At 42.0% G+C, this 576,716-nt stretch overlaps 3 protein-coding genes and 1 pseudogene across 17 annotated transcripts; 2 read left to right on the top strand and 2 right to left on the bottom strand.

The window, feature by feature from the left end:
• The first annotated feature begins 8,401 nt into the window (after positions 1–8,401).
• On the top strand, positions 8,402–139,284 carry DCX (doublecortin). Its single transcript, XM_068532672.1, has 9 exons — positions 8,402–8,586; positions 8,920–9,305; positions 17,690–18,030; positions 89,120–89,222; positions 91,211–91,348; positions 108,935–109,029; positions 133,802–134,026; positions 135,978–136,119; positions 139,046–139,284. The coding sequence occupies exons 1-9, from the start codon at positions 8,402–8,404 to the stop codon at positions 139,282–139,284; spliced, it is 1,854 nt and encodes a 617-aa protein (XP_068388773.1).
• A 20,195-nt stretch (positions 139,285–159,479) lies between these two features.
• On the top strand, positions 159,480–176,611 carry CAPN6 (calpain 6). The gene is made up of 12 exons (XM_068533610.1): positions 159,480–159,644; positions 168,558–168,689; positions 169,733–169,941; positions 170,455–170,647; positions 171,205–171,398; positions 171,655–171,732; positions 171,832–172,018; positions 173,982–174,104; positions 174,233–174,435; positions 175,011–175,132; positions 175,692–175,828; positions 176,429–176,611. Exons 1-12 carry the CDS (start codon positions 159,480–159,482, stop codon positions 176,609–176,611), a joined length of 1,926 nt encoding a protein of 641 aa, XP_068389711.1.
• A 15,945-nt stretch (positions 176,612–192,556) lies between these two features.
• On the bottom strand, positions 192,557–468,094 carry PAK3 (p21 (RAC1) activated kinase 3). Of its 15 annotated transcripts, none has more exons than XM_068532416.1 (20): positions 310,969–311,072; positions 309,930–309,995; positions 309,702–309,811; positions 308,543–308,893; positions 308,062–308,277; positions 304,623–304,770; positions 285,409–285,610; positions 266,354–266,454; positions 260,588–260,741; positions 259,045–259,082; positions 249,528–249,659; positions 247,801–247,966; positions 239,340–239,403; positions 222,436–222,484; positions 222,010–222,122; positions 219,969–220,086; positions 218,448–218,547; positions 217,746–217,942; positions 202,489–202,626; positions 192,557–199,166 (listed from the first exon to the last, which is right to left on the bottom strand). In XM_068532416.1, the coding sequence occupies exons 7-20, from the start codon at positions 285,581–285,583 to the stop codon at positions 199,077–199,079; spliced, it is 1,635 nt and encodes a 544-aa protein (XP_068388517.1). In that variant the 5' UTR covers positions 285,584–285,610; positions 304,623–304,770; positions 308,062–308,277; positions 308,543–308,893; positions 309,702–309,811; positions 309,930–309,995; positions 310,969–311,072; the 3' UTR covers positions 192,557–199,076. The 15 variants fall into 15 exon arrangements, with proteins under 15 accessions (XP_068388517.1, XP_068388520.1, XP_068388519.1 ...); XM_068532419.1 differs by having other exon boundaries at positions 308,062–308,226; XM_068532418.1 differs by having other exon boundaries at positions 308,062–308,670; positions 308,774–308,893.
• An 18,368-nt stretch (positions 468,095–486,462) lies between these two features.
• On the bottom strand, positions 486,463–488,802 carry LOC137756812 (TAF5-like RNA polymerase II p300/CBP-associated factor-associated factor 65 kDa subunit 5L pseudogene; annotated as a pseudogene).
• Positions 488,803–576,716: the final 87,914 nt, after the last annotated feature.

Genomic DNA, 576,716 nt, shown 5'->3' with positions numbered 1-576,716 from the left:
GAGATAGGTTACATCTTATAATGAGTTTGTTCATTGTAGGTGGTCTTTATTTTCTCTTTGAAAGATTTTAGTATTTTCACGTTATCCTTGATGCTCTAAAATTTCACTGTGGTGTGTCCAGGTTTAGAGTTTTTTTTTTTAATTACTATTCTTTTTTTAAAATAGGTTATCCTCCCTGGCATTTATAAGGCCCTTTCAATCTGGGGATTCATGACTTCAATTCTAGGGAGTTTTTTCTTTGTTTGTTTGTTTTGCCATTTATTCCTCAAATATTGATTCCTTCCATTCTCTCCATTTTTATTCAATGGAACTCCCTTTAGACAAATGTGGACATTTCTTGATTTGTTTATATTTCATGCCTCTCACATTTTCTTTACTACTTTCCATCCCCTTATCCTTTATACTCTGGGTGAACGCCTCAGCCCAATTTTCCAGCTCTATGATTTCATCTCTGTTTCTATCCAGCACAAATCTTAGTTCAGTCCATTTATTAACTTCACCTATGTTATGAAAAATAAGAGATTTTTAAAAATAAATATTTACCTATTATTGTTCTATAATTACTTGCTCTTTCATAGGTGTAATATCCTTCCTTATCATTCTGAGGTTATTATTTTATATTCATGTTCTGAGGACTCTACTTATCTAATGAAAGTCCTTTCATCTGTTGAATGTATTGTCTCTATTTCATGGCATTGCTTTGTTTAAGTGTTTGGTGATTCTCTTATTATATGCTTCTCTCTGTAGTTGAGATTTTTTTAGACTGTCTGCTCCTTCTGTTTATGCAACTTGTTTCAGAGAATAGAGGGAAAATATGTATCTGCTGTTTTCAATCAGAGTGGGTAAGGTGGAGAACATGCCATAATAAGGGTACCTTGATGAATCTGTGTACCTCTCTATTTCTCATTAATACTCCCATTTATTTTGCCATTGCCCATCACCCGTGTTACTAGACTGTCTCACTGTCTTAAGCTCCATTATTCATTGCTTTCACTTGAAGACAAATCCCTCTGTTACTGCTTGCTGGTCCATGCAGTGGGAAAAAGGATAGAGAGGAGTTGACTTTTCTGGCTTTTCTTCCTGTTAGACTGAGTAGTTGCCTTTAAGACCACTCCTTTGTCATAGTTTTTACCTTTTGGCATGGAGAACTCCTGGGGTACTTTTATTACCTATAAGAATACTCTCCAATGCTCTCCCATGCATGTCCTGAGCTGTGGTTTCCTTCTTTAATCAAAACAGATCTACTTCTCATCTTCTAAGGAGTCCTCTCAGTTTTTGGCCCACCAAGAGTGATTTCAAGCATGACTATGTATTGAATCATTTTCCTGTTGTGTCAGGTAGAATACAGCAAGTGAAGAAACTGTAAATAGCAGTGGCTCAAGGAGGATATGAGCTTATTTCTCTATCCCCATTTTATAAATAGACTCCACTAACTTGCTCAGTGTCATGTAACTAATAAGCTGTGGAACTGGGATTTGAAATCAGATCTGACTCCAAAGTCTACCTTATTAGGTTCTTTCCACTATGCCAGTGGTTCTCAACCTTGGCTGTACATTAGAATCACCAGGGTAGCTTTAAAAAATACTAATGCTTCGAAACCATACCAGATCAATTAAATCATAGTCAAGAGTATTTTTTAAAAGCTTCCCATTTGATTCAATTATAAAGCCAGAGTTGAGTACTACTGCACTTTCTAACTTGTTCCCTTTTTGCCTATATATGCTATATGCTCCTCTGCCAAATATTTTCCAGATTACCTGATTGCTAACACTCTGCTTAAGTTACTTGTCTGAGTAATTTTAAAAATTATTTTGAAGAAATATGGAAAACTACCTTAGTTCATGTTTGATTCCAAATTTTTCAAATCATTAAGAAATATGCCAACACATGCAAAATTGTACACATTCTGAAAATCAATCTATGTAATCAATTGTATTAACAGACTACAGAAGAAAATCACACAATCAAATCACTGGCGTAGAAAAATGATTTGATAAAATTCAACACCCATTCATGATTTAAAAAAAAAAACCTCGGAAAACTCTAGGAATAGAGGAACTTGCTCAACTTGATACAGTGCATATACCAGAAAACAAACAAAAAACCCTCATAGTTAATGTCACACTTAACGATGAAAGGCTAAATGCTTTCCAGCTAAGAACCGGAACAAGTCAAGAATGTCTATTCTCACCACTGCTATTCAATATAGAACAGAAATAGATTTACAAAGATATAGCCAATTGACTTTTGACAAAGGTGAAAAAGCAATTCAAAGGAGGATCTTCTCAACAAATGGTGCTGGAGCAATTATATATCCATAGACAAAAAATATGAACTATAATCTGTATCGCACACCTGATACAAAAATTAACTCAATGTGCATCATAGATTTAAATATAAAATATACATCTGTAAAACTTTTAGAATATAACATAGGAGAGAACTTCAGGATCTAGGCTTCATGAAGAGACATGACACCAAAAGCACAAACCATAAAAAAATGAATATATTAAAAACTTTTGCTCTATGAAAGACCATGTTAAGGGAATGAAAAGACAAGCTATAGACTGAGAGAACGTATTTGCAAGCCCACATATCTGACAAAAGACTCAGATCTAGAATATATAATGAACTCTCAAAACTCAACGTTAAAAAAGCAAACAATCCAATTAGAAAATGGGCAAAAGGCACAAAGAGTCTTATCACTGAAGAAGCTCTACAGTTATAGTAAATGAGAACATGAAAAGATGTTCAACACCATTACACATTAGGGAAATGCAAATTTAAACCACAAAGGGATATCATTACACATCTATTAGAATGGTTAAAATAAAAATACCAAATGCTGATGAGAATGCAGTGAAACTGGATCTCTCATACATTGCTGGTGGGTATATAAAATATTAAGCCACTCTAGAAAACAGTTTGGCAGTTTCTTTTAAAATGAAACACACAATTATCACATGACTCAGCAATTACACTTCCAGACATTTAGTTTTCAGAGAAATGAAAACTTATGGCTGCAGAGAAACCTGTGCACCACCACTTACACTTAGCACTCATCTATTCTATTTCACTGTATATAACATCCCTTGTATGAATAACCACTAATCAAATTAGTATGCTGATGATAGGCATTTGGGTTGTTTTCACTTTTCAGCATTTCAGTAATGCTTTTATGAATATCCTTGTAGCTGTCTCCTTGAACACAAGTGTGAGAATTTCCGTGGGATGTATATCTAGAAATGGAATTTCTGGATCATAGGTTGATATACATTTTCAACTATACTAGCTACTACCAAAAACTGCTCTCCAAAATTGTACTAATTTATGTTTCCTCCAACAGCGTATGAAAGTTCCAGGTGCTTTTTGTCTTTGCCTATACTTGGTATGCCATACTTTAAAAATTTCCACCAATCTAACGCTTGTAAAATATGCAATTTCTGTTTTAACTTGGATTTTCCTAGTTATGTGTGAGGTTGAGCATATTTTTACCTGTTTATTGGCCATTAGGGTTTCCTCTTTTATGAACAGCCTGGGCATATCCTTTGTTCATTTTTTTTCTATTGGAGTTTTGCCTTTTTCTTATTGATATTATATGTATAGGTTATATATATATAATTAATATTAATTAATTAATCCTATGTCCGTTATATAAGATTCAAATATCTTTTTCTCAGTCTGTTACTTATCTTTTCATGTTTTAATGCTATCTTTTGCCTTCAGAAGCTTTAAATTTTCATGTAATCAAGTTTACCAGTATTTTCCTATAAGATTTCTGCTTTTTGCATATTGGTTAAGAAAGTCTTTTTGTCACAAGGAATTAAAGAGAATCTCCTACCATTTATTCTAATAATTTTCAAGTCCTGTTCTTTATATGCAGGTCTTTAAAACATCTGGAGTTTATTTTTATGTATGGTGTGAACTGGGGATCTAATTTAATTTTTTCCATACGAAAGTTAATTGTCCCAATATCATCTACTGAAGAGTCCATGTTTTCTTTACTTTATCCAATTAAACAAATACCCAAACCTACTTTGTGCTAGACATTGTTCTAAACACTTTGCGTATAGTATTAAAAGCAAATGAAATATTACCATTGGCATTATGAATTATATTTCATTAAAGCTGTTAGAATTTTCCTGCCCTTGTGGAGTTTATATTCTACTTTGGGTAGGTTTATAATAAACATAATAAATAGGCATATTATATAATATGCTGGAAGATGATAAGTGTTACAGAAAAAATAGAGCAGGGTAAAGGAAATTGGAGGGCTGGGTTGGGAGGAAGGTTGTGACTTTAAATAGAATAGTCTGGCTTGGTCTTGTTGAGAAGCTGATACGTGGGCAAAGACGAAAGAAGTGAGGGAGGTGGCATGTGACTATTTGGGGCATAGTAAAAGGTAATACTTACCTGATATTTGTGAATTTCACAAAAACTCCTGTTGGAGTTTTTAACTGGAGTTTTTTCATATCTATATAGATTACTTTGGGGCGGACTGATACCCTTACAACGTTGCATCTTGCCATTCATGAACATGGTCTAGCTCTACATTTATTCACCGCTTCTGTTATGTTCTTTAATAGTTTTATGCTTTTCTCAATAAAGGTCTTACATATATTTGTTGGCTTTATTACTATGTACTTTATAGTTTTCTGGTCTCCATAAACCGTTTGTATATATTTCCAACCTCACTTCCTGTTCGCTTATCCCACTCCACTCTAGATTCTACTTACTGTGTTTCTGATAGGTAAACTAATGATTGTGTGTGTTTGTGTGTGTGTGTGTGTGTGTGTGTGTGTGTATGATGGATGATGGTCTTGTTTCCTGACCCTGATTCTAAAGCTGAGTTTGATTAACCCAGACCACAGCCCTTCTTCATGATTTTTGCAAGATACACATTCTTGTCCTGTCTCCTTAGTGACTCTTCAAGTCCCTCAGGGGCAGTGACTGATGTTATCTACTCTGCATCTTTCCTGTGGTACTGAGCACATTGTAATTACTCAAAAGATCTTACTGGTACATTTCCCACAATGGGGTCGCTGCCCTTTTCCTTCAATCTCTTCACGCCATTGAACCCTCAATCGTGACTCTCCCTTGATCTTCAAAGTTGACTTCCATACAGAAAGATGTACTTTCCCCTGGACTTGTGCCTGAGCCCTTCACTTCTGCCAGGGATCCTTCTCCTCTGAGGAAGTGAGAGAAGAAGTTTTGGTGAGTAGCTGACAATTCTTTGAGAAGAATTACGTTGGTGAGATAACCTAGTCCAGTTTTTGAAAAAGGTTTTCCCACAGAACATAAGTCTATGAGATGCTCTGGGGGAAAAAAAGATCCTGAGTTAAAAAAAAAAAAAAAAGCAGGAAGCCCTTTATACTAAATTGCCTTCTCGGAGACTTGTACCATGTTTTAAGTATATTAAAGGCCCTGAGAAGTTTATGATAAAGAAAACAAATTTTGTTTAGCCCATCACTTTTCAAACATATTTGACCATAGAACTTTTTTCTCTTTTTAAAGAATACCTATTAACATCCACATACCTCACGCTGGGAAACATTGATCTTGTTCACCCTCTGCACTCTGGTATATAGAAAGCAAACAAAGCCATCTATCCTAGACTGTCTTCTAAAGACATTTTGCTTCCACAGTAGTGTTAAAAAGCCTAGATCATGAGGACATTTTCTCTAAGATCTATTCCAAATCCTTCATGTTTAAGTTTTATCGTCCCATCCATTCTTCTATCTTCACCAGAAATAAAATGATTTTGAGTTCTGATGCAAAATCAATTGCTGTGTATTTACAGAATGCTTACTATGTGAAAGAAAAAAAAAATTAAGACATTGGCTTTGCTGGACAAGGAAGTTGCAGCCATTGGTTGGAATTTCCATATTTCTCTGCCTCTATTCCTTGATATTTTTCTGCCCTTGACTTGAATAACCCTGAGTTTTCAAGAGGTGGCCACAGTGTAAGGCAGAAACAAATGGAAGAAAACAGGGCAGACACGTGCTGTCCCCTGAGGTACTTATTTAGAAAAGAGGAGAGCAGCAGAAAAGTGTTGGGAGGACTTGACTGGGCAGGTTGCACACTTGACGCTGAACACCCCACTAACATAGATAGCTCAGGCTTTGCTGAGCTATCACCTTCCAGAGAAGAAAAATCATATATTTAATCCCATTTTAAGGCAGCTTACAGTAAAATACGTGCATAGCAAGAGCTTAACTATAAATCATCTAGCATTATCTCTAAAAAGTAGGGTTAATTATATTAGGAATCAGACATAAGATAATTCCTCAGCATGCTATTAGCTCTGAGCTTCCTGGAAGCAAAGCATGGTTCCTTGCCCTTTATAACATATTTGATAAAAAGAAGCCAGTTAGTAACAAATAGGCAGTTTGAGGAAAGAGCTATTAATATTTATCTTGTAGCCATCAGACTCACTTCACACAGAAAAGTCTCTGGGTTAGATTTGAAGTCTCAAGTTCTCAAAGGTGAACGCTGCAGATCCCATTAACAAAATTATTACACCAAGCTAAAAGGTCTTTGGGATCCGTCTTCAACTCCATCCTCCATGAAATTCTGGAATGACTTGCCCTTGTCTTGTCCCTTTCCTACTGCTTCTTAGTCTACTCCACTAACCTCCTTTCCAAACAACCAGTTGTTGGATGCATGAACTAACATGCCATAAAGAATTTGCATATTTGATTGTTTTCTCTCAAGGTTAAATGAAGAGAGCTACAATTTCTAAGAAGCCTGGTTTGACTGTGAGTCTGGCCCCCAGGCAGATTAGGCCAAGGTTTTGGCCAAGTGAAATTGCCAGTTCCCTAAAAGAAAAGACTAGCACATTGCTCATTAGAGCATTCTGAGCTTGCCTGTGCAATCTTTTTGCTACCCTGCAATTTCCTGTTGGTTATAAATGAAACCTTTCTAGCTGTTAATGCAGCCGGTGAGTTGAAAAAAACAAAGCATGTAATTAATCAAAGGAGGTTGGGGGAGATTCACTAAGCCTGAGTTATAGGGGAGAAGCTGGACAAGGCACTAGGACCTAGAAGGCATCTATCCACCCTGGCAGGAATTTCTTGCTTGGAGCTCAGACAACAAAGGCATAGAGAGATTGGTTTTCTTTCTCTCAGCATCTCCACCCAACCAGCAGAAAACCGGTGAGTGGGGCTTTCCAGTGATTTTCAGGGAGAATGTAACAGATGTCAAACGGGAAAAGCACAAGGCAAAGCTCTCTCTCTCTCTCCCTCTCTCGGTGTGTCCTCTCTCTCTCTTTCCCTCTTATCTCCCCCCTCTTTTTTTTTTTTTTTTTGGCCTTATTCTATCAGATTTTTTCCTAAGCCTCTACCTGGGATTTTCCTTTAGAAAAGTGAGTTTGATGTTCCTTTGTTTTCACTGTGATGTTGATTTTAGAATAATAGCACCCCAGATTCTAAAGCAAAGCCAAGCGTTGCTGTCACGCCTGGGGAAATGCTTGCTACTTGTCTTGAGGAGGTGGGGTCTCTTACACTGCAGGCTGTCTGACAGAGACAATGCTGAGCTCAGCACAGGTCATGGTGACATTGGGAGAATAGAGGGAGCGAGCCTGGCAAACCTGCTAGGCACCAGTCTTCCTTTATCTCCTGTCTTCCTGGTCCCTTGCAAATATCTCCATGTGGCAGTGTGTAGCAGCTGAGCCCTGCTTGCTTTGTGAGTCTTTTTATCCCCATCTGTGCGATGCATGTTAATAGTTTGGTTCCTAGGCTGTCACTACCTTTGCTAGCGTTTGGGGCTTCTGTTGTATTTGGTTTCATATTGTGATTTTCTTCCTTCCTTCCTTCCTTCCTTCCTTCCTTCCTTCCTTCCTTCCTTTCTTTCAGCAGAAAGGGGGAAAGCAAATCTGACAGATGACCATCTTTTGCCTCAGCTAACACACCTGGGCAATAGACAAATTTGGGGTGAATTGCCTGCTGTGAGGGCAAAATGCCCCTTCATTCAGGGTAGAAGCCCAGAACAATGAAAGGTGTGCTTGCTTCTAAAGGTCCCATATGCTGTTAAAGGGAATCTTTCAACAATTAAATGATTCCATTAAGAGGTGGGGCTGCATAATTGTTGGGGGTGGGTAGAGCACATAGAGAAGGGGGGGGCGGATACCAGGAGTAAAGTAGAACTAATAACTCATTAAATAACTGATTTTTCTAATCCTTTTTTTTTTTTGCAGCTTATTTCTTGTGAATCTCGGATAGCTGCACCAGCTTGGTGGGGAAGGGGTTTGATGAATAGCACAAAGACTCTGGCTATTCCCTAGAGGTCGTCCCTTTAAAGGAGAATCCTAGTTTATTCTGGGGGGAGGGGATGCACACATTAGAGTAGGAAAGAGGGTTTGGGATAAAATTAAAACACTCCCCTTCATAGTCATTTTACTAAGATGCAAAGATTGCTTCCTGAGCTAGAGATGCTAACCTTGGCTAGGTCCTTCTGTTCCCTTCAAGGGGGATTTTGTCAGGCTATGGATTCATTTACAAGCGTTAGTCATGTGGGCATGTGTGAGGAAACAGATGCCAGTTTTAATGTATTTAGCCCGAAGTTACAATTTGATAGGAGCCAGTGTCAGGAAGTCCCAGGATTTTAAGCTATTTCAAAATCCCTCCCTCTCCTGTGTTTGGAACAGTGCCAGAAGTGCCTCCCTCCCCATCTCTCACCCCAATGCCCACAGCCAGCAGCACCCCTCCAGCCCCTCCTTCTTTTCTATTAAAATCAATATTCCTGCAGGTCAGGGGCAAGCAGCAGATGGGTCACGGGCTTTTTTCAACCAGTTCTTTTCACAAGCAGCAGATTGCAGATCTGGATCTGGCTAATATTTGAATTCCTTTCTTTTTTTTTTTTTTCCTCCTCACCCCTTTTTCTTTGCTTCTTTTCATCCCCACCCTTTTCTCCAACACTCAGGTCTCTGAGGTTCCACCAAAATATGGAACTTGATTTTGGACATTTTGATGAAAGAGATAAGACATCCAGGAACATGAGAGGCTCACGGATGAATGGGCTGCCTAGCCCCACTCACAGCGCCCATTGTAGCTTCTACCGAACCCGAACCTTGCAGGCACTGAGCAACGAGAAAAAAGCCAAGAAGGTACGTTTCTACCGCAATGGGGACCGCTACTTCAAGGGGATTGTGTACGCTGTGTCCTCTGACCGTTTTCGCAGCTTCGACGCCTTGCTGGCTGACCTGACACGATCTCTGTCTGACAACATCAACCTGCCTCAGGGAGTGCGTTACATTTACACCATTGATGGATCCAGGAAAATCGGAAGCATGGATGAACTGGAAGAAGGTAATTCAAGGAGTGGGTGGTGGCCCTTAGTGGGAGGTGGCATCATTAGTTACAGGTACATTTCTTGGATTTTTATTAAAAGGAATTGGGAAATGTGTTTGTAAAAACACAAGGTTGCTGCTTAGACTTCTAATTCTATAGGCATTGACAGCATCATTAGCCATTACCCTTCATGGTCTTCAGTTTCGGCTGGCGTGGAAGTGGGGCTGGTGATGATAATGCATTGTGTTTATCTCCCAGGGTATACAAAGAAAAATCTGAATTGTGTCATTTACTCTAGAATGTGTTCATAGTTAACTCTAAATAGCACTATTGAGGCAGACCATAAAACCATGAGGGGTATAAAATGAGGAAGGAAGATTGGTTGGGTTAACAGAGAGAAAATATTACATGCTAATATCCTTTGAACTGCTGAGAGACTCTTTGTGAATTGCAACTCATGGAAATACGCACCCTAAAAGCTGGACTTCCTGGACCTATTCACAAAGGATTATACTTTTAGGTAAGTGGTCACTGCTCAGCTGTTGCTTCTAAAAAGCCCACTTCAGGGTGTGTCCCTAAGGCTGAGGTCATTGAGAGAAATACCAAAAAAAGCTGTAGGTATGCCTGGTATTTTAATAAAGACTATTCCTATTAGAATAGGAACTGACTCACTGTACCTAAATCTGTTTAAATCCTTTTCAGATTTTGGTTTTGCAATCGAATTTTATGACAAGATTGCTGAGAATCTTGACAACCTGTGTACCCAGCTCAAAAATAGGGAAAATCCCAGCTCTTACCAAAACTTGCCCAGCCATGAAGTCTTTTTTGTGATCATTTAGAAAAATAGATCCTGGGACATGGTCTTAATATTTTACTTTATCAAATCAAGTATTTTGAGGATGCCTCCCTACCCCACCTTTTAATGGGTGTAATATTTGTGATCAGTTTAACCTGACAATACTTTAAAGGACAGCACTCAGGAGTGGTGATAATGAAAATGTTCCCCCCAAAACCTCTTCCCACTCTCCAGCCCTCCCTCCTCATTCTTTCCATTCCCCCAAGCAAAGATGGGTTTAGAACAGGCAGATCTCTCTGAAACAGGCGGCAAGGAAGGAGAAACAGCACATTAAAGGACTTGGTATGGATGGGAGTGCCCCGCCTCTGCTTCACTGCTTCTAGGTTTCTTGTGTTCCTAGACAAAGGAGCATGAGGGCTTCCCGTGTGCAAGACCACATTCTCGCAAGTAGCTGCTGTTTCTCAAGTCAGGTTGAGTGATTTGGGGCTAGTTACTTATAAGACAGTGTCCATATGGCTACTGGATCTGGGTCTCGGGGTTCAAGTCTGTGGTTTTTCTCCAAGCTGACCTTGAGAAACAATGCTGAGGAGGCTTAGATTATCAGGTGCTGGATGGCCAGGTAGAGGTTAATCCTAGGCTTCTTCTGAACACTGAAGGATTGGCCATCCTAGCAAATATCTTAAAATAAAGGAGAGTCAGGGCAAACTTGAAGGACTTGAAGCTAGGCTGAGGGAGCTGTCCAACAGCGTAATCGATAGGGTGTGTGTCTTTTGTCACTGTAAAATCCACATCTCAGTCAAACTGGAGGGGTTTCTCTGTAATGATTTTCATAAACAAAGCACCCTGAATCACCCAGTATGTCCTCATTTCCACTAGCTGCGATCTTTTCAAGACCACGATATATGCTCGGGCAGAATTCTGAATCAAGTGACATCGTATTTGGAGCAAGGATTAGAATGTTCTTGTGTCTGATATAAGAGTGGTATCATACACAGATTGCCCACTCCCCCAAATCCATTTTTTAACATGTCTTGCTCAAGGACTAGCCCTTGATATTGATTTTCCTCCCTGGATTTCTGTGTGTGTGTGTATTGGGGTGTGTGTTGTGATAATCTTAGCTCAATATAGGTAATAAATACAATTTTGAAGACTGCAGCTTTCTTTTCTCTTGATCCTTTTGAGTCCTGCTAGATTGGACTCCTCTCATCTACCACTCCCGGGTGCAGTAGTAGTACTTCCTGGTGAATTTCTGGACTATGCAGAATGTAACTAAGGCTCAGTTGCATTTATCCACAAGTCACATACAACCACAAACTGCAGTGGCCCTCAGTGCCCTTTCAGTCCTGAGTATGGCCCATTCAGTCAAGGAAATTCTGGGGTATCTCTGGGACAGCATTGAGAAATGTGACCAATATCCCACTACCACAGAGCCAGATGGGAAAAGGTACAGACATGAAGAGGATAAAGAAAAAGGGTCTTTTTCTCTCCTATTTTTTGTCCTTTGCAACTGTAGGAATGGAGGACAGAAGTCCTTTACTTTCTTCACCTTTGGAAGAGGTTAAAAGAAAGATTTTAAAATAGTAATTCATACATGTTGCTCCCCAAGAGACTTCAAATTGAAAATGTTTGGAAAGATCCCTGGGTGAAGAGTCAGAGGCATTGGGTTCTCATCTTAGAGGCAGAAGATTATAATAGGAAAAGAAATCTCTGGAATCCGATTTGGTTCAAATTCCAGTTCTGCCACCTGCTAGCTTGTGTGAACTCGGGGGAAACCATTTAGACTCCATGAGCCTCAGTTGTTCATCTGTAAAGTGGGAATAACTGAGGATTAAATAAAACAATGGATACGAAGTGTTTGGTGTTCTGCCTGGCACATGATAGCATTCAATAAAGGGTGGCTGGTACTATTTGAGTCATCCTAGTTTATAGCTGGTTAAGCTACATGACTATAAGTTTGTCCTTATCATCACTGTGACTAATGTTCTCTCTTTTTAAAACAACGTAAAAAAAAACAACTTTATTAAGGTATAACTTGCATACTGTAAAATTCACCAACTTAAGTGTACAGTTCAATGACTTTTAGAAAATTTACAAGTGGTGAGACCATCACCATAATCTAATTTTATACCATTTCCATCACCCCAAAGAAACCCTGTACCAATTAGCTGTCACTGCCCATTTCCCGTATTCTCTCCAGCTCTAGGTGACAGCTTATCTACCTTATGTCTCTACAGATTTGCCTATTCTGGACATTTTATGTAAATTGAATCATACACTATGTGGTCTTTTGTGACTGGCTTCTTTCGCTTAGAAAATGTTTCCAAGGTTTGTCCGTGCTATACCATGTATCAACACTTCATTCCTTTTGTTTTTGAGGAATAATATTTCATTGTATGTATAGACCACATTTTGTGTATCTGTTGTAATATTCTTATCTGTAAAATGAGACTAGTAATACCTGCCTTCTTTATCTATTAGAGTGATTGTGAGGATAAAATTAGATGATAAATATGGAAACACATTGACAAGGTAAAACTACAGCTACAAGGGACTATTATTGTTCATGATGTAAAAAAAATAATAGTAATAAGAAAAATGGTACAGATGAACCTATTTGCAGGGCAGGAATAGAGACATAGACGTAGAGAACGGACCTGTGGACACGGGGGGTGGGGAAGGGGAGGGGGGGACGCATTGGGAGATTAGGAATGACATATATACACTACCATGCGTAAAATAGATAGCTAGTGGGAACATGCTATAAAGCACAGGAAGCTCAGCTTGGTGCTCTGTGATGACCTAGATGGGTGGGATGGGGGGGGTTGGGAAGGAGGTCCAAGAGGGAGGGGATATAGGTATACGTATAGCTGATTCACTTCATTGTACAGCAGAAACTAACAACCTGGCTGCCTTTCAGAATCTTTCAGAGCTTTAGCAAAATATCAATTCCTGGGCCACACCCCGGATTTGTTGACTCAGAATTTTCAGGGCTAGTGCTCCAGAGTCTGTTTTCACAGATTTCCCCAGGTGAGTCTTATGAGCACTTAAAGTTGGGAAGTACTAGATTAAGTGATCTTGATGGTCCCCTTCGGCTACGTACAATGGTGGGAATTCCTAGGAATACATAAATCTTTGTTTTTGTTTTTTGATTTGTAGATCTTAAAGGAATAATGGAGCATAGAACATACTATGTTTCCAAATGGCCACGTTATTAAGTATTTAGCCTAAAATAAAATGAAATAGAAAGCAATTGGTTAATAATCACTCTGGCCTTGCGGCACTCCTTTGTCTAATGCCTCTAGTCTACTGTCTGCTGCTAGATACTGAAAGTATTAAGGGGACCATTTTGGACCAAAGTCAGGTTATTGATGTCAGCTTTCCCACAGCTCCTTGGGTACACAAACAGTCTTCGTGAAGCCAGACAGAATGTGGCCATATACGTATTAGCTATATTCCCAGTGGGTCAGTGAATGAAATCCACCAGTGACTTTTCATTTGATCTTGTTTAGTCTTTCACTGGAGAATTATTCTTCCTTCATGCACTGTCTAATTCCTTCCCCACTTCCTTGTATGTAAGTACCCAGATCAATCTTAGGGGTGTCCTTTTGAGCATTATTATGCAGACCATGGGACAGAATATTTACAATTGTGACAGTCTTGTTGGAAGATCTGTGTGGTGACACCAGCTATGATCCACTTTCTTTGCCATAGCTCATTTGTTCCAATGAGATGAAACCACTTTCTCACTAATTTATCCTCTAACTACTAAAGCAAGCACACTGCCAAAGACGAGGATTTTAAGATACCTGGGAGAGTGGATACATCACTAATAGATCTGATAATACAATAAACTGCCATTTAATATTTTCCTTCTTGAGGGAGAAAGCCCAGGAAAAGAAGAGAAAGCCCAGGCAGAAGTGCTTTTGCACTGAGCAGCTATAAACATGTTCAATGTTTTTGAAAATGGAGCTCTCCTGAAAGTGAAGGGAGGTAGACATTAGGTCATCTTGAGCCCATAGCTTGTTCCCTTCCTGCCCTTTCAGCTGTGCTTCCATGACTTCATTTCCTTACCCCCTCGCCCTGAAGCAGATTGTCGATTCCAGCAAATTGTCACCTTGCTTGGCTCTGAAGCCAGCTCTCCTTCTAGGCTTCTAATGAGTGGGAAATGGCCCCTGGAAGCTGTGGCAGGATGGGAACCCAGCTGTATAAAGGTGCAACACACCTCACCCAGCTCCAAGTGCCAGGCAGCTGGACGTGCAGGAAATCACCGAGCTCTGGCAGCACACTTTGCAGACAATTGCAAAATCAGAACCAGGAAGCTTTGGTTGAGAGAAGCAGCACATTTGATGTCTTTCCAGTAGTACAAGGGGAGAGTCCTCAGTGGTGGGCACCTATTTCTTTTCTTTAACATGTAATTACCATAACAACTTTATCTCCTAGAGCCTGTTTGAGATGGAAAAGAGAAGAAAATTCCTTCTTATAGACCTTAAGAGCTGGAAGGGACTTAGATGTCACCTAGCACAATAGCTTCAATTAGTAGACAGAAAAGCTGAGACTCAGAGATTAAATGATTTGCCTGATGTCGTACAGCTTGTAAATGCCTGGCTGGGATTTAAATCCAGGTCTATCTGACTCCCCCTCAACCACCACAGACATCCTGCCCTCTGGTAGGGGATGCAGATAACGGGGGAGGCATGTGTGGGAGCAGGGGGCGTATGGAAAATCTCTGTACCTTCCCCTTAATTTTGCTGTGAACCTTAGAGCTGCTCTAAAAAAAGACAGTCTTAAAAGATATTCTGCCCTCAGTGTGCACCAGCAGAGGCAGCAAGTGGCTTTGCTAGGTGTTATCCATGAAGCTACCACATTTGGCCTTTGACGCAACCGGAGGCCTCCTTTGAACCAGCAGGAAATACGATCTTTGAAGCCTGGGTCCCGGGCAGTGCTCATGTAATATAATGATTCTAGCTCAGTTCCAAGATGGTTGCCCTTGCTGCTGCTGCTTTTCTTCCCTTCAGCTTCTACTCTTCCTCTTTTCATCTCCTTTCTCTCCACCCTTCCTTCCTTCCTCCTTTCCCTCTTGGCTCTTTTTTCTTGTTCTCTCTCTATTCCTTCAGACTAGGGCCTTAATAATAACGATAGCTGGCATTTATCAAGTGCTTACTATGTAGCAGACTCTGGGCTCAGCCCTGCAGATCATGCATCACCTGCTCTGAGCCTCAGAACAACCTTAAGAGGTAGGTCTTGTTACCATCATCCCCACTTTGCAGACAAATAACTGAAGCCAAGGGAGGTTAGTTTGCCCAAGGGCACACAACTAGGAAATATTGGGGAACCCCATTGTGACTGACATCACATCAGCTGCCCTTTTTCCATTACTTCATATTGGGGCCGAAAGGAAAGAGAGTGGAAGAGACTAAAATGCACTGTTGGAAAGTGTTCAACATAGATTTGGCTGAGAGCTGGGCCCTCTGAAAAGTTCTTGGGCGCCATATGATACTATAGCTGTCTGCCATCATGTTCATTTTCATGTGGAGTGGTTAATCATACTCATAGTTCAGAGGCTTAAGAGGTTTAAGAGATGGGAGCAAAAAAAGTCCAGAGTCCTAATAGGGCTGCACAGCTGACTCTCCAGAGGAGACTGTGGATGAGTGAAATCATAAATATATAGCCTCATACATTTGCACACCACCAGTTGTCTGACAGAGTTTTAAAGTACATGACAAATTACGGAAAACATCTGACTCAAAGGCAGTGACCTCTTGGAAGGTGCCCGTGCATCTGGTAGAGTGCCATTTCTAGGGTATGGGGAATACTGGCTGTGAATATATGGGGGAATTGAAAGGGTCCCTTCATCCTTTAAGTCAAAAATTAAAGACCACATCCTCTAATCACTTGCGTAGGATTGGATTAGCCGGTGGCAGCCAGAGAAATTAGGGTTTCTTTTGGCTGCGGTCTTTGACCGCCCCATCCTGGCTGTGCGTGCCTGCACCAGGTGCAGGAGTGAGGGCCCGTGCTCATCTACAAACCATGCCTTGGTCCCCTTGTCAAGACAGAACACCAGCAGCATCTGGGACTCAGAGCAGTGTTGGAAGCCACTTTGCATACGTTACAAGCCACTTACCTTCCCGCTCCACACACGCATATAAATGTCCTCCAAGGTGCCCTCCAGACTCTCACCGAATCTTCTCTGAGCACTAACTGAGAAATTTATCAATTAACACGACTTAAAGGCTTTGGTGCTACAGCAAAGCAATCAGTATTTGCGCAGGGACTGAATCATCAGCCCGGCGTTTGTGACTGTCTCTGCTCGGTTCTCCTGCTGAGACCAAAGGAAGAAAAGCCATCAGATTATAATTGTGTTTAATGCTTCCTTTGCAAGGGCTCGGGTTGATTGATTGATTGATTGATCGATTTAGCGTTATTACTGATGAGTTAAGCCTGATTAAATCACACTGGTTTTCTGCATCTCAGCCTCTGGATGAACTTTTGTATACCTTGAGGCTAATGTGTTTTACTCAAAAAATTCAATCTTTTCCGATAGTCTCTCCCCCAGGCTGAGCCTACCTCTCTTCCTCTTTTCTCCAGCTTCTAGTCCCAGGTGTCTAATCCCCTCCTCTTGCCTCTGGCCCCTGCATTGCTTCCGCTGTACTAGTCATTTCCTCTAGCCCATGGTAAATGTGAAAATTACACTAGATCCCTCCAATCCATAAATCAGGCTGTACGGTGTATTCTCACATCTCCACCTCATTACTTGTGGCAGCCAAGGGTGAGCACTGGTGAAGACGGCCCTGAACACACCGAGCTAGTGTGTGGCATTCAGGAAGATGGAAAGATGAGGGGTGGGTGGTGGAAACAGGGGAGAGCATTTCTCAAGCAAGAGCTAGACTTGCAAACACAAGGAATAGTGTGTGTGTGTGTGTGTGTCTACAGGTTGTTATTTAGATAGTTTCTCCACCTGGGTATGGGGGTAAAAGACACAATTATACACACATACATACATTCACCACACACACACATTTCACATTTTAGTATTCTACTGCTTAGCCATATACTCTGTACAAAGTACAATCGGGCTTCTTGGCGAGTTTGCCCTGTGTGCCCAATACACAAGGTTACTTTGGTCACTTTGACTGGGAATAAAAATGTATTGATTTTGAAAGTTCTCTTCAGTTCATAATATAACACATAGGGCTGTGAGTCCAGAAATAGGACAGGAACATTAAGAAAGAGACATGTTAAAAACGCTCTAGTAATGCCCCTAGACATTAACACACATCCTAGGAGTTAACGTAAACATTTCAATTCAAATGAAATCATATCAAGCTTGAGAACCCCACTTTTTGGATTATACTTAGGTATGTTCATTATCCTTGGGACCCTTAGCTTTACAGGATTTTTTCATTATGATGAAGAATAGTTTGCTGATTACTTGCTCTTGAATTTGAATGAGCCAAGTTGTTAGAGGGCCTAATTAGGAATTGCACATGAAGTTTGTTATTATCACCATTTTTCCAGAAGTCCTACTTCAAGGTCAGTGTATATTAATTTGGTTAGAATAGTCCGTATACCTGCTGTTAAACTAATCACCACTTATTTCTTCCCTTAGGGGAAAGCTATGTGTGCTCCTCAGACAACTTCTTTAAAAAGGTGGAGTACACCAAGAATGTCAATCCCAACTGGTCTGTCAATGTGAAGACATCTGCTAATATGAAAGCCCCTCAGTCCCTGGCTAGCAGCAACAGTGCCCAGGCCAGAGAGAACAAGGACTTTGTGCGCCCCAAGCTGGTGACCATCATCCGCAGTGGGGTGAAGCCTCGGAAGGCTGTGCGTGTGCTTCTGAACAAGAAGACAGCCCACTCTTTTGAGCAAGTCCTCACTGATATCACTGAAGCCATCAAACTAGAGACCGGGGTTGTCAAAAAACTCTACACTCTGGATGGAAAACAGGTAGGTGCTTTATCCCCCGATTACACCTCTTCTCATTTGTTCTAAATCCTTGGCTGACCATCTTATACCTCGGACATCATTTCTGGTTGGGAGACCCTTCCTCCACCTCTCATCAGCCCTACCTGATATATTATGTCTCATTTGGGAGAAAGGTCTTTTCAGCAGACAAAGCAATGGACCAGGAATGTGAGGCTTTGAAATTCGATCTGTCTCTGACTCACCAGGTAGAATGGTCACTTATTAGCTTCCTTATCTGCTAAGAAAAGATGTGTTGGAGCCTAGGTCCTACAAACTCCTTGGAATATGAATTTAGCTAGTGCGTGATGCAACCTGGATTGTTCAATGTATGTGACTAGAAATGAGATTTGCCCACTCATTTCTTCTTAGATAACTCTTACATTGGTATTCAGCATCCATTCTGATGAAAAGAGGTGGAAGTGACCCTCATATTCTATGAAAGGAGAATATGAAGGGAAGCACTGAGGTTTCTGGTTCGTTGTCTTTGCCTCACACTAGACCACATTTTTTCTCTCTCCCTTTTCCATGTGACATAGCTGTCTTAATCTGGTTCCACTGATGGTTTGTGTGGAAAGGGACTATTTCAGGATCCTAAAATTAGCCCAAGAAAGATGGTGCCATCTGTTTCTCTCCAAATCAGGTTCTTCATGTCATTGGTTATGCTACTAAAGTGCCACCTATATTAATATCTGGGAAAGAATGCAGCCAGGCGTCTCCATCAGACAGATGCACCATTCTCTTGAGCACAGGGAGCTGTAAATGTATCACAAAAAATGTTCCAAGGGAATTGGAACAGTGGCTGGTTTCTTTGGCTCTAAAGAGAATCCTGGTCCCTCATCAGACAAGACAAGTGTGGATTATTATCAGTCCATACTTTCTACCTCTTAAAATACCTTTGGTGTTTGAGCAACTATATAGATTCTTAAAAAAAAAATAGATTCACCGTATGAGGATGATGAGTGTTCAAGTGCAGAACTGTGCCTCCTCCCATAATTTCTGATATATACTGTGTGCTGCAAGATTTTAAGTTTCTGGGAAAAACGCGAACTCATATACATGGTAATTTGGATAAATGTGTGGCTTCTATCTGTTCACCACCATTTTGTGATCTGAGAGAAACCTGGAGGTATTGGTTGTATGTGATCTGTGTTTGTTGTACCACAGCAATGGGTTTATCTGCGATGGGAAAAGTTCTAACTCTTAAGCATCTAAGAATATCTCTTTTTTGAGGACCAAGTGTATGATGAACAGGAGCTGTCCAGGAACAGGATTAATCATCATAAACCTCACCTCGGAGAAGTAGGGTCTAGGAATTTTATGATCAGTGGATCTTAGAGTTGAGGGTGACCTTAACTCTAGAAGCCATGACTTTTAATCTCCCTCCTATGGCAAGGATGTACTCTACAGTCATTTCAATTTCATAAAACAGCCCATTTCACTGTTGAACAGCTGTGATTTTTAGAAAGATTTTTCTAACATTAGGCATAACTCTGCTTCCCTGTACCTTCAGCCTCTTGAAGAAGTACAGGACAAATACAAATCAAGGATGTAAGACTGGGATCTAGAAGACTTAGTTTCTAATCTGGATATTGCCACTTACTCTGTGACATTGGGCTAACCACGTAACTGTCCTGAGGCTCACACTTCTCCTCTGTACAAAGGGGCTAATCACACCTGCCCTACCCATGCTCACAGGATTCTCATGAAGATCAAATGAAATCATTGATATGAAAGCACTCTGTAAATCACAACACGCAATGTAAATATGTATGCATACAGTTCATCATTGAGATAAAATATGTAAATTGCCAGATAATTTACATATATATTAATAAATGTTAGCACTCTTCCCCCTACTTTACCTTCATCATTCTTACCACAAATTTCCAGCGTTCTGTGGGATGTACCATACCTCAGCATTCTGTGATTGTTCCTAATAATAAATAAAGGGACACCTCCGCCTCTTAGGTAAACAAGCTGCAGTCCAGTGATGGGTGGATTTTCATCCTACAGCAAGCTTTCCAACTCCTTTCAAGCGTTGGTTCCCATTTCTTTGGGGAACACATTAGGCAATGCCAGAGTATTGATATGGTGTGTGTACAGACACGTCAGGGAGGGGTGTGCAAGGGAGCAGGCATCAGTGCCTCTGCACATACTGTTTCTTCTCTTTAAAATGTCTCCCTCTGCCTACCCTGACCCCTGGGGGTCATCTTTTAAGCCCTACTTCAAATATCATGTTATTTCTGAAAACTTCTCTGTCTCCACCATGCAAAGTTAAAGTAATCTTAACCATTTTTTTTTTAAATGCTTAGCTCCTGGTTCATGGTGGATGCTCTATAAATGTTTGTTGACATAAGGAGATTCTCACATGGCCCAGGTAGCTGTTCTGAGATGTTCTGAGAAGCCCTCTGTTTTCAATGTCCCAGACGCTATCCTTAGGTCTATCAGAAGACACAGGGGGGCTTCCAAAGGAGTGCATATTCCACCTGGGCAGCTCCGATCTATTACTCACTCGGAAGTCACTGAGAGGAGACTTTTTTTTTTTTTAATTGTTATTTATTTATTTTTGGCTGTGTTGGGTCTTCGTTTCTGTGCGAGGGCTTTCTCCAGTTGCGGCAAGCGGGGGCCACTCTTCATCGCTGTGTGCGGGCCTCTCACTATCGCGGCCTCTCGTTGCGGAGCACAGGCTCCAGACACGCAGGCTCAGTAATTGTGGCTCACGGGCCCAGCCGCTTCGTGGCATGTGGGATCTTCCCAGACCAGGGCTCGAACCCGTGTCCCCTGCATTGGCAGGCAGACTCCCAACCACTGCGCCACCAGGGAAGCCCGAGAGCAGACTTTTAAAGCAGTTTTTCCCAAAGTGTATTCTGAGAACTGCCCCCATCTCCCCACCCCCAGGAGCTCTTCATAAAAGGGTTTTGTGGTCAAATAAAGTTGTGAAATGCTGCAAATTATATGCCTTTCTTAGAGATTCACATTGCTCATTGGCACATTAAATGTTCTGAGAAGTCCTGCAGAAAGGAAACCCATTTAATTTAGACCCGGGATTTCCCAATCTTATTTAACCGCAAACATAGGGAATACACAGATACACGCACACACGCACACATACACATGCTCTCTAGGAGCACACTAGGAAATGCTGTTTACAGAATATGCTGAATGATTAGGAGCTAACTCCTCTAACCTCACTGGTATGCATGGGGTAACCCACAAATCAAACATTGCTGTGCGGTTACAGCAAGGACATTAAATAACAAAATTTGGGGGTGCAAGTACAAAACCTACTAATTACAAAATAGGTGCTGAGTATACTGAAATTTGGTGCCAAATTCAAAATTTTGGAGCCCAGCCCATCTCCCAGTTCTAGTGATGACAGCCCTAATGTTAACACCTGTCAGTCACTTTGATTACTGGTGGGTATTCTTACTACTTGGGAATATGATCTTCCTCTGTGCAGGCTGAAGGCACATGTGTTGCAATGGCTTGGACTTGCTTGGATGAGATTCCATGCCTGTCTTTGGCTAAATGTGGCACCAGGCAGAAAGGACAAAGTATGGCCAAGGCTATTTGTTATGGAACGTTTTTATCATGAAGTCAAGGCCATCACTTGGTTTCAGTCTTGCTCTAACTGGATCCCAAACAGACCAAATCAAGTAGTTTTCTCCCCCATTGTTTAAATAATGATCAGTTAAAACAGCCCAGTTGATTATACCAGCTTTATTGTTGCTTCTGTTCTCATGTGTGCCATTTGACTGATTGGCTTATGCTGATTGATAAGAAATCTGCGGACATGGCTCTCATCTCTTTCTGTTTTTATTTTGTGTGGATGTGCTTTTGGAGCCTTTGATCTTTTCAGGGCTTATGTTTTGCCGGTATAGAAGACCAGTTTCCTCAGAGATATTTGTGGTCTGTGTAGGCAGGGAAGCTAGCCATCGCTAGTAGGACGAGGTCCCAGTTTATTCCTCACCTCGATAAGAAATTGCTAATGGAATAAGGAGTAGTTAGTAGGGCTCTGGCTACTCCCACGGGCTGTAATGGATTTCTAGGAGGTCAGGGAAGACACGATGAAGAGTTGGATGACGATGTATATTAGTTCACTCTCAGGTGAAGTTGTTCTTTTGATTCCTTGGCAGCTGGAGTGATTGAAGTGTGTTGACAAAATTATCCAACTATTAATTTCTATAATCAAGTCACATATGGACCTTTATGCTTAAACGTCATGGGTGCATAAAAACTGGAACCCAAATTTCTGGTTCACTTGGTAGTAGTGGCTCAGTAGATACATGGTCTAGCCTTAAATTCATTTCTGTAAAGCACAGGGCATGGTGCTTCTGTTTGTTAGAGATGCAGAGCTTTAATAACAGCCATTTAGCTTTTTGGCATCTTACACAGGGCTACAGCTGGTCCTCACACCATCCATTTTTATTCTATACTTATTGGCATCTCTGTTCTCAGTTTTGTCCATATTCAGGTTCTGTGCAAAGATTCACTGTTGCCTCGAGATCCCTGCCTAAGGGATAAGTATGGCCTTTAGGATTTGTGTTAGCTTTGTTGGGCCAGTTTTCAATTGGATGAATTTATTTTGCGTTTCTGTCTATATCTTTCTAGTACTAACTACTTGAACCAGGAATTTTAGGTCTCAGAATAACAGAAAAGAGGTTTAAGCTGATTCCAAGATTACCCATAGCCTTGGAAGCTAGAACAGGAGTTTTAAGAAATGGTTTGAACCATAAGATGGTAGAATAGGAAAATGAGAGCATGAAGGATGTTTGAACTGCTGCTAAGTATTCCGGGAAAGACTTGCCCCTTCCATCTTGCTATACTAAATAACTGGGTGCTGGAAGCACAAAGGTAATTGCAGGAAACACAGGAAGACAAGTTGGATTTAGCCTTGGAAATGTTGAGTGCATTTCCCAAGGTGGACGTGACTTTATTTTGCTTGTGTAGCCGGTTTTTCTCCATGCCCCCCACCTCTGCCCCCTTCAGCCACATCTGGTCTTACTTATACTCCCTGGCCTCCAGGTCTCCCCGAACCAACCTCTCTCTCCTCCTAGTGCTGTGTCCTGTTAGTCAACCTTGGGTTCAATAGAAAAGGCCACGTGGACATAAATTATGCCCCAAAAGGGAGGTCATTTATCATTGACCTTCGCTTGAGAAGACCAAGTCTGGAAAGGTAATGTTTGCATTACCAAAAGTTCCCCCTCCTCAACCTTCCACAGATTTGATTCCTGGAGACAGGATTTGAGAGGATTGGCTTGAACATGAAGTAGAAAAGAGCAAAGAAGGGAAGCCAGGCTGGGCTCTTTGAAAGGAGGTAGTTTGCAAACTACCTTGCTATATGTAATATAGACTTCAAGATGTCTCACACTGAGGTAGATTTTATGCTTTAAAAGAAGGCTTAAGGGAATTTGCTGGTGGTTAGGACTCGACGCTTTCACTGCGGTGGCCTGGGTTTGATCCCTGGCCGGGCAATTAAGATCCTGCAAGCCATGCAGCATGGCCAAAAAAAAAAAAAAAAGATGGAAGTGGCCAAACATCGAATATGCTGTTGTTCTTCTGGAAAGAAAGGACCAAGTGTAGTCTGGTGATTGGTTATTTCTTCAGTAATTTATCGTCTTAGAGTTTTATTCTTGATGAGCTGCTCTTGGCTCTGAGCAGTGATTGAGCTGGGGCTTGGTCCTTTCAATCGAAAGCTTTGGCACAGTATTCCAGTCTCCCACACTGACTAGTCTATCAATATCCAACATTAGCATATGGAAAGAGCCCTAACCTGGGATTCAAAGACCTGAGTTCTCGTCTTCACTGTGTTCTCCACTAGCTATGTGTTAATGGGGGCCAATCACATCTCTTCTCTGGACCTCAGTTTTTGAGATAAGTACATGACCTATAAGAGTACTTCTGGCTCCATGTTAACAGAGTATTCATCTTACAGTGTTGCTTCTGTTTAGATATTTTTCACTAAGCTGCTACTCTTCTCAATGCCCTCCACCTCTCTATGCTCCTAGGATCTCCAACCTGATATAGTAATCACCATGGTGGATATGTTGTTTTCTAGGATGGTCCCTAAAGGTATTTGCACAGTTCTTATATTCAGATCTTTCCTGACACCTGTGATGACATGACCAAAGAGTATTTTCAAACTTGTAATTTTGATTTGACCTCCTTTTCTTTCCAATGTGGATGATATGAGAAGCAGAGGGTGGAGAAATCACAAAACAAAGCAAGATGAAAGCCAGCCTGCTAACTGTCAAGCATTTGACAGTGCCATTATTAAGGTGTCTTCAACATAGTGGTGCTATTTTCAGTGCTGAAAAGAATTATTGACAGTGGGAGAGGTTAGCATCAGAGCTATTTCTTGAGTAAACTGAGGAGGATCATTAAGTGGGGACTGATCCAGGGATGCTGGCTGTTCCATTAGCAGCCATTGAAGTAACTGGCCTCTTGTTCTTCGTTCTTTACTTTCATCTTTCTCATTATTGCCATTCCCTCAAAGTGGAAGAAAATGCGTTTTCTCCAAATACGGTTTTAAAAATAGCTTCATTGAGATATAACCTCCATACCATACAATTCACCCATTTTGTGTACAATCCAGTGGCTTTTAGTATGTTCACAGAGTTGTGCATCCATCACCAGGATCAATTTTAGAAAATTTTCATCACCACGAAAAGAAACTCTACACCCTTTAGACATCATGCTCCAATCCCCCAGTCCCCCCATTGCTAGGCAATCACTTATCTACTTTCTGTCTCTACAGATTTGCTCATTCTGGAATTTTAATGAATGAAATCATGCCATACGTGATCTATTGTGGCTGACTTCTTTACTTAGCATGTTTTCAAGGTTCATCATGTTGTAGCATAGCACTACTTCATTCCTCTTTATGGCTGAATAATATTACATTGTATGGATATACCATACATAAATAAATATAGATTTATATAAATATAAAAATAAAATATATACATATTTATATAAAATATATTAAATATATTTAAAAACAAATATAAAAATAAATATTTTATTTATTTATTCATCATTTGATGGACATTTGGGTTGTTTCAACCTTTTGGCTATTATGAATAAAGCTGCTATGAACATTCATGTTCAGATTTTTATGTGGACGTATGTCTTCATTTATCTTGGGTAAATACCTAAGAATAGTATTGCTGGGTTACATAGTATGTATATGTTTAAAATTTTAAGAAACTGCCAGACTATTTTCTAAAATGGCTGCACCATTTTACATCCCTACTAGCAATGTATGAGGATTCCAGTTTCTTCACATCTTGCCAACACTTGTTATTGTCTATCTTTTTTATCAGAGTCATTCTGGTGGGTATAAAATGGTATCTCATTGTGTTTTTTTTTTTATTTGCATGTCCCTAATAACTAATGATATCAAATGTATTTTCACATGCTTATTGGATATTTGTGTATCTTCTTTGTTAAACTGTCTATTTAGATCCTTGCTGTTTAAAAAATTGAATTGTCTTCTTATTACTGAGTTATGAGTTCTTTATATATTCTGGATACAAGTCTTTTATCACATATATGTAATTTGCAAATATTTTCTCCCAGTCTGTAGTATGTGTTTCCATCTTTTTAACGGCTGTCTTAATTTTTCAAGAGCAAATTTTTTTCATTTTGGTGAAATCCAATTTATTAATTTTTGTGTATGGTATGAGGTAAGGGTCAAGGTTTTGCTTTTCTTCCTTCCTTCCTTTCTCTTTCTTCCTTCCTTCCTTCCTTCCCTTTCTCCCCTCCTTCCTTCCTTCCCTTTCTCCCCCCTCCCTTCCTCCCTCCCTCCCTCCCTCCTTCCTTCCTTCCTTTTTTGGCAAATGTATATCTGATTTTTCCAGCACCATTTGTTGAAAAGGTAAGATAGGTTTTTAAAATTTTGAATTTTTTTTTGTTTTTTTTAAAATTAATTTATCTATTTACTTTTGGCTGCATTGGGTCTTCGTTGGGTTGCGCGGGCTTCTCATTGCAGTGGCTTCTCTTGTTGTGGAGCATAGGCTCTAGGCTCGGGGGCTTTAGTAGTTGTGGCTCTCGGGCTCCAGAGCACAGGCTCAGTTGTAGCACACGAGCTTAGTTGCTCCCCGGCACGTAGGATCTTCCCGGACCAGGGCTCAAACCTGTGTCCCCCGCATTGGCAGGCGGATTCTTAACCACTGCGCCACCTGGGAAGCCCTTGAATTTTTTTTTTAAACATCTTTATTGGAGTATAATTGCTTTACAATGGTGTGTTAGTTTCTGCTTTATAACAAAGTGAATCAGTTATACACATACATATGTTCCCATATCTCTTCCCTCTTGCATCTCCCTTCCTCCCACCCCCCCTATCCCACCCCTCTAGGTGGTCACAGACCACCGAGCTGATCTCCCTGTGCTATGCGGCTGCTTCCCACTAGCTATCTATTTTACGTTTGGTAGTGTATATTTGAATTTAATCTGAGAGTTAGAAATAGCAGTGGCCCATATATCCAGCGAGTACCTTGAAATCAAAAGTTAGCAGCCAAATTCTCTGAAGTTTTCTAGAACTTCCAAGAACTGTGGATGTGAACTAATGGCACAGAAGTTTCTCCTATATAGGTGCTCTGGAACAGTGACTCAATCCAAAGCTACAAGAGTGAGGTTGGCTAAGCCTCACTAAGTAGGGAAAAACTAGAGGGCTCAAGAGAAGTTAAAAGTTCCTTGGCGGTGCCCCCTTGCTCTAGACTCCTGATGTTCTCACCCCAGACCCATCCAAACCTGCTTGTTTCCATGTCCTATCCCTTCAGGGTAGTGTTAAGCAGGATTGGGGCAGAGGAGTAAGGAGATGCCAAGAATTGCTTGGATTACTTTTTTTTGGTAAAAGCTTAATTGAGATATAATTCACATACCATATACTTCACCCATTCAAAGTGTACAATTCAATGATTTTTCAGTGTATTCATAGATATGTGCAGCCATTGCCATAGTAAATTTTTAAACATTTCATCATCTCAAAAAGAAATCCTATACCTTTTAGCTACCACTCTCCTACCCCCTATTTCCCCTAGCCCTAAGCAACCACTAACCTACTTTCTGTATCAATACATTTGCCTTTTCTGGGCATTTTATGCAGATGAATCGCACAATATATAGTCTTTTGTGACTGGTTTCTTTCACTTAGCGTAACGTTTCAAGGCTCATCCATGTTGTGGCGTGTATTTGGATTTCATTCCTTTTTATGGATGAATAACATTCCATTATGTGAATATACCGCGTTTTATTTATCCACTCATTGGCTGATGGACATTTGAGTTGTTTCCATCTTTTGACTATTATTACTAATGCTGCTAAGAACATATGTGTAAGTTCTTGTGTGGACATATTTTAACATCTTTGTTGTAGTATAATTGCTTTACAATGGTGTGTTAGTTTCTGCTTTATAACAAAGTGAATCAGCTATACATATACATATATCCCCATATCTAGACATATATTTTTATTCTCTTGAGTATATACCTAGTAATAGAATTCTTGGGTGCTGGGGTTTCTCCTGTTGCCTAACCACCAAATTCATGTTTCGAAAGCACATACCTAAAAGGATGCTCCAAACAAACAACTTCACACTCTTTTATATGTGTAGAGATTTGGCCCAGAGTTCTTGCCTAAACAATATACTGGAAGGAAACATGAAGGTCCCTTTAACACTTTTTCTTAAAGCTAGAGCAAATACAAAGAAGCCATTTCCCTCTTCTTTTTATCTTAGTCCCACCCTGGCCTTTCGAACTCTCCAGAGTCAAACATTCTTTCTAAACAGAAGGAACTTCTAATACAAAGAGTCACAGGCTCCTCCCAAACTACCAAACTTCTATTTTTTTTTTTAACATCTTTATTGGAGTATAATTGCTTTACAGTGGTGTGTTAGTTTCTGCTTTATAACAAATTGAATCAGTTATACATAAACATATGTCCCCATATCTCTTCCCTCTTGCATCTCCCTCCCTCCCACCCTCCCTATCCCACCCATCTAGGTGGTCAAAAAGCACCAGGCTGATCTCCCTGTGCTACGCGGCTGCTTCCCACTAGCTAGCTATTTTACATTTGGTAGTGCATATATGCCCATGCAACTCTCTCACTTCATCCCAGCTTACCCTTACCCTTACCCTGTCCTCATGTCCATTCTGTACGTCTACATCTTTCTTCCTGTCCTGCCCCTAGGTTCTTCAGAACCAGTTTTTTTTTTCTTTTAGATTCCATATATATGTGTTAGCATACGGTATTTGTTTTTCTCTTTCTGACTTACTTCACTCTGTATGACAGTCTCTAGGTCCATCCACCTCACTACAAATAACTCAATTTCATTTCTTTTTATGGCTGAGTACTAGTCCATTGTATATATGTGCCACATCTTCTTTATCCATTCATCTGTCGATGGACACTTAGGTTGCTTCCACGTCCTGGCTATTGTAAATAGAGCTGCAGTGAACACTGGGGTACATGACTCTTTTTGAATTATGGTTTTCTCAGGGTATATGCCCAGTATTGGGATTGCTGGGTCATAAGGTAGTTCTATTTTTAGTTTTTTAAGGAGCCTCCATACTGTTCTCCATAGTGACTGTATCAATTTACATTCCCACCAACAGTGCAGGAGGGTTCCCTTTTCTCCACACCCTCTCCAGCATTTGTTGTTTGTAGATTTTTTTGATGATGGCCATTCTGACTGGTGTGAGGTGATACCTCATTGTAGTTTTTTTTTTTAAAGACACCAATTGTACTTGAACATTTGTTACTTTTTAAAAAAAATTTATTTATTTATTTTTGGCTGTGTTGGGTCTTCGTTTCTGTGCGAGGGCTTCCTCTAGTTGTGGCAAGCGGGGACCACTCTTCATCACGGTGCGCGGGCCTCTCACTGTCGCGGCCTCTCTTGTTGCGGAGCACAGGCTCCAGACGCGCAGGCTCAGTAGTTGTGGCTCACGGGCCTAGTTGCTCCGCGGCATGTGGGATCCTCCCAGACCAGGGCTCGAACCCGTGTCCCCTGCATTGGCAGGCAGATTCTCAACCACTGTGCCACCAGGGAAGCCCCCCTCATTGTACTTTTGATTTGCATTTCTCTGATGATTAGTGATGTTGAGCATCCTTTCCTGTGTTTGTTGGCAGTCTGTATATCTTCTTTGGAGAAATGTCTATTTAGGTCGTCTGCCCATTTTTGGATTGGGTTGTTTGTTTTTTTGATACTGAGCTGCATGAGCTGCTTGTATATTTTGGAGATTAATCCTTTGTCAGTTGCTTTATTTGCAAATATTTTCTTCCATTCTGAGGGTTGTCTTTTCGTCTTGTTTATGGTTTCTTTTGCTGTGCAAAAGCTTTTAAGTTTCATTAGGTCCCATTAGTTTATTTTTGTTTTTATTGCCATTTCTCTAGGAGGTGGATCAAAAAGGATCTTGCTGTGATTTATGTCATAGTGTTCTGCCTATGTTTTCCTCTGAGAGTTTTATAGTGTCTGGCCTTACATTTAGGTCTTTAATCCATTTTGAGTTTATTTTTGTGTATGGTGTTAGGGAGTGTTCTAATTTCATTCTTTTACATGTAGCTGCCCAGTTTTCCCAGCACCACTTATTGAAGAGGCTGTCTTTTCTCCATTGTATATCCTTGCCTCCTTTGTCATAGATTAGTTGACCATAGGTGCGTGGGTTTATCTCTGGGCTTTCTATCCTGTTCCACTGATCTATGTTTCTGTTTTTGTGCCAGTACCATATTGTCTTGATTACTGTACGCTTGTAGTATAGTCTGAAGCCAGGGAGCCTGATTCCTCCAGCTCCATTTTTCTTTCTCAAGACTACTTTGGCTATTCGGGGTCTTTTGTGTTTCCATACAAATTGTGAATTTTTTTGTTCTAGTTCTGTGAAAAATGCCAGTGGTAGTTTGATAGGGATTGCATTGAATCTGTAGATTGCTTTGGGTGGTATAGTCATTTTCACAATGTTGATTCTTCCAATCCAAGAACATGGTATTATCTGCCCATCTGTTTGTATCATCTTTAATTTCTTGCATCAGTGTCTTATAGTTTTCTGCATACAAGTCTTTTGTCTCCTTAGGTAGGTTTATTCCTAGGTATTTTATTCTTTTTGTTGCAATAGTAAATGGGAGTGTTTACTTAATTTCTCTTTCAGATTTTTCATCATTAGTGTATAGGAATGCAAGAGACTTCTGTGCATTAATTTTGTATCCTGCAACTTTACCAAATTCATTGATAAGCTCTAGTAGTTTTCTGGTGGCATCTTTAGGATTCTCTATGTATAGTATCATGTCATCTGCAAACAGTGACAGTTTTGCTTCTTCTTTTCCACTTTGTATTCCTTTTATTTCTTTTTCTTCTCTGATTGCCGTGGCTAGCACTTCCAAAACTATGTTGAATAATAGTGGTGAGAGTGGACAACCTTATATTGTTCCTGATCTTAGAGGAAATGCTTTCAGTTTTTCACCATTGAGAATGATGTTTGCTGTGGGTTTGTCGTATATGGCCTTTATTATGTTGAGGTAGGTTCCCTCTATGCCCACTTTCTGTAGAGTTTTTATCATAAATGGGTGTTGAATTTTGTCAAAAGCTTTTCCTGCATCTATTGAGATGATCATATGGTTTTTCTCCTTCAGTTTGTTAACATGGTGTATCACATTGATTGATTTGCATATACTGAAGAATCCTTGCATTCCTGGGATAAACCCCACTTGATCATGGTGTATGATCCTTTTAATGTGCTGTTGGATTCTGTTTGCTAGTATTTTGTTGAGGATATTGGCATCTATGTTCATCAGTGATATTTGCCTGTAGTTTTCTTTTTGTGTGACATCGTTGTCTGGTTTTGGTATTAGGGTGATGGTGGCCTCGTAGAATGAGTTTGCGAGTGTTCCTCCCTCTGCTATATTTTGGAAGAGTTTGAGAAGGATAGGTGTTAGCTCTTCTCTAAATGTTTGATAGAATTCGCCTGTGAAACCATCTGGTCCTGGGCTTTTGTTTGTTGGAAGATTTTTAATCACAGTTTCAATTTCAGTGCTTATGATTGGTCTGTTTATGTTTTCTATTTCTTCCTGATTCAGTCTCAGGAGGTTGTGCTTTTCTAAGAATTTGTCCATTTCTTCCAGGTTGTCCATTTTATTGGCATATAGTTCCTTATAGTAATCTCTCATGATCCTTTGTGTTTCTGCATTGTCAGTTGTTACTTCTTTTTCATTTCTATTTTCATTTCTATTTCAATTCTATTGATTTGAGTCTTCTCTCTTTTTTTCTTGATGAGTCTGGCCAGTGGTTTATCAATTTTGTTTATCTTCTCAAAGAACCAGCTTTTAGTTTTATTGATCTTAGCTATTGTTTCCTTAATTTCTTTTTCATTTATTTCTGATCTGAGCTTTATGATTTCTTTCCTTCTGCTAACTGTGGGGATTTTTTTGTTCTTCTTTTTCTAATTGCTTTAGGTGTAAGGTTAGGTTGTTTATTTGAGATGTTTCTTGTTTCTTGAGGTAGGATTGTATTGCCATAAACTTCCCTTTTAGAACTGCTTTTGCTGCATCCCATAGGTTTTGGGTTGTCATGTTTTCATTGTCATTTGTTTCTAGGTATTTTTTGCTTTCCTCTTTGATTTCTTCAGTGATCTCTTGGTTATTTAGTAACGTATTGTTTAGCCTCCATGTGTTTGTGGTTTTTACCTTTTTTCCCCTGTAATTGATTTCTAATCTCATAGCATTAAGGTCAGAAAAGACGCTTGATAATGATTTCAATTTTCTTAAATTTACCGAGGCTTGATTTGTGACACAAGATGTGATCTATCCTGGAGAACGTTCCATGCGCACTTGAGAAGAAAGTGTAATCTGCTGTTTTTGGATGGAATGTCCTATAAATATCAATTCAATCTATCTGGTCTATTGTGTCACTTAAAGCTTCCGTTTCCTTATTTATTTTCATTTTGGATGATCTGTCCTTTGGTGTAAGTGAGGTGTTAAAGTCCCCCACTATTATTGTGTTACTGTCGATTTCCCCTTTTATAGCTGTTAGCAGTTCCCTTATGTGTTGAGGTGCTCCTATGTTGGGTGCATATATATTTAGAATTGTTATATCTTCTTCTTGGATTGATCCCTTCATCATTATGTAGTGTCCTTCTTTGTCTCTTGTAATAGTCTTTATTTTAAAGTCTATTTTTTCTGATATGAGAATTGCTAAGCCAGCTTTCTTTTGATTTCCATTTGCATAAAATATCTTTTTCCATGCCCTCATTTTCAGTCTGTATGTGTCCCTAGGTCTGAAGTGGGTCTCTTGTAGACAGCATATATACAGGTCTTGTTTTTGTATCCATTCAGCCAGTCTGAGTCTTTTGGTTGGGGCATTTAATCCATTTACATTTAAGGTAGTTGTCGATATGCGTGTTCCTATTACCATTTTCTTAATTGTTTTTGGTTTGTTATTGTAGGTGTTTTCCTTCTCTTGTGTTTCCTGCCTAGAGAAGTTCCTTTAGCATTTGTTGTAAAGCTGGTTTGGTGGTGCTGAATTCTCTTAGCTTTTGCTTGTCTGTAAAGGTTTTAATTTCTCCATCGAATCTGAATGAGATCCTTGCTGGGTAGAGTAATCTTGGTTGTAGGTTTTTCTCTTTCATCACTTTAAATGTGTCCTGCCACTCCCTTCTGGCTTGCAGAGTTTCTGCTGAGAGATCAGCTGATAACCTTATGGGTGTTCCGTTGTATGTTATTTGTTACTTTTCCCTTGCTTCTTTTAATATTTTTTCTTTGTATTTAATTTTTGATAGTTTGATTAATATGTGTCTTGGCGTGTTTCTCCTTGGATTTATCCTGTATGGGACTCTCTGTGCTTCCTGGACTTGATTGACTATTTCCTTTCCCATGTTAGGGAAGTTTTCAACTATAATCTCCTCAAATATTTTCTCAGTCCCTTTTTTTTGCTCTTCTTCTGGGACTCCTATAATTCGAATGTTGGTGCGTTTATTGTTGTCCCAGAGGTCTCGGAGACTGTCCTCAATTCTTTTCCCTTTTTTTTCTTTATTCTGCCCTGCGGTAGTTATTTCCACTATTTTATCTTCCAGGTCACTTATCCATTCTTCTGTCTGAGTTATTCTGTTATTGATTCCTTCTAGAGAATTTTTAATTTCATTTATTGTGTTGTTCATTATTGTTTGTTTGCTCTTTAGTTCTTCTAGGTGCTTGTTAAACGTTTATTGTATTTTCTCCATTCTGTTTCCAAGATTTTGGATCATCTTTACTATCATTACTCTGAATTCTTTTTCAGGTAGACCACCTATTTCCTCTTCATTTGTTTGGTCTGGTGGGTTTTTACCTTGCTCCGTCATCTGCTGTGTATTTCTCTGTCTTCTCATTTTGCTTAACTTAACTGTGTTTGGGGTCTCCTTTCCGCAGCCTGCAGGTTTGTACTTCCCATTGTTTTTGGTGTCTGCCCCAAGTGGGTGAGGTTGGTTCAGTGGGTTGTGTAGGCTTCCCGGTGGAAGGGACTGGTGCCCGTGTTCTGGTGGATGAGGCTGGATCTTGTCTTTCTGGTGGGCAGGACCACATCTGGTGGTGTGTTTTGGGCTGTCTGTGACCTTATTAGGATTTTAGGCAGCCTCTCTGCTAATGGATGGGGCTGTGTTCCTGTCTTGCTAGTTGTTTGGCATAGGGTGTCCAGCACTGTAGCTTGCTGGTCGTTGAGTGGAGCTGGGTCTTAGTGTTGAGACTGAGATCTCTGAGATAGCTTTCACCGTTTGATATTACGAGGGGCTGGGAGGTCTCTGGTGGTCCAGTGTCCTGAACTCTGCTCTCCCACCTCAGAGGCTCAGGCCTGACACCTGGCTGGAACACCAAGACCCTGTCAGCCACACAGCTCAGAAGAAAAGGGAGAAAAAGAAATAAAGAAAGAGAGAGAGAGAGAGAGAGAAAGGAAGGAAGGAAGGGAGAAAGAAAGAAAGTTATTAAAATAAAAAATATATTATTAAAAATAAAAAAAATTAAAAAATAATTAAAAGAAACAAAGAAAGGAAGAAGAGAGCAACCAAACCAAAAAACAAATCCACAAGTGATAACAAGTGCTAAAAACTATACTTCAAAAAAGAAACAAACAAACAAAAAAAAACAGACATACAGAACCCTAGGACAAATGGTAAAAACAAAGCTATACTGACAAAACCACACAAAGAAGCATACACATACACACTCACAAAAGGAGCAAAAGGAAAATATATATATATATATATAAAAAGAAAAAAAAGGAAGTGAGCAATCAAATCAATAAACATATCTACCAATGATAATAAACTCTAAATACTAAACTAAGATAAACATAAAACCAGAAACAAATTAGATGTAGAAAGCAAACCCCAAGTCTACATTTGCTCCCAAAATCCAACGCCTCAATTTTGGGATGATTCGTTGTCTATTCAGGTATTCCACAGATGCGCGGTACATCAAGTTGATTGTGGAGATTTAATCCGGTGCTCCTGAGGCTGCTGGGAGAGATTTCCCTTTCTCTTCTTTGTTCTCACAGCACCTGGGGTTCAGCTTTGGATTCGGTCCCCGCCTCTGCGTGTACGTCGCCTGAGGGCGTCTGTTTCCTGCCCAGACAGGACGGGGTTAAAGTAGCAGCTGATTCGGGGGCTCTGGCTCACTCAGGCCGGGGGAGGGAGGGGTATGGAATGTGGGGCGAGCCTGCGGCGGCAGAGGCCGGCGTGACATTGCAGCAGCCTGAGGCGCGCCGTGTGTTCTCCCGGGGAAGTTGTCCCTGGATCACGGGACCCTGGCAGTGGCGGGCTGCACAGGCTCCCCTGAGGGGAGGTGTGGATAGTGACCTGTGCTTGCACACAGGCTTCTTGGTGGCTGTAGCAGCAGCCTTAGCATCTCATGCCCGTCTCTGGGGTCTGCGCTGATAGCCGCGGCTCACGCCCGTCTCTGGAGCTCGTTTGGGCGGTGCTCTGAATCCCCTCTCCTCGCGCACCCGGAAACAATGGTCTCTTGCCTCTTCGGCAGCTCCAGATTTTTTCCCAGACTGCCTCCCGGCCAGCTGTGGCACACTAGCCCCCTTCAGGCTGTGTTCACGCAGCCAACCCCAGTCCTCTCCTTGGGATCTGACCTCTGAAGCCCAAGCCTCAGCTCTCAGCCCCCGCCCGCCCTGGCGGGTGAGCAGACAAGCCTCTCAGGCTGGTGAGTGCTGGTCGGCACCGATCCTCTGTGCGGGAATCTCTCTGCTTTGCCCTCCGCACCCCTGTTGCTGCACTCTCCTCCGTGGCTCCAAAGCTCTCCCCTCTGCCACCTGCAGTCTCCGCCAGTGAAGGGCCTTCCTAGTGTGTGGAAACTTTTCCTCCTTCATAGCTCCCTCCCCGAGGTGCAGGTCCCGTCCCTATTCTTTTGTCTCTGGTTTTTCTTCTTTCTTTTGCCCTACCCAGGTACGTGGGGAGTTTCCTGCCTTTTGGGAAGTCTGAGGTCTTCTGCCAGCGTTCAGTGGGTGTTCTGTAGGAGCAGTTCCACGTGTAGATGTATTTCTGATGTATTTGTGGGGAGGAAGGTGATCTCCATGTCTTTCTCCTCCACCATGTTGAAGCTATCTCCCCAAAGCTTCTTAACTTTAAAACCAGAACCCCAGTCCATCTATTAGAGAGCATCTGTTTTTTCTAGATTTACAATATTTTTATTCTTGATACCACAGACTCTACGCTTTCCAGGTCTTGTGATATTAGCTCCTGAGGGGGGGAAAAAAAAAACAAAACAGCTTGGGTATAGGGAGACACCGTAGTTCTGTATTATTAGCTCAGTGGTCTTTATCCAGGGCAGTTTTGCACCCCCAGGAGGCATTTGGCAATATCTAGAGACATTGTTGGTTGTCGTAAATGAGGGTGGGGTGCTACTGACGTCTGGTTGGTAGAGGCCGGGAATGCTACTAAACATCCTACAATGCACAGAACAGTTCCCTACAATAAAGAGTTATCTGACCCAAAATGTCAGTAGGGCTATGGTTGAGAAACTGTGTTACAGAATAAAGTGCAAGGCAGACATGGCAGAAGATGAATCTGAGAGGAAGTCAAAGGCAAGATTCAGGAATAACCTTGTAAACTATGTTAAGGAGCTTGGATGTTATCCTCTAGGGATAGAAACCACTGAAGAATTTTAAGCAGAGGAATAACATGATCAGATTTGCAGTTTGGGTTAGTCACTCTGTTGTTCTGGATTTGAGGAAGACAAAACCTGTAGGCAGACCAGGTAGGAGGTTGTGTGGTAGTATAGGAAAGAAAATAGAAGGATCTAAACCCAGGCAGTGGTAGTAGACATAGAATTTGAGGGTGTGTTATTTTTCTACTGCTGTGTAATAAATTACTACAAATGTAGTGGTTTAGAGAACCAGCCATTTATTATCTCACAGTTCTGTAGGTCAGAGTTAAAGCAGACTTGACTGGGTTCTCTGTTTAGGGTCTCACAAGGCTAACGTCACAGTGTCAGATGGGCTAAGCTTTTATTGGGAGGCTCTGAGGATGAATCTAGGTCCAAGCTCTTCCAGGTTTTTCGGCAGAATTCAGTTCCTTGACCTGTAGGTCTGAGGTCCCCACTTTCTTGCTGATTGTTAGCTGGGAGCCATTTTCAGCTTCTAGAGGCTACCAACATTCTTGGCTCTCTCTATCTTCAAGCCAGCAAAGGTACGTCAAATCCTTCTCATGCTCAGAATCTCTGTAATTTCCCCTTCTGCCACCAGTCAGAGCAAACTCTCTGCTTTTAAAGGGCTCATGTGATCAGATTGTTCCTACCTGGATAATCTCCCCCTTGACTAACCTGAAGTCAACTGATTTTTAACCCTAATTACATCTGAAAAGTCCCCTTTTGCCTTGTAACATAATGTAATCGTAGAAATAACATATCATGGGCTTACCTGGTGGCGCAGTGGTTGGGAATCCGCCTGCCAATGCAGGGGACACGGGTTCGTGCCCCGGTCTGGGAGGATCCCACATGCCGCGGAGCGGCTGGGCCCGTGAGCCACAACTACTGAGCCTGCGCGTCTGGAGCCTGTGCTCCGCAACGGGAGAGGCCGCGGCGGTGAGAGGCCCGCGCACCGCGATGAAGAGTGGCCCCCGCTTGCCACAACTAGAGAAAGCCCTCGCACAGAAACGAAGACCCAACACAGCCAAAAATAAAAATAAATAAAGTAAATAAATTAAAAAAAAAGTAGGACATGTGGCAAAAATAAAATTGTAAAGAAAATGTCTTTAAAAAAAAAAAAGAAATAACATATCATATTCACAGGTTCCTACCATACTCAAGGGGAGGAGATTATACAAGGGCAAGGATCATTCTTAGAATTCTGCCTGCCATAGGTGAGGGAGGAGGAGGATTCAGGTGACTCTGAGGTTTATGGCTGAGATGTACGGGTGGATGGTAGAACCATTCAGTAGAGTAGGGAAATCCAGGGCAAGAAGCAGAGCTTAGATGTATTGAACTTGGGATGCCTTGCTACATCTAAGTGGAGTCTCCAAGATGTAGTGGTATATATGGGTCTGGAATCAGGAGAGAGTTCTAGGTTGGAGATACAGATTTTGGAATAATCTGCAAACAGTTGTGGTTAAATTCAGGCAAGTAGATGAGCTCACCAAGGGTTCATGTGAGAAGTTGTTCCAGGAAAAGACCATGGGGGATATTTGCATTAAGGGCATGGGTAGGAGGAGGAGCCCAGGAATTGTTAAAGAGAACTGTGGATAACTAGATGATGTGTCCAGAGAGGCTAAGAGAATAGTTTTGAGACAGGAGTGGGCAGCTGCGTCAAATGTGACAGAAAATATCTGTTTCAAATGATGATTTAGGTTATTAAACCAGTCCAATCCAGGTAATTTGAACAGTCACTATTGCTGGAAACAGGAGGCAAAATTTTCCAATCAATCAGAGGGCAGGGGCTGACTCAGGAAGGCCCTCAGAGATACCTAGGCAGATGGAGTCATGAGTGGGTCAGGCTATGGGATTTGATGTTTTCTGGCAGTTCCCCATGCTCCAGATCTATCATAACTTGCCTGTTCAGTGTTTCATTTTCCTAAGGCTTTACTCTCTGCCAGCTCCTGTGTTATACGTGGTTACCAAAATGCCCTTCTGATATAACTTATGTCATGTATGCATTTTAATATGCAGAGCTAGCCCTTTGTCCAATGTGCTCTGTCCTACCTTATAACTTAAAGCCTTATCCCCAGATAAGTCAGACCCTTTTTGATCTGATTTTTTCAGAACCTTCATCTTAGATCACAGATTCAGTTGGCAAGGCTCTAACAAATCAATCTTCTCTATAATGTTAGCTCCTATCAGTTTAGAGCACATTTCCCAAATTGTATTATATGTAATACTAGTCTGATCAAATGTTCTTTGATCAAATAAGTTTAGTAACATTGCATAGTATATTCCCTTCTTGGAAAAAGACTCCTATAAGCCCTCTGTAGAGAAACCTGCTTGATTTTGTTTAGTCCAGTGTTCCCCAAACTTGTTTGAACACCAAATCTATTTTTTTAAAAAAAACAAACCATGACCATATGGTAGAAAGCACTTTGGGAATCATTGGCCTCTGCCTAGGTTATTTATTTGCATTTTAATTAGAGAAGCTTGAAAAGAAAAAAGCCTTCAAGGCCCAAAGGAATAACTAAATGGAAAGAAAACAGGCACCATTACATTTTGACAGGGGTGATAAACTGGGGCATGAGGGCCTTTGTAGATAGAGTATCCACAGTCACCACAAAGGTAACACCTTTTTACCCATGTTCAGGGTAGGGCTTGAGAGCACTTATCTCTGATATAGATTCTAGAGGGAAAAGAAGAAATTGACCAAAAGGGGAGATTTGTCTAGATGTTTCAAGAGTCCCCCAAAGTTGTAAGAGATTAGGAGAATCCTTTTGGTCACAGGCATTCAAGTTCGGCTTCTCTAACCATAGTGACAAAGAGGCAGCAACATCAATTCCATTGCCAGGTTTAGAACCTTCACAGTAGATTTAGTCCTATATAAACCAGCACTCCTTCCACTACTCCATGCTGCAGAGTCTCAGTGGAGGAATCAGAGACAGGTTTACTAATTAGACTTAACTGCGGTAAGTAGTGCTTGCCATTTATGTAGGCACTTTCTATTGCACCAAGTCCGTGCTTCTCCAGCTGGCAACAATTTGGCGGACCCTAGGGGTTTGAATGGCTCACCCAGCACGATAATATCCTTTAAAAGAGGTTTTGGGCCAGAGACCAGTACCTCCTGAAGTCTCTTTATGTCTGCATATGCATGTCTGTGCCCCTGTTTCTTTTAAGTACTGGCTGTCTCATCTGATGAAGTCGTATATAAATATTTATATGTCAGGACATTTCTGGTCTTACTCACCAGAGACATTACAGCCTTGATAAAAAGCTTCCCTCTGGCAGTCTTTGCCTCCACAGTTTATTTAATATGGCAGTTGATAGGTGAACTTCCTCTCGCTGTTTGCAAAGAGGATGGGGCCTTGCCTTCCTTGGAGTTTCAAGTGTTTGGCTTGTCGCCGGCTGGGAATTGATGCTGTGCTTTTCCAGGGACTCCTCTGATTAAAAGAAGTGTGGGTTCTCCAGTAGGCTATCCTACCCTTTAGATTTCAGATCTTCAGTGATAGTTGATATACTTACAGAAGCATTATGACTTTTGTGGGCCCTAGGCAACTTTTGCCTCTGTGGACCCCTTCCTCCACTTAAAAAATAATTGCCACGTATTGGTATGAATATATTAATATTACACATTTAAACATTTTCTATAATCTAAAAGTTCTTTTTTTTCTGGTTTTAAAAGAAATTAAATAATGTTCAGGGATCCATAAAAATATGATGGGCCCTAGGCACTGTGCCTGCTGTACCTAATGGATAATCAGCCCTAGATATAATGGGCTCTTTCCTGGGCTGGCATTGTGAGCTCACCTGAGCTAAGCAGTGAATGAGAATGCTATGACTGAGAATTCAGTCCAAGAGAGCAGTAGCTTCTTAGACCTCCCGGCTAATAATTGAGAGGTACCAAGTAGGACCCTTCTCCTAGTTCAGTTCTAACATATTTTACCCACTGTACAAAGCATGATAAAATGCTGTCCGTAGTTAGCATTTTCTCAGGCTTGGTAAACTGATTGTTGGGAATAAGAATCTGCCTCCTCAGCATCTTCAAGGAGAGACTTCTGGGACTGATGAATGGCATCATTCATTTCCAGGCTGGAACTGCTTCTGTCATTTAGCCTGCAGCACTGCAGAAGGCAGCTGAGTGAAAGGGGGTGTGGAAATTGATTAACAGTGAGATAGATTACTGCAGCTCATCCAGAGAAAACAGGGTTGGGGCTGGCTTTAATCCATGTTAATTTTTTTTTTAATTTTAATTTTTTGGCCGGCCCACGGGATGTGGGATCTTAGTTCCCCGACCAGGGATGGACCCCACGCCCCTGGCAGTGGAAGTGCGGAGTCTTAACCCCTGGACCGCCAGGGAATCCCCCATGTCTATTTTTAGTGGTAGTCAATATAGACACCTCTATCTCAACCCCAACCAGAATCTTCCTTAGCAACAGCCACCCCACCCTGGAATGAGGTTCTGCATGCTACCACTGCCGTTACGTTGGGTGCTGAAGAGTTTGTTGGCTAAAGGTTTACCAGTAAGCCCCATCTGGAAATTGATGGTGGCTGGAATTGGGTAGAACTGATGTAGAAGATGAGAGCTTAGAAGGGTCCCCCCCTCCATAGGGTTTACTTTACATAGCCACCCTTGCTTTCAGATTTTCCTCCAACTGGGACTAGGGCTAGGACTCAGACTCTAGAGGAAACAGCTGTTACTGAGCAGGCTAAAAACCTCCTAGCCCCCCACTTAGCTTAACAGTCCTGGCTCTGGTTCAGTTCACTGAGTGGTATGGAGTTTGGCTACTCCACAGGGACCTTGCTGAGACCTTGAGTTCAGATTGAGCGATCTCTCTCCCTCCCTTCTCGTAAAGCAGAAATTCTGTTTAAATCAATATGTTTCCATCCCCCCGGCTGAATGTGGCTTTCAAGGATGACAGCATCTGTTCCATACTGCCCTTGCCCTTGTCAGGTCCTGGACTGAGGTAGAACAGAATGGCGTGGGGTAGCTGGGTTTGTGTATGTAACACGTACAGCATAAATGCAGAGATACAGACCCTGGAAATCTTCGCACAAAAGGCAGAGCTAGTGGGGATACAAAGCAAGAGTAATCAGAGTGAAATATAATTAGAAAGAATTAAGGTTGATCAGAGTTTGCAGTCTCTAGGAAACTTTCCTTTGGAATACAAAAGAGAACTTGATTTTCCATTACTCACAATACAATAGCTCAAGGGTCTGCAAACTATAGGTTTAAAAGTAAAAAGGAAGAAAAATATGCAACAGAGACCGGTTGGGATCAAAAAGCCCAGTATATTTATTATATGGCCTATGTTAGCCAGGGTTCTTCAGAGAAACAGAACCAATATGATATATATATATATATATATATATATATATATATATATATATATATATATATATATATATATATATATATATGCATATATATACATATGCATATATATGTATATATATACATATGCATATATATATATATGTGCATGTATATATAAAGAGATTTGTTTTAAGGAATTGGCCCAGGTGATTGTGGGACCTGGAAAATCTGAAATGTGCAGGGCAGGCTAGCAGGCAGGACACCCAGTGAAGAGTTGATGTTTCAATCTGGAATCTGAAGGTATGGCCTTTTACAGAAAATGTTTGCTAACCCATGAAATAGAGGAAGGAATAATGGAAAAGAGCCTTGGGCAAGGGACCCCGAGACTTTTGCTCTGCAATGAAAAAGCTGGGTAATCTAGAATAAACCACTGCTCCTCACTGGATCTCAGTTTCTATTTTGTAGAATAGATTGCCCCAAAAGTTCCCTCCACAAAGCAAACATTCTATGCACTTTAGTCTTTTCTATACTTAAAATTCTATGATTACATAACTCAAATCTGGAAGATCCCAGATAGGCAAGCTTAAGCTGCTTCCTGTTGATGTCTAGAAAGTATTCCACACTGGCAAGAATCTCAGATATCAGTAAATTTTAATTACCTATAACATACAGAATAAACAAAATGCCCAAACTTTCCAATTTTATTGGTGGTTTTCTTAATAGTAGATTCTGTTAAGGATAACTGACTGTGACAGTCCTCTATAATCATTAAATAAGAGACACATCTATTATTTGTAGTGTACAAGGCACTTTGGGTTACTCTATGCAAGCACTAGAAAACAGAGTATCTAGTCTTGAGGTGCTTATAATCTAGTTAGGAAGACATGCTCCATACCCAGAATAAAGTCTTAAGTCTTGTAGAATAAAACACAAACAACTGTTGGGGGGACGGAGACGCAAGAGGGAGGGGATATGGGGATATATGTATACGTATAGCTGATTCAATTTGTGATACAGCAGAAACTAACACGCCATTGTAAAGCAACTATACTCCAATAAAGATGTTAAAAAAAAACCAAACTGTTGGGGCCATGGGCATTGTCTTGTTCACAGACATATTCTCAGGACCTAGAAGAGTGGTATATGCTCAGTATATATGTTGAATGAACGAAAGAGTGGAGGATGACTTAGTGAGTAGCAAGTACTGAAGGAAAGCGTGCACGCTTAGATGAGGGCCTGGTGGAAGCAAATTTGGGAAGGCCTTCTAATGGAGGAGAGGGTATAGTGAACTCAAAAGAGGAAGCCAATAGCCCAAGGGTAATATTTCTGAAATGCTGGATTTCTATACATAAAGATACACAGTGTTAATTTAAGTACCATACATGTTTGGACATTAGGTAAACTAAAGGCAGTCTGAAACAGAGGTCTAAGATTTGAAGTAGAAAGACGTAGGCTCCATCTCCCACCTTAGAATTGCCTTAATTTTTAACTGTTGGCAGTCATTTAACTTCTCTGTGCCTCAATACCCTCATCCATATAATGCAAATGACATCCAGACTCAGAATGTCAGAGATGGGAGAAACCTTAGACCTCATCTGGTCCAGGGGGTTTCAGTCCTGGCTGCCCATTAGAAACACTTGGAGAAATTTTAGAAGGCCCCCGTGCTCAGGCCTGGCACCACACCAATGATATCAGAATCTTTGGAAGTGGGCTCAGGTATCAGTATCAGTATTTTTAAAATATCCCTGGGCAAGGCAATGTTCAGCCAAGATTGAAAACCATTGCTCTAGTCCAACCCTCTCATTTTATAGATAAATAAACTGAGGCCCAGAGCAGGTTAAGGAACCTTGTTCATCCTACCTCACAGGGCCATTAGAAGGATAATATTAGATCATGAAACTTCAGAGGTAAAAAGGACCTTAGATATCAAAATAGCTGTGAAAGTGCTCCTAATAACATAACACATTATTTTGATTTTCCAGGTCTCCCTGAGTTAGCAAATGAGTAAATGTTCCATTCCAAAAACTAGAATATGGATTATTAGATTGAATTATTGGTAAATAAAGATGGCATACATTGCCCTGAAAATTCACAGTTTTTCAAGAAGAAACATAAGCATAGTGTAAATGTAGGAGTTCATGGATCCATAGCAGGGGGAACTGTTGAGCCTAGTTCTAGCATATTTCCAGCCGATAGCATCTGTTTGGGGCATGGTCATGCCTGGAGGTAGAGGAATGAAGTTTGGAATGAGGTTTTAGCATGGTATCAGGCCCTTTTTCTTAGAAGGGCCTTCGCTTGCTCCTGGCTTGAGAGACTCCGGCTTGCACTGAGCTTGAAGATGCTTCACTTTGCAGGGGATGAAAAGTCAGGGTAATTTCCTTTCAAAATACATTTCCCCATTCCTACTCTTTCCTTATTTAATCAGATCCACTCTTTGTAATTCATCCTTCTATACAAGAGTGTGAGGTCGGGTGTTAAGTGCATTTTCTATTTCCCCTGTTTAGCTCCTGTTGTTGAGTTATATTTATCCTTTGTCTGAGAGGCTATTTGTTGAATGATTTCCTAGGGGAAAAAAGCAATTAAAATGTAAGATAAATTTTCATGCAGTTCCATCGTCCACATCTTTTGTGAAGCTTTCTTGACTATTCCAAGTCACGTATCTTGTTTCCATATAAATCATACTGAGAATGCCAGGGAGTTTATCATTCATTGTTTTGTAAATATTCTAATGTGTGATAGGTCTGTCTCCCCAACAGATCCTGTCTTGCACTCGCTTTATCCCTCAGCATACCCCAGTATTTAGAATATTGTTTTTACAAAAATCAAAGCTTAGGCCATTTATATGGGCAACTACCAGTTGCTAAAGGCCTTCCAGGACCTCAGTAAAATGCATCTCTGCTAGGCTCATTTACCACCCAGGGAAACTGCTGGGAGGATAAGATGTGGGGAAGGGGAAAGTAGGGGAGTTGTGATAAAAATATATTGGTATATCACTAGTCTAGAGCAATGTTTCCCCAAAGTGGCTGGGCATCAGAATCACTTGGGATCCAGAGTCTCCAGGGAGGGGCCTGAGAATCTATATATTTCAAAGCTCCCCCAAATGATTCTGATGTGCAGCCAGAACTGACCTCGTGGTTCTCTCGTGCTTCTCAAACTTTACTTTATATGCAAGCTTTTGCATTTCTGACAAGTTCCCAGGTGGTGCTGATTCTGCTGGTCAGAAGACCAAACAAGGCTGTAAGGTCGTGGTTCTCAGCGTGCGGTCCCTGGACCAGCCACATGAGAATCATCTGGGAACTTACTAGAAGACAAATTGTCAGTTCCCACTCTGGATCTACTGAATCCAAAACTCTGGGGTGAGGCCCAGCAATCTGGGTTCCGACAATCCTAATGGGTGCTTTTGATCCTCACCAAAGTCTGAGAACCGCTACTGTAAATAACACTAGTAGTAAGGTACAGTGGTGTGGTGCAGTGGATTTGAAAAACTTGAGTTCAAATCTCAGCTCTGTCCCTACTCTCCCTGGAACTTAGTTTTCTCATCTATAAAATGGGGATAGAAATAATACACATTAATTCAACAAACACTTATTTTGCCAGACATTCCATCAGGTGATGGGAATATATTAAGATGAGTAATTCTCTGCCCTTGAAGAATTCACTGTTGCCTTGCCTAATGAATAAGGTTATTGTGGATCTTTTAAATGAGATAGTGAATGTGAAAGTGCTCTGCGAACTGTAAAGTGTGTTGCAAATTTATGGTTCTGAGCAAATCCTGCCCCTTTTTCTTACATTTTGCATTTTGGAGTAGTTCTCTAAAGTCCTTAAGCTTTAGCAGACATTCCCCTGGTAAAAGATGAAAGATGTGAATTACACGTGTCTTGTGCTTCATGCTTTTAGAAGTGCTTTCACTTCCGTCATCTGTTTTAATCGTCACAACAACTCTGTGAGATAGCCTCCGTGGATATGATTATCCCCATTTGATAGACGCAGGATCTGACATTCAGTGAAGTGAAGGGACTCACCTAAGGTCACAGAACTGATTAATGGCGGAGCCATAACTAGAATCCAGATCTCTTGACTCCTAGGTCAGTGTTCTTTGCCCCATACCATGCTGACTGATCAAGTAAAAGTCATTTCAGATATTCACTACATGCTAATTAGGTTACTACAAGCACAGATGTGAAACAAGCTGAAGCCTTCTTTAAAAATCTTAAACCTGTCCAGCTTTTATTCATCTGCTTGAATTAAAGCATACAGCAACTGTCAGAGAGACATAGCTAAACTCCTCTGTTTTGAATTTCTGTATATCAGAAGCCTTATCAACTGCTGGCAGGCAGTTGGATTACATGTACATTTCAAGAATCAAAGGCTTGCATAAGATAGCTACATGAGGAAAACAGAATAATATTCTTGCATCATCGAAAGCCCTGTGGAATGGATTATAAATAAGAACTTTATATCTTTTAATACAAACTGCAAGTGGAGGCCTCTTCTTTTCTGTTGAATTTTGTTTTTTTGACACATAGCCTAATTTTCAGAGTAGGCGGGTATTGAGGAGTTTCAACTTTGGACAACCACAGTTCCTGGGACCTACATCTCAACACAGACATTCCTATTTGCAAGTAAATGCTAGAGAATGAAATATTTTGCTTGAACAGACAAAACTGAAGGATAAGATAAGCTTGTTTTCTAAAGAAGATGATTTTGACATAGGTTCTGGAAAGGGCTGTCTTCTTCATGTAATAGGCAGAACAAATGGCTGCCTGCTTGAGTCTTGAGGGCAGTTCTGCATTTTTCCGTGCCAGCTTCCCCGCTCCCTACCACAAGCACCTCACACCGTAACACTACACACAGATAATTTTCTATCACCCAAATTCTGTTTAAAGTTCCCCCATTTGGTATATTCCTTTGGGGTTCCCTGTGTCATGAACTATGCTTCACTGGTAACTTTCATTCAACACTGTCTTCTGTCCAATACTTTGCACCAGATTTTGGATTCTCCAAATATCTTTTGATCCAGGAAACAAATGCTACACAAATATTTCAAACCTGATAAATTCATCTATAATAAATATATAGCTGAAAACATAAGGACATCAAATTGGCACAGTAAAAATTTCTTATTGTTAATAGAGAGTTTGGAGAAGGGGAAAGAGGGGAAAAAGGAATTGTGTTCCAAGCAGAAACCTAACAGAATTACTTCAACAACATCATTTATGCCATTTAAATTTTTTTTTTTAATTAAGAAACAAAGGAAGAACATGTGGTCTGATGAAAACGTCTTTGACTGGGAGTCAGAAAACCTGGGTTTCAGTAGCAGCTCTATCATTAGGTTGCAATTCAAGCCATAAGCCAGACGCTTAACCTCTCAGGATGTCAGTTTCCGCATCTATGAAAGGGGGGAAATATGCTTACTCTAACTAAACTACTATATTGAAAGATATTTTTCAAAAAATGGTAAAGTCTGGACTCTTGCACAGATAAAGAAATGAACATGTGTTAAATATTTATTTAACTCACAATCAGTGAGGGAACCAGATATTATAAACCAGTTCAAAAGAGAAAGAGAATACATAATATTGTTAAGATGACAATAATCCTTAAATTGATCTACAGATTCAATAAAATCCCTATAAAAATCCTAGCTGGCTTCTTTGCAGAAATTAGTAAGCTAATACTAAAATTCATTTGGAAACTCAAGGGATCCAGAGTAGCCAAACAATCTTGAAAAAGAAGAACAAAATGGAAGGACTCACACTTCCTAATTTCAAAATTTACCACAATGCTACATTAATCAAAACAGTGTGGTATTGGCATAAAGACACACATACAGATCAATGGAATAGAGAGTCCAGAAGTAAACCCTCACACTTATAGTCAATTGCTTTCAAAAAGAGCACCAAGACAATTCAATGAGGAAAGAATACTCTTTTCAACAAATGATGCTTGGACAACTGGATATCCATATGCAAAAATTAAAAATATAAAAAGTTAGACCCCTATCTAAAACCATATCCAAAAAATTAACTCAAAATGAATCAAAGGTCTAAATGTAAGGGCAAATATATATATATATATATATATATATATATATATATATATATATATATATAAAACTTTTAGAAGAAAACATACATATATATATATAAATTTTGAATTTAGATTAGGCAATGGTTTCTTATATATGACACCAAGAGTACAAGCAACCAAAGAAAAATTGGACTTCATCACAATTAAAAACTTGTGTTAGGGAGTTCCCTGGCGGCCTAGTGGTTAGGATTCTGGGTTTTCACTGCCATGGCCGGGTTCAATCCCTGGTCAGGGAAAGATACCACAAGCCACGCAGCACGGCCCAAAAAAAAAAAAAAACCCAAAAAACCTGAGGCGGTGGAGGGGGGAACTTGTGCGATAAACAATACCATCAAGAAAGTGGAAAGATAACTCATAAAATGGGAAAAAAATATTTGGAAATCATGTTTGATTAGGGACTTGCATCTAGAATATATATAAAGAAATCTTACAGATCAATGGTAAAAAATAATAATTACTCTGATTAAAAATGTGCTAAGGGTTTGACTAGACATTTCTCCAAAAAAGATATACAAATGACCAATAAGCCTATGCAAAGATGCTCAGCATCATTAGCCATCAGGGAAATGCAAATTAAAACCACAATTAGATACCACTTCATACCCATTAGGATGGCAATAATTAAAATGACAGATAATAGAAAGTGTTGGCAAGGATACGGAGAAATTAGAACCCTCACAAACTGCTTGTGGAAATGTAAAATGATGCATCCACTTTGGAAACAGTCTGGAAACATAGAAACATAGAGTTACCATATGACCCAGCAATTCTACTCTTAAGTGAATACCCCAGAGAAATGAAAGTATATGTCTACAGAAAAACTTGCACACAAATGTTCATAGCAGCATTATTCATAATAGCCAAAAGGTGGAAACAACCCAAATGCCCATCAATGGACGAATGGATAAACGAAACGTGCTACAGTCATAAAATGGAACATTATTCAGTCAAAAAAAGAAACGAAGTACCAATACATACTACAACAATGAATGAACTGTGGAAATATTATGGTAAGTTCAGGAAGCTAGGCACAAAACCGTATGATTTTATTTATATAAAATGTCCAGAATAGGCAAATTCAGAGTGACAGAAAATAGATTAGTGGTTGCCTAGGGTTGGAGTTTTGGGGAGAAATGGGGAGTGACTGCTAATAGGTATGGAGTTTCTTTTGGGGGTAACAAGAATATTCTAAATTTGATGTTGTGGTAGTTTCTATTTTTAAAATATTCAAGTTCAGTAATATAGTTCATGTATGAATTACAATGTATACTTATCGACTAAAAATATTATACATCACAGTTTGCAATGCTTCAGTGTTTTAAATTTTAAACACAAAATCTCCTAGTGGTCACACAGAACAACAGAGTTGAAGTAAAATTATTGGAGGGCCTGGAGGTCAGAGATAGAAGTCAGACAAGCTTTTCTTTTGCTTGTGAAGAAGAAGTAAATTATCATCATGGGACAGTGCCTGTTGAGCGGGTGGCTTTTAGGAGCTGAGAGTGGCCCCTGGCTGACTGTCCACAAGAAAATGAGGACCTCAGTCTTATAACCACAAGCAACTGAATTCTGATGACAACCTGGATGAGCTTGGAAGAGAACCCAGAGCCCAGGTGAGAATTGCAATACAGCTGATACCTTGATTGCAGCCTTGTGAAACTCTTGAGCAGAGGTCCCAGTTAAGCTGTGCAAGGACTCCCGATCCCTGGAAAATGTGAGATAATGAATAGGTGTTGTTTAAAGCTGCTAAATTTGTTATTCAGCAATAGAAAACTACTACACAAGCATCTGTGAGAATGGGATGGAGCAGCCGAGATGGAGTTAGCATGTGGGGTCTATGTTTTGCATCCGAATTTATACATTTGCTGTTGCTAAAGGACTGCGAGCTGAATAACGCAATAACAATGTAACCGACATGAAGTCTTTGAATGCGCAGTGCAGTCAACAGAGACAAAATGGATGCTTAGACACAGACAGCTGTGGGTATACTAGCAGGGCAAGCTAGTAACGCCCCCTAAAGAGGCTCTCCATGCCCAGAGACAGAAACTGGGCCACTACCTAATTGGACATATGAAGTTGGAAGATGGTTATCTGTTAAGGGAGATTGTTGGGTGGTGTGAAGAATATTATTTGAACACATAAAATTAAAAAGAAAAACTTTTATGTCAAAAGACACCATAAACCAGTATTCTGTTGTGCAAAATCTCCATCCATGTGGGGAGCTTGTTAAAGATGCAGATTTCCTGGACCCCACCCCAAACCTACTAAATCAGATTTGCTAGTGGGTGGGATTCAGAACTCTGCATTTTAAGATGCTGGCCAGGTGACTCATCTAAGTGCTAATATTTGAAATCCACTGAGCTAATCCTTCACCTTCTGCCGTTAAAAAATACAGATAGAGGGCCCCTCTATTTGTAATTTAAAAAGGGAGAGAAAGAGGGAGGGAGGGAGAGAGGGGGAGAGAAAGGGAGAGGGAGAGAGAGGGGGAGAAAGAGAGAGAAAAGAAGAAGGAGGAGGAAGAGGAAGGAGAAGAAGAAGAAAGGAGGAGGAGGAGAAGAGGAAAGAAATGCCCAATTATTGAAGATGTGCTCCATTGCCAAAGAATAAGAGCCATGTGTACCACACAGAATATTTGACATCTCTAGGAAGCATCTTCCGTCCCACTCCTCCCTCAGCCCTCCCAGGGTTAACTGCTAGAGCAGGTAGAGGTGACAGGAAGCTGGCTCAAGCAGCCTGATTGGCAAATGAATCACAACAGGAAGGGGCTTCGATTCCTGCTTGTCTTCTCTCACTGGAATATAGTATAAGACCCTAGGATAAAGCTCAGATTGAAGCAGTCCCCACCCCACCCTGCTTCTCCTGGCTTCTTTTCTGTAAGTCATGCTTTCAGTGTTTAGAGTCTGGCAGCTGCAAGGCCTGGTTGCTAGGTAACAATTTCCCAGCACAAAGAACCCTCAGCTGGGAAGGTCAGGTCTGTCAGTGTGAAACAGCTGTACAGAATTTTTATTTGTCTTCCTCTTGTTTTGGTTAATCACAGGGCATGAAACCAGAATCAAACTTTTCATAAAAATGAAAAATGCTGGAGGATACCAGTTCAGCTGCTGCTGCTTTTTTTTTTTTTGCTGCTCTTCAAATCACAGCCTTTCTACTCTGGCTCAATAGAGCCCCAACAAGCTTGGCAGGCGGCAGGTGGAGGCGGGAGGTGGAGGGGTCACTTGTTTCTTAGCCTCTTAGCGTCTGGGTTGGGGAGGGCATAGTTGAACCATGAGCTGAGAAGGTAACTCCCTTTTTTCAAATTGACCAGCAGTTTCCTAGGATTAGGGTTGCCAGATTAAATACAGGACACCCAGTTACAATTTGAGTTGCAGATAAACAATGAGAAATTCAAATGTAACTGGATTTTTATTTGCTAAATCTGGCAACCCTACCTAGTATGCAATCAATTTGGTGTGAATTTTGTGTGGGATTGATACCAAAAGAGTAATAGAAGTAGAGACAGACCCATTCTGGTACTGTTATGGATTACACGACACCTTCTGAATCAGAAACTCTAGGGGTGGAGCCCTCAATCTGGTTTAACAGGTCCTCCAGTTGATTCTGATGCAAGCTCACATTTGAGAACCACTGAGCTAGAGAATTTGTAAGGACCCTTTCAGCTCTTGCTTTCGTTGGTTCTGTTTACTGTTTGGCAAGACCCAGTGGCCAGCTGGTTATTTGAAATGGCACATTCTCCTCATTCCCACCCTCCTTAGGGATTTATTCCAAATTAGTTTGTTTCGGCTCTGTTTCATAGTACAGAAGTCTCTGTTATATGTTCACCTTTATTTGTCCTTGTAGCCTCTCTTATTTTCATACATTCCCTCTCCTCCTTAGGCAGCTTTTTTTTTTAAGTAGGCTTTTTTAAAAAAAATTAATTAATTTATTTATGGCTGTGTTGGGTCTTCGTTTCTGTGCGAGGGCTTTCTCTAGTTGCGGCAAGTGGGGGCCACTCTTAATCACGGTGCGCGGGCCTCTCACTATCGCGGCCTCTCTTGTTGCGGAGCACAGGCTCCAGACGCGCAGGCTCAGTAGTTGTGGCTCACGGGGCTTAGTTGCTCCGTGGCATGTGGGATCTTCCCAGACCAGGGCTCGAACCCATGTCCCCTGCATTGGCAAGCAGATTCTCAACCACTGCGCCACCAGGGAAGCCCCTTAGACAGCTTTGACAAGGACTTCTAAGGACCGTTTTGCCAAGAGGCCGGTGTCAAGGTGAAGGTTTCTGGAAGGGTCAGCAAGGCTTTACTGCTGCTTGCATGCTCCACCTCATCACTAGGCTAAAGGCTCTGTCTGTGGGAGTGTTGGTATGCCGGAATAACTGGCTAAGGACACATCTCAATCCACTTAAGTTGTTTTGAAGCACGGCTGCCTTCAATTGTGATTTTTCCTTAAAACCCTGTTTCCTAAAGCCCCTCCCCTGCTTCATTCCTGGTTCTTCCTATAGAACAGTATAGAACACCACTCCACTGTCTTCATAAATACCTGGTTACTAAGGGAGGCAAGCAGCATCAAGAAGAGAAACTCAGCGAGCTAAGATGCGCCCCATAGCCTGGTTCTCACAGTAACTAGCATCCAGTGGTGTTATCCATGGTGCTGAATGTTGTTGTCAGTCCTAACTTTGGAAATCTTTGTGGGAAGTGCAGGCAAAGAAGGGGAAGTTGGATTGTTGTAGTAGTCTATCCTTTGTTTGTTTCACTTCCCACTGGAGACAACCTAACGAATTTGGTAATCACATCATGCCACTTAGTCAAGATGACCAAGGCAATCATATTGTTGTATGGGCCAGTGCCTTTCCCTTGTGCTTTTCTAGTGGAGTAGAAGAGAAAGGTGCTTCTAGCCTGGGTAACTATTTTATTCTGACAGAGGGGACTCTAAGTAATGTAAAGTGTGTATTCACTTAAGAGCAACAGATCATTCTCCAAGTGCTGCACTGTAAATATAAATGAGTGGAGAGAACACTAAAATATGAAGTTAGCAATCAAGAGTAGGACTCACAAGTCATCTTAACCATCAATCAACCTGAAGGGTAAGGAAACTCAAGAATGCTGCCTTAGTGCTGCATAGGCTATTCACAGAAAGCTTCTTAAATCTACTCTGGGCTATGCTTGAGTGGGTGGACGGTGGGATCCTGATAAATAGAGGAGATTAGCCTAACCCTAACACTCCTTCCAGCCCTGCCCAATGGGCCTTGGTTTTCTTCACCTCCTTTGGGGTTCTCATTATGGCATGGGCTCTACTTTAATAACTTTGGGAGCAAACTCCTTTGTGTCCATAGTGGTGGTGTATCCTGCATAGGCACCTACTTTCAAATTTCTGTGTAATTTTATGGACTCTACAAACAGGGGATCAAAGTAAGAAAAGGACAGATGCAGGGAGCCCATGGCTGTTAATCTAAGGAGCCTGGATTTGTCTAGGAGAGAACAAGGCAGGATGTATTCAATGCCAAAGCTCTTTAAAGTGTCACATTCAATTATAGATTGTCACCCTAAGTAAGTTACTAAGCCTCTTTGAGCCTCAGTTTTATCATCTGTAAAATGGGTACAATGATACTTACTAGGTAGTATTTACTGAGTAGCTACAGTATGCCAGACAGTATCCCAAGGCTCCTGTGATAATTAGATATAGCTGTTATAGAGTGCCTGGTGCATACTGGGCACTCAAAAATTGCATCCATTAATATTATTATTGATTTTTAAAATTTACTTTACTTCTGAGGGGACCTGGATTCAGTTGGGCCATGCATGATGGATCGGACTTTTTTTGGCCAGGAGTTGATGCTGCCTAATATTAGCTCTTAGCAGGTCCAACAAATGTGTCCCAGGAACCACAATTTTTCCTAGAAACAAGAGTAAATACAACCAATTCTTCCCATTTCTTGGCTCAGCAAACACCATTTTTGTGTACTAATAACCCTGAATGAGGACCAGAGCAATTCCTAAGATATATGACTCCTTAGGTTGAGAGTCAAAGTATCCACACAGGCAAAATCTGCTAAAGGACTGAGTCAGTTATTGTTGGTCAAAATTCAAACAAATATTTTTTCTCTCTTCTGTGGAATCAGGAAAACCAGGGAAGGTATTTCTGGCGGCTTGAACTTGGTCCCTGTGTTCCTACAGCTTTATACCCAAATGGAATGCTCAGCTGCTTTGGGAGTAGAAGGATAATAGAAGGATAATGGCTAGAAGAGCCAGCCTTGCTGTGTTTTGGCCACAAATCCAGTAGCTGATAGTATCAAATTATAGTAATGATTACTCTGGGGACGTTAGCTCCATGGGTGTTGTGATAATGGAACATTGACCTTCCTAACAGAGAACCTCATTTCGTTGTGTTATCAGCTTTCGTACTGGAAAGAATCTCTTGATTGCTGACTTCATCATAACCCCAGGCACTTGTTTAGTTAGCAATAAATTGCCAGCTCTTTCCCTTCCCTGGCGGAAGGGTCCCTAATAGCCTTCACATGGTTAAAAGAAGCCTGGCAATCTGAGATTCCAAAGGAGCCACTGAGCTTGAAGTCTTAGCACCCCTCCTCGTCTTCTTCCCACTCTCTTTGCTGCCTGCCTGCTGAACAGAGCTTCCAAAGCTTTGAAATTGATTTACCAGCCATTCATAGGTTTTCTGATGGTGACAAAAGAAGTACTGTTCTGTTTTCAGCTGTCACCGTGCTTCCTCTTAAGCCTCAGCTACAGAGTTTACTACTAGACACTGATCTGCTGCCCTGCCCAGAGCATGCCACTCTCTTCCCCTTGCCAACAAACTAGTATTATCTAGCCTGATAGAAATGAGTGGCCCAATAAGAGAGACTGAAGGGTAAGATGGCTCTGTGTGATGCTGCCTTACTTAGGAGGAAAATGGGCTCTGATGAGCATAAAAAGCCACCTTGAATAGGGTATCGATAATTGTCCAATTTAATGGGATTTTCATTAGAAGGAAGAGTAGCACATTGTAGCTTGAGTGAGCCCTGCCCGTTCTCTGGTTCTGTGGAGATGTTAATCATGCAGCTCCTGGCAAGTCTGTCAGAGCTGAAGCGGATGATGTAACTGATTTTCCAGCAAGCCCTTTGTCTGAGTGACTGCAGCACTCAGACAGCTGCAGAACAGAGCACCAGGGAGCTGAATGTGTTAATGGGAAAAAAAGCGCTTCCCCTCGTTCTTTCTTCCAGAGGGATGTTGTCACTGGGAGCTTTGTGTGTTGTTCAGGACAGTGGCTGGTCTTATTGCTGGTGTTTCTCAAAGTCACCATGGAACGGGTGTTATTCGGAACACAACAGATACAGATGCTCACGCCAAGGTGTGGACCAGCAGTGTTGGGCTGCTGAGATATTTAAGCTTTTTGTGTCTTTGGGTCAGAGGTCCCATGTCTTGATTTGGACTCTGTAGCTGAACAAATTATAAATAATAGGTAAATATATATAATATATAATACAATGTGCATGTAATAAATATGTAGCATTTTTGAGCTCTTACTGTGTGTGTCAGGCATAGAGAAGGAAGTGTGGTGGTTAACAGGGTGGGAGTGTGGTCTTTAAAATCAAAGCACTTTGGGATTATATTCTGGCTCTCCCAATTATTGGCTGTGTGATTCTAGGCGAGGTACTTACCCTTTCTAAGCCTCTTTTCCTATCTGTCATGGGGATCCTAACTGTAGGGGAGGATTAGATGAGATAATCCATGCAATTAGCTTAGTGTCTAGCCAATTGTAAGCATGGTAACTTAATAAACGTTAACTTTATTACTAATTTATTTATATTATCTCATTTAGGTCTTCCAATCAACCTGGTGTGATAGCTACTATTATGATCCCTCTTTTATAGGTGAGGAAACAGGGGTTCATAGAGGTTAACTTGCCTAACATCTCACAAATAGCAATTGGTTGAGCTGGACTTGGCCTCAAGCTAGCTGACTCCGGAGCTGTCAACCGACAAGCTCTGCTGCCTCAATTACAAAGGGCTGAGGAGCTGGAATTTGTGTGTCTCTCCTTAAGGGGTTCTCCTCCTCACCTACAAATTGAAATTGTCTGGAAAAAATCAGAACAGAACACTGATTGCCCCTCAGGGGTGGGGGTGAGTGTTTACTGGGAAGATGCATGAGGAGGTTTTTCTATATCTTGATAAGGGTTTGTACTATACAAGTGTCTGCATTTGTCAAAATTCATCAAATGGTACATTTACAATTTATACATTTCACTGTATGTAAATGTTATCTAATAAAAAGGAACCTGAAACAAATATTGAACTCTAATTAATTATATGCTTGCAGAAGTGTTTAAGGGTGACATGTACTGATGTCTACAACCTATTGAAATGTATCAAAAAATAAGATGGGTTGATAGAGGGACAGGTATATGATAAAGCAATATAGCAAATGCTAATTGTAGACGCTAGGTAATACAGACTGTATTGTGTGTTTGAATATGTTCATGATAAACTGTTGGAAAAATAAATAAGAATCACTTGGGGAGCTTTTTAAAAAATACTGATGCATAGGATGCATAGGATCCCCTCGGAGCTTCAGAAGTAAATTAGTCTGGAGTAGGGGGCCCAGGTGTGGGTTTTTTTTAAAACTCCTAAGGTGAATCTAAAGGGCCTTTAAAACAAACACAGTATACTCGGGACTCTCAAAGCCAATTCACAATGTGTGTCCCTGGGTCCGAAACTGAAAAGTGTCCTGATGACACATCAGTCAGTGATAGCCCAACCCTCCTTCTCACTTGTATATCTCCACTCCCTACCCTCTACCCCTAGCTTCAGACATTTCCTCTAACTGAAAGCAGCACTGAGAAGAATTGTAATGAAGTGTCAGCTAAATTATATGTGGAAGCCACCTCCCTCTCCCACCCACTCCCATCCACTAGATCATTGCCCCAGGTTCTGCCCCATCTAGGCCTCCACTTAACAGCTGCTGGAGAGGCAGACAGTCATCTTTTGGCTGAGTGGTAGACCAGACAGGGCTGAGCGCAGGGTGTGGGATCATGGAAAGGAGAGCTCAATGTTGCCTGGATTTAAGCTTTTGTCTTGTTGCCTCTTGTTTGTAAGGAGCTGTCTGGGATTGTTATCAACAAGCATTATTTAGGTTTCTTCTAGAGGACCGGAAGCCCCAGGATCCCAGAGTTTCAGCCTGTGGGCTCTCCTAAGTGCACTTAGCATATATTTTCTGCCAACCCTACTCAGGATTTCTTTCTCCCCCTCTCTCTCCCCCTGCGCCCTCTCTCCTCCCTCTCTCTCCCCCATCCCTCCCTCTCCCTGTCTGTCTCCCTCTCCCTCTCTTCCCCCCTATTCAAGTTTCATGGATCTATAATGGCATATACGTGGGAAGAAACTCATGTTGTAAATGACCCATAAGTTAAAGTGCCATAAAAATAGTTCCTTCTGCAGTCAGTGTGCCAGGGGTCACAGGCTGCTGATTCAGCTGAGAAGCAGTGAACCAGGTCTTTTTATCGTTGATGTAACTCATGGATGGAATTGTTTCTCCCCTGCATATGGAAGGCATTTCTGCCAGGAGAAGCAGAGACTCTTTAATTAGGCTGACATATGGCCAAATAAGGGTTATGTGAAATTTGTGTCAGACTACAGTGGAATCATTTTGGGAACCAGTGTAGTCACCAGTAGTTCAGAGGGAAATGAAATTCGAGCCATATGTTAGATCAAGTCAAAATAGCTGCTCCTGGAGTCTCCAAAATGTAGGTAGGTGTAGTGTTCTAATATCTAAACCTACTAACTTGGCCTGGCCAGAAGCAAAGTTGAGTAGAAAAAATAAATTTGCTTTTAATGGCTCCTTTCTACTTCCAAGCACCACGTATCCTTTTAGCATTCCTGGCAACCTAGGTTCTCCCAATGCCTTGGGCCTGCCCTACTGCAGAAATACACTCTGGGCCAGGGTTTTCTAAAAGATGGTAGACATTCCACCTGTGGTGCATGGTATTTTTATGGCTTTCCTAGATAAGCATTTCAAATTCTAATAGTTATACTTGGTTTTAGATGTATTAGAAAAAATGGCACACCAGTCCTAGTACTTCATCAGTATTACCGCTAGGGATGAGGCTAATTTCTATAGACAAAAAAATAGTCATTTTTAAAAAAAGTATATGTGGAGATGGCAAAAATTATAAAGGTGGTACTCAAATGACTGAAGATTAGTAAAGCCTGCTATAGACCAGTGGTTTTCAATCCGAGGTGACCACCCTCACCCCCAGCAATGGGATATTTGGCAATGTCTGGAGATGGTTTTGGTTGTCACAACTTGGGGGGAGGGGTGCTACTGGCATCCAGTAGGTATAGACTAGGGATAGTAATAAGCTTACTAAAGTACACAGGGCAGTTCCCCCACCCCTGCTAAGAAGGAATCATCTGGTCCCAAATGTCAGTAGTGCTAAGGTTGAGAAACTGCTGCAGACCAGTCTTCTCAGAAGTGCATATGAGTCACACAGGAATCTTGTTAAAGTGCAGCTTCTGATTCAGGAAGTCCGAGGTGAGGTCTAAGATTCCGACTTCTGACAAGCCCTTAGGTGATGCCCGTACTGCTGTTCCATGGACCACACATTGAGTAACAAGGACCTATAACTTCCCTCTTTATCCCTCTACCACATGCTGCCTATTTAGAGTTCCATTCTCTCAAGCGTCTACTCAGGGTTTGGTTATTCTGAGAAACTGCTAAAGAGTAATGGCTGAAAATAGATTAATGTGCTTCTTGCAATTAGCAGGGCCATCAAAGTCTTAAACCAAAGATTAATTGGGGTGATAATTTCAGGAACTAAGCATAGCTAAAAAGAGAGATGCATTTTGCTCTGGGGTACTTTTTTGGAGAATAGACAGAATTTTCAGTAGAAGCCAGGTGCACCAGGGCTGGGTTTGTAGAAGCTGTTTTATTCATTTCCATATGCCTGGAACTCAGCACAGTGCCAAGCTCAAAGTATCAATAGATGCCCAAAATGGGTTTGTTGAACCAATTGACAAGTTATCCATAGCTCTGTAGATAGCTGTTAGAGCAGCAAAGGAAGGTATCTACTGGGGCGGACCACTGTTGTGAACCTCTTCAAGGCCAGAAAAGAATGCCCTTCAGCATCTTTGCATTTGAATGGGTAGCATTAAATTGGATGCATCCTCCTAGGATATACTTCTTATCCCCTGGATGGCAGCAGGATCATTTAGAAAGTTTCTTGTTCTCAGTCTCCTTTGTGGTAAGTTAGAAATCTATATAGCACACGGTGAGTGTGGTATGTGGTGGGAGGGTACTTTACCTGTTCCTTTGTCAGAAAGGAAGCTTTGCAGTAAGGACTGAAGACCCAGGACCTAGGAGAAGGAACTGGGCCAAAGAGGGGAATTATCCAGCTGTGCTGGCTTAATCTGTCAGTGTACCTCTTCGCATTACCTTTGGCTCTTGGAAATGTGTGCTAATAGATTATGTGATTTGAGGTGTACCAGCCATAGGGCCACCACTGCGCCACACGTTCCCTTTCATGGACCTGTCACATACTTGAAAAGCACCCCTTTGGGGACCATCCCCTTGCATAATGCAGGTTTTCTAAAAGTTCTTGTTAAAATATATGGAACTATATATAGATATAGTAGATTGGTTGGTTGCCTAGGGCTGGGGAGATTGGAGGGAATGGGGAGTGACTGCTGATAGTTACAAGGTTTCCTTTTGGAGTGATGAAAGTGTCCTAAAATTGATTGTGGTCATGGTTGCACAAGTCTGTGAATATGTTAAACCCATTGAATTGTATACTTTAAATGGGTAATTGTATAGCATGTGAATTATATCTCAGTAAAGCTGTTATAAAGATATACAAATACATGGATTAAATTAGGAGATACAGATTAAGAGATAACTGGGGGAACCCTGGAGAACCGCATGGTAGGGGAGAAGGGATGGTTCCATCAACAGGGAAGGAGACATTGGAACAAGAGATACAGGGTAGGAACTGGGATTCTTCAGTTTTCAACTCTCCATAAACCTATTTCTACTCTCTTGAATCCAACTGCCAGTTATCCCAGTTGTTATCAAGTTGTCCAATACTAGATTCATAGCAGCCAGGAAATATTTGAATGCGGTGAACAAAGAGAGCCACATCCCCTAAGATAAAATAATCATGGCAGAATTAATAAAGCATAGGGTTTGGCACTGTCCCCGTGGTTCTGGAAGCTCTTTAAATTAGATCAAGCCACTTGGACCATTGTTGCTTCCTACAGAGAGCTGCAGGACCTGAGGCCTGAGAAAAATGAATTTTTTTTTACATTGAAATGGAGACTATGGTTTTGGAAGAGGCGATGTTAAAACCACAATTATCTCATATAGCCTTGTGGCCAGAGGCTCCAAAACCACAGAGGGAGAACCCCTGTCTCTCCACAGGGGCTTTCCATGAACCCACTGTAATTTTAATAGTTTGGCATGTCACGATTGAAGCATAAATAGCAGGGCCACTTCAATAAATCTGTTTAAGAAAATAGAAATGGCAGGGCCTGGGACCTAGAACCCCTATTCCTAGGGCTGAGCTCATGCTAGTAGAACACACAAGTAGTACGGTTTTAAACGTAGTAAAGAGCTCTCTCCCATCCTCCAACTTGTGGCTTGAAATGCCTTGAAAGGAAAAATAGCGTATTTAGCTATTATCAGTGTTTACATCTTGCTATGAATAAAGGGTCTTGGGAGTAGGGCATGATCCTTTGTCCATCTCAGGAAAAGAACGGCCCAGCACTGGGGGAAGGGAATGACAATTAGGAGTTTGGGGGCTAACAAAACAAACTGGTCTTTTTCTCAGTTTTGCTCCAGGCTTCCCCAATCTGTGACTGTGACCAGTAATTCTTGGACTTGGAAATACAAATTAAGAAGGGGTATTACTGGGACCCAGTATTGTGAATCTGCCTCCAGGGGCCACTGAGTGACTTACTACACAGCACACTGTTTTTTATTTGTCACTCCCTTAGGCCCCATTAGTGCCAGAGAAACCCAGGACAAAGGAAAGACTACTAGAAGACAAAGAAAATAGGCATTCGGTAGAGGTTTTAAATATGTATTTCGCAGCAAAGAATTATCTCTATTGGACGCCAGCTGGCCTGTGACTGACCCTGGGTACCATAAAACCCCCAATTTCAAGAAAGCATTGTGAAAACTCCTCTGATTGAACTCATCTTGCTCTTTAGAGGACAGTGGGTTATTTACAAGGCACAATGATATCCTGCCATGTTCCCTTTCCTGCTAAGAAGAGATTTTATCATCTCTCCAGATTTCACACCAGGGTCAGTCTCACTTGGCTCTGTTTTCTTTGTGTCTGCAGATCTCAAGTTGTCAGGGAACATCTTGTCAGGAAAAGGCCAGATGGGCAGGCAGGGAAGTGACCCAGCCCCTGAGGAAATAAGGCTGAGCTGCAGAAACCTGGGCTGCACAGAGCATTTTTGGAGTGTAGGGAGCAGGAAATTCCAATTTCCATATTGCAAGCTAACGGGATGAAATCTGACACCACCCTCCCTATGCTCTGGAAACGAACTCAGTCCTCTCTTTGAATTGGGGTCTCGGAGCCACAGAGCCTCACAACGCAATTTTCACTCCCAATACCCTGTAGAAGGCAAAGTGAGATACTGAGGGCAGAAGCATGGCTAGTGCTACATGGGCTAATGAAGGGCTCAAACTGAAAGGAGCTCTCACTCTCTTTACATTTTGATTCCTGAGGGATGTTTTTCTCTGGCGATTATGTGGCAAATAGATTTTAGACTAAATCATCCCAGAGTCATTTTGGCATCCTCAACACCCGGCAGTGTTTGATATGTGGTGCTCAGAAAACGTGTCTTTAAAGAGTAAGCCTGGCCACTGGCATTAACCTCTCCGTATCGACTTGGCATATAAGCATAGGGGACTCTGTCTCTTGACCTCATCAGGCAGATGCCATCCCCTCCATGGCCTCTGAATTGATTATGCCCTGGGAGCCTGGAAAACGTCTACATAAAACAGACAGGAAGAGGGAAGCATTGTTAGCCAAGCAACCGTGCTTCTGATTGTTCTGAGAGCTGATTCTGGGGTGAGATCAAGTTGGCTTCCTCTTCTCAGCCTTGGCCCTTAGCCCGGTGGTTTTGACCCACAGCTGTGTCTCTGGACTGATTACTTTCTACAGTCTTATTGGGTTTCCTGATTACTATCCCTGTTCCATGACCCATGATCTGAACATTAGTCCACAGATGTCAGGGGAAGAGGCTTGGCTTTTACTGTCTAATTGCTTTAGTGGTGATAAGTCAGAGTACAGTTCCGGGTTAAGGAATCCCAAGTCAACTTACCTAGAAAAGGAGCAGTCAGAAAGCAAGGTCAGGTTGTCAAGGCCAGGGTTGAGATCCACAGGCCAGGATCTGAGAGTGGAATAGAGACAACACACAGGCATTAAGTTTGGAAACATGGGATAGGTTATGAAGATTCATATCATAACGTTATGCTAATGATGTATTCAATCGGTGGTTCTCAACCAGGGGTGATTTTGCCAGGGGCCATTTCATAATGTCTGGACATACTTTTTTGATTGTTGCTACTGCCATTTAGTGAATAGTGGTCGAGGATACTGCTAAACATCCTACAATACGCAGGACAGCCCCCCATAACAAAGAATTATCCAATTCAAATGTCTGTGTTAAAGACACAAGATACAAATTATAGATCACAACTGTATGAAGTATTAAAAAAAGACTGGAAGGGTACACATCATAGTTTTAACAGGGGAGTGTCTGGGTGGCAGAATAATGCATCTGTTTTCTTTTCTCTGCTTTATGAATTTTCTAATACAACTATGTGGCCTTTAAATTTTTAAATTAATTTTTAATTACATAAATAATATGTGAACACATTCTGCTCGTAAAATATTACAGTATTACAGATAAGACTGAAGACATCCTTGGCCAACCTAGCTTCTTCCACCTCAGTCCCCTTCCTAGAGGTAACAAGTTTTGTGGATATGACTTCTCAGAGTTTTACTACACATTTATACATATTATGTGCAACTATGGAAATGTATCTACTATATCATTGTTTTTTACAGTTTCACAGTATAGTATTCTGTAGTTTATCTGTTTCCCTACTGATGAACATTTAGTTTGCTTCCAGTCTGGTGCCATTATGACAGATGCTGCATTGTACATGTCTCCTTGAACATGCTTGCCAGCGTTTCCAAAAGTGGGTAAGGCTATGAAAATTGCTGGGTTATGAAAAACACACATTTAAAATTTTATCAGCTACTACCAATTGCCTTCCAAAGAGTCCACAAATTTAATTTCCTGAAAACCTCACCAACACTTGATATTTACTTTGTTTTTCACATTTGCCAATCAGATGGTTGATAAATAGTATCTTTTGTTTTAATTTGCATTTCCCTTGTTACTGCTGAAATTGAGCACCTCTTCATGTATTTGTTGAACCTGTCCTATCTTCTCCTCAGTGGTGTTCACATCCCTTGCTCACTTTTGTATCATAAGACCTTTCCAATAGTTTTTTAAAACAGAAGAGAGCAGAATCAGGTTGTATAAAAACACAGAAGTCAGTCTACCCAGTGTCTTGTCTGCCCATCCTACCTAAGACAGATCCTGAGTCCCACCCAGACCAAAATGACCCTTTCTTGCCATCATTGAGAACCCAAGAAAGCAGCTATATTAGGAAACAAATTAGCCAGGCCCATTCTCACCACTGTTCTGTATTTCCCTGGGCTGCGAGTCTGCTGTGCCAGCATCTTGACACTGAATAGCCAGCAGGTACTGCCAGTCAGATTCGCTCCAGTCAAATACAAATCTGATATGTGATGAAGCAGCGTGTGAACTGAATGTTATCTGCTGCCCGTGCAAATGGCAATTAGGACCATTAAATTTCAGTTAATCTTCATTAAGAACATCTGTTGTCTAGCCCGCATGCGAAAACCAAAGATGGGTTTGGGTGATTGTGACCACTCCAAATAAGTAGTTGTATCAACTAGTTTCTTGCCCCCCCCCCCAAAGTAGATGTAAGGCTTCTTCAAGACTCTTGGGCATTATTTGAAACCGGAGTGCTTGTAAGCTATGGCCCTTTGTGGTGAAGAAGATGATTGATTAGTCCTAGTGAATTTCAGGATCACAGGGGGGTTCCAGAGACTCAACCAAAACTGGCCCTGGGCCTTTCTGGTCCCCTCCAGCTCTTTTGGTTGCCCCATCCCATACACCCTCCTACTGTGTCCCCTGGGGCCCTGATCTTTGCCAGAGGACTGTGAATATAAAACATTTCAAATCACTGCTACCAACATGTTGCTTGACTGCCATCCTTCTGCCTCACACATGCAGGACATCTTCTGCCTTGTCACTCTCCCAGTTGGCTTGTATCTGTGATGGAGCAGACCATTCTCACCAGTTCCAAAGAGGTATTAGGAGAAGGGCAAGGCCTTCTGCACCTTTATCTGAGTTTAGGCAGGTTAAGTTCTTCCTGACCATCAACTACTATGGTGATGGTCTTCTTTTCTAAGTCAGTGGGGGTGGGGGGGTGAGGTAGGGAGGTAGATAGGTAGACAAGTAATCTAAATTATGTTCCTTTGTGTATGCATCATGTATCTCACCTTGGTACCCTTACCACAGTTGTAATTTTCCATTTGTTTGGGTGACTATTTGATCAATACCAGTCTGCCCTACCAGCCTGTAAGCAACATGGGTGCCCAAACCGTGTCTGTTTTTGTTTACCAGTATATCTCCAGCACATAGCATGCCACATAGGTGCTAAATAGAATTTGTTGACTGAAAAACCAGACAGTTGTGGCTCTGATATTCTTAAAATGAAGAAAAGCCAGGTATTCAGGCAGGAGTACGGGAAGAGGCATTTGTGAGGGGTAGGGCATCTCACCATCTCTCTACGCTTACCGCAGGGAGACATCTCACCATGTGAGCCCACCTTGGTATAAGGCTGTCCCTAGCCACAGCTATCCCCTGAACCTGCCAAGAGTGCTTTCATCTAGGATGGAGAATGAATCCTACCTTTGATAGTTTACTATTTTCCTGTGATCTCAAAGCCACTGTTCTCCCCAGGACAGATGCTCATTAGCAGACACAAGCCCATCTTGCTCCTTGGGACCTTGGGGTAAAATTGTGCCAGTAAGTTGTGGAGCTGAGATGGCGGGGGAACTGAGTAGCTTGGAGACTGTATTTCCATTAAAATTGCAACAAGGACGTACCAGTACATTTCTCGTATCATAACTGCTCCTGGAATCTGCCAATATATCACTCAATGCCTCTCAAAGAGAATTGACATGGAAGGAGAAAAGGATGAAGGGTGATGCAAAGATGCTGGAAATGGAACAAAGTTGGCATTTTGAACAAACTTTGACTCAAACTTTGATTCTAGACAATCATTATGAACTGAAGTAGTGATGCTTTCTCCACCTTTTCTCAACTATCCCATTTTATCTCTTCAAACCCTGCTCTTTTCCCGCAATCCTTCTCTTGACCTCTTATCTATTACCCTGAATTCTTGCAAGGCCTTCCTTATATTTCTGCCCATCGACAGCAAAAATAAGATTCTAAGTGAATCCCCAGCCTCTCCCATATGACTCAGGATCCTGATGCAGAAATGAGAAGCAAGCTGAAATCATGAATGCTTTTACCACATCAGCTCCACAGTTGCTACTAACTGGAATAACTCTTATTTATAAAACCCAGAGATTTCCAGGGAGACCATTGCTAATCCTATAAACTCAAGACGTAGATAAAGCAGTTGGCTTGGGTATCACTAATTTCATTTTCGTGCTTATGTTTGCCATCATTCATTGAGGGACAAAAACAAGTCAGCTATGATATGGGTAAACCCTGGATTAGCATTGTGTATTGTAGCTGTAAATTTTACTGTAAATGAAATGTACAGATGATTTGAAGTCAGTTATAGAGGAAACAAGAAGCTACGAGTGAACCTTTGATGGAAAATAACTTGTTTATTTCCTTAGTTGGGTATTTGGGATTGGTTTATTTTTCACATTTTATAAGGAGATAGCTCCCAATAGGCCTGAAGATTGGATTTATAATGACAGTTTAGGAACTTAGGTGAAATTAATAAAACCAAACTTCAAAATGTATAAAAATGAAAGCAAGAGTTTGAAGCCTAGCTATTTTAAAGATACTGACAATTTCCCCTTTTAGAAGCATGAAACTTTTTAGGGCCAAAGAGTAAACCTTATGGAGTCACCCAGTCTCATCTACCATGCAAGGTAAGAACTCTCTTACCAGTGATCTTTGAAACTCTGAACACCTCTGGATCAAGAAACTCATTGCTTTTTATTGTCTTTAAGAAAAAACACACATAATATGTTAGTCCATTATCATTTTTAGGTGATTCAAGCAATCCAAAAGCATACAGAGAATATGTGAAAGTCCTGTTCTCCCCTCTTCCACTCCTCCCTTCTCCCTTCAGAGGTGACCATTGTTAACTGTTCCTTCTAGCCCCTTTTTTATACATTTATATCCGTGGTTCTCAGTCAGAGCGACGTTGCCCCCCAGGGGACATTTGGCAGTGTCTGGAGACATTTTTGGTTGTCGTAGCTGGAGGTAAGATGCTTCTGGCACCTAGTTGGTTGAAGCCAGGGATGCCGCTCAACATCCCACAATGTGCAGGACAACTCCTCACAAAACAAGAATGATCTGGCCCCAAATGTCAATAGTGTCAAGGTTGAGAAACTCTGATATATACATAAAGATGGAGGTGGAGATTATAAATATAACTTTTCATCATAAAGAAATAGGATCACAATCTCCATTTTTCTGTGTTCTGCTTTTGCGCCATTTCGAACTCTTCCATGTGAGTACATATATTTCCACCGCATTCCTTTTAACAGTTGCATAGTATTCTCTAGTACAGATATATTGTAGTTTATTAAACAGTCCCCTGTTGGTGGATATTTAGGTTGGTTCCAATTTTTGCAATTACATACAATATTGCAATAAGCATCTTTGTACATATATCATCTATTAGGTAGATTCTTAGAAGGAGAATTACCTAATCAAAGATTATGTGTATTTTCTGTTTTGATAATTCTGACAAATTTCTCTCCCAAAAGGGCTTATAAATGTATATTTCTATCCAGTGTTTAAGAATGCTCTTTTCTCATACCTTCAGCAACACTTTTATTAATCTTTTAGATTTTTACCAGTCTTATGGGTAAAAAATTATATGTAATTACTGCTGTAATGTGCATTGCTCTGGTACTATCAAGATTGAGTGAACATGACTTTTGGTCATTTAAAATTAATTAGTTAGTTAATGGAATAATTACCTGTTTATTTACTTTGCCTATTTTTCTATTGGATTGTTTGTTCTTTTTAAAAATTTTATATGATGTATTTTGGAAGGTAATCCTTTGCTGACTACGTTGCCAATATTTTCTGTCTTACAGCTTCTATTTTAGATTTATTTACTGTCTTTTTTGTAGAATATTAAAATATTTTAATTTTGGCATAATCAAATTTATTATTCTTTTATCTTATGACTGCTGTGCTTTGGGTCTTGCTGAAGAAGGCCTTCCTTACCCAAAGATGATAAAAAAATTTTTTTCTATATTTTCTTCAAACATTATTGTTGTTTTTTTCTTCTATGTTCATCTCTTTTTTGTGTGTTTTTGGTGTGAGCTGGGGGGAGGGGTCTACCTTTTTTCCAAATAGATAGGCAAGGTCTCAGTCAAATTTATGAAATAATTGCTTCTTTCTTTATTGATAAGAAATTTCATCTTAACTATCAATTCATCTATAATCTCTGTTATATGGACTTATTTCTCTCGGTTCCTGGCCTAATATTACCCTGTTTAAAATACTATAGTCTATTTTGATGTCTGATGTTCTAAGTCCCCACTTCTCAGGATTTTTCCTTCCAAATATCATTCGTTATTCTTGTACATTAGAATCAGATTGTCAGTTTTCATAAATGTTCAACTGAGACTTTTATTGGGATTGCTTTGAATTTTATATCTATGTTTAGTGAGATTTGACATTTTTAAAGTATTTTTTAAATGAATATATCTTTATTTCCTTCAATAAAGACTTGTATAGTTTTCACCAAGTAGGTCCAATGCATTTCTTACAGATTTATTCCTAGATATCTTATAATTTTGCTTGCTTTTGTAAATGGAATGCTTTTACTATAACTTTTTTTGTAATTGACTATTTCTGGAGTACAGGAAAACTATTATTTTTGTATGTTGATCTTGTATGTGGCCACCCTGCTGAACTATCTTTCTGGAGCAAATGTTTTTTTTAGTTAATTTTCTGGAATTTTCTGAGTGGACAATCATACAGTATGAAAATAGTGATAATTTTTTCTTTTATTTTGCAAAATTTATACCTCACTTTCTACTCTTATTGTATTCTCATTACTTTGTAAGCCTACATGTTTAAAAGTTGCTTCTTATAAGTCAAAATCTCTTCTGAGTTTTTTTGTCCAGTAGTTTCAGTTCAGTTTTTTAGAGCTAAACAGAGTAAGATAAACCCTTCTTCTACAGGATAACCCTTCAAATATTTGAATATGTTTATCATGCGCCCCACATCTTCAGGTTTCCAAGATAAGCAACTCTTGTCATCTTCAATATATATACCTTTCCCACCCAGAGTCATCTTTTTTTAAATGCACTCCATTTTGTAAATGTCGCTCTCAAAACGTGATGTCCAGAGTGGAAGAGAGTTCAGATGTTGTCTGACCATTGCAGAACATACAGAAACTATAGATTACAATGTTAGAGCTAAATGGTTTAAAAATATTTTGTTTGCAGTGGAATCCTTTTATTAATGAACTCTTAGAACCCTAATCCTTAAAACAGTTAAGAGTGAAGTTTCTCTTGTTGAAATGAAAGGAGGGTGAGAGGTTATAGAACCTTTATCATTTCAACTTCTTTTTCATTCCCCAAGGTAGCCAGCCCAAGGAGAATCCTGAGGATCTGAAGAACATAGTTTGAAAACCATGCATTGAGTCCAACTCCTTCAAATACGATGTGGCCCAGAGATGAGAAATGACTTACTGAGATCACACAGTTACTTAGCAAAACTGACAGAACTAAACTTGGGTCTCAATTTCCATTCCAGAGATCTTTTCACTATGTCATACTATTCCTTACTATTACCCCACCCCACCTTAATGACTCATATTCATCTTAGGATCAACTAAAATCCTAGGGCCACTGTTAATATCCATTTTGTATCCATCTTATACAGTTGAATTTTGGAAATCTGTATTTATTAAATGTATTAAATATACTCTCTCCTAGAACTCAAAGGAGCATTAGAAATCTTTTGTTTTGGCCCATTAGTCCTGCCTTTAAAAAACTTTCTAAATCTTGATTCTGTCATCCAACATCAATCAGTTTCTTTTGGCAGGGCCATTCAAGTAAGACTCTAACTCGTACTGACATTCAACCCCTAGTTCTTCAATTTGCCAACAAATGTATAACCAAGACCTAATTTCAAAAACTTCAGACTTACATTTTTTTTATGGCTCTTCTCCTCCCTTACCTGGAGAATTCCTACTCATCTATTGAGACCCATTTCAATTGTCACCTCCTCTGTGATGTGTTACTGGGTCCACATTCGTCATCCTTGAAGCAGTGTTGACAGGTCCCATTTCTATATACTAGGATTGTAATAACTAACATACTTCCTCTGTTATTTTATGAATTCCTTTAGGGTCTTATGTGTTCTTTGCATCCCCAGGACCTGAGCCTAGGATGGCAGGTGGACCATGGTGACTACCTACTGAGGAAGACTGTGAAGTCGGGTAGGAACTCAGTGGCAAGAGCGTTGTGAGGAGTTAATGATTTCTGCCATGAGCTCAGGAGACAAGTATTTTGCCAACCCTGGCCCAGGGCATAGTCAGTACTCAAAATACGTTTTTAAATGTATTTTTGCACCCGTACCCTGAGATGTCTAGTAACTTTATCAAAAGAAAAATAAGCTGGGCATGGCTTGTGTCAACCCTTGTTTGTGTCTACTGATCATAATTTCTCTTGAGTGTTCACAAACAATATTCTAATAACCCTTTTTAGATATTTTTTCCTGGGTATCAGCATCGAGTTAATTATTGGTTTATATTTTCTGAGATATACTTCTTCCCCTTTTCAAAAAAGTAGGACAACATTTCCTTGTCTTTAGCCTTTTGGCGCCTCTTCCATTTTCCAAGAACTTTCCAGGTGGTGGTGACTCATTTGGAGAAAATGGCCCCTTTCACTCGGACCTTTCAACAGCATTGTTTGTAATGGTCAGGGGCCATGACTAGGAGAGCTGTTTCTTGGAAAAAGTCTATTTGAATTGGGCAAATCAGAGGCTGAAGTCAGGATGGCCAATAAATGTGTTATTGACAGAGGCCTGGCCTAGAAAGACAGCCAAGTCTAGGGAGGCAGTTTTCTCTGAACCATGGCCCAGCAAGCATTTTAGATGGCTCTTCCTGTCTCTCTTCCCTTCCCCTTCTCTTGGCTCCATGTTCTTCTCTTGCTCTAGTTTGTCTCCTCTGAGCTGAATTTGGATGGCTAAAGTGTAACCTCAGCACAAAAATGACCAGAAGAATGCACATCTGCCCTTGAGTTCCGGATGAGGACCTATGTCAGTGACTGTTAGTGACAGAGATAATAAACAAAACAATTTCAAGAAATTGCAGATATTAGATTAATAATAGATACACTTCAGCTGTACATATGTGACAAAGAGAGGATATCAGCTGCGTAGACACACAAAAAATACAGTAAAATGATGATTCATTAGAATACTAAAAGCAACCGAATTTTCTGTGAATCTACCATGTGCCCAGTCCTGTGCTAGACACTGGGAGGATGGAAAGACATGATCCTAAAGATGTTGCAATAATTTTTAAAAATCTTCTACCTTAATAAGAGAATGACATATAGCCAAAATCTGGTGTTCGGTCTTATTATTTTTTTTAAAGCCTTTTCTTTAACAAGATTGGAACCAAAATATGAGTGAATTTTTTAAAAGGCTAACCTTCAATAACCGAAAAATGCAATTCATCTAAACTCTCTGTTCCAGCTATGTGTTAATTAAATGACCCTTGATCTACTGTACATGCCAAGAAAATGACATTGCTATGACTGCAGCTTGTCTCCCCACCCAGTGCTGTGGGTTGCTTTGTAGAAGCTGCAGCAAGCCTGGTGTTTATTGGGACTGGGAAATCTCATCATGCAGGTTCAGTCTAGCTCAGGTTCTTGTGCCTTCAGTGTGGATCTTACCACTTATTTGGTAAGAGGTACAGTGAGAAGTGGGCCTTCAGCCCTCCAAGGGGTTGTGTCCTGTTGCTATAAACCATCAAAAGCCTGACTGCTGGTCCCAGCAGCTCATGCAAGGGACAAATGTAAACAGGAGCTGCTTTGCTCTCAGTGGAAAGGTTTGATTTGAGCTCCTTCCAGGCGATCACACTGGCTGCCATTTTATACAGTCTATTTCTGTCTTCCTGTACACATCCCTCAATTTGCATTCCTGCTTAAACTTGCCACTAGTCCTGGCTCTCTGTGTGGCGGAATGGATTTGAAGAGGAGGAAAGAAAGGCTTTTTGTGAGGAGGAGGAGAATACAGGACTTTCACTAGCTCTTCCTCCTGGATGTCTTCAGAGAAGCATTTTGTCTCCTGGACTCCTTCAGGGTTGTCATAGAAGCTCTCATTTAGTACAGACATCAGCCTTACTTCTTTGTGTATTTGACTTTTAGCTGAGTTTGAACCAATTTGGCTCATTAAAAAATGATGATTGGCGTAATGGGAAGATGAATGGCAAGAAGAAGGTGGAAACAGAACTTTAAAGACGGTTTACATGAAGAGAGTGATTCGAAGGGGCCATCAAAAGCCCTCAAATATCTTTCACCAGATCTTAAGGAACGTGAGACGTCCGCTATTAGAGCTTTATTCCTTAGGGTTCAGTTATGGCAATACCTCCAACCCTGGGCGGGATGCAGATTAAGCTATGAACACTCTAGCATGATTTAGCTTATCAGAAATTTGCAGTCAACTGATCGTTTCCCAGCAACCAGTTGGCCTTCCTTGCCAGTACATTTGACTTGGATGATTTCCCCCGTTCTTAAGGGAAACTAATTTAATTGTGTAAGTTCACAATCTTAACAGGCTCAAAAAGCAATTGGTATGAGTCAAAACTTGGAATGGCTAAGCAGTTTAGATGATTGTATAAACAAGGTCCAAAAGTCAATTTTTCAGGCCATTAAATGTAGGTCAGATGCAAGAAGAGAATTAAATTGTTACAGAAGGGACTCAACCAAGAAATGTCCACCAGACTAGCAGCTCCTTGAGGATGGGAGCTGTGTCTTATTCTTTCTGTATCCCTGACAGTTACCATGGTGGCTGAATTCTCATGAGCATTCAGTGAATGCTATTCAATTAGTAAACAAATTCAGAACAATTTCTTGACTGAAAGATCGATTCTGGAGTGCATTACCAAATAATGTTGGGGAGTCCTTTATTGTAGGGATTTTATGAAAGAAGATAGGTACTACTATGCCCAGGATGTGGAAGTAAAGTCTTCTGTAGCGGCAGAGAAAGACGGTGGATTTTCCTTCTAGGCCTTGGGTGCTATGAAATGGTGAAGAGAGTTTGTATTGGGTTCTCTCTCTCTCTTTCTCTCTCTCTCCCTCTGTGTGTGTGTCTGTGTGTGTCTGTCTCTCTTTCTTTGCCAAAACCTGATTTACTTTACCAGCTTTTCTTTTTTTTTTTAATTGAAGTATATTTGAAAAGACGCAGACCTACTAGAGAATGGGCTTGAGGACACGGGGAGGGGGAAGGGTAAGCTGGGACAAAGTGAGAGAGTGGCATGGACATATATACACTACCAAACGTAAAATAGATAGCTAGTGGGAAGCAGCCGCATAGCACAGGGAGATCAGCTCAGTGCTTTGTGACCACCTAGAGGGGTGGGATAGGGAGGGTGGGAGGGAGGGAGACACAAGAGGGAAGAGATATGGGGATATATGTATATGTATAACTGATTCACTTTGTTATAAAGCAGAAACTAACACACCATTGTAAAGCAATTATACTCCAATAAAGATGTTAAAAAAAGAAAAAGGGAAAAAAAATTAAATAAACTTTACCAGCGTTTCTTGGCCCACCTCATTTCCCCTTAGGTCATACAGCTTTTGCAAAGTAATTATAATAATTTGCATTCATACAGCACTAGTACTTTTCAACGCATTTTCATACGCACTATCTCTTTTTGTTCTAAATTGGAAAAAACCCCTACTATGAAGCAGTCAGAGTAGTATTAGTTCCATTTTTCAGATGAGGAACCTGAGGTGTAGAGTATTTGAGTGACTCGCTCATGATCATATAGCAATGTGTGACTGAACCAGAACTAGAAGTCAATCCCAAGTCTCAAAATTCAGGAATGGACGTTTGTTAGGAAAACAGCAGATAGTCCTACTGCCTTCATGGTTATAATCCTCATACTTTTTATATTGTTTCCAATTCCTTCTTTATACTCCATTCTAGGCCTATGAGGCTGACACTTGAGAAATGGCCAAATCAGACATTATCTCAACTGTGGAGTATCAATTTATCCTCAGCTTTTTTTCCCTTCAAATGTGAAGTGCGCACTTAACTAGATTTATAACAACATTGGGCAGGACATCTTTCTGTCTCTGCTTAAGCCAGCTGACACAGAAGTCTTCTGAAATGTATTGCCCCAGAATGCATCTTCTCTTCCTCTTACAGCTTTCTTTGACAATCACAGCAGGAGGACCTGTTGTATTGGCTGATAGTTTATTGAGTCCTTTCCTTCCTGGGGCTGGCAACCTTCTCACGCAGATTCAAGAGGCAGCAGATCTAGTGTAATTACCAGTCCAAACCCTATTTGGTGTCCCAGAATGGAATGAGTAAGGCAGTGTTGTACTGAAACCATGGATGAAGCTGGACCTCAGAGCCTTAGATGGATGCCAGGACTGGAAGAGCCAAGGACTTTGCAAAAACCAGAGGTCTAGGCAAGCTGTGAGTCATTAACTAAAAAAGCGGTTAGGAATTAGGAAATAAGCTTCTTACTGGGGTGAAAGCAAGGCCAAGGGTCAAAAACGAAATAGCAGTGGACAATAGTAAAACAATAGTAAAAACCATAGTAAAACCATAGTAAAACAATAGTAAAAACAATACTGCCTTAGGAAATGAGATCAAAGTCTGCTTTCGCCCAGAAGCCTGCTAAAATGGAGCTGATTCTAGGAAGTGGCCAGCCTGAGATCCATAGGTGGGAGTAAGAAAGCCATCTTTACGGGTCGGGAGCGGAGAGTGGTGGTCACAGCAAAGGTGCTATCTTGACAGTCGAGAAATGTCCTAGAGCACGGTTTCTCAACCCTGGTACTATTCACATTTTGGTCCAGAGTTAGCTCTTTGTCGTGTGGCGCTGTTCTGCGCATTGTAGGACATTCAGCAGCATCTCTGGCCTCTACCCACTAGATGTCAGTAGCATCCATCCAAGTTGTCACAACCAAAAATGCTTCCAGATAACGTTCAGTGTCCCTTGGGGAGTTAGGGAGAGGTAAGATGGCCCCGGGGTTGAGAACCACTGCTCTAGAAGCTATGGATTGTGAAAGCTTATTGGTCTCAAGCCTTCTAGGGTCCACAGACTTCTGAATTATTTTCGGAGCAGGAGATCTAAGGTAGCAGGTATAAGCATCTGTTGGGAAGGTAATCCCATCCTTCCCAAATGTTCTTTCACATCTAGTGCCTGGCTCACCTCTCCCATTCGGCACTATTGCAGTTCCTAAGAAGAGTGAACCCTTGGAATTTTCTGGAAATCCTACTTAATTGCAAACGGAAGGGTAGATCTCCTCATGGTTTTCATTCTTGGGACAAATGTGAAAATACTTTTTACTTTTTGCAATTGAGTTCTAAAAGACATGTTAAGTTTCTGTTTTCTTTTTATCTTGAACTTTAATTTCTTCATTTCCATTCCTTTCCTACTTTCATTCAACCATATCCTTCACAATGCAAGTGTATAGCTGATGAGGTGGGATACCCAGAGGCCAGGAACTGGCAGGAACTGGGCCTAAGAACCTCCGCTCTGGGAAATACTTGCAAAGGATATTGTACCCGCTTATCTGTCTTCCACCTCAGCCTCTTTTCTTACCACCTTCCTTAAAAACATGAGGAAGAAGTCTGTGCACTCTTTTTCCTCATTGTTGCTCTTGTGGTGGCTTTTCATGTCTGTCAGAAGTAGGAGTCCTCTGAAGGCCTGTCAGAACAGTTTTGTGGACTGAAACATGATATAGAAAAAGCAACAGGATATAGTGGAAATGGCCTTGGACCAGGAGTCCAAACCCAAGTTCTAGTCTCTTTCCCTCTTTATAGACATTTGATCTTGCAAATCACCTTCCCTTGGCTGAACCTCAGTTTCCTCATGTGTAAAATAGAACTACCTGTTTGCCTCCATGGTAACTATATGGTTCAAAAGATACAGTGGGGTGAAAGCAGCATGAAACATGTAAAAGCTTTTACAAATGCAAAATGATATTAATATTATTGCTTAATTGTAGTCACGCCTCTTCAATTATTCTTACCCAAGTGTCACAATATCCACTGGATAGATGTCATAGTCAAGGCTGTAACAACAGTTCCTTTCTCTTGCCTGCAGTGACAGGCCTACTCTCTAGGCCTTCCTCTCCAGATCTACTATCTACTTTCTACCCTATTCCACCCTGCTCTGTGCCCTTGGAGGCTGACCCATATCAACATGCTACCTTGTCTTCAGGATTCCAGTTGTGTTTGGAAAGGGAAGCACTGGCAGGGAGGAGAGTAGTGAGGTTAGGCTATTTATTCCCTGGTACCCTGCCTGCAAGGATGCTGGACATCCCTTCACTGAAGGTCACAGCTCCTATCAGGAAGCTCTCTTCGTATAATTTTCATGTTCTCTCCTCCCTCTGGTTTCTGGTATCTGCTACCTCTCCTCTCTCTTTCAGGCGTAAGGGTGGTAATGGACCCCATTATTACTAGTCCTGGGATACTTCAGCATTTCCTATGGTTTCTTTATACACTGCCCATACTTTTGTAATCAGTTGCCTTTGTTAAACTTTACTCAATTTATCTACTCTGAGTATGTCATGTGTTTTTTACTAGCACCCTGACTGATATACCCGCCAAATCTCTTCCTTTTCTTCTCCCCTGATGTTTCTATTGTAGTAAAATATATACTTGTAAAGGAGGGGACATTATGTAAGGAAATGCAGTAGGTTTATGGCCATTAGTATTCTGTCCAATCATGTTGAGAATTAGCTCCTGAGTCACCACCTCTGAACATCTATAATCAAGCTGTATGTTTCTTATCAATTGGACAGTCCATTCTCTTTGTCCTATCCGCAACCAACCATTGAGGGACATTTAGAGGCCGTGGCTCTCGTGCCTGCTGTCTCTCACGAAGTTCGTATCCTTGCTAAATTCCAGCAACCTGGGAGGCAACTGTCTGATGCACACTCCAGTCTCTGGTTTGCTGTAAATCAGTTTGCACCCCTTTGCTTCCTTTGGACTGAGTTTGCAGAGAATGAGCTTACATCCTTTTGCTTCCCTTGGACTGGAGTCTCAGGAAGCCTGGGAAGGGGGGTACAGTTAAGCCTCTGGGATTCCATGACAGCTGCCAGCATTCTGGCCCTGGTGTCTCTGCTTATTAACCGTGTCCAACCTGGAATGTTTTGTAGACTGTCAGAACTAGAAGATACCTCAGAAATCAACTAGTTCAGAGGTTCTAAACTTAAGATCTATCGATGGGCTTTAGGGAAATCCTTAAACTCCCTATACTATATGCAAAATTAGCTATCTGTGTGCACATATGCATTTTTCTGGGAAGCAAATCCATAGCTTTCATCAAATTCTCAAAAGGGCTCGTAACAGAAAAGAGACCTAGACCTCAAATGGCTCTAGAACAGCATCCACACCTTACAGCAGAGGAAACTGAGGCCCAGAGAGAAAGCAACTTACTTATCCAAGATTTCACAGTAAGTCAATGGCAGGGTTTAACCTAGAACCAAGGTAGGGGTGAACTCCCCCCGTTTTTTAAAATAAACCTTTCCTTCCTCTACTGAATTCCAAAGCCATACTCCCACTATACTTTGTGCACAGTAGATACCAGATAACTGTTAAATGCAATTGATAACGGTATTGGGCCCTAGAAGCACACTTGCTTCTTTTAACTGACCCTACCAAACAGAATCTGGAGCTGCGTGGGGCTCAGGGCCAACCATAGAGCTTAGTGGTGCCAAGGGAGCAGGCAGGGTTTTTCCACCCCAGTTCTCTCTGATGAATGGAGTTCTGTCTCGTCCCTGTTTCTCTGAGCCAACGTGTCCCCAGGGCCCTGTGGAGGGGCAGGTGTCGGTCCCGGGCATGGACTCAGCAGCCCAACTCCAGCGCCTCTGCAGCTGTTCTCATCCCTGTGAGGCCCCCAGTGGGAGCTAACACAGAGACTCTTGGAAAATGGCAAAGAAAAGCTAAGGAAAAAACACCCTGGAGCACTGAGGGGTTGCCAGGCTTCCAGGGGAGCTGGCACAGCCTTGCTCAGGTTATTAAATCACACTAGCTCCTGGTAAAATAGGGTAAAAAGTCTTATTCCTTCCCATCTTCCCTTCTATGGCCCTCTTTCCCAGGTCACAGGTATTTTCATACTACCCAGAGTCCCCTACTGTATTTCCTTACCTCGGTCTCCCCATGTAGGAAATGAGTACCTTTGCTGTATAGCTTAGGTACCCAGTGTGGCAGAATAAAAGCAGTCTGGAATTCCAGTATCAGCTCTGTAACTAGCAATGTGATCTTGTACAAGTCACTTAATCTTGATGAGCTTTCATGCTTCATTAATAAAACATGGGGCTAATGAACCAAATGACGTAATGGAGGTGAGATCACTTGACAAAGGCAACACAACAAAAGCTATGTGGGGTTGTTATGTCCTTTCACCACTCAAAGAAAAATTATTTTAAAAGTTGAAAAGAATAACCTTGAGGGACAATGGCTCAGCTGAGATCTGGCTGCCTAGATTTCAGTCTAACTGGGTTTTCTGGGGAAAATTTTAGAATGATGTGGGAAGAAAAGTCACCACTGGCTTTGAGTCTAAGACCAGTGGAAGGAATCAGTTGACAGAAATGTGATTTATTCCTGGAGTTTCACATGATACTTTATTTCCTAGAAACCTATGAGAAGAGCTTCTAAGGACTAGTCACTCTTCACCAGAAAAAGAGGAAGAGAGATCCAATCAGATCTAGTGCTGGAGATCAGAGGGAATCAGCCTCAACATGACTTGCCATAGGAATAAACTAGCTTGCAGAGGGGCAGAGAATTTCCAGAGGGTGGCGCAAGATAGTGGGAAGAGAATATCAGTCCCTCCCTGCACAATCAGCCAGTCAACACTGTTTCCTAAGGTACCATGAGGCAAATCATGGTCAGTGCCTTCAAGAAATGCATGCCTTGATGGATGAAAGAGAGAGAAAGGGCAAAACCCATAGGGTAACTTACGTGCTTAAAGAAATGGTCTTTAGTTGGGGAGGGGGTGGACGTGTTTTTCAATGCATATAATTAGAAAACAAATAGATCTAGAATTTAGTAAACAAGTCAATCTTTATCTCTTAGGACTTTCTCTAATATGTGGTGCAGTAGACAATGATCACTAGTGGTCTAGAATAATCTTATTATACTGTAATATCCTTAATTATGAAACAGTTTTAATTATTATGGTTCTTAGACTCTTCCTACTCTTGTTATTACTGGTGATAATAATATTTTTTAAATATTTGACTTTTTAGACTTAGACTTAGTGGAGATACAATGGTGAACAAAACAGATGAGGGTTCTACTCTCTTGGATCTTATATGGTGGTGGTGGTGGTTCTAGCTTAGACTGGGAGATAAGGAAGACCTCACTGAATAGGTGAAATTTGACTTCTGCTTCTGCAATATGGCAGACTAAGTCTTCTAAAAAGTCTTCCCGCTACAATACAACTATATCCTGGATAAATTATAGCAAAATTTTTCTTTACATTTCCCTTTTTTAAACAGCTTTATTGATATATTGATATAATCCACATAATATAAGTTCATCCATTTAGAGTATAATTCAGTGGTTTTGGGTATATTACATTATTAATATTTTTAATTATGGTAAAATATACATTACAAAAAATTTGTCATTTTAACCATTTCATGTGTGCAATTCAGTGGCATTAATTACCTTCGCAATGTTGTTCAACCATCACTACTACCCAGTTCAAGAATTTTTTCATCGCCCTACATAGAAACTCTGTAATCTTTAAGCAGTAACTCCCCAATCCCCTTTCTCCTAGACTCTGGTAACCTCTAGTCTACTTTGTGTCTCAATGATGTTGTCTATTCTAGATATCTCACATAAGTAGAATCCTACAATATTTGTCCTTTTGTGTCTAGTTGATTTCATTTAGCATAATGTTTTCAAGGTCCAATTTGCATGTATCAACTGCATTCTTTTTGTGGTTGAATTGTATGAATACATTAATACAATGTGACTCGTATGTATATACCCCATTTTGTTTATACATTCATCTGTTGGTGGATACTTGGATTGTTTCTACCTTTTGGCTATTGCAAATAATGCCGTAATGGACATTGCATACAGGTATCTATTTGAGTCACTACTTTCAATTTTTTGGTATATATACCTAGAAGTAGAATTGCTGGGTCTTTAGGTGTGATATTGTGATTTATAATAAGAAATATATATTTGGTCTTTGTCCCTATTTCTGGCAAAAGAACTCCAAAAACCCTTGGAATTTTCTAAGTGATGAGAGCTATAAAGGTGTTTCTATTATGTCAATGAAGTAACTTTTGGAAAGCACCTGAGGATGGGGGCTGGTTGCCAGGAGAATCAACCATGTGATTAAAGGGTTAGAATTTTCAGTCCCACACCCAGACCTCTTGGGAGGGGAGAGGGGCTGGAGATTGAATGGATCGCCAATGGCCAATGATTTAATTAATCATGCCTATATAATCAAACTTCCATGAAAACCCAAAGGAGAGCGTTTGGAGAGCTTCCAGGTTGGTGAACACGTGGAGAGCAAGGGAGATTGACACAGAGAAAGCATGGACACTCCGTGCCCTTTCCCCATACCTTGCCCTAAGCATCTCTTCCATCTAGCTGTTCCTGAGTTATATCCTTTTATAATAAACCAGTAATCTAGTGAGTAAATGGTTTTCTTGAGTTCTGTGAGCCACTCTAGCAAATTAATCAAACTTAAGGAAGAGGTCTTGGGAGCCTCTGATTTATAACCCAACAGTCAGAAGTACAGGTGAGAACGTGGACTTGTGATTGGCATCTGAAATGGAGGAGCTGGGGGCAGTCTTGTGGGACTGAGCCCTTAACCTGTGGGATCTGACACTATGTCTGGGTAGATAGTGTCAGACTTGAGTTGTAGGACATCCAGCTGGTGTCCAAGAATTGTTTGTTGGTGTGGGGAACCTCCCCGTGAACACACACACACACACACACACACACACACACACACACTGGAATTGACTACTGGTGTCAATGAAGTGGGATTTGCTAGAACACCCCTGGCTCACAGAAACTTGTGGTTTGGAAGAGAAAGGATGAAAGGACAGGAGAATGATGAACCTTTGATTCCTGTGTGGCCACATGGTCATCCACAGTACGAAGCAGCAGCTATGCTGCAATCACTTCCTAAAGGTAAAAGTTACCAGTGGAATTTAGTGATGGCTCCAACTCCTGGGGAGTTAATTCACTGGATGCATAAGGAAATGTAAACTGATAAGAGTGAGGCAAAATATTCACTCCCTTGGGTATTGTGATCTATAATAGATAAACTAAAAGAGAATAGTGTGTCCGATTTTGATGCTAGACCAAAAGCAGATTTCAGTGACTCAGAACTTCAGCTGCCTCCCCCCACCCCCTGCCAAGGTAAAAATTGTGCAGGGACAACACAAAGTACCTCTAAGACCTCTGGTTACCAAGAAGTTAGCATGGGGAGAGGGCAAAAGCAAGAAACTACTGAAACCAGGGAGTGTGGTATGAAGGAGTTGTTTCATTTTGTGAATCAGTATCATCAGCTTCCTGGAGAACCTTTACCAAAATGGATTGTGAGAGTCACTACTTTAGAAGCTGTGTCTTTGTCTTTGGTTTTGGTGGAAGAACATGTTTGGGTTGATGCAGGCCCCACAGGTCACTATGAAACAATTACAGATGGCTATATGTGATCCAGACACAAAGCAGCTTATTCCCGAGGGAGCAGCCAGCATGGTGGGCTGGATAAACGCCGCTGTGAGGTCTGTTTACCCTGAAAAGAGGGGCTGTCTGTCTCCCCTTATGAATGTCAAGTAGAACACCCCAAATGAAGCAGCAAGCCATGTAGTACTGGCTTTGTGATGACCGGAATATTCACCCGGCTGAATATACCTGTTATCCAGGGCACTTGCACATGGGCACCCCTTATAATCTTAATGTTGGAAAACATAAAAAACAGTTCTGGAAGCGTTATGGAATTTGCTGCCTCAGCTTCCCCTCAGGGGTCTTACAGATGCTAATAAAAACATTAGGTTAATTAACAAGGGAATTAGGAGGGGCTGAGGGGAGAGTCACGGGACTCTTCCCAACAAGGTGGAAATGTTGAAATGGTTATGAGAAATAAGGTGAATAAAGCAAATATCGACAGGAGCGAAACAAAGAGTAAACGGAGATGGAAGAGTTGTCCCAGCAAGGTGGAAATCTTTAGATGGTTATTAAGAAATGGGGTTAGACATTGATGGGGTCAAAGCGGCCTCCTGCTGGTTCCCCAGCATTAGAGGATCCCAAACAAGTCTGCTCTGTTTACTCCAATTGCAAGAAATTTAACCTCTGATCTATAGCCAGTTGGTCAGAAGTCCAGGTAACAACAACCTAGGCTTGTGACTGATCTCTAAAGGGTGGGGGGCAGTCTTGTAGGACTGAACCCATAACCCATGGAATCTGATGCTATCTCCAGATAGATAGATGGTGTCAGAATTCAGTGGAATTGTAGGACACCCTGCTGGTATCCAAGCTTTGCTTATTAGAGGTGCGGAGAAACCACTTCACACACACACACACCCTCACATGTTAAAATTGGGTCCAGGGACCCAGTTATACGTAATTCTGTGTTTAGTGTTTTGAGGAACCTGCAACAAACATTTTTAAATGTTTTTCTAAGCTTCCGGAAAAGAAAGGCAGGAGAAAGAGGGACCAGAAGTTGAAACTAGAGCAGCAGGCAGTAGGTAAAGGCCTGAGCTTCCCTGAGGGCAAAACCCATAATCGGAGCCCGGTGCTTTGGATGTTATCAGAAGTGCAGGACATGCAAGTGCCAACTAAAGAATGTCACTCATCATCTGGCTCTACAAGGATTGAGTCATTAGCTACTTCAGTCGCTGACCTTCAACCCACCCTGAAAGGAGTTCATGATGGAGATCAAGAATGAGGTACTCAGTGCTCTGGGAAAACTGGCGGAACAGGCCTTCAGATAGATATTTTCCGGAGAAGTTTTTTTTTATGAAACTGGATTCTTGCATCTTTCTATACTTAGAAAAGCACTAAAACCATTAACTAAGGTATCTGTTCCTCGTGACTATCAGCAACCTTCTACCGAGATGTGTGCTTAGTTGCACGTACCTCCTTCACCAAAATCACATATATACTAACCCCCCCCCCCACCCCTTACCTCTTGAAAACAATTTCTCAGAGCTGTCTGAGAGGCTGTCTCCTGGGCTATAGTCCTCAGTAAGATACTGAATAAACTTGACTCAAGCTTTTTATGTTGTGCAGGGTTTTGGGGTTTTTTTTTTTTCAGTTGACACAAGGTCCTTGAAAAGTGAGGGACCTGAAGCTGCAACCTCCGCATTAAGCCAGGACCCTTAAAAGGGGATATACCAAAAACCTACCTGTAAACTTGTTTGTCTCTGTCATGACTCCAGGTAGGAAACAAAATAAACAAGAGTACTACTGTTACTGCTGCTGTGGCTGGTGCTAGCCAAGTATCCTCTTGAGAATTTGCAGCCCAAAGCTTGCTCTGACACAGGTCTGGAATTCAGATTCATACTACTCACGTCGCAAGGGAAACCATAGCTAAAAAAAGGTGCTGCCCCCGTATTGTTAGTGAACCCTGGCACCTGGCAGAAACAAATTCATGTCCTTTTCAGAGAAAAGCATCCCCAACCTAGACCCCTGAGGATTCCCAAAGATTTAATTTAATCAAATATGAGCTCATAATTTTAAAAATTATCAAACACAAAAGGAAACCAGTCACCATGAGGGAGAGTTAGCAGGAACAACAGATTTGGATTCTCAAGGACATAAGATATTACAACGATCAGATAAGGACCTAAAATAACTTAATATGGATTATTTAAATAAACAAAACATGTAACCAAAATGGGATAAGAAAAAGAGACTTATCAGCTATGACCAGGCAAATTTGAGTAAAACAATGAAATAGAATTTCTAAAAGTCAAAATTATTATCATTGAAATTCGAAGCTCTTTGAGTGGGTTAAACAGCAAATTAAATACATCTGAAGAAAGAAAGAGCAAAGTGGCAGATTTGAAGATATTTTCCAGAATGTAGCCCTAAGAGATAAGAAGATGGAAAATATGAAGGTGAGACTGAGATATGGAAGATAGAGTGGGAAGGTCAAACATGTTCCTAATTTTCAAATGACCCCAGAGAAATGGTGTAACGAGAAATGGTGATCAAATAGACTGGTAAATATATGTGTAGATAAACTTAAATAATATTAACTATATAAAATAATTAAAATAATAATGACTAATTTGTGGGGTTAAAGAAAAGATCTGAAATTCTAAGCAACAATGGCATGTAAATTGAGGGTTGCTCAGACTTAAATACGGTATGTGGTACTTTATTTTATTTTTGTTGCTGTTGTTTTGGGGTTTTTGTTTTTGGCCACGCCGTGCAGCTTACGGGGTCTTGGTTTCCTGACCAGGAATTGAACCTGGGCCCCCAGCAGTGGAGGCACGGAGTTCTAACCACTGGACCACCAGGGACGTCCCCCAGTATGTGGTGAAGATTTGATGGGGAAGACGCAGCTCTAGGCCTGTGGCTCTGGGAAGAGTACTTTCTATGTAGAGGGAGCTGCAAGAGTGAGGCTGTGAAGCACGAAAGATCTTGATGTGTTTGAGAAGCAGGAAGAAGGCCAGTGTGACTGGAGCTAGGTAGCATATGTGGCATAAGAGATTGGGTAATATACAGCCAAGACAGAAAGTGGATTTTATTCTGCCTCTGGTGACAATGGGCAAGATAAAATGTGACTTCTAGTGAAAAAATGACTCCCAGATTTCTGGTTTGGGCAGCTGGCAGAATTGTGGTACCAGTGACTGAGATGAGGAAAGTTGGAGGGAAGTGGGATTTGGAGAAGAAGCGGTAAGAATTTGGTTTGGGGCATATTAAATCTGGGATGCCTGTCAGATAACCAAACGGAGCTGCCAAGCAGGTAGTTGAATATAGGAGTCTAGAGATAAACATTGTCTCCGCTCACCACGCCAACCCTGCGCCAGCCTGTGACTGGAGCCCATCCAGGGCAGGCAGGCAGGAAATGTTCCAGAATGAGAGTGGCAGTAACTTTTAGAAAAAGCCTCATCCGTAATGTTTACTGAATCTTTCATTAACTCATTTTGCAAAGCTTGCCAGCCACACTATGGGCAGGGCACACTGTTGGCAAGACAGGGAAATCAGTGTGGTTTGTCTTCCTTGCCACAGAGTTCCCTCTTCTGCGCCCCTGGGGCCACTCCTCTCCCCATAGACACTCTCTGCCCTTTCCTTCACCCTGAATTCCACCAGTAGACAACTGTATGTTTTGTCTGTGCAGCAGGCTGGCAGATGGGTCCAGGCAGTTGTGCTATAGAGAGTTAGAATCTCTGTGACTATAGTCAGCAAGATGCAGTTCTTCTTCCAGGGCTATTAAGAAAAAGGCACGTTCCCTGCTTCCTTTCCTTTATTTATGCAGTTACCTGGAATCCCTTTTACTCCTGTCTCCTCCATCAACCTATATCCCACACGCCCTTCAAGAGTCAGACTTTGTGTCATCTTCTCTGTGCAGCCTTCCCCACTTCTCATGATTAGAATTCTTCTCTTTGTCGCCTGTGCTCCTCTTGCTTTTTGTGCCTCTGTAATGGTGCTAAAAACAGCATGCCTTGTATTCCAATTATTTGTGAGGTTCTGACTCCTTATTATGCTGTCAACTCGGAAGACAGGGGCCTTTTTCTGTACATTTCTGTATCTCTCACATAGTTCCTTTGCCATAGCAAGTGTTTTATGAGTGAATATTAGTGGAATTGAACTTTCAATGAAAATATTTTGCACGTTGGAAGTGAGTCTCATAGATATACGAGCAAGACCTTACTTACATTTCTTTCTGAACAGTTAGATAGTGAAATGTAGAATCTACCAGCAGCAGACACGTATGAGAACTCACTGCCAGCGTCTGTAATATGTGGATGGAGAATCTAATCAAGCTTAAATCAAATCACAGAGTGAATTTGCCATTTGCAGCTAATGGACTGCCACACACAGTGATCTGTTGTCTCTGTTTCCCCATTTGTACTTCGGCATTTAAGCCACTGGATGGTCCATATAATCTATTGTTCGCGCTAATGCATAACCAAGCTAGCTTCCCTTCCCCCAACTCATGCTGTTTTTTTTTATTAAAGGAAGAACATTGAGTAAATGGTTCAGTGTTCACGTGAGTTGATTGACTTTATTGATTTTGTGCTGGCAGTTGATTAATTACAAAGACGGGTGTCATGCTTTTGTGTTCTCTCCTCTGACTTAAATACCCAAGTGTGTTTCAAACAAAAGCTGATGTCAGCAAGACCCTTGATCTCTGAGGATGCTGTAAGTGGTATCATAATGATTATTATTTTTACCACTTTCGTTGCCACCTCATGACAGAAATTTTACCACAAAAATAATGGTTTGCAAAATTATATATTTGCAACGTAACCTAAGGTGGATTTTGTATCGTGGTAAGTGAGTGGAATTTTAAAAAGCAGATGTGAGTGTGAGTTTCATTTGGAAATTATTTCTTACCCTCCATTCTTCTCTTTCTTTTCCTTCTTCCTCTTTCTTCCTTTCCTCCTCCTTCCCCTCTTCCTTGTCCTCCTTCTCTACTGCATACTCAGTTACCAGTTACGGTAATGAATAGGAGTTTTCTCATCCGTAGATTTAAAATGTGATCCATAAAGATGTTATCTTTTTTGAGTCCAATAAAATGTTCTAATGCGTATCAGGCATTGATGAGGACAAAAGGTGACTCTCCTGCCTAAGCTGTGTACAAGCCTTTGAAATCAGGGATTAGGAAGGCACGTTCTCTCAGGCAATTGAGTTGTTTTGTCCCGAATTGAATCAGGACACCTGAGTGCTAGTCTCAACTGTGCCATGATCCATCTGTGTATCCTTCAGCCACTTTGACATTCTGTGTTTTGGGTTCCTCATATTTAAGATGGAGGGCTTTCTATTTTCCCAGCTCTGTAACAAAGCAGGGGAGGGCTGCTGTGTCTCAGTATCCAAGGCATTTGGGAAAGCTGGGTATCCACATGCACAATATGAATTTGTCTACATTTGGGAACCAGTAAAATGTGGGGTGGGATCACACAAGAAACCTGATGCTGAACAGCTGGATTGCAAAATGAATGTGTTTGAAGCCAGCCACACCACTGTGAATTTGTCAGAAGCATAGGGGCTTTGCCTTTCTTAGAAGCTCCCCAGAGAAGGGGTTATCCAAAGGCTTTTCCCAAAGCCTGGGCGGGGGCAGAGAGGCTTGGAGTTGGAGGAGGGTGGGTCACTGTAACAGCAACCCCCAGAGCAGTCTGTGAAGGCTTTGTTGTCCTACAATAGGATAGCATGTCACTGCAATGGCTGCTTTTGAGCTCTCGGTTTTTCTTCTTGGGAAGTGATTTCCACAAATACCTCCAAAATGAATGGTCTGGTACCTCTGGGGGAAGAGTTGCTGTTTGAAGTATTTACTAAATTCCTTTTATGACCAGTAGTTGGTTGAGGTTTTCTATTTCTTTTTGAGCTAATTTCTTTATTTATGTTTTCCTTTAAAAATGATCCATTTCATCTGTTTTCAAACTAATTGTCATAGTTATGCAAATAATAACTTCTGAATTCACAGTCATTGCTCCTTTCTTGTTCCTAAATTTATATATTTGTGTTACCTTTCAAAACCTTTGAATGCTAGGTCCTATTGTCTGCCACTATTGATTTCTTCCTTTTTGTTTCTACTTTTCTGCCTTTGTATAGCCTTACAAAGCCTCCTTCTTATTTTCTTTACATTCAGTTGAGGCAAAAACAGCCCTGGCTAAATTCTCACTATGCGATTAAGTGCTCTACCAGGAACCACGGGAAGATATATAGGGAGCGATAAACTTGGTCTTTACATTCAGGAGAGCTGTGATTTAATGGGAAGGACTAGGTGAATATTCATGAAAATACAGGCAGGTTTTGAAACAGTGCTAAATGCTAGAGACCACTAGGGAAGGGATGCCCAAGGGAGGGGCTTCCCTCACTCATGACCAAAACTAAATGAAGCCAGTCAGAGTCAGGGGCAACCTCAAACACAGAGCATGGCAGAGATCTTCAGGGTCAAGAGGTGGCAAGGGATAAACAACTCAGAGGCACACAATGTATCATAGTTAGGGGCTCCAAATTGTATTGGTCCAAGATGTCAGTGGGCATCTGCAGAAGGATTCAAAGCCATGTATGTAGCCTCTATCGTTGGATCCACTACCAGGGCAATATGCAGGCTGCTTATTGAACTAACATGCCAGTTAGTGACTGGGTCACTTGGAGGTGGTACTAAATAGCTCCCAAGGCACCTGCAGATACTCCTAGCACTCATGACATGATATTGAAATGTTCTGTTTCAGTGTATCTCATTCCATCAGATTATGAGCTCCATGAAGTCATGGCCTGAGTCTTACTCATCTTTGTCTCCCCAGTGCCTGAACCATATGTAAGTGCTTTGTATTACTGAGTGGCTAAAAGCACAGGCTTTGGCGTCACATCGATCTGCACTTATTTGGCTTCATCGCTTTCCACCTGAGTAATTTACTTATTGTCTCTGGACCTCAGTTTTCTCATCTGTAAAATAGTGATGACAATAATGCCAACTTCTAGGAATTGTTGTGAGAGTAAAATGGGATGACAGATTTGGAAGTACTTAGCAGAGTGCCTGTTCAGAGTAAGCATTCAATTAGTGGTAGCTCTGTTTGTTATTACATGATTGTGGAATGAATGGGTGAGGACGAGTGGGCTGAAGAAGGATGGTGGCCTATTTGATGAGGTCAGGGCCCAGGGCTGGGAAGAGGCTTAATAGGGGTGAACCCAGCAGCCCTCCAAGTCTCCCTCTCTTCCCTTGGCATCCTTTGGGTGATTGGGAGGCTGAGACAATGCGGATAATGTTTAAGCATCTCTTGCTTTGTGTAAGGCTTGCAATCATCTTGGCTGGGGGAACTGGGATTGAATAGACCCTGGGTGGGTGATGATGTTATTAATACAAACATTTTTCAAATGTAACATTATTGATCTCTGCACCCAACAAGCAGTTGTTAGTTTGTGAGCACGGTGCCTTTGGAAAGTCATTACTAGCAGCTTGAATGGGTAGCTTAGAACAATTAGAAGCTTTGAACACTTTCAAGCTAAGGATTGGGATAAGAATGTTTTGACTCTATGGTTTCTCCTGGGCTTTCCCTGGTGTGCTGGACTAATTATCAAATGTAATTAGGAAAGCTGAGAAGTGGGGAGACTGCAGGGAGCAGCATACTTTCCCAGGGACCCTCATTTCTTTGTGCAGAAAAGGAGTTGGGGAGGACTGTCTCTCTGTTGTGGAGAAGCCGCAACGCATAGGGCGCTAGAGGGCGGGAAGGGTCCTGGGAACATGACTTTTCCAGCAGACCCTCAAGCCTACAGGGACCCATTGCTCTTGATTAAATTTTAAGTGGTTAGGATGGTTTTCCCCTCCTTTTTCTTCAGAGAGGAATGGTATTCTGGGCTGCTACCAGGTGCTCAGTTCACTTTTAGCAAAAAGTCCAATTTTTGTGGGTCCAAAGCGGTTAAAAACCGGTGTCCTTCTTTCAAGACTCATGAAGATAGAGAGAGGGACTTCCACGTCTCGGTCAGCCAGAGTCTGTCCATCTCAGGTTACAGAAGGTCTTTCTCATCTTCCTTGGCCTACACCCCTGCCCCCAGACTTGGGCTAACAGCACTCTTGTCTTTGAGGCTCTGAGGAAAGGTGACATTTGTAGGGTCATCTGCTAGCTGACTTTTATTCAGAGGGGAACATTCCATTTGGACATGGTCTTGAAGTTACTCTTGGTGAAATGGAAACAAGATACCACACATGCAACATGGAAAGAAAATGGCACTCAGTATATCTTTACTCACGAGGGGCTGTGGTGCAGACTCTGAGCCTGGTATTTTGAGAAAAAGGAGATCCCTGGGGGCTAAAATGATGGCCCAGATGTGAAACTTTTTTCCCGTGCCAACATGGCATGAAGTTCATTGTCACAAGACCATCAAATATCAATTCAATGTTTCCGCTTTCTCTGTAGGTAACCTGTCTCCATGATTTCTTTGGTGATGACGATGTGTTTATTGCCTGCGGTCCTGAAAAATTTCGTTATGCTCAGGATGACTTTTCTCTGGATGAAAATGGTAAGGACAACCACTGAATTTTATTGTTCCACTGTTCTCGCTCCTTCTATCCCTTAGGATTTCCATGGGCTTATATGGCCTGGAAAACATCCATGCATGGTCCCTTTCTCTTGTGTAGTTGGATACATGAGTCTCTAAGTGAAAGTTGATTGCATATCTCAGATGTTTGGCCTCCAGACTCAATAAAACTCACTACCTGCCCCAATAGTGACCATATTTCTTGAACCATATATTATGTCACATGGGCTGACAGGCTCAATCAGACCACGGGGAGGAACATTTGGATTCAGAACTTGAATATTGTATGCATATGTTTTTTTTTTTTCTGGTCAACATCCTCCAGCTCTTTGGCCCATGTTGATGGTTCCATTTTAGAAATATTTTCCACTGTGTTGTTAGTGTCAAACATTTTCCCTCTTCCCACCTTCTGGCTTGTTGCCCCATTCCCCCTGATTTGTGGCTCAAGATTCCAGAAGATTGTTAAGTTCAGGAAGGAGGTGAGCATCTGCCCATCTCCCTTTGCTTGAGTCCAAGCTCCACGTGTAAGTTCACGGTGAATTAGCTCACACAGCCACAGGACTAGGGTATGATCCCGATGGAAAGACACAGTCAAAACATATTTCCCAATAACAAGGAATAAAGTGTGGGAAAAAACAAATCAAGTTGTACTAATATAGAGTCTACAAACAACTCAAGTGACAAGGACCCTGAAAGAGGTGGCATTTCTACTGTGTTCACTTTATGAGAAGAGGCAAATGACCATAAAATAGCGAAACAAATCTCAGGCTGTGTCCAGTTTCTTGTATCTTCTACATCTTCAGCTCTGGACAGTGATCACTAAAGTTTATCAATCAAAACAAGAAGTAAAACAAACAAAAATGAGCTTTCTGCTTAACTCAGTTTCCTGAAAAACTTAATTTACCGGAAAAGATCTAATCTTTCTGAGTGACTGATATTTTCAGTGTATCTTTAAGTAGAAGGTGACAAGGAGGTGTCCAATGAAGAGACAACCCTGTGCCTAGCTGTTTGGTTCCACTTTGAGCATGATCACATGAGGTTGGGGAAAGTATCGTGGAAAGAGCTCTAGACTGGGACTCAGGAGACCTGACTGCTCATCCTTATTCTGCTGTTTTCTTCCTTTGTGACCCTAAGCAAGAGGCTGAAGCTCTTTGTATCCTCATCCACAAAATGAGTATAATAATCCTCCTGATATATTAGTACAATCAGTGCCCCCAAATTACCATTGTAGGGATGCTGAGTGACCTGCATAGAAAGGGTGCTCTGAACGTGTCAGATTGGGGTTGGGGAAGTAGCAGGAACATTTGGCAGACTCTCCTACACACCCAGGGGCTTTCTGTAAGTTCTGAGTGGCATAGTCACTGCTGGTCCATTTATTCATTAGACCAGCATAGCAGATGATGAAAACATGCATTGAAAATCGAAAAGAACTCTATAAATGCAAGATGGTGGTGGTGGTAGTAGTGCTTCTTTATAAGATGGCATGACATCCTTAATACGCCTATTACAATACATGGCATGCGATGAATAATAAATAATAGCTCCCTCCCCCTCCTTTAAATTACCCATGAATGTTTCATCTGCGTGGCTGCAACCTCTGAGCTGTCAATCTCTTCTCCAAGGAAGTTCATTAATTATGTCAACAGGTGCTATTCTGAGACATGACTGGGTTATCCAAAAATGATTGACTTGACTATTGAATGACCTGCCCGAACTGCTTTTCTACGCCTTCCCTTGTTTCCATGATTCAGGAATTTAAACACCTGGCTTAGCCCAGGTGACTTTTGAAAGTTTCTCCCATGCCTCCCTCTCCAGAGCCATCGTTCCTTCAAACAATGAGAACCACCTTGTAGTCCTGAGTCCGAAGGTGCTTTGGTATGTGGTGCTTATTGCAGTTCCCAGAGGTTGGTAAGATGCTGAGTCTTGGTTCTCCCCGGCTCTCCTAAGCTGGCTGTGTCCTTTTCCACCAGAATGCCGAGTCATGAAGGGAAACCCATCAGCCACAGCTGGCCCAAAGGCATCCCCAACACCTCAGAAGAGTTCAGCCAAGAGCCCTGGCCCCATGCGCCGGAGCAAGTCTCCAGCTGACTCAGGTAACGACCAAGACGGTGAGTGCTCTTCTCCTAACTGTGCACGCTGACTTCATTTACAGAGGCCAGTACCCTCTGCATGCAGAGGAATGAGTTCCTCATGAACACCATTTGTGTCTCCATGAGACCAATTCTATCAATTCAGAGACTAACCAGTTCAACTTGTTTGGGGTCATGGAGACACAGCTACGACACCGATTCTACTCAAATGGATGCAGACCAGAAATCTGGCCCACTTGCCGTGCCTGCTGTCATGCTATTTGTCATGGTCGTGTTCATTGCCATCTTTCTCAACGTCATCCAGCCAATGCATAGTCAATGAAATAATCAAGTCAAACATAAATTTGAGATAGAAAATCTGAATCAAAAACAAAAGCTAAGAAAATAAGCCGCCTCCCTCAAAGTGTCAACATGGTGGATGCCCTTGAGCTTCAAACTTGACTTTGAATTTTTTAGAAGTCAAAACCAAAAGAGAAACAAAATAAACTGCATCATTCTCACAGGAGAAAAGGGACATATAGGCCAGGCTCTGAAAGGAAGTAAAGACATTTGTCATATAGGATTTTATTTAGTGGATAGTGAACAATCTAAAAAATGTGGTCTAGGGATCACTGCTGACCCATGAACTATTTATCAGTGTGTGATGAGATTAGGAGCTTGTGGCAAATGTAAGTCATGCCACTGAGCAAACCATTTACTTCATAGCATGACTTCACTGATAAAGGCAGCAGTGTGCTGGTTTACGTTCTGGTACGAGGTCTCGCACCCATAGCTTGAGTGGCACTGATCTAAAAGGCAAAAGGGCACAGAAGGCCAAGTTTAGAAGCTTAGTAGACTCATGCACAGACAATTTGAGTCCTTCATGGTAAAGAAATTATATGCTCCAGAAGATTTACACATTTGTCCTCCCAAAGCTCAGGGTTCACCATGAGAATTCTTCTAGCCTGAGAGCCTTGGGGCAGAGAGCAAAAGCACTCTTTATCGCTTCTTCAATTTGAGGCAGCTTGAGCAGCCTATTGGCTTTGAAATGCCCGTGGCCTGGAAAAAAAGCCAGTCCTGCTGGCCTCACACTACCATGCCTATCACCGGCCATCTCTTTATTCTCAAGCAGAAGGAACTCAACTGTGAAGAGGCAGCTCAGGCTTTTCATACTTCCATGTCTTTGCATACCCTGTTCTCCCGCACCTGGAATGCCATCCCTCAAACCTGCCACTCTTCTTTGCTTGAAAACTCCTATTCATCCTTCAACACCTCAAATAGAAATAGTTGTTCCATTCTCTGCAACATCATAGCACGTTATTCATATCTCTGGGGTAATATTCACCACAGCTGTGTTGTAAAGTATGTATTTACTTGTATGTATTTACTTCCTCAACTAAATGCTGGTTCCCTCAAGGGCAAGGTGTCATGTTCATTTCTGTATCCTCAGTGCTGAGCACAGTACCTGGGTCCTAGTAGATGCTCAGATAATGCTTGTGAATGAATAGATGCATAAGAGCACCTATTTCACCCAGCATGGTACTAGAGATCTAATAAGCATGTAGGTAATATTTGCGGAAGGAATAAAAAATGCATGTGTTTGGTGATATTTTGATTAAACGTACAGAACAGCACATGAATCTATCTAAGCAAATTCATATTGCTCGAACTACAAAGACCTAGATTTTAACACCTGGATTGAGAATGAAATTGTTTGTACAGGTTCTAAGCAGGGCCTTGCCAAAAAAATGGACTTTAAACAGTTAATCAAGGTTCCTAAAGTCTGGCAATAACCACTTAGCTGATCATTTTTTCAGAAGTGTCACTGGCTATTTCTGGGATTTCTAACCTGTATTACTTATCTCTTGCTATAAAACAAATTACTCTGAAACATAGTAGCTTAAAACAACAAACATTTTTTATCTCACAGTTTCTGTGGGCCAGGAATTCTGGGGTGGCTTAGCTAGGTGGTTGTGTCCAGCTCAGGATCTCTCATGTAGTTGAGGTCAAGGTATTAGTAGGGGCTGCAGTCATCTGAAGGCTCAACTGGGACTGTAGGATCCACTTCCAAGATGGCCATTGGCAGGATCTTCCCCCCAGACAGCAATTCAAGAGGGTGAATAAGGAAGAAGATGTGGTGCCTTTTATGATCTACTCTCCAAAGCTACACACTGTCACTTCTGTTTTAGTCTATTCATTAGAAGCAGTCACTAAGGCCAGCCCACATTCAAGGGGAGGGGAAGCAGGCTCCATTTCTGGAAGGGAGGAATATCAAAGAATTTGTGGACCTATTTTTAAACCATCACATAACCCATTAGTTAGAAATGCTGGAGTGGCAGCAGTTTGAAGTAAATCAATTCTCTTTGCATTCTGTATCCAATTGGATTACCCAGCACACATGAACCCAACCACCTGTAATTAAACACAGTTTAAACATGTGTCAAATAATTGATCTCCAGCATACTACATGCAGAATTTCCCTTCTAAAATGTATGCACTTCACTGATTCTAAGATGTTGGAGACAGAGAAGGAATGCATTAGGACTCAATGAATATGTGTCAAATTGAAAGGAGTTATAATAGATCCCAACGTAGGCTTAGGCAGGCAAGATCTACTCTTATTCCTTCAGAACTCCCTTGCTAAAAGAAGGAATGAGGATGTATTCACACACACAAGATAAACAAAGTAACCAATTTGAGGCAGGAAAATGGGACCTTACTTGGCAGATATCAGACTTACAAGCAGCCCCAGTTTCCTACCAGTAAAAAATCTAAAGTGGTATCCTCAGTAGAGAGAATTTAAATCTTCATTTCAGATAGTTCATGAACATAAATGAAGTCAAACTCTAGTCTAGCCAACCTTCATGGCAATTTCCAGAACATTTGAGCTTCTCTTAGATGATGTATTTAGAGCCTCCACATGATTTCAGCCCCAAAGGGTAAAAGGATTCACATAACACAACCTTGCCCATGCCATGGGAGTTTAGGGCCAAGTCTAGGACATCCACTCAGTGAACATTGCACAGGGGCAAAGCTGATCTCAGGCAAACAGGACTTTAGGTAAGGTTTAGATTTGACATACCCGTTTTCCCTTTTCCACCCCCTCCTCACTCAGGACCATCTCAAGCTGGGAGGTGTAGGGGGATAGGATATGGAAGAGGAGGGAGAGACATCTCTCTAGGAAAACCCAATTATACCACTTCCCAGCTTTGTGACTTGGGACAAGTTTCTTACCTCATCTAAGACTTGGTTTCCATTTTGGATAAGACAGAATTTGCATGTCTAGACAAAAATCATTTTCCATTGTTATCAGTGATTTCCAGGGTTGTAAAATAGCTTCCACAGAATCAGAATCAGGTAACAAGAACAGTGAGCTATAGACAATGCATAGTTTTGCATTAGCATAAATTTCTCCTTACAGACATAAAGAAAGAATTGTTTCATAAAGTATCAAGGTTTTCTGAGCTGTTAGCAAGGGACATATACAGATTAATATACATTTAACCAAAGAATAATGGCATTGTGTGGGGCTGAAATTCTTTGTTCTTTTGTAGTACATGGTAGTACCACCCTGTTTCCATTCTGTGTCAGTCTGTCTTAGATCTGAGACTTGTGGATGGATCCACATTTCTTCATTCAACCTGAGTGACTAAAGGTTGTGGAAGATAGGCCATTTCCAGGGAATTTTAACTACCTTCCTTTGATGGCAAACGAAAGCCAAAAATGTTCCTCTTTAGCCGGGATTCAAACCAAATGAAACATTGGCTCAGTTCAGGTTCAGTTAAAGGAATGTTTTGATGTTCTAGTTCATTAGAAAATACATAGGTTTGATTCTGGTTTGAACAAGTTTGCTAGCTTTTCAAATATATATATATATATATATATATATAATATATATATATATATTATATATATATAATATATGTATATATAAAAATATATATATTTGGTCCAATTCATGGTTCAGTTAATATCTGGGTTCAGTTTGACTTGAGGTTTAGGAAATTGATGCTATTTGGTCTGTAATTTGCGTCATAATTTGATTGTTTGTTCCTTAGTCCTTAAGTTGTCTCTTTCCCATTCTGCCCATGAATAAATCAAAGTCCTTCTACTTTATTCCCTTCAAGTTCAGTCCCTACTCCTGCCAGTATTGAGTTTGCCCCCAAAGGGAATGTCTGTTGCTAAGCCCTAAACTTGAGTTAAGGAAGGATTTGATTGTCTATACAATATTGCTATAAGGAGCTCTCATTCTCACTGGGCAGAGCTGACGGACTCTGAGAATCCAAGTCCCATTAGCCAAGTTTGTCTTTAAAGTAGGGCAAGGGATTGTGTGGTAAGCAGATGAAACCTGAGCCCAGAAGGCTCCTATGGAATGTTTGAAGGAAGTTTGTGCAGTGCTCCCTTTTGATTAACCTAGGACTTGCCATTTGATGGGCAAAGGTAAGCCTGGCTTCAGAACTAAAGGAAGACATTTCTGTGTCTCTCTCTATTTCCATTTTAGCCATTAATGTGTTAATTTTTCTCTTTATGCAGCTACCCCCCAATTGAATTGAATTGAGTTAAAAGGACAAAGTCAGCTAGTTGCTGGGAAGGAATCTTTTCTTTTTCTTTCTTTTTTTTTTTTTAAAGGAGCCTCCAAGGAAGCTAGTTCCCACCTGAGAAGATTGTAATGTGATAATTAGTTTGCTATTCTTCAATAGTATGTCATTGTTGTAGCAACCCGATGTTCTCCACCCTCCTTCCCCCAACCTATGTGCACCTATTCCTGAAAGTCAAATCTTCCCTGTTCCCAAGAATGAATGTCTTCTCTACCAAAATACACAGCTTTTGAAAGGGGAGGTCAAGGGCCACGAAACAGCCAGGTGAGGGTGCCCATGAGAGGATAGTATCCGGGAGTCCTCTTCTGAACCAAAGACGCTGCTTTGGGTTGCCTAAGATGGAGGGACCTGCATATTCTGACCTTCCTGAATGTGACTGTCCGGATGTACCAGCTCGGTCTAATAAAAACAGAGTGCAAGCCACAAATGCAAGCCTTGTATGTAATTTTAAAGCTTCTAGCAGCCACAGTTAAGCTCAAAGAAACAGGTGAAATTAGTTTTGATAATGTATTTTATTTTACTGAATATATCTGAAATCTTATCATTTCATCATGTAACCCATGTAAGAAATTGTTGAGATATTTTACATTTGTTGAAATGGGATTGTATTTTACACTTACAGCACACCTCAATTCTGACTAGCCACGCTTCAAATGCTCACTAGCCATATGTGACTACTAGACAGCATAATACCCTTCTTCTGCAACTGAGAGAAGTTCCAGATAATGATCTTTTACATGAAGTAAATGCTCTACACTTTGCAAAATATTTCCAAACCTGTCATCTCAGTTGTCACTCATAATAGCACCATGGCTTAAATTGGGAAAGGAAAATTATCCAGTTTTTTTTAGATTGGAGAACTAAGATCTAAAGAGGTTCAGTAAATCTTTCAGTCTTCCTGATATCTATTTAGTACTCAAGAACGAGAGCCCAGCTCTCCTGACTCCCAGGTAGGCGGTCCTTGCATTGTCCTTAAATCAGGGTGTAGAAGCTCCAGAGTGGTGAAGAAACGGTCTCTGTTGCATGGTCCTTGCTTCTCTGCTTCCTTCCACCTTCCGCCACCTCCAGGCAAGGGATGTGGAGAGTCTGGGAGAGGGGGGTGGTATCTGTGTCTTTCTCTTTGTGCAGCATAGAGCAAGCCATGAGTAATTAAGCGCCTTTGTTTCCAGTGCCCAGTCCTAGACACTCCGTCAGCTCCCCTACTGTCAGTCCAAGGGGAAGTGGTGCCCTTGGCGAAGCTATGGGAAGAGAAAAACTCCCCTTGCCTCCTCCCCCATTCTGATTCTTTCTAAAACCACAGCTTACGTCTAGTTTAAGTGGAAGAACTGTCCTATATATAAGGCAACTTTTCCATTGCCATTGGAGAGCCGTTTAGTAAATGGTTGGAGCAAGCAGTCAAATGCCACCCCCCCCCCGTCCCCGTCCCCGTCCCCGTCCCCGAGCACTCCACACAGCATGGGATGCGGCCGTGCTAACCCATCTCCCTGCAGTAGCAGTCCTAGCAACCTGCTGCAGCTGGGGACTTGTGTGTTTTTTGGCTGCGTTGGGTCTTCATTGCTGCGCGTGGGCTTTTCTCTAGTTGTGGGGAGCAGGGGCTACTCTTCGTTGTAGAGTGCGGGCTTCTCATTGTGGTGGCTTCTCTAGGGCACGCGGGCTTCAGTAGTTGTGGCTCGCGGGCTCAGTAGTTGTGGCTCACAGGCTCTAGAGCACAGGCTCAGTGGTTGTGGCGCACGGGCTTAGTTGCTCCGTGGCATGTGGGATCTTCCCAGACCAGGGCTCGAACCCGTGCCGCCTGCATTGGCAGGCAGATTCTCAACCACTGTGCCACCAGGGAAGTCCCGGGACTTGTGTTTAAATACAACTGATTCCCCAAATTTTTGGTGGAGTAACTAGTAATGCTAGGTGCTATGAGGAAAAGAAATGATAAGATGAATTACCTGTCACTAAGAAGCTTATGATGTATTTGGGGAACCAGTATGCATATAAATTTAACAAAAATTTTTCTTTACAAATACTTACATAGTTCATATGTGCCAAGCAACCATTCTAATCACTTTACGTGTATTAACTAGTTTAATCCTTACAACAACTTTACGAGGTAGGTGCTATTATCCCCATTTGCAAATGAAGAAACTAGGGCATATGAACGATGTGACCTGTCCAAGATCACACAGCTAGTAAGTGGTAGAGCTGGGATTTGAATCCAGGCAATCTGGCTCCACAGTCCACAATGTAACCATTGCAGTGAGATGCTAAATAAGACTTAATGATAATGGTTTGTTTAAATGCCAAGTGCATGAGAGATACAGGCAGTAAGTGCTATTGGAAGTACTGGAGTTTGTGGGAAAGAGAGTTCATTGGGGGCTAGGGTGCTAAGGGAAGGCTTCCTGGAAGAACTGGGGCTTGAAGGAGAATTAGATTTCAATTGATAAGGAAATGGATATTTCTGGCAGCAGAGAAAGCATGAACAAAAGAGCAGAGGTGGTGATGAATATAGCATATTGGGGTACAGAGAGGCGACCATTAAATCTACATCTCCAGCCCCAACCTTCCTTCTGCATGTCAGTGCCATGAATGCTTACCAGACAATTCTGCTTATATGTGCCAAATGCAAAGTGTCTAAAAGTCAAAAACATTTCCTCTCCCCAGCTCCCTGACAGCAGAATCAATTCTATTCTATTCCCCAGGCCCAACACCTTGGCGTTATCTTTGACTCTTCCCACTCTTTAATCCTTCATGCCCACCATATGCTGTTCCTGTTGTTGAACCTTTGAAACATCCTCACCTTTCCCACACAGAAGTCCCTTCCTTTCCCTCATCACCTGATGCCTGGATTACTCAGCACACGCCTACGTAGTATCTCCGCTTCAAATCTCCGTCCACTTACACATCTGCTGTGGTGCCACCACATTTCTCATCCTAAAACATGGCCATTGTGTAACTTTCCTGCTCCAATACCTTCAGTGCTTCCACATTGAGTTCACTGATCACCCCCGCCCCCATGGTAAGGCTGAGCGAGTAAAAAGAGAGAAGAGCCGACAGCTGAAGACTGTTCTGGGGAGCACAGCAATAACATGCAAAAACCAGAATTATGGGCTTCGCTCGGGAAAACTTCAGTCCTCTAATGCCTGACCTGCTAGCTAAAGAATTAGTGTTCAGCTGGCATAGGTTGATAAATCACCCCCTGTGGAAGGGGATTTCCTAACTTGGTGCTTCAATTCCTTCCATTTCTAATAATGGCAGTAGTAATAGCAATAGAAGATGTCATTACTGAGCCCTCCCTATCTGCTAAGGCACCTGGCTAAGCATTTTATATGTAGTCTCTCATGTACTCCTCAGAGCAACAACAATTGACATATGCACTCTTTTTATTCAAATGTTACAGTTGAGGAAACAGACTCACAGAGGGTAGGTTACACCCAAGGTCACACATCTAGGAAATGGCTAAGCCAGGGTTTAAAACCCTGACTGATTCCAAAGCATATGTTCTTTCCACAAATAAGAGCAGTGTAGTTTCTTCTAGTTCCTGCCCCATAAAATTGGGAGTGAGTGTTGGCAACAGGCGTGCTCCACCAGAAACATGTCCCCAGCAGAACCCCCTTCGACTGGAAATAAACGTTGTCAGCATTGTCAAGCCTGAGAAAATAATCTTGGCACATCCAGCAGCCGTCTTACAGACGCCCTCTTCTTGAGGGAAACTGATCTGTGCCAAAATATTATACAACTGGGTACACATATTTGTTCTTTTGTTTGTTTGTTTTGTTTTTTTTAACATCTTTATTGGAGTATAATTGCTTTACAATGGTGTGTTAGTTGCTGCTGTATAACAAAGTGAATCAGCTATGCATATACATATATCCCCATATCCCGTCCCTCTTGAGCCTCCCTCCCACCCTCCCTATCCCACCCCTCTAGGTGGTCACAAACCACTGAGCTGATCTCCTTGTGCTATGCAGCTGCTTCCCACTAGCTATCTATTTTACGTTTGGTAGTGTATATATGTCCATGCCACTCTCTCACTTCGTCCCAGCTTACCCTTCCCCCTCCCCGTGTCCTCAAGTCCATTCTCTACGTCTGCATCTGTATTCCTGTCCTGCCCCTAGGTTCTTTTTTTTTTTAAATAAATTTATTGATTGATTTATTTCTATTTTTGGCTGTGTTGGGTCTTCGTTGCTGCATGTGGGCTTCTCTCTAGTTGCGGCGAGCAGGGGTCACTCCTCGCTGCGGTGCGCGGGCCTCCCATTGCGGTGGCTTCTCCCGCTGCAGAGCATGGGCTCCAGGCACGCGGGCCTCAGCAGTTGTGCCTCGATGGCTCCAGAGCGCAGGCTCAGTAGTTGTGGCTCACGGGCTTAGTTGCTCTGCGGCATGTGGGATCTTCCTGGACCAGGGCTCGAACCCGTGTCCCCTGCATTGGCAGGCGGATTCTCAACCACTGCACCACCAGGGAAGCCCTGCCCCTAGGTTCTTCAGAACCATTTTTTTTCCTTTAGATTCCATATATATGTGTTAGCATACAGTATTTGTTTTTCTCTTTCTGACTTACTTCACTCTGTATGACAGACTCTAGGTCCATCCACCTCACTACAAATAACTCAATTTTGTTTCTTTTTATGGCTGAGTAATATTCCATTGTATATATGTGCCACATCTTCTTTATCCATTCATCTGTTGATGGACACTTAGGTTGCTTCCATGTCCTGGCTATTGTAAATAGAGCTGCAGTGAACACTGTGGTACATGACTCTTTTTGAATTATGGTTTTCTCAGGGTATAGGCCCAGTAGTGGGATTGCTGGGTCGTATGGTAGTCCTATTTCTAGTTTTTAAAGGAACCTCCATACTGTTCTCCATAGTGGCTGTATCAATTTACATTCCCACCAACAGTGCAAGAGGGTTCCCTTTTCTCCACACCCTCTCCAGCATTTATTGTTTGTAGATTTTTTGATGATGGCCATTCTGACTGGTATGAGGTGATATACCTCATTGTAGTTTTGATTTGCATTTCTCTAATGATTAGTGATGTTGAGCATCCTTTCATGTGTTTGTTGGCAATCTGTATATCTTCTTTGGAGAAATGTCTATTTAGGTCTTCTGCCCATTTGTGGATTGGGTTGTTTGTTTTCTTGATATTGAGCTGCATGAGCTGCTTTTATATTTTGGAGATTAAACCTTTGTCAGTGGCTTTGTTTGCAAATATTTTCTCCCATTTTGAAGGTTGTCTTTTCGTCTTGTTCATGGTTTCCTTTGCTGTGCAAAAGGTTTTAAGTGTTCTGCCTATGATTTCCTCTAAGAGTTTTATAGTGTCTGGCCTTACATTTAGTTCTTTAATCCATTTTGAGTTTATTTTTGTGTATGGTGTTAGGAAGTGTTCTAATTTCATTCTTTTACATGTAGCTGCCCAGTTTTCCAGCACCACTTATTGAAGAGGCTGTCTTTTCTCCATTGTATATTCTTTCCTCCTTTACCAAAGATAAGGTGACCGTATGTGCGTGGGTTTATCTCTGGGCTTTCTGTCCTCTTCCATTGATCTATATTTCTGTTTTTGTGCCAGTACCATACTGTCTTGATTACCGTAGCTTTGTAGTAGTCTGAAGTGCAGGAGCCTGATTCCTCCAGCTCTGTTTTTCTTTCTCAAGATTGCTTTGGCTCTTTGGGGTCTCTTGTGTTTCCATACAAATTGTGAAATTTTTTGTTCTAGTTCTGTGAAAAATGCCATTGGTAGTTTGATAGGGATTGCATTGAATCTGTAGATTGCTTTGGGCAGTATAGTCATTTTCACAATGTTGATTCTTCTAATCCAAGAACATGGTATATCTCTGAATCTGTTTGTATCATCTTTAATTTCTTTCATCAGTGTCTTATAGTTTTCTGCATACAGGTCTTTTGTCTCCTTAGGTAGGATAATTCCTAGGTATTTTATTCTTTTTGTTGCAATGGTAAATGGGAGTGTTTCCTTAATTTGTCTTTCAGACTTTTCATCATTAGTGTATAGGAATGCAAGAGATTTCTGTGCATTAATTTTGTATTCTGCTACTTTACCAAATTCATTGATTAGCTCTAGTAGTTTTCTGGTAGCATCTTTAGGATTCTCTGTGTATAGTATCATGTCATCTACAAACAGTGCCAGTTTTACTTCTTCTTTTCTAATTTGGATTCCTTTTATTTCTTTTTCGTCTCTAATTGCTGTGGCTAAAACTTCCAAAACTATGTTGAATAATAGTGGTAAGAGTGGGCGACCTTGTCTTCTTCCTGATCTTAGTGGAAATGGTTTCAGTTTTTCACCATTGAGGACGATGTTGGCTGTGGGATTGTCATATATGGCTTTTATTAAGTTGAGGTAAGTTCCCTCTATGCCCACTTTCTGGAGGGTTTTTATCATAAACGGGTGTTGAATTTTGTCGAAAGCTTTTCTGCATCTATTGAGATGATCATATGGTTTTTCTCCTTCAGTTTGTTAATATGGTGTATCACATTGATTGATTTGCGTATATTGCAGAATCCTTGCATTCCTGGGATAAACCCCACTTGATCATGGTGTATGATGCTTTTAATGTGCTGTTGGATTCTGTTTGCTAGTATTTTGTTGAGGATTTTTGCATCTATGTTCATCAGTGATATTTTTAGTTTTTTAAGGAACCTCCATGCTGTTCTCCATAGTGGCTGTACCAATTTACATTCCCACCAACAGTGTAGGAGGGTTCCCTTTTCTCCACACCCTCTCCAGCATCACATATTTGTTTTGCAACAGGGAAATCTCTTCTCTCCCTTATTTAAAAGATTCACCACTGCATGCTGTTCAAGACTCTGAAGGGAATAGATTTAAAGTTCAAATTCCAACTTCTGAACTTACGGTATCTCACAACTTATGATTGAATTTGGTCTGAGAACTGGCCCTATGATCAAATCAGTGAAGAACTGTTTTTGGGCCCCTTAGTTCTTGCTTCCCTACTGGATGGTTCTGGGGAGAGAGACAAAGGATTTCCACTGAGCAGAAGCAATTAGCCAAACCAATCCATACACCCCGCCCAAGGGCTCTTTGGAATGAATGTGTGAAAACCACAGGCCCTGTCTCTTGGCCTTGTTCTGAAGTAAGTTGAAACCACTTTGGTTCTACTTGGATGGCCTTCCAGAAAACCTCCCTGTATAAGTAGGGAGAAACCAGGGTGTCTTTGGACTGGAATGAAGGAACACTTAGAGCATCTCAATATGAGAAAAAAATGAGGAAGTGGCTGAATCGTATATTGAGATCTCCCTCTGCAAGGCATTAGGGAATTAGAAAAGACAAGACAGAGAACCAGTCACTAAAAGGTCATGGTGGTATGTGATATGCTAACTTTGAGGGAATTTTGAAATGAATCTGTGAGCAAATCCTCAAGTCCACCATCCATTGAGAAGAAGCAGTTTATACCCTTTAAGCAAGTCCTACACTCTCTGAGCCTCTATATCCTTGTGATTAAAAGGAGACCATTAATTCCTGGCTACCATCTCTTGGGGTTATCAGGAGAATCATGTGAATTCATATATTGCAAAATGCTTTGAAAACAATTGTAGAAATACATCTGCAATTATTAAGGTGGCTCTGAAATTATTGTCATGGCTTTTTTTTTTTTGTAGACTGAGTTATTTATTTTCAGTGAGCAATATTTCAAAATAGACATCAAACCAAAACCAGTAGACTTGATTTTGAGTTGAGCTCAAGTGTTGGGATTAGAATGGGAGGGAAAAGCCAGAGCTAAGTGAATAAGTATTAAATCAGTTTGCTCTCCAGTCAAAGGTTGGGTGAAAACATATGTCAAACTGGCCCTTTTCTTCCTCTGCCATGCAAACTTGAACCCAGAAAGTATAATGACTTATCTAACTCATTGCCCAGACAATTCTTTAATCACTGTACCTGGGGCTACTTACATCCATCTTACACACAGTTGCATCCTGATTTCCAGGGATCAGTCCAGCCTCCAGACAAGGGAATCCATAGTCTAAGAGCTCAGCATCAACTCGTCAGGCTGGTGACCATACTCTGCCCTTGGCCGCCCATGCAAGGAACTGAACTTTCTCCTTGTTCTTTGGGAACTGACTCCGTCCACCTTGTTCTTCACTCCTAGGAACCCGTATTCCCCTACACATTTAAATCCCTGCAAATCTAGTTAATTCAGCCTAGTTACCTTACCCGCCATCTCTTGTTTGGGCTTGTCCTGTTCCATTCTGATGGAGCCAAGGATTTAAAAACAAGCGCTGGGGAATGGGCAGGTATAATCATTCAGAGAAGCTAGTTAGCCAAGACTGTGCCAGGCCAAGCTTGGCAATTGTGCTGCATACCTGAGGGGAGCGACAGGGCACAGATACCATCTTCCCAGAGGCATGTGGCATGAGGGTAGTTACACGTCTGTCTGGCTGCTCTGTCTGCTATTGTTTCGTGACAACCCAGTTGGTAAGGTGAAACCCAGTTGGTAGGGTGAATGGAAGATAGCTCTTGCTAATCACTTTCTAATCTAAACTAGATCAAGTAGGATAAAAGTCTAGAAGACGAGCATAAGCTCTGGTGTCTGCTTCTACCTGCTCCTATTTCTTTCTTTTTTTTCTCTGCCACAACTCTTCTCCTTCCTTCCTACCCGCCATCAGAAAGTTGTCATAAGTAGGAGTCCCAGAAGCAAATCACGTAAAAAAGGAAGAGCAATGTAGCAAAAACTGAAAACAAACCAAAACACACATAGGCTTTGGAATCAGAGAGACCTGTGTTCAAATCCTGACTTGGCTACCCCTAACTGGAGCGAGCCTCTATTTCCCCAACAGAAATTAGAATACGACTAGATGAGGCTCTGTGTGTGTGTGTGTGTGTGTGTGTGTGTGTGTGTGTGTGTGTGTGTGTGAGAGAGAGAGAGAGAGAGAGAGAGAGAGAGAGAGAATGGAAAGAGAGAAAAGAGTGCCTGGCTTATCACAGACACACAATAAGCATTATTATCCTGGTTTTTATTGATAAGACAGCCTAGGAGATTGAAAAGTTCCTGATGTACCTTGCTGTGGAGGGGAAAAAATGAACTGCACGATGAGAAGAAAGAAAGAAAAGGATTTGGACTATGAATAAATAAAAGGTGACGACAGTGAGGCAGTGCTGTGGTTCTGAGGAGGGAAATGAGAGAGACAAGTAAAAGAGGGCAAACACTCCCCCCATACATTCTCAAATTGCAGCTGAGAACTGGAACATCGGAGACAGGAGCTAAAGATGTTTAGTAAAGCAGAATAAAGGAAAATGAGGGCTATCAAACCGGTGTTATTTCCAGTCACTCTTAAAATGAACTGTGACAGCTTTCCATGTGGATTTGCCAATCCAAGACTATGCACAGTTCGTCAGACCCTATTTTCATCTTTCCCTGCTACTTCTTTTACGTGACATTTATACGAATTGGCTTCAGAATTCAAATCAAATGGCACCCTCCCAGATTTTTTTTTCCCACAGAACCCCTAGAAGAAATGCGTATGAGAATATATTTTTATGTAGTCTGCTCCTTCAGCTTCTAAGGAATTGACATTTGCCTGTACGTGTCTATATTTTCTCATTTCTCTATGTCCATCTTTGCGTTTGATTCCATCAGGGAAATCTGGGAAAGTGTCTGCGTTTTTTTCAACAATTAAATTAATTGTAGTTAAATGGTTAAAAACTGATTTTCCAAATGCTTATTGAATGTTGATGACAAAATTAAATCCTTTATTTATAAGCAGCTTAAGATTGATCTGGGGATTGATTGATTGGGGGAGTGGCAGTGGAACATATATAAACATATACAGACATACAGAGAATAGAGAGAGAGGTATACATGGAATATGTATTTATGTATTACCCGTAAAGTTTGCAGATGAGAGAGTTACAGAGGATGTTGAGAAAAGAACTAGAAATTGCAAAAGAAACCTGTATGTGCAGATCTATGGCCAATAAGTGGAGACTGACTCCCATACAGATAAGCTTTGGTTAATAATTTTCCACATTTTGCCAAGACCAGTGGGCTCATTCTCAGATAAGAAGCTAGATAAGGGGGTAGGTGAAAAAGACAGTTTTCACACTGGAAGTATAGTAGCCATCCTTTTGTAGCATGGCTGACAAATGCTGGGAAACTAGAATCTGTTGTTGCCGAAAGATACAGTGACCATGTGGAACAAGATGCCAGAACTTACCTGGGGATGCCTACATCTGTTAGACTTCCTGGCTGGGGTCAGCGGTCTTTTGGAAGACGTTCATTATGTCAGCTCACACTGATCACCAAGATTGCTCTCCATCTTGAATACTAGGGGCCAGGTCCTGTTTGGAGACCCCCAGGCACTATAGATGGTCCAGTAACTCCTTCCTTTTCCTGCAGAGTAAATGACTCCTTTGCCTCACTGTGGCTTCACAGACTCTTGCCTTTTCCAAAGTGCCTCTTTTATTCACCAGAAAGCCTAGTGCCCTGGCAAAGCCTAGCTCCCCCAGTCTGTGTGCTGTTTGGCACAGGTCATGTTCCTCCTTGCGTGGCTTGCATGGTACGTGCACATCACGCTGCCTCCAAGCTTGCCTGGCCTCTAGGCCTCTATCTTCTCCCGATCCCTTCTCTCCCTCCCGAGTGCTTTAATTTAAGCCATCACCACCTCTCACCTGGACTAATGCATTGTCTTCTAACCAATCTCTTTGCTTCTACCTTTAACCATCCCACACCCACCCCACCTCACCCCAGTCTTCCCACTGCATCTGGGGTCATAGTTTTTAAATGCAAATTTGATGGTATCACTCCCAGATTTCTTTCACACATCAAACCCAGACTTCACAAAAGGCCCCCAGGGTCTGGTGTTCATCCTCAACTCCAGTCTCATCTCTCAGAATTCACTGCTGGCATCCTATGCTTGAGCCATTTGGAGCTATTTGCACTTCTGTAAACATACTGTATTCTTTCACACCGCCATGTCTTTGCCCCTACTGGTGTAATTCTGAAGTCTGGAATACCCTTTCTACCCTCTCTGCCTAACTAGCTCCAATTCATCGTCTCAATGGCTTTATTGAGATGTAATTGACATAACAAACAATTCACTCATTTAAAATGTACAATTCACTGGATTTTAGTTTAGCCATAGAGTTGTGCAACAATCACCACTATTTAATGCCAGAGCATCTTTATTCCCTCAAAGAAACTCTGTACCTATTAGCAGACCTCTCCATCCTGCCCTGCCTAATTCCTCCTTGCCCCCTGCTGGCCAGCCCCTGGCAACCATTGATCTACTTTCTGTCTCTATGGATTTGTCTATTCCAGAGTCACCTTTCAAGACTTTTTTCAGGTGTTGCCTCCTAGTCCCCTGATTTCAAAGCCTCTCCACTGGGCTCCAATAATACCCCTCGTATGGCTCTGTCATAGCACTTATTCCCACTGTATTCTTACCTGCCACCCCACTGGAAGTGACTTACTCATCTCTGAAACCTCAATGTCTAATACTTGGCTTCGCTTAGAGAAAGTACTCTGTAGCTACTGGCCAACTGAATGAATGACTTCCAGGAAGCCCTGACAGGGAGAAAGGCCTCTCAGTGAGTGGGTTAGAGATGAGTGAATACACAGGCAAGGCCAGACGGTGGATTCCTAAGTGCCCATTTTTCAGCTCACTTGCACTTGGACAAACTCATCAACCACCACACTGCTGTCTCTTTCATCTCTACAGTTGATATGCAGGTTCCAGAACCTAGGGAAACATTACCATAAGTGATGCAGAGGAAGTATATCCTCAGGAAATACTCATGATACACCAGTTTAAGCTTTACCTGTGGGACTAATAACAACACTCTCAGGCCATCTTCCTGCTTAACTTTTTCAGTTTCCTTCCCCGCCCCCTCCTGTCTTCCCTTCCTCCTTCTTTCTCTTCTCCTTCCCCCACTCCACCAACACCCTTGGGATATTTGCCCTTATTTTTAAAGCACGTTTCAGAATATCTGATGAACAATGTAGGTCCTTAGATTTTAAAAGAGATTAACTTTAGATGAGATGTCTGAACATGAATCCCCTTTGAAAGCTGTTTAATTGTTCTGTTTCAGTGCACCACATTTCTTTACATGATTGGATCTTTAAAAAATCTAGTCAGCAAGGAAATATAAGACAATTTTGCAAACACAGTGGAATATGGAGATGTTAAATACTAAACCATCTCATTTTCAGCATTTTACTGACTAGAGACAAATGCGGGTGCACCCTGACTCTGGCTACCGTTATCCTTTTTCTGTCTCTAAGCCTTTCTCCCGATTTCAAACTTCCCCCTTCTTCTCTTTCCCAAGAATCTCTTGTCTCCCGTCTCGTCTCCTCCATTCCTGATCTCCTTCTCTCCCTCTTTCTCGATTCTCTCCTCTGCCCATTTTGCTGTAGGCACCTCTCTTTATGTTTCGCACTCTGTTTCTCCTCTACTTTCTTTTTCATTCTTCTTCCTGATTAGCTCCCTCTCTCTTTTTTTTTTTTCTGTTCTTTGCACCCGGAATGAGGTAAGGAAGAGAGAGTGGGAGGAAAGATGAGCAGGAAAAGAGAGAGGGGGGAGAGATAGACAACGGGGCTGTCCTGCAGCTGCCGCATCATCTGTCACCAAAGGGGATGTGCCCTGGTCCAATTCACCCATATTTCTTCCCCTTTAAGGTAAGGCAGCATAATCTCTTTGTGCCTCAATTTTGTCTCACTTATAAAATTGAAACAAAGTAATATGTTCCCAGACTACCTCCCGGAGATGTTGCTAGGGTCAAACTTGGGAATGAATATGAAAAAGGTTTGAAAAGAACCAGACCCCTGTAATTGGAAGCACACGGGGGAATGGGTGGGTGGATTACCGCCTTGCACCGTATGGGGATCTAATTAACTGAGCATTGCAGTTCTTGCCTTTCTGAGGAATGTATTTCTTTTCACCTTTGTTCCACTCGTCACATCACTTGGTTGTCTGTATAGCTCGTTTGAATGTTCTCAGTGTCTTCGGAGGGGAAGGATAACGTGTTCCTTTGTATGCTGTTGATTTTTATCCCTTCCTTTTCTCTTGCCTTGGGCTAGCAAACGGAACCTCCAGCAGCCAGCTCTCTACCCCCAAGTCTAAGCAGTCTCCCATCTCTACGCCCACCAGTCCTGGCAGCCTCCGGAAGCACAAGGTATTATGTCTCTTATACCTTACTAAACCCCTTTGCACTTGGACTTTTTGGAATGGCTGGTGAGGGTTTTCTCTTCCATCCGCCTCAGCAGCACATCCAGGCCAGAATTTCCCTTCGTTTGGTCCATTAGCTTGAAGCGCTGGGAATCCCAGCAGGGGCTAAGCTTCCAGTCACTTTTATTTATTCTTCTGACCCCCAGTTTATTTAATTCTGGTTATATTTAACCAAAAGGAAGAGGTATGAAGGGCCCAAATAGCCATTCTGAGCTAATAGTGTCACCAAATGACGGCTCAGGGGCACAGCAAAGAGGGCATCGAGGGCAACTTATGGCCCCAGGCTCCAATAAATGACATAAAGAAAGTTAGCCCTAAGTTACTCTCTTTAGATTCACAGGACATCAAAGTACGAACAGGCCCTAGTTTCACTGTATATTCTTCATTACCAGGCAGATTCTGGTACAGTGTAGGAAGAGAGGGCATATATACATTGCATTGGCCCTGGGCACCCTTTACACCTCTAAGTCATCCCCAATAAATATACCATTAAAATAATAGACGTGTAGCAATTCTCTACCCCCGCTCTCCAAACTGATTCCCACCCAGAAGTCTCTTCTGTATCAAAAATCTGGAGTGGCCACTGCCTTCAGCCTCATCTCTGAGGCCATGTGAACGTGGTTTCTGCTCTGATTACCACACCCTAGAGCAGCTTGCTCTAGGATTCTCTTGTCTTCTCCCAGCTCACAAGACTTGGCGAGAGATGGAGAAAGGCAAAAAGCCACCAATGTGGCCAACTCCATCACAGAACCGTAGAGGGTAAGAGCTACAAGAGATCTGAGATGGAGATAAATTCGTTTCATTTGATTCTCTCAATAATCTTGTGAGATTGATGTTTTCCAGACGAGAAAATTGGGACCCAGAATGAAGTTACTTACTGGGGTGACATAGCTAGGTAGCAGCAGACGTAAGACTGGCACCCAGGTTGCTACCAGTGGTTTCCTGCAGGCAGTTCGCAGTAGCTCCTGAGAGCTGACTGTGTACATCGCTTCCCAACTCTGTGTTCAGTGACATCGTGTTGGTACCTAGAGCTCAGCCATGATGGGAATATTTGCACCCTAGAATTCAGCAAATACTACAAATCAAGGTTGTTGTTTTCTCCCACAGGAAGTCGGTTGTTACACATTTAACAGCACACCGCTGCCTGACACCTATTTTCATTTCCTTTTCTCTACATCAGGATTTTTAATTTCCTGGTTAACTTGACCATTACCTGCTCCATCATTCCTAATGCCCATTCCATTCCTTTATTGACTTATTTAGCTTCTGGTACTGACCCTGACCAGAACCTTCGAATTGTTCTGTTGAGCTATTTGGTTTCCCCAAAGGAAGATCTGCTGAACTGTCTGTGTAACCAACGGTACCCAGAGATTGTGAGATGGATGAAAATTGCTTTTGCAGTCAGCTTTCAGTGATTCTTCTGAGCAGCAAAGCTTGTCAGTGTGGACATTCCAAGACGAGGGGTAGCCTACTTCAGTTGTTCTACTGTCCACACAGAACCTCCTGGGGATGCTCTACTGTTTCTTACTGTGTCTTTGCTCTATGCATTTCTGCCCACACTTTCCTTCCGGGAAGTGTGACCTACCCCAGCACCTTCCACCAGTACCTTCTCCAAAGGGCTGAGGGCAGCCTGGGCATTTATTTGGTCTGCACACTTGAGTCCTTCCGCTTTGTAATTGACATGTTCAGTTCATTTAGGCTGAGGCCCCACCATCCATAAGCCCATTGAGGTGAGTGCATTGTTAAACCGTTTCATCTGGTTGGGTTTGCAGGCTTTTTGTGTGTGTGTCTGCGTGTGCGTGTGCGTGTGTGTGTGTGTGGTTGTTTGTTTTGTTTTGTTTTTGTTTTGGACTCAATTCTAAAAACGAATTTCACCATTGAAGGACCAGAACAAGCTACAGGTGGCAGCCTTGTCAGAGCCTATTTTCTTTGTATCATTGAGTTTTCAGTGTATCATTTAATTTTGTAAATTACCCTTTTTTAATGGCAGTTAAGCAAACAAACATTAAATAATAAACTATATAATTTTCTAGAGCAAACTTTAAAAAACATTTGGATTTTGGTATAATTTTCACTAATTTTTTACTTTTTACTTTGATATTTCAAACTTACAGAGTTGTAAGATTAATACAAAGAACTTCTGTATACTCTTTATAAAGATTCACCAGTTGTTTATTTTTTTCCCTTTTACTTTATTTTTTGTGTTCTCTCTGTCTCCACACACACACACATACACACACACTTCACTAAATTTTTTAACCATTTGAAATTGTTTAAGACATCATGCCCTTTTACCTCTAAATACTTCAGTATGTATTTCCTAAGAATAAGGACATGTTCTTTCATAACCATAGTACAATTATAAAATCAGAAAGTTTGCACTGATTCAATACTGTTATATACTCTGCCGTCCATATTCAAATTTTATCAATTGCCCCAAGAGCGTTCTTTTTTTCCGGTCCAGGATCCAATCTAGGATCACACATTGCCTTCAGTGGTCATGTCTCTTTAGTCTTCTTTGATCTAGAAAAGTTCTTGAGTCTTCTAAAAAATCTTCAAGACAGTATATTGTAGAAATGAAGAGCACAGGCTAGTTATTTGGTAAAATGTCCTTCGATTTAGGTTTGTCTGATGTTTCCTTGTGGTTAACAGATTGTGCATTTGGGACAAGAAATGTCATAGAAGTGATGTTGCATCTCGCTCAGTGCATCCTATCAGGAGGCAGTAGCCTCATGCTTATACCACCAATGATGGAGGATGAGCTGGGCTTTCTGAATAAGCTAAAAAGTGTGTTGTGACCTTGGCTCAGTCCCCCTGGGGCTCAGGCTCAGCTTCTTGCTCCTCCTTTCACAAAGTTACTTGAGCCTTAGCACCATCGAGGTCCTTGGGCAGTGGGCCTAAGCAGATCTCACCTGAACTTCCATCCAAGTGGACCTGAAAGGTGTGAGTCATGGTGGAGACAGGAAGCAGGTGGCTGAGGCCATGACTTTCCTCCTGCACAATTGGAAACAAACTTGAAGTCCCAGCATCCCTTTGGTAACTTTTGACAGTTGTGGCAGGGCCCTAAGCTGTAATCAGCCTCTTGGCTTCTCCTCTTAAGCAACTCATGGAGAATCCTTCTTAATGCAGCTGCGATGAGGTTAGCCAAAGTCCGCATACTCAAGTGCTGCAATATGGACACGAAGTAAATCCTGGTATAGTTAATGAGAACAACATTTTGCATTTTCATACTGCTTTATCTTTCTGCATAGCCATTTTCTCATTTACCCTAGTGATAACCCTGTGAAAGAGATAGGGCAGGTTAGCATTTCCATTTTACAGATGAGAAAAAGGAGATGCCGAGGTTAAAGACAACCCCAGTATGATTCAACAATTCAGAGAAGGTACCATATTAAAGATGTTCAAAATGCCTAGCAACACAGGGACGCTTTTTCATTTATTTAAATTTTTTTTTCCAGATTAGTGATTGCCCTCATGGCTTTAAATTTGGAGACGTTTCGCTTGCCAAGTTGCCTGGAGATTGAAGGAAAATATATTTGACATATTATTTGGAAACATAACTAACATTATTTAAATATACATTTCCCTCTGTGTTTCCAGACTTTTTTTTTTTTCTGTCATCCTGTAAGTGCTTAGAGAGATAGTTTGATGAATAAAGCAGGGTCCTGAATCTTACATCACAGACACCACTCTAAGTGGATTTTGGTAGTGTAATCAAGAGCGAAAAAACTGCAGGAGCACACAAAGGAGGGTAGGAAAGACGTCGGACTGTGGGAGGGTGGGAGACACGAAAGCTTTATAGACTAGGTGACATTTAAGTGGGACCTTGAAGCCTGGGTAGGCTTTTGATGGCTGGTGAAGAGAACGGGCATTCCAGCTTTTAAAAAAATCTGCAAGAACAAAGCCACACCATCAGAAAAGCACAGGGCACATTTGGGAAAAAGTAAACCCAAACTAGAAGCCAGGTTTCTCAAAACTTCTCTCTGACTTCCTTTGGACTATAAGTTTCTTGGACCAGAGACCAAGTTTTTGTTTTCTCTAACGCAATAGTATCGCCAGCACAGCTGTATTTGTTACAAACATTCTGTTCTGTAGGGCTCCAGGGGACTAAGCAAATGAATTTCAGGTGCAAATTATTTGTATTGTTAAGCAATATGTGTGTTTCTGTATTTCTACATATCAATCAACAAAAACAGAATGTTGAGATAATTCCTTTTCCTGAACATTGTTCTACCCATACAAGAAAATATATTTTGAATACTAAATAAATTGATGTAGGACAGAAGTACAGAAGGTCATACCTAGGCCTAGTCCTCTGGATTTTCTCCATAGCCTGCGCCTCACCCCACCCATTCCAAGTCACAGCAGCTGCAAGTGGAGTCGCCTCCCAATTCTACCCCCAGGCCTGTCCCCTCTTCCTCTGAGATAACAGTCTGGAACAATCTTTCTCGGATAATTATTTCCACTAACCAGCCAGCTACACTGAAGGATCTGTTACGTGAATGATGCAGAACAGGGGTGAATGCTGAAGCCCAATGATTCAGTGCGGTGGGACCCAAAGTGGCTTCCATAATGAAAAGGCCCTTGTGTGCTGCCTGAAAAATGCCCAGGGAGTTCACTAACTTGGTAGTGCCTGCCTCCTTTCCCTTGCTTTGGTATAACTAGAGGAAAACAAAATGTAATGATCCAAGTTATATTTTATAGAATTTTAGAGCTAGAAGGAAACTTAAAGATGTTATAGTCTACATCTTCCTCAATTTTAAGATACAGAAGCAAAGACCCTGAAAGGGGAAGTTAGGCTTAGGACCTAGGTCTCCTGGCTCTTAATCCTGTGCTGTTTCTATTACAGTGGACTTGCATTATGTGTAAGTTTAACTTATGGAATTCATCAGTGGTCACGATATAGTCATAGAACAAAACTGCTGCAAAACCGCCTCTTACATTTCTACACATCATTACTTACTGAATATTACTGTATACACTATGCACCGATACATGCATATTGCTATATAGGGTTACCTGCTCAGGAATCATATAAACAGTATTCAGAACCTATCTATGAAACAGAAACAGAATCAGGGACATAGAGAACAGACTGGTGGTTGCCAAGGGGGAGGGGGGTGGAAGAGGGTAGGAGCAGGAGTTTGGGATTAGCAGATGCAAACTGGTGTATAGAGAATGGATAAACAACAAGGTCCTACTGTATGGCACAGGGAACTATATTCAATATGCTGTGATAAACCATAATGCAAAAGAATATGAAAAAGAATATATGTGTATAACTGAGTCACTTTGCTGTATAGCAGAAATTAATACAACATTGTAAATCAACTATACTTCAATAAAAAAAATTTAAAAAGTATTCAATTGTCAATGTAAAGGATTTTTAAAAGTACTATTTTTTAAAATAACATTGAGATAAAATTCACCTTTTTTAAGGTACGCAGTTTAGTGGTTTTTAGAATAATCATAAAGCTGTGCAAGAATGTATTCATCACCTTCAAAAGAAATCCTATGCCCAACGGTAGTCACAGCCTCTTCCCCCTCCACCCACCCCCTTGGCAACCACTAATCTACTCTCTGTTTCTGTGAGTTAGCATATGCTGAACATTTCATATAAATTTTCCTCTGAACACTGCTTTAGCTGCATCCCATAACTTTTGGTATCTTGTTATTTCATTTTCCTTTATCTCAAAGTATTTTCTGATTTCCTTTGTGATTTCTTCTTTGACCCACTGATTATTTAGCAGTGTGCTGTTTAATTTCCACATATTTGTGAATTTCCCAAATATCTTTCTGTTATTACTTCCTAATTTAAGTCCACTGTAGTTGAAGGACATACTTTGTATGATTTAAATCCTTTCACATTTATTGAGATTTGTTTTATGGATTTGTTGATGTTTGTTATATGATCTGTCATGTAGAACATTACATGGGACCTTGAGAAGAATGTGTATTCTGCTGTTGCTGGATGGAGTAGATTAGATGTGTAATTATTTGTAGTGTCTGTCATTCAAGTCTTCTCTTTCCTTGTTGGTCTTCTGCCTAGTTACTCTATCCATTACTGAAGGTGGGGTATTGAAGTTTTTGACCATTATAGTTGAATTGTTTATTCCTCACTTCAATTCAATCATTTCGTGCTTCATGTATTTTGGTGCTCTGTTGTTAAGGCACAGATGTGTTTTAATTGTTATATTTTATCATTATGAAATGTTCTTCTTTGTCTCTAGTAACAAGTTTTGTCTTAAAATCTATTTTTTCTGATATTAGTATAGCCACTCCAGTTCCCTTTTGGTTACTAACTGCATGGCAAATCTTTTTCATCATTTTACTTTCAACCTATTTATGTTTTTGAATGTAAGTTATGTCTCTTTCAAACAGCATAGCGCTGAATGTTTTTAAATCCATTCTGCCAATCTCTGCCTTTTCATTTGAGTGCTTAATCTACTTACGTTTAATGTAATTATTGGTAAATTAGGAATTACATCTGCCATTTGCTATTTTCTATATGTCTTATGTCTTTTTTTTGTCCCTTCACTCCTGGATTTCTGCCCTTTTTGTCTTAGATATTTTTCCAGTATACCATTTTAATTCCCTTGTTGTATTTTTACTAATTTTATTTCGAGTTATTTTCTTAGTGGTTGCCCTGGGGATTACAATTAACATTTTAACATAATCTACTTAATTTCAATTTTATATAAAATTTTTGCTATTGTATTGATATATCTCTGTTCCTCCCCCCCCCCTTTGTGCTCCTATTCACATACAAATTACATCTTCATGCATAGTAAGTCCATCAACACATCTTGATAATTACTAGTCCATGCAGTTGTCTTTTGAATTGGATAATAGAAGAAAAGAGTTAGAAAAATTAATTTATAATGTCTTTTGTATTGACCTATGTATTTACCTTTACCAGTGTCCTTTATTTCTTATGTGGATTGCTGTCTACTGTCCTTTCATTTCTCCCTGAAGGGTTCTCTTTAGTATTTCTTATAGGACATGTCTGCTAGCTCTGTCTTTGTTTATCTGGGAATGTGTTGATTTCTCCTTCATTCCTGAAGGATAATTTTCCTAGATTTCCTTAAATGCTTTGATCCAATAAGTCTCCCAGCCTTTGCTGAAGGGCTCTGTGTGTGTGTGTGTGTGTGTGTGTGTGTGTGTGTGTGTGTGTGTGTGTTGGAGCCTGATTTCAATGCTCTGTCAGGCAGTTTGCCTCAGCCTTCACTTGCTGTTTGCACAGGGCCTCAAGGCCAACCAGAGGTGAGAGATTAGGAACTTCTCAGGTCTTTTCTGAGAATGTACCCAGTCCTGAACATGTGCCTGGCCTTAGAGATTCCTGGGAATATTTTCAGAACTTTTCAAATATACCCAGTCCTGAACACGTGCCTGGCCTTAGAGATTCCTGGGAATATTTTCAGAAGTTTTCAAAGTCCCCTATGGACATGAATTCTCCAGCTTTTCCTTTTAAGGTTTTGAGCAGCTTCATTTGCCCCAACGGTTTCCCCCGTGTTAGGCAGCTGTGATTTTAAACAATTGCAACTGATTAATGCTCCCTGAAAAGGCTGTTCACAGTGAGTGTGCTCTGAGTCAGGTCAAATAAAGAAGAGCCCCACAAGTGGGAGCTACCAGACAGGTCAAATAGTGACAGTTCTCTGGGAATAGGGCATTTGGGGGAGCTCCAAGCCCATTCTGCATCCTCCAGTGGCTGCTAGGTTTTTTTCAGATACTGTAGTTGGGAGGCTGTTGGTTTTCAGAGATACCCTGGAGCTGGGGAGAGGGAGAATAGAAATAGGGCAAGTTAAAGCACCCCAAATTTCGGTATTCTTACTGAGATTAGGCCATTTTTCTTGAATAAACATTTTTTGGATTGTTGCAAGCCTTTGGTTAATTTCCAGAGTTCTGAAAAAGTTGATTTTGACAATTTTTTCCAGTGTTACTGCATTTATGTAGGAGTAGATTTTCAGAGAGTCTTTCTCCACTATTCTTGAAGTCTAGCGCTCAAAGATACTTTGACTATGTTCAATTTTCACTTTACTCAATTTGTGGAGAACTAAATGCCTTCAGAGATGCAACTCCACTGTATGCCACTTTGCCTCAATTCAATTTTACGTGTTTTTTTTAATTGCCCTCCTATTGTTTCCTCAGTGTTGTACTTCCTACCTGTTTTATCAGTTTTCTAAGAAATGTTATTTGGTAGTTTAGAGCAAGAGTACCAAATCATGTGTATGGCCTGGTCGTTTTGGATGGCCCCCCCGATGTAAAAAAAACGTTTCTTACATCTTTAAAGCGTTGTAAAAGAAACAAAACCCAAACAAACAAACTGTGTGACAGAGACCATATGTGACCAGCAAAGAGAGCCTAAAATATTTACTATCTGTCCCTTTACAGAGCAAGTTTTCCAACCCCTGATTTACAGTGTAGGGATTATGGGTTGGTGAGAAGTGAATCTATTTGCTATAGTTGCCTTTGTTGTGTTTTTTAATGAATCAGTCTTTCTTTGAGAGTCCTCAGAGCTGGTAGAGACCTTACAGATTGTACATTCTGTATTTTCTTGATGAAGAAACCAAGACTCAAAGACTTATTCAGTGTCACAGTACTACTTAACCAGGACTAAGACCTCAAGTTTCTGAATACACTTTACTTCTCTTTCCATTCTAAGCGGCCTAACAGACTTCCTGCCCCTTCTTTCTCAGCAAAAAGCATTCTCAGTGTTAGATAAGTAAGTCCCTCTCCTCCCCATTCTTGTCCCCCTTCCTCATCTTCACCTTTTCCTTTACCTCAAGGAGAAGCTGCATTCTCTAATTTTCTTGGACAATCCGCTACTGAAGTTCTCTGTTTCCATTACCAAAGAGAGTCTCTTCAATATCCAGAGACTTGACCCTAAAATTTCCAGTTTCCTTTAGTATTTTGCTGATAATGTAAGTGAAAACGGTGGTTTTCAAACTGTGTTTCATTTGGGGATGGGTGAGATTCTGCCTCCCCCATGTCTGGTTCAACCAAAACAACTACACTTTTATTTATTTCATATATTTGGCTTCCAAGAAAAATTTCATTTGAATAGAGAATTTAAAAGAGAAGCGAGAGAGAGATGGAGAGAGAGATTTGAAAAGCTCTGATTTAGACAATGGGTGAAGTAAGTCCAGGAGTAATCACAAGGATCTCCAAATAGAGCTCTGGGAACGGTGGGAAAAAACCAATGCCATATCATCCCATCTCCCCAAGACATAGACAAGGCTTGGGGCAGTATTGGAGCCATGAATCCTAATTCCTGGTGGGAAATGGAAGCATTAAGAAATAAATTGGACTTAGGTGATGGGGTACATTTTCTGGGTTAGCCATTTGTTCAGGGCCTGGCAGCTCTCTGGGAGCCTGAAATGAACCCACAACCGATACACATCCACAACTGATTTTTGACAAAGGTACAAAAGTCAATCAGTGGAAGAAAGATAGCTTTTTCAATAAATGGTGCTGGAGCAATTAGATATCCCTAGGCAAAAAAATGACCCCTAACCCAAACCTCATATCTTATGTAGAAATTAACTCAAAAATGGATTATAGATGTAAATGTAAAGCATTTAGAAAGGAAACATAGGAAATCTTCTGATCTTTGGCTAGGCCAAGAGTTCTTAGATTTGACAACAAAAGTGCAACCCATAAAAGAAAAAAATGATAAATTGGATAAATTGGACCTCATCAAAATTAAAAACTTTTGCTCTGTCAAAGACCATGCAAAAGTTATGAAAAGACAAGCTACAGACTGCAAGCCACATATCTAACCAGAGCCATATATGGAATATGAAAATAACTGTTAAAACTCAACAATAAGAAAAATCCAATTAGAAAATGAATAAAAGACATGAAGAAACACTTCTGAGGAATTGTTTCTTCAGTTGAACTCAGGAGGAATTATAGATGTCAACTATGCACATGAAAAAATGTTTAACGTCATAGTCATCAGAGAAATGCAAATTAAAACCACAATGAGGTATCACTACAAACCCACAAGACTGGCTAAAATAAAAAGTAGTGAAAACACCAAATACTGGTGAGGATGTGAATAAACTGGATCACTAATGCTTTTCTGGTGAGAATATAAATGTGGTACAGTCACTCTGGAAAACATATGGCAGTCCTTACAAAACTAAACATGCAATAATACACAACTTAGAAGTTGTACTCTTGAGCATTTATCCCAGAGAAGTGAAAACTATGTTAACCCAAAAACCTGTACATGGATGTTTATAGCTGTGTTATTTGTAATAGCCTAAAACTGGAATCATCCCACATGCCCTTCAACCGATGAATGGTTAAACAAACTGTGGTACATCCACACTATGGAATATTGCTCGGCAATATGAAGGAGTGAACTACTGTTAAAGGCAGCAACTTGATGAATCTCTAGGGAATTATGCTGGTGGGAAAGGCCAATCCCAAAAAGTTACATACTGTGTGATTCCATTTGTATAACATCTGAAATGACAAAATGGTAGAGGTGGAAAACAGAATATTGGTTGCCAAGGCTTAGGGATGGGGTAGGGGTGGATATAGTTATTAAGGGGTAGCACGAGGGAGCCCTTTAGTGAGGCTACAGTTCTGTATCTCGACTGTGATGATGGTCACACAAATATACACATATGGTAAAGTCCCATAGGACTACACTACACGCACACACGAGTGCATGGAAAACTGCAGATGTTACCACTGGGGGAAATTGAATGAAGGGTACATTGTACAAGGCTACCTCCCTGTACTTCAACTTCCTGTGAATCTATAATTATTTCAAAATAAAAATTAGAGAAAATATTAGTTTTTAAAAAAGCATCCATATAATCTTGCCCATTGCAGAGCCCAAGATGTTAAGAAAAGGGGAGTTAACTTTATCTCTTATCTTCTTACAGGACCTGTACCTGCCTCTGTCCTTGGATGACTCAGACTCACTTGGCGATTCCATGTGAAGGAGGAGAGTATTCAGAGTCCAGAGTACAAATCCAAGCTTACCGTTACAATAGGGTACTTCTGGTCAAGCGGCCAACAGGGCTACTGGTGCTTTCAAGTTTTTATTTTGTTGTTGTTACTTTTAAAAACACACTGTAATATGTTGGGTTTATTTTCCTGTGATTTCTCCTCTGGGCCACTGATCCACAGTTACCAATTATAAGAGACAGATTGATAAGCATCCTTTGGGGTAACTTTCCAAGGATGCAAAATGTGCTAGTCCATGACCTTTCTATTGAATACTTAGGCGCCTGCGTTATTTTTCCCTGTCTCACTTTGCTCATACATGACAGTCTTCCTTCTGTAGAGAGTTGTTTACATACATGGCACTTAAGATGTGTGTGTGGGGGAAGAAAACTCACTGGCAAATCCAAGAGTGACAAATACAAGTGCCCCTTGTCTCCCCATCTCAAGAATGCTGGAGGATCCTGGGGAGACGGCAAGGCAGCTCCCCAGCCTGGCTCTTCACTCCTGATTGAACCCCCAGTTTGTTGTTTAGCGCCAATTCTGGCTGTCGAGGGGGAGAAACACCAGCAACTTGTCATTCTGACACCAGATGCTTAGGACCCCGGTGCAGGGCTACCTTAAAGAAACCAGGCAAAATTGGAAAACACTGTAGACATTTCAGTAGTGTTTATACAGCACAGTGAATTCCTTGTCAACATCTCCACTGGGGCAATTTAGAATCAATAAGCAATTAATAAGAGTTGGGGGTGAGCGGCTTCCATATAGCTGATTCCTCTAGGAGGCTGTCTAACACAAACCGTACGGTATCCATCTATCTCTGTTCTATTGAATGCCTTGTCAACAGCTAACACTGAAAACACTGTGAGAATTTGTTTTCAGGTCTGACACCTTTCGGTCGCTTTTTATAGCAAGAAACCAATATCCTTTTTATAAAACCTCGTGTCTATATTTCAGGAGCAAACTCTTCAGGCTCCTTTTTTATAAACTGGTGATTTTTCTTTTGTCTAAAAAACACATGCAGAAAATTTACCAAAAAAAAAAAAATGCAGAAGAATAACGTAGTTTAGAAATCATGCTGTCACTGCCAAACAGAAACCTCCAGGAAAAAACAAAATGAATAGCAGAGGCCAATTCAATAGAATCAGTCTTTTGATAACTTTTTAACAGTTATGCTTACATTAATAATTTCAATGTGGACCAGACATTCTGATTATATTTTAAATGAAATGTTATGGCATATTTTAAGCAGCTCTTTTTTATCTATAATCCTGATATTTCATACTGAAGACAGAGAGTCCTTTCACTTGTCTTTAACACTAGAAAGGATTTCTCTTTGCTAAGGACTGGTCATTTGAAATAGTTCTCAGTCTTTGAGGTACAGGTTCATAACACTGCTTTTTGTCTGTAATCATAGCCCATAATGGCAAAGACAACTAAATCAAGTGAAAGCCATGCATGCCAATTCTGTGTTTGCTTTTAGCAGATATGAAGATGTCCTTATTTCTTTGTAATTGTTCAGATAGTTGGAAAGGCGCAGCATTTGAAGCCAAGCTGCTGTTTGGCTATTGAATGACTTGCATTTGTTCCTCCACTTAAACTAGAATGAGCTTGCTGTGTGTGTGTGTGTGTGTGTGTGTGTGTGCGCGCAGCCGCTTCATAATTAGGAGATATTACAGGACACCCTGACGTGGATCAGTGACAACTTGGTGGCATTGCTGATGTGCACTGGGTAGGAGGAAACTCGTGATGGAAGGGGTAGATCAGATGCCCCTAGACAAGCTTCAGGTGTCCTTAGCTACATAAAACAGTTTTGGTTCAAGGAAAGTCCAGATGTTGGTAGTATTGATTCCTGGTAAAACTGGTCATTGAAGAACCCAAAATGATGAGAACCTCTTTTTGCCCCTCTCCTTTATTCGTAGGCTGTTAGAAACCATTAAGAAGCCCATTGTACTTACCCCCTACTTCTTTCTAGAAGTTCAAGGTTTGCTTAGTGCCTGCCAGAGCAATTTGTAGTTAATTGGGAAAAATTGGTACTTGGGTTGGAGGATGTAGAGAGTGGTAGGAGGTCTGTTTCTAAACTGCAGGCCCGATTCCCCAAAGATTTCACCCACAATCTTCCCCAGATCTCATTTAGTCCAATTCCTTCGATTTAAGTTGAAATGCAGGCTGAGGCAGCGAAACGACCTACTGGTAAAGAGCCGGACCAGAGGAGAAACTCAGATTTCCTCATGTCCACGCCCTGTGCTACGCCTCTGAGCGTTCCCTTGCTTGTGGCATTATGTACCATTAGAAAGTATTCAGTGGCCATATTTTCTTTAGAATGATCTTTCAACCTTCTATAATAATCAAAGAATTCCTATTATTATCTTTTATAATAATAATCTTCTATAATAATAATAGAATTTCTATCTTTTAAAAAAATCAATTATAAGGAAATGTTTCTGTACTGCCACTTTAGGGGAGTTTGGCGTAGTTCAAAATTCAAGCCTTTAACAATTGCATTTTAAATTGGCCCATTTTCAAGGCAAAAAGAAATCTGGTTGTTACTGAGCACCTTCACCCCTGTCATTGGTTCTCAATTTTATCCAATCCGGTTTTACTACGAAAGTCCCATTGTGTTACCTTCTGCACAGTCAGCAAGTAGCACGTCGCTCAGCAAGGATTTGCTGCCACTCCCCCCCGCCCCAATCTCCCTCCCTGTTGGACACACACACAGACACACACACAATCCATCTGTTGCTTGTTCCTACCTCCTGATTTTTCTTCCTTACAGAAATAGAAATAGGGACAAAGAAAGGGAAAATGTATATATGGGGCTGGGCTGAACAACTTCATAGGTAGTGTTAACTAGGGGTAAATTGAGAGAAAAGTTCCTTTTCTCTTCACTGTTTTGGAAAGGATAGCCATTAGCATGACTGCTTTGTGTCCTTAAGGACTTTAGTGTTAGCCTAGATTGAATCATAGAGTTTTCTAGCTGGAAGGAACCTTAAGATCATATCGTCTACTCCAAATTCCTCATTTTCAGGCCAGGAACGGAGATGCAGAGGTAAAGTAATTTCCCCAAGGTCACACAGCTGGCTAGGGGCAGAGCTAGGATTAGAACCCACATCTCCTGGCTCTTATTCCAAGGCCTTTTCCCACTGAACTGTATTGCCTTCCACTAGGCTCCTGAGAATTCTTTCCCAGGGTCATGTTGCATCTTGGAGCCATATGCTGCTGCCCTGATCTCAGTGGGAAATCCACCCAGCAACCTAATACGGCTCTTTCTCCCTATATTCACATGGTTCCCATCCACATGGACTGCAGATGTCCCCAAAGAGAAGGAGGTATTGGGGACCAACAGGAACAGTGGGGTTGCTGACCTTGTCTATCCAACACAGGGGATCACTGCCCTGCCTTGAGGAGCCCTCAGAACAGTCCCCGGAGCTCCTGCCCTGTTCAGATGGGATGGGGGAAGACTGGTGTCCCCTGTCAGCTCACTTCATCTCATCTCATACTGGTTGGTCTTTGTAGGCTGAGAAAAATGTTTCTTGTTCCTAGAGCAGGGGAAAGAAGGAAGGGAGGGAGGAAGGGAGGGAGGGAGGGAGGGAAGAATAATAGCTTTGTTCATCCTGACTTTCTGAGATGACTTTTGAGTATTTTTTTTTTAAATGAGTGTGGCTACCATTCACTGGCAATGATTTCTTTTAAAATATGGGAGTGAGACTAGCTAGAGAAGATAACCTGACCTTGCCATGGTTGCCCTCATCCACAATGTCCCCATAGCCATCCTGCCCTGATGCGGACAATTTCCAGGTATAAGCAAGGGGCTTTGTGACTAAAGTGTACCCTGGCTGATGTTAAACATTGACTCCTTGTGTTTGCACTAAAATAGCAAGCTATGTGCTGTACACACCATACTTATCTTCTTGTGTACACTGCTCCTGTGGCCTTCCGTGGCAGAAACCAGGGCAACGAGGTCTGAAGACGTAGTTTTCCTCACAGCAAGGTTCTTCCTGGGAACTAGGTATTCATTAGTTCAGTTCCAAAAGACCTCCTTCTGGGCTTACCCCACTCCTCAGGAAATTCTCTCTCCTTCCTGCTTTTCCTCCTCTATCAGAAGTAACCAAGGAACCTTAAAGGAGATGTGTTGTTATCAGAAGAAGGCAAGAAGAAGGGGTCTGAGCCTCTAGATCCTTCTTTGAATCACCCAACCCAAGTCTTAGACCAGCAATCCAGTGCTTGCCTTGGACAAAATTGTGTCTACTTCTTAGTCCCTTCAGTACTCTGGCTGGACGTGTCCCCAATCCCCCTCAGATTTTTTTCTAAATAGCTTATCTTTTTTAAAAAAATGCATCTCCCTTGGACAAGGGCACAAGCATGCCCAGTTCTCCAAGATGAGCTCCAGCACACTGATGAGAATATTCCCGAAGCTCAGCACACCTCAAAAACATCTATGCCTAGAGACTTCCCCAGACTGATGCACTGGGGCAGTGGGGTTTGAATGACCTCCTTCACTGTCCAGTTTGCCATGGGAATAAAAAGCATGGATATTTCTTTTAAAAAACACATTGGAGCTTGTCCTTGGCCACATGGGGCCACTTGGATTTCTAAGACCGGGCCTCACTCATGTACTGTCTTCATTGCGTTAAGAGATTTGGCTTTGAGGCCTAGGCTGGCTTCCTAAGTAAACCATCAGTGTTTTGAAGCTCATCTGGGACTGGGGAGGGGTTAGAGTCCTATGTTTTAGTACCAGGAAACTAGATAGAATGAAGGCCTAGCCGTTGATAGGCCAGAAGTGACCTGAGACCTCCTGTGTAGCCGTGGAGCCTTGCAATTGCTGGGCTTCCTAGGTCTCTCTCCTGGTATGAAACTTTGAGGCTGTCACACTTCTGCCTCTGCCCAAGAAGGAGACCCCATGTGTAGCCTCATCTACTGTGCTATGATTCCATGCAGGGTTTCCTCTTCTTTATAGTTGTGACCACCTGGAACAAGGATACTGCCTGGATTCCTCTCGCCTACCTTTTGGCTGGAGATACATCTCCAACATTTTCCACTTTTCCTTTTCAGAGACCAGGAGGCTCCTTCTCCATCAGCCGGTCTTTCAGTATGTCTGGCTAAAGAATTTTGCTCCTCCTGTCTCTTCAGGAGAGGGTGACTTCCTCTTCTGTGTCTCCCACCCTGGTCCCCAAGCTTATCTCCATCCTCAAAGATCTAGTGTGGTCTTGGTGTTTCTTCCTGCTTGTTTTCTGTTAAGGATCCAAGCAGGCCTCCCACTGTGGCCTAGGCAGTGCGACACTGGTTATCATATGACAAGACTCTTGAGCCCCCATCCCTTCTAACTGCCTAACTTTTTATCCCTTAGTTTATGGGCTTCAACATCTTCTGGAATCAGAAGCAATCTTGTCTTACATTGGATGCCCGGGGCTAGGGGAGTATGGAATTCTCATTGGGAATTAAGGCATCTTCCTGCTCCTGATGAGAAGGACAGACTAGTTGGGAGAGGACAGATGGCACAGCAGAAGTCAGAGCAAACATCTTGTAAACTAAGACAAAGACTTAGAGGCACTGGAACTTTTCATTTATGGGTTAATAACCTGAGGAAATCAATGGCTTTTTGCCGCTCTCTACCTTACCTCCCCTGTGTATCTCTTAGTCTTTTCTTTCTCTCTCTGTTTCACCATATTTGCTCTCAGTTTTATACTCTGTTTTAGCACGCTCTCTTTCCACACTACAAACATCTCTCCTTCGTCCTCTGCAATTCTTCTCTCTTTTATTCTCTCCCTTTTTTATTTTTTCCTTCCTCCTTATCTAGGTGTTGGGCATATGCCTCTTCTTAGCCCTGTGATTTTGCCTTGGTGATGAGAGGTTATCTCCAGACTCAACGAGCCCTGATCCTACCTGAGTCCCGTTAGAAGTTTGTTGGTGGCAATCAATCCGATCCTGGCCCTTTCTTCAACATTTTCAGTTGTGATTCCCCGAAGCAGATCCTCACAAGCAGTTTCCCTATAGCTCACGTACCTTTGGGTCTTTGCCTTCCAAGCATTGTACAGAACACTTTGTGGTTCCTTTTGGTCCACCGCTTTGTGGAGCAGTGAAGTGTGCTCAGAGAAATAATCAGCTGAACAGAAGAATCCACCCATGGATTCATATCAGCTAAATACTATGAATTGATTTTGTTTAATTTGCTCACAACTTTAAAAGCTGCAATACAATATAGTGAGAAACCACAGGTAATTTCTCCTGTCATTTGGCGTTGGGTGGGGGAACAATTTGTTTAAAGTTTTACTGTTACACAATAAGCTCTCTGTAATAACCTTATAAACATAAGGCTTGCCAAATATTGAATTTTTTAAAGTTAAACCGATAGGCAATTGGGGTTGGTTTAAATGTTAAGGGTATTTAGCAATTCCATAATATAAAAAGAAATAGTCACATAATTGAATTGTATTTTTCCTTCTGTTACTAAATCCACCTAAACATTTACTATTGACACGAACTGTTCATAATCCTGGCAGGCAGTCCATATAAGAGTAATTAATGGAACTAAAGAAGCCATCTTGTAGGTGCTAATTTATTCAACAGGGTGCACAGCCCTTGGGAATGTCACTGCTTAGCGATGCCATATGGAATGCCCTTTCCAATGCCGTTTCTTTATAAGTTCTCTTAAAGGGATTTGAGCAAGTAAGAGGTTATACCAAAATGTCTCCAACGTACGGTCCTGTAATACATTGCAGCTTGAAGCCAATGATCCCTTAAGACTTGTACACAACTAATGCATGTTTTGATTGAATTTCGCATTTCTCATGTGTGGTAAGTTCTTGAAAACGTTTTCGGTCACCTTTTTGTGCCATTAAACTTGTACAGAAAACGCTTTTATGGCCATTTTCAAAGGGAGAAAGTTTAAAATGGAAACAGCCCACCCTTTCTGCCCTATAGCTGTAGTTAGAACTCAGTTACTGTAGCAAAACAGCTGTAATTGGTGGTTGTAGTGTTAGAGGCGTTAGCTTGCTAGTGACTAGCTTTGGAGAGTAAATGCATGGTATTGTACATCACATTTCTTAAATAACTCATTTTAACCTCTGAAAAGAATATATTCTTCCTTGTGGTCCCTCTTCCCTCCCTTGCCTTCTCCCTCCCCCTGCTCCCAGGTGTCTTATGGTTGTAAATAACTGATTTAGGGGCCAATAATTTTTGCCAAGTCAAGTCAGCAAAGAACAAACAAACCGAAAAGGGGGGGAAGATATTTCTCAACATTCTCTCGGTAGTTATTGACCATTTCCCAAAGATTGGCATTGTGATCAAAGACTCAGCTCCCCTTTGCATAAAAATCAGTGGCAACTTGGGAGCCTCTTTGGCCGTCTGATGACACTGCAGCATTGAATAGTTCTCAGAATCACATATAATCTAAAGACAGTGGACAAAGATGTCCCTTATCCTTGCAGAAGTTTTGAAATATTCAGAGGCCCTGAGAAGGCTCTGCTTGACCAGTGACCAATAATTATTTTTAAAACAGAAAAGGAAAACAGAGAAAGACGATAGATATTTAGGGATTTTTAGCTGCCCCTTTAGAATAGTTATAGCCAGAAAAGACAAGGACATGGGTTTATATGCATTGCTGTTGGTTTCCCACGCAATGCCTAGCCCGCTCTTAGGCTGTGATTCAAAAGCAGTGTTCCAAGAAGGCATCTTCCTTTATGGTTTGCTGTTCCCACTTGAACTGATAGGTTTGGCGAGGCCCATGTAAACCAGCTGGAGCAGACCCTTTTCATCTCCTGTGCCTGTTAATATCCCTCTTCCTCCCTCCACAATTTGATGAGGGCTTTCTTTGGTCAGAGGACTTCAAAGTCTAGAGAAGTTCCCCATGTGTGTAACGTGTTGTGAACTGTGAACGCCGCGGATTCACAGCGTTCAGTACCGGGCAGCCACAGAGCTGCTCTTGCAATCATTTTGGCTCTCAAGCTCTGTTCTTCATTTCATTCTCATTTCTGTGTACATTTGCAAGATGTGTGTAATGTCATTTTCCAAAAATAAAATTTGATTTCAATATTTCTGGCTGACATTCTCTCTCTCTCTCTCTCTTTTTTTTTTTTTTTAAAGCATTGAACCGATGATCATATAACCACAAAATGTCCAAGCTGGCAGAAAAACTTCGACATTATTTTATATTTTATCCGACCCCTTAATTCTATAGATGAGGAAGCTGAGAATCAATGTATGATGGAAACACCATAACTAACAGCACAGCACATTTGCAACATATAAGATCTCAGATCTCCCTTCCAGAGCTGAGCAGGAATCACATGGACTCTTTATGCTCACCATGCTTTGGCCAAGGTCAGTCTGTGCCAACGGCATAGGTGGTCACTTCTAGTGCTGTGATTTCAGAGGCCCAAGGAAGACTCCGTGTGGGTTCCTTGAAAATACCTCTACCTGCTGCCTGCAATTCCTTGGACAGTGTAGCTCTTCTCCCTCCGTAGGTTGATGTGCAGCTACTGTCTGGGAGAGGGAACACCTACGTATCTTATTCACCCTCAGGCGTAAGTGACAAATTGAATATTTTTCTCAGATAGGGTTTTATTAACAGAACACAAGGTACTGGGCTTGTGAAGAGGTTGATGGAGAGGGAGGGAGGAAAGGGCACAGAAAGAGGAGGCGGAGATCCTGGAAAACAGTTTGGCCAACTTCACTGTGCAGGCCAACCCTACAGCTCCCATCTGACCCGTGTCTGGAGAAGCAAAGATGCCAGCAGCCTAGGTATTCGCAAGGACTAAGATGATTGAGGATGATTCCTCCATACAGTATTTTATCAACTAGCCCCGTGACCATCACTCTGGTGGAGACAATGAAAGTATATGGGGAGGACTTCTTAGTGTTCCTAATCCAAAGAAAAGTTAGATACAACAATAAGACTGGCCAGGCCAGTCTTCATCCCCAATATCATCAGGCCCTTCTCATCACTGATTTCTCATGATGTCACTTTCTCCCACCTTGGTCTATCCTGGTCGCCACTGCAAGTAAAAATCTTTCTAAAGAATCATTTTGATTGTGTCATTCCTCTGACCAGGGACTTAATGATCGTTGTCTATTGCCCATCAGATCAAGTCCAGCTCCTTTTCATGGTTTTTATCAAAACATCTCTGGAGCAATAACTATGTTCCAGGTTCCCTGCCAAGGTATCTGCAAGATCGAGGTCTTGGTCTTAGGACTCCAGGAGTTCTAGCCTAGACCTGTTAATAAATGAGCCCAGTGAAAACGAGCGAGTGCTATGGAAACACCAAGCGCGGGACAGCTAATGTCCCAGGATGATGAAGGTCAGGAAAACATCACGGAACTGGCAGGATTTGAGAACAGATTAAGGGCTTTCTAGGTGGGCAGCAAGCATTCCAAGCAGATGGAATAGCATGAGAAATGGCCCTCCCTGAGAACCAAAAATTACCTGAGGTAATAGGCCCCGTACACAGGGTTCTGGGAGGAATTATAGTTTGGGTGGGTTTAGACCAGTGGTTCCCAAATGCTGGTAACAGCACCCAGTGGTAATCTGCAATAAAACGTTCACCAGATTGTGGTGGAAAGAGAAAACTAAGGAAATATCGTGTGGTTTTTCATAGAAAGAAATGTACTCCATTTAAAGGACTATCTTTTGTTTTGCGATCATAGCCTTTTAACATTTTTGTTATTAAAATGGTCTTTCTTTTATGAAATGTTGGTCATGGTAGAAGACACGTGTGTGTTTGTCTTTTAACGTCCTAACAAGGCAAACTAAAAAGTGAGTAAACCTAGAAGAGGCTCAAATCAAATCGATATTTCTTTTCTTCTTAGAATTGGATGATCTGTGAGCTCTAGAAGTTTGGCAACCACTGGTTTAGACTAAAAGAATGGAGAAATGGAGAAACCAGTATGAGCTAAGTTGAAAGAAAAAAGGTGTTTGGTATCTGAAGGAAGTTCTTCCTAGGAGTACTACACTCTCTCTCTCTTCTATGGTTTCCTTCTTTCAACAGTGGCTACTGAAAGCCTCCCACACTCCAGACCCTATGCAAAGGCCATGGGGATATAGAGATAAAGCAGGGTTTCTACCTTCAAGGTGCTCACAGAGCATTAGCACCACCCAGGCACTTGCCAGAAATGCAAATCCTCAGGTCCTACACCACCTACACCGGATCAGAAACTGGGGGAGTAGGGCCCAGCGATTCCTGTTTTTATAAGCTATCTGGAGAATTCTGAGAACCTCTCTAGCTTGAGAACCCCTGTTCTTGTGAATTCCACTTCCTTTTCACCAGGACTCAGTGAGGATCTAAGTAGCCTATAGGAGCTCATGGGCCGTCTGAATTAGAGCAGTTTGCATCTTGCCCAGTAGAACTAAGACTCAAGAGGCTGTTGACTTTGATAAGATCTCTTTATATTCAGTTTTCTGAAGGAAGACGGCCTTTTCAAGCTTGAGAAAAAAATTGCATATGTAAAGACATATTGAGAATGGATCTTTGCAACTGTTGCAAGAGTCCAGATGGGGACATGAAAAGAGCCTGAGTTAAGGCCAGAGCAGTGGAGGTAGAGAGGAGGGAGCTATTGATATAGAAGCGTCTGGATCTGGTGGCCGGACTGGGTATATGGGATAATGTGAAAAAGGGAAAGCCCCGACTTGAGCAATTCTGTCCTAGTTTCCGCTGTGCCCAGACTTGGTCCTCTGCTCTGGACAGTTCAGCAGTCTCCTTCTCATCCAGCTCCTCCCCTGACTCGGGCCCTGGCTGTGCCATGCTCATTCACACTTCACTCTTGCTGACAGAGTCTACCCTTCTTTCTCTGCCCAGAAAAATACCCTCTGAATGCCCTTCCACATTCTCTCCACCTGTCTAAATCTCAGATGTAGCCAAAACCTACCAGCGACGGAACTTAAGGCATATTTATAAGAAAAACAAATCCAAACATGGAGAAAAACTGGCGACTTCCTCTCCTGGACTTTCCAGGGCCGTCCTGATCTTAGGTAATTTTTTTCTTTTTCCAAATAAAGGTGATTTGTTAAACACATAACTAAATGTGATTTCGTTTTTAGACCTTTCTTAAAGTTTTTATATAAATACACTCAACAAATGGGAAAACATCCCTTGTCAGGACACACATCCGCAATGAGGGTTTGGAAAATGTGACTCTTTTCCGGGAGAGGCTTTTCCCCAGGTTTCCTTGTCAACTTGTCTGGCCCCGTCTCCTCGATCCCATCGCCAGTGTGAGAGAGACGCTGCCCCCTCTATCTCTAATCCTCCCTTTTCAATGCTCCAAGAGGGTCTTTCAGGTAGCCTGATTGTATCAAGCCTGACTGCTTCAAGGAGACAGTCTTGAGTAAGCAGGTAATTTCTCTTTGAACCCCGGAGGCTACTGATTTTCTCCAATCAAGAAGACTTGGCTTAAGTTGTTGTAATCCCTCTTCCTTCCCTCCACCCCCCACCTGCACAACCCTAGATGCTTCTAAAAATACTTTACCCAATTTAAAGAAGGGTAAGTCCTAGGGGTCTGCATTATGTATCACTATTTACTATCCCCAGTAGTGAACCAGTTGCATACAGAATTGCAGAATGTCAAAGGTGCAAGGGCCCTTATAAACCATTTGTCCAATGTTGCCCAAACTTCTTCAGGGATGTGAGTCACATGGGGTACTTGTCACAAATACAAGTTCTGGGACCCCATCCCCGTCCCACTTGATTAGGGCTCCAGGACAGTGGCCGGGGAAACTGTATGTTTAACAAGAGCCTCAGTGATTCTCTCATCTGCGAAGTTCCCAGCGCTTCCCAAACTTTACTGTGGATTGAATCACCTGAGGATCTTGTTAAAAAGAAGATTCTGATATACAAGGTTTGGGGTGGGGCACAGATTCTGCATTTCTAACAAGTTACCCACGGCTGCTCCATGCTCCTGGCGCACGGATCATACTTTAAGCAGCAAAACATTACATTCAAACTCCTCATCGTTCAGAAGAGGAGGAAACTGAGGCCCAGGGAAGGAAAGGAAGTTACCCACATCCAGACGCTTGGGTAGAGGCAGAGATGGGCTAGCACTGGGGACTCCTGGGCCAGTGGTCTTTCCATATGGCCAGGCTGCCTATCACCAGCAGTCACTAAAAGCAGCCCAGCTGTAATGGTACTGTTTCCAATCAAAGGCTAATTGGAAAAATGATGCCTCCTGAAAGGGAAGCAGCCCTGGTTTGTCTCAGTAATGAGTGGACACACTAGCAGGGAGGGGACAAAGGATGGGGGAGGGGACAGAATTTATGTCTCATTTTAATTGAAGAAATGAGCCAAGGTCCCCTTACAAGGAGCCAGGAGGGTTAAGGTCACACAATGTCCTCCTACCTCCTCCAGGGGAAAAAAAAAACAAACAAAAAACTAAGCTAAACTAAATTAAACCAACCAACTAACCAAACAAACAAAAAACCATCACCCAAAACCTTGGGAAAGTGCCATAATGGAGGTGCTGCAAGGAGATGGGAGAGCCCAGAGGAGGGGCATTCTGGCTGCTGGGGTGGGCTAATGAAGGCTGCTAGATATTGGAGTTAGAATAATAAAGCATTAATGATGAAGAATGAGCTAAGAATTACCCTGCCTAGAGTAAATCTTTATTTTAATGGTCCCCTTCAGGCACGGGCTTCACTGAGATGAAACTTGAGCCGAGGCTTCAACAAGTTGGAGTTTGTTTGGTGAAGGCGGGGTGGGGGGGGGGAGGGCAGGGGCCTTCCAGCCAGAAAGACCTGTATGCACAAAGGCAAAGGGTCTGATCCACGTCCAATGTATCTGGGGATCAGAAAGTCCTTCAGTGAGGTGGAGGGGTGTAGAGGGCAGGGGAGTGAGTGGATGAAGACCACGTTGCAAAGGGAAATCAGGATTCATTCATCTGACAAACATACAACATGCTTCATGCTGGGCACTGTAGTGGGCCCTGGGGGGTAAACAGACACGGCCCCTGACCTCACAGAGCTCCAAGTCTAGCTAAGGGAGACAGTAATGATAACACAGTGTGACACGAGAAAATGCAAAACGGCAGGGGAATCATATAGGGCACCTAATTCAGCCTGAGGACGAGTTAGGAGAGCCTTCCCAGAGAAAGTGACATCTGAACGGAAACTTACAGATGAATAAAAGCCAGAGGGAGGAAGAATGTTCCAGGTTAGGGGAAAGAATATGTGAAAGCCCTGAGAAAAGTTAGTTGGAGCAACCGAAAGAAATCCAGTATGGTTGCACTGTGGAGTGTGATGGAGGAGAGGCCGTGAGCAATGAAGCCAGAGGCGGGCAGAGGCCAGAACACACGGGGCCTGTAGGCTACGTGAAGGAGTTTGAACTTCCCCTTTGAAGAGCAGCCAGGGAGGTATTTAAAAGCTTTAAGCAGGAGAGTGAGATGAGCAGATAAAAGTTGTAGATAGATCCTTTCTGCTGCTGCCCTGTGGAGACTGGACTGAAGGGACCCAGGAACAGGAGATAAGGAGAGCATCTGCCCGGGGCATTGATGTCCTTGATCCAGGAGAGAACTGATAACAGCTTGGACAAGGGTAATGGCAGTGCAGGGGAGCAGGATGGGGAATCTACAGGGCTTGGTAAGGGATGAAATCTGTGGGAAGGTGAGGGAGAAAAGGTTTTATTTCTGGTTAGAGGGAAGTGAGTCAGAGGATAGGAAGAACTCCAGGCCAGGGAGAGCTGAGGGCCACTGAAAGGTGTCACCGAGGGAGGGATATCTGGGGGCCTCCTGCTGGGCAGTGGCAGCCTCTCACGCAGCCTGGGCTCTTTGGGGCACAGGGCTACCAGAGGCCAGAGGCGGCTGAGGGACTTCTGTTCCCGCCCCTCAGCGCTGTGCAGCCTCTGTGTGGACCCGGCCCTGGCTGGGTGAGCTGCCTTCTGTCTGAAGGGTCTGGGCCCAGAAGGAGAAACTACCGACGGCCCAGCTCTCCCGAGATGCGCCAGGAACTGAGCTCGGCACCGCACATGCTTTATCCCGAACAAGGCTCATCAAATCCCAGCAGGGTCGGGGTGCTATCCTCATGCTTCCAGATAGGAAATGGGGGCTCAGAGAGGTGAAGTGACCTGTCAACAGTCACACAGCCAGGAAGTGATGGTTTGATGGTCTTTCCATTAGACCTTGTTTCTCAGAGAAATTTTGATACCTACAGCAAATGGCCTCTACACTCAGTCCCACCACTATGGCTGCCACAAAAGCAGAGTTTAAACTCGTCTCTGCCTGGGATGGCAGAGAGGTTGCAAGTGTATTTGAGGATGCTGTATTACAACACCCAAGGCTGAAGATGCTGCAGGATGAAAAGGCACATCTCACAGGCATGGAGGAAGCAGCAAGAAAGTTATGGGGTGTTAAAGGCACATGGTACTTAGAATGGGGCACATTTTCTCTAGAAGCAGTCTGGAGCTAATGGGGTAAAGACAAAGCAGTGTACAAAGAGCTTGGGAGGAACATCACCAGGAGAGCTGGAATTCAAGAACACAGAGTTCAAAGGACTTGCAGAAATCACCTAATGAGGCCCGCAGGCATCATTCCTGCTGGGTTCTTTCTTCATTTTATCATATTTTCCTTGTTTTTAAAAATGTGGGCTGGAGTATCAAAGGGCACAGTCAGCAAAGTGAAAAGGCAACATACGGCATGGGAGAAAATATTTGCAAATCATATATCTGATATGGGGTTAATATGCGGGATACATAAAGAGCTCTTACACTTCAACAACAACCGAATAACCCAATTAAAATATAGGCAAAGGACTTGAATAGACATTTCTCCAAAGAAGATATACAAATGGCCAGGAAGCACATGAAAAGATGCTCAACGTCACTAATTATTAATCAAAACCACAATGAGATACCCCTTCACACCCATTAGGATGGCTGCTATTAAAAAAAACACCCAGGAAATAACAAACGTTGGCAATGATGTGGAGAAATTGGAACCCTGTGCATTGCTGCTGGGAATGCTGCAGCCACTATGGAAAAGAGTATGGCAGTTCCTCAAAAAGTTAAAAATAGGATTACCATATGATTCATTAATCCCATTTATGAGTATATATCCACAAGAATTGAAAGCAGGGTCTCAGTGAGATATTTGCATGCCTATGTTCATAGCAGCATTATTCAGAAGAGCCAAAAGGTGGAAGCAACCCAAGTGTCCACAGACAGACAAATGGATAAACAAAATGTGGCATAAACATAGAATGGAATATTATTCAGCCTTGAAAAAGAAGAAAATTCTAACATATGCTACAATATGGATGAACCTGGAGGGCATTATGCTAAGTGAAAGAAGTCAGTCAGTCATGAAAAGGCAAATGCTGTATGCTTTATCTCTATGAAATATCTAAAATAGTCATATTCATAGAAACAGAAGGTAGAATGGTGCTTACCAGGGGCTAGGGGCAGGAGAAAAGGGGAGTTGTTTAATGGGTCTAGAATTGCAGTCATGCAAAGATAAAAATTTCTGGATATCTGTTTCAGAACAATGTAAATATACTTAATACTACTGAACCCTATACAATTAACCCTTGAACAACATGGGTTTGAACTGTCAGGTCTACCTAATACATGGATTTTTTTTCAATAGATACATATTATAGTATTATGATTCTCAGTTGGTTGAATCTGTGAGTGCAGAACTGTGGATATGGAGGGTGGATTTTCAACTGCCCGGAGGGTCAGCACCCCTTAACCCCTGTGTTGTTCAAGGGCCAACTGTACTTAAAAATGATTAAGATGGTAAATATTATGTTAAGTATATTTTATCACAATTACAGTCTTTAAAAAATATTAAATGTGGGCTGGAATCGATATTTCGGGGAGTTCCTTCTCTCTGTAGAAACCTCAGCTCCACTTTCCCCTGTTTTTCTGAGCCTCTTCCAGAAAACTTTTTCAGACAATGGGAAGAGTGGGAATGATTCTCTGACCAGGCCAGTTCCAAATCTCCTCCCTCCCTCCCCAGCCTGCAGAGTCCCTCCTCTTTCGCTTACACCCGATGGATGTTCTTAGCCTGTTTCCAGCGTGTTCATGGAATGTGCGTTCTCAGAGGTACTGGATGAAGGCTGTTGATGAGGAGAAAGGTGTGGACAGCTTGTTCCAGCCCTGTAAGTTACAAGGAGCTCTGCGCTTGTCCAGCAATAGCATAGCTTTGTAGATTTCAGGCAAGCCTAGGCTTCCTCTGAAATGTTCTTTCACGGCAGGTACAAAAACACAGTAAACCACCATCCAAAAAAACCCTGTCCACCCGTGAATGGTGCTTTGTAAGCTGGTTAATGTATAACACTTTAGGAAGCTGGGCAGGGAGCATGTTTGCTTTTCCAACAGGAACCACATCAGGGGTGTCAGATGCCAATAATCCCAGGATTCTGTGGTCATAGGCTTTGAATCTGCAGCCCAACTTTGGCATCCAGACGTAGAGGCCAGGGACTTCCAACCTTTTCACCACCAAGGATCCCTTTTATTACTTTTTCCCCTGCGGGCCTCACATTTGGAAAAATTTTTATCTAGCAAAGCTACATTTATTATGGAATAATTCATTTGCCCAATTTTTTACTCACTCAGTGCTTCTGAGCCGCGTGAGATAACCACACCAAGCTATTATGATTTCAGTCAAAAGCAAAGAAACATGATATTGTACTTAGCTCTCTGTGGCTTTGTCTTGGCTGAATGTGCCATTTCTATTAGGCTTTTTAAAAAATATTTTTAAAAATAGCTTAAGAACACCACGTACTCCCTTTAGAGACCTCCAGATTGAGAACTGCCAGTACAAGGTAGTGGAAGCTCTGACAGGCTGACTATCAGCTGAAGAAGCTCCAAATCCCATGAACCACGAGGAGAACAGAATCTGTTCATCAGGGGGCCTCCCTGCTTTATTTCACTAGCTGAAGTGTTCCGTTTTTTTTTTTTTCCCCCATGCAAAGGGAGTGATGAAAGAGATTGTTTCCCAAACAAAAATAACAAATGTTTACCGAGCCCCTACCTAGATGTCTGGTGCTGTGACAGGACAAGTCTCAGGCAAAGTCTGCCTCCCCCAGATCCCCTGCTCCCCAGTTCTAAGTCATGCTGCCTCTGGATTGAGGATCTTTGGTCAGAGCGCGTCATCTAAGCCAAACGTCCCTTCCCACATGCGATACAAATGGACACGTCTATGTGTCTGTCTACGCTACTAAACTGGAATCCTCTTGAGGTCAACAACTTGGTCCTATTTTTCTCTGTAACTCTACATCTCCACCAAGCAGCGCGGTGCAGTGCCAGGCACCGGCAAGTGCCAGTGGAATGAACGGCAGTGAATTCTAGGCTGAGTAAATAGTTGAACTCTTGGGAACTAGACTGTGAGCTCCTTAAGGGCAGACACTATCTTATTCATGTCTGTGTTCCCAGTGCCTGGCACACCATATGGCATAGAGCAGTCACTCAATAAATGCCTTGGGTGGATGCATGCATGAATGGACTCCATAATGCAGGAGCTGGTACCCTGAGGCTGGACACCCGGTTATTACAGGCACACAGGTCACGGGCCACAGGTAGAACCGCTCCCCACCATTTATTTTTGTAAGTCATCACCCGGGGCTGCCATGCCTCTGGCTAATCCTTGGCTAAACACTCGCTTCTGCAACACTCAGTATAGCTCTGTCCTCTCCCTCCTACCTCATCACCCTCCCACCTTGGCATGATTGAATATATACACCAACATGCACCGGGCCGATAAAAGAGCATGGTTCAGAGCCCTGGCACCCCATTTTGGAAAGGGCACTGACCCCTGCTATAAAAGAAGCTCAGAAAGGACAGAGAATGAATGCGGCCGAGACATGTCTCTCCCTGTGGTGTCACTGGGTGTAATTTAAGCAGAGGCATTCCTGCAGTTGTTACACCCAGGCAAGTGTGGGGAATGAAACAGTTGTCTGTGACTGATTTAAACTGTGGTTTTTGACAACTGTGGCCTGGATTGAAGTGTCCCATCTGTTAAATTTAGTGTCCAAGGGAGCTGTGAACATGAGCTCTCATAGCAGCAGCTCCAGTTCTGTGGGGTCCTTGACAACTCAGGAAGAGTTCCTATCCCCAAACCAAACTGGACATTTTCTCTGCATCTAAGGGTTGTTTTAATTAATACAGTTATTCCTGGAAGGATACTGGAATGCAGGAACAAGGTGGGCAGAACGTGGAGGGGGCAGGGAGGGGAATGGGGAGAGCCCCTTTTCAAATATTTAAGAAATAATCAGGACTATCTTTATGCAAAGGTCACCCAAATACCCTCTTCTCAAATTCCCACCTCTACCCCCATCCTCACCCCATCCCTATCGCCCTTTTCTCTCAGCCCGAAGTCCCCTGATAACCCCTGCTTCTAGCAAAAGCATTGTAAGCTCCCATTCAAATTAAAATGTTATTAAGACATTATCAACCGTTAACATCTACTGTGCATTTTTCTATCAGATTTACACTTGTAACATGATAGAGGCCAGAGGAAAAAAACGATATGGTTTGGATGGAGGAAAGTAAGAGAAAAAGATGCTGCGTAGAGAAGGCGGTCCTGGGTGAGACTTTGCCAGTGATAGAAGGTGAGAGTTCTGCATGGAGAAGGCAGGATGGCTCTATTGCCATCCAAAGAGAAAGGATGGTGATGGGAATTCCCTGGTGGTCCAGCAGTTAAGACTTCGGCTTTCATTGCTCTGGACCCGAGTTCAATCCCTGGTCTGGGAACTAAGATCCCACAAGCCTACACGGTGTTGCCAAAAAAAAAAAAAAAAAAAAAAAAAGAGAGAGAGAGAGAGAGAGAGAAGGGAGGAGGGTGAAACATGCAGGTGAGGAGACCCGTGGCACATCATTTTGCCCTAGGTGGGCCCTTGCTCACTGTCTCCATTCCAGAGGAGCTTGGTACGAAAGAAGTTTCTATTATACCCATTCTCAGTGGCAGCCTTCCCAGCTGCCCCAGTCAACTAATCCATGACCGTCTACAACTATATTTGGCTAGGCAGCCTCCCGTGTCTACAAATACCAGCTTGGGGAACTCACGTAAACTCCTCACTCCTCCAGGTTTAGGCTATCCCCAGTCTGATCTCCCATTATTTGCCAACATGAACTCTGAAACCCGGCCCCGCCAATCCACCTCGCTGTTCTTTCCTGAAGCTCATCCCCAACACACACCACATTTCCATCTGGCTGACTCAGGGCCTGAAACACTGCAGATCTCTCTACCCCGTTCCCCAAATGCCTACTTTCTCTCAAAGCACTGTGATCCTTTCAGGCCCAGCTCAAGTCTCATCTACCGCTGAAGAAGTTCCAGACAATTCTAAATTCTGCAAAATGAAAACAAAAATTAAAAACGCACAATCTACTGGAGGATATAGGAAGTAAAATAGACAATTATAGTAAAAGTGTGATGAATGAAGCACGTAGGTTCAAATCCTGGTCCTGCTACTTACTAGCTGCAAAATTATGGTTGAATCATTCAACTTCTTTGAACCTCAGTCTCCACATCTCTAAAATGGGGAAATGAACAGTACTTACCTCATTGGGCTAATGGAGAAATTGAATGAAATAATGCATGTAAGGCACCTGGCACAGGGTTGCTCCCTTCTGTTCCAGGGCCTTAGACATGATCCAAGAGGCAGTAAGGGCTGATGGAGGGTTTGTCCCTGTTTCTTTAGGTTGAAGATTCTATAGGGAAAAGCTCTGACAGAGAAACAGAAATACGCAGCTTGAGCAAAGTGCCCCTGGGGTGGAGGAGAAGAGTGAATGTCTGTAGGAGTGTTGGGAAAGGAAGAGGTCTGACTTCCTGGTGGGGGCCAGACTGCAGGGGCTGTTTGGAAATGAAGAGTGGAAGCACTATCTTGGTTGAAGGCCAAGCTGGACAAAGTACCACTTGGTAGACAGCAATCACTCCTTAGCTTCTGGAAAGGGGAGAGAGAAGGAGAAATGCACCCACATTCTGTAAGTCACAAACTACAGAAGCCTTAGGGTCTTCCCTACTGAGGGACAGGCACTACCCCTCACCTCAGGGGAAGCAAGAAGCTCATTGCTGGGGGCCCGCATGACAAGAGAGTCCCCAGATCACATTTTCTCTTGGCCGCTTAGGAAGCCCCTGGTGCCCCCTTTCATTCCCACCACGCTTGCCTCCTCCCAAGAGCTGATGGGTTCAGTTGTATGCAAAGTCAGCCTTCAGAAGAGTAATTCTAAGTTCAGGACCACAGGAACCTTCACCAAGACTTGGAGTAAGCACCTTAGATGCCTTCAAAAACTGATATCCTCACTCTAAGTGTTTGGCTTTTTAGAGTGCTCTTGTGTCTTGGCTACTGACCTTCTTCCCATGGTTCTCTAGCTTTAGGAAGTTTCACTCTCCAAGTAGGATTCTGTTAAATAGGAAAACCTATGCTGAGTATCTTTCTGTCAGAGGAAGCAGCAACATCACCCACTGTTGACATCTCCAACTTGACGTCTCCCATGGTCCCCGTGCTGGGGCATAGCCGCCAAGTGGCACCAAGGCCTGAAGAAAGCTACCAGGCATAGGCCTTTGTCTGACAGCTCACAGTTGAGCTTCACTTAGGGCAAGGGGCTCCAAAGGGATGAGGCACCAGCCTGGGAATCTTCCAGAGGAATCCTTGTATCTGGGTGTAATTCCCTCACCAGTCTTGGAAGTGTTTGTGCATGCCCTGTTCCTGAGGGTATGTATGCTCTTCTGAAGAGGGTGTCTTACTTAGGATTAGAGCTCTATAGAGGGTGGAAGGGAAGGAAGGAAGGAAGAAGTTCACTAAGATTGCCTCCAGACCCCAAACTTGGGCCCAGCTAACCATGGCAGTATGGCACAGTGGAAGTGGCCAGGCCTTCCACCCAAAAGCCGGGATTTGAATCTCAGCTCTGCCACAGAAAGACCCATCTTACTGTTGTGAAAACTAAACATGATGATATACAGGAAGCACACTGTGCATGACACATGTTCCATCAAGATCAGCTGAAGCAGAGGAGCTAAGGAAGAATTTGCTTCTTGTGCTTGGAATATCAGCTCATTTGGGGGGCAGTGTGCTTGTGTTCATTCTCTGAACCCGTTACTCCCAATGTTTTCCACTAGTCCCAAACTCCCACCACTCTTGTAACCCTCTCCCTTTGCTGCCTGCTTAAAGGAGCCAAGATTTAGCCAGACCTCAAGGTGGGAGAAGACCTCTTGCGTACCACGAGGCAGGTCTCAGGCCTGTACTCTCTGGGCTTTGGTTTTTGTTGAGTGTGCTGTGCTCCACTATCTTTTCCCACCCCCATCCCTTAGCTATTCCTTCCTCCCCTTCATCTTATCAAAGCCAGACTTATCCTTCAAGGCCCCATTCAAATTCCTCATCACATGAATCCTCCTCCCATGCTCTATCATTGTTAATACACCCCACACATATTCACCCTTAACAAGCCTGGTTATATGAATGTGACTGTTTCATTTCCAGGAAGCATGGAGGCAATCTGAGAACTGGGGCCAGTCAAATCTTCTCTCTTTTCCATATCTTTGCATTCCTTCAAGGAGCAAGCATTATGCCAGGCTCTGGGGCTAGAGATGAACTTGACACCATCCCTGTCCTCAAAGTGGGGTAAACACCTCGAAGAAAGATTTAAGAGGAGTGCTATGCCATTTGAGGTCGCTGGCCAGGGTCAGGTATTCAAGGTAGAGAAAAGGGCACTTGGAAAGACCTGGGGAAAGGGAAAGTCATGCCATGTTCTGAAGATGATTAGAGCACTGTATAGTGCAAGCTTTGGCCACACAACAGGAAATATGGCTGGAGATGGAGAGTGAGGCCACCTCTGAAGGGCCTGGTTTTTGAAGCTGAAGGATCTCAATCGTATCATGTAAGCAATGGGAGCCGAGGGAGCTTTCTCTGTGCTAGCAGTGAACATATTTTCTATCAACTATCTGTCCACTTGTCAGTTTTTCCTCCAGCACTGGTTCTCACCCAGTGGTTTTGCCCTCTATGAGAACCTTGGCCAGGTCTGTGGACATTTTTAGTTGTCATAACTTGGAAGATGCTACCGGCATCCAGTCAGTAGGGGGCCAGGAATATTGCTGAACATGGTACAACATACTGAACAGCCCCCACAACAAAGAACTGCCCAGTCCCTCATGTCAATAGTACCAAAGATGAGAAATCCTGTCCTACAAGAATGACTATGGTCTCTCTCTCCAAGGTCCAGCAGGTTCTCAGATACTGTGAGTGCTTGAGTGCTTAACAAACATTGAATGAATTATCTGAATGTCCAAGAACCTTTTCTGGGAAAAGTGTGTATCTAAATAGCTACTGCTCTATTTAATTACTCTCTTTCCCAACACATTCTCTGTGTGTCTGTCTCCATCTATTAGATTGTAGTTCCATGAGGGCAGGGACTCCGGCTGGTTCGCTGTTGTCTCCCCAGCAGTTAGGTGAATGACTGGTAAATATTAGGTGCTCATAAATGTTTGTTGAATCACTGAATGGTAGATTTGATGAGTGGGGCTGGGGATAGAGCCCAGAGGAAGCTAGGGTTTGAAGTAATTGAGATTTCTCCTTTCCTGGCAAGAGGCAGAAAGGGGAGACTGACAGCCCTGAAGATCTTCTGTACTGAATTTCCCCAAACCTACTCTCGCCTTGGGACCATGACTTCCAGTTTTCAGAAGTTTAATTATCATGTGTCTTGGATTTCTTTAGGCTTATTCTGTTTGGGGTTCACTCAGCTTCTTTAATTTGTAGGTTCATATCTTTTGACAAATTTGGAAAATTCTTAGCCAGTATTTCTTCAAATATTTTTTTCAGCCCCACACTCTTCATTCTCTCCTTCTGAGATTCCAATGATACAAACATTAATTCTCCTGCTATTGTCCCACAGATCCCTGAGGCCCCGTTCACTTGTTTTTCAGTCTATTTTCTCTCTGCTTTTCAGATTGGGTAAGTTCTATTCCTCTGTCTTCACATTCACTGATTCTATCCTGTTATCTCCACTCTACTATTGAGCCCATCCAGTAAGTATTTTTGTTGTTGCTGTTGTTGTGTTTTTCAGTTCTATAATTTACCTTTAGTTCTTCTTTACATTTCCTATTTCTGTCCTGGGATTTCCCATGTTTTTCATTTGTTTCAGAAGAATTTGTAATTGCTCATTGAGGCCAACTAACCCTGCCTCACGTTGCCTTGTTCAGTCTTCTCCCTGCAGGATGGGCGTGGAGACTCAGCACAGCTAGACTACTTTGGTAGCAGGGCATAGAAGATCAGCTCCCCACTCAGCTCCGCTGAAACCCCAGGGGAGTGGTGTGCCATTGTTCCATTGATGCTTAGTTGGAGTAGGGTGGGAAGTGCCCCCCAAAAGGTGTTCTATTATTAGATGACCATTTTCCTAGGCCTTTGACTAGGAGGAACGGGCTTTCCTTAGAACTTTTTTTGGTTGGTGCCTGTTGGAAGTTTTGGGTAGGGGTTTCTGCAGAGTCCTATCTGGAATACATGGGAGGAAATAAGAAAACCCAGGGGACTCAAGGCTGTGTTGTTCCTCAAGTCCTGAGGTCCTTAGGTTGCCTGCTTTCTTCTCACCTTTCAGTCTTCCTATGTTTGTTTGTTGTGGTAGGTCCAGTGTTTTTTTGTTGTAGATGGGAGGACCTGGGAGGGAAGGAGGGGAGAACGGTATTCCTCTGTTTTGGCCAAAGCCAGAAGTCTGGGCCATGAATTTTAACCTTATGTCTCATCTTAGGCATTAGAGCAAGTCAGTCACCACCTGCTAGGAGAGGTTTCGGGATGTGTGTGTAATAAACATGTCTTACATTTCTATACATCGTGGGTTTTCCCAGTGCTTTTGTATCCAGGATTTCATCTGATCTTCATGACAATCCAATGAGGTAAGTACTATTGTTAGTATCTCCATTTTATCGATGAGGAAACGGACACACTCAGAGATCAGTTAATTTGCCCAGGGGCGGCAGAGCTGACATTTGAGCCCAGGCCTCCAGGCCCTAGTTTAGGGCTCCCTTCATCGTACACGTCAGGAATGGTCAACCAGCCTGATCTACTTCTCACCCACCAGCTTCCCTTCGCCAATGGGCACCCAGGGTTTTCCAGCCCGCCTTCCCGCCCTGGACTCCACCCTCCTCCCTCTTTTGCTCTAGATCAGTCAGCAGGGAGTTTACAAGTGCCCAGCACTGTGACTTCACAGTAATAGGTTCCAAAGGGCCACTTAGACCTCAGTCATCCCAGTCAATCCAGACCAGCAGGGAGGGGCTGGGGAGTGGGAGCTGGTCCGTATTCTCTAGACATTGCAGCTGTGGGGATCTAGCGGAAATGTTAACTGGGGCCAGGACTTGTGCAGTCACACAGGGCCCTGTGCTTCAAGAGGTCCCGGGCCTGGCTTAATGCTCTGCCATCACCGTCGTGAAATGACTTATAAATTTGAACAAGCGGCCCTGCGTTTTCATTTTGCACTGGGCCTCACAAATGATGTAGCCGTTTTGGGCTGAGGCCCATCCTAGTCACCTGTCTGGGAGCAGGGTTCAGTCTCCCAGAAAAGGGCAGAGGAACCTGCAAAGTTATGGCCTTGAATGAAAGGCCCCCAAGCATGAAACCTGTTCCTGTGAATTTCACACCACACTCCCATTCTTTTGTAGTCAGTCAGGCTCAGTGACCTTTGTGAACTTTCTCCCTGAGCCCAGAGCCCTGCCACCTCCAAGTCTTGGCTACATTGCTCAGCTCTACCAGACCACTGGCACTCCATCTCTCAAAAGTGGTTTCTGTCTGACTAGACAGAATATATCTGATGCATATATAAACCTCCCTACTACATATATTCTCCTTTTAAAAAAATCGAGGTAATATTGGTTTATAACGTTATATAAGTTTCATGTGTACAACACTGTATTTCTACTTCTGTATACACTACAGTGTGCTCGCCACTCAAAGTTTAGTTTCCATCCGTCACCATGCAGTTGACCCCCTTCACTCCTTTAGCCCTCCCCACACCCCTTTCCCCTGTGGGAACCACTATTCTGTTCTCTGTATCTATATGTTTGTTTTTGCTTGGTTTGGTTTGTTCATTTATTTTACTTTTTAAAATTCCTCTTAAGAGTGAAATCATACGGTAATTGTCTTTCTCTGACTTATTTGGCTAAGCATAATATATGCTTATTTCACTTAGCGTAACATATGCAGATGGCCAACAGGCACATGAAAAGACGTTCAACATCTCTAATTATCAGGAAAATGCAAATCAAAACCACCATGAGATATCACCTCACACCTGTCAGAATGGCTATAATCAAAGAGGAAAGAAATTTTAGAATGCTGGAGAGGATGTGGAGAAGAGGGGACCCTCATACACTGTTGGTGGGAATAAATTGGTACAGCTAGTATGGAAAATAGTATGGAGATTCCTGAAAAATTAAAACTAGAACTAGCATATCTGATCCAGTTATTCCACTTCTGGGTATATATCCAAAGAATATGAAGACACAAATTTGAAAAGATATATGCACCCCCTTGTTTATTGCAGCATTATTTACAGTAGCCAAGATATGGAAACAACCAAAGTGCTCATCAACGGGTGAATGGATAAAGAAGATGTGGGACTACTGGGCATATACCCTGAGAAAACCATAATTCAAAAAGTGTCATGTACCACAATGTTCATTGCAGCTCTATTTACAATAGCCAGGACATGGAAGCAACCTAAGTGTCCATCGACAGATGAATGGATAAAGGAGATGTGGCACGTATATACAATGCAATATTACTCAGCCATAAAGAGAAATGAAATTGAGTTATTTGTAGTGAGGTGGATGGACCTAGAGTCTGTCATACAGAGTGAAGTAAGTCAGAAAGAGAAAAACAAATACCGTATGTTAACACATATGTATGGAATCTTAAAAAAAAAAAAACGGTCATGAAGAACCTAGGGGCAGGACGGGAATAAAGACGCAGACCTACTAGAGAATGGACTTGAGGACATGGAGAGGGGGAAGGTAAGCTAGGATGAAGTGAGAGAGTGGCATGGACATATATACACTACCAAACGTCAAATAGATAGCTAGTGGGAAGCAGCCACATAGCACAGGGAGATCAGCTCGGTGCTTTGTGACCACCTAGAAGGGTAGGATAGGGAGGGTGGGAGGGAGACGCAAGAGGGAGGAGATATGGGGATATACGTATACGTATAGCTGATTCACTTTGTTATAAACCAGAAACTAACACACCATTGTAAAGCAATTATACTACAATAAAGATGTTAAAAAAAAAGATGTGGAATACTACTCAGCCATAAAAAAGATGAATTCTTATCATTTGCAACAACATGGATGGACTTTTACGGTACTATGCTAAGTGAAATAAGTCAGACGGAGAAAAGCAAATACCGTATGATTTCACTCCTTTTGTTTTTAAAATTGAAATGTTTGAGATAGTTGTAGAGTCTCCTGCAGTTTTAACAACTAGTACAGAGAGATTCTGTTTACCCTTTCCCCAGCTTTTTTTAATAACATTTTGCAAAACTCTACTATATCACAACTAGGATATTGATGTTGATACAATTCACAGATCTTATTCAGAGTTCCTGTTTCACTTATACCCACCTGTGTGTGCATTTAGTTCTCTACAATTTTATCACACGTGGGTTTGTGTATTCTCCACCACAGTCAAAATACTGAACAGTACCATCACCTCAAGGATCTTTCATGGTATTACCCTTCATGACTGCACCCACATCCCTCCTGCAACCCTCTTCCCCACCAGTGGCAAACACTAATCTGTTCTCCAGTTCTAAAATTAGGACATCTGTGCTGGTTGCAGGTTTCGGCTATTATGAATATCAGCTCTGTTTTTGACCGTGTGTTCTTATGAATTCATGGCCACTTTAAATGAGTTACTAAAGCAAGATTTGTCAGGAAAAGTCTTTGAATCTCCTATCAGTCAATGTTTTTTTTTTTTTCAATTTAGAGGCAACACGGGCCAGGAGAAAGCTATAGGGCTTTCGAGTTGGGAGAATTGTTTTTTTTTTTAATAATAACAGGGCTCCATTATTTCCTTCCTGCGTGGCCTGGGGCTGGCTACTTAACACTCCACAGCCATCACCTCCACCACCATCACCCCCCCTCCACTCAGCATCTCCCCTATCTTTGTTTACCAGGAAAAGCAACACCTCTGTGCAGAGTTGTTTTCGTGAAGATTAAATGAGATAGCATATGAAAGCTCCCAGTACTTTGGGGCTTTCCAGAGTCCCTTCTTTCTTGACACCAGCTGAGGAGGGGGAATGAATCGAAAATAGTGAAAAGTTGAAACTGTAAATTTTAACAATGCAGTTTGAATACTCCTAAGTATTTACAACAAGGGGAAAATAGGACAAGAATGAGTGTACAACTGGGACTTATAATTAGCTTAATGAGACTTCTGAAGAGCTCTAGGAGGGAACTGGGAAGACTTCTTTTAACTAAGTCAAACAGGACCTTGTCCCGTCCCTCACGCCCTCTCCCAACATTGGGGAGGCTTAATTAGTTTAGCAGCTCTTTTCTTTCAAGATCTGCCTATAACAAGCTACAGTCTCCCTTAGTCCAATTTTGCAAAAATCCTAGATTAGTAGAGCCCAGATGAATGACGTTTTATTGGGATTGAAATAGAGTCCTTTCCCCCACGTTGGAAAACTTTCATAATTCTGTTTGTTTTTAACCCCCTCCCAATCTTTCCTTCACTCTCCCGCTCAGTGACAGCTCAAGGCTGCCTCCACCCTTTTTGTTCTAATTCTATGAGCTTTCCCCGGCACTCAAAGGGCTATTGATGGATATGTAGCTTTGCCAAAGAGCTATTGGGTTGGCCAAAAAGTTCGTTCGTGTTTTTCTGGAACATCTCATGGAAAACCCTGAACAAACTTTTTGGCCAGCCCAATACTATCATTCCCCTCAGACTGCCCCTGTTTCTCAAGTTTTGAAATTCCAGAAGACAGTTCTGCTTGATTTTCTAAGCACTTTCTGTGAGTGTGTGATGGGTCCATCTCAGGGAGTCTTGCTAAGTTGCTACTGACTTCCATTCCGAATGTCTCTGGAATCCATTGCCAAGTATTTACTGCACATCTACCTGGGGCCTTGCCCTGTGCTTCACACTGTGGGGAGTGCAAAAGCCAGAGCTGTTGTCCTCAAGGGGTTTGCAGTTTGAGGAAACCCAAGTACACACATGAAACAGTTGGAGAATGATTACGAAGAACCCTGTGGGATATGACACTGACTCAGAGTGAGATGATTGGTCAGAGAGGTTGGAGATCAGTGAGGGAGGAAGAAGGCTTCATGGAGAAAGTAAGGTTGGAGAATCAAAGGATAAGCCAGACCTGGATAGATGGAGGAGTGAGAAAGGACAGTCCCAGTAGGGGGACATCTTGAGTAAAAACATGGGGGCAGGGGGAGGATTGAATCATGCTTCCTGACCTGAGCTCTGGGTCGCCTCAGTTCCTGACTTCTTGTCTTGGCTTCTGCTTATGGCCTCACCCACCCTCACCTGGTACCCAGTGCTCAGTTCTCTGGGGCTGACACTCAGCTACAATGTATGCTTAAGTTTTGAATGCCAGCTGTATCCAAAGAATCATCCCCACCCAACCTTCCCAGCCCTGAGTTCCCTACCCCAGCACCCATCAGTGGTGGTGATGTTTCCGAAAACGTCCAGCCTTGAGATTTGGAACACAAAGGCCAGCTAGACCAGCACCAAGGAGTAGTGGGGAAATCAATCACAGGAAATGGCTAAAATGACATCCCATGGTGGAGGAAGGGCCTTGGTAACCAAACAGAGGGGTACAGATGTAATATAGTCAGAGATTAGGAACCACCGTAACCATTTATTTCTATTACTAGGGACAGAGGTTTCCTTTGACTAATATTAAGAAACTAGAGCCCTTTAGTTGACAAGGAAAATGAGTTGCTTCCCCTAATTAAAGGAAATTCTGCCGACAGCCCAGTGAAGACTATTTTTGTGTTAACCAGGCCAACAGGGAAGACATCCAATTTACCCCCTCCCAAAGTCTTGGTTGAACTCCACCCCACACCGGCCCAAGGCTATTTGGTTTGGAAGCTGACAGTCCAACCTCTTCCGTGGCTTCTGTTCGCACTCTCACTGGCCTTGGGGGGATTGTAAAGTCCAAAGAAGCAGGGACTGCAGTCAGCTAGCCAAAACCAAATGCTGCCCCACACCACGGCCGTACCACACTCCACACCGGGTGCAGCTGGATTTTCCCCATAGGGGAAGCCGATTTTACAACCTAGGGGTGGAAAATGCCCGAGATGGGAGAAGAGATCGGGCGAGGAATGCCGCTGGAGGATGCAAAAGGGCAGACTCCAAGACCTGGGTGTGTGTTGAGATGGAATTAACCGGAATCTTACAGCATCTTGGACAGAGTAGCCACCAACGTGCTCTACCAATCCTGGGTTACCGAATCAAAAAGATTCTTACAACTATCCCCGCAAACTTTTGAAGGAGGTCAAAGCTTGTTCAAGAATAAGTCAAATGTACCACTTTACCCGGAATGTGAAACAAACAAAAAAATAGCACAGACTGAAAACTTCCACAAAATAAATGAATGGCTGATCTTTAACTCATTGAGGGCTGAGATCATGTTTCTTATTGCTCTCCATTATATCCCCGGGACCTAACATAGTATCTGGCACATAGTAGAAGCTCAGTAAATGCTTGTTGAATGAATGAATGAATCACAGTAATAATAGCAATGACAGTAATAAATATGTATTGAGCCCCAATTGTACCCCAGGCAGTGCTCTAAGTAATTTACATGTGTTAACTAGCTGATTGGATCCTCACAGCAGCCCTCTAAAGTAGGCTCATTATTATTCCCATTTTATAGAGCAGGAAAGCAAGGCTCAAGAGGATGGTTCCTTGCCCAAGGGTATACGACAACTAGTAAGCAACAGAGCTTGAATCGTTATTTACTGAGAGAAGGCAGGGACACCCTGGCTATCTCTTGACCACTTGTGGTCACTCAGTGTTCATAATGATCAACCAAATGTACTATGAGGCAGACCCAAAGTGGCGATTATTTATTATTTCCCCTGCCTGGGATGCTATCCTCAATCTCCTGTATCACCCTACCACAAATGCACACATCACTCCTTTCTTCCTATCAGAATCCCACTCACGCTTAAAGATGCAGTTCAAATTTCACCTCTTTTACCAAGCCTGTGCTGACTACTCTTGCTGGAAGAGCTCTCTCCCACTTTGGAACTCATATGGCACTCGTGGGCCATACCACTCATTTGATACTTGGAAGCTAGATAGCATGCCGGTTAAGAGCCAGACTTTAAAGTCAGACACGGCTGGATTTAAATTCCAGCTCTGCCAATTTACTAGGTGTGTGACTGTGGGCAAGTTACTTAACCTCTCCATCAAGGAGCATGATCTTTGAACTGGAAAGAGAATTAAAGCCCAAGATAGATGAGGAGATAATAAGGGAGTACTTAGTTGCCTTCAATGAGTTCAAGTTTCCAGGCCCGGACAAATTACATCCGAGGCTACTGAGAGAATGTGCAGATGTGATCACAGAGCCTGTCTTAGTAACCTTTGAGAAATCATGGCAAAGGGAATAGGTGAGAGACGCAAAGAGGCAGGCAAACGTTGTTCCAAGTTTTATTGAAGGGGAGGGGGCTGGTGTTGCAGAGTGCAAAATGTATATCCTGGAAACTGCAGACCAGTGAGCATGGCATTGGTCTTTGGCAAAAGCATAGAATGCACTATTAAGCAGATCATTTTTGAGGCTTTAGAAAGGGAGCGGAAATCACTAGGGGTAAGCATGAGCTCACTAAAAGCAAGTCATGCTTAACTAAGCCCATTTCCTTTTTTGAATGGATATCTAAAAGGGTAGATGAAGGGGATACCGTAGTGTAATGTATCTGGATTTCAGTGAGGCATTTGAAAAAGTCTTACGCTATCCTCGTGGAGAAGGTGGAAAAATTGGAGCTGGTTGGTAGCAGAAGTTATATGGATTGCTTCAAGTTTGAACAACCTTATTAAAAATGATTTTTAATAAAGGGAGAACTCTAAGGTCATGCTGCAGTCTTCCGTCCTGGACTCTCTCTCATTCAATATTTTTATTAGTCGAGTTGATCAAATATGCAGATAAAAGAAACCTGGTGATACAGAGCATGCACTTTCAATGGAGGCGATATCGCCCCCAAGAGGGCAAAACTGCTTCTTGAGGAGGGAAAAAAACCTTTTACATATAGAGCACAGACCTGTAGAGAGTAAATAAACGTATACACAGCATATCAGTGTTATTAAAATTTCACGGGCAGAGATTAGAGAAAAACGTCTTAGAAGGCTCCTTAGAGGTGTAAAAATGGAAATAAAAAAGGTTGAGAAACATTGGTATAAAGAATATGATATTTTAGATGAGAGACTCAACATCTAGAAAAATCATAAGGGAGGTAAATTGAAATAAAAAAATAAACAAAGTGGGACTTCCCTGGTGGTCCAGTGGTTAAGACTCTGTGGTTACACTGCAGGGGGCGCAGTTTCAATCCCTGGTCGGGGAACTAAGATCCCTGGCGTGTGGCCAAAAAAATAAAATAAAATTTTATTTAATTTAAAAATAAATACGAAAAATAAACAAGGTGATGGTTATCGAGGATGCACGTAAAGCCCGGCATCTAGGCTAAAATAAAAGTCAATTTTATAAGCATAGAATCAGGCAAGTAATAGTAGTTCGTGCAAGAAACAAAAGAGGGTTTTAATTGAGCTACAAGCTCCACATTGAGCAGACAACCCGAATGGAAAAAGATCTGGAAACCATGTCCCATGAGGCATGATTTAAAGGAACTGAGGATATTTGGCCTGAAGGACAGAAGACGTGGGCTGACATGACAGATATCTGCCATGTGAAAGAGGAATTAGAAATAGTTTATGCAAAGCTAACTTTTTGCTCAACCTAAGGAATACGTTCTTTTAACAATTAGGGGATGTCCAAACGTGGAACAAGCTGCTTTACAGAGGGATGAGCTTTCCCGATTATCGGGATGATATTCCTGCACTGAGCGGGAGGGTAGATACAACCCCTAAAGTTTCTTCTAATTCTCAGATTCGATGATGCCCGACTCATTGGAAAGTTATGGAGGTGGAAAAGATGGCTGATGAACCCAGACAAAACACCCTCCCTTGGTTTCAAAGCCAAAATCCCACAATATGGGGCATACTTGCTGGAGAAATCTGTCACTCAGGAACCAAATCAGGTGCCAATATTGAGAGCCCTCATTCTCCCGGGTTCTGGTGTTTTGCATTGCCCCCTACCTGTTGCTCAGTTTCCATCTTGGCATAGAGGGCGAGAAGGCACAGAGGGAGTTGTGGTGAAGTGCCAAGGAGGAGGTCGTAGAGACCAGAGTTAGAGAACTGCTCAGATCTGTTTCACGAAAATATTGGGGCCAGTGAGTAGGGCAAGCACACTTCTTTTCCTTCTAAGTCTCTCTCTCTCTCTCCTTCTCACTCTCTCTCCCTCTGTCTCTCTCCTCAACTAGCCAGCAGCAGATGTGGTGCAGGGATGGGGCAGAGGGTGGTAATTTCAGGTCAAAGGTTACCACATCGCCAGGCAGACTCTTCACAGCCCCATTGCTGGAAATTAGGTTTCTTACAGCTGCCGTGCAATCAAACTCCATTCACTTTCCTCTTAACGGCTCCCTTCTCTCTGCCCTTGGCCAGATGTAACGTGTTGCTTCACGAAGCAACCTTTTCTTGCCTGTGCCCCACCGGCTCCTCTTTCACTCCCACCCACTCGCTGAAGTCCTCATCACCAGCGCAGATCCGTGTACAGGGCCGAGCCCACAAGAACTCTGCCAGCGCTTCAAGAGTTTTCTCTCCAAGTCCTCTCTCGAGTCATGCTCAGGTCTGCACTATTAACCCTGGGACAGAAAAGTCAGAAATCTCTCAGACCCCTCCCTGAAAATTCCTATTTCTCCTTGGAACAGAAAGAGCTTTCGAACGTGTTTTCCTGGGTTTTTCAGTTTGCTGGTGGGTGGATCTGGAGTGGGCATCCCGTCTGCACATCTGGTAGGGGTGCTTTCCAGATTTTCCTCATGACTCTGGATCGGTTTCTGACTGCTAGGCGGGGCAAAGGCTCCTGAATTTTCTGCAAGGCACCTCCCCCTGTGAGCAGAGCTTGGTACAGCCCAAATAGTTTTCAGGTTAAGAAAGCCAGAATCTTTGTTCAGCCGCACTGACTGAACAGACTTTGTAGGGGTTACCTGGCTAAGGGCAGTGGCAGCGGCGGCGGCGGCGGCGGCGGCAGCAGCAGCAGCAACAAGGCTCCCGGGATAACTCAGGTGAGGAGGGAGGACATTCGCAAACTCATCCTGCAATTTTCTTTGCTGGATAACTTAGAATCTCAATGAAATGAAGAAACTTGGTTTGTCTGGATCGAATGTGTGTGTGTGACAGCAGTTTGGAAACTTCAAAACTAATGGAATTTTGGATTGCTTATTTTTTTGGGGGGGTCTCTAAGGGGGTAATTGTGGTTGTCTGGCCATGAGACTTTTCTGGTGATATCTGCTAAGGTTTTTTAATTTTTTTTTTTTTTTGGTCTTCTGTTACTTAAAATACCTGGTAAGGATGGACAAACCTGGGAGGCGAGTGTGAGGGGGGAGAATCCCCATTTTCAGGGCTTTATTCTAGCTTCTGCTGACCCCCAACTGTGGGCAAATTATTGAAATGCAGGCAGAATCTTGGAGCCACACTGTGTGCAAAAGGTCTTTAAGCCCTGGGAGCGGGGTCCATGGGTGGTACACTGTTGCACAGGAGGGAATGAATGGCAGCAGAGTCTGTCCTGTCTGCAGAGCCGGGGTCTTCCTGTCCTGGTGACAGGTTGATCTTGGCTATTTCATGATCAGCCCCTGGCCGGCCTGGTTTTGTTTTTCTCTGATTCTTGCATTGGTGTAAACTTAGATTTGCAGCTGGGGGCTCTATCCGTCCCCACCGCAACTACATTGTTCTGGGGGCTTAGCTGGACTACTTGACCAGAGCAGGCTGGGGTGAGAACGGGGTGGCAAAAGGATTGGAGCATTGCAATTAAAAATTGGTTCTGAGGATTTGGAGCTTGAAACATGGTGACAAGCACGTAGGAAAATTAAACAAATTCTGCCATCCTGACAGTCACTTCAGGCTTCAGGATAAAGCATCCTGGTTTGTAATTAATGGTTTTATTGAAATTCGACTAATGTCTCATTTGCTAATATTTGTTGTGAAATTAAGGACATTTTATAGTCTGAAGGAATTTAGGAAAAGATTCTACGGGGGACGCCTAATTAACTTGCATTCCTCTTGCAGTTTGTGTGTATGTGAGTGTGTGTGCACAAACGCGCATGTGCGTTTATGAATACTTGGGATTTGAACAGCATTCTTTATTTATCCTTAGAGTCCTTAGCAGGCGAGGCAGAAGTCTAAACACTTGTGTAGTCAGGAATAGGTTAAAAAGCAGGCTTTCCGTATCCTTGGGACTTTTCAGTCCCTAAATTAAAAGCAGAAAAAGCCCCTTTGTGACCCCAAAACAGTGTTTCTTTGATTAGCCTTGATTTGAAATCATCTCACCTTCTGACAGCAATTCAAAAACAAAACTCCTAAGTGCATTCTTGTAAGAAGAGGACAATAAGAATTTTCAAAAGCAATGTCTTGAGGTTTTGTGTTGGCATGCTCCAGCCCCCCTTTTTTTTTTTAATTGTGGTAAAACGAGTCAGGAGGTCCAGGTTTTAGTGCTAGCTCTGTCACCAACTGTGCAACCTTGGACAAGTCCCTTCACCTTCCTGTAAAAGCAAGGAATCGGACTAAGTGATCTATCTCTAAGAGTCCATCCAATGTAACATCCTAGAAAAACTGGAATTAGATTTTCACAAGGTTATAAAATTAGACTTATAGGATGGGCTTATTCCAGCCAAGAGGGAAAAATAAAAGGGGTAGTGGGGCAAGTCAGCCAAAATGGAGAGGTGGAAGAGAGAGGAGGTACTGAATGGCAGAGGGGCCATTTTATATTGGTCTTTCAAATGTTTGTGTGTGTCTTACTTAAAGTATGTGATCAAATCTCCTCATTTTCCACTAAGGACAGAAAAGGGATTTAACTTGCTTAGAACGAGCGCTTCCTAATACTACTGCCCTATATTGGTCTTATCCTTAATAGTTAAAAAGCACGTTCACATTCCTAATTTTGTTAGATCTCCCCAATAACACCCTGAGGTGTATATGGGGCAGCCATTTTATTCCCATTGCTCTTATGGGGAAACTGAGGGACAGAGATGTTATCTACACTAAATGATCGTATTTGGGACTGGATCTCCTGACTATGTGTGCTCTTTTCATGACTTTGAATTGCTTTTCATTTTTTGATAGAGTTCTGCAACAATGGAATTAAAGGAAATTGTGCACTCTTTTTTCTTGGAATTTCTTTGAACAGGGTCTTCTCTCTGGGCAGAGTAGATGTGTCCTATATAAGGCTGGATCAGAGGACTTTCGTGGTCCCTTTCAGACCTCAGAATATCTGGCCAACAATTTGAATCTGAAGAACCATACGTTCCTTGGTAGATGCATTCTCTAAGGTGTGGCTGTGCTTCTGCCTGTGTAGACATGGAAAGCACTCTTCTCTGGGTAAAATGTGGATGCTGAATTTGTATTACTTCGCCTTCTCCAAGCCCCATTTTTCTCATCACACCACCCCCAGGGGTGAGGATAGGGACCCCCGATTGCGGTGAAAGTGGCTGCTACTTCATGCCGGGGCAGAGTTAAGTCTTCTGTATTCACTTTGCTCTGCAAACTCCTAATTGCTTTGACCTCCGATTTTGCCCCAAGTAGAACACAAGGGGGAAACTGGGGAAAAGGAGAAACCAGCCAGGAACAACACCCTCGGGGGCCCTGTTCTCTCCCTCTCTCCCCCTTAAATGCCCTCCCCTGCCCTCCCACTCACCGCAATGGAAAGCAGGTTGTAAACCGCAGACTGGATTTCTTCTTATCAGATCATAATTCTCTTGAGTAAACTGAGGCAGATTTCATTTTTAAGAGCAAAATCTGGTTTCTACTCTAAGGCTGACCCACAGGTAAAGAACAAGTGCTTTTCCTCTTAAGACTTTGTCCAGCTTCGCAAGCTTTCTAGTCCACACCCTGGAGCCACCCCTCCCACTAGCCTTGGTCCACACGGCCTTCTTCATTCTCTCTGGATGCAGGATCCCCACTCAAACAGTACTTCTTAAGACCATTATCTCAATACAAAACTCCACACTCTTTTTCACCCAACCACCCATAATACTAGCCCTCGGGACACAAGGTCCCCCTTCTTAAATGTGCATGTTCCCTTTGTTAGCTGGAGGCCTTCTTTGGTTGATACTCCAAACCCCAGCTTTGCTTCTGTTTACCGACTTTCCTATATGTAGTCTTTAACCTAAAGGCTCTCTTGTCTTCACAGCTGGGCACAGTAAGCTAGCAAAGAAGGAACATTCCCTTCTCCACTCTCCTATGCCCTGACAGGGCAAGTTGTTGATGACAAACCCAAGACAAATTTCTGAGTTTCCAAAAATTTTCTGAGACTTAACTGATGAACCCTGAGATGTGAAGTGTTCGGATTCTCCCATGCTCATCAAACCATGGAAATAAAGAACCTTTTCAATATCCACCACGGCCATGAATTCTAGGCAGAATGCCTCAAAGTTAGGTATCATGTTTGCTTTGGAGGGTTTTCCTCATTTGAGCTAAAAAAAAAAAAAAAAATCCCTTCTTTAAGAAGGCAGTGTGGTGTGATAGAAAGCTGTACACTAAACCGGGTGTTACACAGACGAGGCTGTGAGTCAGCTCTGCCATTTTCTAGCTGCCCCTTGTCTGAGCTGCCATTCCTGGAGATACAAAATGAAAGGCACAGATAACATCTACGAAACATGGCTGCCATGAAGAGAACATGAGCTGAAATGCACCCTTCAAACAATAAATTGCCGCACAAACATTAATTTTCTACATAAGACATTCATCCATTCCACAAATATTTCCTGAACAGTGGCTGGGTACCTAGCTCTGTGCCAGGCTAGGTGAGAGGACTTACGGTGTGTATCTTGCACTTACGGAGCCCTTTCTACTTATTCGAAACACCTGTACACTAATCGTCTCATTAGGGAGATCCGCAGTGTAAGGAGGGCAAGATAAATAACCCCGCTCCCCTGTTGAGAAAATTGAGGCACAAAGAAACCAAGGCCCCAGCAAATGGAATATAGTTTTCTGCTACCTAGTCAGAAATAGGGGGCAATTCTACTCTGCAGGTCCGACGGGGCGTGGGACTGCAATTGTACTCTAACGAATGCCTGTCAAAGTTGAGGCTATTGCTGGCTATTCCTTATTTCCTGTGTGCCCCCAAAACGCATGTGCCCTCACCCAAAAAGCTTGAATTCTCTGCACCAGCTGTACATTCTGTCTCTGATAAAGTCGACTGGAATCATACCGGTTTTGAAAATCCAACTTGATTTTCTTCTCAGTTGATGCCGTTTCTATCTGTAGACAGGCCTCTTTATATAATAGCGATTCCCTTTGCAGGCGCCTTGCCTGCCTCGCCATTTGACTAGGTAACAAGGTAGACTGGCAGTAGCAACGGGCCTTCCCAAGAACAGGAAATACTCACTTATCCAAAATGTTGAGAGACTAGGAGGCTCTGGGAAACTAAATATCCTAATTGTCCCAGACGATCCCCCATTTGCAGCCCCCAGCCTCTGGCAATCCACCCAACCTTGCAGGGAAAGCAAGAGGCAAGGTAGGGTTTGTTGTAAGTTTGAGCACATGTAAAAATTGGGGTCCATTTGTAAAAGGCCCCAGAAAGGAGCCCTGGGCATACATTCAGGTTGGCTCTGATGCTGCTTAATGGAAAACTCTTACTGATACCGTCCACGACTTCAAACACAGTGAAATGCACGTTAATATTTAAAACCCGTGGACAGACTTAAATCTGATGACTGAAAGCATTTCAGTACTTGCAGTTTCCTGTAGCCTTCCATTTGAAAAACAATTGCCAATAAACAAGGCTATGGAAAAACTGGTTATTTTCAGCTTCTTATTCCTTGGATTCAGAGAAAGGGTAAGTTTGTTTACACATATTGTAGGTTGCAAATAACATCGAATTAAATTTTTTTATGGTTTTCAAATGGGGAGGCTTCTTTACCAGGGAGACATTTCGTTGTAATACTAAAGGAACGGGAAGTAAGATAGTAGAGAGGTCTGATTAATATTACACTTTTTATAAAATAGCAACTGCCTCATTATTAACTGAGTTTTGAGCTGTGTTACCTACACAGATATTCTTTAAAGTGCTAATTAATTAGCCTTTTTTTTTTTTTTTTCAAATTTCGTCCATTTTTTAGCAGACACTCTGACCTTAGCCAGATTTTTTGTTTCAACCCTCATGTAATCATAGAATATAGACACAGTTATCCTTAAAATATATTTTTGAAATACTTGGTGCATATAGATTTTACAACCCCCTTCTATTTACCATTGACTGTCATCAGAGGATCATTAAAATCATTACAAATCTATCTTTGTGAATCAGGCAAAGTCATTGAAAACCCTATTATCACCCCAAAGCTGTTTAAAATCAAATTTGCCTTTCAAATTATCCTCATAAAAACCAGTGGTCAGGGGCATTTGAGTGTGGGGCACTCTGATAGACATTGCCTGAAGAGCCACTATATTAATTCTCTGTATAGCCATGTGAGAGTTGTTTTGTTGTTTTTTTTAAGAAAAGAAAGCAACAGTGTATTGACACGGGATAAGAATCCACCAAATTAGTGTAACTGAATTTCGGAGTCTGCCTTTTATGGTGCGCAAATGATTGCACACCAGACTTTGAAGAAGAAAGACACATACAATCTTTCTATCTTTCCTTGTCTTTGGAGGCCATCTGCTGAGCTCTGTTTCTTGCGTTAGTCTTCCTGGCCAGTAATAAAAACGCAGAGCTCTTTAATGATAAAAGGGAAGGAATTGTGTAAAAGGGCTTGTTAGAAGTGAAAGGGGCTGCTTCTCCCCTCAAGCACAAAGTGTGTGGCCCTTCAGGGCACCAAATTATTCTGAATATAGTAAAGCGATTTTCCCCCTTTCTCTTCAAATTTACAATTGTTCTGTGCTTGAACTCCTCCCTGCCAGTGGAAGATGGAAGATTGCCCTTTAAATTATAATGACTCACGTTTAACTAGCAATCTTAACGTTTATTATCTATTTTTCCAATAAGATTGTTAAGGCCCATATTACCCCATTTGGCAGATGAGGAAACTGAGACCCAGAAATGGTTTAGATGCCTTATCCCAAACCCCAAACTAATTTGCTGCAGACCCTGGGCCCTTCTTTCCCTGAAAATGGTGACTTTTCCTTTAAAGCTAAAACTGAGGTGCCTAGCTCTGGGAATAAATCAATGGATGACAACTGTTTGTCTAATCTCAGGGAATCTTTAAAAGACTTGAGAACGTCTTCCTTCAGTAACAACAATTTTCTCATTCTAGACGTAGTTTGACATTATGGGTCCTCCTCTGAAGCTCTTCAAAAACCAGAAGTACCAGGAACTGAAGCAGGAATGCATCAGGGATGGTAGACTTTTCTGTGATCCAACCTTTTTGCCTGAGAATGATTCACTTTTCTACAACCGACTGCTTCCTGGGAAGGTGGTGTGGAAACGTCCCCAGGTAACTTTGTTGTTTCAATTTCTGTTTCCCTCTTGATCTCTTTCATCATAAATCTACTTGGTCCGCTATTTCACTCACACAGCCCACTGCGTATAGACCAGTTTAGCAGACAACTTTATTTATTTTTTTATAGCATAATATCCTTTTTATATTTTTAGAGCACAGCAAAATTAAGAGGAAGGTATAGAGATTTCCCATGTATTCCCTGCCCCCAGACATACGGAGCCTCTCCCATTATCAAATGCCCCCTCTCAGCGTGGTACCTCTGTTACAACTGGTGAATTTACACTGACACATCATAATCACACAAAGTTCATAATTTACATTAGAGTTCACTCCTAGTGTTGTACATTCTATGGGTCTGGACAAATGTATAATGACATATAACCATAATTATAGTATCCGAATATTTTCACTGCCCTAAAAATTCCCAGCAGACAGCTTTAAAATGGGAAGTTTTATGGATTTGTGCTTCTGGCTCTAACTTGAGGAATGTTGAATTTTAGTCACATTTTATCAGATTTTGTAATTTAGAAAGAACAAAAAAGAGATATACCATGCTTGTTTTCTTTTGGAAGTTCATTTGAGTAAATCTGGTAACTCAGAAAGCAGCTATACTCTTGTTTCTTTACTGAGTTACCTATGACAGCAACTTCAAGATAATCTCAGACCATTGAAGAGAAAAACTTATATGGTGAGCATAAATGAAATAAACTCAACAGGGACAAGATGGAGTTTGAATTGGGGGAGGGAGACTTCTTTGCTGCTCTTTGGATACCATCATCTGTATTCTCCCACAATTAGCAAAGTGGGATCCAAGTAGGACTGTAGCTCTTTCACCACCTGTTCATAGTTACTATGGTTCTCTGTGGAACATCTGTATATTGTGTCTCTAAAGCAAGTCTCAGAACCCCTTTACAAGTCCTACATGAGTGGGAGGTCAATGTACAAAATGATAGGATGTTGGAATCTGGAGAATAAACAGTAACCTGGTTATATCTAAAGGGTATGACTAGATAGAAGGATATTCAACCTGGGCTCCATCCCAAAGTAGGTGACCAGGTATATAAGCCACCAAGGGCTGTTACGAAATGCAAATTCTTGGACTTTCACAATATCCTGAAGACCTTCTGATCCTATTTCATGATGTACCCTTTTTTATGCACTATTATGGAACCATCTCAGTCAGCAACTCAAGGTTCGCCTTCTTCAATGAACAATTTCCACAGCTTGAACTCCTAAAGGGAGTTCTTACAAGAGCTACTTCGGTTTATGTAGGTTGCCACCAGGGGGTGCCAAGATACATGGGTCACGTCAAGGCTCTTGTTTTCTATGTGACTCAGAGGACATGTCTCCATTTTTGCCCATAAAGTATGATAGCCACTGAGAATATAAGAGTTGGAGAAGTTCTCTCCATCAGAAGGAAGATTACACTGCTGCTGAGTTTCTGTGCCTCCAGTTGTTGACGTCCCTGTAGATCACTGACCTGCAATACAAATCTGGAAAACATGAGCAGAATTCACTAGCCACTAATTCAGTATGGAGAGAGGTAAGATTTTTTCCCCCCCAAATGCATGGAGAAAATAGAAATATGCTGTTTGGGACCCACTCTTATGAATGGATGGTGATAATGAGGGCCACCACTCTTTTTTGATGGTTGGCTATGAAAGAAAGGAGATCAATAGGGCAGAAGTAGCTGAAAAGAAGGCAGGAAATTGAGGGAGGTTTTCTGGGGGAGGGTGTCTTTTACAAATAGGACAGACTTGAACATATTTATAGGCTAAGGAGGAAATAGTAAAGAAGGAGAGGTTAAAGACACAGAGGAAAGAAGGAATAATGGATGGGGGTGAGGTCCTGGACGAGGTGGCAGGAGATCTGATGGGCAGTAAAATCGCAAGCCAACCTGAAGCCATTCTCCTGATGTGAGCCAGGCCAACAGTGCTTCCTGTATTGGCCCGTCTTTAGACACATCCTCCCTCCCGCATCTTGGCTCAGTCCTTCGTCCTTTGCCTTCATCTTCCAAATTCTGTGGATTGAGTCCTAGATGAATTAGCAGGGAAGGAAAAAAACTTAATAACCACTGCAATAATCCATCTTGCCTCTGAGGCAAGCGATACCCCTTCCAAGGTGACTGGAGTGTCAGAAAGAGAGAGTGAATGGGGTAGAACAAGGCATAAGCATTTAGGGCATGCCTACTATGGGCCCAGATACTGTGTTGGGAGTTTTCTATACATTTTTCCATTTCATCCTAATTTGCTATAGCTTAGTGAGGTAGGTATCTTAAAAACCACTTTGATGTAATTCTTTTTTTCCTGGTGTAAAAAATAAAGGTAGATACTATGTTCATTTTATTGATGAGGAAACTGTGTCTCAGAGGGAAGGTAAGAATTTTCCCAGGGTCAGACTACTAACAAGCTGGGATTTGAATCCAGGCTTGACTCCAAAGCCTGTATTAGTTTTTACGCTACCATGCTGCCATGTCAGGGAGATAGATTTGCTCGTGTCTCTTTTGATAAAATAGGTAGCTTCCCTCCAGTAAGTTCTCACATTCCTCCTCACTGTGTTGATGCTGTACACCCATTAATTGATCCATACTCTCCCTTTTGAGAGCATACTCTGAGCTTAGTCTTAATTAGGCCCAAAGAGAGAGTCAGTTGAGAAACATTTATCGAGCGCTTACTCTATGCCAGCCTCTGTGCAAGATGCAGACGAGGCCTGGGGCGAGGGACTCCCATTCCAGCTGATGAGATGGATATTGAGCTATCGAAGAGTTCAATAAGAAATTACTGCTGCAGAGAGGAGATGCTATTTTCAGGCATATAGCCAGTAAATCATATAGGGTTTTGAAGAAAAGGAGATCATGGTGGATTGGAGTGGTTGGGGAGGGGGGCTCTTGTGGGGAGTAGGGGGAGAAACAATGTTCCAGACCACCATCTGAGCCTCTTCAAAAAGCTGGAGATTCCTCTCTAGCCAGAGTGGAGGCCAAGCCTACGGGCAAGAACCACGTCAAAGTTCTCTGGCCTCCCATCAGGAAAGCCAAGGGACAGCCCTAGGCCTCTCTAAATTGGCTCAGGAAGACCAGATGGGTCGTTGGACTCACCTGCCTCATTGGCAAGGTTGAGATCCTCATTTGCAGGGAAGCTTACAGACATCTTGTCCCTTGGCATGCCACCCAGCCTCATACTCAAACAGGGTTAGTTTCTGAGGTCTCTAAAATGGAAGAAGCACGATTAACCAGATATTTTCTGTCTCTTTCCCTCCTGGGTTGCAAAGCCTCCATGTCTGTAAACACCACTGCTAATCAAACCAACCAACTGCAGTCAAGTGCCACCATCCTAGGGCAGGATTGAGCTCCCCTTCTTCCCACTTGCCACTTCCCTGCTGCGTCCTAAGGAGCCACTTTAGATAGGCAGGGATTATGAGAGTGTTTTGCAGTTGTTCGGTGCCAGTTCATCTGCCCATACCTTTCAGGGGAAGATCCTTCTCCTTAACACCTCCATTGGTCCAATGACCCCAGCTACTAGCTTCCTGGGCACACAGATATATTGCCTGAGACCTGTCCTCCTGGGCTTCCCTGTCCTCCTGGACCTTCAACATATAAAGTCTTAGCAGATTCTAAGAGCTGAGTTCCCCTGAATTACAGTGTGATCCTAAGACAGCAGGTAGGATATTTAGGCTGAAATCTAGCCACCAAATTCCCACAGAAAATCTCTTCTCCAGCTCCCTGCAGCGACTCTCCCCTCCTACCCGCCTCTGGCTTTTTTCCTGACTGACTCATACCCAGCTACAATCGTGTCTTCGGGTCAGACACAGCTATTCTCCTGCTAAAATGGAGCAAGGCCTTTTGGGGATTGCACAGCCAGCTGTGGAGGAAGCCAGGGCACCTGCACAAGATCTGGCAGCTCTCCTGGTCAAGTTTTGAGTTCAGCCTCCACTACCATGGCCCTTGCCCAGGTCTTTTCACTACCTTGGGTGAGAAGAGGCCGATCAGGTTCCGGATTAAAGCAAAGGTGGGAGGAATGGGAGGGAACGGTTGAGACGGGACATTAGAAGCAGAGGGAGATTGCATATGAGGGACCCCGATAAAGGAGGAAATATTTCTCTCTTTGTGCTAATAGAAATTTCCAACACCCAGCTGAATGGGACACCCCTGTAGAGCAGTTTTGGCCTAGACTGTTCATGAATTTCTTTTTCTTCCCAGAGATCATGTCCCTCCACGTGAATAGTCCTAAGTGGTTTTTTTTTCTGTTGACACAATCGAAAAGAGTTGAATAGGCCAATACTCTTGCCATCTGTCCTATTTATTTTAGATTCTGAATTTAAAAAACGCGAACAGCTTTATCAAAGTACAATTTATACACCATAAAATTCAGTTGCTTTAAGTATACAAAGCAATGATTTTTTAAAATAAATTTACAGAGTTGTGCAAACATCACCACAATCCAGTTTTAGACCAGTTGCATCATCCCAATACAATCCCTTGTGCACATTTGCAGGGAGTAAACCCCTCCTCCCCCCAGTCGCAGGCAACCAGTAATGTATTTTCGGTTTCTGTCTAGATTTGCCTATTCTGGACATTTCACTTAAAATGGAATCATAAAAGTCACTGGCTTCTTTAGATTAGCATGATTTTCAAGGATCATCCATGTTGTAGCATGTATCTGTTTCTTTTTATCGCCGAACTGTATTCCATTGCACGGATATATAAATTTTTCCCAATAAAGCAGTTTGGGATTTACACCCGGAGTCTCCTTGCAGAAGTCTGAAGGTTTAAAGAAGAAGATAATTCTGTAGTGACTTGCTTGTCCAGTTTGGAAGTGGAAGTTGGGCTTAAGATATTATTCTATGGTTCCATGTTGAGTTTTCCTTGGAGGGGTTAGGAAGGAAGAGAATGTTTTACCAATGACAAGACTGTCATGCAGAAGCAAAACTCCCCAGCAAGTAAAGTTGACTCCTTGTGCAGGTGGTTCAACATTGGTCCCTGAGCCGAGGTCCACCTATAAATGCCGTGTCTGGAGATGGTAGAATTTTCTAAGGATAAGATAATGATTGCTTGGACTAGCTGATAAAGCCCTCAGGCCCTGAATGGCAGCCCTGGGCCTTCTGGAACGACTTAGAGCCTTGGACTCAGTCCTAATGTACCTACTGCAGGGCCGGCCTCACTTGTGAGTGTCCACACTGTCTCCATCCCCATGGGACTGCTAGACTGCCCATAGCACTTTTGAAATGCCTCCACTCTTCTGGCTGCTGGTTTTCTAGGCAGCCTTTCATTTTACTGTGGTTCTTGAGGTTTACCCTGGACCTCAATGTTTATTGTCAGCAAATTTCACCTGTGTAAAAAAAAAAAAAATTGCTAAATATGTGGATGTGGTAGGTGCGAAGAGAGCCACACAGAGTGACATGCGTGGGGCTCCAAGGCTTATAACTGTATGCCTCCCTCCCCCACCACCCAGAGATCTCTGGGAAAGGAGATGAGGTAAGGACAATGGGAGGATCTCTCAATGCTCAGCTAAGAGAACGTACTTCCTAGAGACGCTGCTTTGCTTGTATCAGTAGAAGGCTTTGGCTCAGGGATAGGGGTCTGCAGAGACCATTCCTGGATTTACTCTTGGTGCTTGACTTCCTAGTTGTGTGTTTTCCCCCTAAGAAATTACTTTGCCTTGACAAACAGCCCAGTTCAAGGATCACGTCGACTAGGCCAACACAGCTGGGAACCATTAGCGGTTCAGCAATCTTCCCTACCTCTCAAGCCACCCAAATATGTGACTATGTGAGCTGTGACCTCTCCTCCAACTCCACTCCCTACCATTTCAGCAGAGCTTGGGCTGCAATGTCCCATCTGCACTCTGCATCCCAGCTTTGACTTACAGGAAAATGCCTCCAGCCTTGCTTCCTTACCCCTGCAGGAATTATAGCCAGTTGTCTAAATCTAGGGGAAAATTCAATAAATATCCATTTCATTGTTTTCAAATTTGTCACCAAAAAGTCCATTTGGCTGTTAGATTTGCATTGGCTCATTACCCTTTACCCTTTCTACCTCCTTAGCTATTTCTAGTCTTTCACTTCCTTAAAGAGGTAAAAAAAAAATGTGGCTTAATAAAAATGTTCTCCCATGCTTCACGTCATGGTGCTGACATACATAAGAGTTTGATTCATATTTCGTGGATGAAATTGAGGAGATTAAAGCACATTGGTGATATCTAGCCTAGAACCAAAAGCTAAGACATGAGTTAAGCCAGCCTTCCAGAATGATGGAGAGCTTTTAGGTGAGCGTTAAGCAAAGAGACATAAAACACTGGGATGGATGACTGAGAGAATTAGTTGCATCTCCACCCCTGAAGAGCTTCACAGTATTATCCTTTGCATGGTGACCATTGATCAACTTAAAGGCAAAAGGATGAACCAGCTGATGTCTAGAGGTTCCTTCTCTAACTGTATGTGAAGAACCTAAAACTTTAATCCTAGGTCTACTAACTAGCTAAATGACAGGAGAGGCAAGTTACTGCCCTTCTCTGAGCTTGTTTCCTCATTTGTAAAATAAACAGGTTGACTAAATAGTCTCTAAATTCCTTCCAGGTTTGACAGTCTACGGACTGTTAACTCATTTTTAAAAACCCATTGTTAAATAGCCATCCATCAAGTATGAAGAGTGGTGAAGTAAAACTGGGGCATGGGCCAGTTTATGAGAGGAAATGGAAAATAAGGTGTTTTATTTGCCCAAATGTATATTCTCCCATGATTACACACACACACACACACACACTATATATATATATATATATATATATATATATATATATATATATATATATATATATATATATACATAAATGTAAAATCACAGTCACATTAGTCGACAGGAGAATAATTATCCAGTTCCTCAATTTGAGTTCTGTTTCCATGTCTTTTTGCTTATTTACATGATCCTTTAGGTCTTAAATAGAAGTTGACATGCCAAAAGTGTTTGCTGAGCCTAGATCCCTGCTGTGAATTAAAGCCTTGTGGAAAATCAAGACACTGTAATATAACCCCAACCACTAATAACTCTACATAAAACCAGCAAATAATTTGCCTTAATAATCTAAAAACACACTTTTCCACATATCGATGTTCACTTTATTGTTTTTTCATGCTTGGAAACTATTACATGCATCATCTAAGTCCAAGAAATCACTGTATAACTTTACATCTTGCTACAAATCAAATGGTAATGCCTGACTCAGAAAGGAAAAACTGTGTTTCGTCTCATCTTAGAAAGGGCAAAGAAACAATCAGAAGAGAAGGAATATCAGGATTGAATCCACCCAACACACCTGCTTTATGTTCAATAAGTGAAAAAACAGGCAGCTCCCAATGCATGAAAAAAATTTAGTAAGATAGAAGTCTTCTCCTAAGACAAAAAAGTAATGAGACACCAGACATGCATCTAAAAAAAAAAAAAAAAGACCAGAAAACCAAAGCTGACGACAACCCACCTAACTCTCTCCTTTTGGCAAAGGGATGACCAATTAATCTTCAGTTTGGACTTGTCCTTGCCCAGAATGCCTATTCCTTTCCAGAGTTATTTTGGCTTTTAAAGAATATTTGGAATGCTTCATTCTGTAGACCAGACCCTTCATCAAGGAGAATTATGTCCATTAAAAAAAAGAGGTTTGAGAACCAGAAAAATATAGCTGTCTCTATTTAATAATTTTTTAAAGGATATATGTCTAGATTTTCTTTCCATTTGAGACTAGGATTTATTTCTGCTGGGTAAGCAAAATGTCAAGGTACTGGCCAACGGCCTCCTCCACGAAGCTGTCTCCATCTACCCAAGACTTCATTGGTATTTCCTGCCTTTGAACTCTGCAAGGGCTGATACTCTGAGTCACGCAAACGTGTCTTCAATTATATGGTGTCATGTATGTGACTATACCTCTGTCCATGACTGTCTCTCTACTCCTTATGCCTCCATACCTCTCCCTTGTCCAACTGCTAACTCTAGTCATCTGTAAGGCTTCAGCGTGAACATTACCACCACTATTCAAATTATTTTGTCTACCACCAGGGAAATTTTGGGGATCCTTCCTTTAGGCATTGATTATACTTTGAAAATTCCTCCATTACATTGTGCTGGAATTGTATTATTTGGGCCTCATTTTCCTACTTGCAGTGGGAATGGCACAGCTAATAATGATCTGTTGGGGAAAGACACACACATACGCCTCAAACAAATACTTCCCCCACTCTGTCCAGGTTCTGAACATCCGCTGTGGGAAAAGAGTATCTGTTGAAGTGCTCCTAGAAGCGGTCTATTACCACCTGCTATCAGTGCTGCTGCCATCTGTATTCATCCAAAGATGTGGGGAAATTTTGTTGCATGGACACCGCTGTTGCCTTTGCTTTATGTTAGGGAAGGGCTTCATGTATAATGTCTCCTAACTCATTTTTCTGGAGAGAGAGAAGCATTAATGTCCACCTCTATCAGGCCTTGTCTTTTAAGTGCAATCACCCATCACCCATCTGAGCACAGGCGCTTCAGAAAATCTCATCCTGACAAATAGGATCAGCATGTAATGTGCTAATCCCTCGTTCTCCTCTTTACAAGCTCACTGCTGCAGTGAAAGCTCTCTAAACCTCAATGATAGCGATGTCTGAGGGCTCCCACCAGCACGTCTCATCCTGTCTCAGTCGCATCCTCTCCTTCCATTTCTCCTGCCACCTTCCCACATGACCCTTTTTCCTGTGTCTTGATGAGCTACTTGCTTTGTGTTTGTTTCCACAACCCCCCAACCCTTCCTTTCTCCTACCTGTGGAAGTCCTGGTAATCTTTCCACCTTACCTCATCTGTGAAGTCTGTCCTGCCTAGCTGAGCTCACACTGACCCGTGGGGAACACTTCCCAGACTCTTAGAACCAACTGTTGTATCCACAGGACATCTGCGATGACCCCCGTCTGATTGTGGGCCATATCAGCAATCACCAGCTGACCCAAGGGAGACTGGGGCACAAGCCAATGGTCTCTGCGTTTTCCTGTTTGGCTGTTCAGGAGTCTCACTGGACAAAGGTACCGACCTCACTCGGTTTCCACCTCCTTGTCTTCTTTAGTAACTTTCGGAAAAGTCAGCTCGTAACTGTCTCAGATTGTGTAATTCCTGAAGTCAGAAGTATTAACGATTGAAGGTGATTTCCCTCAATTTTATTATGAGAATTTTCACAAATACAGAAAGTTGAAAGAATTTTACAGTCAACACCCATTTACTCACCTAGATTCTACCATTAACATTTTACTCTATTTGCTTTGTCACACATATTAGGTGATCTTTTGTCACTTGCAGTACTTTGACTCAGTAGCTCTGCATACTTGCATTCTCAGTACCTACTGGGGTAAAAAGCCACTGGGGACCAGGAAGTCACTGACAGATGTGAACAAAAGAAAAGGTGAGAAAGGTGGGACTAGATCCTTGAAAAGGTTCTAATAAATTATAAGAGTACAAAAATTCCTTTGGCATTTAGGCAGAGTTCAAGGCAATGAAGTGTTGACCTGGGAAAAATTAGAGCATTTTCTTCAGAAAATAACAATTTTAGAAGATGAATGTGTAATTGTATTTAAAAAGGAGACTTTCCCAAATGTAATTTTATTCAAGGTGTGAATAAAATCTATAGTCTATAGAATCTGCACGAACTCTCTAGGATGGACCTTTAAAAACTGAAACCACAGGGGGCCTTGTGTTTTGATTGATTTTGCTTTTTAAAATGCCTTGTTTATGTGGTTAAATACGCAACCATGAATATGTTTGTGTAGACAGTCTCTCATGATCGAGTTTGTAGATTAACTGTGGTAAATAGTTTAACCCATAGCTTGCTGCCCCCAGTCACCCTGTGTGTATTCAGGGCAAGCATGGTAATACTATCCTCAGCAAAACTGAACTGGGGGAGCAAAGATTGCAGAAAAAAATGCCCTACCAGGGACTTCCTGCCTAGACCCAAACCAAACGTATTTGGTGTGCTTCCTGTTGCCACACGGGATTTGCCAGAAGTCAACTGTAATCTCAATATTTGGATATGGTCTGGTGAATAACAGTTGATTGAATGTTCTTATATTTCCAGACAATTCCCAACCATAAGGAACAAGAATGGGACCCTCGAAAACTAGATAAATATGCTGGGATATTTCGCTTCCGTTTCTGGCATTTTGGGGAATGGACCGAGGTGGTGATTGATGACTTGCTGCCCACCATCAATGGAGATCTCGTTTTCTCCTTCTCCACCTCCATGAATGAGTTTTGGAATGCTCTGTTGGAGAAAGCTTATGCCAAGTAAGGAGGGGGGTTGGCCAGTCAGTGGTCAGGCTACACAAGGAAAGGAAGGTCACATTCATCCTTGGGAACTCATGCTCTCCCAGCTTAGCCTTGGGCTTTAAATTGGGTAGGATATCAGTCAGATCCAAGGCATTGCTTTGGACCTGGGAATGGCCCTCCATAATTCCAGATGAGAAAGAAATCAGCTGTTCCAGTTTCCATTAAACCCTTACTGCTCCCAGGTGCCCTCTTCCTGCTGCTGATCTACAGATCACATGGCATTATGGCCGCAGATTTTCTCCTTGTCTAATATTTACCTGTAGAAAGAAGTTTCTGCATGGACCGTCCTAGACCAACATAGCCTAAACCTAGAAATCTGACTATATTCTCAAACTATCTCTCATTTTGTACCTAGAGAAAAGCTAGCCGGTAAAGGCTGGCTGGGCAAGGACTGTTTTAACTTGGGGGAACAAGATGTCCTTGACCTGGGAAAATACTTTTACAAAGATAACTTTGCATATTTGCCCCCAGGCTGCTTGGCTGTTATGAAGCCCTCGATGGTCTGACCACTACTGATATCATCGTGGACTTCACTGGCACATTGGCTGAAACTGTTGACATGCAGAAGGGAAGATACACTGAGCTCGTTGAGGAGAAGTACAAGCTGTTTGGAGAACTGTACAAAACATTTACCAAAGGAGGTCTGATCTGTTGCTCCATTGAGGTTTGTACTCACCAAAACCACTCTCCGCTCACTTCTGGCAGAGGAGACCACGACATTTAGTGGAGAACATCACCCTTACCCTGGAGATCCAGAACAAGTCATTATGAAACTCAGAAAGCTAACAGTAGGCACTGAGCCCTGGCGCAGAGGCTAAGGAGCTTTAACCTTTTATCCTTTTGTACCAGTCATCCCGCTGGAGGCCGATGTAGCATCCGAGCTGATGTAAATAGTCTCTGCTAAATTATCCCTCCTGCCTCTGCTCCTGGGTGTGGCGGTTATAGCTGTTTGCTCAAAGAGTTAACCAACCCCAACAAATTTCAATGCTCTTCATATCAATGTACTACCGTGGGTCATTTGAATTGTTTGAGTTGTTATATTAAATTCTTTATTTCCTTTCCTTGGCTTGCTTTGTGTCAAGTTAGGTGGCAGGATCAAATTTCTATCTGCATAAGAGAACTAGTTTCAACCATACTCGGGTAAACCAATCAAGGAAGAGGAAGAGCCAAGCCTTGGATCTCCCAATTCTTGTGCCCTTATGTATCTTTCTCTGCTCTCAGTTTCCCAATCAGGAGGAACAAGAAGTTGAAACTGATTGGGGTCTACTGAAGGGCCATACGTACACCATGACTGATATTCGCAAGATCCGTCTTGGAGAAAGACTCGTGGAGGTCTTCAGTACTGAGAAGCTGTACATGATTCGTCTGAGGAACCCCTTGGGAAGACAAGAATGGAGTGGGCCCTGGAGTGAGATGTGAGTGGCTTTCCACTTTGATTGCTGCATCCCCAAAGCCCTATACGTTCTCCCAATCCCATCCCTCCAGACTGCTAGCGGGCTGTCAATGCTTAGTGACATCTGTGGGTCCTTCTCGGACATGGGGCCTGTGACTTAGCTGGTGGTGAGACAAAGCTGTCCCAGTCCTCATGTATTCTGTTCCTTTGGCATCCTGCTTACTGTAGGAAGTCAATGGCAAACATAACGGCTTATCCCTTTGTTCATTTGCCTTTAGTTCTGAAGAGTGGCAGCAACTGACTGCAGCAGATCGCAAGAACCTGGGGCTTGTTATGTCTGATGATGGGGAGTTTTGGTGAGCAGAGGTTTTCTGTGCTAAAGGGAATTGGGGCTTCCACATGGAACTGCAGGGGTAGGTATTAAGTATCATCTTCATTTCTTTCCTTCCATTCAGGATGAGCCTGGAGGACTTTTGCCGCAACTTCCATGAACTGAATGTCTGCCGCAATGTGAACAACCCTATTTTTGGCCGCAAGGAGCTGGAATCGGTGGTGGGATGCTGGACTGTGGATGATGATCCCCTGATGAACCGTTCAGGAGGCTGCTATAACAACCGTGATACCTTCCTGCAGAATCCCCAGGTTTAAATCAAATGCTTTTTCTTTGCCTTCAAGTTATCAAGGCAATAGGAAGCCAGGTCTCACCTTGGAGTATTTCTTTGACATCACTTCTCCCACTTGCAGCTACTGTGTAATATTCATCAACCAAGATGCATAGGGATTGGCTCAGATGCCTGTAAAGCAGACTGTGTCTCTTTGCAGAGACGTGACTTGGTGACATTATCAAATCCAAGCCACCTCCTCTGGCTGCCTCTCTCCTGACCATATTGCTGGGTATGCTTTGACACTCCCTGCTTCCTTGTGATGGTCCCACATTAGAGAGAAAGGATCTGCTCCCTGACGTTTTCTCAATTCTTTTTCATTTCTTTACTGCCTAATTGCTCTCTTGGGTACGCATTTACTATATGTGTCCTCTTTCTCATGCAGGTGATTCTTCTGAACCCCATCATTAGGCCTCCCTTTTCTCATCTAGAATACCAGGTCATTCTTCTCAGGATTTGAATCGCTACCCTGTCAATGACCCCGTTCCATCCATCTCCCATTACAGTGCTATTCCAGATGACACATTAGAGGTCAAGCCCAGGCACACCCCAAAGCAAAAAATCCAAACATCCAAAGCCTGAACCTATAATAACCTTGATGGTTTTATCTGCAAATGTGCTGATGAGCTAACCCACAGGATACAAGACTTCTGACTATATTGCAGCCTTACACATGAGTGTGTCTTTTCTTTCCATGAGCTTCATTGGCCAGCCATTTTGAAGGATGCTAAAGCTGGTGGGATGATTTACTTAACTCATAGTTTTCTCCATTCCTTCCACCTTAACTGCCCCTAAAGAAAAGAAAGCTCCTATTGCCGCCCCCCTTCATTTACAGCCCTGGAAATGCTTTAACTATCAGGAACATATACCAAACTGGGGAAATGGGCTTTTTGGCTTCACTGTTTAAGTGTCTGTGCAGGATGGACCGACGGGGGCCTCGTGAGTGCATGTTTCTGCATCTGTTTCCTGTTTCTTGGTGGGAGGGTTGGGGGAGAGAGAGAGAAATCTGATGCCTTTTAGTCTTACTTCCCAATGGCACCATGATTCCCCAGATGATGTTTGGGAAGTCTCTAGAACAGGCCTGCAGCATCCTTAAAATGGTGATAGCAAAGCATCAATTCACCAAGGAAATGGATCCGGCCCCTTCCACAAGTCACACATCTGGGCTGGCAATAGGAGGCTAGCCTAGGGGAATGCTGCAGTGTCAGGTTAAGTCAAGCAAGGACGCTTTCTGTCTTTGTTGATTCTCAAATTTTCCTGTGTACAGCTTTTAAAAACAAGGGGACAGTTTATAAGATTTTTTTAAGATTTATTTATTTAATTTATTTATTTTCGGCTGCATTGGGTCTTCGTTGCTGTGTGCGGGCTTTCTCTAGTTGCGGCGAGCGGGGGCTACTCTTCGTTGCGGTGCGAGGGCTTCTCATTGTGGTGGCCTCTGTTGTTGTGGAGCACAGGCTCTAGGCGCGCGGGCTTCAGTAGTTGTGGCACACGGGCTCAGTAGTTGTGGCTCGCGGGCTCCAGAGCGCAGGCTCAGTAGTTGTGGTACACGGGCCCAGTTGCTCCATGGCATGTGGGATCTTCCCAGACCAGGGCTCGAACCCGTGTCCCCTGCATTGGCAGGCGGATTCTTAACCACTGTGCCACCAGGGAAGCCCACAAGGCGACAATTTAAAAAAAACCCAAGAGCCTACCAAGAACTTATTAAAACAAAGCATACCCTCTTTGGAATCAAAGGCCTGGGTATGAAGTTGGCTCTCTCAACACGTGCTGAATACCATAGGGAGAAGCAAACATTAGGATCTGCATTTAGCAAGTCAATGGCAAAGCCCAGAACATAACCCAAGTCTCTGCTTCGCAAGGTAGAGTTTTCTTCCCTGAAATTTGAGCTGGCTCGTCTGAGACAGAAGTGCTAACTAAGCTCCTTGCTGGCCTCTTTCCCTTAGTACATCTTCACTGTGCCCGAGGACGGGCACAAGGTCATCATGTCTCTGCAGCAAAAGGACCTGCGCACTTACCGCCGCATGGGAAGACCCGACAATTACATCATCGGCTTTGAGCTCTTCAAGGTAAGAATGGGCCTTTGGAGCAGAGAGGATGATGGCAAACAGTGTCAAAATTAGGACGGCTTGGGGTTAGGGGAATTAAGAAAGGTCGAGGGATAAGGAAGGAGCATCTCCTTCTCTTGCATTTCCAGGTGGAGATGAACCGCAAATTCCGCCTCCACCACCTGTACATCCAGGAGCGCGCGGGGACCTCCACTTATATTGACACGCGCACCGTGTTTCTGAGCAAGTACCTGAAGAAGGGCAACTACGTGCTTGTCCCAACTATGTTCCAGCACGGCCGCACCAGCGAGTTTCTCTTGAGAATCTTCTCTGAAGTGCCTGTCCAGCTCAGGTGCCGTTTCCTTGGCCAGCCCTGCCAACTCCCATTCTGTGCTTTGCCTCCAGTCCTAACCCTCTTGGCCCTCTTCCCCTAGGTGGACACTCAAAGGGACAACTTGTTCAAGTCAGATTTAACTGCAGTGATGGCAGGAGAAAGATTTCTCAAAGTGGTGTGGGTTGTGAGAAGTTCCCTGTGGAGGTCAGAGCTTCAGTGCTTTGAGCTGCCATTTAAGGAGAACAGGCCTATAGCCTAAGCTTTTCCACTTATATTTTATCTTCTGTTCTCTGGCTGACTCTCTCTTCTCTTAAACAGCTGGCACTCCTCACTGCTCCTCTATTATGTTCTGAGTGCTGGGTCACCAAAGCTACCTTTTCACCCCAGCCCTGCCTACTCTGATCTTTATCTGCTGGGCCTTAAAGCAAGGGGAAAGGAAAACATCCTCATAAAATATAAGCCATGTCTGAGGAGGAATGGGCTAGGTCACTTGGCATTTCATGTTTTTCAACAACAAGGTCTGCTTTGGCGAGCCTATCTCCTCATCAAAGGGCATTCGTCATGGATGACGTGTCTTCTTTTTGATGTTCCAGGGAGCTGACTCTGGACATGCCCAAGATGTCCTGCTGGAATCTGGCTCGTGGCTACCCCAAGGTTGTCACCCAGATCACAGTGCACAGTGCTGAGGGCCTGGAGAAGAAGTATGCCAATGAAAGTAAGAACTGCAGGGGTGTCTGGGAAAGCAAAATGCAGTTTCATTTATTGCATATATGGTTAGAAAAGATGGTCACAAATGATTCTCTCCAGTGGTGTTTTCCGTGTAGAAGAGTCAGAATGGCTGTCAACCGTGGTAGGAAAATGGGATATGTATAAACAACAAGGTCCTACTGTATAGCACAGGGAACTATATTCAATATCCTGTGATAAACCACAATGGAAAAGAATATTTTAAAAAGAATGTATATGTGTATAACTGAATCACTGTGCTGTACAGCAGAAATTAACACCATGTTGTAAATCAGCTATACTTCAATTTAAAAAAAGAGAAAATGGGATATAAAAGTCTTTGGGCAAGGACCTATCTAATATTCATTTCTATATCCCTATATAAAGTATAGAAAAGAAAAGGGAAATAGGAACCAAAGTTCTAGGTCATTCTAGTACCCAGGTGTTATGCTAAAAGCCCCAGAATAGACTTAGTGAGATAGTTTCTTGACTATCTAGAAAGAGGACTTTTAATCACTGTGTTAAAAATAAATGTTACTTTGTTCCAGCTGTAAACCCATATTTGGTCATCAAGTGTGGAAAGGAGGAAGTCCGTTCTCCCGTCCAAAAGAATACTGTTCATGCCATTTTTGACACCCAGGCCATTTTCTACAGAAGGACCACTGACATTCCTATTATAGTGCAGGTAAGGATGTGAACAGGGACCCTCAGGTGGCTCATATTCAGTACCAGATACTGGATGATCCCAAGTGCCTCACACATGTCTAGGATACAGAGCAAGGCTTATCCTGGTTTTTTGTTTGTTTGTTTTGTACTCGAAGACACCTCCCACCAGGCACAATCACTCGCTTCCTTGTGAATCTCCATCCTAAATCTCCTCTCTTCTGTTTCTTTCATTGTGGGCAGAAGCCCGCATGCTGGCAGATACACATGTTAACACAGGTACTGTAACTTCGCATGTGGGGAAGCATATGCCAGTTCACATGACCCTCGCCCTGCTGCTCAGAATGGAGCACTGTGGTTTGGCTGTTTTTCTGACTTAATGCTTCTGACCAGCTGCCTTTCGGCGGCCATCTCATTGGTCAAGGTTGATTCTGAACTCTGGTGGCTTTTCGTCTCTGCTCTTTGAGGTGCCTTCCCCTTAGCCAGAGCGATATCAGGAAATATAGTCTCTTGGTTTTTAAACAGACCTTTCAAAGCCCGGCATTAGGTTCTAGATGCCACTCGGCAAAGTCCGATATTACAGAGGGTTGCTCATCTTCACTTTCTTGACTTGTCTCTCCAGGTCTGGAACAGACGGAAGTTCTGTGATCAGTTCTTGGGGCAGGTTACTCTGGATGCTGACCCCAGTGATTGCCGTGATCTGAAGTCCCTGTACCTGCGTAAGAAGGGTGGCCCAACTGCCAAAGTTAAACAAGGCCACATCAGCTTCAAGGTTATTTCCAGTGATGATCTCACTGAGCTCTAAATCTCCAGCTCCAGGGAATCCTGACAGAGCTTTCCCATCCTTTTATTTTCTGTCAGATGCTAGATCTTATCTAGGATTCATAATCTTTTGAAAGAAAGAAATTCACAGTAATTAATTTTTCCTTTCTTCTGATAAGTTCCCCATACCTCCCGATCCGAGTAGCGTTAAGTAGCTACATAACCTATATACCTCCAGCAGCTGGACAGGGGGAGGTGACAGTCCTGTCTGGAGATCAGACAGATGTTGGCCAAGGAAAGATCTCTGGGGCTTCCGGGGGTGAGATTCATGCAGGACAACGAAAACAGCCTGGATACCCTACCGATGTCTTAGCTGTTTTCAGGTGCCCAAAATGTCTCCGCTGTAGGGCATGTTGAGGAAGGGGGAGGGGTGATCAAGGCCAAGCAGGTCTAGCCTGACATCCCAGCTCCTGACTGAACACTACAGGTGTCCCAGCAGCCTTTTACCCAGCAGCCGGAGCCTGTTTATACATCCCCAGCCCTTACCGCCGGCACCGCCATCACCACCACCACCACCAACCACCACCTCCGGAAAGTGTAGTCCTGCCCTGACCCAAGTCACCCCCCACGGTAGGTTTTACCTTCATGTTGAGGAAGCTTCCTAGGTGCTTAATCAAGAGCTGGAGTTCCGTGAGGCTCAGACAGTGGGAAGGGCCCGAGCTCCAGCTCCATGGAAGCCAGCTGTGTGCCACAAGAGGGAAAAGTGGAAGAAGCTGCAGTGGGAGACAAAGCCTCGGTCCCCCACGCATCCACACACACCTACACTCACACACGCGCACGTGGGCGCGCACGAACTACCGTTCAGGCAGTCAGCGGGCAAGAGGAAGGACGAATAAGGACCACGCAGGATAAAAGGACGAGAGACTCCATCCCGGCATAGTCCAGCCAGTTTGGGGCCCCTGACTGCAAATGTGAAACCTCCTGCTGCTGCTAGGTTTACAAACAAGCCCGTTGTCCTGTGCCTCCTAATATCATTGGTACTGAAGACCCCATCTGGGGGGCTTGAGACCCCTCAGGCTTTTCTCCCAGTTGGGAACGTTCACTCCCTGGGGGTGTTTGTTTGCCCTCTTGTTTTTTCAGTCCTTCTATAGACTTTTCTCTAGAGTCAGTCATTCTGAAATGTTCTTCCCTCCATCTCCTCTGTCAACATTCTACCCCTCCTTCAAGGCCCAGCATAAATGCCACCTCCTCCATGAAGCCTTCCCCCATCCCCCAAGCTCCACCTCCTAGAATATTTCAACGCTTCTGCAATGATGAGTAAAATGACCTAGTTGTAGTATACTTAGTCTAGTCCAGCACGCGATCATTTAAAAAATTATTTTGTAGTTTTCTTAGCTCGCTCCTTTTCCTACCATGTTTTTCAGTCTAACTTCCGCAGTGCCTTCACCACACTGCCTTACATAATCCAAACCACAATAAAGTTCACGTTTAATAAATTGACCAGTCTTGACTTGATTTGGTGGCACAGGAGAGATGGTAAGAGTGGCCGTCTGCTGAGACTTGTTTGCAAGCGGTTAGAGGTCGGGGTGGGAGGAGGGGTACTTCCTGCAACCGGAGCCCAGGCTTAAGTCTGATGGATGCAGAGGCCTTGGCTGTATTCATCCAGGTGGGGAAGGGGCTGGTAGAATGGAGAGGGGGTCCTTTTCTAGTCCATGTTTAGGGGTATTTGTGTGATATCAGGGGTTACATGGTTTTGAAACCCCTCTGAGATTGGACTCAAGGCCAAAGCTGCAGTGGCCAGATCGTTCAAGGGCAGGCCTTCCAACAGGAGACAATACCAACTCCTCCCTCCCACCATATCCCTGAGAGCAGAACGGATGTGAAGACTTCATTCCCTTGCTTCCACACTTAATTTGTCATCTGCCCATTTTAGGGTTAGGCTAGGAGGGAAACTCCTCTCCTTTTTCCTTGAGCTCTTCCTCCTGACCGGACAGGATGCCCAGACAGGGGAGGCATATCCAAGCTCAGCAGGACTGACCTCAAGCACAGTCCTCATTCCCTGTCCCGGCAATACTAAGCCAGAACACACTAGAGATGACATCTTAAAGACAGGCATTTAGATGTGGTAGAGCTTTTTCAGAAATGAAGTCTCTGATACAGATAATGTAATTGTTCTATATGGTCACCAGATGGCACTATGATATTATGATTAAGCTCAGACGCAATACCACTTTTTAAGGATGAGAAATTCTTTCCCCAAATAAGAATAAAGACACAGATGTAGAGAATGGACTTGAGGACACGGGAAGGGGGAAGGATAAGCTGGGACGAAGTGAGAGAGTGGCATGGACATATATACACTACCGAATGTAAAACCGATAGCTAGTGGGAAGCAGCCGCATAGCACAGGGAGATCAGCTCGGTGCTTTGTGACCACCTAGAGGGGTGGGATAGGGAGGGTGGGAGGGAGACGCAAGAGGGAGGGGATATGGGGATATATGTATACATATGGCTGAGTCACTTTGTTGTACAGCAGAAACTGACACAACATTGTAAAACAATTCTACTCCAATAAAGATGTAAAAAAAAAAAGCTAGAAAAGAAAAAGAACTAACACGTTTTTGATTGTCTGCTATGTGTCAGACTCCATGCTCAATGCTTTATATATGTAATCTCATTTTAATTCACATAACAACCATATGAAGTGTTGTTATTATCTCTGTTTTCCAAAAATAAGGAAATGAAGGAACAGAGAGGATAAATAACATTTATCACACTTATAACAGGGAGGATAAATAACATTTAGCACACATATCAGAGAGGATAAATAACACATAAATAAGTAACAACTCAAGGTTGTTAGTAATCATATAATGATTATTAATCAGATAACAATGTCTATTCGACTCCTAAACCTTGAACTTTTCCATAAAAATATGCTGTCCCCCAGAAAGCGGTAACATCTTCCCTCCATCTGAACCAGCTGTGTATCCATAATACTGTACCAAGAACTGTGCAAATACCAAATGTTTCTCCCAGAATCTTTACCTCTCTAACTTTCATACTCATGCGTATATGTACGTATGCACACATATAATGTGTCAGTAGACTTGGTCTTCCCAAAAGGAATCCAGTGCACTAATACGTATCAATATGTATTATTTGATAACAACATAAATGACTCTCAAAATAATTATGCTGGCTGAAAGAAGGCAGAAAAAAAGGGTGCATCCTGCCTAGTTCCATTCACATAAAACCTCGAAAGTGCGAACTACTCTGTAGTGACATAAAACTTCTCATTGGTTGCCTGGGGAGGTGGGGAGGGGAGAGAGGAAAGAAATACAAAGTGACCAGAGGAACGTTTGGGGAGTAATGATTAGGTTCATAATTTTGGAACTATTGTGTATCTTAGTTGTCTTGTTGGTTACACGACTGTATGCATTTCTCAAAACTCAACTGAATTTTACTGTAAATAAATTTTTAAGACGTGAAGCCTTATAACCACTTTACCATCCCCTTCTAATCTTTTAAAGTTTCATAGTTATTATATCTGAATAGATTAAAAATTCCTCCAGACAATGTTATAATTTTTTCTTTCAGCAGTCCTACATATTTTAAAGAACTGAAGGGGAGGAAAATGGTATTTTATATTTACTATTTCTGTTTTGCGTCTTTATTCCTGAAGTTCCAAGATTCTCTTTGGTATCATTTATATTCACCCTGAAGAACTCCCTTTAGCATTTCTTTTAGAGCTGTTGATGAATTAATTCTCTTAGTTTTTCTCCATCTGAGAATATCTTATTTTGCTTTCATTCCTGAAGAATATTTTTGCTGGATATAGAATTCAGGTTTGGCAGTTCTTCCCTTTAAGCGATTTAAAGACATTATTCCTTTCTCTTCTGCCCTCTGTGGTTTCTGATGAGAAATCCACAGTATTCAAATTCTTGTTTTATATATATTATGTTTCATTTTGCTCTATCTTCCTGCAAAATTTTTCTTTATCTTTAGTGTTCAGCAGTACTATTATCTGTCGAGGAGTGATTTTCTTTATGTTTATACAGTTTGGAGTTCACTGAGTTCTTGAATGTGTAAATATATGTCTTTAATCAAATTTTGGGAAGTTTTCAGTAATTATTTATTCAAAAATTACTTACTGCACCAATTCCTTTTTCTGTTCCCTCTGGACCTTTAGTGACATGACTATTAGACATTTTTATATTGCCCCAGAGATCTTGGAAGCTTTGTTCATAATTTAATTTTAATTAAAAAAAATCTACATGGAGTGAATGATTTGATAGAAATAAGCACAGAGAACTGTTAGACACCAAGGAGGTACACCCAATCCCTGGGGTCAGGGAAAGCTTTCTGAAAGAGGTGATGTCTAAGCCGAAACCTGATGGATGAATACAAATGGCCAAATGAAGGAGGGAGGGACCAACAGTGACAAGCAATGAGAATGACGTGTGCAAGTGCAGGGACTTGCAAGGGAGCATGGACTGTTTGGAGAAAAACAATTTGTTACGGTTGAAACATATGGTGCCAATGTGGGAATGATGAAAGATGACGCTCAAGCAGTAAACGGAACGAATCATGAGAGGTCTTATATTTCAGGATAGGCATTTTTGACTTAACCAATCCTGAGGACAGTTGGAGAAAAACAAAAAAAAGTTTTTAATGTGAATGGAGTTTCTTTTTCTTCTTTTCTGCTTTTCTGAATTCTCTCATGTTTCTATAATGGACATGTATCATTTTTTATTATCACAGCTTTAGTAAAAATATAATTCACATATCATACAACTCACCAATTTAAAGTGTACAATTCAATGGTTTTTGGTTTATTTACAGAGTTGAGCAACCGTTACCACAATCAATTTTAGAACAATTACATCACTTCCAAAAAGAAACCCTGTACTCCCCACTTCCTCCTAATCTCCTTCTCCTCCACTTTAGGAAACCACTAATCTACTTTCTGTGTCTATGGATTTGCCTATTCTGGACATTTCATGTAAATAGGGTTATACAAAGTGTGGCTTTCTGTGTTTGGCTTCTTTTATTTAGCACAATATTTTCAAGGTTCATCTATACTGTAGCATGGATCAGTACTTCATTTCTTTTTATCTCCAGATAATATTCCATCGTATGGACATACCACATTTTATTTATTCATTCACCAGTTGATGGAAATTTGGGTTGCTTCCCCTGTTTGGCTATTGTGAATAATGCTGCTGTGAACATTTGTGTACACGTTTTTGTGGGGACATATATTTTCAGTTCTCTTGGGTATGTAGCTACGAGTGGAATTGCTGGATCACACAGTAACTGTATGCTTAACTGTTTGAGTAACTGACAGATTGTGTTCTAAAGCAGCTGCACCATTTTGCATTCCCACCAGCAGTGTATAAAGTTTCCAATTTCTCCACATCCTTGCCAATACTTGCTATTATCTGTCTTCTTAATTATTTCCATCCTAGTGGGTGTGAAGTTGATATCTCATTGTGGTTTTGATTTGCATTTCTCTAATGGTTAAGAATGTTGAGCATCTTTTTATGTGCTTATTGGCCATTTGTACATCTTTTTTTGAAAAATGTCTATTCAAATCCTTTGTCCATTTTTAATTGGGTTGTCTTTTTATTATTGAGTTATAGTTTCTCTTTATATATTCTGGATCTAATTCATTTAATAGATATGTGATTTGCAAATATTTCCTCCCATTCTGTGGGTTGTCTTTTCTATTTCTTGATGGTGTTCTTTGAAGCAAAAAAGTTTTTAATTTTGGTGATGTCCAATGTATCTATTTTTGTATCTTTTGTTGTTTATGGTTTTGATGTGATATCTAAGGAACCACTGTCTGATCGAATGTCACAAGATTTATGCCTATGTCCTCGTCTAAGAGTTTTGTAGTGTCAGCTCTTTCATGTAGATTTTTGACCCATTTTGAGTTAATTTTTGTATGTTGATGTATGGCAAGGGTCCAAATTCATCCTTTTGCGTGTGGATATCCAGTTGTCCTAGCACCATTTCTTGAAAAGACTATTCTTTCCACCATTGTATAGTTTTGGCACTCTTACTGAAAGCCAGTTGACCACAAATGTATGGGTTTATTTCTGAGCTCTCAATTCTGTTCCATTGATCTATGTCTGTCTTTATGCCAATACTAGACTGTCTTGACTACTGTAGTTCTGTAGTAAGTTTTGAAATCAGGAATGGGAGACCTCCAATTTTGTACTTTCATTTCAAAATTGTTTTGGCTATTCTGGCTCTTTTGCGCTTCCATATAAATTTTAGGGTAAGCTTGTAATTTCTGCAAAGAGCCAGCTGGTATTTTGTCAAGGATTGCTTTGAATGTGCAGATCAAATTGGGTAATATTGCCATCTAACAGTGTTAAATAACATTTAATTTAACAACATCAAAATGAACATGGAGCATGCATTACTTTTTAGATAAAAGTAAAACTAGTATTATTTGTTTATAAAATGGTGCACTAACCCCATTTAAGGCCCCCTCTCAGCAAGTGCCCCATCTCCCTCTTGTGTTGTTTCTAACTGGTCCTTTAGAAACAGAAACAAAGACCTTGCTATTAGAACTGGGGCATATCAAAAAGAGGCAGTTCTGACCCTGAGAATTCTTGGTTTTGTAGACTCACTGTTGTATAGTCCCATGCTGTGCAAGGGTAGAGGAAAACTATCATTTATCAAGAGCATATTGGGGGCTTCCCTGGTGGCGCAGTGGTTGAGAATCTGCCTGCTAATGCAGGGGACACGGGTTCGAGCCCTGGTCTGGGAAGATCCCACATGCCGCAGAGTGGCTAGGCCCGTGAGCCACAATTACTGAGCCTGTGCGTCTGGAGCCTGTGCTCCGAAACAAGAGAGGCCGCGATAGTGAGAGGCCCACGCACCGTGATGAAGAGTGGCCCCCGCTTGCCACAGCTGGAGAGAGCCCTCGCGCAGAAATGAAGACCCAACACAGCCATAAATAAATAAATAAATAAATAAATTTTTAATAAAAAAGAGCATGTTGTTTGCCAAGTCCAGTGCCCTGCATTTTCCCACAACATGGTCTCATTCGATCTTTACAGTGACATTTTACATGGGTATAACAATTCCAGTTTTACAGATGATGAAGTGAAAGCCTGGGGAGGTTAAGAAATTGGATCAAACTCATAGGGCTATTAGGTGGCAGAGGTGGGATTTGAAACAAAGTTGTTCTAACTCCAGAGCCTCTGATAGTCCCACTGCTCCCATGCCCTGAGACCACTGAGAGTATGAAAACATCTGTCCAAACCCCTTTTAACCCTGCTTCCCAGACCTAGCAGAGGGGTCTCACCTCCTTTCTCTGGACCTTCTTAGGCTGTTGAGTTGCTCTCACATTCTCCTTACAGATGTCGAGGGTCACAAGGGAAGTCTGTAGTCTGTGCCAGGGTTCTTATCCCAGCTAACCTGGACTCTGGCACAGTACATCTCTCCAGAGGAGCTCTGCCCAGAGATGGGCATTGCCTTTTGTCCCAGGGCTGGACTTATAGACAAACCAACAACACTCATACTTTTGGATTTTAGTGTAGACCTCTCACCTGGTAAAACCTTTGGGATAAAGGTCTCAGTGACAATTGTGTAAAGAACCCATTTTACTCCGTAATGGAAAATTTCTGTGTGTCTAGCTCTAGACCACTATAAGGCCATTTCCAAGGATTCTGAATATATTGAACCCATCCAGGTTATTGGCCAAGGACCATACCTTCTTTCTTAAAAATTTTTTTATTTGTTTATTTTTTAATTGAAGTATAGCTGATTTACAATGTTGTGTTAATTTCTGCTGTATAGCAAAGTGATTCAATTAAACATATACACATTCTATGTTTAATATTCTTTTCCGTTATGGTTTATTACAGGATATTGACTATAGTTCCCTGTGCTATACAGTAGGACCTTGTTGTTTATCCCTTCTATATATAATAGCTTACATCTGATAACCCTAATCTCCTACTCTATCTCTCCCCCCACCCCCACCCCCTTGGCAACCACAAGTCTGTTCTCCATGAAGGACTATACCTTCTTGAGCATCAAGGAGAGAGGAGAATTAGCTTACCTTCCTGGATGGAGGCTGGCTTGCAGCAATTGGAAGGGCAAATCCAAACACTACGAAATAGAGAACACGGTGTGATTTCTTCTGAATGTTGCCCAGTACAAAGATGCCCTCCCCTCTTTATCAGTCTGTGCGTTCTCAGCCTCAGAACTAATTATATCATTGGCCTTATATGCTTTTCCTATGGGATCATCATACAGGGAGAGTTTGCAATCACGAACTACAGTCAATGTTCTTAGCATCTTTTTTCCACTCCCTACTGGCATAGGGATCATTAATTTTGATTTATTGATGTGACTTTGTTATGTGGTTCCCATATCTCTCCATGGATCTATAAGCAGGGGTCATGGTTTCTGTTTAGAAAGTATTAGACAAGCTTTTGAACTTGATATGAGGATCCACATGAAGGGCATATAGTGGAGAGTAAGGGGTCCATCCTGATGGTGCCAGAGAGTCCATGGAAAGGATTTAAGAAGGGTCATGACATGGTCAGGTTTTCTTTTCTGAACAAACACTAGCAGCAGTGTGAATCAGAAGAGTGCCAAGAATGGAAACTAAGAGACTGGTTCCTTCAGGCCTTCCTTATTTATTTTGTTGCAATATTCCCCAAATATTGGGGGTAAAGAGTAAGGGATAGTTTAAAAGATATTTAAGGGGCTTCCCTGGTGGCACAGTGGTTGAGAATCTGCCTGCCAATGCAGGGGACACGGATTCGAGCCCTGGTCTGGGAAGATCCCACATGCCGCGGAGCAACTAGGCCTGTGAGCCACAACTACTGAGCCTGCGCGTCTGGAGCCTGTGCTCTGCAACAAGAGAGGCCGTGATAGTGAGAGGCCCGTGCACCGCGATGAAGAGTGGCCCCCGCTCGCCGCAACTAGAGAAAGCCCTTGCACAGAAACGAAGACCCAACACAGCCAAAAATAAATAAATTAATGAATAAAAAAAGATATTTAATAGGAGGAATCATAAGAACTTGGTAACTGAGGAGACAGTAGGGGTAAATAAAAATGAAGAGAAGCTCAAGGATTATGCCTAGATTTCTGACTTGGGTAATCATGGGCGACAGAACACAGGGAGAGGCTCTGATATGGTGAATATGAGCTAATGCATCCAGTTTGAGTATCGAGTGACTTTGGGACACATTAATGGAGATTTCAAGTAGGTAGATGTATTTACAATTAGGATCTGAAGCTTAGAGGAGACATATGGGCTGGAGATATTAGTTTGGGAGTTATGATATAGGTGGGGATAGGAGACTTGGGTGTGAATAAAATAAACCATGAAAGAATCCTGAGAAAACACCTACATGTGAAGGATGGTTGGAAGTAGGACTCTGAAAAGGGAACTGGAGAAGTGGAAAACAGAGGAGTAAGAGAATGATCGGGAAAGAGTGGTCACAGAACCAAGACAAGACAGGGTTTCAAGAAGAAAGGAACAGCCAACATTCACTGAGTCAACTAAGGTTTATAGAATGACTGCTGTGTGCCTGGGGATGCCTCAGGGAATTTAAAAAAAGGATATTCGCCCTGGTGGAGCTTACATTCAATTGGGAAGAGTCAGACAACAGATAGAAGAAATAGATGAAATGGTAGAGCATGAAAGAAGTTGATAGATATTATGAGGAAAAGGACCAGGGAAAGCATATTAGGAATTCTGGTGGGGGAAAAGCAGTTGAATGGGGTAATCAGGTAGACCTCGTTGAAAAAGAAATATTTGAGCAAACACCTAAGGAAGTGAGACATGAGATGTGTGGCTATCTGAGGGAAGTGTTTTCCAATAAGAAGGAACAGTCATCACAGAGGCTCTGAGGCAAACACATGGCTGAAATGTTTGGGAACTAGCAAGGAACCAGTGTTCCTGGAGCAGAACATGTGAAGGGGAGAATAGAAGGGGATGAAAAGGGGGGGTACACACAGTGGAGGGCCTTGTAAGTCATTATAAGGACTTTGTCTTTACTTTGAGAGGAATATGGAACCATTGGAGGGTTCTGATTTATGTTGAATGTCCCGTTGAGACTATAGTTAGGCAAGCATAGAAGCAAGGAGACCAGTTAAGAGGCTATTGTAACAATCCAAGCAAGAGATGAAGATGCCTTGGATCAGACTGGTTGCGGTAAAGGTGATCAGATTTTATATACATATATTCACAAATACACACACACACACACACACACACACACACACTCTCACACTCAAAATCATATACAGATGGTACCTGACTTATGATGTTTCCACTTACAATTTTTCGACTTCACAATGGTGCAAAAGCAATATGCATTCAGTAGAAATCATACTTTGAATTTTGAATTTTGATCTCTTCCCAGGCTAGTGATGTGTGGTACCATAGTCTCCTGTGATGCTGGGTAGTGGCAGTAAGCCACAGCTCCCAGTCATCCATGCGATCACGAAGGTAAACAACTGATACACTGACAACCATTCTTTACCCGGACAACCATTCTGTTTTTCACTTTTAGTGCAGTATTCAATCAATTACATGAGATCTGCAACACTTTATTATCAAATAGGCTTTGTGTTAGGTGGTTTTGCCCAACTGTAGGCACATGTAAATGTTCTGAGCACGTTTAAGGTAGGCTAGGCTAAGCTATGATATTTGGTAGGCTAGGTGTATTAAATGCTCTTTCAGCTTAAAATGCTTTCAACTTACAATGGTTTATTGGGATGTAAGCCCGTCATAAGTCGAGGAAGATCTGTTGTTTCTTTTTAGTCAGTTTCATTGAAGTATAACTTAAATACAATAAGATTGCCCAATTTTAATTGCATGGTTCAGTTATGGGTCAGCTATGTCTTATATGGATGCTGTAATGCCTCCTGCTAAAAATAAATTGAAATAGCTGGATTTTCCCCAGGAGTATTGTCTTATGGCTTTAAGAGTATTACGGAATGGATTTGGTGATATAGGAAGGGAGAAGCTTTGGTAACTATTGAAGAACTGGTTATTTCAGTTAAAGATGGATAAGGACTTGAAACACAAATGTGAGGCACATAAGTGGATACAATCCCCAGATGCGAGCCACCGGTGTTAGCAAAGATTTCTTGCTTTTGGATGGAGATGGGGAAAAAATGGGGTGCATACTCACACTGTCTACACACTTCACCAACCAGGGCCCTCCCAGTCTGGTCCTACATAGGACTAGAAGGTCTCTAACAAATGGCTACTGCGCTATGGAAGAAGTACTTCTCCGCATTTGGACTGCCAGCTGAAATTCACTCAGGGCAGTGGCTACTTTTTTTTTTTTTTAAACTAATACGGGAAAGTTTGATGGGGAAACAGGTATTTACATAATCTCAAATTGTGTCCCCACAAAATATTTATTAATTACTTTTTTTAAACATCTTTATCAGAGTATAATTGCTTTAAAATGGTGTGTTTTAGTTTCTACTTTATAACAAAGTGAATCAACTATACATATACACATATCCCCATATCTCCTCCCTCTTGCGTCTCCCTCCCACCCTCCCTATCCCACCCCTCTAGGTGGTCACAAAGCACCGAGCTGATCTCCCTGTGCTATGTGGCTGCTTCCCACTAGCTATCTATTTTACATTTGGTAGTATACATATGTCCATGCCACTCTCTCACTTCGTCCCAGCTTACCCTTCCCCCTCCCCGTGTCCTCAAGTCCATTCTCTACGTCTGCGTCTTTATTCCTGTCCTGCCCCTAGGTTCAGAGAAAGAAGATAGGGCAGTGGTTACTCTTGAAGGTGTTCCAATTGGCCAGGATATTTTAAAAGGGTAATAATAATAATAACTACCATTTATTGAGTACCTACTTTGTGACCAAATGAGCATTGTGATATGTCAACTTTTTCATTCTTCACAGCCCCATCATGTATTTTTATCCTATTTTTATAATTGAAACTAACACTTAGATAAGAAAAGTGAAATGCAGTTCTAGCCCTGAAACCTAAACTCATAATCTCATGTCAGCCTAAGGGAGATCCATAATTTACGAGATTCGAGTGAATTGACAGCACGTGGTCCAGTCTAGTTTAGGCAAGAGCAAAAGACATGGTGGGGGCCAGGATGGAGCATTCTTGGTACTGAGTTGCTACCCTACTTGGAATGATGATTTTACTCTCATTATTTTATTTTTGGTGGGAAAACCCACTACCCAGAGACTTCTATGGGGGAGGAAGTGGAAGGTATGGAAATTTAGGAAGCTGATATAATATATATCTAGACTAAAGTAGAAACTACTAGAAACATGCAGATTACCACCCTCCAAGGCATTTTGCAGCAACCTTGAATGGAAGAAGCACCAGAGCAATGTTGAAGTATGATGACAGGAGCTGCAGGAAGGGATGCTGAGTGATGTTGAAGAATCGGGGGCCTCCCTGGTGAGCCCCAAATGGTTGCCCTATCCATAGACAGGGAGAAAAATGGGGTGAACCTATCACAGTGGGTCACAGTGTGTACTCCAGCCAATAGGTAATTAAGGGAAAGCCACTGGGCCACCGTCCACATGCCGGCCGGCAAAGTAAGTGCCCCTCCAGGCAGGGTTCATTCCTTTACTTCTTAAACACTTAGAGTCTGAGGAGCCAAACTTGTACTTGGTCTGGCTCCTGGAGCTGCAGGGGTCCCCTCAGGTGTAGCCAGGTACCCATGACAATGACGAAGAACAACATGATCGGAAATTATTCATTATAGTGTGTGTGTGTGTGTGTGTGTGTGTGTGTGTGTGTGTGTGTGTGGTGGGGAGCCTCTGATTGTGATGCCAAGATGGTGAAAGAAAAGATGGTGGAAAACCTGAAGACCTGAGAAGGTGAGGCAAACTAAAGGGTGTTAATAACCCTCAAAATGATACAGATAATGAGTTAGAAAAGATCATAGGAGTGTACCGTGGAGCTAAACAAAAAGAGTTTCACTGGTTCTGGAATTGATGTTTTTGATCCTCTTATGAAAGGGAAATGTTTTAGATTACAGATATTTATCCCGGTACCATAGGCTACTCTGATATTAATACACACGCCTGTGTCATCGATAAACACATCACTCTAAGTAACATCCATGTAACTCTGTCACGGGAGAGGTATCGTCAATGGAATTTTAAAAATTCATGAATGTAGCTTCTTACATGAACCTCTTGAGATAGACTGTCTCCCAGTGTGGCGGATAAAACCTTCATTGTTCGGGATTTGGTAACGTGGGTCTGCACACTGTGTGGTAGCCGCATCGTTTTGATGCTAGACGTGTTGGTGAGATTGATGATAACATACGGAATCTAGACAGTATTTATCCAAAGGATTTAGAAGGCTATATTGCAAACTGGGACAATATTGTCTTTTCCACAGTCAAGTCTTATGCTAGGAATACCCCGAGAGCAGATTAGGACATACGCACTTGTGCTTCAGGTGAAAAACACCTTCCCAAACACAATACACCCAAAATTAGAAGAACAATCATTGCTGAAGGTAGCAATGGACCAATATGACCAGAGATTGAGATCGTCCTGAAGGGGACTAGCTTGGTAATCCCTTCTCTCTACTTGAATAGCTAGAGGAATAACTATCTCATTCAAGTGAGATTCAAATTTTTTTTGGAATTATGTCACACAGCCATTTAAATAGGAAGGAGATTTTAACCACCTAATGTCTGTTCAAAAGGGCTTAGAAAGAAAATGTGGGAAACATAGCAGGGCTTCTCATTTGTGCCTACAGCAGGGTTTCAGGACACATCAAGAGGTTTATTCTGCCATATAACACTGTTGGAACATAACATTCCCATCCTGTATTTTAAAGTACAGCAATTCAGTTTTACTTGTAGAATTAAAAGTCTCTCATTATGAATTTTGTTCTCGTGGGACACTGTAGGCTGAGGAGACGGTCAATCCATGCTCCCAGGGAGGAACTCATGGGCAATTAGATCTGAGTTCCCTGCTTCCCCAGGGAGGCCTCAGAAGCGCCTGAAGAGAAAGTGGGAATTCTCACTACCTCAGATGGGCAGGACTAGGGACAGGGGGAATTAAGTTAGGGAGGAACTTCTTGATACCAAGGTAATTAGCAGCTGGTGGTGGAAATGGATTGGGACATGATACAGACAGGTATAGAAAAGAAAACAAGTTATAAAATAGATAACCAATAAGGACCTACTGTATAGCACAGGGAACTATACTCAGTATCTTGTAATGACCTATATTGAAAGAGAATGTAAAAAAAAGAATATATATATTATATATATATATATATATATATATAATATATATATCTGAATCACTTTGCTGTACACCTGAAACTAACACAACATTGTAAATCAACTATATTTCAATAAAAATTTTAAAAAAAGAAACCCAGTAAAAAGCAACCTGCTATGAAACTGCAAGTAAGTGGATGAGTCACCCCAGTGCCCTCCCCAGAGGCTCCTAGCCCCAGGGACCGGTGTGGCTATTGAAGATATAGATCAGCAGGGTGGCAAGCACAGTAGCAATGGGAAAGTGGCATTGGTACAGGATTAGCAGAAGGCAGTGACAGCAGTGGTGCTTGACGCAGGTATGTGGAAAGCCACCAGATACCACCCCGGTGTCTGAAGGCCAGGGCCCCGTGGGATGTAGAGAACACCCACAATGTGGGAGGCACTTCAGGTATTACCTCTCCCCCTTCACTAGGAGGTCAGGGACTTAGATGAGGCTAGAGTGCCAGCAACTGAGCTAGTAGGGCTGAGCTGCAGAGTAAGACATTTATCATTGTTTGGGACCCTGTTCCTCTCAGTTGTTGTGACAGTGGGAAATGCCTTTGAAATTTTCTTTTCCGATGGAAGATACTGCTAATTTGCTAACACGTAAAAAGTATTTCTACTTTAATAGGGATAGAAAAATGGAGGACATCTGTCAATCCAAGTTGGAAGGCTATGAGGCTAATAGTGGGAGAGGCAAGATAGGAATTCATGCGCATGGGCAGTAGAGAGCTTGGCTAAAGGCCAACTACTGGGATTCTCGTTTAATTGCCCATTCACATGTACAGAAATGTCTCTTTTGCTTTCAACACGGAGAGAGTCAGTGAGAGAAATAAAGCTTGCGTGTAAATCCAGTGAACTGAAAACAACCAAATAGCATTTGGTAAGATATATAAAACGTTCGAAGGGAATATAGTACCACTGGGTATCCACTTACACAAAGGTATCAAATTATACACACAAGCTCCAGAAGGAACACTATCCACACCGTACAAGTACTACCAGGGTAACAAACCTCCAGGTTGCTAAATCTCTGGTGTTTTTAGCTTGTCGTGAGGACTCAGTTTCTGACAAACCTGACTCCAGTATGTTCATTTAGCTGCTTTCAATGAACTTTACTGTCATTTAGTCACACTTGGAGGTTGTTTTTAAAAGAAAGGTTATCTTTCTCAGAAAAGTCCGCAGTGCCTGACATACAGCAGGAGCTCAATAAATCCTTTTTGAATGAAAGAGTGAATGAATGAATCAATGTTCTCAGTAACATGGTTTTGGAATTTCTCCTGTGAACTGTGGCCCTTGATTCTAGATATAAGATAAAAGCTAAACATTATGGAGAGGGCTTTACTTGTTCAGAATTTTCCAAGCAGAAAGATGAGCAAAAACAAATTATTTATTACATATGGTTTCCTTCGGCAGTTTCCCTTCACCTACCTTTTGCCCTGCATTGAGTTTACACATTTGTCTCTCTGAGCTATTCTATGTAAAAACCAGATGGAGACTCTGGGCCTGAGTTATTTAGTGGTAGGATCTGCAGGACATTTCCCACATTGCTTACAAGGCTGGACGTTTCCCTGCCTTGATACCTGCGGGAGAATGCTACCCTCCAACCCGTGAATCGGGTAAATGCCAATGCCAAGGGGGTGGGTGGAAAGGTGACAGAAGAGACATGCACCAGCTCAGTGATGTTTGTCATTTTTATTTGCAATACTTTAGGTCCAAGTTTCAAACTGCAATATTTTTACACTCAAGACACAGTCATGCACAATCCGTATTTCAATTTTCTATTGCTTCAACCACAATTTAAAATAACAATATTGGAAACAAAAGTCCTTAAAAAGATCGGATGCTGAGGTCAGAAGGATGGAACCATACCATCAGCAGGTTTACAAAAGAAATAACTTACTTAAAAATCAAACAGAAAGACCATAAATACCTTTAATCCAAAGTTACATAAGAAGTTCACTACACATGGGTTTACAGATAACACATTTTAACAAAAGTAAAGCACAGCCAAATGAGGTACAATTCTGATAAACAATGAAAATGTAGATCCTCCTTAACTTGTTTTGTCTGGATATCGTGAGTATAATCCCAGTAGCCATCACTACCCTGTGATCTGTCTCTTCCTTGCTGATGTACTGAGATTTAAAACTCAACCCACTAATGGTTACAGAATTCTGTGAAAGGTCTTATCATCACTAATGAATATAGTATATGCGGGTCCATAAAGCACACCACACAGAAGCACACACACCGAACTTGAATTTCACACTCAGGGCTGGTTGGCACTGCTGTGGGCAGGGCACTGGGACTGTCCACTACCAGTTTATCCTCTTTCCAGTAGCATACTCATTCAACTGGCCAATCCCTGTGGGAGCTGTCACCAGAAATGCTATCTTTGGTTCCCAACAAGTGGATTTGTCAACACTCCTTAATGCTACTAACATGTAATCACTTTTGTCTTTTTCTCTCTGCAACCTGCAAATGCTTAGGCCCACTCAGTAGTCCCAGCCATTAAGATGCATGGGTTCTGACATCTTGTGCCATTTATGAAGTAAACTCTATAAAGCCCAACACCACTTCGTAGGAAAGAAGAGGCCCAAGTATAGTTCTATTCTAGCAAGTGTGACGGTGTATTTCTGTTCTAGTAGCAAATACTGGCCACAGCTTAATGAAAACCAGACTTTACATACAGAGTGTATGGAAAATGAAAACTGGGAACATGCAACAGAAAAGGAACATCAGAACAAAAACAAAACAACTGTGAAGGAATTGGAAGGCTGCCACAAGTTTTATCAACATTCCCTAGTATTATTCGCTTCATTTATTCGAGGGTTTTTTTTTTTTTTTGGCATCATCTTACATAGTTCTATCGTTTAACTGCAACATAAGAGACCCAGGCTGAAGTATGTGGTATTTGCCATCACTTTAGCAGGATGAATTAGCAAGGCAATCTACAGTACCACAGAATGTTGGAGCTTTTGGAAAGCCTTGGAGGTCTAGTCCAATACCCTTATTTTATAGATAAGGAAACAGCCATAACATGGTTAAGTGACTTGCCCAAGGTCACATAGTAAGTTAGGAATAGAGCCTTTATTAGAATCCAGGTATCCTTACTTCTAGGCTAGTACTTCTTCCGCTACATCTGACTGATTCTCTCTAATTGCCGTTGATTTCCTCATAGGTCCTAAATCAGGTGAACTCGGTACCTGCCTTCTACTGGTATTATGGGATAGCATTCGCCTGATGGCAGCTTCCAAAGGAGACTCTGAGGGCACTAACTGTATTATGTGGCAGTAAATGCTCCTCGTTGTTATTATTGTCTACTTGAACACAGAAGTGTGCACGTGGAAGTGATTATCTCAGTTCCCGCATTTGCAGTCAGTTAGATACTGTTTAATATTAAACAGACATCCCCGATGAATGAGGAGTCGGGTTATATTCATTTGGTTACTAAAGGAGTGTGGGATCAGAAAAGGAGTGGAAAAAAATGAAAGCTGACCAACAGAAAGATTCTATCAGAAACATATTTTTGATGAAAAATTCTTTCTTAGGAAAAAATAGTCCCATTATTTCCAAGATGCCATTTATTTCCTTCCCAATCCACATGCAAATACATGTTCCGAATCGTGTGTTAAGTTCACTCAAAATCCAGGGTCTGTTAGACTGTCAATTTACAAATGCTCAATTTCAGTCCCCTTCCTCACAGACTGGGAGTAGCTTGCTTGCATCACTGGCCATGCCTTTGTTTAACCGAATATTAACTGCAAGTAGCTAAGAAAAGGACCACGAGATTAAATGCGGCAGGGCAGGGCAGGGTTAAGACTCTCATAAGTAGATTATATGTTGAGAATGGCCAAAGAAAAGCCTGTGGGTTCTCTAGGTATAAGGTCTGCACTTGGTGAAACTAACACCTGAGGCCACTACCGCCTTATAAAAGTCCTCACCTACAATTTCTTTGGTGAGTTAGAAGGAAATTCCTCTCTTTGGGTAGATAGTCTCCCCTTTTCTGTTTAAAAATGACAGTAGTTACTGCATACAACCTATAATCAGGCCGGACAGAAAGTACATAGAGGCCGCCATCTCAGGCCAAAGCTAAAAGGAGAGCGACTGAATGCCAACAGGCAAGGGCAGTTCTAAAGATTTGTCTTAATGTTTTCAGTCAGCTTTTAGGAGCAAGTCATAAGTTCTACTGAAATCAATGGGACTTGCCTACTGTTCATTAAAAGAAAATCCTACCTGAATGATAGTGTATCCTGTTGGAAAAGGAAATGGTGGGAGCTGGGGATTTTATCCTTCTGTTCTTCCAAGATTCAACCTGAAAATCTGCTAAAGTGATCCAGAAAGGTGATAGTTGAAACAGATGTTATCCAGGGGGCTGAACAAAGGTCACCCCTCCAATCTAAAGTAACCAAAACAGAAACCTCAAGGCCATACTAAAGTGGAGGGGGGCAGCCAGTCTGAAAGCAGAAGGATGCGTTTGGAGTACTAATAGTGACATCTCCCTAGCTTTAACTTGTAGATAATAGTCCCCTAAGAAAGCACGTGCCATACTCGAGCGTGTGCCAACCTCAGCACCCAGGCAAATATAAAGCCTATGGAATAATTGTAACTAGCAAATATCTGTGCCCTGCATGCTCTGGGCTCTGGCCAGAAGGCATCTGCTTCTGGCGTCTTTTCTATGTTTCTATAGTTCCCTTTCTGATGTTTATTATAAAGCAATATTAGAACAATATCAAAGGAAATTTTAAAAAGAAAAAAAATTCCACATAATCCCGCCACCTTAACACAACTGATTTCAGTTGTCTGTGTTCCCAGTCTTTGCCCATATGCACGCTTATTTTTACATGGTTGTCCTCCCTGTTTATGTTATTTAAAGGTGATTTTATCGATTCTCTCTGAGAACTGGCAGCCTCATTAGAAATAAACAACCCACTGAGCAAAGGAATATAATTATTTACACGATCTTTGAGCTGAGAAATATCCTTTACAGACAAACATCTCAAACTATCAAAACAGTTATACAGACGACAGGAAGCAATTTCATATTTCTTTTTCTTTTAGCAATGGAATGTGCTTCACAGGGGAGGGAAAGATGTGGGGATCAGGTAGTTAAACTCAAACATTGGGGTGCAATTCACAAGCCTGAAAGAAATCTGAATAACACAATTAAAGAATAAATACTTGAGTTAAATCTTCTTACATGACTTGGCCATCCAGTAGCCAAAATGGAACACAGACACACAAATATTTACAGTGACACATAGACGAGATCGGCAAGAACGAAGTCATTACCCAACATGGTGACTGATTTGAGGGGATTATGACAACGTGCCGGCTCCTTGCTACAACATTAATGTTCTTTTCTTTCTTAAATAAATAATCTCTACTGTGCTTCTCACCCTTCCCTGACTTTCCCACTGCCCTATCCCTATCTCAGGACATTTTGGAATCAACATTCGACGATGTGCCCTTATTATCTCAGGGCACACGAGCGACTTCAAAGATCTGGATAGACTCACCTGTGTCAAGATGAGCTAAAAAAAAAAAAAAAAAATCCAGGGAGAGGGAATAAACTATTAACCATCTGGAGTCCAACTTGGTCAAGGATACCAAATGTGAATCCTTCAGCATCATTTTGGCAGGAGAAGCAGCTTCTTTCTAATACTTATTAGAAATATACATAACTCTCCAACACGGGGAAGGGTTTTTAGAAGCTGTTCTCATTTTAAAATTTACATAGATATAAGTTTGTAAGAGTAAAGCCTACTGGGATATATTATCATAAAATCTTGGTACAACGGGCTGTGGTGAAGTAGTACCAGGCTCCTTGTTGTTAATACGCTGAATTGAAAGCATAAAAGAGCAGCCATTTCTCTGCCTACAGCAACCTGAAGGATCACTGCTCCAGGTCTCCCCCCACCAACAAAAGGCCTTCCTGACATATAAGGGATGCTAACAGATAACTAGGGCTTCCCAGCTAGGTTTGGGGCTCTCTCCCCTGGCAGGGTATAGTTATCAATGTACTGAATTCTATTTGCACCCCAGGTATTATTTCATTGAATTCCCTGGCACTATGAATGAAAAATTAAAAAAATACTTAATTTTAAATGAAATCAAAATTAAGGCTTCTCTCTCTCTCTCTCTCTCTCTCTCTCATTAAAACAGTGTGGCATTAAAATTTTCAGGCCCAGCCACGTTTTTGTGAAGTATAACATAGTATGCTTCAAATTAATATTACCATTTGATCTTTTCATGTTTGTTGTTTTATCCCACTGTGGACATTTTTGGGGCGGGGGGGGGGGTCAAGCCCCTCCCAAATTTCATAGTCAAAGAAGACAATAGGAAATCCACCAGTGGCGTCATCTCCTAAACATAAACACGTGCACTATATGGTCAGCAGAAACTCTCTAAAGAAAGTGCTTTCATTTTAAGGAATGGATAGATGATTATATCGACGGATGTGCCTAGGCAGAGAAGGAGAGGGGCCCACGGCATTGATCTCTTTCCCTCTCTTGCTGGATGTAGATAGGTTCTATTCAGATTCTTGACATACTACAAATCAAGAAGCCTTCTACTGCACAAACTGCTAGCTTTTCAAAGGCTTAGAGAAACAACTATGCAGAATTTATAAAACTGACAATACACTCGAAAGAGAAGCATATCCTTTTCTACGCAGACACCCTCCAGATATTTTTCTACTCTCAGAAGATTCAGGAAGTGGCAACTGTTGAATTTCTAATAAATTGATACACGGTGAAATACTAGTCAAATTTTCATATTTTCCCCAAGCCACAAAAGGACTGATATTTCTTGGGGTATATGATTGCAAACCCAAATGCTTTTCACTGGAGAACTTCAAGATCTTTACAAACATGTTTTTAAAATTCAAAAGCCCAAAGGGCTAAGTATGAACACACCATATCCAGAAACAGAAATTGGTGATACATCGGGAAAATGGCCACAAGTACTTAGAGCCTAATGTTGACTGGGATGTAGTTTTCACTGACCTCCCATTTCTTACAGAGTTGAGTGCTTACAATATTGCTGTTCTCCAGATCTTTAAGAAAATTTTTAATGTTATAAGTTGTCAAGATAAATAATTTTTATCAGCAGCAAGTGTTGGTTAATGGGTCTGTTTCCTCCTGTTGTGCCTATTTTACAGTTACCTACATTCCACAAGGACAAGACAGGATTAAATTAGGTATTGTTATCTTTGTTTACTGTCCAACAAGGATTTCAGTATTGCATGCTTATATTATCTTCCTTTTGGCTCTTGGAGAAAGTCCCGTCTTTGTTTAAGTATGGTTTCTCCTATCAGGATTTCCTAGGTTTAAGACCTGGGCTCACCCAACTGGAGTGCCATAGTTTTGGTGTGTCTTTTTTCAGGTATCATGAAGATGAACGAGCTGGTTTATACAAATGATAAATCAACTACCTCTTAAGCATCATCATGAAAATGTGATAAGATTTCACCCTTTGAACTTTATTTAGACATAAGAGTTTTTAAAAGCCCTTCCTGAACACACATATTCCTCTCTGCTTTTGGAAAATGTCGTAAAAGAAACCTTTTCCAATACAAATGCAGAAAAACAGGTACACAAACCGAGCCACCACTATAGAAGAAGAATAAAAAATTTCAACTCTATTAGGGCATGGACTTCCACATGTTCACACAGTACTTGCTCTGGGGTTTTTTTTTTTTTTTTGTTTTGTTTTTGTGTTTTTTTTGTTTTGTTTTTGTTTTTTACTTTTCTTTTTTTTAAAAAAAACCGTTTTGACATCTTTTTTTTTTTCTGGACATCTAATGACAATGCAAGTGAAAAACATCACATTGGGTAAGGAGTTTTGAAGGAGGTTCGAATGCAAGAGGGACTACTCTCTAACTTAAAAACAAACACAACACTATGAAGAGGGAGTGTGCATCTTTGAGAAATCTTTTTTCTTCAAAGTGAATGCACAAAATGAGGGGATTCACTACTGGCTCTTTCGCTTCACGGTAGAAGTGACCACTTTATGGCCACTTCGACATTGCTGCCCTGTTTGGGCTGCGATTCAGGCTTACAAATAAATTACATAATCTGAGGGAGTAGGAAAAAGGCTTATAAGAAGTTTCTATTCATTTGAAAGTTAAAGAATCCCCACCCCATTCGACTGTCTTTTCTTCCATCTTTCCTGCAGTGGAGTTTTGTTTCAGTCTTACTCATGAGGGAGATGGTGTGGGGTAAGGCTTGCAGTCCTAGCGGCTGCTGTTCTTAATCGCTTCCTTTGCAGCGATAATCAGAGGAGTCAGGCTGGAGAGAGGCTTGGCTAATTTTAAAAATGGATGCTGCAAAAGGAAAAAAAAAAAAGAGGAATTACTAGAATTCTTTCCTCCAACAAGTATATTACTTTACACTTTCAAGGAGCCTTATTTTCATTAAAATGTATTTTGTGGATCCAATTAAACACCATTTAAAAAATAGTGCCAGCTTTCGTCCTTCAGATGTTTTTGGTCTTCAGTGTCATGAAATCTTCTGGAAGCTGACTGGCAGAGCTAGAAATTCAGAGTAGGGGTCTTGTAAAATCTCGCTGTGTTTGCAAGTCTAACTTTCTGATTTTCTTAAATCGATGAATTTATCTGGAGCAGCCCTCATGCTTAAAAAAGTGTATTCTGTTGACCACGCAAGACCTTGACCCTGAAATCAATGGCCTCCTAACTGCTCAACCCAATAGTGTGTCTCCACCATTTCTTTTTTGGCCCCTCTGCAGTGCTTCAAACAAGTGAATATCCCTTTCTTCTTTGAGATGTTGTTCTCTTTGGGGGCCTGTGACATTCTACTGTCTCGATTCTCTTCCACATACATGCTCACTGACTACTCCCTCCCTCTCTATCTTCCTCCCTGGTTTCACTTCCTCTTCCCACCTCCCAGAACTTGACTCTCATCATCTTCTTTTTCTAATTTAATTCCTTGGAGAGCTCATTCCTTTTCATGGTTCCAACGTCTCATCAAGCTTTATGGAGATGACTCCCAAATGTCCACTGTGTCACCTGATGATGTCTTTCCTGAATTCTGCTCCTATTTCTCCAATTGCCTGCTGGATATTTCCTTTTGAATGTCCTTCTGCCACCTTGAACTCAACATTTAAAAATGTACGTTCAAATCTACCAAATAGGGTACTCTTGTGTGATGTAAGCTACAGGGGCTTTGGAGTCAGAGCACCTAGGTTCAATCCTCTCCTTTGCTTATCGCAATGGTTAAATGAGGTAAGTGACAGTTCATTGTAAGCTACATTGAAGCCAATCAGCGTTAGCCACTGTAGTATTATCCTCTATCACTTCTGCTTTTGCTGAACTCTACCACTGGTTTGATATTCTGAGGTCACTTCTGTGTTCCTCCCCCTTATGTTCCACATGCAATCAGTTACCAAGTGCTTCCTTTTCAATGCCTTTTACAATTATCTCTTGCTTTCCCTAGGCCTAATCAACTTAATCCTAAATTATAACAATAACCCCCCCATCTTCCAGCCTCCAATTTTTTTCTATTGCTGATTCTTATTGCATACCACCAGATTCATCTTCCTGAACAAAGCTTTCAGCAGGTGTGTCCCTCAGATATCTTCAGTGTTTCCCCACTGCCTACAGCCCCTACCCTTTAGCCTGGTGTTCAAGGCTCTCTACGTCCTGTCTCCTGCGGCTTTCCTTACTGGAACTCTTTACTTCAGCTACACCGTCTAGTTTCTGTTCCCTTGAACCGTGCCTACATGCCTTTGGTCATGCGATAATCCTTCCTCCTGAAATTCCTTCCCCCTTTCCCCTCAAACTATCTAAAACTGATCTGTCTTTCAAGGCCCAGCCGAACTCTTCCCTTTTCGCAGACATTTTCTGAATGCCATAGCCCATAGATGTACGTCTCTAATCAACCGTGACATTTACTGTTTGAACGGCCTTGGGTTGACTGAGTCTCTAAACAATCTTGCATTTTTTTCATGTTCCTAAGGAGACTGTGAACTTCTGAAGAGTAGGAATCATGCCTTTAACAGAAATTGCTCCATAAAAATCCACTTATTTCTGTCTTTTCTCAAGCCTTCCAGTGGTGTGAATGCCATGTATCTCTCTCCTTTCTAACCTCTAAAATGGGCTAGAGTCAGAGAATGGAGTTATATGGACTTAAGGTGATATACAGATTATAGCCTATATGTGTAAAAGGCGAAGATGCAACAAAGTCTTCAATTTTCTCAAAATATCATTTTGCATCAGAAATCTGACTGGTTCAGATAAGAGTATTGTTGGGGAAGGAATTAACTAGATAATCGATTCAATTACCTGCATAACTGTATAGCTACCTTCAGAGAACCTGTATCTTCACTCATCCTTGGAAGAGGACATGATAAGAGTGTGTACCAGGATGTGTATGTGGGGTGGTGGGAGGGGTGAAAAGATGTGGAAATGAAGCACTCAAAAGTTCCAGGTTTTCATCTATAATTTGAGGCTGTATTAATGGGAGGATTAATAAAGGGCTATTTCAGATCTGACATTTTCGGGCCCCATGACAGCCTGTGAAATGCTCACAGGTAGCAGAGAAGACAAGGTGTAGCCTCCCCAATTCCTCCAAATTGGTTTATCCCAGATATGATTTGGGTTGGGATGGGATATTTTCGCATGGGTGTGGCTGTCTCTGGAGGGAGTTCAGAAGCAACAGGAACTTTTTGTTGTTTGGCCTGAAACAGACTGAATCTATGGTTAATAACACTCTGCATGACCAAGTGTTATGCCTTTTGTTTGACTGGATTATGTGTTCAAAGTCAGGGAGAACGAGCAATCACTTTTCTTGGCTATTACAGATCTTTATCTTGTTCCCCAAGGAACAGTCAGTCCCCAGCAGTAAGCTATATGTGCAATCCTGGGCATGCATTGCTTTACCAATATAAATGCATTTTCTTTCCCTCTAAATTGGTTTGTGTGGAAGAAAGTCAGACAATCCAGGGCTCAAATCCACGTTCTGCCACTCAATAGCTGTGTGAGTTTTAATTTGTACATCTGCAACGGGGATAATAACACCTATCCTAGAGAGTTGTAAGAATTAAGTGAGATAACGTTTGTAAAGAATTTGGTATAAAGTAGGTACTAATTACCATCATATATACTAATCCCTGAGAGCCATGAAAAGGACAAATGGTTACAGAGGCACTCACCACTGGATGGTACTCACCCAGGCAAGCAGGTGCCTGCCATTTGGCATCACAAGCAAAGGGGCTTTGACCAGTAAAGCATTAGAGTAGCAGATGCCATGGAAATAATTGCATAGTTATGTAGACAATTACCTCCGACCAAGAGCACCTGCGTACAACATCCAGGGGCACAAGTAAAGTTTAGAACAAAACAGCAACACCAGAGGTTCACATTGTTATTTCCCTTGCAAAATAAGACTCCAGGAAGAATAAAAGAGAGTTACAGATTGAACTCCCAAGTTCTCAGAAGAAAGGCAACATGCCAATCAATCACGTATCAGATGCATGCCTATACTTATGTGCCTGTGGTCTCAGATCAAATGGTTACAGCCTAACTCAAACTAGACCTCTTTTGACAGCGCTCTCTTACTGTCACACGTTGACATGGAAAAGCTCAATATAATGACTCTCTCTTTGTAACTGTCCTGTTTCATTGTCACCTGTAAAAGCTCCTTGGCAGATCCTCGCCTATCCACATCCATCTCAAGACAGCGATTTAAAAAGTCACGGAATACAGCAGACAGTCTCTCAGGATTCTGGAGCTCTGGGGTTCCATTAGTGGCTATCAGATATAATGCCTACAGAAAAAAAAAACATTAGAAAAATCTCTTCAGCATATACATATTAGGATCACGAGTTGGCATACAAGACACAAATCCAGTTTCTTCTGGTTTATATCCTGGGTCTTAAAAATTCCATTTTAGAGAATGACACTGACATATACTGCAAAGTTTCTGTAACATTTAGAAATGGTTACTCTTGGCAGTAACTCAGGTGACCGTGAGGTGCCCCACCCCCAAAAGCTTGGAAATAAGGTTATAAGGCTGTCCTATGAGAGTTAGTTAAGCCAGTAAAAATCCATATATAATTAAGGTGTGATTAACCACCTAGGAAATGAAACCAAGGAATCTGTGACTAAAGAGTTGAGGAAACACACACACATCCAATCATGTCGACCTAAGTATAACCTCTGGAAGGCACAGTTGCCAAGATGATTGTAATTTACTGACTGTTTATCTTGATTGGAGAATATTTGTGAGCGGACCAGGGATGAACAGACTACATTATGCAATCAGAGAAGTACAGAGAATCAGAAGATGGCAGTGCCTGGATGAGAAGTAACCCTTGGGGCCCAAGGACTCAAGTACTTTTATCCTGTGGCAGATGTATCCCTATAGATTTTAATTAGGTTCCCCATGAAAGTCTACCTATAATAAGAGAAAATATAAGAAAAGTTGACATTAATAATCTTGTATCCTACTGTAAAATAATAAGTTGCTAATGTATCTCTGAGATCTTTGCTGTGGAAGGCCACCACTGAGAGATATCAACTCATGGTGTGCTGACAAAATCAAGGGCCCTGGCCTTCCAGGCCGAGAGTTGGACCCAGAACCATGGTTAATTCACGAAAGTAAACCCATATTTCAAAGGCTCTGCAGCCATAAAAAGCTGGCCATTCCTCATGCCTCCTCTAAGCAAACTATTCTAGAGCACTGAGTATGTATCAGGTACCATATTAAACACTGGAGATCCAAAGATGAATAGCAGAATGCCCTACTTTCAAAGATGACACAATTTAGTGAAACTTATAGATAGCTACCATACAGTGAGACAAGAGCTAATAGAGAAACACAGAAAGTGCTAAGTCAATGTAAGGATGAAACAATTTACACCAGAGCTCAGAGAAAGCTTCACAGAGGAGCTTGGCATTTGAACAGGGTCTTGAAGGCTAAATAGGAGTTTTCCTGCAGGTATTACCACCAGGGTTATGCCTGCCTATGCGACCAGACTCCTAACTATCATGAACACACGCTCCCTCTTGAACTTGCTTGAACTTCGCAGCAAATTATCAGCCCCCCTTTCCACCGTGTCTCCTAATATTTTTAACAAAAATATTTCTATCAAACTCCTTTCCCAGGCTAGTTTTCATCAGCTGGTGAGTACATCTCTCCTCCTTTCCAGAAACCTCCAGAGATGTACTTTAGAAAGGGTTAGAAAGGACCGTTTAATCCAGTGGCTGTCAACTTATACAGCAGGCACCAGAATCACCTAGAGGGCTTGTTAAAACACAGATTTCCTGGGTCACCCCCCAGGGCTTCTGATTCAGTAAATCTGCAGAGGGGCCTGAGAATTCGCATTCTAACAAGTTCCCAGGTGATACTGAAGCTGCTGGTTTCAGGACCACACTTTGAGAACTGGTTTACTCCACCCGATTAAGCAATGGGCTTAATGATTGATGCTTGAGGCACCTGTCCTCACAAACCATCTTTGTTCCTGCATTAAAAGAAAATTGGTTACTGCAAATTACATCTGCTAACTCCTCCTAAAACTCTCTTATTTCAGCTGGCCACAATTCCGCCAAACTCTGCGTCCTTTGCTGGCTTTTTTCTGCCCTGTAGCCAAACCCAGTCCTAAACAAACACATCTCTTTTTTCCCTTTCCACTCTCCCTAAGTCTGTGTGCATGCCATACTGTTTCATTTCCTCTCTTTTTCTTTTCACCATTCTTAGCTCAATACATTCTACTCCATATAACCTTGCTCCCCACAAGCTCATATACGTCTCTACTCAAGTCCTTCTCACCTCTCTTCAATCCACGTACTAAGAAAAAGGTTGACAGGAAACACCCCAACATGTTAACAGTGGTTCTCTCTGGGTGGTAGGATTATTAGCGACTTAATTTTTTAAAACATATTTTTCAATTTTCCAAATGTTCTACAATGAACGCGACTGCTTTTATTATTTTTTAAAACCCTCCAAAATTCTTTAAAAAATAAAATCTAAAAAGCTGTGCCATCCAATTTACACAAAAATCTTCATCTCTTTCTCTTTGTCCTCCTAGGATTAAACCTGCTTTTCATCAAGTACTACCCCTTAAGGGAAACAAAAACCCAGACAATTTCTTTTCCAACTATTGTGTTCGTTTTAATTGCAACAGTATTATTTCCAACTAATTTCTATTGCAAAGATCCACACTTTCAGTTATATTATGGCTAAACTGGCCTTTGTGGACTGGCCTGGGAACGTACTCACTATGCATAATGCCGTTTCTATGGGAAAATGCACTCTGAGTTCCAAATAATTAACTTAAAAATGAACTTGTGTGTAAGCTGGGTCCTATCTTTGCAAAAAAGAAAATTGCTACCCACTGCCCTGCTAATGAGAGACAAAAACAGTTGTAGGCAACACAACAATCACAGCAAAAAGCGTTTTCCTAGCAAAGTCAAGTCTTAGCTGAAGAAAGATCAAGGAAAATCAGTCTAGGCACGAGTTGATCACATTCTGGTTTTATCTGAGTCAGTGAAAACTCAAAGAAAATGGGCTGGCTGAGAAATTAGACTAGACTTATTTCACTTAGCATAATACCCAGCAAATCAGAAAAAGACAGATACCATACGATATCACTTACATGTGGAATCTCAAAAATAAAACAAATGAATGTATATAACAAAACAGAAACAGACTCACAGACACAGAGAACATACTAGTGGCTACCAGTAGGGAGAGGGAAGGGGGAAGGGGCAAGATAGGGGTAGGGAGTTAAGAGGTACAGACTACTATGTATAAAATAAAAAAGCAACAAGGCTATATTGTACAGCACAGGGACTATAGCCAACCCTTTATAATAACTATAAATGGAGTATAAGCGTTAAAAACTGTGAATCACTATGTTGTACAACTGAAACTTATATAATATCGTACATCAACTATACCTCAATAAAAAAAGAAATTAGACTAGAGATTTCCTTTACAGTTGGTTGCTCCTTGAGTAAGAAACCCAGATTCATACCTGACTTCTCCTTCCTCAACTGGAAACCTTCCCCTCCCTGAACCTTCACTCTAATCAGTCTAGGAGCTTCTGTTCATGCAACCTTTAGAAATGTCATTCATACCCATGCACTTTCCTCTATTCCCACTGTCTCTGCTAAAGGTTGGGCTTCCCTCAGACTGTTATGATAGCCTCCCAATAGGTTTTTTCTTACTCAGGCCTTTTTATTCTTCAGTCCATCTTCCTTAACAATCTGTCTCATCTTTAATCTCATCATGGCATCCATTTTTCTGCTTTAACAATTTCTGCTGGCTCCCTATGGTCCACAGATGTGGTTTTCAAACTGGACTCTCCAAAATTCCCCTCAAGAGCAGCTAAGTGGGAAAAGAGGTGGGAGAGGGAGATGGATGTAGGGATTCTAGGACCCTGCACCCACCCATATGTGTTTCAATCAGAGAAATACTTCTTTTTTCTTTATTTATGCATGCTTCCAAGCAAGGTTTAATTTGAACCAAGGGATCACTATAGTTGTTTGAAAACACAGGATGTAGTAAAGATTCCTTTGCATGGCATACGTAGTAAAGACTCCTTTGCATGGCATACGTAGTAAAGACTCCTTTGCATGGCATACGTAGTAAAGATTCCTTTGCATGGCATACGTAGTAAAGATTCCTTTGCATGGCATACGTAGTAAAGATTCCTTTGCATGGCATAGAAGGTCCTCCATGATTTGGTCCCGCCTCCCTTTCTAGTCCTCATCTGTTCTCTTCTCACCCTAGAGCCCTGCTTTCCCCAACTCCACATACGTACACACATTGGCCAAAGCTCACATACTATTCATGCCAATTAGTTCATCATTCCCATAGTAAGAAATGCTCTTTTATATCTGCCTGAAATGCTGCTCCCTTAACTGCCTAGTAAACTTCTACTTGCCTTATAATTTCTATTTCAAATGGCACCTCCTTTTTAAAGTCTTCTCCATCGCTCCCAGATGGATACGGTGAATAACCACCTCAATTTTCTGGGGACTGTCCTGGGTTTTACTACTGAAGGTCCTATGTCCCTCAGTGCCAAGCAAACTGGGATGGTGGTCACCGTGCAGATACAGTTAGTCCTTCCCTCCTTTGAGCTACCACAGCCCTTTGTTTATACGTCTGTTTTCACATTGTAGGGTGAATACTTGTTACTTGTTCACTGGTCTGTCTTCCTAGACTGTGAAGGTAGGAACTGTGTCACAATCATCTCTGGATTTTATGGCAACTGGCTCAAAATAGGTGCTCAATAAATGTTTTTGTTGCTAAATGAAATGAGAGCCAAAATGTATAAATAAATCTAATTGAGCTGGGAATATGACAGACTTTACAAAGTATTAAAGCTCAGAACCTAAAGTGAACTAGTAAACATATAAGAAGATATACAGAGAATGACAAAAACACCCTTTCTGAGTTGAACAGGCTTGGCATGTGGGAACTTCTGACTACCCAACTCCTCAGTGTGGGAGAAGGAAGAAAGCTCCATGAGCAATGTAGGTAAGGGGATGACATCAAAGAGAGGGAAAGCTGGAGAAAGAGGTCCACAACATGGTAATCTGCTGCGGGCAAACCCAGAGAGGAAGCGGAGACAATAAGTTCTCTCTGGAACTTGAAACACAGCAACTTAGTCTTCTCTGACTGATTGCGAACAGAGAAGGCGCTCTTGATTTTTCTTCAGCTACATCATTAAACAAGGTCTGTTTAATTCTTAAGGTGAGGCAAGATAGGCCCCGTGACCTTATTTATAATGTTAGACAGACAACCTTTGGCCAGAAAATGGTGCCTTTCTTCTTTGTGATACACACATTACCTAGAAGTTTCTGGTGTTCCGGAATTTTTAATAACTCTATATCACTTGGCAATGACACACAAACTTTGCAGTTTTCTGCGGACCCTGATGTGCAACTAAATTTACCTTAGTACTCAGAGAAAACGACTTTACCCAGTTGGAGGAATAATTCAATTTACCTTACTGGCAATTTCCTCAGTTAAAAAAGATCAAAGTGGTCATCTTAGAAGTTACCACATTTCTCCAAAGAAGTCCCAAAACAATCCATATGTACCCAATACATTTTCATTAAGGCAGTTTTGCAACTGGACTAACCATTTAATTAAAAAGCTTCAGTCTGTGACTTCAGTTCATTTTAACAGTTTATAAAGTTTAGGTTAAGACGTTAGAAGACAAACCAGGAGACTTAAACGGAAATGTGTTAGTAACCCTGAGAGGTCCCGGCACTGTTATAAAGACTCCCTTTACAAAGAGGAGAAGGTATGGTGTGAGCATTTCTTTCTAAGTTGAATATTTGGGACTCAAAACACATTTTCCCATGGAAATCGTGTTATACATGGTGAACAGGCTCTCAGCCTGGCCCATAAAAGTCTATTTAACAAACAATGTTGGGGCTTCCCTTGTGGTGCAGTGGTTAAGCATCTGCCTGCCAATGCAGGGGACACGGGTTCGAGCCCTGGTCTGGGAAGATCCCACATGCTGCAGATAAGGCTGTGTGCCACGGCTACTGAGTCTGCGTTCTAGAGCCCGCAAGCCACAACTACTGAGCCCGTGAGCCACAACTACTGAAGCCCACGTGCCTAGAGCCCGTGCTCCACAACAAGAGAAGCCACGGCAGTGAGAAGCCCGTGCACCACAACGAAGAGTAGCCCCCGCTCACTGCAACTAGAGAAAGCCTGCGTGCAGCCAAAAATAAAAATAAATAAATTAAAAAACAAACAATGTAACTATAAGACAAAGGGCTATTCATCTATATCTTAATATCTGTTTAAATACTGTTTTCATGGGAAATATTATTAGCTAGCAGTTATTGAATGATTACTATTAGCTCACTTGATTCATACAATAACCCCCCCGAGTTATACTTGATTATGATCCCCAACTGACAAATGAAGAAACTGAGGGAGGTAGGGTTAATGTAATAATTTGCCCAACATCACACAACTAGCAATGAGGGAGTCAATATCTGAATCCAATGACTGTGAGCCCAGAGTCCACGCTCCTGACCACTGCACGGCATCACCTCCCAGTGTTCCCAGCCTCTGAGCTAGTAATTCTCGTAAGCAGAGGCAGACAAGGTCTCTTCAAGAGATGAGGCACACTGAGCACGCGCAACTCTACCTCTACCTCTACCTCTACCAGAGGAAATGGACCCCCTGGAGGTCAATCGTTTTCCCACTTACTTTGAAATGGGGAACAAAAGGCAGGTGCCCAGTTAGGCTTCATATTGTATTCACCAGTGTCTGTATATATGTTGGGAGTTTATAAGCAGTGTGTCCTCTGGTTGTTGCCTGTAACCTACTGCTGTCCTGGTTCCTTTCTCATTTTGGAATTTTCAACTACCTTTGAGTGTTTTACGGGAGAGATTTGGCAATGAGTGACTTGACACCTTAGGACTTAGTTTACTCATGACCTGGGATTTCAGAGGTTAAAGGCCAGAGTGTGTTACTGCCTCTGATGTGTTTATGGATTTCATGAAAAGCCCTGACATTTCTTTCTAAGAAGAGAGTAAATGGGGCCAAATCTACAAAAAATGAAATTGCTATATTATAACTACCATTGTATTCCCTATTTTGACTTATTCAACACAACGGTTCAGTGTGATAACTGAATAAGCACTGTGGCCTAACTTAGTTCCCTGCTTGTCTTGCATAGTAGCTCTCATCTGTCACCAAATTCTGCACGGGGGTAGGGGGCTCTGCTGCTGTTGTTGAGCCTATTACAGATCTATTCCCTTATAGCTTGATGGTAAAGGTAATTAGGTACCACTGACTGATTAGGTCTTGGCTTAGCTTTAGACTGCTCCTTTCAAGCATGAAAAACTGGCCACTATGCTTCCCTGGTGGTGTAGTGGTTAAGAATCTGCTTGCCAATGCAGGGGACATGGGTTCGAGCCCTGGCCCGGGAAGATCCCACATGCTGCGGAGCAACTAAGCCTGTGCGCCACAACTACTGAGCCCACGTGCTACAACAACTGAAGCCCATGCGCCTAGAGCCTGTGTTCTGCAGCAAGAGAAGCCATGACAATGAGAAGCCCGCGCATCGCAACGAAGAGCAGCCCCCGCTGGCTGCAGCTAGAGAAAGCCCGCGCACAGCAACGCAGACCCAACACAGCCAAAAAACCAAAAAAACAAATAAATAAATAAATAAATTTATTTTTAAAAAACCAAAAAAAAACCTGGCCACTGCCAGAAAATAAAGACCAGATGAGTCTGATAATGTACATGCTCATTCTAATCTCTCAGGATTAATAGTGCTTGTCAGGAAACGTGGAGCAGGCTACGTGTGCTCAGGAAGCCACCCTGGGCAGCCCAAGCAACACCCAAGGTTGAGAACCACAGGGGGTTTGGAAGTGGGGGAGGGGTGGGCATAGAGATGGAAAAGCAGGAAAGCAAAATGGAGCAGGAGGTAGAGGGGAAAAAAAGCTGGAAGAAGCAGAGGGAGCAGGGAAATACAGGACGAGGACTGGGGCCAAAGTACCATGGGGAGAGAAGGTGGTCAGTGGAGTGAAGAGGAAGAGAAATGAAGATAAAGGCTCAACAAATCAGGAAGGTCAAGGGGACCCGATACTAGGATCCATTCTGCTACTGCCCCATTTCTCCGGTCCTTCTCACATAAAACTTCTCAAAACATCACCTATATTTGGTATGTTGACTTCCTCACCTCCCATTTTCTCTTCAACCCACACCTAGGTTCTAGTTCCAAGATACCGTTTACCGTAATACGTTTGTTCCTATCTCACTTCAGAATATTGGAGCAGGAAGGGACTAAGTCCCTGATTCTCTGGAGCTTTTCCAAATTACCATATTAGGATCAAAATCCAGCTGGAGTGTGATATGATCTGTGAAACATACATTACTGCTCACATAAATTGGTTTCAACTTCTGTTTTATATGCAGTTCATCAGCTGAACAGTGCTGTATACCGTAACATGCTATTCTTCCCGATACACCCCAGAGTGTAGATCATGGGTCCCTGCAACAGCTTTATCACTCTTTTGCTCTTCCCTGGCTTCTCCCCAAGATTCCTGTCAGAGCGGGCTTGCCCAGTCCCACATGCAGCATGCTTTGCATCATGATCAAGTGTCTTTCCTGGTAGGGAAAGGCGGATTTTTCCACTCTATGGAATACAGACTTAGTCACGAGATGATGACAGAGATGTATCCAAGCAGCTTTCTGAAGGTCACAACTCTGGAAGCACTCCTACAGACAACGCATACTCAAACCCTGGCCCTTCTGGCACTCAGGGAAGGCTGTAGCCTATCTACAGCCTAAGAATACAGAATCAGAGTAAGAGACCCAGGAATTTCCCCTTTTATTTAACTAAATTTCATGTGGAAGCCCGATACAGAAAACAAGTTAAAGAGGAACTATTTTGGTGGACTCAAGAGCCACATGACCTCCCCCCTGGGCCCCAAGGACCTCCATGGAATTCTAGGAGTCCATTGGTAACCAATAATCTTGTCGAATTCCATTTGTTTGAAACGATAAGGAAATAGAGGCCCAGCAAGAAGTAATCTATACAAGGTCAGGGGACTCCTGACTGGCAGACCTGGGAACAGAATTCACTCTTTGACTCACATGATGCATACCGTTGGTTGAGACACTAGATAGTTCCTTGTCTGGTCCCATCACATTCACTGGCCACACAGAGATGAAAAGTGCTGATGGATTTTGCCATCTAAGCAGTGGGGCAACGCTTTAAAAAAGAAGGAAGGGGCCTTCCCTGGTGGCGCAGTGGTTAAGAATCCGCCTGCCAATGCAGGGGACACGGGTTCAAGTCCTGGTCCGGGAAGATCCTACATGCCATGGAGCAACTAAGCCCGTGTGCCACAACTACTGAGCCTGCGCTCTAGAGCCCGTGAGCCACAACTACTGAGCCCGTGTGCTACAACTACTGAAGCCCACACGCCTAGAGCCCGTGCTCGGCAACAAGAGAAGCCACCGCAGTGAGAAGCCCACACACCGCAATGAAGAGTAGCCTGTGGAACATGTCATTTTAAATATATTGTAAAGACTCAGTTTTAATAAAAAGTTTAATATGAAGAAGAGTAGCCTCCGTTCGCTGCAACTAGAGAAGGCTTGAGCTCAGCAACGAAGACTCAACGCAGCCAAAAAATAAATAATGAAAGAAATTTATAAAAAAAGAAAAAAACAAAAAAGAAGGAAGGAGGAAGGAGGAAAGGAAAGAAAAGAAAAAGAAAGGAAGGAAGGAAGAAAGAGTGAGGAAGGGAGGTTGAGAGGGACGAAGGAAGGAAGGGAGGAAGGGAGGGGGGGAAGGAGGGAGGGAGGAAGAAAGCTACAGCAAAAAGGTCAGCCTGTTTTTGGTGATACTGTTAGAACGTTGGCTCTTGCAGCTACAGAGCTAAGATTGCCTTAATTAAGTTAACTTTCTCTGCTGAGAGGCTTATACAAGACACCTCAGAGTATCCTTTTATCAGAATGCAAAGGGTCTTCTCAAGTGATGTTGCAATCAGGTTGGAAAAGGTATATTTCAAAATGACGACAAAGGTCAGAAATTATCTTAATTATCAAGCTAACCCTAATTTTCTTGGTGAAGTCATTTTTCATTGGCAAAAACACAGATTTAAAAAGCCATAGGATAAACATGTGAGTGGGCATTTCAGGGGCCAAATGTCCATCATCACACTCTGTGATTTGTCCATTTAGAATGAACTTTGATTTCAACGGACTTAACTACTTAGTTATAGGTCTGGTACCTATTAGGGCAATGGGCATATGCATCCTTGGCTTATTCCCAAGCCTTGCTTTAAGGACACTGAGGAATGATAAGATAATAAACAGTAGGATAAGGGAATATCAGTCATGGCCAACAGCAGGTCCCTGGTCACCACATTTGTCATCTTTCTTTGCCTCCTCTTCGCCTGGTCAGAGTCTCAGATTTTCGTTTGCTGTGGAAGCAATTTCTCCTTTGGCTGTCTTCTGGGTCATAACTCACCAGTGTGAACTGTCTGCTTCTGAAGTACAATCTAAATGAGACTTGCAGCTTTCCTATGGCTAGGTCCCATTTTCCTATGCTAAATTCCTGACAACCAATGATTCTTAAGAGCTGTCTATCTTTTGACAGGCAATATTTTTTCTGATTAAAAAGAAACCCTGTCACTGTTCTACAATTATTTTAGTTGCAGTTATCCCAACTCACCCCTCCTTTTAGGCATAGGTTTGCCCTCAAAGTAGGAGAAGTGTCAACAAACCATCAATAAACCTTGCTGTTCCATAGTGGCTTACGGAAAAAGAAGGGAATGCTCCCAGCTCTTCCTGAAATACATTCAAAACAATATTGACTGAGTGCTAGCAAAGTATGCTTGCTTCTCTGGCGCTCAGGAAGTTTATGTCTGACTTTAATTCCAAATGAGCACGCGCCATCAAACCCAGACATTCCAATCCACAGCACAGGTTCCAGCACTTTGGCCCTTAGCTGCTGCTTTTTAGTTGCTAGAGATTCTCTTCTTCTGCTTAACTCTCTTCTCTAGACATACAAGCTAACCAGAATTTCCCCGGTTCTATAATAAAAAAGAAGAAGAAACTAACATGTGTGTAGTGCTTCAAGTGTGGGGGTAGGGGGAGGAGGGAGCCTCTTAATGTAGACAACAGGTCTGAATTTACACTTCTGCTCTCCCTTCTCTCTGGCCATACAGTTTATGCACTCCTAATCATGAGTAGCCAGACTGATGGCTTTATGATCACCCATATGTGTTATGTACACAACAGCTAGCACATTGTAATGATGGACTCCATCTGCAGGAGAAGCAAAATTGAAAAAGAAAATGGGCATATTATAGAGGTATATACTGAACTAATGTCATTTCTTTTTTGACAGCGTTGCTGGAATGGTAAATCAAAGAATGCCAGGGTGTGTCAGGATTTCAACAAAGTGACTCATGATATTTTTTTTAGATGAAAAGGAGAAATGTGGGCAGAATGATAGCATGCTCTTTTCTGGTTGAACAACCATGCTCAAAGAGGGCTGATGAAGAACTGGTTTCAATATAGACGGGGTTCTACAAAGGGCTTGCCACAGAGCTTTGTATTTGCTCTAGGCCTTGGTGTGGGAACTTGACGTCATTTGTTCTTGAGGCTCCACAGATGATTCCAGTGTCCAACCAAGGAGGAGAACCACTAGTACAGGATAGGTGGTTCACATACTATCCTAAATACTACTTTTAGCCTTCAGATAATCTCTTCCTGATACCGATAACTGTCTTCCAAAGATCCGGTGTTTGATACGGTTTCACAGATGCTTAAAGCAAGGGTAGAAAGAGAACACTGAAAGTTCATCTCAGCTAGGATAAAGGTCTGGAAAATTACACAGCAAAAGGGCTTCATCCACAGGGTCCAGGAGGGACCTCAACTGGATGTCACTGAGACGTTTCACAAACACCAAAATCCCTCAAAACCCATTGACAAGAACAGCCCCATTATGTGGAATGCCAAGTTAAGAAAGAGGCACTCTCTTAGTGCTGAGCAATAAAAACAACACCAACAAACCAAAGATTCGTTTTATGGAAATGACTGTGCCTCCTTATTTAGAATCAGGTCATTATAATCACAGGTTTATAAAAAGATAACTTCAAATTAACACAAAAGTTGGGGAGATGAGCAGTGTACCAACGTTTGATTTGCATATCCACAGGGGAAGTTCGATTTTAACTCCAGTCACTTTGGCAAACAAAAAGAACAAGGCACTTGATTATTGGAGGCTTCACTAAAAATGCCCGTGGGTCACAGAACAAGGCATCCAAGGCCAATTATGTTGAGTGCAAAGACTTCAGTGAGGAACTTGTCTCCTCTCTGTCTCTGGAAGGGTACCAACCTCATAACATCGGCACAGTTAATAACTCTCTGACCTTTAAAAGGCATTTTATGAGCAAATTAGGTCAATTAGTACAGAGCAATTTACATTAAAAAAAATCCCAACCGCTTTATAACTGGGGGGAGGGGGGGAGTCGCTAATTCCTTGCATCAGTGGTATGTTAACAAGCAATATTTCAAGAGGGTTTGCTCAGTTCCAACGGACGCCGACAAAGACACAAAAAAAGCCACAGTGAAATGCAAACAGCCTTCGAATGTACAGCCCCAGATTTTACCTTTAACCTCTGCTGCTCAGTGTTACCTGTTCATGGTCATTTATACCAAACTGTGGAGGACCCTCCACTCCTCAAAGGGATGTGAGCATAGTCAGTGTGGAAGGGAAGTTCTTGTGGGAAGTGGGGAATCCAGTCTCCCTTCATGAATGGGTAAAAAGTATTCTAAGGATCCTTTCTCACTTTTCTATTGATATATAAATCCCCTCCCCCATTCTCCTTACAATGAGCTACACACTGTGCTAGGTGTTTACATGCATTATTTCATTTAGTTTTCACACTAACTCTGTAGGAGAGATATTGTCCCCATTTTACACACAGGAAACAGGCTTATAAAGGTTTTGAATGACTTGCTGAAGGTCACAGAGCTGGCAGGTGGTGGAGCCGAGACCCACCCAGTTTTGCTTGACTCCGTGGGCCAAATGCTTTTCATATCAACATGCTAGCCTTCACTCTACCACTCTGTCTCCCTTCCACTTCCTTCCTTTTTTCCTCCTCAAAGCCTAAAGAGGTGGATGAGTGGTGGTCTTGGAAGGATTTTAAAGAAAGAAGGGCTAAGCCAGTTCTCTTTTATACCTCTCCCAAAGTTCTGCGATTTTCTATTTCCCCACACATGGCCTGGTCACCAGGATCCAAGAAAACACAGGCTTCCAACAGGGTCATGGTATATCTTTTTCTGTCCAATCTCTCCAGGGTTTCAGTGACTACATTTTTCAAATTCCAAATAAGGGCATATAGCCGGGAACATTGGCTTTTATTTAAGAGAACATGAGGACAACATATCTAAAATCAAAACTTAAAAGGTCCTTGTGGCGCCTGGCAGACAGATAGAGGGCCGGCACCATACGGACTTGGTGACTGAGTCATTGGAGGTTGATCACACATGGAGAGTAAATCCTTGTCAGTGGAATTCAACCGGGTGGTCTTTCTGACGAATCTTTGTGTTATAGCCTTAATGTAGGCTTCCTGAACCTGGTGTCTTGTTAATCTACAAGTACTTATTTAGATACAAGGCTGTGGATCCTAAGAGACAAGCTGTTAATTATTAGCTCTAATCCTAGGCTAGAAGATGCCCATAAAGATTAAAACTTGTTTCCTTTTTTCTAACGATTAACAGCCTAGCTGAAGAGCGATCAACTGTAATTGGGGAATGAAGAAGGTAATAAATGCATTACTGAGACCAGTTGCTTTACAGAGCCATTGATTTAATCCTTAAATTTTGCAGGTTGTAAATTACTCATTAGAAGGCAGAAAGCAAAATAGCCATAATCCGTTTAGTGCCTCCAAACTCCAAAGACTTAGAGGAGGAAATCCATGGAAACAAGGGACCTGATGTGTACTTTCACTGCTACTTCTTAATGGGCAAAGGTGGTTAAACAATAAGGACAAGCCCATGTAATTATCCTGATGCGCTGGTCCATAGGTCAGGGGTGGGCTTGATTCAATTCATGGAGGGCTGACCCACAAACGGTGGGAAAATGCCCCTTCTTTTTCCACTCAGTCACATCGCACCTCCAGATTGTTTCATGAGACCAGAGCAATAGCCCATAGCATTCATTAGGGCATTCACTCCTATCTGTTATTTTCTAATCAGTGCCGGGATTAGGACAAGAGGCCAAGTACCAGAGAGAAATTAGGAGGGGGTGAGGAGGAGGCCGTCCCCCTCTCCATACACGGGGAATGCAGCTCCCAATTACAAAATGTTCAACTGCAAAATAACTAGATAATTAGCTTGTAGGTTTCTTTACATGTACAGAAAGCCACATATATTTGGCTTGAATATGGATCTTATAAGCTTAACGTGTAAACACTTAACCATTTACTAATGGTTTTTGTATACTAAGGGTAAAATTCAATTTCAGACTCTTAGTGGTAATGAAGCAAACAGTATGCAAGATGCCTTTGGCACTGGCACTTTGCATGGGTTTTGAGATCAGAATTTGAATCAGTGCGTATTTCCTTTTCTCAATAGTGTGATGCCCTTTATATATTGGGTATATAACACAGCTTCTGGCTCACCTTTAGGCTTTATTCAACAAAACAGCTACTGGCTCACTTCTGTACTGAGCAAGCATTTCTTTCATGCTCCTTTGCCATTCTCTGAATAAAGATGGTGGTGGTAGACTCCAAAACGGAGCTTTTCTCTTCGTAGAAGTAACCAGACCACGTAAGAATCAAACCTCTGATTCTGCAGTAGCAAACTGAGTTACCCAACACAAACGATTTCCATTCATTTTCTACTTGACAGTCTAATAAAGTTTGTGATTTCACCAGGCTGGTGCTGTGTCTATCTTGTGTTCCATTCACTACCCACCATGCTGCTGTTGTTTAATAAATCATTACTGATAATGAAACAAAATCTAATTAAAAAAATTATAGCTGTTCTGGAAATGTGTTTATTTACTTTGTTAAAGTAATTATAAAGTAAGTGTTTCCTAGATAGATCATTTAACCATGGCACGTGATAAAAATACTGTTTTCTTCCCACATCTTGCTTTAACAAAAAAAGCTACATTTTTTTTTAACAGCAGAAAGCTATACTAAAGAATTTTAAAGACCTCTGGCATTAGAAATAGTGATATCGAAGCATTTGAAAAAACTGTTGAGACATCTTAAGAGAAACAGGAAATAACTCATAGTAATTTTGAAAATTGTAACTTGAAGCTTCTAGGTCACTTGTCCCATGAAAGACCCCATTCTGGCCACTTTTAGTGGAGACAAGAAATGACATTTGGCTTTTTCCCTTTCCTGCGGATGAAGTACTTGAGTTTTCTTTCGACTTACCCTGAGTGGATTTTCATTAAGGTAAGGGGGTTCACCTTCTACCATTTCAATCGCCATAATCCCCAGAGACCAGATATCAACTTTTGGACCATAAGCTTTTCGAGTCACCACCTCAGGTGCCATCCAGTAGGGAGTTCCCACCATAGTGCTTCGTTTACTTTGCTCAGGGGTGATCTGGGCACAGAACCCAAAATCAGCTGCAGAGAAGAAAAGTCAGTTAAAATCAGCTCAAATTCTTTTTCTTTTACAAGAGGTCACTTTCAGATACGGCCATACTTTCCTTTAGTTAGACTCTGAGCTTCTACAACTGCCTGGCTCATATCCTTTTGTTACCTGACCTCTCAGCTGGTCCAGATTTTAAACAGGTCTGAAATAACCGACTGATGTGATGTCATTTTTACTAGACCTCAATCTGGTTCCCTCCCCACACTGTTCCCTCTAACTTACAAAATCTTTTAGTTTTCTAATTAGGTATTTGTCATCCAGCAGATGGAAGCCATTAGAAATTCTGAACTATCGAACCCCCTAAATCTGGTCACGATCTACAGGAACACAACATTAGAAAAACTCTTTACCTCAAACTGGGCTCTAAATGCCTTCAAACCCATCAATTTCAATAGCCCTTTTCTTCTCAAGATAGACAGTAAAAGAGTAGAAATCCCTTGACACTCTCTCATATGCCATCTGAACCATAATACCTACTCAATTTAACAGAGCCATCCATCCCAAGGAGAATATTGTCACTCTTTATGTCTCTGTGGATCACTTGGTTTGAGTGCAAGAAATCCAAAGCTTGGAGGCACTATTGAATCAGGAAAAAAAAGTTCTAATTATATCACAAAAATTTGTTTAGATGTGCTTCATTTCTAGATAAATTTTGGGCAAGGGTATAATTTTATGTTGTTGGGTGAAATAAATTACTAAAGGTTTTCAATGCCATTTTGAAATCATGTTACCATTTACATCAGTGATGCAACTTAGCGTTATACATGTGAAAGCTCCCGAATCAGACTTGGACATGAAGAGTGATGGAGTGATAAGTAGCACTAAATCGTTAATACAGCCAAATGAACGAATTACTATAATCATACTTTGACTTACTTATCTGGAGGATATGGATTCAGCTTGGTCTTTTACAGATACAGTAAGCATCTGCATCTGTGGTATGATTTCATGTAGTAGGTCTGGAGTGGAACTCTGGAATCTGCATTTAAAACAAGTGCCCCAAGCTATTTCTGATGGACCAACCGCCAGGTTTGGGAACCACTATCTAGGCTCTGAAGTAACTATAGGTACTTGTTTGGAAATGGCTTTGCATTGTAATACTAAAAGACGGAAACCACAGGCTAAAGGTTGAAGAATCCCCTGAATATTTTAAGTTTGATTAATTGCATGAATAGAAAATATATGTTTTTGGTGGATATGTGTGCATACTGGGAAGGAGGAAATTTAAGTGAACAATTTAAAATACAAAAACAACGAAAGACTAGTTGGAAGTATTTGGTTTTGTTTTGCTATCATTGATTTTCAAGTTTCAGTGGGTCAGAGTTCCTCCTTGTGTCTATAGAAAACCTCAACGAATGGGGTAGAGGGTAACACCCAAGATGAGACTCCAGTGAGGAGTATTTGTGGGTTTTTTTTATATTGAAAAAATTAATATAATAAAATATCCTTCGTTTAGCTTGAAACTAGGGACATGCCACTGTTGTTGGAAAAGAGGCAGACACAGACTCACTGGAGGGCTCCAAGGGAGGTGAAGGTTGTACTATGGAAGCAACTACTTTCTGGACTGAGGGAGGATCTTATTTAAACTGCCTTCTAGAAAATGATTGGATTATAATGTGGTCTATATTATACATGTATTACATTGCATATGCAAGGCAAAATAACTGTCATGTAAAAATTCCCCCCAGTCAGAAAGAAGTTCCATGCCAACATTACTGTTTTCCATAGTCACCAAGACTCCAGCATGCAGGCTTAGATATGGCACCTCGTGAATGGCATAATAGAACTCAAAAAGATCCACAGCAAAGCAACTAAAATAAACAAAGGGGCTGGGGAGGGAGGGTTAGCATTTAAATTGGAGTTAGGATCTTCAACTGTTTTTTAGTACAAAAGATGTACTATTGCTCCTTTGATGTTACAAACATTCTGAATAATCAAAGATAAAAAACTGTCAATCTTGGTGTTCTCATCAGCCAGAGAAATGCTCTATTTTCTTACCTCTCTGCAGACGGCTGCTATCTGCCCTTCATCCATACAGGTCTCTGTGACCACATCAGTCAAAGAGCCACCAGCCAAGTATTCCATGACTACCCATAGTTCATCACCCACTAAGTAGCTACAAGGAGAGAAGAAAAAGACGTTGACTCAGGCCTAAGGAAGTAGAGACCCTTCTATATTTCCATTAAGAAGGCAATGTGCAGTTAGTCTCTGCATTCGGTCATATTACATAACAAGAGGAAAATATCAATAATGCGTATGAGACACTTCCTTAACATTAGAAGAGAATATGCATGGAAATCAAAGGATCATCAGATAAAAGTGCACCATGGAAGGAAGGAAAAGAGCAAGGAGGCCTCTGGTGACTGACTACTGCCAATCCTTCCATTGTGAAAAGCTAGTTTCAATGAACAGGATCAGTGAATAGCCCTTTTGGATAACTCAAGCCACAGTGTTGACTTCTTGGACTGAACTGCCCCATGGCATGCAGTTTTTTGTTTGTTTTTTTTTTAACATCTTTATTGGAGTATAATTGCTTTACAATGGTGTGTTAGTTTCTGCTTTATAACAAAGTGGATCAATTATACATATACATATGTTCCCATATCTCTTCCCTCTTGCATCTCCCTCCCTCCCACCCTCCCTATCCCACCCCTCTAGGTGGTCACAAAGCACCGAGCTGATCTCCCTGTGCTATGCGGCATACAGTTTTACAGGATAGTTTATTCAGATCTCAGCATTATTTTTGATTCTACTCAATTAATTACTGAAATCTTTTCAGGTAGTGGCTGAATCAAAGAGAATCAAAGAGACTCATGTTGGCAATGGATTTACTGGGCTGAGGTCTCAGTTCTGATAGAAGTCAGTTATGACATGCCCATTATCTTTAAGTAGTTATTGAGGGACACAGCCCAAGTGATCAAATATGGAGAGGCAGGTCACCAGAGCAATGTAGGCAAATTCAAACCCCTGGGATCATCTGAAGGCACTTTAGCAGTATGATCAGGTCTCTCTCTTCCCCTGCTCAGCAAGAGAGAGAAATTACAGTGAATGGAATGACCCCAACAATTCTACCCTGCCCCCAGCTTGACATCAGTATGAAGCAAGCCTTTCTATCCAGTGGTGCTCAAACTGCAGTGCCCGTAAGACTCACCTGGGAAGTTTGTTCAAAAGGAAATTTCCCATTAAAATTCTCATTTCATAAAAATGAAATACCTCATTAGTTATGGAGAGCAGCCTAGAAATCTGCATTTTTTAGAAATGCAGTTTTTACAAAATTACAAAAGTAGAGTGAAGTCACTCTGCTGCAGATGGTCCCTAAATGGCACTTTATGAAAGCCTGATTTCGACTATAAAACCTGACCCTCCTTCGTTTTGCCCCCCTTTTGCCTCCTTCTGTACCACTGGTCTACTTGGCACAAAACACAGAAAGCAAGATCTTAAACTCACTGAGGTTGTAGACCTGGTCTTGTTTCCTTTGTATCCCCCCAGAGTACACAGCACAGTGGTGCTAAACAAACACTTATTGAAACTGAATGAGACAGATGTTAAACCACAACTGAAGAGTTAGTGCTGCCTTTAAATGCCTAGTAATAACCCACTGCTAATACCACTGATGAAAGAGACATTAATTACCCGGTCTAGGAAAAAGGTTTGAGATTAAAGTCTCAATTCCCTAGACCTCACTGTCAGTTCATCACAAAACACCCATTAAAGCAGGGCCATTGTAGTCTGCCTCCTTTACTTAGATAGCCAGAGACTGCACTGGCTCCAAACAAACACTTGATGAAATGTTTAAAACACCACAGCTCTCTCCTATATGCAATAGTCTATTTCCTGGCAATAGGGGGTCACGATCCTCAAAAGGAAATTACACAAACTGCTCATGTTTAGAAGCAAGACCGTAAAATGTGTCTTCAAATGTTTAATGGGTGGACAAAGATAACTGGATGCTAAATGAATAGATCCTAAATAAAAATAATTGGCCAAGAAAATGATATCCCATAAAGAAAACAAGTACATGATGAGAGAAAACACTTACCTATCTAAATAATTAACAATATTGGGGTTCTTATTTTCCCTCATGACCAGAATTTCATTAATAATTAATTCCTTTTTGGGTTGCTGTTGAAGGTTCATCTGCTTTATGGCCACCTGAATAATGATTAAAATGCAAGAATGAATTGCCATCATCTGACTAAACACAAACATCCATATTTTTTGGCAACAGAGTCAGGCATACAAATTCTTTATTTTACTAAGCTCTTTCTCGATGCCACAAACCCATGCTCCTTTTCTTTGGTCAATCATGAATTTGTCATTCACTTCAGATACTTTGGACACCAGCGAAGTAAACATATGTCAACCCAGTGCTACCCAGTTTTTCAGGCACAGATGCCATCAAAGAGGAATTCTGATCAATATGAATAAAGGAAAGTAGAAGTCAGAATTGAATGTTAACACTTACCTCTTGTCCTGTGGCAATGTCTAGCGCTGTATAAACAGTACCTGATGCCCTGTGAAGGTGAAAATGATCAAATGAATAAGCAATCAAAGTGTTATCAATATATTTTCTTTGGAATTATATGTGATCATTTTCAGGAGAGGGAAATCAGAAAACTCAAGATTAAGGATGAAGTACAAAAGGAACAACCATTTTGTACAGTAATTGCTCCCCAAACTATCATGATGTATCTCTTTTGGTGGGCCAGGAGCTCCAATCAGATTTTCTGTGTGCCACGGAACTAGGCAGTCATAAATTGAGCAAAATGGCCTTGTTCCTTTCAGGAAACTCCTGGAATATTTTGAACACTCCTTGAATGTTGCACAACCAACACTGCAGTCCTTGATTAAATACTTTAGGAAAGATTATATCATCTTTTGCTTAGGCAACCGTAAATTAATCTTTGTTTTTAACATATGGACAGAGTGGCTTTTTTCATATATTTCTAATTCTTAAGAGTATCTTCATCTAACAAATTAATCACTCCCAGTACAGGTACTTACTGCACTTACCTGTACTGGAGCTATACAAAGCAATACCAATGTGGCTTTATTGTTGAGCCATTTTTTTCTTTTTGTTAAATTTCGCAACAGCTTCTACGCTTAGGTTTCACTCCAGCCCACTATTGTCTTAAAATCTATCATTCCTTAAGTCTTAGTAGTACTCATGCTTCTATTCTAACTTCAGTTATGGGGTTCCCTTGCTTTGAAAATAGAAATTGTCTAGTAAAGCTGAATTCCCAGTAACTTTCTGTGAAACACACATGCATTCTGAACCACCTCCCATGAAAAAGGAAAAGCCTAGTCAATTGCATTGAAACATTTGTGGTGAATAAAGGAATTAGGATAGAGATCAGTTCTATGATTCAGCAGGCATTGTAATGCTGCTACGTTAAGATCTAAACTTTCTGGTAATTGCTGTTTCTCCTTTGCTTTCTATTTATCTCCCTTGCTGTTTTGTTTTCTGAGTCCAGGAAGTCTTTCCTTATGTCACCCATTTCCTTGTTATTCTTCTTCCTTCTCCCTGGATCAGCCAAACTACTTCTCACAGGCCTAGGAAGTTTACATTACCTGCTCCTAGGGAATAAAATGGGTGGCGTAGTAGAAGGAATATTTGACTGCTAACAGAGATCGGAGTTCTAATGTTTGCCCTAATATCAACAAGCTATATGATCTTGAGGTAGTCACTTCCCCTTTCTGGGTTTCCGTCCCCTCACTTGGAATATAGTGATCACAGTAACAGTGAACATGTATTGAGCATGTTGTGCGTGTCAGATACTACGCTAAGAACTTAATCTTACGCAATCCTTACCATGTTTCTGTAAGGCAAGTGCTTTTACCCCCATGTTACACACGAGGAGCCTGAGGCTCCAAGAGGTTAAGTAATCTGCCCAAGGTTGTATAGCTTAAAATCTAAGTCCATCTGACTCTCTGACCTATAAAATACAGGAAAGGGGCTACTTCATTTGTAAGGTTCTTTTATTCCACGGTCTAGAATCTAAGAACTCTACTGCCCTCCTCACACCCTCGGTGTGGGTATTTAAATATCTATTGGAATGAGAGTGAAAAATCACACTTAATTAACAGATGTTACCTAAATTTGGTAATTTCAGACACTCCTTAGGATTGAGGCTTATATTAAACAAATCAGTCTCAATTTTATGTTTGAGATTCTGGGTTCAGAGCACATAGTTGGTGCTCAAGAAATATTTGTTCAACGAACAAACTAATACAAGTCTTTTCAAGCAAACATGTAATTGCAATAAAACCGTTCCTTTCTGTGAAGGAAACAGTTCTTCTACTTAAATCTACGGATAAGCTATCAGACATTCCTGATTTCAGGGGCCAGTTTGTGATGTGTCCTTCTGAATTCAGAATTGCCTGGGTTCAAAGGAATAGATCACCTCAACCTGGTGTGTATTTCAGCGGCATAAGCCCTGAGCAACTACTTAAATCTACTTGCAGAATGATTCAAAAATGCCTTTACTTGGTTTATTCCTGTATCCACAGCCAACTTGCGCAATTCCTTCAGAGGCAAAAAAAGTGATGGCATCTGAAAAATGAGCACCTATCTCATTGGGCTACAGAGAATCGAATGGCACAATCTATATAAGCATTTAGCCTTGTGCCCAGATGAGAGCTGATACTTAATAGGGTAACTGCTATTTAAAAAAAATTTTTAATTTTATGTTGAAGTACAGTTGATTTACAATGTTCTGTGAGTTTCAGGCGTACAGCAAAGTGATTCAGTTATGCATATACATGTATCTATTCTTCTTCAGATTCTTTCCCATATAGATTATTACAGAATATTGAGTAGAGTTCCCTGTGCTCTACAGTAGGTCCTTGTTGATTATCTATTTTATATACAGTAGTGTGTATATGTCAATCCCAGACTCCTAAAGGTGGGAGGAGATGGCAACTGCTATTATTATCATTTGTTGCTGCCACTGCTGTTATTGGTTTCACAGTAAAGGAAGACTGATTTACTGAGTCATTAGTTGGCACTTCCCAATCTCCCAGCCAAAACATCCTTGCTAGTGTCTGCCCCTATTTTCAAAAAGGACAAAGGCCAAAGCTGACCTATTTGAACACTTTTTGGAGCTCCTCCGTCCTTCCCCCCCCCCCCCCTTAGGAAAGTGGTTTTGCCTTTTTCTTCAAGTATGGAATGTCTTTATCAAATGAAGCCACACGCAGCAACCCTCAATATAAAATGGGAGCTGCTCAAGTTAAAGCTAGGGAGGGAGGCTCCAAATTCCTGCCCAAGTGGCCTTCCCCTTATTCAACCCCTCTGCACCCCCCACCCCCAAGTCCATTTCCACTGGCCTAGGAGCTAAAATTGCGATCGACTTAGAGTACAAGGGGGATTAGTCTTTAGCATCGCCAGAGCTTTACCTTTCAAATCCTTGGTTTTTTTTACTTCCCACCTCCCTCAGCATTTCATTGTCTTAAAATTGTTAGAGTACTAACCCTGGAATCCCAATAGCCAGGGTTTTATGGCATTCTGTGGTATAGAATTGCTACAAATCCCTACTCCACAGGAGTTTGAAGACCCTGAAACTCTAGAACATAGGTTATTAACTCAAAAACGAGCTTTTCTCCTCACTTCCCCTTCCTCCACCTTATTGCATATATGCCCTTGTTGGGTGGGAACCATTTCCCCCTTCCCCACAACTCTTGTTCCCAGTCTTATAATGGTGATATCCTCCCCTAGCCCGCTTCGCACCGCCTATCCCCACACCAAACATGTTGTTAGGCATTTGGAATTCACTGCCCTGACCAATAAGTTATTGATTGGCCCGACTTCCAGCCTATGTAGAATCCTCAACACAAATGCACAAACTCAGGTACGAATCCGCAGAGTAGAACTTAGTGTCAGCACTCCTAGCACTTCTCTGCACCCCAGTTCCGATGCCTGTCCGTATTTCAGCAATTTAAGATTCAACTGATATAAATATGAATCTCTCTCATTCTCTTATTCACCTACTAAAGCACTCTTTTCGGCCACTGAGGGGTTAAGGAAGTAGGCTTACATCCCCATCTACTCAAACCTCCCGGGGTTCAAATCCTGCACCCAATTCCTAGTTGTGTGATCCTGGATAAATAATTTCACCTCTCTGTGGCTCAGGATTAAAGGAGGATTAAATGTGTACAGTGTTTAAAACCAGTTCTGGCATATAGTAATTGCCTAACAAATAATAACAATAATAATACTTATCATTATTATTAGGTTAATTGCTACCTACTATATTCATTAAGTTCCCAAATTGCAATCTGTGGATCACTAGAAATCTTTTTAAGTATCTGGGAGTTTCCAAGATATCTTGGTGTTTCAAATTCATAACAGAAATTTGATACTTACCTAAGATGAAGCTAATTAAAATATCACATAGATTTCCTTTTAGCTAGAATTATATCAACTTGTGATTACAATACATATCTCATGTTGGTCAAATTCTCTAAGTAGCAGTTATACGTTTTTTGTTTTTTGTTTTTTTGCTTAATAAAGTATGGGAAATAAACTATAATAAAATATAGTTTAATAGTTATTATTATTCACAATGTGGAGTTCACAGAGACAAATGATTGAAGGAGTCCTTGGTGGTGAAGTTGGGAAGTACTCTCCTTATAATAGGTGATGCACGGTAGTGGGTACTCCCAAAGAAACAGTCTTTGAGCCAACACGATGCCACAGTAATTCCCAAAAGACAAGTTTTGCTACAGCTGGGGTATGTTGAAGTATCTCAGTGGGTATCTTTATAAAATCTGTCAGTCACTTTAATAGAAAAAAGTCAGTATCATGTAGCACTTTAGGCGGTAAGGATGGCAGAAATCAAACTCACAAAGATGGCAGTTAGAACTAATTCTCTGGTGTGTTGGGGCTGGTGTGCTAAAATGGTCAAGATTGTCAACTTGATTTTTATGCCATTTAATTACATTGATCCCTTTTATCCTTCACCGCGGGCTTCTCATTGCGGTGGCTTCTCTCATTGCGGAGCACGGGCTCTAGGCGCTCGGGCTTCAGTAGTTGTGGCACACGGGCTCAGTAGTTGTGGCTCGCGGACTCTAGAGCACAGGCTCAGTAGCTGTGGCACACGGGCTTAGTTGCTCCATGGCATGTGGGATCTTCCTGGACCAGGGCTCGAACCCGTGTCCCCTGCATTGGCAGGTGGATTCTTAACCACTGTGCCACCAGGGAAGCCCTCCACCAGTCCTTCATTGTAGTTATACTGAAGCCAGATTACTATAGGGAGACCATTTGTTTATGATGGGCATTTTGTTTATTCCAAACCTCAGTCCTTCAGATGGTATAAAGAAATCATGCCTTATCAGGACTCAAGGGAATATAGAGATCATCCAGTTTAACCTCCTCACTACAGATGAGAAATCTGAAGCACAGCGAGTTGGGGGGTATGCCCAAGAGGACACAGCTAGTAAGTAACCAAAATCTCCTAACTTTGAGCAAGAGATCTTTTGGTGAACCTATGAATTCAAGTATTCAATTCAATTCAATCATAGTTCAGTGAACTATGATTCAAGAATATTAAACCAACAGATTGCTCAACCGTTGGGCCTCAGCAGCAATTACAGTGTGATATATACTGCTGGGTTCTTGGCATCACATTAGATGCTTTATCAACAGTTTCTCCCTGACCTGGCCAAGCACTTAATATTCAAATGGAAACACTGGCATCTAGCCTAAAGGGTCCAGAAAGAAACAAACAATTCACTATTTCTCCCTTTTCCTCCCAAGACAAGTCAGTTTAATTATCAGTAATCTTCATCAGGTTTTGATGTTTCCTGCTCAGAGCCAATGTCAAGCCATGATCATGAGTAGTTGCCAAAGCAGCAACATGGTAGGACTTACAATTTAGATAAGTCACTCTGATTTCAGCATAGAAATATTGATAGATTAGAGGAGGGAAAGAAGGGCAGGCCAGTGGGGCTAGGAAGAAGCTCATGGTCTGGGAGAAAAAGGAAAGGGCAAGAGGACTAGAGGGGCTCAACGGGGTCCGAGGAGAGCCTCATGGGAATAAGAGTGAGAGAGCCAGGAGGATAGGGCATTATTCAAGTTTAAGGTTTCATAATTATAAATCTGGTGCTAATGAGATCACAGTCAGGGAATTAATCCACATTTAGGTTGGTTATTTTTTACATCTACTTTGACTTCTACTGCTGCTGCTGCTAGAAAGGGTTGTATCACTTATTGAGCCTTACTTTCTGCCTTCTGTCTGTAAATGCCATGAGCTCACTTAATGCTCATCCTATACAACCCTATGAGGTCAATTATATTATCTTCCTTCTACAGATGAGGAAATTGGAACTGGGAAATGGTAAGTAGCTTGCCCAAGGTTACACAGTTAGAGCCAGCAGCTGAGCTCAAAAATCCATTGGTTTAATGTAAAATAGATAGCTAGTGGGAAGCAGCCGCATAGCACAGGGAGATCAGCTCAGTGCTTTGTGACCACCTAGAGGGGTGGGATAGGGAGGGTGGGAGGGAGACGCAAGAGGGAGGAGATATGGGGATATATGTATACATATAGCTGACTCACTTTGTTATACAGCAGAAACTAACACACCAGTGTAAAGCAATTATACTCCAAATAAAGATGTTAAAAAAATATACTAGTACAAACAATTAGAAAATTCAAGAGAACTTTTAAGTAATAAAATTAATAAATTAAAAAAACCCCAATATACTGTAAAAAGAAAAAAAAAAAGCATTGGTTTGACTCCACAGCCCATGCTCTTAACAACCATTTCATGTTCTGTTATAGATCTTTAGCATTTTTACAGCAATGCTAAGTGCTAAGTGCAAGTATGGTACTTCCCAAAGCCCACGTTTGTATCTACTATGCTAAGCCACCTCCCTAAAATATTTCTCTTGCCTCTAATTTTCTATTCGCTTAGCCCATGTGCCCCCTTGGGAACCATTTAGTTTGTCCCTGGGCACGATAAGTCTGATTCCTTTGGCATAACCATACAAACGGTTCTTCCGTTTTCTGAATCAATTAAGATTGGTCATGTGGCCAAGAGTGAAGTGGACCCAGAATTAGTGCTTAGGACTGGACTTTATCTTCTGCCGAGTACTGAAGATACAATTACTCCTTGTAGGCCCCTATGTAGAAACTGTCTCACTATATTAATTCGCTTGATATAAAAATATACAGATATATTTTTCAATGCTACCATACATTTACTTGTTTTGTTGAGATATATTTCCTTTAGGGCTCCAGAATGGTGAGGAACAGCGTTACTACTACTTGCAATAACTCTGCCAGAAAGGGAAAGATTCAGAGTGTTTTCTATAATTTGCCACTCAATTAAAAACTATCACTAAATTAAAAACAATAAAATTGCACAAAAAATCACGTTATCTAAGTCCCTTTCTAAGTACGCAGAATGTAGCGAGGGCCAGGCGGTATAGTCTTTAATTACTAGGATTATAAATAGGAACAGGGAATTTTTTGTTCTTTAGCTAGGGCATGACTTTTCCCAGAGTATTCATGATCATCTAATTTTAAATAGAGCTGTAACACATTATGGGTGTGGTGCCAGGGAGCTCAGTGGATTATAGTCCAGTGATAATGAGGCCACATTTACAGGCCTTAATCCCTGGAAAGGCCAGCTAACCCTCAACTACTCACTCCAACATTAAGTCTAAGCAGCTGTTTCCCAGTGTGTGCCACTGGTTTCAAGAGGGCCTAGACAGGAAAGGGGGGGCGGGTGGCTTAATACAAGCTCATTACTATGGCTGGAAAAAACAACTTGAAGTGCAAACTCTGCTAATGGTGGTTGATTGAGTGGCACCATCTTTCTTTACAAGGGACTGCACACAACACAGGGCATTTAAGAGCATTAAGTAGAACAAAGAGCATCTTCCATTGCTCCATAAACATTGTTCTTCACAAATGCTAATGTATTTCCAATCCCCTTCATCACAAAGCCTATTATGAAGCTCAGACTACATCTATTTAGTGCCTCATAGCTGTGTTCTACCTTGTACGGCCCAAAATAGATCCGATGAGGAAGCAAATACTTTTGGGGTGGGTGGTCTCACCCAAAGAATCGCTTCTGTAAGCACTCTAGACACCACTTCGGCTCTTGCCCATAGTTTCTTGAGCAAAGAAAAACAAGTCAGAGCACTTTATTCTCAGCACTTATCCCTGAGTTCTATGCTGTACACTACTTTGTCAGATTTGCAAAACAAGCTGTTATTCATCAAGTCCTTTAAGAAACAAGTTTCAAAAATATTCATCTTCCATATGGGAACTTCACATTAGAGTTAAGAAAAAGAGGGCTCCTCACTGAGTAGCAGAGATAAGTCTGAAAAGTATCTAACATGATATATTTACTTTCTCAAGCATTAAAACTAAAATTAATTTAGAGGGATGGGGATTGGGGGCTTCCAAAAAATGTTTGTTTGCCATTACTGATGAATTGGTTGTATCATCATTCTACATAATGATACGATTGGCAAAGACCCAGATGTTAGACAAAAATTCCTTTGGTCGGATACATATCTTTACGCATAGGAGGAAAATGATTTCAAGAAATGCTCCCACTGTCAGTTGCTGACAAATTTAGCTGCTTGGCTGATCTAATCTATACGAAGAGATACTACATGCAACAAAGATACTTTGGCATAATACAAACATGGGCTATATTGACGAATGGATTCTTCAGGATAGCCTTTTGTTTTGACACATAATTTCTTGTTAGAATTCCTTTCTTAAACACTTTCCCCTTTGAAGATCAGTGTGGGGACAGCTTTTATTATAGTACTAAAATCCCACATATTTGAACACGGTTGTGTTGAGAGTGTGGACAAACAGGCACCCTCAAACATTGCTGGTGGGAGTGTTAAATGGAACAACCTCTATGGAGGGCAACTTGGAAATGAAAAATGCACATATCCTTTAATGTAACAATTCCACTTTTAGGAATTCATCCTAATGATAAATTCGCATATGTATGAAATGGCGTGTCAGGATCTTCACTGAAGCCTTGTTTATAGCAGCAAAATATTGGAAACAAACTAAATGTCTATTGATGGGGCCTAATTAAATAAAGTATGGTACATCCAAACAACAAAACACTGTGCCTCTGTTAAAACGAATGAGGTATGAACATGGAACCATCTCTAAGACATAGGCACATAATAGAAAAGGAGATATATAATGTTTTAACATTTGTGTTAAAAATACATGCATGGCGTGCACGTGCACACACACACGCACAAAGAGAAATGTACCATGTATACCCAAATACAAGGTAAGGGGCTCTCCCCCAATTTTTTCCTCAGGAGAAAAAGAGAATTGCCTTGTATTCAAATCCTTATAAAATCGCTCATGTAATGTACTAATTCTCCATATCCATTTATTTTTATCCATAAAGTACAGTTCAGGAGAGATACATTAGGTTGAAATAGTCTCAATCAATGCTAGTTTTGGACTCTCATAAAGAGTATCTGTCAGAATTGGAAAGAAATGATGTAAATAAATTATTTCTAAAGGTATGACCTCGTAACTGCAGGTGTTAGATATCATAAACAAGCTTTTTAAAGGTCACTTTCAAATTAATGCACTGAAAAGGGCTCCCAGTAGCCAAAGATGGGACAGTTTGACCATCAAAAACAATAATAAATGAGATTAATTGAAACAAACAGAAAACATAAAAAACCCATGAGTTTATAAAGATACTTTTTTAAATAAAAGAGAATGCCTTCTTCTCCCACTTAAAAAAAATCAAAACACCTTTCATTGGACACTTTTGGAAGTAGCTTGGGTACCAACATCTTACACTGAAAACTGGCAATTTAAAAATTAAGCATTTATCTTGATTTCCCTGTATGAACTATATTTCAGGGTAACCAAAGACTCCCTAGCTGAAGAGACAAAGTTCTTTTCAACAAAAGTATTTTAACTGATAAGTGTAGAAGGAATGACAGAATTAGAAAATTGCCATTCTGTTAACCCCTCATGAAATAATTGATTTGGGCAATAATCATCAATAGATGAAACCATCAGATGAAAGGCTGATGACAACTTTGCAGTGGAGGGGACAATCACCCACTGAATCTTCTGATCAATCTACTCATCACTAAAATATGGGACAATTAGACACTGTACCTCCTGATACAATATAATATGAAACATATAGCACCACCACCTATGAAGAAACCTTGCCAAAAATTGAACCCCAGCCTAATTAAGCTTCTAGATCTAACTGTCGTTTATAGGAGATACAGGAAATATGGGAGCAAGATAAATGGCATCAAATGAAACTAATAGACAAATCTAGAAAGTGTATATTCTACAAGATGCTGATGAGTTTCTTCAGTAAGTCAGTGGTAGTGGTAAAAGAAGGCAGATGCTTTAGAGTACAGAGACTTAAGAGACACAACCAAATGCGATATGTGAATCTTTTTTGGATGCTGATTTGAACAAATCAACTATACAAACTGCAGTTTTGAGACAACTGGACAACTCTGATTATCGACTGGGTGTTAGAGGTTAAATTTTTATATATATGCGTTATAATGGCATCGGGATTATATTAAAAACATTGATAAATGTTGAATTTGGGTGATAAGAATATGGGAGGTCCTATACTATTTTCTCTACTCTTGCATAAGTCTGAACATTTGTAACAGAAACTTTAAAAAGTGATATAGTAGAAAGTTACGTTGTGAAGATTTAAATATACACCTACAGGACAGATTCGGAAAACAATCATCTTAATGTTGTATAAATGGGTAATTGTAACTAGAAATAACATATCCAGGCACAGAATCATTCAAAAATAGATTCAAAAATATTCAAAATGTAGATTCAAAAATATTTTATCTCAAAGATCTTAGAGGGAAGTCAGATGATGTACTTAGCTAACTGCTGGGAGACTCAAAAAGGGGCTCTGGGATTACAAAAACAATACAGATGCAGAGGCAGATTTTGAATTATACCGCTCATGAAATGTGAGAGTAGAAAAATCTCTCCTAATTTATACATGATTTTATACAATGTGTGGTTTTAAATATGTAAATAAGGGTGAATTAACAAGTTAAACATCACAAGTAGACATTCACCATTTATTCATATATCTGATAGTTTGTGTATTTAGGTGAGTTAAAAAACAGTGCGCCACCTAATATTTGAGCATACATGGTATGTGTGAGCGCACATGCACACGTGTGTATGTGTGTGTGTTTGTATGTGCGTGTATGTGCGCAGAGATTCTATGAAAATATGACATACGAAACCAGAAACAACATCTTTCTGGAAGTTTCCTTTGTGCAGGGTAACTGGGAGGCTGAGGGAAAAGGGTTGGAGGGACATTTACTTTTCACTGTCTACTCCTCTGTACCTTCTGAATGTTATACCATGTCCAATTATTATCTACTTAAAAGAATTAAACTCAAACAAACAAACAAATAAAAAACCCCACAGTATTGCTTGTATCTCTCAATTTGTTTCATAACACAGCCCCAACTGATCTTTCTAGCATTGTATCCTGTTAATTCCCCTGCCAAACTGTACCTTTGACTGTCTATAGAATTGGAATTCTTGATTTAATTCTTCTGGTCTTTTTGATACTCATTCATCCAATACTTGCTGAGTATTTACTCTATGCCAGACATCGTTGCAGGCCCTAGGGATATCAAAACGAATGAAACCTACAGTCTGAAGTGAGTGTTCATTTGGTTTTCTTCAACGGAAACTTCCCATAATCCCAACTTGTTAAATCCCACACCTTCTCAAGTCACTATTCAAACGCACCCTCCTTGAAGAGTTCTTCATCATATCTCCTCCCTGGCTATAAGTGATCTGTCCCTCCTCTCTGTCCCCATAGCTCTTTATAATTACATTACATTACTTACTGTATTTTGCTCTATATAATAATAGTAACTGTGGGTGTGAATTTACCCCTAAAAATAACTTATCGTTTATGGAGTCCTTCACTATGTGCCATGTACTGTGCAAAGCACTTTAAATACCTTCTCTCATTCATTTCTCACAACCTTATGAGGTATGTGAATTCTGCTTACAATGACAGAAAACTGGTGCTTAAAGAAACTAAGTAACTTGCCCACAGCCTTCTGATTTCGGAATCTGGACTCTGTCTTTCTCTTCAAATTTTCCAAAAATTCTCCCTTTATTCCATCATGGTTTTCAAAGTTTCAAGCAATTTTACATGTCTAGACAAGCTAAGATATAAGTGGTGTAGACATGCCCGTGCGGATCAAAGCTGTAGGACTCAGGACATACACAGAAAAGATGAGTTAGGGCTGGGGTAGCCAGAGAGAGAGATTCATGGGGGAGATGACAGTGAAAAGAGTGTGTGGATAAAGTATGGGGGGAAAGGTACACGCATTTGGGGGTAGGGCGGACCTGCTTATTTCTCGATACAACTTTCCGCTTCTCCCCATCAAATGTTCAGAACCTGGTTCTTAACTACTACTCTGTACTACACATAGTAGGCCCTCAACAAAAGTTCGCTGAAGGAAACACGTTATTTGTTAAACTGGATCCAAACCATTTCCTCTGAGCTGCTTCCTCAAAAATATTTGTTTTATTATAATGTTGAAGAGAAAACAAATAGAAACCTCAAAGAGAAAAAGAGTCTGTTGTTCAGTGCATTCTCATTTAAGGAAAGACCTTAAAATGAATTCAAATCTATTAATGAGAAATATGTTCGGACAGCTGCCAATGTTCGTGAATTCAGCCCTCTGTTACACAGCTACTGCTTATTCAGGGATTACACAGGTTTGCCAATGATAGCTGTTGACTGAAAATAAATATTTAATTTTGCTGTCTCACCCTACCTCATTTATTAAACAAGTTCTTTTATATAACTATCCTAAAGAGTGAAGATTCTTTAAGTCTCCACCAGATGTATTTCTGACAAACTCATATTGTCAAGTTAATGATAATTTGGGGGGTACCGGTCCCTTTTTCTTTCTTTCTGTTTTTTTAAAACTTTACATACATCTGCTCAAAATATTTAGATTTGGTGGCCACGTACAGAACACTTTTCACAGCAAACCTGATGAAATAATGTCATTTTTAGCTTTCCACTCACAGCTATGGCCTCAAATGATTAGACATGCAATTCTGAATTTGATTTATGGAAGATGGAGCCCAATTCTCTGGCTCCAGGCCTGAATGCTGGGATGGCAGAAACCCACACTGGAAAAATTTTGTTTTCCAAGTAGATGAGGGTGATTAATGGAGAGGTTCCTCTCAAATCCGGCTCCCAAGAGTAAGCTGCTGTGCTCCAGGGAGCTAAAAATGGAAATACTGGGGCTGATTATTCCCAGCTCCAAATGATTACGGACATAGGTTTGAATGTCACCATCAATGAAAAGAAAAAAAAAACTCTATAAATTGAGAGTAGAGACTAGTTTATCTAACTTGGTCAATACTTCATGGGAAAATCCATTGAGAGCAATTTAAGTAAAAGAAAAATTAATTTAAGTGGGTTCTTTTCTGGTCTAGAGAGAAATAAATCAATATTTTGCTCATTCCCTTTAAAAATTAAGAACAGAGAACAAAAATCTACTAAAAATGAAAAAAAATCATAATTCGTTAATTAAATAAATGATAGAGTTACAGTAAATAAATAGATTTAAGTTACTAGCTTATATCTTAAAAAGCTACATAATTACATCTTGATTTTATATTATGACCATTTTGGTTGGGTGCGTGTGTGAAAATGGCAGAAGGTGAAGCCAACATGGATGAAAAAGACAGACACAAATACCTAAAGGAGAACAAAATCAGATGTGGTGAGGCTGATCTAGTGATTATGAGAAACAGTTAAAGACACACTGCAAAACACAGAGACAGAGACAGAAAGAGCAAGATACACATGTATATACTCATGAAAAGACAGAGGACAGAGGAAAGGGAGAGCTAGAAAGACAAACATTTTCATTAGTTCAACAAATATTTATTGAGGCCAAAACAGATCCAGAGAGATGGGGGAAGCAGACAGGGGAAGCTCTGTAAATCCCTGAGCTTGGCCAAATGAACTCTGATTGTTGATCGAAACTGTACAAAATTGTTTTGGGGGGATCCACCAAGTACAACAGCACTGTGCTAGACAGTAAAGGCGACAAAAGGATAAATCAAAAAGACTCCCCACCCTCTAAGGGCTTATTTAAAAGTTGAATGGGGTCTATGAGTGAACTCTCTGCTGGTTTCATCATTCTTGAAAATGATGAACTCGCTGGGAATATAAAAGAGACCTTTCCGCAGCGGCAAGCAGGATTTCTCCTTTGATTTTTCATTTTAGATTATAAAGGCTTTACAAAGGTATGCAGAAATAGAGAACTTTCCTTTTGCACCTTCAGAGGTCAGAAGCATAAATAACAACCAGGAGGGGAAATCTCTTTGGTATGCCAAGTTGTTTGGCAGCCTAATCTTTGCTCTTGGAGAAATCAGTCTTGCTTCATTACCTAGTATCTCCCAGAAACCATCTCTTACTTTTTTTCTTTTCTAAATTCAATGATATTTTTGGCTCAGTTGGGTCTAAGTGAGAATGAGCAATCAAAACAAAATTATAACATTTTCCGCTCCTCAAAAGACAACTCCGAATATGAAAACACTTTATGAATAAATAAATAGCTCCCATTTAAACCTACAACTAGGGCAGTGTTGTCCATTAGACATATAATGTGAGCCATATTTTAAATTTGGGGGAAACTATATTTTAAAAAGCTCAAAAGGTGAAATTAATTTTAATAATACATTTTATTTAACACAATATATGTAAAATATTTCAGCATGTAACCAATATAACATCTATTAATATGATATTTTGCATTGTTTATTTCATAGTAACTTTTTGAAATCAGGTGCATATTTTATACTTGTAGCATATCTCAGTTTGGACTAGCCACATTTCAAGTGCTCAATAGCCACATGGCTACCATATTGGACAGCAAAGGTCTGGAATGCTACTTCTCTATGGATTGTGTATCACTTCCTATTGTTAGCTCCATCAAAGATCCAACTAGATTAAACTAAAATCTAAAACGTAACTTTTGGGACTTCCCTGGTGGCACAGTGGTTAAGAGTCCGCCTGCCAATGCAGGGGACACGGGTTTGAGCCCTGGTCCGGGAGGATCCCACATGCCGCGGAGCAACTAAACCCATGTGCCACAACTACTGAGCCTGTGCTCTGGAGCCCGTGAGCCACAACTACTGAGCCCGCGTGCCACAACTACTGAAGCCCACGCGCCTAGAGCCCGTGCTCCGGAACAAGAGGAGCCACCGCAATGAGAAGCCCGCCCCCGCTCGCTGCAACTAGAGAAAGCCCGCGCGCAGCAATGAAGACCCGATGCAGCCAAAAATAAACTAAAATAAATTTAAAAGGTAACTTTTGCCTTCCAAGTCACTTTAGTGCAAAATACTGTGTTTTTTTAACCTGCCTTGTGGTGTTAACCTTTTGGACAAAAAGAAAGTGAGCTGAGGTTTGTACATGGACTTGAGAAGGCACGGCTTCCTGACTTAAGTAAAACAACCAGTTCACTAGAACTTCTAGTTCATTAGGAGTTAAGGAGGAAAACTCCAGGTGAAACAATGGCTACAGAAGCCAGCCCTGCCCTGCACTTAGGTGAATTGAGTAGGCATGTCACCCAAGGTACCCTATTTAGCCTCTTCAAGCGTTCATCAGTATAGATTGTAAGTTCCTTGAGGGCCCACACTATCATTAGTGAGCTCTGTTTCTCTCTCATTTAACACAGTGCCTGGCATATAGTTGGTGTTCAATAAGTGTGTGCTGAACAAATAAATTAATTCAAATAAATACAGTCTCTCATTTGCACTAGACACATTTCAAGTGCTCCACAGCCACATGTTAGTGGCTATCATATAGGACAGTGCAGATGTAGAACATCTCTATCAGCACAGAAAGTTCTAGGGGACAGCACTGTCCTAGAGCAATGGGAAGAAATACTATTTGACTTGTTAAGTTTTAGGGGCCCTCTAGAGACCACAAAACCTTTTTTTATGAGCACGTGAGAATACCAGTGATAGCAAATGACAAAGAAAGAAGCAAGAGCACAAACAGGTATATATTTTGCCCTCCTAGAAAGTTTAAATGCAACAAAATTACGGTTTCCACTGCACGAAGACACTTGGCCCTATATTTCTCCCTTAGTTTCTACCTCCTTCTTAGGGTCTTCTCACCTTGATTCCCACCAGGCACAGTGCCCAAGAAGTGTCCCTCTTACCCTCTAGCCCAAATGTCTAATGAATGTTTTCCCTTATTTCCCGAGATAAGTTGGCAATTTCAAAAGAAACTTTAGTAAAAAAGCTAGGGGGAAAACGAAATAAAATATAAAAAAATCACAAAAACAGTCAAGCTTATATACAGTATATGATTTTTCCATTGGCTGAGGGGCTAGCACAATTTTGCAGGCACATTAGCTGTATCCCTTTCTTCCCAGCCCCTTGTTTCAGTCAGGAGACCTCTGGGGTGCCTGGCATACAGTTGTTGGTACACCTAAATATCTTGTCTCATTTCCCATTTAAGGACACCCCTTTAGAATGCTTCATTTCTCTTTAAACAAAACATTTCCCTGTTTCAAACCCTATTGCCTACTCAGGCACTCCTGTTTAGTTTCACATTAAGGCTTGAGAAACATGTCTAATTACAGCTGGCTTGTAGAACTGGTGACTCCCACAGTTAGCTCTGGTGAATGATCTAGCCCCCTGGTTTCCAGGTCTAGCTGATGGTCAGAATTATCTGAGAAACTGTTCCAAAGTTCAGATTACTGGGCCCACTCCAGGCTTCTGAATCAAATCTCTGGCAGTGGAGCCTGGGAATCTTTATTCTTACTAGCATACTAAGTGAAAATGATGCACTCCATCCCATTTAGGGATTATTGATCTATTTCTTCCTTACTCAGATAGCCAACTCTGCCCACCTCTGGATTATTCAATAAGGACCTTCCCTACCATCACTCTGTCACTTTACAGTTTGAGAACGAAACAGGATCTTAAGCATAACATCCATACAGATGTAGAGGGGGACAGGGATAAAGGGGGTTTTCATACAAGCTTAGAGGTTTCTATAACTCTACTGCTTTTCTAGAGGAATCGGTTTGAATCGTCTAACTCTATGGGATGAAAGCATCCGTAAATAATTCACTGTTAACCTGACAATAGTGAAGATTCCAGCAGGATATGTTCCTAGGTTAATTAACAGTCTGCCAGCCAGAAAGGCCAATATTAAGAATGCAAAACATGAATATAACCTAGAAAATGAGAAGCATAATTTACCAGAAATTCAAGCTGTTATTGCATTTTAATATATGTCTCTGGTGCTCATCTTTTGATAGTTCACATAATAATCACTTACCCTTGACCTATTTTTTCAAATCTTGTGTATTTTTTCTTTGGGTCGCCAACACTCACAATGCTTCCTGAGGGGAGGGAGGGAAGAGAGAGAGAGAGAGAGAGAGAGAGAGATTTAAATTGATTGATTTTCCTCTATTTAATATTAAAATTTAAGATGCCAGAGTCAATGACAAATAAAATGTTAGAGCAATATTCTTATGTGATTTCTATAATTTATATGGATAATGATATATTTTATTAAAGTAGCAAACAGTAATATATTAATTAAACTAGTAGTAATAACCTAGATGCTTACACTCAAAATTGATGATGTTTGGGAAACAAGAAGGACTGAACATAACCCAACATTTATAAAAAGTTCCCATAAAAGGATACTGTAGATTAGGAGATAAAAACATCTAAGGACTTGTACATAGTATTTAATAAAATCACTATCTTCTCTGAATTGGAGTAAAATTGAGTGCTGCAGTACATTCAGTTTTGCTGGACAAATATCTCTTGAGCAATTAATATGCACCCAGTACTGCACTAAGGGCGATGGGGGATGGGGAATGGCTCTAACAAAGAATAAAGGTTAATCATAAAGTAATGAGGCTTACTGTTTTAAAAAACTTACATCCCTGTACACCTGAAACTAATATAATATTGTAAAACAACTATATCTTAATAAAAATTTGTATGATTATAAAATAAAATCCTAAAGAAACCTCCATACATCCCTGAACCTAGGACCCTACTAGCACTCCAAACATTTTTAACAGCTTTACTGAGATATGATTTCCACACCGTAAAGTTCACTCACTTGAAGTGTACAATTCAATGGCTTTTAGTAAATTTTTAGAGTTGTGCAAAGTTACTAAATTTTACCATGATCTCATTTTAGAGCATCTTTAGCATCCTAAAAAGAAATCTTGTACCTGTTAGCAGTCACTCGTGATCCCCTCTTTGCTTACCAACCCATCCCTAGGCAACCACTCATCTACTTTCTGTTTCTATAGGTTGTTGCAAACACTGTGGAGTAAGTTTACAAGCCACACAAGAAAACCATTAATTTATCATGTTTGGCTCTGGGAAAAAAATATTGGTTTTTTGCAATTTCAAAATTTCAAGGCCACTACTCAGAGGAGCAATACTTGCCACCACTCAGAATAAATCTAAAGGAAGTGACATTGCCTCTCCAATGCAATGCTCAAATAGGTACAGAAAAATTCCGTGCCATGGCAGCATCGTGGGAATAAGGTCTCAAGTGGACTACTTTGAAGGGAATCATTTATTTGGATACTTCTGGCCCTCCCTTCTTTCCTTATGGAAGCAAACATCAGTATCGTTACCTTTAAGTTACATCTTACTAACATGGCCCCTATTCAAAGAAGTGTAGAGTCAGTTAGTATAACAAGATTTATACACATGAACTAATCCAGAGAAGGTCTGTGGAGTCTATCTCCTAATTGTCACTCTTATCCATTCCCTCCTCTTCATACCCATGGCCACTGCCATTGTTCAGGTCTTCAACATCTCTTGTTCAAACAATTGTGCTAGTCGTTACCTACCTCTAAACTCTGCCTTCTCTAATTCCTTTTCCACAATGCCTTTGGAATAGGGTAACCACGTAACTCATAAACGAAGACTATCTTGGATAAACTGAGATGTGAGGTCAGCCTACTTCAGAGTGATTTCACTCCATTATCTGCAAATCGTCAAAAGTTCCCCCTTACTACAGGATCAATTTCAAATTTCTTAGTCTGGCATAGAAGGCCCTTTACCATCCAGCAGCATCTAGCTCCTACCTAACCAGTCTAACCTCATATTATTCCTCTCCTCTCCATCCCTCCGACTTTATATCCTAGCAACACCATCACTATCCAAGGCTTTGGTCTTCAGACATGCTCCCTCTTTCCCTTTCCTATCAAACCCATGAATTCCTATTTATTATTTAAGTATAATATCAAGTCATCCTTTGTGAATTCTTCTCTGATCATTCTAATGAGACTTACATGCTTCTTTTTGAGGGCAGGAAGCTTGTCTTTTCATCCCTGTTACTTCAGTGCCCAGAACAGTGGCTGCCACTGAATTTGTTGACTAAATGAATGTGAACAAGAAAATATGTATTCAAGAGCTAAACTGTGTGCTACAGACAATACTTCGTGCTAATTTAGACATGATCTATTTTCTGGGCTAGTGAACAACTTAATTCAGACCTACCAGTAGATAGTATACCTGGAAAAAAATAATAAATTAAATGTTTCATTCACGGATTGTTCATCCATGGTTGTTAGGTTTGTTGTTGTTTGTTTTTTGTAAGAGAAGTCCATGTTTCAGTTAGGTTAAATAAGACTCACAACATGTGAGTCGTTATAATTATTTTCCTCTTGTATTCCCAATCTCAGTCAATGGTACTACCATCTGTCTACTCAGTAGCCCGAGTCAGAGATCTGGGAGTCACCCTGACTTATCCCTTACCTTCACTCCCCACGTGTAGCTGCCCACTGAGTCCTGGGCCTATATCTGTTTACCTCCTAGATACTTTTTGAATCTGTCGTTTCCTCATTACTACTGTTCTAGTTAGGCCCTCACCATTTTTTGTTTGGGCTATTCCGACAGCCTCCTAACTGGATTCAGAATTTCCAGCCTCTGCCCACTCGAGTCCAGGCTCCACACCTCTGTCAGGATGCTCTAAGTGCAGACGTGATCACGTGATTCTCTGGTTCAGGGGTCCTGGATGCTTCCTCAACACCTACAGGGTAAAGCTCAAACTCCTTGGCATGGAATGCAAAGTTCTTTGTATCTGGCTCTTGCTTCATTCTCCATCTCATCTTCCCCACTTCCCCACTAGAACCTTATGCTCTCACCATATCAAACGAATTGTAGCTCATGATCAGATCCTGTTTAGCGATTTTGCTCCCTCTCTTAAAACTCCAGTCCCCATATCCACCACCAGTTCTACTGATATATTCAAGTGGCACTGAATAAGTTAACGTTCCCAACCATATACTTTTATACTTTCTTTACATGCTATTCTCTGCCTGCAATGTCCTTCTTAAGTTTTCTTCCTGGCAAGTCCTTGTTCATGCTTTAACTCAGCTTCAGTTATGCCTCCTCTAGGAAGCCTTCCCTGATTTTTTTTGGAATAAAGTTAATAATTTCCCTTCTCTGTACTGCTATTGTACCTTCTCTCTCTCTCTCTCTTTCTGCCTCCTCTTTTGCTTTTTTTCTTGTTTTTGCTCTTGCTCTCCTTCTCTGTACTTAATACACCATCTATCTATATCTATGTATTTGACATCCCCTTATAGACTGTGTCGTAAGGACAGGGGCCATGTCTTTTCATCTCTGCATCCTCAGTGCTTCCTCATATAATGCCGTAGGTGAAATACATTGGTTACTCAATAAATGTCTATTGAATTAAACTCAAATAAAATTAGGACTTTCATTTAGTAAATGCCCCGTATTTTAAGGCAGGGGTTAGAGAATGTATTTTACTTGAGCTATCTCTATAGAATACCACCAATTTAATGATTTCTGAGTTGCTATTTCATTTTTCAAATTGTCTCACAGATTTCTACATCACTGAGAACTACCCTCCTTCAAGCCAGCTATGAATGGGTAAGGACCTAGAACTTAAAAATTTTTTTAATGAAATGACGATTTTAAAGTCACTTGAAACCACAGTTTTATTAAGCAAAGTCTTCTAAGAAAGTTATACCATTAAGTTGCTGAGCAAACTCTTTTCCATAGACTGAACAAAAGCAAATAAGCTTCAGCCCAAGCCACTTTCTGAATTATGACCAATTCCAACTGGCAGGCTTTAGTTAATGAGGTTTTTATTTTATTATTTTATTTTATTTTATTTTTATACAGCAGGTTCTTATTAGTTATCTATTTTATACATATTAGTGTATATATGTCAATCCCAATCTCCCAATTCATCCAACCTCCCACCTCCCACCCCTTGCTTTCCCCCTTTGGTGTCCATACATCTGTTCTCTACATCTGTGTCTCTATTAATGAGGTTTTATGGCAGTAAATGATTCAACTTTTATTTCCATGGTATGCAGGATAAAAACAAAAACAAAAACAACAACAACTGGGAATAAATCCTTTCATGAGGATTACCAAAAGACAACCATTTTGATGCGCTTCTGCTTCTGAATTTAACGGCTATTCAAAGAAAATGGCGTCCTCATGCCCATTACCGGTCACAGGAGAGCGTGTGCTGCCATCTACCGCTGCTAAACAAGTGAACAGGAGGCCTTGTGTACCATTCCGAATTACAAAACAAGCTTTTACAGTGACCTCCTTCATCAGAGCCATTATAATTTGTGTTCATAAATTATACTAAAGAAAGGAAAAAAGTGGTACACAATAGGCATAAAGAGACAAAAATCAGCAACTCAGAATCCAGAGGAGAAAATGATGGCAATAGCAGAACAACTTCCAACCAGAGCAATTTCCTAAATGAGAAACAAACCATTCACTTTAAAGTACAAGGATTTAAGAAATCACTAAATACTAGTGTTTGAAAATAGGGTTGATGATGTGGTTTCAGGGACAGAAAAGTCCAGCAATGTGTTGTCCTACATATCAAATAAACTAAGTTGAACTCCAAGCATTAAAAGACTGTCTGTTTGGCATAATGAAGGTTTTGGTTTCTGAGAAAAAGCAAAAGAACTCTCTAAACTAATGTTAGTTCTATCTGAGGGGGGATTCGGAGAAAGAGTTTTGAGTGGGGAATGCTGGGGGAGGGGAGGGACTGGGGGGGTGATTGTACAATTTTGCTGACAGTCAGCACCTTTTGAAAAATGTCACTAGAATGTAGGGGTTTCTTTATTTTCCAGCAGATTCAGACCAGACCACAGTGAACAAGGCAGACCCAGGCTATCTGTCTGTGTAAAACTGAAAGATGATCTGTTCATTTCAGCCATTAATGATCCCATGGTCTGGCTCCCACAATCAGTATCTGTGTGGCAGAAGAATAGCCTGACAGCTATGTGGTCTGGGCTGCCCACGTCATAGTAATCAGATCCCTGAGACTGAAGGTGAGGCCGCCCTCCCCTCCTCCCCACGCTTATGGTGGGGTCCACCCTGGTATGGGCCGTAGGCCATTCTCCTACCTCCCTGTCTCTCTTTTCCCTCTCCTTTGCCTCTTAGTCCAGGCTCCTTTACGCCTTCCCCAAGCTCCTCCTCCTCAGTGATTTCTGTACAGGGCCCATACATCTGGGATTATTGCTGGTTTCAAACATTCTGTCCCCCTGAAGAGCCTAGGCCCCAATTTTGTATATTGAAAAATACGGTTGCTCTCATGGTGGAAAAAACAGCATAATAATTCTAAGCAACTATTCATTGTGCTGGGTGTCTTACATACTTTGCCTCATTTGGTCCTCACAAAGTCCCCATTATACCAGTACAATCATCTCCATTTTTCAGATGAAGACACTAAATCTTAGAGGAGCTGAGTGACTTGTCTAAGGACACACAGCTGGTCTGGGTCTATGACTCAGACTCAGTTATGATTCACTTCAAAGTCTGTCCTATTGTATTATCTTATTAAGGCTTTATATTCATGTAATAAAATAGTAACTACCATTTATTGAGCACCTATTGTGTACCAAGTACTGTTGCTGGAGGTTTTTACATACATTATTCTCATTGAATTATCATAATGCTATAAGGTTGGTACCATTATTATCCCCATTTTTCTTAATGAGGAAAAAGAGGTCCAGAAAAGTTAAAATAACTTGCCTAAAGTGACACAGTTGGGAGCAATGGGCTTGTGATTTGAATCTGGGCCTTTCTGACGCCAGTACCTGTCCTCTCAGCCATAGGTTGGGCTACATAAAATCCATCCTATAGACAGAGTCCTAAAATGTAGTTACCATTCTCATCCCCATTTGGCCAATAAGAAATGAAGGTTCAGAGGGGTTAAATAACTAGCTTAAGGTTATATAAGCGAGTAAGTGGCAGAGACAGGGCCCAGAGAGGGTGATGGAGAAGCAGAAGCAGGAAAGACTGACTTTGCAGACTTTGCAGTAAAGCTCAGCCTGGATTTGCTTCGTGAAAAACACTCCTCCATTTCTTGGCAGGTGTGCCCTGCCGACATCTGTGAGCACAGGTAGGGTTGAGAGTTGCAGGTGGCCCACAGGCTGGAGGGAAAAAGATTCTCTCTAGGCCTAAGCATTCTCCAATAGAGAAAAAAACTGACTTAATTCTTAATTAAAAATGTAATCAAACATGGCTTTTCCCTCTTCATCATGTTGCTCAGTGTAGGGCAGAATAAACAACAAATTATAAAAACCACAGCTCCAGAACCATTACAGTTTGCAAGCAAAACAAGATCTTGCCCCCGCCTCAAAATAATGCCTGTTTCTCTGTCAGTGAACTTAAGAAAGCTCTAAATGTATTTTCATTATAATAAATCTACTGAGACTTGAAACAGTTATCAAATAATCAATTTTACTAAAGCGATGCTGCTAGATTTATAAAATCTGATGTAATCTCACAGGTCATGTAAAATAAAGGAAAAAAACTGAGGCAATTGTCTGAATACTTGAACTGAAATTATCCAGGTAATTCTTTCCTTTATTCCTTCCCTTTTACACAAATAGACAGTTGGCAAATGCAGAAGCAAAGTGGGTAATGGAAAGAGTATAAGCTTTGAAGGCAAACAGATTTGAATTCCAACTCTGGCTCTGCCACTCATTAGTTTGGTGATCTGGTCACTTTAGCTTTTTGAGGCTTACTTTCACTGATCTATAAAATGAGGCTATGAAAATCTACCACAAGGGATTACTGTGAAAATTAAACTTGATAATGTATGTAAAGTGGTCAGCAGAGAAGGCACTTAATAAATGGGAATTATTGCTGTTGTTATTAAGGAAATAGTTGGTATTAGCACTAGAGGCATGTTTAATCATGTACAGTAAAGTCGGTTGGCTAAAGTCCCTCAATTCCAGTTCTGAGCGCTGACAACTGCAACCCAAACCTTTGCCTTTCCAAATACCTCTGTGTCAGACTGTCTCAACATCAGCACTGTTGACATTTGGGGCTGAATAATTCTTTGTTGCGGAGGGGAAAGGAAGGAGGCTACCCTTTGCATTATAGAGTGTTTATAGGCATCCTTAGCCTCCATCCACTAGATGCCAGTGGCATTCCCTGTTCTGTGACAATAAACATGTCTCCAGATACTGCCAAATGTCCCCTGGAGGGCAAAATGGCCCTACGACCACCTCTGCAGAGTCTTCCTGTGGCCTATAGCCTGCACTGCTTTCTTCCTTTCCTGAGTTCTTTTAGACAGACAGTTGCATGAAACAAGATGGCCTCCTACTCTCTAATTGTATCACACTATTAAATCTTATCTTTCAAATAAAATTGTAAGTTTCTTAATATCAGGAAATTGTTTTTCTATAGTTTCCTCCAAAGACTCTGGCATAGAACAGGTAAGTAGGAACCCAGTCAAGATGCATTTGTCTGCTAATTTTTTCACCCATTCAATCAACAAGCATCTGTTAAGTGCCTTTCTGTACCAGGCACTTTATTAGAGCTGGATGTAAGGGAAAAGAAGACACAATCTCTGTCTTTAAAGAGCTCCCAGTCTAGTGAAGGAGACAGACAAGTACAGTGTGATATTTGCTGCAATAAAGGCAGTGAAAAGAAGGTCCATTGACTCAGACTGCGAGAGACAAGGAGGGCTTTCCTGAGGAGGTGTCTTTTGAGCTGAGGTTTGAAGGATGAGTAGGAGTTAGTCAGATTGGAGGCACGAACTGTAGATAACTAGTGGTTTGTTAGGTGCTTTTGTAGTATGAGTTTAACGAATGTGCTTCACAGCACTTTGACTCTTTTCAACAGAGGATTTTTTTTTAAATCTCTTTGACCCAGAAAGCTAAGTGGAAGAGGAGTGTTTCGTTAAATGGAGCGAGTGTGTATGCACAAGCCTGGGTACGCTAATGACACTGGGTACACTGGGTACACTAATGACACTGCAGGAAGGAGGCTGTGAGCATTTGCTGGCCCTGCCTCCCTGTCCACATAGCAATGTTCCTAAATTAAGAGAAAAGGCAATTTTATCGTGGCCACCCACTTTGATTGACTGTGTTGGGTTTTGAGGTTGAATTACCCATCATGATTGATCAGGTGGGGGCCCCTGGGGTATGATCATAAGATATTTTTCATCAGACTGATCCCCTTTGGGGGTATAATCTTACAATAAAACTTACTACATAATTCATTTAGTGAAGTTTTCACCTTAATTGATGTTTTTCAAGTGAAAATGCTTGGTTTCTGTGCAATTAGGAGTATGAGGGAGGGGGTGATCTGGAATACACAGTGAGTCTCAAACTTTTTATCTTGTGAGGTCAGGGAGCCTGGAGTTCATGCAAGCAGGTTCAAATTTTTAAAGGTTCAATTCCCACTCTAGGTGGAGAAACCCCCTCATGAAGAAACTAATGATGGCAAAACAAAAAACAACTCACTTAGCTTCTCTAGGATCTCCTCATCTGTCATCTTGGATTTTTTCCTTTGCCGATCTGTGTTTCTATACAAAGTACTGGAATTGGCGTTCTCAGCAGAAGGTGGTGTGACCTCTTTATTTGGTGCTGCTGGTGAAGCAATGGATTCAACCACGGAACGAGTGTAGATCTTAAAGACAAAAAATTTGGTTACAGATTAAAGACCAAAATAATGCTACAATTGATGAACCTACATTGACACATCAGAATCACTCAAAGTCCATAGTTTACATATGGTTCACTCTTTTTTTTTACACATACACACAATGATTTATTATCATGTACTTTCATAATTATTAGATGTATCCTTTACAGTAATGACTTCAGAAGTATCCATTTTTGTAGATCATTAATAAATTCAATGTTCCTTGAATCCAAAATCACTAATTGGGCACGGGTGATACAGATACTAGTGAAAACTCTATAACGAAAGAGTTGTAAGACCTTAGACAATTAAATCACTTTCCTAAAGTTTTAGGGTCTGATTATGCCTGATATGTCTCTTCTAATTCTCAAAATTTATGTTTGGCCTTCCCCTCTGAGTCTTTCTTTTCAGAAATGCCTTTTCTGTCTCCCATTATCTTTTATATGGGATGGCAGCCTCCAGGGCCATCAATTTCTGTAGAGATACTTACCAAACTGTATTTACCTACAGAAGTCAAGTAGGAGGAACTAGATGAGCAAACTATAATGAAGGTAGAGTTGGGCTGTTGTATTTTTGGCCACACAGAGAGTGGACCAATAGGATTATGATATTCAAGTACCCTATTTTTCACCACTTTCAATCCATCAATCATATGGTTCACTCTTAATGTTGTACATTCTATGGGTTTGGATGAATGTATAATGACATGCATCCATCATTATGGTATCACACAGAGTATTTTCTCTGCCCTAAAGATCTTCTGTGCTCCACCTATTCATTCCTCCCTCCACCCTGCCCCTCAACCTTTAATGAGTTTTTAAAGACAAGTGATTTCTATCAAAAAAAGATCTTTAGGGCTTCCCTGGTGGCGCAGTGGTTGAGAATCTGCCTGCCAATGCCGGGGACACGGGTTCGAGCCCTGGTCTGGGAAGATCCCACATGCCGCGGAGCAACTAAGCCCGTGCGCCACAACTACTGAGCCTGCGCGTCTGGAGCCTGTGCTCCGCAACAAGAGAGGCCGCGATAGTGAGAGGCCCGCGCACCGCGATGAAGAGTGGCCCCCGTTTGCCACAACTAGAGGAAGCCCTCGCACAGAAACGAAGACCCAACACAGCCAATAAATAAATAAATAAATAATTAAAAAAAAAAAAAAAAAGATCTTTAAGTTGCTTCAAGTATACTGCCCTTGAAAGCTCTCAGGAGCTAGTCTTTTGAGGCCCCCAAACATGCTGTGCTAATTGTGGTCTTGATGCCTCTGCTTATGCAATTCTTCCTACCAGATTCCCATGGCTTTTGTTCTCTTTCTTAACTTCTGCAGCAGTTTTAAAATTTAGCACTTATTTGTATATTGCTTGGTAGTATTCTCTAATTGTCATGTGCTAATCTGTATCCTCAAAACAGCAACCCCAACCAAATTTTTATCTTATACTCTAGTTCCGGGAACATAGATGCTCAACAGATACTAGGTGATTAACTAGATTCTGACTCTAGGACTATGCCAAAGGACATCTGTTGAATCATTTGGAAACGGTCACTTGGGACTTACTGATTTCGTATGCTCTGGTCTCGGTGCAATGACTGGTGGCGGCTCATTGTCATCTTCTTCTTCTTCCTCTTCTTCATCTTCTTCTTCAGACACAGGAGGAGCCAACGGAGGCTCTGATGCTGTTTTTGTACTCTTACGGGAAAAACAAAGTTTAAAGACCAGGTATTAACTCCTCATTGTTTTTCTTCAGAAGTGAGAAAAGGGGGATAAAATATCTAAGCATGTAGGGATAGGAAGGAACTTCATCTTTTACAAATGCACACAACCATCTACAATTTGGTGGCCAGAACCTGCCCACATTCAGAGATAAATTCAGGTCAGGATTTAAGCACCATGAAATTTGAAAAATTCCTTTTATTTTCCACTGAGCTCAAAAAAACAGTGAGCTATTCATTTAACATTTTCAAGTTCAATGTTTTTGAAATCAATGAGTATATTTTAAACATCAAATGAATTGCTATTAACGCCTTGAATTGGTACCGGGCAGATTGTCAATGTGTTGATTGACAGTTTGTCAACCAGCAAAGGGCTATTTTGTGCCTAAAGATCAGAGCATGCACGTGGATATGGCATAAATACAGCTCTGCAAATACTCACTAAGTACAAGCAAGCCCATAAATGTTTCTTTCCTGTTCAGCCTCCTGGAAAGAAGCACTCAGAGAATAACAGACATGAAGATTTAAGGAGTACTCATCTACATAAATAATTATTCAATCTCAACCAACAGGTAAATGGTGATTTGCAATGTGAAAAATTTCAACAACACCAAAAATAAGGACAGCAACCACAGTATCTAGGGTTGGTTCTTGATCATTCACATTAATGCAGGGGTAAAATGGTACCAAAGGTGGATTTTGAAATAACTATGGCCATGGTACTCAAAGTGTGGTCCCCAGATCAGCATCATTAGCATTATCAAGGAACTTGCTAGAAATGCAAATTCTTGGACTCTATCCAGACCTATGAATCAAATTCTGGGGGTGGGACCCAGCAATCTGTGCTATAACAAGCCTTCTGGGTGATCCTGATGCTTGCTTAAGTTTAAAAATCACTGAACTATGATATAGGTCTTTGTTGTTCAGTATGATGGCTATTCAACACTTAAAATGTGGCTAGTCTGAATTGAGATGTAAGGTGTAAGTGAAAAGTACACACCAGATACTGAATACATAATAAGAAAAAAAAAATATTTCCTTAACGCTTTTTATATTGAGTGTATGTTGAAATAAAAATATTTTAATATGTTGGGTTAAATAAAATATATTATTAAAATTAATTTCACCTATTTCTTTTTACTTTAAAAATGAAAATCAGAAAATTTAAAGTTACATATATGGCTTTTATTACATTTCTGTTGGACAGCACTATTATAGATGGTTTTTGAGTTTTTGCTGTGTGTGTGTGTGCATGTGTGTGTGTACTTGTTTATTTTTTGTTTATGCCTTTGAGTACACTGGCTCAGGCTAAGCCTAAAAAGAATTTTCTTTCTTTCTTTCCCTTTCTTTCTTTCTTTCTTTCTTTCTTTCTTTCTTTCTTTCTTTCTTTCTTTCTTTCTTTCTTTCTTTCTTTCTTTCTTTCACATCTTTATTGGAGTATAATTGCTTTACAATGGTGTGTTAGTTTCTGCTTTATAACAAAGTGAATCAGCTATGCATATACATATATCCCCATATCTCTTCCCTCTTGCGCCTCCCTCCCTCCCACCCTCCCTATCCCACCCCTCTAGGTGGTCACAAAGCACTGAGCTGATCTCCCTGTGCTATGCGGCTGCTTCCCACTAGCTATCTATTTTACATTTGTTAGTGTATATATGTCCATGCCACTCTCTCACTTCGTCCCAGCTTACCCTTCTCCGTCCCCGTGTCCTCAAGTCCATTCCCTACATCTGCATCTTTATTCCTGTCCTGCCCCTAGGTTTTTCAGAATCATTTTTTTCCTTAGATTCCTTATATGTGTGTTAGCATACGGTCTTTGTTTTTCTCTTTCTGACTTACTTCACTCTGTATGACAGACTCTAGGTCCATCCACCTCACTACAAATAACTCAATTTCGTTTCTTTTTATGGCTGAGTAATATTCCATTGTATATATGTGCCACATCTTCTTTATCCATTCATCTGTCGATGGACACTTAGGTTGCTTCCATGTCCTGGCTATTGTAAATAGAGCTGCAATGAACATTGTGGTACATGACTCTTTTGAATTATGGTTTTCTCAGGGTATATGCCCAGTAGTGGGATTGCTGGGTCATACGGTAGTTCTATTTTTAGTTTTTTAAGGAACCTCCATACTGTTCTCCATAGTGGCTGTATCAATTTACATTCCCACCAACAGTGCAAGAGGGTTCCCTTTTCTCCACACCCTCTCCAGCATTTATTGTTTGTAGATTTTTTGATGATGGCCACTCTGACTGGTGTGAGGTGATATCTCATTTCAGTTTTGATTTGCGCTTCTCTAATGATTAGTGATATTGAGCATTCTTTTATGTGTTTGTTGGCAATCTGTATATCTTCTTTGGAGACTAAAAAGAATTTTCATTCCTCGAGGACAAAGTTCCTGAGGCAGAAACAGACAGCCTACTAATAGACTGTTACATCGAAGGACCTCAGTCTGATTTAAATTCACTGTGGATTTTCTATAATCATGTATAAACCTACGGTGGTGTAATAGGTATAACCACATATCTTATTGGAGCCAGCAAGATTTATATACTGTGACAAGACAACTTAGAATTTATAAATTTGAAAGAATATTTGAATGCCTGATATATACGCTGAGTGGTTTATAGATTGAAGTTTATATGCTTACTTGATATTGTTTTTCTATTCTTTTTTTAATTTTTATTTTATATTGGAGTATAGTTGACTAAAAATGTTGTGTTAGTTTCAGGTGTACAGCATATTTATTCTTAGTTTAGCCAAAACAGCTGGGCTATTACATTGGGTTGTGGCTGCGTGGATAGCAACATATATTAATGATGTTATATTTCTAGATAAAAAATCAGTTTCTTTTTGTGAAAGACTAATTCTTCAGGGCACCTCAGGGCACAGGGAGAAGTTGCCTTTGGATTAATGATATTTGCTTTGATATTATTTTGTTCCAGAAACTTCTACTCTATCTTATGCCAGCTGGGATCCAGAATGCAACTAATCACTGTTCCTTGGTAGATGGGCAGGACCTGCATATAAGTTGACTAGTTTCTATATGGCAAACAATGCTATTTTAGTCATTAGGCAATATGAACCATGCCTAGGAATAATATGCTTTACGTGGGCCTATGAAAATATTTGAACTCAGAAATAAATCATCAGCTCCAAAATGCCACAAGAAAATGATAAAATTTAAGTCAGTTAATGTCTAATTAAATGTCTGTTAAGTATAATATATGTCAACTTAATTAATTAGTCATTTAAATTTAGTATTTATAGAAATTTCATTATATTAAAAAACAAATTATAGGTTAGGCTGCTCTATTTAGCAACAATTTTTGAGTATTCACAATGATTTCTAAGAAATTACACCTAACCATAAATTAAGTGCTACTTATGATCAAATAATCTCAAAATTAACATTTTAAAAATTACTTTTAAAAGTTTATAGCAGAAATAAAAAGTAGGGTATAGAGGCCCTTTAATATACTTGATATATTTGATACAATGCATCACATGTCCTCCATAAGTGAGAGTGTATATACAGCCTATGAGGATCTAAAAATGGCCCAACCCTTAAACTGGTACAAAGACCAACCAGTGCCTACTGGCCAAGTTGCACATTTCAGTTCTCGCTAATTTACTAGAGAAGATCCACCTACAAAATTTCACGGACTGATCCTTAACATTCATTACTATCCTCACTACTCTAATTTCATATGGGGACATTCCGGTCTCTAAGGATGGACTAAAGGACTATTCGAAAACCTAAAGATTTTCATCCTTTGAGGGTTTACAGGGCAGGAAGAAGATACATGTCTGTTTATCTGGGACCAAACACTATGCTGCCATGTTGGTTGGCTGGAAAGAATGTGTGACCTTCAGTGGACATTATGTTTTGGATGTTGGTTGGGCCAGGGAGCATTAACTACCCAGCATTACACATAGTTACCAGGCCTTGGTACTAAGAATTGAAATTAACATAATTTCTTGCTCCTGTGTATTTTTTCCACAGATTTTCCATCCCTGTGTAAATAACACTGGGGCTGGGCATACTTTCTTTTCCCTGCGTTAAACAATATCAAGATAGAGCATATTTTCCCATTCTTATGTTACACAATACTGAGAACAAGCAAAAATAACTTAGCTTCTCACTTTAAGAAATACTTGTTCTTGGAAGATAAGACTGAACCAACTGAAGTAATTTACTTATTAAGAATAACAACAGCTTGCTCACTAAAACTCTGTTCAAGACCCTCACTTTGCTGTATTCCCCAATCCAAAGTTACTTTATCAGAAACACTGCACAATCCTAACTCGTTTCTGGTCTCGCGAGACCTGCTTCAAAATCACACAGCCGTGCTCCAAAACCCTATAGATATTCTCCCTTGACATCCCCTTTCTAAGACACTGGCAGTGCTCTTTCTTGCTCCTGTAAGTATAATAAACTTAGCTTTGCTTCATTAACAGCTTTTTTTGATGGTCTTTGGGGGAGTCAAAGTTATAATGTTGCTACACTCTTCCTTCCAGGCTGAGGATTACTATGTCTAGCATGTCTAAACTTGTAAAAATAGAGACAGATGGATATCAAGTAAGGAATTTTTTGTCTTTTTGAAATTAAGTATTTTTGACAGTCATCATGCCACACAGTCAGTCGAGCAAGGCAGGTTATTCTTAACCTGATTGGGTCTTGGACTCATTTCCAACTCTAAAGGGTTTGGCCTATCTCCCCAGAAAAATACAGGTACACACATATTTTTACATATAATTTCAAGAGTTCATAGGTCTTCTGAAGCCCATTCATGGACTCCAAGTTGCAAACCCTGCTCTAGAGAATACACCAGCTAGAGGAACCACCTTAGGAAACTCTCCTTTCTTTGAGCTTAATTGTTAAAGGTCGAAGAAAGAAGAAGTAAGGACTTTGGAGACTTTAGATAATGCTAAGTGTGGTCTGAGATCCCCTCTTGGTTGCTTGTTTACAATACAGATTTCAGGGCTCCATTCTACTCTGGGAATGGAGCCCTAGAATCTGCATTTTAACAGGCTATCCAGGCAATTCTAATGCATACTGAAATTTTTAAAAAGCACTAATGTAGATGAACAAAATAAGCCAGTACTGTAAATCAAAAAAGTGTCATCTGTCACACATATACCCAGTTTCTCTAGGCACTAATCACGGCATATTCATATTATTGCTGTTACCTTCCACTCAAAATACTAGCTCAGGATTCTCAATGCATTACTTCACTCTCAATAGTACAAGAAATATACACGAATTTCAAAGTAGCCTCAAATTGAAGAGTAGATCCCTGAACAGTATTTAGCATTTAATAACACTAATACCAAAGAAGCTATCACGAGTGGGCAGTAAAGCAGATTCATATGACTATGAGAGGCATCGCCGAATTCATTATTAATTATATTGCCATTAGTTTAACACATTTAGTGAATATAACATTGTTTCTATTTTGATTCCCACCCAGGCTACTAGAAGATGCCAAAACTTGTGAGCAATTCAGGCTACGTCGAGAAGGGGTAGTCAATCCCACTAAATCACATCCTGTAGAATAGCTAGGTCTACTGGGAGTGTTTCTAATGCAACAAAAGCACAAGCAGTGTTAAGTGCAATCTCCCCCTACAGCCATAAGGAGAACACAAGGTGCAATTCCCCAGTCCCAAGTTACTGAGCCCCAAAGAAGTGATCCAACCTGACCTTAAGGGTCTAAATTCAGTTCATTCAATCAATAGAAACCCAGCCTTACTCAAGTAGCCTAATCAATCACCTCCATCTGGAAGTCTTGCCAAACCTTCGAACTCAAACTGTCCAGTAGGAAACTCAGCATCTTCTCCCAGAAATATGCATCTCCTGAAAGATAATACCCTCATCTTTTTGGCCACCCACATAGCATCCAAAGCCTGCAATCATCTCTGACCTCAACCTTTCCTTCAACATCTAATCAATAACCTAAACATCTTTGGAATTTAAATCTAATCTCCATTCCCACTGCCACTATCTCACGTAGGCCCTCATCACCTCTGGCCTTGGATGCTTGCGATGTTTCCCCAGTCAGTCTCCCTGAATCCAGTCTTACCTTCTGTCCTTAATTCATTCTGGACATTTGCGATCAGATCACTCTTCTAAAGCATAAGCTTTAATCACCTAACTCTCCTGCTCCACAAAACTTCAAGGGCTTCCCACTGTACACTTACGTAGGCCAGATTCCTTAGAATACCATTTGAGGGCTTCTATGATTTGGCTCCAACTTAACTTTCAAGGCTTAACTCCTATGATTCCTTTTCTTGCATCTCAGTCTTCATTCAAAGCCATACCCCCTTGTCCCCTTGCTCTTTTCACTACCCTGCCCTTTATCATGCTTTCCCTTTGCTTAGAATGCCCTTCCTTATCTTCACAGATCCAAATCGCATCTGACCTTCAAGATCTAGTTCAAATTCCACCTTTTCTATGAAGCATTTTCTAATTCAATATTCAACAAATACGTACCAAGTGTCTATTTTGTACTAGGCACTGAGCTTAAGCCCCTGAAGATGAGGGCCTGCTTCCTTTTCCCTCCCCAGCTAAAAGTAAGCTCCTTTCTTTGAATTCTCATAGCGCATGGACATATTTTATGGTATGTAACATGATCCATATGGTACTGTGCTTCTTTATTTCATACTTCTCTTCCCTTACCAGACTGAGCTCTAAATTTCCTAGTGCTTATAAGGAGGCACTTGATAAATACATGTTAAATAAGTGAATATCCAGTTGTTTTTATCTCCAAACAGTGAGTTCATGAGTTTTCTTTTTCTGATCTGACGGAATATTTTGAACATTATGTAGATTTAGTTTTAATTCTGCAAGTAAAACCAATAGAAGCAAGCTAAAAAAAAGGGCCAATATCCTAGGAGCTATAAGCTGTTTACAAAAATGAAAACCAACACACAGACTATCCTAGCAGGTTGGTGTTTAAAATAACTGACGACCTGAAAAGATAACAACTATTTCTTTCTCAAGATACTTATCTAGTATCGCACAATAATGACAGTAATTAAATCAAGGGAGGTAAGTTATGTGTTGCTCATGGAAGGTTGGTATTTTTGTCTTTCCCAGTTTGCTATTATCTCCCTTCACGTGCTGTTTTCAGTGAGGCCCAGGAAGCTGTCATGGCAAAGAAGCAAAAGGAGGGCAATGACCAGTGAGAAAAGAAGGGCTACATTCTGCTCTGTTCTGAGAATTCTGAACAAGGCACCAGTACCATGGCCTCAGACAAGTCTCATGCATGGAGAGAATGAGTTTTCGTCTTTGTTGCCATCTACAAATAGTAGCAATAGTAGCTTACATTTAATAAACACATAATATGTGCTAGGTAATGTACTAAGTATATTATATGCATTAGCATATTCAATATTCATACAAGTTTTAGGAGGTAGGTACTGTTATTATTCCCAGTTAAAGGCTGAGGAAAGAGAGGGTCACAGAAGCTGAGCCACTTTCTCAAAGTGGCTCAGCTTGTAAGTGCAGGAATAAGACTAAACACCTATGCCCAGAGCCTTTACTCTTTTAGGTTTTCTTTTTAGTTGTGGTAAAATAGACATAACATAAAATTTACCATCTTAACCGTTTGTAAGTGTATAGTCCAGGGGTGTTACATATATTCATACTGTTGTGCATCCATCCCTGCTATCCATCTCCAGAATTCTTTTCATCTTGCAAAACTAAAACTTTGTACCCATTAAACAACACCACCCCATTTCCACCTCACCCAGCAATCACTTTCTGTATCTATGATATTGACTACTCTAGATACCTCATATAGGTAGAATCATACGGTATTTGTCTTTTTGTGACTGGATTATTTCACTTAGCATAATGTCTTAAAGGTTCATCCATGTTGTAGCCTATGTAAGGATTTCTTTCCTTTTTAAGGCTGAATAATATTCCATTGTATGGATAGACCACTTTTGTTTATTCGTTCCTCTGTTGATGGACACGGGTTGCTTCCACCTTCTGGTTGCTATGAGTAATGCTGCTGTGAATATGGGTGTTCAAATATCTGTTCAAGACCCTGCTTTCAGTTCTTCTGGGTATATATGCAGAAGTGCAACTGCTGGATCATGTGGTAATTCTCTTCTAAATTTTTGAGGCACTGCCATATTATCTCAGAGCCTTTAGTTTTTACCAGAAATGATTTACTGCTGTCACACTGGCTGCCCAGGGTGACATCAAGCAGGCCAGCATTTGTCCTCTATAAAAGGAAGAATCAGCTTGATTATCCATGACTCTGAATAAGCGGTGAGGAAACTTTCACTAATGCTAATTATTTCACTCCAAAGGAAGCAAGTGAGGCAGGAAATAATTTCTATCAGGATATCAAAATGAAAATCATGTAAAGGGAAGCCTTGTCTAAGACTGTTTTCTGTGTATGGGTATTCTTTCAGATACTATAGCACTTCCAAGGCCCTTGAGCTAGGTTGCTTATTTTCTAGTCACTTCTCTGATAAAACTATCTATGTGACTTTGGGCAAAGTCTCACTTTGTTGGAACAGGTGACACCAAAAGATGTAGTGGTATGACCTTAGACAAGTTATTTCACCTCTCTGAGCCTCATCTGTAAAATGGAGACAATTATAAGACTTACCTAATTGGGTTGTAGGAATGGTTAAGTGAATACAAAGTATTATTAGCCTAGTGCCTGGCACATTTGTCCAGTAAAGAGAAGTTTCTATCATTATGATGATTATTTTCAAGATTCTATATGTAAAAGAAATAGAAACATTTGTCTATGTAAAGACTTATGCGTGAATTTTCATAGTAGCTTTATTTATAAACGCCCAAAACTGTAAACAGTCTAGAAATCCTTCAATGGGTAAATTGTTAAATAGCAGTAGAGCCATACCATGGAATACTACTTAGCAATAAAAAGGAACAAACTATTGATACAATACAACAACTTGGATGAATCCTAAGAGCATTATGCTGAGAGAAAAGCCAATCCCAAAAGGACATATACTGTATTCTTTCATTTACACTTGAAATGTCCAGGAAGACAAATCTATAAAACCAGATTAGTGATGGCCTAGGGCTAGGGTGGGGTGGATGGGGGTTAACTCTAGGCAGACCTCGGAGATCTTATTGGGGTGATGAAAGTGTTCGAAAACTAGATTGTGGTGATGGTAGCACAGGTGTATAAATTTACTAAAACTCATCAAACTGTACACTTAAAAATGGGTGAATTTTATGTATCTAAATTATACCTTTAAAATATTTTTAAAGGATTCTATGTGCATCTAAAAACAGGATCTGCACAACTGTGTTCTGTTGGACCACTGGAAACACCGATCATACAAAACTGCTTTCAATTTTTCACTTACCGAAGGATGGGCTGCTATGTATCCGTGTGCGCTTTTATCTGAAAAGTGAAGATAAAGATATTACCTTTGTTCCATAAAGACTGCCTCATTTAGAGACCATGCTTTAAAAAACTGCATGTGTTTGACCAGAAGGAAATTTTCTGATTCAGTATTAAATAGATACTATGACAAATGACTAGTTTTTCTTAAAATAGCTCACACCCTTACATCATCACATATTCTCGCCACCCCATTTTATAGATCTTAATGAAGGCCTCCAGTGAATCTCATCTATACTGAGGAATGTTGAGATAACCTACTCCTGACTGGCATGATTTCACAGGTCTATATCCAGAATTTCTCCCCGACTTCCTCCTTCCCTCTCCTCCTCCCTCCCTCATTTCCCTTCCTCCCTTCCACCCTTCCTTCCTTTCCCCTTCCCTTCCTCCCCTTCCCCTCCTATGCTATTAGTTAGCCTCAACACGAGAGCGTCAAGAAAACATATGGTGAGTTTCAGAATAGAGCAATAACTCAGATACTGTCGAGTTCTAACATAGTTTTTTCAGGATTTCATCTTTATAAACGGAGAGAATTCGACACATAAAAACAAAAGGGTTAAAAAGCAGTGGCAACGTGGAATAAAGAACAAATTCTGAAAATGTGCCCTGTACTAAAACCAATGCCAAGAGGTAGGGGCTCTTTATAGCTGGAGCACTAATGATAGTATCCTCTTCTTTCTTTAGATGTAAAATAATAAATTGTTTTAGAGACGCAACCCAGATCATCTTTTTCACAACGCAAAATAATTGCTTGGTATATTTTTTCAGTTGCTTACAATGCAAATTTGGACATAAAACCTTCAAAGGCTGGGTCTACAGGCTAGCAAATGAAGTCGAGATATGGCAGGAACGTGGCCATGTCAATCTCTTATAAATACCAAGACATGATTTCTTTTTTAAAGTCTGATTTTGCGGTCAGATCAAAATAACCCAGCAACCACAAAATTTGTGCTGTGCCATCACGGTGCATGCAATTCAGTGAATCTAAGGGATAAAATAAATTTCAAGAGACCAGGGTTTGATCCAGACACCTCTTACTTCCTAAACGCATGACAAGGCCTGATCCTAAGTGACTCAGTGTCTTCATGCCAGTGAAGAGACAAAACAACAATTGTGATTGCTGATTCAAACTGACAACTACTGCTTCACTGAACAATTTCCTTATTTGAGTTCTAAAATCACCCAAGTACTGTAAATCTCCTAACATCAACTTCAACTTCCAACTCATCTTTTGGTTGACTTATGTTGAAGTCATTCAGAAAAGGAACTTGAACTGGCTTCGAATACCCTCCAGGCATTCTGTTCTAATCCTGAGGTTCTGAGATTGGAATTACTTCTTCACTTTTTTTTTTTTTTTTTTGGCTGCACCGCGCAGCTTTTGGGATCTTGGTTCCAGACCAGGGATCAAACCCGGGCCCCCTGCCATGGAAGCGCAGAGTCCTAACCACTGGACCGCCAGGGAAGTCCCACTTCTTCACTTTTTGATATCCTAGATTTACTCTTACCTCCTGACGTAAAGCTCATGTACTTCTGGTTGTTGACTGTTTCTTTGGAATCATAGAATTTGAGAACATCTAGAACGGCTTGGGGGTTCTTCTTCTGTTCCAGCTTTGTTATGTTGGAGGTTTGGAGTAATCGTGCCCATTGCTCAGGAATTCCCTGTGGACAACCAAAGGGAAAGAATGGCAGCTCAGAACATTCAGCAGCTGCATTTTCATGTGCCAGTAAAGTTCTTCACCAAGAAGCCCATGCTACCTGTAGGATTACACTTGGGAAACTGAAGTTACACTCTAGATTTAAAGTTAGTAACTTAATAATGCAATCATTCTCTTCTCTAATTAAAACACATAGGTAAAACTAGGATCCAACTTAAAAAGGGTGGGTGGGAGTATGACTGTGATAGAAAAAAAAAAGCGCATGAAAATCACCTCCATATTAACTCTGCTCATCCATGAAATGATGTTTACGGCTTAGCTTATTTTTTCTGGCGACTCAGGGCAGACATAGCAAGACTTCTCTAAATTTGTGCACAGCATAGTATAGTGCAGATCAATAGATTTTATATGACTGGAATAACATAAGCTGTTTCTGGGCATGCTGTAATCCGAATATCTTTTAGAATAAAAGTAAAGCCTCACCTTTGGTCAGTTCATACTCTGTGGTTATCAAATGTAATTTTTGAGGGGGGGGTCCTAGAGCTTTAATATAAAGGGGGATTGAGAGGAGACAAAAATAGAATCATGGACGAGCAATAACCACAGGGGTGCTAAATAGTAACGTTTTCCCTGCAGCTTTCTCCTCTCCTCCCCCCATCCCCTCCTCCCCACTTCGGTCACTGGCCACATAGAACCTGGGGACAGTGGCAACCGTGCCAATGCCTTCTGAAAATTTGCAATAATCTGAAGCATTTGGAGCAGAGAGGAGGGAGTGTTTGGCAATCTAACCAAGGAGAATTGCAAAAATTACACAGAGAGGTTAGCTTTGTATTGAGCGTTCAGCATTCTTTCCTACATGTTCGGCCTACAGATGTCCCCATTTCATAATTATCCAACCTCCAAGAGAACTTGGAGCGAGAAACAGACACACTCTTCCTGAAGTGCATCTAGACACAATTTACGTGGCTTTGTCCTATGAAGTCTCGGCAAAACAATGTGTGACGTGGGCCTCCAGAGTTTGGGAATGACAACGGAAAAGTGAGATAAGCCAAGCAACAACTGTATTGCACACACATGAACCTGCTGCTGCAGTGCTATGACATCTCAAAGAAGCACTTTGATGCAAGCTTCTTTTGGGCCTGTGACGCACCTCTGGGAGCTTCCCTGGGCACATCTGTGAGCCATAGAGATCTGGCTGTAATGGACGTAAATAAAGAAAGAAAAGAAAGTTAAAACAGAATGTGGGACAACTTAGAAGGTGGGAGGAGATGAAACCAATGGGTCTGAATGGGGAGGGGTTAATCCCTTCTAAAGTGGGGCGGTTATGAAAATAGGGAGGTATTAACTAAATCAGGGGCAGGACAGGCTACAGGACAACAGATTTAAGAAAACAGAGAAAACAACAATGTTCCAAAGTTTGGATGCGTAGTTCCACTTTTGGCCAGATGCTTCCTCCATAAATATGCAATAATAAGGATTACCATTAAATGACTGGAGAAATTACTAAAAGGCAGAAACATGAATTTGGAGGGAAGAAGGATGGCATCATGAAAAGCTTCAACAATAATTTGTAAGTTGTTTCTACGACTGGGTGATCACAGGTAGCCAATGGCTATGTGATGAACTTACAAATTTCAGTTCCCAATTCTGGTGAACCATTTTCAATTTCACATTGGAAGTGTCTGTATGGCTAAAATTCAAAGAAGAGGTATATGGTGATGCTGAATTTAACCTGTTCTCATTAAGGTGATTCTTCTGTATTTTGGAGCTAAAGTCGTGGCTGGCTTAGAGAAAACTAGATTAAGGATTTCCCACACAGCCAGACTCTATGTTTGAATTTCTTAGACATTTAGACCAGGGAAAGGGAAACCATTTCGTTTCAAAGCATATTATGAATAATCTCCATTTTAATGCCGCAGTTCTAAAGTCCCACTTCCCACAAAATAAGATCAGATATAAGGTAACAGCTTTGTCTAAATAAAGATGATATTTCCAATGCTACAGAAACATGCTTTGACCCAACTGATTTGATTTGGGATACAGGTCTTTGATTCCTGGCATTTGGGGTTACTCCAAGCACAGTGAAAGGACACTTTTACATGCATTCATCACGCAATTTGATGCTAAAGCCTTAAGCCAAAAATTTGAACTCAGGAGCCCATGCATGATCCCAGTTCTGATTCTAAGTGCAATTAATAGCATTTGGTTAATACTGTAATGGCCAAAGGGGTTATTAAGTGTTACAAAACCAGGTATGCATTGCACATAACCACCAGAGCAGACATCACTGGCATGATCATTACCATAATCATTAGAATATTTGCAGTTATTATACATACTCATGGCACTTCTAAACTTTTGTGATAATAGTCTTGTGATCACTAGACAGCAGGAAAAACTGCTGTCAATTGCAAAAGATCCTCCAGACAACTATACTTACCACGTGACTACACTGCTGACATAATTTCTTTTTTTCCTTTTTTAAGTTGAGATAAACCAGTTCATCAATGAAACCTGACACTTCAATTTGAAGGTATGCCATAAAGGCACGTAATCAGAAAGCCATAAGTCATTACTCCAAATTGAGGTACAAACCCCAAAAGTCAGATAGCTAATGGAGACCTGGGAGTGTGAGCTTCAGAAGCAGGAGCACATGTCAACGCCTGACCACGTATGTAATAACAACTAGATGTACATCAAGCTGGGGATTGTCCAGTGTAGCCCAGGAGAATGGCAGCATGATACAACAGGCCAAGCATTTATCTTATCATAAGAAATGATAATTTATATCACTCATACCATTTTTCCCTCTGATTGACTTGAAGCGACCGTCACAGGTCTAGAGGTCTGGAAGGGGGAGTTCTGAAGTATTTGGGACAAAAATGGCAATATAAAGGGTAAGGACTTATAATAGTTTCATACTCCAAATCTCACCTCCCAACCTAATTTTAACCTCAGGGTCCAAGTGTGTGACCAAGTGTACAAGGTTTTATGGGCCAATTAGCCAAAGGGTAAGCACCAAGCAATACACCAAACCAGTGTCCAAATATCCCAAATAACAGGCGCTTGTGAGACAACTGGACTCGACAGTTCAACAAATTGCTCAAAATTCAACCTCAACAACCGTAATGATCAAATTTAGTAATATGTCCCTCCCCTTCCACGTGAACACACACACACACACACACACACACACACACACACACACACACAGCCAATTAGTGGTACTGGGGCGATTAAGACCCCATTCTAAATCCTACCAATAAAATGACTTTTAAAAGCTTATTATCATTTGGTATTTTTAAGGTTAGTAAATATAAATCACAGGTTAAAATAGTAAAAAGAAAAAAAGGGCAGAATTTGGTATCTTTAAAAAACAATGTGGGGACAAATAGTTATGAAAGATTATCGCAGCGACAATAAAGTACATCAGATTTCCAAATTTAGCCTGTGTCTTATCTATATATTCAGTGGATTTCTAACAATTGCATCCAAACACTTTACTTTATATTAGGTTTTTGGGAGGAGGGGAAAGGTTCTTGTTTGGTTTGGTTCAGTTGCATCAAACTGTTTTTCACAATTGGAAAGATTGCCCATCACACATCCCACCCCACCCCTCTCTGGTTGATTCTTGGGGTTCTAACTGACAGCAAAGTGAAAATGGCTGGTCTCCAGTCAGCAAGATGATGGTGATTCACTTTCCTTCATTTCCATTCAGAACCCATAAAGAACAAAGGAAAAGCTAAAGATAGAGAAATTGTATCAGAAGATGTCAAGCAAGTAGGAAAGAGTGGAAAAAATTTAAAAATTGGAAAGCAACCAGAATATCACATGAGAATAGTGGAGGGGAAAATTTTCACATCAGAAAACAAAAAGGAAGAATAAAAGAACAGAGAAATATGGAATGACAACAATAAAACAGAAGAAAAGCACATGGAAAACAAAAAGGTCAAAACTGGAAAGACAGTTCTAAAAATAAAAAAGGGAAGATTTTTAAGATAAAACTTATAATGATTCAGTGCTTTCACTGTTTCAAACATCAGAAAAAATAGTCATCTCTTTGTTTATGATTTTTTAAAAATCTAAACTTGTTCAGATTATAAAAATATATATAAATATATTTTGTTTTGGGTGGTGATGATGGTGGTGGTAGTGGTGACAGTGAGGTTATATTTTCTAAGTGTAGCTAACAGAATATTCTCAAATACAGCAAAGAACAGAGGCTGGGCTCAAACTCAAGGCCATTTGAATAATGTCTCTGACTCCAATGATGAAATTGGTTAAACCAATATCTCAACTTTATCAATGTCAGCACTTCTTAACGTTCTCTTCTGCTTGCTACTGAGAACATACAATCAGCTCACATCACTTTACAAGGCTAAGATATTTAGTCGGTTTCCATTTCATTCTCACACTGCTTACTTCCGGAATTGAAAAAAGAAGGTAATTTGTCAGTTCAGAAACATGGTTTGATTCTCCAAATCAAATTAATTTGTTCCTTCTTTTTAAAAATTTAATCTTATGACACAGTCTGCTCACTAACCATCATGTTATGAAATAGGAAATTTAATTATTTAATACCTAAATTTCTCTCTGGTTTAAGAATCCAAGAATTAATGGTGATGGTTCTATCAAAGATTTTTTTTCCAGAATGCATTCAAAATTACTCATTATCTCAGAATGCACATTTTGATTGAGGTCCTTACTAGTATGAAAAAGTAGCTAATCTTCCTGAGGACATGTTTCTAGCCACATCTTTTCCTTCATCCATCTAAAAGAAAGATGCCAGATCTTTAAAAAAAAAAAAAGGTATAAAATATCATAGATCTGAGATCATGTGCTATTTGAGCACTAAAAGTATCCAAAGAAAGACTGGATCTATAGCTATAGTCTTTCTGGAGAATTCTTATTGGTATTTATTGTGCATTATGTATATATATTATATTTGTATATATGTGTGTGTGTGTATATATATATATATATATATATATATATATATACACACACACACATATATACAAATATAAGGTAAGCATATAACCACTAAAGCATACGATACAGCCATCAATATTTCTTCCTGAAACATGGGGTCTGTTGTTTTGAATGTCTACAAAATATACCTGTAAATAAGCCTAAAAATAAGCTATGTTCTTGAAATCAAAGGGAAGAAAAGGTCAGTTTTACAGAGATTTTTGGTTAGTGTGGTTAACTTATCTGGGTAATCCAGGTTCCATTGTAAAGCCTGAATTATTCAGATAGACTGTCTTCACTGGCCAAGTTGAGTCAGTGGTTCTCTGATTCACTTCAAGTGATAAAGAACAGGCTCAAGCTGAGTCTCTCTGGACTACATCTCCTGTGCCATGGTAAATTAGCATTTTCAATCAAGTTGAAGGCTAACCGCGATCAGACGTTTTTGTTAAGATGGACAAAATAATTTTGCCAATACTCTTGCCACTCTCTAGTTCCATCTGTGATTGTCTAGGGAAAGTCCATCTTCCCTGAAATCACCAAAGACATCAAGTCTGACATTTTGGGACGTGGCAATTCTTCCTTCAAACCTATTTTCACAAAGGAATCTTTTCATGCCTTACAAAACAAAATAAGGAGCTTACTTACAGTGAATTCCCCGGTGACTGCATCAAACCCCACATGAATCGTATGTTCAAAGTCTGAAGGAAGAGAGATCTCTGGGCGTTCTTTCTCTTTCTTCTTATTGGCTAAAGGCAAAATGTTAACATGTATTTATTTGGGATACAGTTTTGGCATCCATAAGTTGTACAATTAGGTTCATCAAAATAATTACAAAGTTGAAAGACAATTGAGTCCAACACAATTATAACAACATTTAACTCCAGAATTTATAATTTTATTTAAATAAATGGCTGAGAGTTTGACAAAATGCTATGTCCAAATAATTTACAAATTTCCAAATCCAATTCAAACAAAACTTGCAGTCGAACTGATTTATGTCCTTTACCAGTCTAATGATGTAATCAGCAGGTATCTAGGTATATTGTGTTTAACTGGTCTTGTTGGATCAAATACCACTTACTATAGAAGAAATTCATTAGACTCAAGTCAAGCTAAGCCTTACTATTAGAAAGAAAGAATAGAAAAGTGCTTAAGCTATCTATAAAAGTGTTATGAATTGTTTCTATTTTAAACCATAGCTAAATATCAAGTAACTAGAACTTTAATTTACACGTTTACATTATGAAGCATAGTTTAATAGGCTCTTGGTCTTCTTTCAGTGAGAATACTATTGCAAAGCAATAACTTTGCTAGTAAAAAACAAAACACAAATTGTTGCTTTTTACTGAATTAATTTTATTGAGTTCTTAGAAACCTCAAACCAATTCCTTGGTTTAGTCATTTTAGTTTGTAGCTATTTTTCCATGTCCCTATAAATTTTGTCATAGTAGCCATTCAAAATCATTGTCCTCAAGTAGCAGATTATTCATAGTGACACAATTATGAAGAAATACATCAACAGTTAATAAATCAAAAGCCTTTAAAGGTATAATCACTGAAGAAATTAAGTTGGGAACTGTAATGAAATTAGTCTATCTCAAAAGAGATCCCAGGAGGAAGTTATTATGGAAACATTGTAAAATGGCATTTACTAGCTTCCGTAACAGACAGAGCAGCAAATTTGAGCATGTATCTCTGATATGGCTGCATTTCACAGTCAAAAAAATAATACTCACCCTAATACTGGGTAAGTCAGCATGAACCAGTTTTGCCCAATTGAAACCAATCAACTTTAGAGTTGCCAGGGTGGCAAATTTAGAACATTCTGGTTCAAACAGATGTTTCCTTGGTCTCAATTTCAGACAACATTTAATTAACCATAATGGATTACTGGTTTTGTGGGTTACCCAGGACAAATTTTAAATTCAAAACATTTCATGTTCAAATGTCATTCGTATGGCTTCTTTTCACTTTCTACTCTCTCTCACTGTTCCATATCGCCAGCCAGAGGACAGATATGGGACAGAAATATGGAAATTCAAGTAGTAAGAGGATTAAGATACAGGATTAAGAAAGAAAGGTTGGGGTTGGGGGGGGACAAGGGTCACTCAAAGTCTTTGCCTGGCCGTGGACACATTTAGGACTCATTTTGAAAAGTACATATGTGCCATCTAACTTCAATTCAGCATGGATTCCACATTTACAGTGAGCCTACTTTATTGACTATCATTTTAACTGAACATTAGAGTTTTGGGTAGGTACTTCTACTTCCCTGCATGTTTATGGACTGTAGCTACCATTTATACTTGTTCACCTACCATTTTTACTTGTCCAGAAAGGCAAACAGAACAATCAGCTTTCTGTTCTTGCCACTCCACTGAAGATGTCCCAGCTACTCCTGTAATCGTTTTCTTATTTTCCTCTTTCCTGATCTCCCATCCATGTTGGACATGGCTAACCGTCTCTCTTTATACTTCCTTGACAATGTGGTCTGATTCTCCTCCTCCCTCAGTGACCATTCTTCATTTGATGGGCATCTTTTCTTCTGCCTTTCCTGGTGCAGTCTTTGGCATGCATTTCTCTTGGATGGCATTCACTCCCAGATACTAACTCATGTTGGGTAATTCCCTAATCTGTGGTTGGCAGGGGTAGATACAGATTTTGTGGGACCAAAGACTTTATGTAATTTGAGAGGAAAGCTCCCTTTAGGTAAAAACAATACAAAATTGCTAGGGCTTCTTCTAGAGCCTTGGAAGAGTCCCAGGCAAGTGAGAAACTCTGAATAAGCAGCTTTATTCACTTCATAGTAAATCTACTCTGGTGGTTGGTGGCCTTTTTGGTGTCAAAGATCACTCTGAAAAATCTGAAGAAAGCTGTGGTACTTCTGTCTATAAAATTGCACTACACACACATATACACAATTTTGCATATAACTTCAGAGGTTCAAAATTCCCCTGGGCTCTAGGTTAAGAACCCCTAGCTTAGTCTCCATCTCTAATCATTGTATCAACTTGCATCCATGACCTCTCTTGCCAGCAAACAGGCTCTCCCTACTTCTGCATTAGCAATGGCTGCACAATTGAAGCCTGTTGACTTAGACGTAAACACTCCACTTCAGCTGAGCTATGTGAATCAGCCTAATGGGGTCTCCCTAAGGCCAGCTGGTTGCCAGTCCCTTACCAGCCTAATTATGCCATTCTCTTCACGCAGGACAAAGCGTAACAGAGGCAGGAAGCCCAAACTCGCTCCTCCTTCAGTGTCCATGTTCTCGGTGAAATGATAAGCACTCACCACCCAGATCAGAGAAGGATTAAGGCCTTGGACTCCTCCTCTTTGGGAGGCTCTAAGCAATGAAAAGATTATGATCTTCTCTCTCAAATAAAAGCAATACTAAAGCATAAAAAGGGAAGGAAGCCCCAAAAGTTCTGATGTTCCTATGATGATTAATTTAAGTCTTTTAAAAAACTATTCTGTATCCCAAATCAAAATGTTTTCACATTTTGGGTGCCCCGATGTGCTGGGCCTTAGGCACATGCTTACTCTGGCTTTTGGTTATTTCAGCCCTGGCCCAACTGCCCAAATCATAAACTTGGGAGCTTCTTTGACTCCTACTTTAATTCTACCATAATCAGTCATCACGTTCTATTTCCCAAACTCATTTTGGATCCATCTCCTTCCTTTCATCTCCGCAAACCATCATCTTAGTCCAAGGCACTGGCATTTTTCACCTGGTCTTACTACCTCCAATTTTGCCCCCTGCAATTCATTACTCTGTGGCCGGAGTAATCTTTTGAAATATATATATCTGCCCGCATTCCTGCCTGTAAGATCCTTCAATGGCTCCCCATTAACCAGAAGTTCAGAGTTCATTCTCCTTAGCACGCTAGCCAAGGGCCTGCTTAATCTGCCCCCAGCGTACCTCTCTACTGTCTATTCTTGCTATGGCCCCCGCTGTTCCATACCCATTTCATGCTCCCTCAACTGCCAAGCTTTTCTCTTACTGCCAAGCTTTTACACATGCTACACGGAGGCCTGGGAAGTCTTACTTCTTAACGCCCCACATCTGCGCCCATTAGTCCTTTATCTTGAAGACTCACTCTTGTGTTTCCTCTCCTTTGGCAAGTCTTTTCCTGTCTTCCCTCTGCAGACAAAGTTGATTGCCCTTCTCTTCATGCTCCCAGAGAGCTACCCAGTGTGTACTCTGAGTTTGGCCCTTATTAACACTGAATTGTCATTTCTTCTTTACATACCTATCTCTCTAGCTAAAATCTGAGATATTTGACGGCAGAGACTATATCTTATTCATTCTCACATTCCCTAGCACCTGGCTTATATCTGCACACGTAATCACTCTCATCTACGGAATATTCACCATGTGCAAAGTGCTTCTAGGGTTATCTCATTTAATCTCCACCACAATCTTATAAGGCAGGCATTATTATTGTTTTATAGATGAGGAAAGTAAGACTCAGTGAAGTTAAACCACATATCCAAGATTACACAGCTGGCAGGTGTCAGAGTCAGGATCTGAACCTAGGTCTCAATTGTGTCTACAGAACCTAAGCTCTTAATAGCTACACTATTTATTGCTCAGTCGCATTAAAAGAAAACCTCAATAGGTTTGAGCCGTTAGTCTTCAGTAAATGGTTAGTGGCTGAATGGAGACTCGCTGAGAACTTTCTTTTTTTTCTTTTAAGGAATACTAAAATGTCTGTATCTCCCCCAGAAAATTCTGTAAGCAGTGGTTGTTTATATCAAGACTCATCCTAACCTGAATCTTGGGCTCATAAGACACGGTCTGATCACCTCTGGGTCGATATTTGCAGAGAGCAGAAGAACAAATGAGTACCACTTTCCAAGTGTGTCAACCATATTCTATTGGAACCTAGAGCGAAGGCCACAAATTGCTGACTAGACCCCAGATTACAAATGGTGTTTGGCACTGGGACCCTCTGCCTGCTCATGGTTCTGGCTGTAACTCCAGGGGCCAGCTAATCTCTCCAGAATCTCTCAATCTGACATCTTTCCCCATCCCACTACATTTTAAAGAAAGAGAAGTCATCTGTCATCTCCTATACACCCCGACCCCAATGTTCTGCATTTCTCTAGTGACTAGGGCTTTACTCCATTAAAATCTCCCCCTACACCTTCACTTCAACCTCTTCATTAAATGCACTGTTGACGTCTTGCCTTAGGTTCTCAAACTTCACTGTGCATCACTCTCATGTGGGAAACTTCAAAAAAGTAAGAGAGAGAGAGAGAGAGAGAGAGAGATTTCAGAGCCCTGCCCGCCCCCAGAGATTCAGATTTAGACTGGGGTAGACCTCAGCACCTTTAATTTTTAAACGCCCTCCGGTATTTCCATTAAGCAGCTGGGGTTGAGAAAAATAATTTTAAACCCTACTATCCAACGAAGGTATCACTTCCTCAGATAATCCTGATGGACGCTGATGGTTCTTCCCCATTCCAAGTCTTTAGGTCCGGGGGAATGCAGAAGGGCAGAGTTTCCTCATTTTTATTCCATATTGTTTATTTGAGATCAGTACTTCTGCACTTTCCTACAAAGTCCCCTCCTTTGAGGGTACTGCCATTTAGTTCTCCTGGCCAAGTCCTCTTATCCACTGAGGACTTTGGCTCCCAGTATTCCTTCCAACACTCAGTGCTGCCATCTCTGTGAAACGTAATATACAAATGGACACCTCTTTCATACACACCCTCTCCTTTTAACTCCTTGACCTCCCTCAGCTCTAATGAACTTCATCTCCTTTCCACTTCTTCAATCCACTCCCATGGCCACCATTAAACCAGTGGTCCTCAACCAGGGCTGCTCATCAGAATAACCCGTAGAGTTTCATAAAAATCCCAACAGCTTGGGCCCACTCAGAACTTACTGTTATCAGGATTTCTGAGGATGAGACCTGGGCAAATGATCTTTTTAAGCGCCATAGATGATGTGCAGACAGAGTGGAGAACCACAGCTACCCCAGGCCTCTTCATTATCCAGAATGACCCTTTCCCTGAAATAACCCTGTTATCTCATTCCCTGGGCCCAGCCTCCCATTCTGCTAGCCTTCTCACTCTTTCATGACCTTATTCCTATTTTACTTGTTCTTTGATGTCAACAACACCTCCAATCCCTGGATCCTTCCATTTTCAGCCAATTTCTCAGCTTCCTCCTCGCCTAGACTCTATGGTCCATCATTTAAACTGCTCTTAAGCCAGTGCCCTGGAAACTGTGCTCCTGTGACCCCCTCTTGCAATTCTCCCACAAAACCTTACCCTGACAGACTCCAACTGTGAAATCTCCATTTCCATACAGAGGCTGGTAAAAGTTGTTGGGGGAAAAAGAATCACACAGCCATGCAGATTGGTGCTTACTATAAAGGTCACGGACAGAGTTGGGTCATCAGTGGCACTGAGCAGTACCCTTCTTGACCCTGGCCAACTTCCTTTCCCACTGCTCTTAGCGAATATTCTAGAATTTCACAACTTCGCTCAAACTTCCGCTTCATCCTCTCCTCCCTTACTTTCAGAGTAAGAAATTCCTTCTACTTCACTGAGAAAAACGGAGGCCATCAGTGTGGAACTCCTTTGACTTCACTTCCTGCCCCGCTCCTATGAATTTATCTCCATCAGTAACATCTCCCTTCACATCTTACTGAAACAATGTCCTCTCCTTCTACCTGAGGTTTATGCCCTCACTGGTGCTCTAGATCCCTGAGCCTCTCACTTCTCCAGGGGTCTCACTCCATCAATTACCTCCTATTTCTTCTTGTATCTTCAATCTCTCCCTCTCTACTAACACTTTCTATTTGGCTTGAAAAAAACATGCTGAGATTTCTTTAGTCCTTAAAAATTGAAACCTCCTGCCACCACACAGCTTTCTTTAGTTGCTATAGCCTCTCGACCTTTCCTTCTCTAGCTTAAACTTCTTGAAAAGGCAATCTAGACTTCCTTAACCCTCACTCTTCAAGCCACGGCAATGAGTCTCTGAGGTCCCAAATTGATCTCCTCCCTGAAGACGGCCATTTTCCAGTCCTTACAACCATTGACCTCTCAGTCAAAACTGACATTGCTGACCATGAACTTCATGAAACTAACTTCTCCCCACCGTCTTTCACACAATTCTTTCCTGGAGTCTATTCCTACATTTCTGGGTCTTCTGTAGACAATTTAAATAGTATTCCCCAGGAGCTGTCCTAGGTCCTCATCTCTTCTCATCAACACACCTCTCCCTTTGGTCACCTCATCTAATTGTACGGTTTCAATCACTATCTACTTCCGTGACTCCCCAGATGGATCCCCAGCCCTGACCTCTCTGCTGTCCCCTGACTGAACACCTCTATTTGGATGCCTCCCAGGCCCCTCACTCGAAATATTTTCAAAAGAAAGTGAATTCTCTACTGCCTTTCCCCATGTAAAATAAGAAACTACAATTCCTCTTGTTCCCTACCTCACCCTCCTCTAGTTTCTCTTGTCACCATCTGATCAGTTGCCTAGTTCTATTAATTCTTCCTCGTAAATGTTCCCTCTGCATTGCCCTCTTTTATTCTTACAACACTGGCCCTTAGGCCAGGCCACTGTCACTTCTCACCTACCTGACTCCCACAGCCTGACTTGTCTTCTTTCATCGCCCACCCCCCCCCCCCGCCCACATTCATTCTTCTCCTGTGGCTAGAGTGATACTGTGAAACACAAATCTGATATTATTCCCCTGCTTCAATGTTTCCGCATCGCCTTCAGAATCATATTCAAAGCGTTTACCATGGCACATATAAGCCCTCCAGAACCCGATCCCCAATTACTTCCACAGCTCTGTCTTCCATGCCTCTCCCGCCAGCGCTCTATGCACTAGCTATGCTGAACTACCTGTAGTTACAGCCATAGAACCTCAACTGATAGTGTGTCATGACTACTGCCTTCATAATGCTGCTCCTTGTTTCTGGGATGCCACCCAACTCTTATTAGCTGGCTCTATTCCTTCTTTAAGACTCACCTCAGTTGAGTGGTCACCTCCTCCAGGAAGCCTTCCCTAACTGCTCCCTTCCCTCAGTCTTCAATAGACGCCCCTCCTCAGTGCTCACTTCTCTATTGCACTTACCACGCTAATCTCTACTCATTGACTGACTTGTCTGCGTCCCTCACTAGGCCATCAGCTCCTTAAAGGCAGGAACGGGGACTTATTCACCTCTGTACCCCAACATCAATCTAGCATAGTACTTGATTCAATAGCTATTTAATGAATAAGCAAATGAACAAATGAATGGATGAATGAATGACCTTCATTATATGAAATGAGACCCAATATATGGAAACAGGTCATGCCTATTTGCCATTATGTGTTCATGGATGAGGAGACATTGATCCAGGTTCCCCAAGAAGGCTGGGGGGTGGGAGGGTATGTTTCAGAGTAGTTGTTATAGTTGCAGTTGGTGGTGATGGCGTTGTTGCTGTTTTCCCCGCACTAGGGATGCCTCTGTACTCATTCAGGTACACCTCTTGCCTGGTGCCACTTTGGGGCCAAAAGCATACATTGGCAACACAGTTGCGCAGGGTTCGAGGTACAGCAAGGCAACCGATTCTCCCCTGGATGAAATCCCAGGCTGGTGCTATGCTTGCCTTCTGAAAGCATTTTAGAAATCTGTCACCTGAGTCTTCCTTGTTGTAGGAGTTCCACTCGTCATCTTCCCCTAAAATTCCTGGAAGTTTTGTTGGGCCTTCTCATTGGATGTCACGTCCAGAATTATTTTTTAGAACACTTTCTAGCTCCTTCAAAACAGAGCATGCAGGAAAAGAAAAAGAATAACAGGGGACAGACATAGAGAAATGCTTTCCTACATAAATTTAGCCTAAAAGAATAGAACAATACTTATTTTTTAAAAAGCAATGGAAAGCACGCAAAGTTATGGTGTATGGCATAATAAAAAAAAGTGACATTGAAAGCCATATAAATACAGAAAGAGAAAAACAAAATATTATATAAAACATATTTTTTAAATGCGGAAACAATTTTTCCAAAGGAAAAAGCACTTAGGCTGGTTAGTTCTAAACAGCAAGCATTTCACAGCCCTGCCTCTGAGGAACAACTCTCTCTTGCTACTGCCCCAGCTTCCTTTTCCTTTGAACCAGTCAGTGGGTCAGTTAACCAGTATACATGGACCTGTGGATCAGTGTAGTGACAGATTGTGCTGCGTGACTCATTAGGAACTAAAGTAATATTCTAAATTTGTGATCTCATTGGGGAAATAAGCTTAGCAAACAAGAAGCAACAACTGATACTACCAGACCATCGAAAATTCGGTGCTAAGTTGGGAAAAATAGAGTATAAATGCTGTAGCGTGTCAAAATAAAACAAGATCAGAAAACTCTGGTGGAGAGTGAGGGCTTACTGGAGAGGAGGTAGGATTTGGGAGATGGGTCTTAAAGAATGGGGAGGCAGGAAAGGTAAGGCATCGCGAGTAGGAAAATCGGGAGAGGCAAAGCTTGGACGTTGAAATGTATACAGCACGTTGATGAGGAAGTGAGAAGACAGAAGGGTAAATGGGTAGGGTGTAGTCTTGGAAATCAGGAAGGAAGATGAAATTGGAGACAGTGATAACGAATATGCTGGGAAAGGCTTTGAGCAGGTGGATATGATAGAAAAGGCGTCTTCTGGAAGACAAGCCAGATAGCTTTGTGCTGCTAGGGACACGTGGGATGGTGGAGGCAGGCTTCAAAATGGTCGCTGTTTCACACAGACTGAGGAAGAAAATGAATGACGGGAATGGAATGGGAGGACCTATCTGCCACTGCATCTGTTGCCTCGTAGATCACCTACTGGGCATCTCCTGCATAAACTGTGTGTCTGATTTCTGCACCTAGATTGAAAACTACCTGAGGACAGGGACTCTTGTATTATATGTAGTATTCCCCGTCGCACGGCACACAGTGCAGAGCTAGGCACATAAAAAGCAGGCACAAATCTTTTCTGAGTAAAGTATATAAGTGAACTACAAAAGATTCTCCAGGTAAGCCGACATTAACATCCAATTCTGTTCTATCTCACTTTTAAACTGAGATAGCTAATAAACTAGATCTGGGCTCAAAGTCCGCATGCAACTCAGAGTTAGGCATTGGCTGGTTGCACATGTCTCTATCCTGTGATCTTCCAGAAAGTTCCTTTGAGACAAAGGAGGTCTAAAAACACATTTTGCTAGGAGGCTCATACTGGAGTTGCTGGAGTTGGAGCTCTCCTAGGAGGGTCACTTGTCCTACAACCCCTAGCTTGACACTAGAAGCCCTCCCTCCTCTCCCCCCTTTGTCCCGCTCCCCCTAGCCAGGTGCAACCTGTACTCAGTGTTATGTGTTCCTGAGGCCACACAACTTGTGCCGACACGGGGTCATTTCTGGCAGGGGCAGTGAGGGTGTCAGGGTTAGAGATCCATCATACTAAAATACTTGTTTTTCACCTCAATATTCCTGGGCTTTGCTCTGGGAACGCCATGTTGGAAGGATACGGAAGTATTTTAAAGGGCCATTCATCTCCTATGGGTGACAACATTTACTTTTCCCAGTAGACGATCCTTAGTGACTTGGTCACTCTTTAGCTGGGTGAGAGGCGCATTCAGTGGTTCGATAATTTCTCCAATTCACTGAGAGGCAATGCCTCACAAAGATCGTTTACAAAATGTTACCCTTGTGGTCTTTCAAGAATTAAAATGCCTTAGTGTCTACTTAACTACCAGGAAAGAAAATTAAGTACTGGAGTTGGTGTTTTTTAAGTTAAAAAATGCCATTTTGCTCCATCCTCTGCTTTGTGGGTCACTGAGCACACCGTGCCGTAATCGCCCGCCTCCCCAGCCCCCAGCTGGGAAAATGTCTGAGGTCTTATAATTCGGATAAGGGTAAGTATCCCAAAACAGTTCTTTCTATGGCAACAGCAGCACTGCAGGTGCTGTCAAAAGGCGAGTGCTCATTGCGAGGGCAACAGTTCCAGGGGGACTGACTTCTGCAAAGACAGTTCTAGTTTCTGGCACTTCTGCTCTATAAACAAATATCCTGTTTGAGGACATATTATGAGAGGGGACCCACAGGAATTCCTCACCTCCTGAATTCAGGAAGTGCATATTTTCCCTTACAGGGGGAGAGATTATTTATCTAGTTTTCCTCTATTTTTTTTTTTTTTTGGTAGAAAGAATGACATTTTGTGGGCCTTCAAAATTTATTTTTCCCATTGGAAATACTTGCAAGTACTATGTGGTAACTACAATGGAAAGTTAGGCATAAAAATAGATTTTATTCTTGGCTCTAAGAATTTAAAGAAATCGATAGTGCAAGGTCGGTAAAAGATTTAAAAGAGGTTCTAGGTAACAGATATATTTCTGCTTAAACCTAGCATCTCGGGCAAAATACATACCGATTCTGAGCAGAAAAGGAAACCGATGTTGAGTAAATGAGGAAAAGGGCCCAAATTCTTAAATACTGGATTATGAATGAATCTAAAGGGAGGGATGAGAGGTGACTCTTGTGTTCTATTTTAATATAGTTCTTTATTTTAATTATAACAATATCAGATATTACTTTTGCAATAGAAAAAGATTTTAAAGGCGATAACAAATAACACAGGAATCAGGGAAAAATATTTAACAATTTTCTTTTTTTACAAAGGCTGTTACTTTCTGCTAGCAAGTTAGGCCCTCAGGAGGAATAACTTATAAAAAGGCATGACTACTGTTGTTAACTGCTGATTGAGAAAATGGGTTAGATTCACCTAAGTTTCACCTGCTTCCATAAAAATTCCATTTCTGCATATTCCATTGGCCAAAACCTATTTTCAAAACAAGTTAGGTGACTCTCATTTTATGGCAAGCGGTATAATAGTCAACCGCCGCTGGACCAGGAGTCGGAGATCTAAATTCTAGGCCAGCCTTGCTTTGTAACTAGTAGTGGGGCAAGTTTGTGGAGGTCAGTTAACCTCTCTAAACTTCTGCCTTCCTCTGCAAAATGGATAAACCTTGCCCCCATCACAGGAGGTTTGAAGAAGGTGATTGATATGAAAGTACACTGAACGCTGTAATATCCCTACAACTACCATCCAAAATACATCATCTCACTAGGAATATACGTATTAGCAGGGTGACTGTGTTTGCTGGAGAATTAAGTAATCTGTCACTTCTTAAACCCAGCACTTCCATGCTATGAATGATGTCCTTGCAAACATAACTACCAAGAAAGGAGATTAAACTGGGCTATCTTAAACATTCACTGCTCTTATGTCTTTCATTATATTAGCAAATGCCAGAAGTATACAGTTGGGAAGGCCCATGGTGGAAAGTTCCTTCACCTGCCTTCAGGTAGAACCTGCTAAAGTCATGAGACACCCCCCCGTAAAGAACCTAGAAAAGTTCACCCTAGGTAATTCATAATATTTAATCGGCATATCTGGAATTTCTTTATGGCTAGTTCCATTCCCTCTGGTGGAACAGTAAGCCCATTTCCTCCTGTCAGGTCTTCAGTGGCTATGAAAAACAATATATGCTCTCCATAAACCAGCAGCCTTTAATGTATAGATAAAAACTCAAAGTGGTACCCAATTCTGCAAGAGTAGCTACAAGCCCAATTCAGAGGTTGGGTGTTCCATGAGGATGATAGGGAAAAGGAAATGATGGTCCTATGTGAGCCCTTTTAGTGACTCCCACTCACATACACGCAGACAGCCATCACCTTCAGTGGTATCATCTTCAAAAACTTTCAGCCAAAGTGATCATTCTGGCAAATCATTATGAACTTGACTCTTACCTATCTTCTTCCAGGCAACACACACCGGTTCCAACTCTCATTTACACCCAATTCACACATGCAACAATTTCAATGGAAAATGTTGGAAAACAAAAGGCAAATATGAGGCCATGTCCTCAACTGGACACTACTGATCGTGTGGATAATGATATAGGGCAAAAATAAGTTTGAAAGGGGTGGAGGAAGGCCTCATTTGTTTTGAGGAAAGCAGCTTCATATCCCTTAGCTGGTGTCAAATTCACTCTCTTTGCAACCCTTCATCTTAATGTTTGATACATCTCTCTTCTGTCTTCCTCTCTTCTCATCCATTTCCTGTACCTTCTCCATCTCCTAATCTCCCTCTCATACACGACTTCCTCTCTCAATTTATTTCTCCCCGTTGCTTCTCTCCTTTCATCTATTTATCTCCCAATCCCACATTCCGTACTTTTCTTGAATTTGTCTGCTGGTTCTACTGGGCCACCATATTTGTGCCCAGTTTCCCTGTTTACGGGCCTTGAAGTAGAAGCTCAGGTCCTAGTAGATAGAGTGTATCCTTTCCCCACCTTCTTCCCATTTCAAACACAGAGGACTTCTAGGAGTAAAGGAGTAGTACAGGAGGCTCTTCTCCGGGGCAGAGCACTGACCATGGAGGACAAGCAAGATGCCGTGCCCTTTGGCTCCCCAAAGGGCAGGGCAGTGACCTCCAAAGAGCACTCTTTGCTGAGCTGTATGGTCTACATTTGAAGAACCAAGAGGAATGTAAACACCATTCAGGATGTAGTGGTCTCCGACATCTGACTTTCTGCTAACAGAACCCTCAATTAATTGAGACTCCCACCCACAGCTAGTGCAATGAAAATAACCTTGAGCTACTGCAAGATCCCAAAGGGTCTTCAGCATCACCGAAGAAAGACTGCGTACTGTTCAGTCTAGTTATCACACTAAGTATTTTTTATTGTGCATTAATTAGATGAAAGTTAATAACGTGTATTGACCAAAACATTTGAGTAACAAGACCATAAAGGATAACTGAGTCTTCTTTAATATAATTGTTGCACAGTAATGCTTCCTGCTGTGTAGTGTATATAGAAGACAACATACTCTAGGAATTATCACAATAATGTGTATGCAATACAATAACAAAACTATACGGCACTTTAAGAACTTTTTCTCCAATAAAATTTTTTAAAAAAAGAACTTTTTCACATATATGAACACACTCAATTTAGAACCTCAACCTTCTAAAGTAAGCAATATGTAAGCCAGTAAAGTACACATACCGAATTAGAATCTAACCCATCAAACACCCAAATCAAATGTCAGCACATCTCTCTTGTCAAGAATATTTTCGTGCCATCGTTTCTTTCCAAAAAGACATGAAAAAACGTTTTCTTTCTTCCTGAGTGGCAATAAAAAGTCCCCTCCTCTGAAATTCAGTTAAGTTTCAAAGTGCACTGCCATCTTCTTAAGGAAAAATGAAAGCCACTGCTGGCTTTTGGATGCTAGGAACATAGTTTACCACCTATCCCTTTGTCCTGTTGCAAGGCAGTGTGATAGAGTAGCACAAGCATAGGGTTTGGAGTCAGAGACACCTGGGAGATTTCTGGCGTCTATCATTTGCTATGTGACCCTATAGGCTGTCTACTTAAACGCTTTGAGCTTAAATGGCCTCATCTGTAAAAAGGGGTTAATACAGAGTAGTTGTAAGGATGGAAAGACTCAATACACATAAAGTGCCTGTCACACAGCTTGGCACGTAGGAACTAATCGGTAAATGACAGATCACTTCCTATTCGCCTTGATTTGATTTATCCAACTATCCCCTCATACGCCTCCAGGAAGGGGGGCCTTCACCTCCATTTGCAGGCTCACCAGCTCCCAAATCTCTCGATCTCCCACAAACAAAATGCACATGAACTGTGCTCACTGAAGACACAGCCCTTCATACAGCATTGCATGCCCCCTGAAGCACACCTAATGCTCTAGTACAGCACAAGACACAAGACGCATAAGCACGCTTCAGAAGACACAGACGTCACATAGTACACGTCACCTCCAAAGGCAGCCTCACCTGCTTCTTTCCCACATGTTCTTCCAAGTTTCCAGTCCTTAACATTGATTATTTTTAGAGATACTACGCCATTTTCAGAGTCCTGGCTGATTCATTTGCCTCATTGCCTTTGCCTTATTGTTTTATTTATTCATGTATTTCTTCATGTATTTATTTACCCATCCATGTATTTATTCCCCACCTTGTTCCAAAACAGATATAAGACGGCTTACAAGAATACACAAAATACAGCATGATAGCAGCAGAAATTCAAAGTCGATATAGTGAAAGGAAAAAACAAAAAAGAACAAAGACAGGCACATAAAACGGAGCCTGGAAGAAAGCTATACAAAGTGCATACATACCATAGAGGCCCATTACAAGTGCTAGGCAGGGGCCATACATCTGGCTCCACGCTTTCTAGCAGCCAACAAAAGAGAAACCTGATCAGTCTCACACTTCACAGGGTCCATAAAGGAACATCAAACCACTTGTTCAGGATGTCCTTTTCCTGGTCTAAATTCTGAAAACTTTTGTAAGGTGAAGCATCATAATAATTTCATGGCAAACTGTCCCTCTTACTTTGCTCTAACACCAAGATTCAGCTCCTGGAAAGGCCTCCAACAAAGACAGGTCCTCAATCTGGAAATTACTTTTACTATTTGTTTTTCTTCTACCTGTCTCTCGAAGTTCCATTTGGTCAATGAAATGTAGCTATTAAAGAGACCCCTTAAAACAAACAAAAACCTCTGCTGTCACCAAAGCAAGTATTTTCATTTAACTGAGGAAATAGACAGTGTGACATTATTTATGACAAAAATTTGGATAGGATCCCAAATAATGAACAAAATAAATAGTTAAGTAAACCATGATGCTACTATATGATGAAATGTTATATACCATCAAAAATTATATTTATGAAAGCTTTTTTAAAATATAGGCAAGTGTTCATGATAAAATGTTGAGTGAAAAAGCAGGATATAAAACTGTATACGTTATGATTTTAACTATATAAAAAAGTATATGTATATATAGCCATTAAAAAAAGTCTGGAAATCAAGCCACTAAAATATTAACATTGTTTCTGAGATTTGTGAATATGGGTGATTTTTACTGTTTCTATATTCTTGTCTTTATTTTCCAAGTTTTTATCATTGATGAACAATTTCTCTATGATGAGAAGAACTGGGAGGAAAAACACCAACCCAGTTAGTTATCTTTGGCTTGTGAAATTATGGGTAATTTTAACTTTCTTTTTAAAATTTCCTATAACTGACATATAAATTCTAGTTAGGGACAAAGTTACTTAAAAAAAGAAAAAAGAATTCTAAAACCTAGTTTTTCAGTTGTTTGTTTGTAAGTTCCAGAATGATACAGATGTAATAACACCTCACAATTATTTAGCACTTTTTAATGTCACTTTTAATAGCACTCTGACATTTAGAATTACATTTGATTATCAAAAATACTTTGCTAGGGAGGCCAGGTCTTATTATTTTCATTTAACAGGTGATAAAACTGAGGATCAAAAAAAACTAAGTGATTAGCACAAAGTCACAATAATCAGTGGCAGAGCTGGACTTGAAACCGGGTCTCCAGAACCCAAGTCCAGGGCTCTTTCCATTCATTCAAGACTGACTGTGGTATAATCCAAGTAATCACCAAGAGATAGAAGCACAGAAATAGTAACCCCTCCTTACCTATGAAGATCAAGTTCCTGAATGACCCTCCCCCACCTAGGTAGGAGAGTTCAGCTGAGGAAATTATAATTTTAGGAGGTGAAATAAAGGGCAGGGGAACCGAGGTCACGTAAACTTTTGAACGCCCTCATAAATATTTTTTTGCACAGTAAAACAATAACAGTACATTACATAAAAAGAATAACGAGAGTTTACATAGCTTAAATTAGTAGAAGTGATAGGCTCTGTATAGCTTCCATTTAGATCTTGAGATGGTTTCCAGAGGCGGTGAGGATGTACCGCTCATTATGGCAGTGGAAAATGGGGGTGACAGTGAAGCAATGAACAGAGGTGGGCTGTTAGTCCAAATCATGGATCTCCGTGCTCTCAGAGTCTTCATCAAAGTCCAGTCCTGAGGTTGTAACAACCTGCTTGGGGCTTCAGCCCTACCAAGCAAGTGAAGTGAAGTGGCATGACTTAATGACTTTGGCTCTTCTGAAGAGGCTTTCTGTCTTCTCAAGTCTTTTCTGAAGACAGCTTAGCACTTCTGCATAGAGCTCAAATTAAACCATTAAAGTTTGTCTGAAGGCAGCTTATCTGCTGTCTGACACGGATACTTAAATGGCACGACTCGATGATTTTGGCTCCTCTGAGGTTGCTTTCTTCCGAACATGGTGTTGTAAAAAGACTCCACCTCTTTATAGAGTTCAATTAAATCATTCAAGCTTTGTACGAAGGCAGTTTATCAGCTGTCCAGCAATGGCATTAAATGGCACCACCTGATGATTTAAGTTCTGTCGAAGATGGTTTCTGGCCAATGTGATTTCTTTTGGAAGGCGTAATAGCGCCTCTTTACTGAATTCTGCCAAATCACTCAAGCTTTGAACAGGTCAGATTTGACATGTAAAGGTACCCATTTTTTCATTACTTTCTTGGGGGAGGATTTAATCTTGTTCTTAAAATTTTTCTCCTGTTGCTTATAACTGTATTTGTCTGCAGTGCCATCGCTTCCTAATTATCTTTATCATCACTTATGATAATCACCTCTGCGGCCCCAGGACCTTCCTGAGAGTCGTCCTGCAGCCCAGCACATCACTTCAATCAGCATCAACCAGTTCAGATTCAACTTCAGCCAATGACCGTTCCTGTGCCAAATGTTCACCCTCACCTACACGTTCTGTTTCATCCAAAGATTTTTTTGTCTTCAGGAGAAAACACTGAAAGATATTTCACCATCTCTAGCCAAATCTTCTCCCAGATCACATTAATGACAGGCTCTGTTAAACTATCTACTGCCTATTTTATGAAGAATACAGCATTGGTGATGGTGTAGGAATCCCATGCACTAGGATCTTCAGACAGAGGAACCTTTGTGAGATTCTGAACAACAAAGTTATACATTAGTTTGGCCCAAGTCCTCCTGAATGGCTGGATCAAACACCGATCTAAGGGCTCCAGGACCTGAAACAAGCAACTGGTTCTAAAGACAACCTTGACATCCAGATGCACATTGGCAAATACGTCGGAGGCACCAAAAGGACAGTGAAGAATCAGTAGGGCTTTGAAGTCAAGACTTTTTTTCTTGTAAGTAGTCTTGAGCTTCCACAAGAAAGCACTGTTCAAACAATTCCTAAGGAGAGAGGGAGTCATCCAGGCTTCTCTCTTTGCACGCCAGTATACTGGCAACTTAGCTCGGACTTTCCTCTGAGAAGACATGGGCCTCGTTTTCTGTAGAGTGGCAATGGTTTCACTATGAGGTCACCTGCAGTATTAGCACAAAACAGAAACAGCAGCCTCTCTGTTTTGGCTGACCTCATGTCAGCATCAGTTGGCTCGTGTTCTTCAAAAGGGCAAATGGGATTGTTCAAGGGCTTCCAAAGCATGGCGGTCTCGCCAGCACCAAAGACTCGTGCAGGCCCATAATCCCCCTCTTCAGTCGCTCTCTACAGTTGTGGCAGATACAACACAGGAGCTGCAGGATCAGGTGACTTGGTCTCCGGGTCATGGCGCACCATACATTTCTCAAACCATCCCTTGCTCCTGGCAATACTTTTTCGGGACCCACTTCGGTGTCTGAAAACATGACTTCGAAAATTCTTCTTGCATGATGGCAGGTCCCTTGCATGGAAAGTGTTTTCTTATTCCTTTGCCTGTCTTCAATCCAGAGGTTTAACATCATTTCCATCTCTTCCATCCTTGGGTCACGAGGGATAAAGCATCTCTTAAGTGACACAGGTCTACAAGAGGTGATACTGGCCCTAATAAGAGTTTCAGCTTTCCTTATGGTACGAATTCTTTAATACCATATAAACGACCTACAAAGCTATCTGTTTTACCTTTGAGAAGATCAAGAGTGTCCCTTTTCTCTTCAAGAGACATCACCCCTCTTACCCTTTAGCAACTTTCTCTGGTGCTGGAGTCCTTGTACTTGGCTTTACTCTCTTCCGCCGCAATAGTCACATTTATAGAAGCCATGTTTAAGCTTTATGCTAATTAATGCAACCTGACAATTACTTACTAGAGATTTTATATCCCCTGATGTTACAAAGTTTAACATTTAAGGACCAAATGGTATTATGGACCAAATGGTATTTAAGGACCAAATGGTATTATGAACAACACAAGGATAAATGATAGTATATTGTTGGGATACCCAGTGCAAAAAGGGCTGATTGTGTAGGGGATGACAGGCAGAAGAATGGGAGAGGAAACAAATAGCTCAGAGGTTTCTTCCCACCTTGTGATATAGTCAGAGAGACAATAATGGGGCACTTGGACTGACTTCCGTATACTCAATTCAAAATTTTCATGGTTGTCAAAAAGGTATACAGAAGTAAATCCACCTATACTCAAATTCCCAATAAGGGCAACTTGCAGTTAGGAAGGGATTACTATAAATTCTCCTTTAAGTTATCAGAAAGAAAGTCACTATTCATATATTTAAGACAGTACTGTTGCTATGATTTCCCTTGGCTTCCCACTATGAATTCAATGCTATGTGAAAGGCAAACACAGCATAAGTGTATTTTCTGTAAACCCACAGTAAGTCAATCAAACATTATCCTCTGACAAAATGCAACCTCTGAAGGTGTAGATGTAAAGGTCAGGCAGGCCCTGAACAGCCCATGCTCAAGAAATGACTACTCGAGAAAGAAAGTGACAATGAAAGAATAAACTAGCCCCTTTTCAATACCCGGCCACTGATACTTTACTTTTATCCCCTCCTCCTGGGAAGATAGAGCGAAGCCTGGCTTTCTTATTCTTCTCTTCAGGGGCCATGGGAAGTGGTTTGGAGCTGTGGTTGAGTGCCGAAGAATCCCGGTTGTTACTATTCATCCTCAGTGGGGGAGCTGGGGGTTTCTCTTCATTATCCAGACCGTCAGACATTTTCAGTTACAACGGATTGCACAGCTCCTAAAGAAGAGGAGGAGAAAACAGGAGTTAAGGGAGGTCTAAAAGACAACCTGGTAAGTACGGGGAGTCTAACATCTTAGAAACAAAAGCATTCATCTCATGTCATCTCAGTTTTGCACTGGCGATTTTGAGGGGTTTCTTTTCTGGAGGGAAGGGAGCTGCCTACCTAAAGCCCAACGATACAATTTCCCAAACAGGAAAGCGAAGGCAATAACGAATGGCTTTTCAATATGTAGACACAAACACCTAAGGTCCCTTCCTTTTCCCCCAGGGACACTCTATTTTCTGCTGTCCACTCAGTCTTTTAATGGACAATTTCCAATCTTTCTTCTTTAAAAATTCTATCCTCATGATCATCGTGGTCAGGTAGCACAACCTCCATGGAGTCTGGAATTGACACAGGCCTGGCTGCTGACACTTAATGGCCCACAACAATCATCTGTTAGTTGCTTTGACATTGGGATGCCTTTGGCGTCTGGTTCTTACCTGTGTGCACCTGATTAACAAAACACACCCTACTGTTTTATGAGAAAGAACTGAGAAACAATCTAGTAAACCTGGTAGTTTCAGCAGAGTTGGGATGGACTGCTAGGGGAAGAAATGCCCCATCTTCAAGGAGCAGGAAGAAGATAAAGCAGAGCCAAATGCCACCATGAGCAAAGAGGAGTTCCAGGGAGAGGACTGCTTCATGAGGAGACACCATAACCTTCCTCCTTGTCATATTTTATGTCCTGGAACAGGGAACAAGGGAGTTGACAGGGGTAACAGTGTGGTAAGAACCAGTCTCGTTTTAACAACTTATCTGCTCTTAATTTCATTCTTCTTTAGTATCTTGTGCTGAGGGTTCAGTACATTCAGGTTTCATCCCACTGGAGGGTAAAGTGAACTAGAAAAGCACAAACTCCACAAGGAAATGTTTCTGCTTCCAGCTGTCTTCCCATTCTCATTCAAGTCCTTCCATTAGGGCCCTGACACTTGCCATCGCAAGTCAGGCATGAAGAGTACCTTTCAGGGGAGACAGGGCGGGGGAGGGATGGAGTGGGAGTTTGGGGTTAGCAGATGCAAGCTATTATACATAGAGTGGATAGACAACAAGGTCCTACTGTATGTAGAGCACAGGGAACTATATTCAATAGCCTGTGATAACCCGTAATGGAAAAGAGTATGAAAGAGAATATATATATATATATGTATCACTGAATCACTCTGCTGTACAGCAGAGATTAACACGACATTGTGTAAATCAACTATACTTCAATATAAAAAAAAAAAAAGAGTACCTTCCAAGTGAATCTCCAGTTCGAATACAAGGAAAATCAAATCCCACTGCAACAAAATCTCTGTAATTTCATCAAGTATTAACCGGCACTAATTTAGGAGTGTATGAGCTCTCCATACACAACTTGGCATACCACTTTATTCCAATAACATTTACTATTAACCAACCTAAGTACAACAACAACAAAAACCTGCTATAATGAGAAATAATCTACCGTAACTCTTTTCAGCCCTTCAGTGGTTACAATGTGTTTATTACTTTCAGTAATGAATTCTAAGTTACATTATGTTATGTGGAAATTTTCACTGTTTTAAAATTTCTCAAATATACAGAGCCTGTAAGTATTCAAAAATAGCTGAGTATCAATTAATAGTTTCTCCATCTGCACAGGTGACTGCCAACTAACAATGATTGCTTTGACCTTGGTTTGGACAAGAGATCTCTCTTCTTTTCCTTTGCCTAAGTGTCATGCCTTGCATTATCTTAATGAATTAAGACCAAATCTGTATTTTTTTTCAGGAATCATGACAGTGAAAATATCAGTAGTAAATGTTTTGTCGCCACCAGCTTGATTAAGTCTCATATTTTCCTATATGGGTGAAACTATAGCACAAGGTAAAATGAAAAACTGTGGTGTCAAGCATCAATTATATTCATAGATACTGCTGGTAAATATATGAAATCAGTGCTAATGGGTCTACATTCCCTTTCACGTTTTGATTTTGGTCCTTCTAAATTCATTCTTTCTCCAGAAGAAAAGTGAGTTTAAGACTGACTTCACCAGTGGTATTCTGTATCAGACGGGTTCATGGTTTTAATTTAGTCACTAAAAAGAACTTGCCACCAGAGTAAAAGCACTAATTTTTTCTCTGTGTGTGCTTTGTCTGTTTTACTTTTCTGGGTTCAAAAATAATGCCTGAATATGTGGTGAATATTAACTAAAGCTCAATATACAGAATCTAGGTTGGTAAAAATAATGAAGTTTGAAGGTTATTGCAAAAGAACTGAGGATTCTAGGTAATACCTAGAAAATAGTGAAAAATGTGTCTCACACGGAGAGAAAGCCACTGCATTCTGGATGATACCTATTTTCTGAGGACATGTTAGTTAACTTGAGATGACAGAAGTCAGAGAAACATACATACCCTCTTTAACATGATATACAAAGTTGATCTTACACAATAAGGCAAGTAGGAGTCTGAGCCAGTCAGGGTTCTACTGCACCTACGTAATCCAAAATACTAGGCTCCTTTGTTCTGGATAATTAGGTGTGGGTAACAGTGGCCTTTTTTGTTCCTAAATATTCTCTCTGGGTAGAGACTCAAAAGGTAGATGCCCTGTTTCTTTTCAGGTCGGGAAAAAAAGGGCTACTTGGGATATAAAATTCACACTATACTCTCCTATAGTAGACTAGAAATCCCTGCCCAAAATTTGAATACCACACACTTGCTGTGGTCTATATCACAGGCATTCTGCAAGGGACCCAGCTTAGATGGTACACCTTTCTACTGCCCAGCAAACTGGAATTGGTTTAATTCCATTCAGCTTATCAGGGGATTATAAGAGGGGCTGGAATAAACCTCTTTTACAGAGATGGAAATGAAACTGAAGAATCTTTATCTACTTCCACAATAGGAACATGAAGCAAATAATCACTCCGTTTACCTTGACATTTCAGATTTGGTTTTGCTCAAATTATCCTGATATTACATCAGTTCTTCATGACTCTTTACAAGGCACAACCAATCTTCATCTTCTTCTCACGATTCCAGATAATTCTGAGTTGGTGACAAAGGAACAGGGCTGGAGACTCTTGTTATCTCTAACTCACCTTCAAAGCAAGTGCTTCAAAGCACACTTTTAGGTGACCGATGGAGAAAGGGTAGGGCCCTGTAAGGAAGCCTTGCTGTTAATGTGTTTGCTTCCCAAGTGGGAGGTGTCTCCGACTATTCCACAAACGTAGGAAAAAAAGTGGGATTCTATTCTGTTATGTTTGTAAACAATGCCGATTTACTAAGCCACGTCCCTCCCCTGAGACAGCTTTCTACAAAGGATACTATTAATGGACTGCTGGTTCAATCTGCCTATGAGGTCATTATTTCCAAGATCTTGAAAGAGACTACTTTGTTTGGGGCGGCTGTGGGCTCTATTTCAAGAATTGTACAAAAGTGCCATTATTCTCCAGGAACCCAATCGAAAAACTGTTGATCTTTAAAGTTTAACTGTTGTCGTTCGCTTCTGCAACACAGCAGAAACTTGCAAGTGCAGGTCACGCTGGATCCAGCCACAGGCCATTTCATTTCACTTTTAGAACGTGGCTCTTAGCATCGTGGAGGAATCTGAATGGACAACCAGCAACAGTTTGTATCTGTTCACAAATTGCTTTCAGACTTGGCTACTAGGTTTTTCAGAGAGAATTCAAATGGCTTTTGTGGACGGTGTATTTTTCGTCCAGCCCTTGGGACTGAATGTGGCTTACCAATGCTCTGTAATTACAATTGAAATTCATCAGCAGTAGGAAATGAGCCTCTTGTCTCGTGACAACCAAGAAGCCAGAACACCCCTCTTTCAGAGTACTAAGAAAGATTAACTCTCTATTTCCTTCCCTCCTTATCTCCCTTTTCTCTCGCTCTCTTCCCTACTCCCCACTCCCACCCCCCAAGTGCAAGGGCAGGCATGCACACACAGGTGCATACACACACACACACCCCTTCACTGAGTTGCCTTTTGACACAGAGATTTGCTGCAAAGTACTTCAGAGGAAAACTTTTATCAAGATGCATGGCAACTTTAGATGAAATGATTAGGTATTATAAATAATTGTCATTATTCTCTCATTCTTCCAAAATGCATTCTCTTAATGTGGTGACAAACTAAACCCTCAGAGAATGTTCAGTAGGTTACAAAAGAAAGCCGCCAGCCTGCATGTTCCAGGAGTCAAGGGGAAAGACAGGTGCTCAAGTACACTCTAGCTAACGTGGCCAAAATTCATACCACGGCCTATGTGTTGAATTGGATACAATCAAAAATGCCAATTGTGCCCATTTGCCACAGATGCTCTACCCAGGTGTGTGAAGGGTGAGACTCCAGAAATACTGGCCCTATGACTTGCAAAGATCATCTATTAAGCCATTAGCAACTGCACTAAATATTTTCATCAGATCTGGTGTCATCAGAGACAACCCATATGTCTGCTTTCAAAAATCTAAATAACTGCTTATTTGCATATTTTCCCAATGAGAGACAAACTAATAATGGCCTCCTTTCAAAAACAAAAGCCCAGGCCGGCAGATGCACAGCCATGACCTAATAAACCCAGAGGTAAAGCTCCCAAACCACCAACCACACAAGGCCATTACTATAAATTGGTAAGCGCATCAATATTGCTTATATCCCTGTCATATCAACCTAGAGGATCTAACACAGGAATGAGACGTAGCCCAGGGGAAATTTCCAGGGTGAACTTCCTAATGTTTCTGAGACACCTACATAAAGAAGAGGGTTGGCTGCAAGACACCTAGAGCTGATGAGATGACAGCTAAACTGACAAGAGCACACATGAAATAAGACTGATTTTAGGATCTCAAAAATGTAGTAAACAAGTCAAAGAACTCTCACTATGTTTAGACATTAACAGAACATGAGAGCGTTTCAAATTTCTAGAATTGGGTAAATCTTTATAACAAAAATTAGCTGTATAGATCAAGAAAAAGTGAACTTTAAATGACAGCTTCCAGACTTGGAGGTATTAAGTAAACAGAGATTTAAAGTCAGCCAATGTCTCCTTAGACAATGATATCAACACCGGACTGTTCTCCGTATTTCAGGCTGAGGTTACTGCTTTGACTATAAGAATGATGTATACACTGAATTATACTTTGATGGTGGGAAAAAGGATCCAAGAGTTACTTGCTGGCTCTTTCTTGGGCTCCCCTGTAAACAGAAGCACACATTTTCAAGATGGCTAGCTGAGCTTCCCGGGATAAACTGTGATGGGGGAACAAATGATGCTTTGCTAACTATCCTATGCTGATACTAAACCCACTTTATCTTGGACACATTCTTAGCAACTGAATCAGCCAGCCAGACACTTATGACTGACAGTGTAAGAAGATGTAGTGAACTGTTTTCAATTGCCAAAAAAAAGAAAAAAAGAAAAAAGGAAAAAATCATCTAGCCTTCTACAAAGGGGACAATGTATTATCATTTGAAAGAATGTTTATACCTTGCTTTACATTTTTACAGCAACTTGTATCTGAAGATTTCTAGCAACTTTTCAGACATTATTTCCCATAATATGCTAAGATGCCAAAGAAGAGAGAAAGGGCTCATTTCATAGGGAGGAGAATGAGCCAGGTCTGGGTCCCTCAGCAGCCCTAAACCCACACTCCCATTCCCAGACAAGGTGGACGAGAGCCCGACCCCTAACAATAGTCAGCCAGATGGGCCCAACTTAGCATTGCCACCATCTTGTCTCAAATCGCACATAGTCATGAGACATGTCATTCCCCTCACTAGATCAGAAGCTCCTTGAGGGTAAGAACCCCTCAGTCATAACTGTAATGCTTTCAAACTGCCTAGTACAGTGCCTTGTTCCCAGGAGGCATTAAATACACATGTGAGGGAATGAAACGGAACTCGGTAAGTTCTATGCCTTTGTTGAAGCTCTGAGTAAGTTTTTCATGGTGTTGAATAAGCCTATATGCCTACTCCAAGCAGGTCTGAGCTAAGAAGGCGTTTGGCAATTTTGGCACTAGTCTAACTGCCAAGCAATTGGGCATCATGTAGACGCCAGCTACCTTCGGAGTATGGACACCTCATTTTTTACTATATGACTTTGTAATGTCCAGGAGCTTATTTGAGCTCTTGCTCTTATTTGAGCCGGACACCAACATGTGAAGAAGGGAGTGCCATCCCCATTTTCCACGTGAGGAATTAACAAGGCATAGAGGTTAAGTGACTTCCCCAGGGTCACAAAATAACTGAAAGAACTGAGACCAGAATCTCAAACTCTCCTCAATTCCCTTCCCATGACACCATTACAATATGGATCCAAGTAAACCCACAAACACACACACATTCTCTCTCTTCATATATGTACTTTCATCCTCCCCAAATATTCATATGACGGTTCTAGCTTTTTCATTTCAACCCACTTCGGGCTGGTACTTACCGATTTCAATTGCTTGTCTCATCCAAAGACCCAAGGCTAGGAGATTTACTGACAGAACTCCAAGAGGATTCGTTGGCCGGTAGGACCAATTCTTAGATGGCCTTGTTTTGGGACTTGTCTGTTCTGGGGCACTCACCAAGGGAACTCTGCTATCAGAGACAGGGGTGTGCTGTTTCAGAAAGCCTGGCCTGGGAGATACCATTACAGCGTGTAATGGAGGGAAGCCATTTCGAAGATCATTTGATCAGGAGTTGCTGAGCTACTTGTTAGGCAGATTTGCAAAAGCAGCCGGACAAGTAAGGGAGGCACTAGCTCTTTTTACAGCCGCCTCATTTCAATCTTAGATCCTGCAAAAGATAGCTCACTACTGACACACATACAAAGCATGGTCACACAGAATACATTCATGCGCTCTCTCACACACGCGAGCAAATGAGGTCGGTTCCACTGTAGTCCCGTTCTCTGTTATGAGTGACTTCCACTGTTTGTAGCAGGAACTTCACATTAATGAAATCCAATTAGCCAGCATATTATAGTTGCAAATTTCAGTAATAGGTTGCAAATAAGGAAATCGATAGGTATACCCCAGCATCCAGACCTCATATACTGCATATATTATATGGGGCAAATAGTTCCTATTCGAATGACTTCTTCAGCTTCTAAATGTATTGTGTATGCTGCATGAGCTAATGCCAAGAAAATGCTAATAATCACCCGACCTGTGTTTATATTTGCAAACTGACGCATTATTACAGGTTTCAGCTTTTCATTTCCAACACCGATGCTTCTAAGAAGAGAAAATAAGATGCATAAAGAACAGAGGTAGAAATTTTTGTAAGCGTTAAAGAAAATAAAAGATGCCTCAAATAAATGTGTGGAAAAAAGAAAAGGGAAGCAAAACCTAGTAATAAAACATTTCCTAGTTCTCAAAACAGAATGTAGTATCCTTGGAAGCAGTCAGATGGAAAAAATTAGATGCAGACTAGCAGCCCAAGTGAACAGGATATGGTAAACCAACATCTCGAGTCTCTGGCGTTCTAGCTGCTCGCTGTTACTATGCATGGGTGATAATTATACCCTTCCCTGATCCACTCCGGCAAAAGAGCCACAAATTCCCTCAAATTCAAGCCTAAAAATTCAATTCCCAAAGTTGCTAGGGCTTTCTGTATACCAGAGAGATGTCTGGACATTGTTTTCGAACATGCGCCTTACGCCTTATCGTCCTAGGAACTTGCTCTATTCTCAATGTTCTACACCCAAATCGGCCTTCTATAGGGAAGGTGCCCATTGAATGTTTGAAGAGAAGAGTTACATGGGGTCAACTGAGACCTTAGCATTACATATTTCTAAACTAGGAATTTAGATCATTTTAGCAAAGCTCATATGCTACCCCCTCCCTGCAAAAAAAAAAGACATCCTGCCAGAACTGGAGGTCAAAGAATTTGAGCCGGTGTAAAATGCAGCAACTCTTCTTCAAGCTTTTGCCCCTTAACCTAAGTTTACCCTGAGCATGTGTCTCAGCATCTTATTTGGGGGCTATGGTTAAGGAAGAGGAAATACTATCTATTAAAAACAAAGGGCTTCCCTCAAATGTTGAAGGAAGAACGGGACGTGACCAGGCCCAATGGCCATCTATCCCAGTTCACAAATGGTAGGGGATAAACATCCACCTGGCCATAGCCTTAGTTGCAGGAATTCCCCATCTCCTACCCCCACCTCTTACTGCCACCAAAGAGGATTATTTTTGTCTTAAAAAAAAACTGTCCATGGGTCTAAGAAAAGATCGTAATCTACCCAGTGAAATTCCTCTAGAATCCAAAAGCCCGAAGGATGACCTCACAATTAAGCACGCTGGCTTCCCTGTGGCTTTTCCTGTACCAGGTAAGTTCTTCACTTACGAGCTGTCAGATCCACCGAGGGATTCATTCTCCTTGCTGCCCGTTACTCTACTTGCAGCTGCCACTGCCCACTTCACGACGGGTTCATGCTGCAGCAGATCCCTCCTCCAGCACTCGATCAGCTATGCTGCCCCAGCGCTCACCCGCGCACACAAAGAGAAGGCTGCCAGGTACCTAAGTCTTTCTGGAGCCCGGGGAAGCCCCCAGGCTGAGATCACAGGGCCCAGCCCTCACTTCAAAGGAAGGACACGATAGCCCGGTAGGAAAATTGCAGATAAAGCAGAAGCAGGGTTTGTTGCAAGGAGCGCGAGTCAGCAGGCCTGAGGGGGAATCAGTCAGTAGTTCCCAATGACTCCTGTGGAGGCGGGACTGTGGCCTAGAACACATCCTGACAAACATTTGGGGAAGAAAAAGGGAAGGAAAGTTGGGTGTTTATAATAAATATATATAACTCTATTATAATTCTGTATCAAGCAATGGTCATCTCACAGTGTTCGTTCTCCTTTAAGATTGAGCCTAGGGTAATTCCCTGGCGGTCCAGTGGTTAAGACTCTGTGCTCTCACTGCAGAGGGCCCGGGTTCAATCCCTGGTCGGGGAACTAAGATCCTACAAGCCGTGCAGTGCGGCCAAAAAAAAAACAACAAACGATTGAGCCTAATACATTCCCTGCACTCACGATCATGGCAGTCAACCCCCAGCAGGTTTGGTGGCCTGCAGGTCGCTTAGACATGCCCTATACTCTTCTGGCCAGCTTAATTATGAGGGTCTATAGGTTACACAGCTGTATAAAGAGAGGAAAAGAGAAGATCTTAGGTCAGCCTAACACTGCTTTTTATAGGAAAAGAAACCAGTTACATGCCTTCTTCTTGTGGATTGTTGGCTGACTTTCATTTCAAAGAATCCTAAGACCAAAGCAGAGACCTACTCCCCTTTAACGGTAAGGTGCTGGGAGTAAAGAGATAAATAAATGCCCAGCTCTGAGGGACATTATAGGCTTCAGCAGTGGGTTTCATCTCTGGCTGCATACTGTATATAAAATGTATATTAAGTACACAGATTAAAATATAACTACAGAACAAGGGCATGTGTATTACAAATTGAAGCATGCTACAAAAAGCGGGACTGCAGCGGTTCAGAAGAAGGGAAGACTCTCTTTCACTGACTGCTATCCTACTGGATGAGAAATCAGTGCCAATAATCATACCTCCCCATATAAGGAAAGTGTTTGATGTGGATGTTCCAAAGAACATCATTGCCCTGCCTTTCATCTCCATGCCACCAACATTCGTATGCACCAGGTACTGTGTCAGGTACAGGGGGTACACAAAGAGAGGTGAATGAAGACCAGTCCCTGTCTTCAAAGAGCTCACAGTTAAACGAGCATGGTAGACAGGCATACATACAATAGGGAATACAATGGATGCACCCAGGTGGGCACAGAATGCTTTGGAAGGACACAGCAGAGAGGTAACTGAGGTTCTCAAAGAGATCAGAGATATAGTACTTCAGCAGGGTATTGAGGGATGAGTAGGAGCTCACTGGGATTTGAAAAATGGAAAGCACTAGGTTGGTATAATACATTATTCAGCAGTATATCCCAGCAAACAAATACTCCAAGCATGCTCGATTACGTTTCTTAGCCTTAGGCCCCTGTTTCTGCTGAACTAAGTGATGCTGGTGCTATGTAAGAAAAAGAACAGATCTTAAACCTCTGGAAGAAAGTAACATGTATGAGACTTACAAAAGCCAGAACACTGGCTTCTGGTGAACTACGGAAGGGATCAGTATGGGTGACACAAAGCATTTTCCAGAACTGAAGTCATATATGGGCAGAACAGACTTCTTTTGGGGAAATGTATTAAGAACATGACACTTGGAAAAAGAAACTACTTCCTTTCATGTCACATTTAAGAACTAAGTTGCATCTTGCTCCGCAATTTTAGTTTTTGGAGTTGATTTCTGGTTAGGTCTTTTTATAAACCCAAAAGAATTGTCTCCAACCAAAGAAGAATGGCTAATTCTAGCTCCACTCCTGGATTGTTCTGTGATCTTCAGATAATCACTGAATCTTCATAAATAAATTCAATCTTTCATTCAGCATTTACACAGTGTCTAGTATGTGCCCAGGAGGGCAGGGGATGCTTTGGAAGGCCAGTGTAGGAAGGGTAGCTAATACTCCCCAGAGGCAGCAGAGGGCATTACACTTGAGCAAGGTATTGAAGGATGAGTAGGAGCTCACCAGGGTCTAGGGTGAGAGATGAACAAGTTACAGTTCCCACCCTCAAGGAGACAAAGTATAATGGGTGTTGGCCATGACAACTCAGGCCGAAGATGACAACAGGTTGCTACTGAAGGACAAGAGAGGGGCTCCCAGCAGCCTGAAGAAGGAAGCTTCACAGAGGAAGTACACTTGAGCTGAATTAGGAAGAACAAGTAACCAAACCATGGGGGGGAGGTCACGTTTCAGGCACAAGGAACAACACGTGCTAAGGCCGAGAGGAGAGCAGAGACAATGTAGTGTATTAGAGAAACTACAGGTAACCTGGTGTGACCGTAGCAAAGAAGAGGGATGCGAAAAATAAGACCAGTGGAGATCAAATTAAGAAGGATCTCGTATGCCTTTCTCTGGGGTTTGGACTCTTCCTGTCTAGATAAAGAGATTTCAAACAGTGGAATGGCATGATGAGCTGTGCGTTTCAGAGCTATTATTCGGGTGACAGTGTAGCAGATACAGCAGGTTGAAGAAGACATTGGCCAAAGATGGCAGGGATGCTAGGCCTGGTGGGATTAACTGGTCTCAGCACCCCACATGGAAATCTGGGTAGAAATATATATATTTCTATCCCAAGAGGCCCAGAGGAATGTGGGAGGGTTGATTTTTTTAGCCTTTAGGGGTTTTTCCAGGTTACGGAAGGATAACTGACAAATATAAAAAGTATATATATAAGGTATACAATGTGATTAATGGTCTGGTCTATGTGTACAATGTGAAATAGTATACATATACCAATTAACATACAACTGTGTAACATGAAATACAATCACGTTAATTAATACATCCATCACTTTTTTGCTTTGTTTTGCTTTTTGATACGTTGAAAACACTTAAGATCCACTCTCTTAGCAAATTTCAAGTATACAACACAGTATTATTAACTATAGTCACCATGCTGTACATTACATCCCTAGTGTAGTCTTTAGTTTTTGTTCAGGATTCCAGACAGAACTGTGCCTCAGTTTCTGGTTATTTTGGAAATGAGAGTAAACAACTAGCTTAGAATGGTGATTAATAAAAAAAGCTAATGAAGTTGGTATGCTGATAACAAATATGATTATGTGGGAGGCCACTTAAATGAGCAGCCACTGGACCACCAGTAATAATCATATTCCCAAGAGAATAATAACACGTTATTCGGGTTTTGGCCAATAGGACAGCCCTTATCAGTTTTATAGAAAATTTGTCTAAATTTTTATAAAGACTCTACCAACAAACATAAACATTCTACAAAGACTAAATATCTGCAAATGGTCCTCGAATATGTAACTTTTGTATAAGTCCATATACAAAGAAAGGAGAACAAACACAGTGACACGATGGATATCTCGGTAAAAATTAAACTAGGAATATCTAGTAGGAAGCAAAATAAATATCTAAGCACCCTGTCTTTATTACATAGCAAATAATAAAAAGCTGAAGGAAACATCAATTCACATGTGGTGGGAAAACAATCTCTCCCTAGCTATATCTATTCCTCTCAATAGAGAAAGCAAAATTAAGACAAGTATAAACGTAGCAGCAGTTCTAACATGTTTATTTGGCATTATGGAAGGGTTCAGTGGAGAGCAGGACACGTGGGCTGAAAGTATTAATTTGGAGACCATCAGCATGGGAGTAGGTGCGATTGCCCAGGAAGAGCATAGAATAAGAGAGGAGGAAAGACCTCGGGGGAACACCAACATTTCGGGGCTGGAAGAGGAACCAGGGATCCTTGAGAAATATGCTTAAAGAAGTAGAGGAACTGGCTCTATGACATCATGGAAACCAAGAGAAATGTATTTCAAGATGAATATGGCTATGAGGCAAATGTCACAGAGAGGTCAAAAATGCTCTTATCTTTTTGTCCTCCCGTCCTTTCCCTAGAGTTCACTAAAGTTGACGCCTTGTCATTTTCAGGTCAGAAGAGAAATGGCCAAGTGGCACCAGAGGTCTGCTGATGTGTTTCAGAATGTTTCAAGAATTTCCAGGCTCTGGACATTTGGTACTCCTTGAGCAGCATGAACAAAACCACACAGCATGCCTCAAGAAAGATTTTCCTTTTGGTGGTAAATGGTACCACCGTGGCCATATATCACTCAGCCTTGTTGCAAAGGGTACTCTTACGATGTCACATTTATTGCACTTTTGCAACATGCTGGGCATCACACAAGACACAGAGAGAAACACCGTGTGGTTTGGCGAGCAGCTAAACTGTAGCTAGTAGCATTTAGACATTTTTTCACAGGAAGGATTATGCTCAATTCAAACAGCTCATATTTGCCAACTGTCGCCCCAAAGACTTTGTCCAGCAAAGATGCAAGTATTCAGCCTAGACTAGTACCTTCTCAGCCCAGCACTGCTAATGTGCTTCATGACCTTGAGCACGTCCCTTGGTCGCTCTGAATCTATTTCCTCACATGTAAAAGGTGACCACCTCACCAAGAGGTTGTGAGGATCAAATGATCCACACGTGGGAAATGCTTTGAAGTAATTTAAGATTTTTTACCCACAGAAGATGTTTACAATTACTGCCACAGACTTCACAGGCCATAAAAAAAAAAATCACCACCATTCACTGAGATTTGATTATGTTCCAGGCACTCTGCTAAAAGTTACTCATGTACAAGTTCACATAACTTGCAAAACCACTTGTATTATTATTTCCATTTTACAGGTGAAACTGACATTCAGAGACATCAGTTCACTCGCCAAGGTCACAGAGTAAGACTAGACAATCTCAAAGACAAATACCATATGATGCCTCTTATATGTAGAATCTATTAATAAAATATGACCGAAATGAACCTATCCACCAAACAGAAACAGACCCACAGACCTAGAGAACAGACTTGTAGTTGCCGGGGGAGGGGAGGGGGAGTGAGGACTGGGAGTTTGGGATTAGCAGATGCAAACTATTATATACAGAATGGATAAACAACAAGGTCCTATTGTATAGCACAGGGGACTATATTCAATATCCTGTAATAAACCATAATGGAAAAGAAAAACAAAACTATGCAATCCCATGTCTGTGTGACTTCAAAGCCCATGCTCTTATTTATGCTTCCTCAATCACATTACAGTTTTATGTGATATGATGAGTTCTCAGTTACTCACAGCTTTTGCATGGACACAAATGCTCTTAGGGCTTTGAAGTGAGTGAACCGTGCCTCCACTCTGGTGTCTGGGACCAAAGCCTGGAAATGAGCAGACCCCCTGCCCACGACACAGACATTTCAGCATGAGAATCAAGGGCAGAGGAGGGCCTGTGGTTAGAGACCAGACCTCTGGCTCCACCAGCATCAGGAGTCTTTTCCATTCCTCCTCTCCCAGGTTTCTGTACCAGCATATGAAGGTGACATTACTGAGGGCTTCACGATTTCAAGGGAAAAGCTGTAGGACTAGAGGGGACATTGAAATGAACATGAAACATTGCTACAGTGGCCAAATAAGCATGTCTGAAAATGACACAGGAAATGAGGAAACTCGCATGGGTTAATTTTATTTTTCACTCATCTTCTTAAGTGGAAATGAGCATTGACCCCCTAGCCTGTGGTTAAGCAGAAATAAAGACTTAAAGGAAAGCAGGCAACAAGTCCTGTGAAAATCGGGTCTTTGGCAGCAAGGAACCATACTGTTTCTCTGTTACCTCAGGGTTCTGCCCCTTTGAGAGCACCTCCTTCCAAGGGCTGTGGTAAGGATAATAATAAGATCTACCAGTTGTTGAGCACTGACTATAGGCCAAACATTGTGCTAAACGCTTTCATACAGTATCTCAATTCATCCCCATAACAACTCAATGAGGTATTAGTGTCGTGCCCATTTTACAGATGAGGAAACTGAGACTTGAGGATAAGTAATTGACTCAAAAAAGGTTACATGGCTAGGAAGCGGCCAAATTGGGATTCAAATGCCGGTCTAGCTGATTCCAGAGTTGGTGCTCCTAATGCTTCTATCATAACAGATGAAGGGGTTATTAAATATTTTGGGAAGTATAAAATACCATATACATGCTCGGGGTGGGTCTCCTTACTTAGCGCTCCTCGCTGTATTCAAGTGAATTCAGGCAGGCAGGTGCATTTTGTCCCTCCTAAAATTCAGCCAGTACTGTCAGTGTTATAAATTGCTTTCGGTGAGTCTCAGCATATCGGCAGAAACGATCAAATGTAAATTTGCCGAGCTATTTCCCTAAAGCTGTCTCCTGGTGGAAGTGGTGGCTAAATCTTAATTAAGTACAATATTTCCATTAAGGTCTAAAAGCTCACTTTTATTCCTCTGCCTTATGCCCAGTGACAAAGCACTTTGTTACACAATCTTCTATGTGTCTATGAGGCAGTTTGCTTTGGGAAGTGTCTTCCCTAAATCCTGACTGCTGTTTCCAACCACTCATGGGCCCTCAAGGCCTTTTGGAGCCTGAAGACCACTGAATTACATGATAAAGACTCCGCTAACCCCAAACTTCAAGACTGCTGCCTTGTACTACGGTTTCATGGTGACTTCATCTTTCCCATTCAAATGAAATTCAAACTCAGGGGCAGAGTCTGTGCCTCTCACCCATTTGAATTTCCCTCTGGGCCTTGTACTATGTGTGGCCCACAGAAGGTCCTCAATCTGAGCTGGTAATGCCATTGGAATCCTGGAATTGAGGGAGAGAGGCACTGGATCTGTCCTGACCACATGTTGCCGCCCACCCACCCCGTTTAGTTTCTTAATCGAGTTTCTCAAGTAGCTGCCCTGGGCCCGGCATTGTGTTAGGCACTGATAATCCAAGATAAGTAAGGTGGTGTGGTCTCAGCTATCAAAGAAGTTCTCGATCTAATGATGGGTGTACATGGGGTGAGGTGGAGAGGTGGTATCCCAGAGTATAGGCTCTTCCCCATGGTGTGCTGGAACCCATATCCAATGGCAGCTTGGTCATATTTTGAAGTGTTTTTACTCCAGGGAGACTCCAGCAGGGGCAGCCATGGACTAGGGAGACTCCTACAAGGTGCTCTTGTGGACTAGGGTGGCACATGGCCCTGGCACCAGGCTCCTGATCTATTGGTTCACTCCTGGGTTTTTTTTTTCACCCTCTGCAGGGAAATCTACAGTCTGTCTGGAGTGCAAGGAAGTTTCTTCAGCTTGTCTTTACCCACGCCTACTGAGAAATCTCCTCTGTTAACTTGTTAGTAACAGCTGTTGAAATTCCAGTGGGGTCTACATGTGCTCGTGCACACTCACAATAGGAATGTGTTTTATCATCCAGCTAGCTCATTAACCTTTTCTTTCTCTTTCTTGAATACCATGGTCCAGGGTTAATAGGGGAAGGGTAGACCTGGCTGGATGAGAGGTACCTGCTGGAAGCAGGACTGCCCTTTCCACGTGTCTAATCAGCAGGCAATTCCAGATCATAAACAAAAAATCAAAGACACACACTTTCACATAGGAAACCATTAGGAGTGCATAAAGAAACGCAGGCTTCACCTCCCCCTGCCCTTGGGAGAGAAATGAGGTGGCAAGTTAAGCCATAAACTTCCAAAAGATAAACAAACCATTGAAACCCTAACCTCTCTGGAAAGGAGTGGCTAAGGTTCTGCCTATTAGAGGTGATTTCTGCAAAAGGAAACTATGGTGAAAGGATGTAAAACTTGACCTGAGGGTTTGAGCAGCTTCTTTTTAATCCTAGACATAAATCTCACTCCTTTCTGCTAGAAAGATCCAGTCCCATTGGCACCTGGCTGAGAGCAACACTCTTCCTTTTAGCCAGAGGTGAGAAGAGAACTAGTGGCAAATAGGGGGGAAAAAAGTGACAGCTGTGACTACGAACTACTGCCTGTAATTGGGTGTGTTACAGTGTGTGTGTGCGTGTGTGTGTGAAGTGAGAAAGTGTGCGAATGTGATAATATCAGTGCGGGGGTATGTATAAGAGTTTGGGAAAGTATTACATGGGTGTGTACGTGAGAGCATGGGTCATTATTAGTATTATTGTGAATCTGTGTCAAAATGAGCGTTGCCATGTGTAAGTGTGATTACGTGTGAATGTGACATGGTTAGAGTGATTGTGCCAGTGCTGAATATATGAGTGGAACGGTGTAATTCAGAGTGTACAAAGATAGAAGAGTTTAAATGGGTGAGATTGTGTTTATGGTGTGGGCATGTATAAATGTGAACATATGAACACGTATGCACACGTGTGTGTCCATGACTTATGAGCTGTGTAAACATGTAACTGTGAGGAGGAAATAGTGGTATCAGTGCAAATGTGTTGGAGTGTATGAAATTGAGTGTGTGTATGACCATATGAGAAACAGGCAGGGGAAAGTCAACCTATGTCTGCGTACGGAGTGTGTGTAATTGTGTAGGAATTTGAGGGAGGGTTAAGGGTGACTGCATCATCTGAATGGATGTGAGTGTGTAGGTATGACTGGGAGAGTGTGAGAACATAAGAAGGAACGTAAAGAGTGTGTGAGAACGTGAGGGTGGGTGTATGATAAGTGTGGGTGTGTGTCAGTACGGAACTGTGAATATAGAGACGTGAATATGTATCAGTGTGCGGCAGTATGAATGTACCTGTATATAGTGTGTTCAGAAATACGACGGTGTGTGAGGGCGAGGGGGTAAGAGTGATCATCACTATGAATGTGTCCAGTGTGAACAGTGAGTGTGAGTCAAGGAGGTAAATCTGATCGTGTGAACGTACAAGGGTATGAGTATGTGCTTGTGAGAGTGAGAGTGTACGTGTGTGAGCACCGGAGGGTACCAAAATTATCTGGGATGCTGAGAAACCCTCCAGAAGTGTCTTTCCTCCCAAAGTCACAACATGTGTCCAGTTACACGCAAGCACCTTAGCCCCTCTCAACCTCTATCTCCTCATGGGTAAAAACAGTGATGATAAAAATACCTACCTCGAACTAGTATCACTTTTATAATCAGAAGCAAAAACAGCAACTATCAGAAAAAAATTCCTACCTTGCAGAGTCACTGTAGGATCAAATGGTCTCATGCAAGTAAAATGCCTAGCACAGTGCTGGCAACAGTAGACAATAAATACAAGTTATTATTGTGGCTGTCATGGAACACCCAGGAGAGACCCAGGGGCTTGCTTCTTATTTTAGCCAGTTCTAGTTACCTTCTGTTGCTCAAGCTCTATAGAGGATCCCCTGCCAGAGCATCTCTGGAAAGCTGAATGCATCAGTATCGGCAAGGCTGTAATTTCATACCTTCAATTTCACGGCCACAACTCTGGAGCTTCCCCTCCATGAGATGGCATCACAGAAGCACCTGCCACTGAGCTGCAGTTTTCCTTCGTCCTGTAGGCCCAGGACAGGCTCAGTGTGAAAGGAAACTGCATTGCATATTCCTTGTTTGTTTTTTGTTTAGGTCTCTTTGTTTTTCTTGTTGAGTCTTTTTTTTTAATTTTGGTTGTTTGGTTTTCACTTGGGCAATATGAGAGATGTCTCAGCAACTGACAAAAAGACGGAAGACCAGACAGGGAGACAGAGGGACGGTAAGATACAGATAGCTGGACCGCAGCATATAGCAACAGAAGGCCAGACAGAGACGACAACAGAGGAAGCTATCATGGCTGCCTGAGAGGAAAAGAGACAGGTAGACGATCAGAGAGGCAGGCCAAGAAACCTGAAAGGAGTGGACAGGAAGAGAGAGAGGCCCAAATGGAAAAGCTGTTAGGGAACTGTCAGACACTTGAGAGAGACTAGAGACCTGTGAAATCTGGCCCCTACTCCTGAAGACCTTACACAGTCCAGTTTACCAGCCAAGATGAACACTCCAGAAACCATGCAAGAATTAGTTAAGGCAGCAGAGAAACAAGGGCTACACTACATGCTACAGACTCAGGCGTCGTTGGAGAGCTGGGGGAGGAAATGCTCCCTGGTTGGGTGGTAAGACAGAGGGAATGTTCTGGAAGGTTTAAGTTAAGCCTGCCAGGCCCAGAAGCTGGGATGGATGGGATAGGGGTACACTTCGAATAGGAAGGTAAAATGAAGGTTATGGGGCAGTAGAAATTACAGGAACCAACTGGTGAATTTGGGGCATGTGGCTGAAATGCCACTTCAATGTCAGGAAAGCAAGAGGAAAGGAAATGACAGCTTGATGGGAAGCATGTCTGTGTTACACTAAAGCTCTTAGATGGAGCTTGACATTTGCAAAGGACTTGGCAATGACTGTTAGCTTGTTTCTCCTGCTCACTCCAGGATGTAGGTCAAGGCTGTCAATCCCATGTTAGAGATGGGGGAACCAAGAGACCAAGCGCAGCTGCACAATCCCCCAGAAAGTATGGGCTGTGCCCTGAGGCCTGGCTGGTGAGGCCCAGGCAGGGTCTTTCCACCAGGGAGCTCTGGTGGAAAGGTGGCATTTACCTGGATTTGGAGATCCCTAACTCCCTGCCCTGGAATCCATTACTCACCTCACACAGCCACCGCTGCAGGACCTCAGCACAGGTGGGTGCTGCCCGTGAGAAGGGGCCGGGCTGCCTTCAGCTCCGACGGGCTCAGTGCTGGGCACACCAGCTGCCACAAGATGCAAGGACTCAGCTGCTCTTTCTTGGGGGAAACCTGCCGAGAGAAGCATTGTGGGGGGGCGGGAACCTCCTTCCCCACCTGCTACTACTCCATGCAACCCCCCAAATATCACACACACACACACACACACACACACACACACACACACACACACACACACTATACAGAAAATCCCTTAAGAAGGTAGATAATCAGAGTCAAGAAGTGTAAAAAAAAAAAAGCCTCGGTACATGGGAGTCCGGAAAGGGCACTGAGCTGCGAGTTCCAAGTTGAGAACTGCTAGCACTTCACCACTCTGGATCTGCTTGCCGGTGAGTGGAAAAGACCTGCCCTAGTCACCCTGGACAAGTGCTGAGAGCACTCTATCAAATGACAGACGTGAAATATTTGCATATTTACAGGAGGTGGTAGAGTCCAGTGAACAGGAGGAAACTGCGAGATGGTGGCAGATGCAGGTTTGGCTCTGAGGCTACCTGAGCTGCCTGAAGACCCGGCTGTTCAGCCTGTTTCATCCCTCACCCCCAAGTCTCCACCGCCATTTCCATCTCCCTCCTCAACAACCTCCTTCACTGGGTTGGTGGGCAGGGTTGGGGGAGCACTCTGAGGTCCCCTGATTTGCTATCATCTCACAGCTGCTGAGGGCCTCGGCCTCTGATCCTAATTGGAACTTTCCTCTACCTTCCTCCAATCTCTGCCACAGGTATGCCTTCTGTAGTCTTCCCCAGATTTTGGGGGGCGAATACATACTGGGGTTTTTAGGGGGTTACAATTTCCCCTGTCTTCCCCAGAGAGGTTTCCATGTCCAACCACAAAGGAGACAGGGTCCCTTTAACCCTTCCCTTTCCTGCCCTTCCCCACAATCACTTGAACCTCTCAAGGAGGAGACTGATATTCCCTTGATAGGACCCCAAGCTCTGCAATCCTTCCTTCCCAAAGACATGGATGGATGGATGGATGGGTATCTAAAGGTGGAGAGAGTAAAACGGAAGCCTCAGGGAGCCAGGAAAAGCCCCGTTCTTCCCAATTCCCCTTTCTAGAATAAAAAGACCAAGCCATCCCCCAGGTCTGCCAGTTGCTGCTGGCAAGCCTCCAGAGCACGTCTGGCCCCCCAGGGCCCTGGCATCCCCTGCAAGAGTCCCACACGCACACTCCAAGCAGCCTTTCCAAATGCTACCCATTGCACTGCTGAGTGGTGTGCCACCCCCGCCCCCAATGCATGAGCTCATCCTGCAAGGGCGTTGGGGGGGGTGAGGGAGGGAGGGCTGCCGTAGCTCCAGAGAGGGGCGGGACTTGGAGAGGGCCCAAGAAGAAGGGCCGCAGGAAGGCCCCTGCGCATCCCCAGGTGGGGGGCAGCGCCAGAGGACCTGGGGGAGCGGGGCGCTAGTGCACCAGCCGGTACTAACCAAGCAGCTCCAGGTTTCTGTGCAAGATCAAGAGCTTTCCTTGACCTACCTCCACTTCCCCTCAGCTGCTTATTGCTTCCACGGCAGCCCGCTTTGAACCCACCAGCTGCACAGCCGGAGCCAATGCAGAAGCAACGGGCAGGACACAGGGCGCCACCTGGTGGCCGCACTCCTGTCACCCGTCTGGGGGTATGCTGTGGTGGAAGCGCGGGCACGTCTGTGTGAGCACGTACGGGGTCGGGTGTGTCTGAGCCGCAGCCTGCGCCACTTTGCATTTGCATGCCTGCACCGTGTCGTGCGTGTGCAGCCGTGTCTACATGGTGTTGTGCATGTGTATCATGTCAGTACCGTACTGTGTATGTGCGCCGTGGGTCTGCAGTGTGTTGCATGCGTATTCCATCTATCCCGTGCTTGGGGAGCCTGTGTCTAATCTATATTGTGTGTCATATGTCTACGCCACGTTGTGTGTCTGTATCTTCTGTGTGTTTATACTGCCCGTGTATGCACCTGTGGCTTAGCCTCCTACTGGAGGCTGGGGTAGAGATCAGTGCACCCCTCATGCGCCTACCAGCACCCCAGCCTTGCTACATTCCGGCTTCCTGCCAGCATCTGTCTGGGGACTAGGGCTGCCACCTCTTTGGTAGGGGAGGGAATCTGTGGACCACTCTCTCCGCCACAGAGCCCTCCCATGGCAGGTACCTGTCCCAGCACTGAAGATAGCTGTAAATGTTCCAGAACCTTTTTCAGACCCAAAGAAGGAAACTGGGCACGGGGGGTGAAGTGGCTCCCTCTCTCAACTCCCAGCCCCAGATGGGCCTACAGGAAGTTGCAGCCGCCTGAGTTCCTCAGTTGGAAGGACTGAAGCCCTTCTCCACAGGAAGGAGCAGCTGCAAAGGGGGTTAAGCTCTGACATCGGAGCTGGGCCAGGGGATGTATCCGGAGCTCTGCCAAAGGTGTCCCCGTTGAGGTCACTAGAGGGCGCGATTGTGCTGACTGTTAGGGGTAGTGTCTCTAGAAAGTACAGAATTCTAAAAAGCCCACCTGACTCAGAGAGAGGGGGGTGGTGAGGAAGACAGAAGGAAAAGGATACAGACCCTAAGCCGGGCCTTTCCTTCACCCTCACCCCAAGCCCTTCTGTTTTGAGGCTGAGTTAGGGAGTCAGGGCCACTAACGCATGTCCGCCCCCCTCCAGGGTGTAAGATCTGTGTTAAGAGCCCCACGGCTCTTTTCAGGGCCTTGGTTACAGGGGCAGATTCTCCACTTGTGCATCTCTTTTCCTCCCTGTTCCCATTCACATGAAATAAACGTAAGGCCACCCTGCTGAAAGAGATGAAATGTGTGTAGTGGTTGTGGGTTTGTTTTGTACTGTTTTCCTCCAAATTAGAGGCACGCCAAAAAGTATGATTTAAAAGGGGTAAATTGGGGGGGGGGCTCTCCTTTAGTGAACCTGTTTTTCATTACCAAGAATAAACGGACCCACTTCCTAAAATGTCACCATCATCTTAGAAACCACCTCGTTCAAACCCATCATTTGAAAGACAAGGAAATTGAGGCCCGGAGAGGGGCAGAAACACTCAGACCAGAACACTGGCTTCTGGACTCCCAGGGTTGGTTCCACCCCGGCTCCTGGTTCTCTAGTCCCTAAAAAATCTTCCTTCTCCAAATCCAGGACCCTCCCACCTCAGGGCAAAACCCTGGCCTCCATCTCCACTGTGTGGGCTCCAACACCGTCCTAGTCCATTTCAGTGATCAGGTGCCCAGGCCTTTCTGTGATTTCCATTCCCCACCAGGAAACTGTTCATCTCTTTCCAGTCTTCAAGCTCCGCTTCCCTCATTTTGCTTCGCGCCCGCAGACCCAGCTGTGGCCATGCCATCTTGCCCCTCCTCGCATCCCCCTGGACGCAGCGCCGATTGCCCCAACCTGCAGATAATTGACCGACTGTGCAAATCAGACACGGATCCATCGCATTGATTAACGTTTCCAATTAAACTCCGGGTTAGGCTGTATTAGTGACTCCAGTAATCACGGCGGATGTAAATGCAAACGCCTTCCAAAGTCGCGGAGCGTGGGAGGAAGCGACACATTCTGGGAGGAAATGGAAACAGACTGCCAGACCCGAGGGTTCATCTGGTACCCCTAAATCAGATTTGAAATGTATGGCTGTCACTTGATCCGAGGCCCAGGCTTCACACCTGAAAGGGAGGACTCTGGCCCTGGGCGCGCCCCGGCCTGCCCTTTCCCGCCCCCTGCCGGAGAAGCCGCGTAGTGCTGAGCTGGCAGCCGAGTTCACCCCAGGCCCTGCAGAGGGAACCGCCTAGCCTCTGGCCGGTGGCGAGGTTGGGGGACAACAGGGCAGCTGAAGCTTAAGCTGCACCCTAGATGCCTCAGCAGCTTCACTTACCTTCTAGGGCAGTGGTTTTCGCCGTCCCTGGTCTGCACAGGGTCCCAGGGCCCCTGGGAAGGAGGGCTTTCTTTCTGAGCACAGGCAGAGATGCCCCCATGCCTGGAGCAGGGGACCCAGACCTGGCCCTGGCCCACCCCAGGTAAAAGCAGTCAACCTACCTGTCTCGGCCAGATTCGAAGCTCCCCCAGTCCGTTCTGGGGCCCTGGTCCCCCACTCCCTTCTCCTTACCCAGGAGGAAGAGCCATTTGTAGAGGCTGCTGCTCATCAAGTTTCTTCTCCTTCCCTCGACCAAAGCTACTGGCTCCTGAAGGTTGGGTTTCACCGGTGGGAACGCTATTGATTCCCCAACTACGGAGCAATCGTCCCCCTAAGTCTGGGCTGAGCCACAGGTGCCTCAGCCACCAAAACTGCCCCCAGTTCACCAGGGAAATCAGGGCCTTTGGGCTCCTGGTAAGATGATGGCTTTTTTCTTCTCTCTCTCTTTGGCTTTGTTCCTACCTACTCCCCTGACCTTACCTACCTACTCTATCTGATTTCTAGATCTAACTTTTTTTTTTTGGGCCTTGGCTACCCACTTTGACTTCATAGTAGCTTAGTCTCTGACCTCACAATAACAGAGTCTCTGATGAGGGCAGCACCTCCCAATCCCCGAAGTTATTCCTCATTTCCGTCTCTTGTCACGTCTGTCTGCTCCCTTCCCCCCAAAAGACCTCAGAGCAACCCGTGGGAATGGTCAGCTACTTGGAACGTCCTTAGGGTGTTGTGGCCCCATGCCTGTACCTCTATCACAGGCAAACCCCCTTTTTCTGTTAGGTCTCTCCTACAAGGCCCACTTGCCTGCCTGGAGGCTTGGAGGGCCTGCTCCTTGACATCTCAAGGGCCCCCCTGGCCTCGAGATTCGCAGCTGTTGGCTTTTACCCGTCCCCCCTCCCCCAGTCTCTGGCTATTTTGCCTCTTTCCTGGGGGGAGGAGGATATGATATTTGTATCCAGAAACAGAGCCTTACGTGGCTCTCTCCAAGCCCTGGACTGTTAATCGCCCATTACCACATTAAGCCCCTTTGCCCAAAGGTCTCCCTGATTAAAGGCCTCAAGAACCAAATCACAGACCTGCCCAATTATAATTTTGCAGATGGCCCAGTGAAAACCGCACTGACCTTTACACCTCGGTCATTCCAGAACAGGGCCACAGTGTTGTCACCGACAGGAATGGACTTCCTTCTGTTCCAACACCTCAGACAGCCATACAGTTGGCCTGGATTTGAGTCTGCAAAACCATGAGGGGAGCGAGACTAACATGGCTAAAGGCTTCCCTGCTGAAAACCATTTTTTAAAAATAGCACTGCAACCGCCCCCTTCATGCTTCCCAAAGCCAAGCCACTCACCCTTCTCTCCTTCGCTTCTACAGACCACAGCCCAGAACCCTCAAGTCCAGAGTCTGGCACTGGATTCTGGAAGGTGGGACCAAAAGAACAAGTGGAGCCTCTGGCTCCCTCCCTGCGGGCACCGCCCTCCCACCGCTCCCGCACTCCACCCCTCCACCACCACCGAGGGAAGGAGAACCTGCCAGAGCAAGAAATCGAAAAGGTCCAATCCCTCCGAAAGTGTGGCAGGAATCCTGCCAGAGCAAGAATCGAAAAGGTCCAATCCCTCCGAAAGTGTGGCAGGAACCTCGCCAGAGCCAGTTCGCAAACTGAGGGCAAGGCCCCCTGCAAGCTGAGGGGGACAGGGAAGGGGGGCAGTGGACCTGATGACCCTGCTCCCCAGACAAAGACAAAGGCCAACTGAGGGACCCCGGGCATTCTAGGGACATTATTGCATCATTCTAGTCCTCGCAGGAGAAGAAAAGAGTCCTCCTCTGATTGCCCCCCCCCACCAAAAAGGGGGAGGGGGAATATAGAAAAATAAAAGAAAGGGGGGAAAGGCGCCCGTGTAAGAAAATCGTCACTTTTTCTGTTTGCTCGGGTTGGGCTGTTCCCCCTCCCCCGGACTTGCCGGGGCCGCGGCCACACCCCCTCGCCTTGGGGGGGTAGGGGGCTGCCGTCGCTGCTACAGTGGCTGGGGGAGGGAGGCGGGAAGATGGTATAAGACTTACAGCCTGACGTAGCTCCGGGGGCGGATTTAGCCTCAAGCGGCCCAGGCCCCAGTAAGCGAGTCTAGGGCTTGACCCAGCGAAGGGGCCCTGGTCCTCCGGGAATGGCCCCGACACACCCACTTGTCCGGGTTCGCGAGCCGGGATCGTGTACACGGTGCGCCGGGTGTCAGGGCTCTGGGGGAGCCACGTAGGGGACTCGAGGCCGGGGCGCCGCGACAGCGGGAGCAGGGTCCGGGCAGGCAGAAAATCTGCCCGGCCGGCTAAAAGCAGAGCCCAGCCGCCACCCCCTTCCCCAGAGCGAGCCGGGTGCCACCCATCGCGGGATTTACCTGCCACTGGTCCAGCCACCCCGTCCAGACCTTGCCTCTCCCTCCGAGCGCTCGGGCTGGCTGGCGGGGCTGGGGCGCCGCAGCCCCGCGGCCGCAGCCGCAGCCCCGGGCTCGGCCCGCTCCCCACCCCCCCGGCTCTCCTCCCGGCCCTGCACACTCGCTCCGGGCCGGGGAAAGCTGCAGCCCCCCGCGCGAGACCCCAGACGGTCCGCCGCCCACAGCTGCACGCCCGCGGTCGAGCCCTGCTCGGCAACAGCTCCCTCGCCCTGATCCTCTATGACGTCACCCGGGCTCTGCACCGCGCGGAGGCCAATCAGAGCCGGAGCAGAAAACTAAAATCACCCTGAGTGGGCTACTGGGGACCAATCTTTTGTTTCCAGGCAGGAAGCGCCGGGAAGGAAAAAAAAAAAATGAAGGGGAGGGAACAGGGAGAGGGAAAGGAAAAGGAGATGGAAACTTCTACACTGTCAGGGTTGTCTAGACAGAGGTGTGGCCCTCGAGAAAGAGGCGCACCTGACAGTGGGAGGGGAGGGCGGTTATTGAGTGTATCTTCCTCAACTGCCCCCGCAGGAAGACTGGGATTTCAGATACATTTTCAGGGGAGGAAATCTGTCCAGCTACACAAGCACTTTTTACTGGGGGCAAATGGTTTGGATTTGGGACACCACCTGTCAGGCAACCAGTTTACACCGATGGAGTCTCCAGAATCCACAGTAAACTGAGAGGCAGGTATGGCAATGGGGTTCAAAGAGATGGCAATCTAGATAGGAAAACTACCTTTCTGCCCATGAAACACACATTTTAAAAACAGCATTATAGGGGCTTCCCTGGTGGCGCAGTGATTAAGAATCCGCCTGCCAATGCAGGGAACACTGGTTCGAGCCCTGGTCCGGGACGATCCCACATGCTGCAGAGCAACTAAGCCCGTGTGCCACAACTACTGAGCCCACGTGCCACAACTACAGAAGCCCGCGTGCCTAGAGCCCGTGCTCCGCAACAAGAGAAGCCACCGCAATGAGAAGCCCGCGCACCGCTACAAAGAGTAGCCTCTGCTCGCCGCAACCAGAGCAAGCCCGCGCGCAGCAACGAAGACCCAATGCAGCCAAAAAATAAATAAATAAAAACAGCATTATACAAAAAGAGAATGATTAATCTACTTCAAATATAATATATATGTGTGTATACACACACATATATAGTTATATTAACAATTGTTAAGATGCAGCTGTTTCTGTCCATCCTTTCCCTAAAACGTCCCATGGCATCTTTTGTCTTTAAGAAAAAGTTCACATTTTTGCCCATGTTGAAAGCCTTCTAAAATCTAACCTCAAATGTCATCTCTTGCTACTCCAAAGTCCATCCGCCCTAGGATTTGGCTAGATTATGTAAATTAGCGTAGACCCCAGCAAGGAGACAGTAAGCTGTCATCAAAAATGACCAAAAGTGCAAAATAATAAGTACATTCGAATTATAATGATGTAAAATATGCCTACACACAAAAAAAAATCAGAGGTGAACATAAAATTGTAATAGTTGGGTTAAAGAAGTAGAATTATTGGTGATTTTTCCTCTTCACTTTAGAACTTCTTTTTATAAAGATAAATGTGTCCTCACATAGTTAAATGGTCAAGATGGGTCATGACCCTCCCCAGTGCACTTCTATCCAATTTTCTCAACACTGCATAACATCCAGCAATCATTTCGCTGTAATGTCAACAAAATAAGTTTCAAGACCAAGAGTGAACTAATACATCTGCCAGGGTCCTCTTAGGAAAAGCCACACAACAGGCCTCTAGATTCACGAGAGACAACATCTGGGGAAGTTGGAGATTGGGATTCCTCTTTGGACTAATTCATTTTAAATTCTGATGATATTGGGAATTGGGAAATGAATAATAATGACCCTTCAAGTCTACGACAAAGCAGGAAAGAGGGAGGCAAAGACTAAGTAAACCACATACTTTTAAGACTTTTTTAAGAATCACTTTGCATTTTACTTTCTATTTTCCTTAATTAAAAAATATATTTATGTATACATGAGTATTACATGAATTTTGCAGAGATGGGATTTGTGTCTAGATCTGAGTACAAAACCCATGCTCTTTCTAATATGATGTGTGGTATTACTGATTTTGTTAAAATACATATTTGCTTTAAAAAAAAATCTGAGTATACCAGCTTGGTTTTTTTTTTTTTAATCAGGCATTTTTAAAAGGCTTTTTTTTTTTTTGGTGTGGTTACTGTCTTCTAATGCAAAAACTCCCATCACCCTCCTCCTCAAATCCTTGATTAACAGGTTTAAATCAGGATGGTTCTGCTTCCAATAATTTTACAGATATCTTTTAAATTAACTTCGGGGTTAAAAAAAGAGCAACTCATCACAATGATTTTTATTTTTACATCGTGGTAAACGTAATCTAAAAATCACTGATATAAATGAATGTCATTTACTTAGTGCTACATCTCTGATTTGTAAAATGCACTTCTTTGGGTTATTTTAAACAAGAAGAACACTTAAAAAAAAAAGAAATAGAAAGATATAACTGGATTTTCCTAATGACTTAACTTGAGTCTTCTAGGCTATTGATTTCAATTGTAATTAAAAGGTATTTGATTTCACTCTAATCCTTCCATATACCTCAGCTATAACTCAGAGCTATTTATGCAATCACCCCACATGGTTATTGAAACATTTCATGCGTGTATTTCTTCTCTCCCTGGTGATTATAGAAACTAGCACGGGGCCAAAATCCTATTAGGTGCTTGACAAGTCAAAGCATAGTGGTGTCATAGAAAGGAGACTGGACTTAGGAGCGGGGATCAACACAAAGACTTCAGTCTTCCTGTGAAAGGGTGATAACCTATTTCATTCTTGATACCATACAGCAGTCTTTACTGCTGCTGGGGTTTGTTCTCCAGGAATATAATAGCATAACTGCACGGGACCCTGCAGGGAAACTGAAATGTCTTAAAGATTTCGTCTGTGTTCATCAACTCCCTTCCCCAAGCTCATTGATTTAAGGATACGACAACACTACCATAACCTCTTGGCACGTGTATCCTGCTTCTTAGGTTACACACCACTTTTGTTTCTCCCCGTTTGATCCTCACAATAACCACGACAGTGTACTGTGGCAATTATTATGACTTGCATTCCATAGATGAGTGAATGGAGGTCTGGGGTTGAAAGTAGCCTGTTCAATGCCTCAGAGAGATGGTCCTAGAAATCAGGTCTCCCACTGTCAGTTCTGTTCTTTCTACCACCCTACATGGCAACTTCAGTTGTATTTCTCCTTTGGCTCCCACCAACCCAGTCAGCCCTTTCAGTCGCGTGAGAAGTGAGATGGGGCTTGTAGCAACAGATGTAAACTAAAACGAATATCTTCAAACTGTTCCAGCCGAATCCCTGCTAAAGGGAACCCACCAGGCAAAAGCAGCCTGGATATTCTGGCTCCCTTTCCACCCCTGCCTCAAGTCCCAAAGCCAGAAATTATTCCCAGTAGTCGACTCTGGGTCTCTGTGGCTCTCAGTCTTCACAGCTTTTGCTGCAACAGCTGAACTTAAAAAAAAATCCTCCCTCCTGCTCGGAATGCAAAAGAACCTGCCTTGGCAGCTAGCGCACAGGGCATTGGCTGGGCGCGCGGTGCCCACTCCTCTTTCATCCGGGCCTGCTCACTCTAACCTATTGTCATCATTGTAGTCAGGCCCTACTGGGCTCCTTCCCATCCCTCCCACCTTCTACTCCAATCATTAGGGGCTCCAGCTGTCCTGAAGGAGGCAACGTGGTGGGTATCCTGCAGGGCAAAGGTCTCATCCCACATCCCTTAACACCAGAGGCTAGGGAAAGAGGGAAGCCCATGGCTAGGAAAACACCATCCTTGTGGGTCTTCAGAGTTCTGGCCAGGGAATCAGGAGACCCAGACAGTGGTCTAGCCTCTGGCTAGGAGACCTTGGGCAAGATTTGAATTTCCCTCAGCTTTAAATTTCTCCTTTGTGAAACCTGTCCTGCCTGTCTCCCTGGACTCCTGTATGGATGCAAATGGCTAATGGAATATGAGTGGTTTTAACAGATTTCAGAGCTACACACCTCCTTAATAGACTGGACGAACCCCCATTTACATATACTCCCTGTATGGTGGAACTTTGGGACTGGGTTGGGGGGGGCGCTCCTCACCTTCCCTCACTATAATTAGCGCCCGTTAGAGACCTGCCCTGTAGAACCTACCAGCTTTCAGAAGCCCACAGCCTCTGCCCTCCTCCCCTCCACCAGGGAGTTAGCGAAGGAAAAGCGGAAGACAATTAAATGCAGGTGGCTGTGGATGAATTAATATGAGAATTAGGAAGTTCCTCTCCTCTGACTCGGTTTTAATTAGCCCCACTTCCATGGTCCTACATATCAAACCACATTATTTAATTGAGCTGATGCTCTGTTTTGCTCCTAAGTGGATCACATTATACATTCCTTCCCCACACACTCCGATCCAGGCACTGCCCGAACCTAAGTCAAACTGCAGAGTGAATTTGGAAAGTTGGTTTCATTGCTCTCTCCATTTTACTAGGGGAAAAGAGAGAGAATGAGAAAGTAGAGGACACAATCTAGGGGACAAAGAGCCAAGGAGAGAAATAGAAAACCAAATCTTAATTTTTTTTTTTTTGGGGACCGGCTGGACTATGACGTCATGCTTTCTCAGCTCACCTGTGATTGGCTGCTCAGTTCAGCATCTGCTGAGAGCTAAAGGCTGATTATTTGCCAGAGATACAGACCTTTCAGGGAAGCTTTGAATCATTGCTGGTTGTCGTGACAACCTGGGCAGTGTCTGCTCCTGATAACCACATAATGAGGTTGTCAGGAACAGAAGTGCCCCCATCCCCACATCCAACCATCTGAAGTGGTGAGCAATAGAACATTTCTCTTAGGAGGCAGAGGGAAAAAAATCACCAACAGGCGTGGTGGAGATCCTCTCAGGTAAGGTACGTCAGCCAAATCCTGGAGAAAATCTCCTTCTTGAGGAGATCCTCACCTAGCATCTGCAGGTTCCCATCTAAACCCCATTGTATTCACTATAATTCAGAGACCCGAGGAACAGGTGGTGGAGGGGTGAGGCATCTCTGCAAGCGTCCAGCAAAGCTGAGCAGAGGGAAGTGAGAGTGGAATGCTAAATAGATTAGGGCAAGGCACATTACATCTCTTCAAAGGACACCATCATGGCATGGTCGAGGGCCAATAGAGGGCATATGTCAAAGATGGCAGGGCATGGCCATACCCAGTCACCAAAACCAGATACAAAGGGAGCTTGAGGAGGATGGGTTGTGTGCTTTTCTTCCTGATGCTTTCATTTCCCTGGAGGTCAACACCTCCCTCTACATTATCTTGGGGCTCTGAATGTTCTTGAGAGGGAATATCAACTGCACCTTTGTGACACGTTATACATTCCTAGGACAATTTTATTAGCACCTACTAAGGACAAAGCACACAGCTAGGTGCTACAGATGCTACACAGATGAACCAAACCTGGACCATCTCCTCAAGGAACTTGGGATCTAGCTGGGGAGAAAAAATACAGACCCAAGTAACTGTGATACAAGACAGGTGTTTGTAAGTACAATACTACAAGGAAAATCCAAAGTCCTCGATTTCAGAGGGAAGAGAATCACATCCAGACTGTTACATTCCAGCTCCAAACCATCTTTCCAGGTTCTTCTCCCATCAGTCCTCCTTTATACCCCAAGCGTCAGCTCCATCAAACCAATATCTGTTTCCCTGATATGCCTTGACTTTCATACTCCTGTGCCTTTCCTCCTGCTCTTCCCTTTGCCTAGCATAGCTTTCTCTCTCCTTTCCCTACCTGGTGATATTTAACACGTATTTCCAGACCCTACTCAAATGGCATCTCTGTTGATGCACAAACGGTTCTGATATTTATAACCTCACAGGGATCTGTAACTGGTAGACATGGATGTTGACCGACATCACTATTGGGTACCATATTCAAATTCAGCGACATACAAGAGAACGTTGATATAACCAATTTTGGATTATTTGGGGGGAAGAGAATAGATAAAGTCACACTACTTTTAAAAAAGTCTTATTAAGATGATCAACACAAACCTGTTCTGCTACACATCTTCTATAACAGTTTTAAATTTTGAAATAGTTTAAGGCTCACAAGAAGTTGCAGAAATAGTACAGAGAGTTCCCAGGTATCCTTCAATGAGTTTTCCCCAATATTTTGATACATTGTATTATTTTATTTTACACGGCCACAGTACATTGTCAAAACCCTGGAAATTGACATGGATATAGTACTACTAACTGAAATAAAAGCCTTTTTCAATATTCACCAGTTTTACATGCACTCTCCCATTAGATAATTTACCAACTCAGCTGAAAAGTAGCAAAACTATTAATTGTAGATCTGAGTGTCAACTTTTTTTTCCCCCTCAGGCCCATCCCCTCTGAAAAAGGCCAAAATCTGAGAGTCAAAACTTGCTCGGGACTGAAAGAGAGAAAATCAGCTTGGACTAAGAAAAAACAGCCCTGCCGTTAATCAGGCTGGGAGGACAGACAAATAAAGTCAGCTGCAAAGTTAACAGAAAACACTGTTTCTCCCAAGGTTACACAGCAGTTGTAGAATGCCATAATGACCTTTGTCTTCTTTGAGCGACTACTACTATAGATACTTTCTTGCCAGCGATGGCCCAGACCTGCTTTGCTATTGGGAATACCAATTACTAAGCCACCCTTGACTCATGACAGTACCCAATTCCTACTCAGCCTTCCTTCTCCTGATCCTGCCTCCAAAGCTGCAACCAATCCAGAAGTCATCCCTGCTTCCTTAGACCCTCCTCAGCATCCTTCAGTGGGAACCCAAACACTACAAAAGATGTTCCCTCCTCCCTCTTTTCAAGAGTGGTACCCTACGGTTCCTCTGGAATGCACTTCCTCAATGCATCAGGTCAATACATTTGACTTTGTCCAACTACAGTCTTGTCTCTGGTAGCCTTTGGTTGATTAAGCTTTAACACGAATAACGCGATAACCAACCTATGGCTATCTGGAAGGCCCCGTGAATTATCAGGAGTTAGCCATATTTCCTTGAATCTACCTAGAGTCACACACTATACCTAAAACTGAGATTGACGCAGTAGATGCCTAATAAATTCTCACTGAGTGGACGTGGGATTGTCATATATCAGAGTCGTTGGAATGGTACTGGATCCAGCGGACAAAAGGCCAGAGAAACAGTATTGCATAGAAGTTCAACATGCAGACTCTGAAATTAATCTGCTGATATTCAAATTCCAGATTCACTATTTAACAGCTTTGAGACCCTGGCAACTTATTGAGCCTTTCTGAACCTCAATTTTCTCATCTGTGAAATGGGGATCTAATAGCACCTCCTTCTTAGGGTAATTGGGAAGATTAAATATAGATTAAATGCATGTAAGGTGGGAAAGCTTTAGGGTAGTGGGTCCCAATTTGCTGCACTTGGAATCACCTGGTCATCTTCACAAAATGCTGGTGCCTACCCCCGCCCAGAGATTCTGATTCAATTGTTTGGCATGAATCTGGGCATTAGGGTTTTTAAAAATCTTACACTCTAATCTCCTCTGATTCTAATGTGCAGTAAAGTTTGGGGAAGCACTACATTCAGGATTTCATTACTTAAGGATTATCTTTCCTCCTTAGGTTAGTGGGTAACCTCTCGCCATCTCTCTCAGGGCCAGGAAGTAGAATTGGGGAATTTTCCCAAAGGGCAGGCAGGCATTTAAGTTTGATTCTCCCTCAGGCTTTACCCAGCTTTTTCCTGCAATCCCCACCCCAACTGCCAGATGGTTTGTTCGACTTGGAAAAAAAAAAACAAAAACACAGCCCTTTTCTTCCACGTGCAGAACAAAGTGATGAAGACTCTGAATATTCGGGTAAAACTGCAGCTGTGTTCATCTTTGTCTCCTCTTTCCCCCTTCCCAAATACAGTTCAGTCACACTTCAAATCAAGTGGTCTCAAGTGTGAATTTAAAAACAAAGTTCAGGGAATTCCCTGGTGGTCCAGTGGTTAGGACTCCATGCTTCCACTGCAGGGGGCACGGGTTCGATCCCTGGTTGGGGAACTAAGATCCCACATGCCATGACATGGCCAAAATAAATAAATAAATAAAAATAAAGTTAGAATTGAAAAAAAAAGTTAATACGTGCACGCAGGATCGGCTGGCCGTCACAGACGTGGTTGATAGATACAGATCTCACTGTGCCGTTGTTCCGTATAGGTATGCACCTGTTGAGCCTCGTAATCAACCCTTATTTTGTTATAATCCAGCAACTGGTTACGTTCAAGGTTCTCCGGTGTTCACTTGACCAGGTCACTTGTTGGGGAAGGGACATCCGAAACAGCTTGCCCCTCCGCCCCTTTGAATCAACCAAGCTAATACATTCCCTACCCAGTAAATACTAAATATGAATTAACTGATGAGCTTTATAGGTCAGTTAAAAAGTGAAGTTTAAAATATGTTCATGTTGATCTTTTACAAGTGGTTCACCCCCTCCCCTCCTTATTCATTCCGGCGGCTAATATGGAAAATGTAACGAATTCTGACATGCCAGGCTCAAGTTTACTGCCAAAAAGGAAAGGGGGCAGGTTGCTAGGCAAATTAATACTATAAGCATAGGAAAGCAACAGCCTGCTATGGGAGTATGCGAACACGCAGGTTTTAAGCACCACTCTGACCGCACTTTGCATTCAAATGACCAGTATGCTAATTACAGGCCTTATCTGTTTGTTCAAGGCCTTAAGAGTCTTGGAAGCTCAGAGCACAGACCCCAGCCAGCAGTTTGACTGCACGTTTGTGGAAACAATAACATGGCATTTCTTTAAACATATTTTCAAATTCAAGCTTCTTACAAATCGAGATTGGCCTTTCCCCCATTCAGGGAATTAGTGAGGCTTAACTGTGTTCACTATGGTGCCGGCCCGCACAAACCCCTGCTAACAAAGGCTCTGACTCTTCCTGGAGCACTGCCGGTGGGGGGCAGATTTCCATGGTAATTTGCTGGTTCTCTTTTGAAAGACGTGGGGCGTCTTTGGAAACGGGAGGAGGGTGCACTTTCTCACTTATCTTGGGATCGTCTTTGACCCTTTTTAATTTTCACCACCCATGTAAGGCGAGAAAGAAATCTTAACCCGGCTTTTTGTAATTTAAAAAGCAAACTGCCCCCTCATTCTGTTCTTGAGAGGGAGGTAGACAGACAGAGAATCATTCTCCCTCTACTCTAGTTGAAATTATCAATCATTTATCAAAGCTACATTGGGGGTGGGGAGCTGAGGATTTATCACCCTTCCCCCCAGGCTCTATTTGGATTTGCCTGCTGGAGGGGGGTGATGGTGAAAGTTACCGTGTTCTAGTTATACCACACTGCCCTCAAATTCCTTAGATTTTTAGTAAACTCTAAATGATCTAGACTCTCCATAACAGCAGCCTCAAGTAATAAATTTATTATTTTTTTTTACTATATTCCACTTTTTTTAAAAGCCTGTCCCACACACACAACACACACACACATGTTGACATCTGAGTCATCTCTCTAGAGTTTCACACAACGATCCACGGACATGACAGGCCTAAACAAAATTATAAACTAGTCTTAATATGTTTTTTCCCTTCCTGTGTTCCATTCTTCCTTTCAGGGGCTTCTCCCAGCCCCCCAGAGGCCCAGTGAACTAAGGTTGCTGCCCATTTCCTTCCTGGGTCTGTGAAAAAGGAAATCTGAATGACTTCTTCTCAGTTCAGTCTTAGCCATTCCATGTATTGCTTCTTTTAGGTATCTGCTTTTAGGAATGAAGTGCACAGGTGAAAATGCAGAAGCCAGTGTAGGTTTGCGGGGAGTGGATGAGAAAGGCACGTTTTTGGTGAAGAAAAAGAGCCTGCTAAAGAGACCGTCCCATAGCCAAGTTTGGTTCCGATGTGGGCCAGGGTTCTCAGACATCAGAACTCCATGATTTCAAAGACAGACTTCTGCATTCATACACGGAAGCAAGACTTTTCATCAACTCCGAGAAACTTCAGACAAAAACAGGGCTTTTGGTCAGAGAGAAATTTAAAATGCCTCTCAGTGCCGATGACCCTCAGCTTTCTGCTTAATTTCAACCTGACCATATTAGGAGTCTAGGCCAGTCCCTGCCTCAAGAACATCTGTCTTCACTGCCGTGCATCTTTATGCATCCCGATATAGAAGGCTGGGGGTGATAGTGCGGTTGGGGAGCAATCTCATGGCTATTTTAGCAGAGGCTTGAGATAACCTGGATGAAAACAGACTGGTTAAATTGGAAAGCCATTTTCTGGTCTGGGGATTTTGATTGGCTACAATACACCGCTTTATTTTTAAATAACATCTTCATTTTTAAACACTCAAGTTCTCTTGTTTAAAAAATGACATTTAAAAATAATCCAGCACTTGAAGATAAGTTGGATGTTTTCTGCAACTTTTGGAAAATCTGCTTGTACTGAAAAACAAAAATAATAATCAAATACATTTTCCTCTAAGCAAATTCTCTCCCTGGTCCATTTTCAATGAACTCTGAGCCCAAAGCTGTTTCTACACTGGCCCGGGGAAATGAACTAGGCCATTTACCTAAGAGGTCATTTGCAAGGCTCCTAGGGAAAGGGGTAATAGTTTTTCAAATAATCTACTGTGCCAAAACACACAAAAAAGGAAGGCACAGAAACAAAACAAAGGAATGCCCTGGCAGTCCAGTGGTTAGGACTCTGTGCTTTCACTGCCGAGGGCCTGGGTTCAATCCCTGGTTGGGGAACTAAGATCCCGCAAGGCACACAGCACAGCCAAAACAAAAACAAACAAACAAAAAAATACAAAACAAAATAAAACCTCACACACTCCCCTGGAATAGTGGCAGGATAGTTTCAAAGTGTCTGAATCAGAAAGGCAAATAAACTACAGAAAGGTTTAGAGGCTCAAGGACTCGGCTACCGGGCTAGGTGTTCTGAAACTCCCCTGGGTGCGAACCATTCACAAGCTCCATTCCATAAGCTAGAGCTTATCAGTTACTCTGCTCAACTAGAAAATGATTGGGTGCCATCCATCCACATCACAGAAAGGGAGACAGGTCCCAAGGAAGCATCCTAGAGGAGATGACGATATCTGATACCTAGCTTGAGCTGAGAATGAAGTATGAAAATCCCTAAGGACAGAAGACACAGAGGATAAGCAGCCCGTGTTTAAAAGCTGCCTCACAGTCGGAGCTATACTATTTACAACCTGTGATTAGTTTTATTTCAATTCATTTCATTTCATTTAACAGTCACGACTTTTCTTCAATAGCACAGAGGAAGAGAAAATGAATTGAATCCAGTGAATCAGTAACCTCTTGAACACATTATTTTATATGCAATGGAGTGATGGGGCTCTGAGCTAGTTTCCCCAGAAGTCAAGTCAAACAGGCCCAGTCCCTGCCCTCTGGATGCTCACAAAGACAGATAATCCAGGAAGGAACAGAAATGTGTGTGCAAGAAATATTGGACAAACATTGTGCAGTATCAGCGGCCACCTGTGAATATCTCATGGACACTTCTGAATGGACCAGCCGGTCCTCTCCAGCACACTGTGGGGTTGGTGAATGTTATATCTCAAGATATGCAAATTAACTTTAAACACGAGATTAATCAGGATGGGTACATCTGCAATCAAAAAGATAAAAATGATTTCGAAATTGCCTTTTATTCATGTCATGGGCAAAAGAGATGACTGTCCAGAAATGAAACAAATAAGATCAATGCTTGATGGCAAGGCCGTGTTCACTGCTATCTATCCAGTGCTTAGCACTCTGCCAGGTATCTAGAGGTGTGCAGTATTGATGAACCAAGCGAAAGACATGCTGTATAAAGAAAAGAGTTGGTGCGTGCAGTGGGGAAAACATGGGGCAATGGTGGGTACCACTTGGGTGGAGAAGCCCTCCCTTGCTCACTGTCAAGAGCATGGTATTGCACCTTCCAGAATGAAACAATCGGAGGTGAAGTTTTATGTGCAACAGTTGATCAAAGAGGCCAAGAATTGGCTGTGACAAAAATACAGGAAGAAGGAAGGACATAAACAACAATATAACTCATCAGTTCAGATGTTAGAGGGTATTGAGAGTGGCAAAGGAAGGGAAGGCACCATTAAAACAGAGGTTAAAGAGAACAGAAAGGGCTCGTGCTAATAAATCAGGGGAAAGAGAAGAGACCAAAAACTAGCCCTGTAACGAGTGAGAGAGGTTATGGAATGAATAATGATTCAAGCTTACAAGAGTGGCGCCTTTTTAAAAGTCAGCTTTCAGACAAATGAATAAACTAATTTAAGCAAGCAGCAAGTCATGAAGGCCTCATAAAAATAGCCATCAACCAGAATGAGGTAAGGGACTACTTAGGAAATGTGAGCCAACTCACACAGCCAGCAGCTATGATATACGAAATCATAAGAAGGAAAAGACCGGTTATACTTTCTGTGCTGTATTCGGATTTATGGGAGAGAAATGTCAAAAGCCACGACAAGAAAAACAAACAGGAAGACCTCATTCATTTGAGCCCATCCAATTTAGTTTTGTGATAATTCCAGACCTAGGGTGGAATAACGTTATCTTTTGCATTTCCTACCAAAGAACTGTTTGCTAAGTAAATCACTAGTGTCCATGTCAGACAGGATTTAACCAGTTTGGGAAAAGATCATTTCTTTTAATTATTTCTGTGGCATTAATTTCTATATCCATGTCCTAATCATCAACGTGTCTCATTCATTCAATGAGCAATCTTTTTTTTTTATTACCACCTATTATGTGTCAGGAAGCACTAGATATAGATAGAACTATATCTGTATTCCTGCCCTCAAGAACCTCATACTCAGGGATCAGAGATGGAGGAGGGGAATTAGAGGGAAAAACATCCATTTAAAAATCATTATTCAAATTCTTTTCCCATTTAGGTTGTTACAGAATACTGAGCAGCGTTCCCTGTGCTATACAGTAGGTCCTTGTTGGTTATCCATTTTAAATATAGCAGTGTGTACAAGGATTTGAAAAAGAATAGTTACATGTATATGTATAACTGAATCACTTTGCTGTACACCTGAGACTATCACAACACTGTTAACCAACTATACTCCAATATAAAATAAAAAGTTAAAAAAATCATTATTGAATGTCTACTGTATGTCATGAGAAATGCTGTATATTTGACCTATGTAACCTGCATTTCCCCATGTACACGGGTACAAATGAATTTACCGTAATAGTAATAACTCAAGTAAAACTTGCTTCCTCTTGGTACAGTGGGGAACAACAGAGAATCTTTTCTTTTTTTCCCCAACCAATTACTATTGGCTTTCCCTTCCTCCAAACTAACATCCCGCAGGCAAATGGAGCAGCTAAATCTCAGGAAGAACCTGCCAGAATCAGCCCCTGCACCTCCATCCTCATCCCACCCCGAAGATCTTCTTAATAATTAGAAACTTTCCAAGAGCCTCTTGGTGTCTAGATGAAGCTTAGCTGTCTAACACCCAGAACACTCCAGAAAACATTTTGAACCTTTATTAACTGTTAGGTCTCAAGTTTCCCGAAACCATACCTGACCTTGATCACACATGAGGTCACATACACTTTAATAACTCGCATGGCACTGACTCGTGTCCCGCACTTGCTCAGTCCCCCTTACTGCTTCCCCAGTTATTTCTGAGAATCCTCAAGAACAGTTCTTTTCTGTTATTCTTCTACTCCCTCTCTCCTCACAAATGTCAACTGCCAGCAAATTAATTGAACAAATGTTTCTTAGGTACATACTATGTGCCAGGCACTGGCCCAGTTGCTGGGAATCCAGCGGGGACCACTGACAGACAAGCGTCCCTTTTCTTACGGAGCTCACATTTTTAATGAGAGACAGTCAGGGGCGGCCCCTCCACCCCTTGCCAGCAGCCGGAGGGAGCCTCTGGCTGTGGGGACACAGAGGCCCCTGCTGGGGTGGGGTGTGGGTTCCTGGGCGCTCACAGCTGCAGATGCGCAAAAGCCCATGAATGAGGCCACCCTCCCTTCCGGAAGCTTTGGCTGAAGCCATCTATGGGTCTACCCAGAAAGGTAGAAACGCCCCCTTTCTTTTCCCTGCCACACTTTGTCACCTGGACACTGAAGCCACGTTGCTTCTACCCTGTATCTCAGTGAGGCCCATGGGAGAAGAGGGGTTTCAGCTTCTTCCTGCAGCAACACCCCCTTCTCCAGAGCTCCCACCACCCCAGCTCAGACTTCCCAGCTCTGTTCCTGAGCTCCTCCACCTCCACAGCCTTAGGTTTCCCAGAGTCCTCCTCACAGAGCCTTGTCCTTTCCACAAATCGTCTCAAGTAAATAGACATCTGGTGGTCTTCACACACCCAGATGTGTCTGAATCTCAATTTAGGGTCAGCAGCAGGACCCCTGATACACATAATGTATTTCACGTAACTCTTAGAATAACCTCATGAGGTCAGGTACAATTCTTCAGTCCATGATCAATAATTCCAAATTCCAGGAAGCTTTGAAAGCCAGTTTTTTATAAGTTGCCCGACAAAACTTATACGGTAACAAAACCTGTGAGGCTCTCTCTGTAAATATTCATATGTTTCATTGCAGAAATATTAATGTGATTGATTCCTGGGTTCTGTTCCAAATCCCACTAAGGGTGTTATACACCATGCAGTAGTTTTAAAATAAAGAGAAAATACTGAATTATGAAACTTATCTGGCCCGAAGGCTTTTGGACAAGAGGTTGGAAAACTACTTCTACACCAGTTTTATAGATAAGGAAACTGACATTCAGAGACTTGGCCAAGGTCACAGAGCTAGCAAATGGTGGAGCCTGGAGGAGAATCAAGGTCTTTCTGACTCCTAACCCTTTGCAATGTCCAATACATACGTTTGGCTGGGTGTTTATGTAAGAGGTAGGGTGTATGGGTGGATGTTACAATCAAAGGAAGGTTGAGACCAAGTAATCAGAGCACATCTCAAAATTCTGCCTTGCAAAATTGTGTATCTGTTAGTTAGCCGCGTTGGTAGTATTGTTTGTCACAATTCTATCCTCAAAAGAAATTATTTTCTGAGAGTACATTTTAGTACTGCTTTTAGAAAACTGACAAAGGGTTAATGAGAAAACTCAGAAACAGGATCCATTTCTAAAGGATTCCATGCTGTTTATCACTCTACTCTCTGGTGGGGACATGTGGATTTGCAGTAGAAAATCTGAACAGTACTATTTGCTCAAGATAAACCCCCTATGTGGCCAAATAAGCCATGCTCCAGAAATGTGACAGCTTCATGGTGTATTCCCAGCACTCTAATAACCATAACCATAAGAGGTGCTATTTTTGAGAAACTACTAGGGACAAGAAACTCTGCTATATGGTTTATATCATTTTATTTAATAATCTCACAACAACCCTGAAATGCAGTTAGAGATGGTGATGATGATGATGAAGATGATGGTAACAATGTATTAAATCTTTCCAATGTGGTAGGCATTGTGTGGGCTAAATTCTTTATGTGAATTAATCCTTTCAACAAACCTGTGAGACGTACTATTATTATCCCATTAGATAAGGAAATCAAGGCACAGAAAGCTTATGGTAAGTGCCCAATGCCACACACCTGGTTAAGTAGTCACTATTTCATAGCGGAGCGAGGCTTAGAATCCAGTTCTATCCGTTTCCAAAGACCAATATGGCCTCAGTCAACTGGTTTCCTCCATGACATATGTGAGAATGCCCCCAAACACTTCTTAACATCCAGCTACATAGTATATGCGTGCAACAGGCTGTCCGATTAGGTTGGGTTACTTACATGGATTCTAGAGTCTGATATGCAATCACTCATTAATTATGAGAGCCACCTGATGACTACATGTGCCCTATGAAGTATCATCAGAAAGAATATTTTAATACAGACATCAAAGGGTTGGGAAAATGGCAGGTCGCGTGTGAAAGAATCACATGCAGCTCCGGAGGCTCGGGGAAAGTATCACTGCATTAAAGAATACACCAATTCTCTACAGGCAAACAGAAGTGGGTAAGATCTGCCCTCAATTATGGGAGCTAAGAGTGAAGATTCCCCCCACTAGGTGCCCAGCATGTAGCAGCATGTTCAGACTCTCTGGAGAGCAACATTAGATCAAAGTAGTGACCGAGACAGGATATCACAAAGTAGACGAAGTGCAAACAGTGGCCGGGTCAAGTATGATGTCTGGGACTACAGGATGGCATTTTCCATGGGCCTCAGCTGCCTCACCTGTAAAATGGGGATCACAGTAGCACCCCTAGCTGAAGGAAGGGAGTTACAGCAGATAGCCTCAAGGTCCTTGCCAGCTCCAAGATCTATGACTCGTTTGAAAGAGCCATCCAAGAGGTAGAGTAATGACTACAAGTACACAAAAGCCTTAACATGAGATTAAAACATTCTTGTGCTCAAAAATTTAAAAAGCCTTCCCTCCTCACCCCTGCCCCCAGTTCAACCTGAATTGCAAAGATTTCCCTGCAGGGAAAGAATTGCAAAGATTTTTCTGCAGCAAACATAGCCCAGTCTCAGAAAGGCAAGATGTCTCCATTTGAGGCACGTCCCAACCTGGACACATGGCCACAGCCATTCTGAAGTCACAGAGTACTTATGGGAACCTCACTGGAAGCACACGCAGTCCATACAGATGATCAAATTCAGCAGTGTAAAGATAGGAGCTTCAAGACAGCTCTGGGTTGGTGCAACTGCCCTGGAATCCCAGCCAGGCTGTTCTTTTGTTTCAGGGTTACCTTGTGCCCATCTAATGCAAAATCATTTTGTAATGGCTTGAATGGGTAGAAAATTGACCATAAAAAAAGAAAGAGCTAATCTAGTGCACTGCATATCTGGCAAACGGGTTAGCAGAATGCAATGTCAGGTCCCGCTTTATCCTGCACTGTCATTAATGATACAGAGGAGAGAAAGAAAAAGGCAGTCATATTCGGTCTACAGAAGAGTCCAATTAAGGGTCGTCTGGAAGCAAGGACATTAAAAACAATGGATGTGGGTGTGAAAACAGAACACTGTGCTGGAGGGTGCAGATGGGAAGAAACGGCCCTATTCATCTGGAAAACGAATTAGAACTCACCATTCTCAGGATGTACACATCAGGCGGCAGTGGGGGATTGGCAGTGGGAAGAGGAAGAGACCATAACAGCAGTCTGAAGGAGGCCCCGGTCCTGACATATGAGATACAGACTGTGTCACAAGGCAACGAGACTGTGGTCTTACAGAGAAGGTACAAAGGGAGATGAAACACCCATCAGGTTGTTAAGCAGAAGGAAGATGTATTCTGTTTTGGTTTTGCTTTATTTTGCTAAGAATATCTGGTCATTACCCATTCATCCCATTTATTCTTTCAGCATGAATTTACTGATGCATTTGTTTTGCTTAGCTCTTTACAAAGTACTTGAGGAACTACTTATGGAGCTAGGTAAGATGCAGCCCCTGCTCTTAAGAAGCTGAAAATATAAGTTGGGAGATAAGACATCTATGCAAGAGTTATAAATATAGCAAAGAAACATCATAGGTTACAAGGTAATGTACAAATCACCTCTTTTGCTATGGATACAGTGGGTTTGAAGAGCAAGAAAATAGTGGTGCTGAGTAGAATAAAAATTAACCAGAAGCCCTAGCCTCCAAGGACAGATAGATAGATTGTTTTTTTTTTTTTCTCCCAGACAGGACTTGGAAGATTCTACTTCCTCAATCCCCCATGAGCTATGGGATGTGCCCATAACCAACTAACCAAGACCCTTCAGGGTAGCTACAAACCACTAGAATTAGATGAGGCAACATGATAGGTGTGTACTGCCTGGCAAAGAGGGCTTATAACGTAAATATCTTCTCTCTACCCTGTAGAGGAGGCTCTTTAGGAAAGGAGCTGCCCCTCTCTCAGTGGATCAACTAAATTTTCAGAACTGACATTCAGTCTCATTTCTCATATCCTCAAATGCTCACTCCTAGGTGGTGCTGAATATATAAAAGTCAACATCACACCGCCTCCAGATTGGGAGACAGGCAGAGACACACACTGGGATGGACAATTACGGTTTGTATTGATTGAGAATACAGGTTCAAAATCCAGCCATGCAGGATTCAAAAACAATTAGAAATCAGCAATAAAAAGATAACCAACTCCCCCACTCCCAACACACAGACCCAACACAACATACGTCTACAAATTAAAAACACAAACACACTTCTAAACAACTTTTAAATAAAAGAGGAATTTAAAATGATATTACAAATGCTTTAGAACTGAATGATGATGAGAGCAGTACCTATCAAAGTCCGTTGGATGCAGTCAAGGCAATATTCAGAGAAAAATATATGGCCTTAAATTCACTTACTAGAAAATAAAAACAAATGGAAAATAATTAATTAAGCTCTCAAATCCAGAAGTTATAAAAAGCACAGTAAAATAAATTCATGGAGAGTAGAAGGAAGGGATTGATACAGATAAAATCAGAAAATGGTGAAATAGAAGACAAAATATTTTAATATTAAAATAATATGTAACCAAGGTAATATTAAAAATAAGAGAATACTATGTAAAATCTTATTAAAAAGTTTTTTTTAGTGAGGTACCATTGGTTTATAACTTTATATGTTTCATGTTACAGCACTATATTTTAACTTTGTATACCCTACAGTGTGCTCACCACCAAAAATTCAGTTTCCATCTGTCACCATACAGTTGATCCCCTTTACCCATTTCACCCTCCCCCCAAACCTCCCCCTCTGGTAACAGCTGCTCTGCTCTTTGTATCTATTTGTTTGTTCTAAACTAATATATTTCAATGGGAAATTTTCTAGGAAAAAACAAATTACTAACGTTTATCCAAGAAGTAGAAAAAAAATCATAGGCAAAAATCATAGAACAAGTTGAAAAGATAAGCAGTTTTATCCTTCCAAACCTTTAAATCAGACAATTCCCATTTTATATAAATGGTTCCATAGTATCGAAAAGATGAGCTGCTCTCACAACTTGAACAGACAGGACAAGAAGGAAAAAGAAAGTTATAAACTAATCTCACTTATAAATAAAAATATAAAAATCCTAAAGCAAATGGAATGTAGCAGCTTATTAAAATGATACATCATGTCCAAGCAGGGTTTATCTCAGGAATCTAAGGATAGTTCAACATTAGCACATTTATTAACATAATCCACTACAATGACAGATCAAGACAAACCATACAGTCATCTCAACAGATGCAGAAAAAAATTTTGACAAAATTTAATACCCATCCATGATAAAAACCCATAGCAAGAAAGGAATACAATAGAACTTCCTCAACAAACCTTTAGAAAATTGCCAGGCGGTAATTCTGGCTACAAGCACAAGCTTTGGTGTCAGACTGCTTAGGTTTGGGTCTTAGTTCCATCACATACAAGCTGTGTGATCTTGGGCAAATTATTTAATCTCTCTGAGCTTCACTTTACTCATTCATAAAAATGAGGAAAATAATAGTACCTTCTCCTCATAGTATTGGTATGAGGTTTAAATGAGGTAAATTATATAAAGACACTTACAAGAGTGTCAGACGATATTAAGTACTCAATAAGCCGTTATTATTAGTACTGCATATTGACAAAACATTAAGATGAGAAACAAGACAACGATGGTCATTATCACCACTTCCTATTCAACATTCTGATGTCCTAACCAATGCAACAAGGTAAGAAAAATAAATAAGAGAATAAGAATTGGAAAGCAAAAGAAAAAATTGCTATTGTTTACAAATAATATGGCTGTATAGAAATCTGAGACAGTCAGCCGATAAAATATTAGAATCAATATGAAAGTCCAGCAGAGTGGTTACATAAGATACCAGTCTACAAAAACCAATAACTTTCCTGTATATCAGCAATAACTTATTAGGATATCTGATAGAAAAAAAAAAAGTGTCATTTACCATAGCAACAAAAACTACAAAATACTAGTTATAAGACCCTGAGCTTGTTGTTTAACCTCTTTGGGCCTCAGTTTTCTTAAATGTCAAATAGATAAGTTAATAGTAGCTACCTCATAGTGTTCTTATGAGGACCGAATGAGAGAAAGCATGCACAGTACTTAGCAGTGTTCTCCTTCACAGAGGCTATGTACTCATTAAATGGTAACATTACTACTACTATTGTTATTATTGCTGTTGTTGTTTTTAAATTGGGTGATTTTCTTCCTCACAAAGCCCTGGTGAAAGAGGTATGACTCACAGTGTCATTCTCTTTCTGCAAATAAGAAATTGTTCAACAGAGTAGGGAAATGGTTTAGCCAAAGTAGGAGCATGTCAGAGCCCAAATTAGGCACACCATCTGGTTTCCCCTTTAAACAACCAAGGCACTCTGATGTACAGAGCAGTAAACAGATTAGCATAGCTCAGGGTGCGTGGGAGGGGTCTGTGGTCTAGAGCAATCCTGGAATTGTGCTCTTCCCCTTGCCAACAAAATCCCTGAAAGACAAGGAACATCCTGGAGTTATTCAGGGGTTAAGTCAAGTCAGTCTCTGAGTCCAGCTAATCTTGAGCAGTGTTGAGGAGTCTAGAGCTTCTTTTCATGTGTAAGAAGCCACTGCTTTTGCAATAAATGCCCAGTTCCATGTGCCCACTCTTTCCTATAAGAAGAGATGACTGCTTTAGCAGCAGGGTGCTACTGAAGGCCTCTCTGGAGAATCTTGTTTCTCTTTAGTTAGGTTCAAATAATTTAGTGTCTGCTTGCAAGTCACTGGAGAGAAACAGATATAGAATAAAAGACGGTGTCTCTTCCCTTTCACTCTGAGGCTTTTCACAACAATTCCATTCAGTAATTCTTTCTAACAGAAAATTATCGTGAACCTTGAATATTGTTAGATTCTTCGCTAAGCATTTTATACATATCATCTCTTTTAATCATCACAATGACTTTTGCGGTAGATACTATTTTCATCCTCACTTGGCAGATAGGAAACTGAGGCACAGAGAAATTAAGTGATTGTCCTAGCTCACATAATAAATGAGGAAAAGAGCTAATATTAAAGTCCAGGTCTGTGGACACCTAGCTCCTTCCACTTGACCATGACCTGACTGAAGAATACTTCATTCCATTATGCTTTCCGGGTATTTCCCAAAAGTGTGAGGCAGAGAAGTTCTTTTGAGGAAGGCACATGTTAGGCATTTGGCTTCAGCCACCAGTTTTTCCAAGCTAGTGTAAGAAGAAAGAGGTCTTTTTCTTCAGATAACAGGAGCTGAAGCTGTCATATGGCAGTATAAACAGTATGTCATGGAAAGGGCAAAGCCAGTCAGCCCTAAGCGGTGGTTGCCACTATGACAGGATGATAATCTTCAAAGCAGTGGCCTTTCTCTCCTGAGGCAGTGAAAAAAAATGAGGTAATTTCCTGACTCAAGGGTTCTACAGTTTGATGGAGGTGTAACAAACCACAGTTCTCTCTCTTCTGTTCCCATTTGGCTTGATAACCTAAGGCAGGCAAGCAACAGGGTCTTCAGCAGAAATCTGATCTGCTGGGACTGGACCTCCAGGCCAGCCTCTTGTGCCACTCTTACCCCAAGCAAGATCCTGTTACCTGATGAGACTGAGCTTTTATGGTATATACGGAACCCTCCGTCTGGGAATTTTTTCACTTCTAGGAGGTTCCACAGATGTCTGGCTTCGATTTGCAGGGTACATCTGCCCAAAGTTCAATTCAACCCAAGCCAATGCTCTGCAGGTCATGAGTCCATGATGCTTATGCATTCTTTTCTAATGAAGATGGTACCTGGTCTCAAGTGTGGCACTACACTCAGTACACCATACAGCCATGATTTAACAAATCTTTAAAATTAGAAACTCCTTACCTTGATGAAACTTATCTACTAGAAACCTACAGCAAGCATGCTTTAATGTGAATAAAGCATGTGAAAATTTAGAAGCATTTTCATTAAAATGAAAAAGAAGAAAAGGATGATCATTAACAACTACGATTCCATATGGTATTAGGTATCCTAGCCAATGCAATAAGACATAAAAAGAAGTTAGGTTTAAAAATGAAGTGACAATCTATTTAGACCTCATAGCACTTTTAAAAGCAATTGGGTATATGACTCACAGGCCAAAATTGATAGCTTTCTATACACTAGCACTAACCAGCTGGGAAGTGTAATAGAAAAAAAAAAAAAAACCAACCTCTGAAATACATAGGAATAAATCTGACCCCCAAAATGGTCAAAATTTTTATGAAGAAAACTATAAAAATTTATTGAACATCATAAATATAACAACATAAATATAGATAAATATAACTATAAATATAGATGAAAGGCAGGATGTTGAGGATATAAATTCTCACAAAAGGAATCTTATAAGATCAACATAATGACAATCTAAATCCTAAAAGATACTTCATAAAATTTGACAAGCTGATTATAAAATTCAAAAATAAAATGAATATGTAAGAATAGCCAAGATAATTTTAAAAAGAAATAGGCAAGGTATTTGTAGATATCAAAGCATGTGATACCTCTGAGTAATTAAAATGTATTTGCATAAGACTAGACAAAAATAAATCAGTAGAGCATAATGAAAAGTCTAGAAACTGATTCATGTATCTATGGGAATTCAGTAAAAGTGGCATCTCAAATCACTGAAAACCCTGACTATTCAAAACACTGCATCTGTACAATAGGTTATCAGTTTAAATAAATAACATACTTACCTAATATACATCATTCGGAAAACTAAATTTCACGTGAATGAAAGACCTAAATGAAAAATATGGACGTAGTCTTCATCTAGAATATATAATAAATGCCGACAGATCAACAAGACAAAGATGATCAACACAGTAGCAAAATGCGCAAAGAATGAAAACCAAAAGTTCACAGAATGGTAAACCCAAATGGCCAATCAATCTGAAAATATGTCCACTCTTCCTAGTAATTAACAGTGAGATACCATTTTCATCCATCAGATTTTCAAAATGTAATTATTTTTGAAACATCAAATGTTGACAAGAAAAATGTTTAACCTGACACTACCCAAGCCACTAGATGTAACTTCCAGGTTATAAGAAATACAAGGGAAACAAGAACATGTAAAATAATACTGTTATCACAACACCATTTGAAACAATCAGACAAATACAGAACAGTCTACAAGACAATTAACTTGGTATCTTTCAAAATCAATGTTATGGGGGGAAAAGGTAGGAGTATTGTTCTAGAATAAAAGAGTCTAAAGAGACATAACAAAATGCAGAGTTTCACAAATGACCAAACTGACTCAAAAAGAAATGTAAAAATCTGAATAGACCTATATAAAGACATTGAGTTAATAATCAATTGATTTCTACAAGGAAAAGCCCAGGACAAGAAAGCTTCACTGGTGAATTCTACAAAATGTTTAAAGAAGAATTAACACTGATACTTCACAAACTCTTCTAAACTTAGAAGAGGAGGGAACACTTCCTAACTCCTTCTGTGAGGCCAGTATCACCCTGATACCAAAACCTGATAAAGACATCGACAAAAAGAAAACTACAGACCAATACCCTTTACAAATAATAGATGCAAAATCCTCAATAAAATAGTAACAAATCAAAGCCAGCAGCATATAAAAAGGATGATACATCGTGACCAAGTGGGATTTATCCCAAAAATGCAAGATTGGTTCAACATATGAAAATCAATCGACGTAACACACCACGTTAGTAGAATAAAGGGGAAAACCCCACACGATCATCTCCATAAAAAAAGAAAAAGCATTTGACAAAACCAAACATTCCTTCACGATGAAAACACTCGACGTGGTAAAGATAAAAGAAAACCTCCTCAACCTGATAAAGGGTATCTATGAAAAACCCATAGCTAACATTATACTTAATAATGAAGGACTGAAAGTTTCCCCATAAGATCATAAGACATAAATGTCAACTCTCACCATTCCTATTCAACATTGCTTGGAGGTTTTAGCCAGGACAATTAGGTCAGGAAAAGAAATAAATGGTATCTAGACTGGAAAGGAAGAAGTAAGACTATCTCTGTTCATTAATGATATGATCTTATATAGAGAAAATCCTAAGGAATCCACCAAAAAACTTTTAGAGCAAATTAATGAGTTCAAAACAACTCAGTATCAAAAAATAAACACCCTGATTTAAAAAATGGGCAGAAGATCTGAATAGACATTTTTCCAAAGATGATATACAGATGGCCAACAGTCACATGAAAAAATGCTCTAAATCACTAATCAACAGACAAATACAAATTGAAACCACAATAAGACATCACCTCACATCTGTCAAAATGGTTATCATCAAAAAGTCTATGAATAACAAATGTTGGCGAGGATGCAGAGAAAAGGGAATGCTAGTAAATTGTAAATTGGTGCAGCCACTGTGGAAAACAGTATGGAGGTTCCTCAAAAAACTAAAAATAGAGCTACCATATAATCCAGCAATTCCACTGCTGGGTATATATCTGAAGAAAACAAAAACACTGATTCAAAAAGATACATGTACCCCAATGTTCATAGCAGCATTATTTACAGTAGCCAAGATATAGAAGCAACCTAAGTGTCCATCAACTGGTGAATGGATAAACAAGATGTGGTATACACACACACACACACACACACACACACACACACACACAGTGGAATATTACTCAGCCATAAAAAAGAATGAAATTCTGCAATTTGCAACAACGTGGCTGGACCTAGAGGATATTATACTCAGTGAAATGAGTCAGACAGAGAAAGACAAATACTCTTTGTTATCACTTATATGTGGAATCTAAAAAATAAACAAATGTATATAATAAAATCGAAACAGATTCACAGATACAGAGAACAAACTAGTGGTAAGCAGTGGGGAAAGGGAAGGAGGGGCAAGATAGGGAAGGGGAATTAAGAGATACAAACTACTATGTATAAAATAAATAAGCAACAAGAATATACTGTACAGCATAGGGAAATATAGCTATTATTTTATAATAATTTTAAGTGGAATATAATCTATAAAAATATCAAAACACAGTGTTGTACACCTAAAACCAATATAATATTGTAAATCAACTACACTTCAATAAAATAAATAAATGAGTTCAGGAAGGTTGCAGGATACGAGATCAATATAAAAATTGTATTTCTATACATTAGCAATGAGCAATCTAAAAATGACATTAAGAAATCATTTCCATTTACAATAGTATCAAAAAGAATAAAATACTTAGCAATAACTCTAACCAAAAGAGTGCAAAAATTGTACACTGAAAACAAAATATTATTGATAGAAATTAAGACTTAAATAAATGAAAAGACAACCCATGTTCATGGATTGGAAGACTTATTAAGATGGCAGCACTCCCCAAATTGATCTATAGATTCAATGCAATCCCTATCAAAACTCCAACGGCCTATTTTTGCAGAGATGGACAAGCTGATCCCAAAATTCATATGGAAATTCAAGGGTTCCAGGATAGCCAAAATAATCTTGAAAAAGAGGAACTAACTTGGCAGACTCATACTTCCAGTTTCAAAACTTACTACAAAACTACAGTAAGCAAGACAGTGTGGTAGTGGCATAAGGATAGACATATAGAACAATGTAACAGAATTGAAAGTCCAAGACCATTTAAAGAAAAAAGAACAGTCTCTTCAACAAATGGTGCCAGGACAACTGGATATCCACATACAAAAGAATGAATTTTGACCCCAACCTTATGTCATATACAAGATTTAACTCAAAATGGTTCAAAGACTTAAATATAAGTACTAAAAACTATAAAACTTTTAGAAGGAAACACAGAAGTTAATCTTCATGTGTTTGGACTAGGCAACATTCTCATAGATATGACACCAAAAGTATGAGCAGCCAAGGGGGAAAAATAGATAAATTGGACTTTATAAAAATTTAAAACTTTTGTGTGTCAAAGGAAGCTATCAAGAAAGTGAAAAGACAACCCACAGAATAGGAGAAAATATTTGTAAATCACAGATCTGATGAGACGCTTGTATCTAGAATATATAAGGAACTTGTATAACTCAATAAAAAAAGACCACCCATTTTAAAATGGTAAAGGATTTAAACAGACATTTCTCCACAAAGGTACACAAATGACCAAAAAACACACAAAGATGCTCAGCATCATTAGGGAAATTCAAATCAAAACAGTTACCACGTCATGCCCACTAGAATAGCTATAGCATTTCTTAAAAAGTAAAATAACAAATGTTGGCAAGTATTTGGAGAAATTGGAACCCTCATACACTGCTGGTGGTAATGTAAGATGTTTTAGTCACTGTGGAAAACAGTTTGACTGTTCCTTGAAATGTAAGCATAGAGTTATTATATGACCCAGCAATTCCACTCCTAGATACGTACCCAAGAGAAATGAAAACATATGTCCACACAAAAATTTGTATGGGAACGTTCATAACAGCATTGTTTATAAAAGCCCCAAACTGGAAGCAACCCAAATGTCCATCAACTGAGAAATATTATTCAGCCATAAGAGGAATAAAGTACTCATACATGCTACAACAGGGATGAATCTTGTGAATATTATGGCTAAGCGAAAGAAGTCAGGCACAAAGGGTCACATATTGTATGATTCCATTTATATGAAATGTCCAGAATAGGCAAATCTATAGAGACAGAAATCAGATTACCAGTTGCCAGGGGTTGGGAGGAAGGAGAATGAGAAGTGACTGCCAACAGGGGTGAGGTTTCCTTTTGGGGTGATGAATGTTCTGGAATAAGGCAGTGGTGATGTCTGTACAATCTAATGACTGTACCTAAAACCACTGAATTGTTCAATTTAAAATGCTGAGTACTTTTTGGTATTTGAATTATTATTTCAATAAAAAATGCACTTAGTTAGCCTTGGCTGGATCCTGGTTGCCAAAATAAAACATTATAAAAGACATTTTGAGAGACTGAGGGAAACTTAAATGTGAACTGGATATTAAATGATATAAAGTTTAGGAAATTATTGTTAATTTTCGTAGGGGTGATAAGATATTGTGTGAATATAATTGGCATGTATGTAGGATAATGTCCTATTTTAAGAGATTCTTGCTGAAGCATTTAAGGGTCAAGAGTCATGATACTTAAAACTTACAGGGAAGCGGTTCACCAAAAAACAGATAATAGATAGATAGATAGATAAATGACAGATAAAACAAACATGACAAATATTAACAATTAATTAATTTAGGTGTGATTATATGGACAGTCATTATACTATCACATTTTTTATGTTTGAAATTTTTCACAATAAAAGCTTGAAAAAACATTTGCAAAGGATTGGGGAAGCACATACGTTCATACACTTTAGTGGAATTTCAATTTTGAAAAGGCATTAAGAGTGTGACTTTGCAGTACTTATTACAATGAAAAAGGGGGGAATTCACGATGACCCGGTGATTCCCATTCGCAATATCTACCCTACAGAAATCCCTGCTCAATTACACAAGGAGGCATAAGCTAAGACTTTCACTGAAGCACTGTTTGCAATAGAAAAACACTGTAAACAACTTAAATGTCCACTGATAAGGGAGTAATTACATAAATTGAGATATATTCATAATATGCCACGCTATGCAGTAATTTATTGTAAATGAACTAGGTACATGACAAGATCTTCAAGACAATGTAGGGTAAAAAAGCAAGTTGCAGAATGATATGTACTACCCAGCATTTGTACAAAAAGTCCAGGCATAAAATAATCCTCTATATTTGCATAGGTCCCTATATATGCATGTAAACATAGAGATAAAGGTCTTAAAATACACTCACCAGATGGATGACACTGCCAATTTAGGGAGGGAGCGGGGAGTGAGATTGAGTGTGATAATACCACATACGAGACCAAAACCCAACCCAATGTAAGGAAAGGAGAGAAATGGGCAGAAAGGAGTTCAAGGGACATGAAGGACAATGAATTATGGTTTGTTTAAGTCTCTAAAGATTGACAACAAACCTACACATGAAAGATTTATTTAAACAAGTATTTTCCCTCATGTGGTATAGCAAGAAGTGGGATAGCAGGAGGCACAGAAGATTTTATCTACTTGACTTTCTTGTTCAAGATCTCCTCTAGTCCCTCCCAATTTGGCTGACACATTGCCCTTCATCTGGGGACTGGTCTTAGCTCACCAGCAGCTGGCGTGCGGGCCGGCCCTGCTTGCTAGAGAAAGGGGATTTTGTTCCCCACCCATTCTGTTCCAGGAGCATAGATTCTCATTCAGGAGGCCCAGTCTCCTGCAGCAGCCCTGCCTGAGGAGGTAGGACTGCCTTAGATGCTTCCCGAGTTTTCCTCTGACCTAAATGGGACTGGGAATACATCAAAAGTATTTTGACAAACCGTACAGCAGTGACTTGACTGAAGGAGAAAGAGAACAAGGGAAACAGAGAATGGAAGCAAAGGGGAGAAAGGACAAGAAAGGGTGCGGGGGGAGAGCAGAGAAAGGGAAGGGCGGGGAAGGAAGAGATGAATGTGAAGAGTGGGGTCATATGCCAGGTCCGTTCACGGATAGTCTCATGAAGTGGAGGACACTTCTGTGGGCTCCGGTCATCTTAGCAGCTTCTGTAAGATTCCTTGGTCTGCTCAGAACATTCAAGTTTTGCAGGCTGCTGTTCGTTCCCTAGCCTGGTGAGGGTTCGATTCAGGATGTGAGGCGTGGCTGTGCAGGTGGTCGTCTGGTCAGCATTGATGAGGATCCTGGTCCTGACAGGGATGACCTAGTGCTGTGCGGAGAGTAGGCGCGGCCCTGCTCTCGTCAGTGTCCTGAGTGGTTTCACGGGCCTGTTTGGGGTAGAGAGTCATTGTTGGGGGAGAGGGGTTTGACAACTGACTCTGTTTAGCAGATCCCTCGAATTGCTGGAGACGGTGTTATGGATCTTAGTTTCATCAAATTCAGCCTAATGCTCTGTGAAGAGGTGGTATGGGAGCCATGGTAGGGGCTGACACCTATGTCCCAGGTAGACTCTGGTCTAATCATAGGTTGCCTCAGGTTTTGAGGACTGGTACCGGCTATGTGGACCTGGTCTTCTCCGTCATTTCCTCATGCCGGAGTTGTGCACTGGCCAGATCATGGGGTGTCCAGAGAACAGGGGCAGTAGTGAGCGGCAGGTCAAGCCAATAAGCGAAGAGGAGGCGTGGTTATAACCTGCCACATGGTGTGGGGAGATTGACAGGTATCTGGAGGGCTGCTTCATGAAGAGCTTGGTTGGGGTGAGGTCTGCTCAAGGGTGGTCTCAAGGAAAAGGGTACGTATAAGTATGGGGAGTGATGGTGTGGGTCAGTAGCTGGCGTGCACTGCAAACCTACGTTGGAGTCCTCGCTGGTTTGGAAGAGATCTGCCTAATGGCATGTGCACCTAGGTAGTGAGCCTTAGAGAGCTATATAATGTTGGGTGCAGTGGTTGTAGGAGAGGATAATATTCAAAATATTTAACAACAGATCCTGCGTGGGCACTGGCCAATCAGTACACACACTGGAACAGGATGCTGAAGCAAGCATTATGCCTCGGTTGCGAGATTCTGAGGAGGTCCAGGACTCCTTAAGGAGGGTCTAGGGAAGCTGGGATGATGGTGGGATGCACAAGGGGAAGGGGGGATGGTTTAGGGAAGTAGGTATTTATCAAGAAGTAGGGAAAAATTTCAATATTTTAAAACCTATTATGGCCATACTCATGCATTCTGGATGAATATTGGTCCTAGTTTTAGGGTTACCGTTCTAAGCAAGAGTTGTCTGATGGTGTGAGGCATTTTTTTTTTTTTAATTTTTATTTTATTTATTTTATTTTTGGCTGTGTTGGGTCTTCACTGCTGCGCGTGGGCTTTTCTCTAGTTGCGGCGAGCGGGGGCTAGTCCTCATTGTGGTGCACAGGCTTCTCATTGCGGTGGCTTCTCTTGTTGCAGAGCATGGGCTCTAGGCACGTGGGCTTCAGTAGTTGTGGCACGTGGGCTCAGTAGTTGTGGCTCACGGGCTCTAGAGCTCAGGCTCAGTAGTTGTGGTGCACGGGCTTGGTTGCTCCACGGCATGTGGGATCTTCCCGGACCAGGGCCCGAACCTGTGTCCCCTGCATTGGCAGGCAGATTCTTAACCACCGCGCCACCAGGGAAGCCCGGTGTGAGGCATTTTGAGTAGTGGCAGGCGGCTGCCTCATAGTTTGTGGGGAAACAGAGAGGGCAGGCCAAATCGGGGCCTTTTTGGAAGCCCTAATTACTGAAAAGACTTTAGATGACCATCCTTGGCTTTATCATTCAAATGGAAATCATTCTAAACCATATAAAGGTGTAAAAAAAAATCCAACAAAGTTCTGATTTTTCTTATCACGACTACTTCATCTTTTAATGTCGAATTACCGACTCCTGAACAAGTTATTTGGCTGGTGCCCCTGCACTGCTGTGCCCTAAGCACATATTAGCTGGCCTTCCGGATAATGCAGCACTAATTAGGGACAGTAGAAAGTTGTTTCACCAGGCATATGGTGAGATGTGAACCCTGGTCTGGGAGGGGGCTGCCTTACTGGGAGCAAAATGGCAGCATAAGCCCTGGTGAAGGTGAGGGCTGGTGAGGTCAGCTTCACAGTAGACCCAGCAATGGGAGCCTCTGGTCTGGCTGTCCTGTGTGAAGTGGCGGCTGGGTGCTCAAGATTGACCTCATGATGTTCAGAGTGGTGGCATGGCGAGGGATCGCGCAAGGCTGCCGTCACTGCATTGGAAAGTTCAGTGAGAGCTCCGATCCGAGCGAGGCTTGCCTCACAGAGTTAAGATGGGTTAAAGTAGGCCACGGAGGTCATTGTCAAGGCTGCATCACTGTAGGATACACTCTGGCGGAGAGCAGACTCGTCTCAGCGTGTATCACAGCCAAGACGTGACCTCAAAAAGAAAGCTCTTACTCCGTGCAGTTAGGGTATGGCTCCTCATGAAAGCGAGAGTTGCCTGATGGTGTTTGGAGTGTGGGTGAGTGCCAGGAGGGCTGCTTTGGGCTATGCACCGTGGTGGTGTCGACCTTGGTCTGAGAAGGTACTGTGTGGGGCTATCCCGATCAGTGGATGAGGCCCCTTGAAGGAGTGCATCAAGGAAAAAAGAAAGGGCTCTGGGATGGACGGGGCCTGCCCAGCATGGTATGGCACAGTTGTGAGGGTCTTAGGTGGGGCGAGAGTTACCCCACTGTACGTAGCTTGGTCTGAGGGTCTCCTTGTTGATAAGATCCTGCCTAATAGTATGTAGTGTGTCAAAAGTGCCTGAACCTTGAATGGACATTTGAGGATATTTTATCCAGACAATTACAACACACGGGGAACCAGTATTCTAAAAGGGTTGCCAATTGGTGACTGCGCAATGGCTTATATGCCATCATTTAATATCTGTGCAGATAAAGAAATAGAGACAACCTGACCGTTCTTCTGAACCTGTTCCTGCAATCCTAGCCTTATAATCTGGAAGACATTGGGCCTCCAATTCCCCATTTGCACTGGGAGACACTGGTAGCTACCAGCCAAAGAGCACTGAGAACCTCAAGCTTTAGAACCTGTTGGGGTGCCGACTCTCTCATCCAATCCTGAGCCAGTGGTGGAAGCTCGTTCCTCAATCAGGCACAGCTCTTCCCATCAAGTATTCTGGAAGCCTACACCTCTCTATATTCTAATCTCAGATCCCTCCTGGAAGCAGACATATAGGAAAGCCCTGCCTCCGATACCCTTCACCTCACTTACACATGGGGCACATTCCCTGAATATGTTTTATATCTCAGAAGAACATATGTGAACCTAATTCAATTGTGCCTATGAGATACATGAGCTGCACATCTATCACAAGTTTCCACAGTAAAAGCCACCACTGTCTATTCACAGCTTAATAACATTTATAACATGGCCTATTGTTTAATAAAACTGTAAAATAGATCACAATAAGGCCTATTGTTTAATAAAAGTATAAAACAGATCACAATATCCTTATCTTTTGAGCTCTTCTGACATAGGTAAAGGGGTGTGGCCATGTTAAATCCCTTCTTCCATGAAAGAAGCCAAACGTTTACAAAATCATCCACTTCCATTGCCACTGCCTCAGCTTAAGACTTTATAAGACTGGTACTCACGTAAAAGAGTCAAAGGAAGGAAACACACCTATTGTAGTACTGCGTTGGTTAACAGAAGTTAGAGAGCTTGGCTTCAAATCCCGTCTCTATCACTCAGTAGCTATGTGACCCAGGAACATTTATTCACCGCTCTAAGTCTCAGCTTCATCATCTAAAAACTAGTGACAATATTAATTGTACCTGCCCCGTGGGAATCATTGTGAGGATTAAATGAAGTTGTGGAATAATGTGCTTAAGAGGATTAAGGTATCTGGCACATAGTTTACAATACATGTTAGCTGCCATTATTATTAACGCCACAAGATAGAGGGTCTAAAAAAAAAAAGAAATTATTGACCATTAATCTGTATTCTCTGTAAGACAAGACAAACAAAACGTTCAAGCTACACGGCTACATAAAACATTTTCTGGAGACCCTCTGGCTCACATTCCAGTGTTTTGTTGTCTTAAATAACTCATTCTCCTGTGTTGATGACCTATAGATTGCTCAAAACCTCTGACTCTTGCCTGCTCCTAAAATTCTTGCCCGTTCACCAATAAGGGATCTAACTTAATGCTAATTTCTCTTCCTCAGCAATTTCTGGAGATAGATAGTGGGAGAATCTGGGAGGAGGGTTGAGGGGGTGTGACTCTGGTTTCTGAACTAGGCAGCACAAGGAGCTAGGCTCAGCCTGGACCAGGGGAGCGGGATAGATGGTACCTCCTGCCCCCAGCACCCTCCTCCCAGGCAAATGGAAGTACTGTTTATAGACACGGGCTTGCTTGTCTTCCAAGCTTCCCAGTGTCTTATTTTACAGTGACCTTGGAGCTGCTGAGAGTAGATTCACCATCTGTGTGTTTTGGGAAGGCCAACCATTGCCTTGAACTGAGAGCTCCACCTTAGGGCCAATTTGAGACTTGGTCTCTAGTGAGATGTCTTCCTGTCTAGTACTTATCATGGCTCTAGTGACAGGCTGAGAAGTGCCTAATCGTTTCACTTACATGTGAATCTTCACCCTCCATGGCCTTCTTTAGTTCTTTTCCTTCTTCCAGGCAGTTAAAACTGCTTACACATGTACACACATGCACACCCATGAACACACACATTGCCCATAAGGACTGCACCCACTGATGTCACACTAAGCAGAGATCAGCACGAAACTGGAAACCCAAGTTATTAGAAGCTCAGACTGCGGCAGCAACCTAGTGACAGGGAGGAAAACGGGGAGCTTATGACGATTATCAGCTCAGGAGGAAAAAGAAAATCTCAAAACGTTCAATATGGAATACTAGGTTTAGAGAAAAACAAAAAAAGGGAGGAAATGGGCCCAAGACCATCTTTTAAAAGCGATCTCTGTGGGTTTTTGGCTTATTGCCTGGAATGTTACAGAAATTAAATTCTTCCAGTAATAGCTAGGGAAAGGTTTCTGCTAGACAAACTGAGTTTATCAATACTAGTCTAAGATTTGGGATTGATATTCAAATCTATTTTCATTCATCCACATATTCAATACATATTTATTGTGCATCTGCTATGTGCCAGGCACTCTTCTAGGCCCTGAGGAGACAGAGGTGAACAAGCCACACAGAGTCACGGCTCCAATGGAGCATGCCTCTTGTTTTCAGTGGGGGTGGAATCCTTTTCCAGAATCCAAATTCAGACTGTCTTGTCTTATTCAGAAGGTGATAGCCCACTGTGACCACCCAAACCCACCCCTCTCTTTCTGCTCAGATCCAAGGCCCAAAGCCCAGGACAAAGTTGTAAGTTTCATTTCCTGCAGCAACTGAGAGCCTTGGGCCACTTGTCATTCCGTCCTCTGAGTCCCTACTTTACAGCGTTCTCCTCTACCCACCCCCCCGCCCCTGCCACCAGGTCTGCCTTGTGGGGTTTAGACACTGACATAGGGCAAATAAGCCCTTCAGGTGAAACAACACCGTCCTTGTCAAGTCCGCATTAGGGACCCTTATTATATACTCTCCGCACAAGCCCTGACACTGGCCGGTGCCAATCTGCCAAGGGAAGCAGAACAATCAGTCTCTGATAGGCTCTTGGCTCCTAGCAGGGCTTCAGGATGAGGCCTTGCTTACTGGCAAAGGGAGAGGGTAGGATTAACAGTCTGAGATCGTTGCCAACAGCTCCTTCTGAGCTGAGGGGCTGGGCCTAGAGCTCTGAGGACCTCATCCCCGCTCCGCTAGTAACTCAGATGAGTGAGCTCCTTCATCGCGCCAAGCCACATGCTGGCAGTGAATACAAATTATAACACTAGCCAGACTTACAAAAAGCTTTGCGTGTCTGGATGAGATTGTTGATGCCGCATTGTCTCTGGTGCTTAAGGGATCAGAGTGCGCACTTGTGAGATTGTTGATGCCGCATTGTCTCTGGTGCTTAAGGGATCAGAGTGCGCACTTGTAGTAGGAAAGCAAAATAGTGGTGATGACTTTATAGGCAGGCTTTTTCCCCAACAGACCTCAGTCATTCCAAGGCATTCTCCATTGCTTATCTTGATAGCCGCCCCTGTGAGTAGTAAGGAGCCCATGTTATGAGGCTGAATGTCAGGAAGGACGACAAGGACTCCTCACCGCCCACGCTTAGGGCCCCCCTGCCTGGGAAAGAATCCACAGGATTGTTCAAGGGAGGGGGCGAACTGTGGGGAAGAGGCTGGGGGAATTGGAGATTATTCTAATCTACACTTTCGAGTTGTATTTCCTGGGAGCTACTAGATGTGATAAACAGATCCCCTGGAATGAGGATTTCCTATATCCTTCAGTGGCTTTGTACTCCTGAAGGATCCCACAGCCATTACTTTAAACTCTCATCTCTCTGCTGGTGAGACCCTCACCTCTATCTCCTCCTCCCTGCAGGATTCTAGGCCCACATTGAAAGGCTCTGCCAGAAACCTCAGGGGGTGAGTAAAACTCAGCATGTTCTAAACCAGACCTGTCACCCTCCCTTCCCACCCACCAGCAATTCTTCCCCCAAACTTTCTGCTTTATGTTCATGGCAAGAAACTATAGAATTATCATTTCTCTTTCTTCCACTCCCGTAACTTCCAGATAGCAAGTTCTACCGATCTATTCCTCCACTTCTATTTTTGATTAATGGACAATTATTTATTGCTTAATTGACCTGTGGTCCCAGTTTTGATACTCTGTAATAGAAATAAGTGACCTAAGAAGTCTTCCAGTGTTTACAGTATTAAATACACTGAAATGAAATCTGGGTGGGTTTGGTCTAATACTGATTTTTTTTTTCCATTTTGCTTCCTACTGCCACCAATTTAATTAAAGGCTTTACTGCCTATTGTCTGTATTACTGCAGTAACCACTCTGCTGCCAATTAATTTATTCAACATGAATTCAATATATATTTATTATATGTCTACTACATGCCAGGTACTGTTCCAGGCATGGAGGATACCAGGGAAAGTAGGACAGAAAAGGTTCCTGCTCTCATGGAGCTTACATTCTAGTTCTGTGCATGGGAGGTGGGGAGTAAACACTTCAAGAACAAGATAATTTGATAGAGATAAATACTATGAAGAAAAGAAAACAGGTTGATGTATTAGAAGGTGATAGCAAGGAAGGAAGGCTACTTTAGGTGGTCAAGAAAGGCCTTTCTGAGAAGGTGACATTTATGTTGAGTCCTCAATGACAAGAAGGTATCTATCCCATGTAAATAATTAGGAGAACAGCATTCCAAGAAGAAAGAAGAATTGGTGCAGAGGTCCTAATGGACTTGTTCACAAAACAGAAAAGACAGTGAGACTGAAATACAGTGAGCAAGAGGGAATATGGCACAAGCTGGGGTTGAAGAATCATGCAGGTGCCAAATCCTGTAGGGCTCTTGTACACCACAGGAAAAAGTTTGAATTTTGTTCTAAGTGCAATGAGAAACTACTAGACGGTTTCAAGCAGATGAGTGATGATCTGACTTATATTTTTAAAAGCTCACTCTGGAGGCTCTGTGGAGAATTAATGATAGGCCCTATAATAATAATAATTATATAATAATAATAATATAGAGGAGAAAAGGTAGAAGTGGGAAGACCAGGTAGGAGATATTACAGTGGTCTAGGCAAGAGATGATGATGGCTCGGACCAAGATGAGAGCGATGGAGGTAGAACAGATGGATTTTTAATATTTTTTGGAGGTAGAGTCAATAGAATTTATTTATTTTTTTTAATAAATTTATTTTTTATTTTTGGCTGCATTGGCTCTTCGTTGCTGCGCGTGGGCTTTCTCTAGTTGCGGCGAGCGGGGGCTACTCTTCGTTGTGGTGTGCGGGCTTCTCATTGCGGTGGCTTCTCTTGTTGCGGAGCACGGGCTCTAGGTGCGCGGGCTTCAGTAGTTGTGGCACTCAGGCTCAGTAGTTGTGGCTTGCAGGCTCTAGAGCACAGGCTTAGTAGTTGTGGTACACGGGCTTAGTTGCTCCGTGGCATGTGGGATCTTCCCGGACCAGGGCTCGAACCCATGTCCCCTGCTTTGGCAGGCGGATTCTCAACCACTGTGCCACCAGGGAAGCCCCAATGGAATTTACTGATGAACAGATGAATAGGATGTGTTGGGTGAGAGAAAGTAGGGTCAAGAATGAGGCTAAAGGGAATTCCCTGGTGGTCCAGTGGTTAGGACTCTGGGCTTTCACTGCTGAGGGTGCGGGTTCAATCCCTGGTCGGGGAACTAAGATCCCACAAGCTGCGTGGTGCAGCCAAAAAAAAAAAAAAAAAAAGAATGAGGGTTAAGCTTTAGTCGTGGACAAATGGTACCATTTACTTAGGGAAGCCTGAAGTAGGAACAATTTGGTGGTCGGGGTGAGGGGTACATGGATCCAGGGGGTTTTGGGAGCCATGATAAGTTTGAGATGCTGTTAGACCTCTAAGTAGAGATTTAAGTAGATAGCAGGATATATGAATCTAAAGCTCAATGGAGAGCTGAGAGCTGAAGATATAAATGTGAGCAACATTAGTATGTAGACTTTTAAAACTATGAAACTGGACAAAATCATTGTAAGAGAAAGCACTGACATTGTAAGAGAGGAATAGAAGACTTAGAGCTAAGCTGCGGGGTGTTCCAACATTTTGAGGTTAGGTAGAGAAGAAATAGTCAGCAAAGGAGACTGAGAAGAAATGGCTAGAGAGATATGAGGAAAACCGGAAAGTATGGAGTTGGAGAAATCAAGAGAAGAGGCTGTTGCAGAAAGAGGATGGAAAAATGACCACTGGATGTGACTCTGAGGAGGTCACTGGTGACCCTAACAAGAGTATTGACCATAACATCCTGGGGGTAGAAGCCTGTCTAGAGCAAGCTGAGAAGAGAATGATAAGTGAGGAAGTGGAAACAAGAATATAGATAGCTTTTTCTTTTTTTTTCTTGGAAGTTTTGCTGTTAGGGTGGTAGAGCAATGGGTAGGAAGCTGGAAGGGAGTGTGAAGTTAAAGAAGGTTTTCATTCGTTTTTTTTTTTTTTTTAAAGCAGTAGGCTAACACTGCATATCTGTGGAGAGAGAAAGATTGAGGATGCAGAAGAGAAAGATACCATTGCAAGAGAGAAGTCCTTGAGGTGACCAGAGATGGCACTTCCTGGACCCTGCTGTCAGAGTGTCTTCCAAAAGGGCAGTTTCGATGATGCAATTCCTCCTTTGCAACTCCTTTGCAATTGCTCCAAAATTGCCCATGGCTCCCCACTGCCTACTAAATAAACCTAACTTTTTAGCCTGGCAATTAAGCCCAGCCACCATCAAAACTTCCAGCCTTGTTATCCTTCAGCAAGTCCCCATGTGTATCCCATGTGAAAGCCAACATAAGCTACTCACTGGTACCTTCATACTCTGTGTGTGTTCTCATCTCCACGGCTTTGCTGGTGCCCTTTGCCCTCAGTTCTGCCTGTTGAAAGCCTCATGCTTCAGTGCCTTCCCTGATGCCCCAACAAGAAACGATCCCTCCTTCTCCTGGCGCCTATAGCACTCTGCAATTCTTAAGGCCTGTAGAAAAAACTACAACCATTAGCATTTATATAGTTTCAGCTTATATGGTTATGTGTATGTTCTTAATTAAGACTCATAGTTAACACCGTCTTGTCCTATAACATGTTGAGTTTGAGTATGTGTCTCTCCCCTTAACGATCAACTATCTCTCTGAGATTAGGGACTACCTTATGCCACAGATGACAAAAAGTAGGCATTTACTAACTGTAGAGTGTGAAATGACATCACGTCTACCTCTACACACAGGTGTATCTCACTTAATGCAGTCAACCTGTTTCTGAAAGTTAAGCATCTTGAATTTCTGTAAGTGAATCCCTTATGGCATTGATTGAAACGTATAGAAATATCACATCACTATGTTGTGTAACAGGCACTGACATAGTGTTGTAGGTCAATTAAACAAACTCATAGAAAAAGAGATGAGATTTGTGGTTAACCAGAGGCATGGGTCGGGGGAGGGGAAATTGGACGAAGGCAGTCAAAAGGTACAAGCTTTCAGTTATAAGATAAATAAGTAGTAGGGATGTAATGTACAACATGATAATGAACACTGCTGTGTGTTATATGTGAAAGTTGTTAAGAGAGTAAATCCTAAGGGTTCCCATCACAAGGAAAAACACCTCTTTTTCTTTGAGTTTAATTTTGTATCTGTATGAGATGATAGATGCTCATGAAACTTACTGTGGTCATTATTTCATGATGTATAAAGTCAAATCGTGGTGTTGTACACCTTAAACTTATACAGTGCTTTACGGCAATCATATCTCAATAAACCTGGAAGATAGATAAATAAATAAACAAATTAAAAAAAAAGAGGCCTGTCTCTCATCCACTGGGGAATACTGAGCTTCCATCCCTTTATATGGCCAGGTGCTGTGTCATATGTGCGTTCTAGGGCAGCATTATGTATTATGCCCTAGCATGTCGAGAGCTGCACGCGTTGCATATGGAATTGTGGCATTAACCAAGTTCTGCTGCATTAAGTGTTATAAACACTGAGAGAATGCATATGGGAAAGACAGGGGAATGAAATACTCATTAGTATCTACTATTTGTAATAACAGCAGCTTTTTTTTACATGCCAGTACTATTCTGAATGTTTTTAATCTATTATCTCATTTTTTTTTTTTTTTTTTTACAAAGCCCCTACGAACAGGTACTAGCCATATCTTTAGTTACAGATGTAGAAGCTAAGGTACATCCAGGTTGAGTGACTTGCCCAAGTCACACAGGTGACAAGTTGCTGGGCTGAGATTTGGGAACCCCTAGCCCATCTGTACTCTGGCTCTCTATTGCCTCACATGATATTATAAAATATTTTATACCTTTCTAAGCCCTCTAATCTGTATCACTTGTGTCCTCACAACCAAGATGTGTGATAAGCTGAGCAAAGACAACGTGGCCATTTTACAGAGGAGTAAACTGAAGCCCAGTGAAGGGAGTGGCTTGTTTAAAGGCGAATGCTTGTTGGACCACAGGCTCCTCCCTCCTCATGGAGTAATCCCTCCCCGACACAGGAGCACCTCATTTACCGCAGGGAAAGCAAGTGGACTGCTCACCCTTTAGGGCTGAGCCATTTTGACCTTTTCTTTTGTTGACAGCAAATGAGTACGGTCAATGCATGTAAAGCACTCAGGGCAGTACCCGGCAAATAGTAAACGTGCAGTAAATGATAATGGCCTTCTTGCCCTTCTCTGTCTCAGCTCCCACGTAGCTCGCTCTGCCCACCATCAGTTAAGGATCTCTTCTGGCCCCCGGTTGAGCAGGTCAGCCAGGGTGGCCCTTGTTAACAATTAGAGATGAGGTCAGAGTGAAACTTAGATCAGTAAATGAGAAGGCTGGACTACCTCGGCTTAGTGGCATGGCAATGGCAGAAACAAAAGCTCAGAAGCAGGGTCAAATAGAGGTGACTAGTGTTGAAAAGTTTCTGTCCACTGGAGCCCCAGACCAGCATCACCAGTGCAACTGGTGAGTCACCCACTACCCCTACAGCCTAGCCCAGCTCTGGCCCATGGAAACAGCAGGTGGGATGGAGTGAAATCAGCCATGGAGGCAGTTGCCTAGAATCTTGACACCATAACTTCCTAGAGGAAAATAAATTCTGCTCACACACTAGTGCCTCTATAGCTAGAGGTGTGTGACTAAGTGTGACTGCTGGTGAGACATGTGGCCCTTATTTAATAGAATAGATGCAACTTCTGTTTAGCGAATCCAACCAATTATCCTCCTTTCTCAACTTTCCAATTATCTTCCTTCTCATTATCCTGGGAAACATCAGATTGAGTGCAATCACATCACACTTAGAGGGATAGCAAGTTTAGTGAAATCTCTTATTTAAATGAAAAAGAAACACATAACCGTATGCTAAATTTGCCACAATTCTTCTCAAATATCAATAGAAATATTGTGCTCAAAATGTCAGAAAATATAACTGTTGAAAATAAAAATAAAACATAATCCCGTCAACCTGGCAGTATCTGCCAATAACACACTGGAAAGCGTTAGCAGTGTGGTTCTGCTTTTAACTCGTGTCAAACCACCTTATCACTTCCAAATTGACATTCAAGGTAATTTCCTATACATTTTGGACACTTTGCCCATTGCTTCCCCTTGTCGGCCTCTTTCCAGACACCTGTGCCTGATTATACCTATAGCATCTGATGAGGATCCTTGGGAAGAAGAGCTAACAGCACCTAAGATCTAAAACGGAAGTCAATTTCATTGTGGAGGGGAGGAAAGGAGAAAAGAGCTGAAGAAGTCTGCGGCTGGGGTGTCTGTCCACTAGGCTTCCCTTGCAGAGGCCGTGTCTTTCACTGCAGGCTTTCACGTCATATGTCATAGCTTGAATTTCCATCTTCTAGACATTTCTGAGTCTCCTATGCCAGCCCCCACCCTCCTCCCAAAAGGCTCATGTTCACAATCTCCATGATCCAGCTTAGGTGGGCAATGCCAAAATGGCAGGTTTTCTTGGAGTTTCTGTTCCACTAACCTGCAAAACACATTCTTGTAGTCACAGATGACAGCACAGATGGAAAAATTAACACTTATGTGTAAAAGCACTGCAGAACTCTGGTGTGTACATTCTCCAAAGCTGCACCTGAGGGACTGCTACTACAGGGTGGGAGATGATGATAGATGGGAGTAGCCAATAGGCAACCATGTATTTGCCAGTGATCACCTATCTCCCTATTTCTAAGGCAACATCCAGGGAGTGACCAGGGTACCTGGGCAGAAAAGAAAAGAAAGGACCATGAACCTGGATACCACTGCTTTCGAAAAGTTGCCAAATCTCTTTCTAGGGGTTCCTGCACAAAGCAGGGTGGTTAAAGGCCAAATGAAGAAAGCAGGTCTTGTCCTTGGGGGATATGCTATTAGCAGCCATTGAGAGAAAGAAGAAGGAAAATCAGGAGCAACCAAAGCCATCCTCCCAGGATTTGTCAAGAGTAGGGGGTAGCAAAAAAAAAAAAAAAAGGAAAAAAAAAAGAAAAGGAAAGAAAAGAAAAGAAATAGAAAGTACCTATTGTATTATGTTGGATTATGTGTCCATTCTAAAATATTCTAACAGGAGAATACATTATTATATAATAAATCTTTAAATGTTAAAAAAAGAGCAGAGGGTAACACATTGGGGAATAATACTCCTCCATTGTTTCGTAATGTGATGGTGACACAGTAGTAGAGTGTAAGAGATACATGGTGGACGCCTGGATTCTCTTTCAAACTCAGTCACTATTTTACTGTGTGGCTCCAGGCAAGCAAGTAGAAAGCTCCTCATCCAAAAAACAGACATAATTTAGCCTCCCAGACTACCTGTCTACTTCAAAGCATCATGAAGGAATTGCATGCAACATACTTTGGTTTCTTATAATGGTTAAAGCCACCAAAAATCTCTGGATAAATATGTTTTTTTTAAATTGTCATAAAATCAATAAAAAACCACATTAATTATGAACTATCAGAAAGAGAAATTAAGAAAACAATCCCATTTAAAATTTCATCAAAAAAGAATAAAACACCTAAGAATAAATTTAACCAAGGAGATGAAAGACGTGTACACTGAAAATGATAAATCGTTGAGGAAAGAAATTGAAGAAGAAACAAATCAATGGAAATAGATTCTACGCTCATGGGCTGGAAGAATTAATATTGTTAAAATGTCTATACAACCCAAAGCGATCTACAGATTCAATGCAATTGCTATCACAATTCCAATGGCATTTTCCACAGAAATAGAACAAATATTCCTAAAATTTGTATGGAACCACAAAAGACTCAGATAGCCCAAGCAATCTTGAGAAAGAAGAACAAAGTTGGAAATATCATGCTCTCTGATTTCAAAATATATTACAAAGTTATAGTAATGAAAACTGTATGGTATTATCATAAGGACAGACACGCAGATCAAAGGAACAGAAGAAAGAGCCCAGAAATAAACTCATGCATATATGGTCAATAAATTTCTGACAGAAGAGCCAAATATATACAGTGGGGAAAGGACAGTCTCTTCAATAAATAGTGTTGAGAAAATTGGACAGCCACATGCAAAAGAATGAAACTGGACCACTATCTTACATAATACACAAAATTTAGCTCAAAATGGATTAAAGACTTGAATGTAACATCTGAAACCATAAAACTCCTAGAAGAATACACAGGCAGTAAGCTCCTTGACATAGGTCTTGGTGATGATTTTTTTCAATCTGACACGAAAAGCAATAATAAACAAATGGGACTACACCAAACAAAAAATTTCCGCACAGCAAAGAAAACCATCAGCAAAATGAATAGGCAACCTACCAAATGGGAGAAAATATTTGTAAATCATATATCTGATAAGGGGTTAATAATCAAAATATATAAAGAACTCACACAACTCAACAGCAAACAAAACAAAAAACCCCCAAAACAATCCAACTAAAAGTGGGCAGAAGATCTGAATATACATTTTTCCAAAGAAGACATACAGATGGCCAACAGGTATATTAAAAGATGCTCAACACCAGTAATCATCAGGGAAATACAAATCAAAACCACAATGAGATATCACCTCTCACCTGTTAGGATGGCTATTATGTAAAAGACAATAAATAACAAGTGTTGGCCAGGATATGAAGTAAAAGGAAGTGCACTGTTGGTGGGAATGTAAATTGGTGCAGCCACTGTGGAAAACAGTATGGGGGTTCCTCAAAAAATTAAAAATAGAACTACCATATGATCCAGCAATTCCACCTCTGGGTATTTATCTGAAGAAAATGAAAACAGTAAGTCAAAAAGATATATGCAGCCCCATGTTCACTGCAGCATTATTTACAATAGCCAAAATACAGAAGGAGATGTGGAAGAGACACACACACACACACACACACACACACACACACAGAGGAATATTATTCAGTCATAAAAAAGAACAAAATTTTGCCATTTGCAGCAACATGGATAGACTTGAGGGTATTATGCTGAATGGAATAAGTCAGACAGAGAAAGACAAATACTGGCTGATTTCACTTCTATATGGAATCTAAAACAAAAAACAAAAAAAACCAACCCAAGCTTATAGATACAGAGAACAGACTGGTGGTTGCCAGGGGCAGGGGCTGGGGGTGGGTAAATGGTTAAGGCAGTCCAAAAGTACAAACTTCCAGTTATAAAATAAATAAGTTATGGAGATGTAATGTACAGCATGGTGACTATAGTTAATAATACTCTATTGCATATTTGCTCTCTTAGGAAAGTTGCAAAGAGTAAAAGTTCTCAGAAAAAAAAGAATCTGTGACTATGTATGATGACGACTTACTGTGGTGATTGTTTTTCAATATACACAAACATCAAATCATTATGTTGAACACCTGAAACTAACATAATGTTACATGTCAATTACACCCCAATGAAAATAATAAATAAAACTAATGATATTGGTTAAAAGAAAGAAATTATGGTTAATGGGATGAGAGGAAAGGAATGAATAGTAATGGTCAATAAAATATTATACATGTAGAAAAAAAAGAACTAACAAGGTAGTGAGTATTATAGGACAAGACTGACGTGATAATGGGAACCTAGAAAGTTGAATAAGCATGGAGGTAGCTCCTTTTGCCCTAAGGGCATTTTCCAATGCTAGCAAATGTGAACTTCCATGTTGAAAGGCTTGTGGGTCAAGGGGGACAAAAATCAAAGCCCAGAGCAATAGAAGGTGAGAAATACAGTAGGAAACTCTCGCCACAGAGAGCCAGGGCTCCAAATAATAATACTGATAGGATAAGGATGAATCACACATGAACCCTGTAGGCTTGCAGCCAGTGTTTATATTGTCCATAAAAAACTCAAGTCTTGAAATAAAATTGCACCAGACTAGCAGTGCCCCAAGATCCTGGTCAAAGCAAACACAAACTATTTCTCTGAAGAAAGATAACTTTCTCCTGGGTCTCAAATTATTCCTACAAATAAGTTTTCAAGTACAATGACTAGCATACAAAGATAACCAGACACATGAGGAAATAAGGTACCATGTCCAGGAACCCGTAGAAAAAGCAAACAACAGAAATCGACCCACAAAGACTTCAGATTTTGGACTTATTAGAGATAGACTATAAAATGTTACTAGGTTTAAAGAAATGGAGTTAATCTGTTCTAAGGTCCATATATTATCCATGAGCAGGATAAAAAAAAGTATGATCCGAAAACTATGACAAGTTAAATGGGCATGCTCTAATTTTTAGGTAACAGCTGAAATCTTCCAAACTAGTAGAGGGGAAAGAGAAAAATGATAAAACAACAAAATCAATGCCAAAGAAGGCAAGAAAGGAGAGGAAAAGAAACAGAAGGACAAGTAGAAAGCACAAAACAAGTTGGTGGCTATTCATATTGGATAATGTACACAGAAGTGCCAGGGAAGAGTTGACAGTGTATTACGAATGCAAGAGATTCTTGTGATTTGGAAACTTTAATTGTAGTAAGCACAGAACTATCCTCTACTTTCAGCTCTCAGTTCTTGAATGGTCATCGGACTCTACTGCCTGGTGGCCCCACAAGTAGGGTGTGGGGTGGTGGAGTAGCTGTTCACCCGAGCCTCAAAAGAAACCATGACCGATTCCAAAGAAATCAGAACATAGGGACAAAAAGGACATAAAATAGATGCAGCCTTTCTTTTATGGTCCAATTTGCTGAGAGCTGGGGAGTGAGAGCTGAGAGCCTGGACCTAGGCACAGTCAGGGGCCCAGGCAGGGCTAGGGCCAGGGCAAAGGCAGGACAAAATAAAAACTACTACAAATATGACAAACTGGTCGTTTGGACACTTGACCATTCATTCAGTGATTTGACATTCAGTGAATTCACTTTTGGAGAACTGGCTTTTAGGTCACTAGAACCATTTGACATGTATTTGCTACATGTGGATTTCCTGTGCCTCTTGTCCCAGGGCCTTGGGAAGCAGCACAAGGGAATGGGGATGGCTAGCAGTGATGGCCCCAGACTCAGAAGAGCCCTGCGTGTGGTTTAAAGCTCTGCTCTCACTGTCTTGAAGTTCTTAGTTTTTAAACCAGAGGCCTGACCTTTCTATTTTTCATTGGGCCCTGCAAATTATGTAGCTGGTCCTGACAGCCAGAGTGGTAAGTGGGCAGCAGCAGATGAGGTTAAGGTCAAGGCCACTCAGTGAGTTTTGCCAACCTCATGGCTTATGAGTGCCCCAAGCCTAAGACTAAATGAATGCTTCATTGGGCGCCATATGCAGCCCGAGATGTGTTGAATGGAAGTGGTGACTGAGGTACCAGAGCATCCATCCAGAACTATTTGAGGGTTATTTTATAATATCACACATCTAGATACCAGGCATTTACTATACACCAGGCACTGGGCTAAGCCCTTTGCATATGTGGTCTAACTAATTCCTTATTATGAGCAGGGTACTGTACTAGGTGCTGTGGGAAACACATAAATTCTTTTCTAAATCCCCTTTCAGGGAGGAGCTTACTGTGTAGTTGGACAGAGACATATAAGCAATAGTAAAACAACTGAAAAGGCAGGATATGTTTAAGGGCCAAATGCATGACGTGTCTGGGCAATGATGCAATACACGTTCAGAGGAGGGGAGTTCATTGAGTTGCAGTGTCAAGGAAAGTTTCTTGAAGAAACTGAGGTTTGAGATGGGTCTTGAAGGAAAGGTCAGTCCTGGATACATGGATAAGGGTTTCAGGAACTCCAAGCAAGGAGAATGGTATGGGAGAGAGAGGGGAAGGAGAAATCCCCCCAGTATGACAGAGAGTGGAGGCAGGATGAGGTTGAACGATCTTGTTGAAGTAGAAGGTACGTAGGGTAGGGTGAGGGAAGCAGCCAGAACTTTTGGAAAGAGGAAGGTGTGGAAGGCCTCGAATGCCATGGTTTAGACTTGATCTAGAACTTGTCGGGAACGGCAGCAAAGGTTTGGGGCAGCAGAGGAGTGGCATGTAAAGGAGTGTTTGAGGAAGCTGAGCCTAGAGGAAAAGACAGGGGGTACTGGGTGCAGTGAGTGGTTCTGGAGCTTCCGGAGGAGAGTTCAAACATTCTCTCAGGGCATCTGGCCAAACTGCGTCCCAAACAATCCCCCAGGACCGTCCCTGAGGGCTCCCACCCAAGAGGGCAAAGTGAGAGCAATTCAGCCCTCTCTTCTCCTCATCTCTGCCCAGAAAGGGCCTGTCTGGACCCCAGCTCTTGCCTCAGTGCCTAGGCAAACACTAATAAGTGCCAAGGCATTGCCATGGAAACCACTGCTTCGGCTTTCTCATGGAATTCTCCGCAGCCGCGAGGCTTCCTGCTCTGGGAAGCTTTTCACAAATATTTGAAGAAAGTGGCAAATGCGTCAGCCAGGAGTGTACACGTACAACTGGCTAGTGGGGTTGGGGGGTGGAAGGAAGGGGCTACCTCATGGTACAGGGTCCACTGGGGAACCGACTCAGCTGTGGGGTCACTGGAACACAATGACCTTTGAAAGCCACAGTGCTTTTAGTTAATAGGGTGGGCTCCTAACAATGTTTTACCTCTTTCCACTAGCACTGGGTCATACCCTAGGGCCTGAGAGTCTCAATTGCACCCCCCCCCTCCAGGAGCCCATCAGTGACACTCTGAACTTCCCTATGGTACAGCTCAGCATGATGTAGTAAAGGCTGGTAGAATTACATGGAATACAACAGGGCTGAGAATTGCACAGGGTAAACATCCATAATGATAATAACCAGGAATAAATCTTAGTTAATTCTGTGCAGGGCACTACGCTAAGCGCTTTATGGGGGTTTCCTCATTTAATTCTCACAATATCCTGTGAGGTTGGTCCTATGAGCCTGAAGTGGCTGCATGATTTACCCAGATACTCACAGGTCATAGAGCTGGGGGTGTGAACCATGATCTGTCATACATTGGTAACCATTCCGCCTTCCTTTTTTCGCTTTCTAATGACGGTTTTATTGTGAAATACAGTATGCATTAAAAAGTGTGTGAAAATGTATATGTATTTTCTTAAATAGTTATATTTATCTGCTTTCAGTAATTGATCCATAATGGTGATGATAATTAACATTTACTAGGCACTTAGTTTTTGCCAAGGAGAGTGCTAAGTGCTTCACCTACATTCTAGCTTATGTAATTCTCACAACAACCCAGTGAACCAGGGACTTTTATTATCACCTCTATTTTAGAGAAGAGGAAATTGAGACTTGGAGAGGTTAAGTAACTCATCCAATGGAATTTGGCAAAGCAGGGACAAGAAACCAGTTCTCTCTGATTCCAAGGCCTTACTGCCATTTGCAGTCGCTAAGCGGCATTCTCTCTGGACCTAGGTTGAGTTTTTTAGTGCAGGCAAACCTCCCCCCTCCACTACTCTGACGGCATCCTGGAGACAGCGTTTTGCTATATCTACATTTCCTGGGATGGTTAAGAACTCCGAGGGGCCCAGCCCTTCTCTAACAGGCAGAATGTCCCCCTTGGATTCTCAGGGTTGGCAGGTGTGCCTCAGCCATGACCCTAGGAAGTGTGTGTCTCACAGGACCCCTTCCTAGCCACAGGGTACCCCACAGGCCTAGCTACTTGAGGGAAATTCATTCACCTATGTGCTCATACCTAGCTTGCCTTCCTGGTTTGGATTTCAGCCCAGTTTAGGGCTGACGATACCGACACTCCATCTCCAATCATTCAGGAAGCTGCATCTATGTGGGCTACAGTCTAGCCTGATTCTCCAAGTGAGAAATCATCTCCGCCCCAGTTCTCCCACTGCCCTTTGTCTGCATGGTCTATTAAAGCATCAGCCCGGTCCGCTGAGCTTAGAGTAACTCTATCACTGAACAACCTCACCTGGAGGCATACTTCTGGTCTTTAGTGAGTGGGGGTGGTGGTGGAGGGTAGATGAATGGATGCTATTTTCTGCTTAAATAAGAGGCTAAAGTCAAATGGCAGATGCAGGTACATCTAGGTCAGATATAAAACTGACAAGCTGATGGCATCAGTTTTATGACATGATAATTCCTCTCATTTAAGAGCAACAGGAACCTTACAAATGGGAAGATTGTAAATCAGCAAGCAACACCCAGCACATTAATGAAAGTTGCACCCAAAGCCTCTTGTCAATCAAAGTTGTCCAGGATCTGACAAGGAGGCAGCAAGGAAAACTGGATTTCTGAGTAATAGCTGCTTTGTGAGCATGAGAAGGGTGAGTGGTTGAACTTGCCCTTTATGCCACTGAATTTCATGGATCGATCTTCAAATGTCATCCAAGGAAACACAAGCTTAAATGACAGTGAGAGTGGCATAGAAGAAAGAAAACTCTACTAACTTCTGAGTTAACCTGGGTTTATCCTAGGTATTACTTGCTACTGACTAGCTGGGTGACCTTGAAGGGCAAGTCATAGAACTTCTGATCAGGAAGTGATGGTAAAGTTTATCTTGTCTAATCCTGTCCTGATGCTTGAATATATTTCATACTACCAGCCTCTACTGGCATCCTGGGAGCGACAGGGAACTTGCTACCCATCAAAGCACTTCCTCCAATTCTTAATGAGCTCTCAATTTTATCTGTTTTGTTATTTAACAAGCACTTACACTGTGCTTCACGTTTGTCAGATACTGAACTAAGCAAATCACAAATTTTAAACTATTTAATCTTGAAAACATCTTTATGATATAGGTACTATTATTATCCTGATGTTACAGGTGAGAAAGCTGAGTGTCAGAGAGGCTAAAATACTCCAAGTCACACAGCTCGTAAGTGTCAAGAGTCAGGATTCTAACCCAGGCAATGTGGCTTCTTACTGTGTATGTTTACCCACTGCACTGTGAAAAGCTCTGTTATTGGGCTGAAACCTGTCTACCTTTGTAACTTTGTAACCCCATTGGTCCTAGTACTTACTCTTCCTGGAGTCCCAAAGACTACATTAGATTTAACCTCAGAAAGGCCTTTTCTATGCTTGAGTGCAAGGCAGATTAGGATGCTGGAGCCACTGCTGCAAGAATGATGGGGTGAGTGCTCCAGCTCAGGTGGGCAGAGGATGGCAGGGCACTTTACTGTCAGTGTACCAGGCCCACAGATGGAAAGAAAGTCACAGAATGACTTGATGATAAAGTCTGAACTTGAATCTATGTGTTTGAACTTCACGTTAATGTCCTTTATGATACACTCCCTGAGGCTACCTCCATCCTTGCCCACTGCCCCAAACACGTACATTATTATTGTTGATAATAATTGTAGCTATCATTCAGTGAATGCTTACCTAATCTGTGCCTGATGCTCTGCATACATCATCTCACTTAACCCTGAGAAATACCTCTACCCTGTGAGATATGTACTACTATCATCTTCATTTTACAGAAATGGAAATCAAACCATCGGGAGGTCAAGTAATTTGCCAACAGTCAAACAGCTAGTAAGTTGCAGAAATTGGATTTGAAATCAGATCTTTCTGTCACCAGAGTCTGAGCTTTTAATCAGTATGTTGCAGACCTCTCCACAATATTCACAAGAAACTGGGGCACCTTGTGAACCCCTTGTTGAAATGGAGATTATTAGTGTTAAAAACCTATGAACACCTATAGATATCCTGTTCCTGTTATAATCAGATTTTTCAAATATTGGAAAAGAAGAGTTTGAGAGAAAAAGAGAAAGAAGGGAGTCTGCCTCATAACTGAGATAAGACATGAGGCTATAACTGATAAAACATGATTCTTGGGGAGCGGGGAGATTCATGCTTGCTTTTACAACAAAGTTTTTCTCAGCACCTACTATGTACCAGGCACTGTGTACTAGGAAGACGGTAGACCTATGCTGTCTACTACTTGACAGGCTCAATTTTGTTTCTTGGCAGGGTTATGCCGCCTCTCTATGACTAAGGGGAAGACAATATTCACTCTACTTCCTCTAAGGACTGAAATACTTGGTTATCCTTGAGTGGTATAAACCACAGTACCAAGGAAAGACCAGTTTTGAACAAAGAAGGGATGTGGGAAGATTTAAAAAGTCATCCACACCAATCCAAACCCCAAATGGAAATCCTCTCAATTTTAAAACAGTGGCAGGGAATCAGCAAGCCTAAAAAAACAATCAGCACAAACATGACAGAAGGTTGATAGCCTTCGTATATAAAGAGCTTGCAATTTGTCAAGAAAAATACTGAGACTCTAATGATTAAGTGGGCAAAAGATACAACTATTTTCTAAAGGAGGAACTATAAATGGCTAATAAATATGTGAAAAACATTCAACCTCACCTAGTCATAAAATATATAAAAATGAAGCAAGAGTCGGAAGCAAATTTTGCCTATCAAATAAACAAACAAACAAACAAAAAAAAAGGTTTTTTTTAAAAAATGAGAGGACTCAAAGTTGGCAAAAAGTGTCCTGTGGGCTCTCTTATGCACGGCTAGTTTAAACTGGGCAAGCTGTCTGTAAAGAAATTTGGTACTAAGTATAAAAAGCCTACAACACATTTAGACCCATGGCATATAATGACTTGCTTGAGGTCTCTGTGAGGGGCAACTACAGTCCACAGACACTCAGCACACGGCCTTGGTTAGTTAAGCTCAGCCTTGTTAACTCTCGGTGTCTCAACCAGACTGTGGTCCGTGTCCAGTGCCACCTCCTTCAGCAAGCCCCCTGCACTGAGTACGTGTTCAAGGACTCACCGCCTAGAGATGGATGAACTGATGGAAATGGTGATACATGGGGAGCCCAAGTTCCACATTTCACATCGTACAGCTAATAAGCTTGGGCTTTGGCATCGGCTCTTCCACTGACTGGCCATTTGGCTTTGGGGAGTTTACTTCCCTCTCTGTTTCAGTCTCCTGACCCATAAACTGGGGCTAGTTTTATTCACCTCTCAAGATGACTGTGGAGTGAGGCTCCGCCAGTCCCAAGCTGTCTGACCTTGAGAGAGCTACTACACCCCTCTCAGGACTTTAATTTTCTCATCTATTTAGTACTTCCCTCATAGGGTTGAAGTGCAGATGGAATGAGATACTTCATGGAAAGAACCCAGCACTGTGCCCAAACAGAGTAAGAGTAATAAAAAATGAGGGGGCTGAAGCGTCATATCTTCTACTTGCACAGCATTTAAAATTCTATTTTTAAAGCATTTGCTTTCTATTTTTTTTCCCCTCTCTCTCTCTAGGAAAGCCTGAAAACATCTAGCTGATAATGTCTCAGGGCCGTGACCACCACCTCTGCCTGCTGGCATGCCACCCCGCTTCTCCCCCACCCCCCTGCTCTCATGCCAGGCACCATCAGTCCCCAGCATGGCATCGGCTACCCACGGTAAAGAACAACAGGTGCTTTGGGAAAATTCAGCCACCGGCTTACAAGTCCCTCTGGGCATCACAGTGACTATTTAATGGGGACTAAGCTGAGGCTTAGAGATTTGGGAGAGTCCCTGCAGACTGCAGCAGTTGAAACAAGAGGCAGAATCCTTGACCCTTGTTAACCACAACTACATCCATTAGCACAGCACTGTTTGTGTTCAGGATGCTTTCCTGACATTTCCATTGAGCCGCCCAACAAGGCTATGAGGCCAGCAGGGCAGATGTTACCATTGCCATTGAAAAGATGAGGAAGTGTGGCTCAGAGAAGGACAGCCTTGCCTAAAGTTATACGGTTAGCTAGCAGAAGAGGTGACATTAGAACCTAGGTCGAAAATATCCTATGATATTCCTTATATGTGGAATCTAAAAATAGGGTACAAATGAACTTACCTACAAAACAGAAATAGAGTTACAGATGTAGAAAACAAACTTGTTACCAGGGGGTAAGGTAGGGGAGAGGGATAAACTGGGAGACTGGGACTGATATATACACGCTACTATATATAAAATAGATAACTAATAAGGACCTACTGTATAGCACAGGGAACTCTACTCAATACTCTGTAATGGCCTATATGGGAAAAGAATCTAGAAAAGACTGGATATATGTATATGTGTAACTGATTCACTTTGCTATACACCTGAAACTAACACAACATTGTAAATCAACTCTACTCCAATAAACTTTTTTTCAAAAAAGAATGTAAAAAAAAAAAAAATACAAAGAACCTAGGTCTAGTCTAGAGTTCTTTCCACTACATCGCAAGGCCTGGCAGGCACAGCTATCAAGGTCAGTTTCAAGGGAGTGCGGCACCTCAGACAGGATACAGAGGTTGTCTTGGGAAAAAGAGTAGATGACTGGCAAGCCCACTCTTTGGCCCCCAAGTAAGCTACTTGCCCTGACCTGGGAAATTACCAAAGGACTGAAATAGCAGCATCCATGGAGCACTACAGAGGTTGTCTAAAAGGTCAAAGAAGCTTATGTAAAAATTGGATTTTACACATTGTTGGAAAGGGAGGAGTGGACAAGCAATGACAATGCGATGATTGAAGCATTCGGGCAGTCTCTTATTTATGGAAGATGACCTCCATTTGCTCTCAGGATCATTTTTTTAAAATCTCCTCGGGCATTTATCTCTCTCTCTCTCTCTCTCTCTCTCTCATCAGATGAGAGAGAGAGAGACAGATATAGATATAGACATATATATCTATATAGATACATAGATAGATAGACATACAGATATCTTCTCTCTTTTGGGCCATATTTTAGCCCTCTGAGTAGGTTACTGTGACCATCTCCCAGGAAATAAGCTATCCTTCAATTTTACTCTCTAGCTGCCATCCTCATGGAGAGACTAAAGTACAGAAAGAATTAAGTACAGAAGGGAAATTTAGAGTAGAATTGTGTGTATGCATTTGTATGTCTGTGTGTGTGTGTGTGCAGGGGCAGGAGAAATGAGAGCTTGAAATTAAGAGAAAAAGTTCCCAGCTCTGTTAGTGTGCTGACGCTGAAATGATGTAAGGCACGAGATTGTGGAATTCTTTTTTAAGAGTATAAGAGATTATGCCCCCTCACATGATTGCAAAATAATAACAGTAATAAGAACAAAATTAATGTCATTTTTACTGAGATCTTATTGTGTGCCAACTACCCTGCTAAATGTTTTATAAACATCATTTTACTTATTCCTCACAACTTGGTGAGGTAGGTATCATCATCCCATTTTACAGACAGGCAAACGATACTTAAGGTGATTAGACTAGACCAAGGTCACACTGTTAATGTCACAGCTCAGACTAAGCCCAAGCATCCATCTCCAGAGCCTATGACTTAAACATTACACTCTAGTCTCCTGCAGGGAGATGGACCTCCCCCCGCTCCAAAATAAGACATAATACTTATGAAAAGTTCCTCAGAGTGCTATTATACTTTTCGTTTTGTTTCATCCTCATAGCAGGCATTATTAGTCCCCATCTTATAGTAAAGTTAGGAAAGAGAAAGTAAGGAAAGCTGCTCAAGTTTCCATGGCTGGCTAATGGCAGAGCCAGAATTAGAAGACAAGAGTCCTGACTCCCAGTCCAGTGCTCCAATGCTCTTTCCACTACGCTGTATCTGCTTCAGAGCTCCTGACATGGACCCCGATGCTCCCTCTGGTATCGACAGCCATGGAGCATAGGCTAGACCTAGTGACTTGATCCTAAGGGACAAAATATAGCAAAAGTGATGGGAAGTCACTTCATTGATTAGGTTCCAAAAGACTGTTAATCCATCTTGCTGACACTCTCTCTCCATTGCCTTTGCGGCTTAGACACATTGATGAGGTAAACTGCCCCACGGGAAGAGGCCATGTGGCAAGGAACGGAGGGTGGTCTCTGGACAGCAGCAAGATCCAGTCCAATAACCCACAAGGAGCTGAATCCTCCCAACAACCACACGAGTGAGCTTAAAAGTGGACACTTCCTCAGCTGAGCCTTGAGATGACTGTAGTCCTGGCCAGCAGCTTGACTGCAGCCTTGTGAGAAAACCTGCTTAGCTGTGCCTGGACTCCTGACCCACAGAGACTCAGAGATAATACATTTGTGTTGTGTGAAGTCGCTAAGTTTTGGAGTGATTTGTTATGTAGCAATAGATAGTTAACACAATATGATTCCAGCCAGCAGCTTCATTGATCTTCTGCTCATTCATAGCAAAACAAATCCATGGCACAGCCCTGGAGAGGGGTGAGAAAAAAGGTCTAGGTGAGCCTTTTAACTCCAGGGGAAAGCTGTGAATCCAAGGATCACCTCTTGGCCTACACTGATGTTTCCTTTGCCCTGAGGCTCTGATAGCCATGTCCTAAGGTGATGCAAGTAGATCTAGGGTCTCTCATCCTCTACTGGACAGAGTCCAGCATTTCTCAGAGCTCGGCTTCCAAGCGGCTGACAACATCAGATCAGCTTCTCCTCACTGTCGGCTTGAGAAGCCCCTCAAGTGCCCCCCCTAGGAGTTCCCGTAGGGCCCAAGCCACCACCCTAGGCTGTCTCCATTCTAGCATTTGGAGCTGCTCCCAGCCACTGTCCCAACCACAGAGCTATTCTGGAATTTCTGAGTGTGGGCTGGAGTAAGTGAGGGGTTCTGACAGACTCCCTAAAAGCAATTAGCCAAATGGGAATCACTTAACACTCAATTTTCAAATGGCTAATTTGGTGTCGGGGAATCTTCTTTAAAAGGCGTGGGTGGCAGACATCCCAGCGTATCCTGTAACTATTTCGCTAAGACAGCTTAGCCAAGGGAGTCACATTCCCACACGCTGAGAAAAGTCTCATCAAGGGGGTCCACCTGAGTGCTTTCTTTGCCCGCTCTCTCAGGTGTCTCTAAAAAAACTAGAGACAAGCCAGGGAGAGTTACTTTCCACCATATCAGCAGAAACTGGAAGGTGAGTGCAGGCCAATGTGGGGCTTTAGCAGATCAGTGCAGTGCCTGTGAGGTAAGGGTCCTCTGCCCCTTCCACATCCTTAGTCCCGCGTGTCATGAATGCCTGTGTGTGTGCCTGGGTCGGTAGTTACGGGGGAGGAAGGAGGGAGAGGAGGGGCGTGGCAGATTGGAGAATGTGCACCCCCCACAGACATGTAGGCTTGAACAAGTATCACCTGTCACAGATGTAGGCGATGGGTGTGAAGATTTGCCTCTTGACAGCTACAGGTGACATGCATCTAGAGGGGGCTGTGACCACAAAGACCCTGTGTGTGCGGAGGGAAGCTGTGAGTGGGAGAGTTCCACCGAACTCTCACTATATAGAGTCGGAATGTTTCAGGGTCAGCATACCTAAATCTGGTGATAATAAATCGAGTCACAATGGGACTATGTATGTATGTGTAGCACGTCTCAAATTCGCAGTGTGAGTCATTCACTGACGTGTGTGTATGAGTATACCTTCCTGCGTGTTAGTAACATGGGAAAAGAAGACAAGTATGTGAGCATGGAAGACAGAAACTGACAAGGAGCCCGTGAAGAGCCCTTTAAGAAAAGGACAAGGAAGAAGATCTGGGTCATTAAGTACCTACCTCATTAGGGCCTGAGTTGCCAGGGAGCTGAACCAAACTACTTCAATTCCTTGACAATTAAGCCAGTCCCTCTCCCCTTCTCCCTCCACTGCAGTAATCAAGAGAAAGGGAAATGGTGCAAAATTGCCCCTCCGTCAGATGAAATGTACCTGTCCTCCATGCCTCTCTCTTTCCTAACAAGTGTCTGTTAAGTACCTGCCTAGCTTGGGCTCAGCAATGGGCAGTCTTCCGTTTGTTTTTCATTATCTTCATTTGATCTACTCAAGTCCACAGTTCACAGGAGCATCCAAGGAAGAAGAATGGTTAAACGCAGTACCGTGAGCCACGCTATCTCAGTTTCTGACTGTTCCCGCAAATAACAGGAGAATTGGCTACAAGTAGAGCAATAAATGGATTATCTTACACCCAGAGGTCTTGTACCCTAAAGAATTAGGCTTGGCTGAAAACCAGAGTGGCTCACATAACGTTCCTTTTTTGCCTGTAGTTACACAAAATGCAACCAGGGTTTAATGGTCTTCAAGAACATCGACCTAAATGTTTACAAGCTTGGGCAAGTTTCTGGATGAAAGATGCTAGCACGGTGGCCAAAAGGAAATACTACTCCTTACTTTCTAGAACAAGCAATTGTAGCAAATGCAGTACGGAGCCTCTCAACCATTTTTGTGCTATGGACCCCCATGGCAGTCCAATGAAACCTATGGATCTCTTTCTGAACAATGTTTTTATTTTTATTTTTTAAATTTTATTTATTTTTTGGCTGCATTTGGCTGTGCACAGGTTTCCTCTAGTTGCAGTGAGCAGGGGCTACTCTTCATTGTGGTGCGTGGGCTTCTCATTGCGGAGCACGGGCTCTAGGCACGCAGGCTTCAGTAGTTGTGGCGTACGGGCTTAGTTGCTCCACAGCATGTGGGATATTCCCAGACCAGGGATCAAACCTGTGCCCCCTGCATTGGCAGGCAGATTCTTAACCACTGCACCACCAGGGAAGTCCCTGAACAATGTTTTTAAATGTATAAAATTAAATATATAGGATTACCAAGGAGATATTGAAATAAGCACATTATTAAAAAATTTGTGATATAGTCACATATGTGCTTTTTTATTAACATGTTAAACAAGTTTTAGCAGAAGGTCTCATAACTAATATAATTTCAAAAAAGTGATCAGCACAAATGATATTTTAAGACATTGGCAATGGCTGTAATGTTATAGGAAAACATCTGTGATTTCTACTGGTGATAAAATCACAACTACTGCTAATACTACTGCAGTTTATTGCCAAATTCATAACAGAAGAAAAAGCTAAATCTCAGCTAGAGATTTGTAAAATTACAAAAGCCCTTTTTTTCCTATCCAAGTTCACAGACCCTCCCTGCATTCTATCCACAGATCCCTAAATCGTTAAATTCTCTTGAGAGACAGAGACAGAGGCACAGAGAGACAGAGAGAGAGAGAGACAGAGAGAGCACCAAACCTGAAAATAAGATTGAAATAGTAACCCCTAAATAAGAGAATGTTCTGACCACCGCTGAAAAGTCAAAGGAGGCCGAGAACAATGAAGACAGTGATTGTATTAGAGGTGCAAAGAAACAACAATGACAAGTACACAAACAAACAACAACAATAACAGTGGAGAGAAGAACGTGTGCTCACTCCCTCTTGCGAGAGCACTGGAATCACAACTAACTGCTGACAATCATCAACAGGAAGACACTGGAAATCACCAGAAAAGATACCCCACATCCAAAGACAAAGGAGAAGCCGCAATGAGACAGTAGGAGGGGCACAATCACAATAAATCAAATCCCATAACCGCTGGGTGGGTGACTCACAAACTGGAGAACACTTACACCACAGAAGTCCACCCACTGGAGTGAAGGTTCTGAGCTCCACATCAGGCTTCCCAACCTGGGGGTCCGGCAACGGGAGGAGGAATTCCCAGAGAATCAGATTTTGAAGGCTAGCAGGATTTGATTGCAGGACTTTGAAAGGACTGGGGGAAACAGAGACTCCACTCTTGGAGGGCACACGCAAAGTAATGTGCACATCAGGACCCAGGGGGAAGGAGCAGTGACCCCATAGGAGACTGAACCAGACCTACCTGCTAGTGTTGGAGGGTCTCCTGTAGAGGCGGGGGGTGGCTGTGGCTCACGGCGGGGACAAGGACACTGGTAGCAGAAGTTCTAGGAAGTACTCCTGGACAGGAGCCCTCCCGAAGTCCGCCATTAGCCCCATCAAAGAGCCTGTAGCCTCCAGTGCTGGGTCACCTCAGGCCAAAAAACCAACAGGGAGGGAACTGAGCCTCACCCATCAGCAGACAAGCAGATTAAAGTTTTACTGAGCTCTGCCCACCAGAGCAACACCCAGCTCTACCCACCACCAGTCCCTCCCATCAGGAAGCTTCCACAAGCCTCTTAGATAGCCTCATCCACCAGAGGGCAGACAGCAGAAGCAAGAAGAACTACAGTCCTGCAGCCTGTGGAATGAAAACCACATTCACAGAAAGATAGACAAAATGAAAAGCCAGAGGACTATGTACCTGATGAAGAAACAAGATAAAAACCCAGAAAAACAACTAAATGAAGTAGAGATAGGCAACCTTCCAGAAAAAGAATTCAGAATAATAATAGTGAAGATGATCCAGGACCTCAGAAAACGAATGGAGACAAAGATCGAGAAGATGCAAGAAATGTTTAACAAAGACCAAGAAGAATTAAAGAACAAACATCTAGAAGAATGAAGGACAAACAAACAGAGATAACACAATACAATAAGTGAAATGAAATACACACTAGAAGGAATCAATAGCAGAATTACTGAGGCAGAAGAATGGATACGTGAGCTGGAAGACAGAATGGTGGAATTCACTGCCATGGAACAGAATAAAGATAAAAGAATGAAAAGAAATGAAGACAACCTAAGAGACGTCTGGGACAACATTAAAAGCAACAACGTTCGCATTATAGGGGTCCCAGAAGGAGAAGAGAGAGAGAAACGACCCAAAAAATGTTTGAAGAGATTATAGTCAAAAACTTCCCTAACATGGGAAAGGAAATAGCCACCCAAGTCCAGGAAGAGTAGAGAGTCCCAGGCAGGATAAACCCGAGGAGAAACATGTCGAGACACATAGTAATCAAATTGACAAAAATTAAAGACAAAGAAAAATTATTAAAAGCAACAACAGAAAACCGAAAAATAATATGCAAGGGAACTCCCATAAGGTTAACAGCTGATTTCTCAGCAGAAACTCTGAAAGCCAGAAGGGAGTGGCACAATATATTTAAAGTGATGAAAGGGAAGAACCTACAACCAAGATTACTTTACCCAGCAAGGATCTCATTCAAATTCGACGGAGAAATTAAAAGCCTTACAGACAAGCAAAAGTTAAGAGAATTCAGCACCACCAAACCTCCTGCAAAAAATGCTAAAGGAACTTCTCTAAGTTGGAAGCAAAAGAGAAGAAAAGGACCTATGAAAACAAACCAAAACAGTTAAGAAAATGGTAATAGGAACATATATATCAATAATTACCTTAAATTTGAATGGATTAAATGGTCCAACCAAAAGACACAGGCTCGCTGAATGGATACAAAAACAAGACCCATATATATGCTGTCTACAAGAGACCCACTTCAGACCTAGGGACACATACAGACTGAAAGTGAGGGGATGGAAAAAGATATTCCATGCAAATGGAAATCAAAAGAAAGCTGGAGTAGCAATACTCATATCAGATAAAATAGACTTTAAAATAAAGAATGTTACAAGAGACAAGGAAGGACACTACATAATGATCAAGGGATCAATCCAAGAAGATGATATAACAATTATAAATACATATGCACCCAACAAAGGATCACCTCAATACATAAGACAAATGCTAACAGCTATAAAAGAGGAAATCGACAATAACACAATAATAGTAGGGGACTTTAACACCTCACTGACACCAATAGACAGATCATCCAGACAGAAAATTAATAAGGAAACAAAAGCTTTAAATGAAACAATAGACTAGATAGATTTCTTTTTTTTTTTTAAACATCTTTAATGGACTATAATTGCTTTACAATGGTGTGTTAGTTTCTGCTGTATAAAAAAGTGAATCAGCTATACATATACATATATCCCCATATCTCCTCCTTCTTACATCTCCCTCCCACCCTCCCTATCCCACCCCTCTAGGTGGACACAAAGCACTGAGCTGATCTCCCTGTCCTATGTGGCTGCTTCCCACTAGCTATCTATTTTACATTTGGTAGTGTATATATGTCCATGCCACTCTCTCACTTCGTCCCAGCTTACCCTTCCCCCTCCCCATGTCCTCAAGTCCATTCTCTATGTCTGCATCTTTATTCCTGTCCTGCCCGTAGGTTCATCAGAAACATTTTTTTTTTAGATTCCATGTATATGTGTTAGCATATGGTATTTGTTTTTCTCTTTCTGACTTACTTCACTCTGTATGACAGTCTCTAGGTCCATCCACCTCACTACAAATAACTCAATTTCATTTCCTTCTATGGCTGAGTAATATTCCATTGTATATATGGGCCACACCTTCTTTATCCATTCATCTGTCGATGGACACCTAGGTTGCTTCCATGTCCTGGCTATTGTAAATAGAGCTGCAATGAACATTGTGGTACATGACTCATTTTGAATTTGGTTTTCTCAGGGTATATGCCCAGTAGTGGGATTGCTGGGTGGTATGGTAGTTCTATTTTTCGTTTTTTAAGGAACCTCCATACTGTCCTCCATAGTGGCTGTATCAATTTACATTCCCACCAACAGTGCAAGAGGGTTCCCTTTTCTCCACACCCTCTCCAGCATTTATTGTTTGTAGATTTTTTGATGGTGGCCGTTCTGACTGCTATGAGGTGATACCTCATTGTAGTTTTGATTTGCATTTCTCTGATGATTAGTGATGTTGAGCATCCTTTCATGTGTTTGTTGGCAATCTATATATCTTCTTTGGAGAAACGTCTATTTAGTTCTGCCCATTTGTGGATTTCATTGTTTGTTTTTTTGATATTGAGATGCATGAGCTGCTTGTAAATTTCGGAGATTAATCCGTTATCAGTTGCTTCGATGGCAAATATTTTCTCCCAATCTAAGGGTTGTCTATTCATCTTGTTTATGGTTTCCTTTGCTTTGCAAAAGCTTTTAAGTTTCATTAGGTCCCATTTGTTTATTTTTGTTTTTATTTCCCTTTCTCTAGGAGGTGGGTCAAAAAGGATCTTGCTGTGATTTATGTCATAGAGTGTTCTGCCTATGTTTTCCTCTAAGAGTTTGATAGTGTCTGGCCTTACATTTAGGTCTTTAATCCATTTTGAGTTTATTTTTGTATATGGTGTTAGGGAGTGTTCTAATTTCATTCTTTTACATGTAGCTCTCCAGTTTTCCCAGCGCCACTTATTGAAGAGGCTGTCTGTTCTCCACTGTATATTCTTGCCTCCTTTATCAAAGATAAGGTGACCATACGTGCGTGGGTTTATCTCTGGGCTTTCTATCCTGTTCCATTGATCTATATTTCTGTTTTTGTGCCACTACCATACTGTCTTGATTACTGTAGCTCTGTAGTATAGTCTGAAGTCCGGGAACCTGATTCCTCTGGCTCCATTTTTCTTTCTCAAGATTGCTTTGGCTATTCGGGGTCTTTTGTGTTTCCATACAGATTTTGAAACTTTTTGTTCTAGTTCTGTGAAAAATGCCACTAGTAGTTTGATAGGGATTGCATTGAATCTGTAGATTGCTTTGGGTAGTATAGTCATTTTCACAATGTTGATTCTTCCAATCCAAGAACATGGTATATCTCTCCATCTGTTTGTATCATCTTTAATTTCTTTCATCAGTGTCTTATAGTTTTCTGCATACAGGTATTTTGTCTCCTTAGGTAGGTTTATTCCTAGGTATTTTATTCTTTTTGTTGCAATGGTAAATGGGAGTGTTTCCTTAATTTCTCTTTCAGATTTTTCATCATTAGTGTATAGGAATGCAAGGGAGTTCTGTGCATTAACTTTGAATCATGCTACTTTACCAAATTCGTTGATTAGCTCTAGCAGTTTTTTGGTAACATTTTTAGGATTCTCTATGGATAGTATCATGTCATCCGTAAACAGTGACAGCTTTACATCTTCTTTTCTGATTTGGATTCCTTTTATTTCTTTTTCTTCTCTGATTGCTGTGGCTTACATTTCCAAAAGTATGTTGAATAACAGTGGTGAGAGTGGACATCCTTGTCTTGTTCTTGATCTTAGAGGAAATGGTTTTAGTTATTCACCATTGAGAATGATGTTGGCTGTGGATCTGTCATATATGGCCTTTATTATGTTGAGGTAAGTTCCCTCTATGCCTACTTTCTGGAGGGTTTTATCATACATGGGTGTTGAATTTTGTGGAAAGCTTTTTCTGCATCTATTGAGATGATCATATGGTTTTTCTCCTTCAATTTGTTAATATGGTGTATCACATTGATTGATTTGCGTATATTGAAGAATCCTTGCATTCCTGGGATAAACCCCATTTTATCACGGAGTATGATCCTTTTAATGTGCTGTTGGATTCTGCTTGCTAGTATTTTGTTGAGTATTTTTGCATCAGTGTTCATCAGTGATATTGGCCTGTAATTTTCTTTCTTTGTGACATCTTTGTCTGCTTTTGGTAGCAGGGTGATGGTGGCCTCATAGAATGAGTTTGGGAGTGTTTCTCCCTGTGCTATATTCTGGAAGAGTTTGAGAAAGATGGGTGTTAGCTCTTCTCTAAATGTTTGATAGAATTCGCCTGTGAAGCCATCTGGTCCTGGGCTTTGGTTTGTTGGAAGATTTTTAATCACAGTTTCAATTTCAGTACTTGTGATTGGTCTTTTTACATTTTCAATTTCTTCCTGGCTCAGTCTTGGAAGGTTGTGCTTTCTAAGAATTTGTCCATTTCTTCCAGGTTGTCCATTTTATTGGCATATAGTTGCTTGTAGTAATCTCTCATGATCCTTTGTATTTCTGCAGTGTCAGTTGTTACTTCTCCTTTTTCATTTCTAATTTTATTTATTTCAGTCTTCTCCCTTTTTTTGTTGATGATTCTGGCTAATGGTTTATCTTCTCAAAGAACCAGCTTTTAGTTTCATTGATCTTTGCTATCGTTTCCTTCATTTCTTTTTCATTTATTTCTGATCTGATCTTTATCATTTCTTTCCTTCTGCTAACTTTGGGTTTTTTTTATTCTTCTTTCTCCAATTGCTTTAGGTGTAAGGTTAGGTTGTTTATTTGAGATGTTTCTTGTTTCTTAAGGTAGGATTGTATTGCTATAAACTTCCCTCTTAGAACTGCTTTTGCTACATCCCATAGGTTTTGTGTCATCGTGTTTTCATCGTCATTTGTTTCTAGGTATTTTTTGATTTCCTCTTTGATTTCTTCAGTGATCTCTTGCTTATTTAGTAGTGTATTGTTTAGCCTCCTTGTATTTATATTTTTTACAGACTTTTTCCTGTAATTGATATCTAGTCTCATAGCGTTGTGGTCAGAAAAGATACTTGATATGATTTCAATTTTCTTAGATTTAGCAAGGCTTGATTTGTGACCCAAGATAGGATCTATCCTGGAGAATGTTCCATGAGCACTTGAGAAGAAAGTGTATTCTTTTGTTTTTGGATGGAATGTCCTATAATTATCAATTAAGTCCATTTTGTTTAATGTACCATTTAAAGCTTGTGTTTCCTTATTTTTTTTCATTTTGGATGATCTGTCCATTGGTGAAAGTCAGTTGTTAAAGTCCCCTATTACTATTGTGTTACTGTCGATTTCCCCTTCTATGGCTGTTAGCTTTTGGCTTATGTATTGAGGTTCTCCTATGTTGGGTGCATAAATATTTACAACTGTTATATCTTCTTCTTGGATCGGTCCCTTGATCATTATGTAGTGTCCTTCTGTGTCTCTTTTAATAGTCTTTATTTTAAAGTCTATTTTGTCTGATATGAGAAGTGTTACTCTAGCTTTCTTTTGATTTCCATTTGTGGAATATCATTGTCCATCCCCTCACTTTCAGTCTGTATGTGTCTTTAGGTCTGAAGTCGGTCTCTTGTAGACAGCATATACATGGGTCTTGTTTTTATATCCAATCAGCAAGTCTACGTCTTTTGGTTGGAATATTTATTCCATTTATATTTAAGGTAGTTATCAATATGTATGTTCCTATTACCATTTTCTGAATTGTTTTGGGTTTGTTTTTGTCGGTCTTTTCCTTCTCTTGTATTTCCTGCCTAGAGAAGTTCCTTTAGCATTTGTTGTAGAGCTGGTTTGGTGGTGCTGAATTCTCTTAGCTTTTGCTTGTCTGTAAAGGTTTCAATTTCTCTGTCGAACCTGAATGAGATCCTTGCTGGGTGGAGTAATCTTCACTGTAGGTTTTTCCCTTTCATCACTTTAAATATGCCTTGCCACTCCCTTCTGGCTTGCAGAGTTTCTGCTGAAAGATCAGCTGTTAACCTTACGGGGATTGACTTCTTTGTTATTTGTTGATTTTTCCTTGCTGCCTTTCATATTTTTTCTTTGTAATTAATTTTTGGTAGTTTGATTAATATGTGTCTTGGTGTGTTTCTCCTTGGATTTATCCTGTATGGGACTCTCTGCACTTCCTAGACTTGATTGACTATTTCTTTTCCATATGAGGGAAGTTTTCAACTATAATCTCTTCAAATATTTTCTCAGTCACGTTTTTTTTCTCTTTTTCTTCTTGGACCCCTATAATTCGAATTTTGGTGTGTTTAATGTTGTCCCAGAGGTCTCTGAGCCTGTCCTCAATTCTCTTCCCTTTTTTTTCTTTATTCTGCCCTGCGGTAGTTATTTCCACTCTTTTATCTTCCAGGTCACTTATCCATTCTTCTGCCTGAGTTATTCTGTTATTGATTCCTTCTAGAGAATTTTTAATTTCATTTATTGTGTTGTTCATTATTGTTTGTTTGCTCTTTAGTTCTTCTAGGCGCTTGTTAAACGTTTATTGTATTTTCTCCATTCTGTTTCCAAGATTTTGGATCATCTTTACTATCATTACTCTGAATTCTTTTTCAGGTAGACCACCTATTTCCTCTTCATTTCTTTGGTCTGGTGGGTTTTTACCTTGCTCCGTCATCTGCTGTGTATTTCTCTGTCTTCTCATTTTGCTTAACTTACTGTGTTTGGGGTCTCCTTTCCGCAGGCTGCAGGTTTGTACTTCCCATTGTTTTTGGTGTCTGCCCCAAGTGGGTGAGGTTGGTTCAGTGGGTTGTGTAGGCTTCCTGGTGGAAGGGACTGGTGCCCGTGTTCTGGTGGATGAGGATGGATCTTGTCTTTCTGGTGGGCAGGGCTGCATCCGGTGGTGTGTTTTGGGGTGCCTGTGACCTTATTATGATTTTGGGCAGCCTCTCTGCTAATGGGTGGGGTTGTGTTCCTGTCTTGCTAGTTGTCTGGCACAGGGTGTGCAGCACTGGAGCTTGCTGGTCATTGAGTGGAGCTGGGTCTTAGCGTTGAGATGGAGATCTCTGGGAGAGCTTTTGCCATTTGATATTAGGTGGACCAGGAGATCTCTGGTGGACCAATGTCCTGAACTCGGCTCTCCCACCTCAGAGGGTCAGGCCTGACACCCAGCTGGAGCACCGACACCCCGTTAGCCAAATGACTCAGAAGAAAAGGGAGAAAAAAAAGAAAGAGAGAGAGAGAAAGAAAGAAACAAACAAACAAACAAACAAAGAAACAAAGAAAGAAGGAAAAAAGAAAGAAAGGAGGGAGGAAGGAAGGAAAGAAAGAAAGAAAGAATAAAATAAAATAAAGTTATTTTAAAATATATTATTGAAAATAAAAAATAAAAAAAAAATAGAAAGAAGGAAGAGAGGAACAAAACCAAAAAAACAGATTCACCAATGATAACAAGCACCAAAACTATACTAAAAAAAACCCCAAAAAACCAGACAGCCAGAACCCTGGGACAAACGGTAAAAGCAAAGCTATACAGAGAAAATCACACAAAGAAGCATACACACACACGCTCACGAAAAGAGAAAAAGGAAAAAAAAAATATATATATATATATAAAAAAGGAAGAGAGCAGCTAAATCTATAAACAAATCTACCAGTGGAGAGAGACCTTCAAGATGGTGGAGGAGTAAGACGTGGAGATCACCTTCCTTCCCACAAATACATCAGGCATACATCTACATGTGGAACAACTCCTGCAGAACACCTACTGAACGCTGGCAGAAGACCGCAGACTTCCCAAAATGCAGGAAACTCCCCACGTACCTGGGTAGGGAAAAGAAAAGCAAAGACAAAAGAATAGGGACAGGACCTCACCTCTGGGAGGGAGCTGTGAAGGCAGAAAAGTTTCCACACACTAGGAAGCCCCTTCACTAGCAGAGACTGCAGGTGGAGGAGGGGGGAAGCTTCGGAGCCACGGAGGACAGCCCAGCAACAGGGGGGCAGAGGGCTAAGCAGAGGGATTCCCACACAGAGGATCGGTGCCAACCAGCACTCACCAGCCTGAGAGGCTTGTCTGCTCACCCTTCGGGGTGGGTGGGTTGGGGCTGTGAGCCGAGGCTCCGGCTTTGGAGGTCAGATCCCAGGGAGAGGACTGGGGTTGGCTGCGTGAACACAGCCTGAAGGGGGCTACTGCGCCACAGCTAGCCGGGAGGGAGTCCGGGAAAAAGTCTGGACCTGCCTAACAGGCAAGAGAGCATTGGTTCGGGCTGCGTGAGGAGAGGGGATTCAGAGCACAGCCTAAACGAGCTCCAGAGACGGGCGCGAGCAGCGGCTATCAGCACGGACACCAGAGACAGGCATGAAACGCTAAGGCTGCTGCTGCCACCACCAAGAAGCCTGTGTGCAAGCACAGGTCACTATCCACACCTCCCCTCCTGGGAGCCTGTGCAGCCCACCACTGCCAGGGTCCCGTGATCCAGGGACAACTTCCCTGGGAGAACACGTGGCCCGCCTGAGGCTGTTACAACGTCACGTTGGCCTCTGCCCCCACAGGCTTGCTCCACATTCCGTACCCTCCCTCCCCGCAGCCTGAGTGAGCCAGCGCCCCCTAATCAGCAGCTACTTTAACCCCGTCCTGTCTGATTGAAGAAGAGACGCCCTCAGGTGACCTACACGTAGAGGCGGGGCCAAATCCAAAGCTGAACCCCAGGAGCTGTGCGAACAAAGAAGAGAAAGGGAACTCACTCCCAGCATCCTCAGGAGCAGTGGATTAAATCTCCACAATCAACTTGATGTACCCTGCATCTGTGGAATACCTGAATAGACAACGAATCATCCCAAATTGAGGACGTGGACTTTGGGAGCAAATGTAGACTTGGGGTTTGCTTACTGCATCTAATTTGTTTCTGGCCTTATGTTTAACTTAGTTTAGTATTTAGAGTTTATTATCCTGGGAATATTTGTTTATTGATTTCATTGCTCTCTTCCTTTTTTTAAAATATATAGATATATATATATTTTTCCTTTTTATCTTTTTCTGAGTATGTATGTATATTCTTCTTTGTGTGATTTTGTCTGTATAGCTTTGCTTTTACCATTTGTCCTAGGGTTCTGTCTGTCCTTTGTTTTTGTTTTTTTTTTTAGTATAGTTTTTGCACTTGTTATCTTTGGTGAATTTGTTTTTTGGTTTGGTTGATCTCTTCTTTCTTTGTTTTTTCTTTCTTATTTTTTCTTTTTCAATTACTTTTTAATTTTTAAATTTTTAATAATTTTTAAATTTTTTATTTTAATTACTTTAATTTACTTTATTTTATGTTTTTCTTTCTTTCTTTTTTTCTCCCTTTTCTTCTGAGCCGTGTGGCTGACAGGGTCTTGGTGCTCCAGCTGGGTGTCAGGCCTGAGCCTCTGAGGTGGGAGAGCCGAGTTCAGGACATTGGTCCACCAGAGACCTCCCGGCACCACGTAATATCAAACGGCGAAAGCTCACCCAGAGATCTCCATCTCAACGCTAGACCCAGCTCCACTCAATGACCAGCAAGATACAGTGCTGGACACCCTATGCCAAACAACTAGGAAGACAGGAACACAACCCGACCCAGTAGCAGAGAGGCTGCCTAAAATCATAATAAGGTCACAGACAGCCCAAAACACACCACCGGATGCGGTCCTGCCCACCAGAAAGACAAAATCAAGCCTCATCCACCAGAACACAGGCACCAGTCCCCGCCACCAGGAAGCCTACACAACGCACTGAACCAACCTCACCCACTGGAGCCAGACACCAAAAACAATGGGAACTACGAACCTGCAGCCTGCAAAAAGGAGATCTCAAACACAGTAAGTTAAGCAAAATGACAAGACAGAGAAACACACAGCAGATGAAGTAGCAAGGTAAAAATGCACCAGACCAAAGAAATGAAGAGGAAATAGGTGGTCTACCTGAAAAAGAATTCAGAGTAATGATAGTAAAGATGATCCAAAATCTTGGAAACAGAATGGAGAAAATACAAGAAACGTTTAACAAGGACCTAGAAGAACTAAGGAGCAAACAAACAATGAGGAACAAAACAATAAATGAAATTAAAATTTCTCTAGAAGAAATCAATAGCAAAATAACTGAGGCAGAAAAATGGATAAGTGACCTGGAAGATAAAATAGTGGAAATAACAACCGCAGTGCAGAATAAAGAAAAAAGAATGAAAAGAATTGAGGACAGTCTCAGAGACCTCTGGGACAACATTCAACGCACCAACATTCAAATTATAGGGGTCCCAGAAGAAGAAGACAAAAGAAAAGGAATTGAGAAAATATTTGAAGAGATTATAGACAAAAACTTCCCTAATATGGGAAAGGAAGTAGTCAATCCAGTCCAGGAAGCGCAGAGAGTCCCATACAGGATAAATCCAAGGAGAAACATGCCAAGACACGTATTAATAAAACTATCAAAAATTAAATACAAAGAAAAAATATTAAAAGCAGCAAGGGAAAAACAACAAATAACATACAAGGGAATCCCCATAAGGTTACTAGCTGACCTTTCAGCAGAAACTCTGCAAGCCAGAAGGGAGTGGCAGGACATATTTAAAGTGATGAAAGGGAAGAAACTACAACCAAGATTACTTTACCCGGCAAGGATCTCATTCAAATTCGACAGAGAAATTAAAACCTTTACAGACAAGCAAAAGCTAAGAGAATTCAGCACCACCAAACCAGCTTTACAACAAATGCTAAAGGAACTTCTCTAGGCAGGAAATACAAGAGAAGGAAAAGACCGACAAAAACAAACCCAAAACAATTAAGAAAATGGTAATAGGAACACACATAACGATAACTACCTTAAATGTAAATGGATTAAATGCTCCAACCAAAACACATAGACAGGCTGAATGGTTACAAAAAGAAGACCCCTATATATGTGATCTACAAGAGACTCACTTCAGACGCAGGGACACCTACAGCCTGAAACTAAGGGGATGGAAAATGATATTCCACAAATGGAAATCAAAAGAAAGCTGGTGTAGCAATTCTCATTTCAGACAAAATAGACTTTAAAATAAAGACTATTACAAGAGACAAAGAAGGACACTACATAATGATCAAGGGATCAATCCAAGAAGAGATATAACAACTGTAAATATTTATGCACCCAACACAGGACCACATCAATACATAAGCCAAATACTAACAGCCATAAAAGGGGAAGTCGACAGTAACACAATATTAGAGAAGAGCATTTAGAGAAGAGCTAACACCTATCCTTCTAAACTCTTCCAAAATGTAACAGAGGGAGAAACACTACCAAATTCATTCTACGAGGCCACCATCACCTTGATACCAAAGCCAGACAACAATGTCACAAAGAAAACTACAGGCCAATATCACTGATGAACATAGATGCAAAAATCTTCAACAAAATACTAGCAAACAAAATCCAACAGCACATTAAAAGGATCATACACCATGATCAAGTGGGGTTTATCCCAGGAGTGCAAGGATTCTTCAGTATATGCAAATCAATCAATGTGATACACCATATTACCAAGTTGAAGGAGAAAGACCATATGATCATCTCAATGGATGCAGAAAAAGCTTTCCACAAAATTCAACACCCATTTCCCATAAAAACCCTCCAGAATGTAGACATAGAGGGAAGTTACCACAACATAAGAAAGGCCATATAGGACAAACCCACAGCCAACGTCCTTCTCAATGGTGAAAAACTAAAACCATTTCCTCTAAGATCAAGAACAAGACAAGGATGTCCACTCTCACCACTGTTATTCAACATACTTTTGGAAATGTAAGCCACAGCAATCAGAGAAGAAAAAGAAATAAAAGGAATCCAAATCAGAAAAGAAGATGTAAAGCTGTCACTGTTTACGGATGACATGATACTATCCATAGAGAATCCTAAAAATGTTACCAAAAAACTGCTAGAGCTAATCAACGAATTTGGTAAAGTAGCATGATTCAAAGTTAATGCACAGAACTCCCTTGCATTCCTATACACTAATGATGAAAAATCTGAAAGAGAAATTAAGGAAACACTCCCATTTACCATTGCAACAAAAAGAATAAAATACCTAGGAATAAACCTACCTAAGGAGACAAAATACCTGTATGCAGAAAACTATAAGACACTGATGAAAGAAATTAAAGATGATACAAACAGATGGAGAGATATACCATGTTCTTGGATTGGAAGAATCAACATTGTGAAAATGACTATACTACCCAAAGCAATCTACAGATTCAATGCAATCCCTATCAAACTACTAGTGGCATTTTTCACAAAACTAGAACAAAAAGTTTCAAAATTTGTATGGAAACACAAACGACCCCGAATGGCCAAAGCAATCTTGAGAAAGAAAAATGGAGCCAGAGGAATCAGGTTCCCAGACTTCAGACTATACTACAGAGCTACAGTAATCAAGACAGTATGGTCGTGGCACAAAAACAGAAATATAGATCAATGGAACAGGACAGAAAGTCCAGAGATAAACCCACGCACATATGGTCACCTTATATTTGATAAAGGAGGCAAGAATACACAGTGGAGAAAAGACAGCCTCTTCAATAAGTGGTGCTGGAAAAACTGGACAGCTACATGTAAAAGAATGAAATTAGAACACTTCCTAACACCATACCGAAAAATAAATTCAAAATGGGTTAAAGACCTAAATGTAAGGCCAGACACTATCAAACTCTTAGAGGAAAACATAGGCAGAACACTCTATGACATAAATCACAGCAAGATCCTTTTTGACCCACCTCCTAGAGAAAGGGAAATAAAAACAAAAATAAACAAATGGGACCTAATGAAAACTTAAAAGCTTTTGCACAGCAATGGAAACCATAAACAAGATGAAAAGACAACCCTCAGAATGGGAGAAAATATTTCCAAAAGAAGCAACTGACAAAGGATTAATCTCCAAAATTTATAAGCAGCTCATGCAGCTCAGCATCAACAAAACAAACAACCCAATCCAAAAATGGCCAGAAGACCTAAATAGACATTTCTCCAATGAAGATATACAGATTACCAACAAACATATGAAAGGACGCTCAACATCACTAATCATTAGAGAAATGCAAATCAAAACTACAATGAGGTATCACCTCATACCAGTCAGAATGGCCATCATCAAAAAATCTACAAACAATAAATGTTGGAGAGGGTGTGGAGAAAAGGGAACCCCCTTGCACTGTTGGTGGGAATGTAAATTGATACAGCCACTATGGAGGACAGTATGGAGGTTCCTTAAAAAACTAAAAATAGAACTACCATACCACCCAGCAATCCCACTACTGGGCATATACCCTGAGAAGACCATAATTCAAAAAGAGTCATGTACCACAATGTTCATTGCAGCTCTATTTACAATAGCCAGGACATGGAAGCAACCTAAGTGTCCATCGACAGATGAATGGATAATGAAGATGTGGCACATATATACAATGGAATATTACTCAGCCACAAAAAGGAACAAAACTGAGTTATTTGTAGTGAGGTGGATGGATGTAGAGTGTGTCATACAGAGTGAAGTGAGCCAGAAAGAGAAAAACAAGTACCATATACTAACACTTATATATGGAATCAAAAAAAAAAATGGTTGTGAAGAATCCAGGGGCAGTACAAGAATAAAAATGCAGACGTAGAGAATGGACCTGAGGACACAGGGAGGGCAAACGGTAAGCTGAGACGAAGTGAGCTAGTGGCATGGACATATATACAGTACTAAATGTAAAATAGATAGCTAGTGGGAAGCAGCCACATAGAACAGGGAGATCATCTCGGTGACTTGTGACCACCTAGAGGGGTGGGATAGGGAGGGTTGGAGGGAGACGCAAGAGGGAGGAGATATGGGGATATATGTATATGTATAGATGACTCACTCTGTTATACAGCAGAAACTAACACACCATCGTAAAGCAATTATACTCCAATAAAGATGTTAAAAAATATCTACCAATGATAATAAGCTCTAAATACTAAACTAAGATAAACATAAAACCAGAAACAAATCAGATGCAGTAAGCAAACCCCAAGTCTACAGCTGCTCTCAAAGTCCACCGCCTCAATTTTTGGATGATTCGTTGTCTATTCAGATATTCCACAGATGCAGTGTACATCATGTTGATTGTGGAGATTTAATCCGCTGCTCCTGAGGCTGCTGGGTGAAATTTCCATTTCTCTTCTTTGTTTGCACAGCTCCTGGGGTTCAGCTTTGGATTTGACCCCGCCTCTGCGTGTAGATCGCCTGAGGGCATCTTTTGGGAAGTCTGATGTCTTCTGCCAGCGTTCAGTAGGTGCTCTGTCGCAGATGTACCACACGTTGATGTATTTCTGATGTATTTGTGGGGAGGAAGGTGATCTTCACGTCTTACTCCTCTGCCACCTTGAAGGTCCCGCCCCCCAGATAGATTTAATTGATATTTATAGGACATGCCATCTGAAAAGAGCAGATTACACTTTCTTCTCAAGTGCACGTGGAACATTCTCTAGGGTAGATCACATCTTGGGTCACAAATCCAGCCTCAGTAAATTTAAGAAAATGGAAATCATATCGAGCATCTTTTCCAACCACAACGCTATGAGATTAGAAATCAATTACAGGGAAATAAAGGTAAAAAACACAAACACCTGGAGCCTAAAAAATACGTTACTAAGTAACCTAGAGATCACTGAAGAAATCAAAGAGGAAATCAAAAACTACCTAGAGACAACTGACAATGAAAACACAACGATCCAAAACCTATGGGATGCAGCGAAAGCAGTTCTAGGAGGGAAGATTACAGCAATACAATCCTACCTCAAGAAACAAGAAAAATCTCAAATAAGCAATCTAACCTTACATCTAAAGGAACTAGAAAAAGAAGAACAAAACCCAAAGTTAGTAGAAGGAAAAAAATCATAAAGATCAGAGCACAAATAAATGAAATAGAAACAAAGAAAACAATAGCAACGATCAATAAAACTAAAAGCTGGTTCTTTGAGAAGATAAAACTGATAAACCTTTAGCCAGACTCATCAAGAAAAAGAGGGAGAGGACTCAAATCAATAAAATTAGAAATGAAAAAGGAGAAGTTACAACAGACACTGCAGAAATACAAAAACATCATAAGAGACTACTACAAGCAACTCTATGCCAATAAAATAGACAACCTGGAAGAAATGGATGAATTCTTAGAAAGGTATAACCTTCCAAGAGTGAACCAGGAAGAAACAGAAAATATGAACAGACCAATCACAAGTAATGAAATTGAAACAGTGATTAAACATCTTCCAACAAACAAAAGTCCAGGACCAGACGGCTTCGGAGGTGAATTTTATCAAACATTTAGAGAAGAAGCTAACACCCATCCTGCTCAAACTCTTCCAAAAAATTGCAGAGGAAGGAACACTCCCAAACTCATTCTACGAGGCCACCATCACCCTGGTACCAAAACCAAACAAAGTTACTACCAAAAAAGAAAATTACAGGCCAACATTACTGATGAATATACATGCAAAAATCCTCAACAAAATACTAGCAAACAGAATCCGACAACACATTAAAAGGATCACACACCATGATCAAGTTGGATTTATCCCAGGGATGCAAGGATTCTTCAATATATGCAAATCAATCAATGTGATACACCATATTAACAAACTGAAGAATAAAAACCATATGATCATCTCAATAGATGCAGAAAAATCTTTTGACAAAATTCAACACCCATTTATGATAAAAACTCTACAGAAAATGGGCATAGAGCGAACCTACCTCAACATAATAAAGGCCATATAAGACAAACCCACAGCAAACATCATTCTCAATGGTGAAAAACTGAAAGCATTTCCTCTAAGTTCAGGAACAAGACAAGGATGTCCACTCTCACCACTATTATTCAACATAGTTTTGGAAGTCCTAGCCATGGCAATCAGAGAAGACAAGGAAATAAAAGGAATACAAATTGGAAAAGAAGAAGTAAAACTGACACTGTTTGCTGATGACATGATACTATACATAGGTAATCCTAAAGTTGCCTTTAGAAAACGACTATAGCTAATCAATGAATTTGGTAAAGTTGCAGGATACAAAATTAATGCCCAGAAATCACTTGCAGTCCCATACACTAACAATGAAAGATCAGAACGAGAAATTAAGGAAACAATCCCATTCACCATTGCAACAAAAAGAATAAAATACCTAGGAATAAACCTACCTAAGGAGGTAAAAGACTTCTACTCAGAAAACAATAAGACACTGATGAAAGAAATCAAAGATGCCAAAGACAGATGGAGAGATACACCATGTTCTTGGATTGGAAGAATCAACATTGTGAAAATGACTATACTACCCAAAGCAATCTAGAGATTTAATGCAATCCCTAACAAACTACCAATGGCATTTTTTACAGAACTAGAACAAAAAAATCTTAAAATTTGTATGGAGACACAAAAGACCCTGAATAGCCAAAGCAATCTTGAGGAAAAAAAGAAAACAGAGCTGGAGGAATCAGACTCCCTGACTTCAGACTATACTACAAAGCTACAGCAATCAATACAATATGGTACTGGCACAAAAACAGAAATATAGATCAACGGAATAGGATAGAAAGCCCAGAGATAAATCCATGCACCTATGGTCAACTAATCTATGACAAAGGAGACAAGGATATACAGTGGAGAAAAGACAGTCTCTTCAATAAGTGGTGCTGCGAAAACTGGACTGCTTCATATAAAAGAATGAAATTAGAACACTCCCTAACACCATACACAAAAATAAACTGAAAATGGATTAAAGACCTAAATGTAAGACAGGACATTATAAAAGTCTTAGAGGAAAACATAGGCAGAACACTCTTTGACATAGGTCACAGCAAGATCTTTTTTGACCCGCCTCCTAGAGTAATGGAAATAAAAACAAAAATAATGATTCACTTTGTTATACAGCAGAAACTAACACACCATTGTAAAGCCATTATACTCCAATAAAGATGTTAAAAATAAATAAATAAATAAATAAACAAATGGGACCTAATGAAACTTAAAAGCTTTCGCACAGCAAAGGAAACTATAAACAAGACGAAAAGACAACCCTCAGAATGGGAGAAAATATTTGCAAACGAATCAGTGGACAAAGGATTAATCTCCAAAATATATAAACAGCACATGCAGCTCAGTATTAAAGAAACAAACAACCCAATCCAAAAATGGGCAGAAGATCTAAATAGACATCTCTCCAAAGAAGACATAAAGATGGCCAAGAGGCACATGAAAAGATGCTCAACATCACTAATTATTAGAGAAATGCAAATCAAAACTACAATGAGGTATCACTTCACACCGGTTAGAATGGGCATCATCAGAAAATCTACAAACAACAAATGCTGGAGAGGGTGTAGAGAAAAGGGAACCCTCTTGCACTGTTGGTGGGAATGTAAATTGATACAGCCCCTATGGAGAACAGTATGGAGGTTCCTTAAAAAACTAAAAATAGAATTACAATATGACCCAGCAACCCCACTACTGGGCATATACTCAGAGTAAACCATAATTCAAAAAGACACATGCGCCCCAATGTTCATTGCAGTACTATTTACAATAGCCAGGTCATGGAAGCAACCTAGTTGTCCATCAACAGACGAACGGATAAAGAAGATGTGGTACATATATACAGTGGAATATCAGTCAGCCATAAAAAGGAACGAAATTGGGTCATTTGTAGAGACATGGATGGACCTAGAGACTGTCATACAGAGTGAAGTAAGTCAGAAAGAGAAAAACAAGTATCATATATTAATGTATATATGTGGAATCTAGAATAATGGTACAGATGAACCAGTTTGCAAGGCAGAAATAGAGACACAGATGTAGAGAATAAATGTATGGACACCAAGGGGGGTAACTGGGGGGGGGGGTGATGGTGGTGGGATTAATTGGGAGATTGGGATTGACATATATTCACTAATATGTATAAAATAGATAACTAGTAAGAACCTGCTGTATAAAAAAAAATAAAATTAAAAAAAAAGTAAAGTAAATGACTAATTAGAACCTACTGTATAGCACACGGAACTCTACTCAATACTCTGTAATGACTTACATGGGAAAAGAATCTAAAAAATAGTGGATATATGTATATGTATAACTGATACACTTTGCTGTACACCTGAAAGTAACACAACATTGTAAATCAACTATACTCTAATAAAAATTAAAAAAAAACAATAACAGTGGAAATGTTTGGAAATCAGAACTGATTCAGCCATAGAGATTTACAGTCATTAGAGTAACTGAGGATGATGACGAGCCAGCATCAACCAGAAAAGGTTAAAATATGTTTTGCTACTTTGTTCTCTGCTCAAAGAAGCCCTCTGTTGATTTCCTTCTCTCTATGGGAGGAAGCCTAATCTTCTTGGGTTGGCCTCCAGGGATTCCCAGTACCTCCCTCCTGTATGAAGCCTTCTCTGACCCTTTCAAATAGTGAATCACCTCTTGCTCTAGTCTCCCCCAGTCATCTAGTACTGACTTGCTGTACTCTAGTTCCCTGTTTCACATATCTATTTCTTCCATTAGACTGTGAGCTCCCCAAAGATAGGAGCTGTGCTTCATTCGTCTCACAGTTGGTACTCACTTTGTATGTGTTGCATGTATATGTTAATGAGTAAAGTTATTTCCAATGGATGAGCCATTTCAAATAACTGGCTTTGACCACATCACTAGCTCAATTTGCAATTTGCTTGGGACAAGGGTGAGGGTGGGTTCCATAAAGTTAGCTGTTTACCAGTTGCCAAATTATAGGACAGTGGAGAGTTCAGCTGATGATGAAATCACTTGTAATGTAGCTTAAACTTTCACAGTGAGAATTAATGTCCTTCAAATGTACTGAAACTAAGCTAAGATGCAGCATCTATACCACTGTTGGGCACACTTAAAACCTAATGAAAGGAGTGGGAAATGACCAGGAAGTATTTCATGATGTCTTGAGGCAGGCCTACCTGAACTTCAAAAACGATCAAGAAACAAACAAGCAGATCAACTTGAGGTTTTTTCCTTTGTCTCAGTCCAGCTCTCCATCCTTCCACCCATCCATCCATCCATCCTTCCATCAATCCATCCAACAGCCCTTCAACTGTATATCCAACATCTAGCCATCCATTCATCCCTGATCTATCCATATATCCAACATCCCTTCATCCATGCATCCACCCACCTATTTAACTAATGTAACTATGGAAGTTTAATGTTCTTGGAATCTTAAAGGCAAATGAACTCTACAGTTAATCTAGCTCTCAAATTGAGTGTCACGTGAAAATTCTGGTGGGGAATATGGAAATCTGATATTTAACAATTGTTGAGTTGCACTAAGCATTCCTTCTCTTAAAAACCTTCCTAGATCTTTTCAGTTCTGCCTTCCCTCTCACTGCAGACTCCAAATAATTCTCAAACATCAGTCCTGTCACCCTCCTACACAAGTTTCTTCTCAGTGAACATTGGTAAGGATTTGCAGGGAGGGAGTCCTCCTCCTCAACATGAAGGTGGGAATTCCGCTGCAGTCTTTTGGTAGATATGGAGAAATGACAAGGAGGTTTTAGGCAGGATGTGACAAAGGGAACCACACCTTAAAACTCACCTCCTCCCCTGAAAACTCCCTGAGGCTTCACTAGCTCCCAATTCCTTAAGGAAGGTACCAAGGGACAACCAACAGATCAAGAATAAAAAATATCTGAAAGCTTTACGGGAGGTTGTTGCCCCATGAAGCCAAGCTTCATATGCAACTTTGCTGAATTTCCAAGCAAGGAGAACAGTGTAGCATGAAATGGCACTGTAACTCAGTCCCACGTTGGCATGCGTCTGCGATTCCTGGGAGAAGTGAATTAATGCAGTTGAGTGCCCAAGTGGGATACATTGCCCAGAGAGGGCTAGCAGCCTTCCTCCCATCCCCAGGCCCGTCACTGTCTCCTCCGTACACCCTTTGATTCCCTTGTCATTTCCTTTTGTGTACGTATGTTCCATAGATATTTTATCTGTGGTTACCACGGGGGTTACATGTAACATCCTAAAGTTATGACAATCTGTCTTTAATTGATACTAACTTAAATTCAATCACATAAAAAATTCTACTCCTTTACAGCTCCACCCACTCACTACTTTATGTTATTGATGTCACAAATTACATCTTTATGTATTGTATACCCATTAACATAGATTTATATTTTAATGCATTTGTCTCTTAAATCCATTAGAAAATACAAAGTGGAGTTGTAAGCCAAAATTAAAATTAAAATTTTTTTTATATTTGTCCATATATTTACCTTTATTGGAGAACTTTATATTTTCATTTGGCTTCAAATTTCCAGCTAGCATTCTTTCATTTCAACTTGAAGGACTTACTTCCTTTAGCATTTCTTTCAGGGTACATCTAGTGGGAATGAATTCCCTCAGCTTTTGTTTGAGCATGACTTAATATCTCCCTTATTTTTGAAGGACAATTTTTCTGGATACAGAATTCTCAGTTGACAGTTTGCTTTTCATTCAGTGTTTTAAATATACAACCCCCCTATCTTCTGGCCTACAAGGTTTCTGCTGAGAAATCTGATGATAGTCTTATGGGGAATCCTTTATATATCCAAGGCATTTTTCCCTTGCTGCTTTCAAGATTCTTCTTTGTCATTCTCTTTTGACTGTTTAATTATAATGTGCCTTCATTTGGGTCTTTTTGGGTTTATACTACTTGGAATTTATTGAGTTTCTTGCATTTGTATATCTATGTCTTTCCTCAAATTTCAGAAGATTTTAGCCATTATTTCTTCAAATAATCTCTGCCCCTTTCTCTCTTCTCCTTCTGGAACTCCCATAATGTGTACAATGGTCTGTTTAATAGTACCACATAAGTCCCTTAGGCTCTGGTCACTTTTATTCATTCTTTTCTCTTTTTGCTTCTCAGACTTGATAACTTCAAATAATCTGTCTTCAACTTTGCTGATGTTATGCCTGTTTGAATCTGCCTTTGAAATCCTCTAGTGAATTTTGGAATTCATTTTTCTTTTTCAGCATCATAATTTTTTGTTTCTTTTTCATAATTTCTATATTTTATTGATATTCTCATTTTGTTCATATATTGTTTTCCTGATGTTTTAGTCTGCTCATGCTGCCATAATAAAATACCATAGACTCAGTGGCTTAAACAACAGAAATTTATTTTCTCATACTTCTGGAGGGTGGAAGTCTGAGATCATGGCACTAGCATGATGGAGTTCTGCACCTTCTTGCTGTGTCCATACATGGCAGAGAGAGGAAGAAAGTATGAGAAAACTCTCTGGTGTTTCTTCTTATAAAAGCACTAATCCCATCATGAGAGCCCCACCCACATGACCTCATCTAAACCTAATTACCTCACAAAGGCCCCATCTCCAAATATCATCACACTGGGGATTAGGACTTCACAATATATGAATGGGGGTTGAGGGGGCACATTTCAGTACATAGCACTTTATTTCCTTTAGTTCTTTGTATTATATTTTACTTTAGCTCTTTAAGCATATTGAAGACAGCTGTTTTAAAGTTTTTGTCTAGTAAGCCCAGTGTGTGTGTCTCTTCAGGGACAGTTTCTGGAGATGTATTTTGTTCCTTTTATCAGGCCAGTTTTTCCTGTATTTTTTTTTATAACTTTTGATGTGATCTTTTTTTGAAAATTGGGCATTTGAAAAGGCAACTACCTCTTCCAGTCTCTGCACACTAGCGTGAAGACCTTCACTAGTTAGCAGGTACCTGAGCCTTGGGGTCAGTCCAGGGTTAAGGCTTTTAAGTTCTTCTCAGGTATTTTATGGAAATGCATCCTGTCTGGGCTTGCTTATGTATGATTTTATTATTTTATATCCTCCAACTGCTTTTATTTATTTATTTGTTTATTTATTTATTTGAAATATAGTTGATTTACAATACTATGTTAGTTTCCAGTGTACAGCAAAGTGATTCAATTATATATTTTTTCAGATTCTTTTCCATTATAGGCTATTACAAGATATTGAACATAGTTCCCTGTTCTATACAGTAAATCCTTGTTGTTTATCTATTTTATATATGTAGTATGTATCTGTTAATCCCATACTCCTAATTTATCCCTCTGTCTCCCCTTTCACCTTTGGTAACCATAAGTTTGTTTTCTATGTCTGTGAGTCTATTTCTATTTTGTAAATAAATTATTTGTATTATTTTTTAGATTCCACATATAAGTGATATATAATATTTGTCTTTCTCTTTCTGACTTACTTCACTTAGTATGATATTCTCTAGGTCCATCCATGTTGCTGCAAATGGCAATATTTCATTCTTTTTATGGCTGAGTAATATTCCATTGTATATATGTACCACATCTTCTTTATCCATTCATCTGTTGCTGCACACTTAGGTTGCTTCCATGTCTTGGCTATTGTAAATAGTTCCCCCACCTGCTTTTAAATGTCTTAATTTCCCAAAAATCTCACCCCTGCTTCTTCTTGGGCCCTTGGATATTCTATTGTACTCATTTGCCCATCATCTCTTGCTCCCAGGCATCCACAGGTCAGCAGTTCTCTTGCAATTTTCAGGTGCTGCAGCACCTGCCATTGCCTCCATGGCTTCCAGCCTGAAATGCAAACTATTTCACTATTTCTCATCTGTGCTCTGAGTCAGGTGATACAGAAACCAGTTCCTCAGGTAGCCCACAGAGAGGCCAGAATATTGCAAACAAGTTCCACTCTGCTCCTTCTGTCCCAAGGGAGGGAAACAGGAATTGGGTTGATTCCCCCCTGACCATACTGCACCACACTGGGGAGGGGGTGAGGCAAGGGTGAGTAAAATATCATGAAATTTCTGGCCATTTTGAACGTAGCTTTTACTTGATTGGGAATTTGCTTGGTTGGTACTGATCTTTAACTGGTTTCTGGAACTCCTATAAAGTTATTGTAGTCAGTCCTTAGTTGTTTATTTGATGTTTCTGTGAGGACCTGGAGCATCCTAGTCCACCATTTTGCTGACATCACCTGTTTTCACTTATTATTAATCATTGAATAAACAATGCATGGTACATAGGAAGTGCTTAACAAACGTTTTCTGAATTGAATTTTAATCTAACTTGCATTATTCATTATTGCTTCAGGTATATTAGACTTGAGTCCTCACCTCGATTGTAAGCTCCCTAGGGTAGGGAATCATTCATAAGTTCTGCTGTGTTTACAGAGAATAGGTGCTTAACATCTGCCTATTTTTCTCAAAGTAAGTATTTAATAAATACTTATTGATTTTATATGACTGAATTGGCTTTTACCTCTTATCCTTGCCTTGCCTTTGCCCAGAGTGAACAGCAGACTTGGATCTCATTAGATGATACATAAAAATAAATGGATTGGAGATATATATATATATGCAATGGAATATTACTCAGCCATAAATAGGAATGAAATTGGGTCATTTGTAGAGACGTGGATGGACCTAGAGACTGTCATACAGAGTGAAGTAAGTCAGAAAGAGAAAAACAAATATTGTATATTACCACATATATGTGGACTCTGAAAAAATTGGTATAGCTGATCTTATTTACAAAGCAGAAATAGAGACACAGACGTAGAGAACAAACGTATGGATACCAAAAGAAGAGAAGGAGGGGTGGGATGAATTGGGAGATTGGGATTGACGTATATACACTATTGATACTATGTATAAATAGATAACTAATGAGAACCTACTGTATAGCACAGGGAACTCTACTCAATGCTCTGTGGTGACCTAAATGGGAAGGAAATCCAAAAAACAGGTTATATATATATATATATATATATATATATATATATATATATATATATATAGCTGATTCACTTTGCTGTACAGTAGAAACTAACACAACATTGTAAAACAACTATACTCCAATAAAAATTTTTTAAAAAATGGATTGGAGCCATATATTGCCCCCATCTCATTCCCAGTAGGTAAAAATAAATCTAGGCCTCTACTCTGCCCCATGCCAAACTCACATTCATTTCCAGCCAAAAGCAGGGACTACTATCCTTGTTGAATTTTTACTATTTAGCATTGTGAGTACCAAAGGAAACACCAATTTTAGAGTAAAAGTAATAGGTCAGAAGCTCCTATTTATCTCCAAGAGTCCCTGGGGCAAATGCTTTAATCATCATCTCATAATTATCCCTTCTTTTCTTCCTTCCTTCCTTCCTTCCATCCTTCCCTTCTTCCTTCCTTCTTTCTTTCCTCCCTTCCTTCTGCAACTGTATATGTAACAAGCAGTACTGAACAAGAACTGATGATGTGCACATGAGACAAGTAAGGCATGGACCTTGCCCCAAAAGAGTTCACTGAAGAGTAATCATATCTATAGTGTCCTCCACTCTATCTGGAATAATGGTTACTCTTTGAAAGAATTCAAATAACTAATTATCTCCCTAGTAACAAAACCAATTTGGGGGGATAAGTGTGTCCAAGATGGAGCAGTAGGAAGACGCTGGGCTCACCTCCTCCCATGGGCACATCAAAATTACAACTATTTACAGAGCAACTACCTATGAGAACAACCTGGAGACTAGCAAAAAAGATTTTCCACAACTAAAGCTGTAAAGGAACCACAATGGGATGGGTGAGAAGAGCAGAGACACAATATATGAGGCCAGTGTAACCCTGATACCAAAACCAGACAGACACCACAAAAAAAGAAAATCATATGTGAATATCACTGATGAACACAGAGGAAAATATCTTCAACAAAATATTTGCAAAACAAATTCAACAATAAAAGGATCATATACCATGATCATGTGGGATTTACACCAGGGACATAAGGATGGTTCAATATCTTCAAATCAATCAATTAGATACAGCACATTAACAAACTGAAGAATAAAAACCATATAATCATCTCAATAGATGCAGAAAACGCTTTTGACAAAATTAAACATCCATTTATGATAAAAACTCTTACAAACTAGGTATAGAGGGAACGTACCTCAACATAATAAAGGCCATATATAACAAACTTACAGCCAACATCATACTCAATGGTGAAAAGCTGAAAGCATTTCCTCTAAGATCAGGAACAAGCAACAATGCCCATTCTCACCACTTTTATTCAACGTAGTATTGGAAGTCCTAGCCATGGCAATCAAACAAGAGAAAGAAATAAAAGGAATCCAAGTGGAAAGGAAAAAGAAAAACTGTCACTATTTGCAGGTGGCATGATACTATATACAGAAGATCTTAAATATGCCCACCAAAAAAAAATCTATTAGAGTTAATAAATGAATTAAATAAAGTTGTAGGATATAAAATTAATATACAGAAATCTGTTGCATTTCTATAAATATTAACAAAGTATCAGAAAGAGAAATTAAGAAAACAATCCCATATACAATTGCTCAAAAAGATTAAAATACCTAGGAATAAACCTAACCAAAGAGGTAAAAGACCTGTACTCAGAAAACTATAAGATATTGATGAGAGAAACTGAAGATGACACAAAGAAATGGAAAGACATACCATACTCATGGAGTAGCAGAATCAATACTTTTAAAATGATCATACTACCCAAGGCCATCTACAGATTCAGTGCAATCCCTATCAAAATACCAATGGCAGTTTTCACAGAATTAGAACAAATAATCCTAAAATTTGTATGGAAACACTAAAGACCCTGGACAGCTAAAACAATCTTGAGAAAGAAGAACAAATCTGGAGGTATGACACTCCCTGATTTCAACCTATACTACAAGGCTATAGTAATCAAAACAGTATGGTACTTGCACAAAAACAGACACATAGATCAATGAAACAGAATAGAGAGCTCAGAAATGAATTCACACTTATATTGTCAATTAATCTCTGACAAAGGAGGCAAGAATATATAATGGGGAAAAGATGGCCTTTTTAAATAAATAGTGTTGGGGAAACTGGACAGCTACCTGCAAAAGAATCAAACTGGACTACTTTCTCATGCTCTTTACAAAAATAAACTCAAAATGGATTAAAGACTTAAATGTAAGACCTGAAACCATAAAACTCCTAGAAGAAAGTGAACATACACAGTATGCTCTTTGGCATCATTCTTGGTAATATTTTTTTATGTTTCTCCTCAGGCAGGAAAAACAAAAGCAAAAGTAAACAAATGGGACTACTTAAAGCTAATAAGCTTTTGCACAGTGAAGGAAACGATCACCAAAGCAAAAAGGCAGCCTACTGAATGGGAGATGATATTTTCAAATGATATATCTGCTAAGGGGTTAATATCCAAAATATACAAGCAGCTCATACAGCTCAACATCAAAAAAACAAACAACCTGATTAAAAATGGGCAGAGGGTCTGAATAGACATTTTTCCAAAGAAGACATACAGATGACCAACAGGCACATTAAAACAAGATCAACATCACTAATTATTATGTAGATGCAAATCAAAACCACAGTGAGATATCACCTCTCACCTGTCAGAATGGCTATTAACAAAAAAGACAAGAAAGATCAATAGTTGGAGAGGATGTAGAGAAAAGGGAACACTTGTGCACTGTTGGTGGGAATATAAATTGGTGCAGCCACTATGGAAAACAGTATGGAGGTTCCTGAAAAAACTACAAATAGAACTACCATACAATCCAGCAATTCCACCTCTGGGTATTTTTCCAAAGAAAATAAAAACACTAATTCGAAGAGATACATGCACCCCTATGTTCATTGCAGCATCATTCACAATAGCCAAGATATGGAAGCAACTTGTGTCCAATGATGGATGAATGGATAAATATGTACATGTGTATAATGGAATTTTACTCAGCCATAAAATAGAATGAAATCTTGCCATCTGCAACAACATGGATGGACCTACAGGGTATTATGCTAAGTGAAATAAGTCAGACAGAGAAAGACAAATACTGTTTGATTTCATTTATGTGTGGAATCTAATAAACAAATGAACAAAAATAAAAACAGGGAATTCCCTGGTGGTCCAGTGGTTAGGACTCTGCGCTTTCACTGCCAAGGGCCTGGTTTCAATCCTGGTCGGGAACTAAGATCCCACAAGCTGCGCGGTGCAGCCAAAAAAAATTTAAAAAGAAACAAATTAAAACACCTTTGGACTTCCCTGGCAGTCCAGTGGTAAAGAATCCGCCTTCCAATGCAGGGGGCATGGGTTGGATCCCTGGTCGGGGAACTAAGATCTCACATGCCACGGGGCAACTAAGCCCGCGCGCCACAACTACTGAGCTCGCACGCCACAACGACAGAGCCCATGTGCTGCAAACTACAGAGCCCATGCACCCTGGAGCCAGCGCACCACAACTAGAGAGAAGCCTGCATGCTGCAACTAGACAGAGAAGCCCGCGCTCCACAATGAAGACCCGATGCAGCCCAAAAAAATAAAGAAAAATAAAATAAATAAAAAATAATTTTAATAAAAACCTTGTTTTTAAAAAAATTTTTTCAATTAAAAAACAAAACCAAAAACAGAAACAGTCTCAGAGATACAGAGAACACACTGGTGGTTGCCAGAGAAGAAGGGAGTGGGGGTGGGGGGATGTGTGAAATTGGTGAAGGAGATTAAGAGGTACAAACTTTCAGTTCTAAAGTAAATTAAGTCACAAGGATGTAATGTACGGCATAAGGAACATAATCAATAATACTGTAATAACTTTGTACGGTGACAGATGTAACTAGACTTACTGTGGTGATCATTTTGCAATATATAAAAATACCCAATCACTATGATGTACACTTGAAACTAATATAATATTGTTAAGTCAATTACACTTGAATAAAACAATTTGGATCTTGTGATCTCTCCCTTTGCACTCTAGGACACACACATGCACTTTTAAGTAGGCAAGCTATCAAAATTTCTCTTCTGGATTTTTCCATGTCTCCATTCCGGCACTATCTCTTCCTGCCCCAGGCAGCTAGTACACTCTTAATTCCACCAGGTAACATTTTAGAGAGTTTATGCTGTCTGGCACAATGCCCCCACCTGCTCCCATGGAGGCTCCTCTTCCTGACAGCGCCCTATGCTCTATTTTCACCTCTCCAGCACATTCTGTCTTATGGCCCAATTCCAAATGGCTATTCTCTTAGTTCCCAGTTAACTGAAGAAAGAATTTTGCTAAGATACTTACTGGTTTCATTCTTGAGCACAGGCTCAGTGAGAATATAGCCTTTCTGATAGCAGCCCAGGGGGAACCATCTCTCAGGGCACCTCCTTCTGATGATGGAGCAACCTGTTTCACCCTCCACTGGTTGTGTACTAGTCTCTTTATCTTACTCTGTCCACAGTTCCCTACCTTTAGATCTCGCAACAATTCTGCTCTTGGTAGACAGCCCACTGCCTCTACTTTAGCTCAGACCTTCATCACCTCATGTCTGAGCTATCCTAATAAGAGCTGATTTTTATCAACTGCTTACTAAGTGCCAAACACTGCTAGAGGAGCTTGACACAATTTAATCCTCACATAACCCTTTGAGATGAATACTATTCTTGCCCCCATTTTACTGACGAGGGACCTGAAGCACGGTAACTAGGGTCACACGGCTAACAAGTAGCAGGGCTGGGACACAAACTCGGGGAGCCTTGGCCTCACATTTAACAGTCACGCCATAAGACTTCTTTAACTAGAAGGAGAACATAAAAACAGCTTCTGTCTCCATTTTTTTTTGCTGTTGTTTGGAAGATAAAGTCATCACAGCTCCAGGAAGTGAGTCCCTGTGAAACAACGTAGCCAGAGAAGGTTTCTTGAAGTAGCTGGTCCTTGAAGGGTGAATGCAATTCAGACAGGAAGAGAGAGCAGAAGTGGGTATTTCAGGCTCGGGGGCATGACATGTGCAAAGGTAAAAACTGAGGATACTCCAGTTGTGTGCAGACCAAACTGCAGGAACAAAGGGTTCCCATGGGAGAAAGTTGGAAGCCCAACGGGAGAGGCATGTTAGGGCCAGGCTAGTGCAGTCTTGAATGCCAAGTTAAGGCATTTGAATCTCATGAGTAAGCCAGTGGTCTCCACACTGTGTTCCCTGAGGCCCAGGAAAGAAGGGAGGCTACATTTTTTGGAGCATGTTTACTTTTATTTGCTTTGTATTTTGGGGTCTCAGCTACCTAATATTTTGCTTGAAAAAAGCATCCCCGTAGTAACTGGAAACCAAAGAACAAACAAATGAACAAACAGACTTTGAGAAGTACTACTCCAGGCAATGGAAAGCCAGCTATGGTTTTTGACCGTTGGTATGACGTGACCGGAATGGTGTTTTAGAAATAGATTCTGCCGATATGATGTAGGGTAGACTAAAGGAGATAATGAGTAGGGGAACCTGCTAGGACCTTGTGGTAATTGTTTAAGTTGACAAGGCCATTGGCAGTGGGAATGGTTAGAAAAAGGATAGATGTTCGGAACATTCCAAAGGATATACATAGAGCATGGTTAATACGGCATGATAACTGACGGGATGTGAGAGTCAGAAAGGAGTTACATCTCTAAAAAGGATATTTCAGCTGATAAGGAAAATATCTGGGGTCAGAGAGACCATTCCAACGTGCCTCAAACCATAACATGTTGGGTGAGCTGCACTTCTGACTCCTCAGAAGAGAAAACTGGCCTCTGTTTGGTTTTCTGGAAAGAAAAACAAACTGACACATTCATCTTTAAGAGTGAGTTGGGCAAAATAAGGGACAATTTTTCAGGACTACTCAGACACCAGTTACCAGATATTCCTGTCTGACAAGAAGAGATTCCCTTGGGGGTCCTTAATGGTGAGAAACAAGCTTAGAGAGGAGAAATGTTCTTATAAGCCTGTACCGTCCATGAAGAGCAGTAACTATTTTAGATTGGGCTCCAACAAATTGAGCTTGGGAGCTACAGGGCAGCAACCGGATTTAATTCTACAGTCTCTAGAGCACCTAGCACATTACTGGTGCTCCATCAGTGTTAAATCAGCCATGGAAAGAAGCATAGCTCCGTATGCCTAGAGTAAGAGAGAAACTGGGTTAGGCCAAATGAGACTCAAGCAGAGGCCTAATGAGAAATGGAATTAAGATCTCATGTTATACCCCTTTTCTACAAGTGGAATGAACACTGGATGGGGGATCCCAAATTCAAGGCTGTTGCCAATTATGTATGTGACTTTGGACGAGTCATTTACTTCTCCAGGCTTCATTCTCTCTGTTGTCAAATGAGGAGAGTGATACCTGTCATACAAGGCTGCTGGAAGGGTGGAATTCGATTTTTTAAGTGCTTTAAAAAGCATCAAGTATATACAGAGCCCAATGTTTTGATATGGATTTTATATGCCCAGATAGTGGTATATGACCAGAATTTTTATAAATCAAACCACATATTAACATCATAACATTCTGTTATACGACAATGAAAGAACTTTACAGTGAACACCTATATGCCCACCATGTCCTTGATTTTTAAAGGCACTGTTCAGCAATAGTTTTCCAAAAGACATTAGCAAAGCAGACTGACATTCATCATTTTCTGTAATTTGTGCTCATCTTCGTATTCTAGCCTCTCTAGTTCCTTTGTATTTTCTTGCAGAGGAATCTTTATCTGAGAGAGAACCCAGAACATGTTTGCTGCCAACAAAATGGAGTTTCTCTTTGCTTCTCAAGCTTGGGCCTAGGGTACTCATGGCTAGAAAAGGCGGGAGGATAACTGGGCTAGGTCAGTGAAGGAAGGCATCAGGAAGATTTGGTCCAGTTGGATAAACTGCAATCCACCGCTTGCTGGGATCCCACAGAAGAGAAGATTCTATCTTTGGATGCCCATTCCTTACAAAAGTCCTTTTCAATTCATACCCTTTACTATGGCGCAATACGTTGATTACTGAGAAGGCAAATGAGATCCGCTTAACAGATGAACAATAAACTTTTTGACAATAAAAGGAGAGAATCAGAATGCTATTTATGAAAACCAGCCAAGCAATCTTGCCATAGGTAAATTAAAACCCTCTGACCCAGCAATCTCCCCACCAACCCTGGTAAATACGCTGAGATGAATGGGGATGGTGCCCTCTTTCACAGGAATGACCACAAAGTTCTACACAACTTGAGCGCTCATCGATAGATGAATGACTGAACAAATCCTGGTAGAATCATATTATGGACTATCATGTAGCTATTTGACAAAATGAGCAAGATCCATGACTACTGGTGTGCTGGGAGATCTGTGATGTACTTTTAAGTGCATAAGCCAGGCTGCAGAGAAACATCTATCTCGGGATCCCGTTCTAGTACAAACGGCAAAATCTCCAATCGATGTACTCCATGCCTGCATGTCTTTGCATGTGCACAGGAAAGTTGTGGGAGGATTCAGACTCAGGCTGTTACTATTGCTTATTCTGTAGAGAGGAAAAGGAGAGAGGAGTGCATTGCTTATTTTGCTTCATATGCCTGTGCATTATCTCACTGATGGCACTGAAAATGTGGAACATTTGTAATTTCTGAAAAAGTTTAATAATTCTTTAAAAAGAAAACTTCACATGGGACTTAGAAGACTGCTCCCCTCCACTGCTTCCCTGGTCTCTCTGCTCCCCTGTCCTTCGTGTCTACATTGAGGGACAAGGAAAGTTATTTCTTGCTCAGAGACTCTTGCCTCCTTTGCTGCTAAATTGTTTGCATGCTAGGAGAGGTGAAGGGTGAAGGGTGATGGAACGGGTAGGGCTTTAACAAGGCTTCATCCGCTTGCCCCTTGCCAACACTCCTGGGAAACAGAAATAACCTACATGCAAAGTCAGACACAGCCCTGTGCATAAACAGCTCCTGTTTGAATAAGAAAAAAATCACGCCTTCGTTTCAAGGAATGGGGGAAACTGGCAAGCCCTGTGGTCGAGGAGGCCCAACTATCCAAACCGCCTGCCCCCTGCTGAGGCCTCCCTCCCCCTTTTGCATTTTGCCCTCCCCCCAAGAATAACAAGTCACAAAAATTCACCATCTTTTGCGCATGCACTCACTACGAGGCCAGCGCTGGCACTATTCAAGGCATTTTCAGCCATATCATGTCAAGTTAATGTGCGCCACAACCTCTGTGATAGATAGGCTATGATTTTGCAAAAATGGGATAGGCTGGAGCCATCTTTAGAAGGCTTTCACTGGGTTTATTTAATCCCTTTATGTACCAAAGGCTGAGGATTCCCCTAGTGCTCTCCCAACTACACTTGATGAAAGACACAGATATGCAGTTCAGAGAAGTTGGCTAGTGCTTAAAAGATCACACAGCCTTGAAGAGCAGAAATGGGAATGGCTTGTCCAGGATTTGATTTAGCCAGAGAAACTTGCAGCTTCCCAGGGTTACTACAGAGCACCTGAGGAGCTCTCGTTCCCAACCTGCAACTCTGTGGCTCTTACACAATCCCAGGAAACCGTTTATTCATGTTAGCAATTCCTGACATTGACATAGCACTTTACATTTTGCAGAAACGTTCCCTGTATCATTGTATATCTTACCCTCACAAATCTGATGGAGATAAGACAAGAAAATTACCCCAATTATATAGATGATGAAACATTTTCAGAGGGGTTAGGTGACTCATCCAAAGTCATAAAGCCAGGAAATTCATGAGCCAGAACTAATATCTAGGTAGTGAATGAAGGAAGCTACTGTATGTGGTTGCTACACATTTTTTTTTTCTGTTCAACCAACTAATTAACATCCATGCTGGGATTATGAGGGCACAGTATTACTTAGCGGTGTAAAACATGGATTTTGTTACTTACCAGGTGGCCTTGGACGAGTCACTGGCCAGCTCTGCTGCCTCAGTTTCTTCATCTATAGAAAGTAGATACTTAATAAAACTGCCTACCTCCTAGAGTCATTGTAGAAACTTAGGTAACTCATATAGAGCGGTTATGAGAGTTTAGGGCATTTAGCGCAGCGCGTGGTACCCTATAAAGTATTCTTATATTTTAAAATACTTGAGATGTGGCTCTTGCTCACAAGTACAAATACAAAGCAGATATTTGTGAAGCTGCGGAGGCTGCCAAGGTTATTTCGTAAGAGATGCTTTGAGACAGAGCAAATTTCTTCATAAGGACGAGGAGCCCAAAGATGGAAGACACGCTAACAAAGAGGACAGCAATTCTCAGAGGCCATAGTTGGTAATAATCCCTTTTGTGTTGTCTGCTGCCTCTGGGGCCGCTGGAAAGTGAAGCGACAATGGGTTTGCTTGCTTTCATCCGTGCCAAGAAGTGGCTTCGCCAGCTCCAACCCGCAGTCTGCTGGTGCCACCCTTTGGGGCCGGCATCTTTCCAGTGGGTCAACACCCTCCCTCCCTCTTCCTAAACGTAGATGTCAGCCAGAGACACCTACCCCCGTCGCCCCAAAAGGCAGAAGGGTGGAGAGACATGGAACAATTGGAAAAACAGGGAGGGAGGAACAAATTGGGAATGGGGGCAGGTATGGTACAGTGACAGGAAGAGTGACAAAAACAGATGAACACCGCCTTCCTCTGGATACAGCCAGCTGAAAGCGGTAACCAGTTCTAAAGAACTCAGGGAGCAGGGGCAGCCCAAACCTGTGAATGCACTAAATGCCACTGAACTGTTCACTTTAAAATGGTTAATTGCGTATTATATGAATTTTACCTCAATATAAGAAAGAACGCAGGGGCTCACAGTGCCACTGTCCCAGAGAGAATATTTTGCAGACACTGGCCCTGGCCTGGGGTTCAAAGAGCCCCTCTTGGGCAACGAACGCCTATTTGTGTCTCTCTTGTAACCTGTCCTCTCTGGGCTGCCCACTCGTGTGGTGGTAGTGTATGAGTGTGTGTGTGTGTGTGTGTGTGTGTGATCTCTCAGAGCAGCTCCTGTGATTCTTGACTGCGGGAATTTTCTCAAATGATAGCAATAATAACACTTAATCCTTATTAAACTCCCACTCTGAGCCCAGCTTTATTCCCCACAGTAATCCCCAGAGGTAGGGATTATGATCACACCCATTTTACAGATGAGAGAATGGAGCCCCAGGAAGGTCCAGGAGTTGCTACAAAGCCACTCAGTAAGTGAAGCGGACAGGCTAAAACCCAAAGCCAGGCACTGAAGCTCTCTGCTTCCTGCACCGAACACCTACTCTCTGCCAGGTACCATGGAGACACCAGAAAAGTATAAAGGATGTGGCCTCCGCCCTCGAGGAGATGACAGTGCAGATCAGGGAGGGTCTACTGGAGGAGGCTGCAAAGGACTATTTTAAAGAGTGCTTGGCTAAGTGAATCTACTCATAATAAGAAAGAGCTCAGAGAAGAGCTGATAATAATAGTAACCACAACAATTATGATCATTCACATTGACTGGGCACTTTTCTATGTACCTGACCTGATTTATTCCTTACGGCAATCCTGGGAGTTCCACACTAGTACCAGCCTCATTTGAGAGGAAGGGAACTGGGGCTGAGAGAGGTAAAAGAAAGTAACTGGTCCAAGGTTGCAAAACCGGCAAGTTAAGGGTGGACTGGATTTGAACTACTCTTTGTTTATACGTAGAAGAAACTCAATAAATCCCCATCAAATGAATGACTCTCTTCCATCTATTGAGCACCTGCTTGGCCCTCTATCTCACTGGATACTCACAACCCTATGAATTTAGTACTGTTATTGGCCCCACTTTACAGATGAGGAACCTAAAGCTCAGAGATGTTAAGCAACTTGCTCAAGTTCACACAGCTATAAGATGGCAACGCTCTGATCCAAACTCAGGGCTGCCAACTCCAGGCTTTTCTCAACTATCTTCCAGAGCCTTCTCTGGGGCTGCCTGCTCAGTAAAGCCCAGGTGCCTCCTTCTGTACATCATGTCAGTCGGCCTTGATTTGGATGCAAAGAAGGGAGATACAAATAACAGGCTGGCCTCTATTGCAATGCGTGGAAAACATGATCACCGCACGCAGGCAGAGGGGAAGGGCACTACCATGGGGGAAGTAGGGAGGCGAGGCCTGGAAAATTCTGCTCCCACCAGGGGAGAGACATCTTGGCTCCTCTTACAGCAAAAGCAACAAACTCGAGGCATGCCACAGCCAACAGGAAACGGGAATGCTCCTTGGAAATCTGTTTCTAATAAATGAATCCCCACGCTGGAGGGGGAAGCTTGTACCCCGACACCTCATCAGAATTATGCTGCTCTCTGCAGGAGCCTCGGCTCGGCTCCAGCTGCCACCTACCGGGAGCGGCTGAACTCCTCCCGCGACCTGTATCATGGGCTCGCTTTGGAAGAGACTGTTTCATGCCCCCTTCCATTTGCTGCCAGCCTTCATTTCAGCTTGTTCTGTTGGGCGCTCCATTCTGTTCTGGGGATCAGAGTGACTCTCGCAGGGCCAGACCACGTGGCTCACAGGGTGATGCCGTAGTCAAGGCCCACCCTACTTCACCTAGGGAATTTCTCCTGCAGTGCTGAGCCCAGTGGAGACGGTTCCAAAACGCTTGACCGATTGACAGACTGACGGTGGGGTAATTCCGTCCTAGAGCTTAGCTACTCCAGCTGTGGCCCATGGGCCAGAGGCACTGGCATCACCAGAGAGTCTATTAAAAACGCAGAATCTCAGGCCCCAGCGCAGACTTTCTGAATCAGAAACTAAGTTTTAACCAGACCTCCAGGAGATTTACATGAGCATTAAAGGGAGAGAAGCTCTGGTGTAGGACAGTGGCTCAGAGAGCCACAGCTGTATAATAGGTCCTCGTTCACTCTGTTTTTCTGAATCCAGTGGTTTCCAAATCTGGCTGTTCAGTAGTTCATCTGGGGAACTGGGGTACTTTTTAGAATTTTTTTTTTATTTGGAAATCATTTTAAACTAACAGAAGCGTTCTAAGAATAGTACAAAGAACCCTTGTCAGCAGGGTAAGCCCTCACCCACATTCGCCAAATGTTAGCATTTTGCCATATTTGCTGTATTCATCCCTCTCTACACTTCTACATGGTATTTTCCCCTTTAATCCATTTGCCTAAATTGCAGACTTCATGCTCTTCACCCCTAAATACTTTAGCATGTATTTCCTAAGAACAAGAATAGCCTCTTACGTAATCACAATCCGGTTATCAAGTTCAGAAATGTTAACACTGATAACAGTAATATGATCTAATATTCAGTGCATATTCAAATGTGGTCAATCATCTCGATAATGTCCTTTATGGAAATTCTGGTTTTCATCTGGAGAGCTTTTAAAAAGTGCCAATGCTGTGGCCCTAACCCCACACCAGTGAAGACAGATTCTCCAAGGGAGGGGCCTGTGCCTATACATTTTGAGGCTTTCCAGGAGATTCTAATGTGCAGCCAGGGCTAAGAACCTGTGTACTATATAGGCTTTTCCTATGACCCCTGTATACTGTATGGGTAAGAGCCCTTGTCGGCAGAGTGAGCCCTGGGTATAATTTGCCTAGGCCCCATGTCTCCTTTAATCTGAGTTCTGCCATCAGTCACTGCCTGTAAGGTTCCTTGGGCCTTTCCTCACTGTCTTCTGATGCCACCTCTCAAAAGGCAACAAAACATTCATTTTTCCACCGCTATTTGCCCTACAGCCACTCAGCACAGTCCTTCTTTCTTTATAAAAAATGAAGCCTTGAACGGCATATGCTCTGGGCTGTGTTCTCCACAAGCTATGTCGAACAAGTTGGCTACATCACCTGGAATTGCAGAAGAGCAAGGGCAGATGGTGGGAAAAGAACGCCAGGGATACAGCAAATCAATTAAGGAGAGGGCCAAATTTCTCTTTGGGCTGGCCACAGAGTTTCTCTAGAGTTCGAAGGCTGCTGGATTACCACTAGACGGTTCTCAAATTACCTTGGCTTGAAAGCAAGCTGCTGAGGTGAGCAGATGTAGCAATCCGGGGCTATGCTGGACACGAAGGTGATGTACAGATGGGGAGCAATTGAAAAACTCAAGCTAATCCCACGAACCAGTAGGCTTTTGCGTTTCCTGAAAGAATCTGGGTCAATCTAACTGGTCGGTTTAATTGCTTCAATGGATCTGTTCTGTTCCCAGCTGTTAGCAGATGAAGGGGAAGCCTGGCACGTCTGCGAGGGAGCTGACCAAGAGTTCATGATATTTAGTCTGCTGGGTGCAGAGCCGTTTCCCCAGCCCTGAAGCAGCCCTGGCACCCTTACCCCTGCACCTCCTCCCACCCAAACATCTGTTTCACTGCAGCCAAAGAAAGTCAGCTTTCTTTGAAAAGGCTCTAACAGAAGAGGCTGAGTCCAGATTTGTATGTGTTTGTGAATATATTCTGCAAGAAAGGTGAAGGCACAAAAGGGATCATTTGGCTTTGAAGCCGCTTTGTCAATGCCTGACAAATCGACTTGCTTTTAGGATGTATTGATATTCTTTAATATTCGAGAGAGCTAGCCTACTCAGATGGATTGATTTAACAGATGCATCTTTGCAGTTAGTCAATGACAAAATATTTGTGAGTGGTTAGTGTCTTTCTTCTTCGCAGGAACTCAATAATGTGCCAAGTGAGATCATTTCCTCTGGCCCAGGACTTGAGAACATTTTGAATTGGGTTCATCCTGATTGGGAACTAAAGAATACTCAGTTATTGCCAGAGTCCAAATGGAGGGCACTTGTATTACTAGACAACCATTAGAAAACTCCTTAATTAGGAACCCATGTACGCTGCCGTTGCCATTTCTAATCATCTCTTTCATCAGAGGACTCCGTGTCGTATTACAGATTTTGGTCCCTGCCAGTAAGACAGAATGTGCTTAAATTGACTGAGTATGTGTGAATTGCAGATATCTCAAATTTTCGTACAAGAAGGCCCACTTCGGGAAATGTTTTCATAGAGTATATTTCACATAGCTTAACTCAAACTAACAAAGGGATTGTCTTTCACATGAGGACTATTAAAAATTGGCTAATACTCTCTCCAACCATGAATGTTCATTTTCTGCTTATTCAATATGTATATTAAATATAATACATACATCGTATGTATTTATGCATTTTAAATATATACATTTAATATTATATATAAATATGGTATGTATAATTATATAATATATATAATATATAAACATAATATTATATATCATACATAAATATAATATTGTGTATACACGTACACATCTACACATTTCAGGATCTCGTAACCTGACCTAAACTCGGGTTTATATGTAATAGTGGAGTTCAGACATACACTAACTCAAATACCCCTGCTCTGAACCTGACTCTTGCTCAATCCCTTTCAGTTCTTTTGCCACTGCCATAGTTAAGATCCAGTAACCTCTTAACTTTCCTCTGTCTTATCACCCTGCTCCCGTCCATCCTCCAAATACACATATTCCCTGCCTTCAGGATAAAAGCCCCAAATCGTTTGTTTGGCATTCAAAGCCCTCTCCACAACCTAGTACCAACGATTACCTCCACTGCTCCCAGTCCTATACCCCCTGCTCTAGGCAAACCATCTCACTGGCTATTGTATAATAGCCAATGGCTATTATACAATAGCCATTGCAATTGGCAAGGGTAGCCAAAAGTGTTTTGGAGTGCTTGCTGTGTGCCAGACACCGTGTAGACTACTTCATACATTATGTCATCCACTCTTTCCCACAACCCAATGAGTTACGTTACATTACTCTCATTTTCCAGGTGGAGAAATAGAGGTCAAGAGACGTTAAGTAAGTTGCCCAAGGTCAGGCAGCTGGTGAGGCAGGGAGTCAAGGTTTGAAGCCAAGCAGTCTCGCTCCAGAGCCTGTCCTCTTTAGCTGGGCTGCCTGAACATATTTTGTGGAGTCCTGCATTTTTGTGCCTCCACACTTTTGTTCATGGAAATATGGCAACAACCCTCCTTCCTACTCCACCATCTCTGCCTGCTGCAACCTTGCCCAGCTCAGATAGCACCTCCTCCCTGAAGCCTCCCCTGACTTCCCAGTGCTAAAATTCTTTCCTCCTGGCTCAGTGTTCTCTTAGCATTGGCTCTAGCTCTTCTACTATTTCTTATTGTTGTAGTTACCTGTACATGTGTTTCCTCCCCTTATCCACCTCCACCCTGTCGTACAGGAAACCGAGCTCACGATCACTGTGGCCCTGTGATGCTGAAGCCAAGAGAGTGCCAGTCAGGGGCATCACCGAGGATGTGGTAGAGGTGGGCAATGGGGTGGGCACTCTCTAATCTCCCTCCCAACTCAGGTTCTATGATCCTGCATGGCGGTTTCCCTAAAGGCAGGAATGTAGCTTCCCCGGCAGCAAGCAGAGGAACTGGCACGTCTCCGGGAAACCGCTGAGCTGGCAAAACTACATCATCTCCGATGCACGTGTGGATGAGCAAGTACTGGCTACACTCTCCCTCCTGGTCTGTGTCTGTCTATCCATCACCGCCATGTGTGTTTCAAGGTGACCTTGCTCTGCAGGTGTGGCTCGAGAGCTGCGGTCCCTTTCCCAGTCCTTCCCTAGGAAGACGATCCCTCTCTGTGCTGTGCGAGTTGATGATCCGAACGCATACTGATGTCTGCAGCACTCGGCGCTTTGCCTTTCGGCCTAGGCCAGTGTTTTTCAAACTTGAGTGCGTATCGGAGTCACCTAGATAGCTTGTGAAGGCCCATATGGCTGGGTCCCAGCCCCAGTCAGTCTAGGGTAAGAGCCCGAGAGCTGGCACTTCCTACGGGCTTCCAGGTGATGTGGGTGCTGCAGGTCCCTAGGAAATGCTGAGCACCACCCTCCAGACAATGGCTTCACTCACAAGGGTGTGGCTTCACTCACAGGGATGTGGCTTCCCTCTGACGGCTGCACACTGAAGCTGAGGGGCCAGTGCGGGCGGAGCGGGAGGAAGAGCACCGAGCCGGGAGCCTGAAGACCAGGCTTCTACTGCAGCTGTGCTCTAGCGAGCTGTGTGACCTTGGGCAAGTCTCAGCACTGCTCTGTGCCTCTAGCTGCCTCACAGGCACAAGGACACGATGAAGTTGGTGACTGCTACTCTGGGTGTTTCTACAATTCAAAGTTGGTCTCTTTCTCCTGTCCCCAGCCCAGTCTTCGCAGTTGGGAAGCCAGATACCCCCGCAGCACCTCCTCAAGCGTCCAAATGCCCACTGCTGTGCACCATCGCTCCAAGCTGGAGTGGTACGCTTGCTTGGGGGTCTCCTTCTACAGCCATCCCTTGTGTGGAGCCCGAAGAGCGAAGTTGGCACCTCGCTCTTGGAGATCCACGTCTGCCATTTGGGGGCGTGTGTATCTTGCACGTGCTTTTGAGAAAGCCTTTAGCACAGAGATAAGGACACAGAATCCTAGAGCCAGTCTCCTGCATGTAAATCCTGTTTCTAACCACTTACTCTGTAACCTTGGGTAAGTTAGTTAACGTCTCTGAGCCTCACTTACCCGACTTTAAAATGGAGAGAGGGACTTCCCTGGTGGCGCAGGGGTTAAGAATCCGCCTGCCAATGCAGGACACACGGGTTTGAGCCCTGGTCCGTGAAGATCCCACATGCCGCAGGAACAACAAAGCCCGTGTGCCACAACTACTGAGCCTGCACTCTAGAGCCCGTGAGCCACAACTACTGAGGCCCACGTGCCTAGAGCCCACGCTCCGCAACAAGAGAAGCCACTGCAATGAGAAGCCTGTGCACCGCAATGAGGAGTAGCCCCCGCTCACCACAACTAGAGAAAGCCTGCACGCAGCAACGAAGACCCAATGCAGCCAAAAATAAATATAAATTAATTAATTAATAAATTTATATTAAAAAAAGAGGGACTACTATGAACAGATGCCAACAAATTGGATGACCTAGGAAAAAATGGATAAATTCCTAAAAATAAAATAAAGTAAAATGGAGAGAGAAACAGTACCAACTTCATGGGATCATTGTGAGGACTAAAGGAGATAATGTATGCAAAGCATTTACCATAGTGCCTTGCACATGGTAAGTGCTCAAAATGGTAGCCGTTGTTTCTAAAAAGAGGGTCATGGCCCCCCTCTATAACATTAGACGTGCAGAGAACCAGAAAACACTATGGCTGTAGGTCTTCTACTTTCTTTACACCTCCTGTGGTACATACTAATAACAGTAATGCATATATTAATACCTTACACAAGTGTAGTATTTTACATTTTTGAGAATACTATCTACTAAGTCCTCTCATCCAATTTTTATAACACTATAAGGACAAGGCCGCATGCTTGTGTGGACCTCTGGATGAGTTGAGATGTTCTGAAAACACCATTGCTGTCTACAAACTTCCCGGTAGGCTGGCTTTCCCCGTGTGGATTTCTGCTTCTGCACAGCTGGAAGAGGAAGCATCCTGGGTCATGGCTGCCAGACGAGGAGGCTCCAGGGACCACCCCCCTGACCCGGTACTTGGCCCATCTTTCTTAGGTACACATCAGGCCAGGGGGCTGCTTCCCGTGTGGCATCATTGCCTGCATTCTGTTTAGCGCGTGCATTACTGGACCCCAAATATCCAAATGATGCCAACTGGATGACTCAAGGGCTTCTGATAATACACATAAACCAAACCAGAAAGATGCTCTGCATTTGCCATCAATTCCACTTATTAGGCCAAGAAAAATCAGCCCGTTTTTCTGTGTTACCAATTACACTTCTCATTAAGGCGAAATCATGAAGATGTCTCAGGCGGTGATATTACTGCCACACTCAGCATTAATTAGAGTTCACTGATTGGAGAGAAATCAAGCACAGGAGACTCAGAAACTTGTTATGGTGCTTAATAATGATTTGTTTCCTCACCAGAAATTGGACAAGGACTCTAGACTTCAGCGATTTCACTTCCCTGCTCTTTTCTTTGCCTTCATGCTTCTGTCATTGGTGACTCTGCTGGAAACAGAGGACAATGGCAGGTCCTCTATTTGGTGTCTATTGTTTGATTTCCCTGAGCCTTCCCCTGTGGCCAGTTTCTTTCTGTTATCTTTAAGATCACAGGATGAGGCGAACTGACCTTGCTAAGCTCTGTTCTAGTCACTCCAGGCTTCCTGCTGTTCCTTAAAGTGGTCAAACCTCAGGGCCTTTGCACTCACTGTCCCCTCTGACTGATACACTCCTTCTTGGGGCTCTTGCTCTCTCCCTCCTTTAAAGTCTTTATTCAAATGCCACCTTCTCAGTGAGGCCTGCCATAACCATCCTATTTTAAAACTGCCCCTCTTCTGCTGCCTGTCTGCCTTTCTTGCTTTATTTCTCTCCATAGCATCTATTTCCTTCTAAAATACTAATTTCCTGATTGCTTTATTTATTCCCTCCTCCACCTTCTCTCTACCGAAAGGTGAGCCCCAGGAAGGCAGGGATGTGTTTAACTTTTTATTTTGAAATAATTTTATTAAAAAAAATTTTCCTAGAGGATGGAGTGATGGTATTTTTATTTCTTCTGTAGCTTCTGTCACAAAACTGAATATTTATAGCTTGCATTTTTATAATACTTCAAAAGCAGGTTCCCATATAAATTCTTTGAGATACATTATTATTGGGTCTAATTTACAGATGAAGACACTGCGGCTCAGGAAGCATAGCAGATACTGTCAATGCCCTTCCCATATCCTCTGGCATTTATCATTTCTGTGCCTGCCAGCCTGCTTTCAAACTGCCTGGAATAATGTTAGACTTTACAAGAAAATTGTAAACATAGCACAGAGAGTTGCTGTATACCATTCACCCAGCTTCCCCTAACATTAAACACCTTAGATAATAATGGTAATAGTATTGAAACCAAGAAATTAATATTGATACCACACTGTTAACTAATCTACAGACCTTATTCAAATTTCCCCAGTTTTTCCACTAATGTCCTTTTTCTATCCCAAGATCCAATTCAGGATCTCCTATTGTATTTGTTGTCATGTCTCCTTAGCGTCCTCTAAACTGTGACAGTTCCTCAGTCTTTGTCTTTCATGACCTTGACAATTTGACAAGTCCAGGTCAGTTACTTTGTAGAGTTTCCTTCAATGGAGGTTTGTCTGACGTTATCTCAAGGTTAGATTAAGGTTGTGTATTGGGGGCAATAATACCGTCGAAGTGAAGTTGTGCAGGGTGGGATTTTTTGATTGTTTGTTCCCTGAGGTATCCCCAGTTGACTAGAACAGGCCCTGACACGTGGGAGGTGCTCAGTACTCATGAAGACACAAAGGGATCAGACCCCCAGGCACCCACACTCATCTCTGGACATGGGAAGATTATGTTCTCTGGAATATCACATTTGTTGGGAACCTCTTGTGGCTTTGAGGAAGGGGAAGGTAAGAGAATTGGGGTGGAGTGAGGGTCTGCTACCATAATGCTAAACAATAACAGGTGAAGGAACCCAAGTAGCATGTGGCCCAGTGAGAGGAAAAATGGTACAACAGTTGGACAAAATGATAGCAAAAATTAGTTTTTACTGTAAAAAATAATAATAACCTCCCGCCTGCTACAGACTGAAGGTTTGTATCCCCTCAAAATTCGTATGTTGAAATCTAATCCCCAATGTGGTGGTATTTGGAGGTGGAGCCGTTGGGAGGTGATTAGGTAATAAGGGTGGAGCCCTTATGAATAGGATTAGTGCCCTTATTTAGAAAAAGTGTCCACAGAGCTCCTTTCTCCCCCTCTGCTATGTGAGATGATAGGGAGAAGATGGCCATCTGCAACCAGGCAGAGGGCCTCACCAGACCCCAAAACTGCTGGTACCTTGATCTTGGATTTGCCAGCCTCCAGAACTGCAAAAAATAAATTTCTGTTGTTTATAAGCCACCCAGTCTATGGTATTCTGTTATAGTCGCCAGAATTGACTAAGACACGCCCCTAATAAAACCCATTACTTTACATGTGGAAGTGAGTGGCTCAGTCTACAGGTTCTGAAGCCAGATTGCCTGGATTCACAATCTGGCTCTGACACTTAATAGCTAGGTAATGATGAACAAACCTTTTAACCTCTCTGTGTCTCATTTTTCTCATCTGTAAAGTGGAGATGCTGTTAATACTAGTATAGTACATTTTTTCTGAGGATTGATTGAGGTAAAACATGTGAGAAGCCTAGAGCAGTATCTGAAATATAGTAAGCACTCAATAGGCATTTTTATGTAAATTTCTCTACTTTACAGACCACTATCCAGCAAGTCATCTTATTAGATATTCAAAGCGATCCCTCAGGGGCAGAGACTATTACTTTCATTGACCGATGAAGAAACTGAGGCTTAGAAAAGTGAAAGGACTCATCTAAGGTCTCCTAAGCTAATGAGTGAAAGAACCAGAGTAAGATATAGGTCATATGTTTCCTAGTCCAGTGCTGTTTCTGTGCCCCACACCCCAGACATCCAGGAGAGTCTCACCAAATACCAACAGTGACCGAATGAGAATTGGGGCTTAGATTTACCTCTGAGCATCACGTTCTTCTTGGTGCTGGAGAGGATCTGGGATACTCTCAACCTTCTAGGATCTTACAACACAAGTGAGGGAGAGAGAAAGTAATAAGATAGCCCAGCAACTATCCGGGGGGAACAATGGCTGTACTGACAATCACAGGCAGCTTCCACCTTATACCAATAGGGATGGTTGTTTGAACCATGGAAGGTATTTTCCAAGGGAAGTATCACAGTAAGCAGGGTTACGCAGCCAAGCCAGACTACCAAATGTACCCAAAGCCGAGCACTGCTACTGCCACGGAGCCCGGTGCACAGGTGTTATAGGGGCGGGGGAAGAGGAAAATGAGACAAGGCTGGGGAGGCAGGCAAAGGCTGGGTTCTGCCAGGCCTCGATGGCCCAGGAAGAAAGTTGGATTTTATTCTAAGTGTGATGGGAAGCCACTGGAGGCTGTCAAGCCAAGGAATGATATTATCTGATCTACATTTTTTAAAAGAGCACATCGATACTATAATAGAGAACCGTGTAGAGCGTGAGTCTGTCATGAGACAGATCTGGGCTTGAATCTCAACTCTCTCCCTTCATAGCTTGAATCTCTTCTGTTCAAGAGAAACAATAATAGTATTAGGAGGATGGGATTAACAGATACACACTACTATATATAAAGTAGGTAACCAACAAGGACCTACTGTACAGCACAGGGAACTATACTTAATATCTTATAGTAACATATAAGTGAAAAGAATCTGAAAAACAATGTATATATATAACTGAATCACTGTGCTGTACACCTGAAACTAACATGACATTGTAAATCAACTACACTTCAATTAAAAAAAAATAGTAGTCACTTCACAGGGCTGCAGTGAGGAGTACAACAGACAATGTATGTAAAGTACTTAGCCCAGTGTCTGGCCCATAGTAGGTGCTCAGTATGTGTCAGCTGCAGTAATTATTACTAATATTAGAAGTAATAGTAGTGGTCATTGTTGTTGTATTTATTATTATAGTAACAACTTTGAGAAAACACACAGGATGTGGTCCAGATCAGGTATTAAGTCAATGTGGATTGAAATAAACGTTTTGGACTCCTAAGACCTGACATGACGGTGGAGTCTTTGGGGGCCAGTTTAGGAGATGGAAAAGGTCTGTCTGGGGGTGCTGGCAATTAACTATGTAGGCTTCCCTGTCCTTTCTTCCCAGCCCAGGACATGCTCTGCCCCTGGCTGTGTCCCAGCACAGGACTGTGTCTGGGCATAGAGTGAGATGACAGGGAAGGCATGGAAAAAGAAGCATTCTTTCCTCACTATTTGTGTCAATTCCCAGAGTCCCAAAGGGTTCATTCATTCAAAAGTGCCCCTTATGCACTAGCCCGGCGCTGGGCCATGCCATCTTTCCAGCAACAGCTGAGTCACAGGCACCATGGGGAAGCCCCACTGGGCCAACCCATCACCTTACACTGTGGGGATTGTGCAATGCAGCTGCTGGGAGGAGCCGGGTCCAAGGCTTCCAGTGGCTGCATGGCCATGGGCTTCTCCTTGGACTCTGGTTTAGCTGTTCCTTGGCCTGAGCTACAGGAGGTTATTAATCACCCTCCAGCCAGCGGGGGCACACTGGGTCAGCAGCGTGGCCCACGTCTCACATGTGCCCTGTGGCGCAGACAGACCACGCCCGGAGAATGGCGATGACACAGAGGGGTTTCTCCTGAGCTTTGCGGTCTTGTCTGGCCGTGCTGAGTTCTTACAGTCCCAAAACCTGTCTACTCCCTGGAACGGATGACCACAGAGACACAGCGTGCCCTCTTGGCAAAGAGAGTTGTGTCATGCCAACGCATGCCTAGGCTGTCTGGCCCTGGGGTAAGCTTGGTGTGCCAGGAGTGTGGCAGGAATGACTGCAACTCAAGCCAGGGTGCTACTCAATTCACCTGCCACTTTATCCTGCTGTTAGTTCTTACTCAACTCTTTGACCTTTACTTCCATTGATTTCTTCAATCATTTGATCATTCACCTATTCAACAACATTTTTTAAAATGTATCTTATTGAAGTATAGCTGATTTACAATATTGCATTAGTTTCTGGTGTATAGCAAAGTGACTCAGTTATACATATATACATATATATATATATATTCTTTTTCATATTCTGTTCTATGATGGTTTATTACAGGATATTGAATATAGTTCCCTGTGCTATACAGTAGGACCTTGTTGTTTATCCATCCTATATATAATAGTTTGCATCTGCTAAGCCCAGACTCCCACTCCATCCCTCCCCCACCCCCCACCCCCTTGGCAACCACAAGTCTGTTCTCTATGTCTCAACAACATTTATGGAACGCCGACTCTGTGCTAGGCACTGTGGGAGGTGATGGGGATGAAAGAAACAAAATCCCTGCCCTCAAGGAGCTTACATTCTAATGTGGGAGACTGGATCATTCGCATTAGAATATTATTTCTCCCATCCTAAACATTAATAAAATCCTCTCTCAACTCTAATCCTCCCTCCAGATACCGCTACTACCCTATTGCTGCCCTTCTCTACATGTTACAAAATCCCATGGTCATTTCTCCGTCCTCCTCTTCCTTGAACTCTCTGCAGTGTTTGACATAGTGACCACTCTCTCTTCCTTGAATGACTTTCTTCACCTGGCTTCCAGGAAACCACATTCTATTGGTTTTCTTCCTTTTACTCTGGCTGCTTCTTCTCAGGTCCAATTTCTTTTGCTCTTCAACTCAACCTCTAGACTTTGGAATGCTTTAGGTCTCAGTCCTTGGACCTCTTCTCTTTTCTACCTGAATTTACTCTTTAGGTGATTTCATCCAATCTCATAGGTCCCGAAGTCCTATCTCTAGGACCGACCTCTCCTACGAACTCCAGATTTATATTTCCACCTCTCTACTTAACATCCCCAGTTGAATATCTAACAATAGGTGCTTCAAAATTATCAACTTCAAAACTAAGCCCTTGATATTTTCCCCTCAAAGCTACTCTTCCCGTAGTCTTTCCCATCTCAGTAAAATGGCAACTCCATTCTTCTAGACGTTCAGGCCAAAAACCATGGTGTTGTCCTTGACTATGGACTGGCTCGGGCCCAACACAGTCAGCAAATCCTGTGTACTCTAACTCTCAAGGTACATAGAGATTTTGACCATTGTCTCTCATATCACTACCATTGCTACCACCCTTCTCCAAGCCACCATCATCTCTCACCTGGGTTATTGCAGCAGCTTCCTAGCTGGTCCTGCTGTGCTCCCACCTTTTTGCCCCTTCAGTTTATTCTCAACATGGCAGATAGAGTGAGCCTATTAAAATCTAAGTCCGATTATGTTACCTCTCTGCTAGAAATTCTTCAATGATTACGTACCACTTTTTACTCAGAGTAAAAGCCAAAGTTCTTACAATAACCTTTAAGTTTCCACATTATCTGTCCCCCATTACTTCTCTGAATTTATCTCCTACCACTCTGTCCCTTGCTCTCAACTCTCCAGCCACACTGGCCCCCTTGTGTTTCTCAAACACACCAGGTCTGGTCCAGCCTCAGGGCCTTTGCACTTACTTTTTCTCTGCCTTGAATGCTCTATCTCTAAATAGCTGCAGATCTAGATCTCTCATTTCCTTCATATCTTTACTCAAGATTCTCCTTTCTAGGCCACTCTATCTAAAACTTCTCTCTCTCCCCTCTAAAAAAAAAATCTCCATTTTATGCTTTATTTTTCTCCTTAGCACTTATCCTTATCTAACATACCATATGTCTTAGTCTGCTCAGGCTGCCCTAACAAAATACCATACACTGGGTGGCTTAAACAACAGAAATGTACTTCTCACAGTTCTGGAGGCTGAGAAGTCCAAGATCAAGGTGACAGCAAGGTAGGTTTCATTCTAAGGCCTCTTCTCTTGCCTGGTAGGTGGCTGCTATGTGCTCACAGGACCTCTCCTCATGTGTGTGTGGGAGAGAGGAATGGGATGGGGGACAGAGTAAGTTCTCCAGTGTCTCTTTTTACAAGGAAACTAATCGCATGAGACCAGGGCCCTACCCTCATGACCTCATCTAACCCTAATTACCTCCCAAAGCCCCATCTCTAAATATCTTCCAATTGGAGGTTAGAGCTTCAGTATATGAAATTTGGGGGTCACAAACACAAACATTCAGTCCACAGCTATATATATATATATATATATATATATATATATATATGTGTGTGTGTGTGTGTGTGTGTGCGTGTGTATACACATATATATCTTATTGTCCATCTTCCATATTAGAATGGAAGTTACATAAAGGTTAGGATTTGTGTTTATAGTGTTCATTGTTTAAATCCCTGTATTTTGAGTCGTGTTGGGCACATGGTAGGGGCTCAATAAATACTTATTGAATAAATGAATGGAATAAGCATAATAATTACAGCTTGTGATAAGTACTAAGGAGAAAATAGACAAGCTGATAGATTAGAACAGCAGCTGCCAACCTTGGCTTCACATTAAAATCACCAGAGGAACATTTAAAATATAGATAACCTGGGACTCATCCACAGAGATTCTGATTTCCTTGGTCTAGAAGGTGCCTGGCCATTTTTTTAATGTTCTCTGAGTGACTTCTAATGGGAAATGAGGGCTGAGAACCAATGAGTTTGAGATTAACATGGGGGACATGAACCAACGGGAACCTACTTGAGATAGGATACACAGGAAAGACCTCAATGAATGATACCATTCTGAGATGGTATCATTAAGTGGAAACCTGAAGGACAGAAGGAAGCATGGGAACGTTGGGGCATGGGTGGGATTCAATTCCTGGTGGCAAGCAGAATGAGAATGAAGGCACTGAACCAGGAATGAGCTGGGTGTGTTCTCACAATAGAAGGCCAGCGTGGGTGGTGCAGAGTGGGCAAGGGGAAGAGTGAAACAAGATGAGTTTGGAGAGATATGCAGGGGCCAGATTATGCAGGGCCTTGTAGACCATGGGAAGCAAACTGGATTTTGTAGTACGTGAGATAAGAACCAATGAAGGGTTTTGAGGAGGGGAATGATGTGATCTGATTTACTATTGTCTAAATATTGCTCTTGCTGCAGTGTGGAGGGCACGAGTGAAAGTAGGGAAGCAACTTAGGAAGCCGCTGTGGTAGTCTAAGAGAGACTTCATGGTGGCCTAAACTAAGTTGGTGCTTGATGTCCCTTTCCATTTAGACAGCAGAAGCCTGAGAGTGACATGTAAATGTATTCTGCTCAGATAAACACACACTCAAGGCCATTGTTTTCTGGAAACCTTCCCAAACCTATGATTCCGTAGATTGCTAATTCTGTGACCAGTGGCTCAGTGGTTGGAATATGTATGCCATGCTCTGCCCAACGGACAAGGCCCCGTTGATTAGTTAATGGGAAAGATGCTTTCTAACAAGAACACAATACAGTGATAAAGAGATTTAAAATATGATGGCAACATTCATCCATCTAAATTTTAAAGAGCTCCACTAATCCCCAGCAATGGGTCTTTTATGCTTTCTAGTTGGTGGCGGCGGCAGGGGGGTGGGGAGAAAAAAAGAGAGAGAGAATGAGAGAGAGAGAGAGAACTCTTCTCTCAAGGGAGCTTATAAATTAGAGGAGGCGATCAAGACACGAACACAAATAGAAGTCACACAAGTTATAATGAGGTAGGTATCCAAAGGGGGATATAAATACAATCAATTATTGCTGTCATTTATTTAACACTCAGTTTATGCGGAGCACTGTGTTGGGTGTTTTACATATGTTCTCATTTAATCTTCATAACTCTATGGAATAGGTAATATGATTCATGCTCTTAAAGTGTTCTGGAAGTTCCGAGTAGGTGGATCCTACCTTGGTCTGGGAGGTGCACGTGTGCAGGGAGGAGGAAAGGTGCAAAGATGAGAAAGAAGGGAACTATACAGCGCCCAGCAAGTGGCCTCACTTGGCAGAGCTGAGGGTGTGTGATGGGGAAGAGTGGCTCAACAGCAAGGAAGTTCTCCTTCCTTTTCTTGCTCCTAATCACCTCACCTGTGCCAGCCAGGCATGGAGCCTGTCTGTCACTCAGGACTTGATCTTGGGGTGCCTTGGTTCTTGGTTCTCCTAAGGCCCCCAGGAGTTCAAGCAGCTTTAATTCCACTTCGAGGGAGGACAACGTTTAGATTTTCAAACTCAAAACATGAGCAGGGAGTTGGCAGAGCCCTCTTCAGTTCTTCTTTCTTTGGTAGAGGTGGCCCTTGGCATTTGGAACATTGAAAACAAGATCCCAAAGGACGGGGAATCCAGAGGAGCCAAAACCCAGCACCCAACACAACATCTCAAGCCAGCAAAGAAAGTTCACCATGCAACACTGCTTACAAAAGCAAAAATGTGCCGATGATCTAAATGTCCATCCATACGGGATTGATGAGTTAAGTTAGGAAACATCCACAGAAAAGAACACTATGGTGTTAAAAAGGATGAAGTAAAACTATATATTCTGACAAGGAAAGATGTTTCCAAAAGACTGAAAGTGAAAAAAGCAGGTCACACAACATTCTCTCTAGCATGATTTGATTTGAATCATAGATCTGTGTTTATGAATGCACAAAACTATTAACCACAGTCATCTGGTAGGTTGTCAGCACAAAGAATTACAGAGGGACTTTCACTTTCTAATTTATATACTTTTGTATGCTGTTGACCTTTACAATTATATTACTTTTATAATTGGAAAAAAAAGTACAGTAGTTTCCATTTTACAAAACAAAACGAGCCATCTTAGATCATCCTTCATCCATCTTGTCTTTTGTAACTACAACATATCTTGGGTTCAGCAGTGCATCTGAAATTGTCTCCTATAACTTTCTCATGAATGAGATGAGATAAAGCAGCAACATATTAACCAGATTATAGCACAAGTGAAATGGATTGGCAATTGATCAAAGAATTTTACACAAAGCGTAGGCGGCAACCAGCAGAAAATCACCAGGGAAAGGCCACAGGCTTTTGCAGTTTTACTAATAACTTAGATGACACAGAAAATGTACTTACAAGTCTGAAGATGACCCAAAGCTGGCAGGGATATCAAATATGTTGAAGAACAAAACTGAGATTCAAAATGAGCTCAGATGGGCTGGAGTACTGGGCTAAAATTAAAAAAAAAATAAAAATAAAGTGAAATTTATAAGATAAAGAAAAAAATCCTCAAAAACTTAAAAGTCTATTTTGTAAGGCCAAAATAAGGGAAGCATAGCTCAGCATCAGGTCACATAAAAACAAACAATTCAAAAAAGATCTAGGGGTTCGAGTTGACCCATAGCATAATTTGAGCCAACAGCTTAACGTAGCTAAATTATTTAGCTGCTAAAAACAGAGCACAATTTTAGGTTGAATTAATGAAAGTAAGGTTTCTAATAATTCAAAAAGAGTCATGTACCATAATGTTCATTGCAGCTCTATTTACAACAGCCAGGACATGGAAGCAACCTAAGTGTCCATCAACAGATGAATGGATAAAGAAGATGTGGCACATATATACAATGCAATATTACTCAACCATAAAAAGAAACGAAATTGAGTTATTTGTAGTGAGGTGGATGGTCATACAGAGTGAAGTAAGTCAGAAAGAGAAAAACAAATACAGTATGCTAACACATATATATGGAATCTAAAAAAAAAAACAACAAATGGTTCTGAAGAACCTAGGGGCAGGACAGGAATAAAGACGCAGACAGAGAGAATCGACTCGAGGACACAGGGAAGGGGAAGGGGAAGCTGGGACGAAGTGAGAGAGTGGCATAGACATATATACACTACCAAATGTAAAATAGATAGCTAGTGGGAAGCAGCCGCATAGCACAGGGAGATCAGCTCGGTGGTTTGTGACCACCTAGAGGGGTGGGATAGGGAGGGTGGGAGGGAGGGAGATGCAAGGGGGAAGAGATATGGGGACATATGTATATGTATAACTGATTCACTTTGTGATAAAGCAGAAACTAACACACCATTGTAAAGCAATTATACTCCAATAAAGATGTTCAAAAAAAAAAGTAAGGTTTTTAGATTCCAGAATATAATTGTCACACTGCAATCTCTGCTGTTTTCTCCTGGAGTCTCCTGTTCCAGCCTATGCAGCACACTTTAAGAGGACCACTGAGAAAGTGGAACACCTCCAGAGGAGGGTCTCGAAATTGACAAAGGGGCTGGAAACCATCCCATAACAGGAGTGGCTCTCGAAGGGACCAGAGACATGGGGCCTAAAAAAGAGAGGCATCCAGGGATAGAGAGGCTTCCCACCTGCTTTCAAATCTCAAAAATGTTTTCCTATGGAAGGTATGCACTTATTCTGGGTTGCTCGGGTGACAGAATTAGGACTACTGCCACCCAGTGGTAGCAAGGAGGCAGATTTTCAGTAAACCTGTCAAAAAGGCTTTCTGATCTTCAGAGGGTCCTGCAGGAGGCTGAGCAGGCTGGTGAGACAGTGTTATTTTAAGCCAAGACTGGATGAACAGATGCCCAGTGGCAGAATCACATTAACCTGGTCCCTTTCAGCTCTAAGAGATTACATCTTTCTCCTATTCTCCATGTCCTCCTCTGGACCAATGAGCCCTCTCCCTGCGGTCTACAGAGTGGTAAGGACAGCTGGGCAGGAACTACCGGGGCTGCCCCCTCTTGCTTATTGTTGACCAAGGCCTATGTGGGCAAAACCCACTGCTTATTTTATACTTTTATTTTGTTTTCCTATCCCCCTCTATTGGGCTATAAGTACCCTAAAAGCAGGGATCATGCATGTCCTGTTTCTGGCTGCATCTCAGCCCCTGGAATATCAGTAGCATATAGTAGGTGCTCACTAAATATTTAATGAAATGACCACTGCATCCCAAAATCCGTGCCATTTTCTGCAGTCTTGATTTTCTCAACAAAAGACATTTCAGATTTAAGAACCAGATCTCAAAATAATAGCAAGCAGTTGTATCTTAGTAGTAAGATTTAGGGTGATTTTGTTTCTGTTTCTCAATTTCCCCAATTTTTTGTTATGCAGTCATATTACATTAATGATTACCTGGCCATAGTCATTGTAATAGCTAACATCTATTGAGTGCTTTCCATGTACCAGGCATTGTGATAAGCACCTTACTTGGATTAATTCATTTAATCCTCATAATAGCCCTTTTCAGTTGGCACTATTATTATTATTATTGTTGTTTCAGTTGGCACTAGTATTATTCCCATTTTAAAGACCAGGAAACTGAGAAACAGGGAGGTGATATGCCTTGCCCAAGGTAACACAACTAATATCAGGCAGACTTCAAAGCCCATGTTATTAACCCCTGACATCAATGTAAGATGGAAAATGATGATGATAATGACAACTAACATTTCTTTAGAACTAATCATATATCAGGCCCTGCGCTAAATGTTTCAAACACATCACCTCCTTCAATGCTCAGAACAGCGCCATGAGGTGGGAACTATTATTATGACCTACTGTACAGTACTAGGCCCTCCTGTAATGTAATCAAACATGCCCACTGCCCCATTTGGACTCTGGTTTGATTCCATAAGAAGCACGCTTTGTTGGATTTTCTCTTCTGCGTTCCAGCCAAGTGGAGAAGCGATCATCTGCTAGTCACTACTTGAACCCTCCACTCCGTGGAGATTAGGCCTCCAACACACATGATTTCAGCCCTTACCCGTGCTGTTGTCCCTTCCTAGAATGTCTTTCTTCTTCCCTCTGCCAACGCAATCCTACCGATTTTTTTTTCCAAACGCAGCTCAAATGCAACGCCCTCCAGGAATCCTTCAGTGATCAGCCCTTTCCATCACAATCTCTCTTATTATACAGTCTGTACATTTCATTCAGCCTGGTCATCTCTTTGCAGTGCTGACTCTCTTTCCACTCGCATATGTCCCTTTTTCTGAGTTAGACTAGAGCTCATGGAGGCAGCTAGGCCTTGAGTTCCTTGGTCTATTAGCTGGCCCATAGTAGATGCTCAATAAATATTTTGCTGATTTCAAAATGATACTATACCCTCACAGTTGTAAAATGTTCTCTTTTCAAATAGCTGTCATACATATTATCTCACTTTAGCCTCATAGCAGCCCAGAGAGGCAAGATCTTATTTTTCTCATTTTTACAGTTAAGTAAATTGAAGGCCAGGGAGGTTAAGTAAGTTGTCTCAGGTCACACATCTGAGAATTCAGCCCAGCCCTCTGGACTTGAAGCCCCAGATTCTTTACCCTAGACCACACCGATTCTACTGGAAGGTACCGCTGGCTGGGAGCAATGCTAATAACATTCCTATAAAGGCCTTGTGTTCATTCTATCACTGGAGCAAAAGCAATAAAGAGCGCCAAGAGGCAACATCCACTGTTGAGATTGGGAAGGCAGGGAAATTCACACACTGTGGAGTGAGAAGTGCCTGGTGCTTATCAGATGGGTGGTGATGGCTGTGTTACATCCCCTGTGAGGAGGGCACTCGGGACTGAACGGAATGTTGTCCTCTACACAGGCCAGCGTGGTGCAACCCTCAGCAGAAGAGGGGCAGCCCAGCAGGCACAGGGGGAATGTGAGAGAGCCCTGGGAAGCAAGAAAGCTGGTTCAAGATCCAGTTCCGCTACAATCTAGCTTAGTGATCCACAGCCCAAATCTGGGCCATGAACATATTTTCTTCAGCCCAAATAGTGTTTAAAAAATTTTTCATCTGGTAAGCAACACAAAAATCAGAAGATTTTACATAAATATTCAGATTTCCAAGCTCTCTAGAAAAATCAGACGATCTAGCAACATTTAAAAAGTGGAAGACCTCACATAAAATTCAATTTCCAATCTTTCGAGAAAAAGAGATCTGGACACATGGGGTTATTTCTGTCATCTGTTTATTACTTACAATATAGTATGTTATGTTTTGATAAGTACCATAGAGAAAATATAAAGGAGACAGGGAGTTCTGAAGTAGTAGGGGTAGGGGGATCCTGCAAGGCCTACAGCTTACAGAAGGTGATCTGAGAAAGCCTCACTGCTGAGGTAAGCTATTCCCAGGGCCATAATGGGCTGGAGTCCGGGAGTAGCTGCTCCCTTTAGGTGGGGCACATGGGAGAAAGGTTTAGGGGTACCAATACCCTCAACATACCAAGTGGGGAGTAAAAAGACACTGATTTTGGTCCCTGTGAACTGAAACAGAGTTTTAAGTCTATTACTTGATTTCACAAAAGTAACAAAAGAGTTTCAAATGGTCAAATAAGTATCAAAGTCTGAAAGAAGGAGCGGAACAAACTGTGTTTGTTTACAAAGCGCTCACTAACCAATAGCAACTAAACACCCCAATTTACTCAGATGCATTTTCTGTCTAATGGGGGTCAATGCAATTAGCCTGATACCCATAGCAATACCCCTACCTTGCCCTTACGTCTCAGGCCAGGGCCATTACACAGTATTAGAACTCATTCTAATTAGAGAACAACCAACTCTGTCAACCCAAGCATAGCATGGGAGAAATGGGGAGAGGAGAAATGGATCCTTCGCCATTCTCTTGTTGGCCATTTCTTGTCTGGGCTGGGACTTGACAGATAATTTCTCTGGATACTATTGTCTCCAGATGGAAGATAGTATCCTCTAGTGTCTTTCCAACATTTTGGACCATGATCTAAAGTAAGAAGTACATTTGTCATTCATATAGCACACATCACGGAAATATATATTATATATGTGTGTGTGTATATATATGTATACGACAAACATGTCCTGAAGCAATCCTTACCCTTACTGTGTGCAGTGCACACTGTTATTTCCTAGTCCATTCCTTTTTTTTTTTTTTTAATCCTGGTCACTACCCACTAAATTGATTTTCTGAGCAGTGGGTAATAATTGGCAGCTTGAAAAACACTACTCTAGACCAATGGAGTTTTTGTTAAATACACACTCTTGTGCTCCATTCCAAACCTACAGAAGCAGAACTTCTTCAGGGTGAGGCCCAGGAATCTATATTTTTTTTACCAAGGACTAGCCATGCACTGGCATTAAGGGATCACATTTCTCCTCAGGACACAGAAGCAAATAACATTAGTAACAGTCATTATTATCAAACACCTACTTCATGCCAGTGCTGCTGGCATAAGAGCTTTCCATTCATTGACTCACTTAAATCCTCACAACAACCCCACTTTATAGATGAGAATACTGAGGCTCAGAGAGCCTTTGAAAGACACAGATAGAGAGGTTAAGAAAGTGGTGGGGCTCTGATTCATGTGGGCTCTGTTCCCACTCTTACTGACCCCTCCCACCCTCTCCCTTCTGTAGTTCCAGAGACCTTGGATCTGTCCTAGATGTTCTATACCAAGATGGTCCAACCACCAGAGGCAAGGAGCAGACATAAAACAACAACAATAATAGGTTGCACTTATATTGAGTTTTTACAGTTTCCAAAGCATATGTGTGTCTATTTTCTCCTCAGTTATGCCTTTCAGATATCCTGTGAGGCAGAAGAGGCAGAAAAAAAAAACCCAGAGAGGGCTTCCCTGGTGGCGCAGTGGTTGAGAATCTGCCTGCCAATGGAGGGGACACGGGTTCGAGCCCTCGTCTGGGAAGATCCCACATGCCGCGGAGCAACTGGGCCCGTGAGCCACAACTACTGAGCCTGCGCTCCGTAACAAGAGAGGCCGCGATAGTGAGAGGCCCGCGCACCGCGATGAAGAGTGGCCCCCGCTTGCCGCAACTAGAGAAAGCCCTCGCACAGAAACGAAGACCCAACACAGCCAAAAATTAAAAAACAAACAAACAAACCAGAGACCCAAAGACGGGAAGTGACTTACCCAAGGTCTCACAGCAAGTTCAGAGCTAAGCTGTCCACTCTGACTTCCCCAGGTAGGGTCTACGACTGCACTTGGGCTGGCTTTCTCCAGAGTTCCCAGCTCCACCTCTTTCAAGTCTGTCTCCCTTTAAGGCAGAAGAGGAAGAAGAGCTGGTACTTTCTGCCTCCCTCCCTACAGGATTTACCATCAGCTTCTGAAATGAGCACACTCTGTATACACACTGCCTGAGGGATGGTTGCCCTGAACCTCCTCCACAGGGCTGTACTTAGGGCTGGCTACATTTCTATTTTTGCTGTGCAATTTGAAAAAACAAAAAAAAAGGCTCTGCACTGTGCTTCAAAGAAAAAAGAAAAATAATGGATTCCATGATGAAAGGCAAAGGCACCATCCCTCCCACAGAGGTTAAATGCCACCAGCCACTTGCAAAGCAGTGTTTGGAAGTCTCTGCCGAGCAAAATGCTGTGAGCCCACAGAACACCTAGGTGGTGGATTGGACCAATCTGTGCGATGGCAGAAAGAGGTTGGAGGGATGAATGACTCCCATTTAGCTTCCTTGGCTGAGGTCCTCCCTCTGTATAGAACATCCCCTCTGTTTCTGCCACAGAGAGGGGTGTTGTTTGCAATGCGTATATATTGATGTGACAAATGACTAGCTATTTATGAAACACTAACATTTTTCTTCACCCCTTCCCCTTCACAATGCAGTTTGTTCTGTCTCTCCCCTTAATAGCTTCCAAGGATCATCTACCACCCCCCCCGCCCCGCCCACACACGCTTAGTGAAAATAAAAGCAAGCCATCCTTCTCTCGGCCTCAGTCTCCCCATCTATAAAGTCAATGAGTTGAACCAAATGGCTTGTTAGGTCCTTTCTCTAGTTCTAGTATTCTGGTAAAATATGTGGGGAACCCCCCCCCCCGTATAGCCCACAAATTTGCGATACAGGCTATGAGCAGGGAGGGGCAAACTGATGTCAAATTGTGTTTTAAACAGCTGTCTTTTGTTAAAGAGGGTCCAAAAAAGTGGGATAAAGAAAAAAGAAACATTCTGTTATGCCCATGAGCAGGCTAACGTCCTTAATGATGAGGATCACTCTGCTTTTTCTGTCCTTGCTTTATTTTTTTTATTCTTTTTATTCGTGGTCAGGCTGCAAAGCCTACCAGGTCAGTTGCCTCTTTCCCACGTGTCAATTTCTCATCCCATGTGAAGGTGCTGGGTGCAGTCTAGCCCTGTAATAGCTGAGGTTTCAGCCGTGGAGAGCTTCAAACTAATGCCATTATCACCTCAGTGGAAGCGCTCCACTTGATGTCAGAAAAATTGGAAGAGGTGTTAAATTTGCTTTGTGACTGCAACTCCCTTTTAGTTGGGTGAGGCTGGCTTAGGATTTGATGGTTTTATAGATTTCAATATCAAGAAAGGAGAAAAGATCTCAGCTTTTTAATTTATATTGTCAATCACCGAAGTGGCTCCTTGCCCATGGGGACGCTAACTAGATCTGCATTCGCTGCTGCTTGCCAACACGGCACGTGACCCTCTCCCACCTGCTTCCCGGGGCTGGGTTCAAGACGATGAGACTGCACCGGGGAAACACTCCCAGGGCATTTCAAGAAAGAAACCAGAGGAAATTAGAGGATTCTCACCCTTCCACAGTACAGCAGAGAAACTCCATTCAAACTGTCTGCGTTTGAATCAAGTGACTGAATCTCCTGGGTCTGCTCATCGCCAAATGGGAATAATACTAACAATACCTCAGAAGGTTATTGCGGAGAGTAAATGAGTAAAGTGCCTAAAGCAATGCCCCACCACATGCTAATACCTCAATAACTGCCGGTTATGCTGACTATTATTATTCCTTCTGGCCAGACCGGTCTTTCAGCTTTCTGATGTTTAAACAGCCTGCATTTTCCAGCCATGTCATTTCACCAGAGGATCTGAAAGCACACTAGCGATGGGGCTGAGTTGAGGTTCATCTTAGAGCCATTCGGGTGGGTCGAAGTTGGCCCATTTTCCTGTTCCTGTCCTGTTATTTATTCACTCAGCAAATATTTATCGATCACCTATTACATGGCAAGCTCTGTACTAGGTGATGACATAATACTGAATAAGATAAAGTCCTTGCTTCATAGGGTTAGCACTCTAGAAGGGGGCGGGGGGGGGCATGGTACAGGGATGAGCTTGCATGATCCGGGGTCCTAAAGCCAGTACGCCTGGGGTTGGGGGTAGGGCATGGGAGAGGGTGGTATGAGATGAGGCTGCAGAGGAAGGCAGGGGCCAGATCATTAGAGCCTTACAGGCCAGGTAAGGAGTTTTGTCTTCATCCTAAGAACATTGGGAAATAAATGGAAGGGTATTTTTAAATTTATTTATTTTATTTTATTTATTTTTGGCTGCGTTGGGTCTTCCTTGCTATGCGTGGGCTTTCTCTAGTTGCGGCTTTCTCTAGTTGCGGCGAGCGGGGGCTACTCTTCGTTGCGGTGTGCGGGCTTCTCATTGCGGTGGCTTCTCTTGTTGCGGAGCACGAGCTCTAGGTGCGTGGGCTTCAGTAGTTGTGGCACACGGGCTTAGTTGCTCCGCGGCACATGGGATCTTCCCAGACCAGGGCTCGAACCCGTGTCCCCTGCATTGGCAGGCGGATTCTTAACCACTGCCCCACCAGGGAAGCCCTAAATGGAAGGTTTTAAGCAAAGGATCAATGTACTCAAATGTTTGCTTCAGTTCTTGCTGATGGTTGTACGGCTTCAAGATCATTGGGGGGCAGGGCTGCCACTCTCTGATACAGTGTCTTTGTGTGGATTACAAAAAAGACACCCCTTCTTCAAGTTAAAAGCACAAAAATTAGGCTACGACCTAAACCACTATAAGTTCTGCCCAAGGGAGTTTACCAGAGTCCCGGCAGGCAGCAGCCTTGGCTGTGTGCACCCACATTCTTCTTACTTATGCACTTCTTGTCCCTAGAAAAATGTACCATCAACAGCACTTCGCACCCCACTGTTCCACCGCCTCCCCCCCCCCGAAGATGAGGCAACTGTGGGTGGGAGGGATGGGGCTTTAGAATGTGAGAGCAATGGGTGGTGAGTGAGAGAAGTGAACTCAAGGGACACCCAGGGCTTGGGCGGGACAGAGCCCACTTGTGCTACCAAATGTGTGTGTGTGTGTGTGTGTGTGTGTGCACGCATGTGTGCTCTCTGGAGTCTGTACAAGACCATGTGTACTGGTATAGGTTTATGTAGGAGCAGGCTCTCTTCCTCTGCTCTCAGACTTAAAGCCAAGAAGCCCAGAATGTCTGCACCCATGTGTACCCTCTTATGTAAGTTAGTAAGCATCTATGATAAAAATGGCACACCCAGAGCTATGGTGCCCTTGTGCAGTACACAACCTGAACATCCATGCACGAAAGCACTTTGCATCGAGTTGCAGCAAGTAGACCAGTTGGGCGGCTGCAGGAGTGGACCAGGAGAGAGATGATGGTGGCCCACATTAGGTAAGAGCTGAGGAGGTAGTGAGAGGTGGGCAAATTCAGGATATATTTTGAAGGCAGGTCAGCAGATTTGCTGACGGCTAGTACTTGATGCAAGAGGGAACAAGAGGAATTCAGGATAATGACTAGGAGTCTGACTTAAGCAACTGGGTAACTGTAGTGCCATTTACTACATGGGACTGACAAGAAGAGGAACATTGTAGGAGAAAAATCACAAGCCCTGCTTTGGGCAGTTTGCACTGACTCCGGCTGCCCACCTAAGAAGCTGATCTATCAATTTCTGTATCTTAAGCTCCTTCCCACTGAAATTGGTAATCCCTGCTCCTTATCTTTGGCTCAGCATGTTTCTTTTTGTGCCCCCTTTGGCCCGAGATGAAATAATGATTTCAGTTTGTTCCTACCAGTTTCTCAAGATTCCTCATTTATTGACAGGCTCCTGGTACCTCTCAATCAATATCTCTCTCTCTCTCTCTCCCTCTCTCGTGCATGCACGCACGTGCGTGCACGCACACACACACACTCACACTTACCATTTCCCAATGTCCCTTTTTCTGAGATTGCTCTTTGTCAAAACCCAAAAAACTTCCGCTTTGGGGAGTACAGCTTCATTCAAGGACAGGGATTCTCCATCTGCCGCTGCCAAGAAGCCGCCCAGAGCTCCACCACTTCACCCAAACCCTCTCCCCAGGACAGGAAAAAGGTACTTGGAAGATGGAGCAGAGCCAAGTGAGCTGAAAAATGAGCCAAGCACTGAGAAATTCAAGAAAGTAATGCTGACTGGGGGCGTGGGGGGGGCATTAATCAGGAAATCTTAAGGTCATTGCAATCTCTTTGATTGCATTAACATCTAGTAGAAGAAGTCTACAGATCAATTAGTGCTACAGCAGAGGGGAGGGGGAATTAAGCTGGAAGTGTACTGCCCAGAGCTGCATCTTCCATAGAGAGAATTAATGCCAGCAGATGAAGCCAGATCTCCTCATTCCTGGGCCACGCACATTCCCTTAGAACCCACTTCCTCCCTAGACACGTATCAGGCCATCTAGGCACCAAATACCTTTCATTAAATTGCCCCCTTGTACACGGTGCCCATCCTTCACCCTAGATCATGCTACCCCTTTCCTCCAAATATCCCTTTCCCGGGATGGCCTAGGGAAGGCTTCTGAAGAATGAATCACACATGGTGATCCAAGTAAGTCTTTGGGGCCTGCCTTGCTCCATCCGCTCTGACTCTTACTTCCTAGAGCCCCTTGCACCTTGCTCTTAATTTGCCAGAAGAGGAAAGGAGTCCACCTTTTTCAGTGACAGGTTGTGGACCTGTCTCGCATAAGCAGAAGACGCCATGCTGTGGTAGCTTTGCTTCATTTCAGCCAGCAAACCGTAGCGACCTGAACTGCATGGGCCTTTGAGGAGAAGGCTACTTAATGTGGACAAGCACGAGAAAGGAAATATCAATCGATAACAATTGTTGCTTTTCTTTTCTTTTTTGTTTTGGCCGCGCTGCGCAGCATGTGGGATCTTAGTTCCCCGACCAGGGATTGGACCCGTGCCTCCTGCAGTGGAAGCGCGGAGTCTTAACCACTGGACTGCTGGGGAATTCCCTGCAGCTCCTATTTCTCCAGCTCCAACCATGTGCCAAGCACTAGGCTAAGAGCTCTATATAGGTTAGCTCATGTAACCCTCAAAGGAAGGCATGTATGGTGAGTATCACCATTTCATAGCTGGAAAAAAAAAATGAGGCTCAGAGACAAGAAGGAACTTGTTTGAGGGCTCACAGCTAGAAGTGAGCAAAGCCAGGATTTTAAACCCACACCTGCCTGATGTCAGAGCAAGTACTCATAGCCGGTTGAGTGTGCTGTGCTGGACCCAGAAACATCCCTCTATTTTCAGCCTGTCTTCCCTTCACAACAGATGTATCCAAAACCATTGTGATGACTCCCACATCTCTGGCTCTAGCCTTGACCTCTCTATTCACCGTCAGTCTTTTTGTTTCTTTCTTTGTTTTTGTTTTTGTTTTGTTTTGATTTTTGGCCACACCGTACGGCATGTGGGATCTTAGTTCCCTGACCAGGGATCGAACTCGCACCCCATGCAGTGAAAGCATGGAATCTCAACTACTGGACCGCCAGGGAATTCCCTCAGCGTCAACCTTAACCAACTCCTTTCTACTGGATGGTTTCTTTCCACACATGTCCCCTAGTCACTCAAACTTAAGACGCCTAAAACTTATTTTTTCTCCCAACCAGCTCTTCATCTAGATTTGCCTCTTTCTGTCAGTTTATCCCAATTCCCAGGCTCCTAACTTCAGGACCATCCCCACCTTTTCTCTCTCTGACCACATCTGGTCAGGTACCAAATTTTGGTGATTTCCTCTCCATAATGTCTCTTGAGTCTACACTTTCTTCCATTTCAAATGCTTCTTATACACCTTTTGACTCAACTAAACACACACACACACACACACACACACACACACACACACAAATTTATAATCTCACAGTTCCCATGCATGGGTCAGAAGTCCAGACACGGTATGCCTGAATCTTCTGCTCAGGGTATCTCTGGGCTGAAAAGGTGTCAGCCAGGGTTGTGATTCTCATCTGAAGTTCCATTAATATAAAGTGTAAAAGTGTAGTATAAAGAATTTCCATATACTCTTCACTCAGATTCCTCAAATGTTAACATTTTCCTACATTTGCTTCATCCTTTTCTCTCTTTTTTGTACATATTTATGTTCACATACACTATTATTTTTTTCTGAACCATTTGAGAGTAAGTTGCAGACATCATGCCCCTTTATTTGTAAATAATTCAGTGTATATTTCCTTAAAAAAACAAGGTTATTCTCTTATATAACCACAGTATAATGATTAAAATAAGGAAATTAATATTGATATAATACTATCATCTAATTAGAAAACTTTTTTCAAATTTCATCAATTATCCCACTAACATCCTTTAGACCAAAACAAAATTTTTTTTATCTGATATAGGACTCAAACATGGATCAATCCTTGAATTTAGTTATCATGTCTCTCTAGTATCCGTTAACCGGAAACAGTTCCTTGGTCTTTCATGACCATGACATATGTGAAGAATACACTGGACTCTGATATTTTATACATTTTACCTCACAGCAGACAGAAAAGCAGAATTCCATAACTTCCCAACTATGGAATCATAGAATATGGAAGGAAACTTAAAATGAACTACTTATTCATCTAGGTCCCAAGCTGTTTCCATGCACTCCTCACATGGCCATATCATTTACCCAACATTTTTCTTTAAATTAGTTCACTTTTTAAACTTAATTTCTGTGGTAGACAAAGTTCTAAATATGATCCCCAATGACCCTTGCTCTTGTAAAATCTCCTCCCCTGAATGTGGGCGGAGCTATCAATTTGACGAGAAATAATTCCAATGATTATATTACATTATACGGTAGAATGGAGATTATCTGAATGGGCCTAATCTAATCACATAAACCCTTTAATAGCAGAGAGTTTTCTCTGGTGAGTAAGCAGAAGAGGAAGCCAGAGAGATTTGAAGCATGAGAAGGATTTGACATGACAGGTTGCCAGGTCACTGGCTTTGAAGATGGAGGGGGCCATGTAAGAAGGAATGTGGGTAGCCTCTAGGAGCACAAAGGACACCTGGCTGACAACCAGCAAGGAAATGGAGACTTCAAACATATACCCCCAAGGAACTGAATCCTGCCAAAAACCTGAATGAGCTTGGAAGGAGATTCATCCACAGAACCTCTAGATAAGAGCCCAGTCAAGCTTACATCTTGAACGGCAAACCCTGTCAAGTCTACCGGGACTTCTAACCTACAGAACAGAACAAAAATGAAAATACAACAGGCTACATTGAAAATCCAAAGTGTCAACAGGCTACACAAGAAAAATGATATGACCATGTCAATTGATGCAGGAGAGCATTTGACGAAATCCAACACCCATTCATGATTTTTAAAAAAAACTCTCAGAAAACCGGAATAGAGGGGAGCTTCCTGGACTTGATAAAGAACATCTACAAAAGCAAAAAATAAACAAGGGAGACCCCCACAGCCAGCAAATTGAACCAAGCAATATCTAAAAGGATTACACACCGTGACAAACTGGGAGTTTTTCCAGGAGTGCAGAGTAGGCTAACCATCCAAAAACCAATTAATGTAACTCAATTGAATTACACTTCAATAGAATAAAGGACAAGAACCACATGTTTATCTTAATAGATACAGAAAAATGCACTTGACAAAATTTAACACCCCTTCATCATAAAGCACTCAACAAACTAGGAATAGAAAGGAACTTCCTCAACCTAGTAAAGAGCATCTGTGAAAAACCCACAGCTAATATCATACTTCATGGTGAAAGAGTAAACGCTTTCCCCCTAAGATTATGAACAAATCAAGGATGTCTGCCCATGCCATTTCCATTCAACATTGTACTGGAGGCTCTAGTCAGGACAATTAGGCAAGAAAATGAAATAAAAGCCCTTCTGAATGGAAAGGAAGAAATAAAACAATAATCACAGATGACATGATCTATATCTAGAAAATCCTAAAGAATCCACTAAAAACCAATTAAAACTAGTAAGTTCAGCAAGGTTGCAAGATACAGAATCAATATACAAAATATAAATTTCATTTCCACACAGGAGCAATAGGCAAACCAAAAATAAAATTAATAAATCAGTTCCATTTACAATAGCACCAAAAATAATAAAATATTTAGGAATGAATTTAACAAAATAAGTACAAAACTTATAATCTGTACCATACAAAACATGGTTGAAAGAAATTAAAGAAGACCTAAATAAATGGGATCTAACCCTAAATAAATGGAAAGACATCCCAAGTTCATGGATGGGAAGATACACACACACACACACACACACACACACACACACACACACACATATATATATACATACACATATACTTATAGAACAATGGAATAGAGTTGAGAGTCCAAAAATAAACCCTCACATTTATGACCAATTGATTTTCGACATGCATGCCATGAAATTTCAATGGGGAAAGAAGTCTTCTCAACAAATGGTACTGGGACAACTGTATATCCACATGCAAAAGAATGAAGTTGAACTCCTACTTCGTGCCATATAAAAAATTAACTCAAATGGATCAAAGATGTAAATGTAAGAGCTAAAACTATAAAACTCTTAGGAAAAAACATAGATAGATAGATAGATAGATCTTAGCAACCTTGGATCAGGCAATGGTTTCTTAGATATAACACTAAAAGCCCAGGCAACAAAAGAAAAAATATATAAAATGGACATCATTAAAATTAAAAAATTTGTACTTTAAAGGACACCATCAAGATAGTGAAAAGGCAATCCACAGAATGGGAGAAAATATTTGCAAATCATATATCTCATAAGAGACTTCTATCTAGACTATTTAAAGAACTGTTAGTAATAAAAAGACAACCGTGACAGTCAAGAAGTGGGAACAACACAAATGTCCATCAACTGATGAATGAATAAACAAAATGTGCTATGTGCATACAACGGCGTATTATTTAGCAATAAAAATAAATGAAGTACTGATACATGCTACGACATGGATGAACCTTGAAGAAATTATGCTAAGTGACAGAAGCCAGTCTCAAAGACCACATATTGTACGATTCCATTTATATGAAATGTGCAAAATAGGCAAATCTATAGAGATAGAATGTAGACTGGTGGTTGCCTTGGGCTGGAAGAGATGAGGGATTGGTTGGTGATAGCTAGGGGGTATATGATTTCTTTTGGGGATAATGAAAATGTTCTGAAATTGATTGTGGCAATAGATGCAAAGTTCCGTGAATGTATAAAAAGCCATTGAATTGTAAACTTTAAATGGGTGAATTGTATGGCATGTGGATTATATCTCAGTAAAGCTGATAAAAATACACAGCCACAGCTAACATCATACATCATGATGAAAGACTGAATGCTTTTGCCTTAAGATTGGGAACAAGGCAAGGATTTCTATTCTCATCACTGGGATTCAACATAGTACTTCCCAGTGCAGTAAGGCAAGAAAGGAAATAAAATGCTCACAGATCACAAAGGAAGAAAGAAAACTGTCTCCATTTGCAAATGCCATGATTATCTACATGGAAAACATAAAAGAATCTATAAAAAATGCTCCATCTAATAATGGAGTTTAGTAAGGTCGCAGGAAACAATATCATCATACAAAAATCAACTGTTTTGGGCTTCCCTGGTGGCGCAGTGGTTGAGAATCTGCCTGCCAGTGCAGGGGACACGGGTTCGAGCCCTGGTCTGGGAAGACCCCACATGCCACGGAGCAACTAGGCCCGTGAGCCGCAATTACTGAGCCTGCGCGTCTGGAGCCTGTGCTCCGCAACAAGAGAAGCCGCGATAATGAGAGGCCCGCGCATCGCGATGAAGAGTGGCCCCCACTTGCCGCAACTAGAGAAAGCCCTCGCACAGAAACGAAGACCCAATACAGCCATAAATAAATAAATAAATAAATAAATAAACCCAAAGTTAAAAAAAAATCAACTGTTTCTATATGCTAATAATGAACATGTGAAAACTGAAATTAAAAATACAATACCATTTACAATCACTCAAAAAAAAATTAAGTACTTAGATTTAAATCTAACAAAACCTGTACTTGTATGGACTCGTAAGCTGAAAACTAAAAAAAACAATGATGAAAGAAATCCAAGATCTAAATAAATGGATACACGTACCGTGTTCATAGATTGGGAAACTCCATACAATGAAAGTGTCAATTCTCTCAAAATTGATATACACGTTTAATGCAATTCCTATCAAAATCCCATCAAGATTTTGGTGGACTTAGGCAATATTATTCTACAATATATTTGAAAAGACAAATGACTTAGAATAGGTAAACAATTTTGAAAAAGAAGAATAAAGTGAGAGTAATTGCTTTACTCAATATTAAGGCTTACTATGTAACTTCAGTAATCAAAGAGAGCATCGTTATTGGCAGAAGGATAGACACAGAGATCAATGGAACAGAATAGAAAACCCAGAAATGGACCCACACAAATATGCCCAGCTGATTTTTGACAAAGATGCCAAAACAATTCAATGGAAGAAAGATAGCCTTGTCAACAAATGATAATGGAGTAATTTGACATCCTTAGGCCAAAAAAAGAAATGAACCTTGACCTAAATCTCACATCTTATACAAAAATTGACTCAAAATAGGTCATAGACTGTGTAGTTTTACAACTATACACAGTTTATAGAAGGCTTTTGAAAGAAAACATAGGAGAAAATCTTAGGGACCCAGGGCTTGGTGAGGAGTTCTTAGGCATAACACCAGAAGCACAATCCATAAAAGAAAATCAATAAATTGGACCTCATAAAAATTAAAACACTGCTCCGTGAGAGACTTTGTTAAAAGAGTGAAAAGACAAGTCAAATACTGAGAGAAAATATTTTCAAACCATGTATCTGACAAAAGCCCAGTATCGAGAATATATAAAGAACTCTCAATACTCAACAGTAAAAAACACAAAATTCAATTAGAAAATGGGCACAAGACATGAATAGACATTTCACTGAGGAGGATATTTTGATAGCAAATAAGCTCATGAAAAGTTGTTCAACATCATTAGCCACTAGGAAAATGCAAATTTAAAAGATACCACTACACACCTGTGAGATTGGCAAAACTAAAAAATTAGTGGCAACATCAAATGTTGGCAAGGATACAGAGAAACTGGATTGCTTATATATTATTCATGAGAATGTAAAATGGTACAGCCACTCTGGAAAACAGTTTGGCAGATTCTTATAAAACTAAACCTGCACTTACCTTATGACCTAGCAACCACACTCCTAGGTATTTATCCTAGAGATGAAAACTTCTGTCTACACAAAAACCTGAAATATTCATACCAGCTTTACTTATAATAGCCAAAAACTGGAAACAGCAGAAATGTCCTTCAAAAGGTGAATGATTAAACAAACTCTGATGTATCCATTTCATGAAATACTACTCTGCATTAAAAAGGAATGAATTATTAATATATGCAACAACTTGGATGGGTCTCTGGGGCATTATGCTGAGTAAAAAAGTCAATCTCAAAAGGTTATATATTGTATTATTCCATTTATATAACATATCTGAAATGACAAAACTACAGAGATGGAGAATAGATTAGTAGTTGCTAGGGGTTAGCCGATGGCTGGGGGAGGAAAGTGGGTATAACTAATTAGAGGTAGCAGGAGGGAGATCTTCCGCTGTAATGGAGTGACTTTGTATCTTAATTGTGGTGCTGGATACATAAAACCACACAGGAGATAAACTGACATAGAACTATACACACACATTGTGTCATAGTCTATTTCCTGGCTTGATATTGCAAGGTGGTTATGTAAGATGTTACCCTTGTGGGAAACTGGGTGAAAGGTACACAGGACCCCTCTGTAACATCTCTATAACTTCCTGTGAATCTATAATTATTTAAAAATTAAAAGTCTAAAAAACTATGGCCTGTATATGCATTTTGTCTGGCATTTTTTTTCAATATAGTGATTTTTTTCTTTTTCTTTTTCTCTTTCTTTCTTTTTTTTTTTTTAACTTGGCCGTGCCACATGGCTTGTGGGCTCTTAGTTCCCCAACCAGGGATCGAATCTGGGGCCATGGCACTGAAAGCACCAAATTCTAACCACTGGACCGCCAGGGAATTCCCTAGGCATTTTTTTTTTTTAAGTTGCAGGGGGCGGGGACTCGCCTGGTGGTCCAGTGGTTGACTCTGCACTTCCAGTGCAGGGTGCGTGGGTTCGATCCCTGGTCAGGGAACTAAGATCCCACATGCTGTGCAGCACGACCAAAAAAAAAAAAAAAAAAAAAAAAAGTGGAGAGATATTTGTATAAATATCTAGATTTCTATTTTCTCTTGAAAAGCCCTAAGACATAGAAACCCTGGCCCACATTGCCATGCTTTCCACTGCTCTTTTATGTGGGAATTACTCTCTCCAGCCATCACAGTCCTCACCCAGGTCCTGGTAGTTGTTTATGCTACGGCCTGGCCCCCAAAGGCATTTGAGCTTGTGGCCTCTGGTTATGTCCCCAACCCTCTGCCTGCCTCAACTTTCACCCATTTCTAACACAGCCGTGCCCCAAACAGGAAACCTGCATGAGAAGCCTCCAGTTTAGGAAAGATATCTCTGGGCCTCACCTTTGTTATCAGCTCTGACACCCCCCCTCCCTCACTCATTAATCCCCAGTCTGTTTGCTTTGGCACCTGCCCTGTTCCAGTTCTTGCCCCTTAACGGCAAGCCTTTAGGATGTTAACTGTACCGCTGGTTTCCTGAACCACAGTCAGGGACACAGGGTGTCCTAAGCAGGCACATGACAGGTCAGGACTCTCCTTCCCTACCTACCTGTCTGGGCAGGAAGATTAGATACTCTTGCAAGTGAGAGCCGAGCATATGCCTGGAAGCTCTCTGAGTCCCTGTTGCGTGGTCTAGCATTCCCTTGCACACAAGGAGCACTCTTTAGCAGCACATACAGGGCACAGTCATTGCTCTCGAGGACAGGGCATTCTTGGGGGCAGAATCCATCCCTGACACAGACTATACAGACATATCCTGTCCCACTTTTTTCTCTTCCTTAGAAGTTGTTTTAATCACAAAAGTCATTCGTACTCATTTGGAATTCTGGTGACATTATAGAAAAATAATTAAAAGAGAAAAATAATCTGCAACCTCACTACCTACAGATAATTACTAGTAACATTTTGATGAATATCCTTCCAGTCTTTTTCCTATATTTGTTTACTGACACACACACCCCAAAAGGGTGTCACACTCAATATATTTTGTAGCCTGCTCTTCTCACTTAATCATGTATTATGAGCATGTTTCCTAGTCAATAAAAATTCTTATAAAACATTTAGATTTGAATGTTACTGTTGGTCCTATATTTTCCTTCTCATTTTTCTAAAGAGGGAGTCTCTCTCTCTCTCCTGTCCCCCTCTCTCCCTCTCCCCTTCCCCCTCTTTCTCTCCCTTCCTTCTCCCTTCCTTCCCTCCTTCCTACTCTCTTTCTCTTTCTTTGACATACTAAATGAATCAAATTTATAGGGATAAAGGTTTGGGGTAGGGGGGAGCAGTGGGCCTAAGGAAGGTGTAGATTGAAGAGGAGGAGGTTTGGTGGGCAGAGATGAAAAGCTGCTCTGGGCATCAAAACTGGTCTGCTAAGCCAAGTGGCAAGATGAATTGTCCTACCCCCCTTTCTGAGTCAGTGAATGGAGCTGGAGCCCTGGGGCCAACAAAGACCACCATTCTTTCCACTATGGAGACTCCAGCCGTGGAAACACATTTTTCATATTAGAAAAATACATTCCTTTTCTAGGTGATACGTATTTAGCCATTCATTGAAACACTGAGACTACATCATTGAATGAACGAATTATAATCACCCTATTTACCGAAGATTTACATGTACCGGGCACTGCGCTCACCACTCTACATGAGTTTGTGCGGTAAAGGAAAGCATAGTGCTTAAGAGGTGGCCTCTGGAGCAGGCTGCCTGAGTTCGATTCTCAGCTCTGCCGCCTACTAGTTGTGTGACCTTGGGCAAGTTAAGCTTTTTGATCCTCGGGTTCCACATCTATAAAACGGGGATAATAAGAGTACCTATCTCACAGGGTTATGGTGGTGATTTACTCAGTTACAGCGTGAGAAGTGCTTGAAGAGTGCCTGGTCCATAGCAGGTGCTTCTCAGTGTTAGCTAACATTGTTATTGGTAATAAATCTTCAAGTAGCTCCATGACGGGGGTACTGTTGTTACCCTTTTATGAGAGGTGATGAAACTTGGGGCTTGGAGAAGCCAAATGATTGCCTAAGCTCGTGCAGCTAGTAAGGAGTCAAGAGCCAGATCCAAGCTGCCTCACTCTGGAACTGGGCTTCTTAACCACAGTGCCATAGGTCTCCTGTCTTTCTGTGAATGGCAGCTGATTTTCTTGTTCCCAAAGCCTGTTGCTGAGGCTGCAGAGGAGGAAGGAGACAATGATAGCCAGCTGGCCTCCCCACGCCCTTGGCCACTTCAGCAGATCTCAGGCCGGGGGGCTCAAAGCAGCAACCCCCAATCAGAGAAGGGGTGCTTGGGGGTAGCTCAATAGGTTTGGATCTCCTGCTTGGGGACTGTGGGCTTAAGCTCCCAGCCCTCTGATTCTCTGACGCTTTGACCCATCCCAGAAAAAATGCTACCTGGATTTTCTATTTTCCTCTGTCCCGTTTCCACTTCAATCTCACCTCCTGGAGGCCCACATGGCCCTCCGGGCAGTCAGCCTCACACTGGCCAGAAGAGACAGCTGTCTCGACGCTGGCCCCTTTGTTCGAGAGAAGCTGGTAAATCAGCAGTAATCCCCGATTCACAGCGATAATCAGCTCCCTGTCTGGACGGTCAGGGCTGCACAAAATAACAAGTGGGGCCGCACCTGTTCTGGGGGTCTGGCACTCGGAAAGCAAGCGTCTATGAATGGCCCAAACCCCCAGCCATGTAGCAGCTGCAGCCTGGAATCAAAGCTTTGTTAGCATAAGAATGGAGCCGGCCACGCCAGCCAGCCTGCTAACCAGCCAGCCAGCCTGCTAACCAGCCAGCCAGCCAGCCTGCTAACCAGCCAGCCAGCCAGCCTGCTAACCAGCCAGCCAGCCAGCCTGCTAACCAGCCAGCCAGCCAGCCAGCCAGCCAGCCTGCTAACCAGCCAGCCAGCCAGCCTGCTAACCAGCCAGCCAGCCAGCCAGCCAGCCAGCCTGCTAACCAGCCAGCCAGCCAGCCTGCTAACCAGCCAGCCAGCCAGCCAGCTCCCTTTTCTCCCTCCTCCCCAGCTCGCCTCGAACACCAAATGGGTCACCCTCACAGTGAGCAGACCGGCTTTGTGATTCTTTTCTCAAGTGTGCTGATCAAGTTTTCATCTGTGGGAGAAAGAGCACTTTTCCTTGCTTCAGACCTGGCCCGGGTGGATGAAGAGTCTGTTGATCTGCTCACTATTCACTGGGGTCTCGCTCCAGGGCGGGGGTTACTCCAGTACACACGCCAGGAGGAACACTGCACAGAGTATAATGCAAATGGTGCCCCCTGGAGTTGTGCAGGGCCCAGCCTGTGTGGCCCTGCTCCAGGGGCAAATGGAGACCAGGGGATTCCTCTAGAAAGGCCTCTAGCCCCTCGCTACTCAATGTGGTCCATGGACCCGCTACATCAACGGCATCTGGGAGCCTGTTGGAAATGCGGCAGCTCAGGCTCTACCCTGAATCAGCAATCTGGTTTTAGTGAGATCTGGTGATTCAGCTGCATGTTAACGTTTGAGAAGTACGGAGCTAGAAAACAAGTTTCCACTTTTCACATACTTGAAAGTGTTTGAGTTTCAAATCAGAAAAATCATGGTTCCAATCTTAGCTCCATCAATTACTAGGTGTGTGACCTCAACCAAGTCACTTAACTTCCCTGAGCCTCAGTTTCCTCATCTGTAAAAGGGCAACAATGATAATAATGATAGGGTTACTGTGAGGATGAATAACAAAAATGTTTATGAAAGTCACTAGCATACTGCTGGCATATGATCAGGTCTCAATAAATAACAGCTCTTATTATTATTTTGCTCCCCAATAAACAACACTATTCTGCCAACTGCAGATGATTCAGATGCTGACTTGCTCAGCTGCCTGTTAATCAGGAACGCCCCTTTATTTCTTCTGCTGTTAATGGGAACTTAAAGCACTCGGTTTAATTACGAACACCCCACATCTATACAGCACTTTGATCTTTTCAAAGCATCTTTCACACTCATTGTCTCCTAGCATCGAAGACTCAGGGTATCAGAGCTGAAGGGGAGCCTAGAGATCATCTCGTCCAACATCCTCCTTGTTCAGACGATAACTGTTCAGTGACTTGCCCAAGGTCATACAGCACACTGGGTGGCACAATCAGCATTAAAACCTGATTGCCGGTTCCCTGCTTTCAATATCAAGCAGTTTTAACAAGAAGGTTGGCTTAGGGAGAAATGACACTAGAGGCTCAGGTCAAGCCAGGGTGTGGCCACAAATGACTCACCAATGAACATTTTCTGAACTAGACAAATTAAAACTATTTACAGTATGGGACTGGGAACCACCAGATTTGTCAATGCCAAGATTCCCTTTTTGTAAGTTAGAATGTGCATGTTGCCCTTTCCCAAAGGCAGATGAAAAGCCTCCAGCCTGAACTCAATCCCAGTTTGGAAGAGTGAATCAGGGCCACTGTCCATGAGCTGCTCTGAGAACTAAGCTCATGGGGAATCAGTTCCCACTGAGGTCACAGCGTGGGGCTGGACAGGGTGTCTTAAGGTTCTCCCAGTTCTGAGAAAGGGAACAGAATTTTATTTCACAAAGTAAACATGTAACAATCTTTGATTCAGTGGACTCTTCTGCAGCTTTTAAAAAGACTCTTTAAAAGGGACTGAGAAAATATTTGAAGAGATTATAGTTGAAAACTTCCCTAATATGGGAAAGGAAATAATCAAGTCCAGGAAATACAGAGATTCCCATACAACATAAATCCAAGGAGAAACACACCAAGACACATATTAATCAAACTATCAAAAATTAAATACAAAGGAAAACTATTAAAAGCAGCAAGGGAAAAACAACAAAAAACATACAAGGGAATCCCCATAAGGTTGACAGCTGATCTTTCAGCAGAAACCCTGCAAGCCAGAAGGGAGTGGCAGGACATATTTAAAGTGATGAAGGGGAAAAACCTACAACCAAGATTACTCTACCCAGCAAGGATCTCATTCAGTGAGATGATGGAGAAATTAAATTTGAAATTTAATTTCAAATCTCCGTCAGATTTGACAGAGAAATTAAAACCTTTACAGACAAGCAAAAGCTAAGAGAATCCAGCACCACCAAACCAGCTTTACAACAAATGCTAAAGGAACTTCTCTAGGCAGGAAACACAAGAGAGGGAAAAGACCTACAATACCAAACCCAAAACAATTAAGAAAATGGTAACAGGAACAAACATATTGATAATTACCTTAAATGTAAATGGATTAAATGCTCCAACCAAAAGACATAGACTGGCTGAATGGATAAAAAAACAAGACCCGTATATATGCTGTCTACAAGAGACCCACTTCAGACCTAGGGACACATACAGACTGAAAGTGAGGGGATGGAAAAAGATATTCCATGCAAATGGAAATCAAAAGAAAGCTGGAGTAGCAATTCTCATATCAGACAAAATAGACTTTAAAACAAAGACTCTTACAAGAGACAAAGAAGGACACTACATAATGACCAAGGGATCAATCCAAGAAGAAGATATAACAATTGTAAATATTTATGCACCCAACATAGGAGCACCTCAATACATAAGGCAAATACTAACAGCCATAAAGGGGGAAATCGACAGTAACACAATCATAGTAGGGGACTTTAACACCCCACTTTCACCAATGGACAGATCATCCAAAATGAAAATAAATAAGGAAACACAAGCTTTAAATGGTACATTAAACAAGATGGCTTAATTGATATTTATAGGACATTCCATCTGAAAACAACAGAATACACTTTCTTCTCAAGTGCTCATGGAACATTCTCCAGGATAGATCATATCTTGGGTCACAAATCAAGCCTTGCTAAATTTAAGAAAACTGAAATAGTATCAAGTATCTTTTCCGACCACAACGCTATGAGACTATGTAGCAATTACAGGAAAAAATCTGTAAAAAATACAAACACATGGAGGCTAGACAATACACTATTTAATAAACAAGAGATCACTGAAGAAATCAAAGAGGAAATCAAAAAATACCTAGAAACAAATGACAATGAAAACACAACAACCCACAACCTATGGGATGCAGCAAAAGCAGTTCTAAGAGGGAAGTTTATTGCAATACAATCCTACCTTAAGAAACAAGAAACATCTCAAATAAACAACCTAACCTTACACCTAAAGCAATTCCAGAAAGAAGAACAAAAAAACCCCAAAGTTAGCAGAAGGAAAGAAATCATAAAAATCAGATCAGAAATAAATGAAAAAGAAATGAAGGAAACGATAGCAAAGATCAATAAAACTACAAGCTGGTTCTTTGAGAAGATAAACAAAATTGATAAACCTTTAGCCAGACTCATCAAGAAAAAGAGGGAGAGGACTCAAATCAAGAGAATTAGAAATGAAAAAGAAGAAGTAACCACTGACACTGCAGAAATACAAACGATCATGAGAGATTACTACAAGCAACTCTATGCCAATAAAATGGACAACCTGGAAGAAATGGACAAATTCTTAGAAATGCACAACCTGCTGAGACTGAACCAGGAAGAAGTAGAAAATATGAACAGATCAATCACAAGCACTGAAATGGAAACTGTGATTTAAAATCTTCCAACAAACAAAAACCCAGGACCAGATGGCTTCACAGGCGAATTCTATCAAACATTTAGAGAAGAGCTAACACCCATCCTTCTCAAACTCTTCCAAAATATAGCAGAGGGAGGAACACTCCCAAACTCATTCTACGAGGCCACCATCACCCTGATACCAAAACCAGACAAAGATGTCACAAAAAATGAAAACTACAGGCCAATATCACTGATGAACATAGATGCAAAAATCCTCAACAAACTACTGGCAAAAAGAATCCAACAGCACATTAAAAGGATCATACACCATGATCAAGTGGGGTTTATCCCAGGAATGCAAGGATTCTTCAATACACGCAAATCAATCAATGTGATACACCATATTAACAAATTGAAGGAGAAAAACCATATGATCATCTCAATAGATGCAGAGAAAGCTTTCGACAAAATTCAACACCCATTTACGATAAAAACTCTCCAGAAAGTAGGCATAGAGGGAACTTACCTCAACATAATAAAGGCCATATATCACAAACCCACAGCCAACATCGTCCTCAATGGTGAAAAACTGAAACCATTTCCACTAAGATCAGGAACAAGACAAGGTTGCCCACTCTCACCACTATTATTCAACATAGTTTTGGAAGTTTTAGCCACAGCAATCAGAGAAGGAAAAGAAATAAAAGGAATCCAAATTGGAAAAGAAGAAGTAAAGCTGTCACTGTTTGCAGATGACATGATACTATACATACAGAATCCTAAAGATGCTACCAGAAAACTACTAGAGCTAATCAATGAGTTTCGTAAAGTAGCAGGATACAAAATTAATGCACAGAAATCTCTTGCATTCCTATACACGAATGATGAAAAATCTGAAAGTGAAATTCAGGAAACACTCCCATTTACCACTGCAACAAAAAGAATAAAATATCTAGGAATAAACCTACCTAAGGAGACAAAATACCTGTATGCAGAAAATTATAAGACACTGATGAAAGAAATTAAAGATGATACAAATAGACGGAGACATATACCATGTTCTTGGATTGGAAGAATCAACATTGTGAAAATGACTATACTACCCAAAACAATCTACAGATTCAATGCAATCCCTATCAAACTACCAATGGCATTTTTCACAGAACTAGAACAAAAAAATCTCACAATTTGTATGGAAACACAAAAGGCCCCGAATAGCCAAAGCAATCTTGAGAATGAAAAACGGAGCTGGAGGAATCAGGCTCCCTGACTTCACACTATACTACAAAGCTACAGTAATCAAGACAGTATGGTACTGGCACAAAAACAGAAATATAGATCAATGGAACAGGATAGAAAGCCCAGAGATAAACCCACGCACGTATGGTCACCTTATCTTTGATAAAGGAGGCAAGAATATACAGTGGAGAAAAGACAGCCTCTTCAATAAGTGGTGCTGGGAAAACTGGACAGCTACATGTAAAAGAATGAAATTAGAACACTCCCTAACACCATACACAAAAATAAACTCAAAATGGATTAAAAACCTAAATGTAAGGCCAGACACTATTAAACTCTTAGAAGAAAACATAGGCAGAACACTCCATGACATAAATCACAGCAAGATCCTTTTTGACCCACCTCCTAGAGAAATGGAAATAAAAACAAAAATAAACAAATGGGCCCTAATAAAACTTAAAAGCTTTTGCACAGCAAAGAAAACCATAAACAAGACCAAAAGACAGCCCTCAGAATGGGAGAAAATATTTGCAAATGAAGCAACTGACAAAGGATTAATCTCCACAATTTACAAGCAGCACATGCAGCTCAATATAAGAAAAACAAACAACCCAATCCAAAAATGGGCAGAAGACCTAAATAGACATTTCTCCGAAGAAGATATACAGATTGCCAACAAACACATGAAAGGATGCTCAACATCATTAATCACTAGAGAAATGCAAATCAAAACTACAATGAGATATCATCTCACACCGGTCAGAATGGCCATCATCAAAAAATCTACAAACAATAAAGGCTGGAGAGGGTGTGGAGAAAAGGGAACCCTCTTGCACTGTTGGTGAGAATGTAAATTGATACAGCCACTATGGAGAACAGTATGGAGGTTCCTTAAAAAACGAAAAATAGAACTACCATACGACCCAGCAATCCCACTACTGGGCATATACCCTGAGAAAACCATAATTCAAAAAGAGTCATGTACCACAATGTTCACTGCAGCTCTATTTACAATAGCCAGGACATGGAAGTAACCTAAGTGTCCATCGACAGATGAATGGATAAAGAAGATGTGGCACATATATACAATGGAATATTCCTCAGCCATAAAAAGAAACGAAATTGAGTTATTTGTAGTGAGGTGGATGGACCTAGAGTCTGTCATACAGAGTGAAGTAAGTCAGAAAGAGAAAAACAAATACCGTATGTTAACACATATATATGGAATCTAAGGAAAAAAATGGTCATGAAGAACCTAGGGGCAAGACGGGAATAAAGACGCAGACCCACTAGAGAATGGACTTGAGGATATGGGGAGGGGGAAGGGTAAGCTGGGACAAAGTGAGAGAGTGGCTTGGACATATATACACTACCAAATGTAAAATATAGAGCTAGTGGGAAGCAGCCGTATAGGACAGGGAGATCAGCTCGGTGCTTTGTGACCACTTTAGAGGAGTGGGATAGGGAAGGTGGGAGGGAGATGCAAGAGGGAGGAGATATGGGGATATAAGTATATGTATAGCTGATTCACTTTGTTATAAAGCAGAAACTAACACACCATTGTAAAGCAATTATACTCCAATAAAGATGTTAAAAAAAAAAAACAGTGTGTAATTTAATATCTCAGGCTGACCAGGGATGGTGCCTGCATCAAGGCCATCAGTGTTCTTCAGGCAGAGTTCTTCAATTTTCATGTCTATGACAGGCACTAGCAAACCCGAAGGGAAGACGAAGGGCCTTTGACCACTCACAAAAAGTCACATCAAGCTGTGAGAGCCCTCAGTCTGGGCCTTGGCAACCAAATATACACATCTGGAAGGGTCAGGGTTCCTAGACCCAAGCTCTATGAAGCTTGTATACTCTTGATATAAGAGATACTCTTCTATTCCTGATAAACAGTGAAGTTTGTTAAAGTTTGTTGTGAAGATCAAGGTCAATGGCATTCAAATTTTGTCTTCTAGCTACAGAATTTTCACTCTAATGGAAAATGTCTTCAGTTGCCCTAATTAAATGAAAGAGTTTGGCCCTGGTGTGTAGTCCACTTAGCCCACTGGCCCTCACCTTCACTCCAGAACACGCACAGGCATCCCTGAAGTATTAACTTGAAAACCACTGCTATAAGTCCCTGGGAGTCATTGATGGCATATAAGCAGGGCAGTAACTCGAGAAGTTTTGCATGGTAGAAAGATTATTCAGGTTCGGAAGACAGCTTTAAGGAGGTTGCTATAGAGCCAGGCGCTCCAGTTAGGAAGATATGATGGTCCAGGTGAGAGATGATGGGAATCTAGAGAAGGGGCAGTCAAGATGCAAAGGAGCAAATAGATAAGAGATGTTTGGGAGATAGACTCGGGAGCAACTGGTAATTGTAGAACGTGAGGAAGATGAAAGAAGAATCTTGGATGACTCAGGTTTCTGATTTAGTGGAGCCAGAGTATATAAAAGGTCACATTCAGTTTGGGACATGTTGAGTGGAATTTCTAGGCAGAGACAGCCCACAGGCAGTTTTATAAACAGATCTAGGGCTCAGGAGAGAGATCTGTGGTAGGGGTATCCATCTGGGAGTCAGAAACATGTAGGTGATAGCTGAAGTCGCAGGCATGGATAAAACTGCCAAGAAAAAATGTGAAGTAGTAGGAAAAGAAAGAGAAAAAGTTTCCTGGGAACACTTATATTTTGGGTTTGGGAAAAGAAAGCAAAGCTCAAGAAGCAGCCAAAGAAGTAGGAGGTGAATCAAGAAAGAATAGTGTCATGGAATCCACTGGAGAGCAAATTTTCAGGAAGGCAGGCAGTAAAAATTAATGACTCAGAAACACCAAGTAAGTCAAAAGACAGAGAAGTGTTCATTAGATTTGTCCGTTGGGAAATCACTGGTGTCCATGGTAAAAAATGTTTCAGGAGAGCAATGAGGACAGAAATCAGATTCCAGTGGCCTGCGGAAGTAAATGGAAGGAGAGGGAACGGAGATGGGCTAAGGAGACTCCTTGTTCAAGAAGCTTGGCTATGAAGGGAAGAAGAGACATAGGGCAGTAGCTACAGAGGGAGGGGGGATATGGGGTTGAAAAGAAAGTCTTGAAAGATAAAAGAGACTGTAGAAATTCTGAAGGGAGCCAAAGGTAAGTAACATGTTGAAGGTCCACGAAACAGAGGAAAGTTTGGGTAGAGGTGGAGGAGACAATGGAATAAAAATGGATACAGATGCATCCACATTTGAGGCAGCAAGACAGGAGTTTGAGGCCGTGGAAGCCTCTTATTTTTTCTATGAAATGTAAAATGAAGCCATCTTCTAAGAGGGACAAGGACAAAAGTGGGGCTGGAGGCTGGGGGACGGTACTTTACACACCAAGAGGAATGTGAGATGTAGCTTACTAGGGTCACTTTGTAAGAGTTCCAAGTAGTTTTAAGGGAACAATTGTGATTGGTTTCCTGCCCAGGTGTGGAAGTATAGGAAGGGAAGAGGCAGTCACTCGATTAATCCAGTTGTTCATTAGACTCACTGGCTGAGCTTAAAAAGACCAACATATAGGGACTTCCCTGGTGGTCCAGTGGTTAAGACTCTGCGCTTCCACTGCAGGGGGCATGGGTTTGATCCCTGGTCGGGGGATTAAGATCCCACATTCCACACGCTGTGGCCAAAAAAAAAAAAAAAAAGACCAACATATGGGCCCCATTGTAGACCAATGTAATCAAGCACCAGCATATTTTAAAGCATCTCAGGTGATTCTCATGTGCAGCCAGGACCAAGATCCACTGGAATGATCTATGGTTTGGGCTTTGCTGAACTACTAACCAGGCCAGAAAGTTGACACATGAGAATTGCTAGAAAAGGTGCATTATAGGGTTTAGGAGAGAGAAGAAAGAAGAGAACCCAGAAGGACTGATATCCATGAAGAACTAAGCAGAGTCAAGAGATGAGAGATTTAGATAAGGTGAAAGAGAAAGCATAATTAGAATGAAGGGGCTGGATGTATTAGCTTTGCTACCATAATTCTTGAGTTTAAGATTTCAGAGGTGAAGCAGTTTGGGGCAATGAAAAAATAGGCAGAGGATTTCCCCGGTGGTGCAGTGGTTAAGAATCTGCCTGCCAATGCAGGGGACACAGGTTCGAGCCCTGGTCCGGGAAGATCCCACATGCTGCAGAGCAACTAAGCCCGTGCGCCACAACTACTGAGCCCATGCACCATAACTACTGAAGCCCGCGCACCTAGAGCCCGCGCGCTGCAACGAAGAGTAGCCCCCACTCGCCACAACTAGAGAAAGCCCGCGCAGCAATGAAGACCCAACGTAGCCAAAAACAAACAAAAAGAATAGGCAGGCTGGCAATAGGGGCAGGTGATCACAGTGGAGTAGAGATGAAGGTGAGTGGAGACAAAGGAAATCAAGGAAACTTCAAATGTAAATCAGACTCTATCCCATTCTCTAGCCAGAACCCCCCCTTCCAAAGGCTCACCATCTCAATTCAGCATAAGAGCCAGGCTGGAGTCCGTACAATTTCCTACGAGGCTTAAGAAGACCTGGCCTCATGTACCTCCCTGACCTCATCTACTACTCTCCCCTCACTAACTCAGCTTCAGCCATACCGGCCTCCTCCCAGCCAGGTACGCTACTGCCTCAGTACATTTGCACTTGCTGTCATCTCTGCCTGTAATGCTCTCCCACAAGATATTTACACGGTAGCTCCCTCACTTCCTCCAGGTCTTTACTCAAAATATCATCTGCTCAATGAACGCTACCCTCGTTGAAATTCCTTCTCTCACATATAAAAGCGATTCTTCTCTCCCAGCATTCCCTACCTTGTCACCCTGCTTCATTCTTTTCCATCTGTTTATTACCACCTGACATTCTATGTATGATTCACTCCCACCCTCCTGATCGTAAGGTTCTTGCAAGCAGGGATTTGTGTCCATTTTGTCCATTCGTTCGCTGCTATATCCCTCACACCTCTAACAGTGCCCAGTACATAGTACCACTCCATAAATATTCATCAAAGGAAGAGTCATGAGTCCAGGGTACTGGATGGATTGTACACTGGGGGACTAAAGTCACCCAGGATAAGAGCAGGGCTCGGGTTTGAGAGGAAGGTGATAAACAGGTATTAAAAGTCCAGGAAAAGTGTGGGTGAATGAGGAGGAAAAGAGTTGACAAAAAGAACAGTGGGTGGTATAGGCAGCATGTGCCTCAGAGGAGCATTTATTTAATTTTATTTCATTTCATTTTTAAAACAATAAATGATAAATTTAGTTGTTATTTAATTCTGTTAGCTGGTGGTTTCTTTTCTTTTTTTAGGATGGACACAAAAGGCCTGAAAATAGTGCTAGGGAACAGGAACGTGTGGACGTCACCCCTCAGCTCTGTGGTTTGTGCAGCCCTCGAGAATGAGGGAGGGAGCCCAGGCGTCAGTCCTTGTTAAAAAGCTCCCCAGGTGACACTAATATGTAGCCAGCGCTGTGATGCACTAAGGCAGGTGACACTGCAAGAGGGAGGGGCCAGGGGACTTTGTCGACGTGCAACATGGGTCTCAAAGGGCACAGACGAAAGCCTGGGAGAGACGGTGAAGAGAAGGCGCAAACATGTATGGGGATGAAACGCCCCGGGAGAGGCGAAAGGGCCTTACATTTAGGATAGTGGCAGAGGATGGCACGAATGGAGAGGCGTTAAGAGGTCTCAAATTTCTTTTTTTTTTTTTTCAAATTATTCACTTTTTTGTTTTTTGGCCACGCCACGCAGCTTGTGGGATCCTAGTTCCCTGACCAGGGATTGAACCTGGGCCCTCAGCAGTGAAAACGCGGGGTCCTAACCATTGGACCGCCAGGGAATTCCCTGAGGTCTCAAAATTCTGAGTTGACTCCTTTTAGAATGAAATCACCGGGTGAAGTTGTCCCTGAGTTGAAACTAACTGGGGAGGTGCTGATTACCACGCAGGGCCAGTTCCAGATTTGGGGAATTCAGAAGGTATAGCCAGGTCCAAGGGGGTGCAAGGTGGGGATGTGATTATTGCCTGCAGGTTTCTCTTGCTGGCTTTGGAAAACAGGAAGTGAAGTGGACCCCTAGAGGTTCACTGCTACAGGCTGTGTTCCACAAATGATGACCAGGTCAGTCTTGGGTCTCCATCAGGAGAGGTGGAAGGCAGGGCAAGTGGGAGCAGTGATGATGGAGCTGCTTAGACTTAACCCCCTGGACACTTGGCGGAAGGTGGTTTCCATGCAGTCCAGACTATAAGGTGTGGATACAGAGCACCTTTTGCTTAGGCAGGGAGCTGGGCTGGCTAGACCAGGCCCAGGTCGCTTACAGTGTGAACCTGGAGCTACCCTTAATCCCACTGAGATGCTAAATCCATACCCATCCCCCAGCAACGCCCCCTGGTTGGGTATTAGAGTACAGGGCAAGGTCCAATTCAGTTTGTCTTTGAAAAGCAACCTTAGAAGTTTGTGGGTACAGGCCAGGGTACTGCCTCTGCAGACTAACTCCACCACCTAGCGCCACCTCGAGACCTTCCCTAAAATGGACCTGTTGTGCCAGTCAGTTCCCGGGTGCAGCTGAAATGTTACGGATTCTGGCCTCCTGGCCTTTCCCACTCTGGTGGTCAGGACTGTTACATCTCTTTTTCTGTCACTCATCTGGGTGTCCATGCACAAGGAGCTAGCTGTACGTGCTTTCAGTTCCAGGGCTGATCTCTGAAGCCATGGCATCTCAAAGTGTGATCCAGGGCTTACTTGCACCATAATTTCCTGGGATGCTTGTAAAAATGCAGATTCCTGAGCGCCTACCTCAGAACTGCAGGATCAGACAACTCTCTGTAGAACTTCTGCAAGAATCACATAAAAACTGCAATAGGGTACCTCCTTATTGTTTTATCTTGTTTAGACATGGCAACCCAGCTATATTTTGTCTATTTTGTGACTGAATCTAAGGTCCATAGCATGCTATCCATAGTATGTGTTTATCCCCAGCCACGAAGGCCCACGCCTGCCTGAGCAACTGAGGCCCTTAGGCCACTTCTAGTCTTCTCCTTTGCCCATCCTGAGCTAGCCTGCACACGCCCATGAGGCCATGCTTCTGTGAACACGTAGCCTTTACTGCACTGATGAAGGATGTTCTGAGGACCAAGGTTAGGTGTGTCCTGTGTATCATGCTGACACGGCAGCAATTGTTCAAAAGGTGATTAATGATTAAATGCAGTTCAAAGTCTGTATCAAAGCACATATCTCTTCGAGAGTATGTCATAGCTTTTTCTTTTTCTTAAGAAAAGCTTGACCCAGAGTCACGTCTGATGCCTCAGTGAGAAGAGTAAAGTAGAAAGAGAAACGAGTTCCTTCCCTTAACTGATCAGTCGGTCTTCAATACATCATGTCTCGGGTGCTTTGGGGAATACAGACATGAGTAAGATATGGTCAGTGTCCTCAAAGAGTTTAAAACCTACCTAGGGAGACAACAAATTCACTCGTGTTAACTAGCATCAAAACAAAATAGTATAGGATATATGCTACTTAAGCATTATAGACCAAATGCGGCACAAGAGAGCTAAACTCTGAATCAGCTTCAGGATACATCCCCATGTCCGTCAGTGGTACTGTCATCCATCTTGCTCAAGCCAGACACATGGAAGTCTTCCTTGATTGCTCCCTCCCCTCCGCCAACATATCCAGTCTACTAGCAAGTCCTTTTGGCTCTAGCTTTTGTTATTGTCTCTCATACCACCCTTTCTTCCCCTTCACAGCACTTATTACAACTTGCACAGTTGACCCTTGAACAACATGGGTCTGAGCTGTATGGGTCCACTTATAAGTGGACTTTTTTCCAATAGTAAATACCACAGTACTACACGATCTGCGGTTGGTTGAATCCATGGATGGGAACTGCAGATACGGAGGAACCGCATATATGGAGGGCTGACTATAAGTTATAGGCAGATTTTTCACCTACACAGAGATTGGTGCCCCAAACCTGACATTGTTCAAGGGTCAACTGTAATTATGTATGTCTGTGTTTGTTTGTTTAATGTCTACCTCCTCTGCTAGACTGTGAGCTTCATGAGGGCAGAGCCTCTGTCTGTTTTGTTTATGATCATATTCCAAGTGCCTAGCACAGCACCTAGTATATAATAGATGCTCAATATGTGTCCTCGGGATGAAAGGATGAAAGAATAAAGGAGTAAAGAAGTGAGATGGTCTAAGAAACATTTTTGGAGAACCAGTAAGAGAACACCATGAACAAAGGCATGGAAACGGGTATTTATGCGCAAGATGTATTCTGGGGATGAGGGTAGCCCAGTGTGGCTGGAGTATGGGGTCTGTGTTAAGTAAATGCTATTGGAAATGTATGTTATAGTCATTTATAGTCATATAGCAAAAAACCCTAAAACGCCGGGCTAAGAAGTGTGATCCTTATTTGGTCATGTCTACTATGCGGCTATCCCAGCTAGCCCCAGCTAGCCCCAAACAACCCAGGGTGGGCGGGATGCACCAGTCCTCCTCAGCTGCAAGAAGTTAGGGGTGGCGTGGCCCCTACATCTCCATCCATAGCCAGGGGCCCAGCAGGATTCAGAATGAACAACATCTGCTGTACCCAAGCAGCTGGTGGGAAAGTGGAAGGGGTCGTACAGAAGGGCTTGTTGTCAAAGTACATCAAAAGTCCTCTTGCGTCATGCAACACCTTCGGAATATTTCATAGATGTCCAAGATGCCATCAGGACCCTAATACTGCAGGCTGACCAATAGCTCTAGTCGTAATAATAGTGCCTACCTCACACGGTTACTATGAGGATGAAATGAGAGAATACCTATAAGGTATTTAGCATAGTGCCTCACATGCGGTAAGCACTCAGTGAATGTTAGGTATTATTTCTGTTATTAATACCTTCAACAGCAGCAACAACAATGATATTGAATAGTTGAGGGAAGAAATAATAAGGGCTGACCTAAGGCAGAGACATTGAGGAATCCAATGAGGGCAGCATGTGCCTGAAATGGTCAGTCACTGTGGGCCCCAGCGGTGGGGATACATGTATAGGGAAAGGCCTTGAGGCTGGTAGCCAGCCAGTAGTGGGTGGGGCAGGTTGCCTGGTCACTAAGCTGAGGCAGGTGATGCCCTGGGAGATGGCTCCCCTCAAGGCAGGCCTCGTCACCGGGATTCAATTCCCAGCTCTATCGATCAGGTAGGAATTGTCACTATGGCAGCATCTGCTTGCCTTTCTTGATGTATCACTTGGGGAGGAGATGCAGGGCCCTCTGGCCTGTTGTCTTGGAGGAAGGCCAGAAGGGAGTACGTGCCTGGGTGGGGGGCTGCCCGGGGAGGCGTGGGAGTGGGAGGGGCAACTAACAAAACTCTGTGCTGCCCGGGGCCAGGCTCCTATGGGAGCTGCTAAGCAAGGTCTGCCTTGTCCCCATTTTTGTTACTTTGTGAACCTGGGGGCCTGGGAATCAGCTGCTGTCCAGAGGCAGCCCGTGTGACACTGTGCAGTGCTTTTGCAGGAAGCACTCTTAGTCTCAGGAGGTCCCCATGCAGAAAGGCCATCTCCTCTGTTTACCCCAAACAACAGTACTTCTGATACTTCACAGGCATCAGAAACCTCTGCTGGGGTGGAAGCGAGGCCCAAAGGTGGCCCAGACACTGAGAAGCCAGGGACCAAAGGGCCTACAGGGTCACTAAATTTGGCAACAGACTGATAACACTTTTTTCAGCGCTTCTATGTGCCAGGAAGTGCGCTGAGACCTTTGCAGGAATGAGCTCGTTTATTCCTCAAAAAACCCTACGAGGTAACTACTATTATTATTCCCATTACACAGGTGAAGAAACGGAAGATTTAAGAGGCTAAGTGACTTACCCAAAGTGCCTGGGCCAGAACTCATGCACTCATAATAATAAAATAAAATAGATGAAGAGTGGCCCCCGCTTGCCACAAGTAGAGAAAGCCCTCGCACAGAAACGAAGACCCAACACAGCCATAAATAAATAAATAAACAAAAACTTTAAAAAAATAAAAAAAAATAAAAAAATAAAATAGCTGCCGTTTACTGAGCATTAACTATGGGGCAGACCCTTGCCATATATTATCTCTTTGATTCCTTACTATAACTCTACAAAGTAGGTACAATTATTATTCTTTCCATTTTACAGAGCTAAGTCAGTTAGGTGGTTAAGACATTTTCCAAGGTCACATAGTTAGTAGGAGATAGAGCAGGGATCTGAACTTAAGCAAATGATTCCAGCTCCTAACGTTTTAATCTTCCACTACCTTCTCTTTTTCTCCAAAACAGCTCTTTTACCAGGGAAAATCTGAAGACAACCACAGTCATATATCTTGGACCATTTGTTTTTGATGATCTGCTTGCTCTAATATCCCCACGGAAACGGGAGAGTCAGGATCATTACAGATGGGAAAACAGAGGCTTAGCAAGGCCAAGTGACTTGGTGGGCATTAGACACGGAGCCAGTGACTGAGGCCTTAAGAGACCTTGATGTCTACTGGCTCTTATGACCGGAAATGACAATAAAGAGGACACACACTGCAGAAAATGGGGGGGAGTCTTCATCTGGCAGCTCCAACTCAAAAGAGATTTTAGAGAAATTATAGCCAATATAAGATCCTTCCAGGAAAGAGCCAAGAAAAAAGAAAAAAAGTTGTTTCTGTGCAGCGATGTTAAATCAATCCATGCACTCCAGTCAAAGGAGAAACCTGGGCTCCTTCAAATGGGGTCTTAGGTTATGGTTTGAAGATGGACTTGGTCCCATGGGTATACTCTGGAAATCTCTGGGCATGGATTTGTTGCACTCATGAGTTTGAGTCATATCAATTCGACTTCAGTGAGTCTGTATTGGTGGATGCCAAATATTCCTTGCTTCGTGCTGCAAGTTTGATAATGAGAATCAGACAAGAAGGACTTGGGTGAGCTGGAAACCCAAGAATCCAAGCCAACAAGACTGTTGTTCAGCCTATTCTGGGCCCTCCCCCTGACTACCTCCCCCTTTACAGTCTCCCCTTTAGCCGAGAGCATCCAGGAAGTCATTCTCTATCTCTGCTCCTCTATAACCTTGGCACCGGCTTCCGGAAGGGAGTGGAAGGAAGAAAATAACAAGTATGTTTCACATTCCCGGGATCTATGAAACTAACAGTAGTCACGGGGGTCTCAGGAATGTACTTCTCGATGCCAATATTTACAGCTTTACTCAGTTTTCAGTTCTCAAGAATCAAACCCAGGCTCCCAGGCCCACCCCTACAATGATACAGAATAACCCTGGCAACATTACTCTGCCATTAAAACCAACTCCCCCTTCTTTCTCGGTGTTTAAAGTTACCCAGACTCTTCAGGGCTCAGACTCTTCACACCCAAGAAAATCTGTTGCTATTCGCCTTTGGTACAACCCAGCCTGATACACGCCATAGGGAACCGTTAATAGCAGAATACTCTGTCCAACCATATGCAGGCCCCAGGACCAGACCGATAGATCACTGAGCCACTCACCAGCTGACTGAACTTGTGCAAGTCACTTGGTGGCCCTGAGCCTCAGTTTCTTCCCCCATGATATGAGAATACTAAGAGTGCCTACCTGATGGAGCTGTGGAAGGGACTGAATGAGATGATGCCTGCCAGTAGGGCACGGTACCCGGCACATGGCTCAGGAAAGGGTTGCTGTATGTAAAGGGTAAGACTTGCTGTCTCTGAAAGTTTGCCTTTGGAGAACCACTTCTCTAGCTCCAACTTCCCCTGTAACGAAGGGAAGGGCTGAAGGCTGAGACTCAGGGAAAGAAGTGGGGCAAAGAGGTGTGTACTTTTTTTTTTTTTTCCTTTGGCCACACAATGCAGTTTGTGGGATCTTAGTTCCTGACCACGGATTGAATCCAGCCCCGGCAGTGACAGCGACGAGTCCTAACTGCTGGACTGCCAGGGAAGTCCCCAGAGGGCCGTACCTGGATGCTGACTCCTTTCCTTTTGGCACTTAGAGGGCAGGACAGTATTGAGAGAGGGCCTATGACTGAAGGAAATTAAATCAGTAATGTGATGACGGGAGGGGTGATGGGTGGACAGAAGGTGTTCAGAGTGCAGTGTGGGTGGGGGGAGATGAGGAAAAAGCTCAGGGGTTGAAATCCCGCGAAACAAAAGAACCCGCTGCAACACTGTGAGTTGAATGAAGGAAAGAGAAACAAAAGCTTACAAAGTCAAAGGAGGGACAGAAGCTTCAAAAGGGATTCAAAGGAGAGCTTGGGCAGAAAGGGGCTGAGTTCTGAAAGCCTCGTTGTCCTTTCTCAGAAATGCTTCGACTGAAGATTTTGTGCCAAAGGGCCTGAAATATGCTCATTATTGGATAACTGGTCAGTTTGTTCATCCAGACTTGCTCTTATTAAAAAGAACAGTCTGCCCTCCACTCACCTCAGCAGAAACCAGCCCCAGGGAACTAGGTCAAAACCCAGCCTCCCCAAATGCGGTCTCATATCATAGGTTTCTCAGCCAGAGCTACTGGGAGACGTGGACTTTCCCACTTTGGAAAATGGGTTTCATTCCCTCAGGCCAGAGAGCCCAGGGAATCTTGCCTCCTGAAAGCTACCACAGGAGGGGGTTACAGCCTTCTCTGAGTCGTCTAAGGAGCTCGTTAACAGATAGACTTCCTGGGTCCACTCTTGGAGTTTCAGATTCAATTGGTTGAGGTGGGGAATCCAACATATTTTTTTGAAGTGCCCCCAAATGATTCTGTCACAAAGCAAACTTTGACTCTGGAGACAAGTATGCTTTGTATAGATAATCTATTCCTAACTATGTTTGCATTTTATATTTGAGGAGTCTGAGGCTCAGAGACAGTTAACCTTGTTCAATGTCACACAGCTAATTAGTAACAAAAGGAGAACTGGAATTCGGGTCCTCTGCCTCCCAATTCACTGCAAGCTCCACTTACCGACTCTCTTTGCCTCTTAATGAGATTGTCCTTTCTAGTTCAAGTGTGGGGACAGATGTCCCCTCCTGGTTCTATTCAGAGTTAAACAGCAACACTACCTTTGCAGAATAATTCATTAGAAAACAAAATATGACAATCCCCAGTTCTACGAAAAGCATCAAGCATAGTTTTAAAAAGAAAATATGACCTTTTCCCTTAAGACCATCCATAAGGAGAAACGTATCACATGATTTATGTGTAGAGACCAGTACCTGTGGCTATAACGTTTCAGTTTTAAATTATTCAGCACTGGGGAGTTCCCTGGCGGTCCAGTGGTTAGGACTTGACGCTTTCACTGCCGCGGCCCCGGATTCAATCCCTGGTCAGGCAACTAAGATCCTGCAGGCCACGCGGCACTGCATGCATAAATAAATAAATAAATAGTTCAGCATCGAAGAAAAGACACCCTAGTTTTAAGATGGGACATTCGTTAACTTAACAACCAAAGCCATTTTTTTTCAAGGCAGCAAAGACTAATAATTATTTTCCTGGCCATCAGTTCCCCTGTGAAGGATCCTTACTTTAGTCCAAACCTTTAAAAGAAAAAAACCCCCACAAATATTAGATAGGATCTAAAGCCATTTTCCAAATACCAAGATTTTGAGGTAAATGGGAAACCACAAATAATAACTGGTGATAGTTCAAATAATCCGAATTATTCCTTTGGGGCCAATAACCCCCCTATCTTCCAACAGCTCAAAAGCATCCCAGGGGTGGGGTAAATACCACACTAGGTAAAGTGAACGATGGGTAAGTACAAGGGGCGCTCTTAAATATATCAGATTAGGAAGCTGCACTTTAAAGGCACCTATATCCATCCCTAGAGGAGAGAAGTTGCCAGATTTTCAGCTAGCATGTGTTGGGGGTATGTCAGGAGCCTTTTCCAGCAATGTCCAACTCTCAGAACATTTCTCCTTTCCAGATGTGTCTTCTCCGTCTGTAAAATGGGTAACAACCATCACTGCTCTTTCATTTCCCACCCATGCTCTGCCACCCCCAAGGGATCTGACGGTTACTGCTGTCGCTCTCGCTCTTCTGACGAAAGATAGTTCTTAAGCCACACAAATGACCGCTCTGATGTCCGTCTTCTCCTAATCCGTGGATCCTACCCGTGGCCTAAAGTAAACACCAAAATTCCCTTGACCATATCGGGATGTTGGCAGGAAAGAGATGCAAGAAGATGAAGCAAGCCCAGGCAGAGTGAGGAGAAAAGCTACACCTGTACCTGTTTGTCACTATTCCCTCTGCAGAGGGTGACATCACTGTTTATTTCTATTAGAATAACTCCTCATGGGAGGGCCTCAAACTTGTCCTCTTTGCAGGAAGGCAAGTTGGATAGAAGCAAACTCCTACTCAGCACTCAGCCTCTGGAAAATTCTGGAACCAACCTAGCTGACCTCAGAGTTTAGTGAAGATGCAGCAGTAGCTTTGTTCCAAGTGTCTTGCAAGGTACCTCTCTAAAGTTCATTTGCCATTGTCTGCTGCTGTGGCTGCTGCCAGCAGAAATGATCCTAAATAGCCATTCATTTCACAGCGAATTTAGAGGAACTTGATGTTGGACAATGCTTTCGACACAGTTCTAGTTGGAAATGAATTTAAAAAACATGTTTGCTTAAATAATTGAAGGTGAAACGTGTATTACATGCATTTCACGTGCAGTTAGGGATTTCTGCCCACAGCCTTTTATGGTGCCAAATATGAGTTTCTGCCTAGCACTTGATTTAAGAAGCAAAACCTGAATTATCAGAAGACATCAAGAGGAGGAGTAAAGTATACTTTTATACACTGCAGTTGGAGTGTAAATTGGTTAAAAAAAAAAGAACACTTTAGAGGGCAATTTGGAAATATCTAGAAAAAAAAGAACTAAACAAATCCAGTCCTAGGAATTTATCTGAAGGAAATAATGAGCCAAACACATATAATATAGTCCAAGGACATTCAGTGTGGCATTGTTGAAGTGCTCATAAAGGAATAGAATGACAATGGTTATTTTTAAAAATCGTAAACATTTCTGTGCAATGAAAGACACTACAATCAAAGTCAAGAGATAAACAATAGACTACTTACTATATTTGCAACATAGATAACAGTTAAATTGTTACTACTCAAAATATATAAAGAGATCCCAGTTACCACAGTGAGAAAGAACAACCCAACAGAAAAACAGGCAAAGGATATGAAATGGCAACGCAGAAAAAGAAATGCAGATGTGCTATAAACATACGAAAAGATGCTGGTACTCAAAAAAAATGCAAAGGAAAAGGAGATTTTTTTCAGCAATCACATTGTCAGAGATTGAAAGGACCAACCAACATAACTGGAATCGGTGAGGAAGAGCATGGAGAAATGGCCATGTGGATGGGGGGCAGGTGGGGAGGGAAGTCGCTGTCACCTTCCTGGAGGGCAATTGGGCAGGCTCTCTAAAAATCACAGGTGTGCAAACCAAACTCTTTGAACCAGCAAGGTCACTACTGTGAATTTATACAACAAAAATGCTGGTGACAGTATGGAGAGATGCATGTAGAAAGAGGTAGGCTGCACCAATATTTAATAATTTGTAAAAATTTGAAAGAATGCAAAAATCCAATAAAGCTCATATTAGAAATTAGGTCAGAACCAGATGACAGAATACTATGCAACTGTTAAAAAGAATGAACTAGCTAGAAGTGTACTGGCGGGCAAAGACCTCCAGATATAGAGTCCAATGCAGAGCATGTTGTAGAACAGTATGTGTAGTCTTGGTCACATCTTTTATTATTATTTTAGGCACATGAATACATATATGAATATTCATAGAAACACACACAAAATGACACAAACCAAACTGTGAACATAGTGGGGGCTCAGTGGTGGAGAGGCCAGGAACATTCTACTTCATATTCCTATTTTTACAAGCATGAGCATATATTATTTTGATCATAAAAATGCTTTTTTTAACTAGAAGTGAGGCAAGCTGTGCCATTCCCCCACAATGTCCAGCTCCCACTCCCAGCCTCTAAAAATGTCCTCTTCAAGGACATGTGTTCCAGCATCTAAGACAATTTCTAATCCCCAAAGCCATGAGCTTTTGCTATTTAGAAGTTGAAGTAGGACGAGAAAGGCTGGAAAGAAATGGAAGAGTTGTTGACTTCTTTTAGAAGAGTTTCGCTTCATGCAGTGGTGGCATGATTGACACCCTTTCTAGAACGATCTCCCTCTCCCATCCTTCCAAGTCTCCTGCCATTCTTCCTGCCATGACTCCTTTCCTCCCCATCTCTTTCATAAGGCTGGGAGAAAGGGAAATGACCAGCAAGTTTCAGTTCCTTTTTTGTTTTTCCCTCAAGTCCAGGACTCAATCCCATTCTTTTATCCTAAAGAAATGCCACTCTAACCAACCCTGTACCCCCAGTCTTTTTGGCACAAGACTCATCCCAGTATTTCCAATTCCCTCCTAGGTACGGTTGACAATTCCAGCTCTGGGAATCTTTAGTATGTAGGGAGCATCTACAAGTGACCCTAGGCTGTGTACCAACACCAACAGCCAGCAGAGCAGGAGCCCGAGACCCAGATGGGCCTGAAATTACATGCATGTGTTAATGGATGTGGGCCCTTCTTTGGTGAGTGCATCAGTAGCTTTCATCAAGCTTTGAAGGAGGTCCTTGGGCCACACAATGTTAATAATGACCAAGACAGAGGGACTTGGATGCTTGAATCACCCACTGAGTATTTCGACAGAACACCCAGTCCTTAGGTTTCCAGCTGGCCGCATGGCTTGGTGAATCAGACAACTGTACACTCAAGAAGAATGAAGACTGAGAGATACGGGGAAGCATGGCCTTTGAGGGCTCCACTAGAGACCTGTCCCTCTGCTAAAGCCCACACAACTCAGGCCTGGACATGACCTCCAAGTCCCACTGAATGAGCCAATCCACACTCCTCTGAACTACACAAGAACACAGCTGGGGGATTCCCTGGTGGCGCAGTGGTTGAGAATCCGCCTGCCAATGCAGGGGACACGGGTTCGAGCCCTGGTCTGGGAAGATCCCACATGCCGCAGAGCAGCTAGGCCCGTGAGCCACAATTACTGAGCCTGCGCGTCTGGAGCCTGTGCTCCACAAGAGAGGCCGCGACAGTGAGAGGCCCGCGCACCGCGATGAAGAGTGGCCCCCACTTGCCACAACTAGAGGAAGCCCTCGCACAGAAACGAAGACCCAACACAGCCATAAACAAACAAATAAATAAATAAAAACTAAAAAAAAAAAAAAGAACACAGCTGGGTCTAGGATAAAGAGCACAAGGAGGCAGCAGATCTGAGTTTTAGCTTTTAGGATGACTTCTGTCATGTGGTAGCTGTGTGACCTTAGGCAGCTCACTGTCCTTCTCTGGTCCTCGTTTTCCTCATCCAAACAGAACATTCACACCAGATGAACTTCACAAGGCACTTGTAGCTCTACCATACTATGACTCTGCCCTCCTGGACAGGCATTTCCACTCAGCCCTCCAGAACAGAGAATGACTTCACTCTCAATTTCCAGTATCACATCTTAAAGTCACACAGTTTTCTCTTGTGGCTAAACCCAAATCCTTCCTACTGCACCTGAAGCTTGCTGCTTTCATGCGGGGAATGGCTGGTCCGTGTACAGAGCACTGTAGACTATACCTCTAATGCCTTCACATCAGTCTCTACCTCAAACCCAGTTTGCAATGATCATTAGCAGTAAATCCTCAAGAACTCCATTATTCTAATGGCCACGGCTTCCTAGTGGCAAAATGGACCCCGGAAACTGTGCTCAAGAAACCTCTCCTGCAAACAGGACTCTGGCCCAGATGGGCCACTGGGGCCACTGGAGATGAGCCCTGCAGCAGCCAGCTTCCAAGATGGTCCTTTAGAACTGCTTCTGCAAGAGGATGAGTGTGAAGGATAAAAGCAACTTCCCAACTACATTTAATTCCCACCTCCAGGGTTTTCTGGTCAGCAGGGTGTGTTCAGATTGATGGGACTTTTCTTGAGGCCGTACTGATGATACCTCTGGACCAGGAAATTAAAGGCCACACTGAAATTGCCAGGATGTGAACGGAAGTAAGCCCAGAGAACTGAGTCACTCAAGGTTGAATGAGGATAGGTCTTTGCAGTCAAAGCAGAGCAGAGAACTGAGGCAGTCTGCCCAATAACGCAGCAGAAAAACAGGATCGGGGCTGGAACTATCAGGATAATTGCCTTAATTCTTCACTTCCCTTTCATAATAACCTTGAGTTTATATAGAGCCTTTCTTCTAAGGAGCTCAAAATACTTGCAGAGATATTATCTTAGTTGTCATCACACCATCACAGTCAATGATTATTATCAACTTCATTTTACACATGGGGGAAGGAAAGCCTAGAGGGCTGAAGCGAGTCATCCAAGTTTACCCAGCAAGACACCGACAGCCTCCAAACTCAGCACAAAATGCTCTTGCCCAGCATTGCCCAAAGAATGTTCTTCTCCACACCAGCCCAGCCAAATGCTTGTTGGAACACCAGGTTCTGTGGGAAAATATATCTGGGAAATGCTGTTCTCTTCTCCTGGAGAGTCACAATATACCCTAGCCTAGTAAAGCCTTTTAGAAGCCTTGCAATAAGCAAAACCGTTTTTGTTTAAGCAATAATTTCTCAAAGTAAACTTAACCACAAAACTCTGTGTGTGTGTGTGTGTGTGTGTGTGTACGTGTGTGTAACACCTACTAACATCCTATGGAACTAGTCTTTTTTGGAACCCACACTGGGAAGCATTGTCCTAGCCAGTAGACTAATCCGAGTATTAGCACAGCAACAGATCAATTCCATTCCAGCCCAAGCTGGGGGGCGGGGGGTGTTTCTTAGAGCTACTGCCCGATACCTTCTGGTATTGACAGCCAGTGAACAAAGGACCTTGATGCGCCCAAAGGACCCCAGGCTATCATTTCCTCTGCAGCAGGGCATTGGCCAGATGGGAAGAAGCCAATTCAAACTCACCCACTTCTGCTGGCACTCCTTTTTAATAGAACCCAGGGCTCTTTTTGGTCTTCATTTAAGGGAGGAGACGCTCGGGATGCTGGTCCAAACCCTCAGAGCCCCACTCTTAACTAGCAGAATTCTGTGCCCGCCAGGCACTTCCAGTAGAAATCATCCATCTCTTAGGTTCATTTCCAGTGCCATTCATCAGCCCGTGCAATCAGCGCCAACACAACAAAACAGGAGAACGTGCCCCTGTTCTGGCTTCACTGCATGAGTATTAGAGTAGTCATTGGATATCCATTTCAGAACTAACACACAGCACAGAAATCTTGTGCTATTATTAATTACCAGTGACACTACTAAAAGTACCTAAGATGTAAAACTCCCTGAAGACCCTGTCCTGATTAATTTGTATTTTATATACAATTCAAATGATGAAAGATCACAGACAATGGATTTAATATTTACTACTGACATTTTCATGTTTTCTTTTAGTGTTTATTAAACATCCACACCATGAGGGAAAATGCTTCCGCTGAAATTGGTACATTTGTGCACAAAAAGTAAATGTAATGCAAGTATACCCTTCTGTATCCATCCATTGGCTATGCGAACAATTCTGTGTAAATGGATTTTTGGTAAAAATATTCACTGTAAAGGTCACAGGGGCACTGTTATTTAAGATGATTTGATTATGAATCCTTTTGTAAAGCAACAAATTCTGCAATGTGAATACTGTCCATCTAGTTTGTTTGCCTTGTAAATCCATACTTACACATATCAGGTTTGCTTAAAGCAAAACACACTAATATTAATAAATAAGCTAGACATTTTTTTAAATGGGGATGTGTTCTGATCCTTATCGGTCTGCAGTCCTGGCTCCTTTTTGATTCACCATTAATCACCAGCCCTGAGTTTTTTGAGATTCAGCCTGAGTTTGTTGAGAATGTGACAGCAACACTTCCAAGGACTCCCTGCAGTTTTACTTAACTATGACCCCTCTGTCTTTATATATGCTGTCCCTTCAATTTAGCCATCTGGTGAATTAATTCTTCAAGACTCACTCAAATGTCACTTCCCCTGTGAAGACTTCTTGATCATTCCCCCCTCCTCCAGCCAGGCATCCCCTCTTCCATGCTCTCACAGCACCCTGCCCAGCCCTTGTCAAACTCTACAGTAATGATCTGTTTACACATTCTCTCTTGCCTACCAGACTATGCACTCCCTGAGAGCTGAGATGATGTTTTATTCATTTATTCATTGCTATACTTCCAATACCTAACACTACTGGCACATAGCAGGTGTTTAATAAATGCCAGTTGTTTGACTGAAAGATCTCTGTCCGTAACTGTACATTTTTGAACCCTGAAAAACGCTTTATTAAAACCATAAATTAAAATGTCAAAGAGGAGGTTTACCAGTTTTGTTCATTTTATTGATATCTTCTCTCTTTGATTAAAAAAAAAAAAGAGCATGCCAATTCACACCTTATGGGTCAACAACAACAAAAAACTCTCAACCAAATTCACAACTAAGACATGGTGCTTTTGGTATGCCCCTTTTTCTCCAAACATACAGCTACAACCTAACCCACCACTAACATAACTGCAGTAAAGAAGACATGAGGATCCACTAATTAAAGGGGTGGGGTGAGGAAGTTAGGAGGGGGGGAGTTGCTGCAGAGATCACTGTAAGAGCTTTGTATCCTCATTGGCTGAGAGAGAGAAGCCTGCCAAGAAAGTTGGGCATCTTTGGGGGAACAATAACGATGTCCAGTAGGACCTGGCCAACGTGGCTAGAAATTCCACATCCAGAATGTCCTAAGCAACAGCCCCAGCTGGGGGCTCTCCATCACTTTGAAACCATCATCACCCTTCCGCCACGGGCAGAACAGGTTGGACCTGATCGGCCTGCATGTTACTGCAATCTGGCTTGGCATGGGATGATACCCAAGGACATGTAATGCCAGGAGTAGCCCAGCCCCATGGCACACACACACACACACACACACACACACACAGAGCACACTCCAACTCACACTCACTGAATCCCACATAAAACCTGCACCGTCTCCCACATCTGCATTCCTGTGTGCCCAGTCACACACGGGGAGTGCCCCCTCACATTCCCTCACTTCCCTAGACTGCCCGGCCCACACCCCACTCTACGGGCAGACTGCAGCCTCGCCTGGAACTGGAAGCTGGTGGGGACTGGGTTTGTTGTACGCAACAAAGCCCCGTGCACCCAGGTGCCCCGCTGGCTCGGCTCCATCCATCTCTCCCCTCCCCCATCCATGAGCTCCCAGACAAGAGAAAGCTCAGCTCTGGGAAGTGGATGCGGGGAGCGGGGGCGAAAAGAAAGAGAGCTTTCGGGGTGGGCGGGGGCAGGAGTCCGGGCAGCTTCCGAGCTACCTCGCCATGAAGCGACAGGGACGGCGAACTGGCAAAGGGACCGAGCTGCCTTCCCACCCCACCGCACCCCATCTATTCATAGAAAAAGACCCACAACTGAGAAATAATCTACCCTCCCGTCCGCCCCATGCCCTCCTAACGGCTCTCGGAGCCACTGGCGCTCCAACAGCCTGCAACAAAGCGCCCCCGACACAGACCTGTTCCAGCCTCTCACTGGCCCGAGCGAAGGGGAGCCGCGGCTGAGGGTTCTGCCCTTCGCCGCCGGGCAGCAGGCTCCAGGGGATGGGAGGAGGAGCAGGAACTGGGAGAGGAAGGAGAACGAGAGGGGAGAGGAGGCACAGCAGCAGCGGAGGCGGAGGCCGGAGGAGGAGGAGGAGGAGGCGGAGGCGGAGGCGGCGGCGGAGGCGGCGGCGGCGGCTTCTGTGGCAGCTGCTGAGGATGCTCGGGCGAGGGGCAGGGCTGGGTGGGCGGGGCGTGGGCTCACGTGCGCCCCATGGCCCGGGGATGCGCGCGCGTCTGGGTGTGTAAGAGCATCTGGGTGTATTTTGACTGTGATTATTCCAATTCCGACCTAGTCTGGAACTTGTGGTTCCTGCAGCCAGGCGGAAGTGAAACCCTTTCAGTCTCCCAAGCCTGACTATGCCGGCCAGGGGATGGGGGTTGGGGGTGAGGGAGCAAGATGGGGAAGAAGGGGTTCAGTACCAGGGCGCCAGGCCTGCCGTCAATGAACACATCTCTACCTTCATTCAGTCTTCCTCCTGGGCCCTGGTGAATTGCATCCACACATATCTTTGGGAAGCCTATAGCTAAGGAGAATAGAAAGAGACCAAGAGACCAAGGACAGTCACCATCACATCCTACTGAGTGAGTTGTTCGTACTATGCTCAGTGCTGTCTGGACTACCCAGAGGGCAATTGCTGTTCTACCTTGGGATTTACTTTCACGAGTTGAGGTACCCATTATTTCATACAGGTTCTGAGTTCTGCCTTTTCTCCTGTCTCTCATTCCATTGCAAAATCTCTGTGCTTGTAACCAAGGTGGCATACAATCAATTCTCTAAGTTTTAGTCTGCTCACCAAGCCAATACTATCCAGATCCCTGGCGTCACTGGTCACTTCAAGGGGTCACTTAATCCTCATGCCACTCTCCCTCTAGGAGTGGGGCACTCAGTTTAGATGAGAACCAAGACTGGTTTCCTCGAAGTCAGTGGGTTGAAGATCATCATGGATCCAGCTGGAGACTCAGTTTGGATCTGCACCCCTAAACCGAAGATAAAGGGAAACCAATTGTGAGAGGCATAATTTTTCTCTATGATGGAATCCTTGGTGAACCCCTTGCTTGGAGCCCTGCTGAAAATCTTCTTCCCACTAGTGACCTTTTGAGCATTCCTCTTCATCTTGCCTAATGGCTTCTGCTTGTACAGCACTTTGGGATTTACAAAGTACTTCCTCATAGTGGAGTACCTACCCTATCATCTTGGTGAATTAGGCAAGGAAAATATCATTATTTGTATTTTACCTACAAGGAAACAGATTCAGAAAAATTAAGTGGATTTGCCTAACATTATAGGCTAATAAGTGGCAGATCCAGAATTGGGACTCAGGTCTTCAGATTTCTAGGGCAAAACTTCTTCTTTTTTTTCTCTTTACTGCACTGCGCAGCTTGTGGGATCTTAGTTCCCTGACCAGGGATCGAACCCAGACCCTGGCAGTGAAAGCACCGAGTTCTAACCCCTGGATCGCCAGGGAATTCCCAAAGCTCCTTTTAAAATGACATCTTGGAAAGAAATTTCAGATGCATCTATTGATCTCCATGTTGGAGGGTAATGGTTTAGTGCCTTGGCTAAATTGAAATTAACTAAAATGAGATGTTGAAAAAGTATTTCAGTTAGCTCGATATATTCAGGTGCAGCTCACAAGTTAGGAAGTAGAAAAGAGTTAACAACTTTTAGGCCTCAGTCCCCAATCAGCAGACAAAATTATTCCTCTGACTCTGCTACCAACAGCTACTGTAAGAATAATTTGGTACAGAAAGGACAGTAGGAAGAGGCATGTGACATAGACATTTGAATTTCCTGGGGTGGTAATCTTGTGAATGTTTCCCCCAGGAGCTAGATCTTTGTCTTCTAAGTCGTGAGAATGAAATGGAAGAAATTAACTACCTGATGATCCTGAGCATGTAGGCCGCCCCCCTCACTGGTGCCTAAGGATTGATCATGTTAACTGCCCTGTTACCTCAACATCAACCAATCAGAGAATTGTGCACGAGATAATCACGTACCCTAAGACCCCCTCCCTCACCTTGCTTCTAAAAATGCTTTGCTGGGGGAATTCCCTGGCAGTCCAGTGGTTAGGACTCTGGCCCGGGTTGATCCCTAGTTGGGGAACTAAGATCCCGCATGCGGCTCCGTGCGACCAAAAAAAAAAAAAATGCTTTGCTGAAACCCTTTGGGGAGTTTGGGGTTTGGGGGGGATCATGGACACCCCCACCCCGGTTCTCCTTGCTTGGTCCTGCAAAAACCTTTCTCTGCTCCAAACCTCGAAGTTTCGGTATTGTTTGGCCTCACTGTGCGTCGGGCACACAAACTTGCGTTCGGTAACAATACAAGTGCCTAAGACATAGCAAGACTCGATAAATGATAGATATTATTGTTAGAGAGAATAAAAGCAACAACTACATTAATGGGTTTTCTCCATTAAAAGCAGAAATCCTTTATTACTAGTGGTACCTCAATATTGAGAGAATGCAGAGGAAGAGATTGCTTTTCTCCAGGATAGGAGAGATCAAGTGGTGGTGACAGGAGATAGGCATGATAAACAAAGAGAGATGAGGGATTTTCTGCAACTACTGAGGACCACCATGGAACTAAGAAGAGAACAGGATCAGAAGAGGATGATGGAAAGAGGACATCGAGGATTGGGAGTATATGCCCGTTAACGGTTTCGTAACAATGCACAACGTACGTGGTTTACTCAAAGGGGTGTTTTGGCTCTTCTAAGCAAGTTCCTGTTTATCAAAAGACCTAATAAAGAACTCCATTCAAAGTCTGTCAGAAATACCTGAATCTGACATTTAGCCAGGGACTCCCTGTTCTGATTTGGTACCAAATAGAGATTATTCTTATTTGAGCCTTGCCAAGCACAGAGAGGTTGAGTCATAACAATGCTCAGAGCCAAGATGCAGAAAAATTGTGAAGGAGGTGAAATCTGTCTCTGACACTCTTCCAGTTTCTCTGTGTTACACCCTTATCTTCCCACTTAAACTCTCTGGACATCAAAATCCCTGCATTTCCCAACTATGCAAAAGTGACCTGATTTAGTTATTTACAATGAAGTGCCTTTACATGCTTCTCTTCTCAAAAGGTAGACTAACAGGAGGAAGCAGTGCTAAAACCAATGAAATGGATCACTAACGGTAGAAGTTCAGGCGTTTGGAGTGGTAAAGATAGCTTGGGTGCCCTCAGATCATTTAGGTATGAGACTCTCCATGAATAAGACCAGACCTTGGAAATGTAAATTCACGTCATAACAGAAACCCAGAACAAGAAGAGGCATTAGTTATTATTTCCAGTCCAACCGCTTTGTTTCACAAGCCATTAAACCAAGGCTCGGAATGGTTAAGTGACTCTTCCAAGACCACATAGCTCCCAAGAAGGAGAGCCAGGACTTGAATTCCAAGCACAGATCTTTTTCCACTACACTGTCCTACTCCATCAGCCGGGAAGAAAACCAGGAACAATTGCTTGGAGTTGACATTTGAAGCTTTATTCCAGGTACATAGGGATGGCATGAAAATAAGAATAGAGGACCAAAATGAAGGTGCAATCCTCTTTCTTGCTTTCTTTAGCTTGCTCCTCACAAGTAGCTATTTCAAACAAGACTGAAATGCAGAATGGTCTATGTGATGCCAGGCACCTGACTCTGGAAATGATATTAGAGGTATAAGACTAGGCTGAGGGTGGACAGAGTCCTGGTCACTCCCTGAATCTTTTTCTTATTATTGTGGTAAGAACATTTAACATGAGATCTACTGTTTAAACAAATTTGTAAGTGTACAATACAGTACTGTTAACTATAGGCACAATGCTGTACAGCAGATCTCTGGAATTTAGTCATCTTGCATCACTGAAACTTTACACCCCTTGAACAGCACCTCCTTATTCCCCCTCCTCCCAATCCCTGGCCACCACCATTCTACTCTCTGGATATTGGGGTGCTGATAGGAGTTGCATTGAATCTGTAGGCCGCTTTGGGTAATATGGACATTTTAAGAGTGTTAAGTCTTTTAATCTATGAATACGAGATGTCTTTCCATTTATTTGTCTCTTTTTACATTTCTTTCATCAATGCTTTGTAGTTTTCAATGTACCAGTCTTTGACCTCTTTGATTAAGTTTATTCCTAAGCAGTTTATTATTTTTGATGTGATTATAAATGGTATTGTTTTCTTAAACTCCTTTTTGAATAGTTCACTGTTAGTGTATAGAAACGCAACTGACTTGTGTATGTCATCTGCAAACAGAAATAATTTTACTGCTTCCTTTCCAATTTGGATGCCTTTTTGTTCCATCTAATTGCTCTGGCTGGGACTGCCAGTACTATGTTGAATAAAAGTGGCAAGAGTTGGCATACTTGCCATGTTCTTGATCTTAAAAGAAAAGCCTTCGGTTTTTCGCCACTAAGTATGATGTTAGCTATGGGCATTTCATATATGACCTTTATTATGTTGAGGTGATTTCCTTCTTTTTTTTCCAGCTTTATTAAGGTGTAATTAGTAAATTAAAATTGTATTTTGTATTTGTACAAGTTGTAAATTTGTACAATTGTAAAATTGTAATTGTATTTAAGGTGTACAGCGTGATGTTTTGATATATGTGTACACTGTGAAGTGACTACCACAATCAAGCTAATTAACACATCCATCACCTCACATAGTTACCTTTCTTTGTGTGTGTGGCAAGAACACGTAAGATCTGCCTTAGCAAATTTCAAGTATACGATACAGTATTATTTATGGTCACCATGCTGTACATTAGATCCCCAGAACTTATTCATGCTGCATAAATGAAACTTTGCACCCTTTGACCAAGGCAATTTCCTTCTATTCCTGGTGTGTTGAGAGGTTTTTTTTAATTAGTATTATGAAAGGATGTTGAATTTTGTTAAGTGCTTTTTCTGCATCTATTGAGATGATCATGTTATTTTTATTTTTCATTCTGTTAATGTGGTGCCTCACATGAATTGATTTTTATATGTCGAACCATCCTTGTATCTAAAGAATATATCCCACTTGGTCATGGTATGTGATCCTTTTAATGTGCTGTTGATTCTGGTTTGCTAGTATTTTGTTGAGGATTTTCACATCTATGTTCATCAGGGATATAGGCCTGTCATTTTCTTTTCTTCAGTTTCTTTGTCTGGCTTTGGTATTAGGGTAATGATAGCCTCATAAAATGAGTTTAGAAATTTTTCCTCCTCTTCAATTTTTTGGAAGAGTTTGAGAAGAATTGGCATTAATTTTCCTTTAAATGTTTCATAGAACTCACCTGTAGAGCCATCTGGTCCTGGGCTTTTCTTTGTTGTGAGATTTTCAATTACTGATTCAGTCTCCTTACTAGTTAAAAATCTGTTCAAATTTTCAATTTCTTCATAATTCAGCCTTGGTAGGTTGTATGTTTCTAGAAATTTATCCTTTTCTTCTAGGTTATCCAATTTACTGATGTATAATTGTTCTCAGTAGTCTCTTACAATCCTTTTTATTCCTGTGGTATCAGTTGTTATGTCTCCTCTTTCATTTCTGATTTTATTCATTTGAGTTTTCCCTCTTCTTTTTTTAGTCTAGCTATAAGTTTGTCAATTTTGTTTATCTTTTTAAAAAACTCAGTTTCATTGATTTTTTTCTATTGTGTTTCTATTCTCTATTTTGTATATTTCTGCTCTGATCTTTACCATTTTCTTCTTTCTGTTAACTTCAGGCTTAGTTTGTCTTATTTTTTTAGTTCCTTGAGATGTAAAGTTATGTTGATTGACTTCTTCTTTTTTAATGTTGGCACTTACTGCTAAAACTTCCCTCTTAATACTGCTTTTGCTGCATCTCATAAGTTTTGGTATGTTGTGTTTTCCTTTGCATTTGTCTCAAGATATTTTCTAATTTCCCATTGATTTCTTCCTTGATCCATTGGTTGTTTAGGAGTCATTCTATGAGTCTTGCATTTTTAGAATAAATCCCTGTTAGGAGCATATTATAATGAGCCTCTACTTAAAATAGGGTACCAGGAAAGAATCTAGTTAGTGAAAGTTTCCAGTTTGTTGGGGTCCTGTTAATTAAAGTTTTATTGTAATCTCAAAACACAGAAAGGATTTAAAAGAATCTGACCTTTAAAAAATAGAACATAAAACACAACACTATTTAGTCTTACTTTCCTCTGTTTTATTGCCATGTTTCTTATCTAAGCTGTTGACATTTACTTGGGATTTAAAAGTTATCACAATATATGTATAACTGATTCACTTTGCTGCACAGCAGAAACTAACACAACATTGTAGATCAACTCTACTCCAGTAAAAAATTTTTAATAAAAGTTATCACAAGATTTATTAACTAGTCTCTCTACTCCTATACATGTTTGAAATTTCCTATAATACCAGTATAAAAAAAGACATGGTCCCTGTACTCTGAGAACTGGAAGGAACTCAGCATTGGATTGATCATGGATTTCAATTACTGCTATATGTAAATTAGTATAATTTCTCTGGAGGGCAAGGTGGCAATGTATATCAAAATTTTTAAACATTAAGTGTGGCAAAGAAGTTTCCCCAGGCAATATCTCCTGAATTCCATAATTGGAAAAATTATCAGGAGGCCTGGTTTCCCCTCCTGATTAGATGAGCTATTTCTATGGACAAGTTCTTTGTTTTAGGACCCAATTTCTTGATCTACAAAATTGGTAATAATTTTTTAAACACGTCTCTTTGTAAAACTGGGAAAGATGAAAGCCTTGTGGGTAGAGTATTACATAATCCATAGTTTTCAAATATTGATGCGGAAGGCAAAATATGGTGAGTGTGGGTAATGTGTATGGTCCTTTGAAAGTTAAATTATAAAGGAAATGGAAAATGATTACTTTTAGACTAATTAAAGTATGCATGTTAAAATGGCAAGAGTGATCAACAAAAGTATAGACATGAAATATATGACTTTCAAATTGGTAGAGAGGAAAAGGGAATACAAAAGAAAAAAAAGCTTAATTTAAAAGAAGCTGGACTTCCATGGTGGTCCAGTGGTTAAGACTCTGCACTTCCAATGCAGGGGGCATGGGTTCAATCCCTGGTCAGGGAACTAAGATCCCACATGCCACAACCAAAAAAAAAAAAAAAAAAAGTAAACTGAGGCATATTAAGCATTAAAAAAAAAAAAAGAAGAAGCCAAGAAAAGAGGAGGAGGGAAATGAAACAGTAAAAGGGACAAATAAAAATCACACAATAGGGACATCCCTGGTGGGCCAGTGGCTAAGACTCCATGTTCCCAATGCAGGGGGCCCCAAGGTTCGATTTCTGGTCAGGGAGCTAGATCCCGCATGCCGCAACTAAACATCCCACATGCCACAAGGAAGATCCTGCATGCCGCAACTAAGACCTGGTGCAGCTAAATAAATAAACAAATATTTTAAAAAATAAAAATAAATAAAAACCACATAATAAGGGATAAGAATAAATCCAAATATATCAGTAATCACCCTAAATATAAATGGGCTAAAGTACTCAATTAAAATGTCAAGGATTGTCAGAATGAATAAAAGAACAAAACCCAGCTATATACTGCTTATAAGAGAAATAATTTCATTTGGACTTCAATGTAAAGACATAGAAAGACTATATGTCAAAGGATGGAAAAATATTACTGGGCAAAAACTGACCAAAAGAAATATGAAGTAGCTATTTTAATATAATATTTTTAAATGTAAGGCAAAAGCATTACTAGGGGGAAAAAGAGTCACTTCATAGTGGAAAAAGTAAATTCAGCCAGGAAGATATATCATTTCTAAATGTGTAATTGCCTATTAACATGGCCAAAGATTTTTTCAAAACAATAATTGACAGATCTACAAGGAGAAATTGATAAACCTACTATCATAGTGGGAGATTTTAACACATCTTTTACAGAACTGATAGATCAAGCAAAAAAGAAAAACAGTAAAATAATAAAAGACTTGAACAGCATAATTAGCAAGCTAGACATAATAGATACATATGTAGAAAATTTCAACAATTAGAGAATATACATTACTTTCAAGTACATTTGGAGCACATATAAAAATTGACCACATGCTAGCTTCAACATATTTCAAAGATTTAGTATTGTATCAGAGCACTTTCTCTAATTACAATGCAGTTAAATTATAAATCAACATTTTTAAATGACTAGAAAAAATCCATTTGTTTAGCAACTTGAAACACAATATTTTACAACTCATAGGTGAAAGAAAAATTATAATGAACATTAGATTTGGACTGAATACTTAGATGTGAAAGATAATGAAAATATTGCATATCAAAATTTCTGAGATGAGCTAAAATGATATTTAGAAGGAAATGAATAGACTTAAAAGCTTCCACTAGAAAAAAAGGAAGGCTCAGAACTTATCGGTTAAACATTTAATTTAAGAAATTAGAGAAAGAATATCAGACTAATCCTCAGGAAAGCAGAAGGAAGGAAATAATAAAGATATAAGTAAGAGTCAATGAAATATAAAACAAGTATATAGTAGTATCAACAAAATCAAGAATTATTTCTTTGAAAAGACTAATAAAATACAAAAACCTCTGGCAAGATTAATCACATTTCTCCAAAGAAGATATACAGATTGCCAACAAACATATGAAAGGATGCTCAACATCACTAACCATTAGAGAAATGCAAATCAAAACTACAATGAGGTATCACCTCACACTGGTCAGAATGGCCATCATCAAAAAATCTACAAACAATAAAGGCTGGAGAGGGTGTAGTGAAAAGGGAACCCTCTTGCTCTGTTGGTGGGAATGTAAATTGATACAGCCACTATGGAGAACAGTATGGAGGTTCCTTAAAAAACTAAAAATAGAACTACCATATGACCCAGCAATCCCACTACTGGGCATATACCCTGAGAAAACCATAATTCAAAAAGTGTCATGTACCACCATGTTCATTGCAGCACTATTTACAATAGCTAGGACATGGAAGCAACCTAGGTGTCCATCGACAGATGAATGGATAAAGAAGATGTGGCACATATAAACAATGGAATATTACTCAGCCATAAAAAGAAACGAAATTGAGTTATTTGTAGTGAGGTGGAGGGACCTAGAGTCTGTCATACAGAGTAAAGTAAGTCAGAAAGCAAAAAACAAATACCATATGCTAACACATATATATGGAATCTAAAAAAAAAACGGTTCTGAAGAACCTAGGGGCAGGACAGGAATAAAGACACAGACATAGAGAATGGATTTGAGGACATGGGGAGGGGGAAGGGTAAGCTGGGACGAAGTGAGAGAGTGGCATGGACATATATACACTACCAAATGTAAAATAGATAGCTAGTGGGAAGCAGCCGCATGGCACAGGGAGATCAGCTCGGTGCTCTGTGACCACCTAGAGGGGTGAGATAGGGATGGTGGGAGGGAGACGCAAGAGGGAGGGGATATGGGGATATATGTATACGTATAGCTGATTCACTTTGTTATACAGCAGAAACTAACACAACAATGTAAAGCAATTATACTCCAATAAAGATGTTAAAAAAATAGTAAAAAAAAATAGTAAAAAAAACCATAATCTCAAAAAGTGCAAGAGAAACATTAGACAAATTTCAACATCCATTAATGATAAAAACTCTCTGCAAACTAAAAAAAAAACAGAAAACTTCTTTAATATGATCAACAACAACCAGAAAAATCTACATTATACTTATTGATGAAAGAATAAATGCTTTTTACCTACGATCTGGGAAAAAGAAAAAGATTAATCAAGGGGGAAAAAAGACAGATAATGAAAATATATATTTTGGAATTTAAAAAGTGGGAAATACAGATGCTGCAGAGATTAAACAGATAACAATAAGATAATACAAAGAACTTCATATCGATAGTTTTGAAAACTTGGATTTAAAAGTGGGTATATTCTTAGAAAAATGCATTTTACTAAAAGTGCCCTTAGAAATAGAGAATTCAAAAAGTCCTCTAACCACTAAAGAAAACATCAGTACATAAAATTGTTCCCATGAAAAACAGCAACAACAACAACAAAAAACACCAGACTCACAGTGCTTGACAGGCTAGTTCTACCAGTCATTCAAGGAAAATATCATTCAGTATTATCCAATTCTTTCCAGAGAAACGAAAAATAGTACACTCGAGCTATTTTGATAACAAAACCTGAGCAGGACTATATATACAAAGGAATGTTACAAGTCAGTCTCACTCATGGTTATAAGGTATAAAAATTATTTTAAAACTTAGCAAACTAAATTTAGCAATGTATAAAAAGATAGCGAATATTTACCAAGTTGGATTTACACCAGGAATGCAAGGTTGGTTTGGAGAATTAATTAACATAACTCATCATATTAAGGAGGAAAAAATCCATATGATCATTTTACTAATATAGAAAACATTCATTCATGATTTTAAAAGTCCCTTGGCTAACTAGGAATAGAAGGGCTCTTCTTATACCTGATAAGGCACCTGTGCCAATAAGTATAGCAGACATCATACTGGGGAAATGCCAAAAGTATTTGCTTTAACATCAGAAACAAGACAAAGATGCTTCCTAGGACAACCCTTGTTCAGCCAGTGGAGGTTCCAGCAAGTACAGTGAGACAAGAAAAAAGAAAGATTAGGGGGAAAAAAAGGAAGAAATGGTAAGTAGTTGAAGTTTGTGCAGTATATTTTATATTAATTATTATGTCAATAAAGCAGTTAAAAAAAACTTTCTGCCTTGATCCTGGCCTAACCTGAGCCAACCTGGCCTTACATAACTTAAACTAACACCTTCAGTATTGAGGTAGAGTGATCCTATTACTACAAGAAGATCACAGCCCAAGTACTTCCACCTATATGCCTCTCTCTCAAAGAAAATGGCCCCAGTTGAGGTTAACTACTTGGTGTAGGAACAGGAACTGCTGGCAGTTAGAGCTACCTTTGAGGCATGGGGTCTCTGCACCTATAATGATATAGCACAACCTGTGCATTATGATGCCGTTGAAGCAAAACTGAATGCTCAGTTTCGCCAGGTGAAATGGCACTGTTCTAGAAAAGGTAGACTTTTCACATCCATTCTTTCCCATTGAGTAGATGCCCAGTCAAGTAGGTCTGGGTGCAGCCAAGACCCCACCCTAAGAGGGCCTCTGACCTGGGAGTTTTACCGCCATTATAGTCAGTTGCATCTAACTGAGGCAAGTGAAACAGACAACAGGCAGACGCCCCTATGCAGGAGCACTGGCAAGGGGCCAGAATATTCTAATTAATGCAAGGGGGATACTAACTATAAGCTGCCAATACGCTCTGGGAGAAGTATTGACTCCGACCCAGTGCCCTATTCAAAACTTTGAATGCAAGGACTTATGATGCCCCCTTATCTGCCATCAGCACTTGGAGTATTTACATTCCGACTAAAAGTAGATCTGAAAAGCCCAACAGAGTAATATACTCATTACCAACTCTAGAACACACTCTTGATGCCATCGCTGTGGGACTGATCATAAACCTACTTCTTGTTTCATGATCATAATACTATCTTGGTTGTAGTGTAGTGTCGATACCCTTACCAGAAGGCCCTCACAATGATTAGGGGAATGGGCTTTGGAGCCAGACAGCAGTTGTTTGAATCTGTGCTTTCTCCTTTATTAGCTGTGATTTTGGGTGAGCCACTTAACTTTCCTAAGCGTAGTTTCCTCATCTGTAAAATGCAGATAATAACAGTCCCTACCTCATAGAATTGCATACAATAATATGTGTGAAGCATTCTTTGTTATATGTTCAATTTTTACACAAATAATATTTGAATATATTCTCATTGTAAAAAAAATTGGAAAAATTTAAAACTACATAGCACATGCACAAAAAATTTATATTTATAGCAACATTATTCATGATAGCTAAAAAGTGAAAACAACCCAATTGCCCACCAACTGGTGAATGGATAAATAAAAGGTGGTATATCCATACAGTGGAATATTATTCAGCAATAAAAAGAAATGATACACGGATACATGGATGAACCTGGAAAATATTATGCTAAGTGAAAGAAGCCAGTAACAAAGGACCACATATTGTATGATTCCATTTTTATAAAATGTCCTGAATAGTCAAACCCATTGAGACAGAAAGTAAATTGATGGCTGCCTAGGGCTGGGCATGGGAGTGGGGTTGAGGGGAAATAGTGAGTGACTGCTAATAGGTAAAGTGTTTCTTTTTGAGGTGATGATAATGTTCTAAAACTGACTGTGGTGATGGTTGCACAAGTCTGTGGATATAGTAAAAAACTATTAAATCACACATTTAAATGTGTGAATTTTATTTTATGTGAACTATATCTCTATGAAACTGTTATAAAAATATATAGCGTATAAAGACCCCCTTCACAATCATCTGTGTCCATATGTCCCTCCTCTTGGTAGGAAGTCTGGTATGTGTCACTCCAGACCATTTAAATAAGTTTTCATACCTATGTGTACATATGCAAATATATGGTTTTACTTTGCTTAGGATAACATTGTGCATTTGTTCTGCAACTTGCTTTCTTCATCTGCCAATGGAGTTCAGAATTCTTTTCATGTCAGGACACATAGCTCTACCTCATTCATTTCAACTGCTGTGTTATAGTTCAATGTAATGTGGATGATGGAGGAATCATAGTTTATTCATCACTCTTCTACTGCTGGACACCTAGATTGTGTCCAATTTTTTGTTATTATAAACAACGTTTCAGGAACATCTGTGTACATCCCTATTTGTGCACATGGAAAGAAATTTTCTAGAAAAAATACAGTCCCTCTAAAGGACTTGCTGTATTGAAGAGTAAAGTACATTTAATTTTTTTTGATTCTACCAAATTGGCCTCCAAACGGGCTATATCCAATTACATACCAACAAACAACTTATACATATAAATTTCTCCTCACCCATTGTTTATTTTTGAGTTGTTTTTTTTCTTATATTGAGATTTGACAATTTTTTATATATTCTGGATGCAAGTCATTTCTCAGATATGTGATTTACAAAGATATTTTCCCCCAGACATTCTCTTAAGGATGTTTTCTTGAAAAGCAGAAGTCTTAAATTTGATGAAGATTAATTTTTCAATTTATTCCATTAAGGATCACATCTTTGGTGTTGTATCCAAAAACTCTGCCTAACCCAAGGTCACAAAGAGTTTCTCCTACGTTTGCTTTTATTCATCTTACAGGTTTAGATTTTACATTTAGTTTTGTGATCTGCTTTTAATTTTTTTATGTGGGTTGAAATTCATGATTTACATGTGAATATCTAATTGTTTCAGCACCATTTGATAAAAAGACTATACTTTCTCCACCGCACTGCTTTTGCACCTTGCAAAAAAAACCCATCAGCTATCCATATAGTGTGGGCTCTCCATTCTGTTCCATTGATCAATTTTTTTTATGCCAATACCATACCATTTTGTAGCTTAATAATAAGTCCTGAAATCATTTAGGGTTAGCACATCAACATTTTTCTTTTTCAAATTTATTTTGACTATACTAGTTCCTTTGGACTTCTATGTGAATTTTAGAATTTCAGAAGCAGCTTGTCAATTTTAGAATTTTAGAATCAGCTTGTTAATATCTACCAAAAAAATAAAAACTTGCTGAGATTTTGATTGGAATTGCCTTTAATCTATAAATCAATCTGGGAAGACTTGATATCTTTACAATTTTAAGACTTCACCAATGAAGAAGGTATGTTCCTACATTTATTGAAGTCATCTTTAATTTCTCTCCACAATGATGTATAATTTTCAGTGCACAGGTCTTTCATATCTTTTATCAAGTTTATCTCTAAGTATTTCATATTTTTGTGCTATTATAAATATATATTCTGAATTTTCAGTTCCTGATTGATTTACTTGATTTCTGCATATTGATTCCCTATCTTGCAATATTGCTAAACTCATTTAGTTCTAATAGCTTTTATGTAGATTTTATCAAATTTTCTAAACAGACAATCACATCATCTGTGAATAAAGAGTTTTATTTCTCCCCCTTTCCGCTCTGTATGCCTTTTATATCTTTTTCTTGCCTAATTGCACTATCCAGAAGCTCCAGTACAATGTTGAATAGAAGTGGTGAAAACAGACATCCTTGCCTTGTTCCTTATCTAATGGGAAAAACATTTAGTCTTTCATCATTATATGTGAAGTCATTTATAGGTTTTTTAGATGCACTTTATCAGGTTGAGGAAGTTCACTTCTATTCCTACTTTTACTGAGAGTTTTTTTTTAAATCAAGAATGGATGTTGGATTTTATCAAGTGCTTTTTCTTCACCTATTGAGATGATCACATCGTTTTTCTCCTTTAGTTTGTTAATATGGTGAATTATATTTAAACCAACCCTGCATTCTTGGAATAAGTTCTACTTGGTAATGATGTTTATACTTCTAATATATGGCTGGATTTGATTTGCAAACATTTTTTAGGCATTTTCTATCTATATTCATGAGGAATAGTGGTTGGTAGTTTTCTTTTTTTGTAATAACTTTTTCTGGTTTTGGTATCAGGGTAATTCTGGCCTCATTGAATACGTTGAGAAATAGTCATTCCTCTCCAATTTTCTTGAAGAAAATTTATAGTGGATTTGTATTTTTCTTCCGTAAATATTTGGTAGAAGTGAAGGCATCTGGGCCTGGAGATATATTTATGGGAAGGCTTTTAACTACAATTCAATTTCTTTAATAGATTTATGGCTATTTAGGTTATTTCTTCTTGGGGGGCTTTGGTAGCTTGTGTCTTTTAAGAAGTTTGTCCATTTTATCGTAGTTGCCAAATTTATTGGCACAGTTACTTATAATTTTTCCTTATTATCTTTTAATGTTGGTAGAATCTGTAGTGCTGATTCTTGTTTTTAATATCAGCAATTTGTGTCCTTTTTTTCCTGAGAAGTCTGGGTAGAGGTTTATCAATTTCTTTGATCTTCTTGCAGAACCAGCTTTTGGTTTCATTGCTTTTCTCTTTTTATTGTTTCCTATATTACTGATTTATACTTTAATCTTCATTATTTATTTTCTTCTAATTACTTTGCTTTTATTTTTCTAGTTTTTAAGGTGGAAGCTGAGATAATTGATTTGAGATCTTTCTAAACTACTTCTAGTTACATACCACAAATTCTGTACGTTATGTTTTCATTTTCACTCAGTTCAAAATATTTTCTAATTTCCCTTTGATCTCTTCTTGGACTCATGGGTTATTTAATAGTGTGTTGTTCCATTTTTAAGTATATTTAAACATTTCTCAGATTTTATTTTTGCTTTTTCTTTGGCCACACCACACAGCTCGTGGGATTTTAGTTCCCCAACCAGGGATTGAACCCGGGTCCCCAGCAGTGGAAGCACAGAGTTCTAACCATTGGAATGCCAGGGAATTCCCTCTCAGATGTTGTTATTAATTTCTAATGTAATTCTACTGTGGTCAAAGAACATACATTGTATCACTTGAATCCCTTAAAATTTACTGAGACTTATTTTGTTCAAGAATATGATCTATCTTGATAAATGTTCCATCTGCCCTTGAGAAGACTATCACATCTGCTGTTGTTGGGTGGACTGTTCTATATTTGTCAAGCAAGTTCGTTGATAGTGCTGTTTAAGCCTACTATATCCTTATTGATTTTCTGTGTACATGTTCTATTAATTATTGAGATAATGTTGAAATCTCCAACTATAGTTGTGGGTTTGTCTATTTCTCCTTGTAGTTCTATAACATTTTGCTTCAGGTATTTTTTTTAGGGGTATAAACCTTTAGGACTGTCATGTCCTCTTGAAGAATTGATCCCTTTATCATTATGAAATTACCTTCTCTATCACTGATAAGATTCTTTGCTTTGAAATTCACTTTGTTTGATATGAATACAGGCATGTCAACTTTCTTTTGGTTTGTGTTAGCATGGTATGTCTTACTTCATCCTTTTACTTTTAACCTATTTGTGTCTTTATATTTAAAGTGTGTAAAGCATACTTCATTTTATTGCCCTTAACAGATATTGCATTTTTTAATCAATGGAATGTTTGTGGCAACCCTGAATTAAGCAAGTCTATTGGCACCATTTTCCCAACAGCATTTGCTCACTTTGTGCCTCTGTATCACATGTTGATAATTCTCACAATATTTCAAACTTTTTGATTATTATTATATTTGTTACAGTGATCTATGATCAGTGATCTTTGATATTACTATTGCAATTTTTTTGTTTTTAATTTTTAAATCAAGGTATGTACTTTTTTAAGACATAATGCTATTGCACACTTAATAGACTATATTATAGTGTAAACATAACTTTTATATGCACTGGGAAATCACAAAAGTCATGTGACTTGCTTCATTGTGTTATTTGCTTTATTGTGGTGGTCTGAAATCAAGCCTGCCATATCTCCGAGGTATACCTGTATGCTGAATGCAGCATATAATTGCATCTTACTATTTTTATCCAATCTGACAATCTCTGCCTTTTAATTAAGGAGATTAGACCATTAACTTCTAATGTGATTATTTCTATGGTTGCTTTTAAGTGTATCATCTTGTTATTTGTTTTCTCTTTGTCTCATCTGTTCTTTGTTCCCCTTTTCTTCTTTTCCCACCTTCTTTTGGATTATTCTGCATTTTGTTTTTAATTTTTAAAAATATTTATTTGTTTTATTTATTTATTTTTGGCTGCATTGGATCTTTATTGTTGTGCACGGGCTTTCTCTAGTTGCAGTGAATGGGGGATACTCTTTGTCGCGGTGCGTGGGCTTCTCATTGCGGTGGCTTCTCTTGTTGCAGAGCACGGGCTCTAGGCACACGGGCTTCAGTAGTTGTGGCACACAGCCTCAGCAGTTGTGGCTCGTGGGCTCTAGAGTGTAGGCTCGGTAGTTGTGGTGCACGGGCTTAGTTGCTCCGCGGTATGTGGGATCTTCCTGGACCGGGAAGTGTCTCCTGCATTGGCAGGCGGATTCTTAACCACTGTGCCACCAGGGAAGCCCTATTCTGCATTTTTAAGGATCATATTTTATCTCCTTTGTTGGCTTATGAGCTATACCTTTTGTTTTGTTATTTTACAGATTGATTCAGGATTTATAGAAACATTTTTAAGTGATTACGGTCTACTGCCAAGCGAATTTATACCCCTTCACAGGTAGTATAAGAACCTAACAACAGTATAATTCCATTTCTTCCCTCCAGCCTTTACATAATTGTTGTCATACATTTTACTTTTACTTATTTATAAACCCCACAACTCATTGTTATTATATTTGTTTACGGAATCAGTTATCCTCTAAAGAGATTTAACTAACATGGAAAAAACCATATATTTACCCAAGTAGTCATCATTTCCAGCACGCCTTATTCCTTTGTGTAGATCCATATTTCCATCTGGTGTCACTTTTCTTCTGCTTGAAAGACATCCTTTAACATTTCTTGTAGTGTGGGGTTAATGGTGATGGTTGATGGTTGATGGTGATCTTAAGCTTTGTATGTCTGAAAATGTCTTTATATCATCTTCCTTTTTAAAAGATATTTTCCCTGGGTATTGATAAACTTGATTCGGATGTGGTTTGGTGTAGTTTTCTTCATGTTTCTTGTTTGTGAGATTCTCTGAGCTACCTGAATCTGTGGCTTTATAGTTTTCATCAAGTTTGGAAATTTTTCAACCACTGTTTCCTCAAGCATTTTTCCTGAACTCTCCTTGTTCTCCTTCGGTGACTCCAATTACTCATATATTTGGTTGCCTGAAGTTGTTTCACAGCTCATTGATGTGCTTTCATTATATTGATTCTTTTTTTCCTGTGTGTTTTTTTTTTTGAAACTAAATACATTTTAATAGAAAACAAAATACAAAATAACTCTTTTCAGAAAACAGAAATATTTAATCCTTTTTCCACAAATTAGAAGTTGCTTTATCCTCAGAGCGTAGTTTTCGACGTGTGTGTTCGTACTTAAGATTTGTTTCACAGACTGTTCATTAAACTGCTATTGCAAAGCAGGAGGTGGGAGGGACGATCTCAGGGGGAAAAGACGTTGGAAAAGCCACACCTCGGAATCATTTGGAAATTCAACATTTTCTAATTCTATCTTTTGACTTCTCACTTCCAATTATTTTCATTTCTTTACCACAATCTGTCCTTTCAGTGGAGAGAATTGTTAATAGAAGTGCAGCCATGAAAAGAATCTATCCCACCATCACTGCAAGAGCCCAAGACTTTCTCAATCAAAGCCACCCACCCACTTCTAGAAACATGTCAGCCGGAGTGATCAATCTGTCACCCAGAAATTTTCCCTTTCTCCCAATACACTGTACGACCAGATTCTCTGAATTCCCTGAACCTCAAAATTCCAAGTAGCACAGCCAGTGCCAGGAGTAAAACCTGAAAGATGAGAGCAGAGAAGGCCCCCTCTGCCAGTGCTAGGTTTCCTCTTCTCATTAATAATAATAATTATAATTATAATAACAATAATAAAAAATCCTGGTTCTCTGTAATCACGAAAAAGGAAAGACATTTGCCAGGATGACCCTGCCCCCTTTCCTAGTTCCCGCCCCCGAATTCTACCCAGATAGAGTCCCTTCCACCCAGTGACCCTAGAGCACTGCTCCCGGGGAGGGCGCCCAGCAAACCTCCTCTGGCCAAGTGCAGCCCCGGCGAGGTGAGGGCACCATGGCTCCAGAGACAGGAAGGGGCCGGCACGAGGACACAGCGGGATCTCCATGATTCTTGATCTCACGTTCGTTCCCCATCACTGCCCTTCCTTCCCCGTCCTTCCACGCTTGGGGGCTGAGCGAAGGGTGGTGGGCTCGGGATGTCCGCGGGACGAGGGGGCACGAGGGGGGATGCGGGGGGACGCGGGGAGTCCTTCACAGTCAGTCAGTGATTCCATCCGTCTGTCCTAAGACCTGCCGTCTGGAGCCCTTCGCACGCCCCAGTCCGTTACATCAGAGATAAAAATCAATGTTCCTGATTTTCTTGCGTGATTCCAGTCACCAGCAGGAGGTTGCAGGCCATGAACTGCACGCTCAGTACGTTGCTCGTCTGGCCGGTGTAGACGCCCACGAGCTCGCTGGATGAGCCGTCGGCGGGCGCGCTGCAGTGCGCGCTCCTGATGTCCCAGACGCGCACCGAGTTGTCCATGGAGGCCGACGCGAGCAGGCTGCTGTCCGGGCTGAAGGTGAGGCTGGTGACGCTGTCCGTGTGGCCCCGAAGCTCTTTGTAGAGCGTCCCGGACGCCAAGTCCCACAGCTTCAGCCGCTGGTCCTCGCCCGCCGACGCCAAGTACTTACCGTTGGGGGAAAAGGCCAGAGAGAGCACAGGGCCGCGGTGGCCCGTGAAGAGCCTCACCGAGTTCCCCTGCTGGGTGCTCCACAGCCGGACCGTCTTGTCGGTCGAGCCCGTGGCTAAGTAGTTGGAATTGGGGTGGAACTTGACGCAGTCCACATCCGCCAGGTGCCCGGCGTAGATGCGCAGCGGGTGCGTCCGATCAAACGACCACAGCCTGGCCGTGCGGTCGTGGGACCCGCTGGCGAAGTACAGGCTGTGCGGGCTGATGTCCAGGTCCCACACGGGGTAGGCGTGGCCCCGGTACAGCACGGTGTTGGTGAAGCTGCCGAGGTCCCAGTACCTGATGGACATGTCCTCAGAGCAGGAGAGCAGCCCTGAGCTGTCCGCAAGGAACCTGGTGCTGTACACTGGCCCGCAGTGTCCCCGCAGGACCCTCATCTCCGTGCCTGCGTTATCGTCCTCGTCGTCCTCCTTCTCCAGGATATCACAAGCCAAGTGGATGCGGGACACGTCTACTCGATGGGGCTCGGATTTTAACTTCTTGGAACGCAGACTCCACAGTTTTATACAGGAGTTGTCAAAGCCAGCGGCGAGCAGCTTGCTGTCCGGGGAGACCTCCGCCGTGTTCAGCAGCTGCTCCGTGTTGTAGAAGGCGTAGAAGCAGATGGTGGTGAGAGAGGGGGGGCCGTCCTTGACACGCTTAATGCTCTCCTGCAGGGCCTCCAGCGCGGCCTCGTTCTGCAGGATGGGCGCGGGCATGTCGGCAGGCTCCAGGCCGCCGCCCTCGCCCCGGGAGGGGCCGCCGCTGGCGTAGAGCTGGTAGTCCGTCCTCTTGGCGGGCTGCACGTCCAGGTGGATGTGCCAGGTGAGGACTCTGCACAGCGCGGTGTTACTGTCACTCTGGAGGTAGCGGAGAAGGTAGTTGTAGCTGTCTTCCTGCAGGCGGACCACGTACTTGTTGTCCAGGAAGGCCCGCAGCCGGAAGTTAGACAGGATGTCCTGGATGGTCTGGGTGGTCTGCAGCTGCTCGATGACGTCCTTCTGGCTGGCATTCTGCAGGAACATTCCATGGAAGCGGCTGTAAAAGCTTTCCACTGTGCTCTTGGGACTGTTCTGGACCAGGTTGATGTGGAGGTAGACAAAGAGAGGGTAGAGGAGAGGCATCACTTCGTGGCTGTGCTGGGATTCAGAATCGGTGAGGAAATTCCGCAGCCGTGCGAACTGCACTTCATATTGCTGGGGCTCTGCCTGGCAAGGGGCCGCAGACACTATGTTGGCACAACCAGATTCTGATTGGACTGCGAGGCTGGCGGCCATCTCCTCGGCGCTCTGCGACAGCCGCAGGCCTTGCTTCAGCGGGCCGTCCGCGTCCCCGTACTGCCGGCGTTTGAGGTAGCAGGACACGGCCATCTGGATCCGCTCGGTGCGCACCCGTTTCATGACTGAACATCCCAGGCGGCTCCCGCTCCCCCCGCCGCCGCCGGGGTCGCCCCGCGTCCGCCTCCGTCGTCTCCGCGGCAGGCTCGCGCTCCGCGGCCGGCTCAGCCGGGCCCCCGCGCCCCGTGCCCTTCCGCCCCCGCGGCGGCTCTGGGCTGCAGCCCCATGACTGATTGACGCGGAGCCGCCGCGGGCTGGGCCGGGCCGCTCGGGCCTTTTCCTGTGTTTTTTAAAGGTAGTTTTTATTGCTGTATTTTTTAGTTTACTAATATTTTCTCCTGCAACATCTAATCTGCTGTAAATCCCACTTAGTATATTATCAATCTCACACATTACAGTTTTCATCTCTAAAGTTCAATTTGGGTCATTTAAAACTTTTTCATGTCTCTACTGAACACTTCGAATATATGGACTACAGTTAAAGTCACAGTTTTAATGTCTTTGCTAATTCTAATATCTGTGTTAGTTCTGGGTCTGTTTTCAATTGATTTATTATTCTCATTAGTGGCTGAGTTATATTACATTGTATGAATGTACCATAATTTAGTTAACCAGTCCAGTATTGATGTACATTCTGTTCTTCTCAGTCTTTTACTAATACAATTAATGCTACCATTGACATCCCAGTACTTAGGTCTTTGTGCAAGTATATTGGTAAGATAAATTTCTGAAGTCAAATTGCTGAGTTAGAGAGTATGTGCACTTTAAAAAATTATTTAGTTAGTTATTTGAATTTTTAATGTGATAGTCATTCTGGCCCCATTAAAAGGGATTCGGCTCCTTCATGCAAGTAATATCTGCATTGGGAGGTGGATTCTTAACCGCTGCGCCACCAGGGAAGCCCGCAAGTAATATCTGGAACAGGTATAATCCCAGTGTCTGTCATCACTGAGTGCCTGCTTTTGATATTCATTCAGACACCACACATTTGGTTTTCCCACTCCTACCTGATTGATGATATTCCTCTTGTCTTTCTTAGTTCTCCCCCGTTGGCACTGCCCCTCAACTTCTACTGCTTTCCTAAGATCCTCTTGCATCACCACTTATTTTAGATAGTTTTTTCCTTTGGACATAATTTTGCTATTTCCTCTTTCAAGATCCATGACTAAGGACTTCAGGAAGAAGCATCTTGGTCTTGTGGGACTAACTTGCTGGGCTACTCTCCTTCCTAGCCTCCACATTTTGAGAAAAGCATCAGACAGTATTTAAAGGACATCTTTCACTTTGGGCATGGATTCAGGGCTTGCATGCTTATCTATCAGCTACTAGGATGAAACTTTGGTCACTGTGTTGGCACATGTCATAGCTTGATAGAGATTCATGCTGCCAGCTTTGGGCTCCAAATGCTGGCATATATGAAGATATTCAGGCATCCTTCACAGTGGAATCCAAGAAAGCTGCTTTTCTTGACTTCCTTAAATCCTGTATGCCTATAGACATGGGTAGTAAGGTTTATACTTCTTGTAAGTTCAAAAACTACCTGGGCCTCTTAACTAATCTGAGAAGTATATTTGCTGGCCCAGCTTGTCAAAAGGGAGCCAATGTACTCTGTCACTGAATTGAGGATAGGATAGACTCAGGGCCCGTTGCTGCTTGGTAGGCCAAACCCTGATCAAATGAACCCAGATGCCCACTAAATTCATACTGACCACCCCGTGAACAACCACCACCAGTGGGTCTCTCTGACTGGGAGGGTGTCGCTGGACACTGCTGCCCATTGGCCACTATCCAACCTCCACTGGTCCTTGACCTTGCTTTCCTGGAAGCTGAAGACCTAGCCATTGATACAAGGGAGAAGTCTCAGTGGATTGGATATAGCAAAGAATGGTGGTGGATGGGATAGATTCACATAAAGGGGTTAGCTGGAGTCAGAAACCTATGGTGTCGATAATGTTCTTTACCTTGAGTGCCCCATATGGTGGTGTTTGGGTGTGTGTGATTGTCTCCCATGGTGATGTTCTCTTCAAAGACCCAGAATTGTCCAGTATACTTCATGCCCTGACCTTCAACATGCTGGTAGCTTACAGCTTCTTATGTCCTACATAGCATGGGAGAGTTAGGAAAGCAGTGGGTGTGAAAGTCATAATTACTGAGAAAATAGGTATTTCTAGCTGGATGAATGTGATGAGTCGTGGGGGGACTGGGGCATAGTAAGGAGGGGAAACAGTATGTTGTTAGTAAAAGGTGAAACAGCGGAAGTACTCCTCTAGATAGCACTTGGTTGATGTCTTCCATCTGACTTCTATATCTACCAGTAGTAGGTAGTTGACAAATGGATACTAATGTGAAGGACCTTGAACAGGGCCCTCCAAAATCGGGATGCTAATTGACAGCAATAATCAAAGACCATATAGCTGGATAATGTGGAACCAGAAGATTCTTTTATCTATTTTTATTTATTTTTGGCTGCATTGGGTCTTCACTGCTGCACGCGGGCTTTCTCTAGTTGCGAAGAGCGGGGGCTACTCTTCGTTGCGATGCGCAGGCTTCTCATTGCAGTGGCTTCTCTTGTTGCGGAGCACAGGCTCTAGGCACGTGGGCTTCAGTAGTTGTGGTTCGTGGGCTCTAGAGTGCAGGCTCCATAGTTGTGACGCACGGGCTTAGCTGCTCCGCAGCATGTGGGCTCTTCCCGGGCCAGGGATCGAACCCGTGTCCCCTGCATTGGCAGGCGGATTCTTAACCACTGCGCCACCAGGGAAGTCCCAAGATCCAGAAGATTCTTTTGATAAACAAAATAAACATAGCTGGAGTAGAAGGGGAGCTGGTGCTGAGTACACAATGAATGATTTATTTTTTCAGAGCATCTCCCACTATGAGGATTTTGTGAAGTTATAAAAAGGGAATATGCTTGGGGCTTCCCTGGTGGCGCAGTGGTTGAGAATCTGCCTGCCAATGCAGGGAACATGGGTTCGAGCCCTGGTCTGGGAAGATCCCACATGCCACGGAGCAACTAGGCCCGTGAGCCACAACCACTGAGCCTGCGCGTCTGGAGCCTGTGCTCCGCAACAAGAGAGGCCGTGACAGTGAGAGGCCCGCGCACCGCGATGAAGAGTGGCCCCTGCTCGCCGCAACTAGAGAAAGCCCTCGCACAGAAACGAAGACCCAACACAGCCAAAAATAAATAAATAAATTTAAAAAAAAAAAAGGGAATATGCTAGAAATAGCTGACTGTGAGATGGTATCCCAGAGGTGTTTGGAGATCTGAAGTGGATGCAGAAGACTTTTGGATCTCCTAGTCTACTCCTTGACTTAGAAGCAGCTATAACAAGTGATGACACGTTGGAGATGTTGTGTCAGTGATGGAGCCACTACTAAAAACCATGTTGAAGGTCTTGACTTGAATGGATCACAGTGGCCATGAGGGTAGGGTCATGGTACAAGAGAAGTACTTGTGCGTGAGCTTCTCCAGCTAGGAAATATAATTGCCCACTCTCATACAGTAGGCAATTCCAATGGTCTGTGCCTCTCAGGGCTGTCACTACACAGGCCTGGATCTCATCCAGGTGCTGCCATGAGTAGGTATCCATCTGCAGCCTGCTCTGGATTGTGTCAGCTAATTGTAGAGGGTAGTGGTGTGGGGCCTAGAATCTAAGAGATCTGAATCCAGAACCTAGCTCTTCAAAATTAAAGTCACTTAATTTCTTCAAACGTTAGTTTCCACATCTCTAAAGTGGGAATGATAACAGTACTAACCTAAAGGATTGTTATGAGGATTTGTTTGTTTGTTTTTAATTTTTTCTTCCAGTTTTGTTGAGATATAATTGACATACAGCACTGTATAAGTTTAAGGTATACAGCGTAATGATTTGACTTAGATATGTCATGAAATGGTTATCACAATAAATTTAGTGAACATCCGTGAGGATTTAAATGGAATAATTTGTGCAAAGCATTTATCCCAGTGCTTGGAGCACAGGATTAACATTGGTTATTATTTTTCCTCGGTCTGGATAACCCAGGTCTGTTGGAGAAACTACCAGGGTGAGGCTGCCTCCATTTTCCCCCCTTACTCCAGTTTTTGTCTGAGGTAATATTGGATTCCTCCTTCCAGACAAGTAGAACTCCTGAGCACTGGATTTAGACTGGAGTGTGCTGTCAATGGAACTTGCATTGGCCGCAGGGATAGGGCTGGGCTGGAATGCAGCCTGCAGAAGATGGAACAGAGGTGGGCAATCCAAGAGGCAACATTCTGGTGAAAAATTGAAACCAAAGCCAGGCAAATAGTCAAACCTAGATGTCAGTCAAAGGCTGGTAGAACAGGAGAATCTGTGATGTAGGTAACAGAGCAGAAAGTAGAAAATTACTTCAGAGCCAGAGAGGGCTTGGTTATAACTCAGCTCCACCACATACAAGTTGAATGGCCTTGAGCATCTTAATTAAACTTGGTTTATATTCTGGCTCAGCCACTTCCTTAGCTGTTGGCCTTGGATGAATTACTTATCTTTCTGTTCTACAGTTTTCTCATCTGTGAAAATACAGACTGAAAAGAACACGTAAGTCATAGAGTACTTGTGAGAATTAAATATGGTAATCTCTATAAAGTGCTTAGTATACCTAGTGTCCGGCACACAGTAAGTTCTCAATGAATATTAGTTGTTGCTGTTAAACAGAGAGCAGAGAAAAAGCCTGGGAAAATTCCCTGAGCTGTGGAGCATACACACAAACAAGTTTTACAGGATGCCTTTGACCACAGCATGAACAGAAGGAGCTAGAAAGGGCACTGACACAGCTTGTACAGACAGAGTATCCTCCCAGCTGTCCTGGATGCCTGATATAAAATGACAGATGGAAACAGTTCAAAATGTGGATATAGTATCCACAATGGAGATACTGAACTGCTCAGAAAAGATGACCTTCTTCATCTTGGAAGGCTGAGTTGCTGGGTCCTTCTCAGTTGCTCTAGCCTATTGGAGTCTACGACTATCAGTCATGGGTGTTGGATACCCCTGAAGTAACACCTCTAGATCTCTAGGTTAGCCTTCGTGGCCAGTACCCCTCACACAGACACACAGTTGGTGGAACACAGGCAGAGATATTTCCTTCCTAGAGAACAAAGGACATAAAATAACAGTGATGCAGCCAGGGTTCTCTTAAGTTAGATAGGCATCGATTGTCATTTTTATGATATTGGTTTGGATGGTGTAGGGCTATCTATGCCTAGGAGGCCAGAATGAGGTCAGAGATGAAAAGTGGCCCCAACCGCTAGAGAGCTAGGGCCATGATGAGAACCAGATAAAAACCTTCCTCTTTTGAGAAGGTTAATCTGGAGGTCAGTGAGTACGATAAAATGGGGTGGAAGGCAGCAGTGATATTCCACGAACTTCAGGTATCAATAGACCACTTTGATTGATCTGGGGGCCCCAATCTGGTGTGGCTGGCACTTTGCCAGGCACTATGTAGACAACTGGGGTGGCCAGGCCTTTGTTTAAGAAAGTCACCTCTGGACTTTTCAAGGCTTTCCCAGAGGTGGTGCTATTTCAGATGGCCCAGAACTGCCCAGACTTGGGATTCTTTTGAGGTCACATCATGGGAATAAATTAGGATATCCTCCAGGCAGACAACAAACCTTCTGTCAATGACGTTGTATAATATCCAAGGCCAGTAAATTATTGCTCATGGGCCCAGATCAAGCCACTCTTTGGTTTTCTTTGGCCCATGAGCTAAGAATCGGTTTTTTGGGGTTTTTTTTTTTCCCCCTTTGGCAGGGCCGGGTGGCTTGCAGGGGATCTTAGTTCCCTGACCAGGGATGGAACCAGGGTCCACAGCAGTGAAAGTGCCGAGTCCTAACTACTGGACTGCCAGGGAATTCCTTAAGAATCGTTTTTACAGATAAACATTTGCAATTTATTTAATGGCAGGTAATGCTAACGCAAAAACCCAATTAGGTGAAATGTTATTCCAAAAAAAAAAAAAAAGATTTCCATTTTCTCATTAGTAGGTTTATATTATCAAAAATTATACCCAATCATTATCATATTTGGAATTTTTTCAATAAAAATTTGTGGAAACCCTTTTACTTTCTAATGATGTAAGCACCTACATAATATCCTTGAATTTGCTCTTGGCCTGCAAAGTCTAAAGTATTTACTATCCGGCCCTTCGCAGAAGAAAAGATTTGCTGTCCCCTGCATAAGAAAATAAAAGTAATAATAAATAAGGCTAGCCAATATTTATCGAGTGCTTATTATATACTCAGGCATCATTCTAAGTTTACATGGATTATCACATTTATTCCTCGCAGTATTCCTATAGCCATTATTCTGATTATGTTCCCTTTACAGTTGTTAAAATGGAAGCACGGAAAAGTTACATAACCTGCCCAAGGATGCAAAGCTAAGAAGTGGCAGACCCAGGACCACAGTCTACCTCTGGAACCCACGCTGTCAATCGTTGAGCTATATACACAATGGATCAGGCATCACACAAGCCCAAAAGCTTAACAGGACATTCGAACTGGTCAAGGTTCCTGGGGAAAGTCGGCCTCCACCTCTCTCGCTCTTGCTGTCTCTGTTATGTGCCTCCCCATGGTCGGCCCCGTGCTCTGAGAGGTCAGCCATCAGAGGAGTAAGTGTCTTACAGCTGCAGGAATCCTGGCAGAGATGTCACATCCCGTTTTTCTTTCTCACAAGGAGCAGCAGAGCTTTTGTCGGGGTTAAGAGGCTTGGTGAACCCCTCCCACGAACTGGCTGCTACAGTCATTCAGAAGGCCTGGGTGTGGGATTCTAAAGCGGACGTGCCTGACAGACAAATGAGCCCTGAGTACTCGGATGATCTCCAATCACATTCATGAGAAGGCAACGCTTATTCTTCCTCTGTGCTCCCAAACACCTCTGGGGCCAGGTGTTCAGGCGACAGATGAGTTAGGTCCCAGGGGGTACAAACAACCCTGGCAGCAGAATACAGAGGTAAAGTGAAGAACATGGATGTTCATAATGAAAGGAGATGAAATATGGTTTTCCAGCCAGCAGAAGCCAAGGACCAAAGGTAGTTCTCTCTGAGAAGCTGGATTAGCAGAGAGCCAAAAACCCCTGGCCTAAGAAATTTGAGGCTCTCCAGGCCCACTCTAGTTATTGGAAATAATCTGGTATACCCAGCAGGTCCAGAGCTTTGAGGAATGGCCCTGGAGCTCTTAGGGTGAAAGAAGACTTTGGGTTTTAATTGGTTCAAGGGATTTTTATATTGCTGCATCAGAGAGACACAACCTCAGGCCCCAGAGGCTACTCCAGCGGATCTCAGTAGCTCATTCAATGCCCCAAACACAACCTGCATGGCCTTTTTTTGTCCTCACTCCAAGCCAGCAGTCTTCAATATGCCCGTACAGAAACAACCATGCTCCAGTAGGAAGAGATCTGTGTGCCCCCTGTCACTGTTACCATGGACTTCAACTCGGACCTCTTTTCCTCTTAGGACCCCGACACAACAACAATAATAAATAACACAAATACTTGATATAGCACTTAGTATGTCCCATGCACAGTTTTAAGTACAGGTATATGTGTGTGCCTTCCAATACCATCTCACAAAACTGGCTTATTGCCTCTCTGTCTCAAGGGCCTACCTGGATCAGACACCATTACTCTGTTCAACCTGGGATCTTCTGTCTTCACAGGCTACCTTGAGTACAGATTTGGAAGCAGGCACACACTTGTATTTGAGTCCGGGCTTTGTTCATTTAGTAGCTGTATGACTCTGGGCAACTTACTTAAGCTTTCTGTGCCTCAGTTTTCTCATCTGTAAAACGGGGATAACAATAGTTCCGACTTCATAGGGTTGTTATAGAGATTGGATTAAAGCAGTTAATCTAGAGGCACTCTGAACAGTGTCTCGTAAGCTCTCAACTCACATTAGCTCTTGTTATTACAGTGGATCAGACACTGTGCGAGATATACATACTGCACATCCATTTGGATGTATTTCCTACTAGACTGTAAGCAATGGTGTGCCAATGAATGCTTGGCAATGAGCTCTCTTGGGAAAGAAAAAAAAGCCCTAATTTGCCGAGTTTAGTGATTTCTGTGGAATAAATCCTCTGACTATGGCCGATTTTAGATTATCAACATGATGGCATTGAACCAGAGTCAGGAAGGAAGTGATTGTAAGTGATTTGAAGGCGGGGCTCTGTTTTTAGCACTGAAAGTTTTAGCACTCAACACCCCACATCTTGAGCAAACTGGGGTGGTCCATCACCCTAGGCTGATTCAAGTTATACCAGTAATAGACCCAGCCCCTAGCACCACGTTTGGCATGGAGTAGCTATTCAAGAAATACGGGTGAGTTGACGAAAGTGTGTTATTTGTAGTGAGGTGGATGGACCTAGAGTCTGTCATACAGAGTGAAGTAAGTCAGAAAGAGAAAAACAAATACCGTATGCTAACACATATATATGGAATCTTAAAAAAAAAAAAAAAGCTCTGAAGAACCTAGTGGCAGGACAGGAATGGAGATGCAGACATAGAGAATGGACTTGAGGACACAGGGAGGGGGAGGTGTAAGCTGGGACGAAGTGAGAGAGTGGCATGGACATGTATACACGACCAAATGTAAAATAGATAGCTAGTGGGAAGCAGCCGCATAGCACACGGAGATCAGCTCAGTGCTTTGTGACCACCTAGAGGGGTGAGATAGGGAGGGTGGGAGGGAGATGCAAGAGGGAGGAGCTATGGGGATATATGTATACGTATAGCTGATTCACTTTGTTATACAGCAGAAACTAACACAACATTGTAAAGCAATTATACTCCAATGTAGATGTTAAAAAAAAAAAAGAAATACGGATGAGTTGAACGATTGCTAGGCATTTTGTAAGATACAGTGAAGCAGGTACTCCCTGTTTTGGCTCCTGTCTGGCGGCCCAGTATATGGATTTGGGCTTCAGACACTGGCTCTGCCACTTCATAGCTGCTTTGAGCCTCAATTTCCCCATCTGTAAAAACAGGATGAACGTACTCACCTCCTAGGGGTGCTGGGATGGGTAAATAAGGTGAGGAGTGAGACAGTGCCAAGGGCATTTCCTGATTCACAGTATTCTCTCAAGAGATGCTAATTGACAAACAGTTTCCACTGTGCCATTCTCTTTTCTCCTCTCAGGCCTTATAGTTGGTGATTTATTTTATTCTTCTGTTTTCATTGGACCCACTGCACTTGGATTTAAAAGAAAAAAATGAGATGGAGCCAGGTATTGAAGCTGGAGGGCCCAGAATGGGATTTGCTTTGGGAGTCCAAACCTTACATGGGTTTGGCAGCATGGTCTACACCTGAGGTAATCTGAGGGGCCTCCCAGACCCAGCGGCAGCTATAGGTGGGCACAATTCGTATCACAGGTTTCTCCCATCAGCTGTCAAGCTATTTGGGAAAAGAGGTCTTAAAAGGGCCACATCTTAAAATGTATATGCCTGCATCTTAGGTTAAAAAAAAAAGTGAACAAAGATGAAGGACTTGTGGGAACCAACCATGGGATCCTGGAATGTGGGAGAGAGGAGAGAAATGGAAACAGAGAATGAAAAGCAGCCAAAGACACACTTCTCAACCAACTCTCAGCTGTGTTGAAAGCTGGCCCTGTTGACATAAATACAGTGCTTTCATGTTTTTTATTTTTTGTTTTTTTTTTTTTAGCAAGAAATGCTTTTCTGAAGAACGAAAGAAAAAAAAAATCCTCAACTCTCCAGAGTTAGCCAACCGTACTGCTGAAATAAGGTCTGCTGTGTGACTCATACCCAACCTAGGAGAACATCTGGAAATCAGCTTGCCACCCTTTCTTTGCTAGAGTAAATACCTATCAAGTGAGAGGACCCCAGCCCGAAAGGAGAAGAATGACGTTTCTTCCAAGCCAGGTGACAATCGTATCTCTCCTAGTGAGGGGTGAAGAAGGCTGCAATCGAACCTTCTGCCATATGGCATGTGCTAACTGGAGTGAGAGAAAGTCCCATCTGAGAATGTGACACAGAGTTCTCCCTCGCCTCTGCCTGTCAGTTCCTGGGTTCCCTTGGGATGAAAATATACCATTCATCGTAAAAGTGGCAGTGCCTTACTGTGTAATGTCGGAAGAAATTGCAGGGAAATAACAATAGCTAACATTTGTCAAGTGCTTACTACATGCCAGACACCTTATATATTGTCTTATTTAATCCTCACAGCAACCCTGGGAGATAATATACCCATTTTACAGAAGCGGAAAATGAGGCTCAGGGGAGAGAGGGTGGTAAAGCTGCCTAAGGTTGTACAGCTAGCAAGCAGTGGCTGTGGGATTTGAACACTGGCCAGTCTGACCCTAGAGTCTAGCCCCATCACTATTAGGTTGACTTTCCCCATCATGTAAGCCCAGAGGGCTTTTTCCAGGAGCCCAGTGGTACCCTTCATATCTGGTGCTAGCAGTGTACTCCCCTGGGCACAGAAGAAAGAATTGACATTCCTCAGCTTCTTCCTGGGTGGTCTTAAATGGCTAAAAATAAGGCTGGGAAAGTCCCAGCAGACACACTTTTGGCTACAGGCTAGCCAGGGCCACCACAAATAGATGTGCATTTCTTGCATTCCACAAATGCACCCAGCCAAGTTAGGACAGGGGGCAAATTGGAACAGAAAGAAAGCCCTTGCTCCACTTGTCAGGCTAGTGGAAGGGGGCTTTTCTGTAACTTGCCCACCTAAGGGGGAGTCTTTTTGTCACTTGCACAAAGGGGTGCTATGGGCTAGCTTGAAAACAAACACAACCTGTTGACAGGCTGATATTCACTATGTCAAAATGAAGTCCTGGTGGTGTAAGGGCTGCCTCTGTAAATCTGTAAGTCTGCACTCCAACCCTCCTCCAGAGAGCCTCTTCCTGATTTTCCCAGCTCTGCCCCTCTACTTTTCTGCCCTGAGCTATGTCATCATCTATCTCCAGGCCAGGGGCTCCACCAGCACATAAGGCATCACTGGGTGAATTACAAAACTGCAGCCCTGCTAGGACAACTAACTCGGGGAAAGATGCCCCTTTCTCAGAGCTGATGCAGACCCAAGCCAGAGCACTGAGTTTGGGAAATGGGGATTGCAGAGTGGATTTCAGTTCCCACTGCCCTCCTAAGAACACTTTGTGTATTTGAGATTTAGAAAATGGATTACTGTAAAAATCATCCCTGGATTACTCCGCAACTAGATAATAAGGCTATTGAGAGCAAGATTGATCAGGTATCTATTTCTATACTCCTCACAGGACTTAGCACTGGTCTGGGTGTCTACGAATCAGTCAGTAATAAATATGGAAAGAGACAGAACTGTGGTCTGGGGAGAGGGGGAACACAAAAACGGTAATTGTCTGTGCCCAGAAATGATGCTGAATGAACATTCAGAAGCATCTGCCTATACCTTATCCACCCCACCTGCCACACCCATTATGTAACACCCTGACGCCCAGGCTCAGCCTTCTTATATAACCTAAGTCTCCCCACTTCACAGGGAGCAAAGAAAAAAAAAAAACCCAAACCTTATTTAAAGGCCGATTCTCCTTTGGAACCACAAAGACTGGCCCAACTCTTACCAAGTGGATTTGAGTGTCTTTTGTTGTTCTCTTTGGAGCCCAGGGATGAGTGATTGAGTGATTGGCATTTTGCTAATATCCACAGGAGCCTCCACCCGCCAGGGCTGGTGTAACTCAACCACTTCTGTGTGTGCTCACTGTAGCAGGAAACACAAGCTCTGTCTGTAAAACAGGAGAATACCTCAGGGAAATGAATACTCCTGAGAATGGCAAGGTTCATATCTTGAAACTACATTCGCAGGCACTGAGGGAATCTATATTAATCAGCTGAAATGGAAGGCCATTTTATTTCAGAGTTAGACTGTAGTCAATAGCTGGAAGGATTTTCAAACAATTGATTCTATTAAGCACTGAATTAGGTACCCAAGTGCTAGAGGATGGTGGGGTAGAGTCCTGTGGGGTGAGAAAGGGCATAGAGTATTCTCGGGTGTTTAAAGAACTATTGAGGAAAAGAGAAGAAAGCCCTAAACTCTTCTACTCTGAGTCTATGTTGAAATTCTTCTTTCCTTGGGATGTTTAAAAATCGTAGTAACGTACACACAACATAAAATATACCATCTTAACCATTTGTGAGTGTACAGTTCAGTGGCATTAAGTGATTCCCATTATTGTACAATCAATCTCTAGAACTCTTTTCATCTTACAAAACTGAAACTCTGTACCCTCAGTTCCCCCTTCCTTCAGCCCCTGGCAGCCACCATTCTACTTTCTGTCTCTATAAATGTGACAACCCTAGGGACTTCATAGAAGTGGAATCATACACTTCCTTGGGATTTTTATACACACAAAGGAGACCATTTCTTACAAACATTTCTGGTTATAACGCCCAAATTGGAGTCACAAAAAGCCTCCCTTTGGCAAATCCCTTAACTCCTAACAGATTCTGTCTGTAAGAAGCCTTTCTTCTTCTTCCCCTTAAGTGTTAGTGATTCTTGAGCCTTGGGTCCCCTGTTCTTCTCACGCTACAGGTCTTTCTGAGCAATTTTATCAACCCTCCTCCACATAGTATCCATGTACTTTATGACTTTAGCCTTCTGAATTCATATTCTCTATCCTAGGTCTCCCTCCTCTGCTCTATAGCACTGTGTTCAAGGGACTACTGGGCATCTATACTTGGATGTCTGCTAGGTTCCTGAGACCCAACATGTCCAAAGCTGAACACATCACCCACCCCACTGCAGTGTGCTCCTCCATCTGTGTTCCCTAGGTCAGCAAATGGCAATACCATCCACTTGACTGTCCAAGCAAGAAACTTAGGACCATCCCTATCTCCTACCTCTCCACCAACCCTAGTATCCACTCAGTCATCAAGGCCTATAGATCCTGTCTTCTCCATCTCTTGCAATGTCTGAGAATGATGACGCAAAGGAGGCAGAGAGGGCCTCAGAGAGCAGATGCTGCAGCCAAGTATTGAAGAGTGAGTGGAAATATGCCAGGCAAACAGGTGGCTGGATCACCCTAGGCAGACAAAGTAACCCCTGTGAAGGTACACAGAGAAGAAACAGCATTTGCAGAGAACATCAAATAGCTCAGTGACACTAGAGCACAGAGTGAAAGTTGAGAAACATAAGTGGTTGACGGAGGGCTTTGCATACTGTGTGCTGGAGTCACATTTTGCAGTGGCGCAGCAGTAAAAAGTTTTACAGAGCCATAGTCAGAACCGTGATTCCAGGTTTCTGGTGGTAGCACAGGGTGTGAGTTGGACGGGAGCACCATGACACTGACAATCAATAAATAGGGACATCTTACATCCCTGATTTTTTTTACTCCCCACATCCTGAAGGACTTCTCTATGTCCTGTCTTTGAAGGTATTTTTTGGCCGTGTCGCGAGGCATGCAGGATCCTAGTTCCCCGACCAGGGATCAAACCCATGTCCCCTGCAGTGGAAGCGTGGAGTCTTAACCACTGGACCACCAGGGAAGTTCCTCTATGTCCTGTCTTATGCTTCACTTCTTTTTTTAACTTATTTAATTTATTTATTTTTGGCCGTGTTGGGTCTTCGTTGCTGCGTGCAGGCTTTCTCTAGTTGCGGCGAGTGGGGGCTACTCTTCATTGAGATGCGTGAGCTTCTCATTGCGGTGGCTTCTCTTGTTGTGGAGCACGGGCTCTAGACATGCAGGCTTCAGTAGTTGTGGCACACGGGCTCAGTAGTTCTGGCTCGTGGGCTCTAGAGCACAGGCTCAGTAGTTGTGGCGCATGGGCTTAGTTGCTCCGCGGCACATGGGGTCTTCCCGGACCAGGGCTCGAACCCGTGTCCCCTGCATTGGCAGGCGGATTCTTAACCACTGTGCCACCAGGGAAGTCCCTTATGCTTCATTTCTGAACTTGTGCCTCACTTCCTTAACTCCTACCTCCTTGTCTTATCTCCTACCTCCTTGTCTTATCTCCTATTTAGACCCTTCCTCTATATCCTTGAACCTGACGCTTGATATTATCCCTCAGGCACTGGACTTGACTTCACTAGTAGGACTAGCATTCCCGCTTGTTGGACTCAACACCCACCTCAACATATACTCAAATACAGAGGAGTCTGCAGCTAGCCTGGCTGGGGTGCCCAGCAAGCGTTTGGCAACTATAAATACCAAATCCAAAGGGTCAGAGTTAGGATTGAAGGAGCTATACAAAGCAAGGGTTTCAAAATTAGGCTGAGATGAGATCAAAGCAAGAGTAGGCTGAGATACGATTGGGCCGGGGTGTAGGAACAGTGGTGAGGGAACATTACCGCAAACGTTTTTTGGTGTCTGTGCCTTGATTTTGTACCTTGGCCGGTGATTGGAATGTGAGTGGGTTGAGTTGATTTAAAAGACAGAAAGCAGGGCAAACTCTTCCTACCCTTCCCCACAATCAAACCTCCTTGCCAAGAAGGGCTAGGGCTTCCTTCGGGATGTCTGGTGGAAGACAGGGACCTACAGTAGCTCTTCTGGCCCCTCTTTGTCTCTTGTCTTCCGTCTCCACAGCCCTTTAACCCAACCTAACCCTTCCATGTGGCACTTCCCCACTTGTCCATAGAGGCAAGCCACAAACCCCTACTAGTGTACATAGAAATCACTCTTTAATCCTGATTACTCATTTCAAACCTTGTTCTAATTTTATCTCCACCCAGTTCTGAACTTTTGCTGGAACCACTGTCTTGATTTCCACTAAGCACTGGGCCTGGTCCTTCAGCTCTTCCCAGTGAATGGTGGCTTAGCTGCCCCTCTAGTTCTTGGGACCCCTAGCTGTGATAGGACTCCAAATTGGCCCTGCAGAACCCAACCCAATCTGGACCATATGAATGACTAGCATATTAACTTGACTGGTAACATATTATGTCTCCATTCAATCCTCCCCCAAAGGAGGATTTGGGTAAAAACCCTTCCTTGTAGACCCAGTTTGAGAGTTGTTGGGGTCAACAAGAATCTACGATCTTGGGATGCCAGGACTAGCTGGGAGAATATGTGTGTCTGGGATAAGGGTGGGGGAAAGGCACAGGAGTGAAGAGTGAGGGGAGAGAAATCTTGACAGGAAAGGAATATAAGGAAAAAGTAGAAGATACGGTGAATGTGCACAAACTGTGATAGAGACCGAATAGCACAGTGTTGAATAACTTAACGATATTGAAAAGCCTAGGAAAAGAAATCATTTAGTTGGTTGTACAGCTGCAGCAGAAGGGGCAAACGGTGTCTCTAGCTTGATTATAGCTTCAGGTACCCAAGATGGCTTATGTTTTGTACTATTCCTTAGAATGTTAGAGGTTGCCCCGTGGCTCTGCCCATGTATTCAGAGACAGAGAAGGTAGTAGAGGTAGAAACCAAGGTTGGTGTAGAACAGCTTGTTCTTTTATAAAAGCCAACTATATTGAGGTATAACTTGCATATAATAAATACAATAATATCATATATATGACATATATAATATAAAACATAATAAAATACACCTGTTTCAAGCAGTTTGATATTCTGACAAATGTATACACCTGTGTAACCACTACCACAAGTTACAAAATAGAACATTTCCATCACCCAGAAAGATTCTCTCATGCCACTTCCCTGTCAGTCCCCCTCCCCATGCCTGGCCCCAGGCAACTAATGATTTATTTTCTATACTATAGATTAGATTTATCTCTTATAGAGTTTTATATAAATAGTATCTTGCATCTGTGCACTTTTTTGTTTGGCTTTTTTTAAATCACCGTAATACATTTGAAGTTCATCCATGTATCAGAACTATGTCCTTTTTATTGCTGAGCATATTCTATTGTACGGATGCACCACGGTTTGTTTTCCCATTTACCTGTTGGCGGACATTGGGGCTATTTCCAGTTTTTGGCTATTCTATATAAATCTGCAATGAACATTCATGGGCCTATTTTTGCACGGACATATCTTTTTTACTTCTCTTGGATAAATACTTAGGAATGCAATTACTGGGTCAAATGAAAAGTGTATGTTTAACTTTATAAGAAGCTTTATAGAAATAAGGTTTATATCCTTTCTGTATAGTTCATGTCTCTGACTTTTTGAATGTATGGAATACAGTTATAATAAACTGTTTCAGTGCCCTTCTCTGCTAATCCTAATAGCTGTGTCAGTTCTGTGTTGATTTCAAGTGATTGAGTCTTCGCTGTACAGTAGAAACTAACACAACATTGTAAGACAACTATACCCCAATAAAAAAAAACAAAGACCTCAAGTGATTGATTCTTCGCTGTACAGTAGAAACTAACACAACATTGTAAAATGACTATACCCCAATAAAAAAAAAAAAACAAAGACCTCAAGTGATTGATTCTTCTTCTTAATGAGCCTTGTTCTCCTGCCTCTTTGCATGCCTGATAATCTTTGATTGGATATCAGACACTGTGAATTTTACTTCAGTGCTGTATATGTTTGCATTTTTATAAATATTCTTGAGCTTTCTTCTGGGATGCAGTCATTACTTGGAAAGAGTTTGATCCTTCAGGTCATGCTTTTATGATTCATGTGGTGGGTCTGAAGCAGTGCTCAGTCGAATTATTCTCCACAACTGAGGCAATACCTTCTTGGGATTCTACCCAATGACCATGAATGATGAATTTTTCCTCTGTCGTTGATGGGAAAAGCCATGGTTCCTGGCCCTGAATGTTTTCCACTTCTTCGGGGAATTGTTCCCTCTAATTCTTTTGGGTGATTATTTCCCCAGGCCTTGAGTAGTTTCCTCACCGTCATGTGCTGCTTAGTACTCTGCTGCATTATCTAGGGAGACTCTCTGTAGATGCTTGTGGTTCTTGATTGGTACAACTCTCCCCTCTCTGGTACTATTTCCTTAGTTCTCTAGCCACATTTGTCTCTTGGACTTTCAGCTCCATCTCCTTAACTCAGGGATTCCACTTGGCTCTGCCTGATTCCCTGCTCCATGCCATGGCCTGGAACCCTTCTCAAGGTATTAAGCCCGGTCAATCATAGGGCTTACCTCACTTTTCCCCATCTTTTGGGGATCACTATCTTTCAGTGCCTAATATTTATTGTATTAAAACTTTTTTTATTATATTGTCTTTTTTTTAGTTGTTTGAAGAGGAAGGGTAAACTAATCCCAGTTCCTCCATCTTGGGTTGGAGTAACCCAAGCATTAGAAGTCTTATTTAAATTTAAGTAGCCACACATGGCTAGTGGCTACATAGTGGTCAATGTAGCCCAAGATGGTAGTTCACGGTTGTTCCAGGTAGCCTGTCATGGTGGCAAAAGAGCTGCATAATCACCTACTCCCCAGCTTTCCAGATTCAAGTCAAAAGGTGAGGGGAGAGGAAAGGTGTCACTTTCCCAGTATTCTCAGTAAAATTCAGACCCAGTGGGTCTGATGTGGTCATATGCCCAATCTTGAACCAGTATCTTGGCATAAGGAGATGAGATGCATTGACTTGGGCTCAGGTTCTATGGCTATACCTAGAGTCCATGGTGTAGGACTCATCTAATCCATATAGACAGGATATGGGGTAGAGGTGGATCCTCAAGCAAAACTCAAGTATCATTGGAAGAAGAGGCAGCACATGTTGAGGAGGCAAGCTGTAAATGATCATCACAGTGTTTATCAGGATCCATTTGATTCATGCCTTCTGGCCACAGCTCAGGTAGGTGATAGGCCATGGATATGGAAGTGTGAGTGTAATGTGCAATGCATCTGGTCGCCGGAGCTGAGGTCTCTTGCCAACATCTCAATAAAATTTTCTGAAATGCGGTTCTTCAGGACTTTCACTCTTCCTGTGGGAGGGAACCTAAACCTCTCTATTTAGTAATAGAACTGGCCTCCCTAACTTGGCACTCCAAGGGAGCTCCGTTTCTATCAGCACTACCACAGTCTCCATGTTGTTGCCCATAACAACTAATCCTTAATTTCCTAAACCAGCTTAATATTAGGCAGGCCATAAATAACTGTGGGATAAAGGAATGAATGGCCTTCCAAGTGTGCCTATGTCAACTTGAGAATAGTATGATGTGTTTTGACCTTTGAAGTACCCCAGCCATTTCCCAAGCCTTACAAATTATATTCTCTGTGACTTCTTAGAAAGAAAAATATTTTAATCTGGAAAACATCCATTCAACTCTCTTAAACTGAGCTCACTTGTACCCTTTAGTTCAACTAGTCCTACACCATTCATTGCAACACCATCCCTGGCCCAACCTTGAGAAATAAAAGTTGGGGGACTTCCCTGGTGGCACAGTGGTTAAGAATCCCCCTGCCAATGCAGGGGGCACAGGTTTGATCCCTGGTCCAGGAAGATCCCACATGCCGCAGAGCAACTACACCCGTGTGCCACAGCTACTGAGCCTGTGCTCTAGAGTCTGCGAGCCACAACTACTGAGCCCGCGTGCCACAACTACTGAAGCCTGCGGGCCTAGAGCCCATGCTCCGCAACAAGAGAAGCCACCACAAGACGCCCGCGCTCCGCAACTAAGAGTAGCTCTCGCTCGCTGCAACTAGAGAAAGCCTGCACACAGCAACGAAGACCCAACGAGACCAAAACAAACAAACAAACAAATAAATAAATTTATGAGGAAAAAAAAAGAGATAAAAGTTGGCAAGCACTATGGTTGAGTTTATGGGTATCATGTTTTGTCCAGCCAAGGAATTCATACAATGCTAGGCAAATTGTCAGTGGTCAGTGAGGGAGAGGTCCCTCTCTAGGGCCAACCAACACATCTTGGGATTCTCCAGATACTAATAGCAATTATTCAGTCCCAGGAAAATCCCAACTTGTGATCTTTGCCCCTCCATCTCTTGCTCCTCCAGGAAGATGAACCCAGATTATATTAACTGGCCAATTTGGTCTTGGAGTTACTAGCTCAAAAAGTGGCTAGATATTTCATGACAATGCACTAAGAATATTGAGCCTGGAGCAGCTCTGTGAGATATAGAAGCTCAATTCATACAAAAACTGCCTAATAGACTCCTCTTTCCAGAAGGCAGAGTGTCAAGGGGTATAAGAGGCAACTCCATGGTGAAAAGTTCTTTGGACTGAGAATTTTGCAGTCATCCCAGCTCAGCTAGAGCCAACCAAGGTAGCATGAGCATGAGCAATGGGAAGATCTTCTCATTAAAATGTGCCTAAGATTCAGAGCTGGTGAAGGGCATCTCTAGAAGAGAGCACAAAATATTGAGGATACTGGGTCTACAAAGGTGGGCTACTGTCCATCCCAACCAGAGAGGCTAACATCCCAGATCTTCATCCGTGCAATGGCACCATTTAGGTTAGCCAATATCTTAGTCTTTGGTGGCTTTATATCTGATGCACCCTCCTGTCTGATCTCCAGGTAACCCTGTGACACAATCACCCAATATATTATTTCCAAGTTTCTCCCTTTACATGGGTACCACACCCTACTGGTGATGGTGAATGCCCTCACAAAATACCCCATATTATCCCTATAGTGGTCCCATCTAAAGAAGGCAATGCAGCCCATTTAACAAAATCTGTTTCCATAGGCTAAAAAGCTCCCTGATATCTTCCTTCAACCTTATTATGCTTTTGAGGATACAGTTCTTGGCCCTTCAGTTCCACATCCACCAAATGGCTTTACTATCTAAGCCCTCCATACTTATTTTCAAGCAAATCATATTAATCAGGTGTATTAATCAGAGTCTAGCCAGGAAGAGGGAAATACACTCAAGTATTTGAAGTTGAGAAGACTTTAAGGCAAGAAATTGGTTACACGGGTGATAGAAGAACTGAAAAGCCAGCAAGAAACAGTGAAGTAACCCTAAGATTGCAAATCGAGAACCTCTATTATCACTAAACTGGAGGGATATGGTAGGGGGAGACAGGTTTAGCAGAGTCCTAGGTCTGGGATAACTGAAAGGAAGCTGGAACCAAGGTGGTCTTGTCCAGTGGGAGCTGAAATCACGGAAGAGACATAGCTGCTACTGCGTCTAGAGGTCACTAGAAGCAGATAGGACAGGGAGGAAATACCCTGCCTTCTCAGTCTTTACCTCCAGGACCAACTTCCCATCCTCTAATCTCACTTACCCTTCGCTGAAATTTAGCTGGAAACCCACCAATATGGAAGTCTGGGAAATGTAGTCTGCAGAGTTCAGTCCACCTGTGATACAGAGCAGATCAGGAGATGAGCAAGGAATAAATTGTAAGGTAATGCAGGCCCAAGACCAGCACACTTAGTACAGTAAGTCCCCTACATATGAACCTTCAAGTTGCGAACTTTCAAAGATGCGAACGTGCGTTCGCATGTCGTCCAATAACGTGTGAGTTCACGTGTCTGGCTTACATTGTCATGTGTGTGCATCCTCTACGAGTGGTTGTGCTTTTGTTTACTTTACTGTACAGCACTGTATAGAGTACAGTAGTACAGTATCTTTATTACAAGCCCAGGGTGTCCAGAAGCAAGTGTAAAAGCAGCGGTGATGTAGCTGGTACTGCTAAGAAGCTCCAAGCGATAGTGATGGAAACAAAAGTGAAAATAATTGAGAGAGAGGAGCGACGTGAAAAGATGGTAGATGTCACTCTTTCTTATAACATGAATTGTTCAACCATTGGCACGATTCTAAAGAACAAGGACAAGGTCTTGGAACATGTGAAGTCTGCTGTGCCGATGATGTCGACAGTAATATTGAAGAAGCGTGGAAAAGTGATGGAGGAGTTGGAGAAACTTCTCAGTTTGTGGACGCAGGATCAGGATCAGCGACAAGTCCCTCTCAGCTTAATGCTGATTCAAGAGAAAGCTAAAAGCCTTTATGAAGACTTGAAGAAGAAACACAGCAAAGAATCAGAGGGCACATATTTTTTTAAAACTTAATTTATTTTTTTAACATCTTTAATGGAGTATAATTGCTTTACAATGGTGTGCTAGTTTCTGCTTTATAACAAAGTAAATCAGCTATACATATACATATATCCCCATATCTCCTCCCTCTTGCGTCTCCCTCCCACCCTCCCTATCCCAGGGAGATCAGCTCGGTGCTTTGGTGCTTCGGGTGCATCTTTTAATGCCAGCCATGGCTGGTTTAATCAGTTGAAGGCAAGTGCCAAACTTCACAACGTAAAAGTAAGTGGTGAGGCAGCGAGTGCAGATACGGTAGCTGCCTGAGAATTTCCTGAAATGCTTCGAGAAATTATTGATGAAGGTGCCTATTTACCTGAGCAGGCTTTTAATATGGATGAGACAGGACTGTACTGGAAGAGGATGCCAGACCGAAGTTACATCAGTAAGGAGGAAAAGTTGATGCCAGGCTATAAAGCAGCAAAGGATAGGCTAACTCTGTTGTTTGGTGGTAATGCTTCTGGCGATATGCAGCTGAAGCCTCTCTTAGTTTATCATTCAGAGAACCCAAGAGCCCTTAAAAACATAGCCAAGGGCTCTCTTCCTGTTGTGTGTAAGAGTAACCCCAAAGCCTGGGTTACACAGGCCATTTTCCAGGACTGTTTTTTCCACCAATTTATCCCGGAGGTAGAGGAATATTGCTTGGAGGAGGATGTCCCATTCAACATTCTTTTGCTGCTCAACAGTGCTCCAAGCCAACCCCCATTCATGGACGACTTTCATCCCAACATCAAAGTACAGTAGTGCATATGCCACTGAATACTATATCGCTCATCCAACCTATGAACCAGAGAGTTATAGCAACCTACAAGAAATATTATTTACATCACACTTTTCGTCAGGCAGTAAAGGTGAGTGACGAATCAGGAACAACTTGGCGACAATTTTGGAAGGACTATGACATCTACAAGGCCATAAAAAACATTGACTTTGCTTGGCGTGAGGTTATGGCTGTCACCATGAATGGGGTTTGGAAGAACCTTGGCCCACAGTTTGTTCACGATTTTCCTGGATTTGAGAAGGTGGATGAGGAGTCCAAAGGGGTCTTCAGCAATGTAGTGACCCTCAGCGAGAAGCTGGAGCTAGATCTGCAAGAGGGCGACTTCACTGAACTCCTTGCTGTGCAGCACGAGGAGCTTACTAATGAAGACCTGATGGAATTGGAGGCCCAGAGAAAGGACGAAGAGAGACAAGAGGAAGAAGTAACTGAAGAACCGAAGAGGTTCACGATGCAGGAAATGGCAAGGGGATTTTCTTTATTTAAGGAGGCACTGTTAGTTTTTGAGGCACAGGACCCAAACGTAGAAAGGTACACAAAGGTTGCAGCAGCCGTTCAGAATGCAATCCAGTGCTACCGTGTCATCTGTGATGAGAAAAAAAGAGCTACTACCCAGACATCACTAGATCATTTTTTTAAAGAGGGTAGATAGAATTGAGTCCAGCAAGGAACCAGACCCTGTGCCATCAACGTCAGGTGTGAGTGAAATTGCAGCTTGCCCTCCGTCTCCTATTGCTGACAATCCTTCAGCTCTACCACCTCCCACCTCCCCTCCCTCCTCCAGTCAGTAACTCTTCTTGCCTGTTCACTCGAAGCCAGCCCCTATATGCCAGCTGTTGTACTGTACTACTGTACTTTTCAAGGTACTGTCCTGTAAGATTAAAAATGTTTTCTTTATTTTTTGTGTTTGTTTTTTATGCATTATTTGTGTGAAAAGTATTATAAACCTATTACAGTACAGTACTATATAGCCAATTGTGTTAGTTGCGTACCTAGGCTAACTTTGTTGGACTTATGAACAAATTGGACTTACGAATGCACTCTCGGAACGGAACTCGTTCATATGTAGGGGACTTACTGTACTTGAAAAGATATGCCAGCCAGTATTCTTCAATTTATCAATACCAACAGTACAGTCAGCCCTCTTCTACCCCTAGAACCATGGACACCCAGCAGCCAGACAGTACCTGTGAGAACATGAACCCCTTAGAAGCACCTATAGGATGTTCTCCTACACCAAAAGGGCTGATTCGGAGTATTTCAAAGGGCACCAGGTTCCAAGGGCAGGCATCCAAGTAGTTGCTGGCTGAATCTCTGCCAAACATAGGTCCATTACCTGTCCTTGTTGGAACCTTTAGGACCACTATCCGAGACTCTTTAAAGTAGCTGAGGTTAACTCCGTGGTCTTCCCAACCAAGTCTCCCTCTTCCCTATGCATCCATCCCATCCTCCATTGCACCTCACTCTGTCTGGGACATCAAAGCCCTGCTCTGCTACCTCATCTAAACTACTGCTGTGGATGAAAAAAAGATCCCAAAGATGTTGTGTCCAGCTACAGTGCCTGGTTACAGCAAGTACTCAATAAGTAACTGTTGAGTGAATGAAACACCTGAAAAGGTACCGGCTGGAAAACTGGTCCTGAGAAACTGGCTTGTGTTTCCAAAAAGCACTGGACTGAGGTAGGCCTTTTATCAGTTGTACGCGGGGAAACACAACCTGCCATGTCCTGCACAGCAGAGGAAATCAGAGAAGGGATGAGGTCAGTGTAGTGTGGTTGCCTGTAATAGCTCCCACTCTTCCACATGCGAGGCTGTAGGTCTTCCACATAAGCAGCTCCAGTCGCATTTCTTTGGCTCAGGAAATTTGTCTCAGGTTCTGACTCCATCTGCCTGGCATCCTATCACTCTTGACTGGTTCCCTGCGTACCTGGATTCTCCCCCTCCTCCCCCTCCTTTGCTCGACAACCTAGATGAGCCATCAATATGCCTGCATTTGGTTTCAGTCTTTGGAAGAGTTGGATGACTCACCCACATTTCAAACACTGCCCTTCACCATGGGCAAGTTTTGACCCACCCTGGTGCCTAGCCAATCTCTCAATTTATCCCTCCCCCGCCTTCACCCCCCTCCCCACGGTGAATAGACAATGTGCCCAAGTCTCTCACCCTTTTGGGAATTCGGAGACTTTTCCATGGTGTTATTTTGTCACCCACCAACACTTTTTACTGCAGCCCCATCACCTACTAAAACAGTGGGCAGGAGGTGGGTCAGTATATGAAACGGCTGGAAGAGAGGTGTTAACCTGTGGGATTAGTTGGGTCTAAGCCTGGACCATTCATGCTCCCTGCTTTATTCCTATAGAGTTACAAGCAGTGGCACCTGCTTTCATGTCTGGGCCCCAGTAGACTCCTGGCTATTGGATAGATTTATGAATGAAGATTTGATCTAGCTGACCACGCAGCCCAAGCCAATCTTGAGTTGCCACTAACACCTCTTTGCTGTAGGAGCCAGTTTCTTATGAAACCTCACTATTGAACCCCAGAATAATTCTAACGGTAAAGAATGCTATTATTCAAGTGGCATTTACTGACTTTGCAATAGTACCCCAGCTGTACCAACCACTGCTACCAAAATCGTCAAGGAAATTTTCTGTCTCCAAGGACTTGACATCTACTGGATCTCTCACTAGAAAGCCACGTTTGTATCTCTGCTTTGGAGGGTACTATTCAAAGCCCTCCACTTTTGCATCCACCAATCACCATCTAGAGATGAGTGGCCAGGTGCATGCTTTAAATGAGCTCGTGGAGGCATCCCTCTGTGCTACACCTCCTACGTACAGCAGGGACGTGTTTCCCAACCTAGTGGACATGAGATTTGCATGGAGAAAGTCACTGCATTTCCCCCAGAGGAACGTTCTCTTTCAGAGCAATCCATTTTTTTCTTTTTAAATTTTTATTGGAGTATGGTTGATTTACAATGTTGTGTTAGTTTCAGGCTTACAGTAAAGTGAATCCGTTATACATATACATATATCCACTCTTTTTTAGATTCTATTCCCATATAGGTCATTACAGAGTATTGAGTAGAGTTCCCTGTGCTATACAGTAGGTCCTTATTAGTTATCTATTTTATATATAGTAGTGTGTATATGTCAATCCCAATCTCCCAATTTATCCCTCTCTCCCCTTCCCCCCTGGTAACTATAAGCTTGTTTTTTGCACCTGTGACTCTTTTTCTGTTTTGTAAAATAAGTTCATTTGTACCGTTTTCTTTAGATTCCACATATAAGAAATATCATAAGATATTTGTCTTTCTCTGACTTACTTTGCTAAGTATGATAATCTCTAGGTCCATCCATATTGCTGCAAATAGCATTATTTCCTTCTTTTTTATGGCTGAGTAGTATTCCATTGTATATATGTACCACATCTTCTTTATCCATTCCTCTGTCGATGGACATGTAGGTTGCTTCCATGTCCTGGCTATGGTAAATACTGCTGCAGTGAACATTGGGGTGCACGTATCTTTTCAAATTATAGTTTTCTCTGGATACAGAGAAATCAGTTTTCTGTTTGGCACTTCCATCACTCCAGTGGCTGGTCGAACCTAGAGGATAGACAGGCCAACCAATAGAACTTCTAGGCTCCCCCTCCGGTGGGCCTAGGATGAGAACAAGAAGGATGTTGGCTAGTTTCTGAGTCCAGGGGGAGCTTTTCCTCCTGCCTTTGCCCCCAACTGAAGGGTGGCTACCTGAAGCCCTTAAAAGAGATGATCAGCTTGATAGCATGTTGGGCTGCACCCCGCAGGCCTACAAGGCCCGTGCTTGCCCAGCTTCAAGACCGAAGAAAGAGCCCGAGTCTGCAACAGAGACATCAGTGGTTTAATGGGTGGGGAAGCTTACGCGTCTGAAGCAAGGTCCTGGAGCGACACCCCACCGTGTGCGGCAGACAGTGGCGGGCAGGACATGGCGGCAGTCTTCGCTCCCAGGGGGAAGGGGAGATTGCCAGTTATAGGGGAACTGACGTCAGGTGGGTTCATCAGTTACCAGGGAAACCAGCCGAGGGGCACGCCCCTCACCGCCCCTTTGATTAAAGACAACCACCAGCTGGGGCAGGGGCAGGTACATAGGAAGGTCAGTCATGTGAGTAGGGTGTAGGTGAAGCAGGTGCTGGTCAAGCAGGGGATGTACAGAGAGCAAGAGAACAGCCATCTTGAGTGGCCTGACCATACATCGCATTTCTACTCTGTCTGCTCCACTGCATGTCTCCCCATTCTCTCTGTTTCTTCTGGGTGACTCCTCAACTGGGTCGATGACCCAAGGCAGGAAATGGAATGTATTGTGGGAAAGGTAATCGCCCGTTCTGTTGCCATGTCCTTAAAAACTTCTTGTGTGTCCATGTTACTGCAGCGACCTGTCTTGAGGCTCCAGAATGAGTTTAGGTTTCACACCTCACCACCAGCTTCTAACCTGTCTTCTCTTTCGCTGCTTTCAGACCCCATTTTTATTGGCTGGAACTGGCTACCACTGCCTCTTTTGTTTTATTTTATTTTTTTATTTTTATTTTTGGGCCGTGGCACATGGCATGAAGGATCTTAGTTCCCCGTCCAGGGATTGAACCCTTGGCCCCTGCAGCAGACGTGCAGAGTCCTAACCACTGGACCTCCAGGGAATTCCCTACCACTGCCTCTTGAGAGCTAAGTGTGCACATACCTTCCCAACTCTGCATTCAGTGATGTCACATTGGTGTCTTGAAATCATCCATAATAGGAGAATTTACACCACGAAAATTGTCAAACACTACAAATTAGTTTTTCCCCCCACTGGAGAGCCAGTTGTTACACGCTGACCACCAAACCCCTGCTTATACCTTACCTCCTCATCTTTGATAAGAGTCCTATTTGGTTTTGAGGAACAGATTCTTTTTCTCTGAACGTACAATTTGTAAGGATGTTGCTTTAGGGAAGTACTTTTTGATTCCAAATAATGACACCAAGGGGCAAGAGGCATCCCTCCCCTTTGGCCTGTCTGAGTATAAGGGACAGCCCTCTGATCAGAACTACAGTAATCCAGTAATCCCTCTGGCTCAACTAGTCAAAGGCAAGGTGTCATACAAGCTTTAAAGTCCACCTGGCTCCTTGGGGCTTCTATTTGCATTTCCCAGAGGAGGGCTGTGGCAGTAGTGTATGTAGACATCCTGCTAAGTGACAGCCCAGCGTTGGAACTGTGGAGTTTCAGTATCAACCCTAAGCCTTTGCTGCCAAAACTACAACTCCTGTAGAAAATCACTGGTGATGGCTAGTGGTAGTCCTACTTTCCATGGAAGACATTCTGTTCCAGATTGCAGGGAATGGTGCACATACTGCATAACTGGGGTCTTGATTGGCAGACAGCAAAAATGGTGATACATGCTCACATAGTATTTACTATGTACTAATCACTATTCTAAGTGTTTCACATACATTAACTAATTTAATCCTCACATTAACCCTAAAATGGGTACCATTATATCCCCATTTTACAGATGAAGACACTGAGGCATAAAAAGGTTAAGTAACTTGCCTAAGGTCACATAGCCAGTAAGCAGCAGACTTAAGATGTGGATCCAGGCACTTGGCTTCTAGATCTTATACTCTTTTTTTTTTTCTTTCTTTCTTTCTTTCTTTTTTCTTTTTTTTTGGCTGCATCGGGTCTTAGTTGCGGCACACAGGATCTTCACTGAGGCATTCAGGATTTTTCGTTGCAGCGTGAGGGCTCTTTGCAGCTCTTTGTTGTGGCACGCAGGCTTCTCTCTAGTTGTGGCATGTGGGTTTTGTCTCTCTAGTTGTGGTGCTTGGGCTCCAGAGCACATGGGCTCTGTAGTTTGTGGCACACGGGCTCTCAGCATAATGTCCTCCAGGTCCATCCATATTGTCACGAATGTCTTTCTTTTTTCAGGTTGAATAATATTCTACTTCGTGTACACACTACACTTTATCCATTCATCTGTCGACGGACATTTAGGTTGTTTCCATATCTTGGCTACTGTGAATAATGCTGCAATGAACATGGGAGTGCAGGTATCTCTTTGAGATCCTGACTTTAATTCCTTTGGATATATACCCAGCAGTGGAATTGCTGGATCAAATGGTAGTTCTATTTTTCTTTTTTTTGAGGAATCACCATGCTGTTTTCCATTAGTGGCTGCACCAATTTACATTCTCATCTTATTATTACTATTATTGACACCACTGATAGATAGGTACTGCTTGTGGAGGGGATCAGTAACTATGGAGACCTTCCATTAAGCTGTGAATCGGAGAAAGTGCCCAGGGGCTGGTACACCCTTCCCCTGGGCCCTCAGCTTTTTGTGGCTAGAAATCCTCAAAGTGGACTTCTCCTTTAAAACTCAGGCTGTCCAGTTTATAACAAAACAATACAGTTACTCAGCACCTCACGTGCCCTCTCAGCCCTGGATCACCCAGAACACTGCCCATCCCGAGGGGGTCAGGGGCCGCAAGTAGAGAAACCGTCCTTACACTGAGGGAACAGCCACTCCTTCCAGCCTGGACTCCAGGGCTCAGGTCACTGCTCAGTTTTTATATTCTGCGTTAGAGCCCAAGGATGAGACACCAACTTGCTGCAGGCATTCATTTGCTTCCCTTAATGAGACCCCAGCTCTCTTTCTAACTTGGAAAAATGAAGAGTTCTACCTTCACCTGAATGACAATGATTAATCGTGACATGATCACCACTACCCGCACCTGCTGACTTCCAATCTCCGAGACCAGCTCTGTGAGGCATCATTATGAAATTGGACCTCTAGAGGCCTACAGTTGTCTTCATTCCTTGGAAGGTGACAAATAGAAGTTGCACCTCAGCCAAGGCAAAATTAGTGTAATACGGTTTAGCCTGAGCAACATCTTGAATATCTTCTAGCACGTAGTGGAATGGAAGAGAGCACAGCACTGGACAATGGTTTACCATACTTCTTCAGAGCATGACCTCTATAGTCAGACTACCTTGGTTCAAATCCCAACTCTTCCAATCACTATCTGACCTTGGGGTAAGTTACATAAGTTTTCTGTGTCTTAGTTTTGTAATCTATAAAATAGGGATAAGAATAGGACCAGGAACATAATAAGTGCTCAGTAAATGTTATCCATTATTTTAATGATCAACAGCTTATATGACCTCCTGCACAGTCTGTTCTTTATCTGGAGCGCATCGTATCTTATTTTCTGACCTGCTTTTAGAAACAAAGCAAAATAAAAAGGTAAATATATAGTCTGGCAGGTCTAGTACTGCCTGTAGTGGCATCACCCTTGAGCCCACCCTGCAGATTCCAAAGTCCAGAGGTGGAATTCTTTTTTTCCAGCTTTATTGAGGTATAGTTGAAAAAAAAATGTATATATTTAAGGTGTACGACATGATGGTTTAATGTACGTATACATTATGAGATGATTACCACAATCAAGTTAATTCACACATCCATCACCTCACATAGTCACCTCTTTTTTTGGTGTGGTAGGAACACAACATCTATGCTCTTAGAAAATTTCAAGTATACAGTTCAGTACTATTAACTATAGTCACCATGCTGTATATTACATTCTCAGAACTTATTCCTCTTATAACTGGAAGTTTGTAGCCTTTGACTAACATCTCCCCATTTCCCCCACTCCCAGCTCCCATTAACCACTGTTCTACTCTCTTGTTCTATGAGTTCTACTTCTTTAGATTCCAGAGGTGGAATTCTTTTTAAGGATTTTTTTTTTTGATGTGGACCATTTTTAAAGTCTTTATTGAATTTGTTACAATATTGCTTCTGTTTTGTTTTGGATTTTTGGCCGCGAGGCATGTGGGATCTTAGCTCCCCGAACAGGGATTGAACCCGCACTCCCTGCTTTGGAAGACGGAGTCTTAACCACTGGACCGCCAGGGAAGTCCCTCCAGAGGTGGAATTCTTGAACGAAATCCTATCTGGCTTAGATGCCAACCATCCAGGTGAAATAACCCCTTAGGTCAATCAATCATGTCTATAAATGCCTGAAGTTCACTGACTCCTGCTGAGCATTGATTCACCATGTCTCTGCCTTGACATGGCTAATAGGGGACTTCTTACCTCAGAAATGGGTTCCTCTAATCTGTGACCATAGTCATGGCCATGAAGACTCTGTCCACCTTTGTTAGGTTCTGGTCTATCCAACTAGGCCATAACTTAGTGAAGCTGATTCCTCTAGCACCGTTGTATGGGGCCATTCTATCACAGAAGAATCTCAGTACCAGTGACCGCTTCCTCTGTCTGATTCTCTAGGAAGCTTGTTGTGGACATCTTCAACGTCTCTGTTTGCAAAAGAAAGCTACTGACCATCAGAACTCTCTTAGAGGTATGTTGTCACTTCATCAAGGGTCCCAGTGAGTGCACGGTGACAGAATACTCAGATTACTGAAGTCTAGAGCAACTTAGACACAGTGGCTGCTTACTGCTGCTTTACCCTCTAGGCACACTAGGCATTTACCTAGGAGACTAGCAAAGGAGTAGCTCCAATAGACTAAGAAATATATTTGGAAAAAATTTGATTTTTAAAAAAAGCACCAAAATAGCATCTCAAAAAAAAAAAAAAAAACCAAAACACAACAACAACTTTGCACTTCATTGGACTTCTCTAACACCTATTTACGGTTTGTTATTGTTTGTATTTTCAATTATAAGTGGGGGACATACACATTTCTGTGCTTAGGGCTTCTGAAGGTTTTAATCTAGCCCCTGTGTGCCACATGACTCAAGCGGTTAGAGCTTACCGTCTGCTACATCCCAAGCAGCCAGAATTTCTGAGGCAATCCTAGAATCTGGAGTACTATGAGATGGGGAGGCATCCAAGGAAATTTAGGTAACAGGGGATTTTGTGGTTGTCAAGACACAGCCACAACTAGCAGAGGTGACTCAGCAGGGGCCACAAGGGATTCACTATGGACAGAAGCACCTCACTGAGTTTCAGGGTCATTCATAGTTAGCCTTAGGAAGTGAGGAGTGCCCACTTCCTGACATTATTCCAACTGTCTAGTTGTTTGTGGCTTATCCCAAACCTAAATACAGGGCCTACAGGAAACTCTACAACTGATATGACACTCCCCAGAATACCATGAACTCTGACACCTGTATCCAGGTCAAAGATAGGTCCAAGCAATTCAAAGACCAATTCTTCCACTCCTGACACCAAATGTTCCTGGGACACCTTCACACTCAAGCTCCTTCCCAACCTGGCCTTTTCCATAGCTACAAAGCCCTCCTTGTGATGGCAGTGGGTATCCTAACAAAAAAATTTATGTTATACCCTGACTCTGATTCCCATCCATATGAGCTATTCATTCATTTGTTCAATAAATATGTATTAAGTGCTTATCATTCTGGGTATTGTTGAAATAGTATTGAAAAGGAATAACAAGGTCCATCACATAGACGTTATAGCCTGGGAAGGAGGAGAAAAGAAACAAGTAAACAGGTAAACAAATAGTCTGTAGAGGCTTATAAATTCCAACATGAAAATTAATGGAGTGATGTGAAAAAAAAGTAATTGGCAGGGGTCAACTTTAGGCAAAGTGATCAGAAAAGACTTCTTTGAGGAGGTAAGACCTGAAAGATGAAAAGGAACAAACCCTGCAAGGAACATGCAAGCAGAGGGAAGAACAAGTGCAAAAGCCCAATGGCAGGAAAGGGCCTAGGTTTCGGAAACAGAAAGAAGAGGCTGAAGTATGGTGAATGAGGGGGAGACCGGTACAAAATGAAGATGTAAAGGTGGGCAGAGATCACCACCACCTTGTTTATTGTACAAGATCCTTTACCTCTGTGGACTTCCCAGCCATCTGGCCCAGCTTCATCCATCTGTGTACCAGCCACCTACAGACTGAGTCAAAGAGTTTAATCAGTCCAGTGCGAGAAGAATTTCTCTGCTTCTATTCCGCCTACCAGCCACATGACCCACCTACTTCACCACAGCAGAAGCTGCCTACAACATCTCACTGTGTTCCTGGTTTGGAAACACCTCCTTTCATAGCAACTATTGTCCTGGCCTTCACTCACTACTTTTCATTTCTAATATGAAGGACATCCTTGTAGCCAGTTTGTACCCTGGGGAGCTGTAGGATGCCTAGAAAGGGCACCTTCTGTTGGGCCAAAGACCAGTAGAAAAGATAGACCTACTGGTTCTGGGCATGGGGTGAGAGAGAATTGATGGGAAACTTCATATGGAAGACAACGTCTGGCTTGTCTCTAGGCATGTATGCACCATGGAAGCTCAGGGATCACTGCTTGTAAACTTTTAAGAATATTAGCTGCAATTAGAGATCATCATACTAAGTGAAGTAAGTCAGAAAGAGAAAGACAAATACCATATGATATGACTTATATGTGGAATCTAAAATATGACACGAGTGAACCTATCTACAAAACAGAAACAGACTCACAGACACAGAGAACAGACTTGTGGTTGCCAAGGGGGAGGGGGATGGGGGAGGGAAGGACTGGGAGTTTGGGGTTAGTAGATACAAGCTATTACATTTAGAATGGATAAACAACAAGGTCCTACAGTACAGCACAGAGAACTAATTCAATATCCTGGGATAAACCATAATGGAAAAGAGTATGAAAAAGAATCCATATATGTATATGTGTATAACTGAGTCACTTTGTTATACAGCAGAAATTAACACAGCATTGTAAATCAACTATACTTCAATTAAAAAAAAAAAGACAAAGGATATCTATTATCAACCCTGGAGCTCTCTGACACCAGCATCTTCCCGACTCCATGCCCTTTGGTGAGCATCAAAGTTTTCCAGACAAGTTCCCAGCTACACCTGGCCCACTAAGAGCTCATCTTCCATTTTGCACTCAGTGGCCCTCCCAGATAACCTAGGAAGAAAAATATTAATATGTCATAGAGAGAGAAGATATAGGGCTCATGTTGACAGTATGGCTAGATCTATACCTGGCCTGATGGGAGGGTAACAGCCAAAGGCCTGGTCTTAGGATTCTACCTCACACCTCTGGTCAGCAAGAGGCCAGAAATCGTAAGGCCAATGCAGGAAAATCCTGGTATCCACCCCTTGTCAGAAGAAGTTTGGAAGAAAATAGTGTCCACTCTGTTGTTGTCCATTTTAATGCTTCTGGAAGAAACATGATGGTGGTCATGAGACCTGATGAAAAGCCGCGGAAGTCATCTGTATCCTGGCACAGTCATTACTCCAGGCCTCCTTCCCACCCCCTCTCTGTGTACACAACCTCTCTCGCTGATCTCCTTCTATTTCCATCTCTCTCAAATTCATACCTCGACTGCCCCTCTTGGTTTACACCCATGTTGGTTAGAAGCTTGATTTTGGACTGCCTTCATGACTCCGACCTGGAATTCCCTTAGGACAATTCTTCAAGTAATTTCTGAACTCCATTCAGTGCCATAATCACAATGAGGAAGGATAGAAGGAGGAAGAGGAGAGCAGTTAACATTCACTGAGCTATTACTAAGTATCAGGCATTGTGCTAAGCATTTTATGTTCATTATCTCTTTAATCTTTGAAAATCCCTATGAAATACTTACTATCATCATCCCCATTTTATAGATGAGAACTGTGAGGTTCACCAGGGTTAAGTGACTTGTCGAGATCATACTGGTGGACAGAGACACACAGAGCTAAGTTTCCAGCCCAGATTCATCTGACTTCAGAACTCCTACTCTCAACCATATTTTGTCCCTGCCGCATGCCCAGCCAGCCCTGCAGCACAGAAGGGGAGTCAGACACACCACAGCCACCTTAACACTGCATCCTCTCTAAATGCGGCCAGCATGATCATACCTAAGGCCATGGGCACTGCATACAAGGCTGCTACTGAGTGAATGAAGGAAAGTTCTTCCAGGTTTGCCTTCCTCCCACCTCTGCAAACCTCCTGTCTTGGCCTCTCTTTTGGTTCCCTTTGTATCTTGGTTTCCAGTTTTCATCCAGACCCATTTGTGCTTAGTGACCTTGTAGCACTAAATATTATCACTTCCAGTTACCGGCTGTAGGTTAAGCCTCTTAAAAACATAGGTGAATAAACACTACCAAATGTAAAATAGATAGCTAGTGGGAAGCAGCCGCATAGCACAGGGAGATCAGCTCAGTGCTTCGTGACTACCTAGAGGGGTGGGATAGGGAGGGTGGGAGGGAGACGCAGAGGGAGGAGATATGGGGATATATGTATATGTATAGCTGATTCACTTTGTTATACAGCAGAAACTAACACACCATTGTAAAGCAATTATACTCCAATAAAGATGTTAAAAAAAACCCAACAACATAGGTGAGAAGCATTATTATCCCAGCATCTAGCCGAGGCATATGACTCTCACACCACATGCCATAGGGTGTGGGTACCATAATTTGCCCTGCAGGAACCACTAGAACCCGGGACCTTGTATGGCCTTCTGCTGGCAACCATCGAAGCCGAGTGTCTGCGCTTGTAGTACAGTTTGTCTGTTCATGTTTTCTGCAGGTACCTAGAGCATGGCTGCCATTTCTCCTACCTGTAAATTAACAACCTGTTCCTCCAACCGTCATATGAGGGCTTAGCAATGACAGCTAACCCCTGATGGCCACGCCTGTGAGCCACAAAACGGCCATATAAAGGTGAAGGGGGGGAGCACATCAAAAGACATTTTTCATGGCCAATTTTTATCAAATACAGTTAAACTTTTGATGAAACACAAATTGGGTCATCCACCACTCTGCTTCAATCTTTCAATAGCTCGCCCTTGCTTATGTGGAAATGTCCAAATGAGTTCATACAGCTTCCAAGGCCCTGTATGACAGTAGCTTTCAAATGTTTTTTAGGATCGGCAGTAAAAACTGCATTTTACCCACTGTTCACCTTTCCCCTTGGTCCTTCTGGATTTTGGTGCTGCAAGCTCACAACTTTAAGCCACTTTCTGGAAACACCATGTTCTTCCCTTTAGGTTGTCTATCCTTCTCCTGGGCTCTATCTTATCTGTCTCTCCTAGACCTTGTGAATGAAAAATGTTGCCCGCCATACCACTATCCTCCCTCCCCCCCCTCCCCCCCCCCCCCCACCCCGCGGTGAGCCTTGAGGGAACTCCGGATGGAAACAAAGGGGCTGCCCACTGCCACGCCCTCAGCCACTGCAGTCACCCACTCCCCCCCACGGTGCACCCTGAGGGGACTCAGGATGGGAAAGAACAGGATACTGGCCCTAGATAGCTAAGGTGCATATCAAAGGAATGATTTCAATGAGCCCAGACTCTTGCATCTTCCCATATGTAGAAAAGCGCTAAATTCATGAACCTGAGACATCTGGTTTTCTTTAACTAGCGGTAAATCTTCTGATGTTCCTGGTTTTTGTTGCAAAAACTCCTACATATCCTGGCTCCTCCCTTACCTCTGGAGCAGTTCCTCAGAGATATCTGAGAGGCTGCCTTCCGGGCTTGATGTCCTCAGAAAGTCTGCTGAATAAAACATAATTCTCAACTTTTACGTTGTGCATTTTTTTCCAGTCAACAGCCTGGAACCTTGGACGTAATTTTACCATGATGGCAGATCTGCTTCTGGAGCCCAGGTCCCTATGTACCCGTATCCCTCTCTTAACCAAAGACCTAAGCTTTCCATAAGTACTTGGGCAACTGGTACTATATAGCTTAATGGTTAAGCACAGAAATTTGGGGTCACTTAGACCAGAGTTTGAATCCTGGCTCTGCCTCTCATTAGTTACATGACAGTCTCTGCTTCAATTTCCTTCTGTAAAATGGGAATGATGATAATAATCGTGCCTCTTTCATAATGTTGTTCTGAGAATTATATGAACTAATGTATATAAATCACTCAGGGTCTTACCAGTCATTTAGCTTGATTCCCTAGTGTTTATTAGTGAGAATGCAGGCTCTGCAATCCGACAGACCTAGGTTCAGATCTCAGCACTTCCACTCATTACCTATTTACCTCTGAGTCCTTCTCCTTCCCTGTGAAATCCAAGTAATAAGAGAGCTGTTGGGAAGATTAAATAATGCATAGAAAAGTGCTCAGCATAGTTTCTGGCACATAATAAACACTCCATAAATGTTAGCTATTAGTATAATTGTAATAATCGTTATTTTTACTATCACTACTATTGTTTTTACTATTATTAGTATAGTGATGTGTTAAGGGAGTCATCAAGCCCTCCACCCCCACTAAAAAAAGGCTCAATGCTTTCTCTTTTTTATTTGTTATCATAGTAAAATACACACAACAAAATTTACCGTAGTAACTATTTGAATGTGTATAAATCAGTGGCACTAAGTACACTCACAATGTTGTGCAATTATCACCACTATCTAGTTCCAGAACATTTTCATCACCCCAAACAGAAACTCCACACCCATAAAGCAATCACTCCCCATTCCCCTTTCTCTCAGCTCGTGGCTAACACTAATCTGTTTTCTGTTTATATGGATTTGCCTATTCTGGATATTTCTCTTTTTTTTTGAATTTATTTTTTATTTATGTATTTATTTATGTGTTTATTTATTTATTTTTGGCTGCATTGGGTCTTCATTGCTGCGTGCGGGCTTTCTCTAGTTGTGGCGAGCGGGGGCTACTCTTTGTTGCGGTGTGCGGGCTTCTCATCACGGTGGCTTCTCTTGTTGTGGAGCATGGGCTTCAGTAGTTGTGGCGCGAGGGCTCAGTAGTTGTGGTGCATGGGCTTAGTTGCTCCGTGGCATGTGGGATCTTCCCGGACTAGGGCTCGAACCCGTGTCCTCTGCATTGGCAGGCAGATTCTTAACCACTGCGCCACCAGGGAAGCCCCTGGATATTTCACATAAATGGAATCACACAACGTGTGGTCTTTTGTGACTAGCTTCTTTCACTTAGGATAATGTTTTCAAGGTTCATCCATGTAGCATGGATCAGTATTTCATTTCTTTTCAAAGCTAATAATGTTCCACTGTATGTTTATACCACAATTTGTTTATCCATTCATCCGTTGATGGACACTGGGTTGTTTCCACCTTTTGGCTATTGTGAATAGCGTTGCTATGACCATTTGTGTACAAGTGTTCCTTGGAGTACCTGTTTTCAATTCTTTTGGGAGTGGAATTACTAGGTCATATGATAATTCCATGGTTAATTTATTGAGGAACCATCAAACTGTTTCCCACAGTGGCTATACCATTTTACACTCCCACCAGCAGTGAAGGAGGGTTCCAATTTTTTCACATCCTCACCAGCACTTCTTGTTTTCTATTTTTTTTATTATAGCCACCTAGTGGGTATAAAGTGTACCCGAATCATTGTACCTTATGATTTGCATTTCCCTAATAACTAATGCTATTGGGATCTTTTCATGTGTTTCTTGGCCGTTTGTTTATCTTCTTTGGAGAAATGTCTGTTCAAATCTTTTGCTCATCTTTTATTTTAATTGGGTTGTTTCCCTTTTTTACCTTTTGAGTTGTTAGAGTTCTTTATATATTCTGGATAAAGACCCTCATCAGATATATGATTTGCAAATATGTTCTCCCATTCTGTAGGTGTCTTTTCACTCTGTTGTTACTGCCTTTTATGCACAATAGTTTTTCATCTTCTTGAAGTCCAGGTTACCTATTTTTTCTTTCATTCTTTGTGCTTTGGTGTCATATCTAAGAACCATTGCCAAGTCTAATGACATGAATGTTTATCCCTATGTTTTCTTTTAAGAGTTTTATAGTCTTAGCTCTTGTATTTAGGTCTTTGATCCATTTTGAGTTAATGTTTGTATATGGTATAAGATAAAGACCCACTTCATTGTTTTGCACGTGGATATCCAGCTGTCCCAGCACTATTTGTTGAGGAGACTATTCTTTCTAAATTGAATGATTGTGACACCTATATTAAAAAGTCAATTGACCATAGATGTATGAGTTTATTTCTAGACTCTCAATTCTACTCCATTGATCTATATGTCTATCCTTATGCCAGTACCACACTGGTTTGATTATTATAGCTTTGTAATCAGTTTGAAATCGAGAAGTGTGAGTCCTCCAAATTTGTTCTTCTTTTTCAAGACTTTTTGGCTATTTGGGACCCCTGAGCATTCCATGTGAATGGAGAATCAGCTTTTCCAATTCTGCAAAAGGACAGTTGGGATTTTGATAGGGATTGTATGGAATCTGTATATTACTTTTGGGAAGTATTGCCATCTTAACAATATTAAGTCTTCCAATACATGAACATATGATGTCTTTCCATTTATTTAGGTCTTCTTTAATTTCTTTCACCAATGTTACATATTTTTCAGTGTACAAATCTTACTCTTATTTGGTTAAATTTATTCCTAAGTATTTTATTCTTTCTGATGTTATTGTAAATGGGAATTGTTTTTTAAATTTCCTTTTCAGATTGTTCATTGCTAGTATATAGACATTCAATGCTCTCTTGAAGAAAAATATTTCAAAACTCTGCCTCTTTCAGGACTACCTTGATTCTAATATTGTCACCTATAATCTCATCTTTGTTTGGAAAGTTGACAATGGAAAATAGCCTATAAGAATCTCCCAGCTAGTCTGAATACACTACCATGCCCTTTGACCTTTGTAACATCCAGTCATTCTCTATCAACAAATAACCAGTATTCTACACCACTACCCAGACAGAAGGTTATTGTCTAGATAGATGACATTCTCAATTGTCCCTCCCTTTGCACCAACCATGAGATATACTTATTTAAAAGCCCTGAAGTCTAATTCCTGAGCCAAGATTTATTCAGCTATGATGTCAGGGGTCAAGCGACATGTGACACCTGAGACAATCTAGCTATTCCTTGGGATTACTTGGGTATTAGCAAAGGTTCAATCCTTACTTCTCCACCATGACTGTCTAGATAACCAGATTCATCAAACAGGAGAGGAATTTATCTGTGTCATGACCTTTTGTATTCACCCCCATTATCCTGTCCAGTTTTATCACCACCTGACTCTAGACAGACAAAAGCCTTTCACAATGCAGTGACACCCATCTTGTCTCAAAAGGACTTAGTGACCTCTATTTCTACACTTATTTCTCTGGGAGGCTTCTTTTGGAGTCAGAGCTGTTTGGTCACCATGGTCACCTGATGCTGGTGAGCTCTCAGACCACTGCAGCATGGAGCATAAGAGAAGGAGTCAGTCATAACAAGAAATAACAAATGCTGGAGAGGGTGTGGAGAAAAGGGAACCCTTGTGCACTGTTGGTGGGAATGTAAATTGGTGCAGCCACTATGGAAAACAGTATGGAGGTTCCTCAAAATATGATCCAGCAGTTCCATTACTGGGTATTTATTCGAAAAAAACAAAAACACTAACTCAAAAAGATATTTGCACCCCCATGTTCATTGTAGCATTATTTACACTTATGTTAGTGTCCATTAACGGATGAATGGATAAAGAATATATGATATATATATATATTTATATTCACAATGGAATATTATTCAGCCATACAAAAGAATAAAATCTTGTCATTTAGGACAACATGGATGGACATTGAGGGCATTATGCTAAGTGAAATAAGTAAGACAGAGAAAGACAAATACCATATGACTGCCCTTATATGTGGAACCAAAAAAAAAAAAAAAACCCCAAACTTATAGATACAGAGAACAGATTGGTGATTGCCAGAGGCAGGCGGTGGGGTGGGTGTGGACAAAATGGGTGAAGGCGGTCCAAAGATACAAATTTCCAGTTCTAAAATAAATGTCACGGAGATGTAATGTACAGCATGGCAACTATAGTTAATAATACTGTATTGCATATTTGAAAGTTGCTGAGTGGGTCTTAAAAGTTCTCATGACAAGAAAAAAATTGTAAATATATGTGGTAATAGATGTTAACTAGACATATTGTGGTGATCGTTTTACAATAAATACAAATATTGAATCATTATGTTCTACACCTGAAACTAATATAATGTTGTATGTCAATTATACCTCAATAAAAAATGGTTAAGACACAAAGCCATAAAATCACCTTGTACCAGGTAAGTCATTCTATTTTTTTCAGCCCATACATGTGATCACTGGCTGCACCTCTAAGTTGTTCCTGGTTTTGGTGGGGGGGGTTCTGCTCCATTTTTACCACTTTGTGGACTAATTCCAGCAGACTGACACTCACACGTAGCATATCAATGACATTTTAGAGAAGGATTTCTCAACTGAGGCACTACTGTTATTTGGGCCAGAAAGCCCTTTGTTGTGGGAGCCAGTAGCACCTCCCACCCCCCCCCATTTATGATAACCAAAAATACCTTCAGATATTCCCAAATGTGCCCCAGGGGGGCAAGTTCACCCCAGGTTGAGAACCACTGTATTAGAGGAATACCGCTTCCACCATACCTCCTACCCAAACATGGCTTCCCTCAGCACAACAGAGATGCACTCAAATCACTGCAGCCCATCCCTTAAAACACCCTCTTTCTTAGTAACCACAGTTTCCACTGCTACTATTCCACACTCACTGGAGCCAGATGATCCTTGTAGGAACTAAGGACTGCTCTAAAAACAAACACAAAAACAAAAACAAAACCCCCAAAAAACCCCAACCTCCACTTTGTAAAACATTGGTAAAAAGAGAATGCCAACTAGTACCAAACCACAAGGGAGGACATTTGAATGGATCGTACCATATGGTCCTCTTCCAGCCACTACTCTCTACTCATTTATTCTAGAATCCAGAGGGCTGCTATTTGGAACTGCAGTGACAGAGGTTGTCAAGTCCAAGGTCTTCCAGCTCATGCATACCTCCTCTATGCATATCCAGCTAGTCTTGCCTTGCTGCTAGCATGCCGGCAAAGGGTCAACAACCTGAGTTGAGAAAGGTGAGTTTATTAAGCAAATGGTGCTGGGTTCAGGAAAGCTCTAGGAACTGGCACCCAGAAAGTGGTAAAAGTCCCAGAAACCATCAAAGAACTTGAATGGTGCCCCTGGCATTGTGCAGTACACACCATGCCTTTACAGTTAGCAGAGGCACATTCTAATCTCTGGATCCTCTCAGACACTTTAGAACTTTCTAGTAGGCAAATTCTGAGGGAGCGATGGCCCATTCCATCTGCAGCAGAAGCCTGTAAAAGATGAGTGGTGTTCTTTACACATCAGTGCCTTTAACTGCTCCCAGCATGCCTGTGCCAAAGGCCCTGACAAGTGTCTGAATGCATGCCAATTCTTCCGGGTTTTATCCTGCCTTTCACCTGCTTCAAAGCTCACACAGCGGCCTCCCCTGCCCTCCCTGTGTCTCCCGTCTCATCCAGTGCTACTCTTTCTCTTTGATCGTGATACTCCAGCCACAATGGTCTCCTTTTTGTTCTTGAACATGCCAAGCTCTTTTCTTGCCTCCAGGCCTTTGCACTTGCTGTCCTCTTCCTGAGACCCTCTTTCCCCACACACTTCTCACTCCTGTTCATCCTTAAGGGCTCACGGCTCAGCTTAAAGATTACTTCCTCATAGAGCCTATCCCTGACCTTCCGGCTTAAATCACTATTCTCTCTCGTACCCCAACTCCACTCCTCTCTCTCATACCACCCTGTACTTCTCCCTGTAGCACTTACCACACTCATTCAGATTTTGTTTGTTTCCTGTCTCCTTTACTAGATTGAACTCTGCGGAGGAGGCGATGGTGTTTTTTGTTGTTTTTCTTAAGTTAATTAATTAATTAATATTTTATTTTTGGCTGCATTAGGTCTTCATTGCTGCACGTGGGCTTTCTTTAGCTGCAGTGAGCGGGGGCTACTCCTCGTTGCGGTGCGCGGGCTTCTCATTGCGGTGGCTTCTCTTGTTGCAGAGCATGGGCTCTAGGCACGCAGGCTTCAGTAGTTGTGGCACGTGGGCTCAGTAGTCGTGGCTCACGGGCTCTAGAGTGCAGACTCAGTAGTTGTGGTGCACGAGCTTAGTTGCTCCGTGGCATGTGGGATCTTCCTGGACCAGGGCTCGAACCCATGTCCCCTGCACTGGCAGGCAGATTCCTAACCACTGTGCCACCGGGGAAGTCCTGAGGCAATGGTGTTGATTTTTGTTCCCCATTATATTGTCTCTTCGGTGCCCAGCACGATGCCTGACACATGGTATGCTCTCCAAATAAAGGAATGTGTACAATTCGGAGCGTCTTCCTTATGACACATAGATTAAATTAGCTTGAACATTTAATTTTGAAAAGATCAGCTGTCAATCTGTACTTAATTTGATTCTAACACCTTTTCCATGGCTAATTTGATCTAAGGTGGTTAAACTTTTTGATGAAACACAAATTGGATCATGTCATTATCTTGCTTAAAATCCTTCAGTAGCTTGCCATGGCCTACAGGAAAATGTCCAAACATGTCAGCAGGGTTGACAAGTTCCTCTGTGACAGTGGATTTCAAACATTTTGACCGTGACCCACAGTACAAAATAGATTTTACCCACTGCTATAAATATGTATATAAATAACGTAAAATTTTTCACAAAAGATTTTTTACCTTTACTATAGGCAATGCATTATATTTTCTATTCTATTATAGTCCATATCATTTAATAAGATGTTGGTCATGACTCACCAAATTGATTTTACAACATAGAAATGGTTTACAAGCTGCAGTTCAAACACAGTGCTATGTGATCTGAACTCCATCTCCAGCCCCTCAAACCATGCTAAGCTCCTCACAGGTCCCCTCATATGCCGTGCCATCTCACCTTTATTCATATTGCTCCCACCACCTGTAGGACACTTATTTGTTTTTGAAAACTCAGTTCAAGACTCAATGAAGCTGCTGGCATCCCCAAGGAGAAGTGATGACTTCCTCCTCTGGGTCTACCTCATCCCACTCTTCAGTACCCTATATCAGCATCCTTTGTTGGAGTCCTTAACAAAGTGTGTTATTTGTATTTACTTACATAGGTCCACGGGGTTGACAAGGTGGGGGGTATAAATACGTTGAATAATGGAAGGTTCTTGGTCCTTTCTTGTCTAGCAAAGACATTCAGTGATCCTTGGGCATCATTACGTACCCTCATTGTGATTCCCATTTTTCAACCCTCACTAATGAACAGGACAGACTTGGTTTGTGTTCCAGTGGAAGAACTTAATGCATCCCATACATTGCTGGAATAGAAGGTGAGTTCTTATACATTTTCTTCCGTATTATACATTTACCATTGGCCCTAGTATTCTGCCCCATATGGTTAAGGGCTGGAGAGAAGATGTCATAGACCCAGATGGTGCTGCCTGGGAGACTTGGGTTGGACATTATAGTCGGCTCAAGTTTGCCAAGCCAGTACCATTCTGAGTTTGGACACTATTTCTTGGATTGGGTTCCGTTCTTACCCTTTGCGATTGAAATCCTTGGCTTGACCTGCACTCCATAGATTTGAACTCTGCTTTGGCCCTTTATGTTCCTGACTATCTCAGGGTGAGGGATGGAAGTGTCCTCTGCTCGTCATGACTCCAGCCGTAACACTGGCTCACTTGGCTAACACTCCCATGCTGGGATCACCCTAACCCCTAGAGAGTGGACGTTCATAGATACGAAAATGACTAAGACTCAGTCCCACTCCTCCAGAAGCATGTAGTTTACAGAATAATGAGTATCTAGAACTATCCTTAATCCAACATCTCTGCTTTTGGCAACTGGCCTTTCGTAGCTGGAAGTCCTTGTTACTCATGGGTCCAGGACTTGTAGACCTTCAGCAGCCTCAGCTTTTTGTTGCAGACTGTGCACAGAAGTCACCCAAAGTGGTCACAGAGTCTACCTAGCCAGGCAGAAATGCAGTTCCCCAGAGATCTCTTGGGCAGCCGTGCTGAGCTCCTATAGCACTTCCCTCTGTCTGGAGATAAGACATTATACCCAGCCTTTCTAAGGTAGTATAGCATCCAGGCAACCACAGACCTATGGTCTCTGAATATTGGAAGTAAACCTATGAATGAAGCTCTCTAACCTACCCTCCCCAGATCCTAGTACTTTTTATGAAAAAGAAAAGACTAAAACTGAGGCGGTGCCGGAATGCTTAGACCATCAGAACAGTGATAACAGAGGATCACAACATTTTTTGCTCAGCCCCAGAGTTTCAGATCAACTTAAGGGGTTGGGTATTCATAATCCTGAATCTAGTGGGGAGCACACGATACCATCTAAAACAAGGAGGAAATGAATGAAAGGCAGAATTTCAGACTTTCTTGGAGGTAATTAAATGATCTGATGATTCCCTTTGAAATGTGCAGTATCCCAATGGTATATCCACACTTTATGAATGGCACCATCCATGAAACTGAAGTTGATTGGTTTCTTCAGGAACATATTGATATATTCCCAAGATCTGGTCTCTATGAGACCCTGGTTTAGGCAGTTCCTGAGTGACTTCAGAAGGGCCACCAAATACATGGGAGACAATATGGCATAATTACACTCATACCCTTGGTGAGATGACCCATTATAGTAGCTTCTAATTCCATTGCTATACGGTTGACTCTCAAATTTGTATCTTCAGCCTGGACCTTTCCCGTCAACAAGAGACTCATATCTCCAACTGCCTCCTCAACTCTTTACTTGGATATCTAATAAGCATCTCAAACTTAATATGTCCAAAGTAGAACTCATCTCTATCCCAAAGAACCTTCCCAATATCAATTCGTGGCAACTTCATATTTCAAGTTGCTCAAGTGAAAAAACTTAGGCTTATCTTTGATTCCTCTCTTTTTCACCCCACATCCAGCATGTCAGCAAACCCTGTCTGCTTTGACTTCAAAATATATCCACAATCCAAATAGTTTTCACCACCTCTACTGTTTTCACCATGGTCCAACCCTCCATCATCATAAAAAAAAAACAGATTTATTGAGATACAATCCATATACCATACAATTTACCCATTTAAAGTACACAATTGAATGCTTTTTAATATGTCCACAGTGTTTTGTAACCATCACCAACATCAATTTTAGAACATATTATCAGCCCCAAAAGAAACCCTTAGCTATCACCCACATATTTGCCTATTCCCCCACTCCCTGCAGCTTTAAACAACCACTAATCTACTTCTTGTCTTTATAGATTTGCCCTTTTGGACTTTTCCTATAGAGTCCTACACTGTGTGGTCTTTTATGATTGGCTTCTTTCACTTAGCAAAATGTTTTCAAGATTCTTCCATATTATAGCGTGAATCAGTACTTGAGTTCGTTTAATGCCTGAGTAATATTCCATTAGCTGGATATACCATATTTTGTTTATCCATTCATCAGTTGATGACATTGGGGTTGTTTCTACTTTTTGACTATTGTGAATAATGTTACTATAAACACTCATGTATAAGTTTTTATGTGGACATATGTTTTCATTTCTCTTGGGCATATGCCTAGGAGTGGAATTGCTGGGTCATATGGTAACTCTGAGAAACTGCCAGACTGTTTTCTAACTCTATCCTCTTTTGCCTGAATTATTTCAATAGCTTCCTAATTGTTCTCCCTATTTCTGCCTATATTCCTCTTCAGTGTATTCTTACACAGAAGCCAGTGTGATTCTGTTATAACCTAATTCAGATGTCACCCCTTAGTCTCCCTTAGAGTAAGAGACAAAATCCTAGAAGCTCTTTATGATCTGGTCCCTCAATTACCTCCCTGACTTCATCTCCTATTACTCTCCCCTGCATCACTTTGCTGCAGTCACAATGTCCACTTCCCTATTCCTCTAATACACCAGGTATTCCTGCACCTCAGAGTTTTTGTACGTGCTGTTCCTCTGGCTTAAATATTCTTCTCCCATATAGCTGCCTGCCTGCTCCGTCACTTCCTTCTGGCCGTTGCTTAAATGTCACCTTCTCCGTGAGACCTTTCCTGGCCACCTTATTTTTATCTCCCAACATGTCATATCACCACTCCTCTGCTTAAATTTTTTCTTTGGCACTTACAATTATCTTATATACTCTGTACTTATTTATCTAGTTTATTGTCTGTCTCTTGTACTAGAGTGAATATTCCACGAGAGCAGGGATTTTTTACGTTTGGCTTATGTTGACTCTGCATAACCAATACCTAGACCATGTCTGTCCCATAGTAGGGGTTCAACAAACACATGAAGGAATATATGAATGAATGATTGAATGAATAGTTCAGAGCATGAGTCTTAGAGTCAGACAAACCGATTCTCAAATCTCAGCTCCGCCACTTAGTAGCACTGTGACCTTGGCCAAGTTTCCCTGAGCCTCAATTCTTGCATGACTCACAGGGCTGATGTAAGAATTGTAATGAGATAATCTACGTAAAGCCCTTAGTATAGTTCTTGGCAGATAGAGAGTATAAGTGGCGCATAAAATGAATAATTATGCAATATTTTCTAAAATGCATATGTGAAAATAAAGAGGATGAATTCCTCAGCCATGTCTGGTTGAGGCTGGACATGGCATCCTCAGATGTACAATGGCAAGATTCCTGAACCAGCAAAGGAATAACAGATTCTTGGGGGCTACAAGGTATCTCCTGGGGGTCTTGGGGTCTTGTCCATTTTCTCGGTTTAGACACCCCTCGGCATGATCTCTAGAAGAAGAGATGAGGCTTCCTCTGACTCCAGCTATGTCTGAAGCCTATTCACCTCCACATAATCCTTGCACACCTTGACTTGGCTCACCCATGACTCATTGCCTTAATGACTATCCTGTCTCAAGGTAATCCCTGAGTGGGATCTTCCCAGAAATGCTGTGAGCCTAACTTTGCTGGAATTTCATCAGGAGGCAGCAGTAACTGACTTCTATGCCCAGCAGCCACTCGTGAGATCTCAGAATCATTATACTGTGTCATTGAAGCAATGGGATGTGGAAGTGGTGACACCCCAGCATAGTGGCTCTCAACCTTGAGCCTGCATCAGAGTCACATGGAGGTCTTGTGAAAACACCAATTATTGAGCTCCACCCCAAAGTTTCTGACTCTGTAGGTCTTGTCTAGGACCCAAGAATGTGCATTTCTGACAAGTTCCCAGGTGATATGATGCAGCTGGGGAGTCGGGGGACACACTTTGAGAACCACTGATCTAGTCCAACCACATAATCATCCCTAAGCCTGAGAATCGGATTCAGTAGGTCTGGGGACCAACCAGGAATCTCCACTTTAAGCAAACACTCAAGGTGGTTCCGATGCAGGTGTTCTATGGACCAACCACACTTTGTGATGCCTGGTATTTGTGATGTCTAGACTCTGTCCCTGAAGATACTGGTTGAATAAGTTCTGGGGTGAAGCCCAAGGATCCATGTGTTGAACAAGCCCTCAAGTGGTTCTAATGCACAGTCAAGGTTGAAAGCCATTGGTTTATCCTGTCATCAGTTAGCAGGACTGATGAAACAGCTTTTACCTGTCTTTGTAAGGTATAACCAGGAGGTGTAAAGAGAAAGGATATCCACATGAGTTAGTGAGAGCTTGCGTGGAAAAGGCCTTTGAGAGAACTGCTTTTGAGAATAAGGGCCATTGTGCAGGTAGAGGTAGCAGGGAGGAGGGTGTAGTTAAGTAGCTTCAAGGCCCAAGCAAGGTCTGCCAACTTTTAGTCACTTGGGCAAGAACTGCTCTGATAGTGGTACATACAGGCAGACTCCTATTCATCCTTCAGGACCCTGCTCTGAAGCATCTGTTGCCTGACACTGACCTTGGTGGCTTCCCCAGGGCCAACTCAAAGTTGTCTCTTGTCCAATCCCTCATAGAGCACTCTAGGAAGCCAGGATTGAGAGGAACCTCAGAGATCATGCACTTAGCTTCCCCTCATGGCATTAGGGATGTGGAGACTGAGGCCCAGAGAGAGAAAGGGACTAGGGAGATAATAAAAGACCACAACTTTGCCAGAAAAGGGGTCCTGCACATGATCTAATATTAGAAGCTAGGTACTGTGCTAAGCATTTTATATACGTTACCTCCTGTAATAATCAGAACAATCTCATTAACTAAGCACTACTATTATCCCCCTTCCACCCTAAGACCTAGAGAGGTTTCTGCACCCGGGTGTATGTGTACACTTGGGTAGAGGTTGCTACCAGGGCGTGAGCTGGAGAAAGCAATAGCCAAGTAAACAATATCAGCCCCCTGATTGGTCACAGTACTGAATTCCAGCCACCTAGCAACCGTGTTTGGGGAGGAGGATTGGCAGCCATTTCATGACTGGGGCCTGGGGAGGAAAGGAGAGAAAATGGCTGCCCACATGATAACTGCACATGTGCAGTAAGGGGGAGAAGGGGGCAACTCCACACACCAAGGAGGCTGAAATGGACTTGAGTTCACATCTGTCTGAAGCAAAGGCTTCCGCTGTTAACTTTACATCACTGTTCTCGTGATTTACTGGGCCTCAGCATGGCCTGGAGGGCTAGTTATAAATACAGGTCAAACCCACAGACATTGAGATCCAGAGGGTCCTGGGTAGGGTTCAACCAGCCCCTCCGAGGGATTTTGCTGCAGCTGGTCCATGGCTCATAAATTGAGATTTACTATCTTGGACGTTGTAACAGATTAACACCATTCCCAGGCCACAAAACAGTGGTCGTCGTCAACATCCATGCCAAGACGAGCCACATCCTCCTTTGCCCCCTGCGCCCTGCACCCTGACGTCTTCAGCTTGGTCACCACCACACTGTTCGCCAGACGGCGGCTGCAGAGTCTTCAGAAACAAATGCTCCATCCAAAGACCTCGACTCATGGGCTTTTCCCTCTTTTTTTTTTTTTTTTAAATTTTACTGAAGTATAGTTGATTTACAATGTAGTGTTAATTTCTGCTGTACAGCAAAGTGACTCAGTTATGCATATACATATATTCTTTTTCATATTATTTTCCATAATGGTTTATCACAGGATATTGGACTTTTCCCCCTTAATACAAAAAGGTATAAACTGATCATAGATGGCCTATAATTACTGATAACCCATTAGTATTTTGTAATTCACACGTGGTAAAAAAAAAAGTACAAAAAGTTCAAAAGAGCAGAAAATTAATTGTAGGGACTTCTTTCTTACCTCCCATCCCTTATCCCTACTCATTCTCTCTAAAGGACACCCCCATCAATAATATCTTATGTAGCCTTCCAATATTTTTTTCCTTGTCAACTACTGGCTTTGGAGGGCACTCTTCAAATCTACCTGTTTGCTGCCCATGGGTCAATAATTAGAGTTAATACCGAGTGAGCTTTACATATGTGCCAGTCACTTCATACATATTCTCTCATTTAATCCTCACAACAACCCTGTGACATTAGGTAGTATTATTCTTCCCATTTTACAGATAAGGAAACTGAGGCTCAGAGAGAATAAATAATTTGATTTGCCCAGAGTTACTCAGAAAACACATGGCAGAGCTGGGACCTAACTTTCTGTGAGTCCTACTGCCTCTTAGCAGCATGCAATAATAGCAGCTAATATATATTAAATCTATACTATGTGACAGGCACTGCCTTAGTCACTCTACTTGCATTGCCTAATTTTAACTCTTACCATAACCAGGGGACAAAAAGGGTATTATTTTTATCCCCATTTTACAGATAAGGAAGCAGAGGCACAGCGAGCTTAAGCAACTTGCCCAAGATCACACAGCTGGTAACAAGCAAAGCTGGGATATAAAGCTGGGCAGTGTGGCTTCAGTGCTGGCATGCTTACACACAATGTACGTGGCCTCTTTAGGCAGAAGGAGCACATAAATAAGAGAAAGTTTCAGACCTCACCACTGTTGAATTCACACATAACCACTCCTAGTGTCCCCTGGCTAGAACATCCCCTGTCACAGCAAGTTTGACACCCCCGAGAGCTTTCCTGCACCCCCAGAATCCCTCATGCTAAACCTCTGAGGCCAGCTGACATGCCTGCTGAACCTCAGCGGCCAGCCGCATGACCCAGATCGCATCACGGTAATTACTCTGCAGACTGCTCCACTCCAGCTCTGCCAGGCTATGGCCTTCTGGCGTTTCAATCCTTTGATTGGCTTCTTGTGCAACCTCTGGACCTTAAACTTGGGTTTGGGACTGAGTCTTTCTAGTACCCCATCTTTATTGTTCTCCAAAGGAACGCACCTTGGCTGGTCCTCGAGGTTTTGTGGTCCAGCTTGTCTCAGTAGGAATACCCACTCTCCCTCTAGCACTGCAGGACCAAACCTCAACCCTGGTTGTGCCCCCCTCTTCCTGGGTGGGCCAGTCTCAGTCTCTAAACCCCGTGTAGCGGGGACTCAAACAAGTCGCCTCCAACTCAGGGGTGTTTTGCAGAGCTGTCACCTGCTGTTTGGGGAGAAGAAAAGGCCGATTTCTCTTGACAGGTGCTCATTCTGGCAGCTAAGTTGGCGGCAGATTGGCCAGAGCTGCTCCTCTGTGGGTTGTGATGCCTCAGGGTGCAGCAGCCAAGGGATCTCAACCCTGCCCCTACGCCACCCTCTGGAGAAAAGAGGAAGTGATCTCAGAAAAAAAAAAAAGAGAGAATGTAAAGCTGCAGCAATGTCTGGCCCCCTGCCCCAGCTTTCCCGCTTTGTGTGGGAGCCTGAACACGAGCGAGTAAGAAGCAGAGAGGGGGCGCTGCTGTAGCAACCGGTAAGCTCCCTTTCAGGGCATTCTGTGGATTTCCAGATCCCCCTCTTCTAAGAGCCTGACTGAGAGGAGGGCTTAGCCAGGGCTGCAATCTGTCGCCCCCTGGCTCAGGCGTGCTCTAATGCAGGGCTTCTTAACTTGGCCTCCACACGTGGGGTTCATCCACAGAGAGGATCTGAGAATTTGGATGCAGAAAACACATCTTTGTCATTCCTAATCTCTAACTTCATTTTCCTTTAATTCAATGTAGCATTTCCTTCAATTATAAACATAAGCAACAACCCACGGTGGTATTAGCAGTACCTGTGACTTTGTCGTCGGTGGAAGTCACAGATGGTTGCATATCACATTACAACAGCTGCAGATCTCTTCAAGTAATGTTTATACTCGTCACTGCTTCGAAATTATGGAGGTAATGAGACCTGCCACTAGATCCTGTTATTTCATGTGTAACAAAAAAGCACCTATATTGCTATATCACAAATTCATTTTTTAAATATTTTATAACTGTATTTCAGTATAATAGGTTTCCTTTTTATTTCTATATAGTTTGTCTTATGCATTTAAAAACATGGTTCTACTCTCCTACATTGCTGGTGGGAATGTAAATTGGTGCAGTCACTATGGAAAACAGTATGGAGGTTCCTTAAAAAACTAAAAATAGATTTACCATATGATCCAGCAATCCCACTACTGGGCATATATCCAGACGAAACTCTAATTCAAAAAGATACATGCACCCCTACGTTCATTGCAGCACTATTTACAATAGCCAGGACATGGAAGCAACCTAAATGTCCATCGACAGATGAATGGATAAAGAAGATGTGGTACATATATACAATGGAATACTACTCAACCACAAAAAAGAATGAAATAATGCCATTTGCAGCAACATGCATGGACCTAGAGATTATCATACTAAGTGAAGTAAGTCAGAAAGAGAAGGACAAATACCATATGATATCACTTATATGTGGAATCTAAAATATGACACAAATGAAGTTATCTACAAAACAGAAACAGACTCAGAGACATAGAGGACAGACTTGTGGTTGCCAAGGGGGAGGGGGGTTGGGAGAGGGAGGGATTGGGGGTTTGGGATTAGCAGATGCAAACTATTATATACGGAATGGATAAACAACACGGTGCTACTGTATAGCACAGGGAACAATATTCAATACCTTGTGATAAACCATAATGGAAAAAAATATGAAAAAGAAGGTATATATATATGTATAACTGAATCACTTTGCTATACAGTAGAAACTAACACAGCACTGTAAATCAACTATACTTCCATAAAATAAAAATTTTAAATGGTTCTAAAAGGGGGTTCTGTCGGCTTCATAGGCCTACTAAAGGGCTCTGTGGTGCCCCAAGGTCAAAATCCCAGCTCTTAGGAATTCTGTCTGGCTCTGGCCCAGGAATTGGATGGGTGTAACTGTGTCTAGGGTCCATGTGGGAAGGCTGGGTGCTGGGACGCTATGAAAGGAGCGAGTCTGGCTGCTAAACCGCAGGCAGAGCAGAACAGAAACTTAGCTGTGGAGCTGAGCACCACACCATGAGGCCGGGCCTCACCTCCTCGCCTTTGCCGCAGGAGCCCACCCTCCCTCCACGGGGAGGCTGGAACAGCTCTGCAGCAGGTTAAAACGCATTCCCCACAGCACGGCATATGCCACCAGATGGCGCCATTGTAGGAGCCAGTGGCCAGGAAGGGATTCAGCGCCAAAGGGTCCCATAACTGTAATACAGTCTGATACAGTCACAGCTCCCAAGCTGTTGGGCCTGTTGTCAAGGCCCAGTTAGGCCCCTCAGAGGCCTGAAAGCACTGAAAAGACTCTATGTACGTCTCCCTCATATGTAATGCAAAACAAAAGCAAAACTAAACTGTAAATAATTTTGCTGAACTTCCTTCCAGTGACATTTCTAGATTTCCTGATTGTGAAATTCCAGATAAGGTCTTTGAAGTGGACCTTTCCTGTGCCCTTGATGTCGTGAGTCTGCCTGTCAGGAAGCCCAGTGCGGCGTGCTGGTAAAGGGGTAACCAAGCCAAATCCTGCTCTGGACCCCAACTGAGCCCTAGCACCCCTCCCCCCAGGCACTGTGTGTCGGACACTGGCAAATTCCAGGACATATGGTAACTACTTCCAGATTTCTGATAGACTAAAGGGGTTTTGAAAACTCTGTGGGCCCTGCCCAGCCAATTTGCATGGCCTAAGCCAGCCCCAGCGTGGGTGAACCCACTCTGTGATTCAGAAAAAGAATAAGCACTGAGGTACACGTAAAAGTCCACACATGGCATTATGCAAATGTTCTGGTCAGATATAATGTCACTTGCAAACCTTACCTCTCAGCGTCACCCTGCTTCTTGATCCCTGGTTTCTCCTGACTATAAAGTCATACTTCTACCATCCTCAGGGCAACTGCAGCCTGTACATCTCAGGATTTTGCTTGCATTTTCCTCTACAAACATACCAGCGTGAATTTCGGCCAAGCTGCACCAGACCACCTGGCTCCCCAGAAGGGATTCAATATTCCTTGTAGAAAGAAAAATCGAGAACTCTAGCTCTGCCAGGACTCTGCAGCGTCAGTTCTGTAAGCATATGGAACCCTTCGCAGCTTCCGGGACAAACCACTCCCATGGGATCCAAGGCAATGCAAAGTTAAACTTCCAGGTCATCGACACCCCTGATCAAATCCAAGAGGGTGACCCAAAACCTCCACTGTTTCAGACCTGTTCCAGACAGTTCCTGCATCTGATAACAGCCTGCAGCTTGCACAACATCTCAACTTTTCAAACAGCTGATGAACCTGTGCTTAACCCTATCTTTGACATTTTTAAGTATTTTAACAAATACTGCTCATGATGACTATGTGCCAGGCACCATTCTAAGCCCTTTACATATAATTAATCATTTTGTCTTTATCACAACTCTCTGACAGAGGTACTATTTTTATTTCCGTTTTAGCGATGAGGAAACTGAGGCACAGAGAGGTTAAGTAACTCACCTGGGGTCCAACAGCTGGTAAGCGGCAGAGTCAGAATTCAGACCCAGGAAGACTTGCGCCACGGTCCGAGGGCTTAATCACCACACTGCTGGCCAGTCGATGCTTCTGATAATATACTCGACTTCCCTTTTAAGTTCTAGCCCACAGCGCCCCCTTGTGTTTCATTTATTCCCACCCATTCTGGATAAATGTCCTGCCTATCACCACCTAGCCACCAAGACTTCACCCAAGCCGAGTCCCAGGAGAACTGGTAGTCCCTCCCCTCCTCCAGGTGTAGCCAAGCTCCCTGGATGGGATCCAAACACAGGTGAGGGGTGGTGACGGGCTGAACTGGCATGATCTCTGGCCACGATATCCTGGCAGTGGGGAAGGAGGAGAGGCAGCAGATACAGGAGGAATTTCCAAGGAAAAATCAGTGGGATTGTGAGGCAGGAGGAACAGGGGTCAAAGAGCATCTCCAGGCTTCTACAAGAGATCATCTTCTGGCCTGGATGACTGGGCAGGTGGGAGGTGAGGCCACTCACTGAGATGTGGGCACAGAAGGAAGAGCAGGTCGGCAGGGACGGTAGTCATAACAGCAGGCATTCATGATGCACACACCATGCCAGGGAGAGAGCAGGCACTCATCACTGTGCTCGCTTTACCGCCGAGGAAATGCGAGTCTCTGAGACTAGAAGGAACTTTCCCAAAGTCACGCAATGAGTACGCAGGGTCGGGATTTAAACCCAGGTACCTCTGACTCCAAGTCTGCACTTTTAACCAGTTGGATGGAAGGCCATCAGCCTGTGTTCAGACCCACTTCCCTTGCTCTGCCTGCTATTTTAACCCTGGTTGTCGTCAGTCTTCATGCTTCCTGATTTGCTGCCTTTCTAGAACCTTAATTTTGGCTTAGGCTCTGACCCTGGCTGCCTACCTGGCCATGACTCCCATCCTTTCTCCAATCTGCAGTGTCTGGATAACTGCCTCCACCCCATCCCCCTCGAGCCCCAACTCCACCCTTTTCCCATGCATGCTTCATCCAGACTCACGACTCAATCGAATCTACAAGTTTTAAGACCCTTTTCCGTTTCCCACCCAATGCTGAGTCTCCATCCCTGGATTCTTGTCTTCCAGGCTCGTCCTGTAATGAATAGCAGGGCCCTGACTCAGTTTCCCCTTGAAACTTTGTATCAAGGGATTCTCAAATTCCGTGCTCTGGGTGCATGCGAGTGTGTAGAGATTGGTTCCACAAGGTGCGGAGCCCTACTTGCATTTAGTGGACAGAGGCCAGATGTCCCCAACTTTGCTGGCCAGTCCCACACAGTGAAGAATGCCCTGGATTCTGCCCAACTTTTGAATGCCACCTCCCCTTACCCAGTTATTCATGTAGATTTAAGAAATCTATTCATAATCATCTGTGCCTAGAACATAACTCTGCTTTACACATGAACACAAAATATTTTTTGCATGGTTTTAGTATATGCTTGAAATTTCCAGGAAGACAACTACCATGTAAACTGAAAGAAAATTGAACTTTGTTTTGTTCAGAACTCTCCCAAGAGTTGTTTACCATTTTTGAAGATCAAATTGCTGACAGCAATGCCGCTCATGGTAATTGAGTCATTAATGCAATGCCCTGTAAGGGTCTGCATTTGTAGCATAATTTACACCTATGGGGTTTCTACACAAAGGTGCAAGTTCCTGCCTGTTTCCTTAGGTCTTCTAGCATGGCGTGGCCTGAACCTTTACAGATGGATTAATTACAAACACTTTCCTTTCATTTCTCCTTAACACTATAATTAGGCCTTTCTCTCTCTCTCTCTCTCTCTCTCTCTCACACACACACACACACACACACACACACACACACATAAATACATAAAATTGTGTATATAGTAAGTACATTACATTGTCCATGACTTTCCTAGTTTCATTTTTCAGGATAGCGAATTATTTGTTAGAAATGCAAGCACTTACTAAAGTGCCCAACACTGTTTCAAATTCTTTGTATGTATATTTCACTTAATCCTCACAAAAACCAAGTGCGATGAGGCTTATTTTTCACTTGTATTTTGCAGATGAAGAAACTGAGACACAAAGAGGTGAAGTAATTTGGCAAGGTCACATAGGTAGTAAGTGATAGAGCAGCAACCTGAACCCAAATCTGTTTGACTTCAAATGCAGTGCGCAATCACTTGCTGGATATGTGGTAGATTATCTGTCCTGTTTCTTATTAGTGTTAGACTCAGGACAATTCTAAGGGCAATCTATTCCAAAATTCTTTGAAGGTTCCTAGAAAAAGCACAGAGAGCCCCAGGAGGATGGCAAGTACTCGTGTATATACCTGGGTATGTTTGCTTGACACTCATACAGCCAGTCAAATGACCTGAGTCAAGTTGAATGGTGTCTTATTCCTTAATTGCTTCTTGCATCCGATCAGATTGTATAAGGCCTGAGAGCAGCTCTTTGCCAACCATACTTTCCATTTGAAAAAATAAGGTACATTATCTGACACTGAAGGTAGCAAAGGGACCAAAGAGGTTCCATCTGGACTCTGAAATCCCTACCCCATCAGCAACCAGCCACCTTCATAGGACTTCGTAACTACTAAATGGGAGACTCAAACCTTTATTTTTCTCAATTAACAAGATATATCGGGTGAAAATGCATGTCACATGTCTGCCTTATTCAGAGAAATTGGCCATTCAGCGTGCTCTGTGTAGGTGCAGCCTCAGTGGTTTTCTCCACACCCCCAGGGGGAACTGCAGAGCTCATGCTCCAGCATATCTGAAGTCCACCACTAGATGGCAGCGTTCTCCAAGCTTTGAGTGGCAGAAAAAGGACAGTTTTGTTTAATGCCATTTTTTAATGTCATAGGTCAAATGAACCATCTTTCCTGCCACCAGAAGAATGCCCGGATGTTTTCCATGCTGCAGTTCCAGGAAAGGTAACTTGCCTTTGGCAACTTATTGACATTTGAACAATAACGGCTGTTCCAGTACAGCTGGGTCTCCTCTGTTTTAGTGCAAATACTCATTGAGCACATACTATGTTGCAAATGGTGTGCTAGATGCTGGGGGTACAGAGATGAAGCTGAACAGGCTTGGCTCTTTTTTTTTTTTTTTAATATTTTTATTTATTTATTTATGGCTGTGTTGGGTCTTCGTTTCTGTGTGAGGGCTTTCTCCAGTTGCGGCAAGTGGGGGCCACTCTTCATCGCGGTGCGCGGGCCTCTCACTATCGCGGCCTCTCCTGTTGCGGAGCACAGGCTCCAGACGCGCAGGCTCAGTAGCTGTGGCTCACGGGCCCAGCGGCTCCGCGGCATGTGGGATCTTCCCAGACCAGGGCTCGAACCCGTGTCCCCTGCATTAGGCAGGCAGACTCTCAACCACTGCGCCACCAGGGAAGCCCCAGGCTTGGCTCTTAAGAAAGGCATGGTCAGGAATTCCCTGGCCGTCCAGTGGTGAGGAGTCGGAGCTTTCTCTGCCGGGGGCCTGGGTTTGATCCCTGCTCGGGGAACTAATACCCCGCAAGCCGCACAGCGTGACCAAATAAAGCACGGCCTAGTTGGGGAGACTGAGGCCTGAACAAAAAATTTCTATGATAATATCATAAGCACTGTGATGGGGTAAGCAGAGATGCGGCACCCACCTCAATCCGGAGGCTCAGGGAAGTCCTTCTGGAACAGGTAACACTGAAAGCTGAATCTTGAAGAATGGGCAGATATTAGCCAGGAAGGAATGTGGGAAAGGGGATTTGGGGAAGAGGAAACAGACTGAGCAGGAAGCTTGCAACAGTGTGGTGTGTGCTGAGGAACCAGCTGGGAGCTGGTGGGCACAATAAGAGAACGTGATTTGAGGGGTGGCGTAGGTAGAGGTCCAGTCTAGGAGTGCAATAATAACGTCAGAACTGGGAACATATATAAAACCAGCTGCTCCTCCCAACTACTTCCTGAGATAAGAGCATCACAGTCTTACCTCGAGAAGGAACAATCTCTTCATTTTTCACAATCCCATTGTGCAACTCAAAATAACTCTGGCAAACATTTATTGAGCCTCTACTAAGTGCTGAGCACTGTGCTTCGAGCTGCTTCATGCATTGCCTTCTTTCATATATGCAATAATCCTATGAGATGGATACTGTGGTGCTATTATTATCTTTGTTTTGCAGATGAGGAAACCTAGGTTCAGAGAGATTAAGTGACTTGCTCAGGATCACACAGCCAGCAAGTGATGGAGCAGGAATTTGAACTGACGCATGTATTAGGTGCAGAGGAAGTACAGGAGAGAGAGAGAATCACTAATAACATCAGTAGGCGTGGGCTGAGAATGACAAGGAAGACTTTCTGGTGGAGGTAATGCCTATGCTGGGTTTAGTAAAATGGATAATAATAATAGTAGTAGTGAAAATACTTAATATTTTTGAATATGCATAGACTCTGTCCTGAGTGTTTAATAAGTATTACCTTATTTAATCCTTACAATAGCCCTATTATTATCTTCATTTACAGATGAGGACGCTGAGGCACATAGAAGGTAACTAACTTGCTCAAGGTCACGTGGCCAGTATGTGGCAGAGCCTGGTAGAGCCAGGAGGCCTTGAGTGAGTAGGGGACATGAGCGAGGACATTTCAGGCAGAGGAAACAACAGCAGGGCATGAACTGCCATGGAAGGTTGGGAACCCAGAGCAACTTGGAATTGCTAGACCGTAAAGGGGCTGCTAAGAGGTCGGGCCTGTGAAGCTAGAGAGACCCGCCGCAGCCATATTGTGAAGGGCCTTGGGTGCAGCTTGAACTTGACATGCAAGGAGCAAGAGGCGGGGAAACACAGGAGACATGTAAGAGGGAAGAGATCTAATCCTCCTGATCTGAGGTTTTTCTTCCTTTTGCCAACATCTTCAGGTAACTCATCCTGCAACACCGACATCAGGCCAAAGCTCATACTTTTTCTAAATACTTGTACTTGTAGCTGCTACAGGTGCAACTATGACAGCTATGCTCGAAGACAGTGGTTCTCCCAGTGAGGGCCCCGGCCCAGCAAGATCAACCTACTGAGCCTGCCCTCTAGAGCCCGTGAGCCACAACTACTGAGCCCGCATGCCACAACTACTGAAGCCCGCGCGCCTAGAGCCCATGCTCTGCAACAAGAGAAGCCACTGCAATGAGAAGCCCGCGCACCGCAACGAAGAGTAGCCCCCCACTCACCGCAACCAGAGAAACGCCTGCGTGCAGCAACAAAGGGCCTCAGCTGGAAACTTGTTAGAAGTGCAGTTTCTCCAGCCCTATCCGGGACCTACCCAACCGGGAACTCTGGAGGGAGGGGCTGGCAATTTGTGTTTCCACAAGCCTCCAGGTGATTCTGAGGCACATTAACACTTGAAAACCGCTCTCTTACACTGCTGCTTCAATATCGCATGTGTGTGTGATTCATTTCCTCTCCCAACTCCTTGAGGTCAGGAGCCATGTCTTTTCTTTGCTCACCCTGCCTGCCATCCCCACCTCCTGCCCCCGGCACGGAACACCACGCATATCCCAGCCCTGGCGCTGACTCGCTGCGTGTAAGTCCCTGAATCTTTCCATGCCTCAGTTTAATCAACTGTAAAATGGGACTGATGATAATAATACCTACCTCATTCAGCTGTATCAAAAGAGTTAAAGCAAATAAAGCTATTAGGACAGCTTTCTTGACTCATGTTAAGTACTCAATTTTATATATTATGAGTTAGTTGTACCTGGTGTCCAATCAATACCTGTGAATGGATTAAATGAGAGTAGGTTTAAACCAAGAGAGGAGAGAATGAAAAGGCAGATGAGCTAGCAAGGCAGAGAAAACAAGAAAAGAAAACCTGTTTCAGACAGATCCAGCCCCGCCCTCCAGGCCATCCTAGCATTCTAGGGGCTTGACTTTGCAGGGAGTCAGAGAGAGAGAAGGGGAAAGGAGAAGGAGGCAAAAGAGGCCTGGTTCCATTATATGAAATATCCAGGAGAGGGAGATCTATAGAAACAAGACAGTAGGTCGCCAGGGCTGGTTGGTGGCTTGTGGCTGGTGGGTGGGAGTGCAGTGTGACTGCTGGTAGGTATGGGGATTGCTTTTGGGGTGGTGAAAGTGTTGTGGAATTAGATAGTGGTGATGTTTTCACAACTCCTTGAATATACTCAAAACCACTGAATTGTATACTTTAAAAGGGTCCATGTTAGGGTATGTCAATTGTATCTCAATTTTTTTAAACTGTTAAAAAAAAAAAACAAAAACAAATAAGCCTGGTCAATCTGAAAAGAGAAGTCAGGACCTTTGCCTTTCTTTCCCATTAAGCCCCAGGCACTGAGCAGGTGCAGAACTGAGACCAGGAAAGAAAGAATCTCGTAGCTGGATTTTGTTCTAATTTATTTACTTGCCACATAGGGGCACCCAACTCATTTCCTGTGTCATTATTTCTAAACATAAAAAAAGTCTGATGTTTTCATTAAGACCCACCATATCAATGGCATAAAATTAAATTGCAAGAGAAAAGCATAACCTGATTGTAATAAAAGTGCAACCCCAGACTGGCACATAATGGGGAATCTCACAAACATGTGTGTCACATGCTTGAGTTCAACGTGGGTGAAAATATCAACCTTTTTTTTTTTCTCTCCAAAGGCCTCGGGCAACATAACCTAGTCAAATAGTCCTGGAAGATCTAATTATATCCCCAAGGGGCCCAAAGCACTTAATTTCCCCTCCCAGCTTTTAGAGTTTCCAAGAACATCATTCAATGGTTATTTTACCGAATGATAAAAGCAGCCTTATGTCTTTATAATATAGGATGGATGAATTTGGACTTGGGGACTTTTGAGGTTTCAATATATGCTCAACATTGTTCATTGTGGTGGAGGAGGCCACTTTATTTTATTAAAGATAGTCTAAACATGTCTGCTTTATAGAACCTCTCTGTGACAAGATTGCTTATTGCCAAGAGAGTTCTACCAGGAAAATCTGAGACAGGAAGCAAAATAAATAAGTGTGAAGCAGTAAATGCTGGGAAGAGTAATTTAAATGAAGGCAAAGGGGAGGACATACAGCCTAGTGGTTAGAGGAAAGGATGCCACGTGCCACAGACCTAATTTTATTAGGTCTCAATTCTAAACCAAACTAAAAATTATGAATCTGTATAGTACAAGGGTTGAGCATGCAGATTTAGAACTAGGCTGCCTGGGTTCAAAGATTGACTCTGTTCTGTGTTCTCCTGACTTCTCTAAGACATTAGCTATATAGTTCTTTCATAGTCCTTTCTTTAATCTTTATTGTTATGACCTGACTCCCACTAGGTTATAAGTTCTATGGATAAGGCAAGGGGCCATGTCTGGCTTGGCATATAGTAGATACTCAATAAATATTTGTAGAACTGACTAGAACCCTTAGCTTTGTGTCCTTGGGCAACTTACCTCTCTAAGTCTCGGGGTCTTTTTCTGTCTATCAACTGGGGATGGTTGTCATACCCTCTTAATAGGTTGTTGAGAGAAATCTACATAAAAAGTACAGTGCCTGGCACCTAGCAGGAGCTCAAAAAATGCTCCCTATTATTATAAAGGAGAATTTCTACATCAACAGTCTGCAGATACTGGAACAGGAAATTCAGTAGGCTGGAGTCCTTTCTTTAAAAGTGGCATTTTATTTGTTTAAAAAAATCATCTGAAAGAACCCTAGCAAGAATGTTAATGCATAAATTCTGGGTCATGGATACTTTGGTGTTTTATTTTTATATTATTCCCTATACTTTAATATGTGTAGTAGCTTCTAAATGTGTAAATCTTTGACACTTTTCCTATAGATGGGGGGTGACTCTGTCCCCTCTTATAGCGTTTTTTTGTTGTTGGTATTTTGAATTTGTGCCATTTGGTTATTTTTTCCCAGCTTTATGGGGTTATAATTGACAAATAACATTGCACTGTATATTTTAAGTGTACAATGTGATGACTTGATGTATGTACACATTGTGAAATGGCTACCACAATCAAGTTAATTAGCACATCCATCACCTCACATATTTACCTGTGTATGTGTGTGTGTGTGTGTATGTGTGTGTGTGTGTGTATGTGTGTGTGGTGAGAATGCTTAAGATCTTCTCTCTTAGCAAGTGTATTTGTCTTTCTCTGGCTTATTTTACTTAGCATAATGTTCTCTAGTTTCATTCATGTAAATGGCAGAATTTCATTTTTTCGGCTGAATTTTATATATATATATGCATACACACACACATGATGTGTGTGTGTACCACAGTTTCTTTATCCATTCATCTGTTTACAGGTTGTTTCCATATCTTGGCTATCATGAATAATGCTGCAAGGAACATGGGAGTACAGATATCTCTTCAAGATACTGATTTCTTTTTTCAAAAAATTTTTTTGGAGTATAGTTGATTTAAGATACTGATTTCTTTTCCTTCAGATAAATACCCAGAAGTGGTATTGCTGGATCATATGGTAGTTCTATTTTTAACATTTTGAGGAACCGCCATACTGTTTTCCGTAGTGGCTGTATCAATTTACATTCCCACCAACAGTGCACAAGGGGTCCCTTTTCTCCACATCCTCGCTAACTCTTGTTTTTTCTTGGTGTGAGGTGTGAGCTATGAGGTGACTGATTTGCATTTCTCAGATTATTAGTGATGTTGAGCATCTTTTTGTGTACCTATTGGCCATTTGTATGTCTTCTTTGGGAAAATATCTACTTTGGTCCTCTGCCCATTTTTTTAGTTAGATGATTATGATGATTATTATTTTGCTATTTCACTGTAGGAGTTCCTGATAACCTCTTATCAGATATATGGTTTGCAAATATTTTCTCCCATAGATTGCTTCTTCACACTATTGATTGTTTCCTTCACTATTGATTGTTTCCTTCTGCTGTGCAGAGGCTTTTTAGTTTGATGTAATCTCACTTGTCTATTTTTGCTTTTATTGCCCCTGCTTTGGTGTCATATCCAAAAAATGATTGCCAAGGCCAATCAAGGAGCTTTTCCCCTATATTTTCTTCTAGAAGTTTTATAGTTTCAGGTCTTACATTTAAGTCTTTAATTCATTTCAAGTTAATCTTTTGTGAGTGGTGTAAGCTAGGGGTCTAGTTTCATTATTTTTGCGTGTGGATATCCAGTTTTCCCAATACCATTTATTGCAGAGACTATCCTTTCCCCATTGTGTGTTCTTGGCCACCTTGTCAAAGATTAATTGGCCATATATGCATGGGTTTATTTCTGGGCTCTCTATTCTGTTCCATTGGTCTATGTGTGGGTTTTTGTGCCAGAACCATACTCTTTTGATTACTATGGCTTTGTAATATAGTTTGAAGTCAGGAAGTGTGATGCCTCCAACTCTGTTCTTTCTCAAGCTCACTTTGGCTATTTGAGGTCTTTTGTGGTTCCATATGGATTTTAGGATTCTTGTTGAATCTTGCAGGCTCATTGTACCCCATAGGATGTTGTGGGAGTGACCCTATGTGAGTCCTGAGACTAGATCAGAAAAGGTGCTTTCACTTCCACTTTGCTTGCCGGAACACTTACTCTGGGAGCCCTGAGTCACCATGGAAGAAGTCTGATTACCTTGAAGTCACTGGACAGTGAGGAAGCCAGTCGTGTGGACAGGACACATGTAGGCACTTTGGTTGGCACTTCTAATCTTTGAGTCTTCCTAGCCCAGGCACCAGGCATGTGAGTGAATAAGATTTTAGATGATTCCAGCCCCTGGCCATCAAGTCACTCCCAGACTTCAAGTTTTCCCACATCATGGAGCAGAGAAATCTTTCCCCATTGTGCCCTTTCTAAGTTCCTGACCTGCTGATTCCATGAGCATAAAATCATGGTTGTTTTAAGCTGCTAAATTGGGTGGTCATTTGTAACAGCATGTTTGAAATATTTCGTAATTTTTTTCCAGTCTGTATTTATTTTTAAATTGAGGTATAATTGAAATATAACATTATATTAGTTTCAGATGTGCAATAAAATGATTGGATATTTACATATATTGCAAAACGATCACCACAATAAGTCTAGTTAACATCCGTCATCATTCATAGTCACAAAAAATTTTTTTCTTGTGATGAGAACTTTTAAAATCTACTCTCTTAGCAACTTTCAAATATGCAAGAGTATTATTAACTATAGTCACCATGCTGTACATTACATGCCCAGGACTTATTTATTTTAAACTGGAAGTTTGTACTTTTTAACCATCTTTACCCATTTTGCCCACCCCTCACCTCCTGCCTCTGGCAACTACCTATATGTTCTCTGTATCTAGGAGCTCATTTTAAAAATTATTATTATTTCATAATTCAAAAGAAAGATCATTAAAAGGACCAGTCCCCCTATCATGCTGCCACCTCAATTCAGATTTTGGCAAGAGATAGGAGTAGGGAGCCATATCATGATGTCATTTGAAGGGCGTTAAATCTCCAAAACCCATTACCCCATTCTAATGTCTAAAATGCCCCCAGTCAAGATCTTTGAAGTCTTTTACCTCCAAGAGTCCACTACTAAAAAGTAAATAATCCCTCCAAAGGCATGGAGATGGGGGACAAGAAAGGAGGGCATTTGACCTGGGCAGTGTATTCACAAAAGGCTTCAACTTTAGACTTTTGAAGTCATCACTGAATGAATTTCTCGATATACAGTGTACAGTCATGACTGTACACTGTATAGTGTACACTGAAAAGAAGATATTCATCATATAACTTTAAATTCTGTCTCATCACCCAGCCCACTACTTGTACTGCACTGTGAGTTCATTTGAAAAATAAATCTGGCAATTATCTTGTGACTAGCACAATAATGTTGTAGAACATTGCCATCTGCCGTGGAACATTTAAATTAGAATTAGGCTGTAGATTATGAGTGATTCATGGTCATCAGCCAAACTCCTAATTGGCATAATAGTCACTGGTATATTAAAAACCCTGTGACATTATTTAGCTGCAAAGATTCCAAACTGTGGCATCTGTCAAAAAATACATTAATCGTTAACTCTTGGTGAGCAGATAGAAGCAAACTGATGTGTATATTTTTAGTTCAAAGTGTAATTGTGTGCCATGTAAACATTGAAAATATAGTCCAATTTGAGCAACCTGTTTGGTATTTAGAATATATACGTATGAAGAGTCTTAGTACCTGGAAATGGCCACTGTGAGTTTGGCTCTCTGAGAAGCCACAGGTGGTACTAAAACCTATCATGTGGGGACGTGTGGGGCATTAAGTTTAATGTTGGAGTTTGATGCAGGAATTATCTTTGAGTTCCTTTCTAACCTTGAGGTCTAGGGACCACCTGACCCAATAAAGCCCCCTGGGGGAGAAATATGAGGCCCAGGAAGGGGAAGGACTGGAGACTGTAGAGTCTCTTCTGCCCAATATTCCTCTCTCCACGTTTTGCCTGGGGCTTCCAGAGGGAGGGGGCCCAGGGGGCTGGGGCAGACAGGATCAGTCTTTTCTGAATGTGGTTGTCCTGATGCAAAATTCAACCCCTTCTGTGAATCCAAACAGGGTAGCGGCACACAGGGTTACCATGGCTACTGCTCTATTGCACAAGCTCCCAACAGATGCCAGGAAAGGGTGTGGCCGGCCCATTCCCTGCGGCTCTCACCCGGCCTTGAAAGCTCCCTAATGGGCTAGACAGTGCCGGCCAGCAGAGGGCTCCACTCGGCGTGCTGTCCAGCCCCAGAGACGGCCCTGAGGGGCCTCACCCTGTCGTGTAGCCGATGCTGCAGCTGCTACCACCCTGTGTCTCGGGGAGGCGGAGCGATTGCTTCCAGAGAGGAAAACAGCTCCACCTTTCAATGGGAGAGAGCAAACCCAAGAAAGGGCTCACCTCGCCCTTGCCACCGACTGGTCCAGGGTCCCCCCAGGATTGCTGGGTGGAGGCTGCTCTCTTCTACGTGTCCTTCTTCCCCTCTCATCCTTTCATCTTCCTCTTACTTCTCTCTTCTGAGCTCTTTGCTTCTTTCTCTGCTAGCTTTCTGCTTCCCCGCTACCTCTTGGGCTTCCCTCAACCCCCTGCTCCTTTCCCTCTTGCACTGCCCTTTATTTGATCCTTCACTCTTTTCTGACTTTTATTTATTTACTTGGCCGCGCTGCTCGGCTTGCGGGATCTTAGTTCCATGACCAGCGATGGAACCCGGGCCCAGGGCAGTGAAAGCGCAGAGTCCCAAACACTGGAGCGCCAGGGAATTTCCGACTTCTTTTAATCTTTCTCCTTTTCTCTTGCTTTCTCTTTTCCTCTCTTTCTTCTTCTCTGATCCTTATTTCTCTCTTCTTCCTTTCAGTTTTATCTGCCATTCTTCATCCAGAGGTTGCAAACTGGTGACTGGTGAGCCAAATTCAGCCCATAATTGGGTTTTATTTGGCCCACAGGGTGGTTTTTTTCCCCCTAATAATTTTTGTTGTTGTTGTTAACATTAAACGATCGTGAGATTTCCTTTTAAAAAAAAATCTGGATTTTGAACTTTACCTAAAAACCAGAGTATCTGGTAAACCTGGCCCACATTCCTGCAAAGCAGCGATCAGCTGGGCTGCGGATGACAAGGCGGACACCCTTCAGGGCGCCACAGGCCCAGCCAGCCTCCTCCCGCACATCTGCTCCCTGGTGGGGCCCTGTACGTGGGAGGATTTCAGTTCCCTTCTCCAACATCTTTTCTTCTTCTTTCTCATGGCTTCTGCTGGGAGGCGGTAAGCCCACTTGTTAAGCTCCCAGCCTTTGAGGTCACTCCGATCTGGGGTCAAACTGCATTTTATCAAGCTGTGTGACCTAGGGCAAATGTCTTAAGTTCTCTGAATCTCACTTTTCTCATCTGTAGAATATGGGCCTATTAGTGCCTATCTCATGGGTTTACTGGCGGGGGGGGGGCACGGGGATGGTCACATGAGATAATGTTTATAAAGGACTCAGCACAGTGTCTGGAACACAGTAGGCCCTCAATTAATAATACTTATTATCTTTTTGCTCTTATTTACATCTTCTCCACTGCTTTTCGGCCTCCCTTCTTTCCGTTTCCTTATACCATTCCTTCTTTTTCGCTCCCTTTCCTCTCTGTCCATTTGTGTGCGTGTGTGTGTGTGTGTGTGTGTGTGTGTGTGTGTTTCTAGGCCCTATCATTCTCCTTACTTTCTGCTCTTATTTCCTTTCATTCTCTTTCTTCCCCTTTCTCTCCATCTTTGGAACTTATTCAAGTATTTACTTTTCTTCCAGTCTTTCTTCCCTCCTTACCCTCTGCCTGGTTCCCTACCCTGCTCTCCCACCTCCCCATATATACAGACCCCAATCCCTCACAGGTTTAGAAATATGAAGTTCCAGGATTTGGGAATATGAGTATCTATAATATTAAGATACTGCTCATTGCCAGACCTCGAAAGGGATTTAGGATGGCCAAGAGGAAATACAGACTATAAATTGAAAGATCCTCCCTTGTGAGCAAGAATGGTGCACACCCAATTCTAGATTCTTCAGGCCTTAGTACAGTAAACGCAATGCTGTAGGCTGAACTCTCCCCTCTGTCTAAAACAGTGCAATCCCTAGGAGTCCTTTTATTTTTTTTTAATTTAAAAAAAATTTCATTTATTTATTGGCCGTGCCAGGCGGCATGTGGGATCTTAGTTCCCCAACCAGGGATCGAGTCCGTGCCCCCTGCGGTGGAAGCGCTGAGTCTTAACCACTGGACTGCCACGGAAGTCCCCCTAGGAGTCCTTTTAAAATCTGTATGGTGAAATATTTAAGAGGTACAAAAGATATGTGTACCTTCTTGTTTAACCACCGGCCAGCTTAAGAAATCAAGTGTTATCAGTGCAGATGGAGCTCCCAGTGTGCTTTTTTCCGATCACACCCCCTCCTCTTCCTCCAGAGGTTACCTCCATCCTGAATGGGGTGATTACCATTCCATGGATTTCTTTATTCTTTTACCATGTATGTATGTAGCTGCAGGAGCCTTTTTAAGGGCTTTGACAAAGCCTTAGTAGCAGGTTCTCATCACTTGGGCAGAGGTGACAGAAAGGGGAAATTTTGATGATTCTTCAGGGCAGACAGCTTTCAGCTTCACCCACAGTCTAGATGCGGAAGCCTGCCAGTGGTTAGCAGAGAGTGTGGTGGTTAAGAGCATGGGCACTGCAACCATACTGACGGGGGCTGAATCCCAGTGCTGTACTTCTTGGCTATGAAAGCTTGTAAAGTCTTCAGAACAGTACCTGGTGCATAGACGTGCTCCATAAATGTAAGCTTCTGATTAGTAATAGTGAAGGGCACTTGCTAGATAATGAAGGTGGAAGCCTTCTTACTTTGAAATCAACAAAGAGGCTTAAGCTAGATAGCCAGCGGTCTCTGGGACGCCAATAGAAGAAATTTCATGGATCTGGGTGAAATTGACCCCAAGTAGGAGTTGCTTGGGGCCTGCCTTACTCCAATTTGTACCTTACCAGGTGTTTGATTCTTGCAACAGAACTTCTGCAGACTCCTTCAAATTTCCATCTAAGAGTACACGCCTGATAAGGGCTTGGAGGTTGTGCTGTAAAAAGATGATGCTGTGACAATGTCTATGCAATGGTAACAAAGCAAGCTTTAATCCACCACCCTTCTTCTCCCCTGGGGGGGAAAAAAAAGACCAACCACAACGAACGACAAAAAACAGAAACAAACAATGGATTCATTCTAATTTGTTGCTGTGGACTTTGAGGTTTGACTCTGGAATCCTGGGGGTAATGGTGGTACCACTGGTATACATGAAGAAGTTGATGTGGGGAAACAATTTAGAGTGAAAGATGCCTCTGAGTTCAGATACTTTCAGCTGAAGATGGTGATGGACTATGTACATGGAAACGCTCTCTAAGCAGCTCTGTAAAGTAGGAAGGCAACTGCTCCATTTGCTAATTGAGCAAATAAAGGATCAGGCAAAGGAAGTCATATGGTCAAAATAAATAACATTGGTTCTTCAATTTTAGGCTGTATTCATTGGTTGTGATAGGACTCAAGAATCTGCATTTGAAATGGTATTTCAAGTGGCTCTGCCGCAAGTGGTCTTTGCACAGAGCACACTTTGAATATTTCAAATACATACTGTGGAGGGAATTTCATGTCGGGAAGAGGGTAGAGTCCCAAGATGATGCAAAGGGAGTGGGTCAATGACCAAGCCAGTCCAGGCCAACCAGGCTTTTGGTTGATAAGTGGGTCCAGTCCCTTCCTTCCATTCCAATTCAGTCTTCTCTGGCCTCACTGGGTAAATAGATCATATGTTTCCTTGCACTGTTGTATTATGGTCTCATCTTTGTTTGTTGGTATCTGGCTTGGGGGATATGGAGAATAATCAGTACTGAGGCACAGGGGAGTATCTGGTGCATTGGGATAAGGGCAATTGGAATGGAGATGGAGATGAGGGCTCTGAGTTTTGCATTGAACTTTGAGAGATATTGGTCTCACTTGGGGTGAGAGATCAGTATTATAGATGTACATTTCAGAGATATTAGCATGGATGATAAGTTATACCTCCACTACATGAAATGAAATGATCTGGCAACTACACTATTTATTTGTTAGTATAGACAAGTGACCTGGATAGTTCAGGCCATTCACAATGATTGCATGACCTACATAATTGCCAACTCACCATCTCACTTCAGATTATCATAAACATGGTTCCAGTTACCACTTGGGAACATTGCCTTGGGAAAGATCAAGTGAAAAGTGAAAAGATCCAGATAAAGTGAGCTGTGCTTGAAAAGCCATAGCACTGAGGATTGCTGTGAGATTGTAAAATCAAAGGCACGCTTGGCCAAAAGAGGCATACACTGGGGGAGGACAGCTTGAAGCTGTTTAAATTTCTGGAGGGACCAATAAAAACCAACTGACTTCTCCTCTTCCCTATAATCCACAAACAAGGGGTTACTCAATGAAACGGATGACAAATAAACATGGAACAAGTAAAATGGATTATGTCTTCCTATAGTACATCACCCTCTATGGAAGTCACTACTGCAAGAAGCTGTAAATGGAAATGTTGGGACCATGCTTTAAACGTGGACGGGATAACTTCATAATCAGCTCTAATAACATTTGCATCTTTGGCTCAGGTTAGGGAGAATTCATCCCCACGCTTCAAGTTCCAAGCCCATAACTTGGTGGGCTGGGTGAGGTGTGCAGCTTTAAGAAAGATTCGCGTCTCCTAAGAAGAGCAGTATACATTTAGCATGCACTGTGGGTTTTCTTTGGCTGGTTTGGGTACAGGAGGCTGGATCCGTTTGGCTCTCACTTCTCTTGGAGACTTTTTTAGTTTTGCTGAACTCATGATTCATAGAATCACAGTGCCACACAATTCAGAGTTGGAAGTATGCTTAAAGAGGACCTAGTTCAACCCTGTCATTTTTCAGATGGGATTCAGAGTGAGGAAATGACTTGCTTAAGATCATAAGCGAGTTATATGCGTGGACAAAGGTAGAAATGTAGTCAGACCAGTTATTTGGTGTGGTACAGATAAAAGATTCAGATGCTTGTCTGAATTGACCAGATCAGTGGTTCTCAACACTGGCTGCAGAAGCGGTATTTGAAATATTTCAAAATGGGTACAGTACTGGGCACTAATTAGAATGGAATCTGGCTAAATGCTGAAGCAGGGTTCTGGAGGACTCCTGCTGGGCAGACATTAACCATTTAGTAACTGATTGTGGGGATGTCTGGGGCTTCTGGACTGGAAGAGATGACGTGTCCTGGGCACTCAGGTATCAGGGCATTTACCAACTTCATTGAAAATGTTTCTCGGGCTTCCCTGGTGGTGCAGTGGTTAAGAATCCACCTGCCAACGCAGGGGACACAGGTTCGAGCCCTGGTCTGGGAAGATCCCACATGCTGCGGAGCAACTAAGCCCGTGCGCCACATCTACTGAGCCTGCCCTCTAGAGCCCACGAGCCACAACTACTGAGCCTGTGTGCCACAACTACTGAAGCCTGCGCGCCTAGAGCCCGTGCTCTGCAACAAGAGAAGCCACTGCAATGAGAAGCCTGCGCGCCGCAATGAAGAGTAGCCCCCGCTCGCCGCAACTAGAGAAAGCTTGCGCGCAGCAATGAAGACCCAACGCAGTCAAAAATAAATAAATTAATTTAAAAAAAAAAGAAGAAAGTATAGCTCAATATCTTCACAACTGGTATGCCTATCCCAGTGAATCCTGACTGGATAATCTAACTTGTTTGGCCTGCACACTAGAATCATTTGGGGAGCCTTTAAAAATACCAGTGCCCGGGTAATTTTAATGTGCAGCCAAGGGTGAGAACCACTGGACTAGATGTTCTGATATCTAGTTCTGGAGGTTTTGGAGACTTATTTCCTTTTAAGCTTAATTCACAACCATCACTCAGGAACATAACTAAGATAAGAACCAGTGATCAAGCCTGTTGGACTTCTTCCAAGACCTCTGAATTTCATCTTGGTTCCTAAGCAAATATATCATGGTTTGTCTGGGAAGGCCCTGATGACACTGCCTGGGCCTGCTTTCTGTGCAAACTGTCTCTGTAATAAACTGAGGTCATCACGTTTGATCTGGATATAAGGTAAAACAAAAACCCCACACAAGGCCATCTTCAACCGTACAAGCCAGGATGGATGCCTTTGTGTGTCCACTGCAATTTCCCCTGCACTGTGAGCTTGACCTCTGCAAGCTAATCCTTTTCAGTGGGAGCCAGGGAGGGGTGTTGGAGCCTGGGATGGGAGGTCCCATCAGATGGGGCAGGGCCCTTGAAAAGGTCCAGTGGACAAGCTGATTACCTCCCTTATCTGAGGATATTCTGAAATGGAGTTAGTGATAGAGATAGGAGTTATGGAAACATGGCTGGTGGGGGGGAGAAGTGTGAGGGGACAAGTTATAACCCAGGGAACAAAATCGGAGGGGGCAATTCAGATACTAAATATGGGTGAGCATGAAAAAATCAGACACAGGAAGAGATGTGGGGAGATAAGGGACACTTCTTGATAAATCACATCCACTATTATTTTTTTCTCCAATATTTTATTAATATTTTAAAACATACAGAGAAGTTGAAAGAATTTCACAGTGCACACCTATATACCAAACACCTAGATTCTACAATTTACATTGTACTTTGCATTATCAAGCACTTCATCTCCCTATCCCTCTATCCATTTATCATCCATCTTATTATTTTGATACATGTCGAAGTAAATTGCAGATGACAATACACTTCTCCCTAAATACTTCAGCATGCCTATCATGAACTAGAGTTCAGCATTGGTTTAGGGTAATTTTTTCTTTTGAGATTGCAGTTACATAAAAATGAGATGCATACATCTTCACTGAACCACCAGTGAGATATGAAAAATTAATACACATGTGACCCGGGCCCCTTTCAAGATATAAAACATTACCAAAACTTCAGAAAGTTCCTCATGCCCTTTTCCGGTCAATCCCTACCCTTATCCCTGCCTCAGGCAACCACTGTTTTTTGTTTGTTTTTGTTTTGTTTTCTTTTTTTATCATAGATTCACTTTGCCTATTCTAGAACTTTATGTAAATGGAATAATACAGTTTATACTCTTTTGTTTTAGGATTCTTTCATTCAGCATAATGTTTTTAAGTTTCATCCATGCTGTTGTGTGTATCAGTAGTTCATTCCTTTATATTGCTGATTTGTATTCCATTGTATGACTATACCACAGATTTTTATCCATTCACTTTTTACTGGACCCATGAGTTATTTCCAATTTGGAGGTATTATGAATATTAATGCTATGACCATTAATATACAAGTTTTTGTGTGGACTAATGATTTCATTTTTCTTGGGAAAATACTGAGGAACAGAATTTTTAGGTATCAGGGTTGCAGCATATTTAGTTTTATAAATAACTGCAAGGTGTTTTTGCAGAGTGGTTATACCACTTTACACTCCCACCAAAAATGTATGCAAGTTCCAGTTGCTCCAAATTCTTGACAGCATTTGGTGGTGTCAGTCTATTTAATTTTAGCCATTCTTATGGATGTGTAGTGGTATCTCATTATGATTTTAATTAACAATTTCCTAATGACTAATGATATTGACTACATATTCATGTGTTTATTGGCCATTCACATATTTTGTGAATATTCTGTTAAAATATTTTGCCCATTTTTATTAGATTAGTTGTCTTTATATATCCTGGATACCAGTCCTTTATCAGATACATACTTTGTGAATATTTTCTCCTAGTATGTGGCTTATATGTTTATTTTCTTAATCGTGTCTTTTGATAAACAATGTTTTTAATTTTGATGAAGTTTAATTTATCAATTTTTAAATTGTATAATTATTGCTCTCTGTGTCCTATCTAAGAAACTTTTGACTACCCCCAGGTCATAGAGTTATACTCCTGTGTTTTCTTCTAAAAGATTTATGGATTACGTTTTTACATTAGATGTATGTTCCTACTCAAATTAGTTTTTGTGTATGGCTTGAGACAGGGATAGAAGTCCATTTTTTTTCTATTTGGATATCCAGTTTTCCAGCACCGTTTGTGGAGGAGACTTTACTTTTTCTTTTTGATTGTGTCGGCATCTTTGCCAAAAATCAAATGACTGTGTAAGTGTGGGTCTATTTCTGGGCTCTGTATTTTGTTCCATTGCTCTATTTGTCAATCCTTATGTCACTACCATATGGTCTTGATTACAGTATTTACAGTAAACGTTGAAGTCAAGTGTATTAAGTTTTCTGACTTTGTTCTTGAAAAGATTGCTCTGGAAATCTAGGTCCTTTGAATTTTGAAATAAATTTTTAGAATTAGCTTGTACATTTCTACAAAATGCCAGATGGGATTATGTTTGCTATGTCACTGAATATTTTTTTAGAATTCCATTCTAAATTAAAATCCACTTATTGGCATTTTAGTTATACTTCATTGTATTACTCTTTTAGTGATTGCTCTGGGGATTATAATATGCATCCTTTTCATTGTGTACTTAGAGTTAATCTTTTATCTTTTCATATAAAATATAGAACTGTTTCAGTTGTTTAAGTCAATTGGCCTCAATTCCCATCTGTGTGCTATAGTTGTCAGATACATTATTACTCCATACATTTTAAATCCAGCACAATAATGTTATAGTCTTTGCTTTAAACGATTATATGTATTTTAAAGAAATTAAGAGGGAAATCGTTTTTACATTTACTAGATATTTACCATTTCTGAAACTCTTCATTCCTTCCTGAAGATTCCAGTTTTCATCTGGTATCATTTCCCTTCAGGCGACTCCTTTTATAATTTCTTGTAGTACAGATTTGCTGGACACAAAGTCTCTTAGTTTTCTTCTATGTAAAACTATTTTCATTTCACTTTCATTCTTGATGGATAATTTCTCTGGATATAGAATTCTAGGTTAAGAGTTCTTTTTTCCTTTTAGCACTTTAAGGATATTATTCAACTGTCTGCTGCACTCCATTTTTTTTCTGCTAATTCCAACATCTGGATCATTTCTAGATTATTTGAATCACTAGTCCCCTATATCAGGAGTCCCCCACCCCTGGGCCGCAGACTGCTATCCGTTCACAGCCTGTTAGGAGCCGGGCCAGCACAGCAAGAGGTGAGCGGCTTCATCTGCTACTCCCCATCGCTCCCCATCGCTCGCATTACCACCTGAACCATCCCACGGCTCCCCCTTCCGAGGAAAAAATTGTCTTCCACGAAACCGGCTTCTGGTGCCAAAAACAATTGGGGACCGCTGCCCTATATAATGTAACATTTTCTTTGTCTGTTTTCAAGATTTTCTCTTTATCTGTGATCCAAATCAGTTTGACTATGATTTTCCTAGGCACGGCTTTCTTTGTATATATCCTTCTTGGATTCACTGAGATTCCTGAATCTGTAAATGTATATCCTTCACCAAACGTTAGATATTTTCAGCCCTTATTTCTTTTTTTTTAAAATAAATTTATTTATTTTATTTATTTATTTTTGGCTGCGTTGGGTCTTCGTTGCTGCATGCCAGCTTTCTCTAGTTGCAGCAAGGGGGAGCTACTCTTCGTTGTGGTGCGTGGGCTTCTCATTGCAGTGACTTCTCTTATTGTGGAGCATGGGCTCTAGGCGTGTGGGCTTCAGTAGTTGTGGCACGTGGGCTCAGTAATTGTGACTCGCGGGCTCTAAAGCACAGGCTCAGTAGCCGTGGTGCACGGGCTTAGTTGCTCCGCGGCATGTGGGATCTTCCCGGACCAGGGCTTGAACCCCTGTCCCCTTCATTGGCAGGCGGATTCTTAACCACTGTGCCACCAGGGAAGCCCCTTCAGCCCTTATTTCTTCAAAAAAGTTTTTTCCCTGCTTCATTCTCCCTCTCCTTTCCTTCTGGAACTCCAGTTACACATACGTTAGACCTTTTGATATTACCCTACTGATCCCTGGCATTACATATTAATTTGGTTTTTTTTTTTCTTCATTTGTTTCTTTGTTCTTCAGACTGGATAGTTCCTATGGATCAATCTTCAAGTTCACTGAGTCTTTCCTTTGTCATCTTCGCTCTGCCCTTATGCCCATTTAGTATTTTAAAAAACTGTTTGGTATTGTATTTTTTCAGTTTAAAAATTTTCATTTATAGTTTCTATTTCTCTGCTGAGATTCCCAATCTTGGCGTTCATTTTAGGTATACTTTCCTTCCTTGAGCATAGTTACAATAGCTGCTAAAAGCCCTTGCTTGCTAATTTCAATATGAGTCATTTCAGAGTTGGTCTTCACTGAAGGTTTTTTCTCTAGGGAATGGGTCATATTTTCCTGATACTGCATCTATCACATAGTTTTGGATTGTAACCTGGGCTTCATGAATGTTATATTGTGGGAACTCTGGTTAATGTTATATTTCCTTGGGGAATGTTGATATTTTTGTTTTAACAGGCAATTAAATTGGTTGGACTTCAACTACAAAGTCTGACTCCTGGGTGGCAGCTTGATCTCAGTTCAATTCTTTTATCCTCAGCTGAACTTCTTGGAGTCCACTCTGTACCTCTAAAGTTCAGAGGTTAAGAGAGATTTGGGAAGAATTTATACACAGAATTTCTCCTCTTTGCTGCTTTCGTTTCTGAGAGTCTTCCCACACTTTCTAGCAGCTGTGGATGCCCCAAACTCTACCTTGTGGTTACTCAATCCAGAAAACCTGCCAGTTTTCTATCAGAGCATTAGTTGGCTCAATACAGCAAGGACTATGGCCTGCCCTCAGCAAGAAACTGAAAAAAGGAACATCCTTTGCCACTCTCTTTGACCAAGTGTTGATCCACCCTCCAGAATCTGCCTGCATTCTATTGCATTCTAGTCTCTTGATGGAGTTGTTTTTCAAACTTTGTCCAGAGTTTATATTTTTATCCTCAGGAGGGTTGGTCCAATAGGTGTTTAGTTGGTCATTACCAGAAGTAGAACCTATTAGTTTCTCCAAAAATATTTTAAGTTACAGAAATAATGCATGGCTATATTCTTTATTCTCCGTATTAAAATTCCAAATCATATAGACAGAGCGAAGGTCCCTCTTGGCCTTCCTCATCTCATTACCCTACCCCAAGGTAACCACCTCTACCAGTTTGATACACATCCCTCCAAATCTTTCTCTATGAAGTAAAATATATATGTATATATACTAATATAAAAATTGGGGATTTACTTATGTAAATGATATAGGTGGTATAATATGGAGTTTAAGAGCATAGGTTCTAGTGTCAAACTGCCTGAATTCAAATCCCCATTTTAGCACTTACCAGTTATGTATCCTTAGAGAATTTCCTCAAATATTCTGTGCCTCAGTTTTATTATCTGTGAAGTGGGGATAATGATATTGCCTACCTCATAGGCAGGGTTGCAATATGGTAATAATTAATACATATAAAGTACCTGGGACAACGTCTAACATATATTAAGCCCTCAGTAAATGCTAGCCATTATTTTTATTCTGCAACTCACTTCTCCCCCTTAATAATACCCTGAATATTTTTATCCTGCTGCATATTATTACATATTATGGCTGCACCAAGATTTTTTTGCCTATTACCCTACTGATGGACATTCAGGTTGTTTTCACTTTTTTCCCTCTTTTATGAAATAGACCACAATGAATATCCTGATACATGCCTATTTTATGCACATAGAAGAGCTTTCTTCTAAGAATAAATACCTAGAAGTAGAATTGCTGGACCAAAATATGTGTACATTTCAGTTTTGAATGTAATGTGGAACAAAGCAAATGAATATTTGAGTGATATTCCAATTCTATCAACACTGCTGTCCTTGACAACAAGGATACTCGCTGTGGGAAAAGGGAGGTATAGATGTAAAGTAGAAGAGGTTAATAAAACCCCATGTCATCCTAAGTATGAATTAGAATGACCAGTATAAACTCACAGGGTATTTTACTTAAACAAAATACACAGTGACCAATCCAGTAGTAATAAGCATTTTTAGTGCTCAGAAAGTGGTCTCAAAATAACACTTTATTTGGAAAATAGGACTTCTTGAAGAAAGAGCTAATCAGAGCCTTTTCAATGGCCTGCAAGGCCCAGAAAGATCTGGCCCCACTGTGGTCCTTATCCTCCATTACTTTCCCCACCCCTCATTCTTCTTTTGTCACACTCACCCTATTTAATAATGCAACTCACCCCTTGACCCCAGCACTGATTTCCCTTCCACTTCCACTTTTAATTTTTTTCCATGGCACTTAGCATCTTCTAACATACCTATACATACATATGTGTGTGTGTGTGTATATATGTGTGTGTGTATTCATATGTATATATGAAGTTTTATATGTATAAAACGTATCAGTCAAGTATTGCCAAATAATTGTATGTTAACAAACCATCCCAAATCTCAGTGGCTTAAAACAACAATCATTTACCCTCAATCATGTATTTGTTGGTTGACTGTGGGTTGGCTGCACACTGCAATTTGGGTCTAATTCTCCTTCACTTGCCTCTCATCTTTGGACCAGCAGGCTACCCGGCACTTATCTTTCTCAAGCTTATGGCAAAAGCACAAGAAAGCAAGCCCAACTGCACAAGCCTTTGTTCACATCACCTCCGCCAATGTCCCATTGGCAAAGGAAGTCTCATGGCCCAAATCAACATAAATGGGATACTGTAGACCAATAGTACACTTTATATCTAGTAGGAGGAACTACAGAGTTACATGGCAAAAAGTATAGATAGAAGGAGGGTGAAAATTTGAAGACGGTAATTAAATTTACCTCACGAATTGTGTTTATTGTTTATTTTCTGTCTTCCTCAATTGGAATATAAGTTTCACAAAGGCATGTTTTGTTCACTGATTATTCTTAATGCCTAGAATAGTACCTGACACCTGATAGGTGCTTAGTAAAGGTTTCTTGAATTAATATGTGAATGAAGTATTCCTGTTAGAATTAATGGCTCCTTTCTCCTTGCTTCCATAGCACCTGGTTTAGATCTCTCAGGTGACACAGTGTATTGGGCCTTGAATGTGGCTTCCTTAGAGGACGCTATAGGACTGTGTATTTATTAGTATGTCCATATTCCCAGCAGCAAGGGGGAAAGGGCAGAGACCTCAAGCCTCAGCTTCCTATCCTGAACCCTGAGAAGGCACTGTAGTTTGGGTGGGCATTGCCTGCCGCTCTACCACCTATGCAATATACTGCTTGCAAAAGCAAAGGGCATTTCTGACTCAAAAAGAACAACTACAATCATAATGTACAATCAGAAGAATGAGAAATGTGGAATTATTCTTTCTATCCCCAAGCAAAAATTATCTGTTCTGTCTCATCCCTGCCAGATCCTGTATCACACTAGCTGTCACACTGGCAAGGGTCTGGAACAGTTTCCTCTAAGCTGTTAAGATTGATAACGCCACATTATTTTATCTCCTTTGCAACTGTACAGGACATTGACTTAACCCTGAAGATCTAGTGGATGGGAAAGAAGCTAGATGGGGGCAAATGGCTTTTCTACAGTCCCTTGAATCACCTAACAGAGGACCTAGCTCCCCAAACACACACACACTAATTGCTAAGCCCCAACTCCAGAGGTTCTGATTTAATTGGTCTGGGCATTGGGATTTTTAAAAGAAAAGCTCCCAGGTAATTCTAACACACAGCAAAGCTTGAGAACCACTGCACGTGGCTTGATACAAATGTCACAAACTAGTAACGCCTGATAGATGAGCACGCTAAGAAATTTCTCTCTACTGGATCTTTCCTAACAGCATAAGACATGCTATTTCTCCCATCTTTAAACCAAAGCACCTCTTCATGACTCCACTTCCCCCTCCAGCTATGGCTCTGTTTTTCCCCCTTATAGAAAAACTCCTTGGAAAGGATCATATATACTCTCAGTCCCCCATTTCCTTCCTCCCGTTCTAGTAAGGCATTGGCTTCCACTACTTCTCCAAAACTGCTCTGATCAAGATCACTCACTGGTGATGTCACTCATCTATATTATTAAATCCAAGGATTAATTCTCAGTTCTCATCTTACTCGACCCCTCAGCACACTTTTTCACAGCTGGTCACTCACTCTCCCTTAAAATACTTTTCTCACTTGGCTTCGAGGATGCTACACTCACTTCTTTATCCTTTTACCTCTATGGCCACTTCTCCTCAGTCTCCTATGTTGATTTCTCCTCATCTTCCTGTCCTCTAAACGTTGGAGTGCCCAGGGCTCAGTCCTAGTACCTCTTCTCTTCTCTATCTACACTTGTTCCTTAGAGGATCTCATCCAGGTGTTAATTTTATATACCATCAAAACAGCGGTGACTCCAACTACCTATTTGACTTCCACACTTAGATGTCAGTTAGGTATTTTAAACTTAACACGTCCAAACTCAGTTCCTGATCTTCCTCCCCCAAACCTGCTCTAACTGTAGTCTTTCACATCTCAGTAAATGGCAACTCTTTATTCCTTCTGCTAGGATCCAAAACCTTGGGGTGACCCCTAACATGTGATCTATCAGAAAATTATGTCAACTCTACCTTCGAAGCTGATTGAGAATCTGACCACTTCTTACCACTCTGCCACATTGGCCCAAGTCATCGTCATATCTTTCATGAATTTATTGCGGTAGGATTCTAACTGATGTTCTTGCTTCTGTCCTGGCCCACCGTAAGTATATTCTTAACACAGGAACCACAGTGACCCTATGAAAACACAAATCAGATAACACTTCTCTGCTCAAAATCCTCCAACAGTTCACCATCTCCCTCATAGTTAAAACCAACATCCTGGTTATGACCTTCAAAGCCCTTCATGATTTGGCCCCGTTCCCTCGCTGACCTCATCTCCCTACCGCTCTCCCCCTCGCTCTCTCCTCTCCAGCCGCACCAGTCTCCTTGCTGTTCCTTGACCACAGCAGGTGCTGCGCCATGTTAGGGCCTTTGAACTTGCTGCTCCTTCTGCCTGGGACACTCTCCTCCTAGATATCCACACGGCTCACTTTCTTGGCCCCTTCAACTGCCACCTTCTCAATAAGGTTATCCTAGAATCGCAAACCTCACCCCACCCTCATCATATGCATTCCCTATCTCCCTCTCCGCTTGATCTAATACGGTATATGTTACCATCCAACATGGTACATATTTGCTTATTTATCTTGTCTATTATTTGTCTCCCCTCCTGCCACTAAAATGTGTGCCTCACGAAGGCAGAGATTTCTGTCCATTCTTTTCTGTTTTGTTAACGGATGCTCTCCACAGCCTATAACAATGCTTGGCACATAGCTGGTGCCCAATAAACACTTGTTGAAAGGATGAATGAATGAAAGAAAGTAGAGGGTAAGTTTTTTATTGGTGACATTTGCTCTTTACTGAATGAACTAGCTCAAACCTAGGATCTCCTTCTATTTTTGGATCAAGGCAGTTATCAAAGTGGCTAAAGGCATGGGCGCTGGAGTACAACAGGCTCCATTTACAAGCTGCATGACTTTGGGCAAGCTACTTAACTTTCCTGAGCCTCAGTTTCCTAATGGGACTCATGAGCCTCAAGTGAGATAATTCGTTAAGGCGATAAGGCTATCTGCAAAATGGGTCAAAGTATGCTTTGTATGATTTAACTTATATGAAGTATCTAGAATAGTCAAACTCATAGAAGCAGAGAGCAGAACAGTGGTGATTGATAGGAGTGGTGGGGAGGAAGGAATGGGGAGTTCCTAGGACTTCCTAATCGATGGGTGTAAAGTTTTAATAACGCAAGATGAGCACATTCTAGAGATTTGCTGTACAGCTTTGTGTCTATAGTTAACAATATTGTATTGTGCACTTAAAAATGTGTCAAGAAGATAGATCTCATCTGAGTGTTCTTACCACAATAAAATAAAAACTAAAAGAAAGACCCAACAAAAAACCCCAAATACGGAATAGCCCCATAACTGTAAAATAAATTGATTCCTTAATTTAAACTTTCCAACAAAGAAGAAAAAGTGTGCTTTGCAAATGTGAAGAAACAAAATAGGCAAGGTAGCTCAAAACCATTAGGATAAGAGGTCCTAATTTAGATGTCCAGGTTGAATGAACATCTGACCTAACTGGAACGAGGTATCAGAAGCCAACTTCTTTGACTTGTGAGAGTAAACGAAATAAAGCATACTTAGCTCAATGCTGGCACATATTACTATTACAATTATCATTATTCAATAACAATCATTCAAGTACATATGCATTTATTTGAGGTTTAAGGAACTCTACTGCCTAATAAATATTAGATGCTGCGTAAATATTTTTTAATGTATGAAGGAATTCCAATTTGAGCCAGGTTGAGCTGCTTATTAACACATATCTAGAGCCCATCAGCAGAATTTTTTTTCCTTTGGCACATATGAGCTGTAACACAGACACCAAACGTACTTTTCAGGAGCATTGGAGGGCAGGAAAATGGTGAGAATAATACAGTCAGCATTTTTATTTATGTTTCTGAAGCAGCTGAAAAATGGATCAAATTGTTAACATTTCTGGAGAAGAGATAAGACCAAGGACGTACAGAGTAAAGACAAATGTTTTACTGTAATTAGAGTAATTTCAATTCAGTTGAAACCTATCTGACATCAAATATATTTTGGCAATGGAAGAGGGGAATGGGGAGTCCACTTTCAGTGGGAATTCTTGGGGGCGCAGTGTCCTTGATGTGTCAAAACTCAACTGGTACACAAATAGGAAAATTGATATAAAATTGCTTCTGAGACTGCCCTTATGACGCCCAAACAACCAGAAGATCTAGTCAATACAATGACAAAGTCACTTGGAGCTCTTTGCTTGGTTACACATAGTCAAAACATGTATTTGATTTAATTTTTCACTTCTCAGCCAGCTCCTTGGGTGACGGGGGAGACGAAGCCCAATTTTGCTTTCCTTTTTATTTCTTTTTTTTTTTTTTTAAATCTGATGCCTTACTTTTGGAAATGGAAACATCTGAGTCTCAATAGGTCACAATCAATTTGTCATCAAAGCACAAAGAACCCAGAAAGCTGGAGACATTTTGAATGAAACCAAGAATGCCAACCTTCAGCTTTCAGAATCGCTCTTGATGGAGAATCAGCTCACTCTGATTTGCACATAATCACATTCTTATTCTTATTAATAAGTGCACCTTGCATATGAATAGCGCTTTTTGTGCCCTTTGCCCCAAAGGAATCTTTCACGCATTATCTCATTCGCTTCTCAAAACAACTCCTTGAGATTAATTAAGTTAAGTAAAACTCTCCTCCCATTTTACAGATGAGGAAACGGAGGCAGAGAGCCAGTTAGTGAATTCCAGAAGGTCACAGAGGTGTCTAGTGATAGTGTTTAGACTAGAACCCAAATTTCCTAACTGCTAAAATTAGGAAATTTTCTCTAAACCACAGTGCCTCCTTACACCATGACTACTTTACACATTTTCCTGAACCTGGCCGTCATGGCGAGCCTCAGGGAAAGAAAAAGTATTTCTGACAAAACTGTACAAAATTATTTGACTCTTTTATAAAAGCCCCCTTTAGGGGACTTCCCTGGTGGTCCAGTGGCTAATAAGACTCCACGCTCCCAATGCAGGGGGCCTGGGTTTGATCCCTGGTCGGGGAACTAGATCCCGCCTGCATGCTGCAGCTAAGACCCGGAACATTTATTTAATAAATAAATATTTTTTTAAAAAGCCTCCTTTAAAGACACAAAGGTAGAAGGGAAGAGCAAAAAAATGAGAGACAGAGGAAAGGAAAAAAGAGAAAAAAACAGAAGAAAGGGAAAGAAGGGAAGGTGGGTAAGAGAGGGAGGGAGGGAGGGAGAAAAAAAAGAAACTTTGTATTCGGGTCTAATCTGGGTGTTACAGACTGAAAGATACATATATTTTTGTTTCCTATTCTTGAGTTCATGGTGATTTTTTTTCTCTCTCACATGGCTACTGAGATGGAGATTTCCTGATATTTATTTACCTGCTAAGATAAGATGGAGATAGCCCAATAAAAGAAATCTTTTTGCTGTTAAGAAGATACTGTTAACCGGTTTGGGAGTAGAGTCAGGGTAGGCAGAAATGAGAGACGGGTGCTCTTGAGAGTCAGGTGCAGTTTGGGTTCATTTTGGGGGTCTTTGTGTTCTTTTGTATTCTTGATAGCAGTTGTGGCTCCTTTTGAACTTCTACATTTGCATGAGGCTTAGAGCTCTTTAATAATAACAAATAAAATATGAAAAAAAGCCTCCTTTAATTAATTAATTCTTCTTCCCAGCCTCCCACCACCTGCCCTTCCCTACCGTCATTCCCTCAGAAACTCATGCAACTGCAAAATCTAATAAGTAATTGCTTTAGGCATGAAGGGCTTTCTCTCAACTGTCTCTCTAATTGGTTGGTTCTTCCCATTTAAAATACAGTTTCTGAATTGTGATGTTGTCTCCTGGATGGAAGCCTGGAACCCAAAAAGGCTATTAGTGGAAAAACTGGTGAAATCCGAATAAAGGCTGGAGTTTAGTTAAGAGTAATATACCAATTACATTAATCTCTTAATTTTGGAAAATGTGCTATAGTTGTGTAAGATGTTGACATTAGGGGAAACTGAGTGAAAGCTTTATGGGAACTCTCTGCGTTGTCTTTACAACTTTTCTGTAAATATAAAATTATTCCAAAATAAAAAGTGTATTAAAATATACTTAAAATATCAATAGGAAGAAATATACAAAAATACAGCTAATAAAGAGAGTTGTACTAAAGTAAAAAAAAAAAAAAAAAAGATAAGTGATGTCCATGGAGGGCATGAACTATATATTATCTGTTTTCTTGTGACACCTAATGGGAGAAGTGAGTCCTGGAGAAATGGGGTAGTAAAAAAAAAAAAAAAAAAAATATATATATATATATATATATATATATATATATATATATATATATATACTTAAAATAATAAAAAAGTGTTTAAAAGACTGTGCTTTTAAAAGGTACAGTAACTTTGAAATCAATCTGTAGTATATCTCACCCAGAACCATATGTAGTTTTTAATCTTTTTTATTTGTATTTTTTAATCATTATCAGTAGCATATTTCTACTTTTTCTTTTACTTTTTTGGTAGCTCCCATGTTGGTGGGGGGGTGAATAAAAAACAGTATCCCCAAATAATTTTCAACCTTTCTTTCTCCTTTGAAACATCGATCATAGTTGCCAACAAATGCTTCTTGGAGCTGTAAGCACATGGTGTCAGTCTGAAGAATAAGCTTTGTATTGACACTGGAAGTTAAATTAAAGGAGTAGAAATCAGCAGCTGGCTACCCACTGGCTAAAGAAGATAAACAGTGAGTATCACGCACCCCTCCCTACCAACAAGCTGCCTGATCTTTTCCCTAAATCAGTTCATAAGCCATAGACTGAAAGGAAAGAAGATCCTCAAAGCAAATCCCACCTTTAAATAATTTTGTAAACTTATAAACCACCTTCCTTCTTCTTATAAACACACTTCACACCCAGAATCTCCAGTAAAATTCTTCGTTTTCAGCATTTTGCCTCTAAGTGGCACTTGTCAGTATCATGAGGTACTTAATTGTGACAGAGAAAGGGAAATATGTTAAGAAATCTAGATTGGGTTGCTTTGGCACTAATGGTGGTGTAACTTCAGCAGTCAATGTTCTTTAGTAAATGGGGAGATAATCTAAAACATGGCTAAAGGATACTCATGGTAATGCTGAGCCAGGAACCACATTCTTTCTTAAATTTTCTCCACCCCACCTTTCCTGACTTCTGAGCAAAACTATCAGGAGAAAGAGGAGGAGAAAATAGGCTAAGTGATATACTGTATTTTTACTATAAAGACTCTGTTCCTACAAAACAAGTTCTTTGAGATGCTCTTTCAGTACCTGGGCTCAGATGCAAGGAACCACCCCGACCCTCCTCTCCCCCTCGGACTGCCCCTTTTGACCAATGAATGCCATGCTTAGGGTCTAATTAGGTAAAAAGGCTTCGAGTTTGCATCTACCTAGTTTTTGATATATTAACCAAAGTTACGTTTTCCTCTAGGCGTTTCCTGTTATTCCATTGCTTCAGAGTAGGGCCATCACAGCATAAATAATGGGAGAAAGGAAAGAGTCAATTACTGGCTTTTAAAGTTCACATAGAAACAAACCAAATGCCTGTCCGTGTGAGTCTGGATGAGTAAGCTGTGATATCTTCACGTGGTGGAACATTGTACAGCCATCAGAATAAATGATCTAGAGTCATGCACGACAATGTTGATGAAGTTAGCAATATGACATTAGGTGAAAAAAACGAAGTCCAAAACGATTTTCATAAGACATGATACCCTTTTCATAGAATGAAAAACAACCATGGTTTTAAAAATTAAGAAGTACTTTCTGTAAGACATGTAAACGTATTAAAGTTAAATCAACACGAAAGCAAAAGCACGGTGAGCATGGGATTCAGGATCATGGTTACATCAGGTAGGGTTGGCAGGGGGATGCAGGGGTGTGGTGGGGGAAGGAACACACGCTTAGATGTAGGTTATTATTAAGGTTCTAAATTTCTAGCTTTTGTTTTGAGCGGGGTTGTTTGGGGTGTCTATTACAATTATTAAAACTAAATAACTAGTTAAGTCAAAGAGGGCCATGTGTGGAACACTGATGAGGTGCCTCTTAAAGCAAGGATGATGATGAATCCATTTCTGTGAACCTGAGGACTCATTAAAAAATATTAAACAGCAACAAACTTATAGCAGAGATAATCATTTGAGAGCGACAGGTTTTGAGTTTCCTTATCCCTCAGCCTGAGTCTCTGGGCATTAAACAGAGGATGTGAGGAAAAGAGTCTTCTGCACTCCTACATCAATGTAAAGATCTTCCAAATGGGGTAGTCAGAGAGGCTGCAAGGAAAGTGGGAATGAGTCAGCACAGCGAGCCCCGAGTGAGGGTTCTGTGTCTGACACTTCCCTGGGAGGGATCCTGGGGGCAGGAGGAACCATGAACTTCCGAGCTAGTTTAGGGAACCCGAGAGGAATCTGGTCCTGTGGGCCTGGGAAGGGCACCGGAGTAGCTCGCCATAGTCCAGATTATGTGGAATTGGAAAAAATGTCTACAGATGGGTCTGAGGCAGCCCCATTGAATTTCTTGCAACTCCAAGGAGACAGGGGGGATGTCCTGTGTCCCATGGGCCCGAGGGGCATGGAAGTGGTTGAGGGAGAGCTGGAACTGGGGAAGCCCTGTGGTGGAGAAGAAAGGCCAGTGCAACAGTGGCCTGCTTGAATCTACAGCCAAGGACCAGAGAGGATGCTGCAGGTGCAAGTAGATGCCAGCATCTCCACTGCCAGCCCCCAGCCCCCGTATCTTTCCAACGCCATTCTGGGCAAATTTGAAACTCTTCAGAGCTTACATACAACTTAGAAGAAAGAGGAGGGGCCAGAAATGATCTAGAGGAATAGAAGTGACTAAGATTGAGCGTCTACTACCTGTCTGAAGGAAGACTTGATGTAGAAATGAGGTTTCGTTATGGAAGATTTAAGAAAATTACATTTCCTACACAACTGAGCTCGTGGCCTGAGACAAGAAACCCCTGCATGTATAAGCTATCTAGTCAATCCCTTTGGATATCTGGGAATATGAGATACGGAGGCAAAACATATAGATTAGCCCAGCCTTTTCACCATAACTGGCCTTGTGGCCTTTGACAAATCTCTGGGCCTCAGTCTCATTCATATAAAATAAGGGTGATGGCTAGACCCTGACAGTAGCTCACTGTGTGACTTTGGACATGTCTCTTTCCTTCTCTGGGTCTGCAGTTCCTCATCTGCAATACAAGGGAAAGAGGTACAATCTATACATTCCTTTTAGCTCCAACCGTCTATAACTTAACTTTCATATGGGCTTCTTTGGACTTTGAATGCACGAGATACAGCTAATATCCCCTGGTTTCACTAACTCTTTTTTTTTGTCATTTGCAAACAGTTTAATAAATTAGAGTGTTAGGAATTCAATTTCTCTGGTAATGACCAGAAAACTGCTTCTCATTGCTAAAAGCGACTTAATTTATACAGGCCCAGGAGCACAATTACCCTTGCATCTGGGGCAGCACTTCTTGTTTCTCAAAGATTATTAACTTATCTTTTTTTTTTCTATATGATTTAATATTTATTTCTAGACAGAGTATCATTCTTTGTCAGTTTAAATATTTAGAAGCACTCACAGATCTTCACTACCCCTGATATCTTGTTTTTTCAGCTATCTCTGAACTTTGTGAGGTTTTTTTTTTTTTTTTCACACACACACACTGTATTTTATTTTTACAAGAGATAAATAGACTGACACCAAGCATTGTACATGGATGACCACAACAAAAGCAACAATGATTGCAATTACCAAACATGAAACACCCTCATACTATGTCATAATATTGACATTCAGTCCAGTAATCCTCCACTGTAACAGCTCCTTTACATTGCAGTGAAAATTGATTTGTATATTCTTTGCCTCTGAGTCCTTGTGGGATTTTTTTTTTTTTCCAATTCAGACAGAAAGTCACAAAAATTATACTCATCCTCATCAGTTCACTCAGTCCCATGTAATTAATTTTTTTTTTCATCTTGATCTTTTGTTAGCACTTTTATGAGTTCATCAGTTTTTCATTAGAGTTCTGAAAATGCTTATTCATTCAGTTCAGCAGTACAGTCAGTTACCAGAAACCTGTACTTGTCAGAGTCTTTCCCATGAATTTCTTGAAGATGAAACCCTTTTATAGGAACATATTTGCAAAAGCATCAGAGTACACCCAGAACTGTCTGTAAATAACAAAAGACTTAAAAATGACCACGGTTAAAGATTTGATGAAAGTTCATAATAATGCAGTTGACAAGAAAATTAGTTATTTCTGAGATATACATTTTAAAGTAATAACTAGGATTATTACTTATAACATTATACCAGAACATATAAGATTTTTAGAAATTTCATGTAATGTCTGAAACATTTATATTAACATATTTCCATACATATTTCCGTACAAATACAAATATAAGATTTTTAGAAATTTCATGTAATGGCTGAAACATTTATATTAACATATTTCCATACATATTTCCATACAAATACAAATATAAGATTTTTAGAAATTTCATGTAATGTCTGAAACATTTATATTAACATATTTCCATACAAATAACCCAATGAAAGTTTAGTATTAGTTGTTTTGTTTGTTTTTTTATACTGCAGGTTCTTATTAGGCATCAATTTTATACACATCAGTGTATACATGTCAATCCCAATCGCCCAATTCAGCACACCACCATCCCCACCTCACCGCAGTTTTCCCCCCTTGGTGTCCATATGTCCATTCTCTACATCTGTGTCTCAACTTCTGCCCTGCAAACTGGCTCATCTGTACCATTTTTCTAGGTTCCCCATACATGCATTAATATACGATATTTCTTTTTCTCTTTCTGACTTACTTCACTCTGTATGACAGTCTCTAGATCCATCCACGTCTCAACAAATGACTCAATTTCGTTCCTTTTTATGGCTGAGTAATATTCCATTGTATATATGTAC

The sequence above is a fragment of the Eschrichtius robustus genome, chromosome X, assembly GCF_028021215.1.
Source record: "Eschrichtius robustus isolate mEscRob2 chromosome X, mEscRob2.pri, whole genome shotgun sequence".
Lineage (NCBI taxonomy): Eukaryota > Metazoa > Chordata > Mammalia > Artiodactyla > Eschrichtiidae > Eschrichtius > Eschrichtius robustus.
Note: the sequence above shows the minus strand (reverse complement) of the source record. Positions and strands in the feature narration are given on the sequence as shown.

What these genes read in the sequence shown, in the direction of transcription:
- PAK3 (XM_068532427.1), bottom strand. Translation starts at nt 285,583, where the DNA reads ATGTCTGACGGTCTGGATAATGAAGAGAAACCCCCAGCTCCCCCACTG. An exon ending in TTTGAAAAAATAGGTCAAGG is followed by an intron (nt 222,485 to 239,339) that starts GTAAGTGATTAT and finishes TCACCTTCACAG; the next exon opens with GGCATCAGGTACTGTTTATA. An exon ending in ATTGTTAATTATTTAGATAG is followed by an intron (nt 220,087 to 222,009) that starts GTAAGTGTTTTC and finishes CTCTCCTTGTAG; the next exon opens with CTACTTAGTGGGTGATGAAC.
- CAPN6 (XM_068533610.1), top strand. Translation starts at nt 159,480, where the DNA reads ATGGGTCCTCCTCTGAAGCTCTTCAAAAACCAGAAGTACCAGGAACTG. An exon ending in TTGGAGAAAGCTTATGCCAA is followed by an intron (nt 169,942 to 170,454) that starts GTAAGGAGGGGG and finishes ATTTGCCCCCAG; the next exon opens with GCTGCTTGGCTGTTATGAAG. An exon ending in TGATCTGTTGCTCCATTGAG is followed by an intron (nt 170,648 to 171,204) that starts GTTTGTACTCAC and finishes CTCTGCTCTCAG; the next exon opens with TTTCCCAATCAGGAGGAACA.
- DCX (XM_068532672.1), top strand. Translation starts at nt 8,402, where the DNA reads ATGCAAAGATTGCTTCCTGAGCTAGAGATGCTAACCTTGGCTAGGTCC. An exon ending in TTTGATAGGAGCCAGTGTCA is followed by an intron (nt 8,587 to 8,919) that starts GGAAGTCCCAGG and finishes TCCAACACTCAG; the next exon opens with GTCTCTGAGGTTCCACCAAA. An exon ending in CATGGATGAACTGGAAGAAG is followed by an intron (nt 9,306 to 17,689) that starts GTAATTCAAGGA and finishes TTCTTCCCTTAG; the next exon opens with GGGAAAGCTATGTGTGCTCC.